Source organism: Tyto alba, unplaced genomic scaffold (assembly GCF_018691265.1).
Source record: "Tyto alba isolate M040663 unplaced genomic scaffold, T.alba_DEE_v4.0 Super-Scaffold_16, whole genome shotgun sequence".
Taxonomy (NCBI): Eukaryota; Metazoa; Chordata; class Aves; order Strigiformes; family Tytonidae; genus Tyto; species Tyto alba.
The window spans coordinates 25,612,594-26,177,180 of record NW_024881278.1 but is presented as its reverse complement, the minus strand read 5'-3'; the positions used below and the strand labels follow the sequence as shown (position 1 = coordinate 26,177,180).

General features: G+C 41.9%; 6 protein-coding genes, 2 long non-coding RNA genes and 1 other non-coding gene across 16 annotated transcripts in view; 7 read left to right on the top strand and 2 right to left on the bottom strand.

Annotated features, from left to right (window-relative positions):
• Positions 1-30,970: 30,970 nt before the first annotated feature.
• Positions 30,971-91,711, bottom strand: LOC104369584. 5 transcript variants are annotated; one of them, XM_042789815.1, is made up of 6 exons: positions 91,582-91,704; positions 91,188-91,500; positions 72,232-72,307; positions 70,482-70,972; positions 46,470-46,523; positions 30,971-33,429 (listed from the first exon to the last, which is right to left on the bottom strand). In XM_042789815.1, the coding sequence occupies exons 2-6, from the start codon at positions 91,254-91,256 to the stop codon at positions 33,301-33,303; spliced, it is 819 nt and encodes a 272-aa protein (XP_042645749.1). In that variant the 5' UTR covers positions 91,257-91,500; positions 91,582-91,704; the 3' UTR covers positions 30,971-33,300. The 5 variants fall into 5 exon arrangements, with proteins under 5 accessions (XP_042645749.1, XP_032841191.1, XP_009975430.2 ...); XM_032985300.2 differs by having other exon boundaries at positions 46,470-46,520; positions 91,188-91,710; XM_009977128.3 differs by having other exon boundaries at positions 91,188-91,709.
• A 31,141-nt stretch (positions 91,712-122,852) lies between these two features.
• TRNASTOP-UCA lies at positions 122,853-122,939 on the top strand. Its single transcript has one exon. It is a non-coding gene; the product is annotated as a tRNA-Sec (tRNA).
• A 26,199-nt stretch (positions 122,940-149,138) lies between these two features.
• On the top strand, positions 149,139-155,737 carry MRPL33 (mitochondrial ribosomal protein L33). The gene is made up of 4 exons (XM_042789270.1): positions 149,139-149,252; positions 150,435-150,453; positions 153,132-153,238; positions 155,422-155,737. Exons 1-4 carry the CDS (start codon positions 149,231-149,233, stop codon positions 155,469-155,471), a joined length of 198 nt encoding a protein of 65 aa, XP_042645204.1. The 5' UTR covers positions 149,139-149,230; the 3' UTR covers positions 155,472-155,737.
• On the top strand, positions 149,812-150,422 carry LOC122153166. The gene is made up of 2 exons (XR_006164998.1): positions 149,812-149,951; positions 150,104-150,422. It is a non-coding gene; the product is annotated as an uncharacterized LOC122153166 (long non-coding RNA).
• RBKS (ribokinase) lies at positions 155,661-226,099 on the bottom strand. Of its 3 annotated transcripts, XR_006164997.1 has the most exons (9): positions 225,914-226,099; positions 207,113-207,245; positions 201,711-201,774; positions 198,843-198,905; positions 191,993-192,157; positions 186,856-186,947; positions 176,264-176,452; positions 175,726-175,842; positions 156,635-156,719 (listed from the first exon to the last, which is right to left on the bottom strand). XR_006164997.1 is itself a non-coding variant. In XM_042789268.1 (8 exons), the coding sequence occupies exons 1-8, from the start codon at positions 225,961-225,963 to the stop codon at positions 156,546-156,548; spliced, it is 930 nt and encodes a 309-aa protein (XP_042645202.1). In that variant the 5' UTR covers positions 225,964-226,083; the 3' UTR covers positions 155,661-156,545. The 3 variants fall into 3 exon arrangements, 2 of the variants coding, with proteins under 2 accessions (XP_042645202.1, XP_042645203.1); XM_042789268.1 differs by lacking the exon at positions 175,726-175,842 and having other exon boundaries at positions 155,661-156,719; positions 225,914-226,083; XM_042789269.1 differs by lacking the exons at positions 175,726-175,842; positions 198,843-198,905 and having other exon boundaries at positions 155,661-156,719; positions 225,914-226,086.
• Positions 225,731-399,879, top strand: BABAM2 (BRISC and BRCA1 A complex member 2). Of its 2 annotated transcripts, none has more exons than XM_042789267.1 (12): positions 225,731-225,921; positions 229,680-229,839; positions 245,929-246,005; positions 258,423-258,517; positions 276,825-277,019; positions 282,260-282,334; positions 317,391-317,500; positions 357,150-357,249; positions 359,214-359,284; positions 360,817-360,899; positions 377,523-377,676; positions 396,606-399,879. In XM_042789267.1, the coding sequence occupies exons 2-12, from the start codon at positions 229,712-229,714 to the stop codon at positions 396,667-396,669; spliced, it is 1,152 nt and encodes a 383-aa protein (XP_042645201.1). In that variant the 5' UTR covers positions 225,731-225,921; positions 229,680-229,711; the 3' UTR covers positions 396,670-399,879. The 2 variants fall into 2 exon arrangements, with proteins under 2 accessions (XP_042645201.1, XP_042645200.1); XM_042789266.1 differs by lacking the exon at positions 225,731-225,921 and adding an exon at positions 226,310-226,397.
• Positions 399,880-426,930: 27,051 nt separating this feature from the next.
• FOSL2 (FOS like 2, AP-1 transcription factor subunit) lies at positions 426,931-444,472 on the top strand. The gene is made up of 4 exons (XM_042789699.1): positions 426,931-427,218; positions 433,158-433,412; positions 437,142-437,249; positions 438,736-444,472. The coding sequence occupies exons 1-4, from the start codon at positions 427,120-427,122 to the stop codon at positions 439,243-439,245; spliced, it is 972 nt and encodes a 323-aa protein (XP_042645633.1). The 5' UTR covers positions 426,931-427,119; the 3' UTR covers positions 439,246-444,472.
• Positions 444,473-461,852: 17,380 nt separating this feature from the next.
• Positions 461,853-543,754, top strand: PLB1 (phospholipase B1). Its single transcript, XM_042789621.1, has 58 exons — positions 461,853-461,901; positions 466,223-466,260; positions 467,441-467,504; positions 467,985-468,043; positions 469,505-469,545; positions 470,430-470,473; positions 471,448-471,532; positions 472,071-472,122; positions 473,321-473,407; positions 473,884-473,946; positions 475,262-475,344; positions 477,806-477,884; positions 478,538-478,642; positions 480,195-480,287; positions 486,399-486,467; positions 487,275-487,355; positions 488,832-488,898; positions 489,616-489,674; positions 490,767-490,840; positions 492,211-492,254; positions 493,088-493,196; positions 494,130-494,181; positions 496,128-496,208; positions 497,724-497,789; positions 498,485-498,585; positions 501,371-501,452; positions 502,110-502,214; positions 502,905-503,000; positions 503,491-503,562; positions 504,208-504,267; positions 504,683-504,743; positions 505,463-505,521; positions 507,282-507,349; positions 508,354-508,397; positions 509,656-509,764; positions 513,496-513,547; positions 513,692-513,772; positions 514,899-514,964; positions 515,411-515,511; positions 516,395-516,476; positions 517,003-517,107; positions 519,087-519,182; positions 520,286-520,357; positions 522,216-522,293; positions 524,251-524,311; positions 525,007-525,065; positions 527,629-527,687; positions 528,872-528,915; positions 530,148-530,247; positions 531,640-531,691; positions 533,549-533,629; positions 534,693-534,758; positions 535,300-535,394; positions 536,527-536,608; positions 537,958-538,062; positions 539,151-539,246; positions 542,759-542,833; positions 543,314-543,754. The coding sequence occupies exons 1-58, from the start codon at positions 461,853-461,855 to the stop codon at positions 543,533-543,535; spliced, it is 4,431 nt and encodes a 1,476-aa protein (XP_042645555.1). The 3' UTR covers positions 543,536-543,754.
• A 15,439-nt stretch (positions 543,755-559,193) lies between these two features.
• LOC116959760 overlaps positions 559,194-564,587 on the top strand; it is a 12,239-nt gene continuing 6,845 nt past the window's right edge. Inside the window, exons 1-2 of the long non-coding RNA XR_004406032.2 lie at positions 559,194-559,293; positions 559,385-559,451. This is a non-coding gene — a long non-coding RNA (uncharacterized LOC116959760). The remainder of the gene's footprint in view (positions 559,294-559,384; positions 559,452-564,587) is intronic.

Sequence of the window (564,587 nt, the reverse complement as noted above, 5' to 3'; positions counted from 1 at the left end):
TCAGAGCAGTCAGAGAAGGTCTGAGATTTGTTCTTATAAATTTATTCGGGAGGGGCGGGGGGGGGAGATGGTAGAGCTATCAACTCGTGATAGGATGGGATGACATTTCTTTGCAAAAAGCCAGAGGAATATTGATGTGAAATCTCATAATTTACTCATTCATCTCCTTATTCCTCAACCATAAATAACCACCCCATTACACCTCTTCAAGAAACAGCAATCCAGACTGCTGTATAACAGCAAGGCAGTAACATCCTAATTGCTCTTACATGCTACGGTAATTATAATGGGGTCTGTGGTGGAAAAATGATTTATTTTCCAGTGTTGAAAGCACAGCTGTAAGTACACAGACCTCCTCTGTGCTTCCTTCTGAAACAGCTCTCTTGGCTTCTCAGGTGTCTCACCGCAAAACAGATGAAACCGTCTTCTCTCTCCAAATTAGCAGATTTGCCTGAGAACTGTCATCTGCTCTTGCGAAGCAGTCAGACAAGGAGACATGCAGTGAAGTGCTGATGCTCTGCAGATTCTCTTCTGCTGTTCGAAATACATAGACAACTATTAAACACTCTAGGCTCAGGTCCAAGCAGAACCAACTACTGAGATTGTATCCTGACTCACTACCAACCTCTGTCTTTCCTATGGCGTTTACCTCTTGCTGCCCAATGCACCCAGCAGTAAAATGTGGGTAATTTCACAGAAATGCAGCTGTACTAAATGAGTGAAGCCTTGATCTCTCTGAAAGACACTGGCACTAGGTCTAAGAATTCTGTGAAGAGCTTTGTTAGCTGAGATTGAAAGATGCCTTCAACTGTCTCCTCTCCCTGAAGCTGAGGTGGTGTTTGGGGTGAGAGGGAGAGAAGGGAGGATGACAGGATCTCAGTCGTGTAGGAAAAGCCTGTGTTCAAGCTATGCTTGAAATGACTACAGAAAAGCTTTCTAGATACTTGGATGGGCTGCTGAGAGATAGCAAATGGGCAGGAGATAGATACAGTTTTATTATGACAAAAAAATTACCCTGGTTAGCTGTTGTGGCACCTGGGTTATTAAAAAATCCTGGTTTGGCTTAGGCCCGGGTTGTTCCCCAAAGACAAATGTGAAGGTGTGCTCTTTTTAGAGTATGGAGTAATGGTTAGAGATTACAGCTCTGACTGTATGATTGCTTTCATTTTATAAAATGAGAAAAGCATGAACGAAAAAACCTCTAACATCCATTAGGGAGAGAATTGGCTGGGTGGTCCACAGGTACAGATAGTTTAATCTCGTTTATACTCTATCAGAAATAGATTCTGTGCCTGTGAACACTGGCCATATATTTCTCTCTAATCACCCGTTCACAGGCTAGATCACACCAGCTACAGTCTGTTCAGGAACAGAACAACTGAAATCTGGAGTGGCTTCCCCAGCAAGAGGATTGCTTCACAATCAAGCAGCATCCTTATTTTTCTCTCTGTGCTGGGGCATAATGTGGCTTCATTCTTCTTATGGCTGTAAGCCCAAGATGTATGCAGCTGTTCCCAAGGAAGTCCTGTATCCAGCAGCATTTTACAATAGTTCTTCTCCAGTCTCATAGAGCTGATCTGTGGTGGCTATGTACAGTGAGAGATGCAGAGTATCTACAAACAATATTGTTACCATCTGGTTTAAAAACAGTATAAAATCTACAGCAAATCAGATTTTGTTGTTGTATCCTGCCTCCCCCAGTACCTTGAATTTGCTGAAATGTGTCATGACTGTAGGGTTAACCCAATCAAACCAGTTAATCTCTTTTAATAATGACTTGTATTTGTCTCTACTAGCTACAAATACTTCCTTAATGTTCTGTTATGTTTTTTAACAAGCATCCAGTGTCAGGGGGACTTCATTAGAAGAGGGTTTTTTAGCTACAGTTCTTGGTCCAGTTTGTATTTTGTAATAATCATGTTTAAAGAGGAAAGAAATGTCATGTCCCAAGCCATGAGGGGGGCATGTGTCAAAATAGTACAAAGGAACTGGAGCTGTGCAACAGCAGGAGAAGGAAAAAAATGCCAGATCCTCTCCGCAGCCTCTTGGAGTTTACTAGAAATAGGAATAGCTGCATGGGCCAGGCCAAGGTTCTGCTTAGCTTGTTATCTCTTGGATGCACAGAGGTAGAAGCATAAGAAACCATGTGTGTGTTTGTGCTTATATGCAAATATATGTGTGTATGTATGCAAACACACATACAAGCATATGTCAGACTGTCCTCAGAGTTGCACAGTGGTAGGACAGAGGCAACAGTCACAAGCTGCAGGAACGAAAACTCCAGTTCGATATTAGGAAAAATTCTTCATGCCTAGGGGGTCTCAGCACTCAACTGGACAAGACAATCTGACCTAGGTTGGGATGACTTTCTGGGATTAAACATGATTAAACATTAAACAGAGGTGTTTTCCAGCCTGAATTATTCTAATTCATATATACATATGTACATACACATGTACATACACATTTTTAAAATATATGAAGATACATGTAAGTATGTACGTGGCACACTTCCTCTTCATAGTCTGTATGGAAAAGGGTGACTTAACCTGTTTCGCTGTTGGCTAGTCTTTTCAGTGAAAAGAGGGACCTTTTGGACATGATCTCCAGACATGCTTGTTCTGCGGTGTTACTCATGCAAATTTAAATGAAACAATTGTTCCTCCTTGTCGTGGTGAGTAGGGTTCCTGGCACGGGCCATTCTCATGAAACGTTTGCAAAATCTGACTTATAACCATAATTTAAAGTCAAACTAGAGAAAGCATGCTACAAAACAGATTTCTGTGACCAGCTAAGCTGCTGGTACTTTCTTTTGTGAGTCTGAGTAAGTTTGGCCAATGGATGAGAATGGTTGTTGTGGAACTGGAAGGTCAGATTTTGGGGAGGAATATGACCTTTCTTCTCTAAGGAATGATAGTGTGAAATTAGAACTGTGCATGAGGGACTGAATGGGCTGTTGGCTCTTAAACTCTGGTTTTAGTTCTTGCTTTGGATCCTATTACCTTTTGCACAGAAACTTAGTTTATTTCTACATTCCCTTCAGCCTAAAGCAATTTATAGCTCTTGTTCTTCCCCTTGTGAGTGGGTGGGAAGCTCTTATTTCAGAATCCTTTAAATAACCAGACTCAATTTCACTCTCATAAATTTGATCTCCAACACACATCCCCTTACTAAATAAGCAAATATTTTTCCTAAAACTAGTTTGGCTTATTTAGAAGTTGACCTTTTGTCAACAAAACATGAAGATAATATCATGATTGGAAACACTTCTCTCAGGCCTATAAACCAGGCAAACAAAAAGGGGAGAGGGGAGGGGGAAAAGTCTGGAGCTTAAAAAACCTCATTTTGGAAATGTCAGCTGGGCAACCAAACAGCATGAATCATAAAAAACAGTGAAAGAGGCAGAGAGACAATGTGTGAACAGTTATTGCAGTGAAAGAGCTGGTAATTCATTGTATACATAACAAATCTGTCCGTTAAGCTGGGAAAACATATTTCACTTAGTCCGATGGCACAGCCAGGGGTTTTCCACGCAGGAGTCTGGGTTCAGGTGGCATGGCCTCCTCAGGGGAGCCGGGGCGGGGGGAAGCTGCCAGGGTGCCTTGCAGAGGTCCTCAGCTCGTGCACCACCACAAACAGCTCACACCAGCTTTGTCAGAAGGGATGCCAGGGATGCACGGGGTCCCTCCTCCAACCCAGCTGTGGTTGACAGCCTTGTAGGTAATTTCCATGAGCTGCTGGTGAGGGAACAGCTTCTCCAAGGTGTCTGTCACCTTCCTTTGCCAGTGAAATTAAAGGTAAAGGGTCTTTGCTCTTCATTCCACCACAACAGGAATCATCCTGGCTAGGGATGCCAGTCCTGCTGCCTCCTCCAGAGGTCCTCCAGACCTCTCCTTCTTCTGCTGGTCCCCAAAGGTCCAAGCACATGGGTTTGACCCATGCGGTGGCAGGATGCCCCAAAGCAGCCAAGTGTACTTGGCGGGCACAAGCTGGTCTCTGTTTTTCCACTCTCAGTCCAAGCCCAGGCAGGTGTCAAGTGAGGTGAGTGATTAGGCACAGCCTGTTCAAACAAGCTGCTTCATAAACCTAAGAAAAGGTCTTTCCAGAAGCTGAGAAATGCTGTTCCCATGACTTTGGCAGTTTTAATGTCATTGAGAGGAAAGGCCTGGGGTAAGCACAGGAGAAATGGCTCAGTAAACTCCAGAATGACATAATTCCTGCTAGGGAAAGCTTGTTACTCGTCATAGAGGTCTTCAGTAGCAGCAGGAAGGGATGACCTGTCTCTGTGACCTGTCTTGGATGTGCCATTTCCCAGCTGACTCAAACCCCTCTCATCATAGCAGCACTGCTGAGTGAAGAGGCAGTATGGATTGCCAAGTATGAGGTGTTGGGGAACCAGAAAGGACATTATCCACCACCAAAAGAAGTCCCTTTTCAAGGGATTGGGAGGCAATTGGACACTGAGAAAGCTTTCCTTACCAACTGCCAACACACCAACCTTCTGGACAAAGCAGCAGCTATTGATATGTCCTTTTCCCTGTGATACTGACTGGGTTGAATAAAGCAAACAAGAAATTTTGGTAAAGAGGAGAATCCAGCCCAGGCTGTGACTTCCTGGAGCAGTCTGAGTGTCATGTCTGTTAAGGGAACCATCCTCTCCTGACCTTTGCTTGTGACTCGTCCCCTCCCTCCTGGTGGCCCACGCTTGCTCTGAAATGCACACACATGAGGCATCACTAGCCAGAGCACAGCAAGTGAAGGAGAAAGAATGTGCTGAAGTCTATTGTGAAGTCAGGCTAGGTCTGCTCCGCCAGCAGAAGTTACTCTCTTGTAGCGAAGCATTGCAAGGAAGATGTGGCTGGGCAGCCACAGGGGCAGATCATCAGTGACTGAGCTGGCTGCTCACGTAGCTACTCCATCCTGCTCCCATCTTTTCTTCCTTGACTTAGATACGCTGCATCCCGGGCCAGTCCATGTGCATCACCACCAGTGCTATCATCAACTCCAAAATGGCATAGGTGAGTTGGTGAAGAACTAAATTGTGAATCTACAGTGCTGCACTAGAGGCTCAAGCTATCACAAAAGACATACCCAGGATCAGGTGCATTACCTGCCATGGTCAGTGGACTGACAGAGGTATGTCTGTTCTGGTGTCCGCATTACAGCTTGCTATGCTTTTACTGGATGTCTCCCTGCCCTCACAGAGGCTAGAGAGGAGGGGGAGATGAGAACACAGTTCTTAACAGATTTAGGAAAAGGCTGAAGCTGTAAATCAAGATCTTCAATGCATTTCATCTCCTTCCCTTTCAGTATTTAGCAAGAAAACAAATGCATACACAGGAAATAAGGAACAGATGCACAAGCACATCTTGGGACAAATAAATTAACATGCAAGTAAGCAGGCAGGCGAGAGTAGCAATAAAGGGTAATTAGACCACACAGGCACCATCAACATGGGACTGTATCTCCAAATATTGCCAACGCCCACGAGGGCCACAGCAAAGTGAACTCTTCCATTTTTGGCGGTGATGGTCCCAGGCCAGGACTTTGGCTATAAGTACTGGGTGCTTTGATAATTGGGTGGGTAGCAATGCTTCCCAAGAATAAACAACCACTGAGGGATAGGGGAGAGAACCAAAGAGAATCCCCCAGTTCCATCCTTTTGGGGTAGATTCCCTCTTTCCACAGCAACTAATCAAACCAGATAGAACTTAGGGCAGGGATTGGAAAGACATCATACCTTATAGCTGCTTTTGGGTTTGAGTGTGGCTAGCCCCTCCCACTCCATGGACAGAAAGGTGCTTTTTTTCTACCAGAGACATTATTCCCCTGTCCCCAGTGCTCCATAAATCCCTACCCAGCAGTGTCTCAAGCCTGCAGTGCTATGCAGAACATGGTCCTGCAGCACCCACAGAAATGCAATACAGCCTTGATGAACTCCTCAAAGGCCAACAGCAGCCCTTAGGCACTATAGAGTCTTAGATGGCAGGGTAGGGTTTGGCTCTGAGCACCTGGATCACCTCAGGACCATATGCTTACCATGTTCCCATCTTGCTCTCCTCGTTTCTGCCTTGTATGCATTATACCAGCATCCTTGTATGTGTTTTGTTCAAAGGTCTTCCCAGCCTTTTCTGAATTAACAGAAGACATCACACAGCACAGTCACCACAGTGATTTGTACTTAAGCCTAAGTAAAAATTAAGCTCAGCCTTGAGTGTCTGTTTATTCCTTTGCATTCCCCCCAGTTTTGATTGCACGCAAGGGGCTGCGGATGCAGGAAGGTTATGGTTTGTATCGTATTTTGCATCTTTCACTGAGCACCTTCAGATGCCTTGAGAACTGCATGGACCGCAGTACTGGCAAGTACTGTGCTGCTGAGGTGCTACAGCTGTCAGAGGAAAGGGAAAAACAGCAACAATGGACACAACAATACCTGCGTGGCACCTCTGTGCCCAGCTGTTGGAAGGGCAGCTCTGCTTATCAAGGGCTGTGGGAGAGCTGACCCCCTTGGGTCAGCAGAGCCCAACACAGCTCCCAAAATGTCCTCCCTGCTCCATTGTTGGGCCATGCCCACCCCTCCACGCACTGCCCTGCAGACAGCTCCTTTCCCGCCATGCTTGAAGACTGAGATGGCATTTCTTTATCCAGGTCCATTTGCAAAGTTTCCCCAAGGTAGTGTTTGACCAGGGCTTTCACCCAAGGCCTGGGAGGTCCCAACTCCTGCTCCCCACCACCCTCTTTGGTGCCTCTGGGAATTCAGGGAGGCCAGCCAGCAATGTTCCCTGAGCCCGGTGAATTAGAGAACTGGCAAAAAATCCTAATGTCGTCCCTGTGACCAGCCCAACTCCCACTGCAGAAGAGAAGTGGGATCTGATTTTCCTGCCTCATTTGCTCCAGATAATTGCCTTCTGCTTTCCAGCTAAACCAAAGCATTTGGTTAATATCTAAGTTAATTCCTATGTTCCCCAGATAGGGTAAAGGTTGCACACTTGGAATAAAAAATCTGCGTGAGGCCTCACTCCCAAGTTACAAATGACAGAAGCATGCTCTTCCTTTCCTTTACCCCTTCCCTCCAACCACAACACACATTGTTCCTCCTCTGTCTCCTTTATCTGTCATCTACCTCCCCTGGAACTTGCTTTTCAAGTCCTGGCGGCATTGTCTTTTCTCCTGATCCTCCCTCCTCTCTTCTCCTGCCATACATTGCACAGATCACTCAACCATGCACTTGGCAGGAGCTGGGCTTCATTAGGTCTCCTTAGTTATCATGCTCTTTCATTAGATGCCAAGAGACATTCTGGAAGCACATTGCAGGCTGTCCTTCAGTGGTCCTTCAATGGTGTCCTTCACCCCCACCTTGGTGGGGTGTTGGCATGAAGGTAGTCACAAGTCAACAGGAGTAGTCTGAAAAATAAGTAGCACCAAATGTTGGTCATCTTAAGCACAGTGCAGTGTGTAGGCAGGAGGGAGGTAGTACTTTCCATTGTCAGAAGGGCATTTTCCTCCATGTCCTCCAGCCTTCTGCTGGGAGGAAATATTTATTTTTTCCTCCATGTCTCCAGATCAAAAGGGTTATTGCCCCTTCCTGCCAAACAGACCATCTTAATGTATATGCATGTGGTCTCACAAGTCATTTCCCCACAACAACAACCACTGAAGTTTTTTGCTGCTGTGAGGAGGATTCCCTGAATAGCCTGCTCTGATAAGTCTTGCTTTTTAATCACAGGACAACATGAATGGAAGGGACTTGCTGGGCTGTACCTAGCCCTTTGCTATCACAGGCTACTAGGTCATAAAATCCTCTGCAGAGACCTATCCTTAGCTCTGTGGAGCTCTTCCGGGGAATGTTTGGTTAGCAAGAGTAATAGTTATGTTAAGCATGAAACAGAATCAAACCTCAAGCACAGGTTTCAGTTCTGGTTTGGTGTTTCCTGAGCCCAATCCCAATAACATATGAAAACTCTAAAACTTCAGGTTTGCGTTTCACCCTCTGTCTTACATGTGTCAATCCAACCAGGCTATCGTGGTATTCTGCAGGGTAGAAATAACAAGCTTGCATTTAGCTGAAATGCCCTGCCCAGGAGTCCCATGTATCACCCACTGAGTAGGTCCCACAGTGCATGACAGGCTACTGAAAGGTTTCTAGAAACCACTTGGGGTCCTGCTGAGAAGCAGCCACCTCTAAATACATTGCAGCACTCACTGAATGGCTTCCAACAATGTGAGAGCTTCATTTGCGAGACTCCTAAGGAAATTGCATCCAGTTGTCATTGCAAAAGAGGGAATTTAAGGCATGCACAATGTAATTATTCCCACCGGGAACTGCCAAAACCAACAAGAGTGGCACCCTATTGCTATGAAGAAAAAAAAAAGCTGTAGAGTATCTACTGCTGTGTGTGGCCAGGACTTTGATGTCCCATCTCCTCTGAGCACAGCCCTTCCCCGTGGCCCCCCCTCCAGCAGCCTCCCAGGCCCTCCAAATGCCACAGAAGAGCACCCACCAGGCTGGAGGCAGAAGAGAGCCCTGCCAAGCAGCCACAAGCTATTTGGCTATCTGGTGTGGGAGCACAGACCTGTACTCTGGCATAAAAAGATGCCTTGGTGCTAGGCCACCAGCTAAAGATTTTATAGACTCATAGAAAGGTTTGTGTTGGAAGGGACCTTAAAGACTATCTAGTTCCAACCCCCCTGACACAGGCAGGGTCACCTTCCACTAGACCAGGTTGCTCAAAGCCCCGACCAACTTGACCTTGAACCCTTCCAGGGAGGGGGCAGCCACAGCTTCTCTGGGCACCCTGTGCCAGTGCCTCAACACCCTCACAGTAAAGAACTTCTTCCTTACATCTAATCTAAGTCTTTCAGTTTAAAACTGTTACCTCTCATCCTATCACTACATGCCCTTGTAAAAAGTCCCTCCCCATCTTTCCTGTAGGCCCCCTTTAAGTACTGGAAGGCTGCTAGAAGGTCTCCCTGGAGCCTTCTCTTCAGGCTGAACAACCTCAACTCTCTCAGCCTATCTTCATAGCAGAGGTGCTCCAGCCACCTGGTCATATTTTTGGCCTCATCTGGACTCACTCTAACAGATCTATGTCCTTCTCATGCTGGCGGCCCCAGAGCTGGACCCAGTACTCCAGGTGGGGTCTCACAAGAGGAGAATAGAGGGGCAGAATCACCTCCCTCAACATACTAGACACACTTTTGATGTAGCCCTACCCCCAAGTCCTTCTCCACAGGGCTGCTCTCAATCCACTCACTGCCCAGCCTGTAATTGTGCTTGGGATTGCCCCGACCCATGTGCAGGTCATTGAACTTCATGAGGTTTGTATGGGCCCACCTCTCCAGCCTGTCCAGGTCCCTCTGGATGGCATCCCTGCCCTCCAGTGTGTCGAATGCACCACACAGCTTGGTGTTGTCAGTGAACTTGCTGAGGGTGCAATTTGGAATGTCAGAATTTCATTCACAGCATGTTATTAGCAAATCAGTTAGATCCAGGTAGGCATTTAGGTACTGAATGCTCCTGGATTTACCTGGGAGTTTGATACTTTTGAGGATCTGTGTGTTTTTACAGATTAGCTGTCCTAGGCTTCCCTACCACACTCTGGTCTCTGCAAAACATCTTCTGGTGTCGCCAGTGTTTGAAAAGACCTGGGAAGCAACACCTGGATCAGATCTAGGCTTCATTAATCTGTAAAATGTCCTCTTTTTTCTCTAACCAAGCTCTTCTCCTCCCAGCATACAAAGCAAACATAGCAAACAGCTCTGGGGGAGGCTGGGCCTGGAAGAGGCTCAAAAGAACCTAATCTCGTTCTGTGTATGTTTTTGCTTTATATAGTCTTTTGTATATGTTTTTGCTCCAGATGTCAGCGGCAGAACTGAGCGGCCAAGCTGTGGGTGACAGAGCAGCCAGAGAGGCAGTAGGGCTGTCAGGAGCATGTTGACCAGGCTGGTGGGCATCCCACCCAAGGGTAGCATCGCCCCCGCTGCCCACCATGGCAGCACCTGGGCTTCACTGGCATTTGCAAGGCTATTCCCAGCAGTGACTCTGACAGTACGAAGGACAGCTCGGCCACGGTTGTTAACAGGAGTTATGTCTCGTCTGATCTCCCATGAGGAGGACAGCTCAAGTGAAACCATTGGGAAGTTCAGATCCATGGCTGGAGCTGGACGTCGTGGGCATGGCACGGTCCTGCCAGCTGCCAGAATGCAGGAAGCATCCCGCCGATAATCAGTTGTACAGTGAAATGAACAAAGCCCACATTGATTAATCTCCAGCATCAGCTCTACATTTCAGAAGTTGTTTTGATCCGCGTGTTAAATAATACCAGTGCCTTACTGGAAGTACATTTGCAGAGGTTTAACAGCAATTAAACTCATATGTATCTCTCGCATGGGAGCTCGTCTTCAGTGAATATGGTTTCAATAATCAAGTGGTATTTTGTTTACATGCCATAATTACAATATTAAAATCTATACACAAACCTCACTGGAGACAATGATCTTTTAATGTATGGCAGTCTTTGCAACTGGCAGCAGGATGCAGAGGTTAAAGGTGAGAAGATGGATGTGGTGTGAGCACCCATAAGATTAACCAACACCACAAACACAGCTGAGTGAGGTCCCTGGTGTCCAGCAAGATGGGCACAGCTTCCAGCTCTTCAGCTGAAAGCTACTAGGTGACTAGCTGAAATCCCTGAAAGACGAGCACTAGTGGGAGACCAGTTTGGGATGCTCTGTCACCCAACAGAGTCACAGCATGGATAAAGTGTTTTTCCTCATAGCTGTGGTTGTAAGCTTCACACAGCTAGGGCTCAGGTTTAGCAGGAAGTTGATGCTACCCTCAAGAGACAGGATGTAGGATCCCATATCTTAACCCTTTAAAATCACCTAGGGCTGCCAGAAAGGGCTCAGGGTTGCACAGGGGAATTTACCTTGTGGAGTGAAGCTTTTTGCAGAACCAGAGAGAATTTCAGAGGACTGACAAAGACAGTATGATTCAGCATCAACTGTCATAAATCAAGCACAACTGGCTCAGTACCAGTTCTGGTTCAAAAGCCTTCAGCACCTCACTTTCCCTCTCTGGACTTGTATCTCCCAACTCGTGGCTGTCTTATCCACCTGCAGGGTGAGCTTTTGGAAGAAGAAACTCTGTTGCTTCTGCATGTTTAACCCAAAGATTTTGCCTAGCAAGTTGTAGCCAGAGCCCCAGTGAGGACATAGCCAGCAATTTTAACCTAGGTGATAATCAGTAAGAGGTGGTGAGGAGAAGTATCCTGATACCTTATGTTTTCCCTCAGTTCTGAATGTCAACAACCCTGCTCTGCCCCAGGGCTAAGACAGATCACGATGGCATGAGTAAACCTCTGTCTTTCCACTGGAACTGGGGGAAAAAGCTCAATGCAGGCAAGTAAAAGTGAAAAGAATTTGTATTTTCATGCTTTTTCATCTCTCCATGTCACAGTCCATGCATTTCCCTGCCACCCCCACCCCCACCCCAGCCACACTGCAGAAAGGAGTGACTGGAGACTGCCTGGTTGGGGTGACTCCTTCCAGCCTCAGCCCAAGGGTTTAGCAGGGAGGTCAGTGTACAAAGTCTAAGTCAGGGTTTAAGCTCTGGGCAAACCCCACGCACGGACTCAGGCCAGCGCATGGGGACATCCCACCAGGGACACGTCAACCTCGCCATGCCGGTCAGTGGGACACCACTGCTCAGGCTCTCTGGGCTGAACTGCACGGCCGTCTGAGCAGGATCCAAATGACTGCTCCTCTCTTTAAACTCTGTAGCCACAAAGGACAGTTAATTTCTTTGTCATGTGTTGATTCAATGACTTTATTCCAAGCAGAGGAGTTGTGGGGAGAGAAACAGTCAGGGGCTGAGATTAAACGGTACCTCCAGTAATAAAAGCAAAGCAGATTTGCTTGTAGTGAGTTTTCCTTTCTGAGAGCCATGCCTGGATAATCTCAGTTTCTACCTAAGAGATAGCAGAGCTGTCAGGACATACTCCATGTGGCCACACAAGAAAACACAGACATGACCCCTTTCCTCTTAGGAACCAATATAAGGGGGAGGGGAAAAAAGCACTAGTAGGGGAAAAGAAAACAACAAAACTCAAATTCATACAGCAAACAAATGTAAGAGCTCCTATTTTTACTCAGTAATTTACACGCCTGGGCCCCTTCCTATTTCTTCCATTTTTAATCTACAACGAATATCTGAACTGTGCTGAGACAATAAATCTGGGCCCCTTTGAAGACCTTGGGCAGCAGTGCAACAACAATACACTTTCTAAACTCAACATTTTAGAGATTCATTTTCCCTTTGATCTGCAGCATGGTACCCCCACTGCATACGTATGCACACACCGACGCACGTACACATCCTGCTGAACCCACCATGCTGCGGTCTAGTGTTCCCCTGCCGCTGGCAATGGACATCAGAGAGGTCATAGCTGGATGTAATACACAACATACACCCTCGCAGAGACACGCATGTGAGCAAAGCCTTTTTGGTGAAAGAGCACCATAAAAGATGTGACCACTCCAAAACTGGTAAACGGTAGAATTCAAGGTCACAGTGGAAGAATTAATTGTTCAATGGTAGGGGCAGGAAGTGGTTGTAAGCAATTTTAGAGTTTGTTTATTTTTAAAGCACAGTGAGAGAAAAGGAAATAAACTTTATTGCATGATATCTTTCTTGTACCCCCAGGGACCACCAGCGGGGTCATGTCCATGAGATCTACTGTGCAGACTTCAGCCCCTGAACTAGCAGAGTGAGGGCAATAGCTATTTGTCATCCTGCTGTGGATACTTTGCCTGTGTGTTTCACAGACAATGCAAAGTACTTATGAACTGCACGTTACTCACTGGTGCATCACCTACCTACTTCCCAAATACAGCTCCCCTGGGACAGCAATATGGCTGTAGATTAACAAGCAAGCATGATCTCTAAGCACAGCAATTTGAGGCAAGAAGTGAAAAAATCCACAGCTCAAAGAAAGAGAGTGAAATCTGGTGTGAGAGGAATGTGTGACCTACGCTTATATTTACTGGTCATGGTGATGTGAAGTCCCCGTTTCATCAGATCAGTCTCCAGGAGTCAATATTCATAGAGCCCTGTAGCAGTAGGCTAGGGTGATCAATCCTACTGGGCCAGAAAAGAGGTTGTCATCTCTGGTGACTTCCTGGCCTCTCTGAGGACTGTCAACCAAGACCAACCTGGATCAAACCTCTTTGACTTACATGAACTGACAGGACCACAGTAGGAGTAGGGAGATCCGTGAGCATATTGCCTAAGCTGCAAATAGATCAGCTACAGCACTTGCTGTGCGATGTATATGTTGGAGATTGGAGCATGGTGTTAAATCCTGGGGAACAGACGGAAGGTCGCTGTCTTTCGTTCTTACTCATTTTCTTGATAATCCAGCTTCTCGCTACCCCGTCATGCTGCAAGCAATGATTCAAACTCTGGAATACTAATTTCTACTGAAGGTGAAGAGTTCAGCTCTTATGCCTGTAGGAAAGCACACTCAGAGTGTGAGATGAGGTTAATTAAAGCAATTATCTTCCTGAGTGTGACAAGAGCCTGAAACAATGGCTCTGAGAGGTGCAAAAACCTTTATTCCGTATTAAGTTCCTAATTCTGGGACAACAATTGATTTAAGTATCACTGTTTATCTTACCAGTGTTTTAGCAGAAATATCTAGCTTAGATGTCCATGCCAGGTCTTAAATAATCTCCTACACTTACCCTGCTACCATATTGCCTTTTGTTCAATTTTCTGCTCAACTGCCTTTTGCTCAGTAGCAAGATCTTCAGTTTCTTTCCTGCAATTTTTAATGGAGATACAGTTTGCCAGAGCATCAGTCTGGTAGTGTGTCAAAACATGGATCTGACCAAAGGAGTGAAGGGGGCCAGGGAGGAGAGGAAGGGAAGGATGACCAAACCTCGTTTCTGAACCAAGATGCTTTTTGGGCTCATTCCTGCCACCTATGCCCCAAACAGCTGGGTTGTTATCAGGAGCTATCCCACGAGTTGCTGCCTGGGGAAGAGCTGCACCAGGCACATATAGTTGTGGGGCCAGAGGAGCAGGGCAATAACTGCAGCTTATGGAATCAACAACATCCTCCAACCCTGCCTTCTAAAAAACAAAGGAAGGACAAAATCCAATCATCTGACACAAATTAATTTCCTGGGAAGACTGCAGAGAATGTTGAAAACACACGTGAGTGCACACACGCAGAGCCCAAACCCTGAAATCTGACCTGGCGCAAACTGCAAAGAGCACGGGGGATCCAGAAAGATCTCCATCCCCACAGGAGATGGATGCAAATGGTTCTGCCCCCTCGCTGGTTCGAGTTGGCAAGTGGAGGGATGTGATGGTGTTTGGACAGATGCAGGTCTGTGTCACAGGCAGAAGGGCTGAGCAAAACACCGCGTCCCTCGCTGCCCGTTAGATATCCTTCTGTAATCATTTTCCAGGTTCCTTTTATCTGTCTCAGAAGGGTTTACTCTCCAGCTCCTTCTCAGGTCCCCTCTCACTAGCTCTGCCCCGGTGTAACACAACAGATGTCAGCGAGGACACCCCTGATTTGCCAGGGCATTAGCAAAAAGCGATTCAGGCCCTTGATTGTCCTCAGATCCTTTGAAAAGGAGCTATTGACAACAGAGTTTAAAATAAATATGTTTCAGGATTTTTCATCTTGCTTTCAGGGTCCAGAGAAGTGATAGTCTTCAGGGCCCAAACACTGAATTTTGCAGCCCAGGTGTACCCCAGTAGTGAACTACCCAAGAGAAACTGCAGAAAAAGTCCAAAATGTGATCTAGGTCTTTTAATCATCAGCACTGTCAAAGCCAAGCTTCAGGCAACTCTCCCAACCAAAATCCGAAGATCCTTCTTAAAATGTGAGATTTTTTTAGAAGGGTTGAGTTCTTTGTTTTGCTTTCTTGCTTTGAAGGCGACTTGCAAGCTTTTCTCTCCCCTCAGGAGCCCTGTTGTCACTGCTTTTACAATGTGAGAGATGAGAGCCACGTGTAATCACAGCTCTCTAATAGCTGGAGCTTCAAGAGTATTCAAAGAGCAAACCCTGAGGGCTAGGAAAGGGAGATAATTTTGTCTCTTGTGTCTCAGGTCACATACTGGGGCTGGATGTACTGTGCCTGGGAGTGGTTGGGGGTGGCCAGTATTTTCCCCCAAACAATTCTGCTTTCAGATACTTCACATGGAGAATAAGTATGGAACTAAACACTGGCTACATCCTCTGTACATGACAGAATTTAGGGGACTTTTGACCCTCCCTGCTCACAGTTTGCTCCCCAGATGCCACCCCAGAACACCAAGCCATTACACAGCAGAGACTAGATGTCATCTAGAAAGAGTATGATGCCCATGAGCACAAAGTGGACATCGAAGTATGTTGGGCTGCTGCTACTGGAAACACCTAAAGGCATTCCCAGGTCCTGGCTGTCATGCTTTCTGTTCAGGATCAAAGGATCTCAGAAATTAGGGCTGGAAAAGACCTCAGGAGGTAATTTAGTCCAACACTGGTCCCAAGACAGTATGAGCTAGCCCCCACACTGCTCCTGACCTGTGTTTGTCCAACCTCTTCTTTAAGACACCTCCACTAACGGATTTCCACCACCTCTTTATGTGATCCATTAGCAGGGATGACCTAGGTCATCCTTAATAGCTTGGGCAGGGAACAGGGAAAGTAAACACTGGAGTGACTTTATATTCCATGCTGAGAGAGGAGAGTCAAACAGAAGTAAGGAGGATGAGAAAGCTAAGAGAAGCAGCAAAAAATCTGCAAATATTTTTGATTCATGTCTCCTTCAAACCTCCAAGAGCTACACAAAGCCCAATCCTCCTCTCACCACATCTGGAGGCCCAAGAGGCTTCCAGATGGTCTACAAATGAAGAGTCAGAGCCATGTCAGCACTCCATGAGGTCACATCACCACTGGGAGGTGATGCGTGAGAGCGTGACTGTAAAACCCCAGTCTTTGTCACAACCTGGCACTGACCCCAGGAGTAAGAACACGTTGGGGAAGACAGTCATTGGCATGTGGCACTGCTGCCTCCCATTAAAACAGCCCCTTCGGGTTGCCAGATGTTGGTGATGCCAATGCCACGGCCTCGTCACCACAGCAGCTCTCTAGCAGTTGGCTTGTTTCAGCCCAAGGTCTCCAAGCACTTACAGCCCTTTAATAGTGGAGCAGCTCCTCTCAGTACACTTCAACATTACCACTACTGTTGTTCTTGGCATATTATTTATCCATCTTCCCAGCCATAAATTTCCTTCCTGGACTCCATGACTTGCTTTATAACCACACTCTTTGCGCTGAGACTGCAAAGCCCTGAAGACGAGACCTTTGCCTCTGCACTTTCTATTTAGGGCTATGCAACTTTATGGCACTAACAGAAAGAGTAACTTCCCAGATGACATTGCAGACAGCGCAGAAGTTTTTTGAAATGCTACTTTTTGGCTACTTAGAAGGTCACCGATAAGAGCAGGGATAAATCTCAAGCCCGAGCTGCTACCACATGGGGAGGAGGAGATCCTGGTAGCTTGCTTGCAAATATGACCTACAACAAAACATAAAGTCTTTCCCCTGTTCTCCCAGACAGATCAGAGTGAAAGTCCACCCCAGAGTCTCATTACTTGGCCTCTGTTTCCCAAGTTTTAAGCCTGGAAGGAGGTGAGTAGCTGCACCGTATTATCACCAGGGGCTCAGCTGCCTGCACAGATCTTTGCACCAAGCTTTGGGAGCTCAAGCAAGACCAGAGTTTGCACTGCAGGCGTTAAGGCCTTTCTTTCAGAGAGGCCCAGAGCTCACCGGGCTCTTGGCTTGCACCAATGACCTCAGAAGGCATCTGATGACAGCACATGCCAGCATCAGTTGGTTCACGTTCCGGTCCCCCTCCTGAAGTCAATCCTTCCTACCAGCCTTCTTGCTCTGGACCTCTGTGAGCAGTCTGCTGTGGGTCTCTTTTCATTGGGGTGAGTAAATCTGAACAATGCTTTCCATCCCTGCCTGCCTCAGCTCAGAGTGGTCCCCTGAGTGTGCCATGAAAGGAGAGGCACATCTGGGCTGGATTATAGGGTGGTGCAGTGGCTTTTATAGCTACAGATTCCTGCATATGTTTCCGAGCAGGACGTATATACTCATACATCAAAATGCAGAGAGCCCCCCGGGGTTGAGGGCCCTCATTTGTATGAGTTGTTCTTGGTTGCCCCCTCTTTGAAGGGCTCAGCTACAGATACCTTGGCAGGCCAGGGTTGGTGAAAGGAGATGCTCTGGACTGCTGATAACCAGCCCTCCCACTGGGCACAGAGAATTGATTTCTTCTGAGAACAGAGGCCAAACTGAGGGAGCCATTTACACCATTGAGAAGTGGGTGTAACACTGTGATTTACTGGCATATTACAGCCACATAGGCATTGACTTCGAAAGGATAAGGACAGCTGTGAAAAAAACAAGGGAGGAGGCAGTGAGACTCAGAGTAAATCCACAGAGATCAATAACGTTACATCAGATTTACACCAGTTAGTAAACCAAAGGTTGCAGTTTGCTCTTTGCAGCATTGGTTTATCACAAGTCCAGATTTTACACCACAGTCACTGAAACCAGGATCTGTCCCCTGAGGTTTTAGAAATAGCCTCTTTCTCTCAAAAATCTCTTCTTTATCTATCTGTGGGTTGAGAAAAAGAGACAATTATGTGTGGATTGGAAAAGCAACAAAAAAGGACTAAATTAAAATTAAAACGCAACAAGGCTCCAAAGAATTTACAGATGTCTCTCTTCTCCTTCCCCCCCTGCTTCTCCATGGTCAGCTGTAAATATTTATCTGGCAGGCTGCAGTGAAAGGCATGGCCCAAAACACTTAATCACAATTTCAGCGTGGCTGCCCTCCAGAGCGCCCCAAACTTGGGGGACGGTGGGTTTTTTCCTGCAGTTTTGTTAGAGGAAGGTACCTCCATCCTTATGCAGGAAAATGAGCACTTTCAGAAGTAATTTATAACATCCCCATCATGGGCTACTAAATGCTTTGTTATTCTTTTTAGTTTTTTTTTTTTCTTTCTAAAGGGTCTGGTTTCCTTTTTTAATCCCAAGTGAGGGTGGTGGGCAAGCCCTGCCACCTCCCCACCAGCAGCCTGGTGCTGATTGCCAGAAGTGGTGAAGGGAGCAACGTGAAGTTGGAATGGATCAGCCAGAAGCTTTCAGAAATCTTCCCCAGAAGCAAAAGAATCATTATATTTCTATAATTCACCCCAAAGTGTTTCACATATGTTGATGAGGCACGACCGCAGCTCCCCTGGCAAGGGCGGCTGTCTCTGTGGGGTGCTCGGCTCCACTCGGCAGAAATTTGGGACAAATGAAAGCACTGCCAGAGGCTGGAAATTGTAGGGGCTTTGGGTTTGAGGATGCCCAGCAAGAAACACCGTTGGCCATGGGGTTCCTGCACAGCAGTAGGCTGCCTGCAAAATCAGAAGCAAATCCCATGGGACCAGGGACTTGCAAGCCTCACTCCCCGCTTTTCACTCCTGCAGCAAGTCTGGCCTTCTGACTCTGACCTCCCTGCAAGGATCATGGGAAGATTTCCACATCTTCAATTACACTGTCCCTCCCTGCACATGGCAAACCATTCTTTAGGGATCTAAACCCCATATGTTTATATTTCTCCATGCTGCTGCTTACGTTTATTCCCGCTGTGGCAATGGGCCGCTGCAGAAATTTCCTTTCTGGCTGTTCCCTAGATGGATCCAATGTCCCCCCCAACATCTCACATCCTCACTACATCGCACTTCCAGTGGCCAAAGCTGAGGATTACTATGCTTAAGGTCATGTTCAGAAAAAAAGTCAAAATACTTCCAGCAAGTGCACTTAGCATGGCTCCGCGTGCCAAGAGCAGCTGCCTCCTCCTATGGTTGTGGTTAAGGGAATGCATTTTGTCTTTAAAGGGATAAAAAACAGTGTCCTCTGAACCTCTCAGCAAACACTTGCATGCCTGGGCACTGGGATGCAACCCCAGAGATAACAGGGACTAACTCAGCTGGAGGCCCCTAGCTGAACGACTGGCTGGACCTCCTTGGCTGGTGGTGTTTAGAGCTGCCAACACAGGGTATGGATCACTGTCTTCATCTAGCACCTATTTGCAGGCTGCTCCTATTTGGTCCTGTCCAAACTATTCCTCCTTTTTTTCTTTTAACTTCTTCCTGCCCCTTCCTATCCATTCAAATCCAGAGCTGTATCTAGGGCCCATAAATACCCAGCAAAATTTGGCTCTTGACTTCCCTCAAAGGAGACATTGTGCTGAGCCTCTCCCAGTGGCTCGGTCTCCACTTTGATATGGAGGAGCTGGGAGAGGAGAAAGGGAGAACAGGACCATAACACGCAAAGCTGTGGCCCCTGTGGGATGACCCTCAGGGTCTCTCTAGGTTTACTCCAGCCCCACAGAAGCTCAGAGGCTGGAGCATGTAAAGAGGCAGCCAACGTTCACTTAGTGTCTCAGCTTCCAGCCTCTCCGACCCATGTGTGGCAGAGTCTTCCTTGGGAGAGGAACTGAGGTGGACAACCAAAAGCTCTGTTGCTACTTCACTATAATGATTATTGCCTCAGTTTCCAGCTGAAGCACAAATTAATTTTGTTTTTACAGTTCCTTGCAATTTTCTGCAGGGAGCGGCACAGTTTGGCAAAGCAGAGCCATGCATGATATCATATTTTGTTATTGGCCTTCATTGCACTGTGATTGCCTCACCACTCATTGCCAAGTAGTTGGTTCACCACCTGATTATTTATCAGTCTGCCTTTATGCCTTTCTGGGCAATGAGATTCACTTCACTCTTTCCCTCGTTGCCAACGCATCCAGTGAAAATGATGCTCTGTCGGCACATCTGCAAACATGCAGAATTCCTTGAAAAGGGAAGTCTACTTCTTGCGATGAGCTCATTTAGAGCAGGTGATCAGTAACCACACATATAAACTAGTCTGAGGTTAATCTATTAGCATATCAGTGGCCCTTGCATTTTTTAACAGACTCTCTAAGCCTAGAGAACTGTTAAAGCCCCCTCCCTGTAAATGTAAATATATGAGAATCTCAACTTCCTTCAAAAAATAAACAACCCTGTCACTCCCTTCTCTGCAGTAATTATTGGGACCTTGCAATTGCAATGCAAAGGGAAGCTGAAAATGCAGCCCAGCTGTATCCAAAAGTTTTAAAAACCCAAATGGAGGATAAATAATCAGACTCTGAGCTGCACAGTTTTTAATCTGTTTTTTAAGCCAGTGCTGTGAGATTTGAAGCCTTATTAAAGATTTTGAAATCTCCGGGGCTGGTAATACTGTAGCGGTTAACTGTGTGCACTGACACCAATTGCCGCGTTATTACCTGGGGGCCGTAGGATGCTCTGGGAGCAGCATCTCCTCTTAGGGCAGGCTCTTCTAAAAGGCTCTGTTGGCTTTGACCAAAATGGGCTGCTGGCTTTTCATGGCATGCAGGGCACTGTATCGTGAGCAATTTCCAGTCTCCCCTAGTCCTTCTGCCCTCTGAGCCCACCCCAGTGACTGCCCAGCATCGCACCCCAAAGTCTCTGAAAGCGCCAGGCCCACCTTCTCCGCTCGTAAGGTAATGAATGGCAACACACAGGGGCACGTGAGGGAAGGCTGCTTTTACAGCAGGGTGCCCGCTGCCTGGGAAGAGCCAGGGTGGAGGTGAGGGAAGGCTTTGCGTTATCACCCCCACCGGTGCAATGGGGACAGCCCTGGCACCGCCAGGCACCATCTTTGGGGAGGACAGAGCAGAGCTGGCACTTTGCCTGCCCGTGCGGTGGGGCCCCTGCTTGCACCCCACGGGGTTAACACAGTATTGAGTGTACCCAGCTGTAACTCCCACCATCTGCTCCGTAGTCAGTCCCCACGTCCATCCAGCCGGCACTCAGGGTAGCTGGCTCATCTGTCAGTCCCCGGTCCGTCAGGGCAGCCAGTTACTGCTGCCCTCGTACAGCCGAGGCAGACCATGGTGAGGATGGGGAGGGCATGGAGCGGGGGAAGAAATATTTTTTATGCTGTGACTGCCGCCGAGCTGACAGCAGCCAGCCAGAGCCGGGTTTTCCCACGGTCCCTTCACCTTCCCATCAGCGCCGGGGGTGAGGTGCCAGTTTGGCCCCCGGCTGCTGGCTGGCTCTCAAGGGGTGGAGAGGCGGAAGGGGCTGCCCAGGCCCAGCTGGAGCTTCTCTGACCCAGACATCAACCGCGATGCTGTTTTGGCCATGCACTTTGTCCTCCTGCTTTGTGAGCCAAGAGTTTATAAACCCGCAGGGAGAAGCGCCTCCTCTTCCTCCCGGCACCGCCAGCCCTGCTTTCGGCCATGGGTTCTGCTTCGCGGCACACCTCTGAGCTGCAGATGGGTCTCTGCTGCTCGGTCTTCCCTCTTGTCTTATTAAAGAAAAAAAAAAAAAGAAAAAGAAAAAGGAAGGAGAAATCAAGCGACTCTTTGCTGTTTGCTTTTCCTCTCTGGGAACTGATTACACACTGGCAACAGCAGTTTGTCACCCTGGCCAGTGCCACCCTCATTCCCTCCCATTTTTTGCCCCAGACTCAGCAAAGCAGTCACTCCAGGCAAGTCCCTGAGGAGCAGGAGGTTCGAGTGGATCACCTGCAGGCACCGCGGGGACCTGCCTGCCTGGGGGCAGCTCCACATGCTCTGACCCCTCTTCAAGGGATGGTTTGAGGCCACGTCAGCTCAGGCACGTCCCCATCTGCCCAGTGTTGCCCTCAGGGTGTTTCTGCCCTTCGCTGGCCCAGGGACAAGTCCATACTGGCACCTATGGTGGGATTACTGGACATAGACATCGAGAGGGATGGGACCCATCTCTCTGTCCCCACTGTGGGTGCTGATGCATGTCCCCAGCAGTCTGGCCCAGCCAAGCTCATGACATGAAGGATGACTTGATCTATACTCTGTGTATTTCCATCCCTGCTCTTCCTGGCCCAAGCCCAGGAAACCCAGATTATTTACCCGATACAGAGGGAGGCAATGGAGTGATTCAGAGATCGAGACACTTTTCCTTTTTCAAAGGGAAAAAATACCACCCTGCTCTTTTGCAGTACCTAAACTGTCCAGCTGTGCCAGCAACAAAAGAAAATATGTTGTTCTCTCATATTATGGAGGAGTGTTGAGGCCAGGCCACAAAAGGGCTCTAGGAGGCACAGCCACCAGCCAGAGGCAATGCTGCCATCTCCAAAGCATGATGGGGACTTCCAATCTGTACAAGTCTTAAAAGATGGGATTTCTGTGTGGCTATTGCAAGGTGAGGGTTAAAGCTTTGCCAGGCAGCTGCAAGATGCCATGGGAAGGTGGGATGAGGAGTTACCCGGTCTGTGGTACCCAGCCCCTTGCAATTGCAAGCAGCCACGCAGTAGATGGCCTCAGCTGGGAAGACTAAAGTCTATGGCACGTGGCCAGAGCATTTCCCAGCATCCTGCAAAGAGCCCAAGAGACTTGCTCAGCCTCACCTCCACAGAGCAGCAGCAGCACTCTTAGAGCAAAGGCCTGGTTGTGCAAGAAGCCCTTGGCAGCATACCCAGCTGAGCACCAGGAGGTGCTACCCCAGAGTCCTGGGTCCCCTTGATTAGCCCAGGTGGCAGGACCTGGATGGAGAAGCTCTTGCCCCCTCCTGGCCTGTGCTCCCAGGTTTACTCTCGGTCATAAGAGGGGATGGAGAGGTACGGAGCAACTCTTGGGTCTCATCCTGCACACACTGGACGGGGCTGCAGTCCAGGCTCCTGTAGCTCAACCCGGCACTGGGCAAAGCCCTTCAACTGCCCCAGCTCCCCACTCTGCTGAAGAGCAGCTGTAGCACACTTTGGCACACGGACAAATCTCCTTGAAGGAGCGATGCAAAGTGTGAAGCCTGTCTAGATACCTTGTTCATGGTCATGCCCTCAGACAACACTGCCCATGGGCAGGGGCACAGCAAGACTGGATTCCCATGACCCACAAATTATAGGACATGTTTTTCTTTTAACTAGTGCTTCAGATGATCCCAGTCACCTGGGACCAATTTGGGTGGTTAATCACTCTGCAGTACCTACCTCAAGCACCCCAGGTAGTGCAGACACATCTGTCACCCGCTTCCCTTTCAATTTCAACCACAGCTGTAAAGCCCAAGTCAGCCCTGGGTGGAAACTCAGCCTGAAGATGTCAGCCTGGAATCTCCCTGTGCCCCACATGCAGCCAGCACTGCGGCTCCTCAGGAAAAATTCCTTCCAGGCATCTGGAGAAACATGATTTCCTTTCCAGCCATTCAAGAGCCTCTCTGCTGCACACACTCTGCAAGCAGCCACAGGGAGCACAGGGAGGCACCTACCTCTAAAGGAAAGAGATGCTCCTGGGGTGGGAAAGCAATGCAAATCCTCTTCAGCACCCGCTGCCAGTGCTCTGCAGGGCCTCACGTCAAGGTGCGCGCCCGAGGTGTTCCACAGCGTAGGGAGGAGCGGTGTCTTGGCATTGCCCGGGCAGGGGAGCAGCTTGGTGACAAGCAGGAGGTGGCAAGGCAGTGAGAGAGGGAGCAGAAGCTCTGGGCAAAACCCAGGCACAGAGGTAGACAGCAGTCAGCTGAGATGTTGCTGTGCCTGAGCTGCCGGCTGAGCTGCCCCATGGCCAAGACTGGATGGTCAAAGCCTCCCTATCCCCAGCACCAAGGGAACCTGAGAGTTGGGAAATCTGGTAGCAAATACCTCGGTTATGCACTAACAACCTTGGGAGTTAGGGAAATTCACCCTGCACCTCGGAGGGAAGATATTCCTTGCAGTGAGACCATCAAGACAGACTCTGGAGATGCAGGGCAAAGTCTTCATGCAACCAACAGTTTCTCTAAGGACTGAAATGATTTGCTTACTCTGGTCTGTTTCAGTTCCAAATGGAGGATCTTTCCTCTGTGCAGTACCACTGCAATTCAAAAATAGCAGGAGAATTCCATATTTTGGTGTACACAAAAAGTAAAATCCTATTTACCTCAACTATTGTGCTGTCTCTCAAAGGCAATCACAAGGCTACAGTTTGTAGAGCCCCACAGTAATGAAAGCCCCAGAAATACCACTGGAGATACAAAGGTTAGGTGATTTAATATGAACCATACGTGCTTCTCAGAGTTTTCTGAGTAATCCAGCTTCTGCATGTCCTCGCTGCATTACAGAAATGATGCATCGTCTCCCCTTTTCTTGGCTTCATTACAGGGAATGAAACTCCCCCGAGACCCTAATTGCTTCAGATGCTCTCTGCTCTATTTATATTTGATTTTACCCAGTGGTTTCAAGCAATACTGATCCTGAATGACTGTTGATCTAGGGCTTTACCCTGACTAACATCTGCTTTGAAGGAGTTGTGTGCAGGTCTGAATAACATTACACAGGGCAGAGAGGACCTGGCTCTTCAATTAAAGGCATTATAATGATCCAGTCAATACAGTGGGTTTTTTTCTTCACAGAGCCATGTCACCACGATGGTTTTCATATCTGTGGATGCAATTTCAAGCTAATATGTATCTTGCCACTATCTTTGTGTTGGGTCCTTGCCTTAGCTGCTCCTGCCTCAGTTTCACCCCTCTCAAACTGTCAGTAACTCCCCTCACTTGGGCCAGGGTGCAGCAAAAACCTTGATAAACCACCATGCCCTACCTAAAAATGGATCCTTCCTTCCCTGCCTGGTGGAAATATCTGCAGCAGGCACCACTGCTGGAAGTCCTGGCATCCAGAAGTCAGCAGAGAGGAGCGGCATCGCTTGCTGCTTCTGGGCAGAGCAGAGGCAGGAACATCTGTACCCTTCTCCGAGCACATGGGGGCCTGCTTCATGGCTGGGGCGAAGCGATGCCTCCTCTCTCTGCTGTCACAAGGACAGACACGGCTTGGTCTGCGTGGTGGCGGAGGGTGGGAGGCAGGAGGAACATGTAAAGCAGACAGATGGCTACACAGCCAGCCCGGTTATTACCAGAATAAATTGAGTAAATCACAGGCTAAGCAGTTGCTCTCCCTGCGGTAGAAGAGGATCTGACACCGTGATTGAAAATTAGCAGCATCTCAGAGACAGTCATGGCTGGGAAGCTTGCTGTGCTGGGAGGCTCCGCTCAACTGGGTGTTGCACTTGGACTATGTTATTACTGCACTTTAAACCACAAGAACAAAATGTTTGGGACATGCTAATGACACCAGGAGAAACAGAAGCATTTTGATTTGGTAGTAATTGTTGTAATTATTTGCTAACAGAGCAGACATGAATATAATATAATGGGTCTGATTATTTATCAGCATTCAACACAAGAAAGAAAACAATGCCAGTAAATAGCAGAGGGTTTATTTTAGGGAACTGTTTAAAGCCAGGAAAGGACAAAACATCTCTTTTCAAAACAGGGTCTGTGGAGGCTCCATGCTGAAGAACTGACAAAGACTTTCAGAATTTAAAAGAGCTGTATATGATCAAGGTTTTGCCCTGTTGTATTTGCTTTGGTCGCACTGCCAAGGCCAGGTTTGCCGAGCAGCCTTCCTTTGCGGAAGACCTTCGCCACCATCCTGCCAAATGTCACCTGATGGCAATGAAACCATCCAGGCTGGAACATTCTGGCTGACCTTTTTGGAAAAATTTGGCAAAGATGCTTCAACTGTTTTCAGGAGTGGCACGTAATTTTGTCTACATTAAAACCTTCTTGCTGCTGATAGTAAAGGCTGAAACAAGGTGGCCAAGGAAGGAAACAAGGACAAGAAAATTTGTGAGGGAAAAGAAATTGCACAAAGACCCCCAGCACCAAAGCCTGACTCACTGTAGGGTCTTAGAGGAACCTGAAACCAGGAGAAGGGGTGAAGAAACAAGGGAGGCCTGGAAAAAGACATGCTCAGGCAGAGGAGAGGCATTCATGGAGACCAGGGGGAAAGAGAAGTAGGCTCAGGTGAACAAACAGGAGAGCTGTGGGCACACAAGGACAGGTCTCACACCAGCAATACAGGGCACCAAAGTCTTACCCTGCCTCAGTGGGGAGCAAATGCCTATAGGACCCACCAGTGCAGCATGCCACTGTGCCCCAAGGCCACTCTACACTGAGGACAGATGCTGGCCAGCCCGCCTCAAGGTGTCTACAGGACACGCCATGGGGAGGAGAGCAGAGTTCCCAGGGGACCCTTCGGTAGGAAGCAACTTTCCTCCCATCACAGATGGTGACCACTTTCCTCATCAAAGTGGCTTTGTTGTCTCCGTTCGTCTCCTCACTTGGCACCCCGCTCTCATGGCACTTTCAGTTCCTCCACTCATCTGACCTCGGCACTACTATGCTGTGAACATGTCAGATGGGAACATGCAATCAGTGCTTGCCAGCCCACTAACAGACCAAGCTATTATTACAGCAGGCACTGATGTGAGCAGCCACAAAAAGGAAAACAGATTTTTGGGTTCCTCATGTGTCCGGAGCTATCTGCACATCCTGTCCCGGGTTAACTGAAAACATGTGGTCAAGTCCTGCCAGGCTGGCATGCAGCTACAGCCAGAGCTAGCTCTCAAAGCATCTACATCTTCTATTCCCTCACCCCCTTTCTTGAATAAGCCCACTAAAATCTAGCTCAGGAAATGGTGAGATAGCAACATGCTTAAATGTCCTCCTCATCACTGATGTTAATTCTGCAGAGCCTTGCTGTTTCAGCTGCATCCTCTTTGGCTTGCTCAATCCCATGTGAGGGTTACAAATTCCTGCAGGACACTTGTTCTTGCTTTCCTAACACGTTCCTACACCCCAAAGGTATATTACATGTATAATATACATGTCATAAGCCTGAGAAAGTGCTCAAACTAAACTCACTTTGTTCCTATGACACATGGACACCAGTCTGCCACCTGGTACAGACCTGACCTGCTTTGGAAACCTGAGCCTGAGCCATGCCCCTGCAACCAGCCTCTGCACATAGTGACCATGGATGATTCAGGTTCAGCCTGGCTGTGGCAAGGGACATGATGGATGACACACAGCCCAAATGACCTGGGGTCCTCCTAGCAGGGCCCCAGCACCCACACGCTGAGGGCAGAAGGGTTCTGCAGGATGCCCATTTGCAGCCGTGTAGGTAGATCAGCGAGCGGCCAAGGTTTCAAGCTACTCCCTGACACCAGCAGCTCAGTAGATGCACCGGTCCATCCCCAACCTCGCCATCAAGGACACGAGGGTGAAGTCACCACTGAGGCCTCATATCATGGAGGAAGTCTTGAAGGAGTAAAGGCAACAGGCACGCATGCAAAGAAGCGCTGGTGTGGCAGGGTGGCTGCTGGTCCATGGGCTTGTTTGGAGCCACCAGCTCACCTTGAACCCTGGCAGGAGAGGACTCTGCCAGAGGAGGGTGAGACAGGTCTCGCACACAGCAACCTACCCTAGAAAATCCTCCCACTTCACCACCTTCCTCAGCTGGACATGTCATTCATTCATGCATGTAGAGTTTCCTGAGAAGTACTTTTCTTTTTTTTTTTTTTTTAATTTCTTTCAAGTCTGCAGCCGTGTAAATACCAAGTATCCACAGCGTCCTGTGGCACAGGGTTCCCCTGTACAATCTCGCGCTCCATGCAGATCTGCCTCTGGTTGTTTGCTTTGAACCTGCCACCTGCTACTTTTATTTGATGTCCCTGAAGTACTTGTCTGAGAATGAACAGTGTACAATCACTCTTTATTTTGTAATGAGGTCGCTTTGTTTTGAGTAGCTGTTGTCCAGGTGCCTGCTTCTTTCTAAGTTACTGGTGAAAGCTCCCAAGTGCCTCATGGAGACAGATCAGGCATTTGTAATTTTTTCTTCATTTTTCCTAAACATTACTGGCATGATGCATTGCAAAAGTCTGCCAGTTGTTACCACAAATGGCTGAGACTTCAAACAGCAAATAAATACTCGCTACTCTTGCCTGGGCATATGTAACCTATTTGTACAAGCTCCGTGCATCACTATCTGCAGGCACCTGCAAACACACTGCCTCATTCATGCCCTTCCCCAGCACAAGCTCTTCTGCCTATGCCCCAGATGCACGTCCACCTGCATCCCTCCCGCCAGGCCCACGCTTGCTTGCATGCACGTTGCCTGTTGCCTTTACTCCTCCAAGACTTCCTTCCACTTAAAATATAAATAACATGTCATAAATATAAATGACACAACCATATAAATGCCATTGTAAATGCACTCTGTCTATACGCCCACACTGTATCAGCACATACCCCATCCAACCCTAACCTGATATACATCCTTGAATGCATTCTTCCACTCCACGCCTTGGCACAACATGCTGTGCAGCTTCAGAAAGAGCAAGTGAAAGCCCTAAGTTTTTTGGAAGAGATGGTCTGTCCGGCTGGAAATTCTGCTTCTTAGTTGTTTCTGTGCCGAGCCGTGTTTCAGTGGCCTCCATCTAGCCTGGGGCAAGAGCCCTGACCCTAGCAGTGCTGCTGATTTTGCCCATTTTCCTAGTCAATCTGGCAGGTGGGCAGACGGGCCAGCACTCAGCATGCAGCTGGAAATGGGCTGGTAGGTGTGTTTTCCAAGCATCATCATGCTTTGCAGCACACAGATGGTGAGTGTGCCGCAGGTGGGCTTAGCATCAAGCCCTGTCAAAGACCCAGGTGAGCACAGGGCACCGTGCTTGTGGCTGACTGTAGGAGTACAGAGATTTCTGCACAGATGAAACATACAGAGACATAAATATATAGATATCATGTGTGTGCATGCATGTACATACAAGTGTGTAAGAAAATGTTTGGACAACACAAGAAAAGCCGACCTTGTGCACTGGCTGTGAAGGGATTCACCGAATCTCAGGATACACATAGAAAAACTTACTTCACTGCTGCTGTGAGCTTGGTTCCCATCTGTTATTTTTATAAGGCCATAACATTAACCTAATTAATTTAATTTATTTGGAGAACAGTATTAGGCTAAACCATCCCACTTAAATCACAGAGAAGCCGTGGTCAAGCTCTTCAAACAGCCTCCTGTCCCCACTCACCCTCCTGTAGATGGTTAACACAGCTGAGTACAGCGCGCCTGGGCTGCACCTTGGCACACCAGCCCTCCTCTCCTCGCAGGGTTTGTTTTCTGCTCGGAAGGGAAACACCTGCACGTCTCCGAGCGAGATCGGCTCAAAGCAGAGAAAGATCTCAGCCTAGGAGTTACGGACTCCCCCTCACCGAGCCATGACCCAAACCTTGTGGGAGGACTAACTCTGGAGCCTGCAGCTCCAACAAAGCAGAGGTCCTGAGGGACCCACGCCAAGCTGACCACATCACGAAGTGCTTTGCTCGTGCCCCAGCCGGCGCCCGTGCCCGCTCCAGCCGTGGAGGGAGCGTTTGCACAAGGTGTTTTGGAAGGCACAGAGGTGAGCAGCCCCGCACTGATGTACGCCAGAGGCAGCAACGGGGTGCAGTGGAACAGCAAGGAACAGCCTTCATAAGACCACAGATCAGCTCTCGTTTCCCTGGTTTCTGCTGATGGCTTCCACAGGGGTCTTTGGCAAACTGTTCCCCCATGCCAGGGTCCGGGATCCAAATGAGGCCAATGTCCTCAGCCTCCTTTGTCAGCTACGCTGGTAACCACAGCTGAAAAGTACCCTGTAAGATCTTTGTCAATGCCATTAACTTGCTTGCTTTCAGCTTCCAGGCCTATCATATTTTACCACAAAAGCTGCCCTTTACGTTTTGCCGTTAACTCGGCGGCCCAGCTTGCAGGGAGAGATGAGGGGTGGGCATAATTGAACTTAACCCAGACGCATGCCAGGGGCCCAGACTACAGCCCTGGGGGCAGCAGGAGCAGCCCTGCACCCCAGCTCACCCCGGCCAAATAGCTGACTGCACACTGCAAAGCTTTACACCCACTTTCTGCCGCTCTGCCTGTTGTGCTCTGGTTTCGGCACGATAGGTGCCCGGCTGATACAAGGTCAGCACATCCCTCTGCACATTTATATACTTACAAACAAGCTTGACCTGATGGAAGCCTACAGATGATCAGGGTTTGTGGAGCCATAGCGCCCACGGTGTTTTCAAACTGCATCTGGGGCCCCAAAGCTGGGTGCGCTGAGCAATCAGGTTGCTTTGGAAGAAACATCACAGAAAAGGGCAATTCCATACAGGAGGTATGAGAACAAAGGGCTTGAGGGAGTCAGTAAGTCCACCTTACAACCCTTGCAAAACGGGCCAAGGCCAATTAACAATGAGCTGCAGCTGACAGAGAGGAGAGGATTTCAAGATAAGAGAGATGGCAGGAAGCCTAGAGATCAGAGCTTGGAAGGAAAGCAGAAAAGGCCTCCTGGGAATGAGACTAAGTAGGACTGCTAAGGGAATTTAGGCTAGTATCTCTCAGGGGGCCTTAGAAAAGGGGACATAGGTAATAGCCTTGTGAGGTGCTGGTTGAGATACAGAGCTAGGAGTGCAGGGGAGAGACAGGAATTAGCTCAAGGAGATAGCAAGGGGTGGGGAGTGCACATTGCAAGTACCTGAAATGCAGTTTTCAGAGCAAGATCCAGAATAAGGAGCACAGAGTTCTGCTACTGAGGAGGATGAATACCCTGGCTGTAAGCAAAAGGGCTGCTGAAAACCTTGGGATAGAGACATAAGACTTACTGAGGCTAAAATTATAAACCAAAAACCTGCTGTGTGGTAACCCACCCTTCTGTTTTGGCACAGTGGAGACCTCCAGACAGGTCACATTCAACAGCCTCCCAGCAACAGTCAGGTCACTCAAAAGCCAAAGCACCTTCTTGGTGAGGGAAGCACCAGTGAGGGACAATATACGGTATCAGGGCTGGTGTCAAAGGGAGCAGCTGCACAGGGAGCTCCTCTTACATGCAAAGAACCTGGCCTTGGGATTTGGGAGTGCTTGGGCCTGGCAGTGCCGTGTCATAGCTCGCTCTGCTCCATCCCCTCCTATACCCCTCCCCACAAACACCCAGATGGCAGCAAACGCACGAGACCCACCAGAGGTGTGAATATAGCAGCTGTTACACTTTATTTCATTGTTGTTTCTTTTTTTATTATTATTATTATTTTTCCTTCTGATTGAAAAAAACAGAGAAAAGTTACAAAAGTACTAAAAGGCAACGATACCGGCAGGACATCCCCGTTCCCCGCTCCCACCCTGGGGGAAGGCAGCCTGCCGCACCCACGGGCTGGCAGAAACACATCTCTGGGGCCAAGCACCTCGGCAGCTCTCACTGAGCAAAGCCTGGGGGCGCACGCCCACGCGGGGACTGCCACCCCAACCACCTCCACGGGGAACGTGCCTCTTCAGACAGGTACCAGGCAAAGGCTGTCCCTTCTCCTGAGCACAGGGGTTTGGTCCAAAGGGGCAACACTTTCCGTCCTGCGCTGGTCAGCTTGATCTGGCAGCAGTTAAAAAGCCGAGGCGTGCCATCAAAACAAGATAAGCAGATTCTCTACAGGGGCGGGAGGAATTGGCAAAGGAATCAGCCTCTGTTGGAAGAAGGGGCTTCTTGCAGGGAAAGACAATGCTCTGCCAGAGGTACCTCACTAGCAAACGCAAGCAACCCCTCGGAGGTGGTGGCGGTGCAGGGGGTGGCCCAGCTGTGACAGTCTGGAGCCAAAGCGCAGGCAGAGCTGGGGCAGCATCAGGACAGATGTCCCCTCACCGCCTTGCCCAGCAGCTCTGCCTGCCTGAGTGAGAGGCAGCTGGGGAGAGCGGAGAGTAGGGGTGGGGGATTGAGGTCCCCAGGCCTACATGGCCTTTGGGCTTTCCCCAAGGGTCTCAGTGAAGGGCCCAGAAAGCACCAGCGAAAGCTGGTTCACTGTGTGGTCTCCTACTGGCAGCTGGACTGACCATTGGTCTCATCCAAAGAGTGGCATCAAAGACCTCCACACTGGAACAGATTTAAAAATAAAAATTATTTTATATTACTGACAGTTGCCCCTCTTGATTCAGACAAGAAGTGAACTACTCGCTCCCCCTCGCACTCAGCCAGATGCAGGCTCAAGGTGGGGAACACCTAGACAAAGAGGTGCAGCAAGGGGAAATGCCTTGTTCCTTTGCCTCACCAAGAGAGGTGAGAGCTTGTTCTATTAGCTGTTGCCTTGTGACACAAAACACATACACGCCTCAAGGCCCAGTCAAACTCCAGTTGTAGCAAGGCCTAGCATGGTCCTCGCTGCCTTAGGACTGTTTATGGAGAAATGTCCCACAGTTTCACCCAACCTCCCTTACTGTTTCTTCCACCACCAAGTGGCCACAACACAGAGACCTTTCTCTCACTCCATGCTACATCTGGGAATACCTGTTCCACTGATACAAGGAGAGTCTACCTGAATTTAATAGCCAGCATAACAGGGGAGTGGAAATCTTGATGGAGACATTAGATCTGATGGAGTTTGGTGATACCAGTTACTTTCAGCATCATGTGAGGGCAGCAGGGTATTAGGACAATGCTATGAGAAGTGCTGCATATCCCAGCACACAGACAGCCTCATCAGAGAGGAGACCCAAGAGCACACAGTCACCCCCAAATTCTTCTCTCTGATGATGCTGAGAGGACTGAGGGCGGCCATTGTGTTTTCTTGGATGGATGAACACAGACCTTTCATTCTAGAATTTTATTCTAACCCCCAATCTACAAGTGGGATGCTCATGCCTCCCATGTCAATCCCATTTTAGACGGTATCACAAAGTTGCCAGCAGACCAGCTAGAACATAAAGCTAGATGTGCCAGTTGCTCCCTCCCGCCTCCCTCTCCTAGGGTCTTCCACTCAAGAGAGCTTGAAGTAAATGCAATTAAAACAGAGAGGGATCATTTTTCTTTGAAGGCAGCCCTGCATAGCCCCTGTTTCCAATCCTGAGCTCAGTTCTGAGTAGGAGAAGGGTCAGGTCTATTGCAAAGCACTGTAGACCCAGATACTCCTGGCAAACTGACTGGATTTGGTTTCACACCCCGATCACTCACTCCTGCTGCCATGTAGGCCATACCAGCACCTGAACCCCTCAGGGATATCTTCAACTACCATCATCCCCGTACTTGACATTGCCTTGGTGGCTGCCCTTGCAGTTTGTAGACCTGACTGGTTTGTTTTGCCCTGAAAGACAAAAAAATCTCTCCCTTTGCCACTATTCAGATATGGCAATGGTTTGAAAACAGGCACTGCTGGAAAGCCGTATGCTTCCTGCTGCCAGAGAGGCTGTATTGCAAAGATAGATGTGTCATTGTCCCCTTCTTCTCCCACCCAACCCCTTGGGTATCACCACCTCCCCTTCTCCCTGCCAGGCAGGCAGTTGGTTGATAGTTCCTGAGGTTTTTGGAGAAACTCCTTCAGTAGGCACATGACGGTTCTTCCACTGGAGCTATCGGGCTCAGCGGCTTCAAGGTGCTGAGGGAACGGAAGGCAAAGGTGGATGGATCATACACAAAGTGGGGCGGCGGGCGACCCCCATTGATGCTCTGCGGAGGAATAAAAAGAGAGATGAAGTCAGTGCTCATATAAGCTGCAAAAAGTGACATTCTTGCCTCAGGTGCTTTGTCACCATCCCTCAGTGGTACAGTTACCTCCTTGAATGGATGGTCATGCTTGTACTTGCAGCAAATGACACTAACAAAAGCAGTGAGGTGCTTTTGCTCATGTCCTTGCTCCTACCTCTTAAGAAAAAAGCATACGCAACCCCACTCCCTGCTCCAGAACTGAGGCCCCTGGGATCCACCTGACCAGGACCCATGGCACCTGTAGCCACTAAGTGAAACAGGATATCCATGCTGCATTTAGAGTCCCAGAGTCAGAACAGCATCACTGCCAGAAGGTATCACATGGAAAAACTAAATTCAGATTCACTTGGCCTTGAAGGAGGATCTACTACACTTTTAGAGCAGGGAGATAAGCCAAGTAATCTTTGAAGACTCATTCTTCAGTTCTATTTTTAAACAGCTCTTCAGTAAGGATTTATAAATCACCCTTTCTTAATCTATGAAGCCCTAGACACATTGAAACTCTCCAGAGTTTTGCTTCCAGTCTCCAAAGTTCAGTGAGAAATGGCTGACAGATGCTCGGAGGAAAAGATCCCATCTGAAGGCCTTATAGCCTAGCTTGCATCATGGACACCAAAGACCATTCTCTCCCCTTTTGCTCCCAGTGTTCAGAGCATGGTCAGAGTAGATCCAGAGTAAGGAGGCCAGAAATTCCTGTGCACTCCCTGTACCACGTGACAGGCCAGAAATGCTGCTCCCCACTAGGCTGTGCTGGGACTCGTGGTTCCCAGATGAATTATGGTGCCAAAGAAGTGACTCCACTCTGTTAAATATAAAGTGTTTTCCTTTTACTTCTTGGGAATTTTGTTCTTTTCTTATGCAAGCAGAAGCATCAGTGGGGCAGCTGCTTCATAAACACTCTTTGGCCCGGAGAGGAAGCCTCAATGCTCTATGGACCAGCAGAGTATTTAAACATAATCCTACAGAGTTAATTCCCCAGGGTTAGGTGTGAGCTACTGAGTGCCACATGCTGGGAAGTTCAGCAGCTCAGAAACTCATGCAAATGTCCCCTACCCTCATCTCACTTCTACTACTGCTGGGAAGGGCTTTATCATTGCTTTCATTGAGGTTAGAAAAAACCCAGTGAGAGATCTGGCCTGAGTTCTGGTGTTATGTGCCTCTCTGCTGCCTCTTCTGAGCCTATCCTAGCAGGACCCATGGTTTTCCTTGCTCAGTTTACACTAAGAAATAGGCTTTCCTCAAAGAAATAGGCTTTTTAGGAACAATTGAGTTCATTTTGGCACTTCAAAGTCAGGTCTATCAGACAGCTACAACCACCCAACAGCACGGCAAGGTGATGTTTTGATGCCACCTGCCTCCTGGCTGGGTTTTAACTTGTCATCAAAGGACAACCACATGCAACTTTTCCCAGAAAGCTGCTCAAATGGTCAGGCTCACCCAAATAGTCATACCAAATCAGAGAGCGCTACGGCAGTGTCCAAGCCAGGCCCTGGGTGCTGCAGTCACTGCAGCAGGATATGGAAGCCTCTTCCTCCAGGATCCTGGTCACAGCTTGGCCCCATGGGGCAGCCTTCATGTCAGAAAGGGCCTCTTTAATAGCCAGTGTGGGCAGCGTGTTCCTGCCTAGTTGGTACCACCTCTGCAAATTAAGATGGGCACTTGAGAATGGAAAATGCCAACATGGTGCTTGGCATCAGCTGTGCCTGGAGTTTCAGCCAGCAAATCATGCCCTGCTACATCCCCCTGACACCTTGGCCAGCAGCATAAGAAACAAGAGAGGCAGATTTAAGGGCCTTTACTCAATAGCCACCTGCTGTGGGGTTATATATGGTGTGTGCTCTGGCAAGCCTCAGAGCTGGAGGGTAACATAGCAACCCCTATTCAAAGCTAAGGGGCAGAATAAATCAGCACATTTGTCCTTCTCCAGAGCAGAGAAGGTCCCCTGCCAGTGCCAAGAGGGAATGGGAACAAAGAACCTGGCAGTCCCCTCCATTTTGAAATGCCAGACAGGATTAGGGAAGGCAGCTGAATCAGTTCATTTCTGGCGGACGGCAGATGAAGAAAAGACTGGGGAAAGACGGGTCCAGAGGACAGGCGAAAGTCATCCACAAAATTCACCAGGCTTTGGGTGGGAAAGCGCCCTGTGGTTTCTGTCTGGGCCTTCTCCTGGGGCCAATGTGTGGGGCAGAGAGCCTTCCCAGGACACTGTGAGGGAGCTGAGCACAGAAGAAAGGCAGAGGTGAAGGACAGGGTCATGAAAGAGATTCACGGGTGGTCAGGCAGCTCCAAGTAAGACTCAAAGTGGACCCAATTCTGCCTTTTCATCGTGGCACCTTTCAAGTGGCCACAAGATGATGGCTGGCTTTCAACAGCGCAGCCACCACAACAGCAGGCAAGGGCCCTGTGTCCAACTGTAGGTGGTAACACAAGAGGCAGTAATGCAGCTGCCCTTATTCATGCCAACACTGACCGACCTGTAGTCATTTAAAACCTTGAGCAGTATGGGTCTGTCTTACACCTACTCTATGACTTACAGGGCAGCACCTCTGCTAGGGACCTTGCTGGAGGGAAAAAAGAGCACTGGCACCAAACCACTCCACTCTTTTTGCAGAAGAACATGTTTTCTTCAGAGCTTGTATCCTGCTCTAGAGATGACCAGGCCTGATCTGGCTTAGTCCACGACACCATTTGGGATCACAGCATGTGGTGGTCTGGCTCTGATGAGTAGCACAAGGCAAAGCTCTGTAGATGTATTGCCAGAAAGAAGACGGATCAGGCCAGCTGCCAGAGAGGAGAACACGTTCCTCCCACCCTGTCGCTTGAGCCAGCTGCCTTCCTGCAGTCTGGGCAAGTGTCCTAGCCAGCCTGCCCCTCCCCTGGGGCACCCAGCACCAGGCTGTGATGCCTGGGACATGGCTTTGACTATGGAAGGCTGTTAAGAGTTGCTGTTGCCGCAGCAGGCCTGCAGGGAGCTTGCCATAAACCTGCCTGACAGTCCCTGCTGAGCAACCGCAGGCCAGCTCCTGAAGAGGCTCCTTGGAGCACAAACACTCCATACTTGACATTAAAGGCCGGTGCATTCACTCTAATGGCATTTGGGCAGCTGGGTAACTCACACAAAATGGAGCCTAATATGGGCCCTGTGCTAATGGCAATCATTAACCAGAACCCTCAATTTGTTAAGCAATGTATTTACACAGCTGGAGAACAGCCTGAGATACAAGCACTGGGCTGCCAGCAGGGCACACACGCTTGGATGCATGCTCTGTCACACACCCCCATGCTCACTTGCACACACTCACCTGCTCTCATACATCTCCGGTTCTTCCCAGTACACGTGAACTTCCCTGGTCACTTGTCCACATCCCTCCATTCACACACAGACCTCCTCCTGACTTGGAAATCACAAGGAGGTCTGTACCCACTCATACAAATCTTGCCCACTCACACTGTTTAAGACAAGCAGGGCCCAACCTCCACCAGCTTCCAGGGGCACAGTCCAAGGGAGCACAGCTCATCACTTGCTCATAAAACTGCCTGGAGCAAAAGGTAGTTTCAATACCTGCAGACACCCATGCTGCCTCACTGCATGCCTGATTTGAGTTAGATGAGCTCCTAAGGGAGCTAGCTTGTGTTACACACATTTCAAGCAACTATGCATAGACCACCTCGGTCACACACACTTGTCAGCATTCACCCAGACACACACTTCTTCCCTCATATATGCGTGCCTACGTACACACTCTTGCAAACCTGTACTGTAGCCACCAATTGCATTATCACTATTAAATACAGGCGGTAAATGAGCAACCGGACTTGAAACATGTCTGAAACACATTAACAAAGAAGCACACCTAAAGATGGTACAGATAGTGACTGGATGCGGATGCCCTAAAGATGACCAGTGAGGTTAAACACCGCAGAAGAAATGCAGAATTTCCATCATATTAGCAGCCCTCAGAAAACAGAGAAATGGGCAACTGCTCCATAAATCCATCTGTAACATAACTGTATGTTTCAGCAAGGAAAAAGTACGTAGGAAGAAGATAAAAAGGTAAAGGATGAATCTACTAATACAAACCCACATTCCTCCTAGAAACCCGTCCCCTACCACTATGAAGTCTGGGAAAACATCCCAAACGCAAGTTGTGAAATAACTTAATTTTGGACTCATGATTCCACAGAAGCACGTTTTTCTTCTTCAGACAAATCAAAAGCAAGCACAGCTCCAAGCTTGCTTTTAGCTGTGAGAATGACAATCCCCACAGGAGGAGGGAAATGAAGTTACCTAACACAACAATGTCTTTGAAGGGAGTGGTGTGCTAGGGGTGATACAAAACCAAGATCTGCCTGATACTCTTTGGTCCTCTTTCATAACAGCTCTAGTATGCTGGCAGGATTCAAAATCGGATCAGCTTGTGCACTCTGCCAACCCGTTCCCCAGTCAGGGCCAATCCAGCACAGGAGTCCCTTCTTTCTACCCTTGGGCACTGGCAGTTGGGAAACGCTGCTGAGCTCCATTTAAAGGATGCTGCCTTCCAGTGGTAGATGCCTCTCAGTGGTGGGTGAATGATCCTTTTGCAGGCTGTAGACTCACTTGTTAAAAGTCCTTTGGGGTGAAAGGCACCATGTAATTGCAAGTTGTAAAGGCGCATCCGATTCCCACCACCACCCTGCGTGGAAAGGAATAAATCCCCAGAAGAGCCTTGGCAGGGACTGATGCCTGCCTGCGATGCTGCCTGTTTGTGAGACAGCTGCCTTGCCCTGGAGAGGCATCAGAGCCAGAGGTAGTACTGATATTCAGGCAAGGCACAGAAAGCATAAAGGCTGTCAGACTCCACAGTGGAGCATTTACTGGTACACTGCATTTACTGGTACACTGCTTTTAATTCCACTTCGTCCTCCTTACTCTCACCCCTGCCAGGTGGTTAGAAAAGAAACCAGTGACGCTTCAACTTTGATGTGTGAAACCATCAGCTGTGATCAAGGGAAGGGGACCCTCATGACTGCTCCTAGCTACATGTGCAATTCCAGACACAGTCCTGACCAAGCCACTTCCCATCATCTGTGCCTCAGTTTTTCCTGTGCATAATACATATGTACTCCACAGTGAGGCAGCCAGGATGAACTAATTAACATCTAGGTGTTTCGACCTTCTGATGAGAGGTGATTTCCTTTCAATTACAGTCTTGCTTCAGGCAGTTTTCAAGAAATAGTCGCTGACAAGCAGGACTAGCTCCTCCAGTGGAGCAGCAATTCACATTTAACTGCTTCTTCATTAACTCCCAATAGGGCCTCTGACAATTTATTCCAGTCACAGACCTGGAGCAGCTCAAAGAATAACTTTACAAAGACAAACCCTTTCCCTCCTGAAAGTCTCTCCTCCACCCCCAGGTTCATATGCAGTTTAATTTCAGGGGATAGCTAGGAGACAGACAATGGAAGAACTTCATTTTAAGATTAATCTCCCTTGTATCCCAAGAAAAGGAAAGGTCAACTCCAAACACTGTTCTGATAAGGAAAACAAAACTTTGCAGTTAGCACCGTTCTCCGGTGTTCTCCATTACCCTTTCCTAAAAGGCTGAAAGGCCTGTCTCCCTGCACCAATGTAAGGCTAACACCTACTTCCTTCTCTGCAACCACATCACAAAGAGCAGTTCAATAGTTTACAAACACGTCACTGTTCCTCTTAGAAAGGAAAAAAAAAAATAAAATAAAATAAAAAAATCTATCAAACATTTGCAAATGTGTGCACAGAGTTGTCAGATGGCAACTACCAGACTTAGAGAGGTGCCACCAGACAGACAGCACTGAACTTTTTTGGAAGGTACTTCAAAGAGCCTAGCAGATGCTTGCTGGTCACTTGCCCAAAAGCAGAAATAGGCCAGTTTCAGCTATGGGTCCTCACTGGCACCAGCGTGATAAGCCTTTATTCTCCTCTCTCACACATCTTTGAGATGTCTGTTTGAGAAAATTGACTGCAAGCTTTGATTTTGCCTGCTTGACAGTCTGAAGGAAGGAGGCTGCATGTTGTAAAGGGACAGATGGGTCATTCAGAGGGGCAGGTTGTCTGTGCTCTCTGGCCAGCTTGGGAAACCCACTGCTCCAGGGTCCCAGTGAAGATCATGCTCTGAAGGCCACACAGATCTCACAGGAACGAGTGAATGAGCCCACACCCCGCTACTAGTGAGCTGTGTCTTGTCCCCACTTTATCTCCTTCTGATGTGAAATGGCCTGTGCTTCCCTGCACACACCTGCAGCAGTTCCTCGACACACCACAGGGTCTGTGTGTGCCTGAGTGGAAGAGAGAGCAGGCACAGGAGGAGCTCCAAGCAAGCACAGACACAGGCAAGGCACAATCTGGCCCTAAATCTCTCAGCTACATCCGAATAGAGTCCTTAGCAACTCTGGTCTGTACACAAGCGACACGACCTTGGCTTCTTCCTCCCCACCTTCCCCTTTCCAGCCCTCCTTGTGTGGCACAAATACGCTCTCTCCAGAGGTCTCACAGCTGGCTGCCCTCGCAGTCCTCCTGCCTTCAGGCCAGGAACCCCAGGTACCATGCTTCTCACAGAGCTGGCGCGTGGTGAGTACTTGGGCATGTGCAGCTTCCAGTTTGCATGAGCCCAGGGCAACCCGATTCCCTCTGGCCAGGCAGGCTGGCACAGAGCAGCACGCCGCTTTCAGCTTAAAGGGAACCCAAATTAAAACTGCAAAGTGAGTATTAATTACCCTGGCATGAGCAGGCTGCAAACACATGCTGACACAGTGCGCTTGCCTCTGGACAAACCGCCCCAGCTGTGGAAGCCAAGAGCAGGAAGCGGGTGTATTATGGGAGAGGTGTGTGGGAAAAGAGGATTACGGCTCTGGGGACTGGGAACGGGTGCCAGGTTCCCACAGCCACGCGAACAAAGGGGAGCAGGGAGCAACTGCAGTGGGTCTGGATATGGTGGTAAAAGACGTGCCTGATCTGCCATCTTGAACTTGAAGCTCTGCCTAGAAAACAGTGGCAGAGCCGCTGTGATCCTCTGCCATCCCCTACCCCTCCCTCTGCTCCATCACCCAGATATGACCCAGAAGTCACCAAATCCATCCCCCTCTCTGGGAAACATGCCTTGCCACTTCCCAGCCCCTTGAACCACTGTGCCACCAGCCACAGCCACCACCAACACAAAGCTGTCTCAGGAGCAGCCAGTCACTGGGCTGCACCTCAGTCCTAACCTCCTTTCTACCCTTCCTCACTCCCATTCTTAAACCAGACCCACAACCCACTTCAGACCACAAAGCAAGGATAGCACCAGAAAAGAGGATGTCAGCCTCCTGACTCACCAGCCACTCACTACTGTCATGGTGCTGTCTAGATTAGAGCTCTTGGTTATTCCACAAGGTCTATTCTGCAAGCACTTACATGATTTAATGGGTGCAAAGGCATAGATGGCAGGAATTTATAAAAAGCACGCAGCAATAAAAATTCTTTTAAGGAAGCAGAAGAGAGAGACATGACAGTCCCTCTTCTGGCTGCTATGGGCAGGCTGAAGGCTGCTTACCCCTTCCCATGAAATCCAATAAAAGTAATGCTAAATAAAACAATGTCTGGAGCCAGATGTTTAGAATAGTTTTTAAACACAGAGTCATTCCCACCTTGACTACACTGGATCTTCCCTCACAGTGAGGAAACTCTGGACAAAGTCTTGTCAGGAATTATTCAGACCAAGGGCTGGGATTCTCCAGGGCCAGCTATCACTGCAGAGAGACCTTCAGTTGTCAGCTCAGTGGCTGGGTTGGGAGGAGCATGGGGGGAGCTGGTTTCCCCAACAGGAAAATGGATATTCACGCTCTCAACTTAGCAGAGGACCTTCTCCATTTTGCTCAGCATAGGTGTGTCCATCAACAGGAGATAAGAGCCCACCTAGGGAACTGGAGTTCCAAAACCCCCATGAGGGGCCTCTGCTCGCACTCAAGGATGCGAATGGCCAGGCAGTTGAATCTCTTGTTGATTCTAAAGGGCAGATTCAGGTTTAGGCACTCAGTCACGTACTAAAGACAACCAGAAGGGTTTGACAAACTGTTAGCAAGCTGCAGTTTGGGATCTCTGCTGCCTGAGATGTCAGAGCTGTTTAGACTGTATGATATGGTGTGAATAAGGACACAGCTCAAGGAATGTGGTTTAAAGATCAAAGCCCAGACTTCAGTTCTCCTCACACTGTCTCTCTTCAGGCAAGTCACATTCTCCGCTGGTTTCCCAGTTTAACTCACTCTGAAATTGCGATCATGGTATTTATCTGCCTATGGGATGCTATATTTGGCAATGCCTGCAAAGCACCTTGGGAACCTGTGATGGAAGGGGCAACATATATGTGTGTGGATATTATGTATACACACACAGTCTTCTGATTTTTTTAGAAACCTTCACTTCGTGCTGTGCAGCCAGAACCAGAGGTTTACACCAATACTGCTCTGTCACCTAGTCTGCCTTACATTTGTGAATAGCCCAGGCGTCTGCCAAGAAGGCTCAGGCCAGCATATCTCCTGCTCAGCTCCAAGCTGAAAAGGTCCCTTGTTTTAGGAGAAGAAAACCCAGCATGTTTCTGTAGTGGCCTTTTAGGATGCAGACGCAAGAGATAAGAGACAGGGAAGTAATTCCAGGGATCTGGCCCCTGCCCAAGCAGAGGGCGTTCTCAACATTGATAAGATCAAGGCAAGAGCACAAGAGGTTTATGTTCTGATTTAAAATTCTTATTTTATTTTTACATAGCAGAAAACATCTCTCTGATCAGCCAGGTTATCAGATTGGCCTTGAAATCCTTACTCTCTCTCTGCGTGCCCCAACAAGAGCTCCTGAGATATCCAGGGGCTTGCCAGTTGTGTCTTCTACCCACCTACTGCTTCTGAGATAAGCCCAGCTCCACTAATCCCACTCAGAGCTTGCATGTAGGAGTTTGTGAATGAAGAACAAGAATAGGACTAGATGACAGACTTGTAACCCTCATCCCAAGGGGGCCTGGAGAACTGAAGACTTGTGATATTAAAGACAGACTCTGGAAGATGGGTCTTGGCATTCAGAGCTGGCTAAAGCTGACCAAGCCTGGTCCAGGGTGGAGGCAGCTACACCCTGTGAGCACGTGCGTGTACAGTCACCCTCCTTCCAGCGCTAAGGAAGTGTCTCCATGCAACACCTGACTGCACCATGCAAGCATGCTCTGGATGCTAAAATACCCATGCAACATGCATGTACCCCTCACCCACACCAGTGCCTTGCTTCCAGTTACAGACATTACACTGGCTGGCACTTTGGGGCTCCAGTGACCAGGTCTGCACACACACATTGCCCACCTCACTGTGCAACACCCATGTAGGTCCCACATCTACTCCTCACCTTACACTGACACATGCTATGCTACATGTATCTATTACATACAAATCCATACTTCATACATACACTGTCACTTCCAATTTATATCTGCTCACCTGCCCACAGGGGCTGATTCTCCTGTTCCATTAGCCTTTACCGGGGGAAGAACAGAAGAGAGATTTTTTAAAAATATTATTTTCCTTTCACTGTAGGTCCTGACCTCTCATAGCTGCTATTCCTGAAAACATTTCAGTCATGCCTGAGCTGCTGCACATTTGGGAAGTTTATTAATCTCTCTGCCTTAATCCATCTAGGTTCTTAGACTTGTCACATCACTGTTCCATCATCCCACTTAAGAAGAACTGCTGAGCAAGTAGAAAGGCCTAACACCACCTGAGCTGGCCCATAGAAAGCTGAAGTACAGGGAACAACAACAAGGTGACACCTCAGTGTTAAAACAGCACATGGAGAAGCAAAACTTAGATCACCTACTTGCAAAAGACTTCCAAGGACCATGAATATTTCCAAGGGCTAAAACTCTCTTTCAGTGCCAGAGGGCAAAGATACTGCCCCTCCATCTCCCCTCCATCTCACCTTCCCATGGGAGACTCTTCTAGCAGAAACAGAAGGAATAGCACAGCTGGGATGATGCACAAGAGTGCAACGCCTTGTGTCCTGACATGCCAGCAAAGCCCTGAGATGTCAAGGCAAACAAAATATCAGCCAGCAGAAGAATATTTTTAAAAGCACACATTATCTCACAACCACATGAAACACTGTCCTTAGCAAGAACAGGATGAAAATGCTTCATTGATGTTACTAGCAGGTCACTGTCATCATTGTCCTCACACAGGAAGGAATAAGCATAATCCTTTCTCCTTCAAGCTATCCAGCAGCAGGATAACTGAGGGGAGAAAGCAGAGATCTTTGCTTCAAACCCCTGGCATAAACCATTAGGTAGCCTGCCTGCTCCTCAGATCAGTTCACTCACTGCATCTCCATCCAGTTGTACGCTGTCTGGATGTCACTGCCAACCTCAGTTCATAAAGAGACTGCACGCTGCATGCTCTTTACCTATGCTGAAACAGGAGCACTTGTGCATCAGGGCTTCTCGGGGCTACAGCAACACAAGCAAACTGGTTCACATGGTGACGCTTCCTGTCCAGACACGCAGACAGTTGCCTAGTTCCTCCTGTAACAGCTCATCAACCCATTTTCTATGAAAGATCTGTCTTCATTTCTTCTACTCCCACCACAATGTTAAAGTCTCAACACTGAACCTGTGTCACCAGACCCTCAGCAACAGAGAACCAAGCCTCCTGCTATCATCTTTTGCAAAAGGATTCAGTAGGGCCTCAGGATAGCCCTCCCAAGTGAACTAAGGTCCCTAGTGTGCTCTGACTCCATTACTGAATGCTGGGCAACAGCCTGAGATCACAGAATGGTTGAGGTTGGCAGGTACCTCTAGAGATAGTCAAATTCAACCCCCCTCCTCAGAGCAGTGCCAGCAAGAGCACATTGCCTAAGACTGTGTCCTGGCATACTTTGACTGTCTCTATGGACAGAGACTCCACGATTCCTCTGGGCAACCTGAATTTCCTGCGTTTCAACTCGTGCCTATTACCTCTTGTCCTGCTGCTGGGCAACGCTGAGAAGGAGCCCTGTGCCAAGCATGTCTTACTGCCTCAATTGAGATTTCCCTTTATATGATGAGAGTACAGCATCGTCCTCCAGAGGGTATCGACCTCCCTCAGCTACTTCCAGAGCTGAGGCACCTCAGCAAAGTATTCTGCCAGGGACATGCTACCTCCATTCTAAAGCAGGGTACACAAAAGTGGGCACTTGCAATCACCTGAAAAATGAAAGCAGAAATGCTCCTTTACCTAACGGCTCTGCCACCACAACAGACCAAGAGGCTGTGAAGTATCATATGCTATTGTCATGGAATTCACACAAGCACCTCAGGCAGAGATGCACTGTCCCAGCTTGGCAAGGTTGGCCAGAGAAGCATGGATTCTGTGCCATCTGTTAGAACAGTGTGCTCTCAGTTTCTGCTGTTTATTTTAGTGCAAGCTGATATGGGTTCAGTAGGGAGCAAGGGAACAATTCTACCCCTCAGATTCTCCAGGGGCACAAGAGTAAGCCGCAATAATAAGCTCAAGGTGTCAGAGGAAACCACCCCACTGAGGCATTGCTGAAACCCCACAGGCTGGGGGGAGTGCCATCAAACAGTACCAGAAATAGCTGCAGTCCAGGGGCACCCAGAAAAAACAGCAAAAGCATCTGGGGGAGGCGTAAAAGAATGTGATAAACAAGTTGTGCTAAAACACTGCATCAGGATTAAACTGTCGGTAGGTCTGAAGGACAGGCACAGTCTGGGGAGAGCTCACAGGGCACAGGAGGAGACAGCTCTACTGAAAACAATCCAGGTGGGAGCACAAGAGATAACAGATCAGGATTAACTGTGCAGTCAGAAGTACTGGGTCATTGTGGGGCTGCTGGAAGACAGGACTGAAGTGCCTTGGCAGAAGGCATATGAGGAGTTTGAGAAATACTGTCCAGCTCTGCACAGGCTCTAGCCAGCCCTACCTGCTCCTCTTCCTTTCAAGTACCAAATTCAGCCACAAAGCAGTGATGGGCAAGGGCACCCAACAGCATGCCCATAAACAGTAGCACTTCTGAGTACACAAAGACATTGGACTCATTTGCTGCTGGGCAAGGTGCAAATCCTGAAGGATCCTGGTCTGCCATTCATCCCTCTTGCAAGGCTACAATTACTGCAGTGAAAGTAGCAGTTTTATCACAAAGGATACCTGCTTTCTTCACCCAGACCTGGTTTTCTCTGTGTATCACAAACATGTGGAGGATCACATGGGGCTCAGTGGACCAAGGCATTTGTTTCGGCTGCAATGTGCAAGGTCACACACACATCTCCCACCAAACCGTACAGCACTGACCAAAAGAAAGCCAAGTACCCACAAAGGAGACAGGGGTTGGCTGAAGACTCAGGGGATGTGGTATTAAAGACAGAGATTCAGAGGTGCAGGCAGCACAAACTACTAGCAGAAGAGTTGAGCAAACCTAGCCCTGCTAGGTGTGTGCATGCTCAGGAACGGGAGATGCTCAGACACTGCAGAGTCATCCCAGCTACAAAGCCATCCAAGCAATCTAGCGCTCTCGTCTGCCATCATCCAGTCCCACAGCCCATACAGTTCTGCAGGCACCAGTGCACCATGCAGGTATAGTCCCTTTTCTGCAGCTATCTACCAGTACCTCTCACCCCTACTGAACACCACTTCTTAACTCAGATTAGAACTTCCCTTGGTCAAGAAGGACCCAAATAACACCCTACAGGGCAGCTATGCATAACTGTATGAGCTCATAGCAGGGAATACAGACTTTCACTTCAAGGAAGCTTTGAACTCCTAGTCTCCAAAATGGAAAAGCCAATGTATTATTAGCCTTGTCAGCACCTAACCTAAATTGCAACTACAGTCTATACTCCAGACTAGCAACTTTTGTTATGCAGCTGATCATGCCACGGGAAAACTCCAGAAATAAACTTCGAGGTGTAGATGTTCAAAGCGAATCACCACATTTAGATATATGTGGAAAGATGAAGGAACTGCACCAGGAAAGGGCAACTTACACGAATTTTAATAACTCTAGTCTTCGCTCCACAATTCTTCTTGAGCAGCATCTTCTGAAAGAGAAGTAGAATCCAGGTATTAGTAGCAGTAGCACAAGGGAACAGAAAGCGGGAGGTTGTACAGAGTCTCTTTGCATCAACATTTAATTAGCAACCAAGATGGATAGATGGATGAATGGTTAAGTGAGATATGAAAGACTAAGAATTACCAGAGGTGGCCATCAAGTAATCAACCTAATCTGAGACTGTCTCGCCCAACCTGCACAGAGTCCTTTGGTAGTGGCTGATACACTGGGTTTCAAAAGAACGTACAATTCCACAGAGAAGGAAACAGAACAACTGCCTAAAAGGAAGTTTCTTCCTAATTTCTGTCAATTAGTGGTTAGACTTTGCCCTGAAGCAGATGAATTTATCTTCATGAAGAAAAAACACAGTCTATTTAATGTAAATGTGGATGTTCCCATTATTTAACAGTTATTTTCATTATGTTTATTTATTTAGAATTAAAAAACAAGGAAAAAGCACCTGCTCTCAGTCCTTAAGAGCCATTAAAGTTGTCATAACATATGAACCACACAACTTAGCAAACAGGATATACTCAAAACAGCAATTACTCTCTGTAACTACAGAAATAAACAGGTGAGCTGCAGCTCAATCCCAGTTCTGAGGCAGGGCTTTGAAAGTTGGCAAGTGAACAAAATCATTCTATCCTCTCAAAAAATTTCCAAAAAATGACTGGAAGTGGAAAAACAAGGCTTCAAGAGAGAACGGTTTTTCTGTAAGAAAGACTTCAACTACATTTTTCATAGTGGAAAACTTAGTGATGGAGGCATGTCAGAAAAACTTCTCCATGAGCTTTTGAAAGAAATAGTAACTTTTCCTAGCTCCTGTTTTCTACCCTTTTCCAGTTGGAAAGCTGTGTGAAGTGTGGGAAAACACCCCCCTACCACCACTTTAACAAAGCAACTGAAGTGTTTTTCAGATTAAGTTCTTAACACAGAAGACCTGTGGAAAAACATCCTACCATTTTATCAGTGTGAATGGTAAATAGTGAGACCTTTCTACTTCCTCTCTCCTTTTGTTCGTAGTCTTCCTACTTTTTCCAGAAGACTAGATAAAAGCAACACAGTAAAAAGAGCCTTGGAAACTCAAAAAACAAACAAACAAACAAACAAACAAACAAAAACACACAAAAAACCCACAAACAACCCCCAAAAAACAAAACAAAAGACAGTTCCCAGATGAAAGCATATATTATTTTTCTAGTAGAAAGTACTGCTGGGGGGTGGGGAGAGAAGTCCCATTCCTCCACCACCTTCTGTCATTCTACACCCCATGAGCACATCTTTGTGGTCCAAATCCACACAGCTGCCCAAAACTTGGGAGAGGGAATTGGAGACCCATCCATCTCTATACACACCAGCCTCTTGGATCTAAAATCCAGCCCTCAGCACACTCAAAGCCCGCTTACATGCCTGGAAAAGAGACAGGCACCGCAGCAAGTCCTGAAACTTGTACGTGCATAGTTCAGGGTTTGAGAAAAGTACATTACACCGTCCAAGCATCATGCATGGGGAGAAGGGAGTGCTTCAAGGATTTTGGGCTTTTTATCAGTCCTTTAGCAGGTGAATCCTAACGCTGTCTCTGTTATTCAAAGGGCTCAACAGCAGTCATGCCTGATGCCTCTGCCCCCAGGTCTGACCTGGTAACACAGGCTGCCCATACCACCAGGGTTTCTAACCTAGAAGGGCTTAACAGGTCTTTACACAAACCAGGTAGAAGGAGACAGAGGGAACTGCTGAACTGAACTAACTTGAGCCTGTGCTGTTCAACTAAGCAAATAATTCTCAGGGATTCCTATAAAATACTGCAGGGCTCTGTTCCCAGCCAAGCTGCAAGACAGTTATTGTAAGGCTGGTATTTACTGTGAGGTTAGTGCCTTTGTTAAGACCCCCTGCAACCATATAGTGAAAAAGACAAGAGAACTGAGAACTCGGTGGGCCTGACAAACCCCATGGGTGCAGGGAAAGGCAGTGAGGAGTTGTGAGGTCTTGAAAAGTTTTGGTCTCTCCATAAGCTTTTCTTCTAGAATGCTGTAAAATGTTGGCTGGTAGAGATGAGGAAGGGTAAACTAGATAGCTCAAATCACAAACCCACTGGTGGGATAAAATGTGTGAGACAAAGTAGGGTCAAGCAATGAAAGTAAGAATCAGCCCTCTGGATTTCGAACCCCATCCTTTAGGGGAAGAGCACTGTTACAGGAGGACATACCCTGCCACATCCGATTTGACTACAAGCTGCGTGACTCTGGGAGAGAGTACTTGACTGAACCCCCAAGGATGGAGGGAGGCTGTGACACCAAATTCCACAGTGCCTCAGCAGCACCATGGGATCCTCTGCTGGAAGGGGAAAAGTATCTTCAAACACAACTCTGTCCCAGGGAACAAATACAACACCTTCCAGTACAGTCCAGTGGGGTCCAGTGCCTAGCAAGGTCCCACCCACAGATCCCCCAATGACTCCATATGGGTACAAAAGACGTTGTTTCCCAACTACAAATTAGTAGAGACAGCAAGACCTTAAATTTACTCATCCTGGCCTTCTATTAAAATTCATAGAACTAGCCTGTGGGTAGATGGACAACCAGTCAGAATCTACCAAGAGGAATTCAAGTGCTCAGCTGTATCCTAAGCCCTATGCTTCTGGCAGAAGACAGAGGTGCTTTTTAAGCAATACTGTTGTGAGGAGCTTTTATCATGAGGACCTTACTACTATTTGCACTATCGTCTATGAGAGGTTGCATTGTGCAACAAGAGCAGGATGCCCTACATAATTTTTGTTAGTTAATAGTGATCTCTGGTGTGCTTCTTTATGGACTTAGTAGTACAATGAAAACATGACATCCCCTCATCCGCAGGCTGTAAAACTGGAGCATAAATCTCAGCAGAGGAAGCTCCTTGGAACTGCTGGATTCTTCTACTTTCATTTAGACTGGAAGTGGAGCAAGACTGTGCTGCACTCTTCCAGCTTCACTGAAGGGGTCCAAGATCATAAGAGACAAAACAGAGGGAGGGAGAAGGTGAGTGCAAGCCAGTCACATGATCCTGCAGCTGAGAATGAATAAATAGAAGACCGGTTATCAAATGTTATTCTATTTAATCAAATTGCTTCCACCTCACCTGAAGCCACACTCTGCACCCAGAACAGTAAAGCCATGCTTTACAAAAAGTCAGTCAAGCATCTTTATATGGTTTTCCATCCCTCATTTCTCCCTTTCCTTGCCAAACCTGAGTGCAGACTTTCAGACAGGGAAACTAAAAAGCAGTGCTGCCTAGCAACAGCCAAGGACTTTCCACGGCAGCCTCTCCTCATCCTCTCTCTGGAGACCCCCACGTCACAAGCCAGCCGTGAGATGCAGGAACTCATTAACTCCTATTTACATAGATACAAGGCAGAGCTGATATAACATTTGTTTGGCTACATGACTTGCAGTAGCCTAAAGCCAGGGGAAATTGCCTACAAGAAAGGTGACGTTCAGTTTACTAACCCCAGGATTATTCCTAACTATTAGGCCAATCTGAGAGTGCAGTTTTATTTCCCTGAGTTAAATTTTGGGGAGTTACGACAAGGAGAAGAGCAGAGATTTGCCAAAAGGTCATGGAAAATGTTAGTAGCAGAGCTGAGAATAAACTGTAGGGTTTGGTTTCTGAGACTCTTTCTTCCACCTGCAGAAAAGGAAATGGAAGAAAGAGAGGCAGAGTCTGTGCTCAGCCTCCCTATTTAAATTAAAAAGTCCCTCCTATTGGTGTCCAACATAACTGCTGGCAGAGCTGGAACCTACAGCTTAGAAGCACTATTATTTGCACAAAGGAAAGTTTATTTTACGTTCTGCTGTGGCTTCTACTGAAAAGGAGGAAATTACATGACTAAAGAAATGTGGAAAGTCTTTTTGAGGGCACAAATTATGACCCACTCCAAAAATACGGCTGAATTGGAACATTTTAGGGTTAAACTACCAGAAAACAGCAGAGTAATTTCAGTCTAAGAACCCTCCCACCAATTTCACCTCCTGTTATACAAATACTCTCTGCTTATAACCAGGTGACTCTGTCCTGGATTCAAAAGAAAGTTGCAGGGACTGGAAACAATCACTTCAAGGTTATTTATTTACTGAATGACATGTGGTGATGAACCCCTGAATTGGCACACGTGGCTTTGCTGCACATCAGTGCCACATCAAAATACCACACCGGGAATAGAGATGAACTACCTCCCTGGCTTCTCTCGGAGCACAGCTCTCTAGTCCAGCCTTGCTTCAGGAGACTTCAACTAAGCAGAGTTTTCCAAGTCCTCTAACACTGACTTGAGCCATTCTCAACTAACCTAGACAGTAAGCAGTGCATGCATGTATTCACTTATTCATGCAAGCTATTGTGTCCAGAACTATTGTATACAAACTGCATCATCCAGATGATTGTAATATATATTAACAAACAAAATATAGGTAATTCTTCATGCAAGGTCATTCTAGGAATAGTGAAATCCACAAGAAGGATGAATTTGTCACAGTACTGCAGTTCAAAAACAAATATTTAAAACTTTGGTAAAGAGAAGTTTAAAGGCAGATATCAAAGCTCAACTTTCAAATATTTAAGAGTTTGAACAATGTCTTAAAACAGTGTACAATGCAAAATATCAGCTTGCGTATTAGTAAACACCTTTCATCTTACATCTGCTTTTTATATGCACATTTCTATTTTTAGAATGTTTTCATTTTCACTACCTCCATAAGACAAAGCATCCGCTCTTTTGTCTACTGGTGGTGGTGGGGTTTTAACTATTATTATTTATTGAATTTTATTATCTGGTTGTAATTTTAAACCTAAGAGCCTGTCTGGAGTTAGATGCAGTTTAACCACTACCATTTTTTTCAAACCAGTTTAGTCTATTTCATGCAAGAGAACACAGGAACTCTCACTTCAACTTAACCCATCATTTAATTTGCAATAGATTAGCACACTTTATCAAATGCTACATACTGATACACAATCAGCTTGTTACAACTTGAGAATTTTGGAGGGATATTAACTTCTTTAATGAAAAAAACTTAAAAATTTTTAAAAAGTCTGTATTCAGCAACTGTGCTGTAACTTGACTCAAAGATCAGACTTCTAGAATAATGTCAAGCAGTTCAGGAGTCTGCCTTTCCTTGGTTTTGCTGAGGACCCTCAACAGAAGGGCTGGTGCACTTTGAAGATATGGATATGTCTGTCACTTGTTGACATCCTAAAGTTCTTGACAGGTTATGAAGTTTTAAGCAGACCAAGTTTTAAGAAAAAGTCTCCTCAGCTCCATAACTCCTGTTTTACTTCCATGCTGTTAACCCTATCAGGCAGTTTCCCAGTTGTCCAGAGACTTCTAGGAACAACAAGGCAAACCAAGCTTGAACATCCATCACAAAAAATACAGAAACGGACCGATGATGTTGCTTGCTTTCCTCAGAAAAACAACTGAAAGAAGAACTATTACAATGTGAGGAAGAACTGCACTCTAAGTCATAGCAGAAGGCTGATGCGAAGGGAGAAACCGTGCCCAGTGACTGATGTCCCTAAAGAGAAAATGTGACAGCAAGGCAGTGAAGCAACTCCATGGCCCGATAAGCAGAAGGCTAAAGGGGCCTCAACAAGATGCTTCTTGTGATAGCAGGTGAAGTGGATGCCGGTGCAAAGGCAGAACCAACATGTCAGCTCCAGCCCAACACCACTCCCGGTGCACACACTGATCTGGCTCCGGGAGTATGGCCCCATGGCCCTTCTCTCCTGGGAAGGTGTTTGAGAGCAAGGAACCGGCCTGACCTCCTTCCCTACCAGACCCCAGAGAGAGCTGGGTTTGGGCCAGGAGCAGCAGCCTTCCTCACCAGCCGGCTGCCGAACAGTCTGTCCCCTGTCCCACCACTGCTCAGGCAGGGACAGCGTGTGGAGGGTTAAGGCGCAGGGCAGGGGTGCAGCTGCAGCACAGCAGGCAGATGAGGTCGGGGAGCTGCACAATGTGGCTATTGTGCAGCACGATGCGGCTGCAGCCTTCTGCTTGACCAAGTCCCCACCGCGTGGCACAGGGCGGATGGCCCAGGGGGCAGGAGGCCCACAGCTGCTAGCCACCAGAGCGGGGAGACACGCATGCGGGTGAACCAGCAGCAGCTTCACGCTACAGACAAAGCGGGGGATTTCAGCAGGACCCTCTTTACATCACAGGCTGAATTAAAGGAAGGGGATCAGCTAGTCCGGAAGGCAGCACTCCCACAAGCCGGGGTGAAAACCTGCAAGGCCCAAGCCAGAGCCCAACTGCAAGGCTGAGGCTTTCAGTGCGTCCCTGACCAGACAGCTCCAGGCACCTCAGGGCTAAAGTGCCACAACCCAGTGCCCTCTGCTTTTGCAGCCCTCTCCCGCCCAGGCGAGTGGTGCTCCATGCCCGCAGGGTAGGGCCTGAGGGAGCCAGGCCGTGGCTCCTGTCCTTTTGCCAATATGGTGATGGGAACTCTGCAAGGGGCAAAACCAGGTCTGCCCTCCCAATGGATTTAGGAGGATAACAACAAAAAAAACCCAAACAAACAACTTTTAAAGCTATTTTGTACGTTCATTTTGGACTGGGTTTTTAAACTCCTTGGCATTGACAATCGCTGTTAGGGCATGGGCATCACTCTTAGCTCTGCAGCACAAAAACTGTAAGAAAAAGAGTAGGTCACAGTCTCCTCCTTACTGCTCTAAAGCTGAAGCAACTCCAGCTGACCTTATCCCCAGCCAGGTTCAGGCTCTCAGGGACACATGACTTTAATCAGCAGAGAGACAAAGGGGCCAGGCCTCCCTAGCCATTACCTGAGGGTACTCTGCATTTGCATTACCAGGGGTACCCCGTGCCAGGGGAGCACCCACTGTTTGGGCCCAGGGGTGCAAGGCCACTACCCAGCACACCCATGTGCCAGATGTGACATGAGCTCTCTGCCCAGCCCCTGCAGCAGCACAGCACCAGGAGGGCTGTATTTCAGCCACAGCCTTAAATAATGATTATCATCTGTCACAGTCTACCGACTGCTCTACCAGAAGTTAAACAGTCTCACAGCACTTTAAAATACAGGCTAATTCAAGTGGTTTGGCCAACAGTCCCCTCCTACAAAAACAAACCCCAGCATCCCAAGACTGTAAGCTGTGGTGATACTGTGAAATATCCTGAAAAGCTTCTGAACTCTTTAGAAAGTTATTTCTATTCCATATTCAGTTGAATTAGTCATTAATGCTTTTTTTTTTTTGCTACATTTATCCTCAATCTGTCTGAAACCCCTTCAAAAGCATCAACATATTTAACAACTCAATGTCCAAGTAGAGAGCGGTGACAAGTGGCAGTCCTCCAGGGTCAGTATTGGGACTGGTGCTGTTTAACATCTTTGTTGGTGACACGGACACTGGGATTGAGTGTACCCTCACCAAGTCTGCCAATGACACCAAGCTGTGTGGTGCAGTCGACATGCTGGAGGGCAGGGATGCCATTCAGAGGGACCCGGGCAGGCTTGAGAGCTGGGACCATGCAAACCTCATGAAGTTCAACAAGGGTGGGGCAATCCCAAGCATAAATACAGGCTGGGCAATGAGTGGAAAACAGCCCTGAGGAGAAGGACTTGGGGGTATTAGTGGATGGAAAACTGACTATGAGTCAGCAATGTGCACTTGCAGCCCAGAAAGCCAACTATGTCCTGAGCTACATCAAGAGAAGTGTGGCCAGCAGGTCGAGGGGGGGAATTCTCCCCCTCTACTCTGCTCTTGTGAGACCCCACCTGGAGTGCTGTGTCCAGCTCTGGGGCCCCCAACATAAGGAGGACATGGACCTGCTCAAGTGGGTCCAGAGGAGGCCACAAAGGTGATCGGGGGGCTGGAGCACCTCCCTGATGAGGACAGGCTGAGAGAGTTGGGATTGCTCAGCCTGGAGAAGAGAAGGCTCCAGAAAGAGACCTTATGTGTCCTTCTAGTACCTAAAGGGAGCTACAGGAAAAATGGGGAGGGACACTATCAGGGAATGCAGTGATAGAACAAGGGGTAACAGTTTTAAACTGAAAGACGGTAGCTTTAGATTAGCTATAAGGAAGAAATTCTTTACTATGAGGGCAGTGAGACACTGGCACAGGTTGCCCAGAGCAGCTGTGGCTGCCCCCTCCCTGGAAGGGTTCAAGGCCAGGTTGGACAGGGATTTGAGCAACCTGGTCTAGTGGAAGGTGTCCCTGCTCGTGGCAGAGGATTAGGACTAGATGACCTTTAAGATCCCTTCCAACCCAAGCCATTCTATGATTCTATGATATTTGGTCTCCCAACACGCTCATTAAGGGCCCTCATCTCTATCAGACAGGGGAGCCCCAGTTTTCCAGGTAGGACCACTGCAGCAAGTGCCATGAATCCATGGCCTCTGTACAGCGCAAACACCAACCACTTAGCGACCCTGGACAGGGCAGCAGAGGAAATGCTGATTACTAAGTGATCATGGAAAACAAATTCAAAATTAAAAACAAACAAACAAAAAAAAAAAAAAACAACAGACAAGGCTTTTCAAAAAAGTATACTGCAGGGACTTGTCTGGGATCACACACTCAGCAAATGGTGGACCATGAAAGTCACAACAAAATAACTTCTGTGGTCACCAAAATCCCCTCCACCACAGTGTCATTAGCCAACTCATTGTGCACTACTGGGAGGGGCTGAGCTGTCACTGCTGAAGGGAAATGGGTGAGGGGCTACAACAACTACGAAATGGCCCTGAACCACAGGTGAGTCTCAACTGGCAGAACAGCAAGTTGATCCCACAAATGATTGTTCTCTAAATAAGCACAAGCCAGTTGCATCTCAATCCAGAAAGATGAACAGGTGATCACCACCGAGTGGCACCAGGCAGCTGGACCCAGTCAATGCCCACTACAGAAGAGTGTGAGCCAAAGCTTGGCCAGCAAGGCCTGCCACCTGGCAGAGCATCCAAACTCCCACTGCTCCCAAGGCCCAGAGAGCAGATAAAATTATTCAAATTACAGGCTGCTTTTTTAAGTTCTTCCTCAATATCACATTAGAGCCACAGCTAATGCAAACACAGCTACCTACTTACACAGTTATGGTCTAAGCAAACAGATTCTCTGCCTGTTTGTAGGTGACTGGTTTTCTACTGCTCCTCTGTCACCTTTGTGGCATACTGTCTCCAAATATGCTCTGGATCTGTACAGAAGCCCTGTCCCCTAGGCACAGATAAAACAGGCCAGATTTGTCCTGACACTTTTACCACTAGCCCTTTGATTTGAATTTGGCGATGGAGGAAATGAACACTCTGTATGGAGCATCTCTGGCTCAAACAGCTGCTTCCCCTGCTGGTCTGGCAGTCTGAGTCTGCTAATCTGCAGGGTACATCAGATGGTTTATCTATTCACTCCTCGCCAATCCCAAATCCCTCACTGAGTTTTCTTTGAGGCCTGGAAAAAATGCAAAGCTCCATTTGTGCAGGAAACAGACCTGACTGAAAACTCGAGCACCTGCGGAGTAAGAAAAATATAAAGAAGGGGCAGGATTCATTAATTCCAAATCACTCATCCGCACATGCCAAAGTTCCCAAAGTTCAAATGCTGGGCTTGCCTCTCCTGCTCACTAGAGCCTGGGAAGGGAAGGGGGGTTGCAAAGGGACAGGGGAGTATAGTTTTACAGCTGGCAGGCATGGCAGCAGCTCCTGAGAAAAAGCTTACAAGGCTTTTAATTCAGGGTTGCCAACGTGACTGTTTCCTCTCTTCATTCCTGGCCTTGGCTCCAAAGCTGTCCGCAGGGAACATCCAGTCTAGTCTAACATATCATCTGATGTCTCTATAGTTTGTCTCGCTTCTGCAGTCCCAGCTTGTGACCATGAAGTGAAGCTTTGGCTCAGACGTGACTCCAAAGCCCTCCCTCCCCATGGACTTTTGCCACAGGCAGAGCTAGGGCAGAAGGCACTCTGTCTCCTGCAGCTTTATCCTGTTGCCCTCAGCTCTGCTTCTGCAGCACATCGCAATGGCAGCACTGGGGGCTTGAAGCAAGCAGCCCCAGATGCTTACACCATTTGATGTTTAAATGCTGTCCCTGAGCACGCCAAGAAGGGGTTAAGACATTAGCACAAGTCAGGCAATAGAGTAAACACAGTTTCCTCTAAGCAGGGAGACAGAGAGGGCTCTGAAAGTCACACAGCTGTATACTCTGGGAAACAAGAAAAAATAAAATAAAATCAGTGAAAGGTACACTCTCGTCAGCTGTGACATTACAGGGACACGAAGAGGAAGAAAATCCACAGATGGCTGCTCCAAACCCAAAGGACACAGGCACTACCAGAGTATGTGCCAGATTACTTTTACACCATCTTCAGCTAACTCTAAGCTGAAACTGAAAAAAATACAAGACACACCAAAGGCTCTGTGCAAGTCACAGGGCCTCTTGCATACCAGACACAAAGTGAACAGCCTAGGCATCCAGGGCACCAGATTTCCAGAAGAGACTGCATGCTTGTACAGGTTCACCCCGACTCAGGAAAGGATAGATGTATACATGGAAGGCAAAAGAAAAAAGCAAACAAAACAGCTCAAAATTGTTTCAAGTCTAGATTTTTAAGCCAATTTCTTCATGGTTTTGAGCCAACCTGAATGTTTTAGATGTTGATACTGAGTATTTCTGTTTAAAAGTATAAATTCTTGGCCCTGAATGCCTGTTTATCAGCCCCAAAACCTACCTTAAAGGGTATAGTTAGCACAAGGGACTTTTCAAGACATATAAAACCCATGCTGTATCTAATCCATCACAGAAAGCATCCAGTGGAGATCAATGGGTTTGTCTCAGGAGAACCTGGAATGTGCACCTTTTCAGCAGATCTTAGCCATAGACTTAGTCTTAGTGGAGTTTCTCAAAAATAGGGCAGCATGGGGTATACTCATTGCACTAAATGAGAAAAGGATTCTCAGTGTCATGGAAGACAGGGCATGGATTATTCTTCACAATAGAAACCTCGAAAGGTGACTCTGAATCACCTCCCACCCTCACTCTAGCTGAGTGCAAAGGACATTACAACAGGGGAACCCCTTATTTGGGTTCAGCTGATGCTGCTGGGAGCACTCAAAGAGGCAACTTTAAGCAGAAAGGTCACATCTTCAGATAAGAACTTGGATTTGTGGACAGTGAAGAATCTTTGAAAAAGCCAAATGCAAACTGACTGCATAAACAGCTCTAGGAAGCCAAAACAAGCCTGTCTCAAACAAACAAACAAGTAAACATTCCAAGCCATGGGGCTTGCTTGGGCTGCACGGAGTCTGAATGCAGGGCACAAGAGTCCTGCTCCTTCTCCTCCCAAGACACACACACACACGTGTGTACATGTCATGTCTGCATGGCCCCACAGTGTATTTCAGCATCATCTCCTTTCACATGACCATGCCGATTTGTGAGATCCCATTTGTTTGCATGAGCACATGAAAATAATTCGACATAAGTACTATATTAGAAATTACAGGCCAGAAGATGATTAACAAACCAGAGAGACCATTTTTTGTCTTCAAATAGACATTCATGAAATGGGAATAGTAGAACATTAATAACCACAGAAAGAAATGATGATGTAACCCAACTGTTCTCACATTCCCCACCCTACTATCTACTTGTCACCCTACGCCCCCACCCCACTGAACCTCACATACACCTTAGTGACAAGGGAACACGCTGAAGTGGCTAGTTAGCTAATAGGTTAAAGGCCTATTAGCTAACTAACTCCAGGGAGCTAATCCATTTATGCAGCACATAGCTAACCACTGCACTTGGAGAACATTCTCCCATGCCCGCATGCAGCAGTGCCTGTCCACACCTGCCTTGCGGCACAACACTACACAGCACACGGGGCCTGGGATGGTGTTTGCGGGTTGCAGCTCAGAGCTTGTGAAGGCAGACCTACCAACTTTGCAAGGACTGGCCTAGGCCTGTACCCATGTGAGCAGCTTGCAAGGATTTCAGAGGAGCCAGTATCCCTCGCCTGGTGCTTTGTCCTTACTCTTAAGTAGGTACGTGGTTCCCTTCAGCACTGGTGATCAGCACTCGTGGATTCCGATACCCTGTTGCATATTCTCTTTGTTTACATCCTCATGGCTGCACATGGCTCAAGGAGGCACAGGAGCTGGTCCAGAGAAGCCTCTCCAATGTAAGAGGCAACGCAACCAGTTTGGGAAATGGTGCTCTTCCCTGCACATGCCAATGCGCTGAGCTTCAGCATCTCCACTTGTCCATGGGTGCCAGCACAGGATACACATTACTCCTGCCAACCTTTTGAACCTCCCCTGTACGAGAGCAGTGATGTGCCAGCTCAGAGACAGAATCAGGCCACTACCCTTTTAAGCAGGTGTTAGCAGAGCACAGCAACCCTCAGAGCTGTGCCTCAATCTGTGCAGGAGGAACTAGCTGGAGAAATGCTGACCTCATGTATGCCACTTCATTGTCTGCATCAAGATCTACTTTCCAAATAGCTGGAAATAAACCTTAAACTCAGTAGCCTGTAAGATTCATATAAGAGCCTGTATAACACATGCCAGTGCTCATAACACATGCATCGATTTAAACCCAAAAATAATTTCAGCATTTCCTTTTCTCAGTTCAGGATTTTGGCCCATCTCATGCATAAAACGGTCATGTCCTAGGACCAAGAGGGCTCATTCACCCACCACATTGGAGAATGGAAAAAGTTCAGATCATCTCATTAAAAGAAGAAAGAGCAGAGTACAAAGGCAGGCCTGAATGTCTCAAGGCCAAGTTCATTAAGTTCCTCTGTGCAGAGAACAGTTGATAATAAAAGAAAAAATTTATACCACATTTATATGAATAGTTTTGAGGGTGAGTGATTTGGATGGTTGCATCTGGAAAGCAAATGAACCAGTGTCTCAGCTCAGTACAGTGTTTTATACAGTAGACCAAGGAACACAGACAAGTCTCACAGTTGCAGCAGTAGTTACTGCTGCTTTTCTACTTCTAAACCTACCAGCAGCCACATCAGGAGATAGCAATCTGATTTTTTTCAGCTTCTTGTGGTTTACGGTTTCACTCCTCTCTAGGGTCTTTCCATAGGCTGGTTAGCATAACTGCCCATAGTAAAAGAGTCTGCAAAATGCAGAGGGGAAGAATTAGCACATCAAAAATGCCTCTCACACTTCTTGTAGCAGTCAGACTTGAAAAGAATGTTAGGTGTACAATGAAAAGACACAAGAATACTAAAGAGATGTGGTACTAGGAAGTCTCTGCTCAAAAAACATTTTCCAAGAGCACCACTTACCCTGCTCACAATTACACTCATTCCTCTAACAGCACATAGAAACTAACAGAGTTGGCCATGTTATCCAGAGGATGACAGGAAATTATATTAAGTTGAAAACAAACTAAGAGTTTTATTTGATAGCACACCAAATTCAAAACTACAATGAAAATACCCATATCATGAAGTCACTGTGCTATTTCAATCAGAATTCTGTACAAAGCACCAGAGTTTACGTTTCAAGACTTACACTAAAGTATGCTCAATATACAGTCTTATCTAGCCAGGTACACCATGTTCTTGTGTGAGGTTTGTCTGTCTGTCTAGCACACACAGCAAACAGCAGTAACAGACTTTCCTGAACAAACCCAGGGCATTCCCTGACCTATGGTGGTTTCCCCAGCTGCAAACCACATCGCCTGTAATGTAACAAGTAACAGGTTTACAGCAGTGAGAAAAACAGACATATGACTGGCTACATTTTAAGGATATTTCTACTTACACTAGGCACTGCACAGAACCCACTAACTCTGCAATTTGGAAAATTATTTGTTAAACTGTTGCTTGTTTTTTAATCGTATTATGCCTACATATTGCCATATCAGAACCGCCAGGAGCCTCTGAATGAGCCTCTGAAGCAATATGCAAGATCGGGAGTTCCTAAAGTCTCCACAGGTAGAGAAAAGACTTATCTATGCTGTCAAAATTGAGCATGTTTACAATAAGATTGCAAAGCAACTTGCAAAGCAATTCAGGGTTTCATCCTTTGTATAACTGCTCAACCTATTTTTTCCATAATCAAACACAAGAAGGTGAAATTATAGTTTGCAAGGATATGCCAGGATTTTAAAACACGAGCACATTTTTGATTCTAAAATACAGTTTTCCCTTGCATAGACATGACCAGAGACTTCTCATTTACATTAAGTTCCTAACACTTTATAGGATCCTCAGTTTTGCAAGCTCATTCCTATGGAAATTGCTTTGCATGAGCAAACAAAGTCCAGCAGGAGATTGCAGAGATTATTTTCAATGAGGAAAACCAGCAAACTTAATCGGATTTCTCTTAAGTATCTTCATTTGTGCTTTTTTTTAATTTACCTGTGGTCCTCAGGACACCTACACTTTTGAAACCTTGAATTTAGGGAAAAAAAATGTAATTACATTTTTTGCCTTCGAGAAGGAGGGTTCATCTCTGACTTACTGATCACGATGTCCTCAAAACCAACTGCAACTCACCAAGACATGTGCATCTGGGAACACAGTTCTGGAGAAGGGCAGAGAGTTTTAGAAGTGAGTCTGCTCTGGTTTAACTCAGTCTCCATCTACATGAGAAGTAGATGCCTCTATTGAGTGCCTCCTCCTGTGAGATGAGCTGTGGACCAATGCCCAAAACTCCCATTGACATCAACAAGCTGAAAGAAAGCACGAGCAGAGCCCAGCAGTGCAGTTCTCATGTGAGCCAACAATGGAGTGGCTATTCAGAGCTAAGGCAGAAAATCAGAGCTAAACCCCAGCCCACGCCAAGGACAGCTGTGTTGTTGACAGCCAAGCTGGCTATTCTACCATGCCAAAGCTTGTCTCAAAAACAGTATTTCCTAGAGCGTTTATACTCTAGTCATGGGCTTGGCCTTAAAAACTCAGCCAGCTTCTGACTATTGAACAGTAACGGCTGCTGTATTTTCAAGCCTCAGACATGCTCCAGGACAAGCTGCTTGCTTTCAGTCTGTGGTGGCAAAACTGGAGCACAAATGCCCAGCATTAATAGTTAATCTGCACCATCACATGACCACCCTGTTTCTGCTGTTTCCAAACCTGTACTACCACCTCCCTACTTCCTTCTCACTCACAGGCACTGCCCCATGGGGAGACTGCAGGGTACGAAGCACACCTGTGTCACCTCTCAAACACCACTGCCAAGCCATGCTGGACAAGGAAGGCGTCCTACTTCACAGATAAGGGGCTGAGCAGTGCCAGTGGAAAGTGAAGGGGAAAAACAAAATCTTGCTTTCCATTCCTTACTACCATCACATCTATGTAGTGCTTTAAACAAATCTCTTACCATCTGATTTTTAAGCAGCTCCTGGTATTTTGTGGGTACTGACTTGTCACTTGTGTAAGTGCTTAAGCTGGAAATTCAACACTTGGTTGTGGTGGTAGGGTAGGAACAAAAGAAAAAAGCCTAACTGATCTCTTCTGCTCATTTAAATTTCTTTATTTATATAGTAAAGTCAGAAGAGCAAGCAGAAAACTTCCACCACCATCAAATGCTCCCTGGACTACATGAAGAATAACCAGCTTGGTTCTAAATAGCCATTTACTCTTTCCAGTCTCCTCAAGCTCACCTCACTTTTCCTCTGAAGTAGTAAACTGTAAGCCTTTCTCCTTTTCAGAGGTCACTACCATAAGCAAAAGATGTAACTTATCACGCCTGAAGAGACATCCATTCATCCGTAGACCAAATACAACATGGGCAGTGACAGCATATGGTGAAGCCGCCTGCAAACTCCTTTTCTCCCCAGGCAACGATGAGATATTTGTATCACAATGAGCCACATGCTGAGGGAGAAGTGGGGAGAGGTATCTGCCAACTCAACAGCCACATTGGGACCCAACCCTGGCAGTCCTTTTAGTCCAGACACACCAAGGCTGGGGGAGGCGAGGACAACTCAGCCCTATTTCTGAGTAGGGACTGTAGAGAAGGTCCTGACCTTCACTTCCAAGCAACATCTACTAACTGTCTTGCTAGAAAGTATAAACAGGTTGCAGCAAACTTCTTAATCTGCCAGGCCCTCGAGGCTACTTGGGCTGAATTCAGAGAGTGGGAGAGAGAACGTGCCAGCATTATCCTTCTGCACTGTACTGTGTCAAAACAAGAAACAAAACATCCTTTGGAAAACCTTCTTCAAAAAGGACCTGCAACAGCCAACACACAGGAGACAGTACAGCGATATCCTGCATGATGACCACCCTCAGCTATCCAACACAGCACCCACTCTGTGACTGCCATTTACCCCACCTCAAATCACATTTTAACCAGTTGTGTTGTTGCTGCAGTTAGGATCTCTGGATTTTGCCGAGTAATGTTTTTTGCGGCTTGCTGGCAGCCCACCATAAACCACTGCCAGTAGATGGGAGACTAGGCTTTTCCCTCTACTAGTTCAGTAGGAATTATTTTCTGTGGTGCTTTCAGAGAAAAATGATAGAGGTCAAGACCCCAACCTTGTCCATTCACATGCAAAGATTCTGGCAGCCACTTTCAGGTGGAGACACTTCCTCCCCATCCAGTTTTCTCCCTCCAGGCCTACCTACCCCTCAGAGTCACACCAAAAGTTCAAGCCTCACGCAGTATCACCAGCATCACTCAGGACTTCTCCTTAAGTCACATCCCAGGGACACATGCCAGTGGTGCCCATATGCCCATTTGATCTCCTCGCTCTGGTCTGCAGCCAAAGAATCAGCTTTAGTCTAATACCTTCTTACTAGGCTTTAGAGCTTAGAGAAAAAAGAAAGACAGCAGGGTTGGGAAAGTAGCCAGCAAGCCTGCCAATCTAAATGATAAGCCATTGGCTTTAACCTGAGGCTCATAATTTACTGCCACTGATGCCAGGTGCTATTATTGTCCCTTTGGGAATCTTAATACAACAAAATTACTCTCTCTAGCTCTATCTTCACCCGTTCTTACCCTTCTCTTACCCTTCCTATTCCACAGATCTCTCACCTTCACCACATACCCTCTCAAAATTCAGCCACATCTAATTTCCTTCCCTCATCTTCCTTTTCCTCAACCAAACTCTCTAGTGCACTCTAAATCACCCTGACCAACCTAATCCCCAGTCTTTCATGATTCTAAGCAGCACCTCAAGAAACCAGGTTTCAGATGTTTCAGGACGTGTTCTAACTACTAGCTCACACTCAGAGACAGCCCAGATGATACTTAGGTCCCATGATAGTCCAAATAGCTATTCACCAACATTAAAGCTCCCAGGAAAATAAGGTAAAGTTACATGGCCAGATAATTGGGGAAAAAGATATGTAAATATTTCCAGAAGCACTCATAGTGGCTCACTTGTCCATCTCCCCCTCCAACTGTTTCCTCTTTGCATGTGTTACGAAGCTAGATAAAAAATGCACCTCAAGCAAAACAAGGAAAGAAGGATTAAGGGAGAAGTGTTTGGCCCTATGAATGGACAAGCCAACACACTGTGCTAGGGCTGATAGGATGGTGGAAGAGGCCCAAAGAGAGATTCATGATCAGAATAAAAGTCTGCTAGCAGCACACCTGAAATGTGAACATCATAGCAACAGATGTCATGAGACAGTACAGAATTGGAGCAGACTTGCACATAAATTAATTCTGTATTTCAACAAGGTACAGAGAACACAGATCCTCATAGAGAAGCTTTTGATGTACAGACTGGAAGAACAGACAGTGAGATGAACTGAGAGAGACTGAGAGAACCAGGACTGCTCAGCCTGGAGAAGAGAAGGCTCAGGGCAGGATCTTACGTACAAATATCTGAAGGGAGGACGGAGCCTGGTGCTTTTCAGTGATGCCCCGTGTCAGAACCAGGGGCAATGGGCACAGGCTGAAACACAGGAAGATGTTCCCGCTGAGCATTAGGAAACACTTTTACTGTAAGCGTGACTGAGTACTGGTACAAGTTTTCCAGGGAGGTTGCAGAGTTTCCATCCTTGGAGATATTCAAAAGCTGCCTGGACACAGTCCTATGCAACCAGCTCCAGGTGACCCTACTTCAGCAGAGAGATCAGACAAAATGACCTCCAGAGGACCCTTCCAACCTCAACCATTTTGTGAGAATGATTTAACTTCTGTCATGCTGATTGATGCTGAAAGCCTCCTGTCAGTGTTCAAGGCCAGGTTGGACTGGGCTTTGAGCAACTTGGTCTAGTGGAAAGTGTCCCTGTCCATGGCAGGGGGGTTGGAACTAGATGATCTTTAACATCCCTTCCAACCCAAGCCATTCTATGATTATCCTACCTCCCTTGCCCTTGGCATTTACATGCTGGCACCATGGCAGCAGGTGAGCCTTACTGTCGGTGAAGACATAGTCAAGTCACTTGCCTGTTTTAGGAAAGGAAATCATTACCCTTTCTAGGAAGCAGCTAGGCCAACTTCTACATGGGTTACTGTTCTCTTATGCTGTGATTCATCCAGCCCCAGCAGCACACAGGCACTTTCATTACAGCATGTTTTTGCATGGATTAGATTAACCATCCAGGGAACACTTAGAGGACACAGAGAAAGAGACAGAGATATCTGCTGCCTGGCAGAATCATAATTGCCTCCTTCAGGCAGGGTGGGGTTCCTCATGCCTTCCCTCACTCCTGACTCTCTCTCTACCTCCCAGAGGCACCCTGCCTTCCCTCCCTCCCTATCCACCACTGTCAGAATACAAATGCCTTAATCAGCAAACCAGACATCAGCTGGGTGGTAGAGCCAGAGTCTTTATAACAAACATCAAACCAGAAGAGAACATCTCCTCAGCTCCTCCAAAGGCACAAATAAGACACCTCTACCATGCCTCATCGCTCACTCATGTGGTACACGTCTAGAGTCACAGAACTATATCCTTGCAGGCAACTAGACTGGACAATCTAATCAATCATGTTCAGCCCCAAACTCTCTCATGCTAGGATTGCCTTGCAGCAGCCAGGCATAGCATTTGTTTTGCTGGCTACTTCAGTGCCAAACGCTGGCAGGGGTGAGATAGACAGGGGCTTCTGTGCTGGAGGAACAGCTGCTGTAGAATATTTCTGAGACTGAAAAATAAAAGAAAAATTGCAGGAGCTTCTCAGAAGCAGGATTTCTCATTCTGTAATGGCGCAATCGGTTTCTGCAACCGTTTCCTTATTATATTGCTTCAACAAGTACTCTATTGCGCCCAGGGACAAAGAACTGCTATGGCCCAACTTTTCACACCTGGAAGAGACAAATTCTGGCATTGGGCCCCTTAGGAAATGGTGTAAGCCATTATGTTCAGCACAGGCCCCTGAACTCCACTCAGTCACTCTGGGGAGCAAGGCCTAGGGCAGAGAGTGATGAAACTACCACCAGCACCAGCAGTGGGTTTTCCGGCACCCCCTCGGCACAGAGGCAAGCCAGACAGGCAAACAGATGATAACAATTTTCAGGAACTGACAAGGTCTGGATTCAAATGGAGGCCAAGAGGTGAAAAGGACTCACGAGCTCACACGTTCTCTATCTGGAAGCTATTTGTCAAGTCCTGAAGAGACAGGCAAGGGCAAAGCCCAGCTGTTCTGGGGATATGGAACTCTCACCCTGGAGCCATTAGCAGCCCAAAGCCCAGACCCCAGTGTACCAGGGGTCACACACTGGTCCTTGGTCACGTGTGGCAAGTGCCATCTTGCAGCCTCTGTGCAACCAGTATCGGCCCAAAGAAAGTTTTCAGTGCCACTCGCTACCAGGCCCAGTCCAACCAGAATGCCAGTATTTAAATATACAGTGTAAGGACTGTTGGGCTTGATACTACACAGCTAAGCCCAGATCAGGGCTCACACTGTACCCAGGCCACTTTCAGTGTCAAGCCAAGACAAAGTTCCACTTACCCATCGTGCACTGAAACTACTTGCCCACCAAAGGGATGCAGTGTCTGCAATGAGAAATCCACATTTTATCACAGGATGTGTTTCTTGTCTTCTGTGCTCTCCTTTTTCAACCTAGCATCTCAAAGCATTTTAAATAATGCATTAAGCCTCCATTACACAATAGTATTGATATTATCTACTCATATATACAGGCAAACTATGGCAGAAAGGTTTTGCAACTTACTCAGAACTACATAGTGACTTTGTAGCATAACTGGAAATATATCCATGTACCCAACCTCTCTGCCTTGCACTTTAAGACAATGCCTTCCTTACCAGCCACCTACCCACTCACAAATAAGGACAGTTTGGATTGCTCATCATGCCAGCCCAAAGCAGCTTTCGTCCAAGAGAGATCTCTTACGATCTCTCTCCCTGCAAGTGCTACACTGACTTCTCAAGGTGCTGAAAGTAGATTTCAAAGAAGCTCCAGGCAATCACACTGAACAGCATGGGAGAATGGACTCTCTACTTCCTTTCTATCTGTTTACACAACGTGTCAAGACTAGTTAGTCTTATCCCCTGAGAACAAGCTCAGCAGCTCCAAGGAGTCTTTGTGACACCCTGGACTTCCTTATACCTCAGCTGACCCTTGCGTTCCCTGGTGCTTCCACCTTGACCCAAAAGATGTTCCTGCTCTCCTTGACCTCAAGCTCTTAGCACTGGCAAAAGCCAGATCTGCTGCAGTTAACAAGGTGGCAGCAGCCACAATCTTTCTAGGACATGCACAGGCTTCATTAAATAGTAAGTGGCTGGCAACTGGGCCTGCATGTAATGACACTGCTGTCTAAGGACCATGATCAAAGGGTGGCTGGGAGAGGGCATTCACTGCAGCAGTGTGGGTGTCTGCATGAGCCAGGGTATTTCTGCCCAATTAGAGAAAAGAAAGGAAGAAGTCTTCTGAGCTAATTTTCTAGTCCTTTGGAGGGGTGAAGAAAATCACACATTGAATTGCCCTTGTTCAGCCTCAATAAGGAATAGGCTGGGTGGCCAGCCGACCAGCCAGCCAGGGTGGGAAATATACCTGCCAACTGTCCAAACTCATGGCTGGGGAACAAAAGGGCAGAATCACACTGTCCCATGAAGCTGGAAAGGCATGGCCTGGCACCTAACCAGAAGGGGACTTTTTAAACCTGCTTCTGTGCAGCCTTTCCTGCCGAGGGAGGCTGAACAGAAAGGCCCAGACAATAAAGATTTCTGTTTATCCACAGGCCATGGAGGTAAAAGCACAGCAATTGCCTAGACCCTTAAAAGCACACAGATTTCCCCCAACCCACTTGTCTCCCAAATTTGCTCCCCTTCCTTATCAAAAGGCACCAAGTCACTGGAATGCAGAAAGACTTTTGGACATCACATACCACTGATCCATGGACTTCCTACAAAAGCTGCCTTGTCCGTTCAATCCTAAGAATAGCTTAAGCATCCCAACACAGAGCTGCTCAACACCACAACTCTCTGGACCAATCTTCTATTACCATCCAACAAAAACAGGATTTGATGCAAAGGCAAAGCACTTCGCATTTCTTCATCCACCGCTGAGTGACCCATACTGCATCATGCACCAAAAAGTGTCGTCTTGTCTCAGAACACCTTGTGCTTCTGGCACAAATTAATCTTGCCTGGTACTCTGTCATCTATCCACTCCACAGAGCTGCAGGAGCAGGAAGTAAGGCTCAGGGACAAGGGTGAAAGCCATGTCTGCTGCTCAAAAAAGTTGCCATATGATCAAGCTTTTATGCTGTATTCTCATGGCCAAGCACATTATAGCAAGAATAAGAATCACAATGAAAGAATAGCTTGATGTTCAGAGCCCAGACGAAGACTTTGAGTCATCAGTTTAATATTATCATTCCTCATTTGCATTGTTTACCTGACTAAAAAATACATGATAGCAAGTGCTGCCCAGGTGGTTAATAAGAGGCATTTTTGTTGCAGAATGAAAACGGACCAAGAAACACATGCCCTGGTCCCATTTTACAGGTGGGGAATAAAAGTACTGAACAAAACCTGCTCAGCTTCATATAACGATTTTGTGACAGAACTCGAAACAAAACTCAGATTTCTGATAAGAAATGAGATCACTGATTTAAGTAAACTGATGGGAATCCAAGCGTCAGTTTAAGATTGAATCTGCAACACTACTGTTATTTCTGTCATTATTTTTGTAGCAGAAACAAGTACAGGTAGCAAGCAAGAAGTCATCATAAAGCTTCAAGATATTACTGGTTGAAAATTAACCAACTATAAAAATAATACAAATGGCCACTGTTACAATATTCAGGCTACACCTCACACCTCACTTTGCATGCTCCCCTTCTCCTCCCCCTCATCCAAAAAAAAAAAAGTACACTTTTAAATTAAAACCACTAGCTGAATATACTTTCTTTATAACAGGGATTCCACAACCTAGAAGCGTTAATGAAATCTACAGTAAAAACATTATTTAAAAAGCACACCACCACCACTCCAGATCTCAACTTCTTTTGCAAAAATTTGACACAATTAATCCGGAAATGTAAAAAGCAAATAGACCAGAAAGCAAATCATTCTCAGAAGGTTTCCCAGAAAAACCACAACTGTTTGGAAAGTTTATTTAAATTAGCCCCTAACCTTCACCAACATACTCCCAAACAAACTGCTGAAAAGAACTTAAGGCAGAGCAGGTAGATGTCATGCCTGGGATCCAATTCAGAGAAAGCACCTGGGCCAAAAGGATCATTTCTCCATTTACTCACATGCACTCTGAAGAAAAGAAGGCTGGGCACAGGCTTACCAGCTTTCTCCTCTCATTAGGATGTGAGACTAATTAAAGTCTGTCAGTATCAGTAGAAGATTTGGGTGATGTGAAATGCAAGACTGGGCCTTTTGAATGTTCTGTGAGCAGAAACTTGGCTAGAAGGGGGAAGAGGGGGTGAGTAAAACTGTACTGAAGCCACAAGTCTTTGTACTATGTATTCATGGGATGTATGCTGCCAGCAGGACTGAGAACAAGCAGCAACGAAATGGGGAAATGGAGGGGTCTCACTTTTACAGATCTTGGAAAATAAATACATAGTCCTTTCTTTTAGTGAGTCCATCTTGTAGGCTTAAAGGGGGTAGTGTTAATGAGGTTAAAACTAGTACATCCAACCAACCAGTGGCAGCGAAATTCTTCCCTAATGAGAGGAAATTCAGAACTGAAAATAAATGTCTTTTAAGCTAATGCAATTTACCAGGGTCAGCAGATGTCTGCAGATACTCTTTCAAACTGACACTACACCAGTGCAAGGAGAAAAATAACTAATGAAGGGCAAGCTGAAATACTAACTTTACAGCAATGCCTTCTGAAAGAGAGGCACCAGATGGGCACTGTGCAGGGCAGCCCACCCCACCAGTACCAGGCATGCCCCATTTCCCAGCCCCTGCAGAGATGAGAGAAACTCCTAGAATTTACACATCTCTATCCCAGACCCCTACAGAAGTCCTGCAAAATCAAGAGTAATTGGGTCTAGAGAAAACTGTAAGTACCTTGTGTTTGTAAAGTGTTAAGAAGGCAGAAAGCACTGTTCTACATTGCTGTAAAACTCCAAGGAGGCATAAAGAGACCTGGGCCTAAGGAGGTCAACAAGGGTGGAAATACCTACCAAGTCTGCAGCTACTTTCATCACAAAGGTATTTCTTTATAAACCTCTAAGCAATTAATTCTGGAGTAAATGATATGGGCCAGATAATGGCAGCAGGGGTAACCTGACAAAAAGTGAACTCCAGTGACTTGTTCCTCTGTCATGCAATGAACCAGACGTTGCAGGTGCTGCCTTCATAATAGGGGTAGCAATAGAACAGCCCAACTGTAGCAAGAGCCACTCAAGTAGCAGCAGCTTTACTTCTCAAGAGAGGTATCTACACGTACGCTTACTTTATCCTAGACAGACAACAGAAGTACCAATTATGCCCTTGAAGATGTGATGACAAGAAGCAACCCTATGAATTTACTGAACTCTGCCTCAAGAATCCTTTTCTGTCTTTGCTTACAACATCTACTCTCAAGTGATGCTGCTTTCCTCATAGGAGGTTCTGCCTTACCTGCTGCATTTTTTCCAGGTCAAGGCTGGGCCTGCTGACCTTATCCCCGTATCCTTGCCGATGTCTCTTACAAGGCATGACTTGCTCAAGGCCTGCCCCAACACTTGTTAAGATTAAAGGTCTGGAGGCTGGGCTCCGCACCAGGGGCTGGAGTCTCTTGGGAGGGGAGGCACTGAACGGCACCGGGCTCGGGCTGGCTTGCAGGCTATCGGCCTGCTCTGCCACAGGCCGGAAGGACATCGCACACAAGTTCTTTACTTCTTCGTCACTGGAGGAGGTGTTGTTGCTGTCACTGCAGCAGGCAAGCCTGCTGACCTGGGACCACTTCCGTTTCTCAGCAGCGAACTCTCGGTTGATACGCTCCAGCTCCTCTTCTGAGCTGTGGCGGTCAAGGCTGGCGTGGAAGAGGGCACGAACCTTGCAGCATTGGTTCTCCTGGTTCTGGAGCTGGTTGGTGGCCAGAGGGGTCAAGGTACAATTCCGTCTTCTCTCTGGTGGGAGGAGGAGATAGAGGAGTGGCACAGCAGATCTGTGTCCCATGCCCTAATAAACTGGGCCTACTTCCTCCTGACCTGTTTTTATCATCTCCTCCCTACTATACTTCTGAATTGTTTTCCCACCTTTTCTTACCCAGAAGAAACACCCCCCCAGGATGAATGCTTCCCTTTGGAAGTTTCCAGACCTTTGTTTAGACCAGACTGATAGGCATTCCCTCACAAACTGTCACCTGGAAGTCTAGTTGCAGAGCAAGAACATGGACCTGCCACACACCTCAACCCCTGAAAAAGGAGAAGACATGATCTTACAAATGTGCTGTCAGGCACTTGCTTCTAGCTAAAAACATTAAGTTCTAGTGACCAGTTCTCAGGGAAGAGGAGACAAGTTACATTATTCTAAACAGCACGTCTGTGGCTCAAATAATAGAGATCTGGTTTCTGGAGGGAGAAGTTCTCCTCCTATTACAAGGCTTGTCATAAAAGAGAGCCTGCTTTCAGCTGTAAACTGGGCACACTTTACCTGTTCTGCTGAGATCTTTCTATGTTAAGCACAAGGAGCCAGGATTTGAATTTCGACAGGATGTGTCCTGTGGGTCAGGAATTTAACAACTTCTGCCTTTGTGTAAGAATCCACTTGAATTTGGCTAAACAACAATAAAACACAGGCCATGCACAAATGGCTCAACAGATGCATTTATGACAGGTTTCACCTGCAGTTTTAAGCTGCTTCATACCAGGTCCAAAAACAATAGCAAAGCACCTGTCTCTCCTCTATCAAAGACCCTCAGCTAGATTCAAGAATAGGGCTGCCCAATACCAACAGTACAGGAGGAAAGGAGTGAGCTAATCAGACAATGGGTCCAGGGGAATAAGGAAAGTGAGTATCAAAACATCAAGGAAGATGAAACCTAGAACAAAGATGACACAGCTGCACAAGCATGGAATAAAAGATAAATTCTCAGTCCCAGTTATGCTGCTGGCCCAATTGTAGACCTCCTCTGCCCTATGTATGCAGCACTGGCACCTTATCATGTGGTTAATAATGTCTGTCTCTGGTAAGAAAAGTACAACTTGCAGCATCTGATAACAATAGCTTCTCCCTGTGAGGTCTCAAAGACTTCAAGGTGACTTATTTAATGCATCTGGTTGTGGTACGTTAGGGACAGAGGAGGCAGCACTTCCAAGAACACAAGTGAAAAGCAAAATGGACTTCAGCTGTAGCATCCCAGGACCCTCCTATCTCATCCCATTACCTCTGTCAATCTGAGCAAGTTCCTGGTTCTCTCCCTCAGAGTCATCGCTGTCCTCATCACTTGGGGGGTAGGAGATCTAGGGGGCAAGGAGAAAGAAAAGTCTTCATCATAAACATTGAACACTGCCTTGCTGCTACCCAAGCCACTTCCCCCCACCCTCCCCCTCTCATATCCTGCAGGCTTCCACCCCACCTAACCGCACACACACAGCCGTATCACCTCTGTATACACATCCTCATCTCCCAACCTCAAACTCCCATTATATCTCTTACTTGCAGCAACACAAAACACACAGCCTACCACTATTTCCACTTTACTGCACCACCAACTTTCCCAAGCACAACGAACATACCCCACCCTTAGCCCCTCAGACCCACACCTTATAACCATCATGGCCTACCACATCCACACCACGTGGACAACTGAATCTCCAAAACCCACTGCCAAAATAAAGACGCATCCTGTCAACAGCACTATCATCTTGCAAAGCACCCACAAATGGAAGTGGCATGTTAACTTTAGCCATTCTATGTGTGTACCCACACTCCCCTCTTGAAGGCACACACACACACAAGCCAAAGAACAGACTTGTCTTGCTTTCCTACAGGATAACACTGAAGAATGTAACAGAAATAAAAGAAACAATATTTCACAGAAATGCAAACAACATTATGCTGTCCCAGCTCAGAATCTTACACTACCACTGAACACCCTTAAATGCACCAAGAGTAATGACAATTCACGTATTTTGTCTACCAGGAATTTTCAGGAATATTTGCTCTGGGTCAGTCAATGGATTCACCAAACAACTAGCTGTACACCCAAATACCCACTTACTCAAAACATATTCTAACTCTGAACAAACTTGGTAGCTGCCTCTTGAGTAGGGTTGAGATCTGAAACCAAGCTTCTGTGGGTCAGATAGATCCTACTGCTGCTGAGCTGTCTACATAAAGGAAACCCTTCCTTCCTTGACCCTAAAGTGACTTGTTCTGCTGCATAGAGCATACCTGGAAGTTATAAGATCAAACCTTTGAGCTATACAGCTTATTTGTTTCTGTCAATGGACAAAACCAAATGAGTCACAGGAAAATGCAGTATTTCAAAAGAAACTTTTATAAGAAACAGTTCTGGAATAACATGATTACTGCAAGAAGAGCTTTATTATTCCTTACATCTTTTTATTCAGAACAATAAACATTTCCATCATTCTTAGCCAACTCTCACAAGCTACTTGCCCACAACAGAATCCAGTGCCAAGAAGTTTCAAAAGGTTACATGATATGTTTCCATTTTAAACATGTCTGATGTGCTGTACTTGACTTCTATAGATGAGGCAGCATGCCACCATTACACTGATATGGACCCATTTCACTTCCACCACTGTTCCTAGGGAATTGTCCTTGAAGTGTTTAAGCTTCCCAGAGACCCAGAAGAGCAACTACACTTAACTAGGTGCCTATGAAGACACATACAGCTGATGCAGAGAAACAGGAATAGTGGAGAAATTCTGACTGATATTGAATTTGACAGATATTAAGGCAACACACCTATTTTGTGGCCATCCTCCAGGATTCTGTTTGGGGATTTTGCTCCCCCAAAAGCCCGTTCACACCTTTTTTTCTCCTAATTTTTTAAAGCTACCTTTTGCCCTTCTATATTTACATCGTGCTTTAAGAAATCAGAAAACATTTTCCTTCCTTGATAGTTTTTAAACTGCTATGCCAGATGTCAAATGATGAATAGGCATAGTGGCATAGATTTATCCCCATTGCAGATATTCTTGAAGTAAATGCAGGAGGTTGTTTTTCCCACCACAACTACAATTTTCTTGTACGTATTCACACACATGCATCATTTAATAAAGGCAGCTGGCACTGAGGAACACTGCCAAATTAACAGACTTCTAGTTGTCCCCAGAACAGGTATAATACCTTGTTTGTGCCGTGGTAGTTCATAGAGGGGACAGCTGACACTGAGGTGCCATTGTGCTAGCTGCTGTACAGACAGACAGTGGTCCTGTCTTCGTTACAAAAGCTAAGGCTCCAATTCTAACTCAAGAGGTACTGACCTTAGTCTGTGGCTCATTCGCACATAAAAACCTTTCATTTGGATGTGGCAGGGTTTTCAGTGAGGTTTAACAGCTCTGTGTGGGAAACCCATCAGCTCCAGTTTTTGTACTATGTAAATGTCAATGCATGGCATGGCGCTACTTCCAAAAAGAGGCAATGACATCTAGCACATGCAGGTCAAAGAGATACTGTACAATGTCACTGGCTTGAGATGATCAAGGCAGGAGTTGGATTTGAGTCAATGATTGACATTTTGAAGGTCTGTGTCTACCAGTCCAGGGCTTCCAAAATATTCACTCCTCCATGTACAAGTATAGGTTTCCTAGGCCCTAGTCTCATATGGGTAACTATCCTCTGCTTAAATCCTCCCCAGTCACACATGCAGCCCAAGAATAATCCCCTGTGAGTTGCCCCAAACACTTCTCCGGAGGCTTTGTTCAAAATACCTGAGAGAAAACTCAGACAAGAAGATACTGAGTCTGTGGATTTGGTCCCATAGTATATACCTAAGAAATTAAAGTGATAGAACAATACGAAAGGCTTCATGGAAAAAAGGGGCTCCCACAGTCTTGCTAATCATCCTCCTGATGCTAGCCATAGAAAAGTGAGCACCCACACTTTAACCAACTATATTTTTTATGAGCAACATGCCAAATGCTTTTCAGAATCAAGGCAATTAGGGACACAAATTGAGCCACTGTTCCTGACATCTACCTTTTCTTTTGAAAGAACATACCAGCAGCGCATTTCTCTCAATATTTAGACTCAATTTCTCCCATTATTCCTACTGGTTTCATTATACCCCTGTTCTAGACAATACCCTCAGAAATTAGAATATTTTCATAATATACATCACAGGCTAGACATAACGAAGTCTTAAAATCCAGCAGTTGTGCATTCTGTGCATGAATGAAGTAAACGGATAATACTCAGAAGTCACATTGCCTCTGATGTTCCATGACCTGCACTGCCTTTCAGAAGTCCTCCCATCTCTGATTTTGTGTGGGTTACATACATGGAAATACCCTCCTGCTTTGTCTTCAGTCTTTCAGAGACATCATCATTTTCCTCGCATTTGTTGTTTAGCAAGGTCTTCTATTTTAGTATTGTTACATACTCATTTTTATTAGTAAATCTTGCCACAAGTTATATCATTTTTGTCAGAACTGAAGCCTCCCAAGCTCCTGAGACCCTAGTTCCCATGCTCCCTAACAGAGAATCATCATTCATAGCAGACTAACCATTAATGTTGCAGAGTTGAAATTTTACACATGAAACTCCTTGTCATAATATACCACACAGGCAAAAATTAATGGAAGATGAAAAAATGATTGTCTGTCTGTATGGACAACAAGAATTTCCAGAAATTATAAAGATACATGGAATCAAAGACTAATGCTCTGACTAGTTGGAGATAAATGCTCTCTCTCCCTTGACTCTTCCCAGGCTTTAACAGAAACACTTTCCTCTCTTCAAAAGCATTCCACTAAACACAGTGATATTGTGTTCAAGCCTCCAGCCTCCCTTGCACAGTCCCCGTCTTATATTAGCCACAAATTTACTTTTGTCTGAGGCAGCACAGCCTTGTTTTCCTCACAGACTCAGAATTGTGGCACTGCTATAGCAGAAAACTTGATCTCCATGTCAAAGATCCCACTAGATCATGACTTCAGCATACCAATCACAGAACTGTTTAGATTGGAAGACATCTCTTGGTATCATCTAGTACCAAGTCTCTGTTCAAGCTGGGTCAGTTAGAACAGGTTGCACAGGACTCTACCCAGTACACTTCGTACCTTAATGTGCAAAATTAGAAAAGAAAATCTCCAATTCACACAGATGTTTAAAATCCATGGCACAAAGCAAAACAGAAAAAGGATGGGCACCCATCCACCCTCCAGTCTTTCTTCAGGTAATGCATCAGACCTGAAGTTCAAAGACAGCAGCCTCCTGTTGATGAGGATCTTAGTCTTACACCTGGGTCCTTCAGCTCCAGCACCAGACATGCCTTCTGTCATGCTAAGGACTCCTACAGTGCCAGATGGAAACATGGACAAACTTCCCCATGCGTGTGATTTTGCATCCATCTCCAATAAGGAAAGATGGATTTGTATAGAATAACCAGATACTATTTAAGGAGAACTGAATGTAAAGCTTATACCTTTAAGGGAGTTTTGACATATTAAAGACAAACTAGCAGATATAAAAAGAGGGGGAAAAAAAAAAAATCTGTCTTTCTCATCACACTGCTGCTTGTCAACGGAGTAACGATAACTAGCTGCAGCCAGAATCACCCAGGTTCTAAAGGGTCCTGTTACCTCTGGAGTCTAAAGTCCTGAAATACACGTGATAATACAAAACCTCCACCCTGTTAAAGTGGAGTTCCTCTTAGTTTTGCTTACAGAAGAGAAATTAGCCTGCTATCATATGATCAAAAGTAATTAAATTAAGAATCATCTGGGAGTTTACAAAAGAGAAAGGAATCTTACTTCTAAGGCAGAACAAATCTCTCCCAACAGGCTTCACTTAATGGCTGTACTGTCCTAAATAAAACAAATACACCAATGGGGTGGTTTGGTGCAGTGGAGGGTGTGTGCGTGAGGAACAGCAGCGAAGACAAAGATACAACTGACCACAGGCAACTCCCAGTTCCAAGCTTGAATCAAGAATGCACACAGGCTGGAGGGCATCATTCCCAATCTCCCTCGGGGAGGGAGGGAGTTTACCTCCAGGGAGGTAGCTTCCCCGGCAGAGGCCAGTGCTGCCTGTGCTGCTGCATATGAGGCTGTTTGCAACACAGGCTCATTCACTTGAGCCCAGGCACTCCAGGGAATCTCTGCAACTATGTAAAGCCCCTTGCAAGTGCCTTGGAAAGAGACTTCGCTGAGTTGGTCTTACTCATTGGTTCCTGGCACAAAAGCAGAAAGGGATGATGAGCTCACCAACGACTACTGATATCTCTGCTATGGGGAACTGAATTTCATTTCCTCAGACTTCAGATTGGAGAAATGAAGCCAGTGCTCACCTTCTCCCCACCACACTGCCTACAGAGCTGCTGCTAGAGACATGGGCATCCTACAGCACGGGGCTCTGCTGCTGGCTCTTCTCTGTCCCAACTGCTTGGCTTTAGTAAAAAACATTTTACTAAGTTTCCCCAGTGTTATTTTTCCAGGTCAACAATTGCTACAGTTGCCATGGGACACTGCCGGATCTTGAATGAGGGAGATGCCATCCTCCCAGTTATAAGAAACTCTGAATTAGAAAGAATAGGAAAATAAGGGAGATTGCGACATTGAAAGGTAGTTTTGAGCCATGGAACAACATGAGGAAAAAGGAAGGAGTGAGTCAAACCGACCTTCAAATTAGCACCTAACTCCTCTCCCACATTCTCCTTTATTTTTTTTTCAGAGATATTCAGCATTAGAGGGACAATTTATGCTAATAAAACAGGCTGTAATGCTTGCTCTCTCCTCAATAAAAGCAGCAGAGTTAGAGATTAAGTTCAGTTTAGTCTTCAAACATCCACAAGTGAGATATGACTGCACAGACTAGATCTGGGTTTTACATTTGGCATCATTCAACAGCTAAAGTTCCAGCCAGAACAGCCCTAGTTTGGAAAAGTTTTCTAAAGTCTTTCTTTGTCCCATTGCTATTATTATTTTCCTTTTTAATTTTCATAACTATTCTACCTTCAAACTCCTTTCACCATTCCCTTGCAAATGGCTACAATTCAAACCCAGGGTTCATAACCCTTGAACATTGTCCTGCTTGATATAGCAGCTGCCCGCCTGAGTTGGTGAAAGCAGTGATGGGCCAGTGGGACACCACACTCCTCAAAGCCCTTGTTTTCCACTCCTGCCCCATGCTGAAGACAGCAAAATTCCTATTTTTGTTTGAATGCTGCACATTTAGTCAGACACATCATCTTCTGCAGTGGCCTAGAGTCTACTTAACAGTCAGTGGTTTCACTGATTTGACGGAAGCAGAGAGTCACTCTAGATAGCCAAGTCTTCAACGTTTTAACAGTACAGATGTCATTTTTGTTGAATGCTTACTTCATGCAGGCACAGGCAAACATGGTGACTGGCAACCCTCAGGATGCAAGTGGTGGGCGACATTAACCAGAGAACATGGAAACTGAGCTTCTATTATGAGGAACAATGACTGAACTTGATTTCCAGAAAGATGGGCTTAAGTTGGGTTACTGAGATCTTGAGAGGAAAGCACTAGGCTTACATAGAACAGCGAGGACATGAGTGGTGGGTGGGAGGAGGCACATGAGCGGTCCTCTTACTGTTTTAAATCTCCCTCATCCTTCTGTAATTCCATGAACAAATACATGTGTTTTGGACATACTGTTCGCATGGCAAAATTATGTTTATCTGCTGTCTACAGCTCCTGAAAAGAAGTTACAACTGTGGCCAAACCTGACTAGAACTGCAGAGATAACAGGGCACTGCCCTAGGCTTGAAGATCCTCTTTTGCAGGTAGAGTGAATCTGAGGACACTATGCAGAGACAAGTACAGTGAGGCTGGCTTCAGCACTGGGAAGGGTCACAAAGACACAAGTCAAAATACAGTTCAGACCAAACCCACAGAGCACAGCTGAACTCCCTGCACTCTCATCTGTCCCATATTAGTTCTCTTGCAGCAGTCTGCATCAAACCCCCTTTTCTAAATCTCCCCCTCCTCTTCCCAGAGCTATGCTGAGATGATTTTGCAGGGGAAGACTAAAGATAAAAACACAAATGACTTTGCAAAATAAAACAAACCTCCCAATGCTTCACCATTGCTCTAGAGAAATATGGTATATAACATCAACAAGCCTATGGTGAATGAACATGTGGAATCCATAGTTAACAGAAACAGCAGCCATCTGATGTCCTCCAATCATAGGGAACTGAATGCAGCTGATGCCTACAACTGAGACTCCTATCCACCATGGGTCTGGATAAGAGTATCTGGGCAAATATTGTTAGAAGAACAAAATCAAGATCATCCTTTTAAATTCCACTCGAGACAAACCTTGAAAAGGCAGTACTTGCAAAGAGACTAAAACAAACTCTGTTCCACCCAGTACAGATCAATGGTATAAGTACCCACATACATGTACATACTTCTCCCACCAGCCATTAAACTTCTGTGGCAACAGAAGACACAAAAGGAATACTACCAACTGAAAAAAAATAGACTTAAAGCCTCCTAGGCAGAAAACACCTAGACTCTGGTCCTTAGCACCCAAAATACTCTAAATCTGAGAGCTCCATTCAGTTTATTTATGCCCAAAGTCATAGTAAGAACCAGACTCTCTTTGTATAAATATAGCTGCAGTTGCATTGGGAGCCATGATTTTATAGGGCATGATGTTAGAAATTACAGACAGAAAAAAGTCATTACAGTTCTCACTCAGCAGGTGGATGGGGTATGGTAACAAAGGTGTTAACACTGAAGTAGAGCCTTTAATCCTCCCAATTTTCTCCTTGCCTTCCCAGACCAGTGTGTGTTACAAAATAAGACTGCTTCTGCATTACAGCAGCCGGGCGAATGCTGCATCTCCATGCTGTGATATGTATAATCCTTTCTGGTAGCAAGAATTTTTACAGATTTCTCAAACTATTCCTATGTTGTTAGGTTAAGAGGCTGGTTAAGGTTTATAGCTCTTACTATGGTGACAAAAAAACATATGCTCCTCCAACACCACTTCTACCTGCAAGTGAAGCTTCCAGATGTGCCACTTCTCAGTAAGTCTTCCAGCAAATTTCTTACTCTCCTCCCACCACTCAGTGTCTGCTCCGTACAAACACCCAGCACAGCCTGGCCTCAGCTGACAGTCACTTGCATGTGATGGACCCACACAATAAGTTTCTTGCCAGCTCTGTTACTCTACTCATGACTTTGCTGATGGAATAAAGATTCATGGCTAACTCATATCAAAGTTTCAAGGGTTCTCTTGGAAGACTAGCATTCATCTGTTAACTTTCTCATCCTGTGTGGAGAGGTAGCATTTTACATACATAGTTCAGAAGGGAATTAGCACAGAAAACAGTGGTAAAATGTCAGGAAGCACCCTTCAGAAAGATGCAGCAACCTACAAAACGGTTGTGCTGCAAAGAGATCCCTTTGCAAAAGAGGTCAGTTCCTCTGACAGCTCACAGCACAGAGCCCTGGCATTCCCCTGGCTCGCACCCTGCAGGAGCAGTGTTACTCAGCAGTGCTGACACCACAAAGCACAGCAGTCCAGAAAGACAAGAAGGAACCTGAAGGACTGAAGACCATCACAGGGCCTCATCCACCCTGCATTAAGATAAAGTGACTTAGCTCTATCTGTAATTGAGAGCCCATTTGCTGCTGAACCTCAGCTCCAAACTCAGTCCGATTAAAAGCAGCACTATTTATCACAGGCTGACAACCCTCTCAGACATAAGGGGAAGACAATACAAGGGACACCTAGAACTGCAGAGGCACCTGTACCACATCTAATCTTATCTGTAATGCATGTACTGAGAGAGGGGAGGATGCGAGATGGCTGCTCACACCAGTGCCAAACACTCCTGCTTTGGCCACAGGGATTTACATACACACCTCCTGACTCACACCTCATCCCCACTAGCCTCAGTTATTACATTGCTGTGATGAGAAGAGGTCCCTTTGCACTGGCCAGCTTCTCTGACAACTCCACATCACTGCATGGGTCCCCTCCACCAGGAAAGTAGAGATGACAGCAGCTGGAATAAACAACACATCTGGTAACAGTTTTTCCATTCCCTCCTCAAAAGACCCAGAAAGGGAAACTGCCATTTCCCTGAGATACTTCATTAGCTGAGGAGAAGCTGCCTGTGTTGGGAGACCTCACTTGACACTCACCTCTGCTCAGCCATAAAGAACTACATTAGCCAGATTTTCAAACACAAGGAACAATGCCTTACAGTCAGGCTGCAAAATGTACTTGGAGCACAAGACATTTCAGACTTCTCCTCTAAAAATCCCACATTAACCCTTCTGAGTGCAAGTGGACACGAGCTGTTTCATCTCTGTGGATTTACACCAAATTTCTTGTGTTTTATCATGGAGCAAGCCAGTAACATAGAATAATCCTTCAAGACCAGATCTTTGATCCATCTGATCAAGCATCTTTAAAGTAGGAGTAAGGACTGTGTAAAAACTTGCAATGGCTCTCACTGCACCAGATCCTTTCCTGATAGGCATTCTGTGATTCCAGGTGGTTCCTAGTTGGAATCATCTAGACAGAGGTCTTGTCTTCACCCCACACATGGAGGGATGGCCAAGGGATGAGTGGCACAAAGAATTTGAATGTTTACTCTCTCCTCCAATATATGAGGCAGAAAGTACATAATTAAATTTGTAAGAAGAAGGTTCTAAACAAGCAACAGGTGATCCTTCAGCAACATGTAGTCAAGGTGTGGAACTTTTTGCCACAGGATGTTCTGGATGCAAAGACCTAACATAAATTTGGTGGGGAGAAGTGGACTGGTTTCTGTAAAAGAAATCCACTGTGCTACTAATGCACAGACAGCAGTTGTGTCTCAAGAAGTCCCCAAGACAAAAATATGTGTTGTTCTCAGTCTCCCCTAGGTGCTCACCTCTGGAGCCTACAGGAGATAGGATACTGGGGTAATCAGCCTGTAGGTGTAACACAGGATGGGTGCTCTTAGCCCCATTCATGGAAGCAGGCCGCACGGCATATGCATTTACTTGAAATGTCACAACACAAGGGGATGCAAAGAACAAAATCCAACAGTGTTCTTGCAGATCCAATTCACCTCACTCATCACAGATAGCTACTGAGCCAGCGTCCAAGCACCACATACTAAATCGGCACCTCCACGTACCATTTCAGGAGCAAGATGGGAAAAATTTAATTGCACTGTAGCCTTCTGCAAAATACCACTGAGGGGATTCCTAAGAATGTCTTGTTCTATCCAAGCCAGAATAAAGGGTTTTCTATGAACAAAAATGTATACATGGAAACTGATGATTTTTTTTAAGCCTCTAAATTATTTCACTTTATATGCTCCACACCAAATACTACTGTTCTCTCCTGTTAATTATCCTTTGGCCAAAGAACTTCTATTTCTTCAGAATAACCAACTCCTAGATATAAAGAAAAAAATTGAAAAAACAAAACCCACACACAGAAACAGTCTGGCTGCAGACAACTGTCTGGAACAACCACTTGGCTTTCTGTGTAATAACTGGGTGACAGGATATGGAAGGATTATTTTATATTTTCCCAGCTTACATCCAGACACACTCTCAGCAAACTGGGGGATCTAGCTGCCTGTCTGGCACCTTTCCTCAACATGGGAAATTCCCTGTTCAACCAAAGGAAATTTTCTTCTCATCTTATGCCCATATAGAGCTTGGCAGATTGTGGCCTCCGATGCCAAGTAAGGACATCAGTTAAATAAAAAATAGCCTGCAACATGGAAACAATGTGACCCCATTAGGAAGGAGTAAAATGAAACCGATTTCTGAGCAATATGAGTGTGAGGTGATAAGATTTTTATGCCATCAGCAACTTGAACTCTGTGATCTCCTTGAAATCAGTGGCTCAAAACCAGGTTTGTAGCCCAGTCAAATCAATTAATCAGCTACCCAAGGCTAATCAAAAGTTTGCTCCCTAGAAATGTCAGAAACCAAGGTCTGCCTGCTCTCATTGTGGACATTACAGAATATTGAGGTATTTGGGAATACTTTATCCAGGCATCTCCTGTCCTTTCATAAATCTAAATTCAGATAAGGACCATCTACCTTGCAGACAGGCAACCTCAGTTCAATCCATCCCTGAAATGGGAGACATGACTAGTAAAATACTCCTCAGGTCACCTAGGCTCAGGCACTGTCTTCCTCTTTTCCTCAGATGTTTCTAACCCTGAACTCTTAGGTCTTCTCATATGGGCTGATGATGGAACAAAGGCTGGGAAGTGATCCCAATCAAAGCTGTAAAGAGCTTTTCTCAGGCACATTTGCTGGGTACAATGACCAACCAACACAGTCATGCCAGTCCCACATGATAGCAGCTCATTGAGGAAGGCAGCCCATAGCTTCACAGTCTACTATGCCTGAAGGACAGCTCCCCAGGTTTCACCACATCTCCTTGCTGACAACACTCATTTAAAGGTGCATACCAGTGAGGTAGAGGCATTGATCTATGTTCCCAGCACAAGCCCTGGCAAGCTGAAGGGTCTCTGCAGCAGGACTATTTCTACAGTGAGCCTGGATGGTGGGCTGGCTGTCTAAGAGTACTGGGGGAAGAGAGGACTGGAAACAAAGACTGGTCCACAACAGCTGCTTTCAAAGCTGATAGTCACCCACAGAACCTTCTCTGGACTTTTAGCTCCTGCCACCCCCAGACAATATTCTCACATGCTAACTCAGAACAACTAAGACCACCCAGGATTTGGATTATTGCATATGCAGTTATGTGGCAGCTTTGGTGCCAATCTTCCAAGCAAGATACTTTATTACTTCCAGGTCCACTGGAAAGTTTTCCTAAGTGTCCAAAGTATTTTACCCTCCATGAAGCCATCAAGGCTGGACTAGAGAGGCAACCATGTGAGATCTTCACATGATTTACCCACACCAGGGTACTCTGTTGTAGCATTCCCATTCTGATAGTTCTGTCTTGAAGAGAGAACAGCAAAAGTTCACCTGGTCAAGTGCTTGGTGTTCTGCAGTAATTAGAGGAGGAAGAGACTACTCACATGTAAGATCCACTCCCTCTGCCTCAGCCAGCTCCCGAGATGCCCCAGCCTCAAAATGCATGTCCTATAACAACTGAACAATTCAGTATGATGTATATACCAAGGTATACATGGAGGCCAGGTTAATGTCCAAACAAACCAGGCCACAGCAGGGAAAATGTTATAGTGGGCCTGGAAAGTGAGAACATAGCAAGAAAGGGAAGAAATGCCCAGAGACACCCTGAGCTGTCCACCCCCAAGGAGTGACCAAGCTGGTCCAGAAGACACCTTTGAACTGTGGTTTGCCTGCGTGCCATGTCCCCACAGCTTGGGCAGGCCTGTGCCCAGGCTGGCATGGAGACAGCTCTGCACAGGGCACGTCAGGTCATACATCCTCTACATCCACTTTTAGACCTGGGTCACAGCAGAGTTCATACTGCACAGGGAATGCTTTCTGTGCAGATAAAGGTCACAACTAATTGGCTTTTCTCTAAATCTTTGCCTGGGTGTTCATGCTGAGCAGTTGTGGGTGGTGCTGGTGCTATTCAAAAACAGCTTAGCTGGCTGACTCTGCTGGTCAATGGTGGCGACAGGACAAACAGGCTCTGCCCACAGCCACGTACAACAGTTACTGCAGCAGAAAACAGCCCTGAGTGCACACATACCTGTGACGCTGGTTGCTAGGAAGAGTTGGATCGCCCAGCAACCCAAATCCCACTGAACCGGAGAGCAGGGGCTACAGATAAATGCATGGGGGTAGGAGATGTTGGCGCTGCCTGCACTGCGGGTGGGAGTGCATTTCCCACTGAAAGGGCAATACAGCCCTTGGTTCCCATACTGAGGCATCCCAACAACAGTTTTGTGACCCCAGGCATGCCCCAGGAACAGCCAGAGAAGCTGGCCAGACTAGCACACTACAGCAGCATGGTGCCCTGCCCACCCACCACTCCACAGATGCCTTAAGTGGATGCAGGTCTTGCTTTTTACTTTAAAACAAAGATGAATCCACTGTTTTGCAAGAGCCATAATTAAAATAATCACCTGGCTCTGCTTTCTATTTTCACTTCAAATACCAGCTATTTTCCTGCTCAGAAAAATTTTCAGCATCCCAAACAGTGCAACACCAATTCAGGAAGTGTAAGATGGTACATGACAACAGGAAACAAAGTAGAACTGCACAGTCTAGCAAAGCAAAATAAATTAATCTGTTTTCACTGAAATGCAGAAGTTAAATACCTAGTATTACATTTTCAAACTTCAATTTTTAATTCAAATAAAAATCAAGAATTAGGAAATACAAGGGAAATAATGAGGTTTCTTCATGACACCAAGGGGTGGATTTTTTTTTTTTTTATTAATCTAGCCTATATTTTCCTATCAGTCATTAAGGGAGTCAGTTGAGAGGATGTCTCACTGAACTATCCCAATGTCAATGAACTTCCCATTATGCTGTATTTGCAATATCTGCAATTTGTCTGATGTCACACTCTCCGGAATTAAGTCATTACAGGAGACTATGAGTGCTGGATGTCTGCACAGGAAAGATGACAATCATTGAAGATTCAGACCTTAGAAACCAAGCAGAAAGAATTGCAAACCTATTATTTTACAATGCCTCTGGCAGAAGTCTCAAAAACTTCAGGTTTCTGAGTGTCAGGGATTGCCTGTTCTATTCTTTGCCTTGGTTAAGTATCTATCACAGCATTTCTAACCCATTAAAGTAATTTTAGTCCAAATTATCACAGGCCTAACTTTAGACCTAGTTATAGATACTCCAATAGCCAAAACTGTGCTTATACTCTTACATTAATGCAAATGCTTGTGCCCCTTCTGAGTGAGATTAAGACAAACCAGAAGCATCTGATGTTACCAGGTGTTGGCAAGAGGAAAAGCAAAGCTTTGATGTTAAAAACCCACCTGTATCCCAGAAAGCCAGCTGTGCCCTGGGCTGCATCAAGGAAATTGTGGCCAGCAGGCCAAGGGAGGGGATTGTCCTCCTCTACTCTATTCTCATGAGACCTCACCTGGAGCCCTGCGTCCAGCTCTGGGGCCTCCAACACAAGAAGGACACGGACCTGTTGGAGCGAGTCCAGAGGAAGCCACAAGGGTGGTCAGGGACCTGGAACACCTCCCTTATGAGGACAGGCTGAGACAGTTCAGGTTGTTCAGCCTAGAGAATAAAAGGCTCCAGGGAGACCTTCTAGCAGCCTTCCAGTACTTAAACGGAGCCTCACAGGATTGATGGGGAGGGACTTTTTACAAGGGCATGTAGTGATAGGACAAGGGGTAATGGCTTTAAACTGAAAGGCAATAGATTTAGATTAGATATAAGTAGTTGTTCTTTACTGTGAGGGTGGTGAGGCACTGGCACAGACTGCCCAGAGCAGCTGTGGCTGCCCCCTCCCTGGAAGGGTTCAAGGCCAGGTTGGACGGGGCTTTGAGCAACCCGATCTAGTGGAAGGTGTCCCTGCCCATGGCAGGGGGTATTGGAACTAGATGATCTTTAAGGTCCCTTCCAAACCAAACCAGTCTATGATTCTATGAAAACAGGGTCCTCCAGCCCTAGAGGAATGAACCTGTTTGGTGGGATGTGCTGAAAAGCCCATGAAGGAGAGAAAACCTTCATATACCACAGGAGACAGGACAAAGACAAATTTTCACTGCGCCAGGCTGCCTTCAGCCAGCTTGGAAACCAGTGGCTGGCTGAGCACATGACAAGAAGTCAACCCAAAGAAAGAAGGAAATTAATCTGTTCTCATTCATGGAAAGCGTAAGCCTTTACACAGATCTTTGAAAGTACACCCACTGTGCATCAATAATAATGATGCTACTTCACTCTATTAGTCTGAGGAGACAAAATTTAAGTAACATACTCCTGGCTCTGCACAATAACCAGCTACCACTGGGACACTGACTCAAAAGTCACTGCCTGCAAGCCTGAGGCTCACTTTGCACAGCCAACTGAACCTCATTCTTATAGGAAGGACCAGGATGATTCCTAGTCACTTGTCAGGGCTGGCTAGCCAGACCAGAGTGTCATAGCTGATTCCAGATGCATATGACAGCAGAAAATAATTGATATGACTTGCTAGTCCCCAGCACTGTGTATGCACGTGTACAAGCTGCAAGGGTACATGATGTCATCTGACACAGTGGCTTTGTTAGTCCATCTCTCCCTTGTAAGCAAGCGTAAGGCTAAAATTATGTAGCAAAGAAATGCAGTTCTCTGTCACCAGACCCACATATGACTCCATTTCATTGATCAACATTAAGGAAATTACAAACATGTCTTAATTACCTCTGCCCAAGACAAAAAGGAATATGCCAAATACATAAGTAATTTAACAACTTTTGTTGATTGGAACATCAATTGTATCACCTCCAAAGTTGTTTATGTCAACAGCAAAGCAGGAATGGAATTGCCACCCTTAAAGTGCTCGGTTTTTTTCAGCTACATGTTCTAGCCAGTTAATTTTTTAACACACCACAATCCAACTGTTTCGTTCTGATAACACCTAGGGCCACTAATTAAGGGCTTAGTTTGACTAGCAATGCACAGACTTGTTCCAACCAGATGCTCCCTGCCCCAAGGAGCTTGCTTGCAAGCAAAGCTTAGAAAATAGACACCTACACTTAAGCCACTACACAAATATGCAAGGGCACAAGAGTTAAGGGATTTGGAAAAAATGCATTTGTGTGAGAAACCACTACCTCAAGTTGCAGGGATGAACAAGACGTTTCATTTGTAGAAAACTCACCGAGTCAGTTGGAGAGTACTTCTAAGGGCGCAATATCAGTACTCCATCACATAAACCTACATGCAACCTCAGGATATGCATTTTAAAAGCTCCTTGAACAATTTTACTCATAGTTCAGGAAGGGCTTCCCAGGGATACTAGTCCAAAACTAAGAAAGAAAATAAAAAACTGTACTAGACTGTAATACTGGACAAACAATGAAAAATTCATGCCTTGAATTACAGTCCTCTCTCACTTTCCTTATTTGAAGTATTGCACTACAGTATGGGGGAAGGCCCTGTTCTCACTCCTCTCTCCTGTCCCACAAAGTCTGCTCTGGAACAGACCCAGCTGCCAGCTGCTATCAAATATAAGCCCTAACCTGTAAAGTCAGATCTGCTTTGGGCTCTCAATTTCTAACAGCCAGCTAAAAACCGGAGGTTCCTGAATCTAGCCTAATCTCTAGCAAATAACACCAGACCATTGAAGCAAGAGGTGGCACAACAGGCTGAGACACAAGGCTCCAATTCACAACCCTGTCTTGGATTTAGCTGCAGCAGCTGAAGGACTCTAAGCTAATGGGCCCGACTATGAACCATAACAGCTCAGGAGTAGCCATGCTGCCACTTTGCTGCCCCTGCCTACAGGAGCACAAGTGTCCAGTGGGGAGACAGTAAGGTCAGCAGGACCAGTCTTCCAAGGTTAAGGGTTCAGATTTGAACCCGAACTACCACACTTCACAGCCTACCCACCCTTATCAGAAACCGCTGGCAGCACACACTAACCCAACAGCAGGTAAAATGTCAGTCAATCTCTCCCTTCCCATTACGGTGACTTCTGGTGGAAGGGCAATTAAGGGACACTAACTTCCTCGGCAACATCAGCACAAACCAGGAGACTTCTTGAGTCACAGGCCTCTGAGTAGCCTTAGCTGTCAGCTGCCTAAATACCAAGGAAGAAAAGTCCATTACATCAACACCCAAAGTTTGTATATCTCCTGGTTTCACTTATAGGAAGCAATGGCAGACTCTCAGCTTCTTCAAGTGGGGGAAGACTAGGAAGACCTATCACAGCCACACTAAATCAATTTGGGGCATATGGCACCAAAATGAGATCTTTACAGTGAGCAGAAATCTCATCCTGAAAAGAGTCTCAAAGCTTGGATGCCAATCCAAGGTTGGTCAAATCTCCCAAACTTACAAAAATGAGTTGACAATTTACCCAAGGACAGCCTCCCAGGTCTTTGTCTAATGGTAATACTGTTGCAAACTAGAAAAACAACAGCATCTTGCTTTCCCTTGAATTTGAGGACTTACAACAAAGGTGATAAAGTGTAAAAGCAAGTGGGTAATGAAAGACAAGAGCAGCTAAGCATACTGTTTTTAAAGCTCAGAAAGCTCTTGGCTTGGGTGGTAGATGCAGATCAGCTCTTATTCTATCTAAATTAGTTGCTCATTCTCCACTTACACTACTACAGATCTGATTTTATGCTCACACCTAACTGACTTTTCACTAGGTTTCAATGACAGCAGACTGGACCTTTTAAATAACACACGTACCATACATGCCTGACTAGGTACAGACCTGCACAGACACAGATCAATGTGAGGAAGGTGGGAAGGCAGAAGTCCGGTCTGTTTCTGGAAACCCCACATCACCTGAGGGCAGTAGAGGGAGATGGTACAGGACACTTGGCTTCATCGCAGGGTCCATGCACAGTGAAGCCACGGGGAGCTCCCACACCACTCGCTGCTTGTGACACCTATCCCGTGTCCACACCTGCAAGGAGATCTGGCCCAATACCTAAGAGAGAGCACTGAATGCTCTGTTAAGAGATCAGTACGCTGGTACAAGGCTTAACCAAGACCAGGCAACTACACATGGTCCCCAAAGGCCTACAAAATATATATAAACCCAGAGTTTGAAAGTCTGGCTTTCTGCCCATACACATGTATAACCAGTCATTGTACCACTCCCCACAGCAGGCTGCAATGATACTTCTGATGGTCTATGCATTAGCTTTGCAAGAAACAGTGCAAGCTTAAGCCTCTCTTCTCTATTGAGCCTACAAAAATGCAGACCACCTGTTTGCAGCATGAAACCTTGGCACCAATATGAACAAAATGGCTGCAGATACCCACTCCCGCAGGTTTTCCTGCATGCCTCCAAGCATCCTGAAGGCTGTATATACCCCTGAGAGCTCCTTCCAAAGATTCTCACAGTTTCACAACCTGAAGCTCTAAGAGACAAACAATAAAGCTAAAGGAGGCAATCACAGCCACAAGGCCCCAAAACAGTGTTCAAAAGAAATCACTCACTGCCTCTGCAGAGATATTCTGCACTGAATCAGTCCACCACAACCTAAAGCATTGTCCTTATTTCCAAAAATAAAATCTAATCCTGCCTCCCCCAAGAACCACAGAATGTGCAATCCCCACAGGAAGAAGTACATGGACATAGCAAACTTTGAGGAAACATCAGCACTGTTTCTGACAAAGTTGACATCAGCCTGTCCAGAGTGACTGCGCAGAAGTGCAGCCACACAGCAATCCGCCTCTGTGTAACACATACAAAAGACTCCGCTAGAGTCTGGTATACGGATCCCCAGCCCCCAACTCGGGCAACGAGGGCTGCTGCTTTCCCTAGATCCCTTCTTTGATTTGGGGCCAGGCACTACACTTCCCACACTACTGGCACCAATCCAGAGTAACTCTGCTGATTTCAGGGGGTATCCCTTGGTTCACAACACTTTCACCAAATCACAATCTGGTAATTTTTTGTAACTCACTTATCATGACTCCATTTTTATCCCATTGCATATGGCTCAAAAATTCCTCCTTGCATTTGGCAGGAAGGGCTTAGATATTCCTTATCCTGAATATGTGATCCTCATTTTTCTTCTGAACACTGATAAAGGACATATGCAGAGTCTGGAAAGCCATGGGTCAATACAGTGAAACAGACAGCAAACTTCAGCTCAGATTCCAGCCTTCAGGACCAGAAGGGAGAGAAATGCAAATAACATGCTGAAAGGCATTTTAGGCAAATCATGTTTGTACAGTACCTAGCACACTGGGGTTCTAAACCGGCAAGGTCTGGGAGGCTACAGATTGCACACATACAAAGGTAACTAGACAGGCAAATGCCTATGTAGTTAAATGTGAACCCCGTTAAAAGTAAGTACTTCTAAAGAACAAGCAGATACATCTGCCTTTATCCACCTTTCTGTATTACCTATTGAATTGTGCAGGCTAACTCTGAGAGCAAAGGAAGAGGACTTTAGTAACAGAAATAGAGCCTAGGCCAGTTCCTACTGAGCACACTAGCTGAGAGGAAACTGGCTCAGCATAATAAACATTGCAAGTTACCAGCTTCCCAAGGCCCCATTACTAGTTACCTGAAGGGTGCAAAAAAACAACCGAGACAAAACCGGCTATTCTCACCTTTAGCTGGAAAGGTTGAATTTCGTTCAAACTTTGGTTCCTGAGCTTTTTGGTGAGGATCTTCAGCATGGTACAAATCCGAGGAGCCAAGAAAGGGTTAAGTACACACACACACACGCATCTACATCTGCCGAGCCGCTGCTGCTACGCTTGGAGGAGCTCCGCAGAGCTCGCATGCGGCACCCCCAGGTACGCGGCGGGGGGGGGAGCTGCGGCCAGCCCGCTTCCAGCTGCGCCCCTCTCTCCTCCGCCACCGCGCTCCGTCCTGCAGCCCTCCGCGAGGGGAGGGAGAGGGAATTCCCCCTTCCACAGCCTGAAGGAAAAAACAAATAAATACCAAACTTCTTTGCTTTCCACCCCCTCCCCGGTTACGCTTCAGAAAGGAGGGAGGTACCAGCTGGCAGCGTGCTGCAAGGGACAAGAGACGCCCGGCGCAGAGTGTTTATTGAGGGGCGGCAGAGCCCCCCAGCCGAGGCCCCGGGCCCCGCTCCCGGCACCGCTCCCGCCGGGCACGGCCCCCCCGGCCGGGCCGCCCCGCGCCCCCGGGCCGCCCCGCGCCTCTGCCCGCGACGGGAAACTTGTAACAAACGGCGCGGCAGGCGCGGCGCCCATTGGCCGGCTGGGGCGGGACGGGGCGGGGCCTCCGCTTAAAGGGCCCCCGCCGGCCTGAGCGCCGGTGTCCGCTCCTCCGGCGCGGGGGGGGGGGGGGGGGGATGCCCGGGGGTGACCTGCCTGCCCCGTGCCCCGATTCGGCGCCCCCGCTGGCGCGTCCCCTCCCGAGTCCCTGGAGCCTCCCCGGGAGCCTTTTCCCGCAGCGACCGGCACCGGCTCCGGCTGCCCCCGGGCGCAAGCAAAGTGCTCGGGCTCCGTGGCCCGTCCCCCAGCACCTCGCCGGCGGAACAGCCCGTAGGTGCCGGGGCCCGGCCGGTACGCTCCCGGCGCCCCTGAGCCCACGGGAAGCCGCCGGCCTGTTTGCCAGCAGCAGCGACAAAGGGCTTTCAGCCGCTGCCAACTCCACGCCAGCGATAAACTCCTCGTGTCTAGGTGAAAGGTCCCTTTTGGCCATTACCAGTCCCTGGGGGCCAGCAGAGCCTTTTGTCCCAACCTTTCTCCTGGGACAAGCTCGGGAGCGTTGAGGAGGTCTCTGCTTGTGTACAAATTCCAGAGGCGTAGCTTCCCTGTGCTCAGCCAGCACGCCTGTAACGAGATAAGGAAAGAGCACTCGTGAAATGCTGGCTGCGGAAAAGAAAGAGAACATCTTCACTGCCGGGGAAAGGGCCTCAGTTTGGTCCAGTTAGCAAAGTGTTTTTTCTTGAAGGTGTACAACAGGCACGGAGTCTGAGCCAGAAAACGGTTCTGCTTCTCAGGTAGTGCCGCCTTAGAAGATGACTGCAGTTGGAAACTATCATCTCATCTATTAAACTACACTTGCTCTGTGAGTTCTGCATTCACACTGTGGACTTATTTTCACCTATTTTTCCTCCAGTTCACACCAAATTGAAATCACGATCCAATCTTATGACTCTAAGCTACCTTATCTTGTTATAGGTACTTCTGCTTTCCTTACTGCATGAATACAGAAAAACAGGGAATAGAGCACACTAGCAGATCACTAGCCTAGCATCCTGCCTCCAACAGGGAAGAGTAAAATACGAGACAAAAGCAAAAATCCTCCATATAAATATGCCATAGTATATCTAATGTTAGTTAAGAATTACTCCTGATTGCTAACTGATAACCAAGGTAAAACCCCAAGCCTGACAACTGAGTATCTCTTACCATTTTCTTACCCTAGTGAATGTCACTTAATAATTTTTTTTTTTTCATATAAAGCCAAATTCCCCAGGCCTTTATTCATTATTTACTCTGGCACTGGAGCCGCTGGCTTTCCTCATGATGGTCTGTAAGATATGACCCATAAACCACAGCCAGCTTAAACTACCGGGAATGATTGCTTTCCCATATTTGAGCTCTCTGGGTTCAAGGGCCCAGTTGTTTGTCTCAGAACAGATGAAGCTGAAATAGTCCCCTGAAACTGAGAAGAGCAGAACCTGCAACAGCTCACAGCATCTCCCTAAACCCTCACAACCCTGCTGAGGGTGACCAGCGGTGGTCACAGCCTGGTGGTGGGCTCACACCAGGCTGCTGAACCTGCACTGGGGCCAGTGCTGCTCACGACAAGTGGCAAAAGCAAGTGCCAATGAGGCTTTGTCATGGTACTTGTGATGTGAGAGAAACTAAAGCTGTAATTCCTTGTATTAACACTGCTTCTGCTAAATTTCTTGTATTAACTCTGCTTCTGCTACCTTTGCCTACATGTGTTTCAGCAGACACCTGCAGAGTAGCTATTTCTTTCTTGCTTTGTATTTCATATAACCAGAGCAGCCAGGAACATCAACTTCAGGTACACCCAGGTCTTTTGAGGGTCAAGTTATGCACACCTGCTCCCAGTATCTTCTCAGACTGTGTAGCCATGAGCATCTCTGTGTTCTAGCAGGTTCGGGAGAAACTCACACTCTCAGGTTCCTCCCCAGCTAACCCTGCACCTCGGACTAGTAAAGTACCATGGCCTCTCTCTTGTTCCACAGCCGCAATGCCAGAAGCAACAGATTGACAGATCACAAGGTCTCTGTTGATCCGCAGCATCCAGCATCTCCTCTGAATAAGGCACGGTGGCACACTGCTGCAACCAGTAACAACCAGCTCAACAGACCCCCAGAGGAAAAGAAGCCCTTGCAGAAACCAGAGCTGTGACCTACTACTGAAACTCTTGTCTTTTGTGATCCCTGCCCCGAGGACAGGGCTTGATATGCTGGATGGGTTCTCAGTAGATGACAAGTCACACTGCTGCATTGTATACTGGAAAGAAAGCTTCCTGAGAGGTCTGGAGGTGTTGCTCCTCCACACACATACAAGTTGTAGAACACTACCAAGTAACATCTATCCAGGGACAGCAAAATATTTTCCAGGGGTAAACAATAGTATTAGTCCCAAAGGAGAAAACTAAGACAGCAGAAGGTTACTTGACTTTCTGAAGGTCACTGAGGAAAGCTATGGAAGATCCAAGAATAGAAGTGGTATCTCCTGGCCTCTAGCCGTGTGCTCCCAGACTGTAATCTAGCCTGTTACTAGATCACACTGCTGGAGCTATGCAAAATTCAGTGGTTTCACTTCCCAAGCATCTCATGTGATCGCTTTGCTTTGGTTTTGGTTCCCGTGGGTCTCTCACCCTTGGAGTTTTGATCTGCCTACCGGATTCAAACCAAATCCAAATCTCAAACCTAGTCCAACTTTCCTCTGGTCAAATGATAAAAACATGAAAAATACATCACATAACATTTAGGTGAAGCCCACACACCTGCTCCTGCATTGCTTGAAGATCTCTTTAAATTCCTCATGGCCAGAATAGGAACAGAAGGGAGGCAAGTGTCAAGTTTCCCCTGCAAGAACCCATGGCACTGTGGTGACAGGGAGAGGGCAGGGGGGCTGTGAGCTGAGCCGGGATCCTGGTTCACTTCCACAATACCCACCTGTTCCTGCCTGCTGCTGCCATGGGGAAGACACCCCTGGAGAACTGCCTTAGCTCCTGGAGTGCCACATCTTAATTTCCCTTGGAAACTTTCCTCTCTGGGAATCCTGGCCAAAGAGTACAATAGGGGAGACAGGGGTAAAGACAATGCTGCAAGAGTTAGTTTAATGCACAGATGCCCTGAGCTGTGTTTCCCGTTGTGCTTGGAGAACAATCTAATACCTTCTGCAGTTTATCTTGCCCAGGGTGTACCACTGACGCTGCAAGACACAAGAACAGGAATGTGCGTGGGTGCAGAAGGCTCCATTAGACAGGCCTGGCCAAGCCTTCTCATAAGGAAAGAGATGCTATTTTCACCCTTTGAAGTCACCTGGGGATTTGCTCGGCCCACCTTCCACACTGAAGTGCTCTTCAGCCTCCCTTTCCTGCACACTGTGCCATAGCAGGACCATGCCACATCTGTGCGGCCACTGGTATGAACATCCCGATATTGAAGGAAAAAAAAAAAAAAAAAAAAAAAAAAAAAAAAAAAAAAAAAAACCAAAAACCAAACAGCCAGGGAAGAGGTTCAAGTGCCATCTATTGGGGATCTCTCCTCATTACACCAAGGGAGACAGAAGGATGAGCTGGGAAAAAAACATCCATCCCTTCTCACTTATGACCCTGACTGGGTGATGTCCGAGACAGACACTGGAGCTACAGCCAGTGCCAGGCACAGAAGGAGCATCTGTCTGCCAAGAGCAATGCCAAAAGAGAATAGCAAAGCAGAAGCAGAATGAAAGCTGAGCCTAGAACTTGCTTGGAGGGAGATGTGGGCCCAAAGCCGGGCACATTTTGAATGGTGCCACAGAGCAGGGCCATCTACCTACTGTCTCAGCCACAGGCCAATGTAGATAGATAAAAGCAGGGGAGAAGGAAAAAGTCCACAAAAATAATGATAATTGTTCCCAGAACAGTATGACTGACAAAACAGGCAAAGGGCACCGAGCTCTGTCCCTGAGCCAGCCACCAACCACTTATGGCAGGTACCTCAGGGCATTTCTCCTCCCAGTGTGTTAATTGCTGACCCTGTCAGCTCCTCCAGAAGGGATCATCTCTGACTTGGCCTCTGTGCGATGTCTGCCCTAACACACGCCAGTGTAACCCCAGTCCCCACTGTACAAACCGTAAACACCCCATGACCCAGCTGCAGGGGTGAAGTTGCAGTGCACACAAGTGCTCTCTGAGCTCTGGCCGTGTGGTCTTTATACCAGGAGTGTGGGGCAGGTAGTTAGGAAACACCCCTCATGAGATCACAAAGGAGCCCCTCACTAAGGCTATAGGTACCCCAAGGCCACCCTTACCTTAAGGGCTACAAACTGTCCCAGAACTGACCCAGCTGCTGTCATGCAAACACTATGGACATCCAGGGAGTATCAGGAAGGGATGATCAGAGATGGCTGAGACTGACAGCTATCTGTTCTCTTTTAGATACATCTTTTTTAGGCACATCTGAGTGATATACTACCTAGGATATGTGTTTCTGCAGATGCAGTTTTTGACTGCCGTAAAAAGAGGAAAAGAAACAGAAAACGAAGAGAAAGGTGTTCAGAACTTACTGATCCCTGCTATTTGATAGAGAAACAATGACCATGCCAGCATAGGCCACGTGACAGCAGTATGGGAAAGAGATGATCCTCTTCACAGCACTGCTGGGCAGCCCCATCTCTGTTACAACTCCCCTGCTGACCATTCTCTCCCTGCAAATTGCTAGGGCCAATTGGAAAGTCAGCATGTGGCTAATACACCAAGAATCAGGGAGAGCAGGATTACCATGGGCGTTTACATAGTGCTTCTCTAGCTGGTAGTACAGACGGTTGTTTCTCTGCAAATGGGCCTGGAAGGGGCCCCACGACACCCACTTGGTGATGGGCCGCTTGAACAGCACGCACAGAGCTGGCAGTTTAGCTTGGCCAGATGGAAGCTCCAGGGTAGCAGGGCAGCCTATCCCGTCAGAAACACATGCAAAATGATGATTTCTGCTTTAGATAGCTTCTTCCCCTCTAACCTCTGGAAAATAAGAATCATCTCATCTGGCTAAAAGATCTCTGGCCTTCTTTCCTTCAAATACAGTAACTGAAAGTCACTCATGTCTCTTCCTTGTCAAACACCTTCATGAGAACAGAACTTAGCTGGGATCACACAGTGATTGTGAGCCCTGCCATGTAGCTAGCCAGGAGCAGTCAGTCCAAAGATGAAAGAAACATCCAGTCGATAGATCCTACCCCCACAGAGGGGGCCAACCAACTCATCAGCTGCCTCAGACTTGAGGTCTTCATGTCAAAGGCAAGAAACCTCAAACTACAATGCTTAAAAGGGCAGCATCAGAGAGAAAGAACCTAGGTTCCTGCAAAAGCCAGAAACTTCTTAAGCAAAAGTACTAGGAAATGAGCACGCTCAGTCTCTGCTGAGGAAGGGAGAAAATATTATTGTGGTTGCTAGTTTGATGGGGGGGAAATTCCTTTCTGGAACTTCCTGGCTGCCCAGACAGCCTCTGGGCTTATCCCAAGTGTATAAATAAAATACAGCTTTCAGCATCAAAGAGGTTTCCCAGTTCTTCTGGTTGAGCATTCCATCTAGATCTGTATTTGTGAGCAGTTTTAGTGCTTCTAGGGAAAGTGAAAAAAGAGCCAGGTTACTATCACCAGCGAAAGAAATTCCAGGAAGAATTTCCAGGAGGTACAAGTTTGAACTTGCTGCCTTGCAGCTCATCCCTACCGTGGGCACCTTGCATGAATGAGGAGAGCAACAGCCAGGCTGCACCCACGCTGTATACGCTGGCTGGGCCAGCCTGAGGGGACTCCTGGCCACAATGCCTCGCTGTGAGCCTGGCCAGACCTCTCAAATCGCCATCAGATGATCAGAAAACACCAGCCAGGCGCACTGGTGACGTTTCACAGATCTGCTAGGACTCCTGTCAGCCTACCTGCACTCCACCTCCAGCTGCTGCTAGGCGTCAGTTCATCAGTGGGGAGGGAAAACATTTCTGGGTCCACTGAAGTCAGTGCGTAAACTTGTGCTACTGAGCTGCTCTTAACACAGCAGGGAAGCCTCAGGAGAGGAACACAAGTACTGCCTGAGGTCTTTGCAGGACTGACAGCACAGCAGAATTCCCAGAGAAAGGCTTGGAGGTAAAATATACAGCCCTTAAAATAACTGTAGAATTGAAAATGACTGAGGATTTGTGGCCACAAAAGAGCCAGGAACCAACCGAAGGGGTCCAAGCATCCAGTAAAACTGTACTTTGAGGAACAGAAAAAAACAACCTGTCTTCACAAGCCTCTGCCTCAAAATCTCAGATTCATAGATTGGCCAAGGAAGGACTGACTGACCTTAGAAGATTTTGTAATGAGAATAAATCATAAGCATTTCATTTACCCCTGGCTTCCTGAACTCTGTGAATGTACGTTGCATCTGTACATCCCCTCCAGCTCTTCTAGAGGCCAGGGCCAAATGCTGAATCTTTATCAGTTTCTCACAACTAAGGACAGTTATTTGCAAGCTATCCACCAGAAATCCCAGTTGAAACAGCTCTCTAGGCAGCGTGACTGTGTAAACAAGAATGAAAATGTCCTTGGGAGGGAGGAAATGAGTTTGGCATCAGAAACCGTGAGCTCTGCATGCAGGCACGCTAGCGCTAAAAGGGGACAAGAGAAGATGGGCTAAAACAAGGGGCAGGTAAAGAGTGGGGATGAGATATTTTCATGGAAATCTTATCATGTATCACTCCCTTATGTCTCTTTGTTTCCAAGGTGAAACCTTTCATCTAAGAGGTACTGTCAGAACAGAAGCAGGATCTGGAAGATACATGGAGACACGACAGCCATGGCCTGCTCCTGTCCTACAAACCTCCCCTGGCAGGGGGGCAGCGGGGAGGAGGGCAGGGAGCTGGCTGAAAGAAACCTCGTGAAAATTCCGGTATTGTATCTGACACTTTCTGTTGCCTGTATTATATACCAGCGGTCCCCAGAGGGCACAAGAGACCACCACTTTGCCTCTGCACTGGCTCACCCTTTCCAACCGAATGCTGCCAGAAGGGAGAGCAGTCTGGAGGTTGTTCTTGGTTTCTTGCAGCTCTGGCTCTGTGTTCTTCCACACGGGCTGAGGGCAGGGCCGGGATTACCACATAGGGCCAACGAGCTGCTTTATGTTGAGGAGCACACGCACAAGCAGGAGGTTGCGCTTTGTTAGCCAGAGGTCGGGATGTCTCACGCACAGACAGCGGCGTTGCCTGTCCCAGGCTCTGCATGCTCCCATGTCAGCGCTTAAGCCCAAGGGCAGTGCAAAAGGCTAGAGGGAAAGGATCAGGCCTGCCTCTGAATCCCACCCTAGGATGGCCTCTGCTTGTCTGAGTGCACAAGAAGTGAGCACTAGAGCCCGATGCAAGTTATACCCCACCACCAATCTTCTAGCCCTCAAAGGAGAACAAAAGTATGGGCCACACAACCAGACTGCATTCAGAGGAGGCAATGCTGAAACAAATTCTCTCAGTCTTTGTTTCCACATCACAGCCACCATTCCTAGAAGTATTAATGAGTAATTTTCTGGAGCCTGTCTTCGAAAAGCCTCTCCTCTTTCTCAGCCAGATCTGTTCAGCCGTATTCCAGCTCCCTGCTAGATGGGTAATGGGCCCAGATACGTAGCATCAAATACTCCAAATTGACCTGCTCACACATACGGAGAAGTACACATAACAGGTGCCTGGGATTCCATCTCTGTGAGACTTGCGTAGCTGTGTACAAAATCGCAAGAAAAATAGGACAGATGGATGCAGTCAAAAGGATCAGATATTAATCTCATCCCTCCCCAGCCCTCCCCCTTTCTCCCTTGTAAATCCAAAGGACAACTTCTGAAGATCCAGCCAAATTTGCTGTATATATGGCAGACATTCATCATATCAGCAGATAAATGGGCTTTCAATATGCCTCCACCCAGCTCCTTGCTGCTCTCATCACCATACTGTATCACCATCACTGTATCAGAGCTGTCCTAACACCAGTTTGCGCATCGAGAGGGCTGTGGTTCGGACGGTTGGATACTCAAGTCACATATTGCATAGTAGAGTGTCAGTCCCACCAGACCGACCAGACTCATGCAGATAAGAAGAGACACTCATTACGTCAGTGTTCATCTCAGTCCTGGCCCACATATTCTTATGCTAATGGGGTGGTTGCACTGACAGAAATGAAGCTCAGGTCATGGTAAGAGTCAGGCTAAGAGGATAACAGCCTGGAAGAATTAGGACAAAGAGCTGTGATTAGGCCAGACAGATGGGTCAGGAGAAGTATGCAACTTGGAGCATGATAATTAGCATCCTGACCAAAGAAGTTTTGTTCCTTCATATCAGTGCAGGTTTGCTGCTATCAGTCAGACACCTTTCGGTGCCGTTCTTCAGAGGACACGGAAAAGCTCAAGTACATTCATGTTGTGGAAACTCAGTAGCACCATTCCCAAGAGATGTTATACCACAAGGATCGGTGTAACTGAATACACTTGCAGAGGTGTTCCTTTGCAAAACCCAGTTAGTCTCTCCATAATTTCCTATAGCAAAACCAGTGTAATCTTAAAATCTCCAGGTTTTACCTGAAGGCAAAGGAAGCTATTTTATACAAAACCTGATGAAAATTAACCAGGCTTTGGAAAATTACCATTTGTATGTTTTTATTTTTTCCTCTTATGTTTTACATTACTTTCTCCCTAAACCTATAAAAAATGTTAATTAAACAGAGTTCAGTATTATTATATGCCACTATCATGAAGGCAGCAATAATAAAACTGTGTAATTACAACCCACCTTACCGTCCATCGAGTGTCTGCTATTTAGGGAAAACACTAAAGAGTCATCAACACCAGAAGGCAAGCTAAGGTGATAGAAGATTTAAAGGATCAAGGCCCATGTCGACAAAAAACACAAGGTCCCATAAAAAGGATCTTGAGAGAAATCAAGTATCTAAGCTCAGGCATGCAACCCTTAAAACCCTGCCTAATCCCTTGGGCTCCTAGACTATGTCTATACCAGTAAATTAAACGTGCCCAGGACTGTTCTCTGGCACTGAGGGCCCTGGCACAGGATGGCTTGCACCCATAACATTAAACACTTTTATCCTTCAAGCAAGGTATTTGGATCCAAGTGGTTGTTTGGAACGGCCCCTGGCCCACACTAACTCCCTCAGTCATGCCTGGGAATTGTTTGGAAGAGTGCTAGCTGGCACAGGCCAAAACCAGGGCAATAATAAATTAACAGGAATCAGCTATTAATTTCATGGACGATGGAGTTGTAGTGTCATTTGCTGATATAGATGTAACCCTAAAATCCTATCATGCGCACATATATTATCTATGTATACTTATATACTATCTATACATTTATATAGAATATAAATTTGTATATTATGCACTTGTATACTTACAAGTATCAAGTTTGATCTGCATAGGAAGGATTTCTTGGCAAATGTGTGGTGGATAGGTGTTTATGACTAGCCATCAGCAGTCCTTACTTTCAAGCATCTTCATTCTTCCCTTCCACGTTAACCTTGAATTTCTACCTTCTCAGACACTGCAATTTTATTCTGAATAACTGGAAAAATTGTGGGATAATTTTCACATTCATTTTCACAACCAGTGTGTTTATTTATCCACATTTAGAAGTGTTTGTCCAGTGATTGCCTTTGCTTTTGCGATTTTCTGTGAATCTCTAACACTGTCTCATGTGTGTGCTGTATGTGATCTGGCAGATCCCAAGAACAGTGTAAAGCCCAGGACTCTCCTGTGAGTAAGCACCTTGTGTCCACTTTGCCAGAAGGGAGCCTGAACCACCAGCTCTACCTGCTCCTCACGATAAACACCACTGCAGGCCTTTGGAGCTGAAAGCTGTTGTTCTGCCCTATTTGCCTGACGTCAGTCACATACTGTCATTTTGCAGAGGCAAACAGGACACACAGGGATGACGGGACTGGCACAGAAATCGTGGGCCCATTTCTGTAGCACATATAGGACCTTTGAGTTTGTCCCAAGTTACAAAGTACGCTTTGATTTCCCCTTGTAGCAATCGCTGGTTTTCCCTAAAACTACTCCAGGTACATCATGTGGAGCCATAGGGTATTTATTTACGGGGCTAGCCTTCAGACCATTCCTGTTTATCCATGGATAGCGTAGCACCCTCTGTCCATCCAGTCATCTTGCTTCAGCAGTGGAACATGAGCAGTAGCTGGTTTTGACTTCTCCGGGAAAGAGCCTGAGCTACAAAGTCAAATCCCATGCTGTAAAAAAGGAAACCTTTTGGTCTTATCAACTTGTCCATATAAATTGTTTCATGTATTTGTTCATATAAAACAATATACTGTGCGCATCTTAGGTGCAGGGGGCAGCCTCTAAACAGTCTGAACGATATCTGGATTTCGGTTGTTTCACTGTACCAGAGGTGTCTGAATCATGAGATAAAACCCACTGCCTTGAGACCTGACTGCCCATGGTGTGCAGAGCTGGGATGCTCACAAGAGCCTGATGCACTGCACAGAGGATCTTCTGTGCTAGCAGAGCAGTCTGATCTAGGAAAATCTGCTCCGTGGGACCCTGAAGTTGACTGGTCTGGCCCATGAGCCATGGTGACACCTTTAAATCAGCAGGGGATATATAATTGCCACCGAGAAGGCTGGGGAATAGCACCCTGCCCAGCTGCAGTTAGTGCCTGATGGATGCAAAGGAGCCTGGAAAACAAAAGCCCAAGGCTTGTTGCCAAGCTGCCCCGTAGCCCATGTGTGAGCGGGAGAGTATGTCTTCACAGCTGAAGACCTGAGCCAAGAGCTAGAGCAATATACTCTGTGATTGATGCTGCTGAGTCAAAAGGAAATGACCCACTCCTAGATAGCGCTGCAGGAACTGCTGCAGGGATCGAGTCATACACGTGCACGATCGGGCAAGGCACTCTGTAGCTGAAAGCATCTGCAAGCCCGCTCCGCTGCTGAGGTTCAGCCAAGCCATGTCCCGCCAGGGCAGCAAGGAGGGTTCAAAGAGCCAAGGGGTCAGCACAGCAGGCACAGCCAGCCCTGACAGCAGCGCTCTGCCGACAGCCGGCGGGGGAGGCCTTGCTCACCCCTTCACCCAGGCAGGGAAACGCATCCTCCCGTCAAATTAAAAAAAAAATAAAAAAAATAAAAAAAAAAAAAATAAAAAACAAATCCCTCCCGGGGCCTCTGTCCAGATCTCCCGGTCGCTGCAGGACGCCGCGGCGGGCCCTTCCCCTCAGCGGGGGCTGCTCGGCCGCGCTCCCGGGGCGGCGCCGGCCCGCGCCCGGCAGGGGGCAGCAGCGGCGCGCGCACCAACGGCCGGCCGGGCCCGCGCAACGGCCCTAACGGCCGGCGGGGCGCGGCCTCTGCCCGCCCCCCGGGCCCACCGCCCCCCTCGGCGGCCGCGGGCGGAGGCGGCCGCCCAGCCTTAGCCGGGCGTCCGCGGGGGGCTCTGGAGCCCGGCAGCCCTCAGCTCCCTGCCCAGCACCGTCACCTCCAGACAGGACCGCCTGAAGGAACCCAGTGCTCGACTGCAACAGCACTGGTGCACGTTTTAGGGCGTGCAGCGACCAAAACCACCTGAGTGCCCTTCTGCTTGGTGGGGAAGGGGCATCTCCAGCTTTCCTGTCACTACAGTAGGGCAGTGGCATTGGGCCTAAGGGGAGCGTGGCCTCGGCCGCCGCCTCGCTTTACCCCGAGGACTCAGCCAAACACAGCGATCCAGGGTTCGGGTTTATGCTTGCCTTCACATACCCTTTAATGAGCTTTCCTCACTTTGGTGCAATCTCTTCTTGTAATAGTTGGGACATTGAGGCCAGTTGCAAGACTGCGTGTGCAAGTCCCTGCCAAGATTTTCCCATTGTCACGGCTCACCGAGTTCCTTCCCATTCCTCCACCCACCAAATCCTGCTGGGTTACTGGAAACATTGCAGTCCTAATGTACCAGTGTCTTCAGGCCACCTATGGCAGAAAGGGATTTTTCCAGGAAAGGCACTTAAGACAATCACAGTGATTCCCGACTTCTTTGCCACTTTCAACTGCTTCTTCTCCCTTACTGAAAAGGGAGTGATAACCTATTTCAACAGCATAAGCTACCAGAGAGGGGAGAAAGAAAGGAAAAAACAAAAAAGTTAGGTGAATCTGTGTTCTCCAAGCTCCAGGACACAGCCAAACTGTCCAGCCTGGGCCATATGAAACCCACTCTAGTCACTAACTCCAGCACTTCGTGATGACCAGCCAGCAAGTATGCAGATTGCCTAGAGGGTGTCTCCTCCTCCTCACCCCCAAACCCTAGGAAATTTGGGGGGGTGATACATGTGAACCAACAAAAAAAAACCTGACACCCCAAAACTCTAGGGAAATAATATTGTCTGAGTCTCAGAACAAGGCCATAAGAATCAATATTTCTGTATTACAGGGTGAGCTTTCATTTTCTAAATCCTTGCTCACATTTCTAATCTCTCCAAGCCTCATAATTTTCAATATAGCAACATCCTACCCACCTGTACAATGGCTGGAGCATTTTGATGAAGGTCACTATGTAGGCAGTCACTTTAACTATATGTGTTTAAACTGACAATTGGATCTTTTTATGATCATGACCTGAAGGAAAATCAGACTGCTGATTAACCAGAGGTGGAGAACACTCCATTTAGCAAAGGCAATGAAAACAGGACTACGAGGTTCTTGTTCTCTATCTTAAGGCCAGATTATTCTGTATTTCTGCAAAAGTCAAGTCAGTTCTAAATGCCTTGGCTCCCCAAACTGCAAAATGGAGGAAAATGCCTATTGCACAGGAGCAATGTGAGATTTATTTACATAAATAACACTGGCAAGGTTCTTGGAAGTTGCCAGATAAAGCATGTCACATAGGAACAGAGAAAAGTAAATATGGCCGATAGCTTTATCGTGAAGGAAGTAGCAAATATCTTTGTCTTTATGTCGCTGAGAAATATAAGGAATGAACAGCTTCTTTTTACATTGCACCTTGCATTTTCTTGCTGAACATTCCCTGCTAGATACCTAATTTGCTACTGAGTACAACTCTGAAGGACTTGTGTGTTATTGTCTTAGCACACCAGACACAACCCTACAGAGAGTGAAATGCAAAGACAAAAGCAACCAGAAGCTTTCTTGTACCATCAGAGATGTAGGAAAAGGAGCAAGGAAAGGTGGCAAACCACAAAGTTTGCCCAAGAGAGAGGCCAAAACAGGCAAGAGAAGCATCAAAAGCAGCCACAGGCATCTGAGAGGAAAGCACAAGTGAGTGGGAGGAAGACAATGCAATAACACAAAAATAAAGCCCCTGGCCTCTTTGGGCATGTTCAGATTAAAGGGCAAGGGCCAGCCAGACTGACAACTCTCTTGGAGCTCTTCCCCAGTGAGCAAGGCATTGGGTACCTTTTATGTATAATAAAAAGGCTTTAGGCACTTCTGCTCATCCAGCTCCCTTTATTACTTGTTCCTCAGTGAACCAGAGTCTTCCCCCCATGATGGCTTTCCTCAGCAGCCTTACCTGAACCCTTAAGGCAAGTTCTGCTTTCTTCTGCCCACAACAGCAGTGGAAGACAACATCCACTCCCCACACGCCCTCCCATTGCCTGAACTACCAGACCTACCAAGCTGGAGCAACTTGCTAAAGACTTCCTTGTTTTGGCTATTCGGAGGACAAAAGTCAGAGGGTTTTAGTCACATCTCAGGTGCTCTTTTTACCCAGCAGACCCCCACTGACCCAATTCATAAGAACCATTAAGCGGTGCTGGCCAGCTGCATTGTATCTTCACAACCATATGAACACACATCAAGCCAGCTCAGTACGGTCCTATAGTGATGCAAACTGGAAAGGCAGCTGGGAAATCTCCCTTCTCTCCATAATTCCAGCAAAGATATACACATGTGAATACCCTGACATGTTTTTTTAATGGCTTTTAAAACATTCGGTTCTTGCCCCACAATTCTGAGCCCTCTGAGTCCCAGTAGCATAGCACATGCAGTGTAACACAGCCCAGCAAATCCTGGGCACTGTCCCAGTCTTAAAACTTTTGTACAAGAAGTCATCCTCACAACCTCACTCATCACCCTTAAGTAAATTCTGCTCCAGTTTCAGCATCCTCCATGCACTGCTGGAACCTCAGGACTCTTCCTTGTCTGAGAAGGCCTCACAGTATAAGAGCAGGGCCTGTAGTTGCCCCTTTTCTTCACTGTATTTGTGAGCTATGGCGAACTTGACTGGTGGGAGCCCCTGGACACCACACTGATGGTTGGGAGAAGTACGGCAACCCAAGAAACATGAGAAAAGCTGATAGCACTTCAAGCTTTTTGTTGCCTCCAGGTAGATAGGGCTTGATCCAGCCTCACCCTGCTTGAGGAATCTCCAGCCAAACTGCCTGCTCTTCTTTAATTAGATGCACAAGGCAGAAGGCACACAGCCTGGTCTCCCCCACAAGCTTGGTGCCAGAATGCTTTTGGTGTAAAATGATGGGAAGACCCTGAGTATCAGAACTGCTGTTTCTCCTGGCTCAGAGATTCACTAGGGAAACCCGGTCTCTTTGCTTTCCTACATCTGAGGCACCGGACTTGACTCCAGAGAGATTAAAGGTGCTGAAGTGAGAAGGGGGGATAATCCTGCCATTAATAAAGGACCAGTTGCGAGTCTGGAGAAGGAGTCTATTCCATTTTTAAGATATCTCCCTTCCCTTTGGGAAGCCTTTGGCCTGGAGTAAGGGTTTGAGTTCAGTGTCATTCGTCAGGCAGGTAACTAAGCAGGAGGCTGGTGGAGGAAGCAATCTCTTCAGCCTCTCCTTCCTGCTCCTGTCTCTGTAGACTTCTTGCACCACAAAACAGAAGTCCTTACCTGTGCACAACCTTTACCTATTGCCAAGTGTTGGGAAAGCTGTTACTTCAGGAACTGTTATGAAAAGGTCACCGAACTGCTAAAATCCAACAGCATTTCCATCACATCCAAACCCTGGCAGCCAGTTTGCCCTCTATACCTCCTTCCACGGCTACAATAAAAAGTGGGCAGCCCAGCAGTTAATGCTTGCAACTCAGAGTAATTGAAATCGCACAGGGCCCAATTCCAACCCTGCTATTGTGCAAGTCTGGGAAAGGCACCAATTCTCCCTATGCTCTCCCCCTGGCCCCCTGAGTGAAACAAAACACCCATCAAGCAGCAGGCTGGCTTGTCTGAATGAATTAATAGCTGTAAAACAACCTGAGTTCCACACAGGTCCATCAAAGCCATTATCAGGAGTCTGACACCAGCTATCACCCCCTTCTTCCGAAACAAAGGGCGAAAAGAAACCACGTCAGGCAACTACAGAATGACCCAGCCTCAGAGAGAGATTTGACATCATGCAGATACCTGACAGCAAAATTTACCCATCAGCACTGACATAAAATAGACTTGAACCAGGCAATCTGCAGTTTTGTAGACACCCTCTCAGCTCCTAAGGCTCAGAGTCTTAAAAGATTTAAGCATCTAAATAACATCAGCTGCCTGAAACCTAAATACCTTTGAAGAGCAGGGCCTCAGGATTAGCCTGCTAACCAGAAGAGCCTAACTTCATGCCACTGGAAACACCAGCCCTGATGTCTCACCTGATACTTGCTAAGAGGCAATTGAGGATTGAGAACCCACCTAGTTAATTAAAGCAGCATAGTATCTTGCTTCTTAATAGGGAGATATAATCAATGTTAATCTTTTGGGCGTGCTACTAAATATCCAAAGGGGATGTTTGTTTTGCAATTTCCCTCTTCCTTAATGGCAGCTTTTCCCTAGCCTGCACAATCAGCCACCCTGCAATTCACAGCTATAAATATTTTGCCTTGCTTGATAGCTGTAGCATTTCAGTGTCTTTCACCTCAAGCTTCACCTCATCTATTATTCTCTGCTCCTTTGTGGCAGAGTTTCTGAGCTGATCTCTTCCTGTTAAGTTACACAGGCTGTGAGATCTGTGTAGACTTTTCCTCAAGCTCTGGCTGCCAAACTGATCCATACCAGGTACCTGAAGGAGTAGTATCAGAGGAGAGCAAGCTCCTGCCTTGGGCAACTCTGGGAACATGCAAGATGTTTGCCTGAACCACCAGAGACAGTAGAGATGTCCAACTCTGACTGATGAAGATGGATTAGACTGGGAGGCAGGGTAGACGGGTAGACCAAAAAGGGGAATAGAGAAGGAAGGGGTTGGGATGGGTAGTCAGAAGAAGGGCAGGGGGAACCATTACGCAGGGGAAAGCTGAAGCAACAGAGGCAGTGGGGAAGAGGCAGGATGTCTAGGGAAGAAACAGGGTTTGAAATAAAGGAATGGGGTGACTGGCAGAGTGGACATGGCTTACAGTCAGAGATTAATTTTAGCTGAGGAGCCAATGTATGTGGAAGAGTAGAGATCATGTGGAAGAAGGCAGCTGTCGGTATGGATGGAAAAATCTAGTTATGGACATTCCTACCTGCCAAGTCCTAGCTATGGAAGCGGTTTTGGAGTTGTTATACAGTGGCCTTAGCAAGGGCCAAAAAAAAAAAAAAAATCCATTGGCTTTTTACAGTGGGGCTTGAAATCTCTGACATGATGTCTGGAGAGGACGTGTCTAACATGTGACTGGAGAGGATGAAACTTTGTAATCTGGAGACTCTTCCTAGGCACAACATTTGGGAGGCTTGGGGGGTAGTTGGTGAGTAAACAGCAGAAGAATGTGGCAGTAGTATTTCTGACAGAAGAAGAGCAGAAAGGGTGTATGGAGAGTATGAACGGATTGATGGAAAAGCAGTGCTGGTACCGTTGTTCTACCCTCTTAGGCAAGCATGTGCAAGTGCCCTAGATGAAGCTGGCTTTGCTGCAGGCTTTACAGCTAATGCCATTTTAATTTCTGACATGTCACTAATGGAGAAAGATTTAACATGTATTTATTCAATGTCACTAAAAATACTCCAGCAGTTGCGGGGGAAGGAGGAAAGGGCTGATCAATGGGGGAGGGTGGGGAAGAACCTGCACTTTTGTAAGGACTGAAATGCGATGCTTACAAGCAGGGTTTGGAAAGGTTCTCCTCCAGTAATTGCTGAGTATCCTCTGCCATGAAAACCTGCTGTCAAATCAAGGGGACTGTGGGCAGAGGCTGAGAGAGACCCTTCTAAGTGTAGCCTGATGGATGGAAAGTAATCATGCTGCTCTGGCATTGCCTGAACCTGAGAGGTTCTCACTAGAAACAAATACTGTTTGCCAGGTAATGAAGGAAAGGTTTAATCTGATTTCACTCCAGGTGAGTATGTTCAGTACAGCGAGTCCCTTTGCCACCGTTACCACTCACTGTGTCAGCCATGAGTGCTCATCTGGCAGGTTTTAATCAGTTTCACAAAGCCTGCAGAAAGTGTGGGGCAGTAGGTCAGCTGAGAGGACAACTGGGTGCATCATTTTCTTCCCTCTTTCCCTGTGTGGTGCAAAGGCAGGTCACTGGCTCCTATCGTGTGCTTCTCCCTTGTCTCTCCATGGGAAGGCTTGGATCTGCAGTGAGGGGTGGCAGAGGTCCTTTTCTCTTCTCGTCCCAGAGTTGGATGCAGCCTTGATGCACAGACTCTGCAGGTTGTACAGATCTGCCCCTAATTCCACACTGTGTGACATGGAAAATAGACAACACACTGGCCAGGGGGCCACAGCTCCTTGCACTGCCTTCCCTGGAATAACGGAAAGAGGGCTTTATGCTTCCTGGACCAGGAGTGACCATCATGTCCTGACTCCTCCAACACAACCAGGCTTTGGTCTGTGAATTGTAAAGTAGTAGGAGGCTTCTCTGGTCTCAGTATCCAGCTCTGTCCCTATGCTTGCTAATTAGAGATGGGCTCACATAAAATGCTAAGATTCCAGCCTCCGTGAGCACCAAGGGAACTTGGATCCTGATTAGACAGCACTTGGATGCTTTGGTGATTGGCACCTTAGAAATTACATAGATAGACAGAGCACAGTGGAAATAGATAGGACTTTGCAGCTTTGGCTCTTCTCTGCTAGTTATAATTATTTAAGATGATGTTTCACATCACATTCGAGCTCCTGTGCAGATAGCAGCGGCAGAGAACAAGAGATCTCAGCCACCTAGGAGAGGATTATGTGGATATGAGAATGTTCAAACCCACTGGGCTCTGCCGCGCTGCATTATTTAAGCCCAGTAACCAAATTTAGTAACCAGCCCCTCAGGCGCTGAGAGAAAAACACAGCTTCCAGAGCTCCTTCCCTGCAGCCCTGTTGGCTCCCTCCCTTAAAGGAGCCACTGGCTTTTCTCTTCCTCTCTCTTGGCCCACCAGCCAGGCCTGGCCTCTTACAGCAGCAATTAAGTCCTTTGCGCAGGTGTAGCATGTGGCCCAGGTACAGGTCATCACACACAGTGTGAAGCTGTGGGCACCCAGTGCAGAGCTACCTGTGTGGGGAAAACAAGAGCCATGCCAGCTCCAGGCCTTCAGGATGCATCTGTGCGGTGTGGTGTGAGCTCAGGTATGGGCAGGCTGACCCTACAGCCAACGCGCAGCCTGTCTGCGCTGCTGGCTGCTTCCCAGCCGTAGCTCTGAACTGGATCTCCATGTGTGCTCTGGCTGACCGTGCTCCCCTCTCTGCCCGGACCCGGGCCTCGCCTTCCTGGGAGCTTTGCAGTTCCAGCTAAATCTGTGCATGAATATGCCTGCTGATAAAGTGTGTGGACAGAAGCAATTCTGGACATACAGATAGGCACAAACTCAGGCTTGGGTGAAGATGTCTCCTTGCCTCCCTTGCTTCCCACTAAGAGCTTTGTCACTGCTCCACATTGTCACAATGCCAAACAGTGGCACCTGTTAACCAATTTTCAAAAAGAATTAAGGCAAAGGGAGCCCGGGAAGCTTGGGCAGACCCTCTTCACTGGCACCTCAGACTGTTGGTCACCTGGCTTGTGTTCAGTAAGCGGGTGCTAGGTCAAAGCAAGCCCTTGTCTACCCAGTAGGATGGGAGTGACCAAGTCCATGTACGTGGCCAAGCTCTCTGGAGCAATCTATGGGAAGGACAGGTTGAACAAAGTGAATATTTAACCAACGCTATGTCAAATGCAAACACATACCTACTGCGGTGTTTGCCACCACAAGGCACTGATCTTGTACATACATTTCAGGCAATAAAGTTTAACTCCCCACTGATTCTGGCAGAGCTGGCTTGAGAGACCCAGAATTTACCTTGGCATGTGAAGAGGTCATTTCAGTAAAACCCAAGCTCAGCCTCAGGGAGCCATGAAATAGTGCTGAGACCTGCTGGTACTGTAGGTGACTCCCGCCACCATGGCTATTAATTGCAAGGCGTGTCCTCTCCACGGCGGCGATCGGACGCCACAGCCTCTTAAAACTGTCTGCTGTCTCTTAGATCCCTCCCTGGCCTTCCGCCCAGAGCCCCGGAGGCAGTGAGCCGGAGACTGGTGTTTACAAACACAGCTTTTTAAACCCTGTGTGGAATGAGAAGGAGCAAGCCCAGCTGAAGGGCCCTGGGAGGAGCAGGTCGCATCGGAGCTTGCAGGGAATGTCTTCCTGAGCTGCCTCTCTTGACCTAGATGAGCTACGGCTGAGCTGCCAGGATAAGGAACAATGGCAGGCCAGTAGAGAGGGGGCTCTCCGGGCGGTCAGGGCTCCTGCCAGATCTGCCTCGCACGAGCTGGGCCTCTCTGGTTGCCACCATGCCAGGAAGCATACAGCGAGACTGATCACAAAGGCCAGCTTTGCAAGGAAAGAAGGACTCTGGAGTTGCATGGACGGTATCAGCTAGTCCACAGGCCATGAAATCTCTGCCATCTTGTGCCATTCCCAGATGCCGAACTGTGGGTATTCAGGATTGATTAGGCTTTTTAACTTCTTTATTGTTGTTTTTGCAATGCTCTGCCTGACCAAACTCCAAAATGGGTTATTTATCACATACCTCAAATGCCGTGACACATATGGCCTATTGCACCAGTGCCCCCAAGCTACCCCTACCCCACAGCCATTCTATCTGTAAACCACAGGCTCCTGCCTGGTATTCCTATTGTTCCAGTGACGACCAGAGCTGATACCAGGACTGGCCTCTGGTGGATGGTCCCGGCAAGCAGGCGACACTCAGCATAAACTGAATTCTTCTCCCTCCCTGAGCCCCCCTGCCCACTCAGCTCTTCCCTCCACCACACGGACCCCCACCAAGGTGCTGCAAGTCTGTGCCAGCGAGGAGGGCAGTAGTGGCTGTCATGTGGACATCGGTCCTTGGAGAGCTGTCCTCATCCAACGTATTTCCCCCAGGACACCAAAATGCCTGTCAGCTGCTGGCTGGCTCCTGCTGCGCAGCGCTGGGTGTGACACCCGAGAGCAGGGCGATTTTCTGTGAAGCCAATTTACTCGAGTCCTTTCTGAGGTCTTGTCTCAAGGGGGAAATTCTCCAGCATTGCTGTTGTGGGAGAAGTTATTCTGCAGTAACTTTTAAAATAGCTGCCCATGGGGACACAGTATGCTGGAAAAAGTAATTTCATTCTGGTGTGATCACTCCGTGAGCCTGGCTCTTTTCCCTCCCTCACATCCACTGGAAATTAGCTTGCTGGATTCAGCTGCAAACTCTTTGCAGGCAATGATTCGAGGGCCGCGGTTTGGCCTGCGATAGGACAGCTGCCCAGCTCTACGAGCTGGTGTGCTCTCCTTGCTTCCTCAAAACAAACGGCAAAGCCGGCAAATGTGCAAAGCTAGCATGCAGCCTGCTCTTGGGAAGGGATGTGACTCCTCAGCCTTCTCCAGGGACCCGCATGGAAACCGAGCTGTGAAAATAAAATAACGGTCCTGGTGAGAGCACAGCAAAGGCTTCCAACAGCTGTGACTAACATTAAACCACTTGGCAAAGGGCTTCTCGCTCTCGCTCTCTCTGCCTCTCCCACTCTCCAGGAACCTCAGAAAGGGCATAACTGGAATCCCTGTCTGGGGCAGGGGAGGATGGAGAACACGTAGACGCCCAGCCTGGGATTTCCTACAGCTATTGCTCGTACCGGACAGACAAGAGCCACGTGCAGCAGCTCCGAAAGCAACTCACAGGAAGGTAAAGGCGTGAGATTGTTTGTGTGAAATATATACACCAGGGCTGGCTGAAGGCAGCCCAGACCTCTCTTTCCTTGGATGTAGAAGCAAGGCCCAGGGTTTTGCCTGAAGCCTGCTCTCTAATGCTAGCAGGAATGTGCTTGCAGCAGCAAACATCTAGGCAGAGGAGATTTTCAGGACAGGTTGCTTGCCAGGGAGGGAAGGGGCGAGTGGGTGTGATAGAGGATAAACCTGTAATGTTCCTCAATTGTGGTGCAGAAGCAGGCCTCAGATTTCCTCCTAGGGCTCAAACTTACCTTGGCAGAGCTCTTATCAGTGCTCAGCCACGTACTCACGCAGGGAAAGAGCCACCACTGGTGTGCTGGGCCCTTACTGGGACTGCAGGCTCCCGCCCTTCTGCCCTAGCCTGACGCGGTTACAGCCTTCCCCAGGGCCAGCCCGGTTGCAGCTGAAAGCCACGGGAGACACGTGGATGGAGCGGAACCAGACGGACATAAGCTGCACTCTGGCACTGGCAGGAGGAGGCACTTGCCTGTGGGGGGAAAATAGTCGGGGGTTAGAAATCTGCTAATTGCCTTTACAGAGATACAGGCTCAGGAGAGAAGCCCCTTGTAGAGTAGTTGAGCTCTGGCCTGTCTCCCCTACGCCACAAAGCACGTGCCACTGGTGTAATACCCTTCTCATCAGATGAATACACGGGCCACAGCCCATCATTAGCTGCTGAGCAGCAGCCCTCCTTCCCAGCCAGACCATCCTCTCTACAGCATTAACCTCTCTGAGGAGGGGGGAGCCGGGGAATAGCACTTTTAAGCAGTCTGTCTTGCAAACCACGGCTCCAGTATTGTTTGCACTGAAGTCCAACAGCAGGAAGAAGATCAGCCTTTTTGATTTTTTTTTTTCCAGGCAGTCAATACTAACCTCTGGGACCCGGCTGCTTACGAGACATGGAGAGAAAATTTCTAAAAGACAGCGATAAAGAGGACGTGGGTGCAGGGGGAGGAGGAAGGCGGGGAGGGGGAGAGGAGGGATACGTATGTCACAGCTTACCTCAGAGCCAGAATTAGAAGCTGGGTAAAAAAAATAAAATCACAGCAGGAAATAATGTGTGGCTTAAAATAGCAACATCAAATGGGAGCGAGAATGGGGAGTGGGTGGCATTTGAGGTTGCTGCTCTGTTCCTCCCTCAATGGCAGGGTGATTAATATGTCTACGCTACTTGTGTTTATGTAACAAAGGGCACTAAAGGCCAAAGCTGCATTTTCACTAACACTGCAGCGGAGCCTGTGAATCTTTTCTTTCCCTCATAGCATTAAGTGGGAGGATCTTCACTTGTGCTTCCTGCCCCAGAAACCAAAAAAAATTAAAAAAAAAAAATAAAAATCCATGCTTCAGCACTGTACATGCAGTTACATTTCCACGGCCTGGCAGGGCGGCACAGAGACCCCTAAGGCTTTGATGGCATTCTTCTGTCTTTCATGGCTCCCCACAGAAAAAGCCTGTTCCCAGAGCACACCTGTAAACGTAGTTGGGTTGTCTCTGGCTGGAGGCTGCGCTGTAATAGCAGGCAAGGTACCACTGCATGTTACTACACATTTTCGTGCTAGTTCTACGTATTTGCAGTGAATCATTAGATCTCTGAGATGGGTCATGCAGTCCATTTCCTTGCCAGAGAAGGATTGTTCCCAGCCATATATTTAATCCCTCATGTTTCTCTTGGGAGATAATGATTCAGACTGATCAGTCTTTTCTCTACACACCTTATATCCTGAGAACTGCATTAAAGACTGGCAAGCACTCACGTGTTTTGGTAAGGAAAGGATATTTCTCTTGGGTGAATGAAGAAATATTCAGCCCACCAAATCACTGTTCACTGATGACGCTGAAGTTACCTAGCAAAGCAGCTGAGGGAGGCACGGCACTTGTTTTTTAGACTGCTATGATCTCCTCTGGACTAATAAACGGAACAGACCTGCTCAGAACTTGCAGAGAAAGGTGGGAAGGCATCCCAGGCGAGCCCCAAGGGCTTGCGTCTCAGTTGGTCATGGTCAGTACCTCCTGTTCACCTGAACAGCGGTGTGCTGCTACCACTCACCCCTCACAATATTTGGTCCCCTCAGAGAGCAAAGGCGAGAGCAAAGACCTTCCTTCACCTGCACACACAGCATAAGCCTGCACCCCCTCACAGTCACTCCTCCGATCAAAATATCTGTTTTCAAATATCCATACATGCAAATAGCATAAGACCAAGTCTGTGGTGTGATAAAAACCTGCTGCGCGGGCCTGATTCTGGTACTCTCTGACATCAGCAAATAATCTTTGACATAAATCGGCCGTGCTGCTGTCAGAGGAAGGAGATTCTGGCCCAGATCTGATGCAAATCTTCCCACGGGCAGGCAGAGCAGCACGATTTGTTTAAACATGGCATGCTGGTGGCTGCAGACAGAGATCACTCCCAGCAACTCCATTAACATGTATAATATCCTGCTAGTTAAATCCAGCAGAGGTAAATATCTCCACCATGTTATCCCTCCAAGCAAATATTGTACCTGTGTGGAAGAAATTCCTCAGAACATTTCCTGTCTGGAGCTGAAGCCTGCCAGGGACTGAATTTCCTGTGAGGCTACAGTTGGGAATGCAAAGCAAAGAAGCTAACAAGAAAATGAGATGATACATATTTGAACCTGTTCTACACAGATTCTCCTCAGCAAGCACATTTCCCTCCCTGCTTAAAAAAAAAAAAAAAAAAAAAAAAAAGAAAAGAAGCACTTGGATTTTCAAATATCGGCTGGGTTATTTTTCATTTGTAATTCTTATTTTTACCCCACTGCCTCCCTTTCTGCCTGTTTTTTTTTTTTTTCCAGCTGCAATTCTGTGACTTACACATCCTGAAAATTAAAGAGGTTGTTTTTGCCAATAGCAAAGTGCTATGCATCCTTTCAACCATCTGGAAATGGATTTTTTATTCTTCCCCTCTCCCAAACACATACGCACGTGCACACACACAACCGAGTCTTTGTCTCTTGGAATCATTTCCCGCACCAAAGCTGATGGCCATGAAAAGAATTCAATAAAAAAGTTCCACAGGCATTAAGAGGCCACGACAGAATAAACAGGGCGACTTCCTGGGCACTTGCTCTCATCGAAACTGCCACCTCGTGAGGAAGTGATGAATGTAACGGAGCGTACGGTTCAGTGGTTACAGATTAAGAGAGGTAGTTAAGGCTCCCGTGTTTTTGTCCTGGCTCTGCTACAAATCTCCTTTGTCACTAAAAGCAAGTTGCCTGCCTGCTTAGTGCCTCAGCCCTCCCAGCTATAAATAGGGATACAGATACTTTTTAACCCCGTGTGATGATCCAAGTGTTCATGTTTGTAACGTGAGCTGATCACCAGAGATGAAAGAAGTAATCTAAAGTGAAAATTGCCATGATAGCTCTATGCTGAGACTAAGAGTCAAGCAGGACAGTCTGGGAGCCAGAGACTAGACTTGATCATCTCTTGCCCAGAGGCAAATGCTAAGTGAGCTGTGTCACCATGCTATCCAGATGACTGCAGGTCTGCAAGAGGAGACAAAGAAGAGCCAGAGCCACACTGAATGGTACAAACATGCTTACGGTGTCCAGCTGAGAATGAGTAACAGCTGCTTGCTCATCATCCTGATTTCTGTCACTACTAGTGTTTCTGAATGCTGAAGTGTCCCAATGCTGTGACTCAGGGCTGTGAGTCATGGGCTGTATGTCTCTACCGCGTGGAATCACTCACTTGCTCTTGCCGATGAGATTGCAGAAATCACAGATCATCTTGGGTCTCCTACGGTGGTAAGTCTTAAAAATATAGGGAGATATTTACAAACGCATCCAGAACAAAGTCATTCTGTCTCCAGTGACTGTCCATTGGAGATTCATATTAGAGATCAATTTCACATACACAACGCCACCCAATAAATCTAGAAAAAGTAGATGTCTTTTTTTTCCTTCTGTAGACATTTAATTCCTATATTCCCAAAGCTCTAGTAAATCTGGACTAAACAGGATGCAGTGCAGGTAACATTCAACCTTTTGCCTTCCCTGCTTTTACCAGTCACATATTTAGACCTGAAATGCTGACAGCAGGGTGACTCGATGCTTTTTGGCACCAGATCTGCCTCGTCCTTGTCCAGACTCTCCAGCCTTCCTGGTAAGGAAGCTTTGATCTAGTGGCATTCTCCTAACCTCAGTGCTAGGCTGCAATTAGTTGCACACAGGGCTGCAGCGGGAGCCCTCTCTGAGCTGGCTGGCAAGACCTCTGAGAAGACACCAGATACTCCCAAGGTATCATCAAAACCTGTGTTGACCACAATACAGCGGGCAATTTTCCCATCTGCAGACTGAGAGCAACCAGCTGCTCATTCAGGAGCTCACCTCCAGTTTATATGAATTCTCTGTTGATACAGGTGCAGCTGAAATGGCCGCCACTTCCCCTTGTGATGAGGGAGCAGGGGCTCACCTCACCACTGAGGTGCAAAGCCCTGAGTGATCTCACCGGCTGGGAACCTCCTGCGCTGCCTGCCCATACAGCACCTAATCAGTGAAGCAGAGGCCCCACGCTGACAAGAGTGGGATTGCCGATACTCCTCTAGTGGCAGTGTGGTTTGCGTTGGCAAAAGAGTGTTTCTGTTGGCATATGCTTCTTCCCTGAATTGATTAAGTCATGCCTGTTTTTGCAAATATCTCTGCAGCAAGGTGTTTTGCTGGTGTAAAGATGTGGTAAAGAATCGCTCTTCCTGCTCACAGCCAGTCAGAATCCTTCCCCCAAAAGTAGATAAAAGACTATGATGACAATCTCTCTGAGTGAACTTTCTGTGTGCTGAGGCTGGACGAGTGCACTTCTACATCTGAACTGATGCAGACAACCACTGAGATCCATACTGGGAAAGCAAACACAATGCTCTGAGCACAGGGACTCCCAAGTGATAGGAAGTGACTTCAGCACACCAATTCCTCTATTCCCGTAACTCTCTGTGGGTTTGCCAATAATCCTTATCGTCCTTGCTGAGAAAGGAGTGCCTTTGCTAACTGATTACATCCTCCTTTCCTTACTGTGGTCAGCCAGTTGCTGCATGCCAGAAACAGCTGGTATGATTGATAGATAAGCACAGGTCTCAATGTATTTTCCTCTGTCTGCTGTAACTACATCCATCCCTGCAGCCACTAGAAGAGCAGTTCTAGAAAGGAGTGAAACAACACAGAGCAGTTTTGTTATCAGTACTAGTCTTCTAGAAACAAATTCAGGGAATCTCAACTTTTCCCGTGTGTCTGTACAAAATACCACAGGTCTCCATGAAGGAAGGCAGGATGGCCCCAACCCTCCCTACCACCCCTCAACAACAGCATGTCCCACAGCCCAATGACCCCTGCCGATGAGACAACTCATCTGCCAGACCAAGAAGATGCAGGGTGCCAGACCCCAAGATATCAGGACCCCAAGATACCACCTCTCAGCGAGCACCCATGCCCTGCACTGAGGCAGGGCTGGGTCTAACAACACAGCCCAAGATTAACCAAGAAATGCGCAAGACCAGGCTCTTCGAGGACAAGCATGAATGCATTTGGAATTTTACCCCATTTTGATTAAAACTCTGTGCACCTTGAGTTCAGCATTTCTGGACAACCTGAAGGCATTCTTCAAATGCAACAGCACAGTTAATAAAATGCTTCAGGATCACCTCTACTGCAAGCACATCACCCTCTTTTAAGCAGCACATCATGACAAAAGGCATTTCGGGACAAATTTCTCTCCAATTTGAGTCACAGGAGTGACATCAGAGATGGAGTTAGACCAGCTTGTTAAGTGACTAGAAGATGGCCGATTTTATTTTCTTTTTGGTTTTGGTTTTGTTTGTTTGGTTTGGTTTTTGTTTTTTTTTTCTGTACTAGTTCCTGGAATATGGTCTGTAAACGTGACCCTTCCCTTGCTGTGAGCTCACTCCAGGAGGTGGGGAGGGTGTTCAAATAGTCAAATAGCATCTTCTTTGACCTTTCTGGTACTGAGATGATTGTTACTGCTTTTTTGGAGGCTTCTGAGAAGCTCCCACAACCCTTCTGCCTCCCCATCTCCTGAACTGCATCTGCAGCATCCAACCGCAGTCCCCCCGGAGGGCAGCATGGCTCTCACAGTGACGACACCACACTCTTAATTTGTTCCAGCCTGTTTCACACTGACATTTTAGCACTGACGTCATCAGCTGCTGAAATTTCATTGCTGCTGCTAAGAATAACAGCCCTTCTCATCCCCCACCTTACACCAAATAATTATTTATTAATACAGTAGGGATCTAGGCTTATCTTCTCTGACACAAATCAGGTTCTGGTGGTTAAAAGAAGAAGTAGGAACAAATCACTGAAGATGCTTATATGGTCTGTCGGTCTGGGACCAAAAAAAAGTCAAGAGTGTATTGTTAAGTGGTAAGAGTGCTATGAAAAAATGAACAGGAAAAGTTCAAACTGATTTGTTTAAAGGCTTCCTTGCTGGACAGTCTTAGGCACTGTAAATTGCTTAGATGCCCTAGGCTACTGTCTGCCCCAGAAGTCCCTTACAAAGACCCTTCCAAATTCTCCAAGGCTTTGTACCTTGACTGTTTGCATATACTGGTGCAGTGTGGACATAAAATACTGCAAAATCAGAATTCCCCATTGACTTTGGGGCCTGAACCAAATCCCATTGATTTCCGTGGGAGGATTTCTATTAACTTGAATGGGCATTGAATCAAACCTAAATTGGCAGTGCTCTGCACCCATTTGGCATAGTGTAGTTCTCTGCATAAGGTAGAGAATCAGGTCCAAAGACACTGAGAAATGCTTTAATTAAGAGCCTTACTGAGAGCGAGATTTTCCATCATTAAGCTGATAAATTGAATTTGTTCTACAATTTTAATGGCAAAGGGTCAGATTTTCAAAGACATTTGGTCGAAAGATGAAGCTGAGTGCTTTTAGGATTTCCAATAAATGTTTAAAGGCAAATCTGGTGCTGAGGAGCCTTTCAAATCAACAGGTCTGTTCACTTGGTTACATGCTTTTTAAAATCTTAGGAAGTACCTATTTACATTGTTGGTAGCCTTACAAATATCATCATAAGTCTTAAGATGATCATTACCTGCAGCCAGCAGACAGCTCTGCCCACTGATTCCTGATCAGCGCCTGGGCCCTCAGAAGCACACGGAGCGACAGCTGAGAGAAACTGGCACCAGGAGCAGTAACTGCCCCAAGTATTGCCTATAGGTACCTGCCGCCTATAGCCCCCCCCCCCCCCCCCAAAAGGAGACCAGCACCTCTGTCAGGTGCAGCAACTCATCCGCAGTTTCTCCTGCTCAGGAGTGACAAAAGCCTTTAAAAACCAGACACACAGAGGTCCTGGAAATGTTATTTTCAACCACTGCTGGGGAAGTCAGTGACTAGCACAGCTTCCGCCCCAGAAGCAGACCTGAACCTAGACAGACTAGCATCCGGCCAAGGAGAAAATTGTCAAAATGTCTTTGTTACCGCTTCCCCATCAACTGTGAGGTCCAGCATCATTTCCTATGTTGCTGCTCACCCTCTCGGGTGCCTTCCTCCACTGCTTGATCTTTAGATACTGTCACATTCATTATCTCCACATGTCCTTTTACTGCAGAATAAGGGAAGTTTTAGGAGCTGGTCTTTCCGATGGATCCTTTGGTTACTTGGCTGGAGTATTTTGACTGGCTGTTACTTTTTGTTTGGACTTGAGTGCTTGGCACAGTCTTTTTCTGGAAAGCACGGGGAGATTGATCACAGAACATGAAAGACAGACATCTCTGCTTAAAAATCCTAGAGGCCGCAAGAGAGAAGATGCGAACAGCATTGCCACGCTAAGATGCCTTCCCCTGAAGTGTCGCAGGGGAAGAAATCCGGAAAAGGTAAATGCTAGAGAGGAAAGCAAAGAGAAAGTGAAAGTGTTGTTAAAGCTGAGCCTTGAAAATCAAGTACAGGAGCTATGAATGTCTCCTCCAACCCCTGGCAGCCATTCTTGTTCAGCCTGAATCGGTCAGCAAGGTCACATGCTGCTGGGCCAACAGGAGCATATCTCTGAGCTGACGTGCTTCTCCCAGCAGACGTCAGGACTGGCTCGGCTGGAAGCCGGAGGGATTGCTGCGGCCACCTGATTTCCTCAAACCCCCACGCTAACCTCTTCCTCCCCATGACTAATTTCCCTGCACCTCCTCCCACACACGCCCCCAGTTCCTCATCCCATGCGTTTTTATGCACAGAAGAAACTTGTTAGATTATGCCACCTGCTACTGGGATAAGTACCAGGTAAAGAGATAGGAATGTACCAGGGGACACGACTCCTACAAACCAAGGAAGGGAAGAAAAATTCCTGCCTGGCATTGGCAGGCACAGGAGCAGCTCTCCAACCAGCTCCTTCTCATAAAAACCCTGCTTCTGGGTTAGAGTTAAAAATGTGCTCTAAAAAGCACATCTAAGTTGCTAAAAAAAAGCTGTTCACTATGAACAATAAGGCCTCAGATACACTCATGCCCGTGCTGGGGAGTCAGTGGGCCAGATGATACCGGAGCTGGTTCAGCTCCAGCGGGGTAAGTCATGACTTGGAGCCACGCACTGGAAGCAAAGCTGTGCCCAGCTGCGTTCCCGGGTGTGAGCGGGAACAGCGCTGTCCCACCGTATATTTTTCACTTTCTTTTGCTGACATCTACAAAACTGCTCCCAACTTTGGCGGTGGCCCTGGTTCTGTTCTGTACCAGTTTTACCCTGGTGCTGCTCCACTGAGGACCAGTTTTGAGCCTCAGCTTCCCCGGGGTGAGCAAGAGGGGGAATGGGCCTATGGTTTTATTTGTTGCTTACACCAAAAAGAATCATCTAATTAAAAATCACTGGAAGCCACATGCATTTGCAGAAATGGCTCCACTTCAGAGGAATCTCTCAAGGCAAATAAGTGAGTAATTTTTCAAGGGTTTAGACATTTATGAAAATAGCCTCTATAGTTACACTCGCAAGGATAAAATTACAAGTGTTTTCAATCCTCATACTTCGGGGCATAAGTTGATCCTCAGCTGGGGGCCAGGGAGGAATTTCCTCCCAGAGGATATTATTGTTCTGCAAGGTATCTCATGGGAGATTCACGTCTTCCTCCTGAGTATCTGGCATTAGCCACTGCAGGGGAAAAAAAACCCAACCAACCAAACAAAAAACACCCAGGGAGATACTGAAAAAAAAAAAAAAAAAAAAAAAGACACCGCTCAAAATAAGCCCGCGCTCTGGTCTCCTCTGCCAAGCCCTGTGTGTCATCTTTATATGCTCCTAACTGATCGGGCAGCCGCATTTACACTCACTTTACGAACCAGGCAGCCCCAGCGATGGCGAGAGAATATGTGGACCCGCACCCCAGCCGCTATCTCCCCTAGGATGCGATCTCGAGCGGGAAAAGGGCACAGGGGTGACAAGGTGACGCTAGGCGCTAAAGGCTGCACGAAGCCTGACCCCGCATGGCCCGCGGCTCCGCCAGCCCCGGGCCGGCGGCTGCGGCAGAGGGGCGAGCACATCAGCCCGGGGCCGGGGCCGGGGCCCGGGAGCGGGGCCGGGGGCGTCCCCCGTTGCACAAGCTGCCCCATCCGATGTTGTAAGGGACCCCGGGGATCCGGGAAGGGCGGCGGGGCGGCCGCGCTGCTGGCACGGCCCCGCTCCTTCTGGGAAGCGCCGTGACTCACCGCCCGCCCCGGGCCGGCGGCGCCGCCAGGGACAGGGCCGCGGCCCCTTCCCGGAGCCGCGCCCGCCCCGCCCCGCCCTGCCCCCGGGGACAGCCAATCACCGCCATGCTCATTTGCATACAGCGCCCGAGTGCTTCTGGGCCGGCAGCGGGGCCGGAACCCGCCCGCCCCCCTCCCGCCCCCGCAGCACCCCCGGCCGAGGCGCGGGGCGACTCCCCGGGGACCGAGGAAGCCGCAGGTCTGAAGGCAAAGCGCCCCTCGCCTTGACCTCAGGGCGAGAGAGCGATGGGAGCTTATATAGAGGGGAGGCTGGTCTTCCCAAGTTGCCCGGATGACCCTCAGTGGTCTGGGGTGCAGGCTTCAAACCTGTAGCTGTCTAGCGACAGAGTGGTTCAATTCCACCTTTCGGGCGAGGCGGGAGGCGACAAGGATCCTCCCCGAACTCTTATTTTTCACACCTTCACCCCCGCCCCAGGGGCAAAAGTAGACATCCTTTGCAGCGTTATCCCGACGTGTCGCGGTGCAGGGAGAGATTTTGCTCGTCCTCCTTCCACCTTACCCCACAGAGCACCTTCTTGGGGTGCAACGGCCAGGTACCCCACCTATCCATACGTCTTCACCAGGCTGGCAAACAAGCTGTTCTTTTTTTTTTTTTTTTTCCCCTTTCATTGTTTTTGGTCATCCCCTCAGAGCACAGCACTGGACTGACGAAATGGAGAGGCACCGGGCACAGCCGAAGCAAAGAAAATCTCCCAAGGGTGCCTGGGTGACAATTCAAATTTTAATTGGATTCTGCTAAACTGATCTTTGTTAAACAGTGTCACACATCTTACAAGAACAGAAAAGAAGTAAATAACAGAAGCCATTCTCTAGATCTGCTCCATATTGATGATAACCCATCTCCCACCCACGCTACAACAAAGATGCTTCACTTCAGCAGTAAGCACGGGTGCTAATAATGTCACCCAGCCCCACAAAAAATAAAGGTTAACATGAAGCTAAAAAACATATTCTTCAAGCAGAAGGCATTAAATTTGTGATATCCTACTGCAACGACTCCAGCAGATGATTTGTGGAGCCTCTAGTTAGGATGAGACCCCAACCACCCCCACCACAGGGGAGAGAGAGGATTTGGAGATTGCCTCGTCGCCTCCTCGTCCCACAGGCAAGAAGGGCGATTTTGCCTGGTGAATCCCCCAGAAGGAGAGAAGAAACGAGTGAAATATCAGGTCTCTGATGTTCCCGGGTGCTTTTTGGGGGTGGAGTGCTATCTGGAGTTAGGTAGGTAAGCACCCCTGAGGATCCAAGTCGGAATGACTGTGCTTCCTTTACACCAAGTGACTCACTGCGGCTGAAGGCCTGGGAGGAGAAGGGAAGGGCACTGAGGGCCCTCACACCACTGCTGCCGGCTGCTGCTGCTTCCAGCCTGCCCAGCGCCCCAGTCAGTCGGAGAGGAGCAGCCACGGTGCCAGCAAGACTCGCCGCTCCGGGAATACACTGACCCGTTATGGGAAATCTGGGGCGGGGGGGGGGGGGGGGGGAAAAACCCCGCTCCACAGCTCACACGGCACATGCCAACTTTTTTATGGCCTTGTAGGAGATGTGCGTGTGCTCTCCCCAGCGCAGCTGGGAGCGCTCAGAGTCCCAGATGGCTATCTGCTCTGTGCCGCTCCATCTACCAGCCTGCCTCCCCTGCCCATAATGAACTTTCTATGTGGAATTTTGCTGCGGCCTCAGAAATTGGTATCTGTGCTGCACTTTGGCTGGGGGCTTTTGTTTGCATCGGGGTGGGGGGGAGCATTGGAAAGGCCTTTGCCCAGTAGTGGGCAGCTGAGAACGTTAACGTTCGATGTCAGTTACCAAGTAGAACATAATACAGCCCTTTCATGTGGTGTTTATAACTGAACATGCTGTTTTGTGTCGGCCTGTTTTTTTTTTTTTCTTCCAAGAAGTAGTTTTGGATTAAATTATGACAATTACATTCTTATATTCACCCCCCCCACCAACCCCCACCCTTGCCCTGCATGCACACAAACACAAATGGGAATTATGTGCTCTGCGCGCGATTTGAACTATACAGCCTGGGATCTGTGCCTGGCATTGAGTTCACTTTTTTCCTCCAGAACAAAAAAGGCCACATCCACTCCGCACTCTTTCATCGCCTTAGGATAAAGTAGGATGGTCAGATTGCTGCTGTGGGTGATTTGTCCCTCAGGCAAGCTCATGGGGAAAACAGACTTTCAATCACGAGAGAGGAGGCCAGGGACCCCTGGCCAGGGAGGTTGTGGTAAGCAGCATGGGGGTTTAGTTTTGTGAAATCCTGTGTGAATCCCTACCCCGAGCTGCCTACATCCCCCCTGGGTGGCTCACGTACCTGGGCAGTGCATCATCTGGTCTGTAATGCAGGCACACAGCAGGAAGAGATCCCATCTTTCGGGGCTGTGCCCTCCAGGGCTGCACCTCTAGCACGTGGCTAAACCTAGGGAAACACGGGGTTTCATTAGGACAGAAGACACAACAAGGTTGCTCTTGCAGCCTTTATCTGACACAGTAGGTGGGACAAGGCGTTAGGAAACAAGACACCCTATATTTTGTTGCTATTATTTAAACACTAGCTGGAGGAGAACACTGGTTTGGAGGCCTGTGTAGATGGTCTGGCTGTAGGAGGGACATTTTGCACAATGCTATCCATGTCTTGCCCAAGTCAGCTTTGTTTGGCATCACGCATTAGTCGGGCAAAGCTTTCAGTGTTTGAACCTCAGCATCACTTTCTTCCCTGACAAAGGGCCAAACTGAGAGGAGCCAAAGGCTTCACCACTGGTTAGAAGGCAATCCAGGGGTTACTCAGAGACAAGACGCATGAGAGCCTGGCTCCTCAGCCGAACATAATCTGCCTCCTGTTGTTTTCCCCATGGAGTCACAGCACGGTGAGGAGGATGTGCTGGTGACAGATGGCTGACGCGACTTGCTAAGCGTACTGGTGACTGGGCTGTGACTCAGCAAGTATTTGGTTACAAGAGAGTGGGACCATGTGCTTTTGCACTGGTAACAGTGGCCCTATCTGGGCCTCCTGGAGAACTAGGCACGGGCTGTCATCCAAAGCCTGTGACCGCCATCCTCCCTGTGAGGAAAGCAGGCACGCGTGGCCTATTAGAGCAGAAAGTCAAGCTCCTAATTACTGTTTATATTGATAATGGATAATGTCTGAGTGTGTATAAATATATGATCTGCCAGTGGTGTTTAGATGTCCTACCGGCCTTCAGAAGGAAAGCATTGAACACCCTGGCCTAAAACTATGACCATCTTGCTTGGAGGGAGTAGGACTCAGAAAACTTCTTTTGCAGCTGAGTCACTAGAGGGGGACAAAGACCTAGTCTGGGTATGCATCCATCGACCAGCTCCCCCACTGCAGCTGTTGGAGACACTTTGGAGAGGCAGAAGCAAAGATGGCCCTTGTCTTCCTCAGATTTGAAGGTGCCCAAGTGCTGGGACAGCTTTCTGGAAGCTGAGCACACAGCTGGGGATCAGCAATGCGTTGGGGAAATGAAGCCTCTCCTTTTCCCCCAGAAGCAAGATGACACATGCATGTTCATGTGTAGTTTATGTTGGCTCTTCCAGCACTTCTCCTGATCTACGGGCAGTCTGTCCATAGCTGGTGGGGCCTTCAAAGGCTAAATTCTAGCCATCGCACAGCAGAAGACAGCATCACCTGGGCAGAGGAGTCAGATAATCATGTATGTTCACAGGCACATGCCATTTTTCTCCTTTCTTCTCTTTTATGAATGGGGGAGAGAATAATTCTCAGGTCTAGATAGGTGCAAGTTGTTATTGTTGTCTCTGTGAGTTAAAGATGTCATGGAAATATCGGAGTACTTGAACGTAAACAGAGCGTACCTGTATGCATCCCACATGAACACAGAGAGCCAAAGTGGCAGTGGCAAGCAGCAAGTCGGTGTTTGCAACCTACATATTGACCTGAAGTGCTTAAAAGCCACTACACATGCTCCCCTGGCAAAACATCGACTGGAATGACTCATGTGAATGGATCGTGGTACGCAGCCCTCAGCCCAGTCAGGCTGTGCACGGAACCAAGACACTCCCGTTTTCTCCCCTCCAGCATACTTCTCTGACCAAATCCAGGACTGAGCCATTTGGCTCTGACCGGAGCTGGTCAGAACATGTTTTTCTTTTTTCCTCTCCTTCACCCTTTGGAAAATGTTGACATTTCAGCAAAGGGCTGAAAACCCAAACCCTGAATATTTTCCATTGGAAAATGCTGGGGGAAAGGGAGGGAAATAATCCCCAAACTGCCAACAACCAAATCTCTTTTGTTTTTAAGGCTTTTGGGTTTATGAGAGGGGGGCACATTTGGAGGACAGTAAACACTTTCTATGAAAATATCTGTTCTCTCAAAACCCATTTTTTCACTAGAAAAGTTTTCCAACTGGCATTCTTTTCACTGGTGATGGTTTGGACATTCTCTAGATCTAATTATGGAATCGACCTGGAGAAAACTTAATTAATTTTATTGGAATTTAAGGCACAAATGACACTCCCACAGCACAACTGATACTCGCTTTGTCTTCTCAGTATCACGAGGATATATTGCAATATTCTCAATTTGTCAACAGTGCTGTTTACACAAACATCTCAAGCAAGTTTGGAACTCGGTCTCTGGAGACGCCATGCTCCCAGAGCTCCAGCTGACTTGCCCCAGACCTCAGAGCACATTCCTGAAGGGAATCTACCTTTCACAAGGTCACATCAAAGGCTGTAACGGAAGCAACATGTACTGAAAGGCATATTACTTGTAACTATCCCTTGAGTAATTGATAGCACAGAAACACTTACAAAGCATTTTGTTCTGATGTCTTTAGCTGATTTAAATTTCTGTCTGAATTGTAATGTAGACCTGAAACATCTGTTTCATCTCGTCTTTGCATATTTTTCTGCTTTCCTGTAAGTTAAAAATAAAAAAGGGACTTAGCATAACAGAACACACGTATTTGTAGGAGACGAATTATGCCCTAAAACTTTTACTAAATGTGGCTAATAGCAGGTTAGAGTTTAAAAAAGGAAATATCTTAAAATGGGCATACACTGGTCATAAATAAATCCAGGCTGCAAACTAGCAGAAGCTTTCAAAACAACAGCAGTGTGAAGTTCAGAATAACCTCCAAAGAGGAACAATGGGAATAAAAAACTTAACTGTTTGAAGACAGATCTTTATCAGTTGTGCAATATCATGACAGCAGAGGAGTAGATTCAATGATCCAGAGGTCTCTTCTAATATGTTGTGCCGTTTTTTTCCCATTTTGTTCCACACTGAAGTTGCCTAGGGACTCTTTAGATTCTCTCTGGTACGATTTAGCAATTGCACTGCTGCACTTCATTCTGATTTAGTACAGGTCTCTATCCCTTGTCACCCCCTGTTTTTTCTGAACTAGCCACCTGTGTTTGAATTGAGTCAGTGCCAAAGAAGGGGCATACTTGAATCTATCAAATCCCTATTTTTTATTTTCTTTGCAGTTTAGGAACATCTCGTTGTCATTGTTAAAGCTTATAAAGTAGTAAGTTTAAAAAGATAATGGTGCAAAATCTCAATTTTAATTTTAGAACTCACCTTTGTTCCTTGGGGACAACTAAATTGCATGTTGATGAAAGGACACTGAATGTCTCTGGTAACTTGGTGGCAAGAAATACAAAGCTCCTAAGCGCCTGCATTGGTGCTGTGTGTCATTTGTCATAATTTTTCATGATAAGTAAGCAATTTTTCACTTACAGAACTCTACTCTTGAGTTAATAAAGCCAAAAGATCGAGAGCTTTAGTCCCTCACCTTGGAAACACAACTGCATGCAAGAAGCCACAGCAGAAACCTGAAAATAGCCATCCAGAGATGCAGAGCAGTAACTAGCCATTGGAAACATGTACATACAGAGCTGAGATGTACCTGTGTGGTCTGCCAAAGTCTGAGCTGCCCTCGCTCCCATCAATACTAAAGGGGCAGATGCAGAAACAAGATGTGAAATGTAATGACTAGAAGATCAAATAGATTAAGCCAGGGCTTGTGACTGTTAAAATTCACGGAAACATGTTCTACAAATCCAGCTTTCCGAGAAAAATCAGATTCTAGATTCCTTCTGGTAATTTAAAGAGGCAACAATCTGTTCATGTGACCTTCAGATCAGGCTGGTACAGGGACTGAATCCTACGATAAAAATTCAAGAACAGCCCTTGTGGGCCAGAGCAGTGGTCCTCTCCACCCAGCACTCTGCTCCCAACGGGGGCAAAGTGAGAGACTATCCAGGGAGAGCACTCAGGCCTGGACATTTCCCTCTCCCTTGTGTTTCCTCAATATTCACCTTTGTTGGATCAGGATGTTACATTGTACATCTTGCCTGTTCCCTTTAGCCTCCATTTACCGACCTGCTGTCTGCAAATTTGTCTAATCCTGTTTTGAGCCTGCTGATGCTGTCTGCCTCTGCATCCCGCTGGGCCAGCAACTTCCAGAAGTTTTCTACCTTATGTGAATTAATTTCTTTAATACGTTCTAAACTCACCTCCTACTAGTTTCACGGAGTGCTCCCTGTTCTACTGTTGAGGGATTTGGCTACTAACGGCTCTGCATTCACCCCGAGTTTATGAACGCAGTCCTTAATCATCAGAAAAATAGCTAAGAATCGCAATACTGGGTTGCTCATCTCACTTCTGTCTCTGTTGCTTGCTGACCTGCCCAGAGTGGTTTCATGCCTGGAGCGCTCTGGCTGTTACCAAACTCAGAGGGCAGAGAAATGACAGCAAAACAAATGTAGTGCAACTTCCTTCCAGTGCCCTACTCCCTGCACATCTGCTTGTTGGTGACGCAAAGGGTCCGTTTTGTGGTTAAGAGCTGGACGCTGATGGCCTTGTCCTTCTCTTGGGGCTCTGCGGGTCCCTGCCCAGAAGAGGGCTGCAAAGCAGCAAGCAGCATTTCGGGGAGGGTAGGCTGGCAGCTCCGGCGGGGGTGTTGGGGGCATCTTCCAAAGTGGCTTTAATTAATGAGCACATGTGCAGCGAGGAGAGTTACAGCATCCCACTCAAATTGTTGACTTGGAGCCGCTTCTGGAGACAGCCGTATTCTGCTCATTAGGAAAGAGCTTTTTTGCAGTGCCCTTGGATTGGACGGCTCTTGGATTGCACCACGAGATCAAGTCCACGTACGGGCTGCCTGCCTTTCGGCTGCCAGCTCCAAGAGGGTTGTTTTTCTTGTCTTCTCATTCTCAAGGAGTGCTCAGCCAGATGGCCTGTTTTCGAATGCACTGTGCGTTGGTTGGATGTGTGTTTGGAGAGTCTGCCAGCTTCACGAGAAGGAAGAAAGAGCAAAAGAAAGGGAAAAAAGCGCCATTTGGTATCTATCTCTGGGACCCAGCCAGAGTTGAGGCTCTGTTTGAAGAAGGGGGGAATCTTAAGAAACTCTAGACAAAATTGAAAGCTGGAAAAACTTTCAAGCTTGACAGACTGGGAGACTGAAGTTCTGTACAACATCCATCCACTACCTGGCTCCCTTGCAAACGTGTAGCAGCCTCCCTCAAGAACAACAGTAAGAGCAAGCACAAGCACCAAGTGTCTGTCTCGCTGCCCTCCTGATGCACCTCAGCTATGGGCTGAGACGCAGAGAGGTGACCCAGCCAGCCTGCCCACTGAAGGTGGGTAATGATGCCTGTGGCTTCTGGGATTTTGCTCTCAGTTCACCAAAAATGGAAACTACAGCATGCAGCCTGGACACATCAGCCCAAGAAGAGGAGCCACAATGTAGTAATATGAAATAACCACCACTGCAGCCCGACCCTCGAAGAAGCTAGCCTTAATTTTACTACAGGCCAATGTCATTTTCTTGAACCCTCTAATGTCTGCTTCCCAGAAATACCTTCTGTTGATTTGGGGCAGCAAATAAATACAGGCCAAAACAGAGTAACGGCTTTTCCAACACTCATTGGCAAATAATTTGAACCTGACAAGAAAAATCTGTTGTTGAAGGGAAGGGGGAAGTTTTGAAGTTTCAGTGGATTGTGCTTGGTATTCTTCTCTTAACTAGATGTTGTGTTGTGGGAACAACACATTGTTCCAAGCAGCAGGAGGGGGTCTTGTTAAGCAGAGCCGGAGAAAGCCACGTTTGTAACCATCCCCTCTGGCTGACACACCACTGGTGTCTTACCAGCAGGCTTGTCTGCTTGCTTACTGAACCCATGGCACAAGGAAGATGGTTGCAGGAGCACGTGCATCTGTGCGGGTGGGTGTGGTAACTGCAAACCCCACATCTCTGCTGATTGCATCAAATTATTTTCACTGAAGTGATCAGAATTCGTGGGCCCAGGGTGGACAGCGTGACCATGGCAACACTGGCTGGGCTGTGGGTTGCAGACACTCTGCAGCCAGCCAGGGCAAAAGGGGCTCTTCTCACTCCTGCTGTGAGCCACACATATCTCAGGCAAAATCTGCTGCTCCCTACAGCAAGTCGTAAGCACCTGTGGCTTCCCAGGACTTCCTGACTGTCACAACGCCAGGCCCAAGAGGTACAGAACATGCACTGCACAGCATTTGCAGTCTCCAGCATGTAAAGAGCAGGACCCTTCCCTGAACTCAGGGAAACATCGTCAGCTCTTGGCAAAACAGTGTCTCTGAGATCTAGCGGTGCAGACACCATCCTGGAAGGGAAGGAGGATTAGTCGGCTCAGGGTAGTGACCACATCACGCAAATACATACTTGTATGGGTAGGAAGGCTGCACAATGAGATCTCCTCTCTTCCCACTCCAACAGGGCCCAGTTTTGGTAAACAACCCTGGCATAAAAAAAAACCAGGCTGCAGTACCTACATTCATGGCTAAGATCATTACAAGAGATTTGATTTTCTGTCTGACAGAAAACAAGGTGGGAAAATCCAACAGTAAGTTCAACCATTCTCTCCAGGGCTTTAGAGGGCTCATTAAACCATTCAGGCAATTGCCTGATTGTCATCGAGTGCTGTGTCATGGAATTGGTAAAGGAAGGATTTCTGTCTTTAATTGCACAGAAAATTCAGGGGTTCAGGAGTCACAAGACTGGGCTTTGCCACAGCCCAGTGGACTGCCTCAGGCTCATAACTGCACCTCTTGGCACATGGAAGTAATAATTATGATGACATTCACATGAGTACTGTTGGGAGAAGGTAACTGCACGTTTACAAAGGTCCTCGGTGCACTTTGGGTGGGAGATCAGCTAGAAACAACATCCAGAGATCCATTTACCCAGGCAGCACTGGCTGTGTCAGACACCAATACCAACCTCTGCATTTTTTGTATATGGTAGTTTTCACATGCTTTATTTCATTGCTGTAGCACTGCCTGACTCCTGGACAAGTACATCTCCAGCACATTGCCCAACATGGGGCTTCAGGCATGAGTTGACAGGCCAGTGTGAAATAAACAATTTCCTCTAAGTTATCTGGCTGGGCGTGATTACATACCTAACATTTTCCAAGGAGGAGAAGCTAGAAGAATTTCCCAAACATTGGATTTTGGAAATTTGTGTACTGTAAAGTGGGGGAAGGCCTGGCTTCTAGCACCAGTCCTGGCTGTTTGTATATAACATTTGTAGCCAGTCAGTATCTGGATGGGAGATCTCCAACAGATGAGGGACCAGAGGTTCAGAGAGTCTCCTCTCTCTAGCTAGCTAGAGGTCAGTGCATACCTCAGCATGGCATGGGTGGTATCATGTTGTCCGTTATAAACAAGAGTCTTGAGTGTGGCTGCACCCAAGTTCAGTAGCAGCCACTGAGGTGCTGTGGAGGATGGTTCCAATTTTGCAGCAGAGCAGCTTACATAGGCACCATCCCACTTCAATGGCTCAAGGCTTCGAGAGGGAATGAGCTCCCCAACCCAGTTAAAAAACAGCCACACATCTCCCCTTCCTCCATGCATGGCCTCACTCTGCACCCAGAAGCTCTCAGAGCATATTCTTAACTTCATTAGAAAAATAATGTTGCTATCAAGAAATGATGATGAGGAGCACATACAGCTTCTGTTTCCCAATTGCTGGGGAAAACTCTCTGTGCTGCATCTCCAAACAAGTGAACATGGGATGACAGGCACCGGACAGAGCTGAACATCAGTAGCACGAACGTGACGACTGGAGCTGGAGAGCTGGTTTAAGTTTAAAGCCTAGATATACACAGAGTGGATGGTGCATGAGATCCATACTGCTTATGTTGACAAGCCAATGCAGACCACACATGGAGCCAATCCCGTTCCCCTGGAGTGTCTCACTCACATCCATTCTCTCAGTCCATAAGATTCCCATGATTTTATTGGTGGTCCATATCTCCTGTAGACCATATGTTTGACATTACTGGGAAAAGCAGAGGTTAAAAAGATTAGAATTCCTTTTGAAGTTAGGGGAAGGAAAAACTTTAGACAATGACTTATAGCTAGAACTAGCTCCATCATTCGAATGCGGAGACCCATTTGACTCATCACTGGAGTTGGATGGAAGAACAAGGATGTTTGCTTTTAAAAATCCTGGTCAAAGGCAAAATGGAAGACCATAAAGTGGAAAACAGCAGAGCACACGTTCAAGAAATTGAACTCTAAGACACAAATTCACTTCACTACCATGCTGACTGGCCTTTACACTGTGACTACACAGTAGTTCACAAGTCTGTTTTCAAAAAGCACATGCAGATACACACACATAAATATAATTTATGTAGCTATTATTCATATGTGATTTCTTCGCAGGCATTTTACCATGACTTTAGTAAGGCTTGATGTTGTCTACCATAATATTAATGTACTCAAGTTAGGATGTTATGGTCTGTATGGGTGGACTAGCAGAAGGTAAAAAAGTGGTTTAGAAGGTCAGGCTCAGAAAGGAGTGGATATATGTGTTACTCTACCCAGAGGTTGCTAACAAGTGGGGTACTGCAGGGGTCTATCCTGGGGCCTGTCACATTTAAACATCTTTAACAGTTGTCTGGATGAGGCGGTGGAATGCTTGCTCATGAAGTTTGGAGATGACATCAAAGTAGCAGGGGGCAGTTGATATGCTTGAGTGCAGGGCTGCCAGTCAGAGGGCCCTGGACAGGCTGGAGGAATGGGCTGATAGGAACCTTATGAAATTCAGCAAGGACAAATGCAAAGTCCTGAACTTGGGAAGTAGGAGCCCCTGCAGCAGTACAGGCTAGGGCTGAAGGGCAGGGGAGCAGCTCTGCAGAAAAGGATCTGGGGATCCAGGCAGAGAATAAGCTGGGCATGAGCCAGCGATGTGCCTTGGCAGCAAAGAACACCAAAGGCATTCTGAGCTGTATGAACAGAGGCACAGCCAGGAGGTTGATGGATGTGTTTATCCCTCTCCCCTAGGTACTCAGATGGCACTGGACTACTGAACCCAGTTTTGGACCCCCAGTACAAGAAAAACATTGACACATTGGAGCAAGTTCAGCAGACACAAGCAAAATGGTTGGGGGCTAGATCTCTGTGAGGAGAGGCTGAGGGAACTGGGCTTGTTTGGTCTGGAGAAGAGATGGCTTTGCAGGGGACAAACAGCAACCTGACAGTTCCTACAAGGAGGTTATCAAGAAGATGGAGCCAGGCTCTTCACTATAGTACATGGTGGGATGACAAGATAATGCACATAAATTAAAATGAGAGCGGTTCAGGCTGGCTATAAGAAAAAGCATTTTCACATCGAGGACCATCAAGTATTGCCCAAAGAGATTGTGCAGTCACCATCCTTGAAGGTTTTCAGGACCCAACTGTTGAAAGCCCTGAGCAACCTGTTCTCATCTTATAACTGACCACCTCCTTTGAACAAGAGGTGAAACTAGAGACCTCCTGGAGTCCCTTCCAATCTGAGTAATTCTGTGATTATGTGGTTTTGAAAGGTATTTGGGAGCCTGAGCATTATCCACATAAGGAGCAGACACAATACCATGTGAGTTGATTGGCCAATCACTCTGCACGAGTAGAAACTACTGAAAAAAAAAGTGAATCATTTGTGAAAAGTTTTGTTTGCATAAAAGAATTTAAAATTTTAGACTAACAAATAGATGAGCAAAAGTCTGTCTATTCTTCACAACTTGAGAATAAATGCAATTTCAGTGAATTTATTACCCAGTTACACACCAGTTTTCCTTAATGTCCTGTCACCAGTTAGTAGATTGAAAGCTCTGTTCCCTGTCATTGAGGGTTGTCATCTATACATGAAAAGGGATGAGAATGCCAAATACCAAAGCAGCTAGAAGTACTTATTTGATTATTACTATGGCATCTTCCAACTGAAAACTCAGATTGCTTCACTGCTGTTAATTAATTAAGCCTAGAAACACTTATGCCAGGAAGATCAATATCATCACCCCTTTTTACAGATGGGGGAAAACAAGATCTAGCATTCACTCGGGGCCACTGAGTGAGTGAGGGGCAGAACCAGAAATAAAACCTGGGAATCCTGGCTCAGAGTCTCCTCTTATAATCTCTAGACAAAGCTTCTTTCCTGTAAAATTCCATCTATGCTCTTCATAGAATAATTAGAGCCAATTTATTTCCTCACTCGTTAACAATGAAATCTGACAGGCTTTGTACTCAGGATGCTGAAGCTCAGTTAGGGGACCCAGGCTCTTCTCCATGAGGGGAGGCCTGGAATGTCAGTCTTTAGGTGGCTTAGTGGGGGCATGGTTCCAGCTGCCAGGTACTTGAACTCCTGCCCAAATCCCTGTGGCAAAGCTTTAGGGAAGAATTGGAATGTAAATGACCAAAGTGATCTACCACAAATGCTAGGGAAGGATTTAGACAAATAGCAGCTGTTTTTGTAATGATAATGCTTTGCCCTCAATGGCACTTCGGAAGTATGAAAGAACATTTACTTGCCTCAGTATTAGGTTGGTTTCTCTTTTCCTTTGATTTCATTTGCCTATGAGCCACACAGGCAGTTTTTCAAGTGAGCAAGCTGAAAAACCTGAGACACAGGCAGATTCATAGCAGTACTTCAGATGTGCCCCTCAATTCTGCCTTCTTCAGTTCCATCAGATCCAGAGCACACAAAGTTCCTAAGGGCTTACAGCTCACTAGCAGTGACTTGCACTACCTTGGGATGTGTAGGAAGGTAATGAGTCACGGACTTCTCTACCTTCCCTATCCAGAGCTCACCATCCTCTCTGTCACCACTTCCAAGGTTTTCTCAGAGGCCAAGGAACTGAGATGTGAAATGCTCCAGAAGTGTTGACCATCCAATATTCTGAAACTAATGACTCTGAAGGATGCTCAGCATCTCTTAACAGGCCATTATATTTGAAGCTGGAGCATCCCTAACTAGGGGATGCATTTAAATATGTGCCCTACTTGCTCAGCATCACATGAAGCAGGCTGTGGCAGAGGAGGGGCAGACTCAAGATTTCCACATTAAAAAGCCTGTACTTTTGCTGCTCTGATGTATTTTTCTTCTGCAAAGCACTACAAGAAAGGCTATTGCCACAGAGCTTCTGGGAAAATTCTGCATGCTCCCTGCCTTGCTCTCTTCAGCTTTTGGCTATATGAGAGCTTGTCACAGAGTAGAGAACACTGGTCATAAAGTTCAGAGACCAGAAGAGGTGGGGGAGGGACCATCTTTTACAATAAATCCTTGGGAAGTGTAGAAGCTCATCTTCCCTGGTTCTTCTGTGCCATCTGCCCCATCTCTACCAAGTTTCCAAGCTCAGGTCCAGTAGGTGGCATGTTTGAATTGACTTTGAACATCTGGAAATACTTTGCTATTTGCAGTCTCCTCCCTCAAAGCTCCATTTGTGGCTACACGTGGTTAACAAATCGCTTCTTCTCTGGCCCCAGATGTCTGCTATGGCCCTTCCCTTTCCCTCTCGGGCATTTTTAGCCACCAGGACAGAGTGTGTATTGCCTCCTGCAGTGAGGAAGACTGACAGAAAACAATGGCAGGAAAGCCCATTGTCTTAACATTTGGGGCCAAATCACCTAGGTTCTCCCTGCACACTTCCCTTGGTCCAGCATTGTCTTGGTGACCTATGAAGCAGAAGTTCATACACACCTTCTCCCACAGGGATGATAAGGTTGCAGACTCCCAGCCAAGGTCTGGGGAGTGGGGGGGACAGTGTGAAAGGGGGGAACAGCGAGAAGAGAGAAAACACAGAGAAGAGCACTTGTGCCTGTCAAAGTAAAACTAAAAAGTCTGGGGAATAAATGAAGTTGGCTTTGGCTCAAGATCAAAGACTAGAGGTGGCTGTGGCTTTCTGAACTAGCTCAAAGTAGCAGAAAGAGGGGGTCCAAAACCTCAGAAAGAGAGTAAAGCCTAAGTATGCAAGCTTTCCTGCCACACTGATTTTCACTTGGAGGGGGAGAGGTTGGTGGGATTCAAGTGTCATGTAGCAGGGAAGAAAGTTTAGGCTGTACTACCTCAATGGCTTCAGAGAGATTGAGAGCAAACACAACTGCCTATCTGGTTGAAGTAGGGCCAGGGGAGGCTGCAGGATAGGGAAGGGGCTATTTCTTCACCAAGCTCTGTGTTCAATGGAAACATGTGCTGGCAAGACAGGAGAGTTCAGATGAAGTCTACTACATTAAATTGAACAAGTGGCTTTCTAACGAAAAGCTAAAAGGGAAGTTCCACAGCCTGTTTCACTAGAGCAAATGACAGCAAACCATTGCAGCCAAGGAGAAGGGAGACAGGTTAATTTGTAATTAAGACAGGACCTGATATTCTGCTGAGTTAAAATTTGTGTAATTGTTGTATAGACACAGGTTTCTTGTGGGCATCTAGCTCTTTCAAATGTAGATGAGAATGACCGAGGACATTTTCAAGACAGGATAGCCTTCTATGGTGTTGAATCTCTGCCCAGAAGCCACATCAGCCTTGTGTTCATTCACAAGTACCCCAGCATATCAGTCACTTATCATGGAGCCTGGTAATTAAGATAAATCACTGGGATTGATAGATTAGGAAGCACTAGATACAGTTACTAGCATCACTTGAAGCAGCCACTTAAGAAGCTTCTTGGGGTGATAAACATGCCCTTCTTTCAGGAGTTCCCCAGTTCAGGAGTATGGTTAAAGTATAATAGTACGTCTCTCTCAGAACTTCTTACATACCAAAGGATTCTGGCAATCCGCAAAAAACACGGATAAGGGCTGAGATATCCCAAGAATGGCTGGTTTTTATGTTCCTTTCCATCCTGAGACACAGGAACATTTTTACACACCATGTTGGTGTCTCACTGTGGCTCAGCTGGGATTGATGGCAGATGGCACAGTGGCTTGTCCAGAAAAAGGACTAACAACACATGAAAATGTCTTCTGTCATCAGTGGAGCTGTAGGAGAAGACACCTCTGCAGCTGTTCATGTTAACAACTCACAAATAATATAACAAACCAATAGGAAGGTTACTGTAAATTCATCAGGCAAATATTATTCAACCATCTGAAGAACGGCTTGACTAATGAAAAGGTTACTTGTGAATAATTCCAGAAGGCTGATAACACATTGGAAAAAGTACAGAGAAGAGATACTAGGCTGATTAGAGGACTAGAAAGCATGCCTTAGAGTGAAAGACTCCAGGAGCTCAATCTGCTTGAACAAAGATCAGATGAAGGGTTGAATTGATCACAATCTCTCAGCACCGATATAAAAACAGAGGTTTGGTAATGGAAGACTGTTCAAACTGTCAGACAAATAAATAAAACAATGATAGAAAACTGAAATCAGACAAATCCTGACTAGAAAAAAATCCATGATTTTTTAGAAGTGAGAGTAATTAACCAGTTTATGAGAGGCTTCTGGTGGATTTCTCAATTCACTGGCAATACATTAAAAAAAAAAAAAAATCCCTGAAAGTTACTCTGTATTTCCAAGAAAAAGCAATTCAGTGTGATTCTGCAGCCTGCAGTATGCAGGAGCTCAGACTAATGATGCCACTGGCTCCTTCTCACTTTGTAACCTTCTCACTTTGTAATTACTCAAAACTGATAGCAGAAGGTAAGGTGCTGAACATACTGATACACCATCATTCAGCAAGCTCTAATTATGATGTTTGTAATGACCAAGGAGATCAATGAAGAGACTCCTAGTGACGACATCACCTTGAGTAAATCACTGTCTCTGCAAGACACACCTTCACTCTCTTTGTTCTTCAAATAGCAAAATCCTCTTTGCAGATGCCTTTTGCCCCTTCCCATGCCTCTATCTCTTTGCCTTCCACCAGTGAAAGGAGCTCAGCTCTAACTCAGGAAGTATTTGTGAGGTTTAACTCACTAATGATTGCCCAGTGCTTTAGGAGCCTCATCTGGGAGATTCAGTCTATGCCTGTGTGATCCCACTCACTTATTCCCTTAAACAAATGGGGGGAGGCACTTGCCTCCTCATATCTGGCAGCTACTGCAATAACAACTTTAAAAATAGATTCTGGCAGAGAATTTAAAAAATTAAAAGTGTCCCAACTTTAAAGGCTAGAACAAGGATTAGACAAGGCTGCTTGATCTGGTACTTCAGAGGGAAATTAAGAGTTCCTTTAGTCATGACTCTGTATTATTTGTTGAATAAAGAGAGTCACTGCCTGAAACATTCCCAGTTCCATGCAGCTCAAAAAAAAAAAAAAAAAAAAATGCTGCTCTTCTTGTGGCCAAATGCAAAGCCATTCTTTGGATCATGGGATAATGTCATAAGGGTTTGGTCTGATTCATTTTAAGAGAGGAGGTTTTCATATCAGTGAACAAGGCAGTTCAGCAAATCAGTTCAGCCTCCACCCCATCAGTGGATTTCACATCTAAAATCATAACAAAAGCTGCTAGAAGGGAAATAGGCCTGCTGCCCAGCTGCCTTTCTTTGCGTATCTACTTGAAACCAATCTTCCAGAAAGCTCTTAGCCTCTAGACTGAACATTAGCTGGAGCTGAAATAAATATGAATGAACAATGGTTAGGACACTCAAGAACTGTCAGTCAGTTGGTAATGTGGTTGTACTAGAAAAGAAGAGAGGGACTGGTGAAGACAGAAATCCATGTGTGTGGATTCCTCTGACAGTGGATTTGCTTTGCTGAAGTATAATAATTCCACGTACTTCTATAAAGCTTTCTTTTCAGAGACCTCCAACTTCTTTATACATGAGGAAGATAAAACTGTCCTTATCTTAGAGCTGCCAAGAGGTACAAACAGTGAAATGTAACTGTCCTTATCTCAGGGCTGCCCAGAGGTACAGAGAAAATGAACTGCTGGAGACCACACAGGAGGACTGCCTAATGTAAGGCACTTAACTAAAGACCTAATCTGTAATTCTCATGCCAACCTACAGCTAACGGAAAGAGATACAATTTCATTTGCTCCCTGGAGTGGCACATTCCCCTAGTTGACTATAGTAGTTGATGAGGCTTTAAGTATCTAAAGGTGGATGAGATGAGGTTAAGACCTCAGCCCAATCTCTTTATGCTTTGTTTTACCTCAAACTCCCTTCACAAAACTCACTGAAATCAGCAGGAAACCTCTCAAGGATGCCAATGAGCCCAGAAGTAAGCCATGCGGCTGACAATCCAGGCCTTGGTGATTGCCACTTTGTTTTGGCAATTTTAGTCTAGATTTTCAAAACAGTTCAGCTGCTGGTACCAACCCATTGCCAGGACTGTTTCATTCGGCCTGACTGGGAATGGGTGACATTTCCTGTGGGAGAGTCAGAGGCTGGCAAGATACAGTATTACTCCAGGGACAACTCTGAGCCACACGTACGGGTCAGTTGCACATGTTTGCAAAGCGGCTGGAGTTCTGGATGTAAATGCAGCGGAAGACGGTCTCTCTGTGTGTGCTGTTCCACTGCTCAGGACTTCTGAATAGCCAGAGTTGGACTGGAAAATTCATTATTTTGCTCAAGAACCTCAGCCACTCCTACCTAATTTCTATTGATCAGTCAGTGAGTTACAGGCTCCTTCTGTAACAGAGACAACCTCACGGGAAGCAATGGCAATGAACACAGCAGAGCAGGCAGCTACTCCATCCTCAGGTTATCACCTGAGATTGTAGCAGAGTTATGGAAGGTTACACACCCCGCCTGCCCTGGACTGCATCGCCAATTGCATGTTGCTCCCTTTCTCAAGAAAAAAATCAGAATCAATCAAACAGCCTTTGCTCTTTGTTGTATTTCACACTATTTGACCTTTCTGCTCAGCAGTTCTAAGAATGAGAAAATGAAGCCAAACTGGCAACTGGTTGATTTGCTTAAAAAAGTTAAATGATAAATTGCATCTGACTGAATGAAGTTGGGAGGCCTACAGCAATTCAGTCTCTCTAAATCTTGGGATTATATTGAAAGGGGCATAGCTGCATGTGATATGAACATGCGCGGTGGGGAGACATGAATGACCTATTTCTCAGCTTACTCTCATATTACCAAAGTCCTTGGATACGTAAGGGTGTACTGTCCATACAGCCTGGCACTCAGGAAGGACTGCTTACCAACCTGCTGTCGCTCTCACTTCCATTCACAGCTGAATGTGTTTGACCAAGGAAGCATCCAGCTCCTTGTAAGCTGAACTCATTGATGCTGTATTTGAGCAGGACCAAAATCAGAACCTCTGAGGACTTGCTGGCAGTAGGGCAGAATTTGGTCACAGCAGCATTTCAGGGGTGTGCACCCCAGAGGATCATCTAGGCTCCTACAGAGAGTCTGACAGCTTATGATGTCAGTGACACCTAACACCAGGAGATCTAATGGGAAGAGGAAAGCAAACTGCAGAGAGACATGAGTGGGCAGTGATTTTTAAACTCCCTCAATGAAGGAAACCTTTCAGCTATCTGCTCTGAAAGTCTGTTCTCATATCATTCCTGGGAGGGACCATGTGGAGCCCAGTCCTGGGGAAGAGCCACCCAAGCATTTATAGCAGCTGGAGATGTAAGATACCATTGTGGCTGAAGAACGGGCTGGGATTCTTGTCAAGGTACCAGTTAGTCATTGGTCTCAGTGTGCTGCTCTCTGAAGACAATACAGTGCTGGGTCCTGACTTCACATAAAAAGAAGGAAAAAGAAACCACCAAAAAACCCCCAACAGGGGATATTTTCCATAGGCAGAACTAAGACAAAATATGTCAATTGTCCTTTTTTGGGTGAAAATTTGCATCCCATAGACTTTTCTATGTAATTTACTTGATTTTTTTTTTTTTATTAAAAAAAAAGACAGTGAAAATTTTTCACTCTTTCTTTTACTCATCTTTTCTTTCTCCCCTTCTGCTTCTCTCCCGTGCCATTACTGGGGGTAAGAGGAAAAGTGATGATAAAGCCTGGGTGCCCTGGGCTTCTGAAGAGAGTAAAATGTTCTTGTAGGAAAATTTTGAACAATGGGCTATGAGCAGCTCCACATCTTGACATTTGACACGTTGAACTCCCCCCTCCATAGTTTCTGTGTTCTTCGGGGAAATCCATTTGCCCCTGGGGTTAAGTGCTTCAATTATTAATCCAGGTATATAATCAGGGCTGAATACAACCACTATGTGAAGCATGACTGCTCTCTCATCACATCATTGGGAATATTCACAAAAAGTGTAGAGAAGTGACCGCTTCATGTTCCTGTGTAACTTTGCTCCTAATTAAATTCCCTAAAAATGAATTGATCAGCATGAGGCTTCCCAGGGGACAGGTAAGTTGGTACACAGGGGTTTTATTCTCTCTGCGTTCCAATTATTATTTCATGAAAAATACATCAGTTACAAAACGTCTGGAATACATCCTGAGCTACATATGGAAGTGGATTGTTTGCCAGTGCTGGATGCTACCGTAACATGTACGTCACCATGCCTTTCTCAGTTGGTGACTAGTAGTTTGCAAAGTCTGGGTGAGCATGGAGTGATTTTACCAGACATGAGTGAGATGCTATGTAAAAGCAGTCGTATGGTGTTTGAGGTTTGTCTTTGTAACTGGCTCCAGCATTCAAATACACCTCCTCCCAAGCTGTTGTTTCCTACTCTGTACATAAATCTTCCATCCACTTAGCTTGAATTTTGATTTTTGCTATGAAAGACCTTATAGATATGAGACGTGATTGCCTAGAGAGGGCAGGCAGATAATCTGGGTTGTAAAGTTATATTTTTCAGTGTTAGCTTTCCGGGTTTGCCCTTTAAAGATATGACAGTTGTATGTAAGTGGAAGTAATTTAGCCCTGGAGGGCTGAAATTCTTTTTTAAGCTCTTCATGTAATCTTAGTTTGTTATTGCAAAAAGATCTCTAACCAGCAGCAACTGGGTCCAATCTGATGCTGAATTATAAATAACTAGAAATCCTGGGGCAGTCCTGTGCAGTGCTGGAGTGGTTGCCAGATGCAGTTGGCGTCAGATATATGTCGAACTCGAATGCAGTTGCCTGTATTTCACCCACAGGTATCACAGACAGGAGAGAAGCTGAGGAGGTGTCCTGCTGATTGGCCTGCAAGTGGAGGCTCACCAATACCGTCATAATGGTGCAGAGGACCAGATGGGGTAGCATCCTACAAAACTAGCAGCTGTACAAATACAGAGTGGAAGACAGTCCCTGCCTAGAAGAGATACAAGGCTGCAACTGGCAACAGAGAAGTGCAATGATTGCCTCTGGTTGTTCAGCAGCTCAGAAAACCCTTGGAATTGATTTGGCTCTGCAGACATTTTAAAACTAAATTTAATCCCTTTCCAGTAAATCCTTCTGTTTTACTGCAAGCATGAAATGGCCTGACGACCATTTTGCATACAAGCATGAGGTCACTACAGATGGTATTGGATTATGTGCACTCTTCAATGGGAGCATCATGATTTCAAAATGATGCAAGAGTATTTTTGTACTGAGGAAGTGGTGAGATATTCAGTTACCCAGAACTAGGTCAACTGGAGCTAGTGCAGGGCAGGGCTGGGAATATCAACCCACCAGTCATCTCCCACTCCATCTGGAGTATGGACTGGGTCATGTGAGCAGGCAGAATGTTTGGACAGGAATTTATCTAAGGTCAGGTGCTATGGACCGAGTCTTCATCACATTTACACATACGATTCTTAGGCAGTTATGCCCCCTGGACACAGGTTAGACTAGATAGCAAGGCACCCTTAAAGAGCTGGACTAGAGTTACAGAATCAGTTACATTCAGGGAGCAGCACCTAGTCTCTGTCTCTGATTGATCTTCACAGTTGGGGAGAGCAGTTTTTCCTGTAATGCTGAGGTTAGAACCTGTGTTGTAAGAGTCGGGGGAAAAAAAAAAGAAGGTGAATGGTTTTTCTGGTTCCTTTGGGTAGGATAACTTTTGGCGAAAACATGTGATTCAGTCTAGCTTTGTTTTATGGGCAGTTCAAGAGTACCTTGGTCTATCTAATGATGTGGGGAAATAGCTTGTTCTCCATCAGACAAGGAGTATTTCCAGCCAGGTAGCTTGAGCTACCTTTAAATTATTTCATCTAGTAATTTGACAGTACTGAAGAGTTTAACATGGGCTAAAAGGTGACTGGAGTGTACATATACCTCCACTGATCACAAATCCCTTATAACAGGCCACCTGTGAATATTGCTATAGACATTATCCTGTTAGCCTAATGGGCTGCCTCCCCTGTACAGGAGGGAGACTATTTCTTCATATCCGTGGATGTGACAGGGCCAGATGGACAGTGTTTATGAAACAGAAAGAGGAAAGACAATCTTTTTTGCAGAGACTATGCGAAGGTCACAGCATACACATTGTGCGTCATCAGAACTTTCAAATTGCTTGTATGGTTTTAAGTAAAATGGGTCTAGGGAGATTACACCAGATGAAAAAAAGTTTAGGGAACTAGCCAGAGACAGTTATGCAAGAGCCTAAGACTTCAAACAGATTTCTACACACACTTTTGCTAAGCCTCATTTCTAGTACTTGTTCCTTTATGACGATTCCTATTTTTTTGAGTTTTCATCCCAGGTCTAGCTTGAACCTGAGCTAACCAGACAGAAATGAATGGAACACTGCCCTGCTTAACTCTGTTTTTCTGCTATCTCGTCAGGTGTAAATGACTGACTGGCCTCAGAAGCAGAAACGCATAGAAAAAGGAGCGATGATGCATTCACTGCCCGCAGCAATGAAGCCCTGGGGTCTTTTCAGCCCGGGGTACTCAGATCAAGCAGTCATCAAACCGCATGACAGCACAAATTTATGTCCCTCTCCTCCTTCCCAGCTTTCTGCCCTTCATAAAATCCATCAATATTCCTACTCCAAATTCCTCAGAGATACACTATTACCAGACATAGACAGACAGCCATCAGTTAGTGAGGTACAGCTCATAAGTAGCTCACTAAAAAGCCTGCTGGGATAAGGGAGGGAACTGCTGTGGGTGTATTGTTCCAGTCCCATCATTTCCCAAAACACTGAATGAAATAATAACTTGTTTATAATGATGCATGACATCAAGGCAATACTACATAGAAGCACTTGAGAAACACTTTTTGATACTTGAGAAACAGCTTCGAATCCTATGACCTTTCTCCAAGTGAGAAAGTCTTTAGGGAGGCCATAGGATGCAGAAAGCCCTACAATTCTTCTGGTTCTCTAGAATTTTTATTTTTTTTCCTCAGATTTAAGAAATGGGCAGGACCACATCCACTTGCCACACTTGAACCTGCCTGTTTTCTCTTCCCTTAGAGCTGATCACTCTGGCTTAAAGCTGAAGATACCTCCCTTGCCAAGAAGTTTTGGGATTGATACACCAGTTCATTCCACAGTACATTTTTGACATAAAATGAACCGTGTACAGGCACTTGAGCCATTCTTCTCCAATAAGCTATAGGAGGAAAAAATTGCACTCCCTATGTGCTCACATTACATAATTTTCCTCTCCCTTTGCCTTTACCTATCCTGCTTAAAAGTAACTGGCCTTACAGGTTCACAGCTTTCTTTTTGATACACTCTGCCACGATACCACAATTAAATCCTTTTGTGCTATATGGCCATCAATCCCACTTCCCTTTGACGGTACACTAGGTGCGCTGCCTGGTTGCATTCCCTGTTTCTAAGCAATAGAGAGAGTTTGCTGACCAGTTAACCTCTTGTATTTTCCTATTGTACAGTGTAGTAAAAATGAAAGAAATCCAAAGTTTAGAGGGGGGAAAAAAAAAAAAGGCAAAATAAATGAGAACTGATTGTGTTTCCCCTGAGAGAAGATCTGCTTTAGAGATGTAATCTAATGCACCTTCTATCCCGTCCTCCCCATATGCAGCTTCTTCTTCCAAAGAAAGGAATAATGTCTTCAGCATCAGTATGGGTGACTTATGTCTGGGCAACTAGAAAGTCTCAGGACTGAGCCCTGCTGATGACTTAAGCTGCTCTGTGTACAAAACGCCATGCATGGAAGGCAAAAGCCTTGTTTTGTTGCCCCAAAAAGGGAAGAAGGTTTAGAGGCTTGCTAAAAACAACCTTCGATCAGCTGTACACATCTAGACAATGTCTTGAGTGTCCCAGATGGTCTCAGCTGTTGGCATAAGCAATGACAATGACATTCATTTCTTTGCATGAGACTCACCACATACATCCCATGCGAGTACAATTTTTCATCTGCTTGCTGATGGAAAGTTAAATTCACCCAGAGAAAAGCTATCCTTGAGGCCCACAGGATCCCAAATCCTGTGGAAAAAGTCTCAGTGGGGAGGGCTAGTCGTACGACCACTTCCGGCTACTATCTAATTTTATCTGTGTATCACTGATACTGAACGCAATTCTTTTTATCATGAGAACCCCCTGACAAACAGGACTAAAAATAAAAAGCAAGAGCTTGGAGTTGGCACAAGCTGTGCTACATGGACTCCAATTTGTATAGCAGGAACTATAATCACTCTGAGACGTGCCCAAGCCCTCAGGCATCCCACAGGATTTCAGTCACTTGTTTACAAGGTGTTCTGATTTGCAGCTGTTTGACTACTGTGGCATTTCGAGAGGGGGCGGTTTGAAAGGATGTTGTTACTTTGGACTTCGGGATTGGGAAATGGGTATTGAAAAATCACACAAGAAAACAGGCGAGTGCTGTCTTTGTTCTTCCCCCCTTACATAGGAATGACGTCAGTGCTGGGGAAGGGAGCTCCAGGAACAGATCAGTGCTCTGTAGGGAAGGAGCAGGGAACAGGTAAAGCCCTGAAAATGGAGCCATGCCCTAACCTACCACACCAGAGTACCTCATATCTGATGTGGGGGGACTAAGCTCCAGAGGTAAGAAAGGAACCGTCCAAGCCCATTGTTTTTCTGCCTTTTCTAACAAAAAAAGCAAATAAATTGATACTGTGCCATGGACACCCCTAAGAACTGGGCTAAAGGCCGTCACCAGCTCACTTCAAACAGGCCAGCAACTGAAATGGATTTGGCCACTGGCTCAAAGTGATTTAGCAATTGAGACAGCTCTTTCCATCATTCCTGCTCTCCTGACCTGGGCAGTTCCTCTTTCAGAGCTACATTAAGCTAATGCCCACTTTCTTCTGGGCCCTCTTGGGATAATGGATGCAGATATGCAGAAAGAATGTAAAAATCCATCTGTTATCCGGGATGAGTGATTTGCACAATGGTGCCCATGAGTGTTTGTTTAACACTGTGGACAGCAAGAACCCTGCTAAGTTGTAACACACTGAGAAAGGAAAAGCAAGAAGAGAGGAGAAAATAGCCTGGCAGTTTTAAAACTAATGTCCACCGAGCTGTGTGCATTTTTTGGCTTAGTTAGCTGTTTGCGTGTTTTTTGTGGGAAACCAGGAAGGACATGTGGAGCTTTTCCCAGGCTTTAGAGTGTTATTCTCTTGTTTCCAGCACTAGGTTTTTGTATGTGTTAATTGACAATAACTCGTGTAGAGAATATAGCACCAAGAGGATATTTACCTCGCAAACATTTCGTCTGCTGCCCCTCTCTCCTCTCCTGTGACTTTTTCAAGTGACAACTGACTTGAAGCGCCACGCACACTTGGAGAAGCGTCACCCCTGCCAACCTTGGACACGAGCCCCTTGCCTGCCCAGTGTGTGCCAGCAACCTGACCGCACTTTCTTGGCAAGGAGCAGCCATCTCCTCACTTCCTGGAGGCAAAAGAGAGCTCAGCCTAGAATGTAAAGCACAAAAATGGAAAGAATCAGTTAGATTGTAACATGACAAATTGTTGTTTTTCTAGCTGAATTAAAACCTACCCTGTGTTTGATTCTGAGTGACACTGATCGGTTTGGCACCAGCAGCTTCTCCACTGGAGACATGAGTGACTTCTCTTTAAGCAAGCATCAGAATTATCTAGGCTGGCATTACAGTTCATCACACTCCTTGCTTTCTCTAGGCAAAGTTGAAGGAAAAATCTGCATTCGCGTTGCACATGCCATCGAAGATCTCAACGTGCACGACTTGCCCTAGCTCACATGGCAAATCTGTATCAGAGTCAGGGTCAGAAGTCCTGACTCCCTCTCATTTCCTCCAGCCAGGATGCCTTTCCCCCGAGGTTAGCTATGACTACTGCCATCAGGGACGCACTCTACTGTCACCACCTTGCCATACATACCAGTTTTAGATTCCCTGTTTTTCACCCATAGCTATGGAAAACTGTCTGCAGAAGAGGCTGCTAGAAAGGAAGTTGAAGATTGCTGAAGTCTATTCTAATCCATGGTATCTATATTTATGCAGCCCTTGTCACAGCAGAGCAGAGAAAATGTCACTGGAACAGTTTTCTTTTTGCCAGCAGCCAAGAGGTTTAAAAAGAGGCAGTATAACCTCTATTTGATGATGTGTTTGTACAAATGTTTAACTTGCTATTTCATTTAAAAATCATCTTTAATGTTGATTTATATTCCTGGCAGTGAAGTCAGGAGGTTGGCAATCCCGTTCTGTTTCAGTCTGTGCTCTGACTGAAGCAGTAACGCAGATCAAAGAGAAGTCTTACAGCACTCACATTTTATCATCCTGAATGTTTTCAAGTTCTCACTCTGATATTCATGGGCAGATTATGTAACTATGGGATTTATACTTCTGAAGGCCAAATAGTAAAGGTTGAAATGTTGTATCATTAAGAAGTATTTGGAAATAATTGAATTGAAACAAGGAAGAACATATCAAGTGAACACTTGACACGAGCAGCACTGCTTTCCTTGAGATGTCATCTTGCTCCAGTCATTTATAGGGTCAGCCATTTGTTTTTGTGCCGTAGAATATCAAATTAACTGCATGTTATTATACATTCCAAGTCTTGCTTTTCCATCTAAATATGTCGAGCTGGAATTTTGATTGCCTTAGTAATTGCTAAATATTCAAGGACTCGAATTCCATCATTAGCAGTTTGCCTAATTGGCGGGAGAGGAAGGCGAAGCAAGCCACGGCCGTTCTGCGAGTTCTTTGTACGGTAAGAACTTACAGCTCGTTATGGAACTGGTCAGAATGACGACATCTTGCCCCGGTGCCTCCCCGGGGCTCCCTGCCCATCGCTTTCGCGCAGTACCGCTGAGGTACCGACGCGTTTGGCCCCCCGGTCCCCGCCGGCCCCGCACCCGTGCCCGCTGCGAGCCCCCGGAGCGGGCGCGAGCGCCGCCACCCCCGCCTGCCGCCACCGGGCTCCGGCCCCGCCAGCCGTTAACGGTCACCGCGCCCCGCCCACGCGCCGGCCCCGCCCCGACAGGCGGGACGGCAGCGGCCACGCCTCCTCCCGCCGCGCGACCCGGACGCGCTTGTGGCGGGCCACCCGGAAGTAGTGGCGGCGGCGGGGCGGTTCCTGCGGGGCAGCCGGCGTTATGTTTGTAACGGCGGCGGCGTGTGAGTGGCGCGGGGAGGCGCGGGGCTGTCCGGCCCGGCCCGGCCCGGCCCCGGGAGGCGGGTGGGGGACGCAGCGACCTGCCCTTCCCCCTCCGGCTGCGGTGAGGCCTGCGCCTCCCGGCGTGCCCCGCGCCGCCGCCGCCTCGTGCCCGCGTGGGGCGGGGCCGCAGTTGGAGAGGGCGCGAGGCGGCCGGTGCCCTGAGGGACGGAGCCCCGGGAGGGGGAACGGGTGGGGGGGGCTGTGTGCGAGCGGTGCCGCCGGGACAGCCCCTGTGGTAGGGGGCCGGGGGGGATGCTCGGGGGAAGTGGCCACTGACAGCCCTCGGGAAGCGGGGGCGGCGGAGCTTCGGCTCCTGGGTGGGAAAACGGGAGGGCGGCGGCGGCGGCGGGCGGCGCGTGAGGTGCGAAACGTGCCCGTCGCGGCCTCTGCGCGAGCTTGGGGCGGGGTGGGGGAGCGGCCTGAGGGGAGGCGGGCCGGAACCTCACGGTGGCCTGCGCAACGATTGGGCGCACAGAACACGGATGAGCAATTTTTAAAGATCTGGTAGGGTTTGGGGGGGGTTGGGTTTTTTCATTGCATTTATGCCCTAGACTTATGATTACTTCAAACTCACTGAGCTGACAGAAGAAAACAATCCTGCCCGTTTCGTGCTACGTGGTGGGTTAGCTCAGGGGACCCAAAACCAGCCTTGTGAGAAAGTTAGTCTCATGCCAGAACAGCTCCCTGGTCTGGTTCACCCTGCGGCCACACCACCTGTGTGTTGGCGCTGCGGCAGGAACCGGGGAGTGTGAGGGCCTGCTGTCCTCACCCACACTTACTTCATACCTGCCTTAACTGTGTCTCCATCTAGTGAATTCGTATCCAGCATTGAAGCTTTATGTCAAAAACATCTGGGGGCTGCAGCAAGTGCAACCTGCTGCGCTAGGTGCTGCGTTCACCCAGGCACGTGGAAAGGCGGTATGAGGGAAAAAAGAGCAGGTGACTGGGAGCGCACAGATGGAAGGACAGGGGGGAATTTATTTTGTGACAGTAAATTTCTTTGCACAATGTATCTGGCGCTATTGCGAAGGCAGGCAGTGGAAAACTATATCTTGCATATAAAGGAAACAAGATAAAATGATAACTTTCTTTTTTTTTTTTTTTTTTTTTTTTTTTTTTCCCTCCATGCTGCAAAATAACAGTGGCCAAGAGCAAATCTAAGTAAGTGATGCTTTCCTCACTAGCTTTTGATTTCTTCTACCACCCTGTATCTTCAAGTGACTTTACAAAATGTTATGCTTCTCTAGAATTTTTTAATATCTCTGAGAGAATTGCAGTCCTTGAGTCTAGCTGCATTCTCTCTGTCCTTCTGCATGCGTGTCTTTTCACAGGTAAGTACAGAATGCTGTGAAAAATCCCCTAGGTTCTAAAATTGCAGCATGGCAGGTGTCCTATGGGCTGTCGTGTTGAGCTGAGCTGTAACACCCAAAGCGCCCAGCGCAGGGGAGGCATGCTTCTGAGCATTATGATTAAAGAGAGGCTATAAATTATTCACATAATCTTCCTCTAGTTTACCTTTCATACATTTTTAGCTGAGGAGGGCAAGCCGAGGTAGATCATAGGTCTTTGTTGTTTGTAGGCTGGACTTTGGGCAGGTGCCGTGAACCTTTCTCGTAGGCAGGGTGCAGAACACTTCCCAGTTCCAGCACGCTCCTATGTTGATACGTGAGGAGTGGACAAGGCACAGCCAGTGCTCTGGGCACCTTGATTTGCTCTGTAGTTCAGCTTGGGAGAGGTGTTAGTGTGATCTGGAAGAAAATTAGTCACGGTCCTTTGACCTGTAAAGAAAGCTGATGTGTTTTAAGTGTTGGAAAGGAAGTAATAGATGCTTTCAGCACACCAATAGTGTTACAGTGTGGATGTAAGGAGAGAGGATCATGTGAAGAGAATGACTTGCATCCAGAATGCTGTTTGTAAGAAAATCAGCTGGACAAATGTCTCAGTTTGGCCCCTTGGATTTATGTGAATACATTCCTGTCTTCTGTATATCAGAAATTGGTTCAGTGCAAGTGTATTACATTTGGTACTGCACAACCTCAGGAACTATGGCCTTTGGTAGATTTTCTGATTTTTTTGTTTGTTTGTTTGTTTTAAGAATCAGCCTCCAGCAGAGTCAGTACCAACCACTTTCTGGGTCTGAAGGCATTCTTCTGTTAGAGGATTTCTGCACAATTGTCAGGGTTTGAAATTAAGAAAGCACTTCCCACGTATGTGCCTCATAGGGAAGAGCAGTTTAAAATCTCGGCATTGTACTGTTATCTGCTTGCAGAAACAAACACATCAAAGCAAGATGTTTCCACAAGGTGAAAAAGTAGCTTTTAAAAATGGTGCTAGTAATATTAATATGATTTCTGCCCCCCCACTCCTTTTTTTTTTTTTTTCCTGCTGATGTTCCTTTGTCTGGTCTTTGTATAGTCCCATACATACTTCAGGAATATGTTATCTCCTTATATTATTTATCCTTCTGTGTTCCCCTTGGGTTTTTGTCCCCATGTCCTGATAGCTTTCCCCTATTCTTTCCTGCCTCTGCTCCTAGCTACATTTCTTTATCGGGCAGCAAGTTTTTTGAACAAGGTGTATTGTTCAGAAAGGGCTTGGGCTCAGATATGTGATGCACAAGAATTTCAAGGCCCAGTTATACTGATACCACTGATTCCCCCAGAAAAGGGAAACTGCACAGAAGCTTTGAGGAAGTGGGTGAGGTATAGGGGAAGGAGCCTGTGTGGTTACTGGTGCGACATATCACACCTGCAGGAGTGTACAGGAGAGGACAGTAATTGGGGATAATCCCTCGACTATTCTTGGTCACTTGGTCTGCAGGAATCCAGTGGTTTTGTGTTTATTTTGAACTCAACAGTAAATCAGATTGCAAAGCTGAAAGGGAGAACTCAGGGAAGTACACTGGTCAGAGCTGCACAAGTGAGGAAGAATGGCTGTCTCTTCAAGGTTCATTTGGAAAGATCATTTTGTATTAGAAGCAGGAAAATCCAGGAAAAGGAATTGAATGCCCATGTGCAGAAATGCTGCCGTCTCTTTATTGCAATGGAAGAGAAATGTAGTTTACGGACTGGTTGAAGGGTTTGACCTTTCTTTTGAAGCTTCAGAAGATGCCCTGTGTCTGGGCAGGTCTCGGCACACTTGCAGGGTGGGGGGCGAGGGGGTGGCTTTCTCTGTCTCCTGGCTTTCCCTGCTCCAGGCACCCAAGCTGGTGCCAGCCCCGCCCCGGAGCGGGAGCCCCCGGCGGGGAGGGGCTTCCCGAGGCCGCGATAACGTCAAGCCCCGTGTCTCTGGCGGGGTGGATGGTGCCAGGGGCCCTGCTTCTCCTTTTGCATGCCTCTTGTTCCATCCTATCTGCTCGGGTTCCTCTCTGCATGTGGAAGTGATAGTCTGTGATACAGGCTTATCTCCAGCCCGAACATCTGTAACTACCATCATCCTTCCTCTCTTGCCATTATCTTTTAAGCCATAGTGACTCAACTGTATGCTGATTTTCTTTCTTTTTTTTTTTTTTTTTTTTTTTTTTCTTTCTTTGCTCTTTTTCTTCCTCCCCTCTCAGTGTTTTGTGGAGGAGCTACTTCTCCATGGCCTTGTATTCTGTTCAGGAGTTACTTAAACTTGATGCTGTAGCTGATGGTTTATAATGGGCTCTTTGTTACCAGTTTAGCATGTAGTATTGACACTCCCATCCAGAACATCCACAAAGTTGCAATGACGTATCTCATGTGGTTGTGCCAAACTGCTTATGCTAAAAGCTTGTCTGTTTGACCGTGCCTTGGCAGACTGGTGGGCTGCTGGCCTGTGCCTGTGCACTGACACAGAGACATTCCTTGTGACTTCAGATACATCCTGGTGAGGATGAAAAGTGCGGCCGAGACAGGCTACTGTTTCAACATCAGGAGACTCCGACTGCAGGAAAAACTGGTCCTGCTGAGATACGATCCCATTGGTAAGAGCTTGGGGAAGAAGTCAGCCTGCTTTGTGTAAGCTGCTCTAACTGTGTGGGGCAAAAGATTTGAATATAACAGGATTTTTCCCATCTAAGCAGAATATGTCATAACATGTTTCATACTCAGATGACTGTACAGTTGCTGTTCTTCATGACATTCCAGTGGGAAGTAAAGGTTGCCCTCATTTTACAGATTGTGGTGGTAAAACAAAGTAATGACTTGCCCGACACATCCGTCTTTGATGACAGCCATGCCACATGTCAGTGGCAAAGCAAAGTGACACAGGAGTTCTTTCATTCTGTTTCTTTGTGTGGTTTGCTAGACGGTGCTACCTCCAACAAGCAGCCATGAAGTATGCATCAATAGAAACGTTCTGTTAAGCTGCCATGGGTGCTCTAGACAATACCTTTTAACCATCACTTACAAAATGGACTTTTGAAGAAATAAACACAAGTTTGTCCTCCTCCACAAATGATACTGCTCTCCAGATGACAGTTTGTGGGCTCTCTTATGTTCTTCTGGTCCTTGCATATTTTCTCAGTTTAAGAATCTGATTTTTTTGGGGGGGGATTATAGCACTTGCCAAGCTGCCTTTTGCTCACCAAGCCTTTTTGAAAGGGGACTAAGAGCTCAAGTTTCTGGAGGAGGAACCAGTCTGTAGTTAACCTTAAAAAGCTTAATTTAGTGTTAAAAAGCTTAATTTGGGGAAACTTAAGATTTAAACCAGACCATGCGAGAAATAGCATGGTGGAGTTAATGTAAAAGATTATTTAAGTTTGTGAAGAAAGGTATTAAGTGGTTCTAAGTAGACAACATAATGCATGGTCTGTAGTTATGTCGTTCAAGCTTATTTTTTCTTACAACTTTATGTTCATGATAGATGACTAACCTTTTCATACGCCGATCTAACGGTACAGGAGCTTTATGGCAGGTGAGAGAAACCAGCAGGCAAGCAGTATGCTCTCACCAAAGCACTCATGCTGACAGAGGTTGTGGCTCTCCTGAATTCCGTACAGAAGGGGAATTGGAGATCACAGGGATTATTTTCTTGAGTAAGAAAAGTTTAAATTACTGCATCGAAACACTGTGCAAAGTGATCCTCCAGAAGCTTCGCAACTTGTAGGAAATGTGAAGAGAGTGGAGAGCTCAGGCTAAGTAGCACTTCTGTTGCAGAACATGTAGTAGGTTGTTGAAGTACGAAATTGGAAGTAATTAAGAAAAAAAGCTCTGATCTTTGTAGCCTGTAGTAGAACACAAGTGAGAAATTGATGTGAGAAAGTGCTGCATGTGTGAAGGGAAGTAAATTTGAGTCTAGATACCAACTCACATCAGGAATATGTTAGGAAGCATTTTCACTTGGCATGCATTTTCACCTTATGTTTTGTACTTCTCGAAAACCTGGGACCTCCACAGAATGAAGCTTTTTAGTGAAGTAGTGGCAGTAGTGCCCAAGTTTCACTACCTCCTAACTGCAGCAACAGAATGTGTTACTAAGTTGCAGTATTTCTTAAAGCGAAACTTTTATGTGGAAGAAGAGAGTTTGTTATTGTGCGGATTACTCTGGCGTAGCTTTCAAAGGAATTCATATAATGAAGTTCAACAGGGACAGTGGTGCTCTTCAGATGGCATTGTAAAGCTTTATTTTTTTAATTTGTTTTTTAGTAACGCGTTGGCTATGCTTAACCTGTAGCTGAACTGACTTTGCTAACACCTGCATCGGGCCTCGGAGGCGGGGCCAGTCTGTGCCTCACTGGGAGATCCACAGGACATGACTTTTCAGTCCGTCTGTGAGGCCGACCAGATCCAGCTCATCATCTGTAGTTGTTTGGGCTCTGAAGCTGAGTAGTAGAAAGCAGTAAGAAGCTATTTTTGTCCCTACATCGAGCAGCTGTGACTCAGAATAGTCACACAGAGCAGCTGTTGAATGTTTTCAGCCACCCAAATCCTGATACTTATTTTCACAGAGGTAAAATGGACTTCTTAGGAACTAAAAATTACGTGAGGTAAAGTGAAAGCACTGCTAAACTCCTTCAAGAGCTGGTTAACAGCAGCGCTGTGCCAGTCAGTTGCTCCGCACTCGTTTAAGCAGCGAAGGCAGCCAGGAGAGAGGGATGTAGGCTCGTTGAATTGCATCTTAACACTTCAGCCTTCCTAACAGATTTTTTTTTTTTTTTCTCTACAGCAAAACAACGTGTCCTCTTCACAGAGAGGAAAAAAATCCGCTCTCTCTGAACAATGACTGGAGTTGATTTATGCAGGAGGAGAGGATGGTCTGGGGGGAGGATGGGGTGAACGCTGATTCAGAAATCGAGCAACATGGGCTGAAAAGAGAGGAAATGAACTGGGATCACCGTCTCCTGTGATTTGAAGGCCATTGTGAATAAAACAATGTAGAGAGAGAAAATTCTTAATGTCTGGACATAGATCATCACAGTAACATTTATTTATCTTTTGAGTTATTTTTACAGTACTCAATTAAAAAAAAATTAAATAGCAAATCCCATTGTCTGTGTTTTCCATTGTGAAAGAGGCTGTAATCTTCAAAGGAACTATTGTTTTATAAGGCAATAAAAATTAACATTTTCCACAGCAGGAATTCAATGGCAGGATTGCAAGTTTTTCTAACCTACCAGCCCCAGATTCAACAGTAGCGACCGCGAATTGGTGTCATTCCTTGGAGGGGTAGTGTTGCACCAGCTCCCTCCTAGGAAAGGAAGAAGCAAGGGGAACCTGGTGAAATAAGATGACCTTTTGGACGAGCTGTGACCACGGCTAAAAGGGCTATATTATTTTCAGTCAGGTAACTAGGATGAATTTTTTTCACTCCTGGATTTTTGTCGAGCATGAAGAAAGTAGACAACCAAAGTAGTTCTCTGATGTTTCGGGATTTTTTTCTTTAAGTAGCTCAGTGATATTTGGAGCAATAGGGCTAGAAACATTTTTCAAAGTCTACCTCGATAGCACTCGATAGCAAAATCATGTGCTGGCGTTGCATAGCGGAAGTTCTGATAAAATCAAGTAAAAATATCAGGAGCCCAACTACACTCCAGATGTTTTGCTGTAAATTTTGTGTAGCTCAGTCTAGCGCGTTGTGTGGGGCTGGAGAGACCTGCCGTGCTGCATTTGAAAGACCCACCACCCTCACCCCATCTCACTTGTAGAACAAGAACTAATAGGATTTCTCAAATAAAAAGCAAAGAGACTTTCCTGGTGTTTTCAGTCAGCAGAGGAGAGCCTCAGTGTAGTCAGGAGCATAATGCTGTCTGGGAGAAGATAAAATCAGTACATTGAGCTAGACAATGTCAATTAGAAAAGGTCCTGAGGCAAGTCCTTCCTGTAAGGATATGAAGATTGTGTCCCTGATGCCTGGACACTCACTGATGCGATGCAGTTAGACTTCCTGATCATTTCCTCCATGGGCAGCTCGGGATAGTAAGCCAGGTAGAAGGCCAGTGCTCCCACGAAACTGTCTCCAGCTCCCTGGAATAAAATAACAAACAAGTTTAAGTGTATTCGCACAGGGAAACAATTCAGGTGCGTTTACTGGAAAAACAAAAGTTGAAGTGCTGATTGCAGGAGTCAGGAAATTGTTCAGGGGTTGAGTTCAATTCACTTTTCTATGTCTAGGAAATTCTGTTGTGTTAAACTAATGCCATGATCTTTGCGCACAGCTGTTGAATCAAGGTACACGCTATAATACAGCTTAAAATTAAAAGCAAGTATGCTACATTTCAGCAACATGCTGTTATAAATACTGCTTTTGAAACTTCCTGTTGTTGGAGTGTCCGATTTTGATTTCTCAACCTAAATGTTCCATTAAAGCTATTTTTCTCTCATTTAACTTCTGTTTTTCATAAAGGTCGGTGGTAGAAGGGACAGAGAAAAGGAGAAAAAGATAAGCCATGCGGCCTGTGGCGTCTGTAAATTCCTAGTTGCAGAATGATACAATTTGATGCCTCGAGAACTTAGCTGTTGTTCATTAAAAATTCCTACCAATGGAGGCTGATGCTGTGCCTGTCCCATAAACCACTCTTACTCCTGGGGCAGGCTTTGCCACTCGTGTTGAGTCTGCCTGTGGCGGTGGAGGACAGTGACATTCGCCTGGAGCTCAGGCAGCCGTGGCCCTGCTAAGCCACCTGGCCCCGGGGCCGTGTCTCCCACGAGACCTGCCTGATGCTCTGCCTGCCCTGCGCAAGCCTGAGGCAAACAGGGGGTACCCCTGCCTCCCCCCGTGTACCCCGCGCCCCGGCTCGCTCTGACCCTCTCACCCACATACCACTAGTTCTGTTCTGATCCACAGGGAATGACAACCGTTTGCCTCCCAACTGTCTTTTAACAATAACTGTTGTTTTGAGATGTTCAGTGCTCTGTAGTGTCCCCAACAACTGGCAGAATGAATAATTTTTAACTTGATTTGCTCGTTTCATTCCACAGTGTCCCCTCCCTCCTCCTCCCCGAAGACTGGCTTGGTTTCTAAGGCCAGGCTGATAGCAATTCTCGTTGGTACCGTGAAACTGGTTCTAAGGTCCCCTTTTTTAAATCATACTTTCATAGCAGTAAAAGCATTACATTGGACACACTGGTAGCATCTTATTTAGTTCAAGAACCAGGATATGGATGATCTCCCCTGAGGGGTTTTGCCTCTGAAGTTTTATTAAATAGGCCCCAAGAGTCATGGGACAAGAGCACAGGGCCTGGAAAAAGTTAGTGAAGAAAGCTGAGCAAAGTTTCTAACTGGAAGTCAAGGTTAGGAAGTTATTTTCCAATGTCGCGTTCTAGCGGTTCTCAGTGTTAAGCTCCTACTTAGAGTAAAATCAGCCGCGGATAATAGCTCCCCGGCAAAAAAGTACCCCTTCCACAGAAATCTGTTCGTGACGTTACCAGCAGCTGGCGGGGCCGAGCGGGAACCCTGGTGGGGGCGAGCCCAGGCCGTGGGTCCCTGGCCGGGCCCAGCCCGCCCGCTGCAGCCCCTCGAACCGGGGCTCCCGGCCAGGGAACTCCCCGCTCCGCTCCCGCTCCCGCTCGGCCCGAGGCCGGGCCGCCGCCGCCTTCCCCGCGGGGTAGGGCCGAGCCTCGCCGGGCCCGTGGCAAGTTATTAAGTGACGCGGTGCCCCGGCATGCAGCTGTAGCAGCACCTGTTTCAACAGTTCTGTATTCCTGAACAGACGAGGGGCAGGTGAAGGTTTTTATCGATTTCTGTTGGGCCTTTGTCTCTCTTCTGGTTTCCAGCGTGCTCCCACAATGGCAGGTGGAGCTGGAGCAGCTGGCAGCTAGTTAAGCATTGCCAGTGTCTTTTGTCTGATGCATAATACAAAAATCTCCAGCCCATCTCAGAGTTTATAATCTAATCAGTGCGTGATTAATTATTAAAGCTATTTTGGCGCTGCTGTTACAGACAGAAGTAAAATTTCAGCATGCCGATCTCTTATGCTGTAGCTCGAGCAGGAAGAACTTGTCATTTTTATATCAAATATTTCTGACAGTGATCACTGGGCAACAGAAGTGGACAAATAGTATTTTAATGAGGAATACTCAGAATATCTGGTGTCAAACAGCATAAAGCATTAGCTGGCAGCAGCATGGAGCAGAACACTGTCTTTTTGATCTTTTTTTTTTTTTTTTTTTTAATGGAGATAACTAAATACTGCTTCAAATAATTGCTGCATTGTTTGTTATTGGAGTAAAAAAAGACTAACTGCACATCACCCAGGTCTTAGTTTGGATGATGGCGAGATGGAACGTAAATTCTCCCTGCAGAGTTCCTGTGCCTCTCCACTTGAGGGTGAAGCTCTGAGGTTGTGAGACGGCTTGCAGATCCCCCTTTTGGCAAGGCTGAACTATGTTAAATGACTACAAAGGTGGAAAAAGGGGTCAACAGCAGACTTCCATGCAGAATGGAAAAAATCCCCCTAGTATTTTTTTGCAAGAGAAAAGATTACAGGATGATTGGAGAATATACAGAAGGATTTTATGCCAGTAAACTTTTGCTGAAATCCTTACTTCCCATACATTGACTGAAGCAGTCAGTATCTCTAAACTTCAGCTCCTGCAGACCTCAAGGGTATCATAAGTTCTGCTGCTGGTAAGTAAACATCTTGTGTGTGGGGTGTTTACAATACAGGAGCTACTACACTGAAAACAGCAGCATGTATCAGGCAGATTATGTAGATACCCTGTTCAGCCTTGGTTCTGGTCTGCGCAGACATGACTGGTCCAACGTGACTTAAAGCGCAATAGCAGAACTGATTCAGCCACAAGGTTAGCTGCAGCAAGAACTGTTTTCAGCCTACAGAAACAGACCTTCCCTCTTTGGTATTGTGGATTAGGCTACATTGGGTTTGGTAGATTCAGGGAAGGTCAGCACAGAGCAGAAGAAGGAACAGGCTCAGAGTAAAATCAAGATTATCCAAACTTTGTATTATGAAATATTAGCTTTACATTTAGCCGTTTCAAAAGTTGTTATAAGAAAAAAAACCCAAACAAAATAATTTGCAAAAATAATGAATTTTGAAAATGACCAGTATGGTGCATTTATTCTGCCCACTGACAAAATATAAACACAGAATATGTAAAATTTTACATTCTTCAGCATTTTCTTCCAGGAATCTTAATACATTGCAGACTTTGAGATAATCCTCATATCCTTGAGTGCCTGGAGACAATTCATTCCATAATTGTAAAAATATAACTTGTTTAACCTTTTTCTAAACAGGCAATGCTAGTTTGTATGAAATAAAATAAAGAATTAGATCAAAAAAGTTGTCTGATATGGCGTCGCTAGTTCTAAAATGGGTACGTTATGGTTTTGACTAAGTTTTATGGTTTTGAAGCAGTTTTGAAAACCTATTTATATTCTGTGCCACTAGTCTGGAAGGTCCTTGTTTTCCTGTGTGTCTGGAAAAGGGCATTTTTGTTTGTTACAATCCAGCATTGATAGAGATTCTGTGCCTCTAGAGAAGAGAAAACCCATGAAAACACTTCTATTTATACCTTAGCTTTTGTTAGTCCTGATTTGTCAGAAGCTGGTTCACAACTTCAGTATAACTATTTTTATACGATGCTGCCCTGAGAAGCTTTTTGAGGAAAGTGCTTTGTAAGTGGAAACTATATTGTTCAACAGTCTTTCCAGCAAGTAAGGCATTTTTCAACCAATCATGCGTAGAATAATAGGATGCATGTCACTTATACAATAAGATGACTTCCTCACCAAAATAATTTGGAGGTCAAGAGGCTGAACGCTGCAGTTCACGGTGTTGCAGCAGTTGCACTGCCTTGTTTCAGGGCAACCTCCTGCTCTGCCTTCACCCTCCCAGCCTGTCCTCCTGGGCAAGAGTAATGGCAACCACCTAAGAACAGGATGGGGCTCTGGCTCCTGAAGCCTGACGCTGTTATTGAATCTCAGAAGAGTTTCCTCAGGTGATGTTTCAAGAAATCACAATGTATGCTCTGTGTATTACATGGATTCATTCCATTAAATACACTGTAAGAGCATGCTACCAAGTCCTAAAAGGAATGATGCATTGTACAGCAGTACAAGAGAAACATTAGGCATGCCCATAATGACAAATTCTTCGTTTAGTGGATAAATAAAAACATCAATCCAAAAGCTGTCAAAAACTGCATTATAATGTAGGATCAACGATATTGCTTGCAATGATGCTTACAGTCTCCTAGGAGCACTCACAGCAGTGCACAGATGAACGAAGCCTGAGGATTACACTGATTTAGTGCAGTCTAAATGCATGGCAATGCAGAGATGCCCAACTCTGTTGAAGGAATTGGGCCTTGGAGAATTCCTGTTGTATTTATAGCACTCCATAACCGTGTGATACTGGATTATGCTAAGGATGTTATCGCTCTGTGTCACATCTGCTCAACATTCCTTGCTGTACCCTTGCCTACGCTGTACCCAAACTACAAATTAGCCCTACGTCACACAAAATTATCTGTCAGCAAAGACACTCACTACCCATTCCTCTTAAGTAGGGAAAGCCTATGTCTTCCTACAAGAATCCCTGGGCTGTGTTTTGATGAAAGGTTACTAGTGGAACTGGAGAAACACTTTCAGCCTTTGGGATATATTCAGACACTCTTGTGCCAAGAGGGTCTATGTCTCAGCTATGGGATAACTTCAGCTGAAATGCTCAGGGAGCAAAATACCCCTTGGTAACAGTGGTTGAATTAGTTATACAGCTGTTTTTTTTTTTTTTTTGGTCTTTATTTCTATGATTTCCTTCTCCCTGAAACAGCCCATGTTTATCCTCTATGTGATGGAGAATAGTTTATTTCTGGAAATGTTACTGGTCGTTTTTTTTGGCTTTTGCATTTATTTGCCTGTGCAATACTTTTTTTTTTTGGGGGGGTGGGGGGTGGGTGGGAGTGGTGGGGGTGGTGTAATATTTCTTCCCCCACCATTTTTCCTTATGTTTCACTGGAGTGATATTTTGGCAGTTTGAATTAAGAGAGTTTAAATTAAACTAACTCCACTATCTTGAAACTCTCCTCAAATTAAACTAATTTGACTATCTTCACACCATTTCCTAAGTTCAAGGCCTCACAAGGGTGACTACTCCCACGGTGTCTGGGGTTGCTGATCCTGTGCGGAAGGATTGCCGCCTTTGTAGGGCACCTCAGAGATACTGGTGGGGCTCTGAATGGCTATGCTTATAGGAGCAGACCTGTGGTCACAAACCTCTAAAACTTGAAATATTTGAAAACTACAAAGAGATTTTCCAGTAGCACAGTTGTTCCTATATCTATGCACAGAGTTTTGAGCCAGAACAAGATGATAAAAAGTCCTGAACATGGAACTACCAAATTTTGCAATAAAAATCAAAGGGACTTGAAACAAAAAGCAGGGCTCTCCTTTTTAGGTCTAAGTTAGGCTTTTGGTGCAGACTAGAGAGCACTGCAAAGCTACCTGGGTTGAAGATAAAGTACTAGAAGCACACTGTGCCCCCAGACCTTTAGGGTCTCAATCCACAACTGCATTACTGTGCTTAATCTGTGCTCTGGTAACAGAGTGTTTCTGCAGTCTTGACATGAAGACAAGCCAGAAGATGTTATGCTAAGCCAAAAGAAAATATAGAGAGAATCCATGGTAGTGGTGCTCATCTGTTCCTTTCTTCTTCCCCTCTGCCTTCCCCAAACACACACCAACGCTGTCTGATGTGGTCTGCACACTCCAGACCAAGTCATGGGGAACTGTTACGCTGCTGCCCCACCATACGCTCCTTCCTCCCAGCCACGTGCAGGAGGGCTATATTCAGCCACTGTTTAACAACGGCGGGAGGTGTAAGCTAACACATTTTAATTTGCATTCCCTGTAGGTTGACAGTGCACTCTTAATTCCAGTGATTCAGACTGCAGTTTCATAATAGGCTTAAGCCAATCCATGGGTATGTTATTGCTGAAAGGCTCAGTCCCCACTCATGTTTTTATCCTTGTCCCATGTTCCCACACCCTCCCATACATCAGATCTAGCACTCGTGTGGCCAAGCAGTGAGGCAGATCAGTTCTCTGATCCATCTGAAGACTAAGCCAGACAACATTGACCAAGAAACATTAGTTTCCACCCAGATCAGCAAACTGCTGTATTACGACATGATAGCTAGTCCTATGCAAAGGAGAAAGAGGTTAGAGACACTCCTTTCAGCAGAAGCATGATCTTGGATCAGCTTAAGCCAACTGTGAAACCTCACCCTCAGTCAACACCAGGCAATTCATTAACTCAGTTGTGTATCCAAGTTCTAATGCTCTGGCTCTTCGTTCACACAGGGAAAGCCGCCTGTTCCACTCTTCCCCCCCTGCACCCTGTGGGCTCGGACTGGAGGAATGAGGGAACGATCACGCTTTCTTTCTGTATCTTTTCCAGACTCTGTTCTGGGAAGCCGTGGGAAGGAGCAATCCCTGAGTTTCTTGCATTTATGTTGTGTTGTACTTCCATAGCCATGCATGCGGAAAATTTCTTGCTCACTTACTCAAATTGAACCAGGGCAGCATGTCATCTAGTCCTTCCCATGTCTTGAGAACTTAGAGGTAACTAAACTATACCCACTGTAGACTATCAGTTGGGAAACATCAAAACCAAAGCACACCACACAATGCTTCACATCAGCCGTCAGGAATTTTTACCCACTTCCTGACAGATTTCCTGATGGCTCATTAACAGTGATTAATCAGCCTGACCGTTAACCCCCTGCATTCCTGAGAGATTAATCTCAATATAAGGCCTCCTGCATGCATTTTCTTTCCTTTCTGAAACATCCTACTACATTAAGTTATTCACTGCTTCTAAAAAGATCAGCAACAAGCATTACAGATGCATGAATTCCCCTGAAAAGTTATCTCGTTTGTGGTGAATGTTGGAAATAAAACATACAACATTCACAACTCTGCAATTTTTAATTTGTATGTCATCTAAACAGCACAGCTGAAAGTATCTAGAGATCTGGCAATGTCACACAGTCCTGTTTTACATTTCAAAGCCCCTATACAGCATCTGTTTTGAAGGCAGGTAATAGTGTTCTCATTTCACATGACGGGAAATAAACTAAACTTAAGATCAAGGATGTTAAGAGGACCCACTTTGAGACATCTGTGGGCTGAATCCAGAACTCCTGATCTTGCACAGACTTTAACGGGAGTCACATGAACTACCCACCCTTCAAAAATGAGGCACAGCTTGGGAACCCCAAAACTGAGGTATCCAAAATTAGTAAGTGGACCTCCACGAGTTGCCCACAGCTCTGCTAGATTCTCAGTCAGGATCAGAACAGAGGAGCTTCCGCCTCACTGCTTACAAGAAAAATACTGCAAGGTGTCTGTGAGGTGATGGCTTTCTCTTAGTGCACACTGATGAAATTTGGGAGGAGCACAGGAGAGCTTTGTTCTGCCAGGTAATAATATTCCAGTATGCCACTCAACACCGGGGAAGAAAGTTATTTTGTGTTATACACTAACCCCAGAAAGCCAACAAAGTATTCACCCACAGGGAGCACTCTGTTTTCTGAATCATCAAAACAATTCAGTGTGATGATGCTCATATAAACTCCTTTCAACTCCAGATAGCATTAACAAGAGGTGATGAATTTATTTCTTTCTTACACAATGGAGCAAGAGTACTGAACCAGGAACTCCACACGCTGTTCTGAAAACAATGGATCCATGTTTCTGAACCTATGAGAGTCCCATCAACCAAACAATTCACTACTACTCTGACTCCTATGCTACTAGAGTGACAGATATTTTGGCAAGGAATATTTCAATTTATGATACACTTTTGTGTAAATTTTCAGTTTAAGTTTCAGTTAGCTTTTGCCTTGGTACCTGCTTCTTCCCTGGTTTCACACTTGAGCTATGATCTGTGACCTCCTTTCATCTGATCTGAAAGCTCATACCTCACAGAGTAACCCAAAATCAGCAGAGGAAACCTTCCGCACTTGTATTTTTGCTGGAGTGCATATAGAAAACTTAGGACATACAAAACACCATACTGGAAAATTCTCATTACACTTCAGCTCAATACAAAACTCTCCAGTGGCACTCTTGCAAAGAACAGCATATACACCCAGATGTGTCAACAACAGGGAAGCACGCAGACATCACCACCACCAGAAATAAGATGGACTTTCAGTTGAAGATGCTACAGGAGCTGTATCTACCTTTCCCAAAGTTTGAACTTGCACGGAATCAGTCGTGTTTGAAGCTTGGCCCTAAATATAGCAGCTCCTCAGGAGGTTGATTTGTATTTCTTCAACTGGTTTATCAAGACTCAACAACACGCAGCTACTCTCTTACTCTAGTCAAAAGTCTCACTTATCTCACTTCCTTAAGAAGTACTTCACTCTCTTTACTATTCATGTCACACTCATGCCAACTTGTAATTTCTTCCTAACAAAGCTCACACTTATGTGTTAATTCACAAATTTCATTTAATGAACAAATGAACCAAGAGCTGAAGCCCTGCCCAGAATACATCACATTATTCTGATAGTACACTGCAAATACTGGCAGTGGGTCTCCCTTCCAAACAATGAGCTCCCCAACCAGGAGAGAACTGGCCAAATTGTCACCAACTGTGTCACCCAGTATCACATCAGGGGCTGACATGGCTTCAGGACCCCATAATCCAACAGCCAAGTCAGAACGGGGAAATCTTGCTGGGCAATTTCACTAGCCACATGTGTTTTTTTTCCCTCAGACTGAAAATGCCAAAAGACTCTCAGTGATCCCATCTAATCTGACGAGATGCACTCAGAATGACACAACTGCCATCTCGCCTGGAATTGATCAAAAAAACATTCTTTTTTTGCACGAAAGCTCCATATGCTCAAGTGCCTCTTTCAAAACCACAGTATCTAGCCTTTGTTGGCTGGCCACTGCTCCCGCCTACCTCTGAACTACATATCCTGGAGGGAAAAAAAACAACCAAACTTCAGGAGGTTTTTTTGTCTGAGCTCACTCTAGCATTGTCCTCTTGCCAGCTCCCTGCATTTTTTTTCCTACTGAGTTTGTCTAATCTTTTCAATGAGTACTCGAGTTGTATCTCCTCTCTCTAAGTTCAGCTAGATGTGACTTACAAGCCAGAACTGCTGCTCTGCTCTAGGGCATTGCTCTCTGCCACCCACCTACTCTGTTGTCCTTAACTCGTGTTGCAGGTATGAAGAAAACAGGGTTCCCACACCTCGCTTATGGCCTTCCACGGTAGGTGAGCACCAAGGCACTTTCTGCTTCTGACAGAAAGGCATTCTCTGTGGTATTCCCTGTAAAATGGATCTTTCCAACGAACATACCAGCTGCTTAATGATTTCAGTAACAAAATCACAGACACCAGCAATGAGGCACAAGTTTCCAGAGACTTTCCTTACCTTCTCTCTGTACTTCTACGTCTATTTGTGCTTTGAAATGAATAAAACCAATACTCCTTATAGCCATTTGGGCAGTTGACAAACACTGCTGCCAAAATTCAGCAATCTGCTTTTCTACAGCTGAGCTGTTCTAGAATAGCTGGTTTTATATATGTATGTCTATCTCTACACACACAGACACAAAACAAAACCCTGTGAAAAGTGACAAAATCACTATGTGCAACTGCAAACTGGCTATTAAAGACATTCTTGTATGTTACTGCCATCAGTCACCAAAACTTATGATTTTAGTTTCCTTTCATTTGTCTAGTTGGAGTTGTAAAATATATTCTGTCCATGGGACAGGCTACTAAAGATTAACTCCTTTATTTTTTATAAGAAATAAAACTTCTGGCATTTTCTGTGGTTAGAATTTGCAAAAGCAAGAAGCTTGATTTCCCCACTATTCTCATTTCTCTGTTCTTGTTCTTTTGAAAACCTAATTATGCAATATCACCGATCCAATGCAAACCTTTCTGGTTTCTGTAGTGACCAAAATTACTTGGTAATGAAAACTCTGTTGGGGTAAATCAGGTCTTAGTTCAATATCAACATTACTGCAATTGTCACTTCTGGGTAACTAAGTAGACAAGGGGCTGTGGAGCCAGGTTTGCCTTCTCTCTCACCATAGCCAGGACTGATGTGAACAAACTGAGAAGAGTAGGTTACGTTCCACAATAGCCAGGATTATACCTGGTTCTGCAGAGACTAGCTTTAAAGAAAAGGAGGCATATGACATTTGTAAGCTAACCATAAATGCAAGAGGTAAAAAATTATGAGGAGTTTGGCCAAGAATATGCTGCACTATTACACAGCAGATCACATTTTCAACTTCCTACAGCTCAGGCCAGAAAAAGATACTTGGGAAGGTGATGCTCTGGATGTGCCAGAAGCGCCAGCTTCCACTAGCTATTTTTAACTGCAGGAATTTAATTAGAAAGGATGGCTGCACACAGTTGGTCTTCCTTCCTCTCCACCCTTTGTGCAACTCAGATACCTCAGAGTGCTATGCACTGTTACAACTGACACTGCCTTATGTGCATGCACTGGAGGCCCAATATCTGCTCCAAACACAGGGTGAGCTACGTACCAGGACTGAACATCCTCTCGGAAGAGACCCTGTGCTGGCTTCATCAAAAAGACAAGGGGAGGCGAGCAAATAAAGAAAAGGGATGAGGCGTGTCCTGCTGCAATGATTTTGACTTGTGTTGCAAGCCACAGTTAGCCCAAGAGAAGCAATAAAAGGCTCATTTCCTACTCTGTTCTCAACCCGTATAAATTATACCATTGTTTCATTTACTAAAGCATTGCAGAAGTGAGATAGCACAAAGATAGCTTCAAGATATTTCTGAGCCCAGCCGCCCTAGACCTCATCAGAATGTAATCTCAGGCCCAGATGTTGGATGCTGTATCCTTCACGTGTTCTGGCCCCTAAAGAAAACATTTGAGTTGGTGCATAAATGCTGCCAGTGTCCTACTTCTTTTCTGTCCAGAACAATCAAGTGAGTTAACTTCCAAACTGGAATATTTCTCAGTATGACAGTAGTGAAGCCAAAGCACTTGTCCTCATAGCACATTTCCACAAAACCCTTATGGCCTCTTCAAGAAGCTTCCAATGCAAAGCAACTCTGTACTTCTATGTACTTTCTCATTTATGTGGACATCGACAGTGATGTCCAGTTCTAAAAATGAGACAGCTGATAACCTAACAAAATTTTTAGTCCAGTCCTAATTCTCTTCGAAGAGAAGCACAGTTACAGTTTTATGAAGGAAAGCAGGCTCACTTGCCACTGACAAGCCAGTCTCAGTGTGTTTTTGTTCCCCATCTACAAAAAAGCGGTAAAAATATTATTTTACCTCATGTTGTGAGTAAAGAAGTAGTAAATAATGTAAGGTGCTTAGCAGCTTTACATATATGTATACATGTATACAGAACAAAGCCGTAGGACACAATAGGACAAAATGTCATGACCTGATACTGATGGTGTGTAGCAAAACCAAACAATTCTTGGTATCACTAAAGTAACTGAGACAAAAATTCAGTTTTACTATGAGTTTTTTTGTTGTCTGGCACTCTGCAATCTTAGAAGGGGCTTAGAAAACTAAATATCAGCTTTAAACTTCTTTTTATTCTACATCTTCATTAAGTGTCCCCTTGTAATTTAATGCAATTTGTGGCAAATGCTAATAGTGCTTTGGGCCCACTTCTCCCTGTCAGCTGTATCTTTGTTAAATTATGCATTTCCATCTGGAAAGAAACTGTACAGGACTGTAGGCTCTCTTCCACTTAGAGTCAGGAATGGAGAGGGATTTAATTAGATGCTCCGTGGTTGAGAAAAGGACTAGAGCAAAGCCTGGGTGGTCTGTGGAATCTTCCACTGCAAAACAAGGCTGCAAATTGTTCTGTACAAGCCTGCTTCTGTTTGCTCATTTTGTTTACATTGTTTGTTCTTACAGATTAAAATAGACAGTTACTAGGCAGATAAACAGTGTTTCCTTCCATGACAATGTTGTCTAGAAGTTAAGAGACAAGCATGGGACAATATATGCCTGTGCTTCATTTTTGGCTACATCACACCAACTCCCTGTGTAACTTGGAGCAGGACAGTTTTAGCTACTGCTTCTGAGCACCTCACTGCTAACATTTTTGTTCCATTTTTCCTATCTGTAAAATGGGGATAATATAGCTTTCTGTTCTCAAAGAGAAAAGAGGGTGCATCTAGTTTTTTCCACCTCTTCTCAGTTGACTGCCAAATCAGAGGGACGCTAGTCTTCCAATTACTCTCCTCACTGGATACCTGGATACCCTTAGGCCACTGATCAAGCCTTCAAAAACTGAAGTGTCTTGAGAAGCAGAAACTAGTGATGAGCCAAGCAATTCCCATCTACACTTAACTGTGAGTCAACTCAAATGTAGTGATTTCAGTCATGTGCCCTTTCACAGTTGAGCTGAACTTCAGAACATAATAGATGGAACTTTAAATAGATTTACAGTGCAGATTGCTGATTGGAGTGTCTGGCAGATTAACTTATTCCTCATGGTTTTTCTGTTCCAAAATTCAATGGATTCCATATTTGTAAAAGAGGGAATGCAGAAGGCTAAGTCAGAAAGTGGGCTATGACTGGAACTGAACTTATTTATTAACCTATTTTGGTTGCATGTTAAAGAAAGGAAGCTATTATGCTGTCGGTTTGCGGGATCTTAATGGGAGCTCTGGGCATAATTACTCTGTGTTGGTGTGTGAATAAACCCTACTGATAGATAAGCTGTTTGCCCGACAGTAACTTTTTATCTTTCCCTGCAAAAGAAAGAGAAGATGAGAAAGAAAAAAAAAATAAGAGAAAAAGGGAAAAAAAGAGAAAAAAAAAAAAAAAGAAAAAAAAAGAGAAAAAAAGAGAGAAAAAGAGAAAAAGAGGAAGAAAAAGAGAAAGAAAAAGAGAAAGAAAGAGAAGAAGACAGAGAAAAAAAAAAAAAAAAAAAAAGAAAAAGGGAAAAAGAAGGAAAAGGAAAAAAAGAAGACCTTGCCCTTTGTGGTCACTTCACTCCTTGCTACATCCTTGGGTAGGAAAAGGTTAAACACTCAACAACATTTTTCTCTTCTTAGCAAGTTAGAGAACTGTACATCAGACACATTGTCTGCCAAATGCTTCATTTACTACCAGCTGCATTTTTACTTTGTTGAGAGATAGCTGAAATAAAATCACTGTTCTTTGTGCAAACGGCATGCTAAATAATGTACGGCTACAAGATTATTAAATAGCAAAGGCATTTGATAATATTAGAGTCAACCACAAGTCCCACTTCTGCTGATGCACAGAATTTTGAGTAATTAGTCATTGCACAGAGTGTTGTATTTATATCCCCTTGAGCCTCAGACGTTAGGCCACAAAGTCAGGAGACAAAGAATTGCTGTTATTAGGAGGACTGTTTTGGATTTATTTATATTCTAAGGCTTTATTTCAGTGTCCACTTCACTCCTCTGGCTCAGGCCTCCTCCAAACCAGAAGATAGAGCTAAGTCAGAGAATTTTAGTGTAAACCATATTTTTACAGACAAGACCTCTCAACTTCAAGCAGAAGAACTTCAATGAGCTCGCAAAGCCCCCAAAGAAGCACAACTGGCCTGAGGTTACATGACAAGCCTGGGAAAAAGGCCTCCCAGGTTCTGTTCTGATCTCTAACAGACTTCTCATGGTTTATATCCAATACATTAATAGCAGCTCGAATTTATGGATAGATAAATTGGGATACAAAGAAGACAAGTAACTCTCCCAAGGATTTACAGCAAGTCTTTTGCAGAGCCCTGGAACTCTTACTCAGTCCTTTGTTCAAATGGCTAAACCACACTGCCTTCTTTAGACCACAATTACTACACAGGCCTGAATACTGTGACATATCTAAAATTATATAGCTATACACTTATACGAGGCTTTATTAAAATAAAGATTGTGTAACATCTTCAGAGTTCAATACAAAGCTGCTCAGTGAGCACTCTACTGCTTAAAGACAGCCTGTTTAATTCTCTCCCATTGTAAAAGATTCAGATCTAATATATTGTAATAAGAAATCAGAGGGAAACTTAAATCAGAGGGATTTAAACACAAAACATCTGATGACAAATTCATATTGTAGCAATGAGCCTTCATTTTGCAGAACTGACATGAAAAAATAATGGCAACATTTATGATTATGACAAATAGTATGTATCATCTGTCTCTGAGAATGTCACATAGAGAAGGACTATATAGAATAAATCATACGCTCGTGTCAAATTTCAGCCATAACTGAGTAGATTAAATTTTGAATTTTATCATTTCTCATAAAGTAGTTTCCTGTTTATAAGCACGGCACTTCAACCTGTGATCTCTTTAGCTTCCCTCAGCAGGTTGTGAACTCTGTATCCGAAAAGCACAGCCAGACATGGAAAATGCTGTTGATATGAGAAATTATACGGGAAATTTAATGATTGTACTTAGAAATACTGTGAAGTTAAACATTCTGGGTTTTCCATGAGATTTAAAATGGAGGCCACAGACTTCCTGTGATTACTAGGGGCACCATTGTGAAAAGTGATTCCAAATTTTCATTTAAATATTTTGTGCCCAAGCATCTCCATGCCTTTACAGAAAATACATCCATGCCTAAGCCAGATATACAAATGCCTGATCTCCTGATCATGAGTATGCTAACGCAGGACTTCTGTGCACACCACATTGGCATGTGTATGTGTAAATGACATCAGGTAGAAGCTGATGATATTAAGCAGAGCAACGGTACTATGTATTTAAAAGACCAGATGAGATGGAAATTAGAAGTTCCCTCTAACTGATGCAAGTATGTTATTCAGTATCTTGATCCACACTGGGGTCTGGAGCAAACCAGAGGTTACAAAAACAAACCCTAGAGTACTTCCCTCCCCGAAGTGACCTCTGTTCTGCAAACTGGAAATGGAGCAGTGGCAGCGGGGCAGCTCTGGCTTGCTCAGTCAGGCAGCATCCCCTTTTCTACGAATGCCCCCACACAGGAGAGATTCTGCCTGTGCCAACACTCCGAATCAAGCCATGGATCCTAGACAGGACACCCCCCAGCTTCAACTGCAAGGAGCACCCCTGAGCCCCAGGGCGCAGCCCCAGTGCCAGCAGACAGGTCCCAGCCTGCTGTAGCCACCGACCACCGGAGGAGGCCCGGCATGGACAACCCTCTGAAGGCCCGACCCCGTGTAACCTGGAGTTCCAGGCAGCCCGACTGCCTCCGCAAAGCCCACCTGCACATACCGAGCCCGAGGCAGGCCTCCGGCAGTACCTCAGCAGCTTGACTTGGTCCCCAGCTGCCACTTGAAGCACTCAGCTCTGCAAGATCCCATAGTGCTTTTTTGCAAAATGGAAGGGAACTAATCTCACTGCTGGCCAAATTCCAGCTTTGAGTAATTACATTCTTCTGACAAATTTTCCTTGGCAGTTTCAATGGAATATAATTAGTAAATGTAAATAGATGTAAATAGTGCTGTAAATTACGCTTTGCATGATTGTCAGAAGCAGAAGGGGAGAGCGAGGGTGAAGGGGCAAACAGAGCAGAGCTTCATGCTCTGGTATGGACGGTGTTGTGGCCTTTTCTGTCACCAGTCTGGGTCTGTCTCTGCCGGGACGGCGTGTTCAGGGCTACTGCAGCAGCAGACGCCACGATCCAGACTGAGCATGTGGTTCATCACACAGATCATCCACTTCACCTCAAGTACAACTGTGACCTGACGGTGTTTGGTCATGTCTCACAGCTGTGTTCACAAGCAGCTGCTGTGTTCCACCTCAGCTGTGCTGCTGCTTCAGCAGCAGGCAAACTGCATCACACACACACACACACACACGCAACTGCAAAATGTGTGTATATGATATGATTGTTTTCTATGGAATGCTTATCAAATTTGTGAATGGTTTATGAAACCTTCTGCTACCAGCTGAAGAAGTGTCATATACATGGAAATATGTAATTATACTTCACAGCTATTTTAATGCAGCGTCATGTATTAGTTTCACCTAAAGTGGAAAAAGCTTCCTGCAAAAATAAAGTAAGTGAATATATTTAACTTCATGTAGTCAAGTAGATTTAAAAGCAACTGTTTAAAGTAATGAAAATAGATTATCATGTATACCTTCCTTATATTATCTACATATTAGTACTTTTTTACGTGTCAAATGTCTCATACATACGTCATCTGCTTCAAATACAAATTGATATGGCTGGTGGTCTTAATCAGATATTTCTTTCTTCCATACAAAAAATTTGGAGATGTTTTTGCAATAATTCATTTATTTTTATTAAAAATTTGCATATAGAAAATAGCTAGCAGAAACTGGTAAAATGAAGGGAAAGTTTAATTTCTTAACAAAAGCTTGTTGCACTATTTAGCTATAACAGGAGAAACAGATGTTTCAGCTTTACAATACCATGTCTTGCAAAACTTCCTTCTAAATGACTATTCGTGCTCTACATGTTTTGGACTGTGTATGGAGAGCTCTGCTAACAGTCATGGGAAGCATAGCATACATTAGTAAAGCCCACATTAAGATAATTAGTGCTAAAAAAAAAAATCAACAAGCCTTTTTTTTTCCCTTTATAGTATTGATTTAGTGTGGGTAAAAAATGCCAGATTTTCAATCTTGAAGATTCATGTTCCACCACAGAGCAGGAGATGGAGCCAGCTTTTCCCAGTGTTCTGCCAATAAACTCTTAGATTAACCATCTCAAGGGCCAGAAGGAAGAGCCAGGCTCTACGGTCTATCAACCCTTAGTCTCTCTGATGAATGTATGAACATGGAGAATGGGGAGCACACTACCTGGGACAAGAAACTCAAACTCTTAATCTTTGTGGCTGCACCTACCCGATTTTTTTTTTTTGTCAAAAATTTTCAAAATTGCTGTGGACAACAGAAATGACCAGGAGGCTGTATGGAAGTGGTACTGCTGCAGAGAGGACTCTGGGCAATGGTAGCAGCTGTGGGAAAATTTCTACAGCGAAAGAGGCCTTTGAAGCTTATTTTGTATCTTGTATGTATACCTTCTAAACTGCAAACTCTGTTTTAAGACCCACTGTTTTCACAAGGACTTTGTAACATTTTGCAAATCCTATGATGGGTTATACACATCATTTAACTCTTTATCTGCTAGTAACTTTACTTTCTGCAGATCCAGACAATGTCAGTATGGATACAGGCACATAACCCAATGTGACTGGATTATGGCATCTTTAAAAAGTGCTGCCTGGTTCCTCAAGATGCTGATGTCAGGGCAGTTTAAGGTAGCAACTTTTGTTTAGTATTAACTGGCATGCTAAAAGCATGCACATGAACAGCTTTGAATACTCTGGGGATAGGTGGCTACCTGCTAAACCACCTTACAGCTTGAGCTTATTCCCCTAGGGAAGAATCCACTGCAGACACGCGTCTGAAGGGAATAACATGTCCTACTAGAACATTTAGTGATTATTTTAGTAATACAGCTATCCAGGTTAGTTGAGGATGACATTATTTTGCTTAGTGTTTCGAAGGGTTGCTTTAAAACCACTTGCTTTCAGGCAAAGTGCTAATCAGTCTAAACACTGTAAGACTTTTATAATGGAAGGCCAACACATCTTTTTTCATTCAGTCTGCAAGAGTAAAACGAGCACAGCTGTTTTACTGAAAACAACCCACTGGTATTTAAGTAGATTAACAAAATTAACTGTGAAAATCCTCTGCTATGTGAAAGCCAATAACCTGTTGGCCACAAGGAGGCAGGACAAGGATTCAGTAAACTCAAAGAAATTGCATTTAAAAAAAGAAAAAAGACAAAAACCCACAAGAAAAAAAAAGAGGAGCATTAAATTAGTTCAGTCATGAAACTCTGAACTGCTAGGCAAGATAAAAAGCACTTTTCAGCCACAGTGTGTGGTTTCAGTATTGCTGTTTTATTCCAAGAGCAGCAAATATCTTAAGATATTAAACAATAGCTGATCTGGCAGCAATTTTCTGCTTCTTTTGAAGAAGCAGATCACACATGTTTCTTCTTCGTCACTTTTGTGTGATGTAGACAAAAACTTTAACAATAAGTTTTGATAGCAATAGAGGATTTACCAACACAAAGCAAGAAGCTGTACCACCAGGTTCACAAGGTGTTGCCCCCAAGCCAATAAATCCTACTTCTGAGCAGCTTTGGGAGCTCTGCCTTTCACTCCCTTGGCACTTCTAATTCTGGGCTAAAAGCAGGCAGAGGCAGTTTGGTGTCTGTAGTCCCCCACCAATTACCTTATATGCAGTATAGTACAGTGATGCCTCCTTTAACCAACTTTAGGACATTCCAAAATCAGCACTAACTCCAGGTCAAACTTCTAAATGACAAAGGGGCAATACAGGAAAATAAAGCCAAAGTATCTCTGTTTCAGAGTTCCGATTGAAAATAATGAAATTTAACAGTGAAACAAAGCCTTCCACGGTATCAGCACATCACAGTCCAGATCTACAAGTGATCTGTTTCAGATGAAGTGACTTTACTCCTGACTCTGCCACTGCATGCTACTGATCTAGGTAATTCCAGTCCCCTATGCCTCTGTTTCCTCATCTCTTAAACAGTTGCAGTTGCTTTCCTTCTTTGTGAAGCAGTATGAGGTCCATGGATAAAAAAACATGCTACAAGAACTAGTTATTATTAATGCAATTCAGATATGGAATGCACCAGATGGTAAAATCTCCAGGATTTTAATGAACTATTGTAACAGAACATATGTAATATGACGTTATTATAACAGGCATTTAAATGTATAGTTAGTACATACAACGTGACCTGCTCTGCTCTCAGTAACTCCACTGGAATTATTTTGGATTTATGTCAGATAATACTAGGAACACAAAATAGCCCCATATGTGCAATGTGGTAAGGTTTTCATAGCAATGTTATCTTAACTATTGCCTGTCCTATTTTTATTTTTTGCTGGGGGTATTGTATTAAGTGGTCTGTTAGAGTATGTTTTCTGTATTTAATTCTGAACAGAAAGTAAAAAAATACCCTCATGTCAAAGACTAAAGTGCCCCTGACTAAGTATCTCTTACCTCTCATCATAAATAGTCATAACGAAGCAGCAAGAACTTTCAGGTTTTTTTCCACTATATCCTGTAAAAATGATGTCTTTGATGCACCTTATGCTAGACCCGGTAAGCAATTCATGCCTGTGTCAGAAGAGGCAAACATTCAGTTTCAGAATGTGAGGGCAGTAGTACCTCCCTTCTCCCACAGCATTTGAGTTCTAGGCAAGATGAATTATATGACTGAGCAAAGGTGAAAAAACAGGACTGGAGCTCAAGCCACTGGCATCACACATTACAGTCAGAGACAGGTACTGACTTCAGTAAAAGAGAAACATGACGATACGATCAGTATGTATAATAATTCTAGCACATCTACAATACAGACTATAAAACACAAGTGAACTGACATTTAATATATGAGAGGCTGGAAGCAAGATATCAATTTCACATCATAAATTAGCCTTTGTGCTAGTGCCCAAAGATTTGGCTGATTACTCATTGCTTTCCCTTAGTGCTTAAGCAGTCTTTTCCAAAGTAAGACAGTTAAACCACAAAAACGTACCGTAGTGTCCACAGCCCTGACCTTCCCAGCAGGAACGTGCTTTGGAATGGGTTCTTCTACTGATATCATCATGCAGCCTTCTGCTCCAAGAGTAACTATTACGAGCTTACACCCTCTTTCTAACAGCATGTGTCCCACCTTTTCAGCATCTTCAAGGTTGCCAACTGGGATGCCCGTTAAAATTTCTGCCTGGAAAATAACCCACGCAAATGAAAATCATAATCTGACAGCATTCATTTTTGGACAACAGTAGCATTTGAAAACAGCATTTAATATCTTTTTAAAATGTGTATTATAGGATGATCATGAAACCACTTCCTACGCTGATATTCAAATATGTCTTGCTCCTCATTTGAAATCCGCGTGTACTTCAGGCACAGTGGACTAATGGAGAGCAGCCTAGGCACAGACGCAGGAGGCATGGCTTCTGTTCCAGCTTCTACGACTTGCCTGGCATGCAACCCTTAGTAAAATCATATTTCTCCCACGTGCCTCAGTTTCTTCATCTGTGAAGTGGACACAATGACACAGCCTTGGCAAAAGCATTTTGTGGTCTAATGTGAAACATGTTACATGGCAACTCAGTCACTGTCGTTGGGGGATATTTATCACTAAGTGAGAAACTTTTAAAATTATTTTTTAAATTTTCAATGTTCAGCTAGAGGGAAATGACAACAGAAAATCTCTTGAAGGAAAAAACACAACTGCTCAACTTTGACAAGTCCATTTAATATATATTTTTAGATAAGAATACCGAAAAGTTATCTGAAGCCTTCTTTGGGCGAAGGCCCATTACAAGATTATTATATATTTGTGTTAAGGCTATGTCCATAGGCCTCTGTCAAGACTGAGACTCTTCTGTGTTGGCTCTGTACAAACACAGATAAACTCTGCTTTTAACAGATGGTGACCTCAAGTCAACTTCTCCCAGTTGGCTCTTAAAGTTAATCTCTTCTAGTTCCACCCAACTAAGAGAAAAATTTCCCAAAAATCTGCAACGAAGACTCCAGAATCAAGCATACTTTGCGCCACTTCATACATTTTCTTGATGGCACAGCATTGTCAAATGTCATGTACTTTTTCTTTTTCTTTTGGCAGGGAGGAGAACAAGAATGAAACAGGAAGAAAGGGAAGAGAAAATGCAGTGTGTTTTATCTGAAACAGTCCAGCAGGCAGCACTTCAATCGTAAGTAAACAGACATATTATATTTTGCTGTCTTTACTAAATCTTGTCCTGCTTGCCTGAGAAGATGGAAGTCCTGCTTTATCTTGCATTACAAGGTTGCTGCTGGATCCTGAAAATTGCAATCTGAAGTATGCTCAGATAACCGCAGAGCTTCAGATAACTGGGCATAGCTTCCAGACTCTTGGGGCTTATTTTCAGTGGAAAACTTACTGTGGAACCTATTAACCAGCTACACTTCCTGACCTCTGCTTGCATGGGCAGCTTGGCTTCTTGGGAAACAGCTGCTGAAATATTCCAAACTACCTTCCTCTGCATTACGGAAACGAATTCAGTGCACATACTTCTTGATATAACGGACTGTAAACTAGAGTGATTAAAGAACTGCTTCACGAAGCACAGGCTTCGTAGTAAAGAGAGGGAGGCCAGACAGCTGGGGACAGGAACTACTACAGCCATCCCAAAGTAAACCGCCCCCAGCCGTGAGTCAGCGCCCGGTGCTCGCCACTGTCATTTCCTGTGTTTCAGCCTGACCCAGGAGAGAGAAGCCACCCTTAGGCTCTGCGGGGCCACATTCTGCCAGCACACTCCCTGGAGTTTATAGGATCATTAGCTGAGTACCTACTGGCTTTCATTTTCAAACTTACAGGACGGAGTTCTGCAGTCCCAACATAAGGAAATGCACACACGATTTCAAGCATTGTTGATCTGATCGTTAGAAGGCAGAACGTGGTGCGGCAGGCCGTGGTGGGTAATTTTGTGCACTGCAGGGGCAAGGTGTGGTTAACATGTACGTACAATTTAAAACTACTTTTTTTAACCATACTGATCCCAGACAAGAATATAGTAAGCTTTAAATTAGGAGGTGGCAACTAAACCTATCCAATTTTCTCTTTGACGGGTCACCATGCTGCTCAAACTTCTCTTGCAGTACAAACTATTCATGCAAACTAAACCTATGTCAGTTTGCCAAAGGTTATAGAAGTACTTTCAAATAAGAACATTTCAAAAAGTATCTCACAAAACCTTTTGAATGTATCTTCTTGCAAGCTTTGGAAAGAGTCAGTACACCAATACTGGCTTTGGAGTAACTAGGGATAGATAATAGTATAGAATATATACTATTTATAATATATAGTATATTCTACAATCAATAGAATATACTCTATTCTAATATTCAAGCATCTAAAGAGTCTGTGTCTCTTCATGAATTTTAAGATCTCTGGAGTAGGAACTATGAATTGCCGTATTCAGAACACCTAGCACATCATGTTACAGAAATAAAAATAGATTAACACAAATCCTCAAATGAAACTGGCAACCTGAATTTCCAATGTACTTTATGAGGGACAATAATTCCAAACATTCTACCTATGCTGCAAAGTCTCCAGCACAAAAACGGATTTGGTTTTTGTAGAGAAACTGTAAATCTAATTTGTGCTTATTTACCAGGTATCTACACTTCTGTAAGCTCATGAGCAAGGTAAATGAACTATTTAAATATAATATTCTTCCTAGTGAAACATACATGCTGTATAGTTAGCATTAGGGTTGTACCCCCCTCTGTGCTTGCTGTGTCCCAATTCAACAGGATTTTTTTTCTTGGGTAGTGAAAGAATTGTTCTGGGACTCATATGTGAAAGGTTTTGCAGAAGTCTTTCTTTTCATCTTTACACTGCTTATACCAATAAACAAAATTATTTTGAACAGACAGGATCTGTATAAAAGTAGATCTTCAACTGCTTGAAACCACTATCATCTAACTCATCTACAGCAGGATGGTAAAACTAAAAAACAGTGGAACAAGCTGGAAGAACCATAAAAGCAGCAGAAGCCAGACAGATTCTGTGCCAATAATTAGAGATTGCGGTAAATGTCAACTGATGTTAAATACTGTGGTGAGTTTTTAAGTTCCTCCCTTCAGTAGAATCTTATTTAAAAAACAAACTGTGGTACAATTGAAGGAAATAACTAATGGTTATGTAAAGAAAAAATTAAATAACAATACTAAAAGCCCAATATGGACATTTGCCATAGTACTGTACAAAACAGCAGCAAATTAAGAATTTTATTTTTCTGCAGCTAGTTTTATAAAACTCCTCTATTAAATGGACCTATTAAAGCAAGAGGACATTCCACAAAACTGCTGTCAGAATAAATTTATGATGGATATTATATAAATAATCTACACAGAATTTTCTTAATTTTGTTTACAAAAGTAGAAGAGAAATTTAACTGAAGCTTTTAATTTAACTGATATGAAGGTTCTTGGCCATAATCCTCACTAATCTTAGTTAGCTCTCCATGTCTCTTTAGACCGTGGAGTCTAGTCACAGTAAATTGACACAAACCAGCACCACTATAGGAAAAAAATGGTGCTGCTTTTTCCCCTCCACTCCTGTCCACATGGCCTATTCTCTTTTGACAGCACAGCCATTTGCGTGGTCGGGAAACAAAGTGGATTGCCAGGCAGATCTGCGTTAAAATTAACACCACCCCCAATCCCACACCACCCTCAAAAGCCAACCCAAAACAATTAACTTTTTTCACCAGCGGCACTAGTTTACACTGGCTAAAAGTGAGAATGAAACTACGATATGAACCTTTGCCAAGTGTTCCTAGCTGTGGTGCATTTGGGGCAGCTGATGGCTTACACTGCCGCTTCCAGGGAGACATTCTGGATCCTCCCCTTGGCATTTGCGAGACCAAATCTGCAGCATGGTGTCCAGTTTTGGGATCTCTGGCCCAAGTGAGACACTGACATACTAGAGCATACTGCAGTGGGGGGCCGTCAAGGCAATCAGGGGGTCAGAGACCAGGACGTACAAGAAGAGGCTGGGAGAAGTGGGCTTTCTTTAGCCTGAAGAACACAAGGCTAAGGGGAGATGTAATTGCTGTCTACAGCACTTTAATGGGTGGGTGTAGAGAAGATGGAGACAGACTTTTCTTGAAGGTGTACAGGGATAGAGCTAGAGACAACAGGCACACTCTGGAACATGGGAAATTCCAGTATTAGGACAAGTCTTTTCACCTCATCACATGAGGGTGATGAAGCAGTGGAACAGGTGCTCAGAGGTCATGCAGTCTCCATCCTCAGAAAGTCAAAACTTGACTGGACAAAATCCTGACCAATCTGACCTAAACTGGACATGCTACTGGATAAAATAAAAGATTGGTTACAAACAAGGGTGTTGGACTAGAGACCTCCAGAGGTCTGTTCCAAACTTCTGTGATCCTGTGAAATAATATGACTGGTGAAATAATAAGCCATGTTAATTCTTTGGGGAGCAGTCCATCATTTGGACTGCTTTTTGTGTACCTAGCACAATAACAACTTTTCAAATGTTGCCAGGTACTGCTGGAACTGAAATAATAAATAATAATAGGGAAACCGTGCCAGTTTTAAGGCTAACCCATCTAAAACTAAATATGATAATTTAAAATATTTTAAATTTTAAATATTTAAACACAGTAAGCCAGTTGGCTACAAACTTGGCTTCATACCTTAGGAGATTTCTCTGAGAATGACAGAACAAGAACTCAATCTCATTAATTCTAACACGTGAACAGTCCCAAAGAAGTAGTGAGACAGATTTGGTGTACGAGCAATTGCAAGATCAGGCCACAAGCCAAGCTAGTTCCAGTTGTTTCAAATTATAAAATTTTTACATATATACAGGCAGAAATACTTATCGTGCTAGAATAATTAAAACCTGATTAAAATGAATTGGCTGGAAGCTATTCCCTCCCCTCCCAAAAGTAACATCTTTCATTTTAGACTAAATATGGGAAGTTTCATCGTTTCCAGCAACTGATAAAATGGGGTTTAGAACAAAGTTGGAATTAAAATATACTGTGAATTTTTGGCAACTTCTATGTAATGAAGCAATAGTAGCTTTCCATTACTTAAAACAGAAAAAGCAAATTCAAGAGATGTTCTGAAATATTTTAATTCTGAAGGACCTATTTTTGTTTTGACTACTAAAGATATCAATTATTTTTTCTTAAGAAAGACGATCTCTAGTATTAATATTCCTATATTATTAACAGTATTTTAAATGTTCTAATCAGAGACTCCAGATATAGTTTTATAAACTTGATATTCTCTAAATCTTGTAAAATCAATATTGTCTCTTGATTTTGGACATACTAACAAGAATTGCCATTATTAATATTTCTTCCAAAAATGATCTAACCTCTAGTAATAGACAATAACACTTAAAAAGAAACAATAGGATAGTATCTGTTTTTCCATATTATTTTTATACATCTTGCAGCTTTATTTAGCAAAATTAGCAATTAACTTTTATTTAGTTGCACTGCTTTCTACCATTGAAGCCACAAAGTATTCTGTTAGCATTTAATTAAATCTTTGCTAGGCCTTTCTTATTTAGATCAGAAGTCTGATACCCATTTTACATTAGGGAGAAAGCAGTTCCCAGTTTTGCAAAATAGCTTGACAAACTAAATCATTTGCTGTAACCATTTAGGAGTCTTCCTCCTCCTGAAGGGCTCCTCAGTATACTTTGAATAGAGAAGCAGCTGCTCTTCAAAACATTTAAGGCCAAATTGAAATCGCTGATGTGCAATATATTTCGGTTCCTAACCTGCAGGGCTGTGTAATTGCATGCACTCACTAAATAAGAAAAACAACCCATGAACTGTATTGACATTGTGGTTGTGCCTAGAGCCATACTGCAGCAAAGAATCGCACAAATACATGGGAAAAAAACAGTAAGTATTCCAAAAAGCTCATCGTGTATAGGGTCTTTTCAACTTTTTTCATCCTTTTCAACATTTATAGATGACTGAAAAGAACAACCATTGGTTTTCACTACGATGACATTGGATACATTTATTTTTCATTAGAAGAATTAAGGGACTGGAGAACTAGCACATTCCTGCACAAACCTCAGGGATTAGGCTGTGCTACATCTGGGAATTAACAAACTAGTCTCAACAAGTTTGATCTTTCTGGGAAAAGATAAAACTGAACTACAGGCTAAGCAAAGAAAGAACTGATAACCTTGCAAGATTTGTTCTGAGTTTTTTTGTTCATGAACCACATAAAAAGAAAGTAATGTCAGACATAAAAAAAAATTATTATTGCAACAAGCAAGAGTGAAAAGAACAGCTTGTGAAGAGCCTTCTAGACAAACTAATGGTAGATAATTCACTGATAGCATAATTTTGTTTGCTTCTCTCTAGCACATAAATCCATAAGAACAAGCTGTGCTGTTATACCAGATACTGCATCTGATTTCTCTAAATCCTAAAGCATTTAATGAAGCATGGGGTATAAAGTGTGATGTTGTATTTGATACTCACATGTTTGGGACCTGACATCCCATGGCTGTCTGAAACTACAGTTGACATTTTTAAACTTTTATTCTGTGACAAAGGCATTGCAGATCAAAACTCCTGACCTTCATGGCAGTAAAAACCCAGAAACTTCTGACAGTAATAATTCAGCTAATCACAAGGACTACCCCCTTTTCTCATCTGTAACAAAACAAACACCCCACATAGTGTAGGGGATGTCTTAAGCTAAATGGCTAGTGTTCTGTTCTACAGCTAACATCATCTTCTGTTACAAACATGCCATTGACATAATATCCACAAACCACAGGATTTTATCATTTAAAGGTATTTCTCGGTGAACAAGAAAGATAAGGACATTTTGGTAAAACTGTGTGACAAATTCTTGCAAATTGAAATGACCAATAAAGCCAAACCAAGTAATAAAAAAAAAAAAAATCAGTGTAAATTTAATGTTGTCATAGCAAATACGTCTGTGTTAAAAATAATGTTTTAGAAGCAGTTGAATTGGATAGCTCTAAAGAGTTAATCTTTAAACCCAAGATGATTTATTAACTATTTAAAAGACTTAGTAAAGATAGAGTAGAAATACACTATTTTTTTTTCTGGTAGCACCTAAAAGTCAAAAATAAAAGATAAAAGATCCCAAAAGGGGTAAGGCTGGAACATAACTAGTATTTTGGTTAGAAGGAAGTTATTGAGACTTAGAAATACCAAGTAGGAGGGGCAATGGATCTGGAACAGAACATCTCAGGAAGGCAGTTGTAAGCAGTACGTTCAATAAACTTGGCCATAGAGAATAATAATTTAAAAAATCCATAAAATAAGAACCGCCATAGTGGCTCAGAGCAAAGGTCCATCTTATTCAATTGCTCTTTTCTGACTGTGACTGCTAGTAGACACTGAGAGAAATTAAAAAAAAAAAAAAAGCATAAAAAGATCTTTTCCCAGTATATATTCTGGATCATCAAAGTCTTAGGTACTTCCTGATTTAAGAAGATGAAGGAAATGCAGATGTAGATGGTTGAATGGATGAAGATTTAAAAAATCAGAATTATCTTTAAGATTTATAGAATTAACATATTGCTTTTAAGTGCTATACAGAGATATGATTGGTAACCTTTATTTGGGTATGTAAACATTTATCCCTATATCAAACTCCTCAAGTGCATACATTACCAGAATATGAAATTAAAGAAAGTCATGAAAGAAAACAGAAAACAGATGGCATATGCATATATAACAATTACTAAAAAAACAACTTTCAAACTTGTGAGATAAGAAAAAAAAATGCCTCAATTTTCCTCTTTTCTCAGCAAAAAGGAACAATGGCAATAGTTCATCCCTGAAAATGAATTCAATAACAAATCAGACACCCAAGGAGAATGAAATCAACAATAATCGATTATTACAGTTGTGCTAACGTAATTGATTTAATCGCATAGTATGAAAAGGTTACTGTTAAAAGCAAAAGTATTTATGTGCTTTTCTTGTTCTCAGAATATTCTGTAGGAGTCCCACACTTGGATCTGTGCTCCCATGATATGGCTGGCAGGAACTTCCATAGGTCTACTGTTTCCATAAATTCAGAAGAGATAAGCCTCCTCAACAGTAGAGAGCGTATTTCTGTGCCTGACTGTGCATACAGTGATCCCAGCTATCTTCAGATGGTAATTACTTTTTAAAAGAAAATAGCAGAAAAGAATGCAAACTGTACCCCCCGTTCTGCAGGAAAGGTAGATGAGTGAGCAGGGATCTACTATAATTATACACCTGTATTTCTTGTTCTCCAAATAGAAGTAATTTTCTTTTCTCCATGTGGTGGTAATAATAATACACCCTGGCTCCAGCAAGCTAAACTTCTCAAAGAATGTCTCTTTCAAGACTGTCCTCTAGCAATAAATTATAACAAAGAGAAAACTTTAACATGTGTGTTTCAAAGAGCAATGAGAGAAAAGTCAGGAATAGACAAGTAATGAAAAACAAAGTTTTGTTTCTAACATATGGGGGATAAGTTTCTGCAGGAAGAAAAAAAAAGTAACTAGTGACATTATGAAAAAAGCAAACAACAAATGACTTTTACTAAATTGGTGGGAGAATATGGGTGTTCTCAGCCCAAAATATGTGCCGTTGCACCATTTAGCCAATCCAGGGGCATAGTCCAGTGTTGTGGTTTGGGCCTGATCGGCAACCAACCGCTGCAGCTAATCCCCCTCCCTTCCCCCTCCCCACCTGGGAATGGGGGTGGGGATTAGAGGGGTGAAGGGAGACTCCCAGGCTGAGATAGGAACAGTTTAATAATGGCAATAAAACGAGAACAATAACGATGATGGGGGGAAAACAAAAAGAAATATAAAAACAGGCAATGTACAGCGTAATTGCTCACCACCCGCTGACCAATCCCCAGCCCGTTCCCGGGCAGCGACCCCGAGATACCAAGGTCCCACAATCGCAATCCCAGAAGCCAGAGAGCTCCTTCCCGACCACCCCTCCTCTATATAGTGAGCATGACTTTCCATGATATGGAATATTTCACTGGCCAGTTCGGGTCAGGTGCTCTGTCCGTGCTCCCTCCCTGCTCCCTGTGCCCTTGCGCACGGGCAGGACATGGGGACTCGGAGAGTCCTTGAAGTCTCGGTAGCAGCTGAAAACATCAGTGTGCTATCAGCATTTTTCCCATACCAAACCCAAAGCTAAATCCAAAACACAGCACTCAACTAGTCCCTGAAAAGGAATATTAACTCTATTTCAGCCCAAACTAAGACATCCAGGCATAAGTGCTTTCTGAAAGCATGAAGAAGACACCATATGGGTGTCCTGCAAGTCCCCTGAACAAGAATAAATACTTTGCCTTAGTATTCTCTTCATTACCTATAACTGAGTTCTGATAGCTGACAGACAGTGTCTGAACCACAAATGATATCACTGCCAGTGACACTGGAAACTTTGCCTTCCAGAGACCTGAGGAACCATGCCATCTCCCACCTTGTTATTTTGCTAATTCCTGAATGCTCTGGAGTATCTAAACTTTGTAGACACATACTGAACCATCCCAGAATAAAATTCAGATGTTCATTTGAGTTACTTAGACCAACCCTTAAATGCTAGAAGACTTGTGAACAGAGAAATTCTGATATGGTTTGTGATGGATTTTAACAGAAATTTCAAAAGAAGGTAATTAAGTCGTGAAGAATTTACTCAGATAGAGATTGTCATCAGACAAAAAATCCTTTAAGTAAGCAGGGCCATGTGCTTCTCTTACCTCTCCCCCCCTCCTTTCCACACAAAGGTATCATGTTCATTGCAGAAATTATGTTTGTTGGAGATAACTTTAACTATGATCAAGGCATGGCTTCTATCTACTACGTTGCTTCTCCTACATTCCTGTTTATACAAAGGGAAGGTGAGGGGAAGGAACACAGCATGCACAATGCTAGCAAATAGGAAATTTAAATGAAGGCCTTATGAGATAAGCTTAATTTGTCCCTTGTGACAAAAATAATTTCCTTCGGGAGAAATAATACACTTGAATTAGAAAAGAAAGGGAAAAGAGTTAAAAAAAGAAAAAAAGGGGAAAACATACAGTTGAAGGGCCAGAGAAACAGATTCACTGCAAACAGATCTGAAAGGAGGAGGCATATGAAGCTACTATTTACCATCAAATGCAGCATGCGTGCATCACCTCCTGGCAAGCGAGTTTAAAACTGCCAGAACACTAATGCTAGTGCATTCCTGCTAATCATATCAAGGAACCTCAGAACAAGGACAAGGATCTATTTTAATATTCACCACATAGTGATAACATTTTAAAAGTGTCCTTTTATGGATTTGTTTTACTCATCTACTTGTAAGGAAGGCTGGACACAACTTTCCTGCTGCAATTAATTTAATTTTAAGTGCAGTCTAAAGGTGTTCTAGAATACTCCTCTTTACTTGCTAGGTCAGGGATCAAACTTGTCAGCTACAAAAGACCAGTGTAAGAGGACCATGCGTCAGTTTTCCTGCTCCCTTTGCTGCATTTCTGAGAGCAGAATCCCTCTGAAATTTTACAGCTTAAGAGTCCTTCTTTAACATGACATTTGACCATTACCTCAGTTTCATTGCAGCAGAAGATATCCGAATGGGTATAAAATTGCGGATCTAGGTCAGCAAGGGCTGGAGCTGGATTAAATAAAGTCTTTACTGAAAAAAAGAAACAAAAAAATCTAAATCTCTAGTGTTCATAAACCATCACCTGAAACACCTTTGTGGTTAATTCACAGTCCCAAATGTTTATTATTAACTCACAAATGACTCTCAGTTTCTGTGTTCTCGTTTTATAGAACCGCTAAATGTTTTGTTTATTATATTAAAGTTCCCTTCTAATTCACATGCAGGCACCTGTCTTGATGGGAACATGACAAAAAAAAAAAAAAAAAAAACAGAAAAAATAACCAAGAAACTATTAAATAGAAAAAAAAAGAAGCAAAAAATCCTTAGACAGTAATGCAATTTGTTTAAACCGATGATGCTTCTTCCAGGATTTTAGTAAGTTTTACAAGAACTGATTCAGTTCTATAATTTTTTCAGTGTTATCTACATTCTGAACATCAAGAAACAAGGGTATGGAGTAATGAAGGGCATGTCCAGACAAGGAGTTAAACGTGCTTCTGAATGTGTTACCTAACTTGTTCAAACTGCCACATTATAAAACTCTAGTGTAGACAAGGCACTGTGTATTTTTAATATGCTATCTGGCAGAGCTAGACTTAAACTTAACACGTGGTAGAATATGTTAGTTAACCTAACTTTAAACTGTAGCCTAAGGCCCCGTGTAACAGCAGAAAAGGTTTGTCATGAGGACAGTATAAGTGACTTACTCACTGCTAACACAGGAAGTCTGCAGACTTGGTTTCTCACTTTGCCAATTTTATGATTAATAGTTCTGTGTCTTAACCACAAGGCCCTCATTTTTATATAAAGCACACTCTCTTACTTTAGAAATATTCCTTATAGTAAGTGATAAAGTCTTCCAACTTGGATGCCTAAATTTTCAGCCCTAAGCACATATTTAGACCCTAAACTACAGCACATAATATTCAGGCACCCTGAACACTTCTGAATCCCAGTTAATGCCCTAAAAGAGAAGGATGCACAGAGACTTCTTAAGTATGACTGCCGAGAAGTTTAGAAGATGATCTTTTTGATTAACACTCAAAGTTTTAGCCTTTGACTATATAACTTTATCATGCCTCTCTACCTGCCTCATTAAAAAGAGTATTAAAGTGACAAAGACATTTACTCAGAAGTCAGAAAATACTAGGATTAGGATTTCCAATGAAATCTTAATTTGGCTCCCTTATATTATTACAATACAGTAGGTATTATAATAAACTCTTTAATTATATGATCGCATACCACTGAAAAACAGCATGTGATCACATAATTAAAGACTGCAACATAATACATATGCAGAAAGGAGACAAATTAAGGTTTCACAGGCAACCTTAACTCTTGCATTTCCTATTTTCTGAATTGCAACTGTAATAATTTTTTTTTAAACACAAATCTTTAAAGTATACTTTCCTAGGCAACAAACTAACAAACAGCAGATATTGGAGAACAAATTCTGTCATGTGGTATCATACCACCATACACCTGGGTCAGGAGCAGCACTGGAAGTGTTCCAACTTGGGTTTTAAGTAATACAGACTCATCATGAACAGGGTGCAATACATTACTATTAGTTTGCTCCCATATTTAATATCTGCAGAGCAGGGGGAGATAGGGGAGCCCTAAGATTGTCTTTCAGGCTGCAAAGAAGAGCATGGCTTGTGAATAGGGTAATCTTTTTGGTCCCCCTGAGGAACACCAGATTATTTTCTGCCCAAATTCTTTCTCCCTTTGCCAAGATCCATTCTTCTCACCTAGTTTCCATTCTTTATGCTTCCCTGTATAGGCACTATGCAATAGTAATCTTTTTCACCCAAATTTCATCTCATGGTATCTCTTTTCGCCCCCTGTTCTATTCTTTCTTTTTCTTACTTCCAGTACTCACAGCCTACTCCCTGACTCTACCTCCATATTCCAATCTCTGTCCAACAAATACTATTCTCTGATCCAATTTTGTTCCCCTTTCACTTTCTCTCCTCCTTCTTCCTCTGCCACCCCCAAAATCAAGCAAATCCCTCCTACACTTCCCTTGTCTGAAATCTACTCTCCCTCTTCAGCATTCACATCCAGCTTTCTCTCTTCTGTATTCAAATCAATCAAGCTCTGGCTCTGCACTTCCTGGGCACACAAGAGATCTCTAACAGTATAAAATAAGTTGTCTAAAACCAGATTCAGGAATTACACTGGAAGTCATGATGTCCAAATGGACAACTGCCTGTGTGGACAGACTCTCAGGGGAAGATAGCTGTGAAGCTCAAACAATTTTCTCAAGTCTATGTGAAAGGTACTTATTTTCCAAATGCAGATAATACAATAAAAATCAGGCAGATTTCCATACTGTTGTAAAGGCTTACCTTTAAAAGAAAGTTCCCTTGCTGTCAAGTCTTTAGTAAAGTTTAAGACAGCCAGTATTCATAATTTAAAAGGGGGTAGGGTGGGAGGCCTTTTCCGTTGCCTGGATTCTGCAGCCACTATGCTTCAGCAGAAAATAGAGTTTAACCACAAACAGCTGATATGAAAAATTGCAGCCCAAGATGAAAAAGTTAAAGCAACTGGAAAACAGATCCTTTACTTTCAAGTGACATGGAACCTCAATAACTGAGGCTGGTTCCAGCCCATTCTTCACTACAGTATTAATAGGCTGCTGTCCTGGGTTGAGTGAGTGGTGGAGTTTTTTTGGTGGCAGGGGAGGGGGCTATAGGGGAAGCTGTCATGACAGAAGCCCCAAAACTGCTTTACAGACTTTGATATACAGTACCATTTTGCCCATCTATGAAGTGGTCCTCCTCTTGAAAGCAGCAGCAGCAGCTTCACAACACGTGGCCATTAAAAACCTAGAATTTCCCAGTCAGATTTCCACGACAATTTATACCCAGTTCATAAAATTATTCACAACCCTCCCTCCTTTCCTTCTCTCCAAGACTGTCACAAGATCTTTAATAATTAGTGTCACAATAAGAGGTTGTCAGAACATGAGATGTCCCTCTGTAGCTTAGAGATCCAGGTGACGTTCACTGAACAGAAGCAAAGGGTTCTTGCCTGTGTGCCCACATTCTTTCTCCATCTTAGTGTTTACTTCTTTCAGTAAGAATGAAGAAAAACAAGCAAAAAACTCCTTGAAACAGAGGTTTGAGGCATCTGGGTATGCATCTGGTTTAAACAAAAATAGTCTAGTGCACATCCTAACATGAAGTACTGCATTATACATGAGGGTATTGCAGGCTAAAAGAAGGGAAATTGCATTAACAATTTACAGTTGGCTAAGGATAGATTTTTACAGTGCTACAAACTCAGCTGTTTACTCAGATTTGACTGCATATGACATTTGAACATGTGTAGCCTATTGCTTTAAAGCAGAAGCAACCAAAGCTTTCCTGATATGAGAACTGTACCATGATAGCAGACTGACAGAGCAGAACTGTAGCTGGCCCACAGTTAACTACTATGTTTTCTCGATATACTCTGCTGTTTACAGTTGCTAAATGCTTGCATGTCTCCTCCATGTATCAGGTTTGGATTTTTTTTAACTGTCTTTAAAAAAATACTATATTTTCTCCTGTCACAGGCTGGCATCTTGCCCTGTGAGGGTGACAAAAGTGTGAAGCATCTTACTAAAACTATGCAGAGAGTTAGAAGCAGACAAAATAAGTCATGGATGTTGACTCATGACTCAACTATAGTCCATTAACCACTACACTAAAAATGCTTTTATCCATTTTCATAAAACATAATGAAAAAATATAGCAAGCTCTCTATCTGTTTCCCCTCCCCATATATTTTAAGCATCCCGGGTGCTACTCAGTTTTCTGAAGTTTTTAATTTTTATTTAGATTTGCATGAACCCAGTTTTGACATTTCAAACAGAAGTGAAAATAATTTTTCCCCATGCACAGTTCTGTTTATAGAGTTTATGGCTATTATCACCACAGTTTCAGAGCTACTCTGTCCCAGCCTCGCACCTAACATAGCTGCTTAAATCAGCACAAAATACATTAACATGATGCATAAAGTTCTGCTACATCTGACATCTTCACTACTGTGTGAGCACTAGTGATCACAACAGGTGCACAACAGACCTTGGTGCAGAAGGACCAGAGAGTCATCAATCCTGATGTACTGTGATCTACTGGAGCAAGCCTGGGCCCAGCTGCAAGGAACCAGTTAGTTCTGATCCCAGTTCCATCCCTGACCTGCTGTGTGACTGATCATATTATGAGCTGTCCCTCCCAGTCTTATCTTCTGGATAGATAAGAGCATATTTTTAATCTCATATAGATGCCTTACGTGCATAATCGTTTACTTAGTGTTCAAATACAGTGGTAATTGTGCTTGAGTAACTGAGGGCACTTGAAGAACAAAAATCTCCTGTCAGTAGCGAAACCCCATCCTGTTCAAGCAAAATGTCAGCTTTTATCTACGCATATGCTACACTGAAGGAACAATGGCCTACATTTAAAAGTACAGCACACTAACAATTTACTAATAATTTCACAGACCATGACTCTGTCTATTCAATGGCAGCATGCCAAGTCACACTCTAAGAATTTTGGTTAAGAAGAAAAAGCATTTTTTTTTTTTTTTTACTTTAAGGATGTTAACTTCTATATAGAAAACCACAGCCATACCTACTGCTATGCTAGGAGAACAAGGGCATAAATCTGTTTTTGAGGTCACTTCATTCACTTTACTGTGTGTGGAACTTTACTGACTTGCATTCATTATGCTTGTTCTGCTCTGGAATAATACCAGAGTCAGGCCCATAGTTCCTGACCTAATAACATTATACTGTATTTAGTCACAGCATGAAAATAGGAGGAAAGGCAGCACCAGACATATACAGGGATATTATAAGGGCATAGACTGATTTGTCATTCAAGGTAAACACTGAAAAATTTTAAAACTCAATTCAGTTTTCATTAGCATGGCATGAATTTGTTGGCTATTGTTTCATTTCTAAATACAACTAGTATGACAGAAACAAGAATAGACCATAGGATCTTTATTTAGAAAGCACGATAAAGAATATTCTTCATGCAACACAAATGAGGGAGACAGAATGGCTTATGTTAAATTACCTCCAGTGGTGCGTGCCATTTTCAGAGCTTCAAGAGAAACAGCAGGGGTTATTTCTAGCTGGCAAACAACCACTTTGGCTTTACAGATGACATCAGAAGCCCTCTTCAGGTCTTCAACATTTAAAAGCAGGTTGGCTCCTGGGACTATGACAATAACATTCTGTCCTAAAGAGAAGATACTGTGTTTTTTACATTAGCTTTTGCAATCAAGTATGTAAAACAATTCCTTGCTTTTCTGCAATACATTTCAGATGAGTATTTCAATTTGCTTTCCAAGAACCCCCCCTAAAAATGTATGCATTGCTGACATTTTCAAATATCCAAAGATTTCAGAAGATAATCAAAAAGATCGACAGACTAATGAGTGCTACACTGTACAACAAATGCAGTATATATTTATTTGGGAAAAGTCATGTATGGGCTTTTCCCAGTCTTATTTTGGTGTTTTCTATGAACTCTAATGAAGCACTGTACTAGTTGTAGTGAAGATGGGGGACATATGCTAAGGCTGATATCTGCATTTTCCTAAAATATTCCAGTAGCCCTTGGAAGAGAAAAGCATCACTGTGATTACTGAGTTCACACACCAAAAATGCCATAAAAATTTTAATTTTCTCATCATCTGCAAAGAGAATATTTCACACAGCTATGAAGATTATTAATGTTCTTTAGATTTCAGAGAAGCAGGCTTGCTCCATTTACCTGCGACACTTTTCGTTAGGGCCCTATCCATCATGAAAACCAGAATTCAGCTTGCCAACAAAACCCAGAAAGGTAATGCCTGTGTCTAAGGAAAGCTTCATCAGAAGTAACTAAAGAAGGTAGGTGACAGATTCTTCTGCACTTAAAGCTGGCCAGCAGAATGGTCAAAGCAAAGCTATACATGCAGAAGCATGGCAGTACCTCAAAGCATATGTAAGATCCTTTTCATTCTCATCGTTTGTTTTACAGTTAGGTGAGGAGGTTCATTTATATAGGTTTCAAATATTCTTTTGGTTTTTTTTCAGACATGCAAGTTGCCTTCTTTTATTGCAGTTTCTTTCTTTCATTCTTTCTTTTTTTTAATCTCTGTTACAACACCTTGAGACCTTCAGGCATGGGTGCCTTCAAATTAAAATTTGTTATTAATCACTCTGGTATTAAATTCAATAAGTCAGTTGTTCCTTGATTTACAGGCTCAGCCCGCCCCCGCTGAAGATTCCTTTAAGTACTGTCAATCATTAAGGGCTACCAATTCTGCAATGAACTGAATTACTCTGTAAATAAATATTTATGTTTTTAAATACATTATTTTTGTTGAATGCGACTTCAAAGTCCTTTGAATAAGACAAATGCAAAGCTTGTCTCTCTAAATATGTTCTGAAAAGAAAGCAGGACAATGGAAAGAATAATATAGTGATCTCAGAGGGAGGGGCCCAAGCTTTCCAAAGCAATTCTGCTGTCAATGGTTTGGTACAGAACAGCTGCATATGAAAAGCAAAACCTCAGCGTTTAAAGCCAACGCCCTGCTTTTCAACAGACAATGATGGGCATCTTGGATAAAAAAAAGAAAAAACCTTCTGCAACAAGAAAATGCTATCAAAGATATCTGAATCCTGTTGAGGAAACATCCAAAGGCAAATTGCAGCTATTTTGCCAAGCATATATTGTGAAAGCATAAAGGGTGCAGCAGTGCAAACAGTAAAAGGCAGGGGATCAATAGTACAAAAATATATTTCATTTCTGCCTGGACTCTGTGCTACCCAGAATCTCAGACTCTATCCACATGTCTTGCTGCATTATCTTGCTGAACTATTTAGTTGCACTGACATGTATATTATTATTAGGCTTCAGAGCTAATGGCCCAAGGCGATAAGGACGGCTGTTTGCTTAAACCCGTATGTGCAAATTCAAGGTGGACCATGCTGCACTGGATCACAGGCAGAAGGTTTTTGTTCTAACTACAAAAGGTCAGAGACTTAAAGTCTGCTTTCAGTCCTGCTAGGGAAATGCAGTACCTGCTGTGGTGTAACAGTCCGGACGGGCTTAACCCAAGCTTTAGAGAAAAAGCCACATTCTGTTCTTAGTTACATATACCACACTGTGAATGACAGCATTCACCACAAACTTACACAAGTGTGTATGAAAGCAGAATCTGGACCCATGCAGTCACAATTAATACCAGAATTTTGTATTACTAGCGACCATTTTGTTGAAAGCAATTATTTCTTGCCAGGGAAATCAGATGGGAAATCAGCACCAGGGACAACAGAGTTAAAGACAGATGGCAAAGAGGGGTGGGATTCATCTTGTCCAACATTAACTAATTTTTAAAGTTTTCAAAAAAAATCCTACCTTCTAGAAAATTCTAAGAAAACTAATTTCTAAAAATTCCTAAAAATTAGTTTTCTAGGTTCCTTCAAGAAGGGGGAGAGACAAGTATTTTCAGAATTTTTTTAATCTTATATATCTTAGGTATCTGTTTCAGAAGGAGATAAACTGTCATCTGGAAATGCCTATGGATCTTTGCTAAGTCTAGGTGAAGCCTTAAGGCATACATCTAACTTTGAAACAGCTCAAGTGAGGTAAAATGTTGCCCACACTAAGAATGAGAAAAATAGTCTTACTGCATTACAGTTAATTCTAACATATCATTACTTAGATGAAAAATTCTATAGATGGGAGCATCTATATAATTTTAAGTTTTGCAGACATCAGCTAAAATATTAGGGGCCACATTCACAGTTGCTGTAAGCCAGAACTGCTAAATGAAGCTGATAAACTTGTGCAAGCTTACACCAGATGGGGATTGGGTCCAATCAATACTTAAAACAGTGTGAATGCTGCATATGTAAATACTGTCCTCAGTTGGCCTTCTAAACCTGCTACTGTCACTTCTTCGAAAGATGGGTAACTCAAGTTAGATTTTTTTTACAAGTGTCATTTTATAGATGCCACCAGATGAGAAGTGCCAGTGGAAAAATCAAAGGCAAACCAGTAAACACCACAGTGCAATAATCCTTACTTTTTAAAATGGGATGACAAGCCTAAAAGCCATCAGTAGTGCTTAGAACTCACCAAAATCTCAAACAATGCAATTATAACAATAGCTGCAAACCTTCTGCATAATATTTCATAGGGAAAAAAAGATTACATTTGTGACCAGAAGAGAATGTTACAAGAAAAACATTTGCTGCCAAATCACACAGTTCATTAATATAAGGGCAAGTTTTGGGTGTGTCATGGTATCATAATTTCTAAGCAATTACTTGGTAGGAGCATTGAATAGTCGTGTACACAAAACATTCAAGCTCATGATTAATGTCAATACACAGAAATACTATAAAAATTCAGGTGATGTTTCTTCATAGTGCTGAAGATTCAAACCAAAGATTTTCTCTTTGGAAAGTATAATTTGAACATGTTGGCATGTGTATTCTAAGTTTTCCTTGTTATTTAGCCTTATCTAAATATATATTTTGAAAGTTTTTATACTAGTAGTGCTTTGGCATTGAAGGTACACTCACAAAATAACGCCTATTCACTGTTCATGAATGATTAATAACTTTATCGTAAAGTCAGCACAGTGCCTATCTCAAGTGAGGGTTATCTCCCAGTGTTCTGTGTTAGGTGAGCTTTAAGTCCTAACTTGCAATAATCAAGAGCACTTTAATCATGACCTGCCAACCTCTGTTGTCCCTCCACTGAATTTCTGCTATGAATACGGAAGTTGTCAGACTGGTTCAAACTACTGGTCCAGTCAGGCCAGCTTACTGGCATCGTCAACAGTCAGGACCAGATATTGACAAAGCTTCAATAAACTTCACAGGTAATCATTTAAGAAATTAACCATAAAGAGATTTTTTTCTTCCCTATGTGTGTATGTAAAAGTACAACACACATCATCATCACTGTATGGGGTTCTTACCGTTCAATAGCACACTGTGGGTAGAAGCGGCGCTAAGTGACAGAGCTAGTGGAAAGAGGGCAGGCTGAAAGGCGAAACAAAAGCTGGGGTTCAAAGTCATGTGATGCACCTCAAAGAAAATGTGTTAAGAAAAGGAGCTGCATATACCAGCTTTTTTCCTTCAGAGAGAAAGTACAGATTCAAAGTATACAGGGTCCTGGTAAACTGAAGCTCATGTTTAGTCAAAGCCTATATGAAGAGGCAGTTGCATAAAAGAGAACAACTGAAAGGAACACAAGTTTCCAGCAAAAGGTTTCTGCACGGATTTCAGAGTCCAGCCCAGAGGGAACCTTTGCAGTATCTCTGGGTTGTATTTCTCCAGTGCAGCACTATAAACTCGTTAAACATCTCTCCACCATTTTTGCATTAAAGCAGGGAGGAGTTTCTTTTATTGAAACTACACTGTATTGTCCCAGAATATAACACAACTTCGGGAATATCAAATGTGCCTGATAATTTTCAAATTTTTGGTACTTTGCCAATTACAATAATGGATGAGTTACAGCTGTGCAATTCCATAACCAGCAAATATCTTCCCAGAAATTCAGCGGCACCAGCTAGACAGACACAGATAACCTCAGGAAAAGCTTACTTCAGAGTTCCCTGACTCCGCTCTCTTCAGTTTTCTGTTCCTCTGCCTTCACTCATTCATCACAATCTGCTCCCTCTACTTGAGTACCTCTCCTACTTCTGCCTGGGATTTTACTCAGTTGATTGAAGTTGGTATTTTTCCCAAGTATTGGTACTTGTAAATAACTGGTAAGATGAAATGCAGGTTAGGTGTGTGAAAATACAGCGATTAAAACTTGTTGATTCAAAGAGATGATCCCTGTGTTTTTTATTTGTCCCTTGTTGTCTTAACACAAAAAAAATCACCACCCTCAACTTCAAATGCTTCCCTTTTAGGTATAATTTGAACTAGTAGAAACTACTTTACATCAGTGCATTGAATGCTGTGGTGTTTCAGCTATGCCAGCACAACTACCGTGGTAAAACATGCATGTATGGACAAGCCCTTTGAAAAGTGCTGTAAAACCTGTTTAGGTCAAATCAGCCAGGTTTCTACAGGAAAAAAAAATAGTGTCTCTTGCAACAGCAAAGCACATAAGTACTGCTATTTTATTGCAATTTACTCAATTCAGGCGCCAGATGGTTTTAGAGAGAAGTAACAACCAGAACCATTACCAATTCTGTGCATCTGTTTGCTTTAGAGCACAGTTCTGACCAGGTTTGCTCTTCTTCTAGATTTTAAATGAAATCTGAGGCCAGTGGTAACTTAATTTAGGATTTTTCAGTTTCTGAAAAAAACAAACTACATGACATTATGCATTATTCATCTCACTATGTGAATAACAGGATTATTAGAGACCCTTCACATTGACACTAACATGTGAGACAGACCATTGTGAACCTCATGGCACTGAACAGTTTCCCTTTCCTGGTGTTTATAAAGTTTCAGATCCACAAGATGGTTTTCTTCCTTATCCTTCAGAAAAATTCATGGTGTTGCCATTTTGACAGGTTGTCCTATGTTAATTCAAGTTTAGACCATGTTTATCTTAGTTGGCCATGCATATGAATTGCGAAGTAATAAGACTGCTTCTTATTCGACTATTCTGGACAGCAAACCTAGTGCAAAACATGGTTACATGCACAAAACGGGGAGGCCTGGGAGTGCACTGCTGGATTCTCACTGTCTCTCCTATTTACAATGACCAGAGCAGTGACTGTACGTGGCATAAAAAAGAAGTTCTTAAGAAGTGCTGTGGTAATCTACCTGCCAATCCAAACCAAGAGAAGGAGGTGGAAGTAAGAGGAAGGCATCCAGTTTATTCAACGTATTAAATCTACCTTATTTCTGAATTAGAGCTGTCATGCAAGGCTTTGATTAATCTTGCTTAGGGAAAATTAAACTCACATCTCCAACTAATTTGCCTAATTTTCCTGAATGTTCCTGTGTAGACTTGCCTTTAGTCACTGTTCCTTCCCGTGTTTGATCCTAGAGTGAATAGTTATGTTTCCTTTCCCATTTTGAGCTGTAGCCCAATATACTACCATCAGGTTTCATAGGAGCTTGTTAAATTGATGTGTCAGCTAAACTGTGGTAACTGTTCAAATAAAGGCTCTTAGCTGCACCAGAAGTGAACTAATCCAATCACACTTAATTTGTTATGTTTGCATACACATTATCAGTCCTGAGCTCTAAATTTTGATCCAGAAACACACACTCCTCCTAAGAGCTCTCAATAGCACAACTTGCTTGAGGAAAAGATAAACAAAGTTTTCAGAGGATAATTTAGCAGTCTTGAAGAAGAATGTGAAAATAAGCCAAATCTTTTCTTCTTCCCCTGCAATATGGGAGCAAAGACACAGGCTAAGGAAAATTAACACAGAAAAAACAAATACACCATTTCACTGTGTATTCATCACTGCAGATGCAACTTGGGATCAAGAATTGTAGTAATACTACAAGATCAACATAAATATTTCTACTTATGCTAAGGACAACTCCTTTTCCTTATTCAGGGCATAATGACTCAGTGTGCTGAGGAGGCAAACACTTTCCTCATAGTAAAAGTACTGGGTAAGTTGTGGTGGAAGAAGGAGAGCTTTAACCTCTGCTACACCGTGTGTTCTGGCCAATGTCAAACTAGATAGATCAGCTGGCTGACTGAATTATGGCTATCACACTGCTAATCTAAGCCTCTGATTCTGCTGCTTTTAGGCACCTCATCCTACAACACTGCCTGTAATAAAAGGAAGTGTAACTAAGTGTGAATAAGATCATGAAAAAAATTAAAGATGTAGAAAAAATAATTCCACAAGAACCAGTGAGAAGGCAAAGGTTTCTTTTATGGCTGTAGAGGCAGAACAAAGAGGACAATTCAGAGTAGAAATATGTACCTTCGCTGTTGACAATTATTGAAGCAGTTCCAGTAGCAGCATCTGTAGTCTGACCTACAAATGCTAAGAAAGGGAAAAGTTACAGCATGCATTCGTTCAATACTTTACTTTCAACCAATAGCATGGGATGCAGTTTAATTGAATTAAATCTAAAATGAACCCATAACCTCCAGCAATTTAAAAATGCTAATTACTCTTTCATGTGCAACAATGCCAGAGAAGCTAACAACAACAAAAAGTGTTAATTTACACCCACAAAACAGAAATGGGAGTCCAACATTCTTTAATTTGGCTACATTGCTGCTTTAGAGAAAGCATGTTATTTATACAGCCTTCTCAGGCACTCTACTCCTACATGGAAGTATTTCTTTTATCCAATGAAACAATAGAGTCAAGGCTGCAGAAAACAAAAATATTAAAACAACACAGCATTTATTTCTGTGTAGATTTGCATTTCAGCAGTAATATTAACATGTTCTATGAAGGCAGTGGTGAGGCTGTATGTTTCCTCTTTGGGTTATTATTCCGATAAATTAACTAGAAGTGAGGCTGGCAGCACTGTCTATTATAAAGATTGCTCCATACACACTACTGTAAGAACCTGTTCTCAGCTGTCAGCAAGTTTGTCAAATGTTAAACAGTGGTCTGAAACTTTCTATGACAAGTGGGGTTTTTTTAGGTTGAACTGTAGTAGAAAACTGTCAAAAAAAATGAGGTTTTTTCCCCCCAAGAACTGTATTTGAGAAAAATCTACTATTTTGTTTGAGAGAAATTCTGGTGACCTGTTTAAAAAGCTCTGGTGTTCTAACATTTTAGAACATGGACCTGACGCTGGGCAAAAGTTGGCTTCTTTCTTGTGGCCAATTTAAAAATCTGTTTAAATTTGAACATGGCTGAAAAAACACATAACATCAGGCTTATTTGCTTTTGCTAAAATATTGCAGGTACTCGCTCTGGAGGTACCCTTATCTAGTTCAGTTACACGGATCAGAACAGAATTTTCCTTGCAATTATAGCTTCTTTTCAGCATGAGATAGGCCTGCACACTGGAACTGAAAGCAGGGAACTTGCGTCTTCTGTGCTCTCAATGCTCTTCCTGTAGAAAATAAGCAACATAAGCAGCAAGCTGCCTAGTTCAAATGTGGGAGAGGGAGTAACACAGCAGTAAAGGTCTAAATGATCTGAGCAGCACTGGTAGCTGATAGGTTGTGGAAGACAGGAAGACTGGGAAAAGGAAAAATTACAAAACAGGTTGGAATTAGAAAAAAAAAGGGTAAGGTGTTATGTTAGGAAATAGAGGAGTGATATAAATAAAGCAGACATATGACAAGGATCTAGGATATAAAAGTTGACAGAACTGGCATTACTGAAAGGATTTTCATCCAGTACCCAGTATCCTTACGTACAACAACAGGGATAGGCTAGACAAGGATTAAACTGAGATGAAAAGTGAGGGACTGAAATAAGAGAGTCCTAAGCAAAAAGGACTGTGCACACTGATTCACCCTTGCCTCCAAATCTTGGAATGCAAGTTGGGATCCCAGACCAGCCTCATCAGCAGTACATCCTATCTTCCTCCAGGGCTGATCAACATATGGGATGACAATCTAGCACCATTCCGAGATATTTTTAACTCAATCAGCAGAAATTGGTACCTTGGACCTAAAGGTTCTGACCCTTCAATTGCTCTATCTAGGTATCAATGAAGGGCAGTATGATGGAATTTCTAAAACATTTTCCCTACACTTTTCTTTTTTTGCTATAAAGACAATTGAAACATTCATGTTAAGATTACATGATCGATCATTTAAATTAGAAAACATGAGATTTAAGGTTCCTTGTGGAATATACATTTTCATTAAGTGCTATGCATTAGAATAGCTTTATTTACATGATCAAAAACTTTATTCACAATGTAGGCATGCTTTGGAGACTTAGAATTGTACACTAACATTCTTTTTATGGTATCCTTGCCTGGTTTCTTGTGTAAGTTGGAAGATATGCAATGAATAAACCTGTATATACATTTGTGAAATATTTAGATGCTATACTGATAAGAATAATAAAAACGCCCACAAAATACTGATAGTTCTGTTTTTAAAGTGGGATTTGAACAATTCAGTAAATGAACCTTGTGGCTGCACATTAAACAGAAAAGATATACAGAATATTGAATTGCCATTTAGTGGCTGCATCTGTCCATCCTTGTCCACCCTGAAGGAGACAAGAGTCATGTAGACAAAAATGTGATCTTGTAGTTAAGCAGCACACAATAATACATTTACACAAGAGAGAGAACTAGGGTTACAAAGGTATGAAGATACTAGAATACTGTGAATGCTTAATTTTCCCTTTTCCCAAAAGCCTTTTAACATTGATTTTTGTGTGTATGTGTGTTAAAAGGCATTGGCTGCAGCCTCTAAAATGACTGCACATGTCATTTCACAAAATAGAGGTGAAATGTATGGAGTTGACAAATGCATTTCCACTGTGTACCTCCCCTCCCAACATGAAATTGAGAATGAATAATCAGACTGGATTTTTAAATTTCTCACCAGGCATTACCATCATTAATGCCAGCCTAAATAATTGCATAACAGCAAGTTATCTTCAGGTGACTTGCACCAATGTAATCATCTGAGATTTAGAGGTAATAACATTACATTTTATTTTTAGTGGTACGGCTGATTTCACAAGTCCCCATATTATCACCCATATTCATTCATTCCTGCCAGCCGTGTCAAAACAATTATTCATAGTTCTGCATGGCAAAGCATATCCAGTAAGGGAATAAGATAAGAAACCCTCCAGTAACAAATTTGAAAGCTTAAAAATAATACAAAAGGTTTCTTTAAAATAAAATTTTACCTGTAGAAATACCATTCTTCTTCAAATTTTCAACATAATCATTGCCAAAGGAATCCTTCCCAACCTGTATAAAAGATAAAAGGATAGGTTTTCTTTGCAGAAAGGTGAGAGAATAGATAGATCATCTTCAGATAACAGAAGGCTCTAATGTAATCTGAATACAACACTTTCTGTTTTGCAGCACTTTGCCTTACTAATAAACTAATAAATAATATTAGTATATTAATATAATAAATAATAGTATTAATAAACAACAGAATTAGTGTTCTGCAGTTTTCTCCTCCTCCATTAAAAAACTCTCCCCTATACCCATGTCACTATATTCAAGTTTCATTCTCGTACCACCACTGTGTTCCCTTGACACTGAAGCTTTCTAGGGATTGTAAAATCTGGAAATGTACTGAATTATTCAGCTTTGAATTGAAAGCATTTATAGCAACTCTGGTGCCCTTCTTAACTGCAGCTTGCATTTTGATTTTTCTACCTCAAGTTTCCTTGGTGGAAAAATATCAAACTGTGGTATGGATAGAAAGTGACGATAAACATGGCATTGCTGATTTTTGTAATTGTCAGTACTAAATGTACTGTTTACAAATTCAACATTTTTTGTTTGCTTTATCCAGTAACAGCAGATCAAGTTGAGTTAGGGAGTCAAGCTATGCTCTATTGTTTTTCTAACAGCAAGTTAAAGACCTTGTAATTTCAGCTCCACTAATCCTTTTAGCTGAAGAGAATTCTGCTTGCTGTTTATTCAGACTAATAAACATTGATTTTTGTTATATTATACAAGCTGAACAAAGGAGATGAGGTGTATGGAGAAAAAAAATGGTATAACTTGCTTAATGTCAAAATAGCATTTAAAATATATTTATAAAGCCAACATAGCTTTTAATTCACCACTTTTAGCCTATGTCTTCAGCATGCATAGTGAGTGCTCCCACTTCAAAGAGTAAATTGTGTATCTGAGCAGTATCAAAAACTGATCAATGCTACAGGAAGTATTTTTGCAAGAGTTAAAATAGCATCTTTCAGATTAGAAGCCAAATCAAGATCCTGGTCACAGTCTAGAAAACAAAGGAATTACACAAGGAGCCCTAACTAATGATCCGTCTTCTCATAAAATAGCACTAAATAGCTAATGGTGTATTTGAGTTACTGGAAGCACAAAGCAGCTGCCTCTCTTGCCTGTTCAGTCCTTTAGCAAGCTTAAAGAAGGCCTGAGTACTAGCTAGTGATCACAACAATGAAAGCCTGCAATTCAGAATTATAAAATTTCAAGTATCGTGGATGGATGATCCTTCCCCCTACATATTCTATTGCACAACCATGTTTGGAAACATACTTTCATATCCTACAGATCTCGAAGGGATTTTTGTAAAGCATTATTAGGAATGGTCTCACTCTTTCACCAAAGGAGGACAGCAATTTAGGTCAAAACAGTCTAACCAGATGGAACATTCCTCTAGTACATGGGAAAAAAAAAAAACAAAAAACAAAAAACAACAACAACAAAAAAACAACCAAAAAAAAAACCAAAAAACAAAAAACATTTACTTTGGTCACCGTGTTATTCATTGTTTGCATATTAGAATATTTCTGTATCTCTGACTACTCCCAGTTTGCCAGACAGGGCGGGTTGTCAGAAGCTGCATCTTCCGACTGCTTTAGGCTGGATGACTGCAGCCATCTGCAATTTAAACCTGAGTCGTGCTCACCTCTGCAGCCTAACAGTTGTACTACTGGAATGTATTCTGCCTGATGGTATCACTTTCTCCCTCCCTGCTACAAAGTTTCTACAACGAATCTCAGGATTTGCTCAGTTATTTCAACAACAAAATATTTCATAACTATTTTCCAGAAGCTTAACTGAAACTTCCTTCCTTCAGCTCTGGGTCCTACATAACTGACAGACAGGCATCCTTTATTGTTCAACTGTCATAACAGCTGATATCAGCTGTGCTACTTTTGCTCACAGCAAGACATCTCAGTGCTGGAAGGAAGCCCTTGGAGGGGTCTCCATGGAGGTCCTTTTCCTCTGGAAACTTTTTTCCATGTTAGTTCATCAGCATCCAACCCAGTTAATCCAAGAGTGTTTGAAGGGCTTATCTTTCCATTCAGGCCATACCCCCAAGGAAGACAGAGTATTGGGCATCAGACTCATTTTAGATTAAAGGCATATTTACTGACCATGTCAAATTATATAACACTGTTTTAAATATTTTCTGCTTTTGCACAGACCCTGCTAGATGGACTATTGGGTAAACAGAAAAATAAATGTCTTCGTCTGCTGACCACAGAACATTGTATGTGCTGAAACAGCATTTCTTTATTGAGTTCTTAACAACAATAGCCATTTGTACAGGCGTTATGGTCATATAGTTTTCATATCAGAATGAGTGGAATTACATCAGTATTTTTCAATCTGAATTTTCCCTGCTTACTACCATGTTTTCCATGTGGAGCTAGGGGAGCTGGCTGGCCTCTTAGCAGCTAGAATTCTAGCACCTTAGAGAATCAAACTCATCTGTACCTGAAAATGAATTACAACAAAAACATGTATGTCTTCACAATTGTTTGCTTAATGTAATCTATATGCTCTTTTTTTTGAGAGTGTTTACTCTTTTTCTTCATTAAGAAATGAAACAAGTACTAAAGACAAGTATAAAACAGTAATACAAAAGGAAAAGACAATCGAAGATATCCATGATATTCTGGGCTGCATCTGAGATATAGCTATGTTCTTGCAATGAAGTGAGGATTCAGGCTTACAGCACTTCAACTTAAATTTGGCTTATAGATCATCTAAAGAGAGAAGACTACATAGCATGGTAATACAGTACTTCCCATCTCTAAGTAGGAATCAAATGCTGCTGAGGCTTAAGTAAGGATCATTCCAAATTGTTTATCAGAAGCAAAACAGGACTTTTTTCAGCACATACAATATCTTTCACACCAACATCCCTCCACCATCTTCATCTAGGATGTTTAACAGATTTTTTTGGTAACAGCTGCTACTAAACAAGAAAAAAAAAAAAGAAAAAAAAAAAGAATAGTTTTGTGCATTTGGAATCTCTCAAGACCACTGTGCCTTTTTCAGTATTGTAACAGGGTTCTTGTTTGAACATGAACAATTAATTTATTTGCTTAGATCATTTAGTTCCTTGAGAGTAATCCTTTACATTTCTTTGAACTTCTTTCTTGTCTTTTTGAAGTGGCAACTATTCCACCAATACATTGTTTTACTGTACTGAGAAAATTGAGGAGGGGAGTTTAAGACTGTGATACATATCGATAACCCAGAGTAACAGCAGCCACTTGCAGAGACATCCAGGCAGAAAGTAGGACACTGTTTGCATTTTCACTACTCACACTCAGTACTTGGATTCTACATTAAAGTCCACAGCATTCTGTGGCATCTCTAGTCATAACGGTAAGTCATTCTAAAACTCCATCTTTCAAACCCTCACCAGATAGTCACTGGCTCTCTCCTGTGTTTTAAAGTTCTGAGGTATGAAGAATGCCTTGCCACTTGATCTGAGATGTCTAACTCTACTCTTGTTGACATCCTCTGTCTAAATTACGGTCCTTGTAAGAGGATGGAACACTCCAGCAGAATGTCCCTCTAGTATTAATACTGATTCCATTCCTTAAATTTCAGATTGCAGAAGCAATTATTGCACTTGTACTGGATAAAAAATATTGGGAATTATGACCAAAACATAACCATGTTACTGAGAACAGTGTGTGTGTGTGTGTGTGTGTGTGTGAGGGGCAATCTGGCTTTAAGAATTACGGCATACTTACGATGACTTGTTAAAGTAAAAATAATTGAATTGTAATGGTTCATTATTGCCTGATTCTTCTTAGTGTATTCATCAAGAAACTTTATACTACGTTCCATTGACCTATGCAGATATAAGACTGCACTGCTATGAGATGAGACTATTTTGTGAGGCTATAAAGTGCAATTTTAATTTAAAAAGTAAATATTAACTTTTAAAATTAAAAAATAATACAAAATGCTAACATCTATAGATATTAGAGTCATTCTCTGCTGCTTCTTTTCTCCGATAAATACACATCAGAAAGAAAGAACGAAAACTAGGTTTTAGTGAAATATCATAAATATGATTTTGGAAAGTAATTAGAAATTATAGTAACTGCTAAATTTTATTAGGAATGCAAATGTTTCCAGAAACATGTATGCACTGAGCAAAGGCTAGACCATTAAAAAATAAAACAAAATTCACACTTTCAGTGGAAAAAAACCCTTTAACATTTAGCAGGAAATGTTAGCAGGGAATTCATTGCCAGTTCATCTTGTTCTTGAATGCAAAGATGATCAAATATACACAATATTACAGAAGCACAGACATTGCCAATATAAAAAAAAAAAAAAAAACACACTGTAGAACAACTAGTGATAATGACCAACAGAAATGGCTGCAGGTGTAATTTAGATTTATAGCTACCACTCTTCAGCCTAAATATTGGTTTGGAAAACCACTGAGAAAGTCTTCCTTAAAACGTTTCCAGTACTTCTCAAAAAATCCCTGACAGACAACGATCCAATAAATCTAGCATCCTCCCCAGCTATGGCAATAATAAAGGATGTCCAGTCAAGTTGAAGTTTCATTTACAGTTAGCACAGCATAGACAATAAGGCTACAGAAAATTGGATCTTAACTTAGTAGTGATCACTCAAAACTTACAATGTTTAATGACAAAAATCAAAGAAAAGCATTGTAAGAATAAAGTAACTGCCAAGCTGAATCAGCCCAACGGTCTGTGAGCTAGTCTTTAGAACTGCTGTATATCAGATGTTTCAGAAAAATGGACAAAAATATCCCATAGCACAGAAAGGTGCTAGAATTTATACACGAACATCTCATCCTAAGCTCAACTAATGAGATAACGATTTAACCCGAGGCACAAAATTTTAAATTCCTTCTCCAATGGCTTGTCAGTGTCTGATTTATAATCATCTACAAAGCAAGCTTCAGATTGACTATAGTGCCTAGCACCTGAATGTCATCAATGAAGCCCTGATGGTTGTAACAGTGGGCAACATAAAGAGGAGGGGATAATCAAGATAACTTAAATTTTTAACATTTCAGATTCTCTCCAATTGTTTTTTCCATGGTACATGAATTTAAGTTTTGCAATCCTTCTTTATGCGCAACTTCTGCCAGATCTCTAGCCAACAAGTCTTTGGTTCTGGCAGTGTTTTTAAAACAGCCTCCTCCATGCTTAAATTTATAGCTGAAAAAATGAAAAGAAAACGGAATTAGAGAGGGATTAAAATCAAAACAAAACAATTTGTCTGTATGTCACCTAAAGGTTTACTGGAATTTGCATGAATATTTAGCTCAGATGTAATCCAAGAGCAAGTCAGCGCTTACCTTGCAGATCAGTGAGGTCTTGGCCCCAAGTCGAGCAGACTGGACACACTGGTTGGCTCCCTTCCCACCAAAACCGATGAAAAACTTATGTCCAAGGATAGTTTCTCCAACTCTTGGCAATCGGGTGGTAAGGCTATTCCAATTTAAAGAAACATTTACATACATTAGTGACTGAAAATAAGAAGCATCTTCAAAATAAGAGTTACATTCTTATAATCCTAAATGGTCCAACAGTAAGACTGACAAAAGATTTGAAAGACCTTTTAGGGTCTCTCTTCCACATCCCACTATTTTATGTTTATTCCTTATATGCCACCCAGTCAATCTTCTCGTTTGTTACTCAAGAGAGGGATTGCATTTCTTTTGTTCATGTTTCTACAGCAAAAGAAGCACTTGATCCCTGACTGGGATTCCCAAGTACTACTAACCCAATACAGATAAATAATAAATCTATAGGTCTCACTGCTCATGTTGTTTTACTGTAACATTCAGCTCAAGTTTACATATCGTTCATTTAATTTCATTACATCTAATTACATCTTCTTGAACCACCCTCAGTAATTTTTCACTTTATTGGTGTTCACGCTCCTCAAAATTGTAGATTGTTATCAAAACCTTCCTCCCCTCTGCTGTCACTCAGCTGCACTGTACATATTAACTTTTTTTTTTTTTAAGTTTTTCTCTTACAAATCAAGCTTTACAACTTCTCAGCATTTAGTTGTTTCTTGAACGCAGTCCAATTACATTTACATCCTTCTGGGGATGGGTGCCCAGAACCAGATGCATTAATATAAGTGGAGACCCATCAGGAGTGTATTCTGGTTTAATTTCTATTTTGGAAAAAAACAAAACAAAACTGTAATTTTGTTAGCCCTACCAGATGCTTTGCTATCTCCAGCAAAAGTTGAAAGGAAGAAAAGACACCACTGAGACTATGTGGAAGAATTTATCTGAATGCAAAAGGCTAACTTACTTTTGCCACTTCTATTACAATACTTAACTCAGAGCTGTATTCACAACATTGAGATTACTAAAATTTCTGCCTCCTCAAGCCATACATTCCAGGCACAAGGTTTAAAAATGTAATTCCTTCTATCTTTTAAGCTACAAAGACGTTCACAACACGTGTGGAGGGAAGGCCTCCTATGATGTACCAGCAACCTGTTCAGTCAATGATAGCTCAGAGACTTCCAAAAGTCTGTAGGAAAGAAAGGGTGAGTGGGGAAGGGGAGTCTGAAAGAATGTAGAGGAGTCTACCTGAATGAGGAAAACATTAACATCAGCTTTATTTGTAAATTTATAGTATTATTTTACAAATAAATCTTACAACAGCTTCAAAATTGCCAACCCTCCAATTCAGAAAAAAGGTGACATGCTTCTGCACTAGCAAATCACTAGAGTGCTTTTTGAAAAGTATATGAAGAATATGTGTATATTACTTTCTGAGTTTATGCTGCAACTTCTAAGCATACTGGTGTTTGCAAAATCTTATGGAATTAATGACAGAGCAGAGACTGATTTAGTGAAAATTCTCAGGAAAAAGAAAAAATTTTTTCCTACTAATTTTCAATTCCAGCATCCATCAGTCCAAAGGTTTAGGATCATTAGGAAGTCAATAAAACCTAAAATTAAGCTAGCAAAGCCAAACAAGTCATGAACTCCCACTTAGAAGTTATTACAGGTCTGTGCTTCATCCACAGTTACAGTTTCCAGAGAGATGAAGGTAGGGATGCAGACTCCAAATAGGGATATTTGCTAATAGAGCACCCCAGATTTCAGTGTAAGGATATGGTACCCAGCCAGCACGATTATTTTGTGTGGGTGTCCATGGAGAAACCCCAGAAGGCTCACACGTACAGCTAATGGCACTCATTTTCTTTCCAGAGAGGCAGAGCTGGGAACATTCAGTTGAGAAATGTTTAAACCATTTTAAATAAAAATACAACAGCTTTTTAGAAGTATACTTATAGGTACCTTATATATATATATATATGGAAAGGGTTGCTAAGTTAAAACTGTTTGCCCACAGCAGCATCTGTCAGGTTGTTTACAATGAGTAACTGTAAGGTTTCAGGGAACAAGGTGTAATGAGTGTAGATAAACAACATTTATTAATGGCAACATCTATAATTTATCACTATTTTCACCACTGGAAGCCAAAGTAGTGATGGTTGTGGACCAGAGAATGAAGGCCACAAAACTCAGCTGAGGAAGCTTCTATTCAGCCTGTGCCAGGGTACTGCATGCACACTTCTAAAATTATGTGCCATTCAGTAAACAATAGTTGTTTCACCCAGCCTTGCTAAGAAATAGTAATAGCAGCTCTTGTATAATTCCTTTCATCCACAGATCTCACTACACTTTAAAAAGCAGAACAACATCATTATTCATGTTTTGTGGGTGTGAAACTCAGGCAAGTCATTTTGCCTTTTTGTGCCTCGGGTCAGCCAAGAAGCCAGTGGCAAAACCAAGAATAGAGATCAGCTCAATCCAGTAGCTCACACTGTCTTCTCATTTAAATTCTGCAGTATGAAAATGGTATCAAGTCTCAAATAATTTTCCATCTTTAGGGTGTTTTTCAGATATTATAGTTTATTCTAAATAGAATTTGTTTCCACGAAAAGCCAATACATTTTTAGACATTTTAGATTAACAATTGCGACATCCCAGCAGACAACTGCTGATAGTGCTGCTGAGTTCATATGCATTTTCAAGAAGTATGTTCAACCATACACATTCTTGTTTTAACAGTGACCAGATCATGACTTGATTCTTCTCTCAGTTATGTTGGCATCAACATGCAACTCCAATGCAAGCATCATAATTGCACTGGTGAAAAAACAGGCTTGGTGAGATGAGAATCTTTGCCTCAGTGTTTCAAGCAACATGGCATAACAACTGCCTGTGGGAATCAAACAGCCTGCTGAAGACAGGGAGATGACTTTTTTATTGTTTTGATGGAGAGGTACAAGGCAAAGGGCAAAGGATCGAGTTGGAACAGACTTCTAATTAGCCAATTTTAAAAATAGGATAACAGACTAGGCAAGAACATGCAGCAAGTTCTGGTAACTCACTGTAAACAAAACCCCCACCTTATTACATTTCAGGAATGATCGCCAATCCTTTCAGAACAATTCTCCACTCCAGAAGCCTATTTTTATTATCCATATTAAACAAATTGAGAATACTGATCTATATATATGCCTGGAGGTTTCACTTTCACTGAAACAGGTATTTAAGAAATTCTTTTTTGCTAATTTAATGCTATTCTTCTGTCATTTAATTCTGCAACTAACTTTTGATTCACATCAGACAATTTTAATGAGAATTTCAGGCTTCTGTTATGAGCAGGCAGTGATGAGTAATCTGTATGATTAAGGAACCCTATAAATTCTTGGCTTATTGATGGTGCCACAATGAATACTCAAAATAGCCTAAAAGTGATGAAACAGCTAGTGTTACTCCAAAACTAGGCTAAATAAGTTAATTAGAAAAACTGTCACATGAGCTTTCAGAATTGTTACATAAAATGTTTTGTAAAGCCATTTACAACTTTGATGTAATTTGAAAACACTGACCTGAAAAACTTAATATATTAAGTTGCTATCCAACAGACTACACTTTCCTTACGTGACAAATTCCACACAGCTTTGAGAGGATAAATGGTACAAAGGATATTGAGCTCTCATGTCTTATGAACAACCAGAAACTAAACTTGAAAATCCCCCAACACTTATTAGATGGGAAATAAAATTGCCATATAGCATGTTTTGCAAATTGTGCACTGTACTACTGAATCATGTTTTCAGAGGAAAGTTCAGACTGAAACATCCTGAAATACTTTGAACATTACAAATAAAGGAATATAATCACTCAGAATTTCAACTGAGTTTTTGTAAAACAGTATTTAAATGTAAAGCACACAACAATGCTGCCCACATTTGCTCATAGGAAATGAAGAATCTTCTATCTGCTTATGTTTTACAGGTTTGGGATGAATAAAAGTACACACATAAGAATTTTACCATTGCAGTAACTTCAGCTCTCTCTTCCAGTAAGTGTGTGCCATGAGTTCCCTTAAAGGCTCGAGCTGATTAGCATTTGTATTTTTAGACAGACATCCCTTCAGAAGGATGGCATTAGAAACAGAACAGAACCCTTTACTACTGTCTTGAAGCACTGAATCAGAGGTGAAAGTGCAACTTACTGAGTCATTAATGCCCCTTTCCCCGGTATTCTGGGTTTTCTTGAAAAGTTCCCATCTAAGCACTGATTAGATCATATTCAGAGATAGAAAGTCTGAAGAAGGAAGGAGGGGTGAGGGAGAGATGTATACTAGTGGCATTTGCATAAATTAATCCTGAAATTAATCATGGTTTGCTTCCAATTCTTGACCCCTAACCAGTGTCTGTTCATTGTTTTCAACACATGACAGTACTCTAAATATGTATTTTTACTTAGCTTAAACTGATGTAAAACCATGCCCTCCCTTCAGCAGCATTTTTCCAGTGTTTCTCTTGCATTGTTTTTATTGCTCACAGAGCTTCCTAATTCAAAATATTTTTGTTCCAAGGGTTACTTTAATCTAGATCAGCAAATTGGTCCAAGTTACTGTACAGCAGCAGGCGTGCAGAGAGGTGAGTGAGGGGAGGAGCAGGAGTGCCTTTGCTGGCCGCAGTAGAGCCAGGCTGTCCTAAACCAGTGTTGAGACTTTGACTTGATACTATTTTGTATGTTGAAAAGACTGAATACTATGTAACTAAGGTTTAATTACGCAATACCTATACTTAGCTCATATTGAAGAAAAGCACAAACTATCAGTATGTTTCTGAGAAATGACATGTGCATGAGAAGAAAAGTACATAAATACTTTTTCTCTAAAAAAGCTAAACAATATTCTCATCAGGCAACTCAGAGGGGAATACAATTTGTACATTAGATTAGATACCACATTATCTAGGATGACTGTTTTTTACATAGTAGCATAAGAAACATTCAGACTTGTTTTTATTCCTGAAGAAAGGTGAAGATAAGGAAGGTTATCAAAACAGGAGAGGAAATACTGCATTTAAAAGTGTCCTAATACAAAGGAATATAAAGTAAAGGTCTACCATTTGGCTTTGATTCTGCTTTCTTTGTATCACTGAACAAAACTTGTTCTTTCTCCCTACTGGGAATTCCCTAGAATGGGGAAAATCCCTGCAAGATTAGAGTAGGTGTAACTAGCCACTGTCTAGTACATACAATTTACTGGGCTTTCATGATTCTCAGAACTGAAGAAATACAAAGGGAAGAACAGTTCTTGCCTCTAACTAGGAACATTAGTACAACATTGTGGCAAAAAAGTCTCAGACCTCTTTTGGATATGGCTTAACATTTTGGTTTAGTGTTGGTCTGTTCTGTCTAGCTTAATTTTTAAAGATTTGAACATGTGCTATGGGAAACTATCCATAACACAGAAACAAAAAGACCACAATTCTTTTCAAAATATGATGTTCTTGGCTCATTTATGTTTTCATCCCTTTTAATAATCCACTAAAACATCTTATTGGAAGGTAGAAAACTTCCAAGATTTATAGAGAGACTACCGCAGGAATTCAGTTAACTACAGCTTGGTTTAAGTATGGGTCTATCTGGTTCTAGGTTCTTAGTCTCTCTTCAGATCTTTAATGACTAAAAAAAATGTTAAGAGACAATTAGAAATCATAGAAATTCTCATTTTTTCCTCCCCCTATGTCCCTGAACATGACTAGTTCTTTTTTTTTTTTTTTTTTTAAAAAAAAGTAACTTTATAGACAATTCAAATAATTGATTATCGCTTGCATGTTTGATGGTCCAGGTTCTCTCTCTAGCTCACAGTAAGGAACAGTGTAGAAACACTACACAAACTGGTACCAGGCAAAATAATTGGTGTTTAAAGACCAATCCCTTCGCAGGAGCGTGCTGAAGCACAGTGGCAGAGTGAGATGAAAAAGCTTTACCCCATCATATATTCTGAGGATTGTTTAAAAACCTGTTTTAGATGATACACAGTTTGCCACCACAATACAAACAAGTGAAAGACGAATTGATGCAGAGCAGCAGGAATCTTTGCAATCAGTTTTGCTATCAGAGAAAATATAAATATTATCAAACATAAATATATAAATATATATTTTTAAAGACAAACTGTTTTGTAGATCACATTATCAAATGGGTAAACAGCTGAACTGAAACAAATGGTGACAATCTCTAGCAGAGGAGAAAATTAAATGAATGGCTAAGACTACATGTAGGAGGGCCACAAGACTGATATCTTTTTATATGTGTAATCACAACCTCAATTTAAAAAGAGTGAGATTCATAACATATTGAATGAGAATAGATGTCCATAGCTTTTCAAGAAGAACTTCAATGAACATATCTGCTGACCCTCTGCACAGAAGCAAATTTGACTCTCCTATATATTAAGAGATGAAACAAACGAGAAGGCATCCGGATGAATGTCCTGAAGCATTTACAGCAGCACACTGTACTACACTTCAGTGAAATGATATCACCAAGAGATTAAAATTCCCAAATACTGTTAGGAATATGAAACCTTCAACACAAAGAATTTATTTATTGGACCAACTGCCAAAAGTAAAAAGCTTTCTCATGAAACAACAAACATGTAATTTTTTCTTACAATTTAAATTGTTAAATTTTGGGAAAAAGTGGGCACAACATTGATGAATTCATAATCTATGGAATGTTTAATTCTGAACCTGAAGCTGTAAAGAGATTTAAAAAAAAAACAAATATGAATCTATCTTCAGATATTTAAGTCTCAGCAAACATTCCATCATTCTTACCAAACATCTGTTTTGTATTTAAGAAAGATTGTGGAAATTTTCAAAATTACTACTCTCTAACTTTATTTGCCTCCCACGTTGTTCTTCATTGATGTCTCTTGATTATATTATTTTTGGAAGTGCAGTTACATAATTATTTTCAAGGCAATCTGATGGCAATGTTAGAATAGACTGTCTCTGAAACATGCTGTGCTCACCCAGCACCGAAGAAGGCTGCCTACGGTTCCTATGCTGAACAGAACATTATATCATGATGAAATACCAGGGTTAAAGCAAAAAAACATTCACAAAACAAAACAACCTTTGCAACCCAAGCAAGAAGTGATGTTTACATGCCCAAGGACAGATTAAGATAAACAAGACACATGTGAACATTAATCTTTTCTCTACCTCTTAAAGAAAGGATTTATCAGACAACAAGGAATAAATTGCAAATCATATGGTTGAATGGACAGACCACTGAGTCCTTGTTCTTGTCATCACCATTTTTTTATATACTGGTAAATCAACAAAGTAATTTGTGCTTCCACTTTACTATCATGTAGACAATAGAGCACCTACTGACCCCCCTACAAATCTTGTCATCAGTCTTTTCCAGTCTTTTTATTTAAAAAATAAAAAAGTAACCCCACATGCACCACTGCATATTGGCATTTTGCGTACAAGTCTACTGCGCTTTATAAACTATAATATTAAGAACATCATCATAGATGTGTTCTCACTACATAGTCATCAAGACGAAGTACAGTGCAGTCCAAATATTAATAATTTTATTCAATAAGATGTTGCTTTTAAAGCTCACACCCAGGACAATAGTTTTGGCAAGTATGATATTATTCATCAAGTTTGTAATTACAGTGCTTCGTACAGAACCCCTATGGGTCACAAATGGAAAGTATAACCAAAACAATACTTAGTTTACATATACTTACTCAATGTATCATAGATAATGAAGGTAATTGATATATTTAAACTTAATATGAGAACAGGACAAGATAGAACAGAACAGAATAGAATAGAACAGAACAGTTGGAAGGGACCTACAACCATCATCCAGTCCTACTACCTGACCACTTCAGGGCTAAATTCACAGTGTCTTCACTAGAGAAGTTTTTACTCTGAAACTACCTTACCCTTGATTCACTGATTAAAAAAAAAAAAAAAAAAAAAAAAAATCCAACAAAAAACCCAAAACAGTTTATCTGGAGTTCAATCTAATTATAAAGGCATCTACTAAAATCTTGGCTTACAATAACATTAAGGCTTGCAGGGCAAAAATGAGAACGTGCAGGGTGCAGCGGGGTGCCTGGGTTTTGCTGGGCAAGGTTATCTCTCCTGCGACACACAGGAATCTCCTCTATGTAAGTACCTTTAACTTCTTCACCATTTAAGCTCTCTTGGGAAAGGCGGATCTCTAAAAATCAGAAAGGTGTAATTCTATATAACCCTGGCATGTGATGCCTGCCAAAGGACAACTGCATCTCTATTAATGCCCAAAATTTAATGAGTAACAGTAAATGAAAATTGAAGAAAGTTTGCTAATTTTTGCTGCCTTTATATGCAATACTATGAGTTCCAGTAAAACCACCAACTGCTTTTTCCCAACAGGTCATTTTTTACTTTGTTCTTTCTGGGGAAAAAAAATAGGAAAATAATAATAAAAAAAGATTGAGCAATACTAACAGGATATTCCCAATGAATAATACTAATAGGATCAGACAATTAGAAGAAAGAAAGCATATTCACTCTCATTACAGCTGAGAATCTGGAAAATGCCTGTCTTTCCACAGGAATACTGAACTTGATCTGTCTTCCCTATTCCTTCCCATCCTTTATTTTCAGCTCTGACCAACATGTGGGGGTTTTTTCTGCTGTTTATACTACCAAGGTTTATGCATTTTGTATAAACAAGGATCTGAGAGAGGATAGGAAGTATAGCAAGTGATGGATGGAATAAATTAGCAAAAGGGTATTATGATTCTTTGGAATCAAAAGTTACTTTTTGAAAGATGAGAGGCTGGAAAACAGCAGTACAAATAAGAAGTACACTGTAAGAATGTGATGTAGAAAGACAAGAAGAGGTGGAGGCAAATAAGTGGAAATCATAGATGGTTCATGGATGACATCCTATTAATCTAATACAGGAATAATGGAGAAAAAGTGGACCAAAGTCAGAAATGGAATGAAGAAATAACAAAACCCAGTAGAGAGCACACAACTGATATATTCGTGAACATTACCAACTTCTTATTTTATAATTAGTTGTCACAAAGATCAACATGTTCCACAAAGCTGCACCTACTTAGTCAACATGCTAATGAAAAATCATTTTGTATTTTCTTCAGGCTCAAAATATATTAGCCTTGGAAGAAACTAGGGATGTCAGCATCAAATAACTTACTGCAGCTTGATATAGGGGCTAACAACTGGAGCCATATAAAACAAGCAAACAAAACCTTACTGGTCAACTCCTATGGAAAGAACAGCTCAGACATCTCCTAGAGGCAACATCATATATATGCCTGCCCAGAGTGTTTTTACACAAATTTGTTACCATCAACTCTGTACAATTTTTATTGCAGCTTTTGATTTGTGCCAGCAGCTCTTTACTGTCAGGAGTACTAAAATTCACCCAAAGATATTTATGTCTAGAAATGCATCTAGGAAAATGGGTATTTCCATTAACGGTACTGCCAGCAAGTAATTCATTAACAAGACACAACAGAACTATTAATCATATAATTCTGTGGTTCATAAAGGGGGAGAAAATACAATATTAGCAGTGTTGGGTGTTAAAATATAGTGACTAACAACTGTTTATTGTGACAAATATTTTCAAAGGAGTTCCTTTAGACAACTTCCACTTTGACTGTAGTGAATCTTGTATGTCAAACACCTCCAGATTGAAAAGGCAAGAGATGTTTTATTTTAAATAATCAAAAATAATTTCCAATAAAAGCAGGGACAATAACCAAAACCATAAAAAAAACATGAGAGTTATATGGTAAAAGAGTATTCATTGGAGCAAGAAACTGTAGGTACATTCATAACACAACATAATTTTCAATCTGTATCATGGGGATACAGCAGAAGCCCAAGGAATACCCCGAAGTACTGACAATGCCAATCCAGTATATCACTGTTTTGCATGATATTTACTTGGAACTGCACAGATGTCTAAGAACCGTACAGAAAGCAAAAGGCAACAGTTGTGCTATCTGTAAAGTGGGATGTTATAATGTGAAGCCATGGCCATATGCTATTGTGTATTGCTGAGATAAAATGACATCTTTCTGTAGCAGAAATTAACACAAACCCCTCACTCCTGATGCTGATATTGGGCAATTGATAAACAAGCTTTTATCCCAACAACCTCTTCCCTGATCATAATGCTATTATTTCCTGACTCTTCATTTTCTTCAAACAGAGGTGTCACTCTGCGTTTTCCAGAGACAGATGAAGGCTCAGCAGGAATGTAGAATGATGGGGAAGCTACACACTCAGGAGGCTGCTGTAACATCACCTGACTTTATGCTCAGTAAATACGGGCCAGGTCCATTATGGCATTAGTAATCTCAATCTCCAAAACCTACATACAATAATTCTGTCTTTTGTTTCATTCCAGCCTGGTTCTGTTTCCATGAATGTCAATGGGAAAAGGAATTTCCTTCTACTGTAGTTACTAACATGGAACTAATTTCAGGGAGAACGTTTTGGCATCCTAGACTTTCTGTGAAAGTGGACACATGCAAATCTTGTATGCAATTAGGGCACACCATTTTGAGATTTTTTTTCTAATGTTCTGACCCAGATTACTTAAACTGATATTTTACGAAATTTCATTTCTGCTATGTGGGAAAACAGGCTGAAAGGTACACAGGTGTAGTGTATTTCTGTAATGAAACTACATTACCAAAAAATGACTACAAATTTTGTCCCGTGTGTCAATACCTAGACTGATGATGTTCTTTCTCTATAAATTTTTATCAAGTCTCTTTCCCCTTCCTTTTCACTCTTGTTTAGAAAAGTGTACTTCATTGGCTTAAAAATTCTCAAGTATTTGAAAGGATGAAAGAAATTATGTTGTGAATCCACAGTTTTCATCTTGCAGCATTAGCAACTGTTTTAACACTGGACACTACGTTTTAAATGAATGAATTTTCTTTTGCCATTGCAGTGTTAAAACTGGCCTCTGCTGTTACCAACCCATGAGAAAGCATGTACATACTTAGGAAGGTTCAACAAAGAGATTCAGGTACTGATAGCTGGCAAATAGGGCACCCATTAAAAAGATGAAAAGACTGATAACCACGTTGTTTTAGTTTTGTGGGTGGTGTATAATAGCTTGCTGACCTCTAAAGGGGAGAAATGCCAGTCTAATGAGACTAGAAAATTGTGATACTTTAAGTCAAGCATTTAAGTAGCTCTGAATAACAACACAATGAGTACCATGGTGTCTCAGACAAGTGTTCTTTGCCAGGCAAGAGAACACAAGATGGAGTAGCTGATTTTCTTCTCCAATTAGGAAAATATACCCCCAAAAACTTATCACCTGCTAGGATCAAAATGTTTCTGGATTCATTTACTCCATTACCCAAGTGAACTCTCTAGAGAATTAAGCAATAGTTTCCCTGCCTCATATGGACTAAACCTAAAAGCTTGGTAAACACTAGTTTTATCTCACAAACCATAATTTTTAATTGCTAACACACATAGGAAAGGCATAATCCTCCACTGATGATATCATAGTCTACTGCCATGGAAATGACTGCAGTATCATAAACACAGGTTTAAGATGACCTCACTTTCATAGGAAAGAGGGAAATTTCACTGGAATGTGAATGACATTGGGAATAAACACAAATAGATACTATACTGTGAAAAAACTCTCTTACTAGTCAGTTAAAATATGGAACATGAAGACAGCATCTAAACGAGCAGCTGAACAGAAAAGGGGTTCTCCCCTAACACTGTATTACTGTCTATGAGTCTCTGAACAGAGAGAGAGCTCTGAACTCCTGTCAGGGTTTCATTCCATACGCTCACTACACCAGACAGGAGCGAAATCCCTGCCCTGACAGGCTTACAGTTTAACCACAAGAACATGAACAAAGTATGGCTATAAGAATATAGTGTAGGATCACAGAACAACATTGTAGCTGGAATGCTTCCTAGAATGAGTAAGTACTTCAGAAGTGGGAGGAAGAGAACTATAAAGTCTCTTGAAGCACACAAAATAACATGAAGTCAGACACAAATGTAGAAGTACAATCTCAGTGTGGCAAGTGCTAAGTATTTTGGCATTGGCTCAGGAAAATACATATATTTAACCTTCAGCTCTGAAGTACTCTGAGAGGCGTCAAACAACTCAAGGATTGCAAGTTGAAATTTGTGTGTATGCTTTGTGTCGCTGTAAGCTGGGAATGTTGAGAACTGTGCGGGACCCCAAGTTGAGTTGAGACAAGAAGCTTGAGCGGAGACCAGGGAGTGGAGAAATGTAGAAGGCGATAATGATCTCGCTTAAGTAAAACCTTTCATCTTGAAGGATCTCAAAGCAATTTACAAACTTAAACAGACCAGACACTGCTGTTAGGAACAGAAGCAGACAGCTGGGAACTCATTCATGGGAAGGAAGAGGTAACAGAGAACTTACTGGGTGCTGTGTCTTCCAAACTGCTGGTGCTGGAAGTAGCAGGGCTAAATTGGAGCTTTTCCTTGGATCTTGACATGCAACCATGTGAGAAAACTGCAAAAAGCAAGCAGGCAGCCAGAGCTGGAAGAAAGAGAAGCAGAAAAACAGGGGGCCTCTGTATAGCTGGGGAGCTGTCACTGTTAGAATTGTATTTTTTCTGCTTTTTATCTCAACCTCAACTCCACAGACTCTTCACTTTCTGCAGTAAAACTTTGTCTTTCCTATTATTTCTTCCCTTTTTAAGACCTTCTTCCAATTTCTCTCTACCCTTTTCCTATCTTTTTACAAAGCAAACTGCCCCTCTTCTCGTCCTCCAACTCCAAAATTTTTCCAAATGCATAGTAGGACAAGTAGTGTTACCTCTTGGCTACTGGGAAGCCAAAGAAATTACTTCAGCTACTGCATTCATGTAGTATAGGCCTGACTGTAGTACTACAAGGGCTATTCTTCAGCTCAAAAGCACTACTGAATACATGCTATTAAAACTGAACTAGATAAACAAGTCTAAAAAGCAAGAGTCATATTAGTTATTGCTGAAATGGAATTGCTTCTGGAAGGAAAGACAGCATGTAATTATAGTACACAGAAGCTTAGGACACAAAATGAAGACACCAAATGAAAGGTCAGGGAGGTTTCTATTAAATAGAATCCAGAAAGCAACACTTGTGTTGTGCTTAAGTTAAAAGGCACAGTGTGACCAGTTTCACATTCTTATTTCCCAAGATTTTTAAAACTTCCACATTTTCTTTTAGGAAGGGGAAAAAAAAGTTTTCATGGTTAAGAGCCAAAGACAAGTGTTAAGCAGGTGTTCCAGCACCACCAGTCCGTTTCAGAGAGGACCCACAGCATCCTCTGTTGCACAAATAACAGTTTCTTTCAGAAAGTGCCAGCTGGGATCAATGGTGCACTGTCTCTAGCTTGGGGTCCAAAACCTTAGTTGCAAATGCAGCTCTTGTATTGGGTTAAAAAAATTCATTGGTGGTCTTGCCCTAGTTCTTTTGTGTTAATTTAAGAAACATCCAACCAGACATTTTCCCTCCTTCTTCCCTCTTCAATATTTTGTCACTTTTTGTTAGAGAAACTTTGTTGGAAGCTTTTAAGGTCTGGAATAGAACACCAAATACTTTTAACACACTAAAACATTAAACTGTGTCTCACTCTAAAATAAACTGATCACTCAGATTTTGCAGGGGGACGACAATTTAATGACAGTTTACAGCAGTGAAAAGCTCCTTTTGACATGAATGAGCTTTGATCAGGCTCCACATCAGATGAGCAGTGTCTGGGCCACTACAGATACTCAAAAGCTGTATATGAACAGAACAAGATTTTCTTACTGAAATCCTTAACTGAGGATTTCATCAGCTCGATTTTTATCCCCTTTTTCTTTTTGGGGCCCTAAGACACAGCTTTCTTGTTGACAGCCAAAAGAAGGCAGAGAGGAGTTCCTCTAAAACACATTCAGGTCCTCTAAAATCCAGGCAGAACAACATAACACTGAGCCTGCGCATCCTGCATTTACTATACACCCAAACTTTGCTAGGTCAGAGAAGAAGACAAGAGAATAAATAGTACAGGCTCTGAAATCAAGCCCAGATTTTTCACTATTACATAAACTAAACAATTCACAGATGACACATTCTCTCATGCCTTGATGCCTTTCTCTGGATCCAAAAGATTAATTTCCTCAACTGGACTAAGCTTGTATTCCTTCACAGTTGTGCTTTCCCATGCTGCTGGCAATGGGAGATTGACTAGAATGAGGAGTGGCTGCTGCAGGGGAAGCATTACAGATAAAAACAAAAACACAAGTGAAATGGATTTGAAGGATTCTAGAACACTTTTCTGCTAGGAAAAGCTGAAGAGCGTAAAAAAACATTGAAGCAAGAAAAAAACATAAAACTTGGTGACTGTTCATGTATGAGAAATGGTAGAAATAAGAACACATGTGAAAGACATGGAAACAAAGCAAAGAAGAAAAATGAAGTCATATGTGAGACTTTATCTTCCTCAAAAGAAAATACCTTTCCATATTCCCACAAAAAAAAAAGGCTGAAATTATTGTCCCAAATACTACACTTTAAAAAAGAAAGTACAGACATAGCTTTGGATCATGGACATTCCCAATGAGCCGTTTACTTCAGCACTTCAGCTGACAATAACCACATGAGGGACTTAAAACGAATATGTAGAATCTTACTAATGGAAATACCTTTGCCATTTTTCACAAGCAGAGATTGTGCTTGGTTAACAAAGCTGATCAGATGCATCCACCAGGCTACTCTGAGATCTTAATTCCAGATGTGCATTTGTCACCACTGTCCACTCCAGTCTGGCAACATACTACTTCATAGCTCAGTGCTTTCTCTGCAGTGTCTTTCTTCTCTTGCTGAATGCTTTCAGTTAAGCAGTTTACTACTGGTAATAATTATTAATAATGGTCATTACAACAGGGGACTGGAAGCAGAACTTTTAGTTCTACTCCTGTAAGAAATGAAGCCACCTGAGGGAAGGAAAGAGGTCCACAGAAAACTAAGACTTCAGATTTTGAACATCCTAACAAACACAGTTTTCCAATATTTGGACTGTGGTCTCATTCTCTTGAGTTAAAGTGAAAAACTATTGCTGTTGTGACTATCCAAAGATTGTTTTTCCATCTTACATTTTGTTCTTTGCTTCTGCTGTTTTCAATTGCCATGCCAAAGTTTCTCCTGTTTATTCTAATTGTTTTAGTGTGTCTGACTCTCATTGGTTTATATGTTTAGTCTTGTCCTGATTTAATATGAATTAAAATGCCAATGCCACGACCAGTCTGCAAATATGAGTCAGAACAGAAACTATTTAAATAATACTATGGATGATACCCATCTGGTTTGATATCTAGATCATATAGAATAATGCTGTTTTTGTTTTCTACTACTATTGCCTGCTATTGCCAATGAAGTGTTGATTGTGATTTTGACCACAAATATGTTTTGTTCCTGGTCCTATTAAGCCAAAAAAGTGTGGTTTACTGCATGCATGTACGTGAGGTTGTTTTGATTATACTAAATTCACTTTAGAAAACCCACATTCTGCCACTGCAGCGCTACAGGACAATGAGAAAAGAATTTCCAATGAGAACAGTGTTTTAAAAGCAAACCACTGGGCCCCTTCCCTTTAAAAGAATTTTAAGGCACACTACCCTTTCTTCTGAATATGATTATTTTCCCAAATTACACTTGAACACTGTCTTCAGCAGAAGGTCCCCATCCTTTTCCTTCTCAGTCATTACATAAGACATAGCAAAGTTCAAATTGTACATTTCCATTTCATGCAGAGGTTGCACGTCTTTAAATCATTAGTTTACTGTACTGAGTGAAAACATTATGTGCTAACTGTTTTTTTAGTCGTGAATCTGGCTATCATATGTCCAATGATAGCTTGAAGTTTATCTTTCTGATTTTCAGTACCTTTCCCCTACAGACCTGGGAATGCTTACCATTTAATGTCTGCCACTCTGAGCTTCTAGCTTTCCAGGCAGAGGGCCAAGATTGTATTCCAAAGGGCCAACATGATATTTTATCAGTTTGAGTTATAACATAGCATTGTCTAGCTGTGGCAGAGTCTTAATCAATATGATTATCTTCTAGGAAAGATAGGCTTTTGTGTTGAGTGATGAATACGCCTACCAAACACGTGTCCAAAAATGTGTCTGACCTCCTTTGCGTGACTCTCATTCCTAATTCAATATATTCAGTCTCCTCCAAATGGGTGATAGACAGGCATTTAACATGATCACTACTGTCCATGTCTTTCACAAACTGAGACATTGGCATAAATGATGGACAAACTTGCGGAAACCTGATGCTCTTTCCTCCTGGCTGAAACGAACCCTAGCTTTAAACCTAGGATATACAACCCCATCTAAATCCCAGACATAAAGACAGTCAAGAGGTAGCTTCTTGGCATCAATCCTAATCCCAACCTGGCACTTTTTACCACATTTAATACAGCATGCTTATTGTTCCCTAATTCATAGCTTTGCTCTCCACCTAGGCGCATCCCGACCTACAGTTTAGTACTTTCCAATAATTCTACCACGATTTTTGTAACACAGGATACAATAAACTACTACCTTGGAGATTTCAGTCAGATTAAACTCTTGCCAGATAAATTTAAAGCCACTCTTTTTCTTATTTTATTAAGTGCCTGAAGTCCTGTTCTAGTAACAGAAAGAATGAGCCTGTCCCTTCTTTTTCAGATGAAGCAAATTAGCTTATCACTAACAAAAAGCCCTTCACATCTCCTTAAAGTAGAGGCTAATAATGGTGAGTCAGATATATGCTTGTGATAGCATTTGTACAATTTAAGAAGCCCTTTCAGCTGACTGAAAAGTTAAATGGCTTTTCTTCAACCACTTAATCTCACTCTAACAGCCTCTATGGCTACAACCCATGGTTTAATCTCTGGTTACAATATGGCCAGTTAATATGGCTTCAAATAAATGACTGTATTTCTATCATATCAAACTTGCAGCCAAAAAAATGGGAGTTTTCTTATTTGTTTGTTTGTTTAAGTGTCAAGAAAAAGTCCAAAGCTGCGGCTGTCAGCAGTGCTTAAACTGGTAAGACAATTTTCTGATGATTTTTTTTCCCATATTTTAGAGACAGGAAAAGGAACGTCTTGAGGTTAGAGCACCATGTTTTATATTTCAATATAACGTCACAAGCATCTGATAGCTCATTCACACGTAACGTCAAGATCAGTTCTACAAGATCTTACTCTGACTTACAAGACAAGTATTCTTCTTGGTAAACTGCCAGTGTGTTCTTCAGATTACATAAAGCATTAAATCTTTCTGACACGGGTTCTATGATTATTTAAGGGTTTTCATCGTTTATGCAACACATGTCTATACCTAAACTTTACTTACTCCTCAGTATATTCTTCTAATCATGTATTCTACACCTTCTTGACCTATAGGCTTTTGATATAATTGCCTGCCGATTGAGGAATTGGGGTTTTTCCAGCAGGACAAGCTGATGCAGTCCAGGTACATATACTTTTAAATCTTATTTTAACCAAGTCTGCACACATAGTTTAAAAACAGATGTATTTAAAATAGTGCAAATCAAAGACTGATTTGCAAGCTTCCTGGGTCTGACAAGAGCAGCCAGTTTAGGTCAGCATTTGCATTGCTGGCAACTCTTGCAATTTTGCTTGCATTCTTCTAATATTTACTATTCACTATAAAACCCAGGCTGCTGGAAACAAGAGCTTTCATGAACTTCTTTATTTTAATATTTAAAATAAGTTTCCAATCCTTACCTATGTGTAAGAATAATAATTAAAAAATTACGAGACCAAAGTAACTAATTCTAAAAGCAAAATGCCCCTAAAATTAATAAATATTATTTAAGATATTCCCTTAAAAAGGGATTTCATAATTTAAAAAGAAGCACTGGGATGCAGAGGTGCTAAATTTTTGAGGGCTTCCTATTCCCATTTCTCAATCCATTTGGATATGAATAGCTTGGGAGGCCTTCTCTCTCTCTCTCTTCTTTCAAAGGGTCACAGAAAACGTCTGTAAGTAATCAACTTATAACCTACTTTTTCATGGAACTAACTTTAGTTTCTTTGCAATATTAAGCTTTCTTCCTCTCTTTCTAGTGGAGACAAGTGCTTTGAACGGAAAACGTGTTACAGTCGACCAGCTTTATTTACCTTCTTAAAATCGTTTCAAACTCCTCTGCTGATAAAGAGTGTCAGAGTTCACGATTTCCCACGCGGGTTCCTATGAAATATTGCAAGGCTAGCGCCAAGCCACCTAGCACAGCTGAAAACACAAACCCAAGGCTCCCTTCTCCCTAAAGTTGCAGACAGCTGATCAAAGCTCCGGCAGACAACACGTTCAAACCTCTCCCCGTTCCCACAGTCTTCCTTCAAAGTATTATTCGCAGGGCTGACATCACCCGGGCCCAGCCGCCCCCACCGGCGGCTTCGCTCCTTCCCCCTGCCCCCGCCGCAGCCAAACTCCCCGCCCCGGTTCCCGTTGCCCAGGGCCGGGCGCTCCGCGCCGCCGCACCCGGCGCCGACCCCACTCCTCCGGTACCGGCCGGGGCGGGACACTCTGCTTTCCCCGGCCCGGGGCGAGAGAGCTGGGGCGCATCTTGGCCCAGCCTGCCCTCGGGAGGCACCGTGACGCCCTGCGTTTCCTCGACCTCGGGGCTCCTCCGTCCCGTGAGGGCAGGAAACCGGCCCCGCCGGCCTGGGGGAGCCCCAGCGGGTACTAACCTGACCAGGTCGGTCATACAGGATCCCACCACCACCACCTCAGCGGCCATGGCACCAGGGGACGGGGCAGACCCCGGGCCTTGGACCCTGGACCCGGCCTTCGTGCCAGGCCCCGCCGCCGGCGCGGCTTCACCCGTTGCCACGGGCGACGGGCGGGGGAGGCGGCAGGGACGGCCGGCCCGCAGGGGCCTTCGGCCGGGCGGGCTGCCCCTGACAAACGCCTGCTGGGCAACGCCGCCCCCTCTCCTCCTCACCACCCCCCCACCCCCTCCGCTCCGCGCCGGCTGCCACGAAACTGCAGCCCCGCGCCCGCGCCGCCAGACGGCCCGCCCAGGCACTGGGGCGGCCGCCAATATCGAGGCCGGTGAAGACCCCTCCGGCCCGGGGAGCGGCGGCGGCGCGCGCGGCGGGGCGGGAGCGCGCACGCCGGGAGCGGGCGCGTGGGGGCGGCCGTTGCTAAGTGGCTGCGTTCCGGCCGCCGTAGGTATGGCGGGGCCCGGGCCGGGCCGGGCCGGGGAGGGGCGGGCGGGAGCAGCGCCCCCGCCGGCCCCGGGGGAGCGGCACGGCGGGCTGGCTGGCTTCTGCCCCGGCCCCCGCCCCCTCCGCCAGCCCCGGGGCGCTTTGGGGCGGGGGGGGGGGGGGGACGACGACGGGGACCCGGGAGGAGCTGGCCAGGAGGCGGCGCGGCGGCTGGTGCGGCGCTGGGCGACGAGCGGCTCAAGCCCCGCCCGGCGGTCGCCAGGCCCGGTGCCGGGGCGGGGCGGCACGGCGCGCCGCGGGGGTCGGGCCCGCCGCTTCCCCGCGGGGCGGCCCCGGCTCGTCGCCTCGGGAGCCCCGCTGGGGCGGGGCCCGGCTGCGGGGGTGCGCGGCGGAGGGACCGGGGTGGGGGGGGGACAGCGCTCCGGTGTCCGCTCCGGTGTCCGCCGTCGCTCCGCAGATCCGCGTTCCGGGCGGGCGGTTGGGGGTGTGCCCGGGCACGGCGGCAGGAGGTGGCCGTGGGTCCCCTCTTTTCCCCACGCCCTGGCACCTGTTAGTTGCCGCCCTCGCAGTGGAAACCACAAAACCGGGTTGCCGGCAGCCGAGCCGAGAGGGCTGGGCGGAAAAGGTTCCCTCACGCTGTCGGGGCCTCCATCGCGGGATTCACCTTTGCCGCCTTACAGCTTCGCTTAAGGCCCGTAGCGCTGTCACCGGGAGTGCAAGAACAGACTCTCTGGCGTTCAGAGGCTCTCAGGTGCCCGAAGCGGTGCCTGGGGTTTTAGGGTTACTGTGAAGCACGTGTTACGTTTGCCTGAAGTCGTAACGATAGGCTGCTGAACCTAAAAGGATTCAAATATTAGTTTGCTTACTTCTTTCAGAGGTTTTGTTTGGGGAGGGAAACAGTCTAGTGAGTTTTGGTTTTGTTAATTCCCTTCAGTTGGTGTTCTGTTTCTGGTACTGTGGGAGAATTAAGCTGGGGAAAAAAATATGTGCATGACAACCGAAACTTACGAAAATGGTACTACTTGTATTATAGTTTGTAAAGATCTTTGTTTACAAAATAAATCGGTGAGTTTAATTGATAGCAACCCTTTAAGTACTGTGTATCTGGCTTGTTATGTAGAAGGTATCTTAAAGAAATGATGCAATAAAACCAGGAAAAATGTGTAGCAGTTATTTATTGTTTTGCCAATATCTGCATATTTTATTAACAAAAAGATAAGGAATCTCATCCTGCAGTTCATTTTGGAAGGTGCATCTGTTCAACTTTGATCACCCCATGTATCTCCTACGTCTCACAGGTCTACCCTCAAAACACAGTCCCCTTAAAATGTGTCGTTATCAGAACCAATTCCAAGATCTGTGTGTATACCTTTAAGATTGCTAGGATAGCTTGTTTTTCAGCAGGTTTCACAGTTTAAGAAGTTCTTTGCTTCATCAGTCAGCTGTTCCTCTGCTTGAAATTACTCTTCTCTACAGTAGAGCTGGCAGACTGAAATTTATGTCTTGTTTTAGCCACTCTGGTACAAAGTATCATTTTAGTTTAAGCTCATTTTTATTGGTGGTTCTATCGAAGCCATTGGACTTTGCATTGAAGTAGGTCAATTACAGGCTTGTGTTCTCTCAGTTCCTCTGGGGAGGAATAAAGGTGAGTAGGCAGTAATTTTTGGTGGAAAAGTAACAAACAGGAGGTAGCACCTTTGATTGCTCTCAGTGTTTGCTAAGCAAACTGAAGTTGTTGCTCATTGTCAGTTACAGCCGGTCATAGATGTGTAGAGAACACCTTCTATGTTAGGACGTGGATATTTAGTCTTCAGTTTCTTTGCTGCCATAAAATGTAAGAGCCAGTATATTAAAGATAATTACTGTTTTTAGGAAGTCTTACTTTATTAGTCTTTCTGTTTGCCTTAAAGTGCTTGGCCTTTGCTTTATTCAGATACATCCCAAATAGCTAGGATAAATACTTTATTGAACATTGCTTCATACTACTTTGGTGTGAATTACTTTAATGAGAACAAAATGTAACTTTAATGTTATTACCAGTTAAAGGGAATTACCTGTTTCTAGAATATCCATTGGTTACCAGCTAATGCTTGTAACCTGAGTGTTAGAAACAACAGAAAATTGCAACTATTGCCATGAGTTGTTCACAGTCTTCATGGAATGGTTATTAATACAGCAGTCCATATGTACCATTTTGTAAGGAAGTAAATATGTATTGGTGTTCAATTAAATGGATAGTTTTAAAAATATCTTCTAATGGTCAGAGCTTAAGTATGAGCTTTTCTGCCCCACTTGTCATTGGCATATTTATGTTACCCTCAGTAATTTATGGCTTTTTTTCTAAAATTGTCAAATTCAGTTAATTTCCAGATGAAATTCTGTGTGTAAGAATACGATTGAGTACGTTAAGTTAGCATTTTAATAGGTTACTCTCCCTTCTTTTCTAGCACTTCTACCACAATCTGTTGTCCGCATACTCTAGCCTTTTTGTGGTACAATGAGTTAAAATGTGTGCATGTTCAGTTTCTGCATTTCAGCTAAAAAGCAGCAGGATCTTAGATTGTGCTAATTTAGTGGCCTAACTGATGTAGCCTGAGGTCACACAATTGCAAGCACTTCTGAAAAAGCTATGCTTAAAATGTGTGTATGTCAGCTTCCTGATATGTTTTGTGAATTAAGATGTCTTTCAAAGAGCCTGGTGATACCACTGAAAGAAAAGTAATGTTAGCCTTTAAAAGGCATGGTGAAATGCTGTAAATAGTTACCTAATGAAGTAGTGTGAAAGTAACACTGATTATGGTTATACTAGTGGTATTAGAAATTACAAATGAGAATACAGAGAGATAATCAAACCTTTGGTCCAATTGCATTCAGTAATGTAAGCCCCATTGGCTTCAGTGGAAGCAGAACAAATGTGGCTTGTCAATTACAGACTGCTAATGGAAATGCTCACGCGAAGGGCTAGGCTGTGAAGTGTCAGGATGGTCATCAATTTTATTTCTTTCTCATAGGGATAGGATCTCAATTAAAAGAGCCTACAACATAAGTCTGGTTTTATGTTGACATTGAATAAATGGGCTTCATAGAACGTTGCAGAGGTACGAGGAAAGTAATACCTGTGTTTATTTTTTCTTTATAAACCTCTGCACACTTCAGTTACTCTACATTCCCAATTGTTTGCGTGCTTAGCTTTTTTCTTTAGATGTTTGTAGAGTGCGTGTGAATTTACATCCAATAAGCAGGAAATTTTTTTATTTTATTTTCTCCCCTTACCATCCCTGTGCAGCTCAAGACAAAAGCTAAGAGGAACATACTAAAATGTCACCTGAAGTTGCCTTGAACAGAATTTCTCCAGCACTCTCACCCTTCATTTCCAGTGTGGTCAGAAATGGAAAAGTAGGACTGGATGCTACTAATTGTTTACGGATTACAGACTTGAAATCTGGGTAAGTGAGTTCCTCATCCAAAAAGAATACCCAGCCCCTCACAGTTAAGATGTCTTTTCAGGATGGAATTTTACTAGGTTCATGTGTATTTAAGCATTTCCAATATATGTGGAACTGCCATACTAGCTACATTATTTTTTTGTCTTAGTACCGTTTTGTAGTTTGGGGGACTTAATTTGTCATATTGTTGGCAATAATAGTCTTGTTAAAATACTTTCAGTGCTGCCACTTGATAGTGCTGGGTTTTGGCTTAGACTTTTTGCTTTTGTTGCTTACTTGATCTTTTCTGTAAATTAAAAACTTGAAGATAAATTTCTGTGACCTTACCTGTAGTAGTGAATATGCTAAATAAGAAAAAAAAAAAAAATCACTTTTCCTTTGTCTCACCTCCTTTAAGAGCAGTATATCAAGTGGCTGTAGGGCCAAGTGTTTGAAACGGGTCAAGCTGTTTTTTTTATTTTTAATTCCAGAAGTGTTCATGATGGTTTTCAGATAGAAATAAAGTTTGGGATCCCCAAATACAAAGGGACTTTGGCATGTAACCTCTGTGAATAATACATGGAGGAAGTGAAATGATTAAAGTTGAGTTTACTTTAGGCATTGTGCAAAGAGGAGAGACTTCCAGGGTGGCTGATAAAAGAATACTTAAGAAGAGACATGTCAGAATTGGGCATCTAACAGCATCTCCAATTCAGGTATTTATGTGATACAGGAGTTCAGAGCTTGAAATTGCTCTAACTAAAGGTGTCTAAATCACCGCTTTTGTACAAACTACTGCTTTGTGTATCTTTTTGAATGATGGCATAACCCAGGAGGTCTTGAGAACCACCACTAATCACTGGTGTTTAAAACTTAGTTCTACTGAATACTTTAACGTGCTTCTATAGGCTGCACTATTATGGTTTTATGGGAAGTTTGAGAGGTACTTTTCTGGTGGCTACAATGCCTTTTCACAAAGGAAGTGTGAATTCTAGGGTTAGTTTGAAAGGAACCATTCCCTCCTTGTAAAATACTGTGACAGAGTACAGATTTACTTGGAGGTCTAAGAAGCTAGAACTTTGTTATTAGTGTTGTCTGGCTTGGCATTTAGGCTTGCAAATTATATGAGACAATCTGAGCAGTTGTGCATCTGCTTCTGTCATTTCATGCTAGACCTTGCTTTTTCTTGAACTAGCCTTCTAGGAAGGCTGAGGTGGGAACAATCGTACATTTCTCCTATTGAAGATGAGTGAAAGGAATACATAAAAGCGTAGAGACAGCACATCAGTAGTCTGGTGGTGAAGATATCAGCTTGTCAGGAGGTAAATAAGGGTTTTGCTCTTTGCCCACTGAATGCTTATGCTGCCTGCATTTAAAATAATAGGTTAAAATAATATAAAGTGGTGTTTTCTATCTGACTCTTTTTGGAGGTATTTTTAATGAGTGCCTAAAATTTTAATCCAGTGATCTAACCGAGAAGATCCTGAATTTACTTTGAAAAATCCTGAATGTTTTCCAACAGTTTATTCTTTAAAAAACTAAAACCTGCCCCCAGATGTGCCTGTCACCCAAACCCAGGGATTCTATCTGTATGGTAACGGTGTTGAACATGGAGTCTACAAGTACAGCACCTGACAGAGCTTGTCCCATATCTTGTTTATAGGCATAAGCTCAGCTATATGCAAGTGGTAGCAATATTTTTTTTTTCTTGTTTTAGAATATAGAAATGAACCTCATTTTTAAGCTGAGGCTTTTTTACAGCTTGAGGTTATTAGGAGCTGGAGTTGAGATAATCAAGATTCTGCGTTTAGTTGAGAATTATTTTTTAAGGTGTTTTTTTTTTTACCAATAAGTTACTTAAAAGTGGTATTCTAAAAGGTTTTGTTAGCAATTGCTTGAAATTTCATTGAAATATATATTTCATGCATGTAGGTTTTTAGGAGAGGTTTTTGTTGTTTGTTACAAATATATGGTTAATTTGTTTGTAATAGAAAATGCTGAATTTACACATCAGTGTAGAAATACAAAGTTCCTTGTAATTTAGTGCTTTATGATGTCACTGAACAGGTAAACAGTGTAAAATTACTTAACATAAGATGAATGCCTCACAGAATTACAGAGAAGTTCCTTCCATAACTTAAGATCTTTAACCTTTGACATAGGAACCTTTGGGACTCCAAAGACTATTTTTGAGAGGCCCATGTCAGTTGATTAATAACAAAATCCCCAATCCACCGTACTGTCAGTAGATTTAAATTTGTTGCTGGATACTGCCTCTAAAGGAAAACTTTGTAGAGCTCTCAGAGTCCAAAAATGGATTGAAAACCATTGGCCTACTCTCCTCCCCTATCCTCACATCATGAGGTTACTCAAACCCCTGTATACTTTCACTTCTGTTAAGCTTTTTTAAAGAGAAAAATAACAATACAGAGGAAATAGCACACGGAGGCAAACGTAGGTGATACCTGCTTGAAAACACAGAAGTATAAGGACAGAGAGATTGGACATAAAGAGGAGGAAAAGAAGGAGAACAGTTAGAGAAATGGGGATGAGGTTCAGGACATTAATTGCTAAACTCCCTTCAGTTTCAGTGGGTCTGAATCAGGCTTTAAACTTAAAAAGTGAAACAGGAAGGTGATGAAGAGGTACTAGATTAAGTGTTTGAAGTTAATTAAAAAGCAGTTTTTGATCTCAAATGAATGTGACCATTTATAAGTACTATCAGTTCAGAAACTTTGCTTTTGAATAGTGGTTGTACATTTATTGACACATAAAAGGGGCTGTAAGCACATTTCTTCTGAGTTTATTACAGAACGTATGACTTTTATGCTTTAACTGGTGTGCTGTGTGGAAGATTTTTAAGAATAAAATAAATACAGTTTTACTATAACCTTTAAAATGTTAAAATACTTAAGGTAGTAATCTCAGTAGCCATTAACTTTGAAAACAGAAGCATTTGGAAGCTTCTGGGTCCAGGGGAGGAGCTTCATGTCTGCTTTGTTGTCATATAGCACACTGTTACTCTGACTGAAAATTAGGGGTTACTGCCGTTACTCCACTTCTGACGAAGCAGTGCTTTACAGTGTATAACAAAACAAAATGTACAAACTGAAGATCCATCCATTCACATTTCTTAGGTTTTAGAAACTGGAGCTGTGGTTAACAGGGAGTAACGGTAACGTACAGAATACAGTAATATGTCCAAGGCCTTGCCCATTCAAAGCCTTGGTTTTGACATTCTCAACTCGAAAGTAGAAGGAATTGCCCTTTTATTTCACGAGTGCAAGATCAAGTTCCAGGTTTATCCAGCCTATCAAGTCACCCGATTTTGATTTGTAAATGGCAGACATATTAGGCCTTTAATTATTTGAAAAGCCAATGCAAGTGTCAGATGGTTTTAGTAAGGAACTGATTTTGCACATATTCTAATTTTTTGCTAAGATTGACTACTTAGTTTTGTTGTGTTTTATAAACTGTATTAAAGAGCTGATGTTAGATTAAAAGTTTGAAGTACAGCAATATGTTAATTTGCTTTGCTTGTAAGTGTGGGAGGGAAATATGTCATAGTAAGGAAATCCTATTGTTTTGCAGTCTTTGAGTATGTAAATTTTTTATAATAATATGTTACAGTTCCATAATGTCTGTGTGTTTTACAAACTTATTAGACAGTACCAGTCTCATCAGACACTCACATACATTTACATCTCTGAGTAGGACCTTCAGGATCAAGTCCTATTTATAGGTATTATATGGGCACTGCTGATGGCGGGTGAGTAAAGAAATGTGAATACCCCCGAAAGCTCAGCAATATGGCATCACAAGAAAGAAGGAAACTCTTTGGTAGAAACAGTAATAAAAAGTTCGGTGGCCAAGTCTGCAGATCTGTTGCCTTCTTTCTTGTAAAAAGGACTCCACAGTGAACAAAAATAGAACCTGAATGTTAGGTGACGTCTAAAATATAGCACCTTTAGCAGCATTGATTCTGGTGATAAGAAAAGCCTGGCAGGCATCTCTGCTGCCTTAATAAAAGACATTCTTTGAGATGACAGAGTGGATCAAGGCATTTTAACTCTTGCATAGGATATTACCTTGTTCTCGACCCAAAGAAAATACTGCTGCCAATTGAGTCAATGCCATGTATTGTATGATTCAGTTAATCTCCAGTGGTGTCTCTTTGAAATAATGACCCATCTTAATTAGATATTAAAATCTACTCATAACCAACTGAATTGTGGCTAAGGAATTTTTCTTAGCATTTATACATATAATCATAGGAAAGATGTTGACTAGGGAAAAGTGATTATTAGGTAGATTTAGAAATAGGGGAGGTTTTCCTATGTGAAGGGTATTTAATTATTGTATAATGTACAATCCAATTATTTAAGAGGCTGCTGCTTTTCCTATGGTGTGTTACAATAGTGGAAAACTTATTTGCAGTGGTCAGGGTCTTTCAGAACTTTTTTTCCCCCCACAGCTGTTCATCAGGGCCCATGCTTTAGCCTCAAATTATGCTGCAAGCCTATTTGTACTCAACAAACTTTAGTTTGTTTTTTTTTAAATTACTTTGATGTGTTGCACCAGGCAGAATGTAAAAATTAATACAGTGATTTAAAGCTGAATATATTAAGATTCTATTTTTTTTTTTAGATACCCACTCATAACAAAATTTTAAATTTCATACTTGTTCGGTTACACTTATTCCATATTTATGAGGAGATTAATTGTGGAATTTTTATGTAACTGGTTTGTAGTAAACCATGTTGGTATTTTGTTCTTTGCACCTGTCTGATTCACTATTGATTTCTTCGCCTGCTTGATACCGAGCTATGTTTACAATTACTTATACTGAAAGAAACCTATATGAAGAGTGGTCAAAAGAATGTAGTACTATCTGGAGTAGATTTTAACATAGAAATTTACTATCAAGCTATAATAAGATATCTGCAACTTTATTGCCCTGCTTCCTAGTGAGCAGTGATGATTTACTTTTTTTTGTGTTACCAAGTAGACTGCAATATGCTTTGGTATTTCCCTTTCTTTTGGGCATTTCCCTTTTTAAAGTAAATATGCATTTTTATATATTTAATGAAAAAATGTCATTTTTTAACTGTGAAATACTATTACAACACTGTTATGGCTACTTAAAGCTTTTGCATGATCTTTTGCTTTTGATTAATTTAAATTGAAAGATTCTGCCTCAGTTACTTGAGGAAGGTTCACATTCCATCATTCACATTGATATCTGTAGGTAGTTTTTTTTAACAGGCATTCTGTTTATGTATGAAGTTTACCAAGTCTGACTCTTCTGAACACAATTACTAAGAAAACCTGTTTTAAAAGATAATTATGTTCTGAGTAAAATGTGTATTTGAAAGGATGGGGCAGTTTCCAGGAGAGGTATGGTCTTGTGAGTCCTTTACTGCTGTATTGAATAAGTCACAAGCTATTACTTTTGCACAGAGTAGGTCATTTCATTCCAGTTTCAGATAACAAATATTTCTTCACTACAAAGAATCTTATTACTAGTAGTTTTTTGTCACTCAAGCAAAATTTAACAGGCTGAATCTCTGATGGGACAGCCGGAACAGCACTTGGAACTGCAAACAGCACTTTTTCTGGGCTAGTCCAAAAAGACGGATTGTCTCAAAGATTGTGCTCTCCTGCATTTCTTTCTGAATGTTGAAAAAACAAAAGCAAAATACCTGACTGATAAAGATCTAACTGTAGTGCATACATTTGGCAATGGTTTTGTAAATACTCTGCACAAAGTTTGGCATTTTTTTTACACCAATTTTAAACAAGGTGCTTGAAGTTGTTCAGAACAAAAGTGTATGTTTGTCAGTTTCAAGTGCTATGAGTAAAGAAAGGATTTTAAAAAGTGAAGGTAATATGAGATAATTGCAGTAACTTGCACTCTAGTTTGAAAGACTACATACATTTTCCTAAAATTTGTTCAATTTAAATAGTGCGCAGTATGTCTTTACTGGTATTTTTAGACTGGGACAGTGAGTGAATTTCCCTTGTCTGACCTTGAAAAACTGAATGTCATGTCTACAAGCTTTATGCTTTAATAAAAATGAGAAGAAGCTATTTGATACAGGTGCCAACTGTTTCTTTTCTAATTTGTTTAAAGAGAGCTTCACATGGTGTAGTACTAGCACATGCCAAATACAGTTGGAAAGATGTACCTTAGCAAGGTATTTAAATGTATGTTTTGGCTGTCTGTACCTTGGTAACTCACTGAACACTTCTTGAAAGCCAGAACTTACGTCAATATATTGTAGGTCTCTGCCTAGGCTTTTCTGCTATTGTAACAGATCTCTGTCTTATTTCTTTACATTGTGCATCACTGCAGGAGAAAAACTTCCTAAGACTTTATTTTTCATCGTAAAGATAATTAAAAATCTATTAATTTGGTACGTGGTCCACTTTTCCCCCTTTTCCAAACCCTTGCATCACACAGATGCAGCATTCACTTAATGTAAGCTGGACAGATATACCAGGGACCTTGGATGCATATTACATTTCACCAGCATCTGAGAACAACTGACTTCGAATTTTTTTGGTTTTCTGCTGAATAGAGAAGAATATATTGCTGGATAGCTGGCTGGTAAATTTTTCCAGCTTTACGTACGGTATTATACTTCATGTATGCCTGACTATCTCATACACATATACACATACATGGCATAAAATTAAATAGCTAATGTACACTTGTACATTACAAGTGTACAAGCTCAGGCAGAAGATTATGATTTTTTGTTTTACCGTGTTTGTTGCAGTCATTGTTGGATGACTTCAGGGGCTTTAAAAGCATAGGAGGTGATCACAGGCTTGATCTTGACAGACGGGTATGCAACAGCATTGAAGGTCTGATTCTGCAACATTTATATCACAGCAAACAGAAATCAATGGGAATACCTCTGTAAACTACTTCTCTGAGTCAGTGATAATAAAGGAAGCAAACTATTTTTGAAAGTGGAATCTGTACACTATATTCTAACTACACAGACATTATCTAATAGTGTTGGAAATCAGAAACTCTACAGGCCTTTTCTTGTAATGTATTCATCACTATGTGAGTGCGTAAAAAATTTCAAAGGGAAGATTCGTTGTCATAAGAGTCTCTTCTGTTGGTGCTTAAGCTGACATCTCTCTGTTGCTGCCCTTTTAAATGAACCCTTATAAATGCTTTGGGATCTCTTGAACCATCAGTCATGGTGCTCTTTCTTTTGACTTATGGAGAAATTAATTTTTCTGACCGTTCAGGTAACTCTGTCCAGCACTGAATTCACAGTGTGGGTTTAATATCTCAAATTCAACTGGAAACAGAATAACCACGCCAATGCAATGCTATGCCTGAGCTATTTTAATCTGTTTCTTGAGATACTTAGCTTAGGCATTTACTTGGCACTGCACTAGACATACCTTGAAGCAAATATTACCTAACTGGAAGTGAGCATCTGAAAAGAATACTTAGAGCTGCATTTGTAAGTGAACAGAGTTTTGTTTGCTCTTGAAATTGGTATTTTTATTGAAGAAACCGAATTCAGTCCTTGAGGTAAAGGTAAACCTCCTAAGTAATCCGTAGGAAAGTAAAAGTTGGTAAAAGGGAACACACTTATTTTGTCTTTCCTGAGAGAAGGGAATTGATATGCCTGAGGCAAACCACTCCGCAGTGTAGGCCCCAGGTTCTTTTCTTTGTAACCTGTGGTATATGGATAAAAGAACAAAATTAGACCACTAGGACTGAGTAAGATATGTAAGATAAAAGAATTCCAATGAAACTGAGTTAATGAAAGGAAATTGTAGAATTCCATTATGGAGAAGAGCTAAAAAAAAAAGCCAAATATAAAAATCACTAAAATTACAATTTCCTAAAAAACCCCCCATAATTCTATGCATCACTGAAATGATATTTCTAAACCAAAAATGTGACACACCTGTTGCTCTGTTTCAGATAGTCAGTTCTTATGTTTTTTTTCCTGATAGCAATTAATTGCATTTTCCAATAAACTAAACAGTTCTGTGGTGTGAAATAAATTACTTGGAAAATAAGTTGGAAGTCTTTATGGCTACTACAGGCAGTATAGGGAGCAAAGCTAAATGACTTATCAAAACCTCTGTTTATAATAGCTTGGCTTTTGTGACTTTCTGTATGAATATGCTCTTTCTGTGAACACTGAAAGGATCTGAAACTCCAGGTGGTAGACTGTAATTTCATACTTGGCAAAGAATGGTACTCTTTTAGAGTAATCTAAAAGCAAAAATGTTCCCTGTCTGATTTTCTTTTTTCTTATTTCAGAAACTGAATTCACATTAGTGAACAGTAGAAGTAGAATGTGAGAGATTATTGGGTTCCAACTCATTGCAAAGTAATACGTAATCAAATGACAGTAAATGTGAAAATATGAAACAGGACTTTGAATCTGACAGGAGAGAAAGGAGATGAAGTAAATCCGAAGGATGAGTCTGCCACTCTCAAACACTCTTCTCTGAAACTTTGCTTATGAGTTCCAAGGACTTGGGGTACAGCTGATCTTAGAATGACTTTCCTTGACTGAACATGTGACAGAAATGTAGTTTATTATAATGTGAATTCACTAGTTTATCAAAACATAGTCTACTGGAGTGTGCACTTACAAGTGTTACACCATTGCAATGTTCTTGTTTCTGTTCATTTTTCTATCGCTCCTTCATTAAAATTTCAATTTTCTGTTTCTTTTTTATTCTTTTGGGCAGTATTTGTGCCATGTGTAGTTTTCAAAGGGAGTTACAGGTGATTGCATATATGTATAAAAGATCTTGCTTACAGAGGTAATCAGTTTGATTATGAAAGATTTTTTTACAAGCATGTTCTGTTGAAAATTTCATTTGTCAGTTGTTAATTATTTTTCTTAATTTCTGTTATAATTAGCTTGAGACCCAGTAATAATGAACTCCTACCCTAAATTGTAGGGATTTTACAAATTAAACTTGAGATAGCCTATCCTCAGAGCTGTTTTTTCAAGTACGCTTACAAGTATATTAGATATGGTGCTGGCTATCAGCTCTGTGTTCATACTCCTTTTTGTTGGCCCTTTCCAACACATCCTACTATTGTGACTGGAAGAAAGCAGTTCTAAAATCAGCCTTCCTAGGCTAAATGAATAGGGAGTTTGTGATGCTAAAAAACCCCTTAATGATAGGGTGTTTGTATATGCTTTCATTTAACGTAGAAGTTCACTGAGATTATTAAAAAAATATATATGTGTGCTTCTTCTGTTTCTCTCATAAAAGCTGGGCTGAATGTCAGCCTCAGCAGGGGTGGCTGTACTTTGGGAGACTGCAGGACACCTGCCTGAGATCAGGGCATATGTAAATGAGATTTGCAGTTCTTGAAGCAGGCCCAGAGTTCTCCCCACCTGCAACATCTGCTTTGGCACACTCTCACTCATACTAAGAAAATCTACATTTTTTTGTTAACATACAGCTGCTATATTTATTTTACTAATGACTGTAGTCATTAGATGCTTTTGTATGGTGTTTCTAGTGAAAGCAAGTTGCTTGCAGCTGAATTAATTTTAAATAGTTATTTGAACTTTACTTTTTTAAAAATGCAAATCTGCTTATGGGTGCAGAAGCGAAGTGAGGGGTTGATTTCCTAGGCTATGTGTTCTGCCTAGCATCCCACTCCTTTCTAAAAGTTCCAATTAGTATGGTGAACTTCATACCAGAAAACATAAATATGTACGTGAAAGAAAATCAGTACTTACAGTAGATGAATGTTTTGTTGGGAATATAGTTGACATATCTGGACACATCTTGGAATTTCCCAGTTCATAACTATGGATTGAAATGCTGTTGCAATTAGGGACTATCATCCATACTAACAAGACTCAAAACCATCATCGTCTGTACTGCAATACCAAAAGTAGTCTTAAACTTTGGTTTACAAAACCAAAAGTAGTTTAATTTTATACTAAGTTTGAAGAAACTAGCTAGGGTGCAAGTGAGTTTTTTATGAAAACAGTGAGTTAGTTTATTGGAAAGTTCTTTGGAATAATTATCAATTGGCTTTCAGATTTTAATATTTTAATTAAAATATGTATGTAAGTAGTGAACACTAATTGGATTTTTATTTCCCAAAGGCAGTGGTGTGTGTCTTCTATTTGCAAGTCACTCTTTCTCACGTGTAATACATCTGTCTGTATGAAGAAGGAGAGCTGAATGTGAAAATTGGTTGACTAGCCCATCTCTCCCATTTCAAATTTTGCCTGATTGACAGAATTTTGGTTGGATCTGTTGATTTTCAGCAGCAGCTGCTCAGTACTGTTCTTGTGTATTTGCAGGCCTCTGGGAGCCTGTAAAGCTTTGTGTACTGTTTCAGGGAGCTGCAGTATGATAGAGGTTTCCAGCCTTAGTGTCAGCTCTCTGAAATGTGATTTTCACTATTTTTCTGTTTCCTTATCTTTGCAAAAAACTTGTCACCTGCTGGCCTTCCTTCCACTCTCTTCCCCACTCTATACACTTTAATTATTCTTAATTCCTCTGTAGATGACTTACCCATCTGTTGTAAACTCTGCAATTAATTCTTAATTAAATTGGATGAAATATTGTATCTTTAAGGAACACTGGCACAGATTTCCAGTTACAAAAATGGGAAGAAAGAAGAATCTAAAGGCATTGACAAAGGCTGTTCTACTTGAGTTTAACATTAAGGTGTTTTTCTAAGCAAATGCCGCAACAAAAGTTTTGGGTGGAGTTTTGAGTTTGCCACCACTTATTAGTAACAAGGGATTTACCTTTGCCTCTGAATTATGTTTGACTCTTGCTGACACAATCTTCAGCCTCTCAGCCCCTGACTGAATTGTATCTCATCATTACTAAAATAATACTCATTTTCTTCTTTAGCCTCATGTGATATGAAAGGAACTTGACCTCATTTTCCCTAAGAATATCTTTATATGACATATATAGGAACAATTAGAAGCATATACTAGGTATACCAGAGCTGGGAATACAGCCAGTGGTCAGAACTTACTTTCTGTTTGTGTGTGTGCTGTTTTTTAGCAGTGTTCACCATCAACGTATCTCTAATGTTGTATGAAGCTTTCTTGGCCTTTACAACAACGAAAAAAGTTGTCCATTATCCAAAAAGTACTGATCCTCGAGAACAGCAAGTGTAGCAGCCTAAGCACCGTGAACTTAAAGAAGCTTTTGCATCTCTGTCTGTTCGGGTTAGACAGTCTCAACATTAATTTCCTGAAATTATAGAGGCTAAAATTCTTAGTCTAATTTTTCTTTGCTATTGTACAGTATAGTTCATCGATGATGTCTTCAGATAGTAAAGATGCTAAAGCTTCTGTATGATCTAAGAAGGTAAAATAACTAAACACATCACATACGTTTTTTTAATCAGGAAATTTGATCAAACAAATCTGATACGAATATTGGGGCATATATCTTTACCACAAAATAAATAAAAAGAAGAAATAAAAAGGAGATTGTATATTTTTCAGTAGAGCTATTGTATTTCTGTTAGCATTGCTGGGTGTTTGCTATGGATTTACATGATTTGAAGCAGCAGATTTTTAGGAGTGGTATAAAAAATGAGCCTCAGACTGGAAGCTTGGGATATAAAGAGGTGGGTTTGGGGGAGGGGGTGTTGGTGGTTTTGTTTTGTTTTGTTTTAAATTCTTTGGATAGAATAATGACTCATCTTGGGCTCTTGTTTTGTTGTGACCCTTTCAGCTGGAACAGAACTTATTTTTGGATAAAATCTTCCCAGAGCCCAAATAATTTAAAACTGCTTGTCTTAGGAATACTTTCAAGTGGTGGTTGTAGAAGACTAGTTGATAGGATGAACATGTTGAAACCTAGGGCTATCACAGTTCTCCTTATCATCATGGCTTCAATCCTATAAAATATCAAAGTGGATCAGAAGGAAAGGATTTTTTTTTTTTTTTAACTTAAAACAGAAGAAGAGTCAATTAAACAGAATAGTTAATAACAAATACATTGGTATAAGAGAAAACCTCGATGTTAAGCTCAACTAGGACTGCCTTTCTAGAGACTTTTAGAAACTCTGGGAAGAAGGATTAATTTTGCAGAAAAATGTTTCTACTATATCTATCATTATAGGCTGATACATTATTCCAAGCAGCAAAACTGAGTGACTTTCCAGATCATGTTTTTTTTCTTTGCTCTTTTTTCTCTTGGATAATCTTTCCTTTTGTGGCTGGTAAAGAATTTTGAACACTTCCAGTTAAGCATCTGGTGCTGACAGGGACTTTTTCTTTGAATAAGAACTGGTTTAGTTTATGTATGTTTTATTTACTGTGAAAGAAACCTTTTCCCAACAGGTCACAGACAATTCCAACTGCAAGATGCATCAAACACTCAACAACTTAATGGCCTACTTGTCTGCTACTTGGAATACATATTTCTCAAGGTTGTAAAGTATCTCAATTCAAGTTTAATCTGCTGCATTTGCTCAAGGAATTTAGCTAAAATCTGCTGAGAAATAGAAGAGTTTGTATTCAGCTATGGTTTCTTGCATACTTGATTCTGTTTACCAGATTCCAACTCTAGGTCTCAGCACAGCTACTTTGAATAGGGCAGCATAATTTTAAGTGATACATTCAAGGATATTCCTTTATCCCGGAAACTTGTCAAGTTGATGATTCTTTGATATTTTAGTAGGGAAACCATATGGGAGATCTTGTGGTATAGCATTAATCATCTTATGAAGACTAATTCATATCACTGCTCTGAGCATCAGAGCATTAATTCTTGCTTCCATGACTTTCCTGTGTAAAATATTGACTATTTAGATGAAGATGCAAACCAGTGTAATATTTTTCCATTAATGAAGAAGCAGGTAGCACATCCATTCGTCATGAGATGGAGTCAGCTTCTTCAACACCAGTTCCCTATGAAGACAGGACAACAAATAATCTTTAAAAGGCCTTGTTACAAGTTACTCCTTTTCAGTGTGGCTTTTGTGTGGACCATGTTGAGTAAAAGGATCATCACATATAAAATCTTACATTTTGGAGAAGATGGAGGCCAAGATTCTGGGTGGGGCATGTTTGTAATTATGAGAGAGAGGTTCTGTGTTTTAATGAAATTCAAGGAGGAGATGATGTCCATAGCCAGGCCGTTATCTGTGACACTCTGCTGAATAAGGTCACACATAGACCTCTAGATGGACCAAAGTTTTGATTTACCACAGGAGTTTTGTTCTACTGTTTATAGTGAAAAGTAACTGTGTCCTTTTAAATGGATGTATGTAAGATTTTTGCTTGGTTGCTTAGCCTATTGCAGTTATTGAAGCCTCTTGTGCAGACTAGCCAGAGTAATTTGGCCAGAAAAATAAAAAGGCTCTGAATATTGTCACTTTCCATCACTTCTAGACCAGTAAAATTAAAAAACATCTCTTGTGAAATATAATAATCTAGGAAAAGTACTTAATATTGCTTTTAGGGGCCTTTATCATTAATCCAGGCTTTTATTTTAATGTTAAAGAATATTTTACTTTCCCTAAGTATTTTCAAATGGCCCATTGTGCTAAAAGAAAAGATTGTGTAGGGTATTTGCAGGATCAGAAATTTTTCTGTCTGTTGAAAAACTAGCAACAATGTTATTTTGATGGCATTTGAAAAATGTGCCTCAGACTGTGACCTGTGATACTTTGAAAGAAACTGCCATTAAGTATTAACTGATGTTGCAGAGAAATTTTGGAAGTTGCAAAGCATTTTTTTTGTGTTGCTTTTTTGTTTTTCTATGCTTCCTAGAATCGGCCTTACGTGATGTAAGCCTTAGAAATGACTTGAAAACAGATAATAATACTTTCATATCTAGAGCTGTTAAATTCATCCACAGCCATTAAAACACCCTAACAATGGGCACTCCTATTTTGCTGTTCTTACCTACTAAAAGAATGGCATCTTTGAAAAAATTATATTATCTTGTTTCTGTTGCAGTAGAGCTCCAATCTTTCATATTCTCAAGCTGATTTTACTCCCAGTGAGGGTGGTGATGCCTGCTGGTCTTGCCAAACCATATCCAGATGTAATTCAAAAAGTGGTACAGTCCATTAAATCAAAGATTTTTTTCAACTCTGGTCCTGTTGTCCAGCACGCTGCGTTCCCTTTCGTGTTGGCATCATCAACAGGTTTAATAAACGTCATCTCTTTTCCATCATTAGTCTTTCAATGAAATACGAAATAGTATTCTACTGGAAGAAAAGCCGCTCAGTGCTTCCTTCGTGGATTAAGCAAGTTGTGAACTAATCCTTTTTGAAACTTGCTTTCTAGTCAGCTCTGCACACATCTGATAATAGCTGCATCTAAGTTAAGTTTCTGTAGATTGTTTTGCATGGTGCTCTCACACAACATTACAAAAACCTTTCTAAAATTAAGATAGGACATCTGTTGCTTCCATTTTATTTGCAAGGACAGTTACTGATTTTCTGTAATGATACTGAAAAAACATAGTGTATTCTTGCTGAATCCATGTAGGCTGTTAATTGCATCTGTGTTAGATTCTAGGTGCACACAAGTGGTCTGCTTGCGTTTTCTAGTATTTTTGTGGAAACTTAATTGATTTGTAGTTCTGTGGTTGCTTCTTTTTGATGAAGATACATGTGGGCACAAATTTGATTAAATAGTAAATGTAGCTCACTGAATAAAAACAATCTGAAGTTAACGCACGTGGTTTCCTTAACTTGCAAGTGTAAAGAGCAAAGAGACTGTAGAGTCAGCATCTGAGACAAATGGCTTTCTGAAGCATTTTTAGTGTCTTAGTGAGAATTAACATTGCCCTGTTTGTCCTGATGCTTGTTCCATGATAAGACAACCGCAGGACTTACTGTGTTGTTTCTGCTAAGGTAGGATTAGAATTTTTGTATTTTGTGGCCTTCCATCTTTTTGCTTTTGACTGTGTGTATGACCCAGTAAATGACTTTTGTTTCATTATATTGCCAATGGTTTGTATTAGAGCTCTACCAGTGATCTGATACATGAGCTTAGGTAAGTTATTTTTACCTTTGTCTACCTTATTTTCAATGTTTTGTCTAGAGTTGGCCAGTCTAGCTTTGAGCTTGAAGTGGCTTGCAACAAGTGTAGCTCTTGTCCTGGGGCTATAAACAATTCTTAATTATATTAGTCTGGCAAGAAGACTTCTGGGTTATCAGGATCCTTAGATATGGAAAGCAATGAACTGCTAAGGGCTTCCAGTATTTTTTCTACAGAGACCTGTCATATGCCCGCCAGCCCACAGTTGTGAGCTGCAGGGACCGTTCCTGCCAGTGAAACAATTTGTGTCACTGTTTCTTCTTTTGCAGCTGAGATTTTTGGTTCTTAGTTATGCAAAGATTTTGGTACATGACATAAAAGATGGGAAAAAGTTGGTCATCTCTGGCCTAGACACTGAACAGTTTTTCAGTGACTTTTGTGTTCATAAAAGCTCGTTCATCACCCTGAGACCCAAACTGCTGTTATGGTGTTCCAGATAAACAGGAGATAAGAAATAGTCACAGATCATGAATATACATGCTCAGTTGTCATAGCCTCAAATATCTGATTCTGACACTTGCTCACCTGGAGGTTTAATGTGAGGTTTTTCCACAGGGGAAAGATTATAGGTTGAAACTTGTAAAAATGACTGAATGTTGATGTATTAAAACTAAGATTCATCCCAGGTATCTGGATGGCAGGGATAGGGAGTATGTAACTATGTTATTGTGGCATAGGTAGAGAGTTGTGACCTGCAAAATTGTATACAAAATAAGAGAATTTAATAGCTTTGACTGACTAATTGATATTATTCTAATAACACATTCAAACCAGGGCATTTTATGTGTATATTTTCTGTGTTAAAATGGGAAAGAAGGTAGTTGGCACAGAACCTAAAGTTTCTTATGCTGTTGTGAGAACTGCTGATCAAAAGAGAATGGGCCTCCTGCATCTTTCCCACCTTTTCCTCTTTCCCAGAATTGTAAGGATGAACATTTCTAGTATTCACAACATCTTTATTATGTCAGTCGTTTGTACTCTGTAGAATAATGTTAGCGTCTGCTACCATCTGTAACGGCTTAGCACATTCTTCTCTTATCTTCATTTTTAGCTGCACATCCTTGACCCCTGGACCTAGCTGTGATCGGTTTAAGCTACATATCCCATATGCTGGAGAAACACTCAAATGTAAGTTAAAAACCATTGCTATTGCATCTTGGCCTTTCTTTCAGTGTTGTATATCGCTTTAGCTTTCCAGTGTGTCTGTCTAATTTTATGAGTTTTGAGATACCTGTGTTTGTTATTTTTTCTTAAAGCTTCAGCTCTGGGAACACACAACTGTAAGAATATCTTAATTTTGAAGATAAGCTTACAGCATTCCTTGATATTACAAATTTGAAAACATATATCCTAAAAGCCAAAAGTCACAAGCCCCCACCTCCAGTATTTCTAATAAAATGTTATGAGTAAGACAATCTTGTGACCATTTTTACACTCGCTTTTGATTTGTATATGCTTTGTGTTGTTTCTTTCTCTTTTAGGAAGAATTCTTTATTAAGCTCCAATAAAATAAGTCATTCTGTTATTTTATTAGGTATCTCTAAACAATAACTGGTATAATTGACCAGATTAGAGAGATGTGACTTTGTTTTTTCTGGTTTAGTAGTATGGTTAAATCCTTCTTAACCTCGGAAGATCTGTAGATAGCTAGCTCATTTGGTGCCATGCCAATTAGTCTGTGTTTTGTTTCAAAGAATTAGAGTCAAATTTACTTTTATATGTTTTTAAAATGTAAAAATCAGATATCTAAACTCTTGCTGAAAAATTGTAAAGTTGTGTTGTTTTTTCTCTAACAACCGAAATATGAGAGAGCATGAAGAATTTCAGATAAAGTAAAATTTAAATCTTGACAACTTTAGATTTAGGGCAGCACTGGTGAAACCACAGCTGGAGTACCATGTCCAGTTCTGGTCTACCTAGTACCAGAAAGGCATGGGCATATTGGAATAAGTCCAGCAGAAGATGACAAAGACGATTGAGGGACTGGAGCATCTGTTGTAGAAGGAGAGGCCAAGAGAGTTGAGACTTATCAAGAAGGCTCAGGGCAAAACTTATCAATGTGTATAAATACCTGATGGGGAGGAATGAAGATGATGGAGCCAGGCTCGTCTTAGTGGTGCTCACTGAAGGGAAATTGTCACAAACTGAAATAGAGAAAATTCCATTTAAATGTAATAAAAAGCCTTTTTTGCAGGTGTGGTCAGACAGTGGAATAGGTTGTGCTCAGAGCTTGTGTAGCTTCTATATATCCATCCGTGGAGGTACTCAGAACCCAACTGGACCTTAGCAGTCTGCTCTTGTTGACCCTGATGTGAGCTGAGGGATTGAACTAGGCAGTCTCCAGAGGTCCTGTCCAACATCAGCTGTCCTGTGAGTCTGTGAAAACATGCTGACTGGAGGAGTAATGCTTAGTGTCAACAGAAATGTTAAACATCTAAAACACTTACTGCTTTGATAGTATCCCTTTAGGCTGCATCAGATTCATGCTATAGCTCTCCCAGACAATTTAGATATTAAGAATGTTGTATTTCTTATGTAGTAGTTTTGCTTGTCATTATGTAGTGGACTGGAAGCCCTTCTTATTTATGAACAGAAATCAACACAATTAAACTTCTTATCATTAGAAGTACTTTAAAGCTTCCATTTGGCACCTATAAGGAAAGTTGTCATTCCCAGAAGTTGGTCTGGAAGTTTGCTCATGTCTTCACAAGAAGGAGCTAAGCTTATGTATCAGTCAACTATGACTATTTTATCTATTCTAAAAGTAGGAAATCATGGCTCAAGAGCCTTACTAATCATTCTCTTCCAAAAGATAAAAATGTCAAGTCCTAGCTAGCAATTATTTTAAGAAACAAAGAAAAAAAGATGTGGCTGTGCATTTATTCAGAATTTTCAGTAAGTAATTTTCATATTGTATGAAGCCAGGTAGATTTTTTTTTTTGACCTTATTTAAACTTTTATTTTTAAAAAACTGTGATGATGTGTAGCAGACTCGACCTGTTGAATCTTGATGTGTCCCGCAATGTGTAGTACATTCTACTTGAGACTTGTTTGATGGCTACGATGAAGATGCAGTGAAAAGAACATTGGATGACATTGCTCCAGTGGGACTGTAGTAACGCTCCCATTTATTACCATACAGGGCCCTATTAATACATTCTGAGAGCTTTAAGTCTTTGTTTTTAAGTAGAGGCTAGAATTGTTTCTGATGTGTAAAGGAGATTTAGTACATGAAAATGCCCATATGCAAGCCTATGATAACATACTAAATGACTGTAGCCCCACTAAAGTACCTAGAAATATGATTATGGACTATACATTAAACTTCAGTATTGAGAAATCTGCTTTTTCTCTTTCCCTCCCTTCCTCAGTTCTTATATTTTGAATATCACATAAGCAATTCAAACAAAACTACTATAGTGTTAGTGCTCTTCTCCACCTTCATAAAACCCAAACCACACAATTTAACTATGCTATATATTTTAACATGACCAACTGAAAGTGGTGTAAATAAGTGTATCTTTTCCAGAGGTACCTAATAATAGCAGAGAATTCAAGTAATAATAATTCTCTGCATTTCAGCATTACGTGTTTGAAAATGCTGTGCATTGTTCGGTCTCGCAGCATGTGGATTAAATAGTGATGTGAGCAGATTCAAGAAAGCTTTAATAACTTTGTGTTTAGATCTGTAATGATGGCAGGGGAAGACAGCCATGGTGTGCGACCAGAAATTTGTAGATACTTTGTTGTAGGCTGTTGCTAGTTATGTTATCTTTCAAGGGCAGAATATTTCTGCAAAGGAAGGTTGCAAAATCTGCCAGAATATAAAGATTGTCTGAAAATGTTCAGATCTCCAGTGTATGGTCTTCATTATGTGGTGCCCAATACAGGCTGAAGTGTGTAGTTCCTTTGTGGTTTGTGTTACATCCTCTTTGCAACAGATCAGATCTTTACATACCATCAATCATAACCGCTGCCACTGCACAAATATCCTAATATGAATCCTAGTGTGTTGAACACTGTTGGTATGCTACTTTAGAGAAGTATAACTGCATAGTCACAGTCCTGTTTTCCAAAAGACCAGGAAGTTCTCTGTTTTTTGCAAAAGGGGAAAGTGTACTTGCAGGCAATGCAATGGCTGACTACCTGTAGCGTAAAATAATTATTTTGATAGCTTCAATAAGATCAAACATCCTGTGAGTTAAGAATGGTTTGTTGATAATTTAAATACATTTTCTTGAGATCCAGTTAGCTATTTAGTAGGGTTTTTTTCAGATGTCATGTTTATCTTACTCTTGCATGTATTTTTTTATGCTGCTGGAATGTTATGTACTGAATAGTTACTCAGCTGAAGCCAGGAGCCTTGGAGACCTTGGAGATACCCACAGTTTTATACTGGAGAAAGTATTATGTCAGCATTGGAGATAAATTAGCTTGTCATACTAGTTGTCTTCCATCACACTTCAGAAATTTTTAAATGGTGCTTTCAGAGACACATTTTTACTTTATTTTCTTCATAAGGGAAACCATAAATTTTGTGTTTACACGGCCAGAATGGTTGGAAAACTTGAGCCTACTCTTGCTAGACTGTCAATTAAAATCTGAGACAGCTGTATTTTTTTTATTAGTTCATCCAGCACTCAATGCTGCTATGTTAAGCTCAGTGCTTTGCTTTGTTTGAATTTTTCAAAGCTCTTAATAGGAGTTTTAACTCCAAGAAGACTGTCTGTAATATCCTCTAAGAGGTTGAATCTGTATTCCAAGGACAAAACTTAATTCTAAAAGGTATGCAGAGCTGTCCTTTATTGCTAACTGGACAGCTGTATCTGCTGAGTAAAGTTAATTATCCTTTCTGCGAGAAGTATTTGTGTATACTGAGGTGAAGTGTTTTGTAACTTTTGCAGTCATATTGGTCTTCCTTGCTAAAACATCAAGGCAGATGAAATTGTCAGGGTATGCAGAGTTCTAAACTGTAATAGTCTTTATTGAATAATATTAGTAATTTAAATACACCATTAAGAATTGATTCTTTGGTCATTGCAATTTTGTTTGAGCAAACCCTGGAATATCTTTGGTTTGGTTTTCCATTTTCACTGAAGTTTTTTGCTACTAAGAGAGCCTGACTCTTATATTTTTTTGCCTGTGCTCTTCACATTTTCTTTTTCAGTCAATGAGGCCTCCTTCCTTCTCTGTCCTTGAGTGCTGTCATCTGGAATTTCACGGTGATTAAACAATGTGTTGCCCTTGTGATACTACTGTTATCTGTGGCCTCTTGAACTCTAGTATTTTCATCTTCTGTCTGATTTTTCACTGTTTTTATGTGAGTGGATTACAGCTCTAGGTTCTACTGCCACCACTTTGGTTTCCTTGATCCCGAAGAACATTGCTTTTGTCTCATTTGAACCTTAGTTTTTCTTTTTTTTTTTTCTTCTGATTTCTGTTTCTTAGTTTCTTACTCATTTTAGTTATAGGCCGTAGAGGGGGAAATTACAGTTTTGCTGCCTAAGTAGTCTTAAGAATATTGCTCATAACATACTGTACAGAATTTAATCTGCTTTTATTGCTGTGATGGAACTTTTTCAGTAAGTTCGTTTCATACTCCTGTGGCTTTCTACTTCATGGAAGTAATTAGAAACAAACAAAATGATAAATATGGAGAAGAGCCTGACCTTCCTGTTACCCTTTTAAAAGCTGCTTTGAAAATTTGTTTGCTAAACACTTGTTTATTGTGCCAAAAAGCAATTGTAAAAATTATTTTACAAGTTGTTGTCAGAGTTAAGATTCTCATAACTAGGTTACTGCAATGCATGTGTCAGTCTTCTGCACACCATTAGGTTATGGCTGTGTGTACCACAGGTTGTGGTTTAATTGGGGCTCCTATGGGAAGGACTTTTTGGTTGCTGTAATTCAGGTTATACTTAGGTGATATCATTACCTGTATGATAAGCGTCTTTTTGCTGGGTCATGCAAAGTACCAATGATTTTTCTGGGCAATATGTCTTCTGAAGTTTTGCCTAGTTTTGCTTTACGTGGCAGGAGTAATGAATCTTCTTCCTTAGGTAGCCTGTTCATTATCTGATGAATGTGCCTAATGGGAAACATCGAGAGAGAGTCTAATCTTTTTATTATATTTATTTCTTCTTAGAATACAAAGTTTACAACCTTATTTTCCCCTTTTAAATAATCACTTTCCTATCACTTATGTTGTTTGGGGGTTTTTTGACACCCTTACTTTCTGGACTTTCCTTGAGCAAGTAAATGACAGAAATTTTTGAAAGTATGAGTCTTAAATAGTATATTTCTGCATCAAAAGTGACCTTAGAAGTGCAGACTTGCAGAGGTTTAAAGGAGTTTAGGTTAGGCCTCTCCACTGGTATTACCATAGTACCTTCCTACTTGGCTATTTCCTTCTTTCTTCTCCTATTTGACCTGCAGGTACTGGTGATGGTTTACAGTCAATTTACTTTAATGTATTTGTCCTTCACTTTCGCCTTTCCCTTTCTCACCTACCCAGTGTCTGTTTGTTACAACTTCTCCAGTGTTGCTTGTCTTTAATTTCTACCAATATCTTATCCTCTCTTGTATTATCTGTTCTTTTCATCTTTTCCTCTTCAATTCTAGTACTAAAATTTATGAGAAAGCAGGTGCCTGGCTACAGAAGTGCAAATAACCAAGATTGTCCCATTGCCTTGTTGTTCAGCTTGGGATCCAGCTCATTTAGTTTTACTCCATTTTTGTAGATTTGCCCACTTAACAACAGAACATAATTTCCCTGTCTGTATGTAGTCTTACACCTCTTTTTTTTTTTTTTTCCCCTCCTACAGCAGCATTTGTCAGTTGAAGTTAAAGAACAAAAACCCACACCTTCAGCCCTTTGCCCAAGAACTAAATAACCATCCTGCAAATCCTTCCTATATCTTTTTTCTTTTATTGGAAAAGTGAGACTTGATTCATTTGCCTAACTACAGGTGTCTAACTGGGTTTGAGGTTCCCTAGGGTATCTTACTTGGTTTTTTCAGCTGCTGATCTAAAGGACACTAATCTCTCTGAAAAACCTTGTGTCATAGCTGCCATAAATGTGCCTGGAGGCATCTGAAATGACACTAAACAACTGGGTTAACCAACTGAACCAAACTCATGACAGCTGGGTCCTTTGCAGCTTTGCATGTATTGGAGTAGCTAGGATTTCTTCTGGAATGTCACAGAGGTACAGAGAAGGGGAAGCGGTTTTAATCCAATCAAATACCTTTTTTCAAATTGTCTTTATATTAAGAGGTGTTTTGAGTTTTTAATACTGACTTTTCTGCCACCCTGGTTTGCATGTGAAGTCAGAAATTAAGCTCAAAAGCATCCTGGCTTCTTGCTAGCAGATGTTGTTTCTCAGATCCAGGAATATTTCTGACTTCCATTAAACAACATGGAAAAAGTTGAAGCTACACTTAGTTTACTGTAATAGGATTTTTGTTTATGGTCAGGTGAGCAAAGGTCCCACAGTATTCCCAGACATCATTTGAGAGTAACTGTCATCCTGTGCAGGCAGAAGTCCTGCTTCAACAGACTGTTTTAAGAAGAGTTTCTGAGGTTTAATTATCCTTCTCTACTTGAGAAGAATAGCCTGGCACCAGCAACACCACAGCAAAAATAGAATTACTCTTGTATCTTCTTCCAGTAGTAGTTTTGTGTTTACCAGAGTTGTATTGTCATTTCAGAAACTGTATCTCTCTTGCCAACCAATTAATAAGGGGCTCTGAAGGTAGTGTATTGCTATATTTGACTTAAAGCCTATAGAACAAAAATCTTTAGGGTGAGATCCAGTGACAAATCAGCAGGTCTGCATTTAGTTCATTTAAATCCTTTCATACTACTGACAATACTGACTTGGTATCTTAGTTGCAGATCATAGTGAATAACTGATTCTTTTTATACCTATCAAGGCATTTAACAATGTCTGGTTTAGGTAAGACTTTATTGTGGGGACTGATTAGAGGTTTTCATCTTCAGTTTGTATGGCTACTAGAAGAGATAGGTTAGCATTGTGAATAGATGAATAATATAATTCTATTTACTATCTTTTTCTTTTTAATATTCAACAAGAGCAGTTTCTTTATTTTCCAAAAATTGATTCTGCACATAGGATTGGTCACTTGCATCAACATTGTTCCCTATTATCTGTGAATGCATTTCATGATCAAGTTTCATTTTAATTTTTTGTTTCTTAAAAGTCAAATGGGTTGATCTCCTTCCTATGATAAATTCTGTTCAGATTGGTTTTATTCCAGGCTGTAGTGGACACACATGTTTATTCTACATACTTAATGCTGACTTAGAAATGTTTTGGGTCAGAAGAAGCTGAAGAATATAGGTGTCCTTTCAAAAGGAGAGTTCAGGATGTTAACTGGTATGTTGCTTCCTAGTTTGTCCACCTTTAGTTATCAGGGATGTTAAATGCTATGCTGCATAAAACATCTTTCAATACTACAGTATGGTTAAAGTATTTACAGTATGGTTAAAAAGAGAAAGAAAAATACCCCCAAAATTACGTTATTAGGAGAAGAAAAACTGTATATAGGATAGGCCAGTGGAAAGCAACTGTAAGAATTTAAGAAATTTCTCAGTTTCAGTCACACCTATCTTGCTTGTTGTCAATCGTTACCACTTCGTTAGACTTGCATATGCATTTTGATCGATGAGAAAATAAGAGTGTTTGTGTGTTTTAAAATAAATGATAAAGTATTAATATTTCTATTTTTTTGTCTATCGGGAACATATTAACTTTTCCTTTGAAATCCTGTAAAGTAAAATTTTTTAAAATGTATTGCTGTTTGCCTGAGGAGAGAAAAGGGAGAGAAAGTAATATTTTTGGATAATGAAAAGCAAGAGATGTATAATACCTCCTTTTTCTTCTAAACTTATCTTTGACTCCATGGCTTTAACTTTATTGAAGTAATTTTAAATTCTGTAGTAGTATTTAATTAGAAATGTAATTCCACTGAAGTAATTATTGACTAGTGTATCTACAGAAATGAGATAAATATGGTCTGAGTGTGAAGGTTTTGCCTGCATTGTTCTTACAGTAGAACGGTCATGGTCAATAGCCCTGTGGAATGCCACATGGTTTGCCTTCTGTCAAGGGAATAAGGGCAAGCATAGTTGAAACACATGAGGAACTACATACTCAGGGGCTGGAGATGCTAGGAAAAGGGTATTTGTTTCATTTAGGCAAGAAGGGGAGAGAATACAGGACTGTATTGATTTTTTTGGTGGTTTTGCTTTCAAAATTAAAATAGTAACTGTTCTCAACCTCTAAGCACAATAATTTTACAAAATGGCTTTATTGGTGGAAAATTTTATGTTTTTTACCCCAGCACAATTATATTTAAGGAGGGTAGGCCACAGGTAATATCATGTAAGAATTAAATAAAGTAGTTGTCAAAAAACCTGATATTTCTACCAGGCCAGGACAAACTGGTAGCTGGCGATTCAAAATATTTAATACCTTATATTTTGTAAGATCACTGCAAAGACTAGTGTTAATATTTGTGTGAAGTAAAACCAGACTGACTGTTGTGATTGTTAAAATAACTTTTATCTGAATGTAAAGAAGCAGGGTTTTTATTTACACGTCATAGCTCTGCCAAGCAAACTGTTAACTGCAGTTTTAATTTTTCTGGTTTGTGGTATCTAACAAGAATAAAACTCAGATTTAGGATTGATTCCCTTAATCTTTCCTCTGACTTGTAATGGTGTATTTTTGTTGAGAATATATAACTTACAAAAATAGCTCATGCTCATAGTTGTGAATAGGGCAAACTCATTCCTTGTTACCTAAGATTTCTAGAGTCAAAAGTGTTACTTTTTCTGCCCTAGTATGGTAAATTAAGCAAGGCATCAGAGAAACTATATAGAAGGGGAGTGGATGAAGCAGAAAAGTTATAGAGGCCAGGGGCCACATAGGTGAATGTCTTAATACACTTCAAAAAAAGGTTCTTTTTTCTTTCCTTTTAGCAATTAGATTAATGTCTTTGGATTCATGGTAGAAGTGAGGCTTATTAGAGTATGATTTAACTGAGGGGATGCTTTCTTTCTTTTTAAATATGTGAAAAAGTTGTTCTAAGGTCAGATTTTATCATCTTCAATAGTAAGACGCTGTATTTGGTGGACTGAAGCCCACTGCTGATAGAGAAGCACTGCTCTTTTCTAACGGTATACACTGAAGTGGAAACACAGTTTTACTCTGAACTTTGTCTTTATTAATTGTCAGCGAGCCTGGGTGAGGTTTGATTGTAGCAAAATAAATTAGGGTTTACATTTGGTTAAAAAAATCTATGGTAATGTAGGAAGGAGAGTGTTAATGATTCAATAAATTATATGTTTCTGATTTAGATAGAAAATAAGGACAACAGCATGATTTTTGAGGTTCCATGGGGTTGTGAAATGGTTTGAGTATGGTCTCAGCAGTAGTGTTTTGTGATTGTATGATTAACAGGCACTGAAATAATAGCTTTATTGATTTTGAAGTCTGGAGAACATTTCAGCCATGTATTGTGTAGTCATTTTCCAAAAAGCTATATTATAGAGAAAAATAATCTTGTGATACACACTGGCTTTAATACTGATACATGGGGTCTCAAAATTACTTTTACTAAAGGGACTTGGGAGTTTGGATTTGAGACATGTTTACCCTGGGCACATAGAAGCAATTATAAGTAATAATAACAGAAAATCAAATATTAAAATGTTAATTTGGACTCTGGATTTTGTCCCTTGTCTTGAATAGTTCTTCAATATCAGTAGGTCATGAAAACTTTTTGAATCAAAATATCTGCACAGTTGGTTACTGTGGATAAGGAGTGATACGCCACTAATATTCAGTGGAAGAAGGGGTGTGACAGAAGGTAGTGAAGAACTATGAGCATCTGAGAGAGATACTAGATTGGATTGGCCAGCTGCAACTGTGACATGCGTGACCTCAGTGTGGTCACACAACACACCAGAGTGGTCGAAGAGGGTACCATCCGCAGGTGTTGGCCCTGGTCCCACAGTCGGGATCACTGCATGGGATATGCAGCTGACCCGAACCCCAGGTTGTAAGACTTTACCACCTGGCATGTTAAAATAATAATGCCAACTTTAATTTACTGTCATACTTGAGCAATGCATATGATAATGTTCTGGGAGCTGCTGTGAGTTCTCTTCATTTCATGTTGCTGTAGAACTGAAAACGCTGGGGGGGGAAAAGAGTTTTACCTGCCTGAAACTTCACATTGTGCCTACTGTCACACCTTTCCTGAGGTTCACCCATTACTGCGGAGCTTGCAAAAGTCAGTACAGTTTATTGCCAATCTTACTACTCTAAGCAGAGTCTTGGAGCCACCTCATGATGCTGAGGTTCTGTAATATTTTTTTGCTAATCAAATATGGAGGTAAAACATTAAACGTGCAGTTACTTTGATCCTTCTTCTATTCTAAGAAGCCTTTTGAAGTATCTATGTAGTTGAAGTGCAGCTCTTACTGAGCTGAGCTGTAGCTATTTGTACTCGTGTTTCCTCAACTCTGTTAAAGCAGGAATGCAGAGAATAAAAGCATGCAACTAGTGACTGCAATATGAAAAGTGTGTGTTAAATCTGTGACTTAGCATCACACAAGAACATGGGAAAAACAGATACACTTCTTTCCTTCAGAGTAGCATTGGGCTACCAAAGTTACAAGCCAAGCTATTTCATTGTGCTGTGTTCTGAGTTATTCATAATACACCTCTATCTATGAAGCAAAGCTCAGTCAGAGAACGTATTAAGGTGCTATCTCCTTCAACACATAACCTCGGGAGTTGCCTGCTCTGTATGTAGAAATTGATGAGGTTGTTGTAAGGAGCCGTGCATGACTTTTTAACTGTAGTAAATTTGAAGAAAAGGGTTAGTTCCGGTGACATAGGAACTATCCAGTCTTGTAAAACATAAACTTTTCAGAATTCTTCATTGCTGTATTACCATTTAGGCATTCTAGTAATTATTTTGTCTTACTTAATATAGGTACATTTTCTGTAGGAATTTCATGCAATTTCCTCTAGAATAGGATTGGTGCCTATTTTGTTCTTCTTTTAAATGAAATAAAAGATTTATTTTATGTTGACTATGTTGGATATTTTAACTGGCAGACCTCTACTCTTTCTTGTACCCCACGCTTACACGTGCTCCTGACATTTGGCAAAGGAAGGTCAAGTGCAGACAGGAGAAGCCCACACTGTCCTCTACTGAGTCGCATGATTGGTGAATTCTTGATTTGGAGTGATACTGTAGTGCATACATACCCCCAGCTGCCCATTGGCTTCTTGGTCATGAGCCTTCATCCTCTAAATTAATCTTTACAGCATCCTTGCTTCCAGCTAGAGCCAAGATAAGTTTACCGAATATGTGCAATTAAAACTGTCATGTTGAATGTCTTGAGATGGTGACATCGCTGAGCCAGCAATGTGGCTTTGTAAGATATGTTCAGCTAATGGTTTTCACCAAATCTCCATTTATAATTTTTGAAAAAAAAAGTGGTTCAACTTTCTCTGAACAGAGTTGTTTATAAGGCTTACCACACTGGTTTTACTTTTCTGTGTAGATTTTAAACAAGTGGTAACACATAGTACGTACCGACTTCTTTATTCTAATGCCTACTACCTCTCAAATTTACTTCATGCAAAAGCTCGGAGTTATTCTTCATAAAAAGGAAGGAGTGATTAGGAGGTAGAGAAGTAATGCTAGATGCATTTTTTTTCTTGAATTGAGGGTGTTTCTTTAAGAGCTCACATGCAGATGACCGCCTCTTGACCTATATAAACTCCAAAGTATGTTTACTAGTGAAATAATATAACCCAAATTTTTTTGAACTGTCACATCAGTAACTAATTGTGCATCTTGTGACACTGGCAAGATGAGGACTCAGTGCCAAATTGTGATGAAGTTTTATATTTTAAGTTAATTTTAGTATCCCTATTTAAATGCATAATACTGCATTTTTCTTGGCCAGAATTTGGATAATTGGAATGGTTGCTATTAAACTGTGTATTCTTCCTTTTAAGAGTTGCAGGTAGTGAGGAGAAGGAGTAAGTGCTACTAGGTTTTAAAAGCTCCAGTATTTCAAAAATCCTGATCTTGGTCGTTCACATTTGACTTTGACTTCATATGCAAAACATAGCAGTCTAAATGTGGTACTTTTTTTAAAGCAAGATCCCTTTTCAGACTTGGTGTTTTGAGGCAACCCTCAATAGTGTTTGAATTGCCATTTGAGATATGAAGCAATAATGTATTTCATGTATCATTGCTTGCAGAGGAGGAAGAAGCTGTGCCTTGGGAATTTGACTTCATCCCCCAAAACATCTGATGCTTATCTTGCATGTGAATTTTTGTAAAAAATTATATGTATATATACATGAAGTATATTTAATGTAGCTATCAAATTTTATATTAAAAATGTGTATCATGTGTACAGTATTTAATTTATTTATTTATAATCACATACATAAAAGTGCAAACTGTGTTTTCATTTATTACTTTTCAGGGGATATAATTTTCAATGCTCATTATCCTGACCTACCACCAGATTTTATCTTTGGAGAGGATGCTGAATTTTTGCCAGATCCTTCTGCCTTGCATGTAAGTACTTCACTGTTTGAGAACCTTATACCATGCAAAGAGACCTGGCTTTTTTAGAATAGCTTCAGCAATAAGAATTTGCTAACAAGCAGACTAAAGAAAATAAAAAAGCTTTTATCTCAGTGTCATGTGAGTATAAACACTTTGTCTTCTAATGTGATTTAAGTTTGAATCCATAAATGTAGTGGTGGTTTTAAATATTTTAGTAGTGACAAGATGACGTTTACAATAACTATTCAGATTGTCCTTAAAAAGATGTCTTTTTAATATCTGTCTATTTTAAAAGATCTGTTTCAGCAAAAAGGATTGCTCAATTGTGTTTTTAAAAAACATTTAGTTCCAGAAAAAGTGGCATAATGTTGTGTAGGGATGTCAATTTTTTTCCCAGGAGGATGGATAAAAACAGGTTTTATGTTGTTGAAACTACGGTGTCAAAGAAGTATATCTGCTCATATGTGGTGCTGTTACTATAAAGACAAAGAAATGCCCTTTTAAAAGGTGGATCAAAAGTTATCTTAATGAGAAAATACTTTTAACACAGTCTTATTACTATGAAAGAAGAAACACCGCAACCTGAAACCAAGCATTTTGTTCTCTATTCAAAATTAGCCTCAAGTAGTAAAGCCTTGTTTGAAGAAGCTAACAGTGGTTATGCTTTTAAAATACTTCTCCCTCTCAGAAGCTACTAGTAGTTAACTAAAGCCATATTAAGGTGTTTTGAAACCCAGAGTGATTTTCTCTTTTACTCTCCCCCTCTCTTTGAGCACCATCCTCTTGTTTCTGGGTTGACAGTATTGTTTGTCAGTAGGGTTTCGGCATATTTTTTCTAGTAAGTGTCCAGTGCCTGTAGTTATGGTGCAGAGTTTGGTGGCTGTGTCAGAAAAGTATGCCTTTGCCAGAGAACTCTACTGTAGTTCTTGTTTGGTCGCCCACATTGTATGTCATGATCTCATTTATTTTTTTCCTCAAAATTTTCAGCTTTTATTAGAAAGTTGACCCAAAAAGCAAATGACATGTTAAATATATTTTATTTTATAGGCTACCTGTAAGGTTATATGGAAATCATTGGCACAAACAGGCACCTGGGAATTGAACTTCTCCTGGTGTAGAGCCTTGCTAGGGGAGAGGCTCTTTGCATAGTCCTCTTCTGCAGCCTCTCGTGCTTTATCAGCATGCCTCCAGTGCAGCTGAGTAATTTCATCAGCTATGGGGGCTCCGTAAAGTAAGTCAGAGGCTGTCATATTGTGCTATTCAGTTTTGGGGTACAGATGTCATGGGAGCAGAACGTGAGGCAATGGCCACAGAATTGAGCATGTCCTTCATATGTGTTGTTTTTTTATTTCTAGCTTTACTCACTTCATTTTAAGTTATATTGAAAAACTACACAATCTTAAAAGAACTTTAAGATACTGGTTTTAATAATTATTTTTAGCATACCTAACAGAATTTTCCGAATGGTGAATGTCTTATTTCTTTGCTTCCCCCCAACCACTTTCCTGTTAAAATCACAAACTCCTTTGTAAAGGAGACATGGTGCTCCTGAATGGCGATTTTGTTAGGGTCATTTTTAGAAAAGGTTTTACTTTATATGACAATTCTAGAATTGTTTTCACACTGTTTTATTTACCAGTTCTCCTATTTTCCCCTTTTTCCTGTTTTATTTTTTCACTATCTTACAACCTCCTGAGAAGTATTCACACTGGCGACCACTTTCTACAATTGATGTTAAAGGAAAGGCATTTTTTAATGTTCTGGAGAGCTGAAATTAGTAACAAATAGGAAATGATATATTTAATAAAGATAATATGGGGCATCTTGCAGAAATAGTGTTCAGATGGAGTGTGATGTGGTGCCATATTTCTCACATGAAAAAAAGTCAGTAACAGTAGTGATCCACAGGGAAACCTGCAAGTATAAAAACATCCTTATTTTTCTTTTTCTTACATTGTTCATTAATGATACTTCTTTTGGAAGCATTGCTTTTCTTCTGTCTAAGCACAGAACAAACTTCCCATCCTGTTTCTTGGAAAGCGGCTTGAAGAGCCATTTATTCCCTGATATTAACCAGCCTATTTTAAAATTAATTAAAAACAAACAAAAAAAAAAACCCAAACAAACAAACAAAAACAAACAAACAAACAAACAAAAAAAAAAAAACAAACAAATTTGCAAGCCAACAGCTTTCTTTTGGTCATTATGTCTTGCTATAGTATTCACTATGTAAATGTAACCTTTTTTGGTAACATCCTTGGTCCTTCCTCTGCAGTCGGTCCTGATGTTATCAGAGCAAGTTATCTCCACCTTGCAGCTAGGGTGTATATGGTGTATTTTTGCTTTTGCATTCACCTTTTAATGTTCAACATGTCTTGCAGAGCTTTTCTTCAGAATGTTACATTAACAATAACTTGCGTATTATGCTAAATATTTGAACAAATAACTTTTTTCCATGGATCTTAGAGCTGTTTAATGAAGATAATTGAATTCTAAGATATTAGCAGAATATTTTAATGTGTTAACATATATTTCTACTGACTATATGTAAAAGTAGATTAGCACATTGAGTGTAATTTAATACTCTTCATCTTGAGCAATCTTCAAATACTTTTCCTTCCTGGCAGTCAAAACAGAATTTACCATTCACAAAAGCACGTAGATGGTATTAAATGAGGAGCACAGTCTCTAAGTAATAAATATGTGCCGCCAGATCTGTGGGAATTCTGACATTGAGCCTTCCTGCACTGCTCTCATCTGCCTGAGTGTCTTGTTTTCCATGCAGAAGTCATCACATGCTGTTACGTGGCTTGAGTCAAGCGTTATGCTGAGCTTGAAATGAGAACCAGGTACTCCAGATTCCTCAAGCTCGTGTGGCTGTAATAGAGGCTGTCAGTAGACCTCCCTGAAGACATTTTAATGGTTGTGCTGCAGATTGCTGCAGTCACTCCTTTGGTTTTCATGGCCGTGAGCAGACCTTCAAGTTAGGTTTTCATCTAAGCTGAGTAACAGGTGTTCAGTTAAGCAGCTGTTAACCAGACAGCTAAAGCAAGATTCCAGAAATAATGCATTTTAAAAAGTAGAGGGTGTAGGTGATGACTTCATACTATCTTTTTTTTCCAAAGAATTCCTGAATGGTTGAGCAGTGGGGTGATATATTGAGCACTCTTGTTATAAGCAGAGCTATTCAACTGCTTTGTTAAATAGGTATTGCAGTTGCAGAATCAATTTGAAAATGCTTGTTGGAACTCACCTTTGCCTCTGTCTCACACAAATATTAAAGTCACTTTGGTTTGAAACTGAGGTTGAGTCTCAAGTTCAGCACTGCAAAATATGTGCTTCATTACATGCCTTATCAGAAGTAGTTACTCTGCTGGTTGCAGAGTCTGATTATGTGTATTTTGATCTTCTAGAATGATGTAGAAATTGATGAGCAGCTCAACAGAGGGGTAACTGTTCCTTTTAATTCGGTTTGTCATACAGTTTTAATTACAGTCAGAGGACTACATTTTTCAGGTTGGTGATGCTATTCATGCTCAAAGCACTATTAGAAATAAACGTTTTTAGTTTGTATTTTCATTAAAAATGACCTCACCTATTATATGCATTTGATACTTCTGTGGATAGTGTGCATAAACAAAATGAGGTTCTGAAAGTGTAAATAGAAAAGTTCTTCCCTGCTTTAGTGTTTATTCATTTTGGATGACAAGTATTAGAAATGTATTTTAAAAACAACCTATGATTCACTCTGTTCTGATTAAAAATTCAGTTGGCACAAAACAAGATTAGTGATTGTGTACGGATGAGATTAATTTGGAGCTCATTACAATGACGCCAGTTTGAGTAACAAGAATTGTTTGTTATGTTAGCCTAGTTGATGGTTAATGTGAGCCAGGTAATAATTGAAGTGCTTGTGCAAAATTTTAACCCCATTTTTCCAATGATTTTGAAGTATCTTCCATTTGGCAAAGACAAAACAACAGCAGTATATGCAAGCTAACTGTCAGTTTAAGGATTTGAGTTTTTTAACATCCTACTTCAGATGTCCAGATAGTCTCCCCAGAATTATTCTGCCCCCCCCCATTGCTATCAAAAAGGCTCTATTAGCATTATTGAGAATGGAAGCAAGAGGACATGAGTATTTCCTGACACCCAGGAAGAGTTGAATGTGTCCTTGTGGGCCAATATATACGGGGATACTTAGAGCTGCATTCGTGTGCAAGGAAGGCTTTGCTGTCACAGAACTTCAGAGCATGACCCACTATGGTTCTCATGGCAGTATGTAGCATTGGGAAGATTGTTTTCCTTTGTCTAATTGTTAATACTGAGTACAGATTTCAGTCATTGTGGAGTTGATTCAGCTAATTGTGCTACTCAAGTGTACTGGCTGTCATGCTCTGTATCTTGTGTATAGCAATGTTTAAGTTCTTGTATTTCTAGTTATTAGATGCCATGTTTATCAGTTGGCTATATAATGACTGTCATGAAGACTGTATTGTTTTCTGTGGCTGTGTTCAAAATCTTAATCATTATTACTGTCAACTTGCTGAGTTAGCTTTTAATGGGTAGTGAAGAGGTCCTTTAAATATCTCCCTCTTCGGTAATTGTTCTTCATTTACTATCAGGTGTATAACAGCATCAATTATTCCCATGCTCACAGTAGCTACAAAAAAGCCCAAACACCTGTTATATTAATTAATGCTATTTGAACTATTTTGTTCTAAAAGGTCTGGCTGTTGTTGGCAAAGATGCAGGTTATGTGTTCTAGTAGGAACGCCCCTACATAAGAGCAATAAGCATGATGGCTTTCAGAATATGACTTTAAAGTCATGGTGATGGGTTCTCTTTGCCTGGAAAATGTGTGATTAAGTTCAAACTATTTTAGCATTGCTATCTCTTCTGCTTGTTCTATTTGGGATGGCAGCAGCAGATTTCATTCTTGGACCCCTAACCTACCACTGTTGTACTGAAAGCCTTAAATTACTTCGGTTTCAGTTGAACTTGGGGAATTTAAGTGAAACAGTGTAGGATTGGATCCTGCATTTTATTAGAAGGTTTTTTTTCTTATTTTTAACTTACTTTATACTCACATTTTTTGTGTTCTCTTTTCAATCATGTCTTGAATTTATATGTCAAAATGTGTTTTGATTATTTATAATCCAGTGGTATCTACTGTTTAATTTTCAAAAACAAACATGAATCCTGAAAACTGTTTATTCCTGTCCTATATTGATCCTACCCATTTGTGTGGGGATATATGTATGTGTGCATACCTATACACATATATATGATAACCTATATATAAGGCTAGGTTCTTTATATGCATATGGCCACTGAGGCCTTGCTGAGGTTTAATCCATTTAATGGATTTTCATCCATAGTGTTGTACTAGGGGGAAAAAAAATAATTAATTTGTCATATGCATTCAACCATCTTATTAATGGTCATACAGTTAGATGGACCCGAAGGTTGGACCAGAATAACAGGATGCTTAAATCTTAATATACCGACTGAGAAAGATGTTTAGGCTTATGTTTCTTTCAAGCTATGTCTATTTATCTTACACCTAAGCCCAGAGCATTGGCCTGAATTTCTGGGTCTTTTCCTGAATTAATGTTGAGTCAATCTTGATTTCTCAATTAATTCACTGATTTTTTACGTGGGAAACAGTTGCTACCAGGCTTGAGAAAGTCTGCTGCTTCTCTACTAGAATGAAACTGCATGGCTGCATGAGTACACTTTCTTTTGCTCTTCTAGTGTAAAATCAGTTGCATATCCTGAAATCTGGTGAGTGGAGAAGGAGCACTTACATACTGGTCTTAGCTGAGAGTTGTAGTATGAATACTAGCAAAATCATAATTTGTCTTTTAACTACCAGAGTTCTTGCATGGCAGGAGGGATCGCATGCTCACCTTTGCAGCCTTGCTCTTCTCTGACACTGCAGTCCCTGGAGGCTGGAAATGCTAGAGGTGGGACAAGCTTGCATCCAATCCTGGGTGTGAGAAATAGCTGAGCAGGTTGTCAGTGAGCCGGTGCACAAACCAAAGCTTAGGCTGTGCCTACACCTATATTCTGTGTATTGTCAAAGCTGTTAGGTACCTTTGCCAATTTTTTTTTTTTTTTTGAATGGTGTTCAGCAAGGGGCCCTTGCATGACTGAAATCAGAATGCATTTCAAACTTAGTTATTTTGTTTCTTAACTCCCTTTATTTAATTTTGTGTTTTATTTATTTTACAGGTTCAGTTAGATACTCGCTGTTTGCATCTTCTGGTGTTCCTTCCAATTCTCCAGGATGTTTGCCTGAGTTTCTGTGCAAACTCCTAACTTTGAGTTCCAGGCAATTGATCTTATTATGGCACTTATTCCAAATGTTTCAAGATTTTCTCTGGAAACCCATTTCAACATCTGATGGTCCTCCAGTCCACTTATTCTGTAGGGCATGAAAATATCCCATTAGAGATACAGCCAGTCTATATTAGTCCCCTGTACTAATGTATCTTGCCCTAAGGATAAGTGAAGTCTACCAATATGAACAGGAGAAAAATTAAAGTTGTGAACTCTGTGATCATGTTAGATAACAGACTGGGGGGAGGGAGGGAGAGGGGAGGGAACCTTTGAATATTCTTTAAGGGATAGTTGAAGTCACTGAATCTGCAATTACTCTTCCAGGCAATGACTCTGTTGGGTCTGTGACTTACTCCCTCCCAACATCAGTTGTCCATGTTGCTGGATATTTTTACAAGGGCAACTCACAGTCCATGAAGACAAAACAAAAGTTGCTCCTTTGCCTTGTTTTTTCTATCAGTTTTAATAGGCTTTGACCACTTTCAGAGACCTTTCATCACTTTTCACTTAAGGACCTGTGCCTGGCAACTCTTCTGCTACCTGTTTCAAAGACATCTGCATCTAGTGCTATCCCCTCTATGATCAGGGTGTGTTACTGTTGCTCCTTTTCAGCAGGAACTCTTAAAGGGATTTCTAGACTTTGTGAGAAGGATAGTTTTAGAAAGAGCTTGGAGGAAACCGTGGAACTTGCTCAGCTTTTCTCAGTATATTACACTGCTACTAACCATGTCAATGCCTCTCTCTGTCAGCAGTGGTTTTTTGTGGCCAGGCAGGTTGATCTAGCAATGCTCTAGTCTCCTTCACTCTCCCTTCCCAATATGTTCAATAGGCATCAGTTTTTCCTTCGAGAAGCAGATTTCTCTATTTTCAGTGACGGTTGCCTGAGAAAACAGCAGGGTTGAGCAAACTGGAAGACTCTTCGGGTGGATGGTGTTGTATTGGAGGGAAACTATGCGCCGTGGCATAACTTCAGGTTGCCAATTACCAGACACTGATGCTTAAATTTGTTCATGTATTCATATGTATATACAATATACCTGCTTTGCAGGAAGTAAAGACCTTGCTAGTGGTAAGGGTGGTATAATGAGTTCCAGCATTTCATTGACTTTCAAGTCATTAGTTTAAATCAAAAATAGAAAGTTGGATATCCCAAGCCGGACATATGAAAGCAGGGATGTCTTTTATTTGGGAGTCTGTGAATGCAGTAATAATGTTGGTATTGAAAATTCTTTAATATGAACCAGTGAACTGATAAAGTAGTTATGACTATTTTTTGCTTCAGTTAATGAAAATATGATCGTACTTTACTTGAGCAATGTTTTATTAAAATTTGGAAAAAAAATTATTATTAGAGAAACTGGCAGAAAATTGAAGGTTTCTGGCCCTGATGTGTAATGGTACTGGCACAACACCACTTCCTCACAAGAACTCTAGAACAGTAAGAAATGGCTTGGCTTGAAGGCAACAGCTTGTTAGCTTTCTAGAAACACATTTACAAGGTTTTCTTTCTTCTTTTCTTTTTTTTTTTTTTTTTTAATAGAAAAGATCAGATCTAGCACAGTCTTCTTGTATTGAGATTACATTTAAATTCATTGTGGTATGCCCAATGAATTCAAGCTGTTGGGCCATGATAATTCATTTTTCTGTAGAGAAAGTCGGTCATTGCTTATGAATATGCAAGCAGAACAGACTTTTAAATTAACTGATTACAGAAGGTCAGTTAGAAGTAATCATTCTGTCTGATAATGCAGTTTCATATTTGATCAAATTAATTAAATTCTAGACTGTGAATTCTGTTATAATTTATAATTGTACTTTCCTCCAATGGGATTAGTTTAAGTCTGGGACCCTGCAGGTTCTTTCCTTCAGAAGATATTGTTGGGGCAAAGAAATGTCTTTGTACTCAGAGTAATTTTTCAAAGGATCTATTAGTTTTCCCAAACAGATGAGGGCACAAGCTATATTTTCTTTTCTTTTTACTGGTCTGAGTTTCCACCTGTATTTGTTTCAAAAACCTCTCTTTGTTTTACTCATTCTCTACATGCTTTTATGTCTGCATTTCCTTGCTATCTTCCATCTCACATCCTCAGGCATATGTGCTCCTTTTTAAAGATAATTGCAGAAATATAGTTCAAATTCAGTCAATATCTTGTGTCTTTTGTTTGCAGTATTAGCATTCTGTCTTCCCAGAGATGCAGCTTTTACTTGCATAAAGGAACCAAAGGAGTGTTATTTTCTTACAATGCTTTTTGGAGAAGAGATAACTAATTTGCATTAATTTGTCCAGTATAGTAGAGGAATAATTTTGATTTGCAATGTCTTATGATTTACACAATGGTATTTTGTAAATGTTTTTCTTTAGGGACTGAATTTTCAAGGCCCTATAAACTCTCTTGTAGTACAGATATGAATATAACGATGGAAATACTGCTTGGCCAGTGATATCCACCATACGATATATTGATTTTAATTTATGGGATTTTGAAAGGGGGAAAAAAATAGTTAGAAGAAAACAGTTCTGTGTGTGCCACCCAACAATAAATGCTCAAGGGATGTTAGTGGATGCTGTCCAAAATATTAGCTGTGAAGGTTCTGCCTCTTTTCTGTAGCTAAAATTACTTGTTTTGACAGGAAAGGAAAAACCCCAAGAACTGATAAGAGTGAAAGACTTGCTATTTAAAAAGGGACTCCTGAGGTAAAGCATTAACATTGAGACAGTAGTCTGTTCTCTGGTCCACTGAGGGTCTGAGGAGTTGGGGCCAGTTTACGCTGCCATCAGTGCATGATGAGTAAGTCTTTAGGTAAAATATGTATGTGCGTATGTCTTGTGTTGAAATTTATCTTATCTTCATGCTTTGTTCCTTTTACTTGCCATGTCTAGTTAAATATGTACGCCTCTGGTAACAGACTCCCAAGTGGAAGAGTACTGTGTATTCACATGAATTAACTGATGATTAGTGCACTGGGTTCCCTGTCCTGGGATTTATACGTGCTGATGGAATTAAGAAGTATTCTAAGAGCAGGTAAAGGTACCATCTGCTTTCTGAGAGAGGTGTACTGGGAGGTCTGGAAAGGAAGAAAACTTGCTCAAATCCCTTAGCAAAGTAGGACAAAAAATCCTTATGCATGCCAAGCCTTTAGAAGATTAATTAGATAGTATTATACTCTCTTTCTTTTGATAGTAGACAATTGTAGCTTTTAAGGGTCTGATTATATTGTAAGAGAGCTCTGAGGGAGAAACAGGCAGACTTTTTCAGGAAGAGTGCACGACTTAAATATTCTGTTCTGGGCTCAACTTCACAATTTCTGCATCTCCAGAGCACCCTTAACATAAAAAGATCAGCTATCTCTTAACAGCAGGGCATAGGGGTAATTTGTAGTAACCTTTAGAAGTCGAGTTCATTCTTTTTTGGGGGGAATGGTACTTGAGAGGCAGTAGTGCATTTATTCCAGGTGAATGCAGAAGAGTGATCTCTTTGTGTCAGATTTGCTAGGCTTTATTTTGGAGTTGCTTTGGGTATGGGATCGTTAATGAAGAATCATACTGTGTGTGGCCAGCAGAAGAAAAAAGGGAAAATAATTTTATACAAAATGTAAGGTGTTTTTCTGAAAGTGGAATTAATTTCTTAGTATGTTGTTTTTCTTCTCTATATTTTTATGCTAATTCAGGGCTTTCAGGTATTTAAGATTTCAGCTAAGCATTTATAAGCTGTTGTACTTTCTGCATCCAGTTTTCACAACCTCTCACTAAAAATAAAAAATAAAATAAATACTGACTGTTCCAAGCTTTGCATTTTTGTGAACTTTTCATCTGTTATATACAGTAGCTAGTAGAGAACACAAGGTCTGTAAGTTCTTCAGTTGTATTTGACATGACAAAAGTGCTCCTGAATTGAACTGTTTTTATGAAATGTTAAGTTTTGATGTTTGCTTGTGCCCAGAAATCATCATTTCAAGCAGATCACTCCAGAAAGTTGTTCCAGTGGTGCTTTGGGGGAGGGGGATATGAAGAACCTGTGAAAATAAGATGACAAGTAGATGGCATGTAGGTTTACAGTGATTGACTTGAAACTGCAGCCTGTAGGATGTTTAAGTGCTGGCTGCTAAGAAACTGAAGCCTTTGAAGTTGTTATAACACTCCAGCCCTGCAAATACTGTGAAAAATATCTGTTGATAGAAAGATGTGAGCATATGGCAGATAATTATCCTGTGCCTTTTTCTGTGAGCAATTTTCCCATGGTAGCCCATGAAGACTATAGCAAAGCAGGGACTGAAACCAGATATCCCGATTTCTAGACAGGTACTATAACCACTGGACCAATATCTGCTCTGCATTTATATGAAGCATAAGTGCTGATATCACAGTGTGATCTTTATCATTTCAGGTAAAAACTTACATTGGTACTGATTTTAAGCCAATGTAGGATGCAAGTTTTGTGCATGTGGTGTGCAGAGATATAAACAAAATGCAAATCTGTACTTACATTATTCTTTATGATAATTCTGGATGAAAGATGCTATAGAAATGCATTACCACTGTTATGGGCTTGGGAGGTTTTGTTTACTGACATTTTCTCGTGAAAGTTAATTTCTCGCTTAGAAATATAAAAGTACACTAACTTAAAATAAGATCTTGCTGTTGTTTCCTGTAGTATAGCCAGGAAAAACAGTTACAATCTGTCTTCTTTAAAATCACATTCCTGGAAGATATTCTGGCAACCTGGATATTTAAACACATTTCAAAGAAAAACAACTTCAGATCAATTAGAAATTGTTACTGTATTTTCTTTCTGATAGTATAGAATTATAGTTTACTGCAGACATTGCCTAGAGTTGTGAAATAAGCAGTAACCTGCGAAGGAGGCTGTGAATTGGCTGCTTACAGAACAAGAGGTGCATTATGTCCTGAAAAAAGGGAGAATAGATAATCACGGACACAGAGTAGTTTGCATAGGTTCTTGATCAGGAAGGGTAAGGGAAAGACTGCAAAGCACAAAATGTTCCAGAACAAAACTTAAATGTGGTTTCTTTGCCAAAAGTTTAATAGTATGGCTACTTTGGAAGGCTAAATTCTGCATGTCTTTGCTAGTAGGGCTGAGAAGCTACTTTGTGGGGGTTTTTCACTTGCCTCACCTCCAAGAAGATCTCATTAAAACTGAGACTGTCTGGCTGCAAATTTTCTTTGTCTCTTTTTGAAATCCAGTTGGTGTCATTGCTATTCATTTAAATGAGTTACTGTTGAAATGGCTTAAATTGCACTCTGTGGGTGGCCTTATAATATCTTTACTCTGCCTCTTTGTACACACTAAGTGAATGCATTTTCTCAACATTTTGGTTGTGGCTGATGGTCCAGAAAACTTTTCCTATCAAACTGCTCACTCACTATACGGCCAACTCCTGTCAGGAGACAGGATCAAGAGCCCAGGAATTCAAAGATTGACTTTGCACCCCAACAAAATCTGTGGGGTTATACTTCTTAATGAACATTATGCTCTTCAGTGAGCTTGTTTAAATTAATATCTGTCAGATCTTCAGAACAGATCTCCTGAATCACTTTGGATTTCTCCAGTGTAGACACAGTATAATGGATGCCTGTGGTCTACTCATCTCTGTATAATAACTGAATACTATTTTTCTATTTATATTGCCACACAGCATGAGGTAGAGGGCAAAGTTAGTGGATGTGCATGCTATTGCTTAATTACTCTAAGGTCTAGATAACTATTTTCTCAAAGACCTTTTCCTGAAACTTAAGTCTAATAATGGAAAAAGTTAGCAATTACCAGGGAAGCCACTGCCACAAAATACTCAATTTCCTGAGGTTGAAGTGCTTATTCACCGACAAGTAGTTATTGGACATCTTCTGTATCACAGTAGCTACAACTGTGTGGGCAATGATGCTTCTGGAGTCTGGTCTTTATCATATGCAAGTTCTCGGTCCATTATTCTTCCTGTAGACCATTTTGAGTTCATTCCCTAATTGAAAAAATGGGGATTGGCCAGTCATCACAAATGACATTACCAGGCTTTTGTGTCCACAAGTAAATAAGTAGTCATCTTCTGATGCTACCAAAAATAAACTCCGTAAGATGAGGTAGCAGTTTACCTTTTTGGAAAACTAAAGTTACACAAGTTGTGGTATGTCCAAGCCAAAAGCCAATTAAAAGATTGAAATTAAGATCTGAAGTGTGTTGTTGCTCCTAGTTTTAGTGGAGGTTACAGAGAGGCATGCAAGCAGTGTCCAGATAGAAGAGAATTGTTTAATTGAGCCTCCATCTGTGCGCTCAGAAATGACAGGTAAGTTCTTCCATGATATGCTGAGAAAAATGTAACATTAAAAATGGTCGTAACCAATCTGAGATGTGCATGTAAGCCTTCATATGAGATGAGTGTGAATGCAGAACTAGTTGCAGATGCATGGTTTGAGTTGATTCATACTTGTATATTGTTGTACGGTGGGCCACTTTCAGTTTAGCTGGCTAACTTCTGAGTGACTTGGAGTCTGCACTGCGGAGTTCACTTAAAGATATCTATTGGCAAACAAGACAAGGAATTGCATCCAAGTCTGTATTTCTTTATTTTAAATGCATTAGTGATCGTTCTGTAAAATTTGATTAACTCTCTGGAAAGTCTGCAGAAATCTCATTTCAAATTTAAAAAGATTTATTAAATGAAATATGTAACTTAGTCTGTCAGTACTGCAGTCAATGTGCTCATTTTTTTATAAAAAAAAATCGTTTAAATTGCAATTTTATAGCAATTTCAGATAAAAATCTCTTTTCAACATGCATGTTATTTGGTAAAATGATATGAAAGTATGCATTTTGTCAGGGACAAAATTGAAGGTGGTGAACAGAGCAGAAGATTTTCATAGAAGCCACAAAAAACAAGTCTTTTGTGGTATCCATATTTGCTGGTTAATTTCTTTAACTGAGTTTTACATACCTGCCAGGCTTTAACAGTCTGGCTGTAGAAAATGAGATTATGTGTGTTTTTGTATTTCCAGGGTTTTTCTGAAGCTGTAACAACTAAAATAGTTTTGAAGTTGCATTTGAGGATAATTCTTATGGAAGATCTGAGTTTTGTGGCAAACTTTGGAGCCATGGAACACAGAAACACTGGAAGCTTGCTTTGGTTTTCTAATGTTTTAAATATTTTAAAATTCTGTTTTTTAAAAAACTATATTGGCTAAGGTTGGCATACAGCCTTCAGGCAAACAATCAGAAAATGGAGCAGACAGGCTACTACTACTTTTTGCTCCAAAGCCTTTAGTTTAAGATTTTGCTGATCAAAACAGTTCCCAAAGTCTAATGGTGAATATAATACTGCATTGCTAAATTAAATTTTATTTAAATGATCCTTTATCTCTAAAGAAGGAGGTCAATTTACTGTTGCATGGACACTTCTCATTGACTGAAGTGACAAATCCTTGCACGTTCTCTGAAGAATCATTGTAATGCTGAAACTGTAGCAATTAATACATTCTATGAGGAATAAACTTGATAAACATCAATTTCTGCTTTAGTTAGGTTTCAACAATATATGTTTCAAGTGATTGCTTACTTTGATTTCAAAAACAGAAGGAAGATTAAAGAAGGTACTGTTTGAAACTGAGAGAACAATGTAACACGCATTTTGACAAACTGTTGAAATTGGATCAAAATAAAATGTTTTTAAAGCATTTTCAGATTAATGAACCTAGTGCTTAGGGCAAATAAGCAGTGCTTAAAGACATGTAAAAAGAAATTTCATACGTAAATATGTCATTGTATTCAGAGTGTTTGTGTTAAATTTTTTTAATTTAGTTCCTCTGAAAACAACAGCACTTCTGCAAAGTTAACAAAATAGCTAGAAATGTAATGGCCAATTGCCAAATAACAAGCACTACAATAATATAATTCTAAAGTTAAAAATTAATGTTTATTTAAATCAGAACTTGTGTTACAGAAAATTTGTGTAACCATTGTATGTTTACTCTTTCATCACTGAGAATCTGTTATAATTGATATATGTATTGGGTGGGTACATGAATTTTTCTCCAGGTGATGTTTTTTAACCAGTTTATACTTTGTTTGAATCTAGTTACTGAATGAAAGGTATTTAGTAAGTATCCTACAGTCAAATCATTCATTTTAATTCCTGTAGCTTTAAGGCAGTACAGCATAAACACTATTTTGATTCAGTGTGCTTGAATTCTTTGAAGAGAGCAATACTCTAGCTCCATGGTGAACAAATGACAATGGATTTCCTTTTGCTCTTTTTTTGTTCTGTAGTGTAATGTTATTTAAAAAACAAAAGGTTCAGTTGCATTTAGGTCAGTTATTAAAATATTGTTGGTCATTTCCTTTGACAGAACATTTCTATTGTGTTATACCAATGTCATTAGGAGGAAAGGTTATTCCCACTTGTCTGGCTGATATCAATACAAACTGGCATATTATATCCTCTGGCTTTCTGGAAATGCTTTATTTGAGCAGCAGCTTGGGAACAGAAAATTTAAGGTTATACACAGTCTGGTTTCAGACTGCATGATACAAAATGTGTTTCCTAGAAGACACTGTCTACCTGGTGTATTTTTCTCCAGTATTTTGTAGCATCGGATAAGCTTGAATGGGTTTGAGTTGGGAATGAAGTTTTGCCAGCTGTAGATGGCAGACAAAGTAGAACAAGGCTCTCAGTCAGTGCGTAGTATTTGAGGAACTTACATGAGCTGCGTTGTATCTTACCCATGTACCAATTACTCTGGAATGTAGTTTACCTTTTAAGATATGGCAATGATCCCCATTTCATAGGTGTTCTCACTGTCTAGCAGGAAAAAAAATACAGAGTACTTCAAGTCATGGTCAAATGTGAAGTCTGTGACACTGTGGTAGCTTCTAAAGGCAGAGGTTCAAAGATAGCATCTTAGCCATGCTGAGCAGCCCTTTCTTCCAGAATCATAGTGAACAGGAGAACAGGAGTACGGTTTAATCCCGTAACTGTTCATTGAACTGTTCATTCATCTATGTAAAGCAAAGCAAATCGTGGTCAGCTGTTATGCCCTGTTGTGTTTCTTAAGCTGAGCCTGTCAGTCTTGGGTGAGTCTGTAAATCAGGCAAACCTCAGGTCATTTTCAAATCTGTACTCTAGCGGTAAGTGTTCCCCTAAGTGCTCCATCCGCATTCATAAGATTATAAGTTTGGGTTGTTTTTTTTTTTTTTTTGTATCAAAGCAAAAACAAGACTATGTTTCTGAAGAATATGAGCACCACCTTCCAAAATTCTGTTTCCCCCAACCATTTTCATGTGACAGGAATATATGTTCTTCATCCTAGTCATAGGAATGAGTGATGCGTAGACAGTTAATGCAGCAGTGCCAGCCACAGTCATTCAAAAATCATGAATCATGTTGCTGAAAGTCATGACAGTGGTCTAAAAACCATGTTTATGAGATACAAAATGGATTGTATGTCTAAATTGTTTTTCTTTTATTTTTGTCTCTTTTTTTTTCTGTATGTAGGTAGTGCATACACAGATTTCTTTGCCTCTCTGGTAGCAGTTAACTTAAATGAAAAGGGGTGGTGGGGATGGGTAGAATGTAGCTGAAATTCTTTTAAAATTGGTCCCCTCCAGGACTGGGGACTTTAGGAAAAACAACATGTGGTAAGATTTGATATAAAATTGCCTTAGTAAACATTACTGATTTTTTTTTTTCCTCCAAAAAAAGCAAGATTTTCAAGGAAGCAATACATATTTCATGTCACTTTCACTGACAAATTAGACTTGTATGTTTTAAGTGGTGATGTTGAAAATGAGAAATTAATTTTGATAACATTTGAATATATATGACTTTAGAGAGAAACAAATACAAAGTTGTGTAAAGAGAAATGCTTGAAGTATTAAGCCATCATACACATTGCTGAAGTCTATATAAAACTATTCCAAAGGCATATATCATGAACTACTGTCATCAGAGATAATAAAAATTATAAGCATTTTTAATGGAAATAGCCACATAGTTAGAGATTAGGCTACAAGTAGATTTCATTGTAGAGCTGAAGGTATGGTGCCTCTTGAATAACTGATTAAGCTTTCTATCTGCCTTTCCAGAGTATCAGAAGATAAAATTTCTAAGCAACTTGTTAATTTCTTTTCATGTCAGAACCATGGAGTCTCACCTTGATAAAATCCTCAGTTTCAGTTTGAGCTTTTTGTAAACCTCTTCACAGAATCAAAAAATAGCTGAGGTTTGGAAAAAGCCTTTAGAGCTCATCTAGTCCAGCTCCTCTGCCTGGGCAGGTCAGAGAGCAGATTGTCCAGGACCTTGTCCAGTTGGGTTTTGAATATCTCCAAGGGTGGAGACTCGACAACCTCTCTCTGCAACCTGTTCTCTTGTATTTATTAGTCTTAGTGTTACACAAAATACAGCTTGTATATTTTAGGTGACATGGTTTTTATCCAGCTTCATTCATTTACTTAACCCAGGTTAAGAAACATATTTTTTTTTTATGTATTTGAATACAAGGCAATGTTAAGATAGCCACTTCAAAGTACAGAAATATTTTCTGTCCTTTTATCGTAGAAAATGCTGCATACCAAACCAGTTTTTCCACTGACGAGGCAAAAAAGGACTAAGGCTTTTTTTGTCTTTGCTGAAGAATGTAAATTATGAATATAAATTGTTTATGAAATGTCTGCAACTTCCAGGACGAAAGTAACCATACCATCTGTAACTACTTTGAATTCAGATACTGATAAGTAATTTTATTAGAAGCTACTGTATTATATCTTCACTTAATTGTAAAATGCAGACATCTTTGCCAACTCTAAGGATCTTAATGTTAACTGTACATTCCGTGCAATTTAAAATCCTGTTGCAGCTAGTTTATTGTCATATGTCTATGTGAGATTCAGAAACACAGTTTTAATTTTGCTTATACTCAGAGCTGACCAGAAGCCATATGACTATGTTAACATGCCTTGATCTTGTATCAAGAAGACCTGTTGAGGACCTAAATACAAAGCATATGAGGACCTAAGTACTTTCACATCAGAACTGTCTCATGTCCTATCAGCATGGAGTACAGGGCAAGTCCTCATCTGCCCTTAACATAAATCCATTTTAGGTCAACCAGATGTAGACGTGCAACATTGATCATGTTAGGTATGGTTTGTAACACAGAAAACCTTCCTGAATAAAACTTACTGTGCATGGAAGACTGGTCTAACCCAATGTTAGAGTAGTTGAACTGAGAGGTAATATTGCTACTGTGCTACTGACAGTTGTCTTAATTGTATAAACAGTTACATTTCTGTTAACTGTGTTTCTTAAGATACAGTCAACTTATAATAAAAACCTCTGCTAGGCACACTGAAGAGACTTGTGTATGGATGGCATTTGTATTGAGGGGATGAGTCAAGGTAACTATAGTGGAGAGACAGTCAAGGTGAAGTAAAGCACAAGGTTGAGGGAACAGAAGAGAACCCACTTGCTCCATCACTGTCAATACTGTATCCACGATTCGAATAATGGAGCAGAGTAGTTTCCATAGTTGATGTTAATTTGGCATACTCATTTAGCTGACTGCTTTTTGAGTCAGATACTGTACAGGGTGGTACTTACCTGAGCCCTGTATGCTTCATATCAGTTCTAATTTTTTGAATTCAAACTTTTTAAGTTTTCAGATGCAACATTACAATTTTAGGGAAGAATAGAATGGTAATTTGGACCTATTTATGCCTGGTAGTAGCCCTGTTTTCAGTTTTCTGGTAGGTACCTGTATGGACTCCTACTTGATGTTAAGGCTTGCTTTTGCCTTTTGACCTGGTTTACTTCCAAAGCGTGATACAACCTTTGCATTTAATATTGTGGTTTAGCTTTGTCACAAAGCTTCCACGTGCACGTGTACCTCTGCTATCAGTATAGAAGGGGAAGTGCTTGTCTTTCTATTGCTGTAAACAGTTTTGATCTCTGTTCTTTTCTAATCCAACAGAATTTAGCTTCTTGGAATCCTTCTAACCCTGAATGCCTCCTGCTTGTTGTGAAAGAGCTTGTACAGCAGTATCACCAATTTCAGTGCAGCCGATTGCGTGAGAGCTCTCGCCTCATGTTTGAATATCAGACTTTACTTGAAGAACCCCAGTATGGAGAAAACATGGAAATCTATGCTGGCAAAAAAAACAACTGGGTAAGCTATTAAGAATATTGCTGCTAAAATGCCTTTAAGTGATCCTTTAATTTTCAAAAATACAGCTCTTGCCTTGGAAAACTGGAGTTGTTTCTGTGGATGTCCACGCTTTATTTCCAATGGAGAAAACTTCTGTTTGACTCCAGCTCACTTGCTATACTCCCTGTTTTGTATATTGGTGTCATTCCACTACCTTGGTTGAACCAGATTTCCAGGTGAGGAACTGTTGTTCAACCTGATGTTAGTTCATCTGATTTATAGATGAAAACTTTGAAGACTGTTGAAAAGCCTCTGCAGTATTTACAGGACAGAGTACAATGTTATGTGGAAGTCTGAGTTAGCTCTGCAGATTTGAGAAGCAGAATAACAGTGTTGGATTAACACCCTGCCCAGGAAAATCAGCCTGCTTAGGGGTAGGATGTATTCGGGTGTAGTTCCACATTACAATTGAGGTGATTTAATTGGTAACTGCAGCTGCCTATATCTCTCTGGCACCTGTCTAAGCTGAGTTGAGTTGTTTGATAAACCTCTACTTGAGAGGGGAAAAAAGACTCCAACTAATTTTTAGCAGAAGGACGGGAGGAGGTGAGATGGGCTAGAGCAGTGACTTTGTAGGGCCATGTCTTCATACAACAGTGAGACATAAACTGGCTTATCTGTTTCCTGAAGATGTATCCTTTGCTTGGGAAATGTGCAATTCTGTGTAGAAATACTCTATGTGTACCATCTCAGCCTTCTAAAATGAGGCTATTGACATTGTAGACATTTTGGTTAGTGTGTGATTTCACTTTTTAAAATTTTTTTAAACTGATATCTACCACAGAGTAAGCTTTGCAAAAAGCAGATTTTTCCATCGGTAAGATATTTATCACAGGAAGTTTAGGATAAGATATATATCAGGAAACATCTAATCGTGTTTATGCTAAATGTGTTCCCCTCTTGCTTTCAGCAATAGCATACTCTTAAGATATACTGGCCTTCAGAAGTGGTATCTTCTGAAATAGGTGCAATCTCAAAATCGATAAAATTCAACATTCCTGTTATCAGGGCCTAGAATTCAGCTTTGTGTTACTTTAATCATCCTTCAATTGCAGGTGGTGCAAGGATGTCTACTTTACAACTTAGAATTCTTATATTCATCTGTTTTTATTTTCTTAGAGAAGTCATCTAGGTTTTTTTATTTTAAGCAAAGTAGAATATTTTTATCAGAATTTCAGATCTCTATGTTTATAGATCAGAATATTTAATTGAAATTAATTTGTTCTTAAATGTTATTCTCTATAGCTCTCATCACAAACAATTTGCCACATTTGTAAATATCAGACTGGTTTATTGAAATGTAGAAGGCTTTCTGAACCGTACTGAAATTTTATCATAATTTGTTGCAGCTGCCAAAATTCTACTCAAATTGTAGAAAACTAGGGGTTTTTTCCTCATTTTTTTTTTTCTAGGAAAGCCATATCTACTCGAGCCTTTTGAAACTTTCCTCAGTATTTGGTAGCTGAATAAAGAACATTTTTTCACATTTGAATTGCTTTCTTAGTTAAAAATGTTCCAGTAAATTAAATTTTAAATACATTTTGAGGCAAATCCTTTTAATCATTTCAGAGCTATTTGATGTTTCTGTACCATGTGGGTTTTTTTCAAAGTTTACATTCTCTGTCAAGAAGACCCTGAGAATCCTGTTTGGAGGTTCTGTGAACCTGGTATCTACATGACAGGGTCTTGTTTTTGAGTGTCCTAAAACTCAAAACTATGAAACTAACTTGTGTAGTTCTCCTTCCTGTCCTTTACAACTGTCTTGTTAGTCTTGATGATGAGCACAATAGGAGTGTTTATTTGAAAAGCAAGAGGTAAACTGCATGTTGCTTCCTCTGCCTAGAAGTCATTGCAATTCATGTTGTTACTGTCTCTTAGGAATTGATAGTATCTCAGCAGACTTCTGTAGTAATCATCTGTGAAGGAACCTTGCACAGTGTTGAGAAAGCAATCATCTTAAGTGCATGAGTTAAAAAACTTTGAAGAGGAGGCCTGAATTCAGTGCTATGTCCCAAAATTTGCTTTTATACCTTTGCTCCAAAATCTATGACAAATAGAGAAACTGTTACCTAGCTTAGTAGCTTCATGTTGGCAGAGTACCAGGTGATATAGATGCCCATTAACTACCTAATCTCTCAGTGCTGTGGCCAGAAATTCATCTGACGCAAGCTGATGCCTGTGACCAGCTGGGTGGGGTCTGGTGGGTGAGCACCATGGACAGGGCCTGCTTCCTGCCTGTCCAGAACACTTTGGAAGTAATACTTTGCAAAATAATCTTGATTGAATGACATAAAAGATATAGACTGCAAGTCTTTATTTACTTTCACATCTTGGAGCAGCTAAATGTTTTGATCAGATGCCATTCATCTGTTCAGTGGCCATCCCAGTTCATCAGACTTGGTATTTTAGCAGAAATAATTTTCTGGATTTTATGGCAAATGTTGTATGGCATCTTTTTGGAAATTAAGTCCAGACAAGAAACACTATCTATAATACCCATTTCACTCTGAATAAAAAGCGAGTGCCCTGACTGTCATCAAAGCAGTCTTCATGGAACACATGCCCAAGAAGTCAGTGATTTTTCTGCATACGTAGGTAATACAGTAATACAGAAAGTTGGCATGTATCCTCACAAGTAGTGTCATCAGGAAAGGTTTCAGAGCCTGGATTTAATGTAATATATGCTCACTTTTTGTTGCGTAGTATTTCAGTGTGCAATTGCTTTGCCTCTGTTGTGTGACTACCAGGGGTAAATTTTAAGGGCAATTCTGAGCTACCTGGCAGCAGGGTGAATTACAACCTAACATCACACAAACCCTTTTGGCGAAAGGTACAACTGGCAAGGTACAGTTGGAAAGATTTTGGTTGCATTCAAGATCTTGGTTTTTCTTGTTTAGTGACTGGAAGGTAGAATGAGTTATCTCTAGTACATGCCTGATACACAGATCAAGAAACACATTGGCACTAATATTAGCATTGCTTAGTGTACATCTGCCTCATACAGCATCTTTGTCTATATGTGCTTAGTTTCTTGGGATTAAATCTTTGCTTACTGTAGGCATAAAATTAATTGGAGGAATTTAGTTCTGTAGAATTTTTTCCTTCTCAATTTCATGTCAGTACCACGGAAAAACATACGTAGCAAAGAGTCATCTATATTCCTCAGCTACCCTGCTTAGCAGCTTACCATTTATTTTGGAAAGCCAGTTTCCATTGACTTAAATCTTCGGTACCTTCTCACAGAGGATTGTGCATTTGCAAGCTCACTTCCATCAATCCTTTTCTCAGCCAGTTCCCTTCTGAATCAGTATGAATAGCAATCAGTGTGGTCCATCACTATGGAGACTTGTGGTCCAGTGGTATATGGCCAGTGATAAGCTTCATGTTTTCTCTTATGCTGAGCTCAAAGCAAATTATGGATTAGCACAACTAATTGAGAGGGGAAGCAAACGTACTGACTATTTTGCAGAGGCATATGACAGATTTTCAGTATCACTACAGGTGTCATAACACTGTGAGTGTGTTTCTCTTTAAAAGTTGTCGTACCTTTTGACAAGCTGTCCCCATAGTTATGTGGAGTTCTCGTGAAAACATCTACTAAACATAGTAAAGTGGTAGCCCAAAAGGCATCCCTCGTATATCTGCGTGGGTTATAAGCCCTTGAGTACTGAGGGTGACTGAACGCTGGCACAGGTTGCCCAGAGAGATGGTGGGTTCTCTGTCTGTGGAGATATTCAGAAGCTATCTGGACATGATCCCAGGCAACCTGTGTGCTGTCAAGATCCTCTACATCTCTTCCATAGGTCACTGCTGCATTTTACAGAAAGCATGCTTCCATTTTTTCAGACTTATTACGGGCTTTTACTTGGCACAGGGTATAGCTTATATACACAATAAAGATGATCCTGTTTAAATCTATTGTTGTATTTACGTTCACTGTTCTAATGAGAACTGCAATAAACACGTTTACCATAGGTGGATGTTCACTTTGTTAAAATTTGTATATCCTACATTCCTTGTTTAAAAGTATTTTCCTTCTGGCTATGCAAAACATTTAAAACAGTAAAATTAAAAGAAGGTATAGATAACTGTTCAGGGAATAGTGAAATAGTACATATGTATTACTGTGGGAGAACAAATGCTGCATATTCACACAGCTTTGATTTGTCCCCTTGCCTGTTAAAATGAAGTACTGTTTTTTTAAAAATTGTATGTTATCACATAACTAAGTAGTGTATGTATGCAAAACTGGGGCGGTGTTAAAACTGAAATAAGTTCTGCTACCTTGTCTCAAGATGTCCTGATTTTTTTGTACTCAACTGATTAATGTGTAACACTTTTTGTACTGCTAAATCAACATTACAAATATACCTGCTGTATGGCTACTTTATTGAATTAAAAAATAGGGATGACAGAAAATTAATAAGGAGGAAATCAAGCAAGCATTTGTTTTTCAAAAAGAGCCAACTTCATTGCTTCATAACCAGGTGGACAAAGTCTGGTTTTGAGGAAGTGTATGAAACAGAAAGGAAATCCTTTCCATTTCCTTTGCATACACTTTATGCATAAAAAAGAGCAATGTGTAGGGGAATGCTTGGCAAATTTTCAGTAAACAGTTGTCTAGGTGTAAAGAGTCACATAATTCTGAAAACAACTTACATAAAACCTTCTACTTCGGTTCTTTCCTTTATGTTTATTCAGAGGACGTTTTTGATACATTCTCACCTTACTTGATGCCAATTTTCTTATGTATGCCTGCAGTGTTTATGAAGGTGCCCCTATTTTATCTGTGTGCTCTTATAAATGTGTCAGGTTTTTAGCTTTACTTTTAGACTATTTGAAGTCTTGCTGGACCTTTCTCCGGAAATGAGTACAGCCAAGATACATCTATATTTAGGGCCTAACAAAGTATAGTCTGATTTTTGTCATGCACACTGTTGTATTCTCACTACTTTTTGCTATTGACTTACTGGCAATGATGTTTTATGTTTTTTAAGGTGTCTTCTCATATAGCATCTGTGAAATCTGTAAATTATTTTTTTCCTCTTCAGTAATTCCATTGAGAAATGTTTTAAATCTCAACCCTTGTGTTTGGTATGAGCTCTTGCATATTTTTCTGGTTAATATTGCATCTTCAGCACATTCAATTTGTAGTTCTGTTTTAGATACCAGGTCTCATTAGTGTTACCTTTTTTCTACAGACTGGAGAATTCTCAGCTCGCTTCCTCTTGAAGTTGCCTGTAGATTTCAGCAATATTCCTACATACCTTCTCAAGGTAAAATGAATGTCTAAGTTGACATTATTTGTGTGAATTATTGAAATGTTCGTAGTAACTATTTTGACTTTCCTGCCCTTCTCCTTTCCAAGAGTTTGAAAGTCTGTCATTTCTAAACCTGGCTGGATTAAGTTTTGGAAAGGTGATGTTAGATATACTGTTGTTTTGCATGCTGTTTTACCAGGTCGTAAATATATACCTATCACTTTAAAGGACCTTGCAGGATTTGGGTTGTTTTAGAAGATGGCATGCAATGCAGATGTTCTCGGTTTTTAGACAATATGATAAGTAGCAAACTCTTGACCATATCCAAGGTATTATCTTGGGGAATAAAATCAAATATTTCCAGATAAACTCTTTTATATGAGTCTATGGAATTTCATGCTATGCAAGTTCTGGGTTTTTTAATGAACAGTCCAATTGTACCAGTAGTCTTGATAGTAGAAGCAGAAAAGCAAATATACCAACTAAATATACCATTTCTTAACAGGAAGTGAAAATAAATACTAATGACACAAACTGAAGGTTATGATTATTTCTTCGCTTCATTGTTTACAATGAACAGTAATTTGACCATGTACTTTAGAAAGTAGGACTAGGACTATAGAGTATTGATGTGAATTGGATAAAAGTATTTCTTTCTTTGCTAAGAGAAAAAAAACAAAAAAAAACAAACAAAAAAACAAACAATAACAATAAAAATCTTGTGACAAACTACTAACACGGAATAATTTGAAATGAGTGGTTTTCATAGCAGGAGGACAGTGACTCTTTGAAGCAGTTGCTGTGGAAGCCCTTCATAAGGTCAGTGTTACTATATTCAGAGAATGCAGTGAAAGATCCGGGTTCTCTCTGTCGATCGTTACTGTTAGAATGAAATGCCAGAACTTCTACTGCAGACAAGGTTTGAGTCAGCTGATGTTACCAACACCCATCTTTCCTTTAAACTGCATGTCTGCCTCCTTATTCAGCTTTTTACTTTTAAATATCTGTAAAGATGAACAGCTACTTAATGGTAGCAACTAATATGTTGAAATGAAAATGTGAGTGCAGATCCCACTACCTTCTCTTCATCTTATTGTTAGAATTGTCTTCAGCTATTGTTAGATCACAATTGCAAATGTGAACCTTCAGTGTTTTTCCAGATCAGTTGTCCTGAGTTAGGAACCGTGAAAATAAAGGCAGGCGCAACTATAATCTCACAGAAACTTTGGTCATAGTCAGAGATTGGTATGCTATGATCTCTTTCTTTCTGTAGACTGTTTGCCGTTTAATGAGCTGCTCCTAACTTTCTCAAAAGCATCCAGATATTTTCAGGTTGTTCCTGTGTTTACAGTAACAGCCCTTCTCCCAGCTGCTGCCTTTCATTAGGGCCTTCTCTTCTCACTTGATGGGAACATTTCCAGTCAGATTTAGAGGGTTGGCCAAGGCCTTTTCATGAAGGATAGCGTTGAGGAGAGGTTGCATCAACAGTTCACCTTGACTACAGGATAACTGTGATTTGCTTCTGAAAGACTTTGTGTCAGAAAGGAGACTGAGAATGTCTTAACATGAACAATGTTATCTGCTCCTGTCAGAACTCCAAGTGCCGTATTTTTCAGGAAAAACTTTAAATTGGTAAAGAATTTCAGGGCAAGTGCATACCCAGTATGTTCAATAGGTTCAGTCACAGATGTGTGTTATGCCTCTGGGGAAACCGCATGGCTTGTTGGTTGGAAGGTGGTATATAACTTAGGTAAGTAACTGTCATCATGTAGGAACTCTGTGATAGAGACAGATTCTACTTTTGTTTCTAAAGAATAATGTTTTAATGCATGACAGCATACCTCCTTCTTACTGTAATTCCCTGAAGTGCTTACTAAACATCTTCCACCTTCTCCAAACAAAGTTGTTAAACTGCAGATAAATCATCAGTGTTCCACAACTGCTTCCCGGAGTGTTGTTCACCCTGAGTACTGAAAGATTCATTAGTCTGAAGGAAAACATGTATTTTGCATGCATATATTGATTGTGTGATGTGAAGAGGCACACACAGAAGGTAGTAGATTAAAAGTTTCCCAGTCTACCTTTATTTTGACATTTCTAAAAACTTAATGTCATAGCTTTGGTATTTTAAAATTAATTTATGTAATAACCTGGGTTTTTACAACAGCAGATCCTTCTTGATGGGCAACGTACTGATGAAATCCTTACCTTTCTTAGGCAAACTTCTACTATGCAAAATGATGGGTTAACTGTCTGTGGTAGAAAGGCGATATGTAGTCTGGATGAGTAGCCACAGGAGAAGAAATATTCTTTTATTCCAGTAGTATTTGTTGATGGCAGAAGAATGATTTGACTTAGGCTCCAGCATGGACTGTGACAGAGTACTCTGTAGCAGCCATGAATCTTTTACCCCCACTGCCTTTAGCTCCTTATATTCTGACATTGTCAGCTATATGAATGTCATCTCATATGACAACAATATAAAGGCAGGTAGAATTGGAACTACTGCGTTGATGGTTGAAATGATTATGGTCTGATTACTCCAAATTCATAAAGCTATTTTAAAAAATTCAATTTTCTTTTAAGCTGTCCATGTCTTCCCTATTTCATTTTTTTTTGGATGAGATTTTTGACATAGATTTTTGATTTGTTACAATAAAATAGGAGTTTATTTTCCATTGTGTCTGCCAGGTATGTTGTCTTCAATGCTACCTGCTGGATCATGGTGCATAATAGAGCATCTATTGACATGGTGGAAATAATTGTTGATATATTATCGTGAAAGGTGGAAGAACAGTCAGTAATTGAAGGCTGTTAACAATTAACAGCTTAATGTTCAAATGCAGAATTTAATGTGTTTGAATTTTGTTCTGGTCTATAGCCAGTCTTACAGAGTGCAGTAGCTTCACTGTAATGATTTGCAAAGTTCACCTGTGTTATACTTTCTCTACCGTCTTCTTTTTTGAAGTTTAATTAATGCTACTTGCGTTAAAATCTGGTGAAATATTGAAAACCATTATTTTTGCCTCATCAATCACTCCTAGTACACCAGTGATATGTAATGCTCTCCTGAATTTTTTACTGATGTCAGTAGGAAATCACCCTACAAGTATGACTGTAAAACTTTGTATAGTAAGTCAATATTCAGGTTTGAGGCAGTCTGTAGAGTTACAGAATCTTTGGAGTTCTTGAGAATATACTCCAGAATCATAAGATTTTACTCTGGCAACTTTGTACTGATGGTGGTGAGAGTATTCTCCTTTCCCTATAAAGAATAAAAATTTGAAGATGCAGCATAAGTTGGGTTGTTATAAGCCAGAAAGATGGATTTACCAGTTTATTTTAAAGGTATTCACTGCACTGAATTTAAAATTCAGTTCAGTTGTATGTGCGTTTTAAGGAAGGTAGTTTAGTGTATGAAGAGCAGCGAGAGTGATTAAAAGAACAGTGCAGAGTACACTCTCTTCCTTTGAATTCTGAAATTCTAATAAAAGTTCTTCAGTTATTATTTGGAAACACAACTCTTGTAATGGCTGCAGCAGATAAATCTTTTTTCATAAGTTTACTTGGCATATTCCTTCATGTTTGAAAGAAAAAGTATCATTCTTCTATTTTCCAAGCAGTTCCAAAGAACTGTTCAAAAAGAAATGTTGGTTTATAGTGAAAAATTATATTCGGGAAAAGACACAACTGCATTGTTTTTTCCTTTACAAAGTTATACTGTAATACAAACAGTTTGAATTGAAGTGTGGACCAGTTTTGCATTGTTTTCTTATGCAAATCATTTTGACAAATTAAAATTTTAAGTGTTGAAAGAACTGCAGAATAAAGATGGTGGCTCAAACTACTGCAAGGTTTGTTATTCATAAGTCTTTCATTAAGGTTCTCTTATTTGACAAGAACGTGGCTTTCATTCAGGAAAATCTTTACATCTATATCTGTGTACTGTTATACTTTCCCTTTCTTGCAATTTTATTTTTAATCAGCACATTAATTTTGGCTTAAATTGTTTTCTGTCAGTTGCAACATTTTTAATTTTTGCCACAGCATTTTATAAATTATTCACTCTACATATTGGTTGTGAGGGTCAGTCTCTAGTTCCCATTTGTGCCTCTGCAGATACTATGTATGCAACAGTAATAATGAAGGTAATAGACTTAGCATGTAAAATACTTCATCCAAATTTTGGTTCACTCTTTGTAGTCTTGGTCAGCAACAGGGACATGTGTTATCGTAATGATAACTCATTAAATATCTCCAGCCCAGTAATTTACAAATTGTACTGGATTATATGACTGTAGTATGATTGCACAGTATGAGTGAACTTAGAGTATGTTGCCACTGATGCTGTTGAAAACAAGACATTTAGATATTTTTCTTTTATGTCTATGTCTTTTTGAGGTTTTGGCTAAGTAAGATGTGCCCTGATTACCACCACTGTCTTGTATGTAATTTTTAAAGTATTCATTTCCTATTCTTATGTACCTGCTGTTTGTGTCCTGGTGAATAGCTAATATCTGGACCAATTTAGCTATGACACTGTGACCAGCAGCCTTCCAATAATTTCTTACTATTCAAGTATAAAGGAAACTATGCAAAGCAGACCTAATTTATTTTTGTAGAAGATTTAAAAAAAATACTTAAACCCGTTTTTTCTGAAGAGATTTTTTTTGTGATGACCACTGTATTTAGTGCGTATCTTTCAGAACTGAAACAAATAACAGACATTGTCTAGACACATTGCCAGGGGCCAAACAGTTGTGTGTAAGACTGTCAATGGAAAAAGTTTATCCTCAAGTTCAAATTGAAAGATAAGAATGTAGTTGTGTTTTTCCTTACTGTGATTTCATCATTTGGAAGTCTGTTAAAAGACTTCAGTGCAACGTTTGTTTACAACGTAGACCAAATTCCAAGTACTGTGAAAAGACTGCAATACTTGTGTATGTTTGAGTAATCAACTGTAGTGGAGAACAAGCAGAAGTTAAGTATAATATGCAGGGTCAAATGAGATTTTTTTCCAGGCCAGTTTCTTTACTGTTGTGATTTAGCAGTTTGATTTACTTGGCAGCATTTAAGGTTTGTGTTAAATTGCTGCAAAAATAAAAACTAAAATAAGCGTGTACAAAACATAGTACCCCTGCTGTTTAACTCAAAAATTTGAGCTAAATATTCTGAAAAAGTGTAATATTTTCTTTGCTTTGAAACTTCATTTGATTTTGTTGGTAGCTGGCTAACTAAAACCTGATGTGTAGTGTCCTAAGGTTACAGAATCAGTGGCAAAAAGGAATTAGAGTCTTGATCTTTTCACATTAGACTTCTTTACACTATGCTAGGCAGCTACCTCTCCAAATGGCATAGAGCATTATTCAGTATATACTATCTGACTGTCTTCCCATAATGTATGTCTTCTGTATTGGGTAGGGTGATGGACCTGTACATCATAAGAAGCTTGTCATGTCTATGGTGCCAGCTGTCATTTTACCTCTTTTACAAATAGGAAAACCAGCAGTTTATAAGACTTGTAGGTAATCCTGAAATCATATGCAGTTCTCATAATTCACAATACTTTGACCATGCTTTCCATGGACATCTTTTAAACTAATAAATAGATTGCTATTAATCTTATACTACTTATGAGTTTGTGGGAGAGGCATAAAGTTAACTTCCTGAATTGTATTCCATAATGTATTTCTTATCTTGAGATGTATGTAAGCATTCGGAGCAAATAGTTTAAATTTTAAAAGTAGATGTTAGTATGATATTCACTACATTGCGTATTGTACCAGCATGAAATTACTTAAACAGAATATCAAATCGTCAAAGATTGTCTAGGTTTCTTCTGTTAATAGTTTAAAGGCAAACTTTATAACATGTAATTATAATGAGCCATTGAGATTTTTAGATTAGAAGTGGATCTGTGCAAGTTATTACTGGCAACATTCGAAACGGAATAGTTTGTAGTAGCTGAAGCCAGTAAATGGTATGATTTAGAGACCATGAAAATAAATGTAACCTGTGTGTGTGGAAGACATTTATCAAGAAGAAATGTCATTGATACTTGTCTCTAAGAATCTTTCATTTTAGCCTGTGCCCAGAAACCTGCAGTTTACTTTTGCTGTCCTCTTTTTTTATCAAAAAGTGCTAAATGATGTACCATCTAGGAAGCTTTCCTTTTTCGCAGTGTTCTGCCCAGTGTTAGCGTAGCAGCCTGTTGCCAGAAATGTACAAACTCCAAGCAGCGGAGCTTGCATGAGTGAAGCCAAAAATAAAGAAAACAAAAGAGATGTTCATGTCATGAGTTGTTTCTGGCAGTTTAGGAAGTCGTAGAGTCAGAAAAATAGTGACTTGTTTGGTGATAAAGTACTTTTAAATGTCTAGTTTTTCATAATAGATTAAAAAATGTAAGATCTGCCAGCTGTAAAAGTTTGGGGGATTTGTTTTGGGTATTTTTTTTTTATTATTATTTAGTAGGATATTTCAGTTGTCACTGTATTTAGAAGTATAATATCTTACTCCACTATATAGAAGCATTGTGCTTCTTTGCTAGTCTTACTGCTTTAACCTTGAAGAGTTTTGCAGAATAAGTCAGCCCTCTTGCTTCGCCACAAAATCTACTGATTCTGGCATCAGAGAGTTAAGAGTAAATTGTTACTGCTATAATATAGTGAAGCTCCAGAAATACTTATAGATACTACAATTTAATTAGTCATCCTTTCATGATTTTATTCCAGTATCTTCTGCCCACAAACCAAGGGCAGTAAAACCCTATGAAAGTATACTTTATAATCAGAAGATGCTGTATTTGAATTTTGTAAACTGATCAGTTCCCTTCATTCTCACTAAATTTTATTAGTACAACTTTTCCGCAACAACATGATTTGTTTGTGGTAACTAGTCACTAAAAACACGTAAAACATGTTAGTGTCAGGAGCACCTTAAGTTCCATATGCTGAAAGCCCAAAGCAATTTTTTTAATCAGCTTTTTCTTTAATTTATTGGAATATTTTGTTAATAAGATCTGTCAACTGGAACAGCTCATTCTGCACAGCTGATGATTTTTATAGGTTATGATCTTAATATGAATCATAATCTCCAATCAAATATATTTCTGATGACAGTTATCTTATATTTAAACATTTTATTTTTATAATGCAGTAGTAAAGGAAAGCACCACCACATCTACCGATAAATTAAATCTTATGATGCTCGTCTCAATTTCTGTGAATTTTTCTTTAATTTAATAGAGCTACTAATTTGCTATTCTGAGATGAGTAGAAGCAGGGTCTTTCTTCGTTAGTTTTCTAAAAAAAAAATCGAAGAAAAACAGGTTAAAAAGAACAGCTTCTGAAATTTAAAAGCCTTTTTTGCATCTGGTGGGAAAGTTTATAGACACATTATGTTGCATGACTTGCTTCAGATTTACTGCCTTGTTAGGGCTTGTAATTTGTACTATTGCTTTACATTTGCATTCTATGTGTTGCATAGGAAGAATGGAATTCAATAGCCATAAAAATAATTGCAGGTTATTACATAATGATGGTGCTTGTTTTATCTGTCATGGTCCACCCATAATATGTAAAACAAGCAGTATACAGTGGTCTTAAACTGGGAAGGGGATCCTGGGTTTTGTTTTGTTTTGTTGTTTTGGGTTTTTTTTTCCAAAACTTTTTCTTTATTTCACCATTGCTGTTTATTTCCTTTCAAGAGAATGGAGAAAAATTTGAGAATTTGTTGAGCATAGAGTATGAGCATAACAATAATCTTTATAATTCATTAACAAGCATATCTGCATTCGAAGATATAGAAGTACATAATGCATGATGATAGGATGTTAAGAAGGATATTTCAGTGCTGAGCCCATAGTCTCTTACTGCTATTAGGTTTTGTCTTATGCTTCAGGTCAGGGCTTAAGACCTACAGCAGCTCATATTTTGAGGTTTTAAAGTCAATTTTGCATACAGAAGTGCCAGTTATTTACTCTTACAGTGATTGGGTTGGTTTAGTGTTTTGGGGTTTTTATGTTCTGACTTTGAGATTACTAGATTATGTCTATCTTCTTAAGAAATAATAGTACTAACACAAATGTACATCTCTCTGATGATTTCATATGATTTTTAGTTTTGTTTTACATTCTGTGATTTGCACTGGTAACTTTTTTCTGTTGAATACACAAAATCCTTAGATGGCTGCCAGTCTAAAAAGGTAGGAGGGCGTTGGGTTTTTTTTAAATATGTATCTGAAAAAATAAATGTGTAGCAGAGTGTATTACACTGCTTACTTATATTTGGGTTCATAGGTTTAAAGGTTTAAATCAAAAAGAAATAAAAAAAGAAAAAAAATAAAATTAAAGCTTTACTGTTGAATCAGTTAGTCTCAGCAGTAAACATTCCGAGGTTGGATGATCTATCACATTTATTTTTGTCTAATTGATACTGACAATGTCATTGATCATAATATCATGAAACATAAAGTTAAAAAGCCCAAAAATATCTAGAATGTTCTGCCATTTTGCTTCCATGTTACCAAAAGAATGCACAGCATTTTCTTCACTAATTGCTAATGAATAATGTGCCATGTTTCTATCAATCTTTGCATTTCTGTAGTAACTTGTGTTTAGGAAAGTAGGTCCTTGTTTACATAAGATGTATTTCAGTATTTTCTGTTTTAGAAGGAGACATTAGGTGGAGAAGGCTAAAGGAAGGACTGCCTTGTCCAGCAGTATCTCAGTGAGACAGTGAAAGGAAAATAAATAAAACTTAGACCTGTTGACTCTGTATTTCTGTTTTAATGATTTAAGTGTTCATGCTAGAACTTGTATGTCTTTTATGTGCTGGGACCTGTAATCATTGCAAACAGCACATCCATGGGAGAGATGGGGCAGTGGGGAGGAGCTTTAATTTGGCTTCATTGGATGCAATTAGGTGCAGTCCTTACATCTTAACAGGTTACCAGTACATCAAAATTTGGGCAAAAAGATGTCTGCGAATTAAATACTGGTTTTTAATTACATAATGAACTGTCTGGAGTGCACATACAGTATTTAAGTATACCCACATAATATAAATAGGAAGTACTTCTGCTGAAGGAAAATAGTGAAACAGATTTAAACTAATAATGCTGCTCCAGCTCTTGCCATTCTTTGTCATTTTAATTATTTGCTTATTGGGATTAGCTTTAGTAATAAACTGCTGAAATACATACCTTTTGTGTTATAACTAAACGTTTAAATATTTGGAGATATCAGATATTTTGTGTTTTACTGTAACATCTTTTCTCATCTAGAAAAATGTTAGACAAATGTGACTGGTTTCTTTACTAAAGCTGATGACTGACTGATGGTATGTAAATAATCAGCTACTCATTTGCAAGAACCCCGAGGACAATGTGTTGGTTAACAAAGAATAAACACAGTCATTTCAAATTATTATTTTCATTGTTTAGCATTTATAGTGTGTGTCCTAGATAAAATCATTAATTCTATCTCATTTCACCTAGACTCGTGACTTTTCATAAGTAATGAATCTTATTTAATTTTCATCTTATTATTGTTAAGTGATTAGATTAGCTCTTGAAACATAGGTCAAATTATACTCAGGTTACCATTTTGACATAGATACAGGTATTCTCTCTTTTTATCTCCATAGGCTAGATGAAAATAGTAACTGAGCATCTCACAAGTTCGTATTTAATATATTGTTCACAGTAGTTGTGATATATGAAAAAAATCCTTATTTTTTAGACAGAACTTTAAGCATGGACTAACTAGATGTATACAAACTTACAGTGGAATCCTGAGCCATGAGTAGAGAGCTTGTCTCCCCCCTTTTATAACCTTTGCAATTCATCACAATAACAATGAGCAATCAGTCAGGTCCAGTGCATTTTGACACGTTTTCTTGGAGGGAAAACGAGCTACTTCAGTCAGCAGGGAGAATTGTATGACTTCAAAGTTGGAGATTTTTCTCACAGGCCATTTTTGCACTGATGCAGATTTTTATGTTGTCCCTTCTTAAAATTCTCTACTCTTCTTGAGTGTCTTAAGTACCTGTTGATTTTGGTTATTGTGGACACCTCTTGGCATTTGGACAGTAACTTACAAGGTGTTATATTGACTCATATAAGTCACCTTTTCCATTGGAAAATTGTGTTCTGCTCAACAACAAAACTCCCCCTACCATTAAAAAACCAAGGGCTCAGATTTCCAGCTATTGGTCCAATCAATAAAAAGCCTTTGGTTTCCATTTCTCAAAGGAATGAGATACTTCCTGAATGCCACTGACTTCAGTAGCAATAAGTTAATTACAAGTACTTAATATTTCTCAGGATCAGGCTCTTGTTAATATGTTACAGAGCTTGATGAAATGGAGTGTATCTCTGATGATGCTTAGAACTTCTATGGCACCTTCCTTCTAAGGTTCACAGAGCCCAGCTGTGTTCTGTGTGAAAGAAAAGCACTGTAACTTCTTCGCTGATTAAAAAAATAAAAACAAATGACAGCAAGGAGTAGAGTACATGAAATCTGACTACTTGACTGTCTCATCGTCCTCTCTGGGTGGGAAATTTCTAATCTAAAATTTTAATTTTATTTTCTTTACACTGTCTTTCATCTTTGCTTACAAATAGAACACAGCTTTCTAGATAGAATGTAGTTCTTTGTGTATCCATTTTGTTTTTATGCTTATCATTCGACAGTGTATGTAAAATGCTATTAAAACGGCAGTAATTTCTAGGCTTTGTTCTGTGTAATTAACCTTGACTGCACAACTACTGAACAGAATAGCTGTTTATCTTGCATTAAATATTAATTTTAACATGGAAACTCAAGCTGATTTGGCGAGTTTTAATTTTACTTTTTTAAATTTAAAATCAGAAGCCGTTGTTGAGACTTTATTTTAAGATGTGGAAATCAGTAGGTGGATACCGGGTAATAAAAAAACTTATCTAGAGCAGGCAGTATATTTGGAATAAAGACTAGTGACCAGGATTTATGCAACTTGTTTAGTAAAAATAAAGGACTGTGGTGCTAATGATATGACACTTTGGGACTGGGTGTTTTATTAGCTCTCCTAAAACAAAAGAAATGTTGGAACAGAATTACGAGAGGGATTCTTCTGGTTGCAATAACAAATGTTTCACAAGAATCTGTGCAACTGAATTTGTTATAAACAAGACTGGCATTTTACGATTGTGTTCTTGCAGCATCAGTTTTACTGTATGGCAGCTACTTAATAATTAAAATATTCTCTCTTTTTTTTATTACTTATTTTTGTTTACCACATGTTGCTAGTTCCTTCTTGAAAAGATGTGTGATCAAAATGCAGCCCAGTTTACAGGCCTTCAGGCAACGATAGTATCAGATTTAGGAGACTATACCTGTTAAAGCAACTTGGAGGCATATATTATCTCTGACTCATATAAGGCAGCACTGCAGTATGCAGAATTATTTTTCCTTGTCTTTTTTATTTGTAAATTTTGTGAATATAACTGGATAGATTTACCCCTTGGAAAAATGGTGTAGAAAGCTTTATGCCAGTGATATCGAAACTTTACCACTGTTACCCAGAGGTAAGTAACTGTGTATGAATAAGCAGTATGTTAATATAATGATTCAATATTAGATAAAAAAAAAAAGGAATAGCACTAAAAAGGTAATTTAATAGAAAAGAACTGACAATCATTGGAAGCCTAATAAGAAGAGAAGATACATATAAGATTTTAAAAAATTGCAGTCTCTTAGGTTTGGAGGGATGCAATCCCAGGAAACTTGGAAATTTGTAATAGTGATCTGTATAAATAGGATATATATAGATATATATATATTAAAAAATCATTATTTTTGCCATGCAGTTCAGCAAGACAAAAGGTGAACGTGTGTTTAGTATGACTGTTCTTGTGGAGGAAGGTGATATGTGTGCAGTTTTCTGGCACACAGAGATGTAGGTTTTAAGACTTTAAGTAAAACCACCAGATTTGTGAGCAGTAGAAATAGTGAAGCTGCATTTCATATAGGTTTAATCCCTTGTCTCCTTGAATCTCTACACTGTGCCATTATGATTCTTCCATTCGTCCCATGTAGCAATTTCTCAAGTGAGAAGATGGGAAGTGTTTTCACTGTTTGGCCCCCCAGTTGCCACCACTCATAGCAAACTGATTTTACCTGTCTCGGTATTTGAATATTTGATGGGGTAATCAGTTGTCTATCTCCTCTAACTGACTGCTGATCTTCATATAGCTTCTATGAACTTAATTATCTTTGAGACTAAAAACAGGTCAGGGAAAGAGGGGAAGAGAGCAGGGGAGGCATCTGAAGGTGCTCTTACAGATGCGCTGAATCTGAAACCAAATTAAAATGGGGAAAGAACACTACAATGTGTGCACATTAGAATGAAAAATTTGCTGACATTGAAAAGTTTTTCATCATCAAAAAAGTTTTAGAATGATTTTGCTCGAGTGGGATTAATGCTCAAGTAAAATATTTACACTCGGTTAGCACTGAGACATTTGGTTGAATTTGTTGGTAAACTCCTTCCTGCAACCTAACTCTCTATCAGTGTTGTTTAAATCAATTTGGGATGCCAAACTAAGGGATTATATAGTTTAAAAATAAATTTTTAATTAAGTGATCAGTGCAAGAACATTTGTGGTAGGTCAAGGTGCAGTTGGTTTTCTCTTTCCTCCACTGAGTTGTTCATCACTGTTACTGTGAAGTAAATCTCTCCCATTATGTGAGCTAAAAGAATCAATAGTAAGTTTTCAATATGAAGACAGTTTAACAGCTCATTTAATATGCAAAATCTATTTCAGGGTCACACAGAAAAAAGCCAGTCTGAATTTGTAGAGGAAGATGAATAATCTGTGCATTACCATATTAAGGCAATTTTGGAAGGTACTATCAATTAAGATATTACAGCTAAACAGAACATATTAGAGTGTGCTTTTTGAATCGCAGAGAAAGAATGGAAACAAGTCTTATCTGTTCGTCTTTGCTTAATTTTGGATTCTTTGAAAAATACAATGAAAAATATTCTTATTGAGATTTATATTTTGGAAGCTTACTGCATGTGAACTCTTGAAAACACTAGTTTGAAACTTTCACCGTATTGTCTCCAGATATTTACTTGTTTCTCCTGTCTATGAGTGCATTCAGATCCTTGCAAGACTATTACATGGAGAACAAAGTATTTGAAGATGCTCGCTTTATTGTTAAGTAAGCTATTAGTTCAGGACTATTTACTTTTTTATGCAGCCATTAATTGCAAACCAGCTTCTAACATGCTGAAAGCTGGACAAATATACAGCAAAACATTTATGGGTGCTGATTGAGAAAGGAATATTCAAAAATTTACAAAAATACCATGACAGTGTCCTGATAAGTAACCATCTGCAAATACATTAATTCCATTATTTTAATGGACTCCTTTCTTGATTTATCAATGACCTTATTCTCTTAAGCATATCTGTCAGGACATGTCTTCCTAACAAATCTGTTCAGCCTGGAGCATGTAAGGCATCATCCTCATCTTCAAACTGTGTTAGGTCAAGAAAATGTTGTGGTAATGTGGGCATCGCTTGTCCAAGAACATTAAGAACTTTGGTCAGGATCTTTTTAACCATAAAAGGATGTGGGTTATGCTTTCTTGTTTGGTATACGTTGGAAGGGAATGAAAAAAAATTCAGAAGGAATTTTTATTACAGAGAAGTATTTCCCTCCAAATAGTACATGAAGGAATACCGTGTCTGAAAAAAGATTTTGTTGGCAGGAGAAGTAGTAGTCTGAACTACATGCTGTTGCTGATAAATGTTTTAGCTGTAGATGAATAATGTATTTAAAATTAAAATTTGTCTAACAGCAGAAACATGAAAAGTTAATTTTTAGACACTTATTTTTTATCCATTTGTGTAAATCTTGCTCTGGGTACAAGGCCTGATTTTTTTTATTTATTCCTCTCCATACCTAGAGACTGTCACCAATTGCAGGTGTTTAGAAGCTAACTTGTAAAATGAAGTAGTAAATGAACCTGGAGTTGTGTGTTTTCAGGAATTTGCATATGAAGGGAGGAGTTTTTCAGTGCAGTTCCATCCTGGCAGTGTACAAACAAATTGTTACCAACATTTTTATTTATTGCTCTTCACAGTGTTCTGTTTTTCTTTTGAAAATGATGAGAAATTCTGGGTATTGATATTATTTGTGGTGGGAAAACGATACATTTTATTTAAGATAGTGAAATCGTGAAAGTAGTACAAAAATGAATAGCCATTTATACGCTCTTCAATTTTTAAGAGTATATTTCCATTTTAAGTTTAGCAGTATTAACAAAATTCTTAATCTCAGGCTCATATTTAGTGACCAAAACTGTTGAGCATAAGGAAAAAGTATGCTCCCTTTTGTTTCCATGGATGATGCACAGATTGGTATATTATGCATAAGTATGCAACACATGTCATTAACCGTATAGACTGAACGTTTCTGAAATTCTGTAATAAAAACCCAAAGTATACCAATATCTTCAAAGCCTCTGTTACAGAGTGTCAGTGTCATCTCTTTCTGTGTCTCGTGGTGATGAAACTACATCTCAACATGAAGGATTGAGAAGGACAAATTTTGTATTCTGTTTTGATTTCCGCAGAGGTTCCTAAAGAGATTCAATGTGATGCTAAAAGGAGAAATCACATAATCTCTTGGGTTTTCATACACAAAATGGGGGGAAAAAAAATGTAAAACTTCTTAGTGACATACAATTTCACACTGATATAATGTTTTCTTTCTTTATTGCAGTCTTAAATTTCTTTCTATAACAAATTATTGGTTGTACCACTATTCTAATGGTTTGGAAGCATTTATGTGCTGAAAAGGCAGGTAGACAACTTTTCAATAAGTGTGCTTGTGCCTCATGCATGCTTGTAATTTCCAAGCAGTAAAAGAATTCCTAACAGAGCTTGTCTGTTTTACTATTATTATTATTATTATTATTATTATTATTATTATTATTATTATTATTATTATTATTATTATTATTGTTATTATTTATTTATTTATTTATCTATTTATTTATTTATTTATTTATTTATTTTCTGTAAAGGACTGGGGGGAATGAGAGTAGAGTTTACTTATTTCTGCTGTATTTTTCTTACCGTGTGTTTTGTAGAAAGTTAGATGTGTTGCAAATATGAAACTTAAAAATGTAGATTTCAATCAGTAAAATAACACCTACAAAGCAATATATTTATAGAGAAGTACACTGTGAGGAATGTATATTGCCATATAACTTTTTCAAATGATGATACGGTTTCACTGAATCTTCCTTCTCAGTTTTTCTTACACAAATACTGAAAATAATAGTACACTTAGAGTAACTGATTATTCAGTAATGAGAATCACGTTGAAAACAAGGAATCCCTGATATACTCAACTGTCATAAAAAGTAGTTGATTTCTAGCTTTAAACCGATGTTTTGTCAGGAGTGAAGAGCAAGTGTGGATATCATGGTTGGTGGGTTTTCTTCTCTGTTTTGCAAAGAAATATTCGTGATACTTCATGTTGTGGGAAAGGACTAGCTAGTAGATTCATTTCCCTGTGTTTGTGTTAGAAAAATGTTTATGATCCTGGAAAGTGATCAAGGCAAGAAGTATTATGACTCCTGTTATGAAACCAGTTGCATGCAATTTTTTTAAAAACAGATATTTCAGATTCCTTTATAGAAAGGCTGGTCTAATGGCCCAGTTGGTGGAGTTCGGGCCAGTCAAGAGATGACTGAGTTTTTTATTACGTGAGGTGTATTCTGCCCTCATTGGAGTCAACAGGAACATGATCAGAGAACTGTATCCATAAACATAGATTTTCAAACCATCTGAAATACAAAGGGTAATTATATGGCATTATATATAAAGGCTTCTTTGTGTTATATACTTGTTCTGTGTTTCAGAGGGATAAATATATACAAGAATTGTGGGTGTGTCAAAGCAGAAAAACTGGTTCAGACAGGTAAAAGCATTTGAAGTGGTGTCTTTTGCACCATTAATAGTTTTGAGTTTGTCTCAATATTTCTGCATCAATATTATGAATCCTGTTTTCAGGGATTTATTACTCCTATAAAAGCATCAGGCTGAAATTTGGCTCATCAGATGAATTACTCTTCCATTTTTTTCTATTAAAAGAATTTTATGCTGTCACTGATAGCTGTCTGATACTGGAAATGTTTCTGCAACTTGAAATGTTTTCTTATTGTTCATGAAGATGGTGGTGGTAGTTAAAGGAATTAGATTAATAGGCTTCCTTTCTACTGCACTGATGGAGAACTTTGCAGTCAGGATCTAAAAGTTTAGAAATAGTGACTTAAGCCCTGTAACATCACTGGTAAGATTTATTAATCTCCATGTTTTAAAACGGGGAAATTGGTTTATAAAGTTTTGCAAGAGTTACATAGTGACAGAACAGAAATAGATCCTGGTAGTTATGATTTTTAAGCCATGAAGTATCAAGTACAATACTTACTTTATCTGCTAATTTAGTTGTGGCTGTCAACCTAAATTTAGTATGATATTTATTAATAGGTGAGCACAAGCTGTTCCATGTGCTAATCTTTGTCCATTTGAGTATTTGTTTATCATGGTTGAACTTTACGCAATTTAAGGAACTGTCATTCAGTAGATGTTTTTAAATCGTCAAGTAATATCCTTCAATACAGCGGTGTTGGAGGGTGAGAGGAAAAGAGCAATTTTATTAATTTCAAGCAAACTGAAAAGGCTTGAAATAATTGTTTTCAGCATTAAGTTTTGCTTTCGTCATAGGATATTTTTTAAATATTGTTTTAATCCATTTTAAGTATAGTTTGAATTGCTACCAACAGCTTAAAATGTGTGTATGTATGAGTGTAGGATTACAGATGTTTTGCATTGTAAGTACTTTGCAAATGCTTTTGTGCTGCTTTATTTTAAAAATTATTTAATGTCAGTTCAATATGTGAAATGAAACAAAAGACAGTGGAAATTATAATCTATCCACTTGAGCAATGGTGTGCATCAAATTCACTTAACATTAAAATTAAGTAGACTTTCAGTGGTGAGATTTAAGTGTCATTCTCCTTTTGCCTTCATTGGCAAGTAAACATTCAGGTGCTTAGATGTAAATGGCATTTCAGGCTGTCGTGGTGTTAAGTTGGTCAAACCACATCTGAATTTAGGAATGGCCTCAGTTCATTGTCTTCCTCTAGCTGCCCTGTGCATGATCCAGCACTCTATGGAAAAAACTTGTTTATGAAATTTTGTTATGATACCAACTATCCAGTACACAAGCATTGGTATTCCCTGTGCTGAGTCACCTGTTACCAGTGACTGTATTGCTGATAGCTTCAGTATCAGCTCTGGCAAGATTGAAAAACCTGACATAATTACTTCTGCATTAGCCAAGTTTTCTCAACGCAGAGCTCAACCCTAAGCACCAGAGGTCTGTTTGATTAGTGCTACAGTATTTATTTCTTGCTCTTCTGAAGACAGTGGCTTTCATCATCTTTCTTACCTGCTCTAAACTGTGCTAGAACCTACTAAGCCCCCCCTACATCAAAGGGAGCAAGATCTTCCTTATATGAAATTTGTTTACTTACTCTGAGCAGAAGCCATAATAAATAAGACATCTTGGCTTTCAGAAGTAGTATTGAAGAGTATCTTGATCATCCCTACAGTATTCTTTGCAGAGTCCTTGGATTTTCTATATGCCTGGAGAAGTTCTACGTAGTCTAAGACTTGTTTTATCTTCTGACTGTAGACTCAGAACCAAATGAAGCACTGTCTTTCAGACAGAACAACGCTATAGGTCCCAAAGCAGATCAGCCTTACTCATGCCTACTTTATTGTTGGTAGTGGTGTCAGAAGTTTATCTTTCTTGTTGAGTTTTTTTTTTTTTTTCTTAAATAATTAATGATGGTAACTTAGTTTTTTCAATATCACAGTTGGGTACCCTCAGACCACCTATCGTTAGGTTTCCAGGTGCTGAAACATGGAAAATACTTAAGTTTCCTGGTTAAAAAAAAAAAAAGTCTTGATGATATATGTCAGACAGAAGTTTTTCACTGATGCAAAAGATATGAAGTGACATTATTTATAACATAAGTGAAACTGAAGATCGATGTTTACTTTATTGGCGATATCCACTAACAAAGGATTTTGTCAGAGTTGGCAAAAACCTATTAAACTTCTTTGTTAGAATAATATTGCATCTCAGTTCTGGTGAGAATTGTAACATCCTAAGTTTGTTTAAATCCAACTTTGTTAGGTGGGAATTAATGCAAAGATATATATTCACAAACTGCCTAAGGCTCATAAAAAGATATGAGTCAAGTCTAGTGAGCAGACATCAAGTAACTGCAACATTGCTTAAGGTTGCTCTGGTTCCTGCAACCAGGTTTGTGCCAACACCTGTTTAAAGCTCATGTTTTTGATTCCATTACCTAACCTCCATGGAGAATTACAGACAAGAGAAAGGATCTCCTATTGGACTTTGCATTAACAATAATTTTACTATCTTAGATTAAAGAACAGTGTTTAGGTCACTGGGAATGTACATATTCTTCTAACAGTAAACCTTATTTTAACTGAAAGAGTTGATCATGAGGATCACATAATACACAAAAAGTACTTGTAAGATCCAGTGCATTATGTCACTTACTTACCATGTCACAACAGTAAGTTGTGGCCCCACTCATTGTCTTGGATAATGTATTTTACCTATAATATATTTAATGAAAATATGATAGAACAAGAATGACAGCAGTTCATATTTCATAAGAAATTAATGGGGAATTAGTGGACTATACCTAGAAATTAACATCTGTAGCATGAAGACTCAAAAGAGTATTTCCTCTTATTTGTCTATTTCAAAATCTAATGTGATATGGTTATAAATGATCTTCAAAGATAACACATATTTCTGTTCTTGCTAATTAGTACACCGTTGGTTTTTGTATATTCAAGTTAACAGGTCATGATGTATGGGCATTTAGAGAAAGGTTTCTTCATGTAAGCATAGTGAAACTGAAGTGTTTCTTGGAATTGAAGAAAGGATTATATTGTTCATGTTAACAGATAGTGCACTGAAATATTTTATTTGAACTGAAATAAAGAGGAGACGGTTGTTTATGAAAGATTATTTGAAGTGTAGCACCTTTGCTACAGTCTGGTGGTGAATTTTCTAAGTGGATGGGTGTTCACCAGCATAAGTAATTGTGAAATAAAGTTTCCGATAGGATCATCCTAGTTTTCTTCAACAAGCAGTATATAGCCTGATGAAAGTTAGAAATGTCTGTGTCCACTCTTTCTCATTCCTCCTTCTCCTAATAGCTGTCCAGTTCTTCTGTTTCCAAAAGTAAAGCAAGAATAATCTAAATTCTGATCTTCCCCAAATGTGGAGTGCAGTTTTTACAGACGTTGAACCTTTACAGTTCAGACTTCCCTCCTGTTTTTTTAACCTTCCTGTAAATCAAGGCAACATTTTTGTCTTAAACTGTTTTCTCAGAAAGTGAATGGATGACTATTTCTGAAGGAGCTATACAAAATAGAAATAACAGCCTCTAGAAGTAATAGAGTACTGCTGGCATCCTCTGAACACATTTCCATGAAGGATTTCTTCATACGTTTTTATGTCAAGCATATACCTACCATATTTCAGATAAAACATATTGTTCATTTATCTGTAATTTCAGCTTGATTTCCTAAGGAAATGAAGCATCAGTGATTATACTGACTGAGTGTGTCTGTTCTGTTCTCCCCTTTTCTCAAATAACTGTACCTCACATATCAGTACATTCTAGAGTGAAACTGGCCATGGGAAAGAACAACTTTCAGTTAGTTCCTATTCTTGTTCTAAGATAATTTGTTGTGAGAGCTATAAAAAAATGAGTTAATTACAATACAAAGCAAACAAACATTAGGGAAAAAATTGGGATGTTTAGTTTTGTCTCTGGACTTTCCTGGTATCTTTATATATCTGCCTTCCAGATAGTAAAGACTTACAAAAGGGACTGCTCCTCTTTCAACAATAGAGCATCAAACATGTGGTTGCCACAAAACCAGTTATTACAGTGCAACTAATAATTATAGTAATCTTGTGAAGATTAAAGTTTTAATGTAAAGCATCTTGGAAACCAATTTCATAGATACAAAAATACCTGCAGAGAATATTCCTTAACGTGGGAACACTCTATCCTTGATGAATGCAGTGGGGTTTAAACTTCTCAGAATGAATGAAATACAAGTTTTGGAGGAATGAAATATATACAAATCTGTAGGTGTTGACTAGTCCTAGTGGAAAAGGATATCTGTTCTATATTTATTAAAAGCTAACAACCACCCACTTACCATAAGCACATCTGTTTGGACACAGAGTATCCTTAAGACAAAGTAGTGTCAAGTGCAGTTGTTCTGAGTAAAAACCAAGTCAGATGTGTTTAAGCAACCAGCTTGTATTTCAGGCTGAAGGGACTCAAGCAATTGAAGCGCCTGTTCCTGGGAAAATCATACATGAAGTGGAAAGAAAGTAAAAAATTTATTTAAAAAAAACCCAAACAGACAAACCACAAAACAAACAGAAGACCTTTATGAAATCCTTCAGTTAGTTTAGGATATTTAGGAGTTGAATGCAGATGAAGACAAAAGAGAGGAAAAGGAAAGTATTTAAAGTTTCTTTTCATATAAGTATAAATATTGTCATTGATAAAGTCGAGAGAGTGTTAAAGCCCAGCTGAAAAGCAGTTTCAGAAGTAGACCTGTTGGAAAACTGAAAGACTACAAGTTTTCATATTGATTGACTTAGGGTATAGGGGCTAAAAAGCATGTGCTCACAGGGAGCCAGTGGTTATTTCCAAAGAATATTTAACAGTTTTTACTTAATATTACTGAAAGAGTCTGGGGACCTATCAAGGGAACTGAAGGCTTGATCTAGACAGAGCTTTCTGGACATTGTGGTGGTGCCAAATATAAGTAGAGGGAGGAGTAGCTTCTCTTATGGAGCAAACAGTTAACGATGCTGGAAACATCTCAAGTTTCATAGTTAATGGGAAGTTCTTGTTCATGAGTAACTCTCTGGGCTGAAAGGTCAGAGCTGGCAGGACTGTAGTGTGGATCCCAAATGAAGCAAGAAAGAAAAGGAGAGGATGGAAGGATCTTCACTTCTGTTTCATTTAAGCAAATTATTGCCGTGACTATCTGGTAAATAGAGTGTAACTTTTAAAAGAACCTGTATACATACATATGTGTATGTGCACCTGCATTTGCCATGGGTATATCTAAGGAGCTTATAATTGTGATGATAACATTGTGCAAAGGAAGGTGAAGATATATGAATTGGCATATCTTTTCCTGAAACGTTATCTTTTGGCGTGCTTAGCTGTGGGACATTTTACAATGGCTTGCAGCTAAGTGCTATTTCTTGAATTGTTTAAAACTAATCTAAGTAAAATGCTATGAATTTTATTGTGGCAAACAGCTACACCTTTGAAAGAAGTACGCAGCAGAGCTAAAACTGAGGGTCCATTCCCAGTGTATGTAACTTGGTGGAGCTGTATCTAGATTGTAGAATGAGAACAGTCTGAGTTGAGGTTGTATTTCTAGTTAGACTGATTTGTTTTCCTGGATTTACTGTTTCCAGTGATGCTTGGATTAGAGAGACATTTATGATAATTAAAGCCTAGTTACGTATTGAGTGTGACCATAAATTTATAACAGCTTTTGAAATAAATAATTAAATTGACTATTTGGCCTTTCTTTTACAAATATCAATGCATGTAGATTTATTTGAAGAAGTCAGGTTAATATAATTTTCAGTTAAACATGAGTTGTTATATTGCTAATGAACTGCACATAACAGAAACATATGGCTATCACTTTGCTAGCAGAAGTTTTAGTAATCCCAGGGCTGTATAGTCTGCAGAACTGTGAAGTTTATACAAAGGAAGGTCCGTTCTCTGCATAACTGTAAAATAAAAATAAGATTGTTTTGGATTTCAGTATTGATGCATAACAGTTCCTTTTATTGTGATGACAAAGAAATATTCACACACTCCATGGATAGATCCTATATTTTTATTGAAATACAGTGCCGGTTTCTGATACTATGTCCATGCTTTTACTTGGTAAGTTTTCATATTACATATTACTTTACAAGACCTTATATTAAAACTGTTTCTGGGATTCCCTATGTGATGTTTCATTGTATGCTGTTTCAATTATGCATCTACGAAGAGTCAGAGTCTTCTCTGAAATCTTAAAAAGAACGTATTGCTACTAGTTAGTGTTTTTGTTTAATGTACTCAGCCTTAATTAGAGTGGGCTATTTGACAGCTTTATCTCATGGCTAAAACTTGAACTATGTTTATGGTGAAAGCAGTATTTCTCAACCATTTTATTTGAAACTAGATGTGATATCTAGCTTAAAATATTTTCATCAACACTTCTCATTCCATAGTATTTTTTTCTATTTCCAAAGAGGTAGAAATTGATGTATTGGGTGGTTGTGGGGGTTGGAACAGAACATGCGTGTAGATGATTTTCTTTTGCGACTTCTGTGGAGGTGCAGAGTGCAGAGTGAAAACAGTGGACCAAAATTTCAACTATGCTTAATATTCAGAGAATATCAAGATAGGATATGCATAATGTTTGGATCCCAGAAGTAAAATATGAGACACATTTTATTTCTAGAGAAACACTATAAAGTAAAAAAAGAGGAATTTTGCACATGAGACATCAAGATGGTAGAAGCAATTTTACATAGGCTTGCAAAAAAAGTTGCTGATGCTGGAAAGATTAATTAGAAAAATTGACCTGAATTTGGCAATTTTAGAGAATTCCCAGAATGCATGTGACTTGAATCTTCCCTGTCCCTTGATCCTTAAAATGGTATTGACTACAGTTTTGTCACTGATAATCACAACTGTTTTCTAAGTGGCTTCTTAGTAAAAAAGGCTTGATGGTTTTGGACTTGCAACTTGTTAATGTACATAGGAGTTTAAATACTGCTATTTTAAGTCACTGGGTTTAATCTGTTTTTTTTTTTTTTTTATAATGACATCTTACATACTGGTATCTCAGTTTTTTAGCTGGCACTTACTTTGGGTTTCTTACGCCATTTTATTTTTCAAGTGATTTCCAAATCTGCAATTTTATTAAGCTCTTTCAAAAATTCTTAATATTTTGTCCCCTAAGAAGTGTCATAGTAGGTCCCACTATAGGTGTACATATACAACACAATTGAAGGACTACATTCTTTTGAAACCTATGCCTGTAGGGGAACTGATGTTCATGAAGAAGCAGGAAGTAGAAAAGTTACCATTGTTTGTCAGTCTGCTCTAACTGTATGTAACAGCAGGGTGGAACCCAGTGAATAACTGTCCAGCAGATCCCATCACTTGTAAAGTTTGAACGTCAAACTTGCATTATTTCAGAAAACTTCTGAAAAGAATGTAGTCTTTAGTTTCTTAAATTCACTGTTTCAAAGAAAAAAGGAAAAAAGGAAAGAAAAAAAAAAAAAAGGAAAATACAACTATTGATTGTTCTTTTCTATAGGACAGGGTAAGAAACTTAGAGTTCAAACTCTGTCATGATCCAAGTCTTGCTTGTGTGAGATGACATCATTCTCCTTGCCAAAGAACATACTGCTGTTTTATGGATAGAAAGCGAGCGTATGCAGGTGATCTGGGGCCTTGTGAGAGCATTAAAAGTTGATTAGATTTACAGAAAATTATCCTTTCAACCTTTGACCTGATGATATGAGAGAGAAAGTGTCAGGAAAGACTTTGAAAATTTGAGGGTAGTATCAATATTAGTGGCCTTTGAACCCTCATCTTTTTCATTAAAACATAGCTCCAGAATCTATAAAAAAGTTTAAAAATACTTCTTCAAATTCTTTATCCCAAGTTGGTGATGGATGCACTGGTGGAACAGATAGGAGAAAAGATCTGGTGATCTTTTCTGAGTCAGTAATCGGGGAAATCTGAGTGATGGAATTAGTCTTTCATCTGGAAATATGTGGTATATTATTCTAACAACTGCCACTTTAATTCATTGGGACCACATCTGAGTTGGACACCCTGTGTTTCAGGCACTGTCTTGGGCAAGGTAAACAACAACAAATGAGTCAACCTTAACCTGAGTAGTATGCCAAAGTTTAAGAGCTACTTAAACAGAGCTACTTACAGTCTCATACTGTAAGTTTCAGAGACCTCTCTTGGTACAGAATGTGGCTTTTTTATTATATATAGAACAGAGACTATCCCTGTGAATTTTTTCTCACATTATGCACCTGATTTACATACCAGTACAGAAATGAACTCTGAAAGACCAACGTCACAATCGTTTTTGACTAATACAGTTTTTATTCCTCATTCCAGCATCCTGCTTACCACGTGTAGCAGGATCCATCTTCACACAAATGCAAGAAAAAAGCTGTGTTTCTCTTCTTACTCAAAGAATTTTTTTTCTTTTTTTTTTTTTCACAGTATCTGGTTCCTACTCTTTGTGACATTGATACACATACACACTTGTGTGTACAATTACACCAAGCATGTGTTTTGTTTGGAATGATGAATGTAAGTAGGGCTCAAGGGGCAGGATGCTCTGACTTCATATTCTTTGTACAAAGCAGAAAGTGTCCCACACAGACACATTTTTTTTAAGATCCTGTAGACATAAATGTAATAATGGGACAAAGGGATAATAGAATTCTCTGGAAAAGATATACAAATATTATACCCTTGAAATGGGAATGCATAGTAAACAGTTTGTGAATCAAAAGTGCTGTGGACTTTAATAAGCAACATTCCTGGTATTCTAGGAAACAGCAGTTGGCAAAACAACTCTTAGCTGTTAATACTTTTAATATTTGCACCTTGTTTTAAAAGAAAATATTTCACATTTTAAAATCAGGTCAGCAGTACTAAGCTGCAGTGGTAAAAGAGCACTGAGCAAATGTAACTTTGCTTGTTTTTACCTTACACTTTGATTATTCACTTTCTCATCTGTGAAATCTAGTTGGTGCTTCCTGGTTCACTGAAGATCTGTCTCAGAACATGGCTTTACTCTGGCATTCTTGTTGTGACCCATGTAATCTATAGTATTTCTGATTCTGCAGAGATATTCACTGAACCAGGAACATATAAGAATATGTGAAGAGCAGGGGAAAAAGCTTTTGTTAGAAAGTTGGATTTATTTAAAAAATAAGCACTTAATACTGACTTGCAACCACAACATAGTTACAGAAATACTTATTATAAACTCATCTCACTGTACTTTAACTTTTTTCTTGTGAGATTTAATTGTATCAATGAGCCATTTCATTATCTTTAAGAAAATACTCTCATTAGTGTCATGCTGTCCATCTAAGACTTAGCTCTGTACCTAGTATCCTTACTTGCATAAAAACATTAGTCTTCCCAAACATAATTGTTAACTTCTGAGTCTTCTTTGAATTGTGAGCCCTGTATACTAATTTATTACGTTTGTTTTGTCAATTTACATATATAAAGTATAAATATTCATGTATAGAAGAGCTGTATTTGGTAATTAGAAAGTTGACTTAGCAGGAAAATTATTTTATTTTAAACTGTATTAATGATTTATACTCTAGTTAAGCACTCAAGCATTTATTAGCAGTTCTTGTTTTCCACTGGACATGAGATGACTGCTCTTTGGCCTCTACACTGACATTACTATTTTTAAAGAGACGAGAAATCAGTAAAATGAGGGAGAAGAATGCAAATACTGCTTTCTGCATAAATTAAAGTCCAGTCATCTGAAGAGCTGGATGGAGAGATTTGAGTCTCAGTGAAATTCTTGTGAAGGGTTTGAATTCCATGTTGCTTGTGTCTCCAACTCTATCTGGGAAAGCAAGCTTAAAAATATCGGGCTTACCTCAAAAAATGGATCATAATTACACACTGAGGAATCGGCTTGATAGCTTTGTGGGATCTACAGGAATAGAAACTACTTGGAGGTTACCTGTATTAAGCCATCTGAATGGAAAGTGTTTTGTGTTTATATTTCTATTTGCTTATTTCTGAGAGCACTGATAGTATATTTTTACACTTGGAAATATTGTAAATCCACTTTATGTTGTTTCAACTAATTCAGATTATGTGTGTATATATATATTATGTCCTGTCTCACAGTCTTTGAACATGGGGGTCTTTTAAGGGATGGTTACTGATCTACATTTTTAGTTCCTGGTACAGTTCTCAGTATTCAAAGTGTAAAAAGTAGATAGCAATGCAGAGATAAGTGTGAATTAAATGTCTTTTAGTGGCTGTTGTTAGCAAGGAAGTATCTTGGCACATGGCAAGGTAATACAGAGAGTGCCTGAACCGTGATAGTCCTAGAACTAATTATATCACTACATAAATCTTGAATCTCCGTTACTGATCATTTTAAATGAAAATTCTAAACAGAGAACATCTAAAACACTGTTGAAAATGAGTCCTCCGTACACTTAAGATATATACACAAATGTAAATATATACAACTGAATGTAGTGTTTGCCCAGAATCAGCATGTCTGCCACTAATACACAAATCCCAGATGAACTAAGTAAAGCTGCCGCCTCCTTCACTCTCTCTGCCTTGCTGTCCCCAAATTATTCCTGATTTAGGATGATGGTATTATTAGTCCAAGTATTAATTTTAGTATTAGTTGTCCTTTGCTTGCTATTTACCCATAACTTCCTAACACTTTTTTAGACAGAGTGTGTTTACCATACATACAACCTTTTTGTAAAAAGGCTGATCATTGCTTACAACCAAGCTTTAAACAGTCATTTATCTAGGATATGTGCTTATAAGGAAACAGTCAAATTTTCAGTCTTACAGTTTCAGGTGGATTCTCACACTGTTGCTCAGGTTGTGCTGTTCTTTATTCTGCCAGTAGTACCACTGATGCCAGCAAAGTGCCTTGTTGCAATAGTTGTTGGTAGTAGAAGTAAGATCTCAATTTTTGACCTGTTTTTGTGGTGCTCTTGATTTAAAGATGAAAAACTGTTTGTCAAGACGTGGTGACGTTAGCTTGGTCTGAGTGGATGCAACTGCTGCTCACTGTTTAAGAACATGCAGGGTGACGTATAAAAACTAAGCTTTGAAGTCTGTGAACTTTTTGTGCATCCCATTATCAGCTGGTGATGGTGGAGACAGGTGATTGGTTTTCTTGAGGTTTTAGGAAAGATACGACACTGTTGGAATATCTTTCCTGCCTATAAAATTTTGTCAGAGTAACAGGGGCATCTTTGAGGTTAATGTATTTTTTAATGGTAAAATTGTAGTGTTTTATTAAAACTTCTCCAATCTACTTGGAAATTAGGTTAGAAGTAAACAAAACAAAAATTATGCAGCACCTCTGTAGTGTTGGATAAATTGAGGTCATGGGAAACAAAGGCACTTTTTTGTGAATGTGTGAAAAAATCAGGTCTGAGGCTAGCTCCCAGCAATCTGGATTCTTAATATTGTTTCTCCCTATTTTGTGTTATTTTTTTTTCTAATTTGCTGTGGAGACATCCCAAACTATATAAATTTTGATTTTTAATCTTACTTTAATCTGAATGTGATACCTGATATTAGAGCAGGTAGAGCTAATGTGCTTGTTCTTAAGTTTCATTGAACAAATTGAAATTTAAGATCATGAGCGTTTTACATATCAATCTCTTCAAAAATATAAAATATCCCCTACTGTAGTGTCATTAAAACATAGCTAGTAAATACTTTTTTTGGTGAGGACTTAAAAAGATTCAGTCAATACGATGGAATGATCCTCCCTCGCAAATGTACTTTGTACTTCTTGTTTCTAAATATTAATTTCATATACGTTTTAGCTCACTTGGAATCCATTCAGAAATATTAATTTTGGACTGCACCCAATATTAATTTCAGATTGTGCCACACCTGGATGATTTATTTCAAATTTGAGTTCCAAATTTACCGAAACATGTTTTTGACCTTTGAAGAAATATGCCTTATTGTCTGAGATTATGTTTTTCAGGCCTAAGCAAGCAATTGTTGTGGTGAAAGTGTCACCACAACCTTTTCTGCCATCATAATAAATTAACTTTTATACACTTAAATGACATTAATCTTAAATTGTGAATCTAATGTTTATTTTCATGGACAAGAATGTTATTCTTTCTTTTTACCATTTGTTTTTTCTTATGCTTTTCCTAATGGCGTTCTTTACCTAACTCTGACAGTCACTCATATTGTGAAAGTAGTGGTAAATTGCCATGACCATAATAGAAGAAAATGGCATAGGCAAAGCAGATCTTACGGTTTTGTCTTAGAGAAGCACATTTTATTCATATGTGAAACTGAAAACAACACAAAACCCTGGCATGTTACTCACACTTAAAGAAAATACTGCTCATTTTCATGTTCAGTTATTGGTGCCCAATAGTATATTTAGAGAGAGGTCTTGCTGTTACTTTAATGTTTAGTAGATAATTGCTTATTTAAATTTGTTTCAATGAAGAAAACTCAGTATCTTGCCCTATAAGTAATCTCTTCAGATTCTGCAACGATGTTCCCAGATTGTGATTTTCATGTAACCTTTAAAATAGGAATTACACTGGGCTCAAACGTGCTCTTTGCCCAGACTGAGGCAAGTGTTTCGCCATATTACACTGAGAGAGGAGGGGCTGTGTTTGGAACGATGCAATGCCTTGGGCAGTGCATGCAAGGTAACTGCCTTTGTTGTCATTAAAGATCCTATTTAAAGAACGTCACTACTTGATCAGACATGGTGGGTTTCCTGGAAGACAGGAGAAAGAATTTCCTGGAATAATTACGTATTCTCCCTAGAGTGAAGCAGATTTCAGAGTCTCCTTTGCCACTCCACATTCCTTAGCCTGCTATACCCTCATTTTGTTATTTTTAAAAAGCAAAACAAAAAAAAAAAAAAAAAAAAAAAACAAAACCACAAGATGTAGGAAAAGATTGGGAGAACATGTAACTGCTTGTATCAAAGCTGGCTAGTGAAACTGCTATGCAGTAAGGGTGTGAGTTGCTTGTGCTTTATTTGACAGTTGTTTTTCACGTTACTGCACGCTGTCATTTGGAAGGAAAAGCCTGAACTTTGCTAACCGGTATGATGCAAGTGGCCCATTGGTACTAATGAAGTAAATAGCGTTGTGTATTCTTCTCTGCTGCAATTCACATTTAGACTTTAAAAAACAAATTCTGTTGTTCACTTCTCTGTTCAATTGTTAATAAGTAAGGTTCCATTACAGGTATGTATCATGCAAAATTACATGGAGTTAAGTTTGACCATAAGATAAATTACCTTTCGGAATGCATGCTATTCTTACTCATTTATCCTCTGGAGACCTTTTTCTTCAGAAAGGATCCTGAAATATAGATTTTACATTCAACTTCTATGAAGCTGGTTGACTTGGTAGGGCTGAGAGGTGCCACAGTCAAGTGAGTGTCTGTTAAAAGACTTCGACTTGTCATAAGCTGGCTGCAGATACTCAGATCAACACCTTCTCAGTCCACTGTGTTCTCATCCATATCCTGTCTTTCTATTCCATCTTCCCCACAACCTCCATCACATAAGCTGTAAATTGAGTTTATTCTTCGCTTATATTTAAGTGATCCCTTCCCCTCCCTATTTGCTGGAGGTTTCCATCCCTTCAATTAGAGTCATACCACAAAGACAATTATTGAGCAGTTGTGAGAACCGAGAGGTCAGAAACCTCCGGGAAGAGGCAGAAATGATCAACTGGGGCTGGGAACCTCCTGAAGCAGATTTGGTCTGAGCATAAAGTTGGGAGGCATCTCCTTACCCAAAGGAACATTCAGTAGGTTGTGTGCTCTTCCTTACCTCACTTTTATCCCCAAAGCAATTGCTGTTTGTACTTACTGTACAAACTGAACAGCCCTACCAGAAGCCCTGCTCCCTTTTCTCATCTCCTACCATTCCTCAGGCCAGAAGCTGCTTGTGCTCCCCAAAGCATGCCAGTACTCTTCCTGAACATCCTTTTATATCATTTCTACCAAATTCTAAATTTCTTTTCCTCTTGTTCTTGCTTTACAGTTAATGTCACTAAACTGGATTCCCAATCCCAGGTCCTTGATTTATACATCAGACCACTGCAGAGTCTTTTCCCCCAATCTCATGCCCCCACCTCTCATGTCTTCCGTGGAAAATCCTGACACTGCCTGGGATATGCCTGCACTCACAGCTGTATGCATTGCTATTTGGTGCAGGGAATCACACTTGCATGCCAAGTAGAGAAACACCTCCTCTTGAAAAAATACTGTAATCAGAGGTTGCAAGGTGATTCTTTGTTGATAACTAAGAAAAGGTAATAACTGATTTTCCAGAGTCTGCATCTTTAAAGAAAAGGAACTGTAATGTACAACTTGGTTGGACTCCAGGCACAAGAGGAAATGGGTTATAGCAGTTGTGACTGTGCAGAGCAGATGTTTTGGTTGGACTGGCTATCAACCATCTGACTCATAATAAATTGTCAGTTCCAGTAAATTCCCAGTTTTCAATTACAGTAGGTAGGATACGAGAAAACAATGCCGTTTGGATGGTGTATTTAAAGTGGTTTTGATGATAATTTTCATAAACAACTCATGCTAACTTTGTTAAAAGATCAAGTATCTCGCAAAGGGAGCAGCTGTAAACATCGAAGCATGCATTTGAATGTAAATTTAGATTGATATGATTGAAAACTAACAAATGGTTTTTCAGACAGTGCTGATAAATTAGGATTTTAAGTTTTGCTTTGGAGTCTTGTGATACCTGAAGTCTTTTCCTGTATTTTTTTGGGAAAAAAAAATTTCTAAATGCTTTCAGACTTCTATTTTCATTTGTTCTATGCTGCATTTGTATTTTCACATGGCCTCTTGTTCTTGAGTTTCAAAAATACATACAAACTTCATGAGCCTTTTATTTGCACTGGTAAGTAGACAAAGGGTAAATTAGAATAAAATACTGTGAGCTTTCTCTTTATGCTTTTCTTTGTAGAAAGTTTTATTTATTCATGTAAATTGTTGCTAGAAGGTCTCTTCAATAGAAGAAAGCCTAGGGGTTGAAAATCTTTAGATTTTTTTTGTTGAGTTTCCTTTCTCACCACGTTTCTTTACTGTGTATATTTTGTATTTCCACAGCACTTTGGAGGTTTAGTCAAGGATCAGTCCACAGTGTGGAAAGTATTCTGTAAACATAGGAAACCCCTTGCAGTTCTTGAGAAAGACAACTATTATTTTCAATGTTAAATGGTGTATCTATTTTTTTTCCTGCTTGATTTGAACAAGCATTTTCTGAAATGAGGAAAAGATTATTTTTAAAAACAGAAATATGTGATAGCAAGATGGCAGAAAGACACCATTAAAATTTATGTTGGATCTTTTACATTGCAGTGCACTAGAGGTTTGGTTTTTGCTATCAAGCATGAGACTGTTGTGGAAAAAGTAATAGGTGTGCATTATCACATGTTTAACTAATTATTTCAAACATTTTTATAAACATTCAGTTTCTAAACCTCAAAATTCCTGTGGCCCAGGATGTGTTTTCTGTTCAGTGGAAATTCATTTTAATAATACCTTCTGTAGAGTCTTGTGTGGAAAAATGTCTGTGAGTATAAAGTGGTACTTTAATGTGGCCATTCTAACCTTGGATGCTAACATTTCTAGAAAATTGCCATTCTTAATTTTTACAAAATCAGTTTTTCTTAAATATAAGATTAAGTTTTTTAATAAACTCCTCTAACATTGTGTTGTGTGTTAAACATGAATTATGAGAAGGAACACGGCTACTTAAATATTTTAAAATGTGTTGTGACTTTAGATCAACAGCCCTTTTTTCCTGAAAGGGAATAACATTGCCAAAGCAATTGAAAGTCTCTCTCTCTTTTGAAACCAAACAAAAAATAAAAATAGAGGTGATTTTTGCTTTGCTGCTCTGTTTAAATCTGGCCTGTTTCTTGAGAGAAGTATGCATGCAGAAATGGGAAAGGGGAAGACACTGCCTAGGCAGAGTTTGGTAAGAAAAATTAAAACAACCTCTGGCTTTGGATGCTGTTGTGTAATGGAAGGATCTCAGTCCCTGTTCTGGGAAGATGTCATTGCCTGGTAATACAAGGATTGGTCATCTCACCTAGTCGCTAACAGGTTTGTAGAGATGACCAGGAAAGAGATCACCGAAGGAGTTAAGCTGTGACTGGCACAGACAACATCAAAAAGGTCTATTAGTTGAAAAGCTTTCCACAGTTTATCTGTAAGACATGTGGTTTTGGTTTAGTTTTATAAACGACATTTGTAACGGACATACTAGGGTCGAATGCAGTTCTACTAAGCAGATGCTTACATAAATAAAAGTAACAAAGTCTGAAAGGAATAAACAGTATGGTGTCAGATAGAAGGAACTTCGTCATAAATCCATGTAAATCTGCAGCCACCTGAGCAATAAGGTTGAACAACTCCATAGTGTTACTGCACTGTGTCTTTTAAAACCTACAGGAATGCTGAGTTTTGGGTCTTTTTTAAGTTACAATTTTTATTTCTTAGGGTGGAAAATATGCATTGATTTGAAAAGTGGTAGCTATAGAAGAATGCCAATTTCTTTACCTAAATTTGCATTGGACAGTAGCTGCATGAACATAATGCAGTGCTTTGCTGGCAACAGGAATTGCAGTAGTGTTTGTTGTGTGTTATTTTTGTAAATGAAGAAAAAATCACGTCTCAGTTTATTCCTCTTACTACACACATCAGCTTATTACAGCTTAACATGCAGATACCATGATGATTCATGTTGTTCTTTTTTTTTCCTTGGCATAAGTCTTCATATTAAAGCCAACACTAGTGAGTGTAGAAAATATAACGTAATATTACTGTATGGGTTAATGGGTGCTGTAGTGGTGTTTACCTAATCTGCTTTGGGGTTGTTTTTTTTCCCCTTGTTTTGATTTTCTTTGATTGGTAAGCACCTGGATGGTATTCTAAAAATTGGTCTTATGCATGGTGTCAATTTGTGTGTGCACATCAGCTCAAGCACTAATAGTGAATGAAAGATGAAATACATTTGGTTTTGTCCATGTAGCTTGTAAAATGCTTGTAGGTTTTATTCTTTAAAAACAAACCATTTGAAAAGAATTACAAACAAAAGAATATGGTCTCAGAAGGGCTGTAGACATACACGAGTGAATGTATTATATGTACTTGTCATCTCTTGAAGAATGCCCATTAAAATAAAATCTTTTTAATCATTAGCATTACTGCTTAATCTGTCTTAGTAGTTCTTTTCATTTGATTCACAAATAGCAAATTAATGGGAAAAAGCCAGTTAATGCCATACTCAGCTTCAGGATTGAATGCTGTTCCTTATTTAAATTTTTTCCTTAACAATGGAAGTATATAAAATACAGGGGAGAAGGCTTGGGGGGGGGATTGCACTCTTGTGTATTTTGTTGTTGTTGTTTGTCTTGTTGAATAAGGTTTTGTAATCTGTGCTGGTGGTTCTAATATAGATGATAGCACCACTTGGAAACACAACACTGAAGGGAACATTGTGGGTCACAAAATCCTGTACATTGCTGTTGCAGTCAACCAGGTCATATAAACCCATCCATAAACTGATCATACCCCAATAGGACAGCAACTAGTTTTCATCCTCACCACTCACATGGGGTGTTGTCTTGCAACTTCAGCTTAAAAGTGTGTTCTGATTTCTAGCCGTGGTGTGCTCGTGACCATTTTATAGGCATTTCTACGAGTACACTTCTCTTTCAGCTATCAAATGTGAGCTGCACACCAAGGCAGAATTTAAGAAAACACTGTCACCTCTGTCTCATTTTTCATCTAAGACAATTAGGCTTTTTTAAGACCCATTCTTCCCTGCAGCTTATCACTAAGTTTCTTGGCATGTTGTGTTCTGCACGTAATAGCTGGTATGCAACTTGTCTCTCTGGACGTTAACAGTTTCAGTCCTGCCAAATCTTCAAATGGCACGAGATTGTCTTCCTGAAACCACTCAGCAGTCAATTTTTTTTCTCCCTCCCCAGTTAGGGCAGGATCTTCTAACAATGTTTAAGTGGTTTGCATGTTCCTTCCTCACAGCTGCTTGTGGGACAGAGTATACCAGGGCACACTGCACCATGTTGATCCTGCTTTAAGCACATATCTGCTGGGTTATCTGTTTCCTCTTGTATTTTTCCAAAACGGATAAAAACAAATGCATCTTGTCAAGTTGCTATGTACGTATGCACAAACACATTAAAGGGCTTCTTTGTGAGCAGCAAGTGGCACTGTATTACTTGCTGTCGATGGAGGTGACTGCACTGCTAACTCATTACTTTCTAACTAGAGGTCAAGAGCTTAAATTAAGTTGTGTGTAGCAGAAATACACTTATTCATACTGTACATGATTTATGAATTGGAGAGAAGTCGGGTCCTAACCAGAAACAATTTGTTCTAGCTGATCCCAAAACTGTAACTGATTGTTCTGATACAAAGAAAGCCTCAACTCTGAATGCACTGACTGTCATGGTATTTAGCATGGATTTTTTTTTTCCTACAGTAGTTTTTATAGAGTATGCAATCTTTGCTGAAAGTAATGCATGGGTTTAATTTCCAGGAAACTTGGGGACAATGACTTCTAGATACAAATTTCTGATTGCAAAAATATTTTTCATCCACAGTAGAAGTAGGAGTTGGTCCAAAATTTCTATTGTACTCATATACTCCTTTGAAAAATAAAAAATATAAAATCTGTGGTCATAACTCATTGATATTACAGCATTTTAAAAAATTCTCTGGCATTTTCATCTTTACTGAAATATGTAGTTCAGCTAATTGAGGAACACTACACTACTGTACACTTGCTAACACAGTAATTTGATATGTTAAAGGAAATTAAGCATGTCAGAATATCTTTTAAGTACTAATACAGTAAGAAAGATTACATTTGCAATGTATTTTTCGGTGGTTACACTTTAGATTCCTTACTTAAGCATCTCCTAAAGAAATTGGTATTTGACTTACTAGTTGTTATCTGTAAGCTTGTAAGTACTGTTATTTACCATTTTATATTCATTATTTTTTATGTACAGGATGTGAATGAAGATCCTGGTGAAGATGTTGCACTTCTCTCCGTTAGTTTTGAGGATGCAGAAGCTACTCAGGTTTTTCCTAAGCTGTACCTCTCCCCACGTATTGAACAGTGAGTGGGACAGGTTTTTTTTTTCTGGAGTATTCATTCTACTTCATCTCTAAACTTTCAAATTTTTCCTGATATATGTGAGAATTGCTGGCTAGGTGATAACATGCTATTGCTTTGAATTGCTTAAAGTCATAGTGATCACTTCAACTGTGTGTGTGGTGGAAAAATGACAGAACTTTTCTGTATCTGTGGCTGGACCACATGGATGAAGAAAGTTCATCGCTGACTACATGTGATATTCCTGTAGCATCATAATGTATGAAAACTATGCTGTGTTTTCCTGTAGCAGTATATTTTGAGTGCCTCCTACAGTACAGCATACTGATAACTTTTTTGTAGGGGGATCTTTAAGTTCTTTTTCTTTTGGGAAGGCAAGTTTTCTCTATAAACATAAAACATTTGAATAAGGTATTGTTGTAGAATCTAAAGGGCTTTATTAACTGTGTTTTGTGAATTTGCAGCTTTAGTAAGTTACTTTTCTTCAGGAGAATATCTGAATATTTAATTTGAAAATTGTTGAACTTTACTGATCTGTTTACGGCTTGGCAAACAGATTTGCTGAGAAACTAATTTCTGCTGCTAAAATGGAAGGGTGAGGATTAGAAATAAGTCTGCTTTCATTAAATTTCTCTTCTTCCATTTCTGGAATTAAGAATGTCTTAATGCATCTTCCCTTCAGTATCTCAGTCCTGTAATGTCTGCTTCAAAGTGACTACATTAGACTTTTCAAATATACAACAGTCAAACTGGTCTGTCCTTGTTTCAGTGATGCTTCGCTTTTCTGGTTAATAGTGAAGTGACTTTCCTCTGAACTGGTGATGACACTTCTGGGTAGAGAAGAAAGGATGGGAAATACTGACTACCAGTTTTATAATAACTCAGTGATAAAGTTTGTGTGAGTGAAGGAACATGGTATCTTGACATTTTGCTCAATGGGGCATTGGTCTGGATAAACTGTTGGATGCAATTTAAAAAACAAAAACCAAGATTTGATTTAGATAAAGGTATAAGACTTTCCAGATATTTTATTTAAGAAAATGTAGGTTGCGCATGCACATGCAAACACATGCACAATATCTTTAGCAGATTTTACATTTTTATATTTTTTATCAGTTCACTACTTTCTGTCAACATTAGTTGAGGGAATAATTGTAGTCAAACATGTAATTATCCGTCCGTGTTCCAGAGAATTCTTCTGCTCGGCTACTGTTAAAATCAAATGGGCTGTCACTAGTTTCCATCATATTTTCAGCTGCAGCTCCATGTTGATTCTTAAGTGTCTTTCAGGCCACCTAGGTATGTCTGTCTAAATGACGCATGTGCTAATGAATACATTGCTTATTTTCCCACTTTCAGTAGTATCTTTAGAAAGATGTTAACCTCTTAATACCAAGCAGAATAGCAATACAAAGGAACACTTTGACTTCCTAAAAGTATTGTACTTTCTGTCAATGCCCCAAAGAATATCTGATTGTAGATATGTGATGTAGAGCAATATAGCAGAAAGATATTTGAGTGATGTTAGTATATATCTGACATGTCTGACGTATTTATGGCTTTATCATTTATAGCTTATGTAGTCATGTTAAAATCATGCCAGTAAACCCTGGAGTTCCATGCCACACCTTGTCACGTTATCTGTATATCAAAGTTGAGATACTTCAGTCATCCAGCTCAGTCCATCCTTGTGCATTTGTAAGGCATTCATCACAGTATCCAGATACTGGTAACCCATAATACCAGAGTTGTTTGTGAGCTCTTCTATCTTCCTTTATTCTTCTGACTACTTCTTATGTGCCATGAAAAATGCATGAGTATGTTTTCCATGTTTGTTTGATTGCACTTTGATAAGAAAGATACAGTTGTCTCTTGTTCTTTCTCAAAACCAATCTCTGCTCTGTTTAGCAAGGGCTGACAGTCTAGATATATATATATAACTTCCCAGTGTTTGGGAACTGAAGCAACAATGCGTACTTCTTTATACTTTTTGCCAAAAGTACAAAAAGCCTCAAGAAGCCCTGAGGATTAGTTTAATGACTTGAGGCCCTGGCATATTACATTTGAATTGTGTTCTGCTTATGAAAGTTCTTTCCTGCTGCTAACAGTAATTGCATCTACAAAAGCCATGTAAGCAAATTACCAGTGTATTTTCTTATGAAGCAGATTTTGAGGTGGAATAAGTAGTAGTTGACAGTTCCCAACATAACATTCCCAAGTACTCAACAAAACAGGAAAAAATACCAAATTCCCACAGTTATTTTGCTAATACTAAACTCTTTTCACCTTAGGAAGAACAAACAAACAGGAATAGCATTTTCCTGATGCATCAGAAAACATTTTCAGATAGAAATGCTTCAACTTTGTAGAGAAATAAGAGCAAAGGCTCTGTTTGTGTAACGTGCGTTATCTCCTGCTTTCCCAAGAGGTTTCATTGCTTTTGTGCTCTGCCATACAAACATGCATTCCCACATTGCATTTTCTAAAAATGATACATACCCACAGATCCTGTCAGCAAATTTTAGCCCTAGCAATATGAATATAGTGTTTTTGCTTTGAAGGGTTATTGTAAAGCATATTCGCTTTATTTTTAGATGGATGGTAAACATAATACTAGTAAGACTTCGCCTGCTCTTTGTCATTGATTCTGGGAGAGAGATTTGCAAAATGAGGGACCTGTCCACTTTTTATGGTTTGGAACTAAGATGTTAGTACATCGATTGTCTTGAAAAAGCTCACATATTAAAGCAGGGGGTAAAAATGCAGTAGAGAAGTATTGTGGCTCGCTTGAGTCAGTATTGGTGTCCCATTGACTTGCATGGTGTGCTGTCCGGCTGCAAGAGTGTCAAGTCCAGTTGTTGCAGTAAAAAAAACCACCCCACACTTAGGGGTGGGAAGCGTTTGTTTTAGTTTATAAAGTCTCAGCAATAATTATTCATAACTATACCTGGTTTAATTATTTCATTAAAACCTGCAAATTCAAAACCATTCCTTTAAATACTAATTGTTCAAAACATATTAACAGCAATTTCTAATTAATGTTTCCTTAATTTGAACTCAATCACTTAAAACAGCTTTCATTTTATAATTTTATGAATTCTTCTTATTCTTTATTGCACTGCATCAGTAAGCAGTGCGATAAATGCCAATAACAGTTGCTTTTAATGATTTCAAAAATTAGATTAAGTTAAAATGAAACTTGGGGTTCTTATGTGTTTTGTTTAAAAGCTACCATCATAACTTTAGTATCATAAAAACAAGTTTCTGCAGACTTCTGGAGGAAGTGGTGAGCGTCGAAACTGCACAGACTGACCACCCAACTTGAGAGGATGGTGCTTGTCAGCATCTGTGAGTGTGTCCCCCACGTCTCGCCCTGCTCCTCCTCCCTCCTCGGGACGTGGGACTGGCAGCAGGATGCTCTTCATCCCCTGCTGACGGCTGCTGTGCTCCGGGAGAGGGTCAGAGAGCTGAGCGGTGTCAGTACCTGTGGCCCCTCACTTGCTCATCCACCGGACCTCCTCCTGCTGCTAGGCAGGCGCAGACATATTCTGAGGCTGCTTCTGCATGACGAGGAGCTGATGGGTTATTCACCCTTTATGTCTCCATCGCATTTCCATGCGTTATTCATAATGCCTCTAAACCCGTCAGTAGAGTGCATCTTGCTTGCTCAAAATTATCCTTCTATTGAAAGTATACTACATATTCATATGGAAAAGCAGTTTGTAATAAAAATATCCATCATATCTTTGGTTTCCCTTTATGAAAAGTCACTAGACTCTAAATCCAAGGAGTCCATGCAAGATTGAACAGCTTATTTTTATATTACAGCTTGAAATGTGTGTCAGCATACTATACATGAATGAGGATCAGAAGTTTTGGGGGTTTTTTTTAAGAAAAAAAATTGATGCATGGGTTTTGTTTTTTTCCTTCATGAGTTGTCTGCGTTAATGAAAATAAAAATGATTTCGTCTTGGTTCACATTTTAACAAAAAAAATACAAGGGTACAAACATTGTTGCCCAGTGAATGCTGTGTTCCCTGGATTCACAGAAATAATCCTGTAATAAACACTGTTGTCCTGGAGGGTTTTTCTCTGATAAATACACGGACATGAATATGCTAAGAAAACCAGCTGTCAGTAGAACTTGTTTTGCTTAAATGGATCAGGCTCCATGCTTTGGGGACTAAAATGGCCGTGTTTTACTGGTCTGGGAGCTGTGCCAGAGGGTTCTTCGTGACTGAGGATGGTATGCAGAGTTCGGTGACTGCATTTAATCTTCTCATACGGGCAGGGGAGAATAACAAGAACCTGGTATGAACTCTTAGACTTTGAATGTTTCTGTATGTTTTTCACTGATGAGGGAAAAAAAAAAAAAACAAAACCAAACAAAAACAACAAAAAACACCAAACAACCCCCCCCCAAAAACAAACAAACAAACAAAAAAAACACCAGAAGAGAAAATTAAGGATGTGTATTTGCTTTATAGTGTTTCCTATCTTTGACCTGTCCTTTCTGCTGGGAAAACCAGAGAATATTATCAATTTACTGCCAGGTACCACCTCTCACTATGTTTGAGATGCAGGAGTGCTGTGAAGGGCTTCACCTTTAAAGTTGGCATGTCATACTGCTGAGCGCACATCACCACTTGAAGCCTGCTGTTTCAGAATGATTATGAATACACAGTCTCTAAATGAGTAGTCATGTTTAGGCCTTTCTATGTGTCTGTCTTCTACAAAGACAGAAATAAGAGGTCTTCTGTTTGGCATATTAAAATGTGCTTATTCATCTGAGTTGATGATTTCAGCAGAATTCTTAGTAGACAGCCAAGACAGTCCATGACTTCTTCAAATCCCAGGGCATGTTTGCAGACATGGGAAGCAGGAATGACTGTTGCTTTGCAGGGCTTTCTCTTCTATTAAGCCTAGTTTGGTCATGCCTCTACACAATACCTGGCCAGTGAGTCAGTGCAATCTCCTGCCTGCTGTATATGTCATGAGCGCATCATCCAAATCTTCTGAAACTGTATTCAGTACTATAACCTGATTTCCAGTCTAGCTCTGCTTTACAATTTTTCATGTGTCCTAAAAATCATCTGTTTTGCTGCAGCCACCTTTTGATGGGCTGTTGACAGCTTGAGAAGCGATCAGGGTAGACTGGGATTGACAGTCAAAACAGATTGACTCGTACTTCTATCCCGGGTGTTCAGCCGTACCAGCTGTTCATTTTTTTTTCTGAAGCTGATAGAGAACAATTAGTGAAAGTAGTTGTAGAAGAACTAAGATTATCTGTCTGTCATCGAAATGGTGCTTTATTGCTGGAGATGTTGATGCTGTCCTTAAATGGTTCAGTTAGTGAGATTTTTAAGATGGTTTTCTTTCAGTTAAGAGACTAAGCAATTAGACCTAATCATTGAGATATTAAATAATTAAGGCAGCTCGGAAGGACTGATTTTGTTGCTAGGTAAAGAGGTATTAGTTTCTCAGTATAGAACATAAGGGGCAAGTTTTGGTCTGACCTATGTTTTGTGGCAATCCAGAGCCCAGAGCTGCCTTGAGTCTCAGAGCAAAACTTAGAGTTGAACATTGGGAAGGGTTGTGTCTTCCTTGGGGTTTTGTGAGGTTTCTCTCAGAGTGTCAGCCTGTATGCATAAAGTTTGGTAACCTGATGGTGGAGGGAGTGTTTTCACATGATATATCAAGTACTTTACCCCTTAAAGGATTTTTCTTGTATAGTAGAGAACTATGTATAGGAAATTTAATTAATAAGAAATTACAAAAGAAAACAGAAACATGATTCAAGACTCTCCAACTCCCTTCCTCTACATAGTTCAGACTGGAGTGGAATGGTCTACAGAAATTTCAGTAGTTTTAAACACATTTGTTTCCTTTAGATACAAATCTTTCCATTAAGGCAATGCATTTTTTCACTTGTGTACATGTAGTTTATTTCAGGCTACCCTAACTGAAGGTGTAGTTCTGTTTCATGTTATGTTGTGATATGCAATAAGTATACTCTGTTTCATTGTAATAACCCCTGTTTCAACTTAGGCATTTCTAAGTACTGTTGTAAAGCTGTATGCTTCTAAAGCATTTTTACTGTGGAATCACTGCTTCTAGGTGTGTTTACCCTCCTACAAAAAGTGATAATGAAGAAAAAATGGAACAAAGTAATTTTTCTTTAGGACTTCAGAGACAGTATAAAGGTGTTCTTGGTTCTTTGACTGTTGCCCATATGTTTAGACTTGTATGTTTGTACAGTGAGATTGTCAGAAGCACTTTTAATTAGTCAAAACTAATTTTGGCAATGACATTGAAGATTACTGTAATCTCAGTTACTAACTAGCCAGTGCTTAGTACTTTTGAAATCTTCCTCTGTATTTGCAATAGGGATATTTTTTTAAAAATTATTTTCATAGATTGTGTTTACTTTGCTACTGATATTAATTTTAGTTTTACAAAAAAATCTTACTTTTTTTTTCATGCATCAAATGTTTTTGGCTTTTCTATCACCTATGTTGTTCCTACGGTTTGGAGGGTATTTTTATTGCCATTATGACATCCCTGGTGCCGTAGTGAAGTGCCATTCTCAGATACTTCCCCAAGACATTAGAGCACACACAGCAGATTTCGTCTTCCTTTCCTGAAATGCTTTTGTAGGAGAAAGGAAGCCTGCTGAACAGAATCCATCCATGTTAGTACTGAACTGTGTCTCTCACAGGTAGCAGGATTTTTTTTTCATACATAAGAATTGATAGGAATCTTTCGGGTTTTTTGTGTAGGACCGTTTGTTCTAAAGAACTGTGTGGGTCAATTGTAGGGACACCTTGAACTCCTTAAAATATTTGCCTTAAAATTAGTTAGGCTGACCAGAGAAATTTGAAACAAGTGCCATCTTTTTTTATTCTGTGACTTGTGATATGGCAGTAATAGAGCAAATGGGAGAATGATAACTGGGGTTAAATGTTAACCTAAAAAATTCCTAACCAGGTGTTTCTTAAAAATGCAATGAAAAAATTGTGTCCTACCTGAATGGTAAAATTTATACATAGAGAACCTTAACTTGGAGTTTGTCAAGGGCTAAGTTAATTGTGGTTTGATGGATAATGTGGTGTTGTTAAATACCATTTTAAAAAACAACAATTAAATACAGAGTTGCTGGGAAAACACAATTGAAGCAGTAGTTTCTCTGTTGTTAAACAAGCTTAATTCAACAGACTGTCTCTTTGGAATGAAATAGCTCTTGCAGAAGAAAAGTACTTCAAAGTTACTCACTGAATCAAATTTAAAAATTATATGACAAGTCTGAGACTTCTGCCAATTTATCCTTCAATGTAATCACATAGGCAGGTCATGAAGGGTTTTTCTTTAAGCTCGAAGTTGAACTTCAGCTGTTCAACTGTATCCATTCTAACTGGGTATTAATTACCAAACCTGACAAACAGTAGTTACAGTGACTTAATTAGAATTTCTCTTGGCAGCAAATACAGTCAGTATAGAAAGGCACATTTACTCAACAGTGATGAAAACTCAAATTTCCTAGAGTACACTTTGAACCCGTTTTTGTTGCCACATGGGTATTTTTCCCAGTCCTTGATGTAAATCCAAACCCACCACTACAGAACACGTATCATCTTTTAACAGAGTACATTTCACTGAAGCTGATTTTTGGTATTTGGGATATGCGGCTTGCTTTCTGAATATGGTGACTAAATAATTTGTTTTCATAACTGTAATTGTGATCTGCACTTTATATAGTGTTCTTTCTTCAGACTTTTCCTATTTTATTATTTAAAACAGTTAACAAAAAGTCAGCTACTGTTTAATACTTGGTTCCAGATGGTCACATTCAATAGGTGCAAATCTCTGACAACTTGGAAGTGAGGAGTTAAGGATTTTCAAATAAAACCTCCAAAAAACGTGAAATACAGAACTAAGTTGTATGTGAAAGACCTCAGTTTTGATTGCCTTTGTCGTCTTCTTCCCCACCCAAAGTGGGGAGAGCTGGCACTACCCACTAGGAACCACGTTCCTGTTGCTGGCGTTTCGGCAGGGAACGCAGTGGCACGGGGAGTGTGGCTTGAGGAAGCTGGCAGAGGAACAGCTCTGCAGGGAATCTCATGGGCAGGAGGGAGACTGCAGGTGGAGGGATCTTGGCCACCTTGTCTGTGTGGTCAAAAGAAAGGATTAAAATGTGTCCTTCAAGATTACCAGAAGGGCTTGTTCCCCTGCCGATGTGTCTTTTTTCCATAAGCTTCCTGACTCCACAGTAGTACTAGGTACCACCTCTCAGTTTTCTTCACTTTCTGCCTCCCTCTTTCCTGCCAATAATTGGTGGCATTTTAAACTTAATGGTTTCTTGAAAGGAGCTTTAATACCTCCTTAATTATCCCTTGTACAAAGATGCCATTTCCCCAGAATAAATTGTGGCTGATTTTTGCAACATGACTACTGGGTTTCTGGGGGTTTCCTTTTTCCTAATTATTGTCAAGAATGTGATTCATTGTATTACTGATTTTATTTAAGGCATATGAGGCAGTCACAGTCTGTCCTGCTACTTAACTACAGGAGCTACTCAGCTCACGTCAATGTTAGCTGAAACCCCGTTTTCTCTTACCACTTGTACATTGGACCTACCTGGAGAATATGTATAAAAGGCATATTCCCAAATATGACACTTCTTGTTAAATAATCTTTTCCTAAATAACAGATTCCCCTTCAGGAATATTGAGAACTTCTTTCCTAGGAGCTTTCCTCTGGAGAATCCTCTTAACAAATCACAAGGAATTCTTGAGTTGTAAACCCAACGCAGGCATCCCGTAACTATACTAAACGTCAGCTTTCTTTAATTGAAAGTGCATCTTGTAAGCAATTTGGAAAAGTGATTTGTTAAATGGAATGGAGTTGCTGTATTTTATAGGTTTGCTTTTTGAAAAACATGTAAGCTGATCTTTGTATAAAGCAGAAACAGCCAAAACCATAACTGCAGAGCAGGGCTTCATGTGAGTCCTGTACATTTTGCATCTTTCATTCCTCTACAGCCAGCACTTTCTGAGGAATAGCAGGACCTGATTAAGCTGCATGCAAGTTGTTGCATACTCCTGTTATGTTTAAAGAAGCTTCAATCAAGAAAAAATATTCCTGTACCCGTAATCCTCTTTAGTACCTCCAATGAGTATTGCTGCTCCCTGCTCTCTTTCATTGCAAATCAGTGAATTCTGCTGCCATCTCTGAGTTGTCACAGGCTACAGCTAAACTGTGGGACCAACCTCTGAGTTTTGCACCTTGGTCACATTCAAGACTGGTGTCAGCAGAAGACCTGGATGTTCAACATCCCACCCTGATTTTCATTGGAAGAAGCCCCAAGTGCTTGGATAGGGAGGAACTTGTGTGGTCCAACAGGTCTTTGATCTGGATAATTAAGAGCTAAAACTGTGGAGTACACTGTGAGGCACATCCGCCTTGAATAATTTTGCTTTTTTGGGTTTGTGGGATTTTTTTTGTTGCAATCATTAATATATCTAGCTAAGAAAATTTGGAAATGCTTATTTAAGGTGTTTATAGAACATGATATAGAGTAGCAGTGTTTTGAAATCTTTTTCCAGTGGTTTATAAACCATTCCTGTCTTTCATGATTCCAAACTCAGGAGCAATGCATCCCAACAAAGAGAAAGTCAGGTAAAAACACCAGGAGGCCTGCATGGATGAACAAGTCGCTCTTAGACAAGCTCAAACACTAAAAGGAAGCCTACAGAAGGTGGAAGCAAGGACAGATAGCCTGTTGGAGAAACTGTCTGAGCAGCCAGGGATCAGATTAACAAGATCAAAGCCCTGATAGAATGAAATCTGACTATGGGCATCAGTCAAAGGTAACATGAAAAGCTTCTCTAGGTATGTTGGTGATAAAAGGAAGACTAGGGTAAATGTGAGCCTTCTCTGGAAGGAAATAGGAGACTTGATTATCCAGGATACGGAGAAAGAAGGCTGAGATACTCAATGACTTTGTTGCCTCAGTCTTCACTGGCAAGTGCTCCAGACACACCGGTGACCTAAGTCACAAAAGGCAAAGGCAGGGCCTATGAGAAAGGAGAACTGCTTGCTGTAGGAGAAGATCAGGTTTGAGACCATCTAAGGAACATGGAGGTACACAAGTCCATGGGGCTTGATGAGATGCATCTGCGAGTCCTAAGGGAACTGGTGGATGGAGTGGCTAAGCCAACATCCGTCATATTTGAGAAGTTATGGCAGTCTCATGAATTCCCACTGACTGGAAAAGGGGAAACATAACCCCAATTTTTAAAAAGGGAAAAAAGGAAGACCTGGGGAGCTACAGGCCAGTCAATTTCACCTCGGTGCCTGGCAAAATCATGGAGCGGTTCCTGGAAAATAAGGAGGTGATTGGTGACAGCCAATGTGGTTTCACTAAGGGCAAATCGTGCCTGACAAATTTGGTGGCATTCCATGGTGGGGTTACAGCATTGGTGGATAACGGAAGAGCAACTGACGTCATCTACCCAGACTTGTGCAAAGCATCTGACACTGTCCTGCACAACATTCTTGTTTCTAAATCAGAGACACATGGATTTGATGGATGGACCAATTGATGGATAAGGAATTGGCTGGATGGTCACAGGCAAAGAGTTCTGGTCAACAGCTCAATGTCCAAGTGGAGACCATTAACAAGTGACGTGTCTCAGGGGTCAGTACTGGGACTGGTGCTGTTTAACATTTTTGTTGGCAACATGATGGACAGTGGCATTGAGTGCATCCTTAGCAAGTTTGCCAGCAACACCAAGCAGTGTGGTGTGATCGACACACTGGAGGGCAGGGATGCCATCCAGAGGGACCTGGACAGGCTGGAGAGGCGGGCCCATACAAACCTCATGAAGTTCAACAAGGCCAAGTGCAAGGTCCTGCACCTGGGTTAGGCCAGTCCCAAGCACACATACAGGCTGGGCGATGAGTGGATTGAGAGCAGCCCTGAGGGGAAGGACTTGGGGGTATTAGTGGATGGAAAACTATGAGTCAGCAATGTGCGCTTGCAGCCCAGAAAGCCAACCGTGTCCTGGGCTGCATCAAGGGAAGTGTGGCCAGCAGGTCGAGGGGGGGGAATTCTCCCCCTCTACTCCACTCTCGTGAGACCCCACCTGGAGTACTGTGTCCAGCTCTGGGCCCCCAACATAGGAAGGACATGGACCTGCTCGAGCTGGTCCAGAGGAGGCCACAAAGATGAGCGGGCTCTGGAGCACCTCCCCTGTGAGGACAGGCTGACAGAGTTGAGGTTGTTCAGCCTGGAGAAGAGAAGGCTCTGGGCAGACCTTACAGCAGCCTTCCAGTCCTTAAAGGAGACCTACAGGAAAGATCAGGGAGTGTAGTGATAGAATGAGAGGTAATGGTTTAAACTGAAAGAGGGTAGATTTAGATTAGATGTAAGGAAGAAATTCTTTCCTGTGAGGGTGGTGAGACACTGGAACAGGTTTCCTAGAGCAGCTGTGGCTGCCCCCTCCCTGGAAGGGCTCAAGGCCAGGTTGGACGGGGCAGGGAGCAACCTGGGCTGGTGGAAGGTGTCCCTGCCCGTGGCAGGGGGGTTGGAACTAGATGATCTTCAAGGTCCTTCCCAAACCATTCGATGATTGTATGATTTCTACAAATCATGTAGTCAATGTGTTAATGGAAAAAAAAATCATGACTTTTTTTTATGCATAGTTTGGAAAACGTACATGTGTGCTGACAAAGAGTATTGTAGAATTTAAATCACAGATCTCACATGTGATATTTAATATGTGCATGCAGTGTATGTCAAACATCCCACGGAGAAAGAAAAGTTAAATTTGGCAAGAACTGAAACTTTAGAATATGAAAATATAGATTCTTTTTTGTTGAATTTTGAAACTAAATTCTTTGAGCTGGTTTCTGGTGAGGGGCCACTGAAAATACATGAGGAGGAAGCTTCAGCTATGTAACAATTTCAGTGGACAAAACTCTGTTAGTACTAAAATTGCAGACACCACAGTGCAGTGGAAAAACCTGTACAAATAGAGCGAAACAATTCTGCTTGCAGATATTTGCTGTTGAAGCCAATAAAAGGGCTGCGCTCTTCTGTGTGGTTTAGTGATGTCAAGCACTAGTTGCTGGAGGCAGCTGTGCTACTGCAATGCTTTCCTGACCTTAAATAGCCTATATGCTGGGTAATGCAAGCATTCAAATATAAATATAGGGCACATAAGGACAGAAGGAGACCAGAAAAGCCATCTAGGCCCCTTCCCTCCTCTGAATTAGTCAGTGTCTTCCTCAGTATTCTTCTCTTCTGGTATTTGTCCAAGATATTTACAAAACCGTTTAGACTAATTGTTCCCTTGTGTTGCCTCAGTACTGTTTATTCCATATGTTAAGTACTGCGTGCAAAGCAATTCTGCTCTTCAGTGTGGCTGCTGCTTACTTTCCTTTCCTTTTCCTTTCTTCGCGGTTGCCTTTGATAGTAACCCAAACAGCTGTGCAACCTCTGTCTGTCCTGGGAGGTTGTGTGTACCTCAGCAGCAGCCGCCTGCTCTCTTCTTCCCTAGCCCTCCTCCCTAGGGCGAGTAGGACTTTCTGGGACATTTTGTGGAGGTAATTCCTGCAGGTCATGTTTTTGGTTGACTTCCCAGATATTTATATCTTTTTTTCTTCTTTTTAATCTGTAAGGATAAAATGGTTAAATGGCATGTATATGTAAATACAGCGATCCTCCTAATTTTCCTAATTTCTTCCATTGCTCAAAGATTGTGTTTCTTTTGTAGCTATAATGAGGACTGTGTACTTCTCTTCCTACCACCTCAAATCCTGTTGTTTTCAGCTGGTACTTTTGTTTTTGTTCACTTATCTGCCACTTAAGTTTCTCTTACTGCTGCTTTTTTTTTTTTTTTCTTTAAGTTCCATCTCAATTTTCTGGTTTCTGTTTTGGCTGTTTGATTTTAGCTCTGAACACATCTCTGAAAATGTGTTTCAATTTCAAGCAGTGAGCCTCTGTTTTTTTGCACATCAGGTAGCAGTTTTTCCTGCAGTTGACATAGAAAGTGCAAGGAGAGTTGAATGATGAACATTTGTAATGACAAAGGAAGTCTTGTTGAAAGTATAGGCACTCTTTGATCAATGAAAATATGATGGCCCTTTTAATTGTCCGATACACAGAAACAGTGCACATCTAGAACGGCCATTTAGCATTGTCTGTGATTTCAGTGCCTTTGTTCTTTTTATTTTAAAACTTGTTAACATTAATGATTTTTGTAGCACTTAAAAATTTTTATTGTACATTTCTTTTAACAATATTTCACTTTACAATTAATTGCTTCTGTTTATAAAAGGAGCAAAAATTTCGGGATTTTTATGCAACAGTGAAAGCGAAAAAATTCCACTATATTTTGTTTGTCAAAACCTGGATTACATGCGATTGAACAACCTTTTTTCTCCTCCGTGACAGTATTCTCTTTAGAGTATGTGTCTCAGCAGTAATCGGGATCAAATTTCTTAGTACTAGGAATTTCTTTACAGAATCTGTTTTCTAGTATTAGACTAAAATTTTGGAGGTCACATATCAAAGTTCTTTAACCTATGACAGCTACAGCGGTTTTGTAGAAAATTCTTTTGCAGCAAATAAGTGGCAGATTTCGCATCAGGGTGGCAGAGCTCTTTGTTGGAAAGGAACTCTGAATCATCCAGCCCAGCTTCCTGCTTGGCATGGGACTACCGCCAGCACTAGCTCAGGTTTTGTGTAGCGGGGCCTTTGTCTGTCTGTTTCTTGAATGCTGCCCCCAGTGGAGATCCTACAGCCTCCCTGAGGAGCCAGTCTGCTGCTCTGCTACCCTCCTTACAGGAGGAGTTCTTCCAAAAGTCAGGTCTGGACATTCCAAGACCTCAGTTGTCCCAGTCCTTGAGATCATAAAGGTCCCTCTGGGTTGAAGCTGTGCAGCTCGTTGTAGCAGTATAATACAGTCTCGTTAATGGGATGCCATCTATCATGGTGGTATGGAAACAAGGTACTCTTCAACCTTGAGCTACCATTCTTCCATTTCAACTCTGAATCAATGACAGAAGCTATGTTAACACCACTTGCTTCCCCTGTAAATTAGGCTTTTTCAGTTAGTCTCAGTGTGCTTCTCCAGCAACATGGCAGGCTGAGGTCTTAAGGATATATTGCTAGCTAGGGTTTGCTCTGGCTGGAGGTCGTGATGAGCTGGTATAAAGTTAAGTTCCCATCTCACTGCTGACACAGTAAGGGGATAGCATGAGTTGAGAGGGCATGAATTTGCTGCATCCTGACAGGTATCACCAATGCACGGTCCTTTGGGACTAGCTGGTACATGACATAATTCAGAGCAGTATAGGACAGTATGGGGCCAAAAATCAAAGAATCTTGGTCAATATGGGTGGCGGTACACCTTGCCACACCAAGGCACATAATACAGGGAAATCTCTTACTTTTCAACTCTGTATACTGAAGGCTTCTAGTCTCTTTTCAGTACACAAATACTAATTTGTACTTTGCTTTCTTAAATTTCATATACTACAGCAAAATTAAAAAAAAAAAATACCCTGAAATAGAACCACTAGTCACTAACAGTGAATGATCTTGGCAGTGCAACTGGCATTGCTGAGTACTTTCTATGTACAACTGAGTACAGTTAAAATGCTAGAAAAAAGGATAGATTTACCCTGGTTTTGTTTGTTACACTAATGCTATGAAAGTCTAGCGTTCTATTTTTGTTCATCTACCAATCTGTTCAGCATATTTTGTTTAATAGTTTAATGGTAGAGTCTATATGCAACCACCCATGTTACATCAGGCTCTGTGCAGCTGGAATGTTGTTTACTTTTCACCAAGGCAACTCCCTGTTTTTTGTTAATTAATATCTAACAAGGTCCTACAGCTGACTCCCTTTAAAGTCAAGAATGTAGGGGTGTTCAGGAGTTATAGGCACACTGTGCTGAGGCCTTGTAGCAGCAGCGTGTTTTGTGCAACTGGCCTATTAAAAGAGACAGTTTGGGGTGGTTTTTTTTCATTTTTATATGTATGTATTTTCTTTTATTCTTCCTCATTTATCTTGGACAAGTTATGTTTGTACTGCATATGCACAGTCCTTTAATATTTGGTGCCATGGAGTTATTTTCTTCAGCAACAGAAGGAAACTGAGAAGATTTGTGGGAAAGTCTTCTACAGCAGTAACCTCTCAATGTTCTTTTCAGTACTAAAGGAGAACTCACATTTCTGAGGTGGTCAAATTGGCAACTGTGGCTCATGTTTAAAATACCAATATTTTATTTTTCACAACAGGACATCTCTTAAATGTCTTAATTACAACCGTACCAGTAGGGATTTTTTTGTTAAATCTTTACATGTTTTGTCCAGGCTTGATTTGACATGATGCAAGGATTACAGTATTCATGATATTCTTAGTGCTATTCCACTGAAAAAAATGTTTTACTGACTTTTAATCTCCTGAATCTACTTAATCTCCTGAATTTTAAATTTCCACCATGAAAAGGATATTTTTAATAGTTTGGTATATTTTTGAGCCTTGATCCCTGATAGACTATCTCAGTAACATAGAGATAAATAGATACTGCAATTGACAAGCTGATTATAATTGTATGTTAAGGCAAGCAGAAAAGGTCTTTTCATTTAGTTCAGTCCTAAAAACCTGTAAAAATGCAGGATTCTATTTTAAGAACGAATAGTAGGTAAATAGTGTTCCATCCAAAATCTGTCAATTACTGATTGTGTTTGTGTTCTCTTGATTATTATTATTTTTTTAAAAAGTTTCTTTGTTGTAGGAGGACATCTTGGCAGAGCTTCACATATGTGGTTAACTGCTTGCTGAGCCACAAGCAAATAATACTATACAGTTAAGCATTTCTTCCTGCATCACCAATTTCTAATCTCTTGGGCAACAGGAGTTCAAATCTGGGCAAAGATGACAGGCATAAACCTGTCTGATTGGATTAATAACATAGAAACTGTTGCTAGCCTCCATAGTAATCTTTTAAAGTTGGTCTTGTGGTAGTCTCTCAACCCAGATTTTGATTTTATTATACCAGCAAATAGATAGGTGGATAACTCTTGAATCCTAAAGGACAAAAGGAGAATCCATTTCCTGGGTTTGGGCTTGTCAGATAGGAATTCTGCTAAAGGAGCTCAGAAAGGGTATCTGGAAAGCTGATGGGTAATGACAAATCAGAGATGGACTTCCAGTATATTGGCTGTGGGGGATTTCTTTTTTTGCTTGTGTGGCATTTTCAGTCTCCCAAACTGCCTTTTCTAGGAAACAAGAAGCAGTTAGTTTGAGGAAGCGTAAGTTTTCCAGTCAGTGTGTTCATTCACACCTGGAATGGAGCTATGGAGTAGAATTGGTTTACTAATCGGTTGGATATTAGAAAGAAAAAAATTTTTTTGACGAATTTAATCATAAAACTGGTACTGCACAGGGGAAGTCATGTTTGTTGTTGTGTGTTGCTAGGGGTAATGACCTCAAGTTGTCCCTTTATTGTAACCTTGAAAAAAGCTTAAGTAGCATATTTTGGGTAGTAGAATCTATGTTTTGAGTTGTACCATTAAATTGAATGCACGGGAAAAATCTGTCTCCTTGAATTTACTTTTCTGTTCCTTTGTAGTTGTGTTGGAATGACAATAATAGAGAACACTTGGGAGGGTGAAGTTGTGTTACAGGAACTCATAGGGAGCTTTTGGGCAAGAGCAATTCTGAAATTAAGATGGTGATGTTCAAGGATTTGGCTTATTGTCATTTCTTACACCTATGACGTGGCATGAATTTGACTTTAGTTCTCTTTAGAATGTTGCAGTAAGCTTTTGTAAGATCAGGTTATAATTTTGTACGTGCAATGTGTGCCCTAAATCTTTAGGAAGGAAAAAGACAAACATCTTTGGGAAATTACTTTGGTCCCTTGGAATTAATCCAGTGCCTGGGCAGTCTTGATATAGTACCTGCTGAAGAGAATTTCACCTTGATTATGATACCAGTCCCCCAAACTGTTTTTTGAAATGTCACAACTGTGGCAATTTAATCTCTGTTTTATGTTGAAAGCATCCAAAATATTTGTTGAAGTATAGTACATATTTGAATTAACTGTTGGAGGAGAAATACCTGTTTCATTTGGGTAGCTCTTAGTACCATATGAAAGAGGGAAAAAAGGTATATGATATAACACAAGGAGGGGATTTTTATGGTTTTTTTCAAAACTGTAAGTAAAGATACAAATTAAAAAAAAAAAAAAAAAAAACATAAACTATATCTTATCATTGTATTTTTAATATTCAAGTGTTTGTTTCTCTAATTTCTCCAGTGTCCCCAGCAACCTTTCCCTTCCATCCTTCCCCTCCTTTCTTTTCCACCCTTTTACCCCCCCCCCAGATTCTCAAAGCTGTTACTCTGGGGACATTCCTGAATCTGTGTCTTCACTGGCACTTTGTGCAAGTAGCATTCTCCTCTTGTATTGCCAGGCCTTGCCTAGAAGTTTCTTTCTTGTCCTTTTAACTAACAGAAATATATTTTTTTAAACATAGTTCTTTTTTTCCCAACTAGAAGCTTTTTCTCTTGTTCTCCCTCTTCTCCTTCCTTTGGAGTTGTCTGTGTTTCATCTCCTCTTTAGTGTAGATTTACATTGAAGTAAAGATGAAAATGCCTGGTCTTGAAGATCGTTCAATAGAATTGAGCAATTCCAGGGATGCCCTGGTAGACAGATGGTAAAGTGATGGATTTTCAAGGCTAAGTATGAAATTTTAAATTAAAAGAATTTTTTTGTCTTTAGGCTCCTGAAACATCTACCCTGAGTTTTGGACTTGATAAATAATAATTTGTAGTCAGCCATTCTCCCAACTTCCCTTGCTTTTACGTGTACTGCATTTTTATTTCTTCTTGCAAAGTTAGAAAAATCAAACCATGTATTGGACATAAATTTCAACCTTTCCCAGCATTTGGCTAGATGAGCTACAATTAGATATTTTTAGTCCTGACCAAGTTTGCATAAATGTTCTTCAGGTTGACACTAATTAGACACTGAATAAATACATGGTTCCATGAAGGATATATAGCCTTTCCAACTGCTGACCACAGCTCTAGATAGGTCACTTTCCAAAGTAGGTCTCCAAAGAGAAAGGCATTTGGAGCAGGTGTTAGACAGACCATAGGAGTATAAGTTTGACATATAAAGACATGTGTGTCATCTTTTTTTTCCGCAACTAATACATTGAATTTGAAGTCACTAACTAGGCAATAAATCTGTGTATTTATTAGAAACTTATGGTTATGCTAAATCAGTTGGTAACAGTTGCATGTCACTGGTTTGGCAGACTTGGAAAATAGGAGGTGATGAGTTAGTTACAAGGAATACTCTACAAATTAGTATGCAGTACATGAAAAGTTTGTGATATATATAACCATGACCTCCAGCCTCTTCAGTAATACTATCGCAATCACTAATTTCTAACAAAAAGCTACTCTGTTAGGTGAGTCAGAACAGAGAAACAAATCGTTTATATTTCCTTTTTGTTTGAGAAGTGTGTCTTTGGTTGTGTATCTCAGGTGCTGCTAACAGGCAACACAATTTTTCAGGAAACTTGCCTCTCATAAAACAATGAGATAGTTCCATTCTTCTCAACTGCTTCTACTTTTGTTCCTTGAACCTGTCAGCACGGGATTTCATGGTAAGTGCAAATCTGAAGTGTCTCAGATGGTGAACCCCCTTGCCTTGACTTACACTATTCTAGAGTATCAACCTTCAGATGTTTTCTTTATTGTAAACTTCAAGTGCTTTTTTGTTTTCCCCTTTGGTATTCGTTCTTTCTGAAGGTGTTTGGGCTTAAATGTACAACCTATATTCTTTCACAGTAGGAAATTTCTGATAACTTACTTCAGGGGTTTTTGGTGTGTCTTACAAGGTAACATCAGTTCCCTAATCCTTTACGGTATTCTGGGGATGGCAGCAAGTTATTAAGAAAGTGAAGGCTGGAAATCTATTAATGACTGATTTTTAACTGATTTTAATGTAGCAAAGAAGCTGAATGGCAACTGGGAAGCAAGTTGATTGTCTTTTAATTCCTCATAGACAGATCTTCAGTCTAATAGTCTCTTCCATGCTATAATTCTGATAAATCTTGCTTGAACTCCCGGTGAAATAGCCAAGGACTAACTTAACTATAGCTACTGAATTTACTTCTCAGGCTTAGAGGGGATTCCTGTGGGCTGTTTTCCTGAGTTTGGAGGGCTCATATGGAGATGCTTTATTGTTGCTGCCCTATGGAAAACTGTTTCATGGACTGTGGATTTCAATATTGAGGTGTGCTAATTTGCAGAATTCAATTCACATAAATTGGTCTGTCTACTTGTACTTGCTCGTATTTTTTCTTCAGTTGCCCATTAACAGAAATACCTCAAGTATCAACTCAGGTTTTAATTATAACTCTCCTAAAGAGCAAACAAAGGAGAAGAAGATTGCATTAAGTAAAATACTTGTAGTTGTCTTCCCTCCCCCTTAACGCACCTCCCAAAAAATGTTAAACAGAGCTAGCTGTATCTCTCATCACCCACATCTCTACTATACTGCAGTTGCTTGAAAACAAAGAGCACACAAATAGACTCAGGCAGCAGCATTGGCCAATTACAAAATTTGTTCATGTAAGAGGCTTTAGCAGCAATGTTTGTGATTGCTGTGTGACCTTTAACCACAACTCCAGCACTGCCTGTAAGTGGATCTTCACTGTAAGTGCATCTCTAAATCACTACTGTGTTTGGGGGTCGTGATTTGCTTGCCCTCCTCTCAGGATCTTACAGCCAGCTGTACCTGTACACAGTAATATCACTGTGCACAGGAATTTGCTGGTGGTGTCTTCAGGCCAGTTGTGTCCTTATTTGACTCCACCTACTCTGAGGAGTTTGACATACTCTGTTTCCCAAAGTAAATAGTGTTCGGGGTTTGGTTGTTTTGTTCATACTGTTTCATCCCCATGGAGGAATGAATAGAGCCATTTTGTAACCTTGATTCTCAGTTTACTTCCTTCACTCTCCTGTTAAACCTCATGACAGTAACTGTTAGTGTTTCAAATTCTCTTTCAAACAAGTACATGCCATCCAAATTGTGGTGGTATGTGAAATGTAATGTTAGGCAACTGTTGATATTGTCAGAGGGATTTTATGTTAAGCTGGGGTGGGGAAGCTAGCACAGTACGTTTTGCAGAGCTATGCATTTTTAGAAACATCATCATGATCCCTGGCATATCACTTGTACTTGCAGAAGAGGGCAGGGTCCTACACCTTCAGATGGGGTGCTTTTGCAGATGTTCCACTCAGCCTGAGTTCATATCAGACAAGTTAGGTCATTGTTGTGGAGCTATTGAGATAGTCAGAGGAAGATCTTTATTTATTTCCATGTTTCATTCTTTTTATCAAGTCTAAAGCTCTTTGAAGCTATACCATCTTTAATTTTGCTGATCACAAAATTACTTTAAAACCTCCTCTGGGGGAAAAGAAAATATAACCATTTTAAAATTCAGCCTGTTTTCCCCCTCTAGTTCAGGTTAAGCTTACAACTACTTTCATTGCATTTTTAAGCAAACCCCATCATTTAAACAATTAGTTTCTATTTTAGTCGTGTAATACTGTGACAATCCTTTTAATTTTTTTATGTTAATAGAGAGATAGGTGTTTGTAAATAAAATTTATCACTGTAAACTACCTTGCAGTAGCATCTAAATATGTTGCCCAACTAGAAAATCACATGCATGTGCAAAATGATAGCAAAGTTCATAGAAACGAGGCTAGCACATATGACATTTTGCCCTAATAGTTCTCCAGCCACTGGTGACTCAGGGACTTTGATTCATGTGTATTCAGTAATCCTGAATTAATTTCTCTCCCATGGACTTGTCCAGCCTATCCTTTGAAGATATTGCAACAGGAAATTTCACAGCTCCACTACATCTTGCATGAAGATCTACCTCCTTTTGGTTTTGAACCTAGCTCCTGTTAGCTTGGTGTAATGCTGACTGCTACACTTGTATTGGAAGAGACAGTAACTAGTCAATGCTTATTCACATTTTCCACATCACTCATCATATTATGGTTCTCAGTCATACTCCTGCCCTCATTTTCTACTTTCCAGACAGAGTCGTCTTGCAGACAACTTTCTACTTCTTTCCTCATAATCCCATAATTCTTTTTGGTTTGGCTTTTTATTTGGTGCTGAGCTGACATTTTAACTGACATGTCAATCATAACCCTAAAATCACCTGAATGTTCATCTTGGTCCATCATTTTACATTTTTGGCTAGGATTGTTTTTTCCACATGCATCACTTCATATTCATCTGTGTTAAATCTCCTATTTCTTGCTATCATCCAGTTCTTCTGCTTCAAAACTCATTTATTACTCTTCATGGTTGGAACTTGTCTTGACTACCCTCATTAACAGATTGTCACTGGACTGCCACCTGGCAGCTCACCTCTTTGCCAGGTCATTTATGAACATTTTGAACAATGCAAATCACTGCTGAACCCCCCTGCTGACTTGACTCCACTGTTAGATCTAATTATTTAATCATACTTCTTAGTGACTCTTTCAAAGAGCTGCAGTAGGTATGTGAGACAGGACTACCCCTTGCTGGGAAGGGTATCGCTTTTACATCGTGTGTACGCATGCATATGTGCTGGGAGAAAGGTTCTGAAATTAGGACATTACCTATTTGCCTAAAACTTAGGGAAGCCCTTACAGGAACAAAATGCAGCTTTCATCATGTATTGTCATTTCCATGGCCACCTCCTTGAACTTGGTTTTCTCTCAGTGGAAAACCGTATCTTTGCTGCGCTTAAGAGCACTGCTGGCAATTCTCTGGATACAGATAGTTCTTAGGATACTGTTTGTTAATGTTAAATTTCCAGTGAATTTTCCCTTGTGGTGCTGGTCATCAGTGCAACAGAGAGCACTGTGCTTGAGATGACCTGCATTGACTCTAACAAGGGATGACCAGTCTTTGAGCATCCTTATGAGAAACTAAAGGAAAGATAAAAAAACGGTAAGCAGTAGAACTACATTCAGGAGTATCCTGCACACTCACCACAATGGAAACAGTTTAAAGTCCAGAGAGGAGTTGTAATAGTTCAAATATGTGTGAACAGCAGCATTTCTGCTTTCTGCTGGAGGGGTTTTGTCCTGCAAGAGCTAACTATCCTTGCATAATAGGCAATTGTTTTACAGTAAATCAGTAGCAAATCAAATGGTGAGTAGCTTTTACTAGACAATTTTGCTAGATGGAACTCTCTGAGAGCAGGTTCCTGGGTTTTTTTCCTTTCTTCTTTACTGTATAAGAGCAGAAAAATCTGCTCAGAGTTTTCTGAGGAGTCAAGTGGTGGAAGAAACAAGAACAGCAAGGACATATACCAGTAGCTCTTTGTTTGTATGTTTTCTAGATAGCATTGGGCTTAGATAATACATGGGGAGAACCGGTTTCTAAAAAAACAGAAAACTGGAGGAGATGGGCAGAGTACAAAAACCTTTCCTAATTTTAGAAATGGTAGTAAAACTTGCAAATTTTCTGCTCTACCTAGTTAACATGGGCAAGTTTTCATCACCTTCTGGTATTTTTACCATTCTTTTCCCTGTGTTGATTCATTCACCTTCTTTTCCCACCCACACAGCAGGATTAGTAAATTTACTGTGAAACTACTAGAAATCCCCAGAAATTTTTCTTGAATACAAATTCCCAGCTCAAAAAAAAAAAAAAAAAAAAAAGGTAAAACAGCTGATGGACACTTTTAAATTTTACCGTTGTGGGTACTGCCCAAGAAGTGATTCATAAATACATTACATGTCCAAAACTGAACTATAAAGTCTAATAGATTCCTGCTGTGGAGCTTTGGGGAAGAAAAAGGTCATATCTCTAAACTTAGACTAAAATGAGTTTGTCAGATATTTTCAGTGGTATTAAGCAACTCCTGCTTTCCAGTAAAGCTGGAAGCTGGGAGAGCTAAGAACCTTTGAAATTTGCTGCAGTTGGAAATTACCTCATGTTTTCCATTATAAATATTTTTCTTTTGTTTCTTTTATTTAGAAATCTTCCAGTTGTGGACTGAGGTTTTCCATATGAGATAACTGCTTCAAATGACTGTTTTGCAGCTTCCTTAGGACTAGCAGATTTGTCTCACCAATTCAAATTTCCCTCCCTCAGAGGTATCAGTATTTTTTTCTGTGACAAGTGTCAAGTTATACCCTCTTCTGGCACCTCAGGTTTACAAAACTTTACACTGACTTACTCTTTTGAGTATGCACCTGTGTGCCCTAATGGTAACGAAAGTAGATTATTAGTATTATATTAGCAGTCCTGGGATTGTGGTTAAGGCAGCCTTTGTGGAAGCTCTTGCAACAGTGGTTTTGACAAACGATTTACCTAATGAGATGAAGTTTCCTATGCTTGTTCTTATTCAGGAAGCAGCTGAAGAAAAACTGTTCATCTAATTGCTTGTGCAATCTGAATTTTATCAATTGTTTTTCACTTTTTTATTTAAAATTTCAGGTTAATCAATGGGGTTGGTTTTGAGGGTGTTTTTTTGGAATTGCTGTAGTTTTCTGCATAGGCTGAGGATGACATCTTGGCTCTGTTTCCACTGGTAAGATCTGCCAAGGACTTCAAGGAATTGTAATTCCTCCATAGATACTTTGTATGGTGGGAAACCATGGTTATTTTTTAATCTGTCTTCCTAAGAAAATTAATTTTCTTTCCTATAAATTTAGTGTGATTATGTTGCATGTGCATACAGGTATCTGTCATTTCTACATTACAAACTTTTTTGAACCTGCTGTCCGATTTCAAAAAAATTTGGCAGGAGGGTAGAAGTCTTGAAAACATGACGTTCCTATAGTTTCGTGAATATAACCACTTTGAAGAGGCAGATTCTGTTACTGCCACCTGAAGGAAAGGCTGAAGACCCTACGTAACTATTCTGTGAACAGAGTCAATATCGGAGAAATAAATTATGAATATTCTAATCCTAGGAAGTGCTTCAGTCAGAATTCATGCCTTATTAAACACCAGAGAAAAAAACCTCTCTTCAGTCAAGATTTGTAACCTGAATGTATTCTCTGATGTCTTACAAGGCATGAACACCTTTTGAAGCTTTTCCTTTGGCAAAGGCATTTAGGACATCTTTCCTATGTGGTTTCTCTGATGTTTAATAATGAATGAACTCATGCTGTGCTGTGGCTTTAGCACAGCTCAGTTAAAAAATCAATCCGAGGCAATGTAGAAGTCCATTGGAAACCAAACTTTGTTACTGTGCTACCCATGAACTTCCTTGTTATTTATGCTGTGAATAGTCCCGATATAAGCAAATGCAGATAGTTAAACACTGACTGGCATGTATTCAGGAATGAATGAAATACAGAAATACATCATTGGAATATTGTAGCTGATGTTTACACAGATAAAACTCATTCAATATGAAGAAGTAATTAATCAAGCTTTAGTAGGTCATGTCCTTATATTGGTATGGCATTAAAATTGGTAACATTGTGTTGTTACAGCACATGTGCAGAGGAGGACCAAATCACTATCGGTATGGGAACTAAATATTTGAAACCATGATTCTTTGGGGGTTTTTGGAAAAAGAAAAAAAAATAGTGTTATTTGACTTGCTATTACACATTTTATATACAAAAGTGTATGAAGTTATAGGGTTCATTCAGATGCAGGTGGTTATATGGATAAAGACTACCTCATTTTATCACCAAATTCAAATAGACATTCAGATAAGGATTTACGTGTTCAAAGTTATAATAATGAAATCTGTATATAGTACATTGTATTCAGTATATACAAATGCCAAGTTTGAACCATTGTATTTAAAGAAAAAGGACAAAATGAGAACAGTTCTTGGATATTCTGTCCTTCCTGAAGTCAGAATTAGATTTTTTTTTTTTTTTAAAAAGACCTCATCTCACTATTGCTTCCTTTTTCAGTATGAAAACAATGTATTAGGTACAGTGGATCCAAATCCTATGATTCTAAGCACATTTTTATTTTAAACCAAGGTGGTTAAGAATTTACCTAAGTAAAAGAGGATCAAATATATCATTCCCTCATTTGTATTACAAAACAGCTGCTTCTTTTAAACCCTATGGCTGATTCTCAATCTGAAGTGAATTTGGGCATGTATAGTATCCTGGATCTGCATCATCACTCTGAGTTCTTAATGAAAGATGGAAAATCTGAAAGAAGGAGAGTAAGATTTCTCTGGTGTCAGTGTAACCCCAGCAATTTTTAAGGAAAATCAAAATTGACCAATAGCTAAAGAAACACTAACTATAGCAGTATTTATTAAAGGCAAAGCCTCCAGGCACCTGGAAGAAGAAAGCTCAATGAACAGAGACTATATACAGGAAAGTTTAGATTTAAATTCAGAACTGTAGGTTTTTCTTCTTGTAGGGTCAGTTTGTTTTTTCTTTTTTACTCCATCTTTGCAGCAGACCTAAAATCTTCATAAGCTAACACGTTCATTATAATACATTTAAAAGCATCCAGTGGTGGCCTGTATGTTGAAGGCAGGAAACAGAAGAAAAAGCAAAGATTTCTGAGAACTGAAGTCTTCACAACAAAATAATAACCTAAGTATGTAGAAGCCCCAAATCAGCTATTCCTGCCCCAGGGTTAGCAGGTAAACTGGAATTCTAAAACACTATTTATAGATTTAAATAATACTGAAGGTTTCATTTTTTACATTCTTTAGTCAATTCCAAAATAACTTTTGTGAGTGACAGATCTTTACAATAAGAAAAGCTTGCAAAGTTGTCTAGGTCTGAAATCATGTGCTTCTGCAATTACAGACATCTTCTTTAAATTTTGTAAAGTGAGAAAAATAATAACCTGCCTTAGCAGCGAGTATTCAAGGGAATTTGTTGACACTGTAACATTATTAACTGATGGAAGGAAGAATTTTGGATAAACTGAAATGACTCAGTAGTAAACTTTACCTTGAAAGATGCTGAGGACCTCCTTTACAAATTCTGGTCATACTCAGCTTGTGGAGTAGTCATGAGTTCTACTTTACTTTTATTAGCATATACTAATATTCATTCCCTGATATAAATTGCATCATGGATTTTGTATGAATGGATTTGAGGCAGTCTCTGCACTATACACAAATTGTATTATTTGTTGTTAAAACACATTAGATCCTTAGGATGAAAGGTATTTTAACAAAACATGTAGTACTACTTCAGTGCTTTTATTTTAAAATAATCTTCTGATGCTCCATGTTTTCTCTGTCACTCTTAGGCATGTCTCTTTATAGCTTAAATAAGAATGTCAGATTTGTACTGGATTGTCCCAAGGCAACAGCAAACATTAATTACGAGTTATATGATGAAGAAGTGTAGCCTTCTGAGTTAAACTGAAAGCATGGGGTGCTGCCATTTGTAAGGCATTTTTCATTTTGAAAGTGCTTTGCAGAGGTCAGGTGGTGTTTTGGTTTTTTTTGGCATGATCTCTGTAAGTGTAGTCTTCTATGTATTTCCGTAGTCTGCAGAGATTGGCAAAGAAGGACCATGGCTGTTTCCTCTTAATTTACCCTATAAACTATGGGCAGAATTGGGTTAAAACAGAATTTGTGGCTTCCAGTGCAGTGTAGTGACTTGACATTAAAGTGGAAGATCATAAACATGAAGCATGCACGTGTGAGGAAGAGATCTCGAAAAGGAAACAATTTTAGTTTGTACAATTTAGATATATCACTGTAGCTTGTTTTGTAATTATGGTGATTTATCAAATGGCATTAACACAACTTCAAAAAAAAAAGTTCATCATGCAAGCTGGAGGTTGCTAGTCATGTTGTTCAGTGACAGGGATGGAGATAGTGAGGAAAGTCAAACTGTTTGGTAGCATAGCCTCTTTCTTAAAGACTTTCAAGAAATCAAGATTTAAAGCACTTGAAGGAAATAAAAGTACAGGATATCCAAACATATGCATGGATAACATAGAAGATTCCATCACCATGCTAATATTTATTGCTGGTAGAAACAGTCAAATGCAATTAGAATATAAACATTCTTAGCAAAAAATTAGAATATTTTTGCCTTGGGCAAGAATTCATTTTCTGCAACCCATTGATAGTTTAAGTTAGATTAAGTATTAAAATCACATTTTGTTATTTAGTCATACAAGATAATTATAACAGCTTCCTAATCATGGGCGTACATAAGACAGTGTTAGCAGCCATTCCACTTATGATTTAATAAATAAAATATTTTGTCCCATATATTGTATAATGGGTAAAAAGTTGCTAAATCATTGAAGTGATTTCAATAAAGAGTTCTGTTAGAACTCATTTAAATGTCAGGTCAATTAAAAGTTGGTATTTTTAGGAGGTCATTGCATACAATACAGAAATTTAAAAAAAAAAAAAAAAAGAGAAAATGATATTCCTTTATGAAAGAGCTTTATAAAAGATCACATACGAATACTGGCAAGACGTTGTAGTCTTCATCAGATTGAGTGGTTATCAATCTATAATCTCAAAGTCTCAATACAACTAATAATAATATTAACAGTTAGGTGTCAGAAAGTTGGAGAAAACAAAGTGTAAATAGGATGGGATTTGTGACACAGTTTGCCTTGGTAAATAAATCTCTGTTGACCACTGGTAGATCTTTGACTTGCAAATAAGCCACCATTGACAGAAAGGTTTCTCTGAAGTAGTTCTCATCTCTTGTGAATTTTAATTTTAGTTCATAGAATATGCCTTATTCAGTTACTTATTTTACCTTTTTTAGTTATCCTTTTAGACTGTATTCATGGCAATATTGTTTTTACACTGTCGTAGATGATGCATTTAGTACCAGACACAAAAATTAGTTGGTGCTTTTGATTTTTGAAGGGAAAGAGGGAAGAATGAGTTGGGAAAGAAAGCAAAAAGAAAAATTGCTTTCTAATATTTTAAGAGTGAGGGAACAGGAAAGCAAGGCCCATGCTATTTCATCTTTTAATCTATTCCTTCATTATTCTTATTGAAAACTTCTCTGATGAGTGCTTGAGGCAGTGTAAAATTTCCTTTTTTCTTTTTCTTTTTTTGTTTTTTAACATAACTATAGGACTCAAGAGCCTTAATGTAACTTCCAAACAGAAAAGACTCAATTTTGAAGGCTACTCTAGATGTAGAATCCTAATATCTTCAGTCTTATTAAAAGACAGGGTGTAAATGATTTAAGAGCTGTCCAACTTTCTGAAAATGTCATACTTCAACTAAGAAGGCTAGTTTATCAAAGCTTCTGATATTTATTTCTAAATACATCTACTTGCAGATACCATTTATGCCACTGTTATTTAAGTACTCAACTTATAAATGCACTCAAGCCCTTAAACATTAAGTAGTAGTAATGAAACCCTTAAAAGGTGATAAGGTATACTAATGTAAAGTTGAAATTTTTGTCTTTCAGTGACCAAGTAAGTATTTGCAGTTCCAAAGGGGAAGAGGGCCTGCATTAAAGAAGGTTTGTGGGATGCAAGTGTGTACATTTGACTCAGGCCTAACTGATGTCTGTATGTTCACTATACACATTCATAATCTCTACTGAGAGAAAGGGAATCATAGAATCTTTGTGAAAAGGATTTTTTGCTCCAGTCTTTGCAGTATGTGCTGTAATGAAACTGCTCCATGAACACAATCCAGGCATCAGTGAAAACAAAATCCTGGGAATGCTTGTATTCACCTTTTGACCAACTAAGTTCTGCTTTAAGTTGCAAATTACAGAATTTCCAGTTTCTTGTGCGTCTATAGGGTCCCTGCTTTGATTTTAACACAACAAAGTCCTGTGGTTTTATTTTCTGTCTTTTTTGTTTTAAAAGTAGACCTGTGTCTGCCTTGTTACAGAGGGAACCTTTGTTATCTCTGATGTAAACCAGGGTTTCAAAGTGCCAGTGTTTCTCCTGAGAATTATTCCCAGTCTTCCCACCTACCCAAAGGCTGTCTTCATACATTTTGATGCATAGTTCTGCTTCCCTCTGTTTTGAAGGAAATATATTAGGATGAATATTGAATTATTTATGTTCATAGGAATGAAACACACTTACCCAAATGCCTGTGGTAAAGATTCTGAAAGGGGCTGCAAAACCATCTGAGCAGATTTGTATCATCTTGTTAAAAGAGTAAAGGTTTAACATGGTTGTTATTAGCTTGTGAAACCACAGTGGCTATGTTTACATGAAAAACTTATGTTCTTCTTGCCTTGCATTCGCGTGTGAATGTATTTGGCTTACATAAAACTTGAGATCACTAGGCCTCTTGGAGCATTTAGCAGGAGCACCAGACCAGACTTGTAGCATTCCACATCGTTTGTGAACATAAGATAAAGCAAATTTCAAGATCTGAGCAAGAATGCCCCTTAATCATGCTGCATACACATGGAAGTCAGTGTCAGAAGCCAGATGTATGAAAGAAAAACATTTTTCTCCTCTAACTTTCTGCCTCCCTCGGGCATTCTTATCGATGACCCAAATGCTCAACTTCATATCCAGAAGTTTTCCAGCATGTTGCTCTAATTTCATTTCTGAAATTTTTCTGCAAGATTTCTTATCCTTTCAGTAGTTTGCATATCTCTTTCTTCATGTAAGCTAATCAAAAGTGATGCTGATGATGCAGGGGGCAGGATATTTCTTACATGAAATGTTTCTCCAGGTAGAAGATATCCACAAATGAGGATTACTGTCTGGCCTAAGGAGAATGGAAAAAATCTGATTATGTGAGGGAAGTCTACACCACAGCACTGTTTTAGCACAGAGGCAAAAAATAGCGTGCTTACAAAATGGCTGTGTCACTGGAAGTGTTAGGTATTAAGCAATATCAGGAAAAGATTAACAATGAGAGATAATTACTGTAATTTGACTAATAGGTTAAGGAATATAAATAAAGAACAATATAAGCAAGTAGAATCATAAAACATAAAAGGCTGCAAGTTATAGGAAATGACTGTTGTTCTTCAGAAAAAGTTGAAAACAGCAGGAAAGGAAAGCAATGGAGTTGTACAGTTTTTTAAGACTCTTTTTTCTGCTTCATAATAAAGTCACTGCTGGTTACCTGGGCTTAGTACAAGTACTAGAAAATTACCTGCCGTGTGAACAGTCATAATATACTAAGCTGAATGTTATTGAATGCATGCCAGAAGATTGATAAGAAATTATATAGGTGTGCAGGGTGTATGTTTGTAAATATAACTGATACCATCTTAGAACAGTTACTCATTTATGTTATCCACTTTATGGACGGATAATAAGAGACGATTCACATGGATTTGTGATAAATATTCTGTACAGTGGGATTCTTTGGGATATCCATCACTAAAGCAGAGTGGATTATAAAAGAGCAGATCAGTATCTTAAACGATGACAAACACTGTGTACCATACTTCCCAGGCTTCCGTATAGAGAAATTTCCAGATCCTCACCATAAATAAATCTTCAATTCTTTCATTAATTTATTGAGACCTACTGTTTCAGAGGACAATACTGCTCACAGCATACCAGCATATACTAGTCGTCTTCTTGTTTATGCAAAAGATTATAATTCCCAGCTCCTATCTTCAGGCTACACGTAAGACATTTTTAATTCCTTTGAGACAGCACTTCAAGTCAATACATTTTTCCCTTGAAACATAAGAGCCAATACACAGTATTATTTTACTTGCTACTTGGAAGACCCTCAATATATTCATGTGCCATTAAAAGTACATTTCTGAAGAACAGGAAGTTGAAAAGTAAATTTTCAAATAACAGACTCAACTTTTCATCCTTCACAGTCCATGCGAAGAAGAAATGGGGATAGTGCATCATTTTAAACAAGTTCCTGGTTTTGTGTTGACATCGCAAATCAGTGCAGGATGAAAAAGTGTTGCAATTAGGTTACAGTTCCCTCTGTCCAAAATCTTGTTATACCTTAGTTGTGACAGGTCTCCAATCTCTTTCACACTTGCTCATCTTCCTGAGATCTATACAGAAGACAGTTGCAGCAGGTTAGGCTACATGGTCTTTCTCCTGGCATCTTAAATCATGTCTTTCATCTCAGCTTACTGCTTTTTTAACTTCTTTGCAAGTAAAAACAAAATAGGACTGTATAGTATTCTCTTTCTTTTCTTATCTGTTCATGTTGCTTATCTTATCTGTACCTTTTTTGTTCAGTGATGTTTGCTGCTGCTCCATTTGTCTGGGTTTCTTTCCTACAACTTTTTCTGGTTGTTTGGGGTTATTTTGGCTATTGTTTCCTCATTGCATTTAGTTCCATGTGAAATTCTTCTTTGACTTTTCTTCACTTCTCACTCAGATTTCTCTTAATTTGCTTCCAAAATTCCTTTAACAAATAAGCAAAATGCTCTGGAAATATGTATTTCTCTATTGTAAGTGTTTAAGTGTTAATTCTCCTTGATGCAACCCGTGTTCGTCCTCCCTTGTTGTTCATCCTTGCTTTTCAGTTCCTCACTGTGGTGTGTAGCATGAAATACAGGACTGCGGAAGTTCTTTGGAACAGGAGCCATTCCTTCCTGTTTAAACTGTGAGACGTCTAGCAACTTGTTCAGGGCTTCTTATAACTGTTTTCCTTAAATAATCGTGTGCTGATGGAGAATTAATGTTAGTAACTAATACCTTTGTGAGGTGAGGAAGGGAACCCAGACTACTTTTTTGAGATCACAAAAAGTGTCTCTAAATTCAGTTCTTATGTCATTTGTTATGGTTTTGCGTTATTATTTGCCCCAAATGACTGAGCATATTACATTTGCAATACACCTTGCTATTGGGGTTTTTTTGCAGAAAAACTGAAGGAGGACATAAATGTGCTTGCTAAGTTGCAATGAAAAAGCAACATTTATCAGAATTTTTGAGCCTTATAAGAGAGAATCATAGTCTTTTTATACCCCATGGAACTTTTCATATTCTCTTTTCGAACCTGTTCATACTGCATTATGAAAAACAGTTCTGTATTTTAAACCTAAGGGGGTTTTTAATGCTTCAAATCAGTTTGAAATATATTGCTTTTATACTTTTCACTTTGGTTTTACATTGTCAGAATGAATAATTGACCAAAATTTCAGTACTGTGCTGTGTTTTATAGAGTGATATTGTTGACACCAGTTACGCTAACCTGTAGTTTAAACCACTGCACACATTGAAGCTTTGCTGATAATTTCTGTTGCACTTGCTTGGACTTTTTGTGAAGTTGGTACCTGGAGGTATGATGGAGGTCCCAGAGGGCCATCAGTTTTGCTGGGCTGCCTGCCTGCCCAGGCAGTCTGTTGTAAGCTACGGATCAGCTTATAGAAGTGGGTCCCCATACCCAGAGAAGAAGGCGATGTGATAACTGTTGTAGGCAGCGTGCTACCGCTGTGTAACACGAAGTGTCTGATCAACTGGGTAATAAATGTTACCTTTGCGTGGTTTTGTTTCTTCAGAGAATGCAAGGTCTGAGGACAGTGGAGAGCTCCCTTTTCCATCACTGGCAGCCCAGGTTGGAAACCTCTCAGTCCCCTTTTTGCAGAACCGTTCTGCATATGAAGACCCATTAAGCAAAGGAATCAGTCCTGATTTATCCAATACAGAGGAAATACTAATGTTTTCTGACTTTTATACTGCCAAGTAGCAGTAAGAAAAGCTTTATACCGCAAGAGTATTTGTTCTTTGTCCTTACAGCTCCGAGTCTGGCCACAGAAGGGAAGAAAATAAATGTATTGTAATTTAATTATAGGGTTAGCTATCTATTCATCTCATGCTTCTTGGTTTGGTTTTTTCCTCGAGGAGGAGTAGAATCCTGGGGACAAAGCTCCTGTCCCCATAAATCTTTCAGTATTGTATCACCCGAGCTATGGTTTGTGTGTAAGTCTGTTAGGTTAACATCTGCTAGAACCCAGCATCGGTACAGTTAACATAAACCTAACTTTGGTATAGCTTCTTTGTCTAAAATTGGAAATACGTTATAGAAAACTGCGCACTTTTTTTGACAATTTTACCTGCAGCAGAATGCAGAAGTTGGAATATCCCAAACAAAGCAGTATTCATTAGCACTTACAAATGACTTCATCCTACAGCTTTTATACTATTCTATGAATGTTATTAAACTTCAGTGTGCTTCAGTATAAGCATCCAGACATTATAGGTGGGCAAGCAGGGAAGTAGATTGGTTGCAATAACTTGCTAGAACATATGAAGTCAGCAGAAGAGCTGCAAATAAAGCTCAGCAAGTCTGACTTGCAGTTTTCTGCACAGTCTGTGAAACTAAAAATCATTTTGGTTTGACTGTTTGCTTTTTACAGTGATTATTTCATATTTTTTCCAGTCACTAGTCCGGAGGAGCTCAGAGGTATTTACCATGAACCTCTAGTAGGTCAGGGAAAAAAAGATGGTATTATCCTTTCAGCTGTAATGGCCAGATTTTTAGTCTGAGTTTGACCAGGATTCTTTCTCCAAATAAGTATATTTGGCATAGTTTTCCCTCTAGGTCTATCTGTGATTGTATTTTTTTTCTGTACACTCAACAGTGCAGATACCTCAGATTATATTTGTTAGCTGAAAACATACATTTCCATTTTACCAGTGTTGAAGTATTGGAAACTTTTTTTTTGGATACACTTTACTTTGTAGTAAATTTGAGTGGATAAGGAATACGTTAATTATATTTGCTTTAAATGGAGTATTACTAGAAAGGGAAGAAAGCACTGTCACAAACCTAGACTGACCAGTTTTTCACTAACAAGAGTAATGTTCTGTTATTTTGCTGTTAAGCTCTGTATTGCTGATCGAAGCACTATTGCAAGGCTTCTGCCAAGCACCATGTTGTTTGTGTGATAGGGAAGATTTGGTTATGGCTGAGCAAGTCTGAAAAATGGTAAACTGACAGCAAATCTGGGATCATAGTTGGTAAGGCAGCTTTTGTGGTCACGTGCTTTTATTTGATGTGGTTCCTCATGTCTCCTGTGCCAAGTGGTGTAATGTACTAAAGTGATGAAACTGCAAAAGAAAAAAAAAAAAAAGTCAACCATTTACTTCAGCAACAAAGGAGAAGGAGAACGGGGAAGGAGATCAAAGCCCATAACACGAGTCTCAAAACAGGAAAAAAGAGCAAAAAGAAGGGAATTTCTTTCCACATGCTTCAGGCTACTCTTGCTTATAGCCATCATGAGTAATAAACCTTTTAAATACTTGTGTAGGTCTGCAGCGTGCTTCAGTTTCAAAATTAGGCAGGTGAAAATTTACAGAAAGTTAAGAAGGGTGTATCCTGGTAAAAGCAAGGGCTGTAGTCTATAAAGTCTGAAGTCTACTTTCCATCACTAGTACTTAGATTTGAACATGTTTTAACATTGGACATGATAAGAGAAAAGCTCTTAGTTATTTAAAACTGGTATAAAAAGTCTTTCCATGCAGAGGAAAGTTTTTTGTTTATTTACATTTTCAAAGCTAGACAAACCTTCAACTGCATTGTTCATAATCATAGGAAATGTCATTTCTCTATTTTATGTGGGTTTTGCAGAAAGAATACATTGAATCAGGAATGTTGTTGAGTGCAGTTGGTTTTATGTACCACTTTCTTTTGATACAAAGCTCTTTAATGCTATGTTCACACTGTATTTAAGGATAAGAATGATTCTTCTTCCAGTACTGGACCTCCTTCCCAAATACACGTTTTTCACTCTTTCCTCACTTGGAGCCAAAATATCTGCCATTGTAGGTACCTCCTTTTAAGAGCCTTAAAGCTTTTCTTAGATGTTCTTTTCTTTTTGATACTTCTTTCAGAAAAAAGCTTAAGCAGTTTTGGAGATGGGGAATGGTACCACATAAAGGCAAAGTATATATATAGGGAGACAGAGAGCAAAATATATAGAGAGTATTACATGTGTACAGGTGTTTAACTGTAGTACTATAACCTGTGTTAGCATATAACTTTATAAACTGTAATATTTTTATTCTTGCGGGACCCTGCAAGACGTAGGAAGTAGTCTGAAATAATCCTCATTTGTCAGATATCACTTAAAAGTTTCCCAGCGATCTAGAGAAACCTATGTTTTTCTGCTCGGAGAAAGGGGGAAGCAAAATGGATTGCAGGGAAGAGGTGTGGTGAATGAAAGGAGTTTAGGAGAACTAGGCAGGCCCAAGAGAGCATGGGGAGAGTTGTAGGGAAGTGAATAGGGTAGGGATGGGAGTAGGCGCATCTTCCTTTGTGCCTTTAGGTCTGCCTTGCCAAACCACCAAGCCTTCTGAGCTTGGGACTTGGAAGCACCCTTCTTCTCTAGTGAAATTATATTAAGGAAGAGGAAATAACTGGTTCTTTACACATAAATACCCAAAAATAAAAACAGTCACTTCTGTCAACCTGAGAATTAATGCTATGACCGTTTTTTTTTTTTTTTTTAAAAAAAAAAAATCATTTCTTGAGAAGGACATTTAAATGTAATTTTAAGCTATCAAGAAATGGGAAGGAATTTTGCATTTTGTATGCAGGCCTGAATAAATAGATCCACTGAGAGACAGACAGAGCAAGTCACTTGGAATGCACCAGTCAACAGCAGAAATGTAAACATACTCCAGCTACGCTCTCTGCACTTGTCTTTCAGTGTGTCACAGAACAAAACTGCTATTGTTTCAGGCTGACTGCTGCTCCTGTTGAATTCAGTTCTGAATCCATCACAAAATCCAGTTTAATTAACAGATTGTGGATCAGAACCACATTGTGTCTGACACTCTAGAAATGCAGGAAGGCAGGAACTTGCCGCAAAGGAGTCTCTGGTCCCTCTTAAAATGAGGCTTATGGAGTTGGTTTTCAGAGCTGAGTAGGTTTAGAGTAACAGCAAGTGCATAAAATGCTGAGTCCAACAGATCTTTGTCTCTGTGTTCCAACATGTTCATGCAACCTTATCTCATAGATAGGTAGATCTACCATGTATTTATCTTCATCCGGTACCAGTCCTAGTGAAATAGCATTCACTAAGACTGTTGCATTGTGAATTGTGATAAATTATAGAAGGCTACTATCAGAATCTGTTAGAATTTTAACCTTTAAGAGTAGCAGGTTACTGGAAAAGATTTGTGTAAAAATCAAGCACCATTCGATTGGTTGTGCTGAAACTGGACTTACACTGGCAACTGTAGGGTAGCAATATTAATTTGTTAAAAACAAAATAACTTCCTCATCATATTTCTTGATGGGTTTGTGTTTGTTTTTGTTGTCTTGATACAATGAATGTCACCAGACCTGATAGTGTGATCTTGCAATTGTTTTTATTCCTGGGTATAAAAATGTGTTTTATTTATGAGGAATGTATAACAGTGATACAGCTTAATCACAAACAGAGGTAGGATCTCTCCTCCAAGAGTCTCGGCTATCTGGAAAGCAAATCTGAGTCATGTGTGGGAATCTTCAGCTTTCACTTGTGGAATCTCTTCACAAATAGAATTTCCTTGACTATAAAAGACTTGTTAAGGCATTTTTCTTTTTCTACGTCTTTTATTCTGATTGGGTTTTGCAGGACCTCAAAAAGCAACATTAGATACTGAGCTGCATGCTGAAATTCCCCTCCCTGCCTGATTTTCTATGTTTTACATATTTCCTTGCACCTTTTACAGGTCCTGCTTATTTGACATTGAGTAAGTTACCACTTTCTTCAGCTGCAGGTTTATTATAGGATCAAAGGAATTACTATAGCCTCTTGCCCTGTTATGGTTGTGAGGTACTGCAAGTATGTTCCTTTGGCAGCACAGAGAAATAGTACAACATAGTGAAATCAAATGCTGAGCAATAGCTTCCTTAGGTGTTTAAAAATAAAAGATAAATATTAGTTTCATAAGGCAGATGAACCTTAATTGCTGAATGTTTATAGAAAGTTTTGAGATGGTCAGAGGCAAGGTCCTGTGCAAATGCAGTATTTTATTAAAATATTTAATTAGCAAATTCTCTGACCCAATAGAGGGAGCAGAGATGCATGTCCACTCTTAATTTTCCCTGCCCATAGTAATTTCTACAGAACATAAATTACATATTGTATAGCTTTATTCTGTTTTCAGAGGATAATTATACTAGAAATTCCAGCCTTCTTTCTGTGAAGGGACCTCTTTCTCAGAAACCACACCTTGTAGCAGTCTGTTTTTCATTTGAGAAGGGTTGAATTCCCATTTATGTCAACAGGTTTTTATGGATTGACTACTTTCAAAAGATGGATACAGGTAAAATGGGAAACCCTTGTTCACAAATCATAATAATTTAGTCTGGAAGATATATTGGAAGCTGATGATTTAGGCGTGGAAGCTTTTTCGCATGTGAAATCTGTTAGACATTGCTCCTAATTTGATGCCTGCTATTGCAACTGAGAGAGGAGCCTGTAATTCCTGTTGTAGTTGTCTGAGCATCTCCATGCTGAGGGGGGAACTTGGACTTGGTTGCAAATGAGGCAAGACAGGATGCAAAATGGACAGTACCGTTTACTCTGTGTATGAGATTGGAGGCTTTTATGGATATATTCACATAATCATTTAAGAAGTTTAATAAACTGAAAGCCAGGGTCTTAAAATAAGGTTCACAACTCACATGTAACATACCAGGAGGGACAAGTCTCTCATTCTCCAACGTTAAAGACTGTTGGACCCAGTGTATATTCAGTTTCCTAAGAGAAAACTACTGTTTCAGAAATGTTCCAACTTAGTAGCATCCTAATAGTCACGCTTCACTGTTTTTAACATCCACAAGTAGCAAAATTATATTCCCATGTGAGTAATTTTAGCAGGGGGGTAACAGCAAGGAAACTGAATTCTGTTCAAAAATAAATTTTAAAATCCTGTTCGAGTCCTACTTCTGCTAGAAAAGTTTGTTTGTTTTTTTTTTATGTAGCTGTGGTGTACTCAAGGCGCTTTTTTTTTTTTTTTTTTTTTTATCATTGCATATGCAAAATCCAGACCTGCAGAACTGTTCCATGTGGTGAACAGTCTGCTGAACCCAGACTGTTTTGCCTGAGTAGCAGATTTCCATATACCTCATTATGAGTTAGGGTTTTTTTTGATTTATGTAGGCTCTGTTCCTTCAAAGAGATGTAAGACTGTAGACCTTTTTACCTACCAAACTGATACCTTATCAAGTACTGAGGAAAATACAAGGATAGGTCCCTTTGGAGAGTAAGAGCCTTATTTTGCAGAGAAGAACCTTCTTTCCAGCCAGTTTAATCTTTCATGGAAACAGCATGTAAACAGGAGGCTGCAAAGTAAGTTAGCTCATGAAGCTTTTTATTTGTACCCAACAACGTTCTGGATGTTTAGTGAATGATGTAAGTCGCAGTGTGTAATGCAAATTCATGTCCTTTTTGATTGGTAAAAGACCAAGAAAGATTTAGGCCAGTACTGCTGAAATAAAGTAGCATGGGCTTTAGCTGGTTGTTGCTTTATACAACCTGATTTAAATACAAAGCACTAGATCTTTCCACACCAATGAAGCCATTATCGTTGGCAATAGCAGCATTCTTCAGTCCTCCATCCTATGGTAAAGGTGATTGATTAAGGTGCCTAAATACATCTCTGAAGTTATCTTATTTCTGTGGATTCTTACCATTCAGATTTCTAGTCTGTGCATGGACAAAGTTAATATCTTTGCTCATATGATTTCCTTCTGGGAATGAACAAAATCACAGAATCAGGGAGTATAATCATGAAACAATGTAGACTGGAGGGAACCACTGGGGAGTATCTGACCAAGCCCCTCCTCAGAGTGGGGCCAGCTTAGATCAGCGTGCTGTTCTGCTAGGATTTGAGCACCTCCAAGGACAGAGATTCCCCAGCCCCTCTGGGCCTGCCTTCCAGTATTTGATTACTCTCATTGTGAAAAAGTTTTTCCTAATAGCTAACCAGAACTTCCTTTGTTGCAACATGTCTGCATTGCCTTTCATCCTGTCACTGTGCACTTCCGAAAAGATGCTGGCTCCATCTTCTCTCTATTTTTCCATTACATAATTGAAGACATCAATAGGCCTTCAATAACAATATGCCTTCAACTCCCCTCTTCAATATCCCCCCCCTCCCCAGTGTTCTCTTAAGACTAAACAAACTAATTTCTTTCAGCATCCCCCCTTACATCATGTACCTAATAATCTTTCTGGCCAACTGCCCTCTTGCTCTAGTAGGTTAAAATCCGCATTGTATTGGGAGGCCCAAAACTGGAGTAGATGGCATGGCTGACGTGCATCTGGCCATCTCCTACTCCTCAGGCCAAATTATTTTGCTTGTTCTTAGCTAGTTTGACTGAAGGTGGGTTTTTGAATAAATTGAGACTCAAAAGTCCTCACCTCTCACAATAGTAAGATAGCTACAGTGCTCTGCATCTTATTGATGGAGGCTAAGAAACAGAACTGTTTACAACTAAAAAGCTATTTCCTGAGAGAATGCTTTGCATTAGTGGTACTCTTGATTAAAGTAGTTTAATTACAGTGGGTCATGGTATAACCTGTTTTTACAGATGGTATCACTCATTACTTTTTATATCGCCATAGCATAAAGTACACTTCCTCATCATGGCCCTCTGACTTTAAGCACAGGGAAAGAGGATAGTATGGAAATCACTTTCAAATCCCAAGGACTGTACATGTAATGTTAAATGAACTTCTGTTTCTAGTGCACTTGGAGGATCATCTGCCCTTCATATCCCAGCCTTTCCTGGTGGAGGTTGTCTTATCGACTATGTACCCCAAGTATGCCAGCTGCTAACAAACAAGGTAAGTTAGTAAGGAGAGCTCAGTTTTCTTTTCCCTTATGTGCTGTACTGTACTGAAGTAACACACTATAGCATTTCCATAGACATAGCTTTTTTTTCTGCCAGGTAGTCCAAGCAGGGCATACTTACCGTAAACTACACAAAGCATACTTTCTTGATGAGTTGACCACCTAAGCAGGGCATTGAATATAATGATTCTTTCACATAATCAAGCACATTTGGGATCAGATTCTGGAGTGGTTTTTCCTATTGTGGCATGTTACAGTTTAGGATAAAATTTATTGTATCGTACAACTCTACATTGTAACAGACTATTTTGCTAGTAAATACAAATGTGTAGTTTGCATGTTATTTTTCCAGTTGGAAGTTGTGATACTATAGGCGGCATTGTAGTTTTTCAGTACTTTCAGCAATTTTCTTCTCAGATGCTTCATCCAAATTAACTGAATCAGCAGTCTATTTGGCTGTTTATACGGTAATAGCTACTTAAGGTTACTGAAAAGGTTGTGTTCTGGTTAGCTTACTGTTTAAACAAAGAAGAGTGGGTATAATATTTTGAAAGCTTCTCCATTATTAATGTGTAATTTTCAAAAGAAAGCTCAGAGGCCAACATCTAGGAATCTGCCTATTATAGACCTCCAATTTGTATATTATTTTTACCTTCAATTGTCCAAATGAGGAAAATAATTTTATCTTTTAGAAAAAGTTTTTCAAAATATGTTTCCGTAATTATATTGGAATCTATCTTTAGAGTTGTTTTTGTTGTGGTTTTCTGTTAAAATTACTTTCCGTTTTTAAAATCTGCAAGTGCACAGGACTGTTTTTATCCTTTCTTAAACAAAGTACTTAAGCAAACTTATCATATGTTTTCCTTTTCCCAAAATAACATTTCAGATCCTACACAAAGCCTTCAAAATAATCATCGTTTTTTATAAAATGAAATAAGTTTCAATTTATAAAGAGAATTTAAGGGGTACAAGATAGCTCTCAGCAGTGACTGTATCAAGGCTTTTTCAAAAAATTTGGGAAAGCGTTTGCCAGCCAAGGAATTCTGGTATTACTATAGCCAAGAAAAATATTCTTCCTGTTCTTTTCATGTTCAGTGGGGAAAAAGGGTTTTTAAAATGTTATTTTTCATTCTGGAAGGCAAGGAATTTCACATATGGAACCGTACCGTAAGTCCTTGAAGTAACCAGTTGTAAACCAGATGCTCTTGCAGCCTGACAACATGTGCATTGTTTCAGTTATGGGTCAAACCCTGTTCACACTGTTCTGCTAAGTAATTCCATTCAAATCAATAGGAAAACATACGTGGTGCGAGGAGAATTTTGCCTTAAGTCTTCCAAGTTTAGCATTGTTGGATTTTGTTTGTGCCAGGATGGAAGTCTTTCAATACCCAAAATGTCTCAGAAATCGATGCTTGCAGTTGAGTAGGTGTCTCCCTGAGTCAGCATGAAACCACTGAGAGCTCTTAGTGTTAAGAAGATTCTGTTGGAGGTGCAGTCTTCAGAAAACACCCAAGATCAGTTGTGAAATGTATTTTTTCTTCTTTTCTTTTATAACCAGAATGTTATTTTGACACTTAACCAACTGTCAGTTCAGGTAATTATGATTTGCCTATCACAGCTTCCTGCTCAAACTTCAGCAAGGCAAGGTCACGCATTTCTTTTCTTCACTCTATCTTGTGCAGTTAGACAGCATTTCAGTATATTGTGAAAGACTAAGTTTCACTCAGAAGTGAGTGAAGAGATTTCTTTACAAGATTTTCTGTGTGCAAGATCCACTGTTTGTTTTAGAGGCATTTTAGGATTCTTCAGGGAAATCATGCAGGCTAAATGTAGGATTCAGAACAACTATCATGTCAAACACCAACTTCCTTAACACGAAATACATGACAAATAGGGAGTGTTGGCTTTTTTTAATCTTTTTATAGCTCTGGATTTGTTTCTGTCTTTCTTTTTTAAGGTACAATATGTTATTCAGGGATACCATAAGAGAAGAGAATATATTGCAGCTTTCCTGAGTCACTTTGGAACGTAAGTTTTCTTTTGATGTGTTATTTTCTATAGGATGGGGGAAAGTGGTTTTCTGCACATGGTCTTTGATTGTGTGACTGCTGTCCACTAGATAAGATGAAATCTGGTCTTTTTTCTCAGAATGCTCTATATAGATTGTCTCTCTGTAGCAGTACTGGATTGAAGTTCAGCATTACTTCACTTCTATGCCAGTTGCCAATCTGATTTGACTAGAAAATAGCTGATTATGGGAGAAGATCAGTAGGGATTTCCTCCCCATGGGAAATAAATGTGTTTATATCTGAATAAATGACTGGAAGGGTCTTTCAATAATAGGCAGTGACTGAGGGAGGAGGATGGGGAGGTGGGTATGGTTCCAAGCCTTGCAGGAGCCAGGCAGGACTGGGAAACCAGCTGCTCCCACCACTGAGAGCAGTATCTTGTCTCTCAAGAGAAAGGGCTGTTGGATTGTGTTGAATTCCTACAGTTAAAAGGTCCATGCCCTGGCATGATGACACATTAGCTTCACAAATCAACTAATCAGGGGTGCCTTGGCACTGTGCAGGGTAGGCACTTTAGTTCCCGACCTAAATCTTGACCTGAGCGAGAGTCCAGGAGCCAATGTGACAGCAACTGCCCAACCAGCAGTGCTTTACTTCATTGTGAGGAGCGGGTTTCTGCTTCCAAGTGGTGATGCAAAATGACGTGGATATTCAGGAGCCCTTCAGATCTCAGGTCTCTCAAGTGAGGGTAGGAAGACAGGTGGCTTGTAGCATGCACCCACATTTTATACAACTACAGATAGAGAACAATGACTTGAACTGGACTTATGAAGAGAGAGTTGATGCCAGCTCAGTCCTTATGAGAACAAGGTACTTCTTTTTCTTTTGAGAAAACCACAGTATAGAAATGACCCAGGTGTGCCTATGATTTTATTTCACTTGGCAAAGTGGTTCATGAGTCCTGATAGTGCTCGAGACTTTTAGAGAACACCGACTCCTGATGGTTGAAACTTTTAATCCATGTACTGAACAAGTCTTCCATATTTAGCTTTTTGTATGCTCTCATGCTTTGCTTTTTTTACATATACTCTTTTGAATTTTCAAATTTAAACTCTTATCAGCCTGCGCATTTTCAATTTTACCCTGTCACTTACTACAGAGTTAATAAATTATCTTAACCTGAGTAACATACAGGGAATTTGTGTGTGTACAGTTTTTTATCAATTTAGTACTGCAGATGCATTAGCAGGTCTCCTTTCATTCTAAAGTGTATTTATGTAAACTGGATATGGTCTTTCTTCAGATAAGAGATTCCGATACCACAGCATAAATAAAAAGATTATTAAGATTAAAAGCTCAAGCTAATTTTCATTTAGCTAGAAGATTGTAACTGTTCATAAATAAAGCAAATACTGGAAGTTTCTGAAGAAACAAACAGAAAACTCAATCCCTGCAATTACAGAATTTGCATATTTATAATTCAGTTTTAGAATGAATGGTAGGTAAAAATTGTATTCATTTTTTTGTTTGTTTTTTTTTTTTTGTTGATAGTGGTGTCGTGGAATATGATGCAGAAGGCTTCACAAAGCTTACTCTGTTGCTGATGTGGAAAGATTTTTGCTTCCTTGTTCACAGTGAGTAACACTTTGCCTCAGGCAAAAATGTCTATCCTCTTGAAGATACAAGTTCAGAAGGGAAAAAATACACTTACAGGAAACAATGTAAAAGTTTTAGCAGTTTTTATCCAGTGCTTAATGTATTTTGATGTAACCATAACAATTTGAAAACACAAATTCCTGATTGTATTTGGAGAAGGGGAGAGGATCCACACTGATAGTGGACTGCCTGCTTTACAGAATGCCAGAAACATGCTGGGAAGGTTTTCTGGTAATTTGATTTAAGATTGAATTCACAGTTGTAACTCATCCTTTCAGAAGTGTGAATAATAAGGAACAATGCTACCCATAACTTGTGAATACCTAAAATCTTCTGTAATTGTCAGGAAATAATGCCTTGATAGTGATAGTAAAGACACTTTAGTGTAAGGAACAGATATTAAGTGAGATATAATACTATATTGTCATTAGGAGCCAAAAGTTATTTCTACACTGAAACGATGTAGGAAAAACTGTCTAACAGTTTGCTACACTATGCAGCTAGATTTGCTGTCATTTGAAATTTTTAGACCAAGATAGTATTACTTTTAAAAGTATATTCTTAATTAAATAAATATATAGGAAATACTTCATGTTGAAATTACTAAGTGTGGCTTTCTTACTGTCTTATCCATGTTAACTTAGGTAGCAATTATGTTTTTCCCAATGGTAAGGTGAAATTCACCGATATCAAAGATATTTTGGTCTGGGAAAATTCAGTCATGTTACTCTTTATTTTTGATTGTTACACTTCTCATCTTTGTTTGAAATAATTACAATGCAATCTGGGCAGGTGCAACATTAGTCTTTGTTAACACTCTAGCACTGGAATATTTCAGATTGCAACATTTTTGATTGTGGGCTAGCTTTTCATGTGGAAAACTAATGATGTCTTAATGACATCACAGAAATTTGTCCCAGAGGTTTTAAAGCAAGAAGTGGGAATTGCCGTTGTTCAGAGGAGTCCTTCACCATGCGTTGTATTGGAGAACATAAAAAATGGTCTCACTGACCACTTTCCTTTTACCTAAGATTTTCACCTAAGATTTCCAGACAGTAATAACCATAAGATGTCCAGAAAACTGAAACCTGAAATTGAAAAACTTCCACCATATTAGTATGATTTCTGTTGTGGAAAAAAAAAAGAAATAAAGCTTATATTATTTTGAAAAATTGTCATTATTGCATCTTTACTTACTCTTCAACTCCAACTGAGAATTGGTCACTGGGCTGTTGCCTTCTATGAGATGATGCTTCTTTATGTACAACCTTCTTGAAGATTTCCTACCTTTCTTACTTCTTAATATGTTTGGCTTAATTTAGTAAGTGTTAAAATTCTTGTGGATTTGTTTTTTGCTGTGGGATAATATGACTTAAGTGTTGAAGCAGTCAGATTTCAGGGGAATCAAAATTCAAATTTCTGTTAAGTAACAGAGAAGGTTTAAACTGGGTAATAGTCACAGTGCTCAATTTAACTGGCACAAAAGCTACAATTATAACTGAATAGTTTATCACTATGTATTAACCCTGTGGCCTTAGAAATCATATAGTGGCTTAGCTGTGTAAGCCGTTGCATCACCCGCTTGTTGAACAATCCACTGCAAATACATTTATGTTCCATGCACAGAAGGATCTTGCAATGAAAGGACCAAAACCTGCACTTCATTTCCTGAGTGAAGTAATGTAGGCTTTCATCTCTTAACCACTGACATAACTATGTATATTATGGTTGAATATTTAGCAGGCATCTAATAAAATGTCTGGGAGAGATAGCCGTAAGTTTAAAACTGTTCTACTTTATATTTACTGTAGTATGTAAAGTATTCAGAGGAGTATAAATAGGTCAGTATACAGCAGGAACCATAGTAAATTTTACTGTCATCTTAATTTTAGCTTTAATTGAGATTGTGAGTTATATTCCTTTAAAAGACGCATTCAGAGATTTCAAAAATAATTTGGGGGCTTTTTTGCAACTATTTGCATTCAGTTATAAACTTGTTTGGAAACTAGGAAGCAAAACACATTAGAAGTAAAGGGAAATTACCTAGAACAGTTTTATGGAGTAAACTGAAACAAAAACAAGAGGAGGGAAATGAGAAAGTAGTTCTGAATTGCCAAAGCCCAGTAACTTCAGAAAAATTCCACTTGCTGAAAGAAAAAAAGATTTGTGCAGTAGTTACAGAATGAAAAGTCTACCCACTCTACCTTAAAACACAGAAGAGCTACCCAATTGCAAACTTAATCAGTAGATTAATGTAGCTGCTGAAGTTATTATATTAGATCAAAGAGCAGTCAAAGGAATTGTTGCTTTAGTGGTTTAGTTCTAAAAATAGATCAACTGCTTGCAAATATATGACAGAAGAAATAACATTCAGAGAAGTTCATGAATCAACATAGAAGAGGAAATGGTTAATCAGGCTTATTGCTTTTGATACTGATACTGTTTATGAGTAAGTTTCAGTATGAAGCTTTGTAAGTGAACTTCAATATACTACTGATTTATTTCTCTTCTTGTTTATAAATCAGCTATCATTAGTTTTCGGAGACAGATATTTCTTCATATTCTTGTTCCTCTATATAGTGTGTGTATTTGTACCCTATATAAATATAAGGGTACAAATATAAGTGCACATTTAAGAATTAAGTATCGTTATTGGTATGGACACAAGAATAGGACTCCAAAGCAACCTGTATATAGGCTTCTCAAAGATTAATTTTTATCTTATGAGATTTTTAGGTTATCAGAACAAAGGAGATTGACAGTAGTTGGACCAGTTGCAATACCAAATGAAACACTGCTTATGTTACTGCTTATTTGTTTAAGACATCTTGAAAAGGTCAGATATTAAACTAAAAAAGTTTGGTTTCATTGAACAATATTTCAGGGGATGGAGAATGTTGGAAGCTGCCAGAATTTGTATATTAAGTTTGTATGGGATCTCAGACTTAGGTGAAGTTAGTGGGAACGCTTGCTGCCAACTGACCTTGGCTAACAAAAGAATTTCAGCTTCTGTGTTGGGTAGTACTAGTGACCCAAGAGATCCAAAGTGCTGGTCAAGTAAAAGCTAAAGTTTAATTAACGAGTGCTGTGGGATCACAAACTGAAGTAGCTTTTTGTCCATCTTCTTACCTATCTGTGCAGTTATGTGGTTACCTCTGTCAGAAAACAGATCAGAAATAAGCAGCATCTTGTCAGGAAGGAGGTTTTTACACAGGGGTGAGAAGCAAACAAGGAGCCTAGAGCATTAACTGGGTTACGGGAGGTTATACCTATGAGTATCAGGCTTTGGGTGGACACCTGCTTCTGGATTCAGGGTTTCTTGGTGGAAGTCATCAGTGACAGCTTCTGATGCTTTCTGGTTTGTATATTGCTATCTGAACACGTTTGTCAGCAGAACAATTTGTGCCAATGCAGTCATTCACACAAGCCTCTTCTGGATCAGGATTAGCACATCTGTCCACAGCCTCAGAAAGCAGCTTGGAAAATAAAGACACAAAGAATTTTTGGTAGCCATTTTTGTCAGATGAAGATTGGGAGGAGGGGGGAAAAAAAAAAAGGACATTTTAGGGAAAAATATTGGTAGCTGGGAAGACAAGTTTACACTACTGTGCAAAGAAAGTGCAGTTCATTCCAGTAGTGTTCAGAGGAAGAGGAATGTGTGGCCACTCACTGTAAATAAACAAAATTACGCTGAAGTCGTTTGTTTTATAGTTCCCTTCCCAAGCATAAATAACTCATTAGGCTTCAGATACTGTTTGAATCATTCAGTAGAGCAACAATAATCCTTAGAATTTAGGTAAATGTTAATTTTTCAGGCACCTTGTGTAGTTTAAGATGTTACCTGCCCTTTAAAGGAGATTGCCCTACCTCTGAAAAGTCAACAGAACAGAGCTAATGAGCATTCATCAGCCCCTTCATCTAGTCCTCCTGCAGCTGTTTAAATAAACAAGTTAGACTTTGTGGTAATAAATGTCTAGCAAGGAGGTTTGGTAAAGTCTTAAATGGAAGATTTTTTACTTGAACATGTGTCTGATCACTTAGAGTTTGCAAGTTGGGATTAGGAGAGATTATGTGAGAAGGAAAAAGTATTTTCTTCCATCTAAGATTGTACTTATTGTTCTTTTTGAAATCGCTTCTGCAGATTCCTATTTGAAAAATCACATGCCTACCATAATAACTCCACAGTCACTGAGATAATAAAAATGTTTCAGAAATATTTGTTTGTCTGAGCAATTTGAAACACAGAACATGAGACTGTTTCATGTAAACATTCCCATAAATACTTCAATAAACCTTTATCTACCTATAATTCTGGCCGTAGAGCCCTCTCTGTTATATAGGATCTATAGATCTTGTTAAATGTAAATATGAGAAACAGCTAGTGTTTGTTGTTTGATACAATATTTAATGCGTTTGGAATATGCTCAATGACTCCTGTGTGCTATGAATAACCATTTCGGTGGGGTTGGTAGTTTTCAGAGACACATTTTTTCACTTTTCTGTCATGTAAGATTTGCTCACATACCTTTTGGAAGATGAAAAGAAGACAGCCTTCAAGAGTTGCTTTTCTTCATCAGTATCAGTACCTGACAGTCATCACAATTAGCACTTAAAATTCCAGGAAAATAGTCTTTGAAGGAAATTCAGATTGAATTGGCTCTACTTCTTCATGGAAGTTAGCCTGATTGTGAAAGAGAAACCTCTTCAAGAAAAGATATGGAAAAATAAACTGTTGTCTGCCCCAGTCGTTTCCTGAAAAAGGACCAAGTGTTGAGTGGAATATGTACATTACATTGCTTCTGTGAGCTTTTATCTAAGGAGGTGTTTTGACTTCCTTGCATAGTGCTTTTATTCTTCTCATTGTTCCTTAAATGAAAACAGGAATTTATGACTCTCTGAAAATTAAGAGAAAAGGAAAAAAGAGAGAACATGACAATGTGAATAACAAGTTATAGGAAAATAGTGATGTCTGGTAGTGTCAGGAAAGCAGGATGGTTCAGCAGAAATGTCAAGCATAAAATAAATGTCTTAGCAGTCCAGTATGAGAAGTTCAACACTGATCAAAGAAGTCTGCAAAGATTGTATAGGGATGTCATTTTGTTCTTAAATGAGAAACGGGATTAACAAAGCCCCAGTGATGTAAAACTGGCTGGCAGAAGTCAAAAGCCATTTGGATTTAATGCTTGGGAGTAATTTTTTAACTGTTCAGCAAGCAGATAAATGCCTCCACAGGGCGGTCTTTTCCTCTGACTCTCGACGCTTTTAGCTGGTACCATATATTTCTTTGAATCTGGTCTTACAAGTTCCTGAGCACAGGTCATTCTGCCTCCAGCAAAATATACCGAGTAGAGGGGGTCTCTTCAAAACTTTATATGTTGTTTTAATCACCACAAAACAAAGCATTCTCTGACATTTCCTGTGTAGTGAGGTGCATATCACTTAACTGAAGTCAGTGAAAGCTGCAGATAAACTGCAGTGCTGTGGATCAGGTGCACAGTTATGCACTTAACTAGGCATAGGAAGGGTCTAATCCCAGGACTGAATTACAGCATTTGGAAAAGAAATTTATCTTTTACTGATCATTTTCTCTGTTGCATGTTTTTGCCCTTTGTTTCTAAGGCACAATGCCAACCAGATTTAGTTTGAAATTTGTATTGAAAGCCAGTAATTTAATTTTTGTTATTAAGAGTACATTAAACATTGTGTTCCTTTGATTCCACCCTGGGTATTTACTTGTACATGAGCTGAATGAGATTTTCTGTATTTAGATATTCATAATAGATAGAAGTGAACCTGAAAACAGAGGTTTTCTTTTCCTCTTTTTCTGTTTCTCTGTGTTCATTTTATAATCATGTCACTCACTATAAACTAGTTTTAGGTTCATATTTTAAGTTCTGCTAAAAAGGGAGTAGGGTCACAAAGTGGTTCATAAAACTTGATATGAACAGCAACAAACAGGAAACAACTGTTGTGGTAAGAATTAGGTTTTACAAATATTTTATGATGACCTTATGTGCGTGGACTGGCAAAGTATTTTTAAGTGTCACTTTGGTGTGGATATTGCCTTTTTAATTTCTGAGGAACACATATATTTGCCATACCTTTCAAACTGTAGTATATTGCTGTGGACATTAATTGATGTTCTTCCAGGAGCTATGAGCACTTTAACAAATGGACTGAAGGGTTTTGTAATAACTTATAAAATTGTACTTTTCAGAAAAGAGAACTATTGCTTTTTTGTATCTAATAGATATATTTAGAGTACTACTACTGTGTGCCCAAGTGTATGGCAGATAACTAATAAATTCTCAGAAAAGATACCTGAGATAGGGAAGTGATATAATCCTATTTTATCTGCTCAATTTTTGAAAAAAAGCAATTAGGTCACAAAGAGTCACTGACAGAACTGGGACTTGAGTACAGATCATGGTACTTTTGCTTCTTACTCTGCCTTGTGTCTGCACATTTTGACATCTCATATGGCATTCACAGGTAGTTTTTCTCTAAGGTGAGAACTATATTAAAGGTGTGAGATACAGCAAGTTGAAAATTGCTCATAGTAGCAAGTAGAAAGCAAATATTTTGCTTTCAGTTTGGAAAGCAGATGATGAGCATGGGTTTCATAGGGATCAGTCTTGGGTTCAGTGCCAAGCAATGCTTTCAGGAAAAAAACAGGGTCATACAGAATGACACATGATTATTAAGAGTTACGACATTTCTAGTAATAAGACCTGCATCAGGAAAGAAAAATTTTCTTAATCTTTCTTCCCTATCTTCTTCCTCTTTCTCCTCAATGATAATTGCTTTGTCATCAAAGTAAACTTTTTCTAAGAATTCATACGTAACACAGCAATAGCATACAAAGGCAACTCCTGCATGCCTTTTATGAAATAGATAAATATAATTTACTTTTGAATAATAATAATAAGTACACCTTGGTTTAGAGATGGAACTGATCAAAAAGATGCTTAAATGTCTAAATGAGGGAAGGAGGGAGTGCTTAAATTGTTTTTTTATCTCTTCTGTCACCAGTTCCCTTGCCCCATTCAGCAGCAGGTCCCACATTTTCCCTGGTCTTCCTTTTGCTGTTGCTGTTCTTGTAGCAGCCTATCATGTTGTCCTTAACTCCCCTTGCTAGATTCAACTCCAAGCTTTGACATTCCCAACCGGGTCTCTGCATGTTCAGAGAGTATCCATATCTCATGTGCTTCCTCTTTATGTTTGAGCTTCATCAGGAGCATCTTGTTCACCCGTGTAGGCCTCCTGTTACTATTGCTTGACTTTCTGCTCATTAGGATGGCCCATTCTTGAGCTTGGAGGAGGTGATGATGGACCCCTCTTCCCTCCAGGACCATTACCCCATAGGATTCTTCCATGGGAGGAGAAAGATTCCTTAACAGCCCAAAGTCTGCTTCCTGAAGCTTAGGGCTGTGATCTTGCTACTTGTCTTGCTTCATCCTTAAATGGAGCATTCACAAGAGAGCACCAAAAATGGCTGGTAGATTAGAAAGCGTGGCTTCAAATAATATGTTCCACAAACTAGTTCTTTAGGTGATGAAAAAGTGATAGAAGGATAAGCCTTTAGAACTGTGAAGGGTGACTTCAAGGATGAAAGTGATAAATTGTAATGTTCAGGAGTGGGAAGAGTAGATTTGAGTTTAGCTTTAAAAGTATCTGGAGTGGCTTAGTTGGCTAGTTGAGTCAGGCAAGATTACACTGTGTAGTGATTTGAAAGCTGGAAGCCCACATGGAGCAGAACTTGAAAGAACAGGATAGCATGTGTCAGCAAAGGGTCCTTTTATGTTAGCAAAAGGTCCCCTTGACCTGCAGGATAATGTCATGATGATCACAGATGAAAATGAAATAAATCAGTTTCCTTTCAAATCCCAGGCAGCATTTAAAACAGGAAAAATAAGTTACTTGCAAGCCTCATGAGCTTAATAAAGTGTCAGTGAAAGAAGACAGTTTTTGCACAGCTGCTTTTCAGGTAAAAACATGCTTTAGAAATCTTCCTGTCCTGCTGGAAAGTAACATAAAACTTCTCAGTGTTTAGCAGTGCATCCTAACTGGGAAAGCAGAGAAAATTTTTTTGCCTTTTTTCCACCAGTTACATGCAATGGTCACCAGCCTGTGCCAAAAAGGGGCACAGCTTGCTTTTTATGCCCATAACAACTGCAACTGTATGTAAAGTATAAGCTTCAAACAATTCAGATGGAGAAGCAGCAGCTTTTAGTAGCATCAATCTCATCAGCACTTAGAGAAGTTACTATAGAAACTGTTACAGCAGAAACAATAAAAGGAAATAAAAACGGAAGGGGGAGGGAATAAAGATCTTTGAGAATTTGAGGTAAAAATAAAGTGAAATGGATGTCAGTAGCTGAAGCTAGTGAGGTAAAAATGAAAAGCCTTTCTCTAAATTAAAATAATGGTTACAGAAATTAGAGAAGAAAAAGACATGTGAGACCATTATGCCATTTCTTTGGGCTCAATATAGGATTATGAGATATTCCATGAGATATTTTTAGGAAGTAGTCCAGTCTTGCTGTAAAAGTCCAAAAAGTATGACATAACTGAGGTGGGTGATAACACTTCAAAGCAAGAAGACATTATAAGGCAGTTTTGGGGTTAAGTTACATCACTTTTTCGTGATCTTTGACCACATAGCTGGAAACTGCTTGAATAATATCTTGATTAGATCTGATACTTAGTTCCTCTGTAAGACTAAACAAAGAATTAGATACTCAGTCTGCAGCACATGACTGTAACTTGAGGTATTTAAACTATTTTTGTCACTTTTTTAAAAAAACGCTGGTTTTGTATGAAGGATAGGGTACTTAAAAAGAAAGATACAGGTTATGATAAAGACATGGGATATTTTTACAACCGTATCATCTGCCTATGTTGAAAGAAAATCAAAACAATAGTAATCATATATCTAGTTGCCACTGGTGCCTAAACTATACTGTAGTTTCCATTATCAGTGGAATGAGAAACATAAAATAGATACAGCAGTGTTATGCAGTCCTCTTCAAATAAAAATGGATTACATACTTTATATTTAAAAAAAAAAAAAAAAGGACAAAACAACTAACAAACCAAAGAAAACTAAGTGATAAATTTATTCTAGTCTCATTGAAATCCACAAGTAAACAAATCCACTCTCTGTCATATGTCATAATAGTTTAATCCATCAAATTTCATTGTTTCCATTCTTCAGAAATATTTAAGGGCTGTCTAAGAGTGCTGGAATTAAAAGTAACCACTTCTGTATCTGAGAATTTGAAGTTGGCCATTCCTATGGGTCTGATGTTGTCATAAGACACATTGGGGAAAGGGACATACTGTTGGTGCAAAAATTTTGAAATAAAGAACCAATTCTTGTTTCAAATGTAACTTGGACTGACAATAAGTGAAAGTCATTCCTGTCCAATTAAAAAAAGAAGAAGGAAAAAATAAGGAAAATTAGATTCCTTTTAAGTATTCCTTAATGTCACAATGAACATCACTGAAGTTACTGAAAACTGAGCATTTGCCAGCACTTTGAATAACTGCTGTCAGCCAACTCGTGTTCTGGGTGTAATGCGTTAAACATGTGCTAAAGAAAAGGTTCCTCAGCCATTTTTCTACTTTCTTATCCCAGCTGAATTTTTACTAATGACCTTCTAATAACCATATCTTTTAAACATCTCAGTGGGCTCCCTTCCCATTCTTGAATACTGTACTTGCTGACAAAGGTCAAGAAGATCTTGTGTTGTTGAGGTTCAGTCATTATACAGATGCAGTTACAGGACTGGCTCCTTAGTGAGTTGCTCTGTTGCGAGACCCATTTCCCAGTACAAAACAAGGAGCTGTGAATTTCATCTATTCACATAAATTGTCATAATTCCAAATATTGCCATTTTTCTGTTATAATAGTCACATTTCAATGTTTATTTTCCATTGTGTAGTATTGTACATTCAGCTGATACATAACAGATGCAGTTAAGAAAAAAAGAAGTTGTTTCTTTTTTTCATAGTATTTACATGTATTTTCATAGTATTTATTTGGAAGTATCTTATATGTAAGTCATCTTACTCATTTATTATACAAGTGTTCACTTTGCCAATGGGGTGGATATTTCCCATAGCAAGGGCAGAGTTAATTATTTCAAAACCAGCTGTGATTACCAACACACCCAAAGTGCCATAAGTGTCTCAGCTAAAATTCCATAAACAGTTTTTCATTTCACATTTGAAATTTTGAAATGTTGATTTCAAAATAACATCTTCCTGCAAATAACCTGTTTTTTCTCCAGAAGGGATGTTAGCCATAATAATATTTAACAAAGTCAAATTGCTATGACTGTTCTCTGTTAACCTAAAGTCCCACACTAATGCCATTGATATGTTATTTGTCATCCTTGCTCTCTCATTCTTGCAGGACTACATCATCACATGCTAAAGCAGGATAGCTGTGGCATTTTGTAATTCTCTGTGTGTTTGAGCCAAATTCACCCTTTCATTTTTTGCCAGTAGAATGTAGGCTAAAGGCCTTTAGCACAGAAGAGTCGAGGAAAGATTCACTATGCAAAACAGCCTGAAATCCTGCCCTGCAGTGATTTGTGCTAGCCACTACAGTCCCCAAAATGCTTGTGGCTGAATCTGTTCGGCTTTCTCAGCAAGTACAGTGATCAATATGAGTCCTGAAAGGCCTTCTGTATTGGAGTTTCTGTGTAAAAAGTGAAGATAGCTGTTTTCCCTTGAACTTAGGTGAAGATTTTTCACCCATCATACAGGCTGTCTGGAATAGCTTTCTCATTGGAGAAGTCATGTCAGAAAACCTACAAGAAAATTTATTTTTAAAATAGATCTTGATAGGTGTGTAAGAGCATTATATAATATGGTATCTGTGTTACCACTGAGTTGAATTGTAAATCCACACGGATCTCATCCACATTAACACATCATGAAAACTGGAGAGCTCTGAGTTCAAGGAACTTATCAGTCTGAGGCAGTGCATTCAAATCCACAAGTTGTTTTTCCCAGCAGTGTGAGCTCAGTTGCAAGTAAAGGCATAGAGAATGTGAAATTTGGTGAACCAAAAAAAGAACAAGCAAAAAAGATGATGAATATATACTAATAAGAGTCAGTTCTGGAGCCTGGAATATGTGTTTCCTGTTTCCATGACTGACTTCATCAGAAGTACTTGAATGCAGAGGGAGTCTCTGGCCAAAGTTGGATGATAAGTAAGGAGTGAGTCAGGGGATTTTGGGAAGAGAACAGATAGTGTCAGGATAAGATTGTTCAATGTTCTCTGGAGATTGGGGTTTAGCACATCTTTCCTGTATCCTTTTTGTTTTTCTGGTGAAATAATTTAAACAAAACTTTTCACATGTCCAGTAATCACTGATTCTGAAGTACCTAGTACAGCAGCCAACATTGGAAGGGTTGTGTTTGGCTATATGAAGTATTATCTGCTATTACAACTCAGAATTGTGTCCGATGGGCTGGCACTTGGCTTTAGTAGACAAGCTGACTATCCTTTCCTTGTTCCTTCATTCCCAGTCTGGAATCCCTAAATAGCCTCTCAACTCACAAATTAAGGTTGTGCAGGCAATGAAATCTTGTGGAAGTGGAAATCTCGGCAGTAAAATATCCAGATCAGCCAATGTTCATGAATGCGAAACAAATTATAGGTGCAATAAACTGCAGCAGAATCAAGAATCCAGAAGGTTAATAAGATAACCAGTATATTATCATCCAAGCATTCAAATGGTGTGTAACATTCAGTGAGTAAATGTTGACTTCTGTGAAGACAAATACCTAGATTTATACAGTGCCATACAAAGGATGGATAAACCTTTTCTCTAGAACAGGGGAACAGCACATGGAAAATTTTCTAAATATTACCATCTAAACACTTTGAAATATTTGTATGGTCAGCTTGCATTTCAAGCATGGTTTTGTTTTGCCTTCTCTCCAATACTCAAAGGCAGGGAGGAGAGCACTGTGGTAAACCTGCCTTTTTCTTCTGAACATTTTTCTTTCAGAAACCCCATAGCAGCACCAGTATATGCTTTTGCCGAGATACCCCTTACACATTTCAAACCTTGTTTGAAAAGCTATAAAATTAGATGCCAAAGATGTTATTTTAAAGTTAATAAGACATTTAAAACCAACTTTGTAGTTGTTGACATAAGCTTAACAAATTAGATAACCTGTTCCTCATCTCAGATAGTTGTTCTTTAAGAAAATAAAAAATTAAACCTTACTGATTCATTGCAGGGTTTTTAGTTATTAATGAATTGGGATTTTGGCTTTAGGATAACTATGGTTTGAATATATGTACACATTAAATGCTAACTAAGTCAAGAGAAGCAAATTTGTGTGTTGCTTCTCGATAGTTTCTTATGTTTCAAAAAGAGAGCAACTTCAACTATTTATAAACTGTAATTAAGTTTCTTTACAACATGACTCATTCTCAACAAGCAAGTCGTTTTTCTTTTGCTTTCCTATGAACTGTGTGGGAAAATTAGGGTTCAATCACTGAAGAATTTACTCAATGCTTAATTACCCAAAACAGCCTTCCAAATTCTGCTCATGTAGAGCTTTCATAAAGACATGATTTTCCCCACACTATGGCTTTCTAAAACTTTACTTTTAGAAAATGATCTGTAAATTGTAACATAGGAGAAAGCAGTGTTTTAGTATGGTGTTGGCTTCTTTCTCCCGTCTGCTTCTTTGAGCTCCTCTTATATTAACAGTGTGATGCTTAGGAAAGCCAAAGTAAGAAATCATCAGGATTAAATTACTTTCAGCATGGAACTGAATTAGAAAGCTTTACTTTCCTGAATGAGCTAATTGTTTAAATTTTCCAAAGGAAAATGTTTCTATTTCTGTGTGAGAAGGGGCAAATGGGACTTCCTCTGACATAATTTTCATCTTAAATCTGAGTTTGACAGCAAGATTTTTACCTTCATAACCAAATATTAGTGCTTAACTGCATGACTTGTATAAGCTTGCTAGTTGAAGTGACTCACTTACGTAGATGAAGTTATTTTTAGGGAGATAATTTGCACTGTTTAGAAGAGAGGAAAAAAGGGAGAGAGAGTCCTACTAAGAGCTAGATCCCTCATTATAGTTTACAGAGCTCATGAACCCAGCATCCAAGCAAAAGATGACTAAGCAAGGGGTCTATTGGTACTTTCAGGAATTTACAGACATGAGTCATCTGCTTATTTTCTGCAGACATATCACCAGGGTACTTTGTGAGTCAGCTGTTATTTGGAAATAGTACTTGTATTCAATGTGAATACGTTTTTGTAGTTCTTAGTCAACTAGCATGCCAAACCAAAGCGGGCTTTTATAGTTTGCCTAGTTCAGGTGTTGATTTACAAAAGCAGTGCGTTGTTTTTAACTATGATGCATTTTTCATAACAAAGTGTAAATGTTGTCTGGGATGTAATTATGATAACACCTTTGCCACTTTACATATCATATAAAGGCAGATCTGATGTTTTATTAATGCACAGATTGAGTCAGATTGCCTATACGACCAGGTAAAAAGAAGGATTAGCATCCTATGTGACTATGAGCAGAATTTGACCTTTTATCATCAAAGCACCTCGCTAAAGTTGATTACCAGTGGTATTTGCTTATTTTTCACGTACAATGAAATGTTTCACCTCAAATCCAAGCGTTCTGTGCACTCAGAGTCAGTGGACGGGCATCCACTGTGACGGAAGTGAGTTCTTGCCTTCCCTTCCTACTGCTGAAATAATAGCTGGCTACCTTGAGATATGTATAACACTTTACAACTCAAGGCTATTTCCTGTTTACTGGTCTTTTAGGTGTGGTTGTGTTCCAGAATTAGGGACAGGTTTTTTTACTTGGTCTGGACTCCTCTCACACCTTGTATTGAGGAAACACTTGGGTTAGAAAAATGGGAGTTGGGTGATTTTAGGTGAAGGGTAGTGTTAGAAATCAAAGGCAAGTCAGATTTTTCAAAACTCTACTTGCAGTTCAGAGTGATACTGTCCAGATGTGGGATGCACAATTTTAAATCTAATTTGATTATCTGATTTAACAGTTTATAATGTAAGTAATTCCTGAAAAATCCTATACAGGTTTTAGTTAAGAGAAGAAAATGTTTTCTGTTATGTTTTGGTGGTACCTTTGTTGGAAGAGTATTTTTATAATAGAAAGGCTTCTCATAACAAATGGAAGTGCCTCTGTAGTGAAAGCAATATCTTGATTATCCATTTAAACAGTGTTTCTAGTGCTGGATACTTTCTCTTAAGTGCAAACCTTTAGTTTTAGGTAACAGGAAGAAAACTGCTGCTTGCCCCCATTATGTAGACAGAGGTTTTCAAGGAAAGTTAATGAAAGTTAGAAATTCTCAAGTAAAGAGTTAAAGACTAAACTATTACTCAAGTGGTTTTTCTAAAGATCATTATTCCTTTCATACGGTGATAAAATACACAAGTATACAGAGTAGTTTTCCTTTAAGGAGTTGGTACTTAAGAAGGAAAAAGATGCACTAGAAGAACAGAGTTTAAGCACTCAGAGCTGAAGTAGTATATTTATAATGTTAAAACAGAGAGCCTGTCTCCTTGCTTCATACTCTTTTCCACGGTGAAGTCCTACAGGGGTTGTGGCACATGTACAGTCTGCGAGGCGAGGAGACGGTGTGCTTGTTGATAAATGGCCTCAATACACCAATGTTTTTCAGGATGGTTATTTAATAATCATGTTATAAAGAGGAATTTGACAGAACAATCTTTGAATCTAACCTTTGTTACCGCAGTGATCTGCCCTCAAATTAGCAGAACTCTGCCCATGTCATTACTGCTTAAATATCTGCTGGAAGCTGCCGTGTGAGCTGAGTCACCAGGACTCCGGGAGTTATCACGTGTAGCTCCGACACTGGGTCATGAACTGAGAAATGCTGTCGTCTACAGTGATTTGTTGTATTTTGAGACTACGGCAGGAATATCACATTCAGTTTTGTGTACTTCGCAGCTACAAAAGGTTTTACTCATAAAGTTTGGATGGCAATTTAGGGAAAAGGGAGCTATGGTGTGGCTGATGGACGTCCAAGGATTCAGGCATGATTAGAAAAACTGAAAAATGAAGGGACTAGCAGGCTGATAGCATGGGATTTGGAATAATAAAACCTGTCTTACACTGATACCTCAGTCTACAAGCAGAGATTTCAAAGGCAGTGATGGAATCTCTGCTCCATGAAGTATTTAAATGTAGAAAATACAGTGCATTACAAAGCGTACTGGAGGGGAGATCCTCTTGCACCTGAGGATGGGTTTAGTCCTGTAATATTCCTTTCGCTTTTTTCAAATTCTGTTTCTACTGATTTTGCCACCTGCTTTGATTCCTACTACAGCTATTATAATCTGTTTATTAACTTAGGAGTCTTTCCTTCTCTTGAAAAAGGACTTTGAAGTGACAGAGAGTACTGAGAACCCAGGCTTATATGAAAGAATTACAATCTTATTCATTTATTTCACTTATTGCTACACCAATAGGAAAAACTATTTAAGATTTACAGGAAGTTACTGTTCCATTTCAGTGTTCTTTCATTGTACAGAATTAAAGAGCTGTGATTTGGAGGTTAACAAAAAATACAGTCATAGGTGCTTTGTAAATGAAGTCTGTACCTTTAAAAGAGATACACATTCTGTTAACTTTGGTGTTAGATTAGACATTTAATGTAAATAATTCGAGTCTTTTGACATAACTCAACTACAGATTTCTGAAGCCCCCTGAAATTAAAAGTAGACCAACAAAATCTAAACTATGAGTCTAGGAATTAAAAAGTTGTTAAAAAACAGTTTCTGACCATTTTATTAACTCTTGTAGACTATTTTATTGTTCTGTCAGACCTAGCTGATCATGAGACAGTGATAAGGAAAAGGAAGTAAATGGTTCTGATTTTTATTTTTAGTGAGATATTTTAGGTATTAATGACTTTGCAGTGTGTTTTTGGTTTTGTGAGGTTTTTTTTGTCTAGCAGATGACAAGTTGAGATCTTTTCCAACACATGTGACTGAATCTTTCTACATCCTTTATCAAATCATTTAACCACTTTAAGCCTCAGTCAGCTGTAAAATGAGAATGATCATGGTTTTGATGTCTATAGGGGCACTAAAATTAGTTGTCTAAAGCAGATAAAGGGAAATTTGTTTCTTGAATGGAAAGCATAAACATAATGTATTGTGTGAATTTTTGAAATAGAAAATTTCACTATAAAGGAAAATAACTTATTTTTTCTATCAACAAAATAATCATGGTGTAAACATTATGATTAACACAGGAATACATGATCTAAACATTTTTTTTAATTATGTACTTTACAAAAATGTCTTGATAAAGCAAAGCATCCCATATAGCAATATGTTGGAATCATTACTTACAAGAAACACAGAAGTATATTTTAGGAGTAATCATCAATTTCTCCTTTTCTCTCACCATTAAATCAGTAGAAAGAAATTATATATTCCCAGTAAAAAAAAAAAAAAAAAAAGAAAAAAAAAGAAAAGAATGCAATTATGTATTTTTATGACCCTTTTTTTTTTCTTTTTTCTTGTTTTTTTCTTTTATTTCAGTCGACCTACCCCTGTACTTTCCTCGAGACCAACCAACCTTAACATTTCAGTCTGTCTACCACTTCACTAACAGTGGCCAGCTGTACTCCCAGGCCCAGAAGAATTACCCTTACAGCCCCCGCTGGGATGGCAATGAAATGGCCAAAAGAGCAAAGTAAGTCAGATTTCTGTTTCCTACTAAATATTCCATTTGTTATACGGTCATCTGTCAATGGAAATTTCATGGATTTAACTGTACATTTCCAGCATCACAAAAGCTGAACCTGGTTTTGTTCTCATCTAGTCCTAGCATTCCCGTATATGAGTATAGGCAGATACTTCATTAGTCATGCTTATTACATTAGTGCCAGAGGACTGATTAAAAGAAGACTCTTTCTGCCAGGCATCATATGGGCACAGAGCAGTGACAATCTTTGTTCCAGAACTTCCACTCTAGGTAGACAAGGTAGCCCCTGGCAGGAGTAATCTGCATGGTAGCAGTCAGTCAAGGTAACAACATGGGTTTGCGTGGGTGTTGAGGGGACCCTGAAGGGAAGCATGTGAGATGGAGACAGCAAGGGAGAAAAACCTGAAAGATAGGGAATTAAGCTGTAGTAAAAAGGCACGGGAGGACATGAGGAGGTAGAGCAAAACTCCAAACCGGCGTAGGACGCGGTCCTATCAGAACTTGAGAAAGTTACTTGGAAGGCTGAATATGTCTTTACTGCTTTTTCTGTTGGCTAGAAACTGCATCTCTGACTCCGTCCTCTGCAGTTTTTCTGCAAGCTCTTGTTTCAGGCTGGGGAGACACCACTTCAGCCCAAGTATCCCCTTTAGTTAGAGATGACAGGACAGCCTCCCCAGGGTGGTTTTGTTGCAAGGGCAAGCTGCCATGGGCAGTGGTGCACCTTTTGTATACTAGACATTATCCCTGGTTGGTATTGACAGAATGAAGCAAGACAGATTCTACCTGAATGGAACAATATGGGCAATGGCCTCGCTGCAGTATTTTGATTTTGGAAAGTGTAAAAGCAGGGTGATTATCAGTCGTTCTGCACGTAAAGGCATCAAACTGCATAAATAACAAGGCATATTGAGGTGAATGTTTTGGATGACAATCAGAAGATGAAATTAAATTAGCAAAGATGCATAAATAAGAGTCGAATGAAAATAGTTCAAGCTGAGTAAATTAAATGAATGGCATGGTCAGAGACTGATTGTAATTTGGAAATGATGGAAGCAAACAATAATTGACTGAAGCATTTGAAGATTTCATAGTAATTTAAATTTTATGGAGAACATCAAGTATCATTTGATTTTGGATTTTGATGCATTGTAATAGAAATTTTTTTACTACTTGATTTTACGTCTGTACTGTCTAGGACAGCCATTTCTTGATCAAATATGATTTTCTTTTTGTGGAATTGTTTCTTTTCTCTAGCAGAATGAGTATTTTGTTTAAAAAAGAAATATCTATATATACAACTGGAAGCATTACTTTGGCTTTTTTTATGACCACAGTACAAAATGCATTTCTTTTGCAGCTGGAAGTTTAGAAGTACCTATGTGCTGTTTGCTAAGTGCGTTCATTTATGAGTGGGTGTATACAAATGGACTTCTCTGCCCTGCACTTGAAATTTGGAAGTATTATACCAGTTTTTTTAAAAAGCACTAAATGTGTACGCTTACTATCACATGTACGTTTTGTGAGGTTATTCACTCTTATGTTTGAGCCTTTGCATTTAAGTTTTACACTAGATATGTAATATGAGAAAGATGATGAGAAGCGGGGGAAGAAGGCATGCTGCAATGTCTGAAATAGCTATCACAGAGCTGCAAAGAGACAGAGAAGCTGCTCTAGTTAAAAGCGCTTCGCTTGCAGGAACAACTAGTGATTCCTGAGTAGGTACCATAAATAAATCTGTATCAAGAAAAGTATGATGTTATGATACATGTAAGCATATTTTAAGAAAGCTTTTAACACAATTGAGCACCTTATGTAAATAGCATTTAAAATATTTGCTAGAGCTTCTTAGAATAGTTTAGTGTGTTTCAACACAACCAAATAATTTTTCATTTTACTTTATTTTTACCATAGCCACCTTTGGACCAAGTATATGGAAATATATGTAGATATATAGGAAAGTGTTCTAATTAAATATATTAGTTCAAGCACCACATCAAAACATCAAATAAAGCCAGAAAAGAAGGACACATGATTTAGCCTCTAGAAGCAATGTAATTCTGCTCAGCTGAAGTAAATTTAGCCCTGGATAAATCGAAGACAACTTGTTTGTGTTTCTGAATACTGTCTATTAGGTTTTGCTTATATGTAGTCTTTTTCCCTCTTAGCCAAATGGTCTCCCAAATGCTTGGCATCCTTTGAGACAAAACAGCTCTGTTTATCTTTCAGGCCCTACTGTTCTGTGGCCACAGGATCTCCCACTTGATGTTCTGGTGACTGACCAAATTGTCCGCCCTTATTCTCCGACAGTTGAGGGATCAGTTTACACCATCTTCCTCACTGTAGCTTAAGATGCCATAAAGGACAGCTTTTGCTTGCTCTTGCACCAACTGGATTCAATAGCTCTCCAGTTATGTATTGAATGAAGCATGTTTACTGTGTTGCTTTATAGAACGTAGAAGGACCACTAGGTTTGAAATTCTGTCACTAAAAGATTCCTTCACCCTCAATTTTGGCAAGCCCTGCCTCTGTTTTCAGCTACTCAACACAACCTGCTTATTCATGGGCAGAGCTGTCATAAGTTCATGCCAAAGGGACTTTGATTCTGTGCCCAGCCTTTTCCCAGGGTTGTTTTTTGTTGTTTTGTTTTGGGTTTTTTTTTCAAACAGGTGAGCCCATCCAATTCCTTCAACTTGGGGACTAAACTTGAAAGTCTTGGTATCCTCCCTTATCTTTATGGCCCCCAGCAGAGGTAGGCATCTCTTTTGAAGTTAGGACTTAACCCTTTGCTGTAGCCTTGAGACAATCAGTAGTAAGTATAAGTAGGAGCAAAATTGCTCCCCTAAAATGCATACATATAGAAGTAGATTGCATGCATTCATACTTAGACACATATCATCTAAATCTAAAAGACAGATTCTCAAATCAGAGTATCAGTTTAGTAGGAACTTCTTCATTCATGGAGGAAAAACTGCTCATGTTCTTGCTGAAGTAATTGGACAAATTTATGCCTGATAAAGTCCGTGAAATCGAGTTTCTCTTTCTCTGTGTCCTCTTAAGCAGTTTTTAAAATCACCTGGCTCCTTTGGGGCCTGCTGGCTTAGATTCCTCTCTGAGAGATGGCATCTGGTAACTGAAGCTTGCTATTGTCTTAGCCCAGGGATTGCCCTCTGGCTTGATTTAATTCTAAGGGACGAATCAGGTCCTGATTAAATAATATGATTCCAAATGCCTCCAAATTGCTTGTTTCTCAACTAAACGAAAAATTTTAACCTGTTCCTCCAGCTAGAAACAGGGAAACCAAAAACATTAAAATTTTCTTAAAAGCTGCCAAGATGCAGTTTCCTGTCAGTTCACATCTCAGGCTTTGCCTCTGTTAGGTCATTTATTTATATGTCTGTGGCCTCCTGCGTAAGCAGCCTCTAAAAGATTTGGTCCTAAAATACAATAGCAAGCCTAAGAAAATACGGTAAATTATGGAAAGTTAGCACCCTTGTTTGTGGTGTACGTGTGAAGTAAAACATCTCTGTGCGGTTTCCATGGGAAAGCTCTCTTGTTTTTTGCTTAAATAGGCATTCAAGTGTACATAAATGGAGTCTTTAAAGAACATGCAGACTCAAAGCCTGGGATTTTAAGAAGGAATACTGTAAATAAAGCTTGTTTGTTTATACAAATTAAGTTCAGTTCTTAGATGCACTCTGGCCCAATTTCTGTCTGACCCAGTGCTGCTCTGTAGACTTAGGTTGTACTCCAGAGAGAGCAAGTCAGGACTCGGTTTACTCTTTTATCCTACATAAATCCACCTACTTGTCATTAAAAATAGCAGGAGGATGGAAAACTGGTATCACAATAAAAAGTTGTTCTGAGGGTTCATATTCTTTTTTTCAAGGTGGATGATAAATCTGGTTTCTGAATAACATTCTTGTCCCTGGCCTTTCACCAGTGTCTGCTGAATGTGGTGTTAATTTTACATATTCCCCAAGGCTCTGTAAGGGTGAAAGCCTAAAAGGGCTTAAGTGCTCTCAACTGTGTGTTTGCTGTTGCTCTGCCATTAGGTCAAGTGCAGTTTAAGATTGTATGCAGATGGATCTTGTGCGATCTACATGTGTATCACCAGCACGGCTGGCTACCTGGTTTGTGCTCAGCATAAGCCTGCTATGATTAGAAAGTGTCAGGCTGGTGCACTGGGCCGTAGCATTTTCAGCCTCATCAATACCTTTTCCTTAAGTATCATCAAATCAGATGATGTGTATCGTGTGAAGGTGCTAGTTGCTGTTTGGCTGAAATGGTTGCTTTAATCTTTTATGTTCCCTAGTAAGGAGAGGAAATGCATTTTTTGGTCTACTAAAAGGATATTTGAAAAAAAGCAGACAATTGCTGTGTTACTGTTTAGACAAACTCCATTGTAACATGTCAAACAACAACTTGCTGTTCTTTCAGTACATTTTGACTGCCTTCATTTTTTTTTTAATATTGACATTAGGCAGTTTTTCAACTCATCCATGTTTTTTATTAGCAAATCAAAATTCTTTCACTTTTTAGGCAGACTGTCTATTACTACATTTTGCATTCTTTTAAAGTAACAGATTTCACTATTTCCTTAAAACTTTTGTTTTCTACCTATGCTACATTGATTCTCACTATAAAGTTTACATGCAAACATTAGATCTTTTTAATAATCTTCTCTCCTAGATAGGTGTAATTAAGGTAATAAATAATTTGTTATTATTTGGTTTGTATTTCAGTATTTTTCCTGCTTATTTGTAAAAGTAACAAATTGTATTTTCATGTATTACATGATTTTCATGCACATTAGGCATCTTTAAAGAGTGGATTTCCAAAAACTAACTTGTTTGCATTCACATATACTCTTCTGAGAGAGCTTTTTCTTGGCTGTCTGGCTCTGGCTCTGTTGCATGTTACCTTAAATTTAAGAATTTTAGAAAAACAAGCGTAGGGATCAGAACTACAAAACATAGGGACATCATCCTTCCCTGTGTGTTTGTGTCTTTGCCTCTGAGCGTTTGCAAGGCTCAGAGGATCCTTTTGGGAGAAGAGCAACAGGGTAGGTACAAATTAAGAGGTGAGGTGCTAAACTGTGTTGCCTGTTTAATTCTTTGGGTTTTGATTGTATCAAATTAGAAACTGAACAAAAGTGATCTTCTTGCTGAAATCGAGTAACACTGACATTTTGTTGCCGCTGGTGGGCTCTTTTTCAGAACACAAAAGGGCCAACATGCTTTGACAGCCATAGCGAGATGTGGTGACCCAGCTGTGTGAAGCTTACCAAGAAGCTAATTTGATTTTATAGACCATTAAATCAAAACTCTGATTTTCTGTGGGAGTGTCAGCTGATCAGAATTACACATGAAAAGTAGAAAGGCAAATAGAAAAAATTATGTTTTGTTAAAATGCTTAATGATTACATTTGTCCTTGTAACACATTCTGCAGTTGATTTACCAGAAAACCTTAAAAACAAAATTATTCTGATTGTAAGATATAATAGAATCAATACAGCTTTTAATTAGAATTTTCCCAGGATATTGGGGGTTCTTTTACGTGGTTCCTGTGCATACACTACAGAGTACAGTGCATACACGTGATAGTCGCACTTCTTGAGTCATATTTTTCATGTACTTTTCTTTAAATGTCTCCTTGGATAATTAAGTCTGACTCTTAAGTTATGGTATGTTAGTTTCTGACAGGTGCCTGCCAGGGATCTTCAGTGCTGTCATGCATTATGTGGATTTCAGCCAAGACAGAGGAGCCTGGGTATTTGTTTCTGGTCACTTCTCATTAAAGCTTTGACTGTGGGAAAAGAAAAACAACTATTTAAAGATGAGGAGTATAGATGCTATAGGAAGTACATAGAAATAAAATCTGTTAGGCAACTATTTTTTCTGTGTTTTTATATTGACATTATGTATATGTGTGAACTGTACATATGCGCATTTCGATATATAGTAAATATTCTTTCTGCAAAAAAGGATTCTCTCATATATTGACAAGAGAAATGTACAGAAGAGATTGGAGGAGTTGGCTTGGTATAAGTGGAATATAATAGCACTTTGCTGGAAGACAACTGCTTTGTAGGAATTTAATGTAGGTGGTTCTTAGATAACCAGGGTTAGGTGGTGTTCTAGAAATACTATGATAAACTGTCTGATTTGGCTTCATTAGAGAACTCCGTTTTATCAAAGCTGCTAGATCTATATTAGAGCATGGAATTACAGTTAGGATCTGACTCAAAAAAAAAATGTCCTCCCTTGCTTGAGAGAAGAGTAGAGAGAAATATGTGGTTTTGGAAGTAGCTGAGGTTTAATAGCCCAGATAAATACTGTTGCTTGATCAATTACAAAATAAACAGCTAAGTGAAAATAGTAGGTGATGTCCATGGTCTTGTCTTTTGCGTAATATTTGTAATTGCTCTGTTCAACAGAAAGAATGGTCATACTAGGTCAAACTCAATATTCACTTAGCTCAGTATCATGTCTCTATCAATTGATAGTAGCCGATGCCTGTGGAAGAGCATGGCAGAGCATGTAGTCGTATTTTCTTGTCATGTTCTACCATCTTCAAGGATTTCTGTATCCAGAACATTTCTGTTCAGTAGCCCTACCTAGCTTTCCTTCTGTTTGTTTGCTTTGTGAACCCACGTCATAACATCACAAAATTCTGTGGCAAGGGATTGCACAGATAATGTGTGGTGTGAAGAATAAGCTTTGTTGGCTTTTTGCATTCCTTACCTCCTGCTAGCTCCAGTTGTTATCCCCTAGCTCTTGTATGAAAAGAAGCAGCAAATAAATAATCCACTGATCCCTTATGTAACCTTTATGATTTTATGAACCTATTCACATCTCTTCTGTCAGCTTTTTTCCTACTCTGCTCAATCCTTCCTTCTACAGAACCTTTCCATGTTTCTGATGACCCTTGTCCTGCTTCTTTATACCTTTACTATTTCTGTCATATTCTTTCAGAGACAGGGAACTACATGTTACTCATGATACATTCACCATGTATTTATATGGTGATGTAGTGATATTATCTGGTTTACTCTTTATTCCGGTTCTAATAACATCTGATTTGGTTTTCTGCATATGACTGAAGGTTACACTGACATTTTAGCACCAAGATCTCCTTCCTATCTGTTTTTCAGAGCCCGTATTTTTTGTGTATCTAAAATTAAGTCTTTTTCCTCACATATCTCCCTTTCATATTTGTCAATATTGACTCTTCACCTGGTATTTTATCTCCAAGTCTCCTAGGGCTGTAAGAACCAACTGCAGTTCCTCATAATTGTTTCTCATTTTTCCTTCCCTAGGTGGTTTGCATTAGCAAACTGTGCCATCTTCTTTTGCTCACTTTCACAGATGATATGTTGAACAACACAGGTCAAAATACACACTTCTTGTAGTTCTCAGGTGACTTCACCCTAATAGCACTCATCATTCATTCCTATCTCTTTTTTATCTTGACTTGCTATTTATCCACTCATGGATCTTTTCTCCTGCTGCAGTTATTCAGTTTTTTAAAAGCCTGTGAAAAACCTTCCCAAATGCCTGTAGGAAAGTTGAGCAGTGTGTGTCATTTGAATCTTTCTTGTCCATGTGGTTTTGGTACTTTAAGAAAATAAGAGATTTGTGAAGCATAAGCTTGACTCCTACCCAATATATCGTATTTACACAAGTCCACTAATTCTGGGCTGTTTATAAATTTATGGTGTATTGTAACAGTCTCTACCAATTTGTAAGGTATGGACATGAGATTTACTGGTCCACAGTTCCCTGTATCCTCCCAGACCTTTCTTTAATTGACATGGCACTTCTCTGGAACCAAGGTGTTTTAAGCAGGAGGCTACAAGCTATTTAAGAGTTTAGCTTTCTCACACTTGAGTTTCTCCAGAACTCTGGTGTGAATATCATCTGGGCCTGATGATTTGCTTGTGTGTGTTTTGTTGATTTGTTCATTACCTTTTTGGCTGACATTTCTGTGAGAGTCGGATCTTTCAGTACGTCCCTTGTAAAGCAGAGTTCTGGTATAGCAGCCTCCCTAAGCACCTCCATGGTAAACTTGGTTGCAAAACCAGTTTCAATTATTCTTTGTGACTTTATTTCTTCAGAGCATTCATTTTACATTTTGACCAGCTTATGTACTGTTTGACAAGTTTTTATTTGACAAGTTTTTATTTGGAGGGCCGCAGCTAATTTGTTCCCCAGATTTATTTTTGATCTGCATTACTCTGCTTTTACCTGTAAGTGTTAAAGTCTGTTTCTCTGTTTCCCCCATTTGGGGAGGTCTCTGACCTTTTAAGAATTTTCTCTTACTTCTAATATCAAACATGAATCTTTTAAATAGCAAAGAGAAATAACTTCTTTAATGTGTTTTATGTAATCACAGATGTGTGGCATCTCATCTCTTTCCTTCTGACTGGTTTGTCCTAATAAATATCCAAGGAGGTTTCTTTTATGTTTTGGTATGTTGCCTTCGGCCCCCGTTGATAAGCAATCTGGCAAAGCAAAGTGGATAGCATGATGAAATCAGTACTTTCACCTGCAAGCAAACTTTGTTTTCAGGGATGCTGGTTGTCAGACTCGTTATGGATGCATCTGTGGTGTAATCCTTCATTTCTACCTCTGAAGTACAATTAAGGGATTCAATGATCTCTTAAAGATCATTCAAATTCTATTATTACTTCTGTGATCTCCTCTCTTGAATCTCAACACTTGTCTTTCCTTACAGGCCTCACTCCTGAATGTGTTTTTGCCCAGTCTTTTCTGCTTTCTTCTACTTCTTACATTGTCCCGCCTTTCCCACCTCCTTTCATCCCATTCTTCACTCTGCCTTTTATATTTAGAAGAGGTTCCTAGTTGCATCTTGTCTGTCATTGCCTCTGTCCTTCAAATCTACTAAATAATTTGCTAAATAATTGCTCTCCAACAATAGAGTTCAGCATGCAGTTACGTAGCCTAAATAGGAGGAAATAAGAAGTGTCTTGAATAAACAGTATCTCTTTAAAAAGTTAACCTTTACCTGTAGTGGAAAAATAGGGCTATGGAACTTCAGCAAATAGGAAAAAGAGAGCAGGCTTGTCACACTGTAGCTCATAGGACTGGAAATTTCCTGTGAATTGGCACTGTATTTAAAAAGACTGTATGCAGATTGAACTTTTCCATGATGGCCTTGGAATATCATTCTCATAATCCACTGGTAAGGAAGTGGAGTGACCATGCTGTGACAGAAATATTCCAGTGCCCCCTTCACAGACAGCCACTACCCTGTCACTGAGTAATCCCTGAGGGGGAAATGGAAGTTAAGAAAGCAGAAGCAAGATTTGCTATGATCTAAGACCACAAGCCTTCATCTGACTGAAATGAGTCTATTTATGTACATTGTGGAGAAGGTGAAGGAAGTGAAGTGTTTATCTCTTGAACTGGCAAGCAGAAGACATTGATGAAACTGTTTCAGAATGAGAGGTTTGTTTTGCAGTGTATGCTCTGGGACACAGAGCCACTGTGTCTGTGCAACACACTTTTGTAAATTCCCAAATACCTATATCAGAAATTTGTGAGAGAATAAATCCCAGAATTTTTATTTCCAGATGATTCAGAAAAGTTGCTTGCATGGTTACTGGCCTTGGACTATATGCACTGATTATGTCCAGTAGCTGTAATTTTTGTCTGTAATTGGTAGTAAAGGTCCATGCATTTGGGAGCATGTATATTCTTGGAAAAGTTATTATCTCTTGCAAAATGATGACCCTACTTATGCTGCTCTTTAAAATGAACATTAATTGCCAGCCTACATAATGATCTACAGTCCTGGCTCTGCAGCAGTTCCCTAGAACTCCTTTCCTTTATATTTTGCCTTTAGTAAGGTTGTTATATTTATGGTGGTTTCGTGATTTGAACAGATTGTCAAGATTCATTTTGCTTTATGAGAAGTTGGACAGCAAAATCATCTTAATTTTTTACAACAGTGCTATGTTGAATTCTTGACTTTATTTTATAAAATCAATTGATATAATAGTTTTTTGGAACAAACACATAAATGTATAACCAAATGAAAATTTAATTTTTATTTCCATTTGCTTCATATGGAGTAAAGCCACCTTTTATTTCTGCAATCAGCAAGCCATTGAAAAACATGTCTAAATATAACCGTTTCTTGTACCTTTCTGTGTGACGAATCAGAAATGGTAATAGCTCCAACAAGAACTATTGGAGGAAAAAGACACTGTTAGTAAAATACAGAAAACAGCTTTTGGACATGAGTGACTTTCAATGTTTAAACTTCAGTTGTGTACTTAGTTTCACTAGTTCTACTACTTCTGTTTCCTGTTATGGTTTTGATAGCACATGTTTTGTTTTTAAGTTTGGAGATGATTTTCTGTCATGTAATATTATGAACTGAGCTGAAGGCAACAGTATTTCTTAAAAACTTGCATTTTGATGGCTGCCCACTGCAGACCTCCAGCTCTCTTGATGCTTGGTCACTGTCCTGTCCATCAGCCTGGCTGCACAGTCAGTGCCTTGTGTAGACTGGCAGGTAGAAGTGGGCATGGGGAGTTTACTAAACTCCTCGTGTGTAAATCACAGCAAAAGGAGGTAGAGAGAAATATTAGAAGAGGAAGAGAGATTATGTGATGAATTTGTTTGGCACCCAGAAAAAAAAATTGCTAGCAGCATAATGGCATTGTGCACTGACTCCTTTGTACATTTGTGTGTTTAGCCAGTTACAGTAGCAGTAATTTAAGAACTATTGTCTTGCTGTTGTATAAACACTTCAGATGTTTGCTTGGCATTGCCAGTTTTGGAAAAGTATAAAATGGAGAACTGTGTAGACATTGTGTTTCACATAAAAGCAAAATATTTGCTATAGATAAAGATGCCTAGTAAGGAAATTATAAACCACATCCCAAAGAGTATACCATCAAGAAGCTTAGTTTAGAAACATGAATACATGTCAAGGGTCGTTATGTATATTGAAGCGATAAAGAAATCCTGGAAGGTACCTGTATTGTTCTGCCACCATGCTTGGATAACTTTAAGTGATGTTCAGATTCGAACAGCAGTTTAGAAATGCTGCTGCCTCCCGAATGCCTTGTGCATGCCATAACAATCCTGATTTTCATTAGCTCCCGAGCCTTTGCCACTTGGCACCCGGCCACGTTGTGGGCCTCCCTGCCTCAGCCTGATTCCAGCTAAGCAACCAAAAGTTAGAGTGCTGAGAACTATTTGCCACTTCAATCGTAGTATCTTAGATCTGGAGAGAATGATAATTTGTTTTAACAACCATTTTTTCCTAATAGAGGTGTCGTAAAATGTCTAGTGTAGAATTAATCTCCTCTTACCCCATAGTTATCCCAAAGCAGGAGGTTGGGTTATTCTGCTCTGCCATGAGTACTTGTGTATCTCTAGCCTGGTTGAGGAATGCTGTGGAAGTGCCTGTGAATAAATAGACAACGTGGTTCACCCCATGGAAATATGTTTTAATGCATTATATATAGTAAAAATATCAAAGAGGTTTAAATGTCTTGCATCTGAGTTTACAAACTATGCCTTGAACTTTGGCATGAGCCTTATTAAAAGAATGGGCTTTCAGTAGGTTTCCACACTTTTGCATTAAGCCCTTGTTAAATGCAAGGTGTAGAGATGCAGGAGGAGGGTATAACCACCTGTTAAGGACCTAATGAGCACTCGTATGCAATATGACCTAAATACATATATGCACTGTTGGAATTAATGTAGCAATTTATTAATTTAAGTTCCTTTCTTTAATTAGTGATAATCATGTTGAATTAGATAGCTCCTGACAAATGGAATTTAAAAAGAAATCAATTATATAAAAAAAAAAATAAAGGTTGGCATCTTTGATTTTGTTCTGTTATAAACAAACAGGAAACCCTAGAGAGTTTGGAGAGTTATGGTAAAGATCTTCTACACAGGAGATGAATTACTAGGGTTCCGTGGTGCAAACCAGCTGGCTGTGCCTATGTAGTCACGGAAGGACAGATCCTCATGTCTGACACCCAAAAGGGATTGGTTTAGGTGTTCAGTATTTTCAAAACAAGTTTTCATTGTGTCAAAACAAGTTGCAACAGGAACATAAAAATACAGAGACATGTTACATATGTATGTATGTTCCGTGCAAAAATACTTTGTACTTCAAAAAGTGAATAATCAGGTGACATTGATAAAGCCTGGAAAAGCTCTTTTATAGTTCTAATACAGCTATGCTGTTAAAATAATTTATATAACAAGATTTTATTGCAAAGTGTCAGCATAATAATACTAGTCTGAGAGGTCAAAGACCTTAAGAAGCCTCAGGCTGTCCTTTACTCTGACCTACGCCCTTCTTAGTTCCTGTTTTCACCTATTTTAATTGGAAGAGGGGGGAATGTTGCTATTTTAGCTAATTTATAAAGATCAGTCATCTCTGGACTGGATTATTTTTCTGTCAGGATTCTGTGGATTTGAAGAAACTTGTAGATGTCTTGCAGCAGATCATTTAGGGTACAGAAGGAAAGAAATATGAGGTGCAAAATGATGTAAATCCTAGACTTGCAGCTCCTCTAAAAGAAATGGACAGCAGCTGGGGCAAGTGCTTGGGATTCTCAGCTGTATCTAATACAGCTGAAAGGGCTACAGTTCAGTCCTTATCACAGTTCTGGGGTAAACAATAGCATTTGCAGAATATGCAAGCAAACTCCCTGTTAACCTGCTGGACAATTCAGACAACAGAGGACTGCTGAGGAGAAGGGTGTCCTAGCTACAGACCCTACTCCAGAAGACTTGGAAGGGTTATGTGGAACTAATCAGAGATCCCCACAACCACAGGAGTTCCTACCCAAGTCAGATCTATTAGCTTTAAAAGGTTGAGGAAAAGAACCCCATGTTTTCCTGTATGCCTTGCCTAGAGTAGGAGAAAAGGGAAGTATTTATCAAATATACTAGCTACTATGATTTTAAATACATTAAAGTTGTTCTATAATTAGAGCCTAATATTTTTAGAATATAACCGTAGTCACAGTAAATACTAAAACATTTTACAAGAAATAATTAGAATATTGAAATAATGAGTAGTATTTAAGAATAAAATTTGCTCTCGAAACCAATAGTAGGTAAAAATCCAAGTACAATAACCTGAATCTGTCTTCTGATGAGAAGGAACACAATACATGCACTTGATATGGTGAGAGAAAGTAATGACAGCCCATGTGTCTTTGTGAAAAGATCAAGATTTTGGCTCAAGGTCTCTCATTTGCCAGTAAAGAATGTGCAAGGAGAGAATGCCCTGTGCAGGTAGCAGAAATATTGCTATACAGATAAGTCTGTACTTGATGTGGACCATCCCCTACCTTCTCCTCAGACTGTCTCTTGGTGGAAATGAAACATATGAGTGCAAATAGGGCTAGCATGGATGAATTTGAGATCAGCGTGCTGAAAAACTTGGCAGTCTCTAACCAAGGAGTTTAAGGGGAATCTATTTTGTGAATGACTTAGGGTGATGATTCATCACCCCATGATGAACATTCTTGTCCCAGCCACAAAAAGCAGAAATCTCATTGGTATGTCATTTTGTATGACTTTTTCCTTGCAAAGTTTGAATCTCTATGTTATGCTCCAAATTACCCATGTGAAGATTTTAAGAGAAATAGAAACACCTAGACAACTGTTCTAACTTTATTACACAATGAGTGGTAACTAGAACACCATTGTATAGTTGGCTGTAGCACCAGTCAAGCAAAAATAATAGCAGAAAGCAAGTGCATTACAGTGTTAGAATGCTATCACCGTAAATATATGTGAAGTATTGTTTGATGGGAGAACACAGCTATGTAATTTAAAATCTTTGCAGATTTTCAGCATAGGAATCTGAAGGCAGAAGCTATTATCAAATGGTCAATGCAGATTTTCTACCAACTACATTTTAAAACCCCAGCACTCAGTTATACTGGAAAAAACATTACAATTAGAATGAAATTTCACAAAAGCATGTGAATTATGAGTCAAGTATGTTTTAAGCACTACAAACCCACACGCTAGGATTTAGACATGCATGGGCTTCTGGAGACCTTGTACCACAGTCAGTGTTTTATATCACTAGAAAACATGTAAACAAGGGGTGATCCAATTCTACCTTCTTTTAGATACTTACCATTTGTAATAGCAAGACTGACTTTCCACTGCATAATAAGGTGAAGGAAAGATAAGTGCTTTACTCTCAGCAGTTGTCCTTGAACATAGCACCTGAAATTCAATGTACTGTATCAAGTGTATATAGTGGTTAACTACAGCAAAGTATGTTGTTTTTTGCAGTGCCGAAGAAAAATTTCCATAGAAACCCCATAACTTGTTACCTTGAACTTGGAAAATGACCATTTGAGGGAACAAAAGCAAATAGACAAAAAACAATAGATGCTTACAGTAAGACACTCAACAAAGAGTTGGACATGTGCCTGTATGAGTATTAAGATTGGCACCCACTCTAAGCTGAAAAGAAAGCAATTCTTTAAACACTGTTTAAGCTAAGATCTAAACCATTACAAGAGGGATGCAGAGCCATTGTGCTCGTCACTCACGTAAAGAATATCTGTGGACTTTGTTCAAACCAGTTTCTCTGTACTTGAAGGAGCATTTTATGCGGTTCTTCTGAGCTTGGTGTAAGGTCAATGTGACGCAGACCCACCAAGAACATGGTAGCGTAAAGCAGGAGAAAGAAGGAACTCCATGTTTCCCAGAAAGGAGAAAAACATGGATTAAAAACAGATTTCTGCCGTATGACACAGCCTAGAGAAACCATAGATCAAGTTAGCTTTCTGCATCTTCCGTGTAATTCAACAGGTACCCAAATTACTGATTTTTTTTTTTAATGACAGTTCTCTAGAGCTGAAAAGCATATCTAGTGGATGTAAAAATAATTTTGAAACACTTCTGAGGTACTTCAAAGTATCATGTTGCAAAGTGTCTGAAACAAAAAAAAAAAGAGATTTTTATGTGAATTCCTGTGGTATAGCACAGATCAAAGTTATTGAGGGCGTAAATTTGTGTGAATAAGTTTATGTGAATAGGGTATGATAAATTAATCTTTTTCCAAAGTTTATGTTTACATTCATGGTTTCTCTGTGCCTGTATGTGCAGGATGCTAAAGTATGAGTGTTCCTATCAATTTAAAACCTTTCTAAAGGGAATAGTATTCCATGTGAAAGAGGCCCTTACCTTCCAGTCTGCAGCAGAGTATTGTCCTTCAGAAAAGTTTGTATTTCTTTTAAAATCATTTTGTGCAATCCGTTGTGACATAATATGTCCATATCATGGTCCTATTTGTTTGGAAACAAGTATGCTTTGACCTCAATGCCAGTTGGTTGATAGATGAAACTTACTCGGCCTGTAACTGGTGCTTGTTCTTTTCCTCCTTACTTGTAAACTCTGCAGGGGAGGAAAAAATGTCAGAATTTCCATTTCACAGGAAATTCAAATATTTTAACATATGGCTTTGTCCCAAACTTCAGATGAAAAGAAAAAGTTCTGAAAAAAATTTTGCTTGGAACGTGTGAAAAAAAACGCAGTTAATGTGACACTATAATGCATCTGCTAGCAGTAGCACAATACCTCCTGGAAGCAGAAATTTTAATGATTTATTCCACAATTCTTCATGGACTGGGTCCTTTGAAGAGACTACTTCTGCTGTTATGTTTATACTTACAACTCTCGTGATGCAGCAGGACCTTGTCTGTGTGACTAGACACATCATCTCTGAGATGCTGGACTACAGATATGAGCGTTAATATTAAACTGATTGTTTTGGCTCAGTTCTACAAACCAGAACATCCCTTCCTAAATCAAGCCAAACTGAAGTATCTCATTCTTTTCCTTCTTCTCCTGATGAAAACTCAGTAGCATTTTCACAGAAACGCACACAACTGAGCAAAAATGTAATTTTCCATTGAAAAAGTCATATGATTTAAAAAAAAAATAAATCCAGCAAGCTCTAATAATGAGTAATGTCTTTGCTGCCTGTTCTACTCCTTCATATATACTCAAAATAAGTCTTGTTACTTTTATACACTAACGCTTGCCATTCCCTTCCTATATGCAGTGTTCGTTAATTTTGAAGCACTTTAACCTCCCTTCTCCTACTTCCCCATCTTTCCTCTTCCATCTATTAGTTGTGCTGTAGCTGATACTGTCCTATCAAGTATATTGTGCTTTTGGATCTCTTTGCAGGGTCTTTTTTGTTTTGGTGGTGGGGAGGTGAGGGGAAGGGGGATGTATGTAATTTATTTTTTGTGCGTGTAATGAACCATAATTATACAAATGCTTTTTCCAAAATTTCTTTAACCTCAGATACCTAGCATGTGTGGGAGAGGGGCAGAAATAGAGGAACATATCCTGGGTAAACATGTGGTACTACATTTGCTTCAGTCGGGACAAGAGCACAAATGATAAGGGCAAACTTAAGTATGTACTTTAAAGTATGGAAAGAAAAAAGTAGACATTTACAAATTATGAAGTACTAATGGAATTTTTGCACTTTTATGAGGTACTAATGGAACATTGCCAAAAGGTTCATATGAACTACCAGAGAAATAACATCCTCTTTGAAATAGTACATCTGATCAGAATGTAGGGAGGTGTTAGATTTAGTTTTGCAGCAAAGGATACAAGCTCTACTGCAGGAATCAGTGAAAAGAAAGGATGCAAGTGTAGATAAAGATGGTGTGGGAGGGTGTATGTGGTATCAGAAGCATTCGTTCTGGAATTTACCTAACAGAAAAGTCATTGAAGTATAATGCAGTAAGTGTGGTTTTAATACTAAGCACAAAAATGCTCTGTTTCAAAGTTGTTTCAGAAAAGGAATAAAATGTAGGAATATACTTCTGCTTATATCCCATTTAATGATTAAGAATTTTTACAATTTAGGAAGAGGGAAGTTTTAAGTAACATTTATCAAGTCAGTAAGAAGAGCATGTGCTTGGAAGAGTCTGCAGAGAAGCTATCAAAGGGGAAGGAAGAAGCTACTTAAAATAAGCAAGCAGAGGAAATGTAATTAAATGTTAGGACAGATAATGCAAGGAGAAATAAAAGGGTGATAGATCGTGGCATTGACAATGAGCAAGTGATATTCCTTGATCTAGCAAAGTGACATAGAGCTGACCAGGACATACAGAGGCTCCAGTTTCAAAGGTGTGCTATAAAAACACAAATACAGAAGTGGCATTCAACTGTTAAGATCACATGACAGGCATACCTTCTCAGCTCGTTTATGTATGCATATGTGCCAGGTTGAACAATCACTTTTATGGGCATGATAACAAGGGATGCTTTCTGAACTTTGATTCAATAAATCAAAGTGTATTCTGTAAATACACAGCACAATCTGTGTGTGCTATAAAATGTGTGTGCTCATTGTCCTTTTCCATTTCTGGGCTCAGCTCCTCAGTCCAGAAATTCTTTTACTTTCTATTGCTCTTTTAAACTTTGGACGGCATCTTGTGTGCGTTTACAGCTTCTGTACAGAAAATAGCTGCAGCTATCTGGTAATTAATTTGCCAGGCACAACTTGCCAAGGAGAGGGGAGCATTCTTTTTGTGATCTTGCAGTGTTTTTAGATGTGAGGAGGTATGATTGGTGTTTGGTGATTGCCAGAGCTTCTACCCAAATTATGAAACACATATCATGATGGTGAAGATGATCAGCTTATGTTTGCTTCAGGAGGTGTACTGGCAAAGAGATCAGTGATGTAATTAACATAATTACAGCTATTCTCACTTTAGATTTTTTTTTTTTTGGTAGGGAGAACAGGAGGAGGTTCTCCTTGCATAGAAATTTATAAAGACCAGTGATATAAACAGAAAACAAAATGTTTTTTAAAAAAAAGTAGAGAAATTGAAAGTTTGGTACAAAAAGTTTCTGTCAGAAAGACCGAAACCAAAGGCAGAATGATGAACCAGCTTCTAATATAACTTGCAAATAAAGGGCTTATATTTACAACTTGGAATGCATAAAATGTGTTTAGTACACAGTTGAGTATTTCAGTGCAATAAACTCAGAGGTGCAGTTCAAACTCAATTTTGGATATTAGGATCAGCTCACCCTACGGATTTATGAGTCACTTGATTCTTTATAAAGAAGATAGACTAAGACCCAAAATATACAAAGCACATCTTAATTTATAGAATAATGTTCTACTTTCAAAGTCTAATAAAAGGAATTATAGTTCATCCAAGGTGTTAGTATTTATTCACTACATCTTATGTAAACTACTGCCATCGACAGTGACTCTATACCGCATCAAGGTTTCTGTAAGGAGACAGATAAAGAGCTTATCTCCTACATGTGTTCTGACTTCTCTTCACGATTTTCCTGCTCCATTGACTTGTCTGTCTTTGGGCCTTTGGTACCGTATGTGAAGCTTTCTTCCAGATAGGAGAAAAAAAAACCACTTTTTATCCCAGAAACATGGTGAACATCAACTGCATCAAAAATTCCCAGTTGTAAAACGCTGCAGGCAAAGTCATAGCCACACCTGTGGCTCATCTAAGTGTTTCTTATTTTTACAGCTATTCAGAGATTCATTTTCCAGTTCATAATACAGTTTATCTCTGGTGCTTTGCATTGGATAAAATGTGGATGGTCCGTCAGGCTCTTCTGACTGTGTCAAGGTACTGATGATGACCACGTTAGGAGGTTAGTGGTGAGGACACTGAAGAAAGAAATAAGTACTGCTGGCTCTAGAAAGCTGAAGTGTATGGATCTGCTGCACACTAGTAAGAAAAATACTACCCATTTATGAGATCTAGCAACAGACTGAGCATGGTAGCATTATGCTTCCCTGTTAAAACCTTGGCTACATGCATGCACACAGCATGTTCTAAGTTTACGCTTTCCTAACCATGCATTTTCTGTTTTTTCACTAGGGCATATTTCAAAACCTTTGTCCCTCAGTTCCAGGAGGCAGCATTTGCTAATGGGAAGCTTTAGGCAGCCTCAAACACAGAGACGATACTGGACAGATCCTTCAGTCTGCGTGTGTCAGCACACAAGAAGAATGCCTGGAAATGGGTTGGACTCTCTTGATAGGTGCTTTCATGCCTCTGAAATGGTTTTGGTAGCTTCAGGTTTTGTCAGATTTCAAAAACAAAGACCTCAGTAGCATGCTTAAAACTGAATATTTGATATTCATCCTGTCCCTTTGCCTCTGCCACCATCATTTCTTTATATATCTACTGGATTAAATTTAAAAGAGTGTGTTTTGATGTGATAACATTTTCTTGTGCCAACAGTGTCCTGTATGTTATGCCTTGTTTCCTTGCCTTCAGATGGTGTAAATTGGATTTTTTTTTTTCCACAGAAATACGATGTAATTTGTATATTTAGTTAACATTTCCAGCTTATCCTAAGAAAATACAAAACTGCCGTATGTACCAGGAATGCCTAATGGACTGTACAGTGCCATATTCTGCCTTGGAGGTTTGCGTCTCACTGTGGTTGTTACTCTCAGAGGTATGGATATGAGTTGCACAGTTCTATTCTCAGTGCCTTTCAAGTTGGTCTGATATTAGTATGGCAGGGTGTCGGAGATTTTTTTTTTTTTAATATTTCAGTTGAAAGCTCATCTTATAGAAAATGCTTTGCTTTTATGCTTTGTTTTTATTTCCAGTTGCACAACAATTTCAGTGTTTTTCTAATGAACTCCCCTTGCCATTACAAAAAGTTCTACTTCTTTAGTACCAATGTGCAAGGAACTAATTATATAAATCAGTACAACAAAAATAAAGCTCTTTCATAAGCCTGTAGTTTTTCCAAGTAAGATAAATACTGCTAAGAAGCAAAACTTCTACAAAAGAATGAAAGATGTATTGGAAAATACCTGATGAAATAGTGTACTGCAATAGGTATTTAGCTTAATGCTAAAGTTCAACGTGTATTCTCAGAAATAATTTTAAGTATAGATAACTGGAAACATTACCTCCACTAATTCTGAAATGCCAAATGCAAAATCCCGCCTATTCATCCTTTCTTTCACGCTTGTGTCAGGCTCACCAGTTGGGGCTAACTGTCACAATGTCACTTCTCAAATTAATTTGTAAATAGACCAGGGTACTTTCCAGTAAGGAATAAAATTAACAGTGTATGTTGCTTACAAATGGCATATGGAAAATGTGCCCTACTTCTGCTAAATATAAGGAACTAAATGAATAGTATGCAGATGATACAGTGGCACTGCAAAACATTTAATTTAGAATTATTCACCATAGCACCACTATATGCTTATGCAATGAAATCTCATCAAATTATTTGATTGGCAATATTCTCCTACTCTCCTACCCTTTCTAAAACTTGTTATTTTACATTAAAAATAGTGCTTTCCAGGGGAATGTCCACCTAGAAAATGCAGATGGGTTTTGAGCAGTGAAGCTTAATAATTAAGAATTATGCAAATAATTTGCCTCTAGAAACTACAGGGTTTTTTAGTTTATTGACAAAATGTTAGTTTATGTTTAATACTGAAGTTCTTGGCTGGAAATTAAGCTGCAAACAAAATCAGAAGCCTTACTACAAATCTACAGAGGAGGGGGCATACTCTGTCCTGTGACCCACCACCACCTTGTGACTCTCTCTGCGTTATCTGAGGGTTGTAAACAGCTCCAAAGGTCTGAGCCTGAATTCCCTGTGTGAAGGCATTGCGCTAGGTTTCTGCATGCAAACCAAGACTTGCAGCAGATGCAGAGGGTAATGGTTTTATGTGAATAGCAAAATAGTGACTGAACACCCTTAAATGACTCAAAACACACATTGTTCAGTATACCGGGATGATCTCACATCTGCATTTCTTCAGGTACAAGTCAAAGCCACACACACATCTTCAAGAACAAGCTAACTCTTGTGAATGGGGTGGGAGAAGGAGGAGGGCTAACAAAAAGCATTTGTTCTCATATTGTTCAAAATCTGATAGAAACCATCTCAGGCATCTTCAGAAGGTAAAAACCAAACCCTCAATTGCATCAGCAGATTCCTGGAGTTTTACATTTTATACCCTTTGCATGGCTAGCAATTGCAAAGTGTTTCGAAAAGATGTTCACTCTTCAGAATTAATGGGCACTTTCAACCAAAAATGCATCCATCACATCAGTCCTAGTAATTTTGGACAAAGGTCTGCTTTATTATTAAAGGACTAAGAGTTTTAGAAGCCATGTAAGAAAAGACTATGAGGATATAAAAAACCCAAACCAGCAATTTGTTATGTTGAATTCAATAGTTTCACCAACTTTTCACTATCATATATGGAAATGAACCAATGATTTCAGTCTAATTTTACATCATGGTATAACCGGTAGTATTTGAAAAAAAAAAAAAAAAAAAAAAAAAGGTAGAAGAGTTTAGAAATTGGGCTGTTTGTGTTTAAGATGAAGTCTGTGAGCCTATAAATTTTTAGCTTAGAAGAAGAGATATTTTTCTTACGCTTACTGAACATTTTCTTTATTTCAAAGCCACTCTGCACTCTTTGACCTGCACAGTCTTTTATGGAGCCTTTTCAGATAGTTCTCAGAAGAATGTATTGGGGATGTTAGCACTACAAATGCGGTATTGGGAGGGAAAACATGGAAATGAGTGAACTCTTCTCTCTGGGAGTATTACCACATAAATACTACATCAGAAAAGAGAGTTAGTTTGGATAATTTTATATCGAATCAAGTATTTGTTGAAGGCATTAGTCACAAAAGTTGTAATCTAATAAATTGGAGTTATTTATGTTATCTCCTGCATCATGATAACATCCATTGTGGCCAGTTTAATGGCAATGAGGCTTTCAGCACTTTCTTTCCTATTATGTGATACATGCAAATGAAAGGAGCAGTCAGACCTAGACTAGTTTCTTTCTTTGGTTTATGAGAACGACAAAACAGGAGAAAAATAGCAATGCTACAAACATATCGAAAAGTCTAAATTCTACTCTGTCATAAGTGAAAGAGTGCAGTAAGTCTCAAGTTACTAAGACCCACTAATGCATGATTTTCCAAAGGTCCTTAAAGTACAAACTTACAGTCAAGCCTTTATTCATCTGCATATGTAATCCACTGTGCTATAAGTAATACCAAATCTTTCGGATTCAAAGTTCAACTTTTTGTGAACTTGCTGGAAAGACTGGACAAGCAGCTGGAAGAATAAATAAAAGTTAATGATACCATACGTGGTTTGGCTTTCATTGATCTTTCTGTTGTGCTGGTCATCACTTCGTTGATCAGCACATTCAGTTTGCTGACTCATCAGCATTTTCAGTATCACCCGTGCCCTTGAACATCCTCCCATTCATATATGAAGTAGACTTGACTCAGTTTTTAAGAAGAAATCATTTCTCGAATTAGCACAGATCTCCTACGCATTGTTAGACCCTCACTAGACATGTTTTTGTGTGTGTTTCCTTTCTCTCATCCTGTCTGGCACCTGTGGCAATAGGCATGTTTGGTGAATCAGCTGGGAGATGAGATTTAGCAATGAAGTGCAGTACCTCAAGTGTTACTTCAGGTGGTTTTACACAGAGACTTCTTACCTAGGAAAGAGGGGAATAAGTTTGCGTAGTCTCCGTTCATCAGTGCCCCCTAATACAAGGCTGGGGGTTTAGCAGAAATCAAAAATCTGTTTTAGTAGTGAAAAGGGACTGCTGCTTAGACATGCTTCTATGTCAGTGCCTTTAACAACCAGAGAAGCAGCCGGCAGTAGAAACTCATAGTAGCCCATGAGAGTCACTCCTACAGGTCTGAAATACATTTCTAATGCCATGTCTGCACAGCAGCAATACATGGGGATGAAGGGGCAGGTCCTCTGTCAGTGCAGAAGAGGAGTTCCTTTCCTTTCCAGCCTTGTGAGAAAGGCATGCTGCAATGAGGTAACAAGCTTCGGACACCGCTTCTGACCATGCCTTAATTACAAGGTGCTGTCCCTGCCCTGTGAAGCAAATTAAGTCTGTGACCAAACTGACTGCCAGTGAATGCTCTTCCCTTAAATTACTTAGGTCTCTGTAATTGATGTATTGTAACGCTCATTAAACCTAAAGGTTGCACTTGCTTCTTAAATGTTACTGAAAATCCCTTAAGTCATCTCCTTTTCAGTTTTTATTTTCAGGTGTCTGTAATGTTCTGGGACAATTTTGTTTCATCCTTACTAGTTACTGCTATTTTTAGCAAGTTTGAGGTTTATATTTAAGAGGGCAACAAGGTATGTGCCAGCATCTTATGGGCCTACATTAAACATAGAATTATTTGCTGTGAAAATAATCAGTAGAAACTTTTTTATTTATTAAGCCAAGTATTGTATTCTCCACAACAGAATAATTCTGAGGAAAGACTCCTTTGTTACCCAGAACAGACAAAAGTCATGCTGATGGCATTGGATACATTTTTTGCACCAAATCTTGGTTTAATTTACATCTTAGCATCAGCAGGGGGAAAGTATATTCTCCTTTTCTGAAGGAAGCCTGCATCCAAATAAACCATTGATCAGGCTATATCTTTTCCTGTTTTTACTTTGAAACAATAGGGTTTGTCCCTATGGGCAAAGCCAGTAAAAGTCTGAACAATGTACGTCAACAGTAGAGGGGTTTTTAATATATTTATTTACCAATTTCAGTAGATTCAGAGAATTTCAGACTTTGTGCTGGGGGAAGGTAAACAACACATATATCAAAAACATGAAAGTAATTTTAGCTACCTATGAAATAAAAGACTAGCAGTCTAAATATTGTTCTGCAAGAACTCAAAGGTTCTGCCATATATTCCTAATCATGTGGCTTGAAAAGTCATGGCGTGGAGGTGATTTTAGTGCTGCTTTTCCTATTCTATTCCCTGTCTTACATTTAAAAGCTCAATTCTTGGTTCCAAGGCACTGCACAAACACCATTTTGTTAAAATGGTAGTTACCAAGCAAAAAGGCAGGGGGGAGACTGGAATCAGCTGCTGAAAATAGGTCTTAAATCATCAAGAAATCAACAAAGGAAGCAAGGTTTGGCGGCTGCCCTGCCACTTGCTGAGTCTACAATATGGGCCTTCAAACACATCCCCAGTGCAAATTAAAAAAAATACAAGAGGTTTTTCTTGCAGTGCTAAAGAATAAATACAGTTTTAAACAACAGGAAGTACAGCAAGCGTTTAATTGCAGGCATGAAAAGCAAAATACACACTAGAAGTCTAGCGTTATTTGTGCCTATGGTTCCCCGCGTTTCTCCTGTCACCAGAGAGGGTGAAGAATTAATGCCTCATGCTGCAGCTGCCCATGGTGAAAATTGATCCTTGGGGTGCTCCATGTTTTCATCAAACTCTATTTAAACCCTAATGATGCTTTTTTCTATCCCTGAGGATAGCAACGCAGTACCAGGGAAAAGCAAATCTTGCACTATCAGGGGTTTCTTTTCCACGGCTGCTCCATTTCAAACCCTTGATTTGGGTGGGGCAAGTACTTTGTAAGCCATCATGCCTGCCAGCAAACAGGGTACATTTTATTTCCCCAGTGTTTATTTGAAATGATTCAAGCTGATTATAATTTGACATCTTGTTTCCTTTATTCCACTGTCCCTTTCAGCAAAAGTTTTTTAGTACTTGTTTAAAAATCAGAGCCATCGAGGTTGTTTGTGTCTTTCGGAGGGGACGTAGCACTGGTGTGAGAGCAGCAGCTCGAGGTTGGAGCGGTGCGTTTCTTCTCCGAACTGCACAGTCAGCAGCAGCCCAAGCATCGCGCACCCCCCAGCAAACCGCACTTGAGCTCCGTCTGACAGGATGACAAGCAGGAGTGACAAAAACTCTTGACCTTTTTTTGCTTTTCCTCAGAGGGCAAGCGAAACAGCCTCCGCTGGGTCAGTCGCTGTATGTAGCCTCCTCTACCACCCAGGGCCCCTTTGCTCCTTCTCGGTGAGATCCTGGCTGCAAGAGGTAACGGGCTTTGGCTGCTCATCAGCTGGGGCTAGGTTCATCTTTGTACCGAGCAGAGGAGCTGTGCCAGAGGGGAATGCCACCCTGCTGCTGCTGAAGCCCGGCATTTCCTCTTAACGCCTCGATAGGAAAAGGCGGCTGCAAAATCCAGCTGAAACTCAAGTACAGCCCTGCCAGCTAAGGGTGATTTCTTGTGTGTTTTGGCCAACCGAGCCTGCTCTCTGTTCAGCTGCCTCCGTTCTACCGGGGAGCAGACGTTGCAGAAAGCTTTCTCCTTGCATCGCCAGCCCTAGAGGCACATAAAAGGTTCGGGGGCCATCAGCAACCAGCTTCTCACCTGGACTTTTCTATCCTCTTTATGAGAAGGGGAAGGAATATGTCCTAAAAAGAATCTGTATTATAGAAACAGTTTCTTTCTTACATTTCTTTAGTTTCCGTGGCTTGTTTCAATGGTTGTTTCACCATCACGCTCTGGTGAAAAAGATACTGTGGCATGCTGTGTTTCCTAGACTGTGCTCATCTCCCTCTCCCTGGTATTCAGTAGGTGATGTGTCTCAGCATCTCTGTTTGCCTCTGGACCATAGGGGTGCTCTCAGGCAGCCCACAGGTGAACCAGGAAAGAGGACGGCGTCTTCTGGTTTCAGCAAGAAAGAGGTGAGTTTGGGTGAATGAGCTTGTGCTGTGAGGATTGGGCTCATTTTCTTCAGAGCACCCACAGCACTTCTAGCCAGGAAGAAATAACAGCTTCAGTCTAATGGGGTCAGATAGCTAAATGGAGCAGTTTCCGCACGGTGGTGACTGGTATAATTATACGCTGGGCCGTGGCGTGTCTGGTCCTAATAGCACCCAGGACTCTTGTGAGTGACTCAGCTGCTGCTTGAGGCTAATTATGGGCAGGTTGCATGAAAAACCCCCACAACTTGATCCTGCCTTCCTCTCTGCCAGTGGATGGGTGTTCAGCACTGACACGGATTGCTCATGCAAAGCTGGGTAAATGCCTGCTCATGAGGAAAAGGCTTTTCAAAGCAAGGCTGCAAACAACACTCAGAGGTGCCGGGTTTGAAGAGAAGGTGGTGTCTCTCAGGACATCACTCAGCTGAATCTGATTCCCCGTCTCTGGCATTAGCCAGTGCTGGGGTACTTTACAAGAGAGATTCCAAAATAATCCAATCACTTGATTTGTCGTGCTTGTTATGGGTGATAGGAGTATTTCTTCTGCGTTTGCAATGGCCATTTTGTTGAATTTAGCGTTATTTTTATTACGGTGTTCTAGAAATGGATCATGGCATTATTTGGCCCTTTTTAAAACTGAACCATGTATTCAGCACTGTGATACGCTCTGTCAAAAGGGTCCCCACATTAGCCATACGTTGCCTTTTCTGCTTCAGAGAGACCTTGGAGCAGGCTCAAGAAGCAGGTCAGATGCTTAAAGTCAGCTCAGAGAAAATTCTCAAAAGGTACTGGAGGCTGCCGGTATCACTTAACGCATTATTTGTACAGACCCCATCTTTGCTAAGAATAATTTCTACTGATTTTAAAGCATATACGGGAAAGAAACATCAGAAGTAGATACCTATGTCTAGCATTATATACACAGGATATGGGGAGCTGCAAGAAGCTGTTGAAATAAATTTGCAGCGAGTTTCATGACTCATTCCTTCAGGCTCTGTCAGATTATGTTTACGGGGAAGACCTTTATCAAAAATTCTTCCTCCAGAAGCAATGCCATTAAAAGCACAAATCTCCAGGATACCAAGTCCAGGGCAGATAGCATTTCCACCAAGAGGACACAGTCCAGCAGTGGAAGAGGTGCCCCAAAGGTTGGGGCATCTCCCTGGAGATCTCTGAGACATGAGTAGGCAAAGCCATGGCAGTCCTGGTCTAGCAACTGGTGATAGTCCTGCTTTAAGCAAAAGGTTGGACTAGATGACCTACAGACATACCTCTCGGGCAACCTGGACGTGGTTTTATCAACTTTTTTAAAACCAGTGATACAGGCCCAAGCACAACCTGATATTATCTCCCATTAAAGATTGTTCAGAGGCAATAGCACATGGAAACGAAATGAAGAGCAAAGTGGTGAGATTTCAGAAGTTACTGTTTCTAACCATTTTTAGATCTTAGAAGTGCAAATACATAAATTGAGTACTTTTACAGTCACTTGCCTGTGTTAGTAGGGACAGCTGCAAAAATGTGGCTGATGCCTATACAACATGGTGCTCTTAAGTAACTGCCTAAGCTGATTCTGAGCACAGTAGCTTGAATACTTGAAGCACTGTAGATATATTGCATCATCCCTTCATTTTTAAGAAAGGTTCCTTGATGTTGCCTTGAAGAAAAACCGTGTTTGGATTTGAAAGTAGGCTGGGCATCTGGAGCCAATGCTCCCTGTATACAAACAAGATGCTTCTTCAGGGAGGAGCCAGGGCTGGAAACTGGTCCAACATGCATTGAATTCTAGTTGTTTGGAGTTGTTTAGACTATTTAAAGAACAGTACACAAACAGGAAAGAGTTAAACACAAGTGAAATGAGCTGCTTCATGGTCCATTCTATTGGGGCAGACTGGAAATTGTAGCAAGAAGCCCTGTGCATGCCAACCTGAGGGACCCCTTTGCAGGGAAGTTTGCTTTTAGGTCCTGACATCTTGCTATAGAAAAGTAAGAATTGTTTTGAGGTTTGTCTTTGCTCCTAGTCCTGCCACTCAAGATTAAATCTCGCAGACAAAACAAGCTGTTTGGGAGGCGGACCAAGAATGCCTTTACAGTGAAGAAAAATATAAACACTCAGCCAACTGTGATTAACTATTGAATGCAAAACACTCCCTGGGTTTTGTTTATTTGTAGACTGTAGAGAGAGCTCCCAAACGCTGCCATGCTTTCAGTGTGAAAACACTTCAGCCTCTGCAACCCACTGTTGCTGGGGGAAGGAAAGGAATTTGTCCAAGCTGATTTTTGGGAAACTTTTTTTTTTTTTCCAAATATGTTGCTTATTTGGTTTTGCAAAGGCGATGTACCCAGTTTCCTCTCATTGTGTGTATTCCTGCCTCCAGCTGCTCACACCTGAGCTGGTCGTTGTCTCCTTCCCCTCTTGCTCCACTGAGCTGGATGGGCCGAGGGCGTCTGGCTCAGCCGCAGGGCTGCCACCCACACTGGCATGCACAGGGTCCCACTGTCCTCCGAACACTGTTCAGATGAGTATAGGAAGAAGCTGTCATTAAAAACAAAACAAAAAAGACCAAAAAAGTGCTTGTGAGCAATTTCTTACTGCTCACAGGCAACTCTGAGCATCCCCAAGCTTTGAGGTGGCTGCTGAAATGACAGCATACAAAGAGCCCAAGCCCTTTGCAGTGTGCTTCATCTGTGTATTTACCTATTTGTCTCAGCAAAATTATAATGTCCAAGTTTACAACCAGTTTTAGATTTCAAGGAAGGGAGAGAAAATGGGTGCTGGCAGCCAGAGAGGGAAGGAGCAGAGGCTCATTGCCACTCTGCCGCTGTCAGTCTGGAACAACACTGCTGAGTGCTGTGAAATTATCCTGTCCTGGGAGGACTGACTGCAAAGGACGTCTTGTAAATGTGAAGTAAATGTTTATATGGAGTTTTATTCTAGTTTTATAATCCAATTTAAACCAAGTATGACGCCACTTGAGCCATGCACAGTCTGGGTGCTGCGTTCGTGCTGTAAAGGCTAAAGGTGGAGGCAAGTATGTGGAATTGTGCAGGATTGATTTTCAAAGACAAGGAAATGCAGAAAGTAAACAATGTTAATTGGGAAAGAAAAACAGGATTATTAAGACTCCTTCGGCTCCAGTTTTCTAAATTACAGGAGTCAACACATTCATATTTTGTCATTAACTTATTAGTGCATCTTTAGATGCAGCGCTGGACAGGCCTGTTGGGAATTTTAACATTTAAAGCTGCACTTTCATCCCTCCGCTGTGCATGTACATCACTGAGCCCTCTAAGGGAAGGGCCATACAGCACGTCTTCCTCCAGTTTTAACATTAGTTATCAAATGAGTGAAAAATAAAGCACAGGCTCTGCAGTTGTGTCTGCTGGCGTGACAACACCATGCATTTCATGGTGAAGGCAGAATTGGGGCTCCTCAGTGCCAACTCCCCAGGTTGGGTCTTTACCACTTAAGTAGTAAAACTGCAAAGGAGTGAGTCATAATGGCAGATTAGGCAAAAACAGTCAATGAGATTTGGCTCAAACAGGCTCTTATTTAGGAGCTAGTTGACTTCTATGAAATGTAAGTCATATGCAATCATTTAAATGCAGGATTAAGTGCTCCTGTAGTACAGCTTTTTCCTCAAACTCGGGCTAGAAAGCCTTTCAGTACAGTTACTACAGGTGTGATCAGGGTACACCAGTATGTACAGATATGTCAGCTTTTTGGTTTGGTTTGTGTGTTGGGTTTTTTTTGTTTTGTTTTTTGTTTTTTTTTTCTTGAAGGACTATTTAGCTTATTTTATTGACAGTAAATATGAAGTCACTTCTGGCTGCTCCCTGAAGTTACAGGGAACAGACCCCTGAATTAACTCTTCCGTCATTTTACTATGTTAGTCTTTAAAAACAAAACAGGATCCAAACCATACTGCAGCAGTTTCTGTACGGTAAACAGCAAAACTGATAACATCTAATCAGCCTCTTTGCCAAGGCAAGACAGCAAGAAGTTCTTGCTTTATAACATTAAAAATGCTTTGTAGTTATATAGGACTTTTCATGCAAGGACATCAAAGTGCATTGCAGGTATTAATTAATTAGGTTTCACAACACCCTTGTGAAGTATTTGTGTCTATTTTACAAACAAGGGACTGAGGCAAAAAGCAAGGATGTAACTTGTCCGTGGCTGGGGGACCGCTCTGTCGCCGGCTCGGCCTGGGTGCCTCCTGCCGCACCCCACCTGCCTCGCCCGGGCGCGGACGTGCCGGGACGGGCGGTGCGGGGGCTCCCCGGCTGCCCTCACCCGGCCCCGGCAGCCGCCCGGCCTGTGCCGGAGCTGGCGCCGAGCAGCCGGGCAGACCCGGCGGGGCGTAGGAGCGGCGCGAGGCCGAAGGCCGCGCTCCTCCCCGTGCGGGCCCAGGGCTCTTCACCCCACTCCATCACGCGGCATAGCCATGCCCTGAGTCACCGGGGGCGAGATCTCAGTCCTTTACTGCCTAAAGCTGGAAGTCTCTTGACGCTGGCGGGGAACGGGCAGAGTTTCCCCACGAGCCCGCTGTCGGCCATGTCGGCATCGCCCGCCTTGGCTCACGCGACGGCCTGGGGCCAGGCTGCTCCTCCACCAGCCCGGCTCCTCCGAGGCCCCGGCCGATGCCGGGCGTGCTCCGCACCCGTCTCCCAGTCACCTGAGGGAACGAGTCCCGCGCAAGGCAGCCGGTCCCTGCCAGTCTTGTCGACAACAAAGAAGAGGCAAGGAAGCTGCCGCCGCCGCCCTCTCGTGCAGCAGCTGCCTGGCAGAGGGGAGCTCCCGAGGGTTCCCCCTCAGCGCTGAGCAAGGCGCCCAAACCCTTGGGTGGGAAAAGGGACGGCGCCCAATGGCTCTACCTCCCGCGGGAGTGAAACCTCCCAGTGGGACAGCACAAGCGTGGCCGGGAGAGACGGGTTTGGGTGAGGGAAGCGCGCGGGGCCGGGGCTGAGGAGGCAGCCGGGCTGGAAGCCGCCTTCCCAACAGGGGGAAGGTGGGGGAGAATTTGCATGCCGCTGCTCTGCCTTCCTGCTCCAGCGGCAAGGTATGCCTGCCTCTCAGGAAACTGCCCCAGAGCTCTTTGATCAGCAGAGAGAATAATGGAAAAAAGTGTATTTAATAGAGGTCAAATTACCATACATTCCATTGGCTAAATGGGGAAAATCTTAAAATAGATGATGTTCCTTAAGGAAAAAAAAAAAAAATCAGATTAAGACCAGATGAGCCTTGTCCAACTAAGAAGCATAAAATGTTCTTCCCAGCATGTTGTGGTTATTTTGTAATAACCATACATTACACTGATATGCCTATGTAATTGCATACAGGGAGAACAGGAGTAGCGTGTAGCATGAAATTGCCAGACACCATCAGCTACCATGAAGTAAAGTCTATTCACAGTGGTCCACATTTTTCCCTTATCTTACATGTCCGTAATTCCATTCCTTGTGTTGTTTTGCCTGAGACAGATTCCTTTTTTTTCAAGATTTGACCCCATAACTTTAGGAAGACGGAAGTGTCCTAGAAGACCATCTCATTGTTCCATTCAGTCTCCTTGAATCCTTAATGTTTAACCTACTACAGACAGTTTGGAAATGAAAGATGCCAGAAGACTATAATGTAGTATCTACTTTCAGTTCTCCTTGATCTCACCCAGGTTTTTGATGTCTTGACTGAACCGAAACATGGAAATTCCTCTAAAAGCTGCATAACTATTAAAAAAAAAAAAAAAAAAAATGTATCGAATCCAGTTGGCCACGGTACCATCTTCAGGCCCCAGTTCAAACATGGCATTTAAGCACTTGCTTAGCTTATTAATTGAAGTCAATGGGATTTCAAGCACTTTGCTGAAACGGGAGATTTTGTGGACAACATTTGTGCCAATACATTTGTAATACAGAAATCAAGTCATGCCAGGTTTATTTTGGCTCCAAGTTTCTTTGTGGTGGTGATTGACAAATCCACAGAACTGGACTAATACCAGAGAGGTGATGACTATAAGAGAAGCGATGACAAGAAATAATAAATGTTGAACTGGCAAACAGTTTAACTTGGGCAGACTGAAAACCTCTACATAGGGGAACAAAGAGGTCTGTTTTTGCTGATAAATGCACTCTTTTCAGGAAGACCTTCAGTTAATCAGCAACTAATGTGCTGGGACAGCTAAAAATCTTGAAGCAAATCTTTTTGCAAGTGGTGTAACTACACCAAAGCTTTTGGAAATGGGCAGGTTTACATCACTCGATAGCCTAGTCATATAATCTTATAATCGCTTTGAAAAAGATTCATTTCCTGGAGAAAAAATTTTGTGCCTTTGCATTGCAGTCAATAGGATGGAGCTCAGCATGGTAATGGATTTCGTGCTTGTTGCTGGAGGTTGTCCAAACCCACCCCACTAACCAATAAATCACTACCTAATTGAAAAGATTCACAGAAACAGATTACAACATCAAGAACGGAACCAGTACGGTAAGAATTAGACTGACAGTGTCCATACATAGGGTGTGGTGTCAAAAAATGATCTTATAGCCTGCCCCCACTTGCCCTTCTCCCTCCTCTTCCTCCTCCCGCTGCTCCTCTTTGCCTGATCATTCCCTTCATCCTCCGTGCTGGCTACAGTACATACCTGGTCGCATGGACAGCAAGTTTGAGTCACTAACCTAGAAAAAAAACAAAACAAAACAAAACAACTTTTTTGATTGGGTTTGTTTTTTTCCTGACTCATTACAGCACCATCAGCCAATGCAAGCTGGGAGAGCGTGGCTGGGGGGAACCTTGGTCCTACCATGGACATGGGCAGTTATTCCGGCTTTGGCCACCTCATGATACCACACCTTGACTGTGCTGTGGCAATTTCCACTTTACTGACACAGGGCAACATGGACAAGTTATTGCCGGTACATCAAAGAGCTGGAAAAAATTAATCAACAGCACCTCCGAGCTATTAGGCATAGACTGCAGTTAGATAAAATCATAAATAATGAAATCCCGTAAGGATGTTGCACAACAAGTATTGAAGCAAAGCTCATAAAACTCTTCTTTGCTGCATTTGGGCATTTTCCTTCCACCGAAGGCATCATTTTCTAAAAGTGATATTTTTTTTTTTTTTTTTTGCACAGCAAACTCACGCTGGGCAGAGGCGGGAAGGGCCCCAGCCCATGTGATGTCAGGATAAATATGTGGGAAGCCAATGCAGCAGAAAATCCAGCCAGAGGAATGTCTGGTGCAGAGCGAGTGGCGCAGGAGCGGGCTGGCTGCCTCTCCCACCGTCCACGGCACCCGCGAGGTGCGAGCGAGTGCTCGGGCTCCGGCCGTGGCTGAGGGCGGGGTGGGACCCCAGCGTGGCCTCTGCCTGAGGTTTGTCTCCAGCTCGCCTGCCTTCTGAGGGGATGCCGTTCCAAAACGCGTGCTCCCCTCCCAAGGGTGTGCTGAGCGGAGCGAAATGGATGGGCCTGTCTATCTGATGCAGAAGCAATTAGCCTGGGCTTTAATGAAGGATTTTAGCATCTGAGTGTAGGAAACCTTAACAAAAGACCTTTGCATTAGACTCTGCAAGTTTGTTGTAAGCAACAAGTAACAAGAGCAGATTTAGAGATAAAGATAATAAAAAACACTGCATTCCCTTGCCCAAAAGCCTATAAATCAAGACTTTGGCTCTTCACTGCAGAAATGCTCTGAGATGTAATTGGAAACAGGCAGCACCGATCTGAAACACTTCATCGAGCTCAGTTTGCGATGGCTTGGGTAAGGAGGTTTCCAGTCCTCCTTGAGAAGAGGCTCCCCTTTCATAGTTCACTGGTCAGTAACTTGAAACCCTGTACCACTGCCCTGCCTGCCCATTTTATCTGAAGCTGCCCAGGGATTCAGCAGCAATGAAACATGCACCTGATTTGTGTGGGTGAGGAGGACCCTGTGGGCCCACCACCATCTGTAGGCTGGATGGGCAGGATGAGGCATGGGGTGGGGACACGCCGGCTAGCGGAGCCCCAGGGCAGATAGCCCTGTGTGGGGAGGAAGATAGGAAAGACTCCTCCAAGCCTACTGATCCTTCCAACTGCGTGCCTGGAGTAGGGGACGCGTGGTGCCACCACCATGCAAACAGCGTTTCCTCCCCACAGGCAGCTCCCCTTCTGGGAGAGCACCCCTGGCTTTGCTCCACTGGGGGAGAAGTTCCCGTCACCCCCAGTTCAGTCATGATGCTGGAGGATCCTCTACGATGAAGAAGAGTCACCTATTCGGTTTCTTCACTCTGGGTAGCACTCAGCCCTGAGAACCCCATCTGTGATGGCTCAGGTGTCAAGCATGGTTTGGACTCAGAGACCAGATAGCTGTCTAAAAGGTACTTGCACAGGAAAGTTGTGCTGGCATAGGACAAATCATCTGTTTAACCCCATAGCACACTTCATATGGATATTCTTCAGTTTAGCTGCTATTGCTTTGGAAAGTGCTTACTTCAAACTGACACGGCTGCTTTTATCCAGAACCATCCAGAAGACAACCATATTGCTATAGTTATATATCAGTAATAAACAGCAAAGCTTGCCATGGAGAGAGGAATGAGCACAGCAAGTACTGCAGAGCGCCAGTGCCAAGCCAGATCAAGGCAACAGAATTTATAGCCTCTATTATCTGCGTGAGGTATATTTATGACTCCCCTCCACATTGCTCTGATATCTTCAAATCTCACAATATTTGTATATTCATTCCCACAGCATTCCTGTAGGTAAGGAATTTGCAAACAAGAAGCCTAATATTGGAGCCTCTCCATGCAACACGGAGCAGGGTTTGGAAGGTGGGGAAACTTCAGAGACATTTAGCAGTTATAGACACATCCACAAAAATTAACCAAATAATGTGATGTAAGTAGTTGGGCTGTCTACAAGGTAAGTAGCTAAATTCCTCTGGGCTGGGCTGTGCAAGAGTTCAGACTAGATGATGACAGTAAGTCTTTATCACTTTAAAATATACCTGAGCTTGCAACCCAAGCAACCGTGATCTGAGATTCCTTGGTACAGAAAGGTTGGACGCATTGGAAAGTGAAAGTGCCCCAAGCCCTGAGATTCATCATAGTAAGGGATAATAATAAGCAAGTTTGTACAAATGAAAGTTTGATCATTTTGAGTTTAAAATAGTCCTTAAATTCCATCCCTAATTCCTCAACACCTGATTTACTGTCCATTACTTTCATAAACTACTAATCTAGCATAAAACAGTAGAAGGGACTAACACAAGACACAGGATAAATGAAACAACATTGCTTTTCTGTCACCCAGAAAGCTTTCACAGTGATATGGGAAGTTTATATTTTCATGTCATTTTTGCCTACATTTTTTACAGTGACATCGATTGCTTTGTATTCCAAACTGAAAACAGCTTTTTTTTTCCCCATCCTTCAAACATGTGACCTTCTAGAGGAGAACACCATTGAGCGGGGCATGGCAGACTCGGCTGGTTTGCAGGCTGAGGTTGTTCTCTGCAGGAGGGTTTGCAGTCTGACGACTGCAGCTGAGAACCGCTCGTCTTCCGCGCCAGTACCCCGACAGATGTTTTTGGGCAAGTTTGGCCTCAGTTCTCCAAGCTGTTCAATGATGGTAATTATTCATACTTACCTTGTTGAGCTTAATTAATACTTGTAAAGCGCTCTGAGATCCTTGGATGAAAGACTGTTGACAGACAAAATATTTTTATGGTGACTGTCAAATTAAGGTCCTCTGAGCTTCCTCAGCAAATGAAGGGTTAATTAGCTCACGCCAGAAGCCTTACCAGCCCCAGCAGAGACGAGAGTGCCGGGGATGAAGGTGCCCATTCCTAGCCTCTCCTCACTGGAGCAGCTTTGTTGAAGGGAACTCCTTCCCTTTTCACACCTCGGCGTTAGGAGCTAACGTCCTTGCAAGGCACACACTTACACGCATCTTCCACCTGGTTGTGTCGTAATCGTTTCCCCCCTCCCCGACGTGCATCCCGCACCCCGGACGGCGGGGAGGCAGGCGGCCAGCTCCCGCTGCCGGAGCTGGGGCGGGTGGCTTTCCCCCTGCTCACAGGGGTCCTGAGCATCCCCTTGACAAGTGCTTTTCATCCACGGCTGAGAACCTTCCCGAGGAGCCCAGGAGGCCGGCGCTGGAGCGATAGGCAGATGAATGAGCTCTTCAGCAAACCAGGCGCTGCCCAGCTCGCCGGCAGGAAACCAGCTGCGTTTCCTGGGCAGGTCACAGTGTGGTACTGCGCGCGGGAGGAAGGCACCCATGAGCAAACTCAGCATTCGTTAGACGTAATACACTGTCTTTATATAAAAATAAGGGAAGCCTGTGCCTGCCTTGGGGACCCCATTGCCGGGCACCGCACAGGAAGTCAGAAATGATGATTTTAGAGAAGGGGAGCTCAGTCATAGTTTTGGTCAGACACTGCAGTTGGACTCTCAAAGCTGAGGCAAGCAAAAGGCCACGACACAGTTTGCTTTTGCACTTTTTGCCCTTCCCCACATCATCACGGCTTTGGGTGGGCAGGAGCTGTGCCTGCAGACCCCACTCACTGTGGCTCACGCAAGGCTGAAACAGCTCATGAAAAACACATCAGCTGCTGTCCGGGCAAAACCTCATGCCCAGAGGTTTCACGGCATTGTGCTTGTACTAATTCAGCTCGACACAGGTCTGCAGAGGGGCAGAGTTGTTAAAAGCCGGGGGCGGCTCGTGAGAAAAGAGGGGGTATCCTTGCCAGCAAATCCAGGGACAGGACCAAACCTGGGGTGGCCAGCAGCGGTTGGGCTCCCCCGAGTCGCAGCGCATCTCCATGTCGATACCAGCCCCCTTCACCGAGGTGCCAGCGGCCCGGCTGGGCTGCCCTGCTCCATTCCCCACTGACTATGTGAAGGAGATGAGAAAGGCTGCGTTTCCACTGGTAATGGTATTTGTTTACCTTCTGTGCAGTTCGGGGGTTTTTTTTAGCAGGGATGGGGAGACCTGGTTTGCTGGTTTGTTGGTTTCCTTTCTCAGCTCACTCTCTCCATGTGCACTAACACGGCCCCACGCTGCCTGTGTCCAGCATGACGAAGCCTGCCCGCCTCTCATTCCACAGCTTTCCTGTCGCAGAGAGGATGCCCAGCATTTGTTGGGCTTGAGTTTGCCTCAGCAGAGCAAACCCAGCCCTAGTGCCCTCCTTCCCTGCATGGACCACAGCCATTCTTGGCAACAGCTCCTCAGGGACCGTCTTCCAGCCGAGCATCATGGCTCCTGCACTGAAAGAGGCACTCCGGATATTTCACCCCTTCTGCTCTCCAAAAGTATTTAAGGACAGAAAGCACAAACCTGGTGCTTGAAGCCCTGCTTTCTGACTAGTCTTCACCTGGGAAAAATCCCCAACCAAAATCAATTGCTCCTTTCCCTGGTAGGAAATACTGCAGTTTGACTCATGGGACTTTAGACCACACTTCATATGCGTATGTTTACCAAAAGGCAGCATCTTGTGCCCCAGCTAATTGCCCTTTGAAGCAGCCAGGGGAAGGGAGCCTGAAGGTTTCTTAGAACGTTAAAAGTAGTAGTGAAAGTCACAGGGCCTTTTTCCTTTATACAATCGAAGCCAAATTTGAGCCATAACCCTTCTGATGTCTCTGGGGGGAGGAGATGTGACGTCTTGAGGTAAACCACACATCCCGTAACTACCACTGTGCTCTTCGTGAGCGCTGCCTTGCTACAGAAGTGGCAGAACTGCTTTTCAGCAAAAGTCACCACGTTTTTCGGAGGGGAACGATTCCAGTCAGAGAAAGACCAGGCAGCGGGGAGGAAGAAAACCCAACCGCAATAAAGAAGCCATTGAACCTGAAAGGAAAAAGACGTCAGCATCTCCGGCAGGGGCTCTCCTTTTTTTCCTGGTATATCCGCGAACCATCATTATGTGGAAAGAAGTCGTGGGTGGGACCGGCTTTCTTACTGACAAGCTGAACTTTATAACCTAACGCCGTGACGTTGTGAGGGAAGAGGGTTTGGCTCACCCGCCTCGTGGGACCTGCAAACTCAAGGAGGTGATTCAGGGGTGGGTGCCCACCTGCACATCTTTGTTAGCCTTCACCCACATGAGGGGTTGAGGCAGTGCTGGGAGCAAGGGCGCTGCTTCCCAGTTGGGAGGGCGTCCCTGCTCCAGCGGAGGGTACCCTGGCCCAGGGACAGGATGAGGTGGTCAGGGAGAGCAGAGGACAAGTCTAGGTGCTGTGGGAGCTGAGCTCCATCCCATCTAACTTTCCAAGAGAGACCTAAATGGGGTCGGAAAGTCCCCAGGGAAAGGATAATTTGGAGCTCCTGAGCTCCTCGGTGATTCAGAGGTGTGCAGGGACTCATGGAGGAGAGCCCGAGGGAAAGCTGTTACCAAGAGCTGCGGATGAAGACCAGGGGACTCTTGCCATACTGTTTGTATCCAGTAGAGTTTGAGCTGAACGATGCAGCTTATTGAAACCCTAAATCCCTCTGAGATGACCCCACTGGGACACAGGAGAAGGAAACTGGCACCAGCAGAAGGGACCTGAAGGACCTTGAGCACCTTGGGGTGGAGCCTGGAAGCAGATGTGGTGCCTCCCCAGACCTCCCAGTTTAAAACATTGAGGCAAGGTGGCTGACAAGAGCCCAGCTGAGGGACAGATGTTAGGAGAGCTTCTCAACCCCTTGCTAGGTCATGCTCCACCCCTCATCCATTTAAATAAACATTAGCAGAACAGTGAGGTGGCCAAGGAATGACTATAGGCAAGGTCTGAGGTGTACACCTGGTCTCTCTCCAAGTCTATGACTGAAATAGAAATCTAAGTATATCTGTAGCTGAGGACTGAGGTGTGCTGTCCAAGTTAAATAAGGATGTACAGCCCTGGAATGGCATGGAGAGCGATGGGTTGGGTCTGTGCTGAGGAAGCGCTTACTAGAGGTTGCTTTTTGGCTCTTTAAGGGCAGCGTTTCGCTAATCATCTCTTCCAATTTACAAGTTTTGGTCCCTGGCTGTCCCTCCCATCACTGTTCTTGAGACAAGCTGGGAGGGGAAAAATGTGACCATTCATCTCTCTCATTGATACAAATCCAGTTCTTATCAGTATGTCTCTGGTGGGACAAAGCAGGGATCATCACTCACCTGGCTCTAAAATCTCAGGTAACGGTATTTCTAATTATCACAGCACAGAATGCTGTTTCCTGACATTCTCACCGCTCTCCCACCTGCAACCACAGAGCCCTTTGAGGACACAGGATCCCTGGTCAGCACACCCCAGTGCCCATGCTGGGCAGGGGGGCACATTCGGCACCGCGGGGGGGGGGGGTTCTGCTCCTGCGTGTCCCACGGCCGCCCAGCCACCTGGCAGTGGGGTGCCTGCGCTGCTGGCAAAGGCCTCGGTGGTGTCTGATATGTTAATGCCCACGTTTACAGGCTCCCCCCCCCCCGCCCCCGAGTGAGCTCAGGGATGTTTAGGTGACTGAACCTCCTCCTGTTGTTTTAAGGGTTCTGGCAAAGACTCAAGAACAAAAGCTAAGACAGCCAGTTCCCGTTTGCGGGCACGTCCCTACATTTCAATGTGGCAAACCTTGTGATTTAGCAAGTGAGAGCTTTCTGCCCCAGGGCTGTTAAAAGCTTCTTTTTTTTTAAAGAAAGGAAAAAAAAAAAAAAAAAAAGAGAAAACAAACCTGTCAAGACTTCCAAGAAAATGAGAAAAACACCAGCACGGATGGGCTGCAGGACTAGGAGCAGGCCTCTGAATATACCTCCACATAATAGAAAGCCTGGCCCTTTGAAAGTTGCTGGGGGTTTTTCACTGGGTCATTTGACAAGCTTGTACTTAAGAAGAAAGGAAGAAAATGCCCAAGGCTTTTGCTGCCATCATGAATAATGTTTTGCTCTGATACCATTTTATGCTTTTCTCCCCCAAAGTGAGTACCCCCCTGGCTGAAGCGGAACACGTTGGCTCATAGGACAACGTTCATCAGTGGAAAAGGACAAATTTAGTCAGTCTAGTCTAATACTTTCCGCTACTGCAGGCTGTGGCCGTGGCTAGTGGGAGCCTGAGCCTGACGGGCCATGCGCCCTCCCCAGGGCCAGCCCCTGGCATGGACCGGGTGGGTTCTCACATGTCAGGGCCCCGCGGGCTTGCAGGTACACGTGTGTGCAGCTGTGTGTGCACGCATGGGTGCACGTGTGTGTGCATGCACGCGTGTGCCTTCCACAGAAGTGCCAGAGGGTGTTTGCGCCGAAGCAGGTCCACTCTTGGGCCGGCTCCGGGGTCCCAGGGCTGCACCAGGGTCGCAAGGGGCAGCCGTGGGGACCCCAACAGTTCCTACGCACTGGTCTCCAGCTGCCTCAGGGGGACGCAGCCATCAGCTGGTGGGCTCCAGGATAGGGCCAAGCCCCCACAGTTGCTGCAGTTGCCAGCATAGAGTCACAAGTCCAAAGGCAACGTGGACAAGTTGCCTTATATCGTGAGTGGTAGCATCCTTGCATGGAAGTAGAGCAACCTACCGCTTCTTTGGGGTACCAAATGCAGCAGAGATGTGGCTGGTGGCGGTCTTGAGCCCCTGACCCTCGCAATGTTGTGGCTAGCTGTCCTTGGAGGGAGCCTGGTGGCACTCTTGACCACCTGGACAGTCTGCCTGTCCTCTTCCCGCAGCTGCTGGGTCCTCCCGCTCCCTCCTCCCAGCCCCAGCCTCGGGCATCGCAGCTTGTCACAGCCTGCGAAGCCGAAGGGCAGCAGTGCACGAGCAGAAGGGACCGGGCAGCTTACATATGGCTTCTTGGCTGTTTATTTATGTGCAGCCAGCGGTGGGACCAGCTCTGCTGGTGAAGTAAAGAGTCTGCCCCTGAGTGCCTGGCTGTACGTGTGAAACCAGGCACCTTAAGTGAAAAGCCCTTAAAAACCAGAAACACAACGCAGATAGTCTCCCTGAATCCACACACAACGGTGTTGGTGGGAGAGATCTGTGGCACGCACGGCACCTGGCTGCAGAGCTGATACCCAGAAAGCCAGGGAGCAATCTTCCTCTTTGTTTTACAAATAGGTATTGCCTTTGGAAGCGGGATCAGTTGTAACATATTTATTGCGAGAATGAAAGACAAAAAAGCAGAAGTCGCTGCCAAGAGCAAGTGAAATGGGCATGCTTTTTAAAGAACTACCACAGGACCGATTACCTTTCCAAGTAATTAAACATTGTGAAAGGTTATTAACGTGCCGATAATAGACAGCTTTGCAAACTGCCAGCACAGCATGATCTGACAGAGGACAGCACAATGGCAGAGCAGGACTCTTCCGCCTTCGAGGCCTTGCAGCCCCGAGGGCTGGATGCGCCCACAGGGACCAGCCTGCACCCGTCCAGCCGGGGAGTTGGAGGGTCCCAAAACTTCCACCTGTGCCTGAGTGGCTGCAGGGTTCGCTCTCGCTGGCAGAGGGGCTGCGAGATTGCAGCTGCCCGCTCCAGATCGGGCGTCCCGCGGCGCGCCCCGGCCGGGGGCAAGGCAGCAGGTGTCCGCCGGCAGCCCAGGGCCTGCCCCCGCTTGCAGCCCCGTGCAGGTTAATGCGTGTTATTTCTCCTTAAACTGACTTGCGTCCGCAATCGGCATCTCTTATTCTGGACTCGCTGGTATTTTCATGCGTGTCATTAAACCCGCTGTGGAAGCAGGCTTACCGAGGGGTGGGATGCGTTCGCCTGCAGCCACATGGGCATGGATGCGGCCAAAACTGAGCCTGCCGAGCACTCCCACACCCCTTTGCCAGCTCCCGAGGGTGCCCCCGGTGAGTTTACCCAGGCTTCGCCCTCTCGCTCTTCCTACGCATCTTGTCCCCATCTGAGCAGTTGCCTGCAGCCAGGGGCAGCCCTTGCTGATCTCAGCTCTCCGGGGAGCTCCTGCCTTCGCATCATGACCCCAGCGACCAAACCTGGGATCACATCCTAGCCAGAGGGGTGGTAGGTGGGCAAACACTCGGCCAGAGCAACCATCTCCTGGTCCTTCCCTGAGACCCCAGGTGGAAAAGTTCTGCTTTTCCCCATCTTTCCATACACAACAGCAAGGGAAAGAAGGCAGAGGAAAAAAAAGTGCAGGCCATAGTGGAAAGATTCAATACCATCCTGGGTGACAGCATCCTTGTAACCCTCCAAAAGCTTGCCCAGCATTACAAATGCCTGGTATGTTTTCCCGGACTCAGTGTTTGTCTTGGCATAATAATGATGCGTTGCTTTAAAAGAACCTGAAGTGCCTTTGCATATGGACTGTGTGTAACTTGAGCTTCTAGGTCACCCTGCTGCTTTCAAAAACCCCATTCTATATTCCTGAGCAAGCCAGGTGTTTATTATGGGAGGTGTTTAGACTGGGGCATTTAAGAAATACTACCTAATAACAGTCTCCACCTCACATCCCAGAGAATTTGGCTAGTATTGCTGGTACTTAAGTGTCATCAGGATAAAAACAGAACTAAAATAAATTGGGGTAGTTCACATTTTCCTGCTGTGACTCTTGTGGGCTTTCCATGGGCTTGAGCATGGTACTGCCTTACACGTGGAACAGGCTCTCTGTAACAGCAAAAGGCCGGGAGCAAGATTTTCAAAATGTGCTCCCATGAAGCGAATGGCCTCAGTTATTGACCCCAGGCAGCCACTCTTTGAGCACGAGCAACGTTTCAGCTTCATGGTGCCGCCAACAAGATGTCTGGGGCAGCAAGAAGCTGCATCCCAGCCGCTCCATGATACATAGCGGCTTAAAACACTGCAGCCAGCAGGGAATCACCAGGCTCACCAAGACCCAGGTCCTCAGGGGACAGGGACCTCAGCCGGGTGGGAATGCTACCACGCTGCTTCCCAAAGGTCTGGGTTTGGTTTCATGTTCTGACACAATCCTGTGCCACCTTTTACAGCTGGATTGCTGGGGCAGAGCCTGTTCTGGATGGCAAGAGAGGAAGAAGCCTCTCCCAGATGCTCAGGTGGATCTCTGGTCCATTTTCAGTCCTAAACACCCAAATTCTCAGAAAGCGTCGGTGCTCCTAACAGACGTTTCCTTGCTGGGGATGCCAAAGGACAAAGTGGCCCAGGAAGGTGGAAAAGAGGCACTCAGTTGCGAGGACACCCACGGGGATGGAGACGAGCCAGGCCACGCAGGGACAGCAGCCAGCTCCCAGTGCCGCTGCCCAGCCTGCAGAGCCTCTCCCTCCCTCCGAGGCTTTCAGCAGTGCACAGGTCGCTGCGGTAGGAGACAGAAAGGACACTTTACAGGTTCAGTCAACAAATTATTTTACCTTTGCATCTCAGCTCTCTCTTCTGCTCGCTCCCTGAGTGAGCTGTGCTGAAATCCCACCACCGCCTCGAGCCGTGTCTGCAGGCGCTGCGCTAATCAATATTACTTGCTGGAGAAAGTAAGTCTCACTTATTGGCCACACATTCCCCTGAGTGCTTGTGTCAAACCCTTTCATGTCAGCTGAAGGGAGGCTTACCGGCAGAAAGGTCAAACTGCCTCAACTAGATCTGAGCTCAGCCATTAACTCGGGTGTGTTTATCTGCCTCCCGCTATCAGGAGGACTATCTGTGTGCACCTCACGCCTCCCTCCTCCTCCTCCTCCTCCTCCTGCTCCTCGCTGCTGTGCTGCAGGGGAGTACTTTGGAGGGGCTGAATCACTCAGGCAGGAATAATGAGCTGTCGGATAAGCTCAGCTGGGTGATCCACTTGGCTAGCACCAAGTGCTTCAGAGAATAACGTCCGTCCGACACTCTGTGGTACAAGGATACGGGCCGGCCCCCCCTCCCGCCAGCCCAGGCTGTGACGGCACAGCGCTCACTGCCCTTCAGCAGTGTGGCCGTGGGCCTGATCCTGATTACACCTGATCATGGGCAGTTCAGGCAAGATGCTGTCCTCAGCATCTGTTCAGCCAAGTGATGGGGGTGCTGGCGGTGGGGGTTTTACTGCTCCTGAGACAGGTTTTTGGTCCTTTCCACTGCTCTGACACAAGAAAATGTGTTTTGTTGAGGCCTTGTGCATAAAACACAGCAAGAAAATATGCAGGTCCCTTACCGGACTGGGCAATGGGAGAACAGCCAGGTCCAAGCTCTGTAGGGCAGGATTGCCATTTCCTAAAACGCCTCCTGGCGCAGTGTCTGCCGGCAGCGCTGCCCGGGATCTCACGGGGAAGCCCCTTGGGCTGTGGTGCGGATGAGCGGATGAGCCTCAGTGGGCCCTTTGGCTGCTGGGCCCGGAGGTGGTGTCTCAGCAAGAGGCAGGAGCGGGGCAAGGCAGGCTCTTGTGTTGCTGAGACAGGTTTGGAGCTGGGCAAACAAACACAAGTATCAAGATAAGACCGTTCATCTCGTGCCAAGAGGTGTCTAGGGCTCGACTCGTGGGATTTCTGTTCCCATCTCTCACATCCCGTGTACTCTGGGGCTAGGAGGGATCTTGCTCGTCCCTGGGCTGGTATCTCCCAAAGCTGTTTTGTGCTTCCCTACACCAGCAAAATGCCATAAACTGTGCGTCGTGGTCATTCTTAATAAGCCCTTGGTCCCAATCCACTTCTTGCACCTGCTGCTCAGTGGGTTGGGAGGATCTTTGTTCTGGAGCTTTTTAAGAGGGCTGAAGCTGTTTCTGCTTTGAAGTAGCATTTGGCTTTGTCGGCGTCTGGGATCTCTGCAGAGCTGACCCTGCGCGGAGCCGGCAGGACCGCTGGCTTCGGCACCACGCCGCAGCTGCTCCGCCAGCCTGGCTGAGCGCTGCCAGGGGCGTTTGGTGCCTGTGCTGCTGCGGGCCTGCCCTGCTGCTGCCCTGCCTGCATCCCGGGCCCTCGGCATCACCCAGCCCCGCTTCAAAAGAGGGAAGAGCGTCACAGATGCTGGCTTTATCCCGGGCTTTTATTGGCACCAGGACTGGGAAAGAGTTAAACGATGTCACCTCATCACCTGGCAGCAGTAAGAGTGGCAGGACTAGTGTCATTACCCTGAACTGGACGTATGTCAGCGCTCATCCCACCGGGAACATGGAGCCAAGCCAGCTGCATGCTTAAACACAGGGATAGTCTCACTGTAGTCACCTGAAATGGAGGGGAGTGACTCCCTGCCCTAAAGATACAGTGCGCTGCTGGAGGGAAGCCCTATGGCCACCGTGCGTCCTGAAAACCTATCGGCAGGAGAAAGGGCTCTGTGGTCCGACAGTATGTGGGTAGGAAAAGCACTCTGCTTGGCAAAAGGTGTTTGCCGAACCACGTCCAGAAGCCCTTTGAAGGAGAAAACCTCCGTTCTCCCTTGGATTCTCTGGAGTATTTAATAAATAACTGTAATTAAGTGTGAGGTGGTAGCTTAAGAGCTCGTTCCCAGAAGTTAACATCAAAACACTTGCTCTTAGCACTTAGAGAGACAATATGAAAGCAGACTTTGCACACAGATGAAAAGTAGAGTTGTCGGGAAGGGCTGGAGAGCCTTGGAAGCCCGTACACTGCTTCTTCAGAGAGCTGGAGGAAAAGGTCCCGGAAAGCAACAGAGTCGCTTCTGTAGTAGAAGTCCTTTTTAACGAATGGTGACCGAGATAGCACCAATCTGGGGAGAGGTGGGACTAGGTTTTAAGACAGGAGATGAGGATTTGTGTGGGGAGAAGGGGCGTGCGCCCTTTCCTGGGCTGTCCCGCAGCACCCTGCACCCCGCTGACGCGGAGCAGCCTCAGTCCCACCACCCCCAGAGCCGCCCCCCAGCCCCGGGGTGGCCCTGCCCCACAGCGGGGACAGCCACAGCACGTCTGGGCTCTCCTGCACTGCTGGCAGTGCACGTTGGAGGCAAAGAGATTACTGCAGACCTCTTCACAGGAGTTGTCTATAGGGATGTAGAAAAGAAGAGCGAGGAGAAAGAGAATCATGGATGCGATTTTTTTAATCGGAAAACAATTGTTTTGACCTTTGGCAGGTGGCAGGGCATGGCTGGAGCAGCCTGGCGCTGCCGGGGAGGCTGGAGAAGGAGGGCCTAACTGCAGGCTCTGCCACGCGCTTGCCAAGGGCCAAGTCTAAGCCGCTGCCATGTGCCCTTATCCTCTGCTCCTGTAAAAACCTGGTGGAAAGCATTCCCAGGTCTGAGTTTCAGGTCTCCTAATTGCTGCCGAAATTGAGAAGCGTGAGGAGCCAGGGTCTCATTTGACTTACAATGATCCTCTCCTGCCCTGGAACCTGGGCTGGTCTTAATTTGTCTATGGTTCAGGCAAGAATGGACTAGGCAGACGTACATGTTATCTCTTGTTTTTCTGGAAGCAGGGAGCCTATTGCACAATGAAGCTTGGTCTGGATGCGGATTAAAAATGCATGTGTCTGGGGCACCGCGAGCCAGGCTAGTCTGAGTTACTTTGATCCAAAAAATTAAAAAAGTATTACAAAGGGCTGATATGGGAATGAGGAGGCTCCATGGGGCTGATTATTTTTTCCCCATGGCACAAACTGGTCACTTCTCTATGTGTGAGCCCACTTTAGCCAGAGGGGCTTTGCGTTCCCAGTCCAGAAAAAAAATCTAACGAAGTCAACATAAATACACCGTAAAACTTCTGCATCGCATCTTGGGGCTGTGGGTCAGGCGCTCGCGGAGGGCAGGGTGGTGCCGGTCCGCTTGTGGAAGGGAGGTTTGTCACCCAACAGGAGCTGAGGGTTTGGCCTCAGGTGCGCTTTCAGCTTCCTACACTTCTTACAGGGCTTTTAACTTGAGGATTTACAAGTGTCAACTAATTGCATCCACATTAACTGCAGCTGAATATTAAAACAGCACTTGAATGTCATTTCAAATGAGCTGTTCCCAGACTTGGGCTCATGCAAACTTGGCAGGATGGGGTGGATGTGCCAAAATCACGTTGGAATAATGTTTGAAAACAACACTCAAAATGTTTGCACTTGAGCAGAAACATGGGGAAAGCAGGTAGTTTAGGTTTAATGATCTGCTGAAGAAATAGAAACAGTTATCCTCTTGCAAAATGCCTCAGCACTAGTGCTCCAGCACCCCCCATCTCCACCCCCCCGCCTCTGACGGTCTCTCTCCCTGGACCAAATACTTTTGCATTCCTCGCTGCACAGTAGCGTGGTTTTTACAAGCCCACCAGCCTGATTTAAAACCTGACCGAAGCCAGGGCTGGTGACCCCGGGGTGACGGCAGTGGTCCTCGGCAAACCCCGGGGCCAGCAGCAGCCTCCACCTGGGGAGAGCCAGAGGCAGAGCCAAGGGAGGTGACCAGCCAAACCCCAGCTCCGTTTGTTAAAGCTTCTCTATTACAAATGCGTGTTTTATCCCATCTCTCTTCATCTCTTTACAACAGCAGCCCCCGATTCCTCTCACATCTTGAAGGAATTCTCTTTCCAGCAGAAAGAAGCACGTGCAGATCATCTGCCTGACGTGCAACCCAAGGGGGAAACCACGTCAGAGCCTCGCTGTGCCTGCTAAAGCACCTCTCCCCCTCCCCAGCCCCTCACTCCCAATGCAGTGCGGGTTGGAAGCACGGGGTTATTTTTACAGCCCCATCCCCACCTCCCCCAAAGTCAGATGCTGAGGCTAATTTGGATGGAGAATTTCAATTGCCTGGAAAATGAAGGTGCTGAAAACCAAACAGCACCGGCAGGAGTTTCGGTCTCAAATGCCTGGCTCGGTGTTAAAAAAATCCGGTGCTGAAGACTGATGACCGATGGGCTGCTTTTTTCAGAGGTCCCTGAGGGCTGTGGGATTTGAGATGGGTGCTGCTGCTCCCTGCCGAGGAGGGCAGCGCTGGTGGAGGAAAGCCCATTACTCTCAGATGAGCTCCTGTGGGAAAATACTTTGTCCATGAGACAGCTTAAATGGGATTTTATAGCTTGAACTTAGATGACTTCTCCTTCCCTACCAGCAAAAAGGACACGCTCAGGGCTGGGAGAATCCTCCAGGGAGGGTGAAAAATTAGACATTTTGGGTCTAAGAGCAGCATTTTAACAATCTGCAAACTAGCATCACGGCTGTGTTCACTGCAGGTCATCCAAGAGCACACGCTCTCCGTGCGGACAGCTCTGCCCTGTCTGCTTCTGCCACCTTCCAGCCCCTGCCAGCCAGTGACCTGGCAGCGCCACGGCCAGCCGGCGGTTGTGGTCCTTGCCCCGTGGAGTTCTACTGCTGTCACCTGCACTTCCCGGGACATACACTGCTTTGGAGGCCTGGAGTGGCTCTGCAGTGAGACCTGAGGAGGATGGAGGAGTTCACGAAAAGAAAAAAAAAAAAAAAAAAAAAAAAGAAAAATAAGTAGAAAAAATAAAATGTGAAAAATAAAAGGAAGAAAAAACATAAAAAGAATAAAAAAATAAAAAGAAGACAAAAATAAAAAAAGAAAATAGAAGAAAAAATAGAGGAAATATAAAATAAAAATAATTTAAAAATTTCAAATAAAATAAAACAAAAAGAAAAATATTAATAAAAAGACCATATAAAAATAAAAAATAATAAAAAAGCAATAAAGAGGCAATAAGAATAAAAATAAATAAACTAAATAAAAATAAAACAAAATTAAAATTGCTGAAAATAATAAAAATAGGTTAACGCAGCTATAAAAACTAGCCGAGTCTGACACTTGGTGTTTACTGCTGCCGTGACGAGCCGGACCCGCGCCGGGGTGCTGCCGGTGCCCGCAGGGAGCAGGGCTGCTCAGACCGCTCGTATCAAACCCCGCGCCGCTCCGCGGGTGGACATTCGCGCCCTGTTCCCCAAAAGCCGCCCCCCCCCCTTTACTTCCCCCCACTTCCAGCGGTGCGCCTGCCCCTTTAAATCCCGGCGGCGAAGCCAGGGAATCCCTCTCGCAGCGCGTCATCCGCGGCAAGGAAACCCGCGCTCGCGTCGTGCGACGCAAATGACCATTTTTGGCAACGTGCGACAACGGACGGGACCAAATGGGGCGGGGGGAGGCGGGGCCTGACGGGAACAGGACGCCGCGCCGCCCCCGCCGCTCCGCCCCCCCCCCCCCCCCCCCCGCCCGGACCCGCGCACGGCGCGGGTCCGGGCGGGGGGGGGGGGGGGGGCGGAGCGGCGGGGGCGGCACGGCGGGCGCGGCGGGGGCGGGCTCGCTCCCCGTCCCCCCCCGTCCCGCCCCCCCCCCGCGGCGGCGGCAGGTGGGAGGCTCCGCTCTGGCAAAGGTGGGGCCGGTGCGCCGCGGGTTTGACGTGTGCGAGTGCACATGGTGCGGCGGCGGCGGGCGGATAATAAGCGCGGGGGGCCGGGGCGATGCCATTGCTCTGAGTCACCGCGGGCGTGCGCGGAGCTCCCGCTCGCCTCGACCGGGGAACCGCGGGGCGTAAGACCCGGTTGAGTCACCCCGCGCCGGGAAAAGGGGCGGTTGGCGGCGGTGGTGGGGTGGACAAGGGCGGGGGGGGGGGGGGAGGGGGGGCGGAGGAGAACCGCTCCGCCTGCAGCCCCCGGGGCCGCGGCCGCTCCGCCGGCGGGGCGAGTCTCGCCGGCCAGCGCGGAGAGAGGACATCGGCGCGACTGCCTGCGCACGGCTGCGCTCCCACCGAGCCCTCCCGTCCCGTCCCATCCCCTCGGCGCTTCGCTGCCGCCTCACCGCCTCAGCCTCTTTTTAAATTTTTATTATTATTACTTTGATTATTTTGCCTTTTTTCCTTTTTTATTTTTTTTCTTTTCCCCCTCTCGTTTCCCCTTTTTCCCCTACAAAGCCTTTTTTTTTTTTTTTTCTTTTTATTTTTTTTTTTTTTTTTTTTCCTCCCCCTCCTCTCCGCGGAGAGCTTTGGGAGGCGAAAGGCAGGAGCCGAAGAGGTCGGGAGGGAGAAGGGGGCGGGGAGACGGCGAGGGAGCGGCGGGTGTCGGTGCGGGAAGGCGGGGACGCGGCTCCCCCGGCCCGACCTCGGACCATGTACCAGGACTACCCCGGGAACTTCGACACCTCCTCCAGAGGCAGTAGCGGCTCCCCGGGACACCCCGAGACCTACTCCAGCGGCGCAGCCCAGCAGGTAGGGCCGGGCGCTGCCCCTCTCCCCCCGGTCCCTCCGGGGGCTGCTCCCGGCACGGGAGTTCACCGCCACGCCCGGGGAGCGGCGCTTCCTCCGCGCCGCGGGGCGGGCGCCCGGCGGAGCGGCGCCGGTAGCCCGCAGCCCCCCTGCCCGGCCCGGCCCGGCCCTCCCCTCCCTGCCCTCCCCGGGGCCGGTGCCGCGACCCTTCCGGGCGGGCCGTTGAGCGGGGTGCCCCCCTCCTCGGGATGCTCCTTCGCGGCCGGGGGCGTCGTGGGGGAGACAGCGACCCGGCCCCGAGCGCGGCCGTGGGGTGGGGGGAGCGCCCGGCGGGCTGCCCCGGTCCCGGGCGGAGCGGGGTTCGGGGGGTGTGTTTGTGGGGGGGGGAGCCCGCCTGGTGCCGGGGCCAGCTCGGAAATCGTGGGGCTCCCCCCCCCCCCCACGGGCAACTCCTCTGTGAGGCCGGTAACGCAAACGGACGGGCGCATCTGAGTCTTCCTCTCCTTCCTGCTTTTGTTCTGGCCGGGAGCTCCTCGGTCCTCGCCGCCCCGTCCCGGGCGCTGCCCCGGGATCGCTCCCAACACTTCGGGCGTCTTCCCTGGGACTTTGGGGAGGTGCCGCCCGAGCGACTTTCAACCGCGCGGTTGCAGCTACCTTAAAACACGCAGGAGGCGTCGTGCAGAGGGCTCTAGCTTTTTCAAGCGTCTAAAAGTGATCTCCCCGCTTCTCACCACCCCACCCCCAAACTTTGCCTCCGCGGCGGTGACTCTCTTTCTGCCTTTCCCACCGGTGGGACCGAGGGCCGGCGGCGTGCCGCTCCGTCGCTTTCCCGGAGCCGCCGGCCCGGCCGCCCTCGGGCTGGCCACGGCTCCTTCCCGAGCAGGAGTTTCCCGGGAGCCGCCGGAGCTCCCCGCTCCCCCCGCGGGCTCCCGCCGCCGGCCGCCGCTTCAAGAACGGGAGAGATTTCCTGTGGAAGCGGCGTGAATCCACAGACCTAAAAGCCTACCCGGGTGGTTTCGCTATTTTGTTTGATTTTTTTTTTTTCCCCCCTTTTCATTTTCCTAAGAAAACATCTCGGAATGGTTTATATGCCCACATCGACTAAATCCACCACTCCTGGGGAAGGCATTACACAATCGGGCCAGTTATACAAACCTGGGTTATTTCATAACTTGTTTACATCAGCTGGCCCAACCTCACTCTTTTTTTTTGCTTTTTCAGAGTTGGGCTCTCCCCCCCCCCCCCTCCCCCCTTCCTCACAATATTATAATTTCTTGCGTGGCTCGTATGAGCGAACTGGCAGCGTGAACACATTGCTATCTTCGCATCAAAAAGTCATAGGATCTTTTTTTTTTTTTTTTTTTTTTTTAAAAAAAAAAAAGTAAAAAGAAAAAAAAAAAAGTCCAGTCTTAAACTTTGCCAACCGTACCAGCCCGTGACATTCCTCACATTAAAGAACTTTTACCAGAAATGACTCGTCGCCGCTCCCCGCCTGCTCCAAAAGCATCTCGCTGGTGCCCTCTGCGGGCTGCGGACAGAGACTTCCAGGGATTGTAGCTCGGCCCCAGTTTATTCCCTGTGTTACAGTAAATGCCAGGACAAGGTGGGGGAGCGGGAAGGGGGGGGCTGAGAAGCTGGAAACGCCCGGCAAGCTGCAAATCCTTCGCTCTCCCTGTCCTCCTCTGATTCAGCAGCTGCGCTGGATTCAAGCACTTGCTGCGGGAGGTTGTGAAACTCCGGTGCCACTTAATATCTGAGCTATCGAGGTCTGACTGATAACTGGGTTTTCCCCTTTTTATTTTCGGGGGCTGCGTGTCTTCCCCAGGCAGCTGCTGTGCATGGTGCTTGATACGGGGGCCAGAGCCCAGTTCCTAGGGTTACTATCTGGAACGGGGCTTTGAGCAGGACACCGGCTTAGCAAGAACATAAATGTTTTCTTTAAGAATCTGGGAGATTTCTCAAGGCCTTGCGCGTCGTATTTCCCTTGATCCTTACAGATGTTGTAGATTAGGATCAAATGTAAGCGTTGCCTTTACCCTAGCAGTTGGTCTGTTCTGCTGATTCTGGTCTACAGAGATCTGCAGAGCTTTATCGCTACAGAAAATATGCATTGTAGAAATTTTTTCTTTAGTGTTTGCTTTTTTCCCAAAGCAAGAAAAGATGCATCGGTCACATGTTTAAGTGGAAACTGTGTATCTGAGCCAAAACTTTGATGCTTTTTAATTATTTTTCCCATACAACGCAGCAGTGGAACATTTTTCTTTTAAGTTGCGTGTCATGCTATTTTCCTAATCACTGACTTGCCATGTGGTAAACATAGACTTTAATGGGAAGAGTTTGTGTACGCTTTCAGATCGGTCGACTTTCCCCTCGGATATCCCAGCGCTGTGTCCAGCTTTCCTTTGAGGAGTTGCTCAACATGGGAGAGCCATCAGGGGCCTTGTATTTATTATACACCCTATAGTTGATAAATGAGTAGTTGTTAATGATCCTCTGGGTGGTTTTTTGGTGGTTTTGTTGTAGGCTTTGGGGTTTTTTGTGGCCATTGTACCCGTTTCTAGACCGGTTTCTGGGTGCTGCTCAGTGCTTTGCAGTCACAGATGTAAGCGAAGGTCCAGAGGGGAGTGGAGGCGCAACGGGGTGCGGTAGAGAAACTGCTTGTTAAGATGGAGAAGGGAACCACAGAACCAAAACCTGAAATGTTCCTGTGCTGCCCGTGCTCCTAAGTTGTAACGTCGCCTGTCCCAGGACTCACTGGAGACTCCCTTGACTACGGATTGGGGGATGCTGCTCTCCAAGCCAGTATTTTTAAGACAGAGCAGAGACTGACCTCAGCTCTTGGCACTCTTAATAACAGGACTCTTTCTGTTTGCTGTTGAGTTGTTGCTTTTTTTTTAATGATACCTTCCTTTGCGAGTTGCTTGGGTCAGGAGGAGAGCGGTGGCTTCGTGGTTGAGCGCGTGCTGCATGTGTAGCCCTGCAATCTGGCTATCACCACATCTTTTCTGTAGCGCTGTGAATTCCTTGTAGATAAGGAGAACTGAGAGCTGGCAGAGAATTGCCTCCAGGAGCCTTTCCTGGGTCAGGAGAGGGGAGAGCTGCAGGTGTCCTGGGCGAGAAAGTGGCAGGAGGGGGTCTGGAAAGAGGAGAAACGGGGAGGTGGGGGTGAGGGCAGGCGGTACTGGCAGGGGGATGGAAGGTCTCTGAGGGGAGGAGGAACAAGGAGAGCAAAGCTGGGGCTGTGGTTTGGGGAAAGGTCTGGAGCCCCAAAGTGAGGAGGCCAGTGCTCAAAGCGGCTGTGCAGGAGAGGCGGTGGGGGAATTTGGGGCCTGGCACTGGAACCAGCAGAGTCCCAGGGGTTGGAGCTGACAGCCACCAGGCAGAGCGGGGAGGGGGACCGGCAGCATTTTGTCACAGCAAAGCTGATCCAGTGCAGTGTCCTACCTAGCAGGGAAAGCGAGGTATGTGGGGAAAGCCTGACCAGGCAGGAAGCAACGCTTGTAAAACCCAGCAGTAGCCTGAGCGCCCCGTATCTGAAAATTCAGTTGGTCACAGCAGCGTGTCAATTAGTTATCTGGAAAGAATACTGACTTGGGAAATACAGAATACAGGTTTGGGGGAATTTTCTTAAGCTGCTTTGAGGGATTAGAAAGGAAGTTGGTGACGGAGATGGAGCAAGGCACGGACAGAGTCTGGTCTCTTCCCAAGTCTGCAAGCAAGCACTGTGGAGCTGCCAAGAGGTGTGCCTGAATTGAGCAGTTCCCCTTTGCTGTCCAGGTGTCCACTAGTGCTAGGGAAGGGTCCTAGGTTGAACACAGGAGCCATTGCAAGTAGAGTAGTCACCCTATGGATAACTCGGAGCCTGATCTTTGTGTCAGACACTTGTATCTTATGTGGCTGATTTGGTGGTGGATCTGGCTCTCCTGACCTCCGATGGGAATTTTTAGCAGGTCGTTAGGTGTGGGAGGCTGCAGTTGCAGTAACCTTGCACTGGCACTACTGCAAAGGTCGTTTGCTCTGGAATGCAAATGGTGTCTTTGCATAGCAAAGCACCAAAAGATCTCCAGGCTTTGACAGTTATAGCTTTCTTTTTTCTTCCCTCCCTGCCCGCTGCTTTTTGGGTACAGGAGGGATGGTGGCACAGGTAGGTAAAGGTCATGGTAGAAGCCACTTGTGGGGCTGGAAGCAGAACTTGTGTCCCTCAACTCGAACACTTGTGGTTCAACTAGTCTTGCACTTCCTCCCTCCTGCGTGGTCAAGGTCCCTTTGTGTTATGGTTGTGGAAGCACCAAGGCATCCTCTCCTGTGCTGTGTGGTCACAGCACAGCCTACACTGGGCAGAGTAAAGAAGGGACTTGGGCCCGTAAATTCCTCTGTAGTGTTGACAGTTTGCAGTTTTGGGTCTCTGTAGTTAATTGGGAGAGGTCACAAAGGTGGCATGCACTCTGAAATGGGGGGCTTGCTGAGGCTGTGTTGGACTTGAGCTCCAGGCGAATCCCTGGGGTTTTGGCAGAGCTCTGCCAAGGTCTTGGTGCCAGTGTCATCCTGTCTGTGCAATTCCCACATCTGCTTAACTGGATTCACTCCTTCCTTCTCTCATACTTTCTTGCTAGAATTTGAGCTGTCCATAGCTCTTAAGTCAGCATTTGTCAGTATTCAAACTGGATCTCCTGATCTCCAGGCGTTGGCAGCTGGGCTTCTTATGGCTAATACTGGCCTGAAATACTATTTGCAGTAGCCTTGGTTTAACAAAGCATTTAAGGTGCTTGACTAGGCACACCCTGAAAAGGAAATCTGTGTTGAAGTGCTGACCCTTATCTGGGACGCTTACCTGAGCTGAGGTCAGGCTGATGCAAGGTCTCTCGCTTCTCTGGAAAGCTAGCTTGTGGGCCCAAGAACGTGCATTTTTCACAGGATCATTTCAGGGCTTACACATCAGTGGTAGTGACAGCTGCTGGCCCTAGAAGCCCTGTCCCTTGCACAGCGATTGCTGGAGCAAGGCACGTCTGTCTGTAAAACTGAGTCTAACCATTGAAATCCTCCTGAAGGAGCTCAGCATAGACAAAAGCATTCTTTCTCTCTCTCCTGCTTCCCCCTCCGGGGACAAGCGATTGTTTTCCTTGCAGTTTAGTGCCAGCATATTATCCAGATGGATTTACCTCTGTCTGAAACAAGGTGTACATGTATTTTGGAGGAGATCATTACCTGCTGCCTTGGTTTTACTGCTGCCTTGTTTTGTCTAGACAGTGCAGAGAGCTGCAGGGAACTTGTCCGATCTGAAGCCTAAGACCTATTTTATAGGCTGCTATTAAAATACATATCCTCGCACGTAACCATCCCGGGGCTGGGTTTCTTGCCTTGTGTGTGCGGCGAGCACAGAACCACTGAACAAGAAGCAAAGCAAGCTGCTGTTCTTGCCGTACCAAACCCCACACGGACCGAGCCCAAATTTCAGGGGAATCCTTTGGTAGAAAAAGACTTTGCTCTGCTTGGTAATGGCATTTCAGAACTGAAGTTTCTCTTCCTTTTCTTTGGACTGGCAGAGAAGTGTTTTTCTAGAAACTCCTTAATTCCCCTTTCGCTCCACGCCGGAAGGAGCGGTGGGCACAGGCGGGAGGCAGTGGTGGGGATGTTGCCTGGGAGGGGGGGCTGGCATAGGGGGTGCTGGGGAGGCGTGGGGGGGGTGAGGAAGGGGGCTGGGAGAGGGCAGGGCTGCTCCGGAGGGCAGGCGCCTGAGCCCAGTGCCTTCCTTGGGGGGCTGCGGTGGGTGGGGGCAGCCTGGGATGCTGCAGTGGCACCGGCAGCCGGTGCCTTTGCGTCGGGTGCTGCGTTGATCCTCGCAGGTGCTGGTCCTGAGGGCCTAGCTGGCTTCCGAGTAACCACTCATGTTCTGCTTTCATTGACGGTTTCTTCTCTTTCTCTCCCTTTTCTGCCCTGCCTAGAAATTCCGAGTAGATATGCCAGGATCAGGCAGTGCTTTTATCCCCACGATCAACGCCATCACAACCAGCCAAGACCTGCAGTGGATGGTCCAGCCCACCGTCATCACCTCCATGTCAAGCCCTTACTCTCGTTCCCACCCCTACAGCCACCCGCTGCCCCCGCTGTCTTCAGTGGCCGGACACACGGCCCTCCAGCGACCTGGTGTGATCAAAACCATCGGGACCACAGTGGGCCGGAGACGAAGAGATGAGCAGGTAACCACAGCAGGGAGAGCGGCGGGGGGTGCCTCAAGAACAGGCGTACAGAGATTTTTCCCCTCCCACACCCCCCCACCTCACCCTCTCTCAGGATCTCCTGGCACCCCCCGGGGAGCGCTGAGGTCCATGCCCTGTGCTGTACAGATGCTGGGGATTCTCAGGATGACGTAGGGTGTAAGCCGGAGGGGTGATTTTGTTGCTGCTTCCTCACGGTATGGTGAGACTTATCCAATCTCCTTCAACCACTCCGCACCACCGGGCCGCGTTGCGGCTCGGTTTCAAAAGCAGGCGAAACTCTGAAGTTGAGCCCTGGGTTTCAGTTTGAGTGTCTCTGCCACTCCAGGCAGAAGAAAACCTCTGAGTGAGCAGAGGAGCTTTTCTGTAGGTCCTTTACAAATCTGACACCCAAATCACATCAGCTGGTGTTTTATATCTGCTTTGTGGCTGCTAGCGCAGCTCCAGTCTCACTTTTGAGCGATACCACCAGTACCAGCCAGCACTGTGCAGGGAGGAGCAGCTTCCCTAGAGCACCTCGATTCTAGTAGCAAGAGCATTCTGGGTGTCTGGGGTCTAAATCCACCTTCCCACTGCAAACATACAATCGCTTGGTCTCTTTACAGCAATGAGGGTGGGGATCCCATAAGTAGAGATTTTTCTGGTCCCAACCCAGTGGCATTTTCACAGCTGGGTTGGGGTGCCTTGTACAACTGCTGTCCTGTGCTCAGCCTCCTAATGGGATTACTGAGCTGGGACTCTGGATTCTGTACTAGAGCAGGGCAGTGGGCTAGATGCAGGCATCTTCTGGAAATCCTTTCAGCCCTGTCAATCTCTTCTCAGTGAGAAACAGCCTTCTCTGGGACTATCTGGTGAATAGCTATCCACAGTGGTAGGCTGATTTCTTTTTAAAAAATAAATAAAATTTTAAAAATCTGAATAACCTACATCTCCCCTAATTGCTCCCAAGCAGCAGTTTGTGTGGGTCGCTGCAGAGCCGTGTAATGAGATGCACTGCACACCCTCGGTACACAAGCCTTATTGGAAACAGACCTCACGCAATAGTGTGTGCTCACCAGCCCTACTTTTACTTCCACGTCATCTGTTTTCATTCACAGTCTGATTATTTTATGTGGAGTCGCTGTCTGGTTTAGACCTAAGAGACAGAGAAGGGGTTAAAGTCACTTGTCCAGAGTGAGCCACACCTCTGTGCGGGGAGCTGGTATGGGTACACTGAGGACCCGTTTTTTAGGAGGAAGGATGGGGCAGCCGTGGTGGTTCGGGTACATGCCAGCCCTTGCCACCAGCCGGAGCTACCTCCCGGTTCCCTGGGTGCAGGGCTGGTGTCCAAAGCCAGGGAAGTTCTCACAAGAACTGGGGGAATAATTAGTAACAACTAATTTGTTTGACAAATGCTGCCTCTGTGTTCACAAATTGGCCGTGAAGAGATCACCATATTCTCCGCTTTATTTGTTGTTCAGAGTTATTTGCTGAAGGATGCCTGCCAAGCAATTCCTGGCCTGTGGCTTGTTTGCAAGCCGTTCACTGTGGGTCATTCAAAGCCAAGTCTTTTTTTTATTAGACACGTGCTAAGGCAGTACCCGGGCACTTTACCGTGGCTCTTTGGCTCAGGTTTCTGCTGTTGGTGCTTTGAACACCCCATCGGAGTGCCTTTTTGGAAAACATTGTGTAATGCTTTATGAAAAGAGCTTGTTTTGATGAACATTTCTGCCAGCAAATGCACGTATTGGGCTTGGACAAGCTACAGATAATGCGTACAGCAGGGGCACGAAGAGTGCCAAATCCAACCGCTTTCAAACAAATCCAGCAACCACTGACAGAATATTCCTTTTTAGACCTGGTATAATATTAAGCATGTATGGATTAGGGGCTTCAGCCCCGTCTATGAGATTTTTGCAAAGCATAGACTTCAGGACGGTAATTTACAAATGACTGAAGGCCCTGGGAGGAGAAATTTCGGTCCAAACATGTTTCAATGATGTCTGTGCTTCTAAAGCACGGAAGGGGTCTTGAATACTGTATGCAGAGGCCCCAAGTCAGCCCAGAATCTGTATGCATGCTTAAAGCTTTGCTGTACTGCAGATACTTGTGTGCAAATACATTTTTACCCTGAAAACATACAGGCTGGAAAGTGAGCAGGCAGAGCTGTAGTGAAAAGAGTGGTGCCTGGGGGGGTTCCTTGATGGGGGAATATGCCAAAGACCCGTCAACTGCTGTCCAGAAGGGTGGAGGTACCCCCCCACCCCGAGATGGAGCGCTGTGATCTGCTGATGGAAAAACTTTCAGGCCCAAAACCTGTGTCCTGAAGTGCTCGTGTTGCTCAATGTACATCCAGGGGCTCGTGCTGCGTGCAGGTGAAATCGCAGGCATGGACTGGGTCCAAAAGAAAAAAAAAAAAAAAAGCAGAACTGAGCTAGGGGAATGCCCAGAGGCTGAAGTAAACTCCCCAAAACTGCAAAGATTGAAATTAAGGAAATATAGCAAACAAAAACAAACCAGAATGAGGTTAGAGTAAAGCTAACGCTAAAAAGAAAATATAGTAAAAGAGTGCATGTCTCATTTGCGATTGTGACAGCTCCTGAAGATACTAAAACTGAAAGCTTTTATGAAGAGGTTTTTCTTTCCGTTCTCCACTAGCGCTACGTGAGATCTGACATGTGCTTTGCAGGGCGCTTGTTTCACTTTTGTTTGCCATCGCTGGGCCAAAGCCCCCCCCAGCACACGCCGGCCCAAAGTGCGGGGCACGAGGCTGCTCTGCAGCGGAGGAGGGTCCCCGCGGCGCGCCCTTGGCGCCGGCTCCCCCCACGCCGTGGGCCGCAGCGGGGAGCTGGGCCGCAGCGGGGAGCTGGGCCGCAGCGGGGAGCTGGGCCGCAGCGGGGAGCTGGGCCGCAGCGGGGAGCTGGGCCGCCCCGGCCCTCTTCACGGGCTGCTGTCCCGGCGCCCCAGCCCCAGCAGCGGCGCAAGCCGCTCTGCCGCTGCTGGGATTTGTAAAACCTCGTCTCAAACCCCAAAAGCTAGGCCTGACTTGACCAGATCTTGCGGGCTCCTGCTCACTTCCTCTGGTTTCGCAAGCGTGTCGCTGGATGGGTTTCTATGGAATTGCTCCTGATTTACATCAGTGAGGGTGTCAGCTGGCCTCAGGAAGCCCTTGATACCACTGGAGCCTTGCCTGCTGATGCAAGAAGCACAGTGTGTTATCTCGCTGAGTGCTCGAAAACCTGAGGTCAGATTTTTGGGTGGTATAAATCATTGTTGCTTCACAGACTTCATGGGAGCTCTGCTGATTTCCCTGTCTCCCCCTCCACCCCATCCCCGACCTTCAAGCTAACAACTATTTTTGTGTGGGAAGCAGCAGATATTTTATTTCAAGAAAGAGAGGCACTTTCAACATCGTGCTCTGGTTTTGTTTAACGTACCACCCAAGTTGTGAAACAATCAGAGCATCTTTTATCTGTTTGGCCTTGGTGCAGATTCACTGTCCTCTTACACAATCTTCTCCCTGCTCCATCTTCTCCTTGCCCTTCTGCTAAGACCCAGTGCAGGCAGAGATACTGTGTGCTTTCATCTTCTGCTGACATCAGTCAAGAGGGAGAGTGCTCAGCATCCTGCTGGATCAGGCCTTTTTCCTTTGCGTTGCGGTTAAATCCTCACAAACTTCAAGGAATGCCTTGCTCAGATCTGATTGTGGGTTTTCTTGGCACTTGCCCACAGCTGTCGCCCGAGGAAGAAGAGAAGCGAAGGATCCGGAGAGAGAGGAACAAGCTGGCAGCTGCTAAGTGTCGTAACAGGCGTCGAGAGCTAACAGAGAAACTCCAGGCGGTACGTGCTCTGCATACATTTCTCCTTCCTTGTCGCCCACCCCTTGAACCAGCTCGAAGGTCATTGCTTTCCCTCTGCTAGCACGTTTGAGGAAGATCCTACAAAACACACACTGCCTTCCCCTTCCAAGGCTGCCCAGTGGCGTTGCTCCTACATCAGCGGCAGTGAGGTCTCAGGTCTGGATCTCAGAAGCTTAAATTCCCCTTGCTGACTGCCCAAAGTGTCCTAGGAGCTGTCTTCCCTAATAGCTTCCCAACTTGCATGGGTCTCCCTCCGTAAGTGGAAATAAAGATGCTGTGCACCTCAAAGGCAAGCTTGAAGGACAAAAACACTGAAGATGGTAGGATCATCTGAAAGCTGTACAAAAAGAGGTAGATGTTATGTGTACCTGACAAAGCTATGTCTGTCAGGCTAACCCTTCTTTGGTGGGGGTAACTGATTTCCTGCACCAAGGAAACACCGCAGAAACGTGTGGTCTGGTGCCACAGGGGTAATAACTAGTTAAGCTGGAGAAGGCAGGGACAAGCACAAGAACCATAGGTGGGTATGGGACTGGCTGAAAGGGAGGCAAGGATGGGTTGTGTTGAAAGAGGCTGGAGGGAAGGCTCCAGCGCTCCTGCTCAAGAACCAGTCTGGGGCTGGTTTTATTCGATGAGCTTATTAATAAGCGCAGCAGTAGCAGTGAAAGCACACCAGTGAAACGTGCTGCTGACTCAAATTCGGGAGGTATTCTCAGTGTAGGGGAGACAGGACATCCTGGAGGAAGAATTTAAGGATCGTCATGACTAAAGTAACAGAAGTGAGAGGAGTGCAAAGTGGAAAGTCATATCCTGAAGGACTGGGGATGAGTTCTTTGTGAAATGGTGAGCTCCTCACACAGGAGGGTACTAATTGCTTACAGATTGACTATGAGCCATCAGTGAGATGTGACCATGGGAAAGGTAAATGTATTAATCCTAAAATGCATCAAAAGATGATCCTTTGAAGATGAAAGTGTTAGTCCTTTGTGCAAGAGTCAGGCAAGTCTCAGTCTTAATCTGGACTATGCACTACACAAAGAAAATGGAAACAGTTTAGAGACTCTGTACGCTACCTCTGTCTAAGTGAAAATAAATATGACTTAACCTAACACAAAAAACTATGGGAGGAGATCTGAGTCCTCTCTGCTAAGGTGTCTGCCAGGCAGACAGCAAGGGAAAAGGGTAAAGCTGCAGGCCAAGACAGAGTGGTAGAAGCTGGTCATAAGAATATTCAGGCAAGCTCATAAGAAGACTATTTATAACCCTTAGATCAGCAAAGTTTGGAAATAGCTTACTGGTAGACACATGAAACACCAGATGCTCAGGTGGCAATGACCTGGTGCCTGCCTGACTCGTAAAGAGTCTGGGGTGTATCTGCCCATGCCAGGTGGGAACTGATGGCCATGTTCCAGGTGAGGAGCAATTCCAGAGCCTCTAATATTTACTTATTCTGCTTTTGTCTGCAGGAAACTGAAGTGCTGGAGGAGGAGAAGTCAGTGCTGCAAAAGGAGATTGCTGAGCTCCAGAAGGAGAAGGAGAAGCTGGAGTTTATGCTGGTGGCTCACAGCCCTGTTTGCAAAATCAGCCCCGAGGAACGTCGGAGCCCACCATCCAGCAGCCTCCAGAGCGTTCGGACTGGAGCAAGTGGAGCAGTGGTGGTGAAGCAGGAGCCTGTGGAGGAAGAGATCCCATCTTCCTCTTTGGTCCTTGACAAAGCCCAGAGGTCTGTCATTAAGCCCATCAGCATTGCTGGAGGTTTTTATGGGGAGGAGGCGCTCAACACTCCCATCGTGGTGACCTCAACACCAGCCATCACTCCTGGCTCCTCCAACTTGGTGTTCACCTACCCCAACGTGTTGGATCAGGAGTCTCCTCTCTCCCCGTCCGAGTCCTGCTCCAAAGCTCACCGGAGGAGCAGCAGCAGCGGTGACCAGTCCTCGGATTCCTTGAACTCTCCCACCTTGCTGGCATTGTAATCCCCCTGCAGCCCCCCATTTTGCCAGTGTGTTACATCCCCCCCAGCACCATGGGGGGAGCCCCCCTCCATGGGATTAGAGACAGGCACAGGATCATTCAAGCACAAGGGCAGCAAGAACAAGGATGGGGAAGTGCTGCAGCTCCGGGAAGGAGAGTGAGGAGCAACGCCAGCTCCCTGGAGGCAGGAAACGGCAAGGGTGGGACTGATGCACCAGGACTGTTTGGAGAGGGTGACGTCCCCTCAGTAGGGACTGCCTATGGAAACTCCTTCACAGCTGTGGTGGACTTGAGGAGCACTCCTGGCCAGGACTGAAGGAGAGCTGCAGACAGTTTCTAGTCGTCCCTTTCCTTTGTGAATTGATCTGATCGGTTGTGCTCTGTGCTTAGATCATTCTGGTTAGTTGATCTTACAACTTCTCTCTTTCCCTCCCTCTCTCTCAATCTGTGCTTATCATTTCCAATGTTGTCAATCCCATGACATTTCATCCAGTTGCTCTGAACTCTAAAGGCTTGTTAGGATCTTTCCTCGGGAAAGGCTGTGGGAAACATAAAAGGTTGCCCAGGCGGGAGGGGGATGGCTGGGAGGTCCAGGAGAGGCTGCGGGGGGGACCAAGAGGAGCCCAAGGGCTCAGCAGCAAGGGCAGAGCTTGTAACTCTGCCCTGGGGCACAAAGACTTCGATCAGAGACAGCAGGAGGTTCATGCGGAAGCCTTTCTTTTTTAAAATGTAGATATATTTATCCCCTTGGGCTCCTCAAAAAACAAGTTAGCATCTCAGGGCCAAAGTAGCATCAGAAAAGCTGCTGGGCTGGCACTTACGACTGTCTTTGGCAGGGTTTTACCCCAGTTTGGTGGATATCAAATCTGCTGCTTGTTGTTTACTTTTCCTGGGCTGCCTGCTGTCTAGGGAGTATTGCATCTTCCTCCCCATCAGGACTCCTGACTCAGAGGCTGATCTCTTCCTGTTAGTAAATCCTCCCCTTGGCCATATTTGCAGAACACGCTACCAAAAAAGAGGTGGCACCACATGCCCATAAATCTAGGCTGGAGACTGGCAGCAGATAAGTGGGTGAAACTAGCTGGATGTACCCTTGCTGATTTTTTCATTGTTGGGAAACAAAGCAGTGTGCGTCCACCTGTTGATACCAGCGGGTGCTGTTTCCTCAGAGATTCCCAGTTTCTGAGGTTGGGGGGAAGGCAGTGGTCTAACCTTGCAGCCCAGACCACAGGGTGTTCCTGGACAGGCAGGAATCGCATGGTTGAAGTGATGACCTGTTTGAACTAGAACAGAGCTTCTGATAACCTCTGGTTATGAATGACAAATTGACAGTAGAGGAAAATCGATTACCATTGTTTGCTTCTTGGTCTTTGGCCTCTGTTTATTTTTGCATTGTAATTGATCTGGTTTTGTTGGGGTTGATTGGCCTGAAGACAAAAAACAAATCAGAGGGCTCCTCCCCTAGCCCTGGGTCCTCATCTTCTCCAACCTGTGGACTTGGCTGCTACCACTCAGTGCTCACAGAGGGCACAAGCTCTCCAGTGCTGATGTTCACTACTGAAAACAGTAAGGTGCATAACCTGTTCCCACTTGGAGCCAAGTTCAATTCCTGTTGATGCCAAGGCACTGACGAACCATGACCACGTGCACACTAGGATTGCCCAGCTTGCCAGCTAAGCGGCTTAGGGGGATAGCTCTTTGGTCCTGTCTGTTGAAGCTGTGGTGGCAGCTATTTATTTTGGTGTGAGATTTTCTGGTTCTTTTATTTTTATTTTTTTAAATCAACTGAAACCAGGGTATTTCTTGGTCAGGCTGGACCTGGAGAAATGCAATATGTGATTATAGGGCCAGTCCTGTGAGATGCTAAACTGCTGGAGTCCCCACCAACTCCACTGGGAATTAATAGGGTTCAGCCTCGTGAAACCAGAACTTGACTCAGCAGTGCTGGCTTCCCTCAAACCCTGGCCACTGCCCATTCCTTGAAGCATTTCAAAGGGACACTACTTTGGCTCTAAAGGTAGGCTTTGCTTTTTTATTATTACTATTTTTAATCCCAGATATTTACCAAACCTGCCAGAAATAGAAAGATAGGAGTGATTTTTTTTGCTTCATTAAGCTGATTGCGATTCAGGCTTTTTCTTTATTGCTTAGACACTTCCATCAATATACCAGTGCTAAAGGTTTCAAATTGAGCTTACACAATAAGTAAAATTAACAAAGGAGTCCTCTTGTCCTTACATGAACATCAAAACTTCCTTTTTAATAAAGTAGACCTTAAACTCCCCGTAGTTAGCACAGGGGATCCTGTTTTCATAGGGTTTTATGTAGATGATATCACTTTAGGTGAAACTGCTGCTCCTCTGTCTCCATTTTGCCAGATGCTTGTTCAGGCCAATCTGGGTTGAGAATCTAAAACTGTTCAATAAAATGTCTCTGCCTGTCACCTTCATCCATTTTTGAGCAGAACGCAACCTTGACAAGTGGTGAATCCTAAAGTGATGCAGCTACTTCTGAGGCCAGCTGACCAGGATCACTGTCTCCCAGAGGATCAGGAGCATTCCTGCTAGGGCTTTTGGGAAGTCAGGTGCCACCTCAAACTGAGTAAGCCTAACTCCTAGTGGAACAACAAAAACCTACCTTTGCTTTTGCTCACTGAATCATTGCCAAAAGGAGTTGCAGCTGGCCCTTGCCTGCTGCCATGTCATTGGCCTTCTCGGAGACAGAACAGGACAGTCCCCTGTCCTGTCCCGTGATGCTGATGGGAGCCATGTGAAATTGCCCAGGAAAGAGGATTATTTTCTCTTATCTGGAAAACCCCCAAATACCTTGTGCCTGCCCATCTAGTCCCTCAGATCTCTCAGAGGATGTCTGTGTTGGGATTGCTGGTCTCCTGCGTTCAGTATTTTGTGGATCAGCTTTTGTTTAGTTTCTGGCACACAGGTACAACTTGAGCTCTGCTGCTGTTCTGATCTGGCCCTGTATTCTTCTTTTCAGATTTACTGGTGTGCTCTTTGGGAACTGACTGTCCTCCCTATCCCCAAAATGGTGTTTTCCATGAGTACCTTCCCTGCCAATTCATAAATGTAGTGTTTCTGTGTTCTGCGTGTAATGGGGATGTGGGAGCTGTTACAACTAGTGTCTGACCAAGAGCTGTTGAAGTTAGTACAAAAAGGCCCAGGGAATTTCAGCTGGTATTGGGTCAACCCACTAGTGATTGGCCCAATTAATTCTCTAATAACATCTTAAATTAATCAGTGCCAAACTGGGAGGAACAGTAGCAGCTGCATTGAAGGAAACATTCAGCTTCCAGGTGGTGTTTGCCATTCCAGTTTTGCTCTCATTCCTCCTTCCCAGTTGTGGCATTACCTTTATCCATTCCTTTCTCTTAGGTGTGGAGACTGGGTAAGTCTCAAACTGCTTGTGGTCTGATGGGATTTGGGACCAACCTGCTGGGGACAGTAGCTCTCTTGTGTTTTTATAATTATTATTTAAATGATCTATTTAGTTCATCTGAACCTTTAATTTTGCTGCTTACTGTATGTAGGATCCACCTGGCCTTCATCCTAAATGAAAAGAAAAAAACAAAATGAAAACAAACCTAAGACACCTCCCTCCTCCCTGGTATCTTATTATTTATTGGCAGGCAGCCGTCTTGTGCCTGCTCCAGCAGATCTGCCCGCCATTAATTTAACATCCTCCCAACTCACATTCCTGGTGTTTGGTTGTTGCTTCTTCTTTCCTTTTTTTTTTTTTTTTTTTTTTTAATTTTTATTTTTGTTGTTGGGGTTTTATTTGTTTTTTTTTTCATTCTAAAACAGACTTCTGAAATGTAAGAAATCTTATGACACTTAAGTTCATTTTCATTAGGAAGGCCAAGTCAAACATTTTAAGAGGTGGGGGGAACAATCTACATTTTATTTCTTATTTATTTATCATGTTTACATCTTTATTTCTGTTCAAGACTTGGATATAATAAAGAAAGCATTAAAAATACTCCAATCTTTTTTTAGGCTAATAATTTTTTTTTTTGATTCTTTAAATAAAAGATTCTGGGTTTTGTTGTTGTCTGTATAAAATGTAAAAAGAGATATGTTTCTAAAGATGCATTATCATTCCTCTGTGAACAGTAGGTGGAGTTGAGGACAAATCTCAGAATACAAGATAATAATAAAATCCCATCCTGGTTTACTTAATTGTTCCCCTCCTATCCTGTATGATTAAAGGGTTATTCCACTTTCTTGTTTGTGGTTACTTGATATTAAAACCATATTAAAATGTGTAGAAAATAGGTATCCAATTGTTTTTGCTCAGTGAGAGGATAAACTGTTGTATATATCTTGATATACCGTGTAGTTCAAAGTAACATCAATAAGGGATAGTGCATCTTTATTAGAGCGATAAGTTACTTGTGTCACTGAAGTCTACTTTAAGATCCTCAGATACAGAAAGGGCCTGATTCTGATTCCATTCTCCTGGGGACAAATTGAAAGCATCAGGAGCATTTCGCTGCCGCAAAGCAGGTGTCAGAGGTGGAATCAAGCCTCAGTGATTAATAGGCAGTCATGAGGATTATTGAAGGTTTGGGGGCACCATTTTTTTTTTTTTCCTCAAAAGTGTTAGATCATGTTTTTTTTTTTTTTTTCGTCTGCGGTGAAATAGTTTCTGTCGAGGTTCTTAAAGGTGACTGCTGAATCAGGACCCTTCTTTGTTCATCATGATATTGATATCATTCTTGCAGTCCTGGAGAATCTCAGCTCTGAGGCATTCTCTATGGTGTTGTCTCTTTTCTGTTCTCATTATTTTACTGAATTACAGGCCTACAGTATTTGCACTAAAACAAAAAGCTTGTTAGAGAAAGCTTGCTGCTATGAAAGAAAGAACATATTAAAATGGTTTTGCTTTTACAATTTTAACTGAGTAGCATTTTGTAGAATAAAATCAATTTAGACGGAAAAGAAAAAATGACTTTTCTTTTTTCCTCTGCACCTTCCCCCCAATACTCCTTTCTTTTCCTCCCATTCCTCGGTGGTGTGATGTTCCCCTCTTCTCCATTGGTGCTCAGTTGTAATGATTGGCTGTATTGTTGACTATGCTGCTGAGAGTTATGACACTTGTAAATCTTGTTTTAATGACATTGTGGACACTCTTTTGTATAGCAAGAGCTAACTGGAGTTCTCTCTCTGTTAATTGAAGTCATTAAAAAGCTCCCTTTGCCATGAACAATTAAAAGCTTGCATGTTCCTTCAATATGAACAAATGGGTACAGCACTGCCAGGTGCCTGGTTGTAGCACATCTCAGGGCTTCTTTCATTAGAGCACCTGCAATCCAGACAGCTGTTATCTGCAACAATGGTAAATTGGGCAGAGGCTAGCAGAGCAGACCACCTGGGCTAAAAGGCAAATAATGCATTAATCCTTTCACCTTGGCTTCAAAAAGAAAGGGATTGAGCTAGAAAATGCATGCTGGGGTGACTTTACTTTCCTCAGCCAGAAGGACTCAAAGCTTCTGCTCTGAAAACGGGGTGGGGAGCATGGTTGCTTCACTGGCAGTAAAGAGGAGGTTAAGATGGGATTCCCTTGCTCACCTGGGAAAAGCTGCAGCACCTGGAGTGGAAGGAACCCGGGTACATCAGGTTAGGAGTGGAAGATGTCATATTCAAGTTAAAAAAGACATGGTAGTGGGGAGGAGATGTTAGGTGAGTCATGGCTAGCCAAGCTGGCGCCAGGCCAAGCTGCTCCTTACTCATGGGTTTCCTTAGAAGTAATGTCTGCTTTGACTTCCTGCCGGTCCCTGTCCCTCTTTTTTTTTTTTTTTTTTTTTTTAAAAAACCAAAACAAAACAAAACAAAAACAAAAACAAAACAACCACAAATTGTGTTCTCACAGTGCCATGGAGAAAGAGATGAGAGATGTCAGAGTAAGTTATGTGGCTGGTGTATGAAAATATTTGTGAAGTCATGGAGAACGCTGAAGGTATCAGTCACCAGAACAGGGGATACATGCACATGCCTGTGTGAAGTGAGCTCAGCAGTCAGGAATCCATATTGTAGGAAAGCTGACCTAAAGTCATTATAGGAGGTTTTGGGCACTAGAGCTGCAGCCAACCTTCGTGTGCCCCACTGAGTCAAGGATGACACAGGGAGAGGAAAAGCCTTTGGGAGGCTCTCTCTAAATGCTCTCGTCCTGGTGGGACTAAAGGAAAAATTAGTTGTTCCGAGGGGCATAGCAATTATAAGTAAATACGCTGAAGGACCCAAGAGCATCATCTCTTAATATCTATCACCACAGGGCCTCAGGCACGGGGGAGTCCCCATCTGATCTCCTCCTGCACACAAGCTTTCTCTAAGGGGAGTGCCTCCAGGATTTCCTGCCTCGCAAAGGGCTTTCCCATTACACCAGTGCACAGAGGCATCCAGCCTCAATTTTGTCAAACCGGCTCCTTTGGCAGCATATCCATCCCCCCTCCGCCCCCTCCCAAAAAAAGGCTAACAGGAGGATAGGTTCTTGCTTGCCTCCTGCCAACCTGAAGTGCTCCCTAAGCTCCTGTTTGCTGACAGCGCCCTTCGAGCAGGCTTAACGTTGCTTGTCTGCAAATGCTGGTTGCAAGGCTAGGCCTCCCACCTGATTTCCTCCCAGAACTGGCTAGTTGTGTCTGCCTTTTATCATCATTAGCTTGCAGACGCTGGAATGTCCACAGCAGTTACTGTAACTTGGTTTTGAAGGATGAAATTACACAGTAGAGCAAACTGTTTTCCACCAGTCTTCTGGCTGTGGGAGACCAAATTCTACCACACTGACAAGGAAAGTGTGTTTTTCCCAACATCTTCATCTTGATTTAGATCTCCACTTCACCTAGGGAATTTCCCCTCCTGCTGAAACAGGCTCACCCTCCCTCCACGCTGCAATGCCCAGACCTTGTCTTGCAAGTGAGGGATCTGTGTGTTACCATGGGGTGTACAGAGTCGTGCTGGAAGAGAGATCACCCATTCCTTTTGCAGCAAAAGCATGTGAGGGGCATCTGCACCAAAAACTTTTCCATCAGGATCAGTGTACATCCCAATGATGTCTTTAATGTGTACAAGAATTAAGAGAGGCTCCCCATTCTCTTTTGCCTGTCCCCTTCCCATGATGTGAGACTTATCTCTGGACTTTCTTCATAGTCACGTTTCTTAGTGAAGTACCAAGAACTGGTTCGTCTCTCTAGGCAGTGGGTACGGGTAGCCTGGTCGTCTTACATATTCAGTGAAGGGGAGACCCTACCTGGGGCAGAGCTTTGGTGGCAAGAAAAAGCCCAGAGGAGTGACCTGAATATATCATGCCAGAGATGGCAAGTTGCCAGATGAAGGCTTTTGGTGATTTTTTTTTTTTTTTAACTTCTTTAATTTGGTCTAGAATTGCAGGAGCAGCTACAGGAACACTTTAGAAATTCTGAAGCCAGTGGAAAGAATAAGTATGTGCTAAACCTGAAGAAAGCTTAATGGCAAGCAGAGCTGGAGTGGGAGTGTGGGGGAAAGGAGAGCATCCAGAATGCTGGTTTGAAGTGATGTTTCCACTGTCATGTGGGAAGGATGTGACAGAGGAAAACTGTGACACGGTTATTGCATCAGATACCCCAAAGTGGAACAAATGATGCATTTTTAAAAAAAAACCATACCACCTTATGGTCCTACTCCTACTGATCTATGACCTGATCCCCCTGAAGTTTCATGTCATCATAACAAGTTCTTGAATTCAGATGCAGGAGTCCAGTGTTTTCAGCTCTGTCTCACATGGCACAAGTGAGGACCCCCTTCAGTAGTGCTTGGCCACTGCCAGCACAAGGAGCAATACAGACGTACTATCAGCCTGGATGGAAATTGCTGGCATCCTCTCATAAGGCTGAGGTTTCAAAAAAGGTTTTTCATGCATGTTCCGGTGTGGTCAGGTCCAAGACACCTCAGGAAGATTTTCCTTGAAGACAGGGCAAGGCTGGGAGGAAAGACTGAGAGAGCTGGGATTGCTTGGCTTTGAGAAAAGACGTCTCAGGGAGGACCATTAGTGTGTAAATACCTGATACGGTAGGGAGCAAAGGAGATGCAGTCAGACTCTTCCCAGTAGTACTAAGTGACAGGACAAAAGGCACTGGTCACAATAGAGGACATGAAAGGAACTTTTTCACTGTGAAGGCAGACAAAAACTGGCATAAGTTGCCCAGGGAGGTTTGTAGGGTCTCCATCCTTGGATACAGTCAAAACCTGACTGGACATGGCTCTGAACAACATGCTCTAACTGACCCTGCTTGAGCAGAGGGGTGGACTAGACACTCTCCAGTGGTGCTGACCAACCGCAACCATTCTGCAGTTCTGCTTTTGATTCCACATAGTCCAGAAGGAGTATATCGTGAGCATACTTCTTTCTTGCAGTGCTATCTTATTTGAACTCCAGAATTCCTCTGTACTAAATATCAGCTTTTTTGATGCTGGCTATGTGAGGTCAAACAGATAAGGACTAAGCTGGGAGGAGGATATCATGGCAGACAAGAATGTAAACTGTTCAGCCTGCCTCAGTGTGAGTCTCAGATTTCCCCTTTTATTTTGCATGCTCCATTCCACAGACTAGTGTGGGGGAAGAAAGGGAGACAGGCCTTACATGGCCGTAATCTAGAGCCTGCATCCCACAAATGACTGTACAACTCTGCAAGATCACAGGCTGTGCCAGGAACTGTTGCCTACTTGCCTTTTGCAGACTCTCCTACCATTTTTCATCTCTCAGACAGTTGTTTTTCAAGTTCCCTGGAAAGGTAAATATGGATGTGCAGCCAGTGATCCTAGGTGAGCTCATGGGTCCGGAATAATCCATCAACTGAGCACAAACGCTTCCCCCTAGCCCCCCACCCCTTTCTGTAACCCTAATTGGGCTCCCAGACTCGAGCAAATTCATCAGTGGCTCCCGGTGATGACACACACACTGGTGATTACTGATGTGAGCAGCCACAGGAGGAGATGATGTTGGTTTTGGGCAAAGGGAACAAATAGGTCAGTTCTTTTCCTTTGAGTAGCTTGAGTTATTCAAGCACTGGATGCTCTAATTCACCTAATTCTCATTTCAGTTGCTTACATCATAGTACTACTCTGAAATGTACTTAACTTAGTTTTGAAACTGTTCATCTCATGTTAATGAGGGTAGAGCTGCAGACACCAGCCTGTGGGCTTAAAAGAAAAGTTACAGGACAGAGTCCCATGAATGTCTCCAGTCATCTAGGGGGAAAGGTGAGCTCATGATCCCTCCACATCTAAGATCACTCCATGGTCTAGCCAGGCACAGCCCTGCTCCAATCCCTCAACACCAGGGCGTAGAGCAAGGTGTCAGCACCAGCAGTGAGCAGCACCAGAGTCTCATGCAGAGTCAGTCGCTGTACCCTTCGTCCTAGGCCACTGCTGACTTAGAGGGCTGCAACCCCCCCTCTCCTCCCTGGCTGCTACAGGTCACAGGGGTCATGGGAGATGTTAGCTGCCTCTTGTAGCCTCCAGTTGAACATTGTGTTTATGAGCCACAAGGACTGTGATTAAATCTCTAATCTGAGAAGTGTTCTGAGGCCATACCGGTATCTTAACCTTCTCCACTTCTGTCAGCTGAGGAAATGAAGATCTGCCTGGGACGCTGTCTGTGGTGAAAGGGAGGGAAAAATGAGAGTGACGTCTTCAGAACGTCAGCTTCAGGTGCTTCCCTTGACCTTGTGTGTGCTCTTCTGTTGGCACCTGTAGCTGGGATGGGTGCTCATCCTGGAGCGATGCTCTTTCTCCCCTCTGTTCTTGTTGTCCTGGTGGAGGTGGGGGGTTTGCTGGAGCCACAGTCACCCTTGGTCAGGCCTTCCCTTGGTCAGGCAGCTGCAAGGAGCAAGGTTGTGCTGTGGTGGCACAGAGCAGAAGGAGCTGTGCAGTGAAGGTCTTGGCAACTCGAGATCCTCCAAGATGCACCTTGACTGCAGGAGGTCGGTGAATGCATGGACCTGCCTGGCCTAGGGGGCTGGAGGAAGGCCCCTCCCAGAGAATTGCTCTTAAGACTACAGTTGGCTGCCTTGGCAGGGTAGGTCTATCCTCCACAGTGGTGACTGTCTGATCCCTATTTTATTTTTCTTTTCTCACTTGGTCCCTACTCTTAATTTCCCCATGCAACTGCTGCCATTGCTCCTTTCCCCAGGACCAGCGGCTGCTCCACAGGCATGTTTCTGGTGGAAGGGAGGGAGGAAGACTGTTTCCACCATGGGGCTATACGAAGGGCTGAATCCTGTGACCTGGTGCCACAGGGAAGAAAGCCATTACTAATCCGTACTGTACAGCGGCTCCGCCTGCCCAGCAGGATCAGTGGCGCCATCTCGGCCCCATTATGTTGACTCTGAATCAGCAAGGAACGCCAAGGAGCTGGGAGGAGAGGGCTCCTCCCTGTGTGGGGTACTGCTGCCTGCCTGGGACAGTCAGGACCTCCTTTTCTCCTCCCTGGTTTTGAAAGAGGTGGTGAAGCGCTCAGTGGTGCTTCTGCCCACAGACTAGCCCATACCCTAGAGGTGGACGGGTAGGGCAGAGACCCTGACTATGCCTGCGAGTCTCGCCACAGCCCCAGGAGCACGGGGCGAGCATGGGTGCTGCGCGCCTTCCCTGCTGAGGCCAACCAGTTCTTCTGGCAGGTAGAGGCAGGGGTGGATCTTGGACCCATTTCCAGGGAGCAGGCTGGCGCTGGAGAAAGCAGGGAGGATGAGGTTGCGTCCTTGCCCCCACATTCATGCAAGGTTGGGGATCCAGCATTTAGAAAAGGGACTTGGTGAGAACTCACCCATCCATCCCTGTGCTGCTCGCAAAGACGAAGGGAAATGGCTTTTCAGACTATACCATTTAAGGAGTTCCTTAGCTCAGTGAACCTCAGCTGACCTCAGGGTATACCGAGTTTCCAGCTCAGCAGAGCAGCGTTTCAGTTGAAATCATGCCACCCAAAACTTCCCTCCTTGCATCTGAGAGAAGGGGGGGCTGGGGAGGGTGGGCAGCAAAACGCAGCACACAAAAGCCAAGGTGACGTCAGGTTAGTGACTCTCCGATGTAGCCAGGTCCCTTCCTAGGAAGGATGTTGCAGACCAAGAGGACCAACTTGAACGTGAAGCAGCTTCAGCAGCTGTTGGCAGGCGCTGGGGCAAGGGGGATGGGAGGGCGCCAGGCCCGCAGCACCGCTGGGTGCTGCAAGTCGGGACGCAGGAGCGTCGCCCCAGCAATACAGTGTTTACAAAGGTGAAAAACATTAATAACACGCACTATGCTCCTCCTGTTGTTTCAACAAGATCAAGGTGTGTACAGGAGAGCGTGTGTGTATATACATGTGCACACACACGCACTGACTGCGGCTGGCGCAGGATACCATTCGGTGCAGGATTATTCCAGCCGGGCTGCAGTCAATACTGACAAATACAGTATACGTCCCATCTTGCCCACAGCAGCAAAGGGAGCTGTGGCAGGCTCAACGCTTTCCTCCCTCTTGTGAAAGATCCGGGGTGTTTTCAGCAGCATGAGGAGCTCGGGTCCCAACCACCTCGGGTACATGGTCTTGCTGCTGCATGAAGCCGGTCTAGGGGGAGTGACTCCCAGCCTGATGCCTTCCTTGGCCACGAGTTAACCCCTCTGTGCTCTGCCCGCTCAGCATGCTGCGTGAGAGATGGGTTCAGTGTATGAAGAAAAAAAAAAAAAAGAAAAAAAAAAAGCATGTGAGATCATATAATTAAAGATGGTATCAGAATGTCTAATTAGGATGACTGAGAGAACTTGGCTGGGAGACGCAGCCAAGAGCTGAGTTAGTGTGTTTGCCAGTCCAAAGCTCCTTAACAGTAATTAATCCTTAAATGTCCAATTGTTCAGAGTTCAAGGAAACACCTCCTACTACTGTACTTTGTGTTCCTGTTAAGCAAGGAGACACAGCAGGGCGTGTGCCCTTATTCTGTAAGAGCGACACGCCTAGGGGTGTTGTTAGGAACTAGACCGAAGGTTGAGTATAATTATTAACTACCTAAGAGTTCCCAGCATTGCACAATTACCCAGGCCGCCTTGCAGCTGTGCCTTTGCCTGGTTGTTTTTTTTTTTTTTTTTAAAAAAAGAAATGCTGAGCTTTAGTGGTACGTACATACAAATTATACAGAAGTGTCATCTGCTCCCCTTTGTGTTGTTTGTGCCACTGAGCTGGGATGCATTAGCAAGAGGGGGCTGAGGGGAGCATATGTATGTATATATGTACTGTATGAAAGTCAGTGCTCTTCACTGAAACTCAATAGACTTACTTACATCAGTTGCAAATTTGACCCAGAGATTTTTCCTTTGTTTTGATGCTGTCAGCAACTCTTGCATTAACATAAAAGACTTGTCTATTTACTCTTGTGGGGTTTTTCATTCTGTTTGCATTTTTGAGGTGGGTTGTGTTGGTTTTTTCTCTTTGTTGATATTAACAGGGGGGAAAACCTGAAGGCGAGAAACATAGGTTTGCCATGGTAGGTGAATTGAACTGCTTGTCCTGTTTACAGGTCCTCTGCCATCGTCGGACCCTCGTCCGGGCGGTGACTGGGATGGCGGGAATGGGTGCTGGCGGCCGGCGCGGCCCGCTGCAGGCAGGTGGGTTTGGGGAGCAGAGCCACCACTCTTCGGCGCCTTCAGGAAAGTCCAGCTCAGCGGCAACACCACCTATCGCTCTCAGACAGGAGGGAGTTATGTGTCATTTCCTCAGATGCAGCATCATCTTTTAAGTCGCGTTTCTATGGGGTTTTTTTTATCCTCTCCCGTCTTTTTTTAATTGACCCTTTCTGGCGGGGTGTGGCAAAGGCCCAGCTGGGAGCTGGCTGGCCAAAGTCTCTTCTGCAGGGGATCATTAACTCAGGCGTCAGCCAAGGCCGTTTAGTGTTTATAAAACTCAGACAATTAAACACGGTGGCAGCCCTGAAATGCTATAATTGGAAAGCAGACTGTGACGATGTCCACCGAGAGGGACCAGCTCCCCTGCACCGAGGCGGGCCAGGCGGGCAGGGCCGTGGCGTCCCGCCAGCCTGGACAGGCCAGGCCGGGGCTGCACCGTGCAAACGCCCAGCTGGGACGGTCCCTGCCCTGCCAAGCCTACATGCTATGGGCATGAAAACAAAGGCTGGGGTGGGCAACAGAGGAGAAAAGGGACTTGCCCAGGACCTCCTGACAGCCAGAGCCAGCCCGGGCATGAGGGCTGGGTTCCCTGGGCGCAGGCCGCGCTGTGCCCCAGCGGGCCCATGGCAGGACCCTGCGCCAGCCTGAAGCTGGCTCTGACGTTGTTCCTGCAGGCATTTATCAGGGCATGAAGACCCTCTCCCTGCCAGGCTGCCATTTTGGGAGGGTGAAGGGACTGGCCTTGTCCCGTGGCTGCTGTCTGAGGATTTGGAAATGGCTATTGACTGGGTCTCGGGAACCAGGCGGACTTTGGGGTCGCAGCCAGTGAAGAGTGGGGTGGTCGCGACTCTTCCTGGCTTATATGGTTCTTCTGCAACCTGGCCTCTACTCTTAGCCAGTTCTGGGTACCACAGTACAAATGCCATTGATGCTTGTTCCCCACCAGTGATCGAAGGGCCACTGAGAGCTGCATCAGGCAGCTGTTGAACTCTCTCTCCAAGCATATCGGTGTCTTCCGTAAAGTCTGGTGAGTGGGGAAGATGCCGAGTACCAGACTGGGATCACCACAGCCCTGCTCCAAGCTCTTCAACTGACTCACTGTTTCACCATGAGCACATCACTTCACCTTTTTGTGACTCAGAATTTTCATCTATCAATTAGGGATTTATGAGGTTTAATTAAGGTCTATGAAGCCCTTTGAGATCCTTGCTTGAAAGATGCTGTGCAGGCACAAAGTGGTGTACGCAATGAAGAAAACAAGAGAAATTAAACACTCCAGACGAGAGAGAAGAGAGGGCAGGTTTCCCACTGCTTGGTCTCCCAATTATATGCTCCTTGTTTGGATGGCAACCTCACTTTAACCTGTGGACAAACGAACTTGTTCACCCCTTCTTGCAGCAGACAGGCGATGACGTGCAGCAGCGTCTTACTCATTAGTTAGCCTTCAGTCATCTTTCCAGAAGTATGTGCAAACAGGGAAGGGGGAAGGGAGCGAGGGCGGGTGAGGAGTACGAATTCCAGAGAAAAGGGAAGTATCAGAAAGCAAGCTAGGATGTGCAAGGGCCTTTATCACTGCTGCTGAAATCTAGCTCTGCATAGTAACAAACAGGAATAGATCGCATCTGTCCCTAGAGGTACATGCCCCGGAGCAGGGAAGAGCTGATGAGTTACAGCAGGGAGGAAGCAAGAGAGTCTTCTTATGCAAGGCATCTATTTCAGTGTCAGAGAGGTGATAGACTCAACTTGAAGGAGTCTGAGGAAAGTGTTTGAACCTAGCTAGAGTGAAAAGTTGTTTAATCTATGTTTTTTGAGGTTAAGGCCTTGCTTGCAAAAGTCGTGGAACAGAGACTTTGTTTGAAGTTCATGCTTAAATTTAAGTATGTGCTTAAGGCCTTCACTGAACAGTGACATGCCCAAATTTGTTTAGGTTCTTGGTGGAATACAGGTCTAAGGGGCAGGAATCTAACAGAAGCTGTGAGACTAGCTGGATCACAAAGGACCCCAGGAGCTGCAAAAAGCATCAATATGTGAACAGCCTTGCCATACTACTCATAAGGTCATGTTGACCTGGGGGAGGAATGGGCAAAAAGGAAGCCCCATCCCCAGTCTTTATTTTCTCCTTTGCTTGCTCTACAAACAACCCTCTGGAAGCTGGCTCCAGTAGGTGTGGTCTGTGTATGCACTCCTGGGTGTGCCACTTCGTTGTGTTAAAAGGACCATTCCTCACCTGAAAGCAAGTTTCCAGGTTGTCACTGACAGTCACATCAAAACTTGTGACCCCTCCCATCCCCCACCTGCATGCCTTCTCTCTTACGTAAGAAAAACAGAGATGCCTGTTGAGATGAAACCTAAACTAGCCCTGGGTTTGGGGTCTGTGTTTGTTCCACACTGATCTGGGACCCCTCTGCGTATCTTTCTTCTGAGCTGCCAGGGGAAATAGATTGCTGCTGGTTAGAACAGCCCCCTGCATTCAGGGTGGCCATCCTCACTCTCTCCCTCTCTCCTGGAAAAAGCTCCCTCAGTCTACCCAACTTTCCTCAGGGTTCCTTAAGCTTCCTGTTGGGCTGGTTGGTCTGCTCTAAACTCCATCATTCGGAAGGCACTGGTACCCCAAATTTCGCACATTTACCATCAGTGAGCTCTCTTTTGGGATAAAGCATAATAATGTCTTTCTGTGACATACTTATGACACTCCATTAACATATCCCAAAAGAAATGTTTGTTTATGTTGCAACACCAGCATACCGTTGACTCATTATATGATCCACTCTAATTCCTCCAGATCCTTTTGTGTGGTACTGCTGCTTAACCAATTATTCCAAGTCGTTCATTTGAGCACTTAATTTCTCCTTCCCAATCATAGTACTTTGCTGTGTTTTTATTGAATTTTATCCAGTTGATTCTGAGCAGCTTTTGCAATTTATTGAGATCACTTGAAATAATAATGTGCAGATTAATTGTTCAGAAAATCCTATGCACAGGCCCATGCCTGCACCCATAGCTAGTTCCAGAGCCCAGCCTTTCCATCTTAAAAACAAAGGCCTCTAGCACTTGATGGCATTCTTGCAATATTCAGCTGAAATGTCAGGATGAAGCCTGGCAAAGCTGTGAATTTTGGAAGGTTCTTTTAATGGACATATGGAATAAGAGCATCTGTTCAGCTGGCAGTGGCTTTTGGTCTCTGATCATCTAGCGTTGATTTGAATCACTGATATTTTCTGTATTATTACTGGGCTTCAAAGTGTACAGCTGCTGAAAATATGCAAGCTTGAAATTAGCTTTTGACTATAAGGAAGGAGACGGAGCTACTGTTGTGTGGCAGTACACCTACACAACCACAGATCTCATCAAGAATCCCCCTGGCCTGGGCTTCCTCTCCTAAGGAGTGGAGCTACAGCTCCACTGCTGTTACATTTTTCCCCTACTCCCAGCTGAAGGGTCCGCATCCACATTGTGTTCAGCAGTGAAAATATAGGAATTTGGTGGCCTCTGGTGGCAACTATAAGAGTTACAGTTGGCAGAAGCAAGCGTGACCCTCTTAACTGCAAATTGTCATTCAGGCCAACTGGCCATGTGCTCCAAGCAGAGCAGTGATATTCCTTTCCACCCTGCACTGTAAATACTTCTAGTCCAGTCTAGCTTCTATAGTTTCTGAATGCTCACTCCTCCTATTTATTTTATACCCGGTTAGCCGCTCCCCTTACTGGAGTGCTGAGGTGTGTGTGACTTTGGGTTTGAGATTGATTTGATGGTGTTTGCTTGTGGTTGCCTTGTCATTTTGCTTCTGTAAGCACCTTTTCACAGTTAGTGAAGGCTTCAGCTGCTTGACCTTGCACGGTCCCTTAGCAAAATCAGTGTGCCTGTGTCCAAAAGCCTTTTAACCCACTTCTCTAAGCACTCAATCTATTACCCTCAGGCTTGCTCCAGTGCGGCTCCACTCGCCCGGTGAAAGAACTGGTGAGCAAGAAGACACAGAGCACCTGGACGACCTGTATTTGGCTCTTTTAGCCACAAAACAGGTGAGAGCAGCTGAGAGCATTGCATAGATGGTGAACACTACGGTGAGAGGACGTGTTTGCTACAGTTTGCGGTGTATAAAGCACGTAAAGGGAGAATGCTGAACCATAGGCTCCTGGCACTGGGTGCTTTGGCTGGATATGGACAAAAACTGATCAACCTCAAGGACCTTGTAGTGTAAAGGTCTGTAAGTGCTTGGTGCAACTGCAGACAGAAGCATCAATTGGCCTCATCCCTTATGAGGAAAAGCAGCCTTACCCCTGCTCCCCATCTCATTCACTGTACTACCACTTGGTAGTCTTCTGTTTTTCAAGGGCAGCACAAGCATTAATGATGCAAAAGGAATATAGCACAGCTGGGGCTGGCTCATTGAGGTCAAAGGGAAACATTTGCTGACATGTAGAGGCCGGCTGAGAAACAGACTTCTTTGGGGGAGTCGGGTAAACAGAGGGTATTTGGGGTGTGGGTAGGTGGACTAGCAAGTCTGGGACACCGTGGCACCTAGACAGACTGACCCCACCGAGTCTGTGTGTTGTACCTTCATGTGGGAAGAGCTTCCCACACGGTTGCTGCAATTACAGCACTGGCTGAAAACAGAGCCCCTTTGTGGCAAGAATACAAACAGCAGAACGCTGGCCCCGCCTTGGGAACTTTATAACTTAATGGAAAAGAATGGGAGAAGGGGAATACTAGTGTTTCCATTTTACAGAGAGCGACAGCGCTTTGAGACTTGGGTTTCAATTCACAGAGGTGAATTTAGGTGCCTGATTTCTGTGCAAATCGTTGAGAATTAGGTACTTTGGATGTGAGCACCAATGAACTCACCCAGAGACTCACAGGAAGAAAGCAGACATTTTCTCGTCCCTACTCTAAAACACCATCACTGTCTATCAGAAGCAGACAGACTGCTTCCCTTTGCTATCTGCCTTCCTGCCAGTGCCACTTTGTCAAGGCTGTGGTAGCGCTGGCAGGCTCTCTCAAGACTGTGGCTGTAAACAGAACTCTCCAGAAATAAGCGTTATCTCCTGATCTGATAACTGAGGGGCTAGCTGAAGATGAGGCCATGGGAAGTATCTGGTCCCCGGTTTCTTGCTGCTTACAGAGTCAAACAAATCCTCATGCTACAGAAAAGTCAGTAAAGAGTCTTTAGCACAAGATCTTTAAATACTGACTTCTGCTGTTCTCTGGGTGTTCAGAGCCCTCAGCTGCCTTGCAGCCATCATCAGGCTTCAGCTGGCCTACAGAAGGGCAACGACTAACCGGAGGACTCCCCCTTCCCTCCCGCAGCCCCCGGGATCCTGCTTCTGTGGGGCAGGAGGGATCTCAGCCTATGGCATGATCTGCATCTCACCTGTATCAAAGGCCTGAAGATGGCTAGAAGAGGCAGTGAGGAGCAGTTCCAGCTTCTCCGGTGAGGGTATACCATGTCTTTGTGACAGGCGATGGGGCAGGAGGGACCTGTGCCAGCTATACAAGCTGCCAAGGCAGGCTGGGGCACCACCAGCCTCCCGGCAATGCCAAGCACAGTCTGTGGAGGCAGACTTTGTGCTTTACTTTGGTGCCAGCCTCAGGTCAGTGGCCAAAGGCCTTGTGCCCTTGCCAAGCAGTCAAACAATCTGTGTGGGAGGTTGTGCCCTCCTGCAGGCACAAGGAAGAAATTTTGAGTTTCATTCTCTTATTAGCATTGGATCTAAAGTTTCATTGTAATATTGCTGCCTTCAGCTACTGCTGGGTGTTTGCAAGAGGCTGCTGCTTCATAGCTCATCCAAACATGGGCATAACTTTAGCAGTGAGCTTGCTTATTTACTTATTTATCACCACACCTCAGGTCTCTATAGCGGCTCTGCCAATCCCAAATATCCAAGTGAAGAGTCCAGTGGTCCAGTCATGTGTTGAGCTCAGAAAAATTTACTTTAAATAAGTGTATTTGAGACTTTGTGCTTGCACTTGTTTTTACAGGTTTTTTTTTTTTTTTTTTGAAAGCCATTTAAGAAACAATTTAGATCCTCCTCGACTGCAACTCCAGAAGCCTGGGTGTTTTTTAAGGAGGTCACCAAGTATTACAAGGCCTTTTGCCCACTTTCAGTAACCTCCTGCCCAAAACGGCCACATTAAAGTTTGGTTTCTGTTTGGTTTCTTTTTTCCCTTTGAGTATTTGCATTCTCTCCAGCAGGTGGTAGCAGCCCCCTTTAAGCTGTGCAGCTCTCCTGCCTGCTGCCGCAGTATTGCTGCCCTGTGATTCCTGTCCCTGGCTGCCCTTGGCCTCGCTTCATCTCCTCACCCTCCGCTGCATGCCTGAACTCTCCTGTGGAGTTTAGGTCCAGAGTGTGCACTAAATCTATCATCAACGTGAAGTGCAGCAACAGGAGGTGATGGCACAACATCATGGGGAAATGTGAAATGTCTCACTGTTGGGTATGATTTACGCCTAGCGGTTTCACAGCACTATCATGTTCTACCCATTACAGATGGGGGTCTCGTAGGTGGAACGATTCAAGGATGTACTTTCTAAATATACAAGTCAAGATCTAAGGTCTCATCTAGGTAGTAGGATCAACTGAAGCACTGACAAGTCAGACAGGCTATATCTTCAAATGAAATGGAGAATCAGTCTGCTTTTTATTTCCACAGCAAGTCCTCTGTTATGCTGTTGTAACATGATAGTTTTGTGGATGCAATTACATTATCCTCTGATATATGGCCTCTGCTTGTTAGCAGCTGAGTGAGCTACTTCCCTAACATACTCAGTAACAACATGTTGTGCTTATGGTGACAAACATCTTGGGTTAATTATGAGTGGTTAAATGCTATGGAGTGTAGTGTCTGTTTTTTGTTTGTTTGTTTTTTTCCTTTTAATGTGTGGCCATAGAGTTGTTATTTGTATTTTAAACCACTGGTCCTATAGGTGAGGACGTAGACAGGTTGTCATGGTTTCTGATTTTCAGTATCCTGTATAAATAAAAGGAATGCAGGTAAGAGCTCTGTTTAAGCAAGCAGATAAGGAAAAATTTAAGATACGATGTAGAAAAATCCCTTGGTTTTCCCAACTATAGTTCCCATACCAGGTATAAGAGGTAAAGCTCTAGATATATTATAAACCACCTAAAACTGTAGCAATGGGCCAAGAAGTTTGGCTAATATGGTTTAGTTCATGTGTTTGAGTATCTGTTTGGGTGTTGCTTACTTTAAAGCTGTAACTGGGACCTAACTTTTGGTTTTGCAGCATTTTGCACTGTTGGGCCTAGACATGGGAAACGGGTCCTTTGCTTGAGAAAGCACCAAAGCACAAAACTTCTACTTTCTACCATCAACTCCCACATAAAGTTCTTCTGTACCGATTGTGTTATGAGCCTTCTCCACTCAGGGCAGGTGACAAGAAGACTCACACAATTCAGACAGGATTAGCTACAAGATCCAGCTATTTCCTTGTCCCACTTGAGCAGCAGGCACTTCAGGGAAGACATAAGATGTTCTACGTTGATTATTAGGTAATTATCTACATGGCTGCAGTTCCCTATGGTATTCCTAAATACCATCAGCTGAGGGTTGGCTCATGGTCTGGAGCTCCCCATGCCTTCTGTAGCTGTATCTAGTTTTGCCCTTGAAGTAATGCAAAATCTTTAATTTGTCTCTGACACCTTCTACATCTAAAAGAAAATTCTGTCTTCTCCCTTTTGCAAACTTCTTTGATCTTTACTGCTACTTACTATTTGCTATTCAATATAGGAGCTATTTTGATGCTTGGATGGTGGGAAGGAGTGTTTACGGAAGATTTGCAAGCCTTGCAGTTAACACTGTTTCCCTTCTGGAGCGTGTCACAGTGTCTAAAGGCTAAACTCTTGAAGCTGTGGTTTATGGCAGATGTATGAATTCATGCTCTCTTCCTTTTTGTGTTTTGCTTGGTGTACAATGAGGAAGAGACTTTCTGGGATTTTAAGCATTTCCAGTTCATTAAGAAGTCTGTTTCTCAGACTGGTTGATAATGAGAGCTTTCTGTTGTGGAGTGAAGCAGCCATAAACCCTTGTATGTAATGACAAAACCCACCTGAGGTAACACCCATCCACTCTCAGAGTGTGCAATGCCACCTTGACTGACCAGTGATAATGGTCCTAACCAGCCTCACCTGGGACCTCCCTCATCCTGCCCATGTGCCTGGGAGCTCCAGTTCAGCTCAGCCCGGTCAGGGAAGCTGCTAGTTGATGTGCTACATTGACAGTAAGCTAGCTTCTAATTTTTCATTATCTTATTGGTCAAAAGAGCCTGGCTGTCAAGCTGTGTTTCAGGTTGTGAGACCCCCAAGTGGAATGAGCTTGCCCCTCTCAGACTTGAACATGTTGCTGTGTCTGAGGCCAGTAGCCTCTTGTGCTGGGATGAGGTTGGAGACTCAGAGGGTGGAGCAACATTTTCCTCTGTCTATGCAGATTCCTCCCTGCATGTCACTCTGAACAATAATTGTTTATGTTCAGAATTAATATTACATTCCTATATTTTTAAAAGTGAAGTGGGCATAAGAATTACCTCCAACATGTTCCTTCAAAGAATGTTAAATTTCAGCCATGAAACAACAGAAAGCCAAAATAAACAGCCCTTTGAAGGGTGGGTTAGACTGCCTGAGATGGGTGTGTCAGTGGCTTGTTTAAACACTTAAAGCTATTTATTTAAGCAGTCTCCCATTATTCATGTAGGAGCTCTATCTGGGTGTCAATAGGCTCGGAAGAGACCAGAGGGCACTCTGGTGTTTTGTGTGAGGACAGCAGGCTGCTCTTTAGAGGTTTGATCCTGACACTGTAGTTGAGGCATAGAGGAGTCTTTACAAGGAGTGTGGTATCACAGTCTAACTGGCATTCTGTGTGCTCTTTGAATCTGCAGAAGTGACCAGGCTACTGCGATAATGTTGTAGCGAGGGTTTTGGACACCTGGGCAGAAAGATGGTAGAGTTACTGATCCTGCTTGTCCACCAGTGCTCTGTCTTGGTAAATACTGGTGAGGCATAGCCCAGTGAAGGAAAATGCTCCAGAAGGAGAACTGCTTACATCCCATGGGGTGAAGCTGTAGAGATGGTCTTTAGCATGCCTGCTGTCAGGACTGGTGGCACTCAAAATTTGCATTGCTTCCCTCAGCGCCTCTCTGCTGCTTCTCTCACTATCAAGCAACTTTATGGTCTCAGGTGACATGGGAGAGGTGACACATCACTTACGTTGTCTCACTTTAGGACAGGGTTTCCCAGCACAAGGCAGAGCTCTGCTGCCCTACACCTTGGATCACGACCCTCCTATGCTCTTCTGTGCTGTGTCTGACGTTCTTCACACCCCTCTGACAGTCAGTCAGACTTAGGTTTTTGGAGTTTCAGTGAGTCAAATCAGCTTGGAGAAGGAGATGCTGGTTATGGAGCTAGTGGAAGAGAGACAAGAACAGCATGAAGCTGGTTGAAGGCAAGGAAGGAGCAGAGGCAGGGAAGGAGACAAGAGGAAGAGCACAACCTTTCTCTCTGGGTGGATGCGGGCTGCTACATAGGGTTAGGTTTCCCTTGTTACCTCAGGAACAGAGGCTCCTTCCCTACCTGGTAGAGACAGACTAATGTCAAATGATTGTGTTATGTATTGCCTGGGAGAGCCTTGACCCTGCTGGAGGCTGACTCACCTGATCTAGGTTCTCATATTTACCAAGAATCCCCCTGAAACATGGCCATTTCTGAATAAGTGAGAGAAGCCGTGCTGCTTCTGTATTCCTTTGACCCTTGGATGGGGCAATTTATAAACTGGGGTTGCAAGTGTCTTTGAAATAAGATATCATTGTCACTTTGCTTTCCAAAGGTAAAGAGGCTAATAAATTTTATGGCTGCTGAGTTATAAACTTGTTAAAATATAAAGGAGAAAAAAGAAGAGAATTTATTCACAGCCTTCATGTCTAACAGACAGCACTCCAGGACTATCAATTCATAGAGGCATTTATCATGAAGCTATTGTTAGGCCTGTTGTTCCTTTGGTTGCTCTCCTCAGAAGGTAAGTGTTGAAAGGCCCTTTGAAAATTCAAGTTACACAGTACTTAGGAACCTATATTTTTAGTTGTTGCAAGGTGGGTGTATAGCAGGAGTCTCAGAAGCAGGATGAAGAAAATCTGTGAGTAAAACTGTGATCTTGCATGTAATTTTGGGTATGTTTAATCATTTTTGCTTAAGATACATACGTTGGTTTGCACTGTTCTGGGGATGAACTGCATCTTTGGCAGGCACTAAGGCTTTCTAATGGGAAAAACATCATCAAATAATTAAACTAACAGTGTGATCTGTCCCAAAATGGTGCAGAAATTCAAGCAAGGGACAAAGGTTTTCTCTGAATTCATATCTATGATCATCATCTTTTCAGTGATAGAAGATTGTGTGAAGGGGTTAAGCAGCATCCTGGCACTCAGGGCATCATTGCTCAGATTTCTTCAAATTTCAGGGTAGCGGGGAGACTTTGTTCCTTATACTGGGTCTGTGAAGTCCACATGTGGTGCCAGATGCCAGTTTTGTAGCTGCTCTAGGACTAAAAATGCTGAGTATGTTTGGGGCTTATTGGCTCTGCTGTAGCGCTCTCTGCCTGTAAGAAAGTAATGATAAATAGTAACAGTGCTTTTACCTTACCAGTAGGCTGTGAGGGTAAGTATCTTCAGAGGATTATAAGCTGCTCTGGTAAATAACTAACTGTTAGGAGGTTTTGATTGCTAAAATAAACAGAAGAAATCATCACAATCATCACATCTGAGCTTTTTAATTTTGGGGAAAAGATGCATGATGACTGCAGTTCCTGTGAAAATTTGATTCAGGAAAAAAATGTTGATTGATAGCAGCCTGTAAGAATTATTAGCTGCAATAAGTTAGCTATAAAAGCAAGGGATGAAGGAGTAGAATCTTTTTTCCCAAGTTTTGGGAAAATTGTCAGAAAAATAATGTGTTTTCTTTTGGTGATGTTGAGAAAATTAAAAATACAAGCTAGAACTATTAAATGGTAGGGTAAGAGTGTAGCTATAATACTGGGAGCAGGAGGAGTTTTTAAAAAAAAAAATAAATCATATGGCAAGCGTAAATCCAAAGCAAACTAAGAAAACTGGAGAGGTTAAAATTCAATCAGCCAGGCCAAAAATGAATCCGAGGGAAAACAATGAATCATTGTTGAATGAATAAAAACTAATAAATCTTTTTTCAAATACATCTGAAACAGGGAGTCTGTAGGGATGACTGATGTATAAAAGAAAAATGAAGCCTAACAGAAAAACTAAATTAATTTATTTTTTTCTTGGTGTCCATTGCATAAAAGTTTGTACTCAGTCTTTCAGCACAGAGAGTAAGTGAGGGAACAGTCAAATCCTTGAACAAATTGAATACAAACAGTAAAAGAACTGCCAGTATTAGATGATATCCACCCAAGGGAGTGAGCCAAACAGAAATATGAATATGTCCGTTTTATTAACTGTGGTGCAGACTATTTCCTGAATCAGGCTTGGTGTTGGGAATGGAAGATGGCAAATATGAAAACAGTTTTCATAATGGGCTCCATTTTAGGAGGATCTGGGGAACTGCAGTGACAGTTGTACAAAAGCAGTAAGGTTGTCTTCTGCACTAGGCGAATTGTTGATAGCAGCATAAAGAACAGAGTGAACTGACTTGGTGTAAATATGATATAACAGGGGAGTTTCCCTGTGAATTGATCAAGAGAATTTATCACAATGGGCATATGCCCATGTATTAATTATTCAGCTGGTATGTATTTAGATTTCCACAAATCTTTTGAGCAAAAGCTCCTAAGGAAGCTAACTGTCACAGTATAAGGGTGACAGCATCTTTGTGGGCCCCTGGTTAAAATCTGGGGACTGATTGCAAATTTTCAAACTGTGAGAAGGGGGGAGAGTGAACCTGCAGAGACTCGTATTGATCTGTGCTGTGATGTAGGCACTCCACATATTCAGAAGCTTGCTGATTCAGAACTATTCAGGATGCTTAGAATGAAAACTTGTAAGTAATACGTATGGGGAAAACTTACTCTAGCTATACATATGTTATGGTGAACTCTAGCTATTGCTTGGTAACAGAACAGAGCTGTCAGAAGACATCAGCTGAGTGTGAGCAACAGTCAGACAGACAAACAATTTCAGGAGCCAGGGAGAGAACAGCATAGAAAACACTTTGCTGCTGCTGTGTACAGGTGCACAGTTCACTCACCTTTGACAGTTGTCTAAACTTTTCATCTCAAAAAGATGTGGAAAAACCTAGGAGGATGATAAAAGAGAAGAGTGCTCAGACTTACGAAACAACTTCCACATGAGATCAAATAGACTGACTCTTCAGCCTGGAAGAAGGATGGATGGATATATGATAAAGACATACGGATATACGCAAAATAGTAAATTTTGTGGAAACGGGAATGGCTACTCTTTACAAGAACAAGGAAACAAAACAAGTTTTTAACAAATGAGAAAGTACTTTTTGTTTCAACATGTAATTAAATAATGAAGCACTTTTGCCACAGGACTTGAGGGCGAAACCAAAAGTGTGAAATAGAAAATAAGAAAATTAATGGAAGAAAGGTCTCTGGGAGTTCTTCAACATTTAGTAATTTCTTGCTCAGGGATACCAATAGCACATATAGTTTGGAGGATAGAGCATGGAAGTGTAACTGTATTTGCCTTATTCTTTTCCTAATCTTCATTTGGATGTTATCAGAGGCAGAATCCCAGATTAGATGGACCTGCAGTCTCACACAGTACAGTCATTCTTCAATATTTGAAATATCAAACGATAGTTCCTAGGTCCCCTGAGTCCCCCAATCTTGGAAAATGGGATTGGACCCTCTTTCTCCCTCAGCATAACCTGTGAATCTTTTTTCAAGTATAGTTGAAATTTAGTGTTGAAGTTCTCAAAGATATTTAGTTTCTGCAACAGATTTGTGTGATGCAGTTGGGTCCCTCATTGTGTGTGCCTCCAGTATCTTAAACAGTAGAGCTGGGGTCCTAGTTGTTTTCCTGAGTAAGGCATCATCTAAAAACATGGGTTGAACAAGCACAAATTTTAAACAAAATGTTACACAGCAGCCGGAGAACAACTGTCTCCATTTTCTACAAAGTACAGTAAAAATAATATAAATTTGCAAATAGCTCATGGCTGAAACTCAAATGGGGGAGAAACCCCCCTATTTGAACCCCTAAGCATATGGAAGTTGCTGACCGTTATTGAAGATGATCATGCAGTGTGGCTCATGAGACAGGCTGAGGTGGTCATGGGGAGAAGTAGTGTCTTTCTGCCACTGTGCTGACCTCTGTGTGCACTGGTGTCCCATGTCCACAGGGGCTGCCAGGAGTCCCCAGCTCACGCTGGGCATGTCAGCTCCTTGCAGTGTGAGGACTGCCAGCTGCCCTACGCCCAAGCGTATCTCACCTGCAGGGCTGAGCTCTGCATTTACTCTGTCTTTGACGTGGAAAGGAAAGTGCACAAGCAAAAGGATGCAGCAGGACTAAATATTCCAGAAGTAGCTCCTGGATGTTAAAGGACAATTATTCTAAGCACAGCAAGACCCATTATGAGACTTGCTGGATGCTGATGGCTTCAGTGTGGCAAGCAGGGACAGCTGTGAAAATGCTTTAAAGTTCAGCTGAGGATCCAGACCCAGACTTTGGGGCTACCTGTGTAGAGATTTTAGGATAAATCAAAATCTATGTGTAAAAATCCAAGTGTATACTCAAGGAAAGAGAATAATGTTTACTGAAATAGCTACAGGCCTGACTTCTGGCTCCACAGGCTATTTCATCTGTCAACACTCTCTACTAAGAGAAGAAATTGCGGCTGTTGCTATATCGCTATGGCAAACTCACAAAAGTGTGATGTTGCTCTCTGACTGTGAAAGATGCAGATTAATGTGAATTGCTCCTTTCAAGGAGTTTCAAGGAGTACACGTCCTGTACGTGTTCAAATTACTCTAAATTTTGTCGGAATAAGACTACGGTGGAATATGAAATGTGCTGAAGAGGAAAACAGGTAGAAAAGGCCTGTGGAAGATGAGGTTGGTTGAGGAGATCCACAAACAGTCCATCACCTTTGTGTATAACTTCATTGTATTCCACTAATTTCAACAGATCTCACCTGCTTATAATACGTAAAAGCTTATTTTATTATAGCAAAAACTAAGAAAATAATAAGTTTGGTTGTTGGGATGAGCCTCATCTTTGGAGAGTAAGGCAGAGGAGGAAGGTTGCTCCTCAAGATTCTGTTTTTAGGTACATTAAGTCTTCTGAATTGTCTTTCTAAGGTAAAAAAAAAATAGCACAATTAATTCTTTTAATGTTTTTAAGGTAATGCAGATCATCTGGAAGAACAGGGGAAACTAAAGGTAAAGTATGAGTACAGCCTTATCTTTTTTTTTTCCTTTTTTTCAATACCTATCATCACCTCCCTGGCTGTTGCTTTCTCTGAGGCAGGCAGAAGGAAAAATATAGCTTGGTGCTCCAAACTGTTTGATTCTGCAAAGAATAAATGCAAAGCAAATGACTCAGCAATGTGATATTGCAGCTGCAAGATTACAGTACCTAATCAGGAAATAAAGGATTCTCTGAGCAACATTTCTTATTAGGTTGCATATCCTGTACGTAAGTCGGCTGTGGTTAGTACTTGTTCTTAAATGCTCTGTTACTCCTTTAGAAACACAAGATTAAACACTTCCTTGTGCTATAACGGTGCAAAGCGTGTGTACCATTGAAGTCCTCCAACTGGGGACTAGGGGCTGTGTGTGGACTGTGGTGGCCCTTGACACAATATAGATTTCACCTTTACATAGCAGTGACGGTCAGCTAGCCAAACAAGGTCATAGTGATGAGGGAAGCCCTAGCCAAGCCCCCCCGGGGGGGTTGTCTTTAATGTCTCCTTAAAGTACTAGATGTTGGACCATGCCTACAGTCAGGATGTAGGAGAGCACTAAATAATGTTCCTGGTGGTACTGATCCGAGTACCTCATGCTGAGGTACCCATGCCAAGTGAATAACATCACTCATATCTTTGCCCCAAATGCAACTTTTTTTTTCCCCTCTTTAGTGCTTTCTGTGATCACCCGGGAATTTTTCCAGTTGCCAAGGACCCAGAACTGGATCATTCTGCCTTTCCTATTGCATATTGGAGGTGTGGCTTGTGTCCATTAGGTGCCTCCTGGCATGTGAAGATGCATGTGCAGTAGCTCTCCTAATGACCTTTTCCAGATTAAGTACCCACTGTTTGCAGCAATGGATGTAAGAGGTTGTGATCAGCACATTTCATTGTTTGCTTAGGCCTGGTTCTGTGGCAATCAGTAAGAAAACTGAGCAAAAATTGACAAGTTTTGAATGAGTGGATTTGACAATGCAGCTGTCCAGATCAGTGTTCCCATGTATTTCTAGCAGAAGTGTAATTGTTCTTTAAAATTGTTGTTACATGAGTAAGAGCTTGGTACTGTGTGAGAAGGGAGCCCATAGAACCTCTCCTTCTACAAATTTCCTTGTTAGAGCTAATCAATCAACTATATTTATTTGTTTATGTCAAAGGCTCTAAGAAGCTTCCAGTTTTCATGTGACCAGGTGATGTTACCTGAGACCCCTTCATCTTCAGGTTTGTGTTTGATGATATCCTTGCAGAGGCTTTCCCTCCCAAAACTATTTGAGAATGGTCTGGGGGATAAATCAGCTTTTTGAGGGGATGTGTATATGTGGGATGTGACTGAGGTGGAGGCAGCTTCTACAAACACCTTTTTTTGTTTTATCATTTTTTGTTCTATTCATAATTACTTTTTTATCTTAGTTTATTCAGTTGCTAATTGGGGATGCTGCTATTACTCAAATAATTCACAGTAGTGTTTTGTGATCTCTTCTTGCTTGATGGTTGAGCATTTCAGTACATCTAAGCACCCAAAGTATTTACTGAACACCTGACTAAAGTTTCCTATCCTCTGATTTTAAACAGCCTGTCAAAACGATCAGTATATGCTTCTTCCATTTTAATAGATTTTCTTATGGTTTAGTATACTGGTGAATTAATTTTCTTTCAAGGTCACTGCTCTTTTTTAACTTGAAGCCTTTCACTTTTCTGCAGTTCATGCTCTGAGGCCAGCTGACATTAAAACAGTCACTGCAATAGGAAGTTTGCAAAGAGTAAGTACGAGCGGGAAGTGTGCTGAACGTGACCCATTTCCTCCATTGTGACGATGAAGTGAGCTGATGATGTAGTCTGGAGTCCCAGTTAGTGTGTTCAGGGCTTGAATCTTTCCACAAGCATCAAAGGCTTCTGGTGAAAAATGACTGGAAATACCTGCTGTTCAGTGTTCCAGTATACTCTGAGTCTAAAAATAGCCAGCTGACTTCGTACAGGAGGAAATGTGATCACTGTGCTCTTGCACTGAACCGTGATACTTGATTAGAGTGCTTGGATTTTTCTAACAATGAGCATAACAGATCAAATAACTGGAAGAAGAAGTTGAGAAAATCCAAACTGGAAAATGTACAATTTTGGTGATCATCGTTAGAAAAAAAATATCAAGAAATGCAGCAGATTTTCCATCCTGTTGAAGTGTTTTCTGTACAGACTGGTTTCCAATTTAGAAGGCAGAAGCTCTGGAAGAAGCATAAAGATACACTTCTGTTGTATAGATCACTGGGTAAAGTTCTCCTGCCTGTTCTAATACAGTCAGATTTGGATGATCTTTGCTTATCTTAATAGTTGGAAATGAATATCTGAAATAGATTTGAGGCCCAGTTAAAAGCATTTAACCACAATTCTCAAGATTTGAGGAAGTGTATTGAGAAATGCACGTTGGGCAAAAGCCATTGCAGGGGCTACAACTGTGAAGAAATGGGGGAGAAGCTCCCTTATCACAAAACAACTTTCAAATTTGAGGTGATATTCATCAAGACATCATACTTTTCCTTGGGATGAAAGCTTTCTGTTAGAAAATGAGCACTCCTGGAGTCTGTATCTCCCTCATAGAAAGAAAACAATTGTCCTAAATGCAAAGACATGTATCAGATACATGTCCCTTTAGCGCAAGTCTTTTTTGTACTAGTGGCTTTATTATGTGTGGATGGTGCCATAGAAAAACACATAAATGATCTGTTAAGGAATGCCTACTTTCCTAAAGCAAACATCTCTGTCACTGTGTTCTCCTCAGAAATGAAAATCAATGAAGTTCCTCTGTTTATGTTAAGGGTTTTTTTTAACAGACACCATACTGGCTGAGTGCCATCCATGTAAATTATCTAAATGACTTTAGGTCACATCCCTTGTTGAAAAGGAGTAGATCCAGAGAAGTCTGGTTTAGAAAAGCATTTCATTTGACTGAATTTGCGTTCAACTAGTCAAATTTTATTTTAAGCCATATGTAATACATTCATTAATGACAGGAGTAACTAAGAAAAGATTACTAGACTATGGAAATATGCTGTAGTAAGGAAGCTCTGGAAAATAATTTAAATCTGTGAGTAACTACAACAAAATGGAGACAAATATGTAGAAAACAGTGCTATCTATAACAGGAGTGGAATACAGTAGGGGGACAGCATATCTAGAGCTAGTTTACCCTTTACTTAATGCTATTCATATTGCTTGCTTGTTCACAGACAGCAGGACCAGTTGTACATCATGAAGATTTACTCCAAAGGTAACAATGAATTGTTGGCATTGATAAGTGTCATGATACTAATTTATACGGTATTACAGTGAAGGAATTGGGCCCAAGCAATTTTTAGTTTTTCTATAGGGGAAAGGAAAGCCTATGTAAAATACAAAGGATTTTGAGACATTGGATCCTTCCGAACCCTTAGCTAACAGACATTCTTTGTATTTATGCAAGATGTAGAACTACCTTAGGGTTACAATAACCTTGATTAAGGATCATTACTACATGATGAATCCAAGGTAGTAAATGTCTTCATCCACTAGTTAGAGACCAGGAAGCAGGGATTTATCAAAACAAAGAAAGAACCCAGAAGTCCTGATACCCTGTCCTCTGCTTGAACGATTCCCAGTGCTCCACAGATAAGACTTTACCCCATTTTATTCTTTCATGCCCCCTTAGCAGATCTAAATCAATGAGTGAACCTATGGCTAAACCGTGTAGATGCGAGTCTGTGTAGCTCTTTTGAGTCATAGAATTCCAGATGAGGATTTGGCCCTGTACAGACAAACTTTAAAAGGCTAATTTTTTAAAATGTTTGCACAAACACCTGCGTCCACTTGTATGTGGCTGCACGGAGATAGGCCTCTGTGTTATTTGTACGTATGCGTAAGCAAAATTACTGCAACATGCAGAGTGTATGCAGACACGAAAAATTGATATCTAGAGACTGTGTTCTTACTCAGCAGTAACTGATGACATGATGGTTTTGAAGAAAGAAAGGCCCCATTCTGCATTTCAGCAGCTGCCATGAATGCATGTTCTGAGCTGTAGCATAGCTAATAAGAAATTGAGGCTGTGCTGTAATATAATTTTTCTTTGAGAAACGTAATAACAGCAACTTCCTGTTTTCTCTTCCTTTTCTATAGCACAGGAAAGAGCCTCCTTGAAGTAAGCGTGGAAACTTTAGCAGGTGCGTCTTGCTGTCACACTGAAACTTGAGCAAATTGATTGAAGAGCATGCTGGCAGGAGCTCCAGGGCTTTGCGGGGCTGCAGAGCAGGGGAAGCACAAGCACACTGCAGGGTTGTAAGGGAAGCCTGAGGGATGGGGTACTCTGGCAACATGGGTACAGCCAGGCCAGGTTGTCTGTGCTGGATTTAAAGAAACTGTCTGAGTAGTCAAATAGCAGTAAAGAAGAGGTGCTGCAGATTGCTGCAAGAGTCTTACACACCCAAAAGGGATTTTGGGGCTGCTACTACTACTCACACCACAGTCCCTGCTGGTGTGTGCTTGCTGCCCATGCTAGCCCAGTAAAATCTTGGGTGGATTTGCCTGTCCAGTACTGTTTCCACTGCCACCTGTTCAGGATTTACACTGAGGCTGCCATAGACGCACCACATCCATGAATTCATCATCATCTGGTTCCAGCTGTTCCTGAAGGCTTGATTGAAGAGTGTTGCAAGTCAAACCTTCAGGTCCACTGAAACGCTGAGTTGAGTAGTGGATAGCTCCAGGGTCCTCCCCTCCAAATCTTTTTTCTAGTGTCTTAATGTCACCTCCATTTCCCTGTGACAGGGTTTAAAACCTGGCAACTCCTCAGTGCTTCAGGAGGCTGTCTCTGGGTAGCCCTTCCCTGTAGCTTCATTTCTACAGCTGCTTGTATTTAAATTTGCCTACACTACTTGTGGCTGACATGAGAGTTGGGGATGAAAGTTTCTGACCTGAGTCTGGAGGCAAACTTGGACGTCAAACCTCCACTTAAAAAAGTGAGGAGCAAAACCAGCGAGAACAGCAGCAGCGGGGCTCAGGCATACTTCTCATGCTTGCTAAGAGATTCTCAGACTTTACATTTTCTGGCTGTTCTAATTTTGTTGTGTTTATAGTGAAAAGGCAGAGTAGCAGTCCCTTGTATGCAGAAATCACCTAACCTGTGTATGTCATTCAGCTCTCATTAGCAGTTTTAATCCCTCGGTCCTACACCAATCTCCTCTGCCTGGCACAAAGGGAGTGACACCAGACAGTCAAGCCATGTAAGTCTGAAGGGTTTTGGCTGGGCAGTTGATTTACAGCTGACAAGGTGGAGGATGGAAGCCTTTGACACTGGAGCATTCCACTGGACACAGAATGTATTTAATACAGGCAGAGGCTGCACAGACACTACAGGGACAGAGCCTGTCACTGTGGTTCAATTGTCACCTCTCAGAAGCAGGAGGAACAAAGCCCACTGTGTGCTTTGGGGTCTGGATTACCTGACTTAACATCAGAACTCCCTCTTTATAGCTGCAAAACAAATTTTTTGGCTCAAATAGAATTAGAGGTGTGCCTACCATGCTGTGTCCGCTGTTTTCATCTAAGTGCACATGTCTGAAAATGAGATGCCTAAATATGAGCTAATCACCCCAGGCTCTCTGTGTAGCACAGACAAGTTTCTAATCTTAACACATTTAGGAGAGGAAAGATTAATCCCACCCAAAGCCTCAACTGTCATTTGATTTAATGGCAAAAATCAGCCAAAGCTTTACCCTTACTGATGCCTTCATAGTTCCTCTTTTCCTTTCTGCTTTTCAGAGACCTCCTGCATCAAGCTGAAGAAATAGTGAAGCTCATGAAAGAGAATCAGGTTTGTTTAAAGCACAGGACAACCTGGAGAGCTTGGTGTTGAAGCAGAAAAATGGAGAAATCTGATTAAATACTTTAAACAGCACTCAAAACTCTCTTCAAAACAGAAAATGCCATTTCTTGAGGTTAACGGACTCTGGTTTTTCTGTTGTAAATAAGAATCAATTCTGTACCTTTCAAGTACTGAGTTTTGTTATTGAAAATATCCCACATGATTTAGATTTGTTAGAGTGGCTGAAGAGCTTGGTAGGGAAGCCAATATATTTGTTTTCCGTTGGCTAAAGATGTGAGACCTCTGCTAGCTACACTCCATAACTGTGCCAGTGTTTCTGAGAAGAACACCAAAATAAAAATTCTCAGTATTTGTCTCTTCAGTTTCCTCTAGGTCTTTTAGGATCATATTTTTAAAAAGGACAGTAAAGACCTAGATATGCTTTGGCTGATCTTGGTCGTTGATGCTGGTGAGAGCTTGAATTGTCACTCATGGCCAAGTGGTTTGTAAATCCCATCCTGGAGTTTTATGCCTTCATTTTTCTTTTATTCTTAACCCTGAGGCGTGTTATTTTGTAAAATGGTCTTGACATAACAGGAAAATGTAATTGCCAAGGTGATTCTGCTGTTGCCTCTTTGCTCTACAGGGAGCCCGTTAGACTGTTTGGACATGGATTTAGCATACATTTTTGTGGAACTGAGTGGTTCTAACCAATGCTCTTCAGGATTGGCAAGAACTGCCTAATAAACATTCCACAACTGATCAGAGCTTTAGCTCTCAGATTTTTGCTCCAGTCTTCACTCTGCTAGTGTGACCCTTTCTCAGCAGTTCAGGAACATTAACCCTGTCAGCAAGCTGTAACTGTGATGGAAAGAAGCAGCATCAAGCTCTGCGTTAAGCTTTGCGTGCCCATCTTCTCCAATAGACCCTCCAATGGCAACAGCAATTTCGGGCCCTATCCTGAGCGTGTGTGTTCAGCTTTAATTGCAGCATTTGCTGCCTAAACATCGGTTTGCTGTCTCCTCTAGGGAGAAGCTTGGATGTCCTGTCTAATAGAAGTGATCAGGATGGCCAGGTTTGGGCCATGGACTACTACTACTTGGTCTTGCTGATTTAAAGCCATAGCAAATCTTGTGTGAGAAAGGAAAACAGAAAATAGGTCTCTTATCATCTTATTCCTTCAATTTTATTTTTTTTTTTCTCCCAGATGATGGACTTCCAAAATGACTGGAAACTGATCACAGTTTTTTTTAGTGCTGAAAACCAATGTTCTTTCTGTGCCTCCACTCAACTGGTAAGCTTTTCACGAGGTAGTTTAGCAGTCAAGGCAGGTGGTTAAGACACTTCACAAGTGAACCATAGTGAACCAAAGGAGTAGCTAGTTCTGGGATATTGGAATGACTACATCCAGTGATGTAAGCTCCTGGCACACAATGTGTTTTGCTTTATAAACATCTGTACCTAATTTATGATCCCAAGTCTGAGATGCCTTAGTAGAACAATTTTTCCACCTTCAAGTTTAAAGATACTTTTCTTCCCCATCCCTGTCTTTGACAACTTAACATATTAAAAAAAAAACCCCATATATATATATATAGGCAGTTAGACTAGTTCCATGCTTTTTCCTGCTGGCTAAGGCTGAATCCAGTGTACAGTGGTCATTAATAACCCTTCAGTACACAGCTCAACACACAGGGTTTGTGACTTTTGGCAAATTGATAACTTTGTTTTTTCTACTAGTTTTGATGACATTTCTCATCTCATTTACAGAAGAACTGCGTATTGCACAACCTGGAAAAACTTAGACCTGTCTTGGATTTTTTGTATAAAAAGGTAAGATTTATTCATCAACCCTGAATACCTGAATCCTTCGCTGATTTTTCCAGTCTCCCTTACTGGACTAGGGCTTGTACCACTGTTCAAGTGATTTAGAACACCAGTCTCATTGACTTCAATACACTGGGTCAATTCCTTGTCACTAAGTGGTTTATTCCTACTTTTAAAAAGCAAATGCATGCAGAGAGGACGGATGGGTAACTGCTTTGTTTTGCAACAAAAACTGATGTACCACTCAGCCTTAGATTTCTTAAGTGATTTCTATGAAAAATGGAGTACATCTGCCTAGGTCTGAAAGTCATTCATGTTTTAACAAGGCTGTTTGTGTAACATGTGTAACAAGGCTCCATACTGGGTGTGTGGAGCTACCTATGCAGTGTACAGGCTGCTAACTCACTGGTAATGACTTTTACAGACCAGGGAAAATACCCATTAAAAATATGTATAATGGATCTTTTTTCCTACTGTGTGTTCGTTTTAAGATCTCAGCATTTCTAAAGGTTTTGTAGCTTGCTGAGCTAAGAATTATCAGCTTACCTAGGATAGTTTCTGGAAAATGCTCTGCACTGTGTCTTAGTCTACTAATGAATAGTAGACTAGATGCAGATATATCGCTACTAAAGCAGACTATTAACTGTTTATCTGAGGTATTTCAGTAGCATCTTCCAAGAATTTTGTTTTGTTGGATTGAAGGCCTAAAGAGGATTCTAAACCTGCTATAGTTCAATTGCATCAGGCCACAATGACTTGTTTTTCTCAGACTGTCTTCAACAAATGTTGTGCATGGGTGAAGTTCCACCCACACATTCTCTTTCGAGTCTCTCCACTATTATTTACAGAATCTGTTTATGTGCACTTGTAAAAGTGAAATATCATTATATAAATGGAAACCTGCTTTCTGCTTGGGGGAAAGGTGAGGCAGGATGCACGAGTGCTTATACTATTATACAGAACATTTCATCCCCAGCTTTGCATTGGTACGTTGCCACAAAAATGGTAGCTCCTAGTTCATTTGAATTCAATTGAGTTGGCTGGTGGCCACTTCAGTTATGTAAAATTAATTGCTGGGTTTCAGTCAAGAAGTCATGGTCACAAGTATTTCATAAATGATGATTAACATTATTCTAGATGGCAGGCATAGGAGTAGGGTTCAGGACAGAATTGGAAGAGACTTAGATCATTGATTTTATGCAGGCAGAATCCCAAGCCAGAGGTAACACATCTGAAGCTGTAGACATTATTTACCATTATTGCTACTTGCTGATCTTTAATTGCAAATATAATGTGATTAATTTTTACTTTATTACTGTAGGTTCCCAAAGCCTTCGTAAATCTGGTGGATTCCACTGAGCTCACAACTTCCTCTCTTGCATGCCAAGACTACAACAATGTCAGGTAACAGAGGTTTCTTTAAAATCTTGACACTGCCGCTAGCGTTCAGACGCATAGCTGTGTATACATATTGACTTTATAACTGAGGTAGAGTCTTCTGAACAGTTTTTCTGCCCTTAATACAAAAGTATGTCAAAGATTTTAGTTCTCCATTTTGTTTCTGATAAACTGTCTCTGCAAGGCATATTTTTACCAGGAAGAGTAGGTGCTTTTAATCCTGCCAAGTTGGATAGCATATGTTTAAATATTGGGCCAGAGTGGGGGAAAAAGAGAAAGCCTCGACACTGCACAAGCACCGTTCAGCAACAGCCAAAGCATTGGTGTGTTATCAACAGTTCTAGCCACAAATCCAAAACACAGCACCATATGGGCTGCTAGGAAGAAAGTTAACTCTATCCCAGCCAGACCCAATACTGTGATTGTGGTCACAAGACTTCACAGTCTACCTACACCCAGGTCTTTAGTCAGTGCTACTTCTGCCCCGTAACTCTTGGGTCAAAAACTCTGAAGGCTCTTTAAAAGTTCAAGTTTCTAGGTTATAATGGTCACAAAAGGAATAACTGGTCTTAAAGCACATTGTTAGGCTGTGTGGAAGCTACCACTTGGGCTTAGTGTATAGTAGGATGGAAAATATCCAATATGTCAGTTCCTCATGGTAACTGCATGCCTAGATGCTTTCATCCATCTCCCTTTCTCAGTGCCTTGTAACAAAAGTGTGAGTAGCTTATGTCTCAATTTAGTATGGAGTAGGAGTGTGCACATGGACAGTTATGATGGAGTAGTTTACAGCTGATGAGATTACACTCCATCTTACTCCACAGTAATTTTTTTCATCTGTCTGTGGCATAAGACACCATATGTACTAATATAGTCATCCTGAATTGTTTTACAGGCTTTGCATGTATACAACCCAGGAGATGTTCCATTAGTCAGGGAAAGGGTTTGGCTGCTGTATAACCACATGCTTAACAAGTGTAAGCAGAGGAGAAGCTTTCCTTGTCAAAAGAGACGGCATGGAGCATTCTAGCTTATTTCTCCTGTGCTGGCAATAAGGGGAAAAGTGTGAGACAGGTAGCTAAGAGGTAGAAAGGCGGATTTAGGAATATGGGCCTTGCCATATATTGAAGGCCTTAAAAAAATAAAATTAAATAGATCTTATTTTTTTGCCTGTGAGGAACTTTTATATTTCCTTTTCAACTTAAGGCAATTTTCTTTCTTGTCAGCATGTTCTTGTAGCAGTGTTTATCTGGCTGAACAGTTCCACCAGTTTGCAAGCCTTGTACTTTATTGTTTGATAAACTTCTGGGTTCAGCTCAGTCTCAGGCCCAGGTCATCTCCCAGATAAGAGCCTCGTCATTTGGCTACCAAGTCCTCATTTTGAACTGCACTTTGAGAGAAAAACATAAGCCCATACCAAAAAATGAAATCTCAAGTGTCTAAAAGAATAGTGGCTGACACTCCGAGTCCCATGTCAGTACCTAACTTTAGGCATTGACGTTTGGGACATAGTAGGGATTTAAGGTTCACTCCTTTATTAGTTTCTTACTAACTAGAAGTGTTGTCTGCAGTAAAAGTAGTTTGTGAACCTCATTTTTAGGCTTGTAACTATTTTATGAGGTTCTTCTGTTAGTCTTGGGTAAGATTCTGGTCCTGTGTTCATATTTCTTCCACTCACCGGCAGTGATAAAAGCACGTTAACAGACAACTCCCATTTTATAGGTTTAGCTAGAGTTCTGTGAAAACGAGAGAGTCTGACCCTGGCATGTACTTACTGCTTACATCTGCAAACCCCACAAAAAGGTTTCTCAGATTCCAGTCCAGACAGGCATTTTCAACTGAGTATATCTTTGATGGAACCAAACTACTCTTAAATGTATCTTTTATTGTTCCTGTCCAGGCTTGAGAGGTCTGAGTTCCCCAACCTGCTGCAGAAATATGCAGTATGCATATGTCACCTTGCAGGTCAGAAATTTGTCTGAGATTGGTTAGTTGCCTGACAATGCCTGGCCATTCTTTAGGATATATAAGCTTTTGCAGCACTGAGCTTCCATACACATTTCTAGATGCAGGTCTTGTTGCCAAATGCTAAGGCAAAAGTTTCTGTGGAAGGATTTTCCTTGTGTTCAATTCTCCTTTGTGACTATATAGAGAGAAATGTTTGAAAACTAGTGCAGCCGCTATTTTAAGACTGAGCATGCTGCTAGCTTGTGAGACCCAGTGCTAATCCAAGTCTGGCATATTTGTCATCTGAATCCAAATTAAGAAGCAATCCAAAACTCTGGACATGGACATTTATATCATTCTATGTTTATATAAAAAAATTAGGATGTTCCATGTAGCTTTCTCAATATATGCAATAATTTAGTCTTCAATTTATGCTTCTCAGTGCCTTAAGAGTTCATGTTATTTGTCTTGTTTATCAGAAGGTCATAATGTCTTTCATGTTTTTCATTCTTTTCTGCAGCAATCCAAGCAGGAATCAGTGCAATTGTGTTGGTGAGCACTCCACATTAGATGATAACATATTGAAGTGGTCCTATCAGGTATGGATAGCATCTTCTGTGTTGTTTGACTGTCACTGCTAGACACATCTATTAATTTTCCAGATTGGACTAAAGTGAGGAGTTGTGGGAGGAATAGCAGTGTGGAAGTTAAATAACAGCCTTTTCACCACATATCCACAGCAATCCTGACCCTATTTCTTAGATCAGGAAAATAAGTTATCTCTATACCTGAGTGATCTTGATATCTCTTAGAGTTTCTAAAAACTATATAGCTTTTGGCAACATAAGATTTGTTATATGTCATCAGAGAAATGATTCATCTTGTCCAGTAACCTTTCACATGATTTAGAAGAGGGAAACTTTGTGTTAAGACAAAGACAGTTGTGCTGGAATTCCTTTTAAAAATGACAGGAAGAAATAAGCATGGCATTTCACTGCCTTCCTAAGCTTGCTGCCTTTTAAAAGAGAAGTATGGTAAATCAGTGTGGCTTTCTCATAACTACAAGGAGTTTCCAACTGTTGTGTAAGAATAGATCATTAAATTACTGTCTTTGTTCTGGATTATAGAATTTTATTATTGTGGTTTATTAGTGATGGGAATAATCTTAGTTCACTTTAAATCCTGACAAATGACACATACATTACACTCTCTACCTGATAATACTCATCTGATTAAATGGTTGTCTATTCAGGATGCTTGGGAAAAACTGCTGAAGTATGAGAGGTTTGATCAAAAGGATGACTTCACTGTTGTTCTTCAGCCTTCTCTCCAAGAAAGAAATCTGCTGCTCAGACCTGTGAGTAAACTCAAGTTGCTCCATTCTTTCTAGATTATATCTGCTGAGATTGAGTGCAATATTCAGCTGCAATTTGTCTGTCTAGGCTGTGTGTAATGCTAGAAGAAAAGGGTGGTCAGGCACATGCAGAACATACTTCAGGATCAGACACAGAGGTCCTGAGAATGGAGCTTTTGCTTCACACAGCATCAGTCAGAGACCCTCTGTTTTTTGAATGCCATGTTCCTGGATAAATCAGGTCATAGCACCTCTGCAGATTAGGTCATGAGTGTCTGGCAGTTGTCAGTGCTGATAATTTTTCCATATCTTTGTAGTCATCAGCATATTCATCCCTGATTATGCTCATGTGTGTTTGGCAACAAAGGCAAAAAGCAGGTAACAAGAAGTACTTAAAAATGGATGGGGGTGGAAAAGAAAGAATTTGTGAACTATCTTGGAAAGTAGAGTTACCTCCCTGCAATGAGATTAACGCAATCTAGGAACCTGTGAATGAATTTTGTCCGGATTTTGTTTCTGGTATATCTAGTGGGGAATTAATATAAACAGGATTGCCTGGGATGTCAGACATGATTTTGCCATAAATGATCTTTAAAGGGAAGTTCAGAGGTCGAGGTTGTCCAAGATCTGGCAATGAAGAGGGAAAATATCACTTCCTTAGATAATAGTTCACTCAGAGCAAGGTATCAAAATCCAACACATAACATTAGGTGGTTGTTTGTAAACAAGTGGTGGTGAGTCACATTCTGTTTCCTGGACATCATAACAGTTCCTTGAATTTGTGGTAATTCCATTGCTCCCCTTAGCTCAGTATCAAAACAAAGTGAACTGGGAGAAGAAATTTGTCTTCCAGGAAGGTTGGGGTCTCCTATATTGCAAAATCTTCCTTTGCTGCTGAGTCATCTTATGCCAGGCCTGTTTGGTTGATGGCTGGTCCATATGCAAATGGCAGACTTTTAACTTTTGTGGCACAGCTTTTTATCTTAGTAAATTGCTCTGCTATTGCCTTAAGTGACATCTTACATCATAGGTGGATTCTTTATTTCTTCTGATTTGTGGTGCACCTGCAGGCCACCATGTGTAATCTTCTGAACTCTTTCAACAGTTACTTTCACTTAAAAATAAACATGATCTCTTAAAACAAATTGTGCATGCTTACACTTTGTAAATGCATGTAAGTGTTATCTAGAGGAAGTGTTGTTTATTCCAAATCACTCACGTGATGACATCTGCAAGTGTCCCTGATCTCCTGTATGTTGCTATTGTGATTGTGCTTTGCTGCTGCTCTGGTCTTCTTGTCCTGTTAATGTGCTGCCCCTTCATTGCTGCCTTACAGTGGTAGATACAGCAATCACTTACAAGAACAACAAGTGTTCTGTCTTGACACACCAGTAGTAACTGAGATCGGCAACAAGTAGCTTAATGAGAGTACCAAAGATTGGTATTCTTGTGGATATGAATGTTATTTTATAGATTGAGACTTTTTGTGGCTGAATATCTCATCTTTCCATACTCTTTAAGTGTTTTCTCCAGGTCAAAATGCTTTCTCTTTCAGGGCAGGGATGGTTTCATTACCCCATCAAAGACACAAGTGGAAACTCTGGAAGAAGATTATACTTTCATGGCTGTGGGCCTCTGGAACAACATGGTGAGCAATACCACAGACATGGTTTCTTACTGGACTTTGTACAGATGCCTGGTAGCAACTGTACACTAGCCAGACTTGGAGTAGCAAGGAGGCAGGGGAAGGAAGAATATAGGAAAGAAACATCCCACCACTGCTATCCTCAGCTGTGCAGAGAGACTGCACTCAGATAATGCTAAATGCCCTACACTCCCAAGACAAATCTCTTGCTGTTTCGTGACTGCTACTTACTACCAAGAGCTTTTTTTTTTTTTCCAAAGTAGACCTTTGGAGAAGTCTCAGAGAGTAAATGAGCTGTGACAGACCTTTCTTTTGCTAGTCTTACCTCTGTGACCCTGTGGCACAGCAACAACTGAGGCTCATTATAACCTGAGATTATAGCGATTACACGCTTCTGTCTACTCTGTTCTGTATTCATCCCCCCTCTTTACTAATGAGCCTCATAACATTGTCTCCTACTTAACCGTCATCCTTCAGCTGCTGTTGCTCATAGTAAAAAGGTGATAACAGCCTTGAGGAGCTCCTGTTACTTCCTCAGGAGTTGGATGTCCTACCCAGCTGAGGAAAGCCAACAAATTGGGTGGGAGAGGGTGTCTGAAAGAAACATGGACTCTCTGGCCCCCTCAGCGTTGAACTCAATGACCAGTTCTGTAGGAGTCTGTTCCCTTCTGCAAACCTGAGCTGCTGATGCAGCATTTTTGTGTGTGACCAAGTGGATGCACGTACAGCTGGCGGGGTTTGTGTTTTAAAATTGGTGATGGGGGCAAATGAATAAATGGGAGTTGCTTTTCAGTATGAATGAGTCAAAAAAACACGCATGTGGTTTTGGACTCACCAGAGCAAAGTAGGGTGTTACTGCTTAGTGCATATTATGTTTAGATATGCTCCGATATCCATGGTTTTGGATAATATGCTGATTTTACTATTCCTCCTGACTTAGAAACTTTCAAAATTTTCTGCTCTTTTTCTAATAACCTTATTATAACACATACAATTTATTTTTTTTTTTTAATTAAAAAGAATCTGCAATGGCCAATTACATTAGATTAAAAATAAAAGACTTCTTTTGCTTGTTTTGCAGTCCACAAGTTAATAAGATTTTAATCTGAGAGCACCTACTATTCCTGTGTCTGTCCAAATTATCTGAAGCACAAAGGGAAAAATGCCTATATTACCTTTTAGTAAACTACATTTAAAAATAAATCCATGCAGATTGGCATGCTCTTGTTTCCTTTTATGCTAATTCTGGCAGTAGTAATTCTGTTGTAGCCCTGATCACTTAAAGAAGCAGGATTTGCAGGAAGAGGCTTTTATTCAACCAGATGCTATAGCTAGAAAAATAGTACAGTCATTTTGATAAAAGGTGTTATCTTTTAGTTAAAGTTAGTAGGACTTTAGTTAGTTACTAGGAGCCAAAGAGTTAAAAATTGATCAACTGCTGAAGTTCTAACCTTGGAACAACTGTACTGCATCCAGTTATCTCCTTTGCTGTTATCTGTGACATTCCTTATCACGATGTCAAAGTTCCTACCTCCGTTCTTCTATCATAAAATAGATGCCATGATAAGATACACACGGGCTTCTTTATCATTGTTTTGCCTTAGTCCCACTAGGCAATTAGTTTCACTAGTTGAATGAGCAAAGCAAACACCGAAAGTCAGATTCCTGAAGTGTGTATTAAACATTCTCTGTTTCTGGTAGTTCTATGTAAAGAAGTTGAGTGAGTTACTTTAACTGCCCATGTATCAGTGTTGGAGATCTTTACCTAGATCACGCAATTACCATCACCTAAACATGCTCTGTAAGACACTAGAAAGCAGTGGCATATCCTCCTCAGATATGAACCATCATAAATATTGGAGTTAGAAGCAAGGCACACAAAGTATGAACATCCAATTTGCTTTGAAAAGTGGCCCTTTACAGCTGCTTAGTGTGTTTTTTCCATCAGCAAATTTTTGAAATGAAACGCCGAATAAGTTTTCAGCTAGTGCAGAAAGTGAATGCTTCTGACTGGAGTGGCACCACAGTGCCACCAGTTTGCCAGCCCATTTTGTGCATCTCCAGCAGGAATTGTTTGGGGCCAGCTGAACCAAATCTGTCAGATTCTGTCCTCCAGCTTTGACTAATATCCTTTTCTTTTATCAGACTCTGCAATTAGCAGAGGTCATATGCTTCTAATGGGCTTTGCTTTACCTTTTTTTTCCCAGGTCTAGACTATAGCTTTTTTTAATTTTTTTCCTATGGCCACTTACTGTCTGGCTTCTTAGATTTCAATTTATGGAGAATCCAATACTAGGCACCTTGAATATTCTTTACAAGTAGTTGTGATAGTATCATTCACAGTCTGAAAGAGGTATATCGCCTTCTCCAAATCTGGGCTCTGTAGAAGGGGAGAGGGCTAGGGTTTACCTTCTGAAGTTTAATAAATCATGCTGACATACTCAGTCAACTCACCACCGATTTCTCTTTCCTGCCCTATCAAATGCTTACACTTAGCTTGCAACAAATTCCTTCTGTCCCTTTAGATGACATTTTTTTTTTTTATTTTCAGCTTCTGTCATCAGAATAGTCTTCTTCTTTCCCTTTGCTTCATTTTTCTGGCCCTAACCCTTCTCTGCACAGACTTTGTTTGGCCTCCTGGGCTCTGTTCTTTAGCATCCCGTTCTTTGGTGTGTTACTCTATTCATGTACCTTTAACTGCTAGGAGTATTTTGTGGAAACGGCAGAGGTGAGAAACCATAAGCAAGATGAACCGGTACTTTTGAGGATGGCTGCATTAGGGGCAGTTACCCAGACTCAGGTAGTGAGCATGCTGGGGAGCCACCAGAATCAGGGAGTTGTCAGAAAGGAGGAAAATACCAACTTTGCTTTATTTCAGTGTTTTTCATCAGTGTGAGGGGACAACCTAGGTGATCTGGAGGAAGAGCAAAATGTGGCAAAACCACATCTTGCCTCTGGTTTGAAGGGGGACTACAGGAACAGTAGTATTCCCTGCACAACTCCTTTCCCCCTGTTTCCTGCCTACTCTTTGATATAGTGGAACTTTCTTAGTACAGCTGGCAATCATCAGAAAGGCACCTCTCAGGGTAGGTTCCTTGTTGGCCAGTGATGTTATTCTGCCAGGATGTAAACACAGGTGATATGAAAGATGCTTTCAGCATAAAAAGCACTGACAGGTGTCCTCACCTGGTTAAGGTCACTCTAGTTCTACTGGGAAGTCCAGTTAATGGTTTATGCTAGCTGCTTTAAAAAGGAAATGAACCAACCCGCAATGCAGTATTGAGAACTGATATGATAGGAAATCAAGATCATGACTTGTTGAGCAGCAAACACAGCAGAATGAGGAGGTGCCAGAGAACTGCATTCAGAGTTTCCCTCCTCCTGCTGCCTGCCAGGCTGCCTTTACCTTGTTTTAAGGCTTGGTACCTGCCTCTTTACTGGAATGATTACCTGCTTATTGACCAAAGGGCAAAATCTTGAAAATCTAGTGGCAGTCGGCAGTGGGACTGCACTTCAGACTGGCTGAGAGGAAGCTGAGCTAGCAGGTGCTAAGGACTTGTCCTAAGCATGGCTGGATATTTTACCAAAATGTTTCTAGCTATCTATGAGCAATGCGATTCATACGCTGAGCACATCAGCAAGCAGTCTGCTAAATGACACTGGGTACCTAGGAAAAGCTGAGAGAGGTTGACTGTTTACTCGGACAGCTTTAATGTTTACCACAAAGAGCCTGATTGATTAATTTTGGCAAATGCCTACAATTTTATCTCTGGAAATATATGCCGGGGCAAATCCCCTTTCATGTGTGTAAAGAACTTAGACAAGAAGCTCTTGCTCTTGTGTTTGGCATTCTTTTGTGTAACAGAAAAGACCACAACTACCCTGCATCCAAGAGAGAAACTGAAAGCGGATGAGAACTCGAATGGGAACAGCTCCCGAGGAGGCTGCCTGTGCCTCTCCTGCATTCAGGGGTTTCCACTGACTTAGAAACTGCTGCAGTACTAGAGCAGACCCACACACTAATTGGCCTGCATGATAGATATGCTAGAGTTCAGGGGAGGTTTTGGCTGACCACAGTGCTGACATGGTGCCCAATTTCCTGACCAGGACCTTGCAGCTCTGCGGTATGGGATCTGTCAGTATTTGCTGGGAGAACAGTGTCCATGAGCTGTGTGGAATAATTGCCTCCTGGAGAAATTTGTTCCCATCACCCAACTCCCAACAACATACAAGTGTCTAATACTTGTTTGAAATTAATTCCTAGCCAAGAAATACCACCGTTGTCCCATGTTCTGGGGGATCATTCTGTGGTGGAAGAAGAATATTTCTTTTAAGCATGTCATTAATAGGTACTTTGTTTTATCCTAGGAGAATTGGAAAGTGCCAGTTTGCAATGTCTCTTTTATCTGAGCTTCATTATTTTTGCATGTTTCAGGGGCATTGCTTTTATTCCATTTTCTCTCTCTCAAAAAAAAAAAAAAAAAAAAGCATAGACTGTTTCTTCAAATGCTTCTTTCAGAAAATATCAACCTCTGTAAGTCTCTTCTCTATTTCTCTGAATTTTCCCATTATTTTCATTGACAGAACAACCAAAATAGAGTATAACATTCCTGCTCAGAATGTATCAGTGATGTCAAGCCTGTTATTGTTATATTTTCCAGTCCCTTCAATCCTGTGTCTTTTGTAGTCTGTTGCTTCTGGCAGCTGCTGCTGGTGCAAGCTGAGCAGACATTCACTGAGGAATCTAGATCTGTGGCCAACTCTTTTGGGTGTGATTGCAATTTAATTAGCTCCCAGCAAGGTGCCTGAACAGGTGAACTGATTCTTTGGGGTATTTCCCACTTTATGCTGTCAGTATTGAGTTTTGAATCATTCCATAATTTTTCATTCACAAAATCCCCTCGCCCTCTCGTTAGAAGGCAGCCAACAAATATAAATATTATCAAGCCTCTATGCAGAGTTGGAGTGTACCTTTTGATGTTGTCTAACAAGTATGAAAATGTAGATAAGGAAACAGTTCTGGAAGGTGGCATAAATTAGCAAGTTTTTAGTTGCACAGGCTACAGCCACCAGGGGATTTCTTTGTGACCTTAATGTGTTATATTCCATGTTTCTGACTTTGCTGAAAAATGAATTTGCAGCAGAGGGAGTACGTAAAGTTAGTGTTCATAAGACAGAAGGAAAGAAGTTAGTGCGACATGAATGTATTACCAAAAGGAAGATTTTATTTTTTCATCTATATTAGGGATTTTGTACTTTCTGCTTCTGAGGTAAAGCAATGTGGATTTACTCAAGCCTTCAGTGTATAATCTGAGTCAAAACTGTATTTTCCAAGAAGTTTCAGTAATACCATTTTTACTTCAGAGTTTTGATCTACTCAAAGTTGCTTTTCTTCCCACACAAAAGCCTGTATGTTTCTTTATACTTTTATATGAAAACTATAAACAGTAAACTTCTAAGTGTTCCTTCCTCAGGTGTTCAGGAGCATGGTTTCACAGCCTGGTAGAAGACAAAAAATGTGGTGGATGAGGCCTGGGAGGATGGACAGGCTGCTGCCAGGAGTTGTACCCTGGCAGCTGAGCTGTGAACCCACCCTTTGCTTTCTCCTACCCAGGTCATCTGGGAAACAAAACTGGCTTGCAAATTGCAGTAAAGTTTAAACTTCATACCATAAGGGGGGAGAAACTAATCATGAGGATGGTTTAAGCTATGCTCTTCTAAAGTACATCTACAGCTACTGTGGTTGAGCTGATAGGTAGTGACTTGATTGCAAACAGTTGAATACTGTGGTATGAGATCAGTGCCTTCTGGGAAAAACACTTACAGGGTTGAGATTCCCAAGAGCAGAGTTAATGTGTGGATGGTTGTTTTAACGATGATGGGATGACAGCTGATCATTTGAGAGGCCTTGTTTTCAGCTCCTTGCTTTTGTAGGTATGCATGCAGTATGTTATACATAGATAAATATTTACCATAAGCAAAACAAGTTTCTAAATGTATATATGGAACTGATGGAAAACTCCAGGCACTAGAGCTTTTGAGTTACTAGTCATCTCCCTTCTCCCCCACCCCGCCCCAGCATGTATACAATTCCTCTGTTCTCTCCCTTTACAGATGGAGCCAGTTGGACAAAAGCAACCTTATGGTGTCACAAAAATACTTCAGGTCCAGTGTCCATCTCAGGTAAAAGGCTTTCCTTATTACTGTGAGTTTTTATTTACTCTTTGCAGAATTTCCAAGTTTTCAAATACTGCTGTAATTTTCTGAACTTCTTGGGAATGCACACTTGCCCGATATATTGCACTGTTAAAAATTCAGTGTTCTTAAAGTTCATTGACACAGACTCTTTATTTTATAAAGATGAAACTCTGAAAACAAGAACTTTTGACAAAATTTAGTTAAATTTTCTTACTGTATCAGATATTTTTAAATTCAAAATATAACTAGCTATTCAGAATTTATTAATTGCAGCTATCGGGTGCATTATCAATATTAAAATCTATGTCAGCAATAAAATTGATTCTATGTATTTTATATAATTTAGCTTTTCTGTGATTCGACTCTGCTGTCAGGTTTAACTATCTTAGTCCCTAGAGCTGTTAGTACCCCAGTAGTATCTTCAGGGTGTGAGCACCTCAGGTTCAAAGAACACATTCTTGAATGTTTTGCATTTAATCTCTGACTTCAATAATTTGATAGTGATAAAATTACTGACATCCAAAAGCTTCACTGAACAGCAATTAAAACATCAGAGAAATTGAGTTATGTGTTTTGTTTGATGTTAAGTTTAAGGCAAGACGTGGTGCTGTGCCTAGAGCATACCAGGGCTTAATTTTCAGGTCTAACCTGAAAGTTTACTTCACTAGTGCAATGTTCATTCAAAAATTAATACTGTAAGGATTTTCTTCTCTTGGAAAATCTAGCCAGAAGACTTTAACATCAGCTGACTGTGTTTCCACTAGCATTGAACATTTTCTCTTCCCTATGCAGGAAAATCCATATTTGTTCACATATAGAAATAGTAACTACTCATCTTCCCCGGAGACATCAAACACCAAAGAAACATCTCAGGTATAGTAGGACTGTTTGCACCGTATGGACTGAGTGTATTCCAGGGAGTGGGGCAGGTGGGTGAAAGTGTGTTGTAGCCTAATTAAACAATGTTACCTGCAAATACTAAATACAGTTTTCCGTGCTTGACTAAATAGTTAGATGCTTAATAGCACATTTTCTCCTTGGCAGATTTTGTAGAGTGTGATTTAAGGCTGATGTGTTCAGCCAGCCTAAAGTCTTGCTTCACTGTTAAGAACCTTTTTAAAACATCTGGATAATATTATTAATTTCCCTAGTATAAGAAGATAGTGAAAATGGGGCCATTTAGTCATACCATGGAGGAAAATAGATCAGATCAGCATGACACCACTGTGTGGGTCTGATTTAATCTCATTTGTGCCATGGTAAAACTGAAGAACAATGGATTTTTCATTTTTCTTTTTTTTTTTTTTTTTTTTTTGTGAGATAATCGCACATTAGATGTGCAGAGATAAATAGCCGTGGATTTCTTTTTTTAATCATGGTGATCTGATTCTGAGCAGATCATGGTGTTCCCAGGCAGCTACAGAGGGAGGCAATAATGCTTATTTTCATGCCCCAGAACACAGTGTCTAGACCACATCTGCACTCAAAATGGCCTGTACATCACTGGAATAGTAATATACATTTCTTCTCTCGTTTTAATATAATGCCATCTGTTTTGTTAGTTACTTAGAGCGTACAGACCTCTGCATGGGGCAACAGTGCTAACACTCTGATTTTTGGTAGTAGCTATGGTGTAGGAAGCAAGAAGCAATGTTGTGCTGTGTTAGTGTTTTGTTTTGTTGTGTTTTTTTAAATAAAAAAACAAAATGGAGCAGTGGGACAAGGCGCACAAGTATCTTTCCCTTAGGCACGTTAGCCTACTTGAGGAATTATGTAAAGAGATTTGGAACAAACATGTGTCCTTGGATCTTCTGTGATGGTCTGCTCTTGGTATACTGATGGTCAGCCTTCACTAACAGTAGAGGTTGGGGGTGTTTCTGTCAGTAGGCTGCAACCCAAAAGAGCACAAATCCCTGGCTGCACATAGAGGGCTGCCGCAGAGAATGTGGGCTCATGGCCTGCTGACAAAGGCACGGTTTCATGCTGGGATATTCCAGGGATGTTCAAAGAGTTTGTCACAAAAAGATACAAGCTCACCTAGCTTAGAGTATGGGTGCACAAAATGTTGCATAGCTGAACACAGCATGGCACAGAGTCTGAAATAACTGGCCCCACTGATAGGCAAGAGCTATGCTGCGCTAATATGGCCATGAGACTTCTGAGCTGACTGAGCTCCCATCTGCCTTCAAAGGACATTTGTAGGCATGGCCTGAGGACAGTCTGAGCTGGGTAGATGGACGCAAATTTTGGGGGGAAATTTGTTAATCTAATGCTCTGAGACACAAACGGTTTATCATGACCAAAGTATAGTGAATCTGATGTGAAGTCTTGCCCTATCTGTCCTTGCAGGAGAGGAATTATGGAACAAATATTCCCTGTTTAGACCGGGGTCCCTCTGATACAGTTCCAGTTTCAGGTACAGTCCTATGCAATTTCACTGTAGAGCTACTTCATTTGATGATAGAAGGCGAAGAGGAACTGGGTTTAGTTAGGAAGGTATACTTTTCTTTGAAGCAGTGCTCTTTGTCGACTGTGGCTTTTAAGATCCTTTTTGGAACAACATAAGTAGTTATGTAGCAAGATGCGGGCTTTCCCTCAAGGGTGGTGAAAGCTTATGGATCTGTACCTTCCATGTACAAAGATGTGACAGTGGAAAAGACAGGAGGTAGTCGGGTACTTCAGTTGCAGGGGTGGGAAACGTATAAGTATGGAGTAGAGGCTCTTGTCAGTGCAGTCTGGGGTGGCACATGGAATTCTGTCCCTGGCTGGGCTTTGTCTTCTCTCATAAGCTGCGATGGTCCCCAAATTTCCACCCTGGGCTGGCATTGGATCTGTGCCTGCTTTTCAGTCGTTTCCACTAGTTAAAAGGAATTTGAGCAAGTGCACATGCAAGACTGAAACCTTACTGCCTCCTTTGTCACTGTAGCTAATGCCCAGCTATGTTACCAAGAACCATTTCTGATTTGATGCCTGTCCGTGTCTGTGATTCTGAGCTGATGATGTCATAAATATTAAAATATTGCCTTTGCAATGCTTTATGCTTATTCAAAGGAAAAATTCTGATAACCATCACAATTTGAAGTTTTCTTTCTTTCCTCTTTCCCTTATACTACCTTTATTTTTTATTTATTAGTTCATAATTTGAAACCAGCAGATATTCAGGTGATTGCTGCCCTTGGAGATTCACTCACAGTAAGTAGAGATCACTGGATAACCATCATTAAAGCAAGTAATGAAAAAGCAGTTCTGAATTTTAAACCCAAGAAATAGAATACATACAGTTACACCCTATTTAGCCAAACACATTTTTCATGTATTCTTTTTCATACTTCACCTTGTCTGACTGGTAATCAGATCATCAGTCTAATCTGAGTGCACAGTTCCCATTCAAAGTCCAAAATAGTGCCACACCAGGAAGAGCAGCAAGATTTGGTTGTGCAGCAGCAGAACAAACCTGCTAGGCTGGTCTTGCAACAATTGGTTTTCTTTATTGATTTTGGGCAACTCCCAATGTATTGGCCTTCAAAGCTATTAGTAAGCAGCATAAATAGAAAGAAAAAATTCCACAGCTAATTGTGTGTATGTGTGTAGATATACGATATGATAAATATACATATGATAGTACCAAAGCCTATAAAGCCATGCCCATTTATACTAACTAAATATTTGAGTAAAATTGCAATAGATGATCAGGTGTGTCAAATGTCACTTATCTTGAGAATTTTTTAAAGACTATTCCTGGAACTACGTAAACTTGTTACCCCTAGACTGGCTGCGATTCTGCAATCAGTGACAATTGCTTTGCTGCTCATATCATAATTCATGTTTCTTATGTGTTCTGTGCTAATTACGACATTAAATCCTTGTAGTTTCCTTTTTTGGGGAAACTAGGGGAGGGAAGATGTAAAATCACAGTACCACTTTCTAATGTGATGAACACTGTAATTATAATAATTATAATTATTCATTCAGGACCATTGCTATCTTATTTATTCCTTATGTAAATTTAGAATTATATGAATGTTTTGAACATTCTCAACCAATTTTCTCCCCACTTGATCTAATCAAGAAGTTGATAGAAGAGGGTAATTCACAGGAGCAGAATTAAAATACCCTCAGCCCTCGATCCTCTTGAGAACAAGGATCTGTTATATTTTGGGAAGGTGACATAGCTTGCTTCATTAATATACTCTTTAATTATTTTCACTAGGATCAGTCAGAGAACTAGTTACTGTAGCAGTTCTTATTTTTTGAAGGTGAACTCCTCTCCTCTTCTGCTTCCAGGCAGGTAATGGGGCAGCATCCAAACCCCATGATGTTCTGGATGTCCTGACTCAATACCGAGGTGTTTCTTGGAGGTGAGTCCCAGGAACTTCCCCCTCAGTGGGTGGGAATGCATTTTCTTGGGTTTTGATATGTATAGTGTTTCTGTAGCAGCAAATGGAGACTTGTGAAGAGTGAATTTGACTTTGTTTTGTATGAAGGCACATGGTTGTGCTATTACTCGTGATAAATAAAATATTCAAACTAGTGGCTATCTAGAGTACATTGTAGCATGGCTGGAATAGGCTGGGATACATGGATGAAATGAGCTCCTTGTTAAAGATGGTCTCTTCTCTCATGGTTGCTGCTGCTGAAAAGGGGACTTCTAGACCCCAGTGCCATTGCACCACTTGCACATTGAGTTTCTGTCTGCTCCTTCTGTCTCCTCCTTGCTCTTCCCTGCTGTGGCCCATGTCACCCATTTATCTCATTTAAAATCAGCGGTCTACAAAAAGTCAAAATGGGATCTTTTTTGCTGCTGCTGTTTCACATGCAGTATGAAATATTTCCTTGACCCTTTCCCAGTATTACTTACATCATGCAGAATGTTTTATCAAATGAGTTAGTACAGACTTTTACATATGCAGCATTTTACTAGACAGATCAAAAAGCCACTCTGAAGAAAGGCAATCATATTCACTTGTTATTTTGCAACTGTATGATTTAGCACCAAACCTGTCAAGCTTATTTTCTGTTCATCATTTCTTACCCATCCTAACCAGTGCAGCTCTATAAAAAGTTCAAAAGGATACTAGAGCACTTCAGAATAGTCTATTCCAAACTAAAGGGATACTACAGTGGTGTTCTAAGTCCAGCTTTTTATATATTGAGCTTTAATAATAATCTACTGACATTTGGGGGGGAAAAGTACACCAGCATTTTCTACAACATGAGGGAGAGTAAAGAGCGCACAGACATATGGTGAATTTTACCAGTCTAGTAGTATTCTACCAGTGAGTGAAATGGGGGGTGAAAGGTATTGAGTATACTTACCATTCTTAAATGTATGCTTTTAGAATTTGTTGTTATGGATACAAAGTATTTGATAATGAAAAATGAAAGTAGTAATTATTTTAATAGGGACAATCATTAGAAAAGACGGCAGCTTTTAAAAATTCTAATTTCTTTCAGCTAGATTTTAACACATGACAAAATACGTGAGAGAATTGAAAGAGCAGATAGTGTACAGGGCTTTTAATATGATTATTATGATTATGACAGGTTCTCTGATTTTGTGACCCCATTGGTATGCACACGAAGAGCTTGTTTTGACTTAGTACAACCACTAGAGAGTGTGCTGTGTACATGTGTAGAAACCCCATGAGGGGGAGCTTTCTTAGTCCACTGCCTTACCAAGTCCATCATATCTTTGAACATTTTTTTTCTTATTCGTCCTTTTTAACAGTGTTGGAGGAAATGAAAACATAAGCACAGTCACAACACTAGCAAGTAAGTGCCTTTTTCCGTAAATTTGATAAATATCTGGAGCTGTTTATTAGACCAGCTGTTATTATAAAAGAAGACATGAAGAAACATTTACAATTTGTAGCATGACAGAACCATCCCTTTGTATTCAGTGTCCAGTGCTGAGTAAAAATTGCATAACAAACAGGCTGTAATTTACTGTGCATGACTTAACTGTAGTTTGTAATTCCTATGGGTTTGATTGTTTCAGTATTCTCCCGTTGGTTATAGTTCTGTCCAAAATATGTTGGGGATAGATGAAGCAGAGAACTTAATTCATAGCCGAAATAAACTATTTTGACTGTATGGTAAAGTCGTTTTAGGCAGGAACAGAATCATGTTACAAGATCAGATTTTACATAGAGGTCAGAGCATTTTAGATCTGGGTGTTTGTAAGGCTGGTTTGTAACCAAAGATCTAGAAGGGAATCTTGGGTCTTTGGGGTTAATACATCTGGGGACATGAGGCTAAAGGATTTTATTGCAACCCATCTGCAGTTAGAATATGACGACATGAGAGTCTTCTGCCTGAGCATAGATAGGGTTACTCGGCCTCATTTACTGGGCAAAATGGCATTGCTAGCCAAGATGATCATGTTAGGTCATGAGATATCTGAATTTCATGAATTCAAATATCTTGAAGGCAAGGAAATATTTATATGGTGATGAATCTCCACATTTATGATACTTAAAGATTATTTTTTTTGATACGTATCTCTTAAAGCTTTTTAATTGTCTTTTACTAAGTTCTAATCTTTATAACTTCATTTGCTGTCTGCTGTAGTAAGCAACATTTCAGGGTGCTGTCTTTTTCTGCAGACATTCTTCGTGAGTTCAACCCATCCCTGATAGGGTATTCCATTGGCACTGGAAGGGAGACTACAGATAATGCTGCACTCAACCAAGCTGTGGCAGGCGATTGTGCAGAGTAAGAGGAAAACTCTTTTAATTTTAATACAAAGTTAATTTTTCTTTAAAGTTCAATTCTAACTAAAAAAGGCCCAAACCCTTGATTTTGGCAGGAGTACAATAGGGCTGATAGGCAAACCCAAATATATTTCCTTGGCCCATCTCTAGCATGAAGGCCAAGAAGTGTTATGGGGACTTTGCAAAGTTTCTAATCTATGACAAATAAATTCACAGTGAAAGCAATGCTTTCTCTAGTATTTTCCACCAAGAATCCTGAAGTACTTTACATACACTATTTGGAAAGCCTCCCATCCCTATTGTGTGGCAGAGAAAAAATATCCCCATTTTATAGGAGGTATATTCAAACCCTCTTGTCAGCAGGACGAAGAGTTCACATAAAGAAACTAAAGAGAAAATTGTGAATTCCTTATGGTCAGTCTGTGGCAGAGCTGGGAATTAACTAGAGACCACTATGCTCGGTCTTCAACAAAATTAATATAATATCTTTTTCTCTTGAGAAGGCTTCTTATAAGACATGCCTCACTGGCTTGAGGTCATGTGTTACCATTGATACATTTATGGATGCTTCAATGATATGTGTATCAATAGCATCTGTCTGATGTTGGGAAGGAGCAAAGTACATTTATTTTGCAGTAGTACAGTGTATTTTCTTTATAGTTTGTAAAAGTGTAACTATGCAGCATTTGCAAAGTGGTTGAGTGCCTTTTGGATGCTAATTGTTTTCTCAGTTTTTCCATCACTGCCTTAAAATACAGCCTTTTTTGGAAATCATACCTTTCATCCAATGAAAATTGGACTTTCCCAGGTTTTTTTAGCCATTATGTGAGGGACGTCCATTCAACAGCTTGCCTCTTTTCCTTGCTCTCTGTGCAGGATTCCTTTTTTATTTAAATTATTTTACTTCTATTATTTTATTTTCCTTTATTTTTAGGAATGTTCCTGCACAGGTTAGAAGACTGGTGGACCGCATGAAGAATGATACTGTGAGTTTAACATGTCATTAATATCTTAAGAATGAAGTTATGTGGAATCATTAGTTTCTAACAGACCAACAGAAGATGCCAATAGTGGATGCCAAACACTAAAGCTATGGGTACAGCAGCATCCAGTGTAATATTTCCCAGTGCAGAGCATGAGTCAGAACAAAATAATCTATAGCTTTGTCTTAATGAATTTGTACCAGCATGCGCTAGTTACTACAAACCCATAAAATAGTTATCATCTTATCATTTTTACCACAAGTGGCTAGTAAATTCAGTGCTGTTGCTTCCCCTCCCAACTTGCATCATGCTATAAGATGACAAAACTTTGATAGGATTTTGCTGTGGTACTATAAATTATCTTGCAAGCACATGTTTTTTCCAGCAGTAATGATATGTGCTGGGATGAAAAGCTTGCCAGCAACAAGTGGCAAATCATGTGGAGTGAACATGTGAAGTGAGGAAAGTCCTTGTTCTCTTTAAAAACAATTTAGTCTCTTCTTTCACTTAGTCATCGGCTGATTTTTGACTTACACATTTGTTGTTAGGAATTATTTGTTTAATGGTCTGCAAAACACACATTAGGCTGAGGATTGCTTGCATATTTTTAACCTCAGGTAGTGCTTTGAATGTTTGCTCTTTGTAATTTGACAAATGAGCTATGCAATCAGTGACCTAAGTTACATGATATTATTTTGGCTATCCAATTGTGCATTTGGAAAACAGCCAAAAAGCCTTCAAGAGAACTGTGTGTGTATGTCTAGTATAAATACTCTGGTTAATACATATTGGCGAAAATATTTGCAGTACCTTCCTTTTTGGTTCAGTTTGTCGTAAACAAGATTTCACTCTGACGCCTGTATCTGAAATGAGATTAAAAGGGATAGCAACTAACGATGAAGTGGTTGGGTGGTTTTCATTCAAACTATTCAAGGCTTCTAAGTACTACTCTTGTATTTATTGGCTTGGAAACATAACACAATAGAAATGAATGCATATACCTTTTATTTAATGAATATACTTTCTAACTAGAAAGAATGTTCATATTAGAGGTCATATATCTTTGATTTAAAAGCTCATTATTTTCTCTTTTAAAAACACCTGTTTAGCACAGGAGGAAAATTTTCCCTTCTTTTAATTTTGGTATTATATTTTGAGACCAAACTACTGAACAGCATGTTTACTAGCTGGGATATGTTGCCTTCTGCCTTTGAAGGTAGACGTTTTTAAACCACTGGAGGCTGATGTGCTATTGCTTCTTTTCTTAGTGGTATTTTGCACTGAAATTGAAGCATTAGGATATTAAGTACAACATCCACTACATGATACTAATCATATCTGAACCTTTCCTCAAAACTAAGAAGGTGTGTGTTTACAGTAGCATAATTATCTTGCATTAGCTGTCCCTTTGCAAAATCCTTCCAGAGGAAAAGGTGCTATAATTTTTACCAGTATTGTTAGATAGAGTTAATATTGCCCCTCTGTTCTTTGTGATTTATCTCACAGCAAGACTGAAGTATATTGTCCTCCAGGGTTTTCCAGCAGGATAGCTGCATTATTTATGACACAGTAAAACATATACCATCATTTTTGCGATGAAGATATATTCCTAGAACTGCAGGCGTCTTCACTCAGTATATACACAAGATATTACTAAGAAAAGCATACAGATGGATTTTGACCAATAGTTTTCTGAAGCAAATAATTTTGTATGGAGCTACTGATATTGTAAACCATATTTAGATCATAGTAGTTTCTACATCTGCAGTCATGACTACAAATTCATTTTTGTTGTGGATGCTTAAAGAACTATAGCCAGGTACCCTGAGAAATGTTAAATTTGTGTTTAACATGTTCCCTCCCCCTCTCCCCTTTTTTTTTCACTTTTTTTTTTTTTTTTTTTTTTTTTTTTAAATAATAACTTTCATTCCATCTCCTTCTGTGTGCAGAGAATAAATTTGCAGACTGACTGGAAGCTCATAACACTTTTCATAGGAGGAAATGACCTATGCAAGTTCTGCAACAACCCAGTAAGTACCCTGATGCCTGCAGTGTGAACCAGGCCAGCCTGGGCAGAGGGTCTCTATGCATTGCAGTGAGTGAGAGGGCAGAATTCAGTGGGTGAGACCAAAATAAGGTAGGTCTTATTTGTGCAGCTCTGGAATGTAACTGTACTGAGACCTTCAGGTTGTTCAGCCTGATGTTATGATAAATTAAGTGATATCTTTGGAACACCTGTAAATTACATAATGGTGGATACATTGTTTTGCTGTTAACTAAGATGACTTTCTGTTATCTAGTCACTATCACCTGTGGATAAAAGGTCAAGGGTTTTTGCTCTTTGCCTTGTGCATGGTCACACTGCTAAGTCTTATTTGGTGCTCTCTTACCAATTTCAGTGCAATGAGAATGGTTCTACCCACAGCTCATGCTGATGCATTATATATAATATAGTATATATTGTATATGTATATACTATATACATACTGTATATAGCCTTTGGTATGTGTGAGTATAGAGGCTGTGGCAGATTCCTTTTTTAGTGATGAGTCTTACCTACTTACAAACAGCAGAGCACATACTTTTCATTCTATGTAATTAATTTCAGATTGGGAAAAACAGCAAATCAGCACAGTAATACGGTTATAAAATAAGGAAGGAGCAAATTAGCCATTCCTACCTTCTGCTCCTGACCCAGACTCAAAATGGCAGCCATACATGAGTGTGGGTGACAACAAGATAGCGCATCTGCATCCAAAGATCACAGTGATACTTCCTTTATAGTTGCAAAGCTACGAATAGTGCCAACCACGATGCTCTTGGTGAGCTGCGATTTAGGAAATAAATAAGGGAACTGAGCTGTCTAGCTTTGTAGAGTAGGCCAGTGGGGTTCTCAGTGAACTACTTCTGCTTGAAAATAAATCAAAGAGAATTAAGGCTGAAAATAAGACAGGCGTTTCTCATAGGGAAGTTTATTTGATTGTTGAATACTTCCACAAGTGAAGAAATAAAAGTTGGATTACTTGAGACAATTAAATTAGAGGGTTTAAACCACTCATGGAACAGGGAAATGCCATCACTGAGAGGCAAGTATATAAAGTGATTTTGTTTCCAGACAAACGTCTAAGCTTTGCCAATTATTATATGTGGCAGATAGGGAGCAGATGAGGGGCACGTTGCTAATATTCCATACAGCAGAAACAAACTTACACAAACTGATCTCTCCCAAAGATGGTCCCTCTTAGTGAGTTGTTAACCTTGCTTTCAAGACTGGCCCAGGCAAGCCTGGGGATGGAGGATGTTGTAATGTCTGATAACGCCCCCTGAATTTGGTCCCTCACTGGTATCCAGTGACCACTAGATCTTTTCTTGTGAGACAGCTGTGATGGGAAAGAAGAACAGAGACAGGACAGTTTTGCCTAAGACTCTCTCACTCTTGACCCAAGAGTCAGAAACATGAATTCGGCTGTGAGAGACTCTAGCCAGTCACTGTTGTGCCTGCCTGAGTAAACTGATTATAAAATTCAATCCTCTTGCTTCAACAGGTACGCTATTCTCCTGAAAACTACACCTACAATCTACAAATAGCTTTGGACATACTTCACAGAGAGGTAAAACAAACGTAGTTTTTTGTATGTATGTGGGTGTGGGGATCGTGTTCTGTTTGTAAAGCAGTCACTAATTACTGATTGAGAATTTAGTTTCTCACTTCCATCTGTGGGGCACTGCTGTATGCAGAGCTGCTTGCTCATGGGAAAATCTTTGGGAGGCAGAAAGAGCTGGAGAAGTACATTATTGAAGAAATAAGGATGTGCTTGGTTCTAGCTGATGTGCTGTGGAAAAATAACATAAAAAAAGCATTGTAACAGATTTGAACAAATGTATGGTGTTCAATGGCTAGAAAATACTCTGCTTGTTCACTATACTGCAAATAAGTATATCTTTGTGGTCATTGAGAGATTTTGATAGTCCAGATGAGGGTGAGGATGATGAGAGTACTTGAAGAGTTAGCAGGTGTCTGAGCTGTGCTATAACAATTTGTTTGGACCTTTTTGAAGTCATCATTTTGAGTGACCAGCCATCAGCATTTAAAATAGAACTAGGCAGCGCAGGCAGGGGCTGTAATTTAGTATTGTACATGTGGGGGATTAATTATTGAGAAAGTACTTTGAACACCTCTGCTATAAATAATGCAAGCTGCCTGAATCAGCAGGCTGCAACTTGAGGTCTGCTGTGGCTGTGCAGGGGCAAAGATGGCACTCTGGGCTCCAGGCATTGGCTATGGGTTTGCTTATTCTCTTGGCAGGTTCCACGAGCGTTTGTGAACCTGGTGACAGTGCTTTCCATAGCGAGCCTCCGGGAGCTGCATGTATCACCAAACAATAGCTGCCCAAAGCTGCTTATGAGGTTTGAAGATGATTTATGTTACAGCTCTCTCTGTTGCTACAGAAGGCTGCAAGGTCGTCTTGGGAAACTTTTTTTCTTAAAGGGAAAAGTTCTAGTATTTCAGACCACCAAACACTTTCGTCTGTGTACGCACATGTGCCTGCATATTGATTTCAACACAGCATTTAGAAATATCTGTCTGTCTGTCACTGTGTCTGTATCTGAGCCCTGCTGTTACCACTTTTTGTGAAGGTGCCATTTTAATGACTCATCACTTATGCAGCAAGGGAGTTCAAGCCAGAGCAGAAAGAGCTCAGCTGTGCAATCTCGGCAAAGACAGAGAAGAGATTGACACAGGGTTTTCTTAGTTGATCACTTTAAACTACCTTGATTTACAGATTTGCCTTTTTGCAGTCAAAACTCTCCCTCTTGCTTCTGTAGTTTCCGACCTCTGTAATCTCATTGCTGATTATTAGTTTTATTGTTAATTAGTCTCTCAAGTAGATGTCTGGGATGCTTAATTGCACTACCTGTTGCCTCCTGGCTCAACAATCCTCCCAGGTCAGTGTGAATCTACCACTGAAGTGGCAGGTCTGTGCCTCAGGTAGGGTCCAGCATGTCCCCTCAAGATTTGCTCCTGGCAGGAGTTGCTTGGTTTCAGAAAAAGAAATCTCTGCTCTCCTGGACAGACAGACACAATAACTTTGCCCTGTGAATGTCTGCAGCTATTAAAGGTGGTTTTACAGGAGGAACATAAATGCAACCCTCTTGCTCTGATTTAAGGGCTCTCTGATGGCTCAGTGGAAAATTAGCTTTTAAACTCAGAATATTGGTGTTTCCAATAACCAGTTGTGGGTTTTCTTTTTAACAGAGGTTACTGGCTAGAGCACATGTATCTCAGGACCATAATCACTGGACAAGGATAGCTAGTGGAGCATTTAAGATTAGATTATCTCAAGATATCTGTAACCTTTCTCCATCATTTCAGGTACTATGCTGAATTTAATATTTGCCTGTCTGGCAGCAAGCCAAATTTACAGGGTACTAAGCAGACCTTGTGCAGGATAATAAATACCATACTACTGAGTGAAGAAGGACCTGAAGGAGGCTTTTGATCTCAAAAGCTTGCCTGTTTTTTTCTGAAAGTAGCAAATAACCTAAAAAGAGATCATGTCTCCACTAATTTTGCCTTGCTTACGTTCCTGACACACTTCTGAAAACACAACTTAGGTTTGTATTGCCTTTCATAGAGATGTACTGTAGAAGTAAAATCTTGTTTTGTAAGTTGCTCTCTATTAAGACAACTTTGGAGATGGTAGGGATCTGTGTATACTTTATAAGTGTCAACTTCATGTCTATAGGAGGTATTTCTCTAAGAGCTCTCTCAGGGATGCTTTATTGCAATCATATGACAGGATTTTTAAGAGTCCATTTTCTCATTTGGGTTTGTCAAGTAATAATGAGACATGCCCAGGAAGAGGGAGCATCAGAAAAAAAGAAAAATAATGGGCTAGAAGGATCAAAATTTCAGGAAGGGATAAAGGTGGGCAACAGGAGTTCACAGAAACTTAAAATGGCTCGGGTTGAAATGACTCTGTAAGGTTGGAGATTCCAGCACCAGTCTTGGTGTCAGTTTTGGTACATCAAAAACATTTCACATCCTCGATGTGAAACATCCTGCGACTTGTGAGACTCTTAGTTGATTAGAACGAATTTGTGAGAACTCCATCTTGAAGGATGGTTGCATAGTTCTGCTGAAGCAAACCATGTTATACAGGTGTACTTATGAATGGGATTTGTGGTGGGTTGGCTCCAGGTGGCAGCCAAGTACCCACACAGCTGCTTGTTCACCCCACCCCAGCAGCATGGTGGAGAAAACTAAAGGAACATGAGCAAGAAAACTCATAGGTCAAAATACAGACAGGGAAAGCACTTACCAAGTACCATTGCAGGCAAAACAGACCTGACTTAGGGAACTTAACTGAATTTATTGTCCATTAGCATAAATATTTAATTATTGATTCAGGTATTGGGAAACTAACAGACAAACAAGTTAAAAAGTTAAATCACCTATCCTCCCTCATTCTCAGGCTCAGCTTCACCCCAAGCACCTGTCCGTCCTACCTTGTTATTGCCACAGGGTACCCTCAGTCCCTTCAGTGAAGCATGGATGGCGCAGAGGGTTGAGGTCTGAACATAGTAGTATCTCTCTGCCACTCCCTCCTTCTTGCTCTCGTTCTGTACTCTGTCATGAGTCCTTCAGACGGGTGCCTGCTCCAGCATGGGCTCATCCACAGGCTGCGGTCCCTTCAGGGGAGTGCCTGCTCTGCCATGGAGCACCTCCTCTTCATTCCCACCGTTGTTCTCTCCTGTCCCTCTCTGGTGCTTTCTGCCCTTTCTTAAACAGGTTTTCACAGAATCACCACCATCTTGGCTGACAGGCTCCACTGTGCTCTGTGGTTGGTTCATTGAAGCTGGATGGAACCAACTGTGTCCAACACAGAGCCCTAGCCTCTCCTCTCAGAGGTCACTCCTGCTGCTGAAGCCTTGCTGTGGGTACCCAGTATGGTTTTTGCTTGCATGGAGCCTTTTGCTCACTTTATGTTCATGAATTTATCTCTAATAATTGTGTCTCTGCTCAAGAATCAGGGCTGGGCAGAAACTCAGAGGTGAAAGCTAATGCTCCTATTGAGCAGCCTTTCAGAGAAATCCCTCTCAGAGATGCTTTTAGCCCTGCAGCTTGTCAGCTTGGGAATGGGGGGGAAAAAAGAGGAGCAGATCTCAGCGCCATGCTCTCATTCTACAGGATCCTGTGCCCTTGTGTCGTAAAACCTGAGGACAATTCAAATGAGCTCAAGAAGTTGGTCTACTTTAACAGAAGGTATCAGGTAAGGCATGTGGCATTTGTTACAGGTTCAGTGTCATCCTCCTGTTGATCAAGGGACCACAGAGAGGCTAATATTTGGAGGTGGGGGACAGTTTGCACTCATTTTAATGACATATTTGTAGTTATGATTTTTTGGATTTTTTTTTTTTTAAAGGTAAGGGGGAGATGGCAGTAGGCATGAGCTCTTTATAATTCTGATTCACTAAAACAACAAAAGAGATGAGAAGAAAAATTGTTAGAGAGCCATAGAAAGTAGTGTGTGTCAGTTTTTTGATCATTTACCTCATTGGAGATCAGACTAAGTCAAAGAACATGTTAATTTAGGAATAAACTTCTGGAGTAGGATGTCAGCCAAACCAAAAATGCTTCAGTGGTTCTGGAAGAACATCTTTTTGACAGAAAATCTAATTACTGAGCAAGTTGCTTTCCCATGTCAGCCAGGCAGCTATCCCCAGGCTATCCCTCTGCAAAGAAGCCCGGGATGTGTGTCTCAAAAAGACAGCTGCATTGGTTGCCTGGCATGAGCTGGAAACCATGGCCACATCCAGGTTTCTGCACTAGGGAGGGGGAACCCTTGGGTGAGATGTAAATGGATGGAGGGACTCAATGAGCTGAATGTAAAAGAAGGAATGGTGACAACTTTTCTTTGACTCTTTAGGAGAGAACGCGCCAGTTAGTGGAGAGTGGAAGGTATGACACTACAGATGATTTCACAGTGGTTATGCAGCCATTTCTGATGAATGTGAACATGCCAAAAACACAGGTAAAAACAACCAAAAAACCCCACCCCTACATTAAACCTTAGTGCAATTCCACTGACTTTTCACAATTATCTTGGCTGTAAATGTGACCAGCAATTTTCTGGCCCAATAATTATTATATTCAGTTGAGTTAACATCAAAAAATGCAGGAAATACTTATGGAATAACTTGGAGATAACAGGCAACAGGAATACAGACATTGAAGACATGATATGTGGCCCTGAATCCACTCCACTGCAATCAGTCAACCATGCAGTAGATATTTAGTTCAAAGTCTTCACCAGGGAATGCTCACTCTATATTCCCCATACATTGGAAAGTCCTTTCCAGTACTTTGGCAAATGACTTTGTAGTTTTAGTATGAAAACCCACGTGCTTCAAAAGACTATAGTGTGTGAATCTCAGGGGAAATAAATAATTCAATCAATATCTGTGCCCAGGTATTCTGTATCCAGTCACAGTGGTCTGTATTCCTTATTACTTTGGAAATCCTATATTAAAAAGCTTTAAAAGGCTTCTCAGTTCTGGGTTGCTAGCGTTCTCTGTCCTGGATTAATTGTCTTGGCCTCAGAGGCTGTTGCAGCTACTTCAGTTCTAAGTTAGCTGGGATATCTCTCTGGAAGAGAGAAGGGATAATGCACAGCCTGTTGCATATTTACTGCCTCTGTGACAGCACCCATCTTGTTCTCTAGGAGGGGTTGCCGGACAGTTCATATTTTGCCCCAGACTGTTTCCACTTCAGCCAGAAGTCTCATTCCCAGGCTGCACGTGCTTTGTGGAACAGCATGGTAAGATTTTTAAAGGTTGTGTTGGTCACTCCTTGTCTGCTCCATCCTGCCCTTGGCAGCAAAAAAAAAAAAAAACCAAAAAAAAAACAAAACCAGGGAGCTACTAGGTGGTTAGCCCTATCTCTTCTGAACCCCTAATTGTGTTTACAAAGGAAAAGAGTGACTGTGTGAAGAAAGGTCACCCAAACTGCTAAAGCAGTCATATCAAACCAGTAAATCCCAGTGTATGCTAAGGCTGGGGGTGTTGGGACTTCTCTCAGTGTGCCTACCTGGCATGCTGATCATCAGGCTACATTCATGGTGTATGGGAATTAGCGTCTTCAGCATGCAAAGCAGCAGTGCATGAAAGCAGCCACCAGAATGGGTGCAGGGCACTGCAGTTGTCTTGCTGTGCTGCAGAGATGCCTTCCTGTGGCTGGTATCACAGCCTTATGCATTACTTTCTGATGCTCATTCACATTTATTCTGTGCACCCTGCTTTTTCCCACAGCTGGAACCCTTAGGGGAGAAGACAGATAATCAGCAAATAGAAGATGAGATTGTTCTCAAATGTCCAAGTGAGGTAAGTTACAAGGGTGTCTGTGTTCATGTGGAGGTGCTAGGGGTGGCTGGGAGTCAGCGTGAGCCTTTACCAACTGGCTGGAGCACTGTCTCCATGAGGGGGGTCTGACTCTTCCCCACATAGTTTGTGCCACTGCCACCGGTAGCAGTATGAACTCTCCCCCATGAGATGGAGGGCAAGCTCATCCTAGGAGTAAGCTTCCTCACAGTCACACATCATGGTTGGCCAAAACACAAGGGAAGGGTCTTTGGCCTACCTAGTCAAGATCACCAGGTATCTACACTGAATGACAGAGCAGCAGTGAGGGAAACAGCAGTGATGGCACCAGTCAGCACAGCTCTGCAGAGGTCACTGGGACTACTTTGAAGTAGGACCACAAGCTTCTTGTTAATCACACACAGCAGGGTCTTGAGCATATCCTGCAAATTCTGTCCTTGTAAAAATATTTTCCCAGATTTACACTGTTATTATATGGATTTTTAAAATGTTCTTTCTTTTTTTTTTTTTTTTTTTTTAATCCTGGGAAATTGATTTGCATCAAGCTGCTAATCATCTACAGGCATCTGAGAATTGAAGGTTGGGGAATGAAAATCTCCATGTCTTCTTCTGATGCTTTGCATTGACTCGGATTGCCTTGTTTTGTAGGCTGAGCCATTCCTGAGGACATATAAGAACAGTAATTACGCATACCCTAACCAAACTCCAGTAAGTGTCAACATCACCATCCCACTGTTACTCTGTTGCATCTGTTCCTGTATGGTAACCAGATGAGTCATGCTCTGTGCCATAGGTGAAATCAGCCTTTGGCCAAAGGGGTTTAGGAGGCTGAGTGCATGGCCTCAGCCCTGGAAAAACAGGAAAGCACTCCCTGAGTTAGGCAAAATGCATCCAGAAACACCTGTAAGAACACATGCTCCGACAGCACGGTTATCAGTACAGGATTCTACTCTAATCTGAGCAATACTGAATATGACTATTGACCTGAGCAACCAAGATCTGTCTGGTTAATTACATGCTAAACAGGCTCTGGTTTAGCCACCTGGCCTCTACTAGGAAGATCCTGGTTACTACTGACTGTATTTGCTAGACAAATGCTATTCAGCTTTCTTCTTCTCTTTAGAATTATGGAAGCCAGCTCCCATGTGAGGACAGGTCTCCATCCTCCCCTCCTGCAACTTCAGGTAGTCTTGCCTGTTTTTTGTTAAGAGGCTGAATTGCCTTCAACTGCCCTTCAAGCTGAGTATTTATTTTTGCTGAAATGACTGCTGGACTGTGAAAAATACTGCTCAGAAAAGATGTCATGTTTTTCAGCAGCTGCTTAATAGATACAGTGCCATACTGTCACGCAAGGTAACATTCTGACTAAGTAGCTCCACTTAACTCACCACCAGTGGAGAATTTCAAAATATCTCATGATAAAATCCAAATTTTTGAGCTGACATAGTGATACGACCTGAATCTTGAGGAAGGAAACTGGAAATCCAGCTTCATGGATATTAGTCTGGATATAGCAGTATTCTGTTTTTCAAATAACCTCATATTGTCTTCTCCTTAGCACTTCTCTGCCCTCTTACAGTTTTAATATGTTGTTCCTGCTTTATCTAATACTGCATTGTTTTACCTTCATCTTGGTGCTGGATATTGTTTGCAACTTACTGCTATTTGCTCCTTGCTCTTCTGTCTTTTCAGTAGCAATGTTACCATTGAGATGCTGAATAATATGCATATGCTGCTGCAACCATATGAGATGAGCTGGAGAGAGCTCCTGTTTTATCACCTGGGTATTGCAAAAACAGCATGTCTGAACATCAGAACATGCAATGTCATGTTTCACATACACAGTGATGAAAAATAATAGCTATTTCCTATCCAAGTTCAACTGCATTTCTTTCCTTTGCAGTGCATTCCCTCAAGCCAGCTGATGTGAAAATTATAGCAGCCCTTGGGGATTCTTTGACAGTAAGAAGATAGTGTCTTTACTATTCTCTTGGTAAAATTACAAACATGTGCCTGCTCCAGTGGAGGGGAAATAGCTGTTGTACCTAGAAGCAAAGATCCATTCATTCACGGATGATAATAGATCTAGCAGATAGAACAAGAAAGAAGGTGTCAGTTCTCCAGCACTCTATTTCCCCCACACACATATTCACATGCTTTTGAACTCAGGCAAAAACACAGGCAGATCCTTTAAAGAGGTACTAAAATAGTTTGCTGAGCTGGAGACAGAAGAGGTCAGATGCTGTTGAAACTAATGGAACATAGCACGAGCCTTAGGTTACTCTGTTTTTCAAAGTTTTCCTGAATAGGAACAGACTCGTGGACCTGTTCTTTTGCCATAGTTCTTTCAGGAACAGAGTGTGACTAAGGGATGTTGGATAATAGCATTTTATTCATTTTAGCATTAATGAGATAAGGATGTAGAGGGGTGAGAGCCCTCTGACTTTATCCATTTCAGAATATACTCAGTCTTTTTATTGTGCCCGTTTTAACTCATAGCTAATTTCTTTATCAAGATGTTCTTGCTGATGATTATCTTTGGTAGCCTAGAAGGAATATGTCTCAAGGTCCAGATATCGTATATTCCAATTAGATCTTTCTGCCTAATGTTTTCATACTGGTCAGACTGAAATTCTATAGCCAACTTAATGGAAACACTGGGCAGAAAGACGTAATTGGAACATAGGTTACTCTGAATCTGAGCCTTAACAACAAAGACGTTGTGTGTACAAACCATGAAGCCTTTACAACTCTCTGGCAGGCATGTTGCTAAAACTCCTACACACAGGAGGCTACTGAAATAAAAAGAAGCATTTGAATGCAAACTTGCAATATTGACAAATGAAAGATATTCCGTATATAGCTGTGGTTATATTATAATATCTAGGACCCTGCAGGTGTTTCTGTTTCTAAATATAGTCTCTAGGAACTGAGAATAAAATCTGCTTTGATAGAAAGTGCAGTGGTGCGTTGCTGTCTCACAGCTGCACTTGGCCTGCACATAGTTTTTCTGAACACCAGTCTTCCATTAATTCAATAAAGCTTATCCATAGAAGAAAATATAGTATTATGGCTTAATCTGAGGTAGCAGCAAATAGTCTGCCTGGCCTTGTGCTGTACTGAAGTACTACCCAAATACAGTATGAGACTATAGTATCACAGCTGGCAAGCACTCTGCTTCTGCATTCTGGTGGTATTTGAGGAGGGATGTAGTTCCTAGCTTGCCTCTTTCTTCAGAGTAAGTGTGTAGAGAGTGCTTTTCTCCTTGCTATAGTACTACTGTAAGTCTCTCCATTTAGAACAACGCTTTTCAAATCAGTGTAAAGGTATTCCATTGCTTCTTTCTGAGGTATGTTTGTCTGTTGAGTTCATATAGTGTTTCTTACCATTACCCAGAAAGCTTTATGTGTTTATTCGAGATGTTTTCATCATTCTTGAGTAATGCAACTGTAAATGAATTATTCGGCTCATCTAGGCCCATGAGAAGAATGCCTTTGTTCCACAGTTCCATCATATATTTTGTGCATCATATACAATATGATGCTTGCAAATAATTATGAAAGGTATCGATGCATTCTTCAAGAGGAAGATTAGGGAAAAGCCAGATGCCTTGTAAACCTTTTGAAGAGATGCATTCAAAAGTAAATAAAATGACTACATATTAATGACTATTGTATTAGTAATTGTGCTTTAATTTAATTTGGTTAATGAAAAATAACCAGGCTGGTATAGGAATTGCCTCAGATAATCTCCTGGATTTGGACACTCAATACCGGGGACTGTCTTGGAGGTAAGTCTTCAGACAAGGTGGTGAGGAGATGTGTATTCTCTCTTGTAAAGAATCTTATTCTCTTTCACATGTTTTGGGGATTTCAGCTGTCAGAAAGTTGAAAAAAAGTTGCTTGTTGGGCTAGCATCTCTTGTGAAGATGTACCAGGATCCAGGATTTGTAATAAGGGTGGTTTCACAGAAAATGTTTTCAGCAATAGATTTTAAGCTAGCCTTTTGACGTCCCTTGTGCTTTCATCTTTAGCTGCTTGTGGTAATTTGTATTTTTATGGTGGGATGGCAAGTTGGAAATCTATAATACTGGAGAAAAAAAATCACTGGAACAAACAAGTGAGAACTGGCTGCTTCTGAGACTTTTTCTCGAAGTTTCTATTTTTGACTTTGTTTAACCAGACAACTTTTACCACATGCAGTACAGAGTCATAAAAGACTGCATTTTTTGCTGTAATGATGTAGCTCAGTTGACATTGGCTGAAGCAGTTCTGTGCTGTCCTAATGCCTCTCTATAAGCCAGAGTGTGGCCTCAGTGTGTCCCACCAGCTGAAGAGCTGGAGAGAACATACCCTTGCGCAGGAAAGAGAAGAGAATGAGGAGCCGCTGCTCCAGCTCTCTTGTCACCCAAAGGCTGGCTGTTTGGGGCTTCCTTAGAGTGACTTCACGAGGCTGGAACTGGCCCCAAAGTTGGCCTCCTAATCTGCAGTACTTTAGGGCTCAATCATTCAAGTATGTAGCTATCTCAGGCATTTTTCTGCCATTTTATAATGATTGATTATACCCCTGTACAGTTGCAAGATCATTAAATTCTTCTGACAAGCACCTTTATCACTGAAACCTCAGTTGTTCCCCCCAATAGCACTTCTCTTCTCTCCATGTAATCTAAGAGATTGGTAGTTACCAAATTAATCACCCTTCGCTTTTTCTCATGATGTGGGGGTAGGTTTTCACTTTGCTTATGGTCTGTGTCCAGCTGAGATGAGTGACTGGGATTTCTCCTTCTCATTTTAGCATTGGAGGAGATGCATCATTAGAGAATGTGACAACTCTACCTAGTAAGTAACTGCTTTGCTAGATCTAACTGGCAAGCTTGAAGAGAGAGAATGGGCTGATTTCTGATATGTTTACAGAGATCTCTTAAGTATTTCAAAGCTGATTTAGAGTAATTAACAAGAACTGCCTTTCAAAGAAACAGTATTCTAGGATTAATGAATAAAAAGTTGGTTTTATCGGTGAAGCTGAGAAGCAGCTAGAAATTCCCTTCCTTTCATTTCCCTCTCTCCTCTCAACTGCTTGTTGAGTGTTATTTGAAATTCTAAATAAGCTTGATATGTCCATGTTTGTGATGCAATTAACATTTGTTTTTAATAAATATGCCACATCAGCTTTTTCCAGAAAGAGATGTTTGCATAGAGTTAGACTTCTTTGGTGAATAAAGGTGACTGTACAGGTACATGTAACCTGAAGGGAATCATTTTAACTTTCTCTTCACTGAAACATGCAACTTCTCATAGCTCAGTCTATTGTTAATGTAAAGCCACTCGAGTTTCAGTTTGGATCAGATGTAATAATAAACTTTCATTTGAAGAGGGCCAGTAAGCTGTCCTTCTGTGTGTTGCCCATTATTATAAGCAGACTGTAACAAGAATATAATTAGAATAAGCAATTAATTGATTTACCGGATACCATTACATTTGACAAAGCCTTCATTAGAATGTGGTTAAATTCAGTCTTTGAGATTAAGGCACCCTTTATAGTTTACAATGTGACTGTTTCACTCACAGCTGCAAACTACTCTGTCAACTTCCTTTTGGAAACTACTATAGAGTTCATGGAGAATGTGGTGGGATTTCATCAGAACCATGCGTGAGAGGCTTTCTTCATATTTGTCAGTAGCATGAGCTTTTGCACAGCTGTGAAGCAGACTCAGATCCTCTAGTTGCAAACGAGCTCCTGCTGGGCTGAAGCCCCGCTTCAGGCTCACTTCACCGAGTCACCATTACATGACTGAGGATTTTATTTTAGGCTTTAATCACTACAACATGAGAGAACTGCACACAGCAGTCTTCAGTTCTGTTCATCTAATCCACTGGTGACAGTGCAGGGCACAGCAAGGATGCTGCAGTTTGAGTTGCTGTCAGCTGGTGATGCCCCTTGCCAGTGCTTGGTGGGTGCATCTAGTTGACTGGAGGCTGCAGCAGCTGTGCTGTGCTGTCAGAGAGCAAAGCTGCGGCAGTGCTGGTGTGTGCTAGTCCCTGTAGGCAGGGAGAAGATGTAGTCATTTTCACCTTTGTTGCCATCTTTCTTTTTCAGACATCTTTCGAGAGTTCAATGTTACGATCATGGGCTATTCAACTGGCACTGGGAGTGAAAACGATTCGAATGCATTCCTTAACCAGGCAGTTCCTGGAGCACAGGTTGAGTATGTAGCTTTTTGTTTTACATTTGCAGGTGATGGATGCTTCATCTAATTCCCTTTCAAATGTCTCATGTGCTGTCACAACTTGCTCTGAACAGCAAACAAAACCAGTCTAGTTAGAGTTGAAAACTGGCTCAAAACATGTTAAATGTATGGGCTTATTTCAGAGCTGAACTTTCAAATGAAGCCAGCAGTACTGGTTACAAAATCCACAATCAAGAAACTGGCAGAAACTGTTTGGTGGTGGTTTCTACCCTTCCTCTTCAACTTCTATTCATTTATCTATTTATTTGTTAATAAATCTCAGAGAGTGTGGATGTTTTAAGCAAATGAGCTTTTAGTGAACTGGTAAGGAGATAATAGGAGAAAAACTAGATGAAATCTATAATTCTGGCCTTAGGCTTCTGGATAAACAAGCAAGAGTGGTCAAGAGAGAGGAAAAATCTAGCCACAGTATGGAATCTGAAGAAAGGAGAATTGCTGATGGCCATATATGGGTTTTGGTGCATTGCAGACCTGGTGCAGTTGCAGCCAGTTCTGCCGCTATAATAGGGACTGTAATGTCTCACAGTCATCTGAATTTGACTTTTTGCTTTTAGTCACACCTGGGAAGCTGCATGAGTTGGGCTTTGCTATACCGCTTATCTTAGAAATCCCTGGCTTCTTATTGAAAGAGTTGGTGCTGTTTAATTAATAAAACAGATGGCTGCATGGAACTTAGTCATAGTTTGGGCACAGGCAGACCGCGCCTGGATTTGACATTGTTAGTTGATATTACCCAGACTTTAATTTGTTTGTTTGTTTAAAGAAAAATTCCTCTTACTTCCCAGAGAGGTCTTGTAAGTGAAGTTCAGAAACTGAGGTGTTTGAGTTTGCTCTATCTAAGCAAAGATCATTAGGATTTATCAGGTATTTTTACTGCTCTCCTGTAGGCCTTGAGTAACTTCTGACTTATACTAGCAATCTCGGTAAATGCTTGGATTCCCCAACAGTCTGTTAGGTGCCCTGATATATCCTACAGTTCCACTCACTGCTCCCATACCTGAGAGAAGGGACTTTGTTTCCTAGTCATGACTGAATGTATCTGTGCATGGCAGTGATACATGTGCAAGGATTATGGCTCTGATTCAGCCATTCATGAGAATTTATTAACATATTTCTGTATGCAGCATATATCTAGATTAGCCTCAGCTTTTGCTTGTTCTAGAACATGATGTGATAGGTGCCTGTCTTGTATTTTATATCAGTTAAATCCTAAACAGGCTTTTTGGAGTGGTGGGAGGACTTGAAACAGGACACACAACCTCTTAAGTCACCAGTAGGACTTAAAGCAGTTAGTATCAGTAGCAACTGAGACATTACTATTAAATACTTGTTAGCTGTATGAAATTACTCGATGGATGTTAGTCTAAGGAAAAATTGTCTACTTCATCTATATCAATTAGTCTTCTCTCTTACCATGCAAACAGCTGGACTGAATAAACATGATGAAGTGGAGCTATGTTCCGCAACTATGTTTTGTAAACTTTCAGCAAGGAGGTGCAAACAATTGTCCCAGATTTCTGCTAGTCTGCTAGTCTTCTGTTGTTTCTCTGTCTCGCAACAATCTGTAGAAAAGTGTGCAAAAGTAAAGTACTGTATCCACTACACTAATATCCCTGAACTTTGAGATGCTTCTTTCAGGGTTCTGTTCCATCACATTGTAGATCTTGATGCATCTGAGAAGATGAATGCATCCTACTTGAATACTAAAATGTATTGCAACATAAAGAGATGTTTCTTCTGCTTTAGGTATTTGGCCCTGGAATGATGATGCAGTCCAGCATTTTTTCTTCATCAGCCAAAAATATCCATTTTCCTCTGATTCAGAGGGCGAAAAGAGTCTACCAGCCAATGCTGGTATTTCAGAATTGTTACCTGGCCTCACTCACTTTTGGGTGCTAATCTGGAAACTGCTTTCCAAAGGGGCCGGGACCTTTCTGAAATCAGGTAGTTCTGCATTCTAACCAGCTTTTGGAAACCAGGCATAAGGGTTTCTTAAAATTAAATCAGTGGCTGCTTTGAAGAGCTCCTTAGTGAACTTGATGGCAATGTAGCAATGCAGGTTTCATTCATCAAAACACTCCTAAGCCTATCCACGTACATTGCCAAGGTGTTTACATACATGCTGGAGTTAAGGATAAATCTGAAGCATGTTGCTGAAGCAGAGCCTGTCTGAGATTTCTGATTTTATGTGAAACAAAGGAGATTACAAATTTAAGACTGAGTGGAGAGAACAAGTGATAGGAACTGTGAATCTCTGTATTTCCCATTAGCGAACTGTTTCTGTTGATCAAAATCTAAATTTGGTGGAGACTAAAGCTCAAGGATGGGTGATTGCTGGCACTGCTTCATTCAAGACATTGTTAGGTCTTACTGACTACATAGGCTCAGGACTTCAGTGACTGTGTGAGAAATCGAAGGTGTGGCGGACTGTCAGCTCAATAAGTGGTGTTTTCCTCTGGTTCAATACTGAAGTCAGTGCCCTAGCTTACAGGTTTCCACAGTAAGAATAGGAGGAAATTATGACCACTTGTGGCTTGTTATAGCTTTGACATATAAATAAGTAGATTATGACACTGAACAAGGATAAACAGTGAACAGAACTATTAGATGCATGCAGTGTCTATGTCACAAGTAGAGGTATGACAGGGCTCATTCCCCAGTAAATACTCTTAACGTTAGTGTTAGATCAGTATTCAGTTTGAGGAGGGTGGTGAGAGATACCTCCTGTTCCTACTGTAAACACAGCGTTGCAAAGGAGAGCTAATCTCTGCTTGCCATGCAAAACAAGTGTCATACTTATTAATGTCAGCTGTTGTGCTTCCAGAAATGATAGACAGTCAGTAAAGTGTTTTTAAGAAGAGCCTGACAGAAGATGCAGCTCATGCCGTGCTACAGAGTTGCCCTGAAGGCCAAAGCTTTCCAACCTCAAGGCAGGCAAGCAAGGTTGAAGTGTTCAGCCTAGGTAACTTGAAATTCATGGCAGTTTATATACATACATACATATGTATATGTATGTGTATATATACAAAAGAGAAAGAGAGAAGGTACTTGTTTGGCTATTGGAAAACAGCAAGGCTGTCATCTTAAGTTGTCTGAGTAACTTTGAAAGTTGCTTGGATTTTTAATTACCCTGGAAAGGCAGTGTGCACAGAGCTGTTTTACACAATTGAAAATTAAGTATTGACTCTGAGTGCAGGCTACAGAAATGAGGGAGATGTTCACAGTGAACTCTGAAACACTTCAGCTTTTTAGGGGGGTGAGCTGTGGTGTATGCACAAACTTCACTCAAGAGGTTAGTTACATATTGGGACTTGGGATTCCCTTGTTGTTTTAGTCCACAAAGAATAGATTCATAGTAGCCTAGTTCTAAACAGGCCATCTGCTTACAAACATGTTGCTGTGTCCTGCTTTTCAGCTGTTTTAGGTGCTAAGCACAGTGTAATAGCAGCTAAACTTACAGTTCCAGATTAATTACTGAACTTGAGTAAAATCAGTATTCAAGTTCAATTTGATGTTGACTTTCCACAAAGATGTGATTCTGTAATTTGATCATGGCAACATGAGGATTGTACTATCTCCTCACTCAACCCTTCTGATATCTGACAACTTGATTTAAGGTGTCTGAAGAGCATTAATGTTGATCTCTCCATAAGGGTGCTTCCTTCACTCACTAGTGTCCTTCTTTACAGGCACTTGCCAGCCCAAGCAAGGAATCTCCTGAGACTAATGAAAACTGATCCTGTAAGTTGTCTGGGACTTCTTTAATCTTACAGCATGAAAAGAAACAGGTGTTGCATCACATGGTAGATCCACCTGCAATGATACCATATGCATATCACAGCGTCAAAGAAATTCAGGCTCATTATTTTCTTCTTTATTGCACAGAGAATTGACTTCAGTGCTGACTGGAAGCTCATAACGGTGCATATTGGAGGCAATGATCTGTGCAACTATTGCAAAGACCCTGTGAGTAGTAGAACTGGTTAACTAAAACTGTAGTGGGACTGTGATGACAGTGTAGAAACATGTCAAGGGAAATCCATGGATCCTTAGAGACTTCACAGAGATAGCATGAGTTATGTGTGCTGCTGTATGTTTTGATGGTGGTTTCTGCTGTCAGTGCCCTGATATAAAAACAGTTACCAGCAACAGAGTAGGATGGTTGTGTTCTTTATGGCTTACTTCAGGCTAAGAACCACTGTTTTTGCTACTGTCTTTTGACCATGAGCAAAAAGTGGAAGGAAAGAAAAGTTTCAGTCCTCTGATGTGGTAAGTGCTTTACTGTTAGCAGGGCCTCTTTAGACATCTAAGAAAGAATTATACTGCTTTGAACTACCACTAGTCCAATCCTGCAATTGTCATCACTCCATAACTCACAGTGTAGGGAGGTGCTGGAAACAGGTGAGGTATGTATGAGGGAAGTTGTTGCAGTGCTCAGTGTCATTTGAATTTTATGCTTCTCTGGCTTGTGGAGAAGCCTTTAGGGGTGCCATAAGGACATCATGGGAGTTGAGTGGGCAGGTGGCAGGGAGAGGCCACCTTTCTCTGCCAGCTCTTACTCTTTTGCCTTTAATATGCTAACTTCTTGTGAGCATTTTCAATTCTCCTGCAGCCCATTGTGCTTGAGAAATTTGCTGCTTCTGCAAGAGCCTCACTAGGCATCTTTGTTGCTGCTGCCAACTTTTATAGCGTTATATATAGCTATGACCTTGGCTAGCAATTATTTCACCTAATCTTACAAGAGCTTATCAGTTGGCTGTGAGCATGCCTATGGCTGTTTGGTTTATGCTGTTCAGCATGCATTCAGATGGTGTTTCTTCCTGCATCTTTACATGAAGGATCCAATGGATTTGGGTTAAATATACTGCTACTCAACAAGGTTTATTTTAAATACAAAATCTCACTGAGTCTTTCTACATTTTAGATTAATTGATATACTTAATATCCCTGGTGTCTAAAAAGAAGCAAGAACATTCCACTGACCACTGTGTATAGTAGAGAAGGAAGTGAATTAATGTTATTTTCCAGCCTCCCAAGCAAAATGTCTTGTATCTGCCTTTAGCAGTAATCTCTTCTCTTCTGTTTCGATCAGAATCACTACTCGGCTGTGAATTTCACCAGAAGGATTCAAGAAACTCTTGATATTCTGCACAAGCAGGCAAGTGATGTGAAATTGTATTTGCATTCTAGCTCGTACTGGTACATGATTGACTGGTGCTAGCTCTTCTGTTTGTTTGATTTGGTTTGTTTGTTTTGTTGTTGTGGTTGGTTTGTTTGTTTGTTTTTGTTGGGTTTTGTTTTTTCCCATTCTGGTACCAAACATATTCCACTGACTTCTATAAAAGCATTTTCTTCTGTCTTGTCTATCTGAGAATAGCGAGATGCAGTCTGAAATTACAGACAGTAATACTGGACTATAGTGTTGAAAAAGAAAGAAAAGCTGAATTGGGGAAGTTTGGTGGGGAATTTCATTATCTTTTTTTTTTTCCCCTTCTGACAGTGGAAAAAAAGAAGGGATGTCAAATGGCTGGGCTTTGGGGTAAAATAAATGCAGTGGGCTGCATAAACAGTTCCTTCTAAGCTAAAGTCTGACTTACCTTTCAGGTTCCAAAAGCTCTAGTGAGTCTGGTTGGACTGCTGGACCTCCTCTCTCTGAGACAGTTGTTTGTGGATACTCCAGTTCAGTGCCCCACTTACATGGCAGAGTAAGGCTTATTTGACTTCCTTTTGTACCTGAGCTTACTGTCCATGATGATAAAGTATGTTCTTATTCCATGCTTCTCTCATCATTTGAACTGATGTTCAATGGTAGCACTACAGTCCTATGAGCATCTCGTGAAGTGCTGACATCACCCTGCCTCATGGTGTTGCCTTCTCTTGGCTTTGACCCAAGTGTTTGATCAGAGGATCTGTGTGTTTTGTCCATGCTTAGAACTGTAAGGTTTCCTGTGATACATAATGTACACCTCACTGAGCTTGCATTGAAGTTACTGATACAGGGTTCCTCAAGGTGGGGTTGAAGTCCATAAGCATTTGGATTTTCAGGTCTTTTGAGGGAACATGAAGTATTTGCAGAGTAGACAGGTTTCTCCTGTTTCAGAGGGTTTATTGCAATGGCTAATTTGCATTCTTTGCTGACCCTCCAGACAAATTCTGTGTCTTGGGAATGCAAAAAGATTCGTTGATTGGAAAGGTATCAGCTCAGATGTAATGCAGCCAGTAAATTTCAAAGATTTGTTTTCTAGTTCCAGAGGGACAGGCATGCACCTCTGTCAGGATGCAGGGCCTTTGGATGCCAGGGTGTAATGAATGGGACAAGATATCATAGCACAATGTACATCACTGATATACCTGGGAGTGAAACCAAACTGATTTAGAGTAGTATAATTCATGTGAGGCAGAAAATAAGACTAAGGTTTGAAATGATGAATGATAGCAAGGATGATAAGACATTTCCACAGGAACACGACTGTACAGGTTTCCATGTTACTCCCATGTCATGAGGACATTGGATGCAAATGGTGACTTCTGCATTCTCAGATCTCTAACTCTCTCTATTTCTGTTTTCTCCTCTAACCTCCCTCACAGTTATCTGTGTAGTTGTATTCTCACAGGAGAAGAAAACTCACCAAATTTAATGATGGTGAAGGAAGCCACCAGAGCTTACCAGGTATGTTTATCAAGAGTGGTACGGTTACTTTATTTCCAGTTAAGGTGAGCTCTTGATTACCAAGCAATGTATCATAGCAATATTTTAACCAAATAGATTCTGTGAGCTAAGCAAGAGGTAATTTGATGCTATCCAAAATACCATATGACCAAAATCAGCAGCAAAGCTCTTCAGAAAAATTTTGTTTTCTAGTACAGATGGATAGGTGGGAGTTTAGTCACCATAATCCTGTCCCCCACAGACAGCTGTAGTGTTGTTTTCCAGTCTTCTCAGCCACTTTGCAAGGCTCACCTTCTACCAACATCTGTGGCTACTTCAGTTAAGAAGTAAAAGCTTCCTTCTGATTCTCCGGCTCTCAATAAAAAAACCCTAAAAAACAACAGAAAAAAAACAAACAAACAAACAAAAAACAACAGGGGAAAAAAAAAAAAAAAACAACAACACAAAAGAAAACACACCACCAAAAGCCATTATGATGCAGAAAAGTTGATGGATTATTGGTGGTCATTTTTTTTGTTTCTTGCAGCTTGGCATTCGCAGACTAGTGGAGTCTGGCAGATATGACACTCATGAAAATTTCACAGTGGTTATCCAGCCTTTCCTCCAAAATCTCAAGATTCCTCTTGGTCAGGTATGGTCTAAAGAGACTTCTGCATGCAAAGGATTAAGCATGGGTATCTAACCTGTAAAGACTACATGCAAAATAGTTTCAGATTGTTCTGTGCTTTTCTTATTAGAACATGTTGCTTTTTGGTATAGTACATCAGATTTCTTCATGTAGTTAGCAGTTCTTTGCTTTACATATTGTGCTATCAATATGAATTACTGTTTTGGAAAATGAATCAAAACCTGAATTAAGAGGCTTCTTTGTGTATGTTCTCAAGGATACATAAATATTTTTCTTTCTCAAAAATATAACATAGTTAATAAAAGACAGAGATGTTAAGTTACAGTTCTTAAAGAAGCATTGCTGCATTACTCACTGGAGTCTACAGCATCACCTCCTCTTCATGTCCCATAACTCACTCTCCTGTGTCTGACAGAAAGAGAAGTTTACATATGATCTGGTGGAAGCAGTAGTTTTATGTAGTAAGCCCTTTTTTCTGTTATTGGCAATTATATTTCAGTGCCTTGAATGGTAAGTCTCAGTAAACCATAGATCTAGGAAACGACGCAAAATTTTTCTGGAAATGAAACTCCATTTTCACATGCATCTGTACTTCCTCACCTTACCTGGAACTAAAAGCAGATAGGACAAAATACTGAGCAGGAATTAGTCATGTATAATTGAACTACAGTGATCCTGAAAATGATGGCAATATCTAGTGATAAGTTTGAAAAGTTCAGATGCTGCTACAGTCAAATTTGGAAAACTGGCTGAGTTTCCCAGGAAAACAGACTTTGATTTTTTTTGTGGGTTTTTTTTTGGTTTGTTTTGGTTTGTTTTGGTTTTTGTTTCTGAAGCTTCTTACTGTGAAAAGTCATTGCTAGGGGTTTTGATACTGAGGTAGGGAACACAAATAAAAATAGAAGCAGCAAAATATTTCTGAATCATTTTATAGTCTCACAAGCATTTGTTCAGATTTTAAGAAAGCTCAGGATTCTGTTTTTTCTTCTTATCTGACACAACACTTAAGTGTTCCTGAGCTGAAAACTCTGCCTCTAAACTTGGCAAAAGATCAGATATATATGCAAATTTTGGTAGTAGTCCTTTAATAAGCTAACCCAAACACACTGAATGAAAACCTGCTCAAGTTTTGAGGAAGGACTGCTCTGACCAAGAATATGTTGTTTCAGTCATCTGTGACCTAAACTCTTTCTCATCTCAATAATCCCATTAAAGCCAAGATATTTAAATTTCCAAACTCCATTTCCTTCAGATGCTCCAGTATCTGTATTAAAGTACAGCTTTGAACAGAAAGGACAATATACTGGTGTACTCAGTCAGCCTCGCTGCCTTCACTTGAACGCTTATTTGCTTCTTGCTCCTCTCAAACCTGCACAACTGACACAGCTGTGAAAAAAACAGATGTGTTCTCTTACTTCTGGTAAAGCGTCTGTAACATGTTCATTACCAGGTAAAAGTACTGCAGAGCATAGTGGTGCCTGCGGTGCCAGTTCCGACGATGTGCTGAGGAGAGGAACCCATCTTTATTGCAGAACCTGAAGAGACACTAGACACGTAATTGTAAATGGTGGTTTTGCTACTTGTGGGTGTTTCCCAGAGAATTTGTGGCTGCCCTCTCCCTGGAAGTGTTCAAGGCCAGGTTGGACGAGGCTTTGAGCAACCTGGTCTGGTGGAAAGTGTCCCTGCCTGTGGCAGGGGGGCTGGAACTAGGTGATGTTTAGGGTCCCTTCCAACACAAACCACTGTATGATCTTCCCTAGGATACTCATAAGCATCTCTAGTTAGGCATTTCTGGTAGCTCACGTACCTGCTGAAATACACTTTGTATCACCAGGTAATCATGAGACTTTCCACACTGGAGCAGCAAGAACAAGTAGCATGAGCCTTCCATTACTGGTTCTGATTTGGCGCTGATCTGATCCCCAAGTTGGAGCTGTGTAGATTCTTCTGCACTTAGATGTTCTTTATGCTTTCATTTGTAGGATGGACATCCAGATGTCTCCTACTTTTCACCTGACTGCTTCCATCCAAGTCAGAAAGGCCATTCTCAGCTTGCCAAGGCTCTCTGGAATGCTGTGGTAAGGTGACAGGCTCTGCGTATAATGTGGTCTTTACTTAAACCTGACTACCTTTAAAATAATCTCTGTAATGAACTTTGCAATGAAGGCCTGGGTAACACAGGACCTTGTGTTTGTTTATTCTTTACTAGTCAGATACCCTCAAATTTCTGGTGCTGCTGTCAGCCTAGAATCTCTTGCTTCTTAAAGTGTGTGGGGAGGAGAGGGGTACTGTAAGTGCATGGTCACAGCTATTCATGATTTCAGCTGAGCAACTTCAAGTCTACTTCACCCATTGTCGTGAAAAGCAGGACAGTATTCAATAGGGATGATGCCTCTATGAGCTGATATGAGAAACCACTAAATAAAGAACTGTAACTGCATACATCAATTTAAAATGGATTACTTAGATGTCTGTTCTAAATCCATGTGTTGCAAATGTCTCATTAGGAATTAAAGTGGCTTTAATTCAGTTTAGTTTTACTACCTTTGGAAATGAGTAAAGCTCAATAAAAATGTCACTAAAGACTGCTTAAGCACACTCATTTTATTTAGCATTGCAGTGCAGTAGGAGTACCCATGCAGTCAGAGGCAGTATCTCAGATCCTGGATAGTAACTTCTATATACTTTGGGGTAATGTCTTAACAGCTGACATGATTGCTTGCAATCATCAAGCAGTACTTCTGATTAAATTTGGTTTAATCTTCAACGCATAAACAGCCTTTTGTTGGAGATGCCATCATGCAGCTCAGCTATAAAAATTGAGGGACTCTCAGTGTCTTGTCTTTTATGCAAGAGAAGAGAGTTTATGACCTTGCCTTCTGGCGAAATTCCAAAGTACTTCATGTGCCTGCCAAAAACCTCCAGGAGTTTAAGCTGATCCAGTATAGCTTTCCACTTCCCATTTTAAGCTTCTCTCTAGAGTTGCTGTTTTGTTACGCAGTTGCCATGTTCTTTCTGAGAAGTAGACGCATTTCAGCCTTGGGTAAATCAAGGTCTGTAAATACAGGCAGCTCTATGTGAATTTGAAAGGTATATTTAGATTATTTGGATTAGAATTGTTATACAAATGTAAGATGAGCCAACATAGTTACAAAATAGGGGGTTTTGTCTGTCTTTCTAGTTACAGCCTGTAGACCAGAAAGCTGACTCATTTGATTTCATGGCTGACATTGTCCTCGACTGTCCATCTCAGGTAAATATTATCTACGTCTTGGAAGCTGGGTATCAGGTGGCTGTACGTGCTTGTGCTTGCTGCAGAGAGCAGGGGTTTGGTAGGTCTGAAACAAGTTTACTGAAAATGTTTGTTCTCTGCTTAGCTCTGACGGAGCAAGTGCTCCAATATAACTTCTCTGGTGTCCCTTGGCCTTTGACTGTGCCATGAATACTGACTGGCGACATGGTAATTTGTGTGTTTTCAGTTGTAGCAGAGGTTGCGTTTTGTTATGTTTGTGAAGCACAGAGGCAGCTCCAGCAGCAAACACCAGACTATGCTGTATTAACTTACCCATCAGAATCAATGGGGTTTGGGCAACACAACAGCTCTGAAAACCCCCGGTATCCGTTACCTCTTGAATTAGTGGCAGGTTGGTTTTCATGGCCTGATCCGTAACAGGGATATTTCAGACTCTTCGGAAGCTGCTTCTGCAGTTATAAAACAAGCCATTGAACTTGCAGTACAGTTGCTAGGTATCAGCACTTGGAAATGACTGCTGCAGTCAGCAACAATTGACTCCCTTTCTTCAGCAGTTTCAACAAGGAGGCCAAAGAACTGAACGTACGAGCGAGCTGAGTTGTACTCTCCGGTCTGGAGACAGCCATTCAAGTTGTACAGGAGGATTTTGTCCATATCATGTGTCCATTCTGTCAGAATAGGAAGATCTGCTGAGTTATTAATCAGCATGTTTCACTTAAATTGATCTGACTTCATCTTACGCAGTATTCTTTCCAGGCAGCTGAAATTCTTAGCAACTTCTTCAGTGCCCAATAATGTGGTTTTTATACTTCTTTCCCTTCATCCACTCCTATTCAAAGATGCAACTTTTGAGCAGTAGACATAGAAAAGTTTTATGCCCCTTGCAAAGAATATATGGCCAGTGTTTTCAGAAATGGTAAGTCCACAGTGCTTTGAAAAAGTCATTGACAGAAGCACCAGTAGCTTTCCCTGCTCAGAAAGCTCTGCGGTAAAGACTATGAAACAGTTCTACAAAGGAATATATAGACTGTTTCAAGGGGATTTCATCTTCTGTGTTACTAAAGGGAGTAATAAATTACTTCAGATTCTGACACCCACAAATTTTATTTATTCCCACAGTTTCTCACTACAGTTTTAAAATCCTACTTCATGTAGTCATGTCCATGAAAACACCAGGTGTGCCAGATTGTAAGGGCCCAAAAAGCCAAGGAAAATTATTTGTGTTGAGGCAACTTAAAGTAGGATAAAATCCTGAAAATAAAATAACAGTGAGTATTCAAATCAATTAAATATGCCTTCTGATTTTAGTGCTTTGTAAGACCTCTTCATGCAGATATTGGAAGTGCTCTTAATTGAAATAAGTGGACATCCTAGTGAAATTTTTTAGCCTATACAATGCGCGTGTCCTCCTGAATGCATGTTGCATTAGTAGGGAACAAAAATAACCATGCAGTTTATACAGCCTCTCTTGGAGGGAAGAGTGATCTTTTCAGTAGTCAATTTTTCATCTTCTCTCTGATGACACAGGAAGATTTGTCTAGGTTTCTCTAGACTTTACATCAGTATCCTTTGAAAAGGACTAAACATCTAATAAAGTCTAAATAATTTGTGGAAAGTTAGGAAAGGAAAATGTTAAACTGCAGTCAGGATCTGGCATGTGTAATTTTTTTCCGTAAGGTGCTAAACACAGATCTTGCATCTGAATTTTAAGGAAGGAGCATGGTTTTCAAAATTCAGATCCCCATTTTGCAGCTTAGGCAACTGCTTTCTTGGTGATATGATGTCTTGATACTACTGGCTATGGTCTGTGCCGTGTGTTTACTGCCTGATTTCTCTTACTGTATTCCTCTTTCTCCAGAACAAACCATTCCTGGGAACATACAAGAACAGCAACTACACACGCCCACCTGTGGAGCCCACTAATGGGCCAATAGAGGTAATTGTTGCATCTTTTGCTGCATTTTAGGCAAGCTATACAAAGCTGTATCTGGTGACTGTTCACACATCATCCTGACTTTATAGATGAGATAAACTATTACCAGCTATCAGAGTGGGAAGTCTATCTTGCACTTCATATTTTCCTGTGTAAACAAATGTTAAACTCTTCTTTTCCGAAAAGCCAAACAAAAAGAATTGCATTAATTGGTGCAATTGTATCAACAGTAAGTCACCTGGGATGCATCATTAGTTCAGACTGCAAGTTCCTCGAAACAGGGAGAAGATAACTTAGAACTCTGATCCCCCAAATGATCTGAGGAAGGTTCACATATTCTCTTCTTGAGGCACTGCACTTCCATGCACTCATGTAAGCTCGACCTGTAGATGGCAGTCACCTTCACATATTGGGTATGCGGCCAGATGCAAAGGTGATAGGAATCCATTTTCAAAAGGATTCACTTTCCACCATGACTGAGCAACTACCACAAGGCAGATTAAACAAACTGCAGAAACAAACTTTGTGTAGGACTTAAAGAAATGAGGCAGTTATTTGCTCTTGACAAACGGCTGCAGGCATGCAGACTAAGTGTGGTTGGAGATAGCAGTCAGAATGGGCTGAGCTGGTTTGGCATACTGGGGGTCCTCATGCCTAACCCAACTATGAAAATCTTTGTGTGCCTCCAGGGTTACAAGGAGCAACAACTGTTATTGTTTCAGCAATCCATAGTTTGCAATATTGAAATTATTGTTATTTGTAGAGTTATACATTTAATGGGTAATTCTTGCACTTCCACTGAATCTCAACAGCAGTAGCTTTTGAAGTGATAGGGTAAAGGAGAGAAACAGCAGAGAGAGTAAAAGAACAGTTTCTTCTCTGATCTAAAAATAATCCCAGCTGTCCTTTCTAGTCTCTGCAACCAGTCTTTATCTAGTTGGCTGATAGTAGAGTCTATTGCACCATTTTTCACAAGAGCAGATTAACTTGTCTTGATATTTTTTAACACTAACCATGCGTTCAGAAGACCACTAGTCCATGTAGTTTTCCTCTGAATGGAAGAATAATTGGGGTTGGACAGGACCTCAGGGCATCCCTGGTCCACCCTCCTGCTCCAAGCAGGGCTGGCTTTTAGATCAACCTAAGCAAATGTCTTTGTTCTTGCAGGGACTGTCCATTACAACAATTACAGTTTGTCCCTTGCCACCTTCTTAGCTAATATTGTTGCTCCCTACCAAAACGTGTGGGTGGCACGTTCATCAGTTGTCTCTGCTGGTGAACCAGGTTGTTCTGTGATGTGTGGTTGACTCAATTTCTTCAACTGGTGGAATAAATATAATAGCTATTATATCATCTACAAATGTACAGTCAAGTTCAATCATTTAGAGGCTGACAGCTCTCTACTGAAACTTTTGAAACTTCAAAATTCTTTCAAACATCATATTCAGTGAAAGCAAGCCCTTTTTGAAATTTTCTAGTAAAATACAGGTTTCTAGCGAGGTACATGGGAAATAATAATAATATAATGCATTAATATAATATTATAACTTTGCAGTGGATTGTACTGTTGGTTTTTGTTTGGTTTGGTTTTACATCTGATGTCTTTTGAGACATCAAACCTGGAGACCGCATCTTCTAGGTCATGGACAAAATTTCCAGGCTGTAGAGGAAGAAAAAAAAAAGTAATCCTCCTTGTGGAACTTTGTCATAAGCAATATTTCTAGTTGAAATGTTTTGTCTTTGGAAAAGTTTTATACTTTGGCTAGAAAATTTCACCAAAAGTGATTAATGTTTGGACAGTATTCCACAAAGAAGAGAAAAGGACTATTGAGCTATATAGGCACCAAACTAGGATCTGTCTTAACTTGGATTTGCCTTTCACTGTATAATGAAATCATATATGAATTCTGCATTATTTTCTAACCACAAGGTGAACCAATTTTGTAACTTTCCATTTCAGAACTGGGGCAGTAATCTGTCATGTTCTGAACAGGCTCCATCCAGTCGTGTCCCAACATCAGGTGAGAAAGAACTTGTAAGCTGAAATCACAAATAGGAAAGATTTCACCTTTTGTTTTTAAGAACAGTAAGATCTTGAAATTGCATATCCTAGATGGAAATCAAATAATAAAAGCTGATATATTTAGCAGCAAAGGATGTCTGTCTTGCCATACACAGTAAGTTCTGCATCACAGCAGGTGTGCTTTCTGTGGATAAATGTGATCACATTTATCATATATGTATATCATCTACATTAACATGGCAGGTTAAGATTGCCTAGGTAGGTTAGTGGCTCAGCAAGTTTGACCTACCTGGTGAGCCTTCTCTGATAAGCAGCACAGTAGGAGTGCTGTGTGTAGTTGGAAGGCTTTATGGGGAGATTCCTAATAGGAAGTATTGATCTATGACCCAAGCCTGAAAACCAGTTAAAAGAGATTGAATATATGCATCCTTGAACATATCTAATCTGTTTTAATTTTTTGCCTAAGGAGTTTTAAGTTCCATTTATTTCTGTGTTAGTTGAGTACACTGTTGCAAGCAAAGGCAAGTTAATCCTTTTGCCTAGTGGACACACAGAACTTGAGGCTCGTTCTCCCTAAAATCTCATCTGTAAAATGCCATCAGATGGGAAACAGAGACTTTCATCTTTATTTTGTTAAACAGCATTTTGTGTCAGTTGTCAATAATCCTGCTTTTTTCTCCTACGTTTTTTTAGTACATGAGCTACGACCTGCTGACATCAAAGTCATAGGGGCACTGGGAGATTCCCTGACTGTGAGTACTGCTGTATTCCCAGGCTTAGAATGAGAAGAGTAATTGTTGATTTCTATCTAGATGTGGTCGTGTCCAGACACCGTCAGATAGAAAGCAAATTGCTTCAGCTTGGCAAAGCAAAACTCATCTACTTGTGTCCCTTTGCAAAGAAATAGCCTGAAGAGATATGAGTGACACTGGCAATTGTGTAATCCAGTAATGAATCATTCAGGCCAGAGCAGAAATAGGATCGCATTCTATATTGTATACAGTTTATTCAAGTGTTTTTAAAAAGGGAAACGTCAGTCTCATAGGAATAGTATTTTCTGACATAAAAACAGGAGCAAGCAATTGGCATTTTTTTCATGCAATGGGAGATCTTGATAAAAATTCCTATGGAAATAATTGGTTACAGAATGAAGTGCTTCTCTCTTGAAAGAATTCTGATACTTTTGTACTTCTGAATTTTGCTTTCAGATGTTACTTCCTGGTTTAGGCATTTTCCAGTTAAAACTCTGATGCATTTCATGTACCAAGAAATGCAAACTGAAAATAAAACAGTAGGCACATAAAAGAAAGGGCCCAGAAAAGAATAGCAGGGAATACTGCAGATCTGCACCGAAGTTTTCTGAGAAAAAGTTCCAGAATTACACAGCACTACAGAATTGTTCTGGCATGGGATGAAAGCAAACATTTGTGTCAACAGTTCCCATGAATTTTAACTTCTGAGCTAAACCGGTGTTCATTCTAGCAGCTTCAGGTCCTGTTGGGTTCAGATGGAATTGAAGGGACTGAAGCCCTTAAATGATCAGGCTTATCTACAGGCAGATGTGCATATCTTCACCTCCTCATTAGCTCTGAAACCAATTTTGCTTGACCTGATGTAATCCTGGCTTTCCCGCCTGCCACTAAGCTTTGAGCTTTTCTTAGAAGACCTCAGTAATGACCCTGTAAGTCTCCCTCCTATCCATTGCCATGACTCTTAAAAATAATTACTTGATTTCCTCCCCCACATCTAGTGCTAGACATGTGCACTAGCACACATCTCTTCTCTTTTAAAGTTTAGCTCTTCTAGTACATGAAACGTCTCAGAGCGCCCTACTCACGTGGGCCAGACTCTGCTGCTTGAGGTCCCTGTCTCAAGAGCTGAGCAAGGCAGTTTTTCATACTGCCATTATTCATGTAGTTCCTACTAGTTGTCATTGTCACAGCAAGGTGTGATTGGGTTTTTATTAAGGGATTTATTGCTGGGGTGGGGCAGAAAAAATGACAGGATATTCCCTACACGTGTCCACACATGCACACACACCCTGCACACGAAGTGCAGTACAGCCAGCAGCAGTGCACACTTTGTACTGCCTGACCATCCCTGGCACAAAGGGACTGCAGCAGCAAGGATCTGGCTTGGTCCACTAAGGTATTGATTTTCCTTCTGGTATTTCCCACAAGAGTCTTGAATGTAGTCAATGTTTATGGCCAAATTGATACCATGAGTTTTTTGAGGAATTCAAAATTAAGTGAAAGCACTAAGAAACTATAAAGCTGCAGAAGAACCCATTTTCACAATTGTTGTCCTGATTGCAAATCAGGGTGCTCGCCTTGCTAGAGATCTGTCCCAGTCCTGTGAGCTACTCTAATTCATCACAAAAGTTCTTTGTTTTGATGGCTTTATTTATTTATTTATTTATTAAAAAAAATATATTAATTTTCACACTGCAGGAAGACTGTTCTCAGTTTAGATGAAATGGAGATTAATAAAATGTTGAGCAATTTAGTCACGTCACTGGCTAGAATGCATCTGTCTGACTTCTTAACACCAATGCACAATGGAAGCAATAGATATGCCAACATGCTTAACTGTATTGGCAAAAAGAATTCTGCCTTCAGCTCAAGTCTGTGTGTTAGACTAACAGACTGGATTGAGCAGAGGAAAAGTGGATTTTACACCAAAAATTTGTTTTCTTGGCAGATGAAAAAGCAGCTCCTTTGCTGATTTATTTACAGCTAAAACTGGCTGGGAATTTTTCATTAGTGTTTTTTGTTTTGGTTTGTTTTTTTTGTTTGTTTGTTTGTTGTTTTTTTTTTTTTTTCCTGGATTATTAAGTCTCTCAAAATCAGCTTTTTTTTTTTCCAGAAATGCCAGGATGAAGCATTTTCCATCAGAAAAATCCAAACAAATACAAAGCTTTTGGTGTTAATCTGGGTCCTACTGGGTTGCTAAAACAACATTAGAGTAGTAATTCTAAAGCCTTATACCCCTGACCTTACAGTCTGCCTTCTGGCTGGACTATATCTCCTCTAATGCTCTGTGGCCTTGTATCTAGATGAGCTGATTTTGTATATGAGGAGAAGCCCGTGAATTTGAAGCATGGGACATGCAGGGCTGCCCACAGGCCAGTGTGTGGTGATAAATAAGGACATGGACCATTTATGCTAAAACTGGAATTTTGCAAAAGCTTGGCTAGATGCAGGCTAAAGCTACCAAAACGCATCAGCACTTTCAAATCATGATGTCTGTCTTACCTAAACTTGTAGCATTTTTTTCTTCTAGAATTTTATAAATTATTCTTTCCGTCCTTTCCAGACTGCAGTAGGAGCCAAAGCAACTGACCTACAAACAGACTGGAGGGGACTTTCCTGGAGGTGAAAATGCTCAGTTTTTTCTTTCTCTGTTTTTGTCCACAGACAGTTAAAAGTGTGGGTCACCTGGTTGTGTAGTTACATACCTAAGTATATAAATGCAGGGGTAGGATCCTGAGAGCAAATATTGTTTGGTAAGGATTGGAGAAGTCAGCACTGGAAGACAAATGGAGTGATCCTTGTGGGTGGTTTTTGTGTTTGTTTTCATGGCATTTTGTTGCTTTTTTTTTTTAAAAAAACCAACATATCTGATTGCTACAAGCATGGTCGTGTGTGTCTGAAAGTACTGGATTATTAATATGAGTGAATTCTTTTACCCTCTTGCTAGCGTCTCTGGAGTTTATTCAAAATATTGTTCAAAATACTGCTGTTGCTGTGATTATCTAAAGCAGTGTCTAATACCAGAGAGCCTGAGTGTGGATTGTCATTAACATGGTGAGAGGACTGCATGCATATTCAATGAAGATGTCCCAAACATCTTTGCTATTGCAAAGTGGACAAAGACAACACATGTCAGAGTGGGTATGAATCTCAGTATCCACGCTAGAGTGGAAGGAAACTGCCTGCTACATATGGGCAGAAGTATGGTTGATAAGCCTGTGCACATGTATAAATTCTTTTCTTCATCCTTTCTTTCCCCCTTGTATGTGTCTGCAGGCATAGATATCTTCAGGAAGGGCTGCCAGATGTGGTATGAGAATGTATTGGCTATGCACACAGACAAGTTTTGAATGGTAGAGACAGAGGCTCTTTTCATAATCAACATTGCAGAATCCCAGATAGGTCATCAATAAGCATTTAATGCTGTCTCTCTTCTATGCATAAAGACACACAAATGTAGTTTCAGCAAGGTCACGTGGAATAACTTCAGTGATGAAATATGCCTTTCTATGATGGGCATCTCAGCATGTCTATACGAAACATCAGCTCTCCCAGTATGTTTTATTCCCAGTCTGGGGCCATAGCTTCTATTTTAGTTGATGCACTGCTTGATTTAGTGTGAAATCTCCTTTCAGTACTTTCCCTGAATTCTTGTGGTTTATCTCCTTAGTCCTGTTTGAGGTTAGTCTTTTTATTTTTTTTTTTTTTTTTCCTTCTTGGGCTGCTACAGCAACATATGGTGACAATAAGACAGATGGTTGCAGGATTAACCCTGCTTGGTGATTTTTTTTTCTTTCCCTTTGTAGTATTGGAGGTGATGGAACCCTGGAGACCCAGGCTACTTTACCCAGTGAGTATCCTGGAAAATCACTGTGAGAAAAGTGAAAGGCTAGTATTAGTCTGAAAGTAGCCTAAGTGGATGCTAGGAAACATCTGGAAATGGTCATGCTTTTCTTGCAAACAGTGGGGTATGCCCATCTGTTGTGGATATGAGCAGTTCATGTGAGTCACAGCTGAAACCCAGACTGACCTGACTGCTGTAAAGTTGATTCAGCCTCTCCACGTCACAGGACCTGCATGTGATTTTATTGTCCTTTTGACAGAAATGATGAAGAGTAAATGTGCTGAAGATGACAGAAGTTCATGGCAGACCTGCTCCTCCGTTATTTAATTTTGTGTTTTCCAATGACTGACTGTAATGTCTATGGGCAAATGCAGGGTTATAAAACAGTTAGTGGTCCATCTAGAAAGGGTGTTTGACAAAGTTATGGTTCCTCCTGATGATGTCAAGTTGCTACATTGCACTGAAAAAAAATCTAAAAATACTCTCGATTTTTTGTCCTAGTGTTCTATGTAATCAGTGCCTGTAGTTGCCATAGAAACCATTAAGTGGTCAGTGTGACCATAAATTGGAGGGGACTTGGTTCACAACGGTTCATCTATTTGTATGTGATCCACACTGCGGAGCAGTTTGGCAATACCTGACATCATTGGTAATGAAATCTGATATGCTTTGTCTTTCACCACGCACATTGCTGTGTTTAAAGAAAAATAGAAGGTGCATTTTGTTTATGCATTATAAATGAGACTGTATAAAGGGGTTTTAGACAGCACTACAGACACAGTATCAATAACAGTTTTCAGACATCACACCTCCCAACTGAGAATTTTTGTGAAATCTAGAAATGTGAAAGAAATTTGCTTCTCTGCAATAAATATCATCATGATGAGTAGCTGGAGGAGTGGGAGCTAGAGGGCCATATTCAGAGTGTCTGCTCCTGATGATTACTTGGGCACTCAAATTCAAGACTGGTGAGCTGCCTGGGACCTGCGCATCACCTGGGCTGCCAGACTTTAGTTTCCTGAGGCTATGGAGAGAAATAGTTGCAGTGTTGAAGTTTGGAGAGTAGCTGGAGTCTCCAAGGAGTCAGGTGTGTCTATAGCTTCACTAAGTGTATTCATGGTGAATGAGGGGAAAACCCAGGTCTGTATTCTCACCACTCAATTGGCTTGTACTTCTGCAGGAAGCAATGCTGCCAGTTGTACTGTGGATGATTAAACACTGTGTTTTCTCTTTTTAAGATATCTTGAAAAATTTCAATCCAAACCTCTTTGGCTTCTCCACTGGCACCTCTAAGGAAACAGCGGGGTTCAATGTTGCAGAGAGAGGTGCTACGGCCCGGTAAGCACAGTCGCAACCAGGAAAGGGCAAAGGGGTCAGAACTGATGGACTGGAAGATTATCTTTGAACCACATGTTAAGGTTGTATTAATACTGGTGACCTACTTGTACTGAGCATGTTTCTGTGGTCTGCTGTTTTTAAATTATTTATTTAAATTCATTATATGAGGGATTTATTTATATCTTTTTCTAAATTAGAGACAAAGAGAAACTTCCCTTCTTCATTCAACCTCTATCCAGAATTTCTGAGCCAATGTCTGTCTTATCTAGTTCTATTAAAGTAGAAAAAGTATCTTTTTCTGCCCAGCCTTCAGTATGCAGGTCCCTGATTCACTATTAGGCCATATCTGTAATGAGAAAAAATTAATGACCATTTCTCCTTTATTCCTCGATTTCTGGGAAATGTGCCTCAAACTAACAAATAAAAGCCCACTGCTACCCTAATATCATTAAAAACTATCAGTGTTTGCAGTACAAAGAAAAAGAACAGAATGAGCAACTGGGAATTAATTCCTTTCTCTTCTTGGAGAAAAGCTCTATTAGTCTGTTAAGAACCAAAACGTGCAAGAGTTTGTATTGCATATGCTGTGCCTGCTCTATGGACACTCATGGAATTTGTTTCTGAGACTTTGTGACACCCTTAACAGTCATAAAATTTACTGCAAGAGAGTTTCAGGCAAAGCCTGTGTAGCTGCTAAATATTTGTGGGTGCCCTGACCAAAGACTCAGGGCAATTGGTATAGTTCTGAGAGTGCAAATAATGTAGTCAGATTTGTATAGATGCTGGAGAGAGGCAGGGCTTCTTAGCTTAAACACAGTCTCATGCTAGTGTATCAGGAGCTCAAGTTTCCAGCTAGTGTCTCAGCATGGTTTGTGCTTTGCTCTGCGGACGTTGGATCCTGCCCGGAGCTGGACTGGGACTCTCCAGGCTGACAGTTCCACAGTGTAAGCAGTATCTTGCAGCAGTATGACAAGCCATAGGAATTTAAAGCCAGATCAGGAAGGCTGGTTAGATGCCCAGCTTCTGTGTAAGCACCAAACTCCCCCTCTAGATTTTGAAGGGAGTTATGCAACTAAATGTTTCTGTGCATCTGGGCATTAGTGGGTTTCTCCAAACAAAATGCACTTAAGCCAACTGTGAGATGGGAAGAATTCATCCCAGTTGCCTGCCACTTGGCAGCCATCCTAGATGAAGCCCTTTCAGATCAGATTATTCACTTGTGCAACTGCTGCTGGTCTTGGTCCTTCTATGCTTGCTTATCCTTCTGAGGCATCACTTTCCATGTACTCATTTCTGCTGGTTTTAAGATTCCCTTAAATGAGGAGTGGGAGAGAAAGAAGATGATGTGATTTCAGAGCATGGACCTAAAATGCTTCTGTCCTCTCTCTACAGTAATATGTCAGCCCAAGCACATGAATTGGTGGCTCTAATGAGAAGCAGCTCGGTAAGTGGAACTTGGTCCACCCCTCAATGCTCCAGTGGTCTCTGGGAGCTGACTTTAATTGATGGGATTCTTGAGTAGTGAGGAGTGCTGTATTGATGGAAGAAAAGTTGGTGTCCTTGTTTCTGGTGCGCTTTCCAAGATGAATGTGCCAGGGATTAGCCTTTAGGGGATGATAATTTACCTGTACAAATCCATGCAGATAAGTGCAAACACACAACACGGAGACTAATGTAGGGTACAGTTCGGACAGGAGTTGTAAGGATGGTAGTGAGGAAGAGGGGAGATTCAAAGGCTCTGGCGAGATCACAGGACTGCTTAGTTGAGCAGCAGCATGCACAGTGGAGGTCACGAAGGCTGAGTGTAGAGTCACTGGAGCAGGCACCTGGTGACCAACATGAATTGCACTCTTCACTCTTGAGGCTGGGAAGCGGGACAACTGACGTCTTCCCAGGAGATTAGGCCCTCTGAAACTCTGGTTCTGAACAGGCAAGTGATTAATCAGTGGCCAGAAGCCTTAGGGTTGGGTGAATCCTTGCCATGCCACAAGCTTTTAGGGAATTGGTAGGACATCTAGCATTATGGACCAGCCTGCTGTGCTAGCTCTGCTGAGATACAAAGGGTGCCAAAAGGGCAACTTGCTTTTAATTCAGTGGCTGCTGCTGCAGTTTGGGGTGGGGGGAGGAAATCTGGGAGGAAACCAAGGCTGCCCTGCTCCAAGTTTTGGTTGAATTTGAGCAGATGACTGTCTGGGTGTGAACTGTTGGTTCAGGGAGAGCACCCTGTGAGGGAATGGGAGTGCCTGGTGCTCGTTGGATCAGGCTGAATGGGAAAAGAAGGTACTGAATAAGCAGGATTTGTCAAAGCATGTGTCTCTCTGTGCCAGCACTCTTAATGGATGCTGCATGCTTACCCCACTGTCAGTTATTCCACATTACCAATTGTTTGGCAGAGTAAAGGGACCTGGCACAGCTCTTCAATAAAATAGTACAAGGGTCTAGAGCTTTGCTTTATTCACTGCTTTTTATGCATCTTTAAAAAAGGGGAGGGAAGAAGTCCCTGCTACACTTTGCCCCTTCATGAAAGGCTTTCCGAGCAAAGTGCTGGTTAAGGAGGAGAATTCAGACCTGTAGGTAATTCCCAGGCCCTTCCTCTATTTGTGGGATCCTTTCGCAGATGTTTGTTATGTAAAAGCACAACACTAAAAATAGTTGCCTTTGATTCCTTTCTTTGTACCAAACGTTACAAAATGTTTTGATGAGATCCAGCTCTCAGCAGCGGCTATTGTTAGCTTGTGGTGACGTGGATGCTGCAGCTGCCCTTATATGAGCTCAGTGAAGTCACCAGCCTCCTGGACTCTTCTATTTTAATCCAGCTGTCTGTTCCCTGGGGCGCCCCTCGCCCCTCCTGGCCATGGGGTAATACTTGCCCAGCTGGCAGGGATCCCCAGCAACTCCAGTTCCACAGCTCCGTGAGTCACTCCAGCATCCACTCCCACACTGCTTCATCCCTATGCAGCCTGCAGTGTTCATCCACAGTGGCAAATCTCTCCTGTCCATCCCTGTCCTGAAGCTAATATTCATTTAGGGACGCTTTCTGCCACAGACACATTTCCATGCTCAGCTACCCTGACAGATCTTGTCTGCTGAATGGAATTTCCTTACAGATGCCAAGGTGAATTGCAGCTAGACTAGCAAACAGTTCACATTTTGCCTCTGGATGGATGCTTTTCTTTTGCCAATTTAGCTCAGCATGCCTCCTTTCTCTGGTCCACCATGCTGTCTGTACCCCATTTGTGGATGTTACCTCTGCATGCCTAAGCAATGGATGCCGATATCTGTTTATTTTATGTGCCACTAGAAAATTAACTTCAAGGAAGATTGGAAGCTGATCACTGTCCTCGTTGGAGGCAATGACCTATGCCAGTACTGCTTGGACAAGGTTTGTATCTCTGAATTAGGCATGTTCATCCAGGCACTTGGCAAGTGACCAGCCCTGGAAATTTGACCTTTTCTCTCTCTCTGAGCCAAAGTTCCTCATTGTTTAAAAAGCACTTAGGGGTCCTCTTCCTTTCATCTGTATTGTACCAGAAACAAGTGCACAGCCTTTCATATTGGGGCACTGTAGCTCTGGAGGAATGCATTATTTAAGAACCAGCAACCTGCCCCGTATTGAACAAAACACCAAGGATATACTGAAGAGCTCTCCCAGCTTAACCGGACAAAGCAATCAAGACAGTGTGCTGTCTTAGGCATGTTGTTATGGGGACACAAGTGAAGTTTTATTCTGAAAACCGTCTCCACATAATAATTACTGAGGATGTCTAATTCTTGCTTCAGAATGATGATGAAAGAAATAACATCAGTTTATAGTGAAAAAAGATGTCTTTTATTTAGCTATCAGTGGTCATCCCTCTGAAAAGGTTACTGTGGCATAGACTGGGGCATCTGGACCCCAGCTTATTGAAATGAACAGGGACTGTTCTCTCAGTTTTGCTTGTTCTTTAGAGGCTGCTGCCTGGAGCATTTGCCCCCACAGCTACATCTCTGTAACTACAACCACAGAGTCATTTTTGCCGATGGGGTTTGTGTGACCTAACTGCCTCCGTATCAATTTCCCCAGATTGGCAGATTAAAAAAAAAGCTATCTCTCTGTTCATAAGGCAAACTAGTCTGGTCTGGGTCCCGTAAAAGACAACATGAAATCCAGAGATGTGATTTATATAGTCATTCATCAGGCAAAAACTCTGCCAAGAACTCAGGATTTTCTACAGAGATTAAGGGACTATATTAGTGACATAGAAACACAAGTACTATATAACCTGTGTGCATGTAGCAATAAACCTCTTGATCTGAAAGTATATCTGCCAATAAAGGCAAAAAGAAGTATTGAGTTCATGGACTGCTGTGCAACTAGAGTCTGTGGACTCCTTGTTCAGGCAAAACTATTAAACTTCTTGGTTCCTTAAAGAAGGCTGATCCAATTTTTATTTTTAATTACACAGGAAACCTATTCAGTGCAAAAGTATGTAAAGCACCTTCAGAACACTCTGGATATTTTCTATGAGGAGGTAAGCTTTCAAGATACCCTAGTAAGCATGTTCCTGGCAAGCACACTGTTTTTCTTACCTCTGATAGACTGTCAGTGATTGTTTTGTACAAGGTCATCCTGCAAATAGCTGGAGTCAGACTGCTCCTCAGCACTGCATTTCAACAACTGTATTAGGTAATACTCTGAGAAAGTGAGCTGCAGTTTCAAGAAAACTGTGTTTCACAGTATTTTTGCTGTGGACCAAACACAGCACAGCCCTACTGCCAGTTTTAATGGCTAAACCAACTGGACAAAGTTTCATTTACCCTTGAGAAGATGGAAATGCTCAAGGGAGTGAAGCGGAGTTTCAGCTAGTTTGTACTAGCTGCCAGGAATTTTTTGGCTGACATCCACTGTATGTCTCCCTCCCCCTGCCTTTATACATCATCCTTGCATGTGCCATTGGTTGCAGTCGGTGCAGTTTGCACTGACTCCCTGACCTACGGATGGCACTTCTTTCTCACTTTGTAGTAGTATCATGTTCTGTGATTTGGTATGTCTGGTTATCATAATCTCTGCAGCTCCCAAGAGTCTTTGTCAACATGGTGGAGATACTAGAGATTTCTGGACTACGTCAGATTGCAGAGAGCTCTTCCAGGTGTGCTTTGACAGCAAAGTAAGTGAGCAAAACAGGTCTTCACCTTTAAAGAGCTATTTATTTTTTTTTTTAATCAATCTAAACTGCTTCTACAGTAGGACATCCAGGAGGAGCTTTCCAAACTATTTTGTTGCAGCCTTTACCTGTGGCACTAGTTTCCATCAGCTTTCTATTATTTCTTCCAACACTTCAGCTAGAAGGCATGCGCCTGTAGATAGCAGTCATCACTTTTCTTCTCAGCTCTAAGGCAGCATGTCACAGCACAGGTCACCATATAATTGCCATGCTACTGAACTTCAGAGCCTTTTTCACCCAGCCATTCACTGCTCAGCAGCACAGGCTGAAATCCCTGATGCCTCTCCTTGTATTCAGTGCTGCATTACCTGAGGTGCAGGCTGGGCTGCATACAGCAGAATGCACACCCAGGAACTGCTTTTCACACCTAATGGAGGAGACCAAAATCCTAATTCAAAGAAGATTGAGAGACTTGTTTTAGAAAGCAGTGGTGCCTTTACAGGAGTCAGCATGGACATGAAAAGGCTTTGTCGTCTAGCAGAGAAAGGTATAACAACAGATGAAGTTGGGCACAGATTTTTAATAATAGAAGCGATTAACTACTGGAACGCACTAGAAGGGAAAGTAATGAATTGACTGTCTTGCTTGATGTCTTCATATTCATTCCAAGCACATTCTTAGAGGATGCATTTCAGTGAAGCACAAGTTATTACCTCTTGATATGGGGATAACAGAATAAAACAGTGGTCTAAGGCACGAGACTACATTTGCAATTTGTCTTTTCTACCTTTAAACCCCTAGATTTCTGAAAATCTGCTGTAAGCCTATATGTAGGGTTTGGGGTTTTTTTATTCCAATATGTGTGATTTCCTGCTAATGTGTAGCATACTAAACACTTGTGTTTGACTCAACTTGTGGATCCTGCAGCTGTGACAGGTGTTCACTTTGAAAAGTACCTCAGTAGTTTTTTTTTTTTCTGAAGTATCTGCCCATTAGTAAGCCAACAAGGTGGCTTTCCTTCAACATATGAGCTCTGAGCACCTATCCTGAGCTCCTTGAAGCAGACATGCATTGCTGAAGAATTGCACAGGCTATTTGATGTTGGCTTTTAATGATAGTATTTCTGTCATTGAAGGAACCTTTGCCCATGCTTCTTAAACCCTGAGGAAAATTCTGCTGAACTACAAGAAATTAAGAGAGTTAACAGAGATTTTCAGGTAATACCTCAATTCTGTAACTGATCATCTTCACTTGTGTCTTTTTATATTGCTTTCTTCACTGCCCTTCCTCTCATGCATATCCTCAGCAGGATAGAAAGGGATGACTGGGAAACAGTTTGGCAACAGTCTAACTAAAACCCTACCCAGCTAACCAGTTAGCAGCAGTGCAAGTCTTTCTACACTGCTTTATGATTTGACCTCGATTCTGAAGTGGCGGCATATTGAGACCCGTTCTGTTTCCAGTTGCTGTTTCAACAGCTGAAAAGGAGTTACTGATTATGGCTGTTCTGTTGATATGTGTTTGACCGTTATGAATCCAATTAATAGCTTACATGAATTAACATGACACTGCAAAAGTGAAAAATTACCTTGCATCAGCTGTTTTGTGGTAACTCTTAGCAGAGAAAATTAACTAAACCAATCTGATATTCCTTTCTTTTGCCGTTGGCTGAGAGTGTGCACACAGATAGCTTGCCACGGGTCAGCTTGCTGTCTGAGCTGTAACTTTTCATAGCCTCAGGCGTAAAATTCACTCAAATTTAACAAAGGCTACAAATAGCTACTGGAGCAGAAGGTTCTTCTATCATTCCATCCTTTCAATCCAGGAATCACTGTCTCAGTTCCTATTATGTTCTCCAGTCTTCCCTTCTGGCTCTGGCAGTGGATGTTGTTTGATGAATCTGATAATGCTCAGAAAATCCATCTTGGAAAATACTTGTATAAACATACCCAGGGGGGTGTTTTTCTCAACTAAAGAAGTGAGGCTACAAATGTTTTGAGATATGACCAGGAGCATTAGAATTTATACCCATAAATTGGCAAGGAACGAGGAGATGGTTTTGTTATCTGTATGAATGTCTGTTGCCATAGTTTTCCAAAGTGGCAGCTGATTTTTCAATGCTTAAGTTTTGTTTTACTCCAGGCATATATTTCTGAAAAGTCAAGCACACTTCAGTCTCAAGTTGTCCTTCTGAACTCATCTGTCACTTCTAAAATTTTTGGTCTTATTCCTTTTTTTTAATTCTCTGTGTATTTGAATCTCATTGTGAGTGTGTAGCATTGATTTTTCTAAGTAAGATTTGAACTACCTTTTTTTTTTTTTTTTTTAATTAAGCAACTTTACATTTCAGATTATCCTAGCTTCTGTGCATGAAAATCTCATCATGAACCAAATTATTTTCTTAGCTGTTTCCTGGACTGCTTTATACTATTCAGCTGGATTTATACTAATAATTTATTGCTTCCTACATTGAAAGACGTGTAATATGCATGTTTTTGATAGCTGACAAATGTTAGATGAACCTTGTAAGTAACTTTTCTCTTTCCAACCATGCAATTCCATACAGGCTGAAGCCTTACAGCTGATCAACAGCGGTCGGTATGAAGAGCGTGAGGACTTTGCAGTTGTCATGCAGCCATTTTTCCGAAACACCTTGTTGCCCCTGGATAGCGTAAGTTCTGCTTTTCTTTCCCATTACACAAGGACCAGTATCTTGATTTCTCTAAGGCAGTAAGATCCATGCCACGAGGACTGTGTTTTCTTCTCTTTGCACAGTCAAGCAGCACAGGGTAGAACCTGTGAAAAGAGTGACAGAGGAGAAGACAGAAAAGACTGTGCTGCCTGTGAATCAAAATGGCTTTAGGAATCACCTGTTGTGTGCCCACATTAAACCTAAGCACCCTCCGGCTTATTCTAAACTGCATGTTGGTTCCCCTCTTGCTTTCCCTGTTGGGGGCTTGGTTGGCACTCACCACTGTTTTCTTCTGGTCTGGGTTATGGGGTATGTTCAGGTTTCCTTCACATGGAGACCAGCACTTGCATGCCTGGCTCATCTCAGCCTGGAAACAGGAAGCAGCCTTTGAAGCCAAACAGTGATTCTCCTTCTTTTCTCCAGCCTTAGCATTGTGTATGCTGTATATTTAGGGATACAAATATTCAGCATGAATCCTGGTCAAAACCACTCAGTTCAGCATCATGCTGATTCTTCTGTCATATCCCTCCCATTTTGTTCTGACAGCCTTCAAGTCTAAAGAATTATTACCATATTGATATTGATGAGGCAAATTTCCCATAGGAAAGACGCTTGTTACAACTGGATAAGCCCACAATTTTTAATGCTGCCTGAAATTCAGCAAAATTTCAACACCTGAAAGGTTGTAGTTCTGAGTTGTGGAAGTTTAACAAGCAGGAATAAGCAACCAGTTTTCTGTCAGTTCTGTGCAAGGTGGAGTGTGGGTTAATGGCAGAGTCCACATAAGAGTTGTGACTGTGGTTTAATGACAAATTTAGCTTTGTTACGAAAATTGGTGTGTGAAGTTGAACAGCCTGCATTACACAGAAGGTCTCAAGATGCAGTAATCAGCCCACAGTTAGGAGTACCTAAGTTTTATTTGCAGTGTCAAAATAGAAGCATATTGCCTTCAGGAAGATACCAAAATTGTGAAGTGAGTATGCCAAGTACAGTGCATTATTAGATATAATATGTCAGATCTCAAAGGTTGAAATGTGCTGAGAAATAAATTTTTGTTTTTATCACAGAATGGCAAGCCAGATCTGAGTTTCTTTGCTGCAGACTGCTTTCATTTCAGTGTGAGAGGCTATGCTGAGATGGCTATGGCTCTCTGGAATAATATGGTAAGAGGTTACGAACTAGATCCCTATGCATTTGTGGTAGCAGTCCCTACAAAAGACCATGAGAAAGGTGTCTGAAACAAAACAGTAAGCAAGAAATAAAACTGATATGCTAACAAGAGTGGGGCTGCTCAACTCTGAGACCCTTCTCAGTCTGCATTGCTTAGGAACACAATCCAAAGCAATCATGTTGCATAAAACAGTATAAGTCTTATGCTCATTCAAAATGAGAAATCCTGACAGTCTTAATGTAATGAAGGATTCCCTTCTCATTTGGTAAATAACTTGAATTATAGCAAAAAATCAGCCTAGCTAAACATTCAGTCCTGTAGGTTTCCTGAAAATGTCTGTTGAATGAGTTTGCCTTTCTTCAGTGGATTGTGTTAGATTTATTAGGAAAACACACATGTGATTGAATTTTTGCTGCCGTTAATAGTGTGGACATGTTGTACCACCCACTCTAGTATCTGAAGCAATTCTGGTAGAGTCACTGAAACTAATGGGGGGCTGAAATCACACCTATGATGGTTCTGCTTGAATTCACATTCCTTCTGTCATTTTGGGGGAAATGATAGCTTTTGAATAGTGCTGGAAGCATGTGTAAGAGGCTCATGCTGGACTTGATAACTCCAAGGTCACAGTTGCTTTCAGAACCATGATGTTTCTCCCAGTGGGAGGAAGACTGGCATTTTCATGCCACAGTGACATTTCTTCCTCTTGTTTCATAAACACCAGTACCCAAACATGTTGTGGTAGCAGAAATCCTGTATCCTGGTTTGTACAAGAAACAAGCATAAATGGAGGGGAGTTTCTTTTCAGTTTAAGTAAAAGTTTGAACAAGATAAGAAACTTACAGAATACTCCAGAACAAACTTGCATATAAGGACTGAGAAATGCAGGGCAGAAGTCGGTGCAGTTGCCCACTATAGCACATGAGCTGTAGGTTCAGAGTTAGAGAAAGCAGTGGACGTACAGTAGATGCACATGGTCTGAGTGACTGATTTGTGCATGTACAGCAAATTCGCCTGTTTTCTGTCAGGCTTCCCTGCCTGGGACTCCAGATGACAGCAGTCTGTTAGGCTTCATTATGTGGTAGTTCTAACAGGGTTAATGGTGGCCCAGAAACCTCAGGCAAATGTAGAAAATATTCAAATTGAGCATGGCTGCAGGTTTGAAGAAGAAAAGGAGATGGTAACTGGACCTGAGGTAGCCTTAAATTGGGTTTCTGTAGCCACATGGTGTTCCTATTGGCCATTACTCATTCCTGAATCACCATCAGTCCTTTTTCTATGCCACCAGAGTTTTATTCTGTCCAGACTGTCACTCATTTCCTACGCATGTAAAGATATTGACACAAAGCTTACTACTGGAGTGACAGGGATCAGGTTCTTACTGATACGAAGAGCAACTATTCCCTTCTGTAGAGATCTGTCAGTCTATACCAGCTGAAGATTTTGCTGCTTACTATTTAAATCTAGTTCTTGTAACAAATCCCTGCTTTTCACTTGCAGCCCATGTACGGTGAGGCTGTGCAAGCTTACTGTAAGGCCGTATTGTTTCCCTGTTCCCTGAAAAGCTCAGCAGGCTGTAGGCTTTTGGCCAAATGACATGGATTCTTGTCAGTACACATAAAGGGCCAGCCTGCGCCTGGCCACTGCGTGGGCATGCGGGGATGGGGATGCCTTAAGGAGCCTCTCCCTCACCGTGATGTTCTTTGCACTTTTTGTTTCATGCAAAGCAAAGCACGTTCCTGCTCTCTGCAGTCAGAGGTCTCAGTAGCCTTAAGGGGCCCCCACTAGTCCCATATCCACCTCATTGGTCTCCTGGCCCTGGAGAAGAGCACACGAACACTGTGTTTAGCTTGTGTTCTGCCTCCATGTTTGCCACCTGCTCTAGGGGAGCTGTGTGTTTCTTCCAGAAGTTGCCCTGTACACTCATGGACGTGGAGATACTGTCATCTTCAAAGCTCAGAAACTAATGCTCCTAAGGAACAGATCGCAGAGAGATGAAGCAGGCACGGCTGGCTACAGAACTTTGCACTTTATCATCCTTTGTCTGGGCTCTGCGCCAGACTCCTTACCAAGTGCCCTGGCACAGGGAGTATTACAATTATCTACAAATAACCAGTCGTACTGCAGACAGAACGCTACAGGATATGAGCCACACATCTTACAAATAACCACATCAGAATTTGAGCTGTTCTCTTTAAGATGCAACAAAACTACCAAATTCAGCCTTCACAACATTAGCTGGCGGGTAGGCCAAGTGATTAGGACTCTCAGATGAGTCCAGCAAGACTCCATGACAATCATAAAAACTTGGCATTCTGTTTTGCTCCCCATTTTCTCTCCACTTGTTAGCTTTCTTCCCTTACCTAGTCACATTTTGCCATGGTTCATCTTTCTCTCTTAATTTTTTTTATTTTTTTTTTTTTTTTTTTTCTTGACCGAACTAGAGAGAGAAAGTATTCCCAGTGTTTCCATATTGGAATATTATGAATAGAGTTTGTTTTCCCTGTGTTGTGTTGGGCTTCTTGTGGTATTGTTTCTCTCCAACATACAGCTGATACTTGAGGACAGTAAATGCATGTATGGAGAATAGCAAAAGCAACAGCACTCCTCTGAGCTGTATTCCCAGAAGTGCTGGATGACAGCTCCGTGGTTCTCTGTGGGCCAGTCCTGAAGTCATTACTTCAGACGTGTCCATACACAGTTGTAAACACTTCAGTTAACATGACTGAGCAAGCCTCTACTCGTTAGTTTAACTATGGTAACCGATGGTATGTGCACTCCCAGCCAACCACAAATGCTATGCCATTAGCCTGGACATATTTTGAGTTTAAAATGGACTTGGGGTGAACCTATGGCCAGCTATTACAACTTAACTGACGACTGATAGCATAAAAAGCTCTATTTAACTCACTTCTTGCAATCTTGTGAACTTAGCCTCAGCAAAAACTCTCAGGGAATTTCTTGTCTGAGTGAAGACTGCAAAGGTTGGCACTGCCTTGTCCTCTCCCTGTAACTCTACATCACTTCTGAAGTCAGTTCCGTCACCGTGACACCTAAGCATCTTCCTTTTAGTACTGTGCTAAGTAACACGACTAACATCTGTCATGTGTTGGGTTCTTTGTTTCTTTGTAGTTTATACTGTCATTTGAGATGTGTACGTGGGAGAACTGGGTGTATAGTGAACCACTTTGTTTTAGCAGAATGTTTAAAGTATGTGGTATTCAGAGTTATTTTCTCCACTCAGTGCAAAAGGAGGAAAGGCTTCTCCTGTTCTTTGCTTCCTAAGGGAGATTTTGTGCAGTCAGTACACCAGATTCTCAGTGTCTTCAGTTCACGAGTTTTAAAATGTTTGGGAAATTTGCTGTGATGCACCTTCTACCACATTTATTCATTGCTGCAAGCACCAGAAGGTTGGATAAAAAGTTGTAACCACCCAAGTCAGGAGAGTTTGGGGAGGAAAAAAAAATTCATCATTATGTTGACTATTGCTTTTCTTTTCTCCAGTTGGAGCCAGTTGGTGGAAAGCAGACTTACAACAGCTTTATCCATGACAGATCAAAACTCAAGTGTCCAAACCCAGTGAGTAAAGGACAAGATGTCCATATTCTCCATTAACCACTTTTATTTTTCTCTTCTTATTAGTAAAATTCTTTAAAAGAGTATCCTTGTGCAGGTTTAAAATAGCTAAAATATACTCCTGTTTTGTTACACACAGGGAAATCTACTTAAAATTTAATGCAAAAAAAAATTATCCTCACTGCAGTGGAAAGCCTCTTATTTAAGCCAGTTTTAATGAGTCTACATATTTCCATTTGGTTGTCTGCAGCAAACAAATTAGGAAATGATGCCATCGCTCTCTCAGATGGTTCCTTTTTTTTTTCTCTAGGAACTTTCAGGCAATAGGGCAGGAAAGAGTCTGAGCTAAGATAGACAGAAGGCAGAAACAGCTGATAGTCTAAAGATTGACAGTTCCTTTCTGGGAAGGGGTGATGGCATATTGTCTGAATGCAGCCTGTTGCATGGTCTGTGGTCAGTAAAACCTTTGCTCTCCCTTTTTAGGAGAAACCATTTCTTTCCACACTGAGAAACAGTGGATTCAGAAATTCAAATCTCAACTTGGACAAAACCGAATCTTCCGTCCCCTACTGGGCTGTCATTGTGGCTGCACTAGCTGGAGTCTTGGCAGGCTCTTTACTCATCTGGCTTGTGTCAGGGAGAAGAGCCAAGAAGCGCCAACACGAGACTGACACAGAAAAGAACATTAAAACAACATCTATGTAAAGCAAGTGGAACAAACATCTGTCTGCTGAAGCTGCTCTCTGGTGTGACACAGAGAGCAGCAGAATAAAAAAACCCTCTGGGATATAAATGAAGCTTCTTGGTTAGCCAGGGATTTTTGGGCCCAATAATCTTAATCAGAAATGTACTGTAGAGTTAGCTTCTGCAGATCAGTCAAGTGGAGGACGATGTTCAAAGCATTAAAGCTTTTTCATTCTGGGATTCAATTCTTCATTTTACGAATATTATTCAGGATGTCAACTGCTTGCATGAAGTGAGAAAACTTAATAATGCATCTTGGCATCCTAATTGTGCATCTGCCTTTTTTTTTCTTACAAAACTGTATGTAAAATGTGAGATACAAGTCCATGATTGTGACCTGGTATTCCCTAATAACAAGGTAAGTGAGATAAAAACTGAAAAGTTACAATTTCACGTGTTCAATTCCAGCAAGACCATTGAGTTGAAGTTGCTAAGGTCATTCTACATAGGAAAGTACAATGCCATGGAAACATCTTTAAGCCAACTTCTGAGCGATCTGGACCATCCATCTAGTGGCATCCCTGGTGCAGTGCTGGGCAGCACAGCTAGAATAACTGCACCTTCTCCACTGCCTTGAACTCCAGGCTCCATCTGTCTGGAACTGGACATGGAGCTAGGCCATGTGCATCACTTCTCCTCCACAGCTAAATAGCCCAGGGCAGTCCTGTACCCTCCTGCACAGCAGCTGGTTCCAGGATGACTCTTCCTGTGAAGAGGGAATTTCTTCACTAGCATGCAGTAGGGGGTCTAAACGAAAATGATATACCTGATTGCCAACTTTGCCTGGCTGACCCCTTCTCCTAAGATCTGTGGTGTGTTTGGGTCTCTCACACTGGAATCTCCATGGCATCTCTACAAAGAAGAATTTGCTAAGTTCTTTCAAAATTCTCATCAGAAATGCAGAGGAGGTCACTCCTGGAAATTAGACATTCCTTGTTTTACACTTGTAGGTCAATTAAAATGATCTGCTAGCACAGAAGATAATTCACAGGTTCCCTGTGATCTTATTTTCCAATATCTTTGTTATTTCCTTTGTCAACTACTTCAGATCTTGATTTTACCGAAGCCAAAGTGTGGTTTGCACTGGTGATTTTTTTGTGAGGTGTACTACATTTGCACTCCAGAAATACAAATAAGTAGAAAATTAAAATGTTCTGGGGTTCCTAAATCTACTTTGCATGCACACAGAAGGTATTCAGACTCCTCCTTTTTCCATTTCACTCCTGTCATTGCCCTTGCTAAGTCAAAAAGAGATAGGTAAAATACAAGCTGTATAGTCAGGTTTCAGGGGCTGTAGCTCCACTCACCTCTCCCTTGATCTGCACTGAAAGCTTGGGCTATTACTAGTAGGACTTTTATATGCCTAAAAGTTATCCACAGCTGCGTGTCTGGGAGCTCCACATGCAGCCCCAAGTGGGGGTATATTTGGAACGCAAAACAGAAGCACCTGCATCTTGTTTCAGTGCAGCACAGGCATTGCTGCTGCTTTTCCTGTCCCTCTCTTCACTGTGGGTCATTAACTATCTACCTGATATCTCAGCTGCTGGTATTTATTTATCTCAGTAAACAGAAGCAAACAGCCTCAAACCTGCAATGCAGGAGACAAGATTTACTGTATTCTAACCTGTTCCACAGCACCTTCACCTCAGACGTACTGTAAAATACAAGCCTCACAAGTGAGGAACCTGAATAAATATCCCAGTGGATCATGAATCCTACAATGTCTTCTCTTCCCTAAATGTTGTTCTCGTGAGTCTTCTTCCCTCGTGGGAGCTTGGATGGCCACTGCTCATAGAGCCCTTGGCTTCAGAAGGATTAGAAAGAAATAGTTCTCTGCAGACCCTTTCATCAGTACTAGATATTTAAAAGGAAACTCAAGACAGCAGTTCAGTGCTGATTTACCTTTCTAAATTATGTGTGCACGCAGGAAGTGGGGTGGGGGTCCTAGAGCATGAGTTAAAAGTACATAACAGTGCAGTTTCTCACATCAGGTTTGTCCTGCCTAGAGATGGGTACAAGTGCATTTCCAGTTTCATACTGGTGCCCCCTGGTAGAATAACCAGACATCCCCCTTCCTCACTTAGAAAGCTACACTTTGTTCTGAGCTTCTGAAAGCCAAAACATAAGAGGTGCAGCCAGTGGGAAAACGAGGGGAAAGATGGCTCTTAGCTTCTCCAGCATCCTGAAGGATGCTAGAGTGTAAATAATTCTTGTGCAAGAGCCAGGGTGACTCCGCTTTGGACTGCAGATTCCCAGTTCCCTGTGGCATTCAGTTCTATAAGGAATGCTGCCATTATTGACCCTTTTGGGAACTGAGAAGCCATTGAGCTTAAATTATATTGGCCCTATGCTGCTGCTGCAGCAGGAGACTTTTCTCCTAGTTTCTGTAGCTGTGGTGTAGCTCTACTGCACTACTACAGCAGGAGCACATAGGAGCTGGAGCATAGACTGGTAAGCTTCTTTCTTAGTCAATGGAAATATCTTCTGGCATCTTTCTTGTGTAGACTGAAGTATGTGATGAACTGCACTGGCATTTAAAAAACCATCAAGATTCATGCAGTCTGCAGCTGCTCCACAAGCAAAATTATTTCCTTGAAGATATTAGTGCTGTACGTTCCCTCTGTGCTCATTAAGCAGAGGTAACATTAAGCTGGAGTGAATGACAAATGATTAGGTCTGGATCTTTGTCTGACTGCATTCAGTGTCACATTAATTCAGAAAGTAATCTGTACATCTTGTCTGTTAGATGTCCGTTCCCTATTTCTTCTGTAGTAACATGCCCTTGGTTTCAAATGCCCTCATAGCATTTTTCCTCACTGGACTGCTGAGCAGACCAGGTTGCATACTGATGCACAAAAGCAGACAGGCTTGGGAGGAACTTCAAGTCTGTATAGAAAAATGCATGAAATAGACGTCGTCTTAGCACAGGACTTTACTTTGGCCAGCAGTGGTCTCACAGACCACTGAAAACTCTCTCTTCTGTGTAAAGTGATTTCTTAACATCCTGAGAAAACGGGCTTTATGGGTTCTTCCTCTGGAGAAGAGCTACAGCTCAACCTGCATGAGCAGTCACTGTCCCAAGGATCTTTTTGGGCACTGGCCTTGCTGCCCACTCAGGTTGTTGTGAAGGTCACTGGGGGAACTGTCATGCTGTTGTCTGGTCTTGAGAAGTAATCTGTTCTCCAAACAGGGAAGTAATGGAGCCTGAGAAAGTGTTGGCAAATCATTTGGCTACAGCTTAGGCAGCAGTCAAGTTCAAGTTCTGGTCTCCTTTGTTGCTGCTGATGGACCTCCCTCTCGTCACAGTAGCCTGTGTTTTACTTTGTAAGGTTAAATGGCACAAAAGAGTTTCATCTAGGGTTAGTTTGTCCCAAAGTCCAGTTTAGGTGCTCAGTGAACTTAGGGAAAAGAGGGAAAATTCTGAAAAACATCTGCATAGAAAAATTTTGAGTAGCTTTGGAGTGTAAATGTTCCCTCCCACCAGCTTCTAGATGGTGAGATACGTATGTACTGATGACAAATGATGTCATTTTAACAGCTGGTCAGTATGTTATAGGTTGGGACATCTGGGCAAGAATTTACTTACTTTGAAGGGTATTTAGCTAAAATGTTGAGGTGAAACCCCACCCCAAAGAGAGGGGTATGGAAAAGCCCTGGATTTTTACAACTCTGCATTTGCATGATTCATGTTCCCTTGGATATTTGAAGAATTTGCTAATGGAGGACCACAGGTTTACAATGCTTGCTCTTTTTTACCCTTTTTTTAGAAGGAAGGTATCTGGGATTTGGGGAATAACAAGACAAAAATCTATCCATAAAGTAGTTCACAAATTACTTAAATTAAACAAGTTTTCGGGATGTCATATGTCTCTGAGCATGACAGAGAGGGGTGCTCCTGAGAACTATCATGTTAAAACTATTTGTGTCCTGAGTTTGCGGTTTGCTCGTCTGGGGACCTGAGAAGTATTTCTAACCATAGGAGCCTCTATCCAAAAAGGGAGGTGGTGGAAGAGGGGAAAAGGCTGGCACACTTTAACTTAGTACAGGCTGAGTATCTTCCATTTAACTGTCAGCAGCTGCCTGTCCTCACCACCACTTAGCTTTTGTGGACACCAGATGTTATACTATCTTTCGCCTATTGAATTACTTTCTGAGTTCAGTAGATTTCTTCTGGACATTCTGAAACCCAAAACTATCAACACACACCTGGCCAGGGGGAAAACTTATTAACTTTAGCTGCTTTTGATGAACCTCTTAGTGCAAAGCAAAAATTGTTCTGTTTTGATCATCAGAAAGAATGATTGCCCAAGGGAAAAGACAGAGAGCCCATGGCTTGAAAAATTTTAGAAAGAAATCCAACAAAACACAGGAGAGCTTATTTAAGAGGGGTAGTTGGAACTACTCACTGACTAGAGGCTGGAAGAAGTTCCCTTATGTCTTTCCATTTCTGTGACCTATGTAACTGCCACTCGTAACACAGTCATAACTAGATGCAGTTATGTGGACTTTACTGAGAAAACTCCATTCACTGAACCGTGCAGGTTTTCCCTAATTGCAGGGCTTCAGCAGGATTTGCAGAAGTCAGGTACAGAAATGTGCTCACATCCTCTGTCAGATGGAGCATGGCATCCATGAGCATATTTCAGTGGTAGGGCACTTGTACTCTCCAGGCCTTCTGCTTCCTTACAAGAAGGGTTTAAGAGTCCTTTTGGAGTAGGAGTGCTGTAGGGATGTGGTTCAGTGAGAGTCAGTCAGGAATTTCTGCCACTGATCCCCGGGGCCAATCATGGAGTGAGTTATTTCAGCTGGAGAAACCAGTGCTTTCTCATCAGTGCAAAATGATTATAGCTGTGAAGAATGACAGTGACCTGATACCTTTAAAGTGTCTGTATCATAACCATCAAGGATTTTCTAAAATTCCTTTTATTATTAAATACTAGCCATGAATGAAAACCCTTTAGCAACCATTTGTGTTGCTTAGGTGACTGGAAGCACCACGTGAGGGCCCCAATGGGCTTAGGTTGGGATAGGAGATAATCCCCACATTAAACAATGGCCAGGGCTGCTGTTCAGTTTAACAACAGCAGGGGAGCTGGGCCTTGGGCACTTCAGAAAAATATGTGTAATGGCTTCACAGTGAGCAGATGAAGCAGAAAGTACTTTCCATGCTTTTGCACCAAGTCAGTTTTGCAGTCAGTAACTCCTGTTGAAGTCACAGGAATTGGCCAGGTCGGCAGCTCTCCACCCTCCAGGGATTTACCTGCACTTGCCATGTTGCCTGCAGGTATCCTCTGAATCGGCTTTCAGATCAAAGTAAAACACAGGAGTTAGGAATAAGCGGGGAGCACACAGCTGGGATAGATCAGACAACAGAAACCAAGGGTGCATCTTCTGAAAGTTTCTAAGACTTTCTCTCTGCTAAGGTCTCCCAGCAACCATCTTGTATTACTTCAGTGCAGACTTTTGGACCCTCTGAAAGCTCACCTGTCTGCAAATACAGCCTCTAGGGCCTGGAGTGCAGCAGCTCCTTAACATTCCACAGCAAAAGTAAGTGATTAGATGACTCATATAACATCCCTGAGTATTCCGCCCAGACCCTCTGGGGATCCAAGGCACTGACACACCTAGGCTGTGAATCCCAGACAGACACAGGTGGAGGACAGACAGCGAGAGTGCAGGCAAGAAGATAACACCTCTGGGAAGGTGCAAAAGCAGAACTTCAGTTACCTGAATGCTTTTAAAGTCTGAAAACAGAGTTGACCGTGTATTCTGAAAAATGACACGGGACTTTCTGGACCATACTTAACAGGATTAGACATCCATATTCCATCACTGTAAGTGTCATCTACATAAGCTTTTTGTGCATCTGTGTTCAAAATGACACAAATGCCCCTCAGCCTTTGGCATAACATTTGTCTATCACGTACCTGTTTTGTGTCATGAGCTGACCTTTTCCTGCTGCTGCTCCTGCTGCACTCGTCGAACAACCTCTTCACCCTTTTCCCTACCTGAGACATCCTTTTGGTACAGCTGCCAGAAATCTCTGGTACAAGGTAAGTAAATAAGCCAGCCTAGCAATTAGGACATTCTCCTGGCTGTTACTTATTCAACAATGAAATACTCAGTGCCTTTGTTGAAGCATCCTTTAAAACATTTTAGATATTTATGAGGGTAATTTGTGTGTCCTAACATTCCTGTGAGATAGTCTTATTAACCCCCAACTAAAGATGATTAAATTTATGTGCAGAGAGGTGAAGTGATGTGCCCTGGGCTATGTGACGAGTCAGTGACTGAGCAGGAAATTAAACCCAGGAGTCCTGGCTCCACAGACACAGCCCAGTTGTGCAACCACTATACAACTTATCACACAATCACTAACATAGCTAGACTGGTAGCTGTGCCAATTTTATGCCTGTTTTCCCCCTTCATTTGAATGCAAATACAGCAAAACACTGGCAGTCAGTGCAAGTGGGGAGAGAGCAGTGGGGAGCAGCAAGCTCTGGGGTGCGCAGGTCACTGAGGATCAGGTCTGCCCCCACGCTCTGTACCCATACGGGGGCACTGAGTGCTCGGCAGAGGCCCGGGCTGTGATTATCACAGGGTGGGGAATGGAGAAGGAGAGAGGAGTTCACTGCTCTCCCATCGTGCTGCCACTTGCATTACCCACACCCAGTGATTAGCTCGCCAGGTTCTACCTCCAGCCGGCGAGATGCAAGGCTGCAGGTTCCACCCTCTCCTCGCTTAGCTCTGGAGGGATCCTTGCGCATTGCTTGGTGTAGGAAGGGTCAGGATTTTGGGGGATCTGATCTCAGATCTGTTTACATGGTGGAAGTATGCCCTTTGGAACAGAAAATAACCCAAAGTCCTACTGAGAAGAAATTACGTTGTTGAAACAGAATTTTTGTCCTTGCATCATTGGTCTGTCTCTTATTTTTTACTTGGTGGAAGAGAAATTATGGCGAAAAGTGGATCTAAAGTGATTTTTTTCATTTCAGGCAATTTAGATTCAGAATATTCAGAAGTGTGAGATGTCAGCCTTTTGACTTATTTTCCAGTTGAAAGCATATAGTTGAAAAATATTACTGATTTGGATCCTTTTAATTTTTTATATAGCCATCTTGATTTTTGAAATAGGAACTAACTCTAAACCATTAGTATATCAGGGGAGAAAGAAAAGTTGTTTCTTCTGAATAGTTCCAGTAAATTCAAAGTTGTTATTTCAGTGCTTAAGAGGCAGCCTCACTGCAGAGCTAACTCCTGTATTGATCCACATGGGTTGTTTGTACCAAGTAACTGTGCCAGCTATGAGACTGACCACAGACCAAACCTGCCGTCCTGCAGAGTCATCATCCATGCTGCTCAACAGTACCAGTGTGTAGCTCTAAACCGAAATTATCTGTAGCCATCTTCAGTAAGAAACCCTGCAATGTAATTGTTGTAGCTGTTGCAACATGTGTGTGACCAGATTGATTGGGTAAACCTTTCCCACTGACTCCAACAGCAGCCCATATTTCAAAAGAAAAGAAAAAAAAAAAAAAAAAAAGAATTGGGGAGGGAAGGTATTTTTCCACATTAGGCTGCCTCTCAGCAGCCAGCATCTCCCCTGGAGTGCTCACAGCTCACACTTTCAACAAACTGCTCTGATTGACCTAACTGGTGGTGCCACCGCTGGAAGGGGGACAAGGGGTTGTGGAAAGGGGGAGCGTGCAGCACTCCCTGTGCTGCTCCATCCCAGGGAAGGGAGATCTGCTTCAGTGGCAAGCCTGGTACTGGCCCTGCTTGTCCTCCAACCTGCGAACAATACCATGGAGTTGGGGACTGCTCTTGGGCATCTTCCCATCAGACCATTTTTAGCAGAAACCTTTAGCTTACTCATGCAGCTTTTTTGAGTTTTGAACCATTGCGACTTTATATGAAAGCGGTTGTGAGCTGGAATGAAGCCACTTGATGGGAAACAGGGTTGCCTCTGCAAATTATTGAATCCTGAGATGATGTTCCTTAGCAGTGTGCTCTCTTTGGTCCTCCTTGGACCTGCCCCAACTGACTGTTTGCTATGACAATCTAATTATAACTTACTTTGGCCATGAGCACCAGCCGCCTTTGGTTTCTTTTATCTCATTGAACTGGGCAAGCAGAAGTTAGGTGCTTCAGAGCCTGTTCCCTGCGTGAAACCAAAGGAATTCAGAAATGTATTAGAAAGGCATTAGCTTCTCCTTTTCTCTCTTTTTTCCACTGGAGCCCATCCAGATGGAGCACAAACAAGGAGAGGATAAATGCAAAGTGCTCTGCCACCCTGAAAGCACGCGCTGACGTCAGCTTTCATGAACTGGCACTTTAATCATCGCATGGGGAACGTTTCTCTCTGCAGCCTGCCTTTGAATTTCTCAGTACATCAACATTAGCATTTATGGCAAGAAAGATTTATTTTCTTTGCTGGTTAAAAGAGTAGTAAATTCGGAATGCTTTTACAAACTACTAGGCAGAGAGCCCTAGAGATCTGAAATCCTGTAGGCTCAGACTAGGAGCATCAAGGGCAGAAAAAGGGCAATCTTCTTCCTATATGTATTTCCACTTGCATTAACAACTAAGCTGAAAAGCAAGGGGCTAGTCCACTCAGCATACACAGAGAAGTTATTAGTTTCTCCAAGCCAAACTGTGCGAGATATTCTGCTGGGAAAAAGAGTGTAGGATACTGGGCATGAGAGACAGATGGATTAGGGACCTCCAAAGGTCTTTTTGATGCATGTAAGCTAGATTTTTCAGAATTAAGCACAGAAAATTAGCAGACTCATTTTTTGTTCATGTGTCAGACTTTGAATAAGCACCTTGCTCTCTTCCTCTACCCCACTCTTCTTGGATGGAAAACAGGTAATTGGACTTTGACCCCTTCTCACAAGAGCCAAGAGTGATGAATTCACTCGAGTGTGTGAGAGCATTTTGAGATCCATGAAGAAGAACTCTATGTAAGTGCCTTGCATTTGTTGTGATCCAATTTTTTGCTATGGTTTAGCCTAGTTTGCTCCTCTGCATCTACTACTGCCTAGCTGTGTTTTCTGTATTTCATTTATGTCCTTTACTGCATGTGTGAAGGAGTAGGATGCAGCCATCCTTTCTTGGCTGTTTGCCATAGGTGTGTCCAGAGGTGGAATTCTCTTTCTCCCCCTGGTATAGTGGCCATCATAATTCATGAGTTCGGGCAGATCTCAGTGGAGCAATTGAACCAAGAATTTTGGTCTTTATGGTGCAGGGAGATTACCTCACTCTATACATTCAGAGATGTGCTGGAGAGGGGAGAAAAAAAGATGACAGATACTAATGATGCTAGCAGGCTATTGTCAATATAGATGCAGTCAGCTGGTCCCATCAGCTGCTTTCATTAGACTGCCTGCTTCACAATAAAGTGGTTTCCTAATTATAGCCTTCACTTTACCCTCTGAGCAGTACAGTCCTGCATCATCAGGTGCTGCTGCTTCCTTTACGCTTGCTGGGATACTCTGCAGAGTGGAGCTGTCTCAGCTTTTTGGCCCTGCTCGCCCCTCTAATTAACAGAGGATTACAGATGGATTTGTGGCAGCTACATTCTTACTTTATAACTCTTGCATGTTGTGGCTGTTGCTTCTTACAAGGCTGTGGGTGGCTACAGGCTTGCAGGCATTTAAAACACACATTTATACACAAACACACATGTATATATAAATGTATATACATCCCAGCTGGTGATGCATTTCCCAGGTATTTGAAAACTTCTGTAGTGGTATGTAAGAAGCATAGACAAAGAGATAGGAAGCAAGTGTAAAGATTGTCATTAAAGATTTAGCTAGGATCCACTTTTAGTCTTTCTTCTAGCTCCATCTTTCACACACAAAAAACCACATGAAAACTGCAGCTATTCATTCCTACCAACCACACAGCCACCATGTTTTACTCTCTTATCTTTTAAAAACAGACACTCACTCTTAGTCACCTCTCCCTCAAGAAAACCAAATTTTCTCCAGTTGAGCAGCCAGCAGCTATCAGCTCAACTCAGACCATCATACATGATGAGCTGTCAGACGGAAAACCCTGAGAGTTTTAAGGGTTTTAATAAATAGTTTGATGTGCCTTTTTATTTACTTTTTTTTTATTATTATTTTTCATTTGGAGTGCTTGGTTAATTTTTTTTTTTTAAACTTTCAAGGCTGGAGACATTTTTTTACTTTTAAATAAGAACAACAATTTTCATGTAAATAAAGAGTTGCAGGAGCAAGGGCTGTAGAAAATGGCACCAAATATTGTGAAATTCATGATATAATCTTCACAGCGTTCCTGATGTCAGTTCACAATTTGACTTGCTAATACAGGAACCCAGGTTTTGTTTTCCTGGTCTCTCTCAACCTGCTGTTTGCCCAGCCATTTTAAAAAACAAAGTTGCTCAAAATGACCACTCTGCCCCTATTCTAATATTTTGATATTGTCCACTGCTTACTAGAAGAGATTTGAAGGTACAGCTCTTCCTGCAGTCCTCCTAGCATAGGCTCAACTGGTGCCCACCAACCAGCCTTCTGCCACTCTCCCATATTGGCCCCCCAGGGTGAAATAAACTACATTTAGTGGCCTCATTCTTTTGTCATTACAAATACATTGTAAATACATTTTTGTTGCTATATGTGATAAAATTTTCAGGATATCCTTGTGGGACACTGCTATACTGATTAGAATTGGACAGATAACCAATAACCAATTACAGCCCTGCAGGCCAGTAAAAAAAACACAGTACCAAAAAAATAAGCATTTCGCAAATTTTGGATGGTGGTACAGTGTCCTGCTTTTATTTTGGGGGACTTTTGGGGATAAAACATTTCATTTTTCCATGTGAAATATTTGTTTTTGTAACAACACAAAAACTCCACAAGCAGATTAAAAAAAAAAATCCTTCTGCATTATGATCAACCCTAAACAATTATTTTTCAGGGTTTTGCAACATTCATATTTTATTCCACTGTGAAAAGAAACCACATTTCAAACTCACCATTCATACATGAGAAGTCTTATCCTCTAATTAGCCCTGTTGGTGGCAAATATTCCTGATAAACTGGTACCATTTTGCTTGGAGCTGGTTGTGGCAGAAGTACCGGGTACAACAGTACCACTCTGAGGATGCCAGCAGACCTGATGCAATTGTGATGTTTGCAGTGTTAGGGTTCTCCCCCGATATTCAATCTGTTCAGATCAAAGGTTGCCAAAATGTGAGTTTCTAGCACCCAAAGCAGCTCCTACTGCTGCGCTGAGCCCTTGCCAATTCCGTGGGGTTTGTGACACCCTGTGGTACCCAGGCCATAGTTTAGGGAGCTCAGGTGGTTTCTTGTTCTGTTTTTCTGCGGTACTAACCTCAGAAACACTTGATGACTCTATTGCAGTGAGCTCTTACTGTATAAACAGTTATTTAAAATGCTGTGTCCTGAAATATCCACCTCATGGTCCAGGGAAATAATCATGTATTATTGCTTTGTGACACCATATAATCAAGGGAATTGCCTAACAGGAGACAACCGTGGTGCCTTCTGGAGTCACATGGATCTAAACAGTCATCACTAGAAAGCAGTGGAGAAATGACTGTCAGCATTTCTGACCCTTACTGATGCCTGCTGTGTAGATGATCCTCCAAGATGATCTCATGCAATCATTTCTAAGTCTACCATGCCCACTTTATTGGCATATATAAGCTGGCAACTTTTATTTCCAAGAGCTATAGAAGCTATTCAACCAGAGCTGCAGACTAGATGATGACTCACCCTGCTGAAGCTGGATTCAGATCTCTCCTAACCCATTTCCAGAAATGAATGTCTGAAACCTTTGCATCCAACCTGCTGTCTGCCTCATTTGTGTTTTATGCCTTAGGAGAGAAATCTTTGTTCCCTTCTGCTTTCTTTGACTCTTTTTCTGGATGAAGGAACACAAGGAAGAGAGGGGCCGAGGAGAATAAATCTCTCACACTGTACATGCAGCTGTCTGCATATTCCCTGCACCTGTTTGCTCTCCCTATTTTTGGCCCTACAAAATCCTAGGAATTCTTCATCAAAGATTTTTTTCATCCTCTATATCCTGACAGCAGCCAAGATGGCCATCTGTCTGACCATGAGGGAGAAGCAAGCTGGGCACAGTGTTTTCCTTTGGACTGGGAGCCTCTTGCTGTTCCCTGATCTGTGGCCAGAGCTCTTTTTGAAGGTGTCCCCAGTTTCTTCTTTGATCTGGGGTACTGTGTGTAGGTTGCTGCTCAGGTTCTGCTTTGCATCTTTCCATATGACAGTGACCTACATACCTGTCCTTGTCATTAATGGGTCATATCCTGGTTTATCTGGCCCTCCCTTTTCTAAGGGTGATAATACAGGAGAAACCTTTAATTATCTGGTGGTCTCCACCCACCAGTCCCCAAGTTAAATGTGCTGCTATCCTCCGTTCTTGTTTGTGTGCTTTTGAATAAGAACTAATTTAAAGGATTTCCATCCAGGCATCTCTGTGGAGTCTTAAATCTTAATCTGCCCACAATCTTAACTAATTGGATTGGTTTGCGGAAGAAAGCTGCCTGTGGTTTGACTTTCTGCAGAACAGTTAACACCGAAAAAAAAGGGACAAAAAGGTAGAACCTAATTACAGTGATGAAGAAAAAGCAAACTGCATCACGTCTTACCCTGTTGCACGATAGGTATAGACATTGCTTAAATTTGCAGTGGAGGTTTTGCAGGCATAAGCAGATCAGTGGACTACATGGCATTTAATATTCCTCTGCCCTTGGAGGTTAGTTATGCAGGGAATAAGCAGCAGCATTCCTGCAACAAGTCACACTAACTTATGCTTCATTTCTGCTTCTAGTACCATTGCTCTAGTAAAACTCAGAACGTAAAATACTTCTTCTCTTGAGAATGGCTTGTAAGCGCTACCTTACTTTTGCAAGCATCACTGGTGAATTGGTAAGTGCAAATAAAAACATGAGTAGCCAGGGGAAAAAAAAAAAAAAAAAAACAAACAACTTGGAGGTTAAATGACTCATTTTAGGCTTAAAAAGTCAAAAGCAAGATGACAATACACGCATCCACTGCCTACTGAGGTACTGTGCCTATCACTCTTCACACTGTTAGTATACTAGTGCTGCCTGCTGCTATCCCTATGTCATAGGCGATAGCACATCTGCTACAGCTGCATAAATTATGTTCAGATAACCAAAAAGCAAGTGTTTGCCCAAGAAACTGCACCCCTGCAAACACTCTAATGCTGCCTAAAATGCCACCACATCAGGAATGAAAAATGTTGCTAACAGCTCATTTAGCAAGGTCTGTAGTTCACATATGTTTTCTGTTTGGTGCTCCAGCCTCCCTCCTGGCTGGAGGCAAGCGGAGGGAGCCCAGCTGTGCCCAATTATGGTCAGAGCCACATGGAGCTTGGAGTTTAAAAGTGGTGCAGGAGGTCAGGGCTTCACTTTGGTTTGGAGGTGGGGCTGTGTTTCGGTGGATTTTTTTTTTGTTGTTTTGTTTTGGTTTGGTTTGTTTTTTTTTAACTAGTTCTGCAGATTTTTAACCTGATTTTAGCTTATTGTATGCTAGCTCTGTATTGATATTGCTCCCCTGGATCTCGATGCTGTGAAGGTGAGGGTACTATGAGGCCCCCCCATGCTGTAACACAAAAGGTCAATCTGAGTTTGTTTCCTGTTGCCTGTGCTCACCTCTGGAATGGATACCAGTGGTGGGGGCTGGGGCTGAGTGTAAACCAAGCCCTGGTGAGCATTAGAGACCTACTTGAATCCATGAGATTTAGGTGAAGGCTGTAATGATTTCATTTTTCTGAGCTGTTTTTAGGAGTCTGGAAGAACACTGGTCTTTAAATGAATCTCAGTTTAATGCATTTAGGACCTGTGTGATTGATGGTGTCTATAAATACCATTTAAGTGCACAATAGAATATTTAACATGCCATTTTCAGCAGGCTTTGAGCCAGGCTCTCTGCTTTGCTCCTGCAGCAGCTTCCTCTGGCTGTGAGGGGACCCTTTGGGTGGTGTGTCCTTGGCACTGGGGAGGTGTGGCTGCGGGGGCTCCCTCAATACCACCACCCCCCATTTTGGCTAAGGTGTTGTCCAAAGAGCGTGCTGGGCAAGTGAAGTTTGCAGCACCATCAGGGCGGGCATCAGGGGATTTCTGTGCTTCGGGGACAACCTCTGGGACCTCAAGCTATGGGTCAGAATGAGGCAACAGCTGTTTTCTCCCAGGAAAAGGAGGAAATAACCTGGAGGGCAGCACAGGCAAATTGGGCAAGTGGCTCCAGGCGAATAGCTATGGGAAGCATAAAAATCGGGGGGAGGAGTGGAAGAGGTGAATTCTTCCCCCTCAATCCTCCAGAGACATCTGTGGTATTATTTATAATAGTTGGGGTGAGGGGGAAGACTTTTATAGGAATCTGATTACGTGTTTCTCGTTTTTGTGTTTAAGGAGGGAGATTCTTTTGATGCTAGAGTAGAAAAAAGTAGGGTTTACTGTATTAAAACTTGCAAATACTTAGCATAATCTAGTGATTAAAGCAGTCTTTCACTGGTACGCTTGCAAATCATAAATTCCCACTGCAGAATGTCTCCTGTGGCATTTTGCCAATTGACCTTTGCACATTTTGATCTCGCTTTGACTCTAGAAGTTCAGGCTGCTCCCTAGCTTGTTTAGTATCTGTTGTTAACAAAACACTTGCTATTTGAAATACACAGTGCTTAGTGTATGTGCTTCGGGTCCCTGAGCACATGCAATATTGACATCTTGAGGATCATAGAAAAAGCCCGACTCATTAGTGAAGAAATATTTAAATAAACATCCTCAAAGAAAGCAAACAAACTTGGCCATTAGGAAGATGATTTTTCAGCCTGAATTGCGCTAGCAGAGGTGTAGGAAGTACAAGTTTAGTGAACTGGGGAGGAGAGAGGAATTGTGTAGTGCTCACATGGAGCCAAGCTATTCACCCCCTGCCTGCCTTGCGGACTTGCGCGGCAGCCAGCGGTGAGGCTCCACTGGGAAGAGCGGGGACCTGTTCTGCCTCCTGCCCTGCCTTTCTCAGGGGCTGGGAGTGGAGCTGTGGGCCAGGTGGGAAGGCTGGAGCTCGAAGGGAATATGCCTGCCTGGTGTCTGGCAACCAGCAGCCACCAAGCACAGCCTTTCTGCAAAGCACTGCGACCACAATGGCTGCTGCATGCACGAGTCCGTCCTCATTCCTCCTGGATTCTTGTCCAAGATCTGCCTTTGGCTTACCCCCCTCTATTGTCTTCACATTTAAGAGTACAATGTATGGTATTTACCTTTCTCCTTCACTCCCACAAGTAGTCCTGCCGTCAAGGGCTGAAAACACTGGTTGAGACCTTTAAGATAAAAAGCTTATCGCGAGCACTGAGTATTCTTAAATAGGTTGGATATATATTTTGCAAGCCATGTGAAATTTATCATTTATAACCAATGAATGTGTGACAGTTAAGAAATATGAAAGAGAATTTGCTCTCTATGTTCAGGGTCTCTCAGTTCACATGAGTCAATCTCAGAATCGGAAGCCTAAAAAAGGTCACTTTGCAATCCATAAGTAGCTTTAAAGCCTTCCCAGGCCTTAAAGAATCAAGCTTAGCCAGTGCAAAAAAGCCTTCTGGAACAAGGTAACTCTGCCAGCAGAGAGCTGGAAAATGGAGAGAGCTGCTAAGTCTGACATCTCCTGTTCTTGATGCAGGTAGAGGAAGAGCAGAAGGGTTTCTAGAGGTTGAGCATATGTCTGATTTGTCACAGTTTCAGCTAATAATTCTCGTGTTTATCTATTCCAGGCTTATCTCCAAATGACCAAATGTAAAACTTGACATTGCCTTAGAGATACATGAAACAATGGAACTGGTAAGTAGTCCTACCTCTACAGAACCTGATATTCTCTTGTACTGTCCCCTGCCTTTCTTTGTCATTGCAGCCAACATATCCCAGCACTCAGCCACCAGCACCTGTAGTCTGCTGCTTCTTGCTAGACCTGCATCAGTCAAAACATGCAACAGAGTAAGCACGTTTCTTTAAATATTTCTTTAAATTCAGGCTTTCTTTCCATCCAAACCTCCAGTACCCACACATGAGGGAAGGTGAGAGATGCCTCCCATCACACAATGACAGAAACATGTTGTCTCTCAACGCACAGCTGACTCCCCTCCCCTTCATCACACTGAAAACCCAAGTGTTGTGCTTTCATAAAGAAGGCACCTGAAAACAGTCTCTCCCCAGGATCAGTTGCTCTGTGGAGGATGTGGACAGGCACCCCTTTGCAAACAGCTGTGGCAGTGAAAAATGTTACTGTCCCTCTTGGCCTGTCCACAGGAGCACCTTCCAACCTACACCTGTCAGAACAAGCTGGATTTACAAGGTAAGCTTCCCCTTGTTCCACTTTGGCTGAAGCAGGAGAAGTATTTTCATGAGCTGCTCAGCTGGAATGTGAGCTCCTAGGCTGGGGTAGGGATGAACTCCCAGCCACAGGGGCTAGGCTGGAGGCAGGTTAGTCTCCTTGGATCAGCACAGCTGAATCTGGGGACAAACAGCCAGTCCCTGCTTATTTGATATAAACACTTTTGTTCATCCACCTCCTGCTAGTTAACTTCCCCTGAAGTGGAGCTTCCCACTTCATTCCCTTCCCCGTTTCCATGATGCCTTAGTCATTTGAGAAGATCTGGGACAAAACCCCACCTTGACACCTCCCTCCTGTTTGCCCATCCTTCCTTTAGATGCCTCGTCAGGTTGTGAAGCTGGTGCCAGCTATCAGCATTGGACTGTGACTAATGTTCATTTTCTTGCACAACAGCATTCTTGGTTTCTTATTACCCATCTTCAGCCTTCCTGCCATCATCTTCTCTTCCTATCCTCACATTTATGTCATGCGTTCATTGCAAGTAATTAGCTCTTATGAATTGCAAGTCTGGTTTCCTCGGGAAATGAGGTTTAGGTGATCGTGCTCTGTACGTCCTCAGATAACTGTTGAATAAACTGTGTGATTTAATTTGGATGATGGAGAGTGGGCTCAAAGCTAATTGAATTCCTACAGGTTTTGTGCAAGTAGTCAGCTAGCTGGTGCAGAGAGGAACCCTGAAATCATGTGCTAGAAAGAAAGGTAACAGATAAATTTGCATCTTTATTTGATACAAAACAATTCATAAGGGAGATGCATTAATAAGTATCAAAGTGCCTCAGTTTGTACCTGCAAATGACCACAAGACATAAGAAACCTGGACTCTTGTGTTAGTGCTTGCTGAATTACTTGCTTTTTTTTGTTATTTGCGCAGTGACTGAGACAATAGCTTTAGATCCCTGAGAGGGATTTTTAGTGTGTTACTACAGACCATGAAACAGTAATAACAGCAATAAATGCAGACTGTACTAATGAATGTTTCCCATCCATGAAGCTATTTTCAGGGCAGCACCTTTCCATAATCCTGCTGGCTCTGGCACTTCTCCATAGATTTCTCTGCCACAGCATTGTAAAATCTTGTTCAGTCTCAATGCACTAATTTTGCATCTGTTTCATTTCAAACGGTGGCACAATAGTGCTTGAAAGGACATTTTGTCTTTCTTCGTTGTTCCTGCTGGGAACGAAAGGCAACTCTGGTTCTGTTTCACCAGGGTCCACCAAACTGACATAGTGCAGTTGAGTTTTGGCCATCTTCTCAGGCTGCCCACTCCCCTGGTTGGTGAATCGCAGGAGATCTAGTCACCAGAAGTTCATCTGACAACTGCAGGGCACAAAATTTTACCCCACCATTTTGGTGGTTTCTGCCAGCAGCAGATTCTCAGCCCTTGCCCATCACATTCCCCTTCCACTGACAAGCTTAAAAAGTAGCCGGGTGACACGTAGGCACGTGCAACCCTGCAAGAAATCAACTGGCCTGCAAATGGCAGGTGATGGATCTAAACCTGGCTCAAGGTTTCCAGCTCCTGACTGCTTATACCACAAAGGTGATAAGTGCAGTACTAAAAATCAGTGTGAGGTTTTGCATGGTGACACACGTCGGCCCAGAAGAGGAGAAAACAGAGGACTTAACCACAGACCAATTCTATTTTTTTCTGAAAAAGGGCACTTTTCCAATGTAAAGCAATTCCTAAAAATAAAAAGTCTTGTGCAGCAGTTTGGCTGCCATGTTTCATGCAGTAGTGCCATGTTACAGAGATAAACATCAGTGCTTAGCTTACAGATTGTCTCAACACCTGGAAGGCTGTTATAGAGACAGGTTTAATAATTAATTGTCACTTCCCTGAGACAATGCACCCTGGATCTCTTAAGGACCATATTGCACACCAGGTAACAGGAGGAGTAGGCAAAAGAGACAAAAGCATTAGAAAAGATAAAAAGACTGAGCTCAAATAACATTATTCCTCATGTTGTGGTGGAAATGGGGCTATATTCACCTGATCCTGTGAGGAGGTTGCCTAGAGATGGTTCAAAGTACTTGAGGTCAAAATACTTGTATTCCAAAGTTGCTTTTAAATAAATGACTCTCATACGGGTGGTGGCAAGAAAGATGGGAGCAGATCGATTCCTTGATGTTACTACACTGGGCTTATGTCATGTCACCCTGCACAGATGGGGTTACAGAGGGGTGGTTTTGTAATCAGAAAAATACAGCACCTGGAAATGATGATGGAAGGTTCCTATAGGATATGTTTTCTGTATGTGCTATATATTTTTTTTCTGATCTGTTTAGCACTACATTTTTCTATGAAAGCTATAAACCTAATGAAATCAAATGCTACAATGAAGTGAGTAGTATGAAAAAGTATTATTCTGCTGGGCTCCTTAGTGACCATATTCTGGCAGCACTAGCATCTACTTCTGTCTGTGTCTTGGCAACCTTCCCATGACAGTTGCCATCGTTTACCACCTTCCTGGGGGCCTGTGTGTTACGATAAGAGTATCGAGAAGAAAGGAAATGTCTGTGTGCCCACCTGGATTGTGGGTGAAGGTAGAGGGCCAGGTGAAGGAGGTGACGGGCAGAAGAGGAAGGGCTCAGGGAGAGGAGGCCAAGCCTGGGGTATGCAAACAAATAAGTACATACAACAGGTAAATGTGGACTTGTGTTGGGGTGGGCAAATGATGTGCTTCAAGATGTGGTGCATAAAAGCATCAGATGTGCACGTGGGGAAGGAAAGACCCCCAATGTATCAACTGCACCTTTCTCCAACTAATGCTTTAATTTTTTTTTTTTTTTTTAAATTGCTGCAAACACATAAGGAATTTGAGCCATAGGGATATGAATGATGCACAATCTTAATTTAAACTACAGTGCAGGTGCAAGCACCATGAGCAAAGGTTATCTGGTGACATGGATGAATAGATATATAGCAGCTGATGGCACAGACCTGCACGTTCTCATAGCAGTGCTGTTTTGCAAACTCTGATGCAGGAAAATCTTATCATAATAGCTTACTTGACCAACTGTGTATGTTTACTGATGTGAATAGTCTGATCTTAATGGAATTGATGAAATGAGCATAATTATGAACATGATTAAGATATCTACAAGGACAAGAATAACTGATGGTGCCTGCTGTGTTGTGGATTTAGGCTGCTGGTGATCAGTGTGTGTTTCATTATTGAGCGAAGCCCACTGATGTCCTGGGCAAGACACACAGTCCATTTTTCTCATGTTTTTTATTGCCGAAGAGGATCTTGATTTCAGTGAGTCAGAGTTCTTTGGTAAACATGTTCATTCAGATGGCTTTGAAAAATGTGTTTCCTTATGAACTGTAGCTGGGTCTCAAACTTCTTTGATAAGCACAGTGAACAAATTGAAATACTAATCATTGATCTGGGCAGTTAAATTACTTTTGAAGATGGTTCTGATGCTGTTGGGCACACTTTCACAGTGCTGTTGTAAAAGGAAAGAACTCCTGAGCTGGAAGAGGGGTTTAATAGAGGAAATTACTTGGGATTGCACTGGCTTCTGTAAGATAGACTGTTGCTGAGGAAAAGCTCTGTTGGCCAGCTTCCTCTTAGTTTATGGCCAGATCCTCAAAGTACAAGTCATACTGAGCCAACTGAAGGCACTTTTATACTACCTGAATTTCTTACCCTGTACTTTCTAATCATTTTTGAGAGCTTGCATCTGTTAATCTGCCATAAAAAACTAGCCTGAGCTGAAGCACAGCATTTCTCAACCAAGTCTGTAAATCTCTCCTCTATAAGACATTTGAACGAATTTGTTGTCTCTGGCATAGAGATTTTAAATTACATAACAGCAAGTTGTATGTGAAGAACCAGTAGGAGCAACAGTGAGATATGTTTGTGGAGATGAGGGAATTGCTCTCTTGATTGTGAGAAGTAGCAAATAGCTTGTGTGACTCCACAATGTCTGGGCTTTTAAGCAAGTGCTGGAAGATGCAATCATGATACCATAACTGGCTTGTAGAGATTGTACACATTTCAATTTTGGTTCTATCTCTGATGAAACAGCTTTTTCCTATCTCCTCCTTAGCTATAAGTGTTGGCACTCTCGCTATGCACCACTGCTCCAGCACTGGTGATAACATTCAGCATTTGCTGAGTACTTTACATACTTCCAGTGCTGAAAAAAACATTAGCTTATTAAAACTTCCACTGTTTCTGTAATAGAGCAGTGATTAGAATTATCTTCACTTTATGGGCAGGAATAAGGGAGAACGGAGTTTGAGTGACCGGACCGTAGCAAATTAGTGGCAAAGTTAGGATGGTGCTGTTGATTTCTGCATATCCTCTAAAGACTCCTGAAAATTATATTCCCTATTCACTCAGCTGAATAGCCTTGGGCTTTCTCTTTTAGTGCGGGTGTGAACTTGAGTCTAATAGGTAGTGGGAATTCAAATTTCTGGCATTGATGGTTTTTGTTTTGCTTTGTTTTCTTCAAAACTCTTTGACCCTAACTGTGAGGGACTGGAAAATTTTTAAGGCTGTTAAGTTTCCATGTCTTATTTTGCTAACTCTTGAATGCAGTAGTAGAGTCCCTATCAGAAGGAGTTACAGGCTTT

Excerpts from the sequence above, each read along its gene's own strand:
- LOC104369584 (XM_009977128.3), bottom strand. The coding sequence starts at position 91,256 with ATGCTGAAGATCCTCACCAAAAAGCTCAGGAACCAAAGTTTGAACGAA. Across the intron at positions 70,973-72,231 it reads ACTTGCTCAGATTGACAGAG|AGAGAAGACGGAATTGTACC; the intron begins GTAATGGGATGA and ends TCCTCCCACCAG. Across the intron at positions 46,524-70,481 it reads ACCTGGAAAAAATGCAGCAG|AAGATGCTGCTCAAGAAGAA; the intron begins GTAAGGCAGAAC and ends CTTCTCTTTCAG.
- MRPL33 (XM_042789270.1), top strand. The coding sequence starts at position 149,231 with ATGTTTGTAACGGCGGCGGCGT. Across the intron at positions 153,239-155,421 it reads GCTGAGATACGATCCCATTG|CAAAACAACGTGTCCTCTTC; the intron begins GTAAGAGCTTGG and ends TTTTCTCTACAG.
- RBKS (XM_042789268.1), bottom strand. The coding sequence starts at position 225,963 with ATGGCCGCTGAGGTGGTGGTGGTGGGATCCTGTATGACCGACCTGGTC. Across the intron at positions 207,246-225,913 it reads TGTATGACCGACCTGGTCAG|CCTTACCACCCGATTGCCAA; the intron begins GTTAGTACCCGC and ends AAATTGGAATAG. Across the intron at positions 186,948-191,992 it reads AATGGCACGCACCACTGGAG|TAAAGACTTTATTTAATCCA; the intron begins GTAATTTAACAT and ends TCTTTTTTTCAG.
- BABAM2 (XM_042789267.1), top strand. The coding sequence starts at position 229,712 with ATGTCACCTGAAGTTGCCTTGAACAGAATTTCTCCAGCACTCTCACCC. Across the intron at positions 277,020-282,259 it reads CTGGCAAAAAAAACAACTGG|ACTGGAGAATTCTCAGCTCG; the intron begins GTAAGCTATTAA and ends TTTTTTCTACAG. Across the intron at positions 357,250-359,213 it reads GCCAGCTGCTAACAAACAAG|GTACAATATGTTATTCAGGG; the intron begins GTAAGTTAGTAA and ends TTCTTTTTTAAG.
- FOSL2 (XM_042789699.1), top strand. The coding sequence starts at position 427,120 with ATGTACCAGGACTACCCCGGGAACTTCGACACCTCCTCCAGAGGCAGT. Across the intron at positions 427,219-433,157 it reads CCAGCGGCGCAGCCCAGCAG|AAATTCCGAGTAGATATGCC; the intron begins GTAGGGCCGGGC and ends TGCCCTGCCTAG. Across the intron at positions 433,413-437,141 it reads GGAGACGAAGAGATGAGCAG|CTGTCGCCCGAGGAAGAAGA; the intron begins GTAACCACAGCA and ends ACTTGCCCACAG.
- PLB1 (XM_042789621.1), top strand. The coding sequence starts at position 461,853 with ATGAAGCTATTGTTAGGCCTGTTGTTCCTTTGGTTGCTCTCCTCAGAA. Across the intron at positions 508,398-509,655 it reads GAATGTGACAACTCTACCTA|ACATCTTTCGAGAGTTCAAT; the intron begins GTAAGTAACTGC and ends TTTCTTTTTCAG. Across the intron at positions 509,765-513,495 it reads GTTCCTGGAGCACAGGTTGA|GCACTTGCCAGCCCAAGCAA; the intron begins GTATGTAGCTTT and ends CCTTCTTTACAG.